Source organism: Eschrichtius robustus, chromosome 10, assembly GCF_028021215.1.
Source record: "Eschrichtius robustus isolate mEscRob2 chromosome 10, mEscRob2.pri, whole genome shotgun sequence".
NCBI classification, from domain to species: Eukaryota; Metazoa; Chordata; class Mammalia; order Artiodactyla; family Eschrichtiidae; genus Eschrichtius; species Eschrichtius robustus.
The window spans coordinates 8,080,244-8,548,383 of NC_090833.1; the positions used below are offsets into that span (position 1 = coordinate 8,080,244).

General features: G+C 49.0%; 13 protein-coding genes, 2 non-coding genes and 1 pseudogene across 40 annotated transcripts; 8 read left to right on the forward strand and 8 right to left on the reverse strand.

The window, feature by feature from the left end:
- Positions 1 to 15,110: 15,110 nt before the first annotated feature.
- CDK9 (cyclin dependent kinase 9) lies at positions 15,111 to 19,586 on the reverse strand. Its single transcript, XM_068553313.1, has 7 exons — positions 19,061 to 19,586; positions 18,519 to 18,600; positions 17,663 to 17,753; positions 17,128 to 17,294; positions 16,842 to 17,013; positions 16,534 to 16,682; positions 15,111 to 16,043 (listed from the first exon to the last, which is right to left on the reverse strand). The coding sequence occupies exons 1-7, from the start codon at positions 19,498 to 19,500 to the stop codon at positions 15,678 to 15,680; spliced, it is 1,467 nt and encodes a 488-aa protein (XP_068409414.1). The 5' UTR covers positions 19,501 to 19,586; the 3' UTR covers positions 15,111 to 15,677.
- A 6,561-nt stretch (positions 19,587 to 26,147) lies between these two features.
- On the forward strand, positions 26,148 to 56,727 carry SH2D3C (SH2 domain containing 3C). Of its 3 annotated transcripts, XM_068552356.1 has the most exons (12): positions 26,148 to 26,254; positions 28,315 to 28,792; positions 38,888 to 38,927; positions 46,204 to 46,332; positions 47,442 to 47,896; positions 49,199 to 49,323; positions 50,815 to 51,338; positions 52,263 to 52,378; positions 52,946 to 53,117; positions 53,935 to 54,046; positions 54,401 to 54,607; positions 56,176 to 56,727. In XM_068552356.1, the coding sequence occupies exons 1-12, from the start codon at positions 26,158 to 26,160 to the stop codon at positions 56,349 to 56,351; spliced, it is 2,631 nt and encodes an 876-aa protein (XP_068408457.1). In that variant the 5' UTR covers positions 26,148 to 26,157; the 3' UTR covers positions 56,352 to 56,727. The 3 variants fall into 3 exon arrangements, with proteins under 3 accessions (XP_068408457.1, XP_068408458.1, XP_068408459.1); XM_068552357.1 differs by lacking the exons at positions 26,148 to 26,254; positions 28,315 to 28,792; positions 38,888 to 38,927 and adding an exon at positions 42,146 to 42,226; XM_068552358.1 differs by lacking the exons at positions 26,148 to 26,254; positions 28,315 to 28,792; positions 38,888 to 38,927 and adding an exon at positions 42,146 to 42,220.
- Positions 56,728 to 58,398: 1,671 nt separating this feature from the next.
- Positions 58,399 to 62,643, forward strand: TOR2A (torsin family 2 member A). Of its 2 annotated transcripts, XM_068551954.1 has the most exons (5): positions 58,399 to 58,583; positions 59,189 to 59,454; positions 60,208 to 60,383; positions 61,424 to 61,551; positions 61,868 to 62,643. In XM_068551954.1, the coding sequence occupies exons 1-5, from the start codon at positions 58,433 to 58,435 to the stop codon at positions 62,110 to 62,112; spliced, it is 966 nt and encodes a 321-aa protein (XP_068408055.1). In that variant the 5' UTR covers positions 58,399 to 58,432; the 3' UTR covers positions 62,113 to 62,643. The 2 variants fall into 2 exon arrangements, with proteins under 2 accessions (XP_068408055.1, XP_068408056.1); XM_068551955.1 differs by lacking the exon at positions 61,424 to 61,551.
- Positions 62,580 to 74,937, reverse strand: TTC16 (tetratricopeptide repeat domain 16). 5 transcript variants are annotated; one of them, XM_068551952.1, is made up of 12 exons: positions 74,530 to 74,620; positions 74,211 to 74,354; positions 72,906 to 73,006; positions 72,677 to 72,806; positions 70,285 to 70,499; positions 69,384 to 69,628; positions 68,873 to 69,014; positions 67,027 to 67,192; positions 66,365 to 66,507; positions 66,033 to 66,204; positions 64,493 to 64,577; positions 62,580 to 63,435 (listed from the first exon to the last, which is right to left on the reverse strand). In XM_068551952.1, the coding sequence occupies exons 4-12, from the start codon at positions 72,803 to 72,805 to the stop codon at positions 62,714 to 62,716; spliced, it is 2,019 nt and encodes a 672-aa protein (XP_068408053.1). In that variant the 5' UTR covers position 72,806; positions 72,906 to 73,006; positions 74,211 to 74,354; positions 74,530 to 74,620; the 3' UTR covers positions 62,580 to 62,713. The 5 variants fall into 5 exon arrangements, with proteins under 5 accessions (XP_068408053.1, XP_068408049.1, XP_068408050.1 ...); XM_068551948.1 differs by lacking the exons at positions 70,285 to 70,499; positions 72,677 to 72,806 and having other exon boundaries at positions 74,530 to 74,937; XM_068551949.1 differs by lacking the exons at positions 72,906 to 73,006; positions 74,211 to 74,354; positions 74,530 to 74,620 and adding an exon at positions 72,444 to 72,543 and having other exon boundaries at positions 72,677 to 72,801.
- Positions 74,938 to 76,412: 1,475 nt separating this feature from the next.
- Positions 76,413 to 80,727, forward strand: PTRH1 (peptidyl-tRNA hydrolase 1 homolog). 3 transcript variants are annotated; one of them, XM_068551958.1, is made up of 4 exons: positions 76,413 to 76,526; positions 76,882 to 77,111; positions 77,366 to 77,461; positions 77,745 to 80,727. In XM_068551958.1, the coding sequence occupies exons 1-4, from the start codon at positions 76,431 to 76,433 to the stop codon at positions 77,860 to 77,862; spliced, it is 540 nt and encodes a 179-aa protein (XP_068408059.1). In that variant the 5' UTR covers positions 76,413 to 76,430; the 3' UTR covers positions 77,863 to 80,727. The 3 variants fall into 3 exon arrangements, with proteins under 3 accessions (XP_068408059.1, XP_068408057.1, XP_068408058.1); XM_068551956.1 differs by lacking the exon at positions 77,366 to 77,461 and having other exon boundaries at positions 76,882 to 77,101; positions 77,748 to 77,920; XM_068551957.1 differs by lacking the exon at positions 77,366 to 77,461 and having other exon boundaries at positions 76,882 to 77,101; positions 77,614 to 77,758.
- Positions 78,385 to 84,157, reverse strand: CFAP157 (cilia and flagella associated protein 157). Its single transcript, XM_068553953.1, has 8 exons — positions 83,985 to 84,157; positions 81,750 to 82,021; positions 80,935 to 81,088; positions 80,249 to 80,516; positions 79,763 to 79,893; positions 79,385 to 79,535; positions 78,851 to 79,017; positions 78,385 to 78,685 (listed from the first exon to the last, which is right to left on the reverse strand). Exons 1-8 carry the CDS (start codon positions 84,155 to 84,157, stop codon positions 78,385 to 78,387), a joined length of 1,617 nt encoding a protein of 538 aa, XP_068410054.1.
- A 2,185-nt stretch (positions 84,158 to 86,342) lies between these two features.
- STXBP1 (syntaxin binding protein 1) lies at positions 86,343 to 156,995 on the reverse strand. Its single transcript, XM_068552817.1, has 19 exons — positions 156,791 to 156,995; positions 122,329 to 122,378; positions 120,547 to 120,628; positions 117,213 to 117,289; positions 116,170 to 116,248; positions 114,934 to 115,037; positions 113,070 to 113,218; positions 111,233 to 111,317; positions 110,291 to 110,421; positions 108,696 to 108,803; positions 107,584 to 107,644; positions 106,172 to 106,237; positions 105,457 to 105,537; positions 103,157 to 103,295; positions 102,329 to 102,438; positions 101,182 to 101,283; positions 99,127 to 99,212; positions 95,403 to 95,557; positions 86,343 to 88,308 (listed from the first exon to the last, which is right to left on the reverse strand). Exons 1-19 carry the CDS (start codon positions 156,825 to 156,827, stop codon positions 88,226 to 88,228), a joined length of 1,785 nt encoding a protein of 594 aa, XP_068408918.1. The 5' UTR covers positions 156,828 to 156,995; the 3' UTR covers positions 86,343 to 88,225.
- Positions 156,996 to 178,389: 21,394 nt separating this feature from the next.
- On the forward strand, positions 178,390 to 178,788 carry LOC137770692 (transcription and mRNA export factor ENY2 pseudogene; annotated as a pseudogene).
- A 21,456-nt stretch (positions 178,789 to 200,244) lies between these two features.
- Positions 200,245 to 251,064, forward strand: NIBAN2 (niban apoptosis regulator 2). Its single transcript, XM_068553842.1, has 14 exons — positions 200,245 to 200,476; positions 231,021 to 231,151; positions 236,337 to 236,465; positions 238,209 to 238,314; positions 239,501 to 239,668; positions 244,317 to 244,432; positions 244,965 to 245,069; positions 245,161 to 245,323; positions 246,392 to 246,579; positions 247,245 to 247,400; positions 247,863 to 247,979; positions 248,100 to 248,207; positions 248,370 to 248,481; positions 248,943 to 251,064. Exons 1-14 carry the CDS (start codon positions 200,422 to 200,424, stop codon positions 249,533 to 249,535), a joined length of 2,247 nt encoding a protein of 748 aa, XP_068409943.1. The 5' UTR covers positions 200,245 to 200,421; the 3' UTR covers positions 249,536 to 251,064.
- Positions 251,065 to 252,638: 1,574 nt separating this feature from the next.
- Positions 252,639 to 298,508, reverse strand: LRSAM1 (leucine rich repeat and sterile alpha motif containing 1). Of its 5 annotated transcripts, XM_068553848.1 has the most exons (27): positions 298,319 to 298,508; positions 297,784 to 297,939; positions 297,409 to 297,444; positions 296,041 to 296,144; positions 295,685 to 295,741; positions 295,133 to 295,177; positions 293,319 to 293,396; positions 292,104 to 292,172; positions 290,238 to 290,322; positions 289,119 to 289,240; positions 288,117 to 288,207; positions 281,689 to 281,819; positions 277,651 to 277,680; positions 277,107 to 277,229; positions 276,596 to 276,735; positions 275,707 to 275,751; positions 273,798 to 273,868; positions 266,151 to 266,250; positions 264,684 to 264,771; positions 263,617 to 263,691; positions 261,996 to 262,076; positions 260,369 to 260,464; positions 258,335 to 258,433; positions 257,160 to 257,291; positions 255,969 to 256,050; positions 254,292 to 254,425; positions 252,639 to 253,361 (listed from the first exon to the last, which is right to left on the reverse strand). In XM_068553848.1, exons 4-27 carry the CDS (start codon positions 296,110 to 296,112, stop codon positions 253,236 to 253,238), a joined length of 2,172 nt encoding a protein of 723 aa, XP_068409949.1. In that variant the 5' UTR covers positions 296,113 to 296,144; positions 297,409 to 297,444; positions 297,784 to 297,939; positions 298,319 to 298,508; the 3' UTR covers positions 252,639 to 253,235. The 5 variants fall into 5 exon arrangements, with proteins under 5 accessions (XP_068409949.1, XP_068409948.1, XP_068409945.1 ...); XM_068553847.1 differs by lacking the exon at positions 297,409 to 297,444 and having other exon boundaries at positions 298,331 to 298,508; XM_068553844.1 differs by lacking the exon at positions 297,409 to 297,444.
- On the forward strand, positions 298,425 to 310,599 carry RPL12 (ribosomal protein L12). Of its 6 annotated transcripts, XR_011075250.1 has the most exons (9): positions 298,425 to 298,596; positions 299,154 to 299,227; positions 300,256 to 300,354; positions 300,662 to 300,743; positions 301,358 to 301,444; positions 301,786 to 301,898; positions 302,654 to 303,729; positions 307,725 to 307,779; positions 307,884 to 310,599. XR_011075250.1 is itself a non-coding variant. In XM_068553852.1 (7 exons), exons 1-7 carry the CDS (start codon positions 298,560 to 298,562, stop codon positions 302,687 to 302,689), a joined length of 528 nt encoding a protein of 175 aa, XP_068409953.1. In that variant the 5' UTR covers positions 298,425 to 298,559; the 3' UTR covers positions 302,690 to 310,599. The 6 variants fall into 6 exon arrangements, 2 of the variants coding, with proteins under 2 accessions (XP_068409953.1, XP_068409954.1); XR_011075247.1 differs by having other exon boundaries at positions 302,654 to 307,779; XR_011075248.1 differs by having other exon boundaries at positions 304,953 to 310,599.
- Positions 301,136 to 301,265, forward strand: LOC137771057 (small nucleolar RNA SNORA65). The gene has a single exon (XR_011075276.1). It is a non-coding gene; the product is annotated as a small nucleolar RNA SNORA65 (small nucleolar RNA).
- Positions 303,934 to 316,825, reverse strand: ZNF79 (zinc finger protein 79). 3 transcript variants are annotated; one of them, XM_068553849.1, is made up of 5 exons: positions 316,472 to 316,825; positions 312,346 to 312,434; positions 310,256 to 310,382; positions 309,614 to 309,709; positions 303,934 to 305,114 (listed from the first exon to the last, which is right to left on the reverse strand). In XM_068553849.1, the coding sequence occupies exons 1-5, from the start codon at positions 316,485 to 316,487 to the stop codon at positions 303,943 to 303,945; spliced, it is 1,500 nt and encodes a 499-aa protein (XP_068409950.1). In that variant the 5' UTR covers positions 316,488 to 316,825; the 3' UTR covers positions 303,934 to 303,942. The 3 variants fall into 3 exon arrangements, with proteins under 3 accessions (XP_068409950.1, XP_068409951.1, XP_068409952.1); XM_068553850.1 differs by lacking the exons at positions 310,256 to 310,382; positions 316,472 to 316,825 and having other exon boundaries at positions 312,346 to 312,424; XM_068553851.1 differs by lacking the exons at positions 309,614 to 309,709; positions 310,256 to 310,382; positions 312,346 to 312,434; positions 316,472 to 316,825 and adding an exon at positions 306,178 to 306,249.
- Positions 316,826 to 319,819: 2,994 nt separating this feature from the next.
- Positions 319,820 to 328,591, reverse strand: SLC2A8 (solute carrier family 2 member 8). Of its 6 annotated transcripts, none has more exons than XM_068553054.1 (10): positions 328,456 to 328,591; positions 328,202 to 328,364; positions 327,745 to 327,951; positions 326,200 to 326,299; positions 324,572 to 324,771; positions 323,673 to 323,816; positions 323,465 to 323,573; positions 322,549 to 322,722; positions 321,998 to 322,143; positions 319,820 to 320,529 (listed from the first exon to the last, which is right to left on the reverse strand). In XM_068553054.1, the coding sequence occupies exons 1-10, from the start codon at positions 328,509 to 328,511 to the stop codon at positions 320,392 to 320,394; spliced, it is 1,437 nt and encodes a 478-aa protein (XP_068409155.1). In that variant the 5' UTR covers positions 328,512 to 328,591; the 3' UTR covers positions 319,820 to 320,391. The 6 variants fall into 6 exon arrangements, with proteins under 6 accessions (XP_068409155.1, XP_068409154.1, XP_068409157.1 ...); XM_068553053.1 differs by having other exon boundaries at positions 328,202 to 328,367; XM_068553056.1 differs by lacking the exon at positions 321,998 to 322,143.
- Positions 328,592 to 331,875: 3,284 nt separating this feature from the next.
- On the reverse strand, positions 331,876 to 461,489 carry GARNL3 (GTPase activating Rap/RanGAP domain like 3). Its single transcript, XM_068552556.1, has 29 exons — positions 461,323 to 461,489; positions 442,076 to 442,145; positions 415,415 to 415,489; positions 402,918 to 403,017; positions 401,152 to 401,270; positions 389,930 to 389,994; positions 387,471 to 387,534; positions 385,615 to 385,641; positions 379,501 to 379,576; positions 378,724 to 378,822; positions 377,562 to 377,665; positions 370,606 to 370,714; positions 368,786 to 368,831; positions 367,649 to 367,755; positions 366,469 to 366,584; positions 364,483 to 364,587; positions 362,750 to 362,824; positions 359,514 to 359,625; positions 354,924 to 355,022; positions 354,444 to 354,560; positions 353,712 to 353,887; positions 351,066 to 351,224; positions 345,127 to 345,193; positions 340,241 to 340,348; positions 338,718 to 338,836; positions 336,288 to 336,426; positions 335,313 to 335,528; positions 333,939 to 334,065; positions 331,876 to 332,260 (listed from the first exon to the last, which is right to left on the reverse strand). Exons 1-29 carry the CDS (start codon positions 461,463 to 461,465, stop codon positions 332,083 to 332,085), a joined length of 3,117 nt encoding a protein of 1,038 aa, XP_068408657.1. The 5' UTR covers positions 461,466 to 461,489; the 3' UTR covers positions 331,876 to 332,082.
- LOC137771107 (U6 spliceosomal RNA) lies at positions 421,840 to 421,946 on the forward strand. Its single transcript, XR_011075321.1, has one exon. It is a non-coding gene; the product is annotated as a U6 spliceosomal RNA (small nuclear RNA).
- Positions 461,490 to 468,140: the final 6,651 nt, after the last annotated feature.

Below are 468,140 nucleotides of genomic sequence, written 5' to 3' on the forward strand. Positions count from 1 at the left end.
GGGCAGCCTGGGAAGGCTTCTTGGAAGAGGCGACATCCTGGCCTTACGAGGCCTGGAGATGGAGCGCAGTCAGAGAGCCCTGGGGTGACAGGATGCCAGATCCAGCAGGACCTTGTAGCCTTATAAGAAATTGGATTACATTTAGATGACAATAAAATGGTTCTGAGGAGGAATGACAAGATCAGAATTGCCCTTTGGAAGATTTGCTGTTTGGGGAATGGATGGGAGAGCCACCCACGGAGGGGGCAATAATCTGTCCTACCTGGCGGTGCAAGACTCCCATTTGTCCTGGAGTTTTCAGAACTTTTTCTGTCTATGACCTTCTTGGCCCCAACTGCTAGCATGGAAAAAAGTAGTATGGAGATTCCCTTTCTACAGCTGAGATCTGGAAAGGTGTGTGTGTTTGGGTGGGGGTGGGGGAATTGCTGCAAAAACCCTCCAGAGAAGTTTCCTCAGATAAAAGGCAGTCCCTTAACAACTGATGGGGTTTCAGAACCAGTAGCCCCTCCCGCTTTCCTGCAGGCATTGGGGATAAATATTTATCAGAGATTGTTTGATTTTGAAATAAACAAATATGTTGAGAAGACTCTGTCATTGGCTGGACTTCCGCTTTTCATATCACTGCAGGGTGCCCCACCCCTGCCGCATGGGAGACAGAGAAGTCCTTTTCTCTCTTAGTGTTCTTTTTTTTTAATCATTGAAACTTTCTTTATACATTATAATTTAATAATTGAATAAAAAATAATCACAAAGAGGCTTTAAATGATTTTTCTTTTGCTTAACCCTCACCCCCAACCCCCAACCCCCAACCCCGGTTCTCTTTTGGTAATTCTTATTGACAGCCAAGTGTGTGTCTCACGGTTGTCTATGCTCATGAAATCCCAGACACACCTAGACATCTATAAGGCCTTGATCTTTTTTGTTTTTTGTTTTGGTTTTAGTTTTTGGGTTTTTTTTGGTGGCGGGGGGGGGGGAGGTGGCGCGCCCCACCTGGCTTCCAGGATCTCAGTTCCTAGACCAGGGATTGAACCTAGGCCATGACAGTGAAAGCACGGAATCCTAACCAGCAGACCACCAGGGAACTCCTTATAGGGCCTTGTTGATGCAGACAACAAGATTTTTTGCATCTTAATTTTCTTACTCAACAGTAAGCTCATAGGGATCCCTCTAAGACATTTACTTAACAAATAGTTAAGTAGCACCTTTCTGGGCCAGGCACTGTTTTAAACACATTCTACATAGTTGCTCATTTAATCAACAAAACTCTATGAAACAGGTGCTAGTATTATATCCTGTTTCACAAGTGAGGAAACTGAGACACAAAGGAATAAAGACACATGCTCAAGTCACAAACTCAAGCTTTGAACTCTGGCCCCGGAGTCCTAGCCTCTGTACCTCCTTCCTGCCGCCCTCCCCCACTGTGGGTGAGGGGGCGCTGCTAACTCAGCAGCAGTGGCTGTACCCTAATGCATCCCCAATTGCCTGCAGTGTTCTGCCGCAGTGGATAGCATCTACACCAGGGGCTTATATTTCTGAGGGTGAGATTGCACAGAGGGGGACAGTTGGGTCCAGGGGTGTTTGCATTCCTTCCCGCCAACACTTGTAAACGTTGCAGCCCACCAGCTGTGTAGTGTGAGGAGAGCCCCCCTCTTCCAGAATGTCCCCCAGACGACTGGGTGTAGAGTAACCTGTCATTCGTACTCTGCATTTCCCTGGCTGCAGTGAAATTGAGCATCTTTGCAGGCATTTATTTTAGTAAACTGCCTCTCACTCATCCTTGGCCTATATATATTTCCAACGTCTGTTCAGCACCTTATTGTCAATTATAAAGCACTTTGAGTATCACAGATGTGAGTCCTCAGTTCTGTCCTCTCTATGGGAAGTATTTTTTTCTTAATCTATGAGTGGTGGCCCCAGTTGATTCATTTGTAACAGCGGGTATTGGAGTTCTCGGCCATTCTTCCAAGAATAAGATCCCAGGGAAAATGAGATCTCAGGAGGGAGACTCCCTCCTCATTTGGATGATTTGGAAGCAAGTCTTCCAAAGTGCAAATCTGACCTTTTCATCCCTCCTTAGAACCATTTTATTGTCTTCTAAATGTAATTCAATTTCTTATTGGAAAATCCCATTGCCTACTTTCCTGAATCTTAACTGATTTCTTTCCCTTTGTTCTGAGCAAAGCAGTCCTGTCAGTTCTCCCCTCTGGCCTGATACAGCCCTTCTCTAGGGTGGGGTGGACTCATAGTCCTAAAAAATCGTTGAGGGCTTCCCTGGTGGCGCAGTGGTTGAGAATCCGCCTGCCAATGCAGGGGACACGGGTTCGGGCCCTGGTCCGGGAGGATCCCACCTGCCGCGGAGCAACTAGGCCCGTGAGCCACAACTACTGAGCCTGCGCATCTGGAGCCTGTGCCCCGCAACAAGAGAGGCCGCGATAGTGAGAGGCCCGCGCACCGCGATGAAGAGTGGCCCCCGCTTGCCGCAACTAGGGAAAGCCCTCGCACAGAAACGAAGACCCAACACAGCCATAAATAAATAAATAAATAAATAAATATTTAAAAAAAAAAAAATCGTTGAACTACACACCTCAGCTCCAGTTGGAAACCGAAATAGATGTAGAGACACAGAAGGCAAGAAACAGCACAGAAAATTCCAGGGATCCTATCTGGTATCATCCCAGTTGTGCAGGAAATTATAACCGGTGACTGGAGCCTTGGCAAAGTCACCCAGTGGCCTTAGGCATGTCACCTGTCCCCTGGACCTCTGCTTCCTCCATGGTCTCCAAGGACAAAATTTTTTTTGGCCGTGCCGCGTGGCCTGCAGGATCTTGGCAGTGAAGGTGCTGAGTCCTAACCACTGGACCACCAGGGAATTCCCTCCAACGACAATTTTCATAGCCAGTGACGCCAGGAAATTTAAAAGGGGAGGGGATAGAATAGGTTTATTTTCTTTTCCTTATTCAAACTTTTCCTTACTTTTTATTTTGTTTTTAAGTTCTAAATTTTTTTTTTTTTTTTTTTGGATGGATGATACATCATATCATTCAAATAGTCAGAGGTACAAAAAGGAACACAGAGAAAAGCTTCCCTCCCACCCCAGGTCTTAGCATCCTTATTCCCCTCCCCAAAAGCAAAGCTATGTTTCTTGTGATCTTCCCAGAGACATTTTATGCATTTATAAGCAAATACAAATATATTTTGATTTCCCTTTTATACTCAGAGATAGCAGCAGACTATCTGCTATACATGAGTCTGCATTGTACTTTTTCCACATACCTTTATATCCTGGACCTTATTCTGGACTGTGTTGGCACATAAGAGCTGCCCCATTGGCTAATTTGTTTTTTCAAAGCTGCACAGTACTCCTTGCTGAAGAAGTACTGTTGTGTATTTGGCCAGTCTCCTACTGATGGACATTTAGGTTTTCAATATTTTGCCATCACAAGCAATGCTACAATGGGTAACATCATTTCTTCCATGTGTGAGCACATCTGATGGATAAATTCCAGGAAGTGCAATGGCTAGGTCAAAGGTGATTTGCATTTGACACTTTCATACAGATTGCCACGTTGCCCTCCAGAGGGACAGGACTGGTTTCCACCCCCATGCCCCTGCAGGGCATGAGCCAGCTGCTTCCTCACCAACATACACTGTTAGCCAACTCTGATCTTGCCAATTGCATAGGTGGAAAAATGGATTCTAGGGTAGTTATCATTTGCATTTATTTTATTGTGAAGGAGGGTGAGCATTTTTCTTGTGTTTAAAAGTCATTTGTATTTCTTTAGCGGTCCACTCCTCTCCTTTGCATCATTGCTTTTAATTTGAAAAGCCACAGATGTTTGTAGAAGAAAATAGAGAAATGTATAAAGGAGAAAATCAAAGGCATCTTAATAGGGCACCTGGAGAGCCGCTGTTGGCCTTTTGGTGCCACCACGGAGGTGTTCTCAGTCTCCATAAAGAACAGTAGAAACAAAGGCATTGTCTGGAGAGCAAAGAAAAGAAAACAAGGGCACAGAGAAACTGGCAAGCAGGCCAGTGTCCACCCACGGTGAGGCAGGTCTGCAGGCATGTGTGGAGGGTTAAGTGAGGGGCCAGGGCTCCTGCTTCAACCCACGCCCTCCCAAAGGGAAGGGATGTGAATCCATCCATTCCCTCATTCATTTGATGAGAAACTGTCTCTATGCCAGACCTGGGCTGGGTGCTGGGGACACTGGGTTCTGGGGACAGATGACAAGGCTCTGCTCTTGGAGTGCCCTGTCCAGGGGGCAAGAGGATAGTAAAGAATGAAACTTGCGAAGAACGAATATTTGCAACCCCTGATTAGAGGCTGTAGGGGCAGGAATCTGAGGCCCAGAGAGGGACAGAGACAGCTCGGGGCCACACAACATGTCAGCAAAGGCATCATGCTGGGCTTTCTAAATTCAGATCTGCCTGAGTTACTGCCCCCTCTCCTGCCTCATCATGACAGCTGGAAAGGACTTCAGAAATTGGCCTTGGCCTCTTCCACCTCCACCCAACATTTGCCTCTGCCTGAAACACCCTTCCCCTAAGCTCTTCCTCTTTGCTTTTTTGGGTGGGTTCTTTTAGCTATTATTAAGCACTTATCCCTGTACTTGGCATTGCAATCTCTCTCTTTGTTTAATAAATTTATTTATTTTATTTATTTATTTTTGGCTGCGTTGGGTCTTCCTTGCTGTGCATGGGCTTTCTCTAATTGCCGCGAGCAGGGGCTACTCTTCGTTGCGGTGCGCGGGCTTCTCATTGCGGTGGCTTCTCTTGTTGCAGAGCACGGACTCTAGGCGTGCGGGTTTCGGTAGTTGCGGCACACGGGCCTAGTTGCTCCGCGGTACGTGGGATCTTCCCGGACCAGGGCTCGAACCCATGTCCCCTGCATTGGCAGGCGGATTCTTAACCACTGCGCCACCAGGGAAGCCCTGCAATCTCTTTTTAGTTCTCACAAGAATTGTATGAATTAGAGATTATCCCCACTTTACAGGTAGCGAAATAGAGGCTCACAGAGGGTAAGCAACTCACTCAGGGTGACACAGCCAGTATGCTGCAGAGCCAAGATACAAACCCAGATTTCCTGGCTCTAACACGTGCCCCTACTCTCTACCACTTGTCTGGTCAATCTCTGCTGTCAATGCGCTGTGTGACCTTGGGCAATTCGCTTCCTCTCTCTGATCCTGACTTTCAGTCTCCTCCTTAGTAGAACAAGGGTTGAAATGAGTTCTGTCCCAGGTCATAATTTCTAGGGGGGTCTTGCTGAGGACAAGAGCCTCCAAAGGTCACCGCACTCTGGAGAGCCTGGACTAGAGGAGTCCTGCTGCCCCTTCACCGCCCCCATCCAGGGTTCTGTGGAGACCAAGGGAGGTTCAAGCTCATAGGCAGGTTGACGCAGAAGCCTAGCATTCAGAAGGGAGGTACATTTCTGATGGCCACACCAGGGTTCTGTCCCTCCGATATACATAAGGACTTCCCCACCTCTGAATATCAATTCATATCCAGTGACCTACAAGAAAACACTTTTCTGTCACTGGGTGAAAAGAAACTTGCCTTAAACAGAATTCCACACCCTCAGTGGCACAGCCTCTCCTTACCCTCGCCCCGACTCTGGCTACAGAGGTGTTTAATGGATTTAGTTTATTAGGAGGGCAGCGAACCTTGAAAATGGGCCTCCCTTTGACCCTGCAATTCTACTACTTCTAAAAATGACCCTGAGGAAACAAACAATTGGAACTGTGCTCAGAGCCCCACGTGCTGTTTATCACTCTCCAGTGGCAGGTGACACGGTTGGTGACCTGACAACGCCCTCCTTCCTGAAACCCTTTGTTCTCTGGGCTTCCCCGACACCTCCCTCCCCCATTCTCCTTCTTCCTTGCTGGGTGTGCCTTGCTGGCCCTGCCTTCTCCCTTCCAATCTCCTCACCTTGGCGGCCAGGGGCTCACGCCTCTCTCCAAGGTGGTCCCTGCTGTCCTGGCTCTATGATGGTGTCTGACTTTCAAATGTCCCTCTTCGCTGAGCTACCAGACATGAGCATCTGGTGACCTGATGCCTGCAGGCATTTCTGCCTTAAAACCTGCTGCTCCCCAGGACTTCCCAGCACGGAACAGCTCCACCATCCACCTAGGGGCTCAAGTCTAAAGCTGGGCCTCACCCTGGGTTTCCCTCCCCATCACCCCCGAGCCCCCCCACCCCAGCCTCTCCAGCAGCCACTCCCATCCCTCCAGTGGCATCTCAGGCTGCCACTGCAGGTCTACCCTATAGCCTCCTTGCTGCTGTTCCTCTCTACCCTTACAACCATAACCATTCTCCATCATTTTTAAAGAAACCCAGATCTCATCTCTCCTGCTTCAAATCTTCCAGTGGATTCCCACTGCACTTAAGATGAGGTCCAAACTTCTGATCTTACCTTCTCTAACCATTGCCCACCCCCAGCCCTGCTGTCCTCCTCTGATTCGCAACCATGCCAAGCTCATGCCCACCTTTGTGAAAGTCCGCACCTAGTGAGCACCTAGCATTAAAAGTATGCATTTAGGGCTTCCCTGGTGGCGCAGTGGTTGAGAGTCTGCCTGCCAATGCAGGGGACATGGGTTCGAGTCCTGGTTTGGGAGGATCCCACATGCTGCGGAGCGGCTAGGCCCGTGAGCCACAATTACTGAGCCTGCGCATCTGGAGCCTGTGCCCCGCAACAAGAGAGGCCGCGACAGTGAGAGGCCCGCGCACCGCGATGAAGAGTGGCCCCCACTTGCCGCAACTAGAGAAAGCCCTCGCACAGAAACGAAGACCCAACACAGCCAAAAATAAATAAATAAATAAGCCTACACCTTTAAAAAAAAAAAAAAAAAAGTATGCATTTAATCCTCCCAACAGCTTTAGGAGTACCGTGATTATCCTCCTTATGAAGATGGGAAACTGAGGCACAGACAGGTTACGCAGCCAGCCAAAGGTCACACAGAGTGAACGCATGACAGAGCCTCAGGGCCTTCGCACTGGGGTTCCTTCTGCCTGGAATGTTCTTCCCCTCAAAGTTCACATGACCGATTCATGATCATTCCAGGTCTCTGCTCAAACGGCACCTTCTTGCCACATTCTTTTCACCATCTACCCTTTTGTACCTTTTGAATTTTGAACCACGTGATTGTATTAGCATTTCAAAATAAACGTTTTCTAAAAGAGTGTTATAAATCTCGATCTAAGAAGACTCTTAAGGGAACAAACCTGTTGATGAGACAGTATGGACAGTGGGATCCCATTTTTGTTAAAATAATTATAACTTAGAAAACAGCCTGGGTGTAATTTCCCCAAATGGTAACTGTAATGAGCTCTGAGCGGTGAGGCTAGAGGTGCTTTTTTAATATATACATGTATATTTTTTTCTTTTTTAAAAATTTTATTTAGAGGTGACTTTATTTTTTGGCCGTACCGCACAGCTTATAGGATCTTAGTTCCCCAACTAGGGATTGAACCTGGGCCACGGCCCTGAAAGCTCCGAGTCCTAACCACTGGGAAGCCAGGGAATTCCCTAGAGGTGACTTTTACCTTCCTTTTACTTGTATGTGTCTCATAATTTTTCCCCTGGGAACATGCATAAGTGGGAAGAAGAATGAATGATTTCTTCCACACTGGGTGGCTGGCACTTCAGAGCTCTTCTTGACCAACCATCTCGGTCAGCACTTGGGGACACTGAGGCCAGCATGGGGCCCGAATTGATCTGGAAGCAGGTGTGGCTCCTGGATGCTCCTGGGGTGTTCCTGGGGTCCCCACTCATGGCCAAGAAGGCCCTTTGGAGGGCACCGGACATGTGGCCTGGGGCCTTGAGGTGGGCCAGGTCACAGAAAGGTTGGTTTCAGTTCTGTCACCTCTCCGAGGGGTCTGAATGCTCTCCGAGCTGGTCGAGCCCTTCTCTGCTCAAACTTGAGAGCAGGTGTCTTACCAATTTTCAGAGGGAAAAAAAAGTGTGGAATATTTTTTCTCAATTTTTTATCACACTCTGAAATCACAATTGTCCTCAGCACCTGCTCCCTGGGGTATAAGATTTACTGAGCCTCCTCCTTGCCATTTAACAGGTGAGGAAACTGAGGACAAGAGGAGAGGAATCACCTGTGAAGGTCACCAACTAGCAAGTTGGTTCAAAGATTCAGCTCAGTTCCAGCTCCTTTTGATTCCACATTTAGCCCCTCTGATCAAGCTGGGAATCCCTGGCTTTTTTTTTTTTTTCTTGTAATATGGATTTTCTTAAATAACAGTTTATGTGAGTTCTTTCTAGACAGCAGCGCTGTGCGAAGACATTTACACGCATATATTTCGTTTGATCATCACACTCACCCTGTGAGGAAGGTTCTGTTCTGGGCAGGACCCATTTCTCAGGGGAGGCAACAAAGGCCTAACGGGGGAAGTGGCTTAGTCATTCACAGGCGTCTGTAACACCAAGCCCCACGCTGCACCCCGGGCACCCATGGACCCCGCCCCCACCTGCCCTCTGACCTTGGACGTGCCTGGTCATCTGGTCAACTGGGCTCTGGCTTTGAGCTGGCTCTCAGTTCAGAGGGTGGCCCTGCTGGTGATGAGGAGCCCTGTGAAAGGCCAATCCTCCCCAGCTCCTGGGGCCACCCTCAGTTCTTTCCCCCCGGTGAGGGGACCACACCGTGTGACAGGTCACCTCACCTCTCTAGGGTCCTGGCCTCTAGAGTGAGGGGGCCTGGATGACCTTGCAGAGGCCATAGCTCCCAAACCCTGGCTTCTGGGGCTGCCCTTCCTCTGCTGCTGGGCAGCAGGCTCTGTCTGTCACGAGGTCTGGGGAGAAGTGGCCCGCCTGGCGTGCGGCCCCTGGGAACGCCGGCTGAGTGCTGCAGGGCCTCGGATGGCCATCCCGAGAGGGAGGGAGGCACTGTCTCACGGTGCCCATTCTACAGAGGAGGAAACCGAGGCTTGGTGAGCCTAAGAAACTTGTCTAGTGTCTGACAGAACCTAGACTCCTGTAGCCCAGCCCGGGGTTCCCATCTCCAGCTCTGGCCGGTCTCCGCCAGGGACTGGCTCTGCAGCTTCCCAGCTGGTGGGCCTCGGCCTCGTCCAGTCTCCTCGTCCCCTGAAGCCCTGTTTCCTCATCTGTAAAGCGGGTGGACACAGTCCTTCCAGCCTCAGAGGGCCGGAGGAGGTGAATGAGGTAGGGCTGGGCCCAGAGCACAGAGCAAGGTCTCCACACATGAGCAAGGTTAGGAATCTTTAACAGGCCGAGTCCTTAAATGCTCTTAACCGCACCTTCCACATCTATGAAATGCAGATAATAATGGTCTCAGATCCATAAAACGCAGACAACAATGGGCACAGGGCCCAGCAGGTAGTAAGCACTTTGATCAATGTTGCCATTATTATTATTTTTATTATTATCATCAAAATGGAGCTAACAGCCCTTCCTCACAGATCAGTCCGGAGAGTTAAATCAGAAGAAAACCAGTCTGTAAACGGGGCCTGGCACGCAGGAGGACCCTTGAGACTGCCTCTGCCACCTCCCAAGCCTGCCGCGGGGTCTCCCCTAGAGACCTCCCTCCAGAGCTTCCCATGCCCACACTGGGTGGGAGCTTCTGTGGCGCCTCCAGCTGGGCGGAAGGGGGGCTATGAGGCCTGTGGGGAGGGGTGGGGGCGGCCCTTGAGCACCCCAGGCCTTCAGAACAAGGCTTATGATGACAAGATTTTTCCCTTGGGGCCCCGCAAAGTGCGGGGGTTACTATCATCACTAATGGCCTTGGATCCCTGGGGGCTATTTACACCCTTTGTACAAAGGAAGAGTTTAGAGAGGCAGGCCCCCTGTCCAAGGTCACCGTGTTTTCCTACCTGGAAGGAGGCAGCTTTAGCCGAGAGAGGACCCCCGCATGGGCCCGGCTGCTCCATGGGTGCTTCCCACCAGAGCTTCTCAGACACTGGCCAGGAGGTAGCCAGGGACCTGGCACTTCTCATCCCTGGGCTTCCCGCTCCCTGACCGGCTGGGGCACGAAGTGACTCACAGGTGTGGGTACCCCTGCCAAGCCTGCCCTGGGCTGGGCCAGAGAGGGGAGGGGGAAGTTGGGGGGATTCCCAAGACCTCGTAGCCTTCTCCCACCCTGATGTCGGGTTGGGGGGTGGTGGGGAGTGTGCTGGGAGGCAGGTCTTCCCTGATAGGTCTCTGCTCTCATCCTGGGATCAGCCCAGGGATCTCGGCCTCCCCGGCTGTTTTCCGAGCGCAGGACTAGTCAGGATCTCCCTGTGAGTTAAATAACAACCGGCGGAGGTTAAAGGTGAGCAGGCAGAACGGGGTGTGTAGGGAGGGGGCACTTGGGAGACTTCCGGACCTTGGGGCTGGGCTTCCTGCCCAGTGGGGCTGGCTTTATCTGGCCTCTCTTATCACAGCCCACCCCTCTCCTTACCTCCCCTTACCGTTACGGCCGTTTCCCTGGCCCTGCCAGGCTGGGATCCCTGGAGAGGGGGGATAGGACACGGGGTGCCCTTGACCTAAGGCGTCCAAGCCTGCCAGGGGGAGGGCTGTGTCACCAAATCATCTGATTAAAAAGATGCCAGGACACAGACCCAGTCCTCGGCCTGCAGGGTGACATCGAGGGCCTGTCCAGACGAGCTGGCAAAGGCCGTTCCCAGTTCCACAGCCTTTCCAGCCATCCGCTTGACCGCTGGCTGACTCACTCCTGCATTTGGGAGACTCCCAGGTGCCAGGCTGCCTCCGGATGATGCCTCCACAAGGCCCTGCCCCCTGGGAGCATTTATTCCTGGCTCCGCACCTCCCTCCACAGATGGGGATGACACCACATCACCCCAGGGTTCAAGGCTGAAGGGGTCAGACCCACATCTGCCCGGCTAGTCCCAGCCTCCTCTCTGGGGTGTTCTATGGGGAGATGGGGAGGTGGGGAGAGCTCAGAGCCAGAAGCTCCAGGGTTTAGGGCCTGTTTTGGTTGTTTTAAAATACAGTTTAGGGCTTCCCTGGTGGCTCAGTGGTTAAGAATCCTCCTGCCAATGCAGGGGACACATGTTCGAGCCCTGGTCCGGGAAGATCCCGCATGCCGCGGAGCAACTAAGCCCACGCGCCACAACTACTGAGCCTGTGCTCTAGAGCCCGCGAGACACAGCTACTGAGCCCGCGTGCCACAACCACTGAAGCCCGCGCGCCTAGAGCCCGTGCTCCGCAACAAGAGAAGCCACCGCAATGAGAAGCCTGCGCGCCGCAACAGAGAGTAGCCCCCGCTCACCACAACCAGAGAAAGCCCGCGCGCGGCAACGAAGACCCAACGCAGCCAAAAATAAAAATAAAATTAAAACAATTAAAAATAATAATAATAATAAAATACAGTTTAATTGCATGAGTAAAAATATTAATTCAGGAAATATGAGAAAACACAGAGAACCATAAAGGACAGAACCACCCCAAATAACCATGGGTAATGTTTTAGTGTGATTGCTTCCATCACACTCCTGCAGAAGCAGGAGATACTTTGTAACCTGCTCTTTCCACCTGTTGTCTTTGTGTTGTTGTTGTTTTTTTAATATTTATTTTATTTATTTGGCTGTGCCGGGTCTTAGTTGTGATACACAGGATTTTTAGTTGCTGCGTGTGGGATCTAGTTCCCTGACCAGGGATTGAACCCAGATCCCCTGAATCGGGAGCGTGGAGTCTTAGCCACTGGACCACCAGGGAAGTCCCAATCCACCTGTTGTTTTTGGAACGTCTTTCTGTCATAGTGTATATACTTCGTCCTTTCACGTGGCGGCCCAGCATCCCATCATAGGGCCGTGCTCTACCTGCGCCGCCCAGATCCTGGCCAGCAAGGCAGCATCGCCCGTCAGCTTGTTAGAGGTGCCCCACCCAGACCTGTGAGTCAGGGATCGGATGTGCAGTGACTCTGCATGCTCTAACTTATTGAAGCTGATGGAGGTTTATGCTTTTCCACCTTTTCCACAAGCAAGGCTGCCCTGAACATGATGGACACACTGGGTGGAGGTAGCAGAGAACAGGGTTGGAGCGTGGCCTTTGAGGTTCTAGTCCTGGTGTGGCCACTGTACAGTGGGGCCACGTGGCTCTTCTGTGTACAGGACAAGAGTCAACACGTGCCCTCTCCAGTGGGTCATTCCATGATGTGCTGGCTCCCGTCTTAGAATATACAAGACCAGCTCCTTCCCTAATCCTCCTTTACAGTAGATTGTTGCTACTTCTTGTCTTTGGTCCCCTTCCTCCTGTTCTCCAGTGAGCCTACTCCTCCCGGCAGGGTTTCATCCAAAGCAATCCACCCAGTGGCTCTTGCCAAGGTCATCACTGAGGTCAGTGTGGCTAAACCTGATGGTCAGTCTTCACCCCCATCTTCTTGGCCCATCAAGAGCACTTGTCTAGGCGATCACTCCCATGTCTCAAAAACACCCTCTGTCTCTTAGCTTCTGGAACTCACTCTTCCTATGGTCTCTCTCTCTCTCTTTTTTTTCTTTTTGGCTGTGCTGCGCAGCTTGTGGGATCTTAGTTCCCTGACCAGGGATCGAACCCGGGGCCCCGGTAGTGAAAGTGAGGAGTCCCAAATACTGGACAGCCAGGGAATTCCCTCAGTGGTCTCTTACTTCATCAGTTGTTGTCCTCAACCCCCTGACGACATTGAACACTGGAGTGTCCCAGTGGACCACGTCTCCCTACTCCGCTCTTCACATGTGATCTCATCCTGCATTGGGACTTTAAAAACCACCAGGCTGGCAACTCCCAAAGGTGTGTTTAGACTCTGGGGGGCTCTGAACTATATATATAGTTCAGGTATATACCTGCCAACTCAACCTGGATGTCCATCTGTCAACCTCCAATTTACAATTGAAAAACCATGCTCCAGGGACTTCCCCGGTGGTCCAGTGGTTAAGACTCCGCCTTTCACTGCAAGGGGCACAGGTTCGATCCCTGGTCGGGGAACTAAGATCCCACATGCATGTGGCGTGGCCAAAAGATAAACAAAAACCGCCCGAAAACCTCGCTCCAGCCTGACCTGCTGCAGCCTTCTCTGTCTCAAGGATGGCAGCTCCGTCCTCCCTCCAGCCAAAGCCTAGGACTCTCAACTTCTCATTCATTCAAACTCACATCCAACCTGAATGATTTGCCCTCACAGTAGCCTATACATCCAAGCACTCCTCACCACCAGCTTCATGACCAGCTTGGTCCAAGCCACCATCATCTTCTGCCCAGATTATTACAATAGCCCTAACCAATCTCTCTGCTTCCATCTTTACCTCCTTAGTTTTTCTCAACATAGTCACTGTGAGTTTATTTTTTATTGGTATTTTTTTATTTTTTAAATTTATTTTTTATTGAAGTATAGTTGAATCACAATGCTGTATTAATTACTGCTGTACAGCAAAGTGATGCAGTTATACATATATATGTGTGTGTGTGTGTATATATATATATATATATATATACATACATACATTCTTTTTCATATTCTTTTCCATTATGGTTGATCACAGGGTATTGAATATAGTTCCCTGTGCTATACAGTAGGACCTTGTTGTCTATCCATTCTGTATATACTAGTTTGCATCTGCTAATCCCAAACTCCCAATCCAACCCTCTCCCACCCCCCGCCCCCTTGGCAACCACCAGTCTATTCTCTACGTCCCTGATTCTCTTTTTGTTTCATAGACAGGTTCATTTGTCTTCTTTTAGATTCTACATATAAGTGATAACGTATGTGTCTTTCTCTTCCTGACTTACTTCACGTAGTATGATAATCTCTAGTTGCATCCATGTTGTTGCAGATGGCATTTTGTTTTTTTATGGCTGAGTAGTATTCCACTGTAGATTCGTACATCTTTATCCATTCATCTGTTGATGGACATTTAGATTGTTTCCGTGTCTTGGCTATTCTATTGTGAATAGTGCTGCTATGAACATAGGGGTGCATATATCTTTTTGAATTATAGTTTTGTCTGGATATACATCCAGGAGTGGGATTGCTGGATCATATGGCAACTCTATTTTTAGTTTTTTGAGGAACCTCCATACTGTTTTCCACCGTGAGTTTTTAAAAATCATCAGAGTGTGTCCCCCTCTGTACAGAGCTCTCTGAAGGCTTCCTAGGCTCAGGGCTAGAATAGATTCTCCCTCAGAGCCTCCAGAAGGAAACAACCCTGCCGATGACACCTACAGATTTCAGAAATTCACCTCCAGATCTGAGAAAATAAGTTTGTTATTTTAAGCCACCATGTTTGGCAGCCCCAAGAAACAAATACACTAGTCAAGAATTTTTTTACTTTCACTGGCCTTTTGTGAAGCTGTGATCTAAGTTAATACCTACAAGCAAAGGACAGTTGCGGTAAAAGGTTTTGCCAATGTTCCTTCCCAGGTCCCTCTAAGAGGACTCCCACCCGACAGAATGTAGAATTTGCCTCATACGTTGGCTGTCCCCAACTTCAGACTCGCAGGAAATGTATCCCCCAGAATGAGCTGCTCCTCCAAGGGTCCCAGCTCTGAGCCCTCATGATCCAATCTTCCACTAACTATTCTCTGTCCTCCTGCCCACTGGCCACCCTAATCCAGGCTACTGCCACCTCCCCAAGCCCCTGGAGATCCTTCAGCTTCTCTGGTCATTTCCTCTCTTGTACCCTCTATTCAGCAGCCTGAGAAGTTTTGCAAGTTACAGATTTGACTATTGTCATTCCACTGATTAGGAGCCTCTGCAGCCTCCCGTGTTCACGAGTCAAGTCTGAACACGTGGCAGCCACAGCAGACTGTGCCTCCACCCCCACAGCCCCGCCCCGGGTCACCGCTGCAGATGTAGCTCACAGCTGCAGATGTAGCTCACAGCAGGCCATCTCCAGTTCCCTCACCAGCAGACTGAGCCCCATGTCTCATGTCTCCCCGCTTCCTCTGAGTGGAGAGGAGGAGCAAGGGAGCATCATGGTACCTGCCCGGTGGGGAGCATGATGGCAAATGTTCTGGAAGGTACTCAAGAGAAAAACAGAAAAGACAAAGTCCTCTGAAGGTACGTCACGGGACATGAACTGGGTCAAAGAAAAGAACCAAGACTTGACAGATCAAATCTCAACGGTCAGCTACAGCGTTAAGAGCTGGGGGTCTGAACATAGCACAGAGCACACGGTCATTTACTGAAAAAGAGTCAACTTTAATTGTAACTGACCAAACTGCATCCAGGAATGTCTCTGAACAATTGAACAAAGAAACACGATAAAATTGTCCTACTGAAGAAACCAAGAGTTTCCGCCAGCCCCAGAGCTTCTGAGGGTTAGGCCAAGAGCAGCCCATTCCCAAGGCCGGTTCTGTCCCCCACGCCAGCTTCTCATCCCATGAGGAGGGCTGGGGATGGGCGAGGGACCTGTCCCCTCCTCCCAGCACGCTGGGATCTCTTAGAAAGTCACCAGTGGGGTGTGCCTTTCCTCCCATCTCATTCCTGTCCTAAGGTAAATGGAGACCCTCTGGGAATCACCCCAAAAGCCAGGAAACAAGGTGAGGCAGCCCAAGTGCCTTCCTGGACTCTCAGCCAAAGCTGTATTCCAGTCTGCTCGGTTGGTTCCTGATGCCCAGGGTGGGGATTAAATAAAATATGCACTAGAGAAAAAACTCAAATGCCCCCAAATCTCCACAACACAAGTCACAGAGCAGAAGAAAAAATAAAACAACGGCCCTAATGAGAAGCAACAGCGGCCGGCCCTCAGAAGACACGTTCAAACTCTGTCTGGTTGGTAGTGGCGGGATTGCGGCTCTGGTTGGTGGACTGCTGGGTGATCTGGCTGCCCTTCCGGCGCGGTGGTGCGAGGTACTCAAACATGGACGTCAGGTGGGTGGACAGCATGCCCTTGAGGTCCGAGGGCATGGGGTCGGACCAGAAGAAGTCGTGGTTCAGGGCGTCATCACTGTCGATGCGCTGGGCGGGATCCAGCACCAGCAACTTGTCGATGAGGTCCAGTGCGTAGGGGTCACGCACATAGGCCTTCAGCCTGTCCTTCACCTTCCGCTTCTGGCCCTTGACCAGGTCCAGTTTCTCAAACAGCTCGTACTTGTCCACATTTGGCCACACCTGGGGTGGGAGGCATGGAAAAGAGGATGTAGTCAGTTCAGGGGGTACGTGGCTGGTCCACCGGTCAAGCACTTGAAGGGACTAAACGTTCTCCGTTCAGAGGCTCCCAGACTGCCCCTAGAGGGCAAACTTGACCCCTCCAAGGTGAAAGCAGCAGGAACCACATATTTGGCAAACACCAAGTACCGGGCCCTTTGACACAAGTTGTCTGGCGTATGTGCACCGAGCCTGATGGAACCACAGTTGTCTCACAGCAGGGCAGCTCAGCTCTGAAGTGAGGGGCTCAGACGCCCTCCCCAAAGCCACAGAACTAAAGGGATGCAGCCGAGACTTGAACAGTCTGTGTGGCTCTAAACAGCAGACCCCAACCATCCACCAGCAACCTCTCCGGAATGGAGCTTGTCCTCTATTCAGCACCCACCCCTCCCCTGCCAGGGAGACTTCTCTGCAGCCCGTGGGGCCCAGGGGCCCAGGCAGCCCGACTGCGTACCTCAGGAGTGATGGAGCCACAGAGCTGGCTGATGAGGGCAAGCTGGTGCTGCTCTGTGTTGCCCTGCATGATAGGGCTGCGGGTCCACATCTCTGCCATGATGCACCCAGCACCCCACAGGTCAATGGGGGGGCCGTAGTCCCGCTCCCCTGAGAAGAAGAGCACACCAGGAGGGCCCCTTGAGCCCGACAGCCTCCTGAGAGGCAATGCCCCCGGGCCGGGGGCTCAAGAAGCCCTGGCAGTGGGGAGCTGAGGCCAGGTAAGTGCCCAGCCCCTGCTTCCCTCTGCCAGCTCGGGAGAGTCCTCACCGAGCAACAGCTCCGGGGGCCGGTACCAGAGCGTCACCACACGGTTGGTGTAGCGGTTGGGCTGGCTGTTCTTGGCCAGGCTGAAGGCCCGGGCCAGCCCAAAGTCTGCCAGCTTCAGAACTCCATCACGGGTGATGAGCACATTAGCCGCCTTCATGTCCCTGTGCAGGATCTGCAGGAAGCACACAGGTGAGGGTTCCCGAGGGTCCTTCAGCCACACCCACCCCACAGTGAGAGCAAAGGCCAGCCCCAGCCTTGGTCTCTCCTCCCCTACTCTGGCCCCCACCTTGTTCCTGTGGATGTAGTAGAGACCATTGAGCAACATCTGCATGACCCTCTTGATCTCAGACAGTGTGAACTTGACTAAGACGTTGCTCAGCAGCCCGGCAAGATCATGCTCGCAGAAGTCAAACACCAGGTATATACTGCCTTTGCAGCGGTTATAGGGGGAAGCTGAGACCGGAAGAATGAGGGGGAGAGAGAGGGACAAGAAAAAAAATCAAAAATCTCATATGCCACTCACTTTCCCACAAGCAGCTCCTACCCTCTCTAACCTATGGACCCCTGGATATCCAGGTGCGAATTCCTTCACAGGTAAAATATTTTCTGAGCGCCTTCTCTGGGCTGGGTACTGTGGCAGGCCCCGAGGAGGCACCTGCTCTGATGAAAAGGCCAGAGAAAGCAGTCACACTTGGTATGTCTGGGTTAAGAAGAGGCGATGTAAGTGTGCCCACTTCCAACTTTTGCAAACAAAACCTTAGGCAATAAGCTAAGCCTCATTTTCTCAATCTGAAAATGGGGATGAGATCCGAACAACTTACCTTTGGTTCGACAGATCTCAATCAAGTTGACCACATTCTCGTGTTTTAGAAGCTGGAGGATCTTGATTTCCCGCAAGGCTGTAATGGGGAACTGGGTGGGAAAAAGACAGGAGAAGGTCAAAAGTGGGTGAGCGCACCACAGACCAAGGAACTGGCCAGGGAGTCCACAGGAAGGGTCAAAGGTTGGGAGACAGAGTAAGAGCGTAAGCTCTGAAATTAGCTGTCTCAAATGCCATATTTGTAAAATGGGTGTAATAGTATGTAACCCTCAAGGAGCTGGTTCCAGACAATGAATTGAAATAGTGATACTTCACACAAATGCTCTATTACTAGTTACTAAATGCTCCACAGTTTCTTCAACCTTGTAAGTTTTAGCTCTATGCCTGTGTTTAACTGTTAGGTCGTTAACAAATACAAAAATAAAGAAGCAAGTCTCTTGAAAGCTGGACTAGAGCTAAGATCGGGCGGGGGGTGGAAGGCACTGTTGTTTTTCAAGTGAATACCAGTCACCCTTTTAAAGTCATTGCATATAACTTATTATTATTTTACATTCAACAAAATTAAACTCTAAAGAAAAAGTGCTCAAAGACTTCCTAACTTCAGGAACCAAGGTGCACTCAGTGCAAGCATGAGCTCCCCCTCCTGGCACCAACCACCTTCACCTAACAATGAACTATGAAGCGCTTTAAAACATTTGAATTAAAAGATTTAACTCGGAAGTCAAATTCCCTGGAGTATGGAAATTTCCAAACACGTAAACTGAATCTATACGTTAAGAGTCCCAGAAGCAGCAGAGTGGAAACCCAACCTCATGCCCAAGGGAGCTGGCCGACCTGCCCACCCCACCCATACTCACCCCCTCCTTCTCGTTCTCCATCAGTACCTTCTTCAGAGCCACTTTTTGGCCGGTCTTGCGATGCTTTGCCTTAAACACCTCCCTGCAGGCCGAGAAGGGGACCCAAGAGGACTCTTTAGGCTATTTCCGCAGGGCCCGCCCCTCCCCCACCAGAGGAGAACAGGAAAGGGAATCCGGGCGGGGCTGGGCCGGGTACCCAGGGCACTCGGCTACCCCACCACGCGGTGTCTTCGGTCCCTCTCCGAGCCTCTACCTCCTTCCCTCTGCCCCTTCTCCCCACCCGGCAGTCTCGCGGAGAGATCCCGCACCACTCACATGCTCCTCTCTGCAACCCCTCCCTGCCCCCCATCAAGGGCCTCAAGCTCCTCCCCGCCAGCCGGCTCTGTCAGGCCCGGGCGGGCTGCGGCGCGGCCTAGCGAGACCAGGGGACAAGTCTGTGGCTAAATGGCTTCCCGACCAACTGGGCCCGGGCCTGGGCGTCCCGACGTCGGCCCGGAGGGGTGCAGGCTCAGGGCTCCCGGTCCCTGGGGGCCAAGACTTACCCGAAGGTGCCTTGGCCGATTTTAGCGAGCTTCTCGTATTTGGACACCTCATCACAAAAGGGGCATTCCACCGAGTCGTACTGCTTTGCCATGGCCGCCTCCAGTGCGCCGCCGCCACCTCCAGCCGCCGCCGCCGTCGCTGCTCCCGCTCCAGGTCCCGCCGCCGTGCTCCAGGCCCCTCCGCGGCCGCGCCACTTCCGCCTCCACGGCCACTTCCGGCCTCGCGGCGCCGACCCCACCTCTTCCGTCCGCCGCCCGCCGCCAGGCCCCCTGGGACTTGTAGTTCCCGAGAGGCCAGGAGGAGCCGGAGCTGCAGAGGCGCCTCCGCCACCGCCGCTGCCCCCGCCTCCGCCGCCGCCACTGCTGGCGGCGGCCCCGATCGGGGGCGCGGGGAGTCGGGGCGCCGGGGCTGGGGCTCGGGGTGGTGCGTCCCGCTGCATCGGCTCGGGCCGCCGCCGCTGCCGAAGCCGCTGCCGCTCTGGCGCCCGATCCGGGGCCAGCCGCAGTGCCCTGCTCCTCCTCCTCCGACGGCGCCGCCTCCACCAGGCTGCGCTGGGCGCGGGGCGGGGGGGCGGCCCCCGAGCCGCGGCCTGGGGGCTCCCTGGCCGGGCCCGGGCCCGGGGCGGCCGGGCGAGGGGGCCGGACGGGAAGAGCCGATGAGGAGGCGGCCCGAGAGCCCGGGAGGGGGCGCGTTATAAAGGGGGAGGTGCCCCAGCCTCCCCCTCCCCTCCTCCTCCTCCCGCCCCCTCACTCCTCCCTCCCACCCTTCGCGGCCGCACCTGCCGCCGCCGCCGCCGCCGCCGCCGCCGCCGCCGCCGCCGCCGCCGCCGCCGCCCGCCCGCTCGTTCGCCCGCTCGTTCGCCCGCTCCCTGTCCGCCCGCCGCCCTCGGCGCGTCACCGCCCGCGGCCCCTCCTCCGCCTTCGGAGGTGGGGCCCCGCGCTCTACACCTGGCTGCGGGGCGACTCGCCGCGTGCCTCAGTTTACCTACACGTGCTAGCTGCCGCGGGGAGCCCCTTCCTCCCCAGCTCGGGGTGCACCCCCTCACAGGCGAAGGCGGGAGGTGCCGAGGGAGCGGCCTCCGGCCTGGGGAGGAGAGAACGGCCCCCACCGCCGCCTCCCCGGGCCCCTGCCACCCGCCGTTGATATGGCAACTGACAGCCGCCAGGGGGCGCGGCGACATTGGTGGCGGCGAGCGAGCAAAGCCCAGGCTTTTCCAGCCCTGGACCCCCTGTTCTCCGGGAGGCAGGGATGAAACCCACAGGACCCCCGTCCCCGCTGAGCTGCGCCCGAGCTGGTCGCGCCCCGGGTCAGTAGTCACAAAAGTAGCTAGCATTTACTCTGCACCCTTGTGTGCTCAGGAAGTGCTGGGCGTTCCTGCTGAATCCTTAATCAACAGCCCCATAGTCAGGATCACTAACCAATTTTACAGAAGAGCACATTGAGGCTCAGAGAGGTGAGGTCATTTGCTCAAGGTCACACGGTGACAAAGCTCGGACTCGAACCTTGTCTGTCTGAGTCTGAAGAGGATTCTCTTGACTCAGGCTATTTACAGTCTGTCCAGGAGGACAGCAGTCGTGCTGTTTGAGGCCTGTTGTCCTTATGTGCCAGGCACCAAGCCCACCATTCACCCATCTCCTTCTCTGGTCCTGTGCCCCCTTTCCCTACCCTGGCCCTTCCCCAGCATCTTTCTGATACCTTTCTGGCTCCAGGAGCCTCCTCTTTCTTCCTCCAGCCCTACTCAAAAACCAGCCCCCAACAAGGCTGTCTTTCCAACTCCTCTGCACCTCTTCTATCTGCCCCTCCTCTCCAATCCTCTGCCAATGGATCCTGAGTCCTGTCCTCCCCAGTCTGCCCTCTCCATCTGTCCCCCTTGGAGCACCCGCCAGATCATTCTGAAGTGGAGTCTGTATGTATTTCCCACCACTGTCTTCAGGAAAAACCAAATTGTGACATTTGAGGCTCTTTCCATCTTCCCTCATGGGCTGTGGCCACACTGTTTCCTGCCCCCTGGGCCTCCTTGCCTTCAGGGCTGTGCTCTCTGATTGCACCCCAGTACCTTTCCTACCTGCAGGAAGCCCCCCGCACCGGTTGCTCTCCACCTCTTAGCTTACATGGCTTGGCCTTGAAGCTTCCTTGTAGGAGCAGTCAGGAATGGGTCTGGTGATCCTGGTGTCCCAAGAGACCCTGTTCTGCCATGGGGGACCCTGCCAGGGAAGGTCTTGAGGGTCAGGTGAGGAGCAGAGAGCACTCTCCTGAAGGCAGTGTAGACCAGCAGGGGTTTGAGGCATGTCAGGGAGTGATCTGGGGTCAGCTTCTTGGGCACACTATTAGAAGCAGAGTGGCCATTGGCTAAATTGGGGGTGGGGAGGGCAAGGAGGGAGAAAATAACAATTGTAGGGCTTCCCTGGTGGCGCAGTGGTTGAGAATCCGCCTGCCAATGCAAGGGACACGGGTTCGAGCCCTGGTCTGGGAAGATCCCACATGCCGCAGAGCAACTGGGCCCGTGAGCCACAATTACTGAGCCTGCGCGTCTGGAGCCTGTGCTCCGCAACAAGAGAGGCTGCGATAGTGAAAGGCTCGCGCACCGCGATGAAGAGTGGCCCCCGCTTGCCACAACTAGAGAAAGCCCTCGCACAGAAACGAAGACCCAACACAGCCATAAATAAATTAATTAATTAATTTAAAAAAAAAACAATTGTAGTAAGTACAATTTATCAAGGGAAAATAAATGGTCCAAGCTGTACGCTTTGCACTTCATGGGAATTATCTCAATTCTCACTCAGCAATATTATACTATTATTACCTCTATTGTACTCAGAAGGACTGAAATTCAGAAGTGCCATCATTGGCCAGGGTCAAATGGCTGGCCAGTTGCTGGCATTTGAACCAGGTCAGTCTGGTGCCAGCCCCAAGCAATTACCCGTGTCAGGACCCCACCCATCTGGGCTGAGGGTGGAGTTAGGGCACAGTCATGGCACAGTCATGTCACAGCACCACTGGCTGGGTGCCTTGGATGCCGGTGGGAGGTGTGGGAGGGGATAGTAGCATTGGAGGGGGTAGCTCTGCCGTGGGCTTGTGTGGCTTCCACCATCAGACTCTCAGGCTGGGGCCCCTACTTGTTTCTCACGAGCCCTCCCTAAGTCACATCCTGTGGGCAGAGGCCTCAGCAAAAGTTCCAGTGGTGTCACCTCCTCCACCCCACCATCCCTGGCCTGAACCCTGACATCGCCAAGTCACTTCCCCTCAGGGCCTCAGGCCCTCAGCCCTCCCTTGGGGAGGAAGGCAGGCAGGAGCAGTCAGAAGCCCTTCAGAAGGCTGCCCAGGTGAAAGTGAGAAGAAATTAGGTCCTAGCCAGAAACAATTTCTCACTGACTTTGACTTCTGATTTGCTGGTTTGAGGGAAATGTTTCCTATTTCCATGGATCAGCTAAGCTGGCAAAGCAGGGCATGTGGCCAATACTCAGGAATGTTTGCCGATTGACTGACCAGGCTCTGAGAGAGCCTCTGGTCCTGCTGCCATTTAGCAGTTAGGGAAACTGAGGCACAGAGTAGGAAAGGGAGCCACTGGCCAGCTGTTTGACCCTGGCCTGGACCCTCTGTTTTCCTCCCCCGAGTAGGAACAGGGTACGGGGCATATTGAGAGAAGAAGAAAGGCTCGTGGGGTGGGGTGCTCTTGGCTGCCGGTCTGTGTGGGGAGACAAGGGGTCACTGGATAGGGGGATACAGGACAGAGAGTGGCTGTGTGATGCCCACAGCCCTGCAGTCCCATGGACATTCTGCCCACACCGGCTGGGTACTGACTGTGCCCGGCCCCATGTTGTTATGCGTCAGACCCCTAGAACTTTATAGCACCCCTCTTAGGAAGCTGCTATTATGGGGCCAAAGTTACAGAAGAAGAAACTGAGGTTAGGAGTGGTGAAGTGGCCTGCCCAAGGCCACGCAGCGAGGGAGCTATGGAGCTGGGATTCAAAGCCAGGTCTCTTTGTCCCCCAATATAAGACAACTGGGTCAAGCTGGGGAAAGGTATCTACTGAGTGCTACAGTATAGCAGGCCTGAGGCCAATATGGATGCATGAGGCCAGTTCTTCTCTCAACGGAGCATGAGGTCTGTTTGGAACATGCATATAAAGACAAAAGTGAATGTAATACAGATGATAACTCTCAGTGTAAACGTGTTATTTCGTTGCCACAGGATATTGTGAGGGATCTTGTATTTGTCCAATTTTACTGATGAGAAAAATGAAGCTCAGAGAGTTGATGTGACTTGCCCGAGGTGGGGTCTGAACTCAGGTTTGCCTGGGTCCAACGCCTTTGACTATGACATTGAAAGCCTCCAATCCCTGATAGCACCTGGTCAGATTGCAGACAACGGTGTCATAGACTTGGGGGGAGGAGGGCAAGGAGGGAGGGGACAGAAATCAGAGCAGGGTTCCTGGGGCACTATGGCTCAATCAGACCTCAGGGACTCAGTGGAGGCAAAAGGTAGAGCCAGTGGAGGGACAAGTGGCATTCTGAGTGCGGGTCTGGCCCAAGCAAAGGCCTGGAGGTGGGAAAGCGCTTGTGTGTTCAGCGCTGCAGAGTGGGGCTGGGCTGGCCTCCAGCACCGGCTGAGGAGGGCCTGGGGGACAGCCACCCGCCAGCAGGTCCCCAGCCACACTCCCAACGGCCACTCGAGGCAGCACAAAGAGGGCTCTGAGCTCAGCAGAGCTGCCACACTGAGCCACCACACTGAGCCCCATTCATCCTCTCAGGGATGCAGCAACTGACCTGGCACCTGGGCCAACGGCAGGGCTAGCCTGGCGCTGACAAGGCCCCTCCACCATGGCAACAGAGCCTCGTCGTGGCTGGGACTCCCAGGTTTCACACCACGTGCCTGCCCTGGGGTTTTCCTGGCCTGCGCCAGTCTGCCCCTGGCCTGAACCACCCCCATCCCTCAGCAACAACCACCAGGGTTTGCTGAGGCCACAGTGTACTGGCCCGGGTCATCATTTGCTCCTTTCGTCTTCCCAACAACTCCAGGAAGTGGAGGCTACTGTGACCCCATTTCACAGATGAGGAAACTGAGACTCAGAGAGGTAAAGTCTCTTATGGAGGATCACACGGCAAGTCGGGAGTGGGCCTGGCCAGGAAGCCAGCACTGGCTGATGCCACAGCCTCAGCATTTAGCCCAAATCACTGTGACTGCCTCTTGGAAGAGAAGCTGGGGGACCCACCCTCCACCTCCCACCAGGAAGACCCCCAGCTACCACCAGGCCACAGGCCCCTCTCCCTTTTCTGACAACAACCCAGAGATGGGAAGGGACACTGGCCTGGGAGTTAGAACACCCGGGTATCTGTCTGTCTAGTCTCTGCTCCTCTTTAGCCTCAGTTCCCTCATCTGTGAAATGGGACAGTACCAGGATCATCTCACAGGGCTGTGACGATCTGTAGGGGCTTCCAGCTCCATGCCTGGCTCATGGTCAGTGCTCAGTAGAGGGAGCTGGAGTTGTACCCCTCCTTATCCTCCTAAGGCCATGGTCCAGAAATCCCATCCTTTCATTTGAACTTTGAACACCTGTCCCATCCAGGCCTGTTTGCTGCCTCTGTCTCACAGGCTGTGTCCCTTTTCCCTCCAGGGCCTCAGGTTCCCCCTCATCCCATCGAGAAGGTTCAGCAGACCTTTCCCCCGCCAAGGTCTATCATCCAGCTGCCAGAGGGTGGCGGGAGTTATGAGTGTGGAAGTTAGGACCTCAGGCTCCACAGCTGGACAGGCAGATCCCAATTCCAGGTAACTTGACTTTGGTGGGGTGGGGCTCAGTTTCCACATCAGTAGAATGAGGACAAGAGAAACAACATTTGCCTCTTAGGGCAGAAGAACTGAGCCCTGTGGCTGCACATACTAAGTGACCAGAAAACGTTAGTCGTTAGTAGTCATTATTTTTATGGAGGATGCAGGATGGGCCCCATCTGACCTTGAACTTCCCCTATCACAGCCCCAGTTGCCAGCCCTGGGGCCAGGATAATAATGTCCAATCATGCTGGAGCCTCTGGGGGTTGACTGCATACCTTGCACTCGTGCCTATTCTAGAGATTAGGTGACTGAGGCTTCAGAGGCAGAAGTAACTTGTCAGCAGCACTCAGAGCCAGGATTTGAAGCTCCTGGTCTTTCAGCTGCACCGCCCCCAGCAGCTGCTGAAAGCCTCCACAGGTGTCAGGGACAACCTGTGTAGGAGAGGTTTCGTTTCCTCATCTCTGTCCTGTCCACGTGAGCGCACACACACACACACACACACACACACGGGGGTTGTAGGGTGGAAAAACACCAGACTGTGGGTTAAGGGGCCTGAAAGGGCAAGTTGTAACCCAGTCTGTGCCACCAACCCACTGTATGACCTGGGGCAATCCTTCTGCCTGTCTGTGCCTCGGTTTTCCTATCTTTGTACAATGGGGTGGTGGACTAAATTATCGCCATGTCCCTGCTAGCTTGAAAAGGAGTATAGTGGGCACTGATTCTGTGCCAGGCTTTGCACCAAGCACTGGACTCTGTGAGGTGGGCATTGCAAATACCCCCTACTCACAGAGAGGAAACTGAGGCTCCGGGAGGTGAGTTCCCTAGTCCAGGATCACACAGTGACAAAGTGGCCAGCCAAGACTTGAATTTGGGTCTGGGTGGTCCCAGAGCCCACAGGCCAAACCATGGCACCCTCCTATCCACCGCAGCCAGTGCATCCCCCAGCACTGAGGCTTAGAATAAACCCCCCTGCCCTCAGGCCTGACTCCCTGCACCCTCCCAGCCTGCTGGCCAGACCCCCTGACAGCTGTTGGCAGGTCCCCAGAGGCCCCCAGCCCAGTGGGCTCTGTTCCCAGAGTCTGTGGTTTATTTCCCAGACCTTCCAGATCTCACGCGCTTGCGGTCTGTCCCCTGCCTCCCCGAGGCCGAGGCCAAGGAGGAGGCCCACAGGGGCCGGGACTGGGGGAGGCCCCTGCCTCCGCCCCCTGCAGAGAGGATGGGGAGGGTGGGGCTGTGGGAGTTTCACTGGTTTAAAAATACACAGAGGAAGCGAGTGAGAGGGCGCGAGAAAGGGGAAGGGGAGGTGAGGGAGGCATCTCAACGTTGATGTCCAGAGTTTCGAGTGGCCACTTGCCTTCCAGCGGGGGCTTTGCACGACTTGCGAAGATGACGGAGGGGACGAAGAAGGCCAGCAAAAAGTTCAGTGAGTGCAGGGTGCCATTTGCACTGTCCTTCATCCCTCTGTCTGTCCGTCCATCTCAGCCTCTCTGTATTTGCTTCTTCATCACTCTACCTCGTTTCTGTTTTTCTTTCTGTCCATCTCTGTCTCTCTCCAGAGGCCTCTGTTTCTGAGTTTCCAGTCGCCATCTCTCCATCACTGGCCCGGTGTCTCTCTCTCTCCAGCTGGTTAGGCTCTCCATCTCTGTTCTTCTCTGGTCTGTCTCTGCCCGTCTCTACTTCTCTGTCTCTCCCCACCCCAACTCTCAGTCTCTCCATTCGTCTGCGTGTCCTCTGGCTCCCTTTGACCTCATGGCTGGGCCAGGGAAGACCTCCACACAGCCCACCCCCTGCCTCTGGGCCTGGTTCACATGGGGTCTCAGGCTGGGAGTTGCTGTGGCTGAGGCGGGGGGAGGGGTGTGTGCCATGAGATCCTGTCCCATGTCCCCATCAGCAGTGACGCTGGGACCCAGAGCAACTCAGTGAGGGGCCACACCCACCCATCACTTCTCCCCCAGGTTGGCGATCCCTTCCTGGTTCCAGCAAACTTCGGTTTCCCCTGATTCTTCTGATCTGACAGCACAGGAGGAGGGTAGACAGGGCAAGGATTATGACTGTATTCCACAGATGAAAAGACTGAGACCAAGACACTTGCCTGAGGTCATATGGGGCTACAGAGCAGGGCTCGATCTCAAGTTCCGGGACTCTGGGCCTCAGTTTCCCTCCCTGCCCCACTACTGTTTCCTCCAGACCCCCAGTCTCCAGGGGACAAAACAAGTGGTGCTGAGAAAGAAGGCAGTCGTTGGCACAATTTCTGCCCCATGGCATAGCTTTCTAAGAGCAGAGCCTCAGCATCTTCTGACAGCATTTGTCAGGAGGCAGAGAATAAGACCAAGTGAGGGGGTGGGCAGGACTGGGAGGAAAGCCCCAGAACACTGACCCCAGCAATCCAGAGCCCTGGGCCCTTGTCCAGGCTCAGCCTTGCTTTGTGACCCTGGGCAAATTCCTTCCCCTCTCTGGGCCTGTTTTCTGCCTGGTCAGATGGGGGCATCCCACCTATATATTCCATCATGGTTGTGAGGACCTGAGGAGGCACAGGATGCCGAGGAAGTGGAAAATGCCAGGGTTTTTCCTTTTTGCTTATCTGGAGGCTGTAGTGAAGTCAGTCAGATGGTGGTGGCTGCGAGGAGGGGCAGTCTCACAGCTGGGGACAGGGAGGAGGGAACTCTCATGCACCCCTGCGGAAACGAGGAGATGGTATCACCCGAGCACTGCTGCCTGAGTCCCAACACCAGGCTCAGCTGACAGGAAGGACAGAACCGCAGGGAGTGGGACCCTCAGGCTCCCGACAACCCCCTTCTCATTTCATCCTCACCTCAGGGGCACAGAGCTTCATTCAAACGCCCCCTCCCCACCCCAACACACACGTCACACACACACACACACACACACACACACACACATATACATGCTTCACCTCCCGCTGTGTGACCTCGGGCAGGTCATGTCACAGCTCTGAACCTCAATTTCCTCATCTGGAAAATAGGGGATTAAACTTGTGTCATGGAGTTGTGTTGAGAATTCAGTGAAGTAATTAATGCATGCAGCATGTCTGACAAATGCAGAGGCATTTATTGTGATCACCATCATCATCTTCATTACTTCTTATGGAGGTTATTCTGTGTGTCAGGTACCGTGTTAAGCATGTTATTTACATGCTGAGTTCGTGCTTTTCTTCAGTTCTCCCATTGCCCATAGGAGATGGGTACTATAATCTCTATTTGACTGATGTGGAGAATGGGGCTCAGAGAGGTCAAGTGACTTGCCTAAGGTCACACAGCTAGGATGTGGAATTCAAGGGATTCAAGCCCAGGGCTATGCGATTCCAGAGCTGCCATATTATACCATAACAGTTAGAGGGGGTGTCAGTGAAACTCCTAACCCTCCTTGGACCGTCAATGAGTGGAACTGCACGAATATTTTATTGTTAGTATTATTAGTGCTGGCAATATCATTAACTTCTTTCCCTCCCCTTCCCCCTGCCAGAGTTCTTCAAGTTCAAGGGCTTTGGGAGTCTCTCCAACCTTCCTCGGTCCTTCACTCTGAGACGATCTTTGGCCTCCACCAGCATCCGGCCCCATCTGGAGGCTGACACCTTTGACGCCACACAGGATGACATGGTGACAGCCCCCAAGAGCCCCCCAGCCTATGCCCGCTCCAGCGACATGTACAGCCACATGGGCACCATGCCTCGCCCCAGCATCAAGAAGGTTCGGGACCAACAGGCCACCCAGGAGGCCCCGGAGGTTGGCCCTGAGCCCCATGTGGTGCCCCGAGGGCTGCCTGAACCCCCGGGCTTGGAGGCAGCCAAGAAGGTGGTGGTGGGGACCAATGGCCCCGTGGAGGACACCCCAGCAGTGGGACCCAAACCTTCAGCAGTGGAAGTGGGCACCATGAGAAAACCTGAGGAGCCCAGGGCAGACACAGAAGAGGAGCGAGACCCCAGGAACGTGCTCTCAGAAAGGTAGGTGCCCATCAGGGGAGGGTGAGGGCAGGACCTGCGGGGATGGTGTCTCCAGCCTCCTACGAGTAGATCCCGGAGAGGACCCCCGCAACACACACATCTGAGTAGAAACAAAACAAAACACACACACACAAACATACCTACACATTAACCAAGTGCTTACTATAGACCAGGCACTGTACTTAGCCCTTCACTTGTAATTAATTCTCAGGAAAAGAACAAAAACAAAAACAAACAGGGAAAAAAAAAACACACCCGGGGAGAAGCTACTGTTATTTCCATATGACAGAAGAGGAAACTGAGATTCAGAGAGGGAATGTCATCTGCCCCAGTCAGGGTGCACATCTAGCAAATGACAAACTTAGGACTTGAACTAAGACCCGCCCCCGCCCCCCATTCCCACTCCGCGACTCCAAAGCCCTAGGCAGCCTCCAGCATGGACCCTCAGCTACTGGGTGGATCCAAGCCCAATCACTGGATCCCTGCCCTGGGGCCCACACCCGAATCGCCACCTTTAATTCTGCTGGACAACATTGCTCCCCTTGATCTAGAAGACCATTTGTTAACTAACTTGGTTACAGGGTGTGTTGAGTTGATGCAAAAATACAAATAGTGATGATATGACCATAGCTCTCATTTAGTCAGTACCCATTTTACTGGGTGTCAAAACAAATGTTACTCACTGAAAACTCTGTAAAAGATTGTACTATTACCCCCCCCCCCACCCCCCCGGCCAATCTTACAGATGGGGAAACTGAGACTCAGCCAAGGTTGCAGAGCTGGGATTTGAGCAGGAATCTGCCTGCCTCCAGTGGCTGCACACTCATCCACCACATTGTACCCACCATCTTCTAAGCCCTACAGCCATGTACTTCGTGCCCTTGGGAGACCCCCTCAGCCCCCACCAAAGGAGTCCCTGGCTTTTCTTTTCTTTTTTTCCAGTTTATTTCTTTTTTTTTTAATTTATTTTTTTATACAGCAGGTTCTTATTAGTTATCTATTTTATACATATTAGTGTATATATGTTAATCCTAATCTCCCAATTCATCCCACCACCACCCCCGCACCCCCAGTCCCTTGCTTTTCAACCCTCAGAGCCTTTGTCTAAACCATACTGGTCAGATGTACCTACTGAAATAAAGAGGGGGAAAAAAATCTGAGCAAAAGTAACTCTAGGGTTGGTTCTGGAACCTCTCTTGAGTGACTTTGCCCTGAGACACCAAGCACAGCTTCTGTGTGCTGGGGTAATTGGTCCTTCAGTGGGGAGCAGGACCTTGTAAAGCTGCAGAGTGAATCCGGTCCAGACGCTGCCTCTTACCGACTGCATGACCTTGGACAAGTCTGTTCCCTTCTCCGAGCCTCACTTTTCTCATCTGATAAATGGGCACAACGATAGCACCTACCTTGTAGGGTTGTGGTGAGAATTCAAGAGTAACATACTTGTAAAATCTTAGCACAGCGCCTGACACACCACAAACAACTCGGTAAATGGGAGTGCTTACGTTTATGATGAATAAAACTAATGCTTTTCCACCATCTCTGGCTGCTCCAGGCTGCCTTCTCTGGCCATCCCCTCTTAAATTCGGCCTCATTCGGGTGTGGAGCAAGGATTGTATGCAGGGTAGCGGGCCTCATAGTTCCGGGGGCGTTCTGAGGTAACCAAAGTCTGAGAAGCGCGCTGAGGGTTTGCGGAAGCGGGGCGGGGCGGGGCGGGGCGTGGTGAATGGGCGTGTGCAGGGGGCGTGGCCCTCCCATGCGGCGCGGGGACTGTTGGGGAAGGTGGCCTCGGAGTGGGGCGGGGCGAGGCGGAGGGGGTGTGCTCGGGGGCGTGGCCTTTCCTCTCCGACCTGACAGATGGGGAGAGGGCGGAGCGAGACAGCAGGCGGAGGGCGTGTCCGAGGCAGGGCGTGTCCTTCCCGGAAGGAGGAGTAGGCGGTGGAGCGCGCCCAGGGAGGGCAGAGGGGCGTGTCCGAGGCGTGGCCTGCAGGCCAGGCTCCTCCCCAGGAGTCCTGCTGTAAGCTCCGCAGCTCCGTATCCTGAGAAAGGCGGGAGCCGTCGAGCAGAGGAGGTCCCTGGGCTGCAGGCCGCGACGACAGGGAACTATGACTGCGGTGGGCCGAAGGTGCCCCGCACTGGGACCCAGAGGGTGAGTGACCGAGCTGGGACCGAGGAGGGCCGCCGCCGGGGAACGGGAGTTGTCTAAGAGGGAAATCCGTGCCCCTGGGGCAGCTGACAAACCTGGGTGTGAGTTTAGCATCAGGGACTTTTAAACTTTCTTTTGGTGTAACTCTATCCCCAGCCTCTCCCGGCACAGGTTGGGCATCTTCTGGTCACAACAGTACCAGGAGAGAGGCACTATCACTATCTCCAGTTTTCAGATGAGGAAAGAGAGGTTTACTTGCCCAGTTTGACACAACTAGTGAAAGTCAGAGCTAGGGTTTAACTCCACCTTCCTGGACCAGGCCCTCAACGACTAGGCAACCCATTCCCCTCCAGCAGGTCTTGAGACACCTTGAGAATGCCAAGTCTAGGACCCAGCCTTCCTCCCCTGTGGGCAGAGATGGTCCTGGCAGTGCCTCTGGCATCAGGCCTGGCTTAGAGCTAACAGAGGAAATAGGGAGACTCTCCCTTCCCCCCCTAATCATCTGGAGTGTCCAGGGGTCCTGAGGGGGTGGAGTGAGCAGATCAGATTGAGCCCTTTCCTGGTGCCCTGGGACCCAGTGTCCCACCTGCTCTCCAGGCCAAGTAGGAGTCCAGGAATTGTTGAACATTTCTTCTAGGAGCCTGTGAAGCCCAGATCTGTGCTGGAGTCAGGCGACCTGCTTTGCCTGTGTGATCTCAGGCTTGTCCTGCCCTACTGTGGGCCTCAATCTCCCCAACAGCCAAGATGGGCCTGGGATGGTCTCTGAGGATCCATCCAGCTTGGGAACAAGGGTATTTGAGAACTGCCACTGAGTAAGACTGGGAGCCTCATTCCTGAGTGTCCCAAGGGGGTCATCCCAGTGGCCGTTCAGGGAGCAGCGTAAGCTGGGGAAGACGTGTCCCTCCCCTACCCCCTGGGAAGCAGGTTGCACCTGGAGCAAAAGGAAGGAAGGGGAAGAGGTGAGGCTGCAGGAGTTTCCTGGTGCCCTGTTCCCTGCTGAGATCATGGGGGATGCAGAGGAAGGAGGGAGGAGGGGCCAATAGAACGGGAATGAAGGGCCTTTAGCTCCCAAAAAGGAGAGCACCAGCCCAGTCTCCCCCCATCCCCCGGCACCCTCAGCCTTCTGCAGGGAAATAGTGGGTCCAGAGAGCCCTGACACTCTACCTTCAGTCCATGTTATAGAGGAGGAAGCAGAGTCTCAGAGAGGGAAGGGAGGTCCCCCAACACCCCACACCCACACACGCACAGAGGAATTGTCAGGCCAAGGTCCCACCAGAGGACAACTGGCCGGCCCCGCCTGGAACACTCAATGGGTGCCATCTACCACATTTTACCAGCGAGGAGACTGAGGTTCAGAGAGAGAAAGGGACTTTCCTGGGTTCACAGAGAGATTAAGTGTCAGAGCCTAGATTTGATTCTGTCCTGACCAACTCCCAAGCCCAAGCACTTAACCACTAGGCCACATTTCACCTCCTGCAAGCAAAAATCTCAGAGCTGTTTCTACCATTACTTCAAATGACTTCCCATACCCCCCTGAAAAGGCGGTAATAGGAGCCCATTTTACAGATGAAGACATCGAGGTTTTGTGAGGTTAACAACTTGCTCGAGATGACACAGTTGAGTTGGAATTTCATTCATTTTAATAGTTACTGAGATGCAACTATCCCTAGACATTCTTCTAGGTCCTGGGGAGACAGCAGTGAGCACAGCAGGCAAAACCCTGCTCTCAAGGAGCCCCCATTCTAGTGTGGGGGAGACAGATGATAAACAAGATAATGAGTTACCCAGTCAGCCAGAAGAGAAAAGCACTACGGAGAAAGATTCAAATCAAGTAGGGGAACTGGTCTTGGAGGGTAGTGGCTGGTGGTGGCAATTTAGGAAGGTTAGCCAGGAAAAAAGTCTCAGTGAGAAACTGATGTTTGAGCAAAGGAGATGAGGGAACAGACCCTCTGTTTTTTTTTTTTTTTAGTTGAAATATTGTTGATATGCAATATTATATTAGTTTCCGGTGTACTGGGAACAAACCATCTTGATATCTGGGGAAGGGTATACTAGGCCGAAGGAATAGCAGGTACGAAGGCCCTGAGGTGGGAGCATCCTTGGCATGTTTGAGGAGCAGCAGAGAGCAAGATGGGGGCTGGGGAGAGGAGTGGTGGAAATGAGGCCAGAAAGGAAATGGGTTCAGATAAGTAAGGCCTGGGAGGCCCGGGCAAGGACCTGGCTTTGACTCTGAGCAAGTTGCAGCCGTTGCTGGCCTCAAGCAGAGGAAGGCCCCACTCTGACTTATGTTTTACGAGGACTTCTCCTTTAAGGAGGATTTGCCCGCAGTCCTACTCAACCTAAAGTGTCTCACCTGAACATCCTTTCCTGCCTCCCAGAGACCCAGGTCCCTCCACTCCACTTCCAGGGCTGTTCAGAAGGAAACTGAGATGTGGAGAAGGAAGCACCCCGGCCGGGGGCACCCTGTGTTGCCCGTGCCCCAGCCCTGGTGCCAGGCATTGAGAACAGGCCAAGACCCCCGTCCCCACCCCCCCACCATTTCCTTTCGGAATGTTGATTCTGGTCCAAGAATTCCCAACACTCCCCAGAGTCCCACGACCCTCTCGGCCCTGCAAAGTGACGTCAGCTGCCGGGCATCTGGTAGTGATTACCCACCGGGGGAGGGGGCTGTGGTGGGCTCAGCCCATTCAGCCTCCTCAGACTCTGGGCGGCTGGTCCTTGTCTTCCAAAGGGGCCCAGCTGCTCCTGGCTCTCATTTCCTGTGGAGACTTTCTCACAGCCCTTGAGACCCCCAGACGCCTGAGGCTGTGGGAACTGCGCTGGCTCGGGAAGGATGGACGGTCCCCCCACCAACCCCAGCTGGAGCCACATCCCCTCAAACCCTTAGGGGACTCTGTTTACAGAATGCTGGACGTATGTGGCGTGAGAGCTGGGGAAGAAAGGGGTCGGCTACATCAGCGGCTCAGAGGCCCACTGACTGTCTTCACAACATTGAGAAACCCCCTTCCCTTCTCTGACCCTCAGTTTCCCCATCTGTAAATTGGGGACAATAACAGCACCTGCTTCACAGGGTCATCGTGAGGACTAGACAAAGTAAAGCATTTATCCTGGACCTGGCCCGAGGAAGTACCGGTACACAGGATGCTCAGGCAATCACCACACCCATTTATAGAAGAGGAAACTGAGGCCCAACAAGGGGGATTCGCCCAGGGTCACACAGCCTCCTCCCTCCCAGCTGAGGGCCCTCTCCAGAGCCCCCGAGGGTCTTTCCTCTGTCCATGCCCACTCCATTTCCTCTTCCTGATGTTGATTCTGGGCTCCTGGTCTGGTCAAAATATTCTTTTTCTTCACTTTCCCCTCCCCAGTGTCCCCCATCTCCATCCAGGAGCAGTCCCCATCATCTGGGGGAGCCTGCCTCGGGCAAGGAATAAAGCAGAGCCAACCCAGGTCTCGTCTGAGCAGCTCTGCGCCCTTCTGTAAAGTGGGGCTTCCACACAGGCATTCAGTCGTCTTCCCCATTTGCTCTTCTCCAGCAGCTGTTAAGTCTCAGCAGCTCTTGGGACTGACTCCTCAGCTCTGCCCTGGGATGAGCGGCCCCTGATCTGTCCTCCCCTCACAGAGCTGGGACCCTTTCTGAAGCTCTGCTGGGGAGCTCACCCCTGTCAAGAAGACTGAGGGCGCAGAATGGTGGAGAGGAGGAAGGACGTCTCCAGGACGGTGGTGGCCCATCGTACAGGAAAGGGGGCAGGGCAGAGGCTAAAGCCAAGGGCCTTCCTGGCAGGGAATCCCAAAGGCCCCTTGGCTGGGTGTCCCCAGAGAGATGGGGCTTTCCACCCCAGCTCTCTCTGCTCAGGGCCTTTAAGGACTAAGGAGCATAGAGCAGGGTTGCCTCTCTGCCCCGGGTGAGTGAAAGTCGGAGTGAAGGAGGGAGAGTATCTTCAACCCCCCAGGAGGAGCAGGATGGGAGGTTTCATTTGGGGGTGGTGGTGCTGGGGCGACGAGAGGAACCACAGGGGATAAGGAACCTCCCACCTTTCCTTCTCATAGGATCCTTGCAGCCCCTCTGGGAAGACGGTTAAAATATGCCCATTTCACAGATGAGGAAGTTGAAGCTCAGAGAGGGGAGGGCAGGGGGAAAGCTGGGAAGCATGAGGCAGACGTTGGGGAAATCTCCACTCAAGGCCATATGACCACACCCCAGGGAGCAAAGTGGGGGACAGACAGAGGGCAGGGAGGCTGCAGGGCTCTGCAGGGCAAGGCTGCCCATGGTGAGGGAGGGCCAAGGTGGAACAGGATGGCAGCCTCTCCTCCAGGGTCCCTGGGGGAGCCTCGCCCTTCCCTCCTGGCCAGGATGGAGACCCTGAAGGTAAAGCTCAGACCAAAACCTGCACTGGGGAAATAAAAGATAATGGACTCTAATGACTGGTCATTAATTCAATTAATTAAGCTAATATATGCAATGAGTGGTACTAGTTATAAGAACAAATCAGCTAATACAGGCAATTAAAGGGGTTGGTTATTTAAATAATTAATGCAGCTGATTAATGGAACTGATTTAGCTCAGTTGTCACTATTATTTATTAATTGATTTCGCCACTGATATTAGAGGGGAAGTGCCTTTTAAATCCATAAAATAAGAAATTAATTAATTGATTAATTAATTAATGGAGCTGAGTTTTATTTTTAAATTTTTTTTAAAATACGGTATTTCAGTTTCATTTTATTATTTTTATTTTTAAATATTTATTTATTTATTTATTTTTGGCTGCGTTGGGTCTTCGTTGCTGTGTGCGGGCTTTCTCTAGTTGCTGTGAGCAGGGGGTACTCTTCATTGCGCGGGCTTCTCATTGCAGTGGCTTCTCTATTGCGGAGCACGGGCTCTAGGCGCACAGGCTCAGTAGTTGTGCCTCGCGGGCTCAGTAGTTGTGGCTCGCGGGCTCTAGGGTGCAGGCTCAGCAGCTGTGGCGCACGGGCTTAGTTTCTCCGCAGCATGTGGGATCTTCCCGGACCAGGGCTCGAACCTGTGTCCCCTGCATTGGCAGGTGGATTCTTAACCACTGCGCCACCAGGGAAGTCCCCAGGACTTCAGCTCTTACTCTGAGTGAAACTAGGGGTCACTCCAGTGGGTTGGAGTAGAGGAAAGTCGTAAGCTGACTTTCATTTTAACAGGATTGCTCTGGCTGCTGGGGTGAGAACAAGTCAGAGGGACACAGATGTAGGCTGGGAGGCAGTGATGAGGTGGTGGCCATAGTCTGGGCAAATGATGGCAGTGGATGGTGAGCCAACATGGTCACCTTATGTCTTAGGAATCCTGGAGTGTTGTGGGGGGGCAGGGAGAGGTGATGGGGGCTGTTGGTGGCTCCAGGCCCTCAGCTTCCCGGGCCTGGGCCTCTGCCTGAGCACCCCCACTGGCTTTGGCCACATCAGCCCACCTGCTCCCTGGGGCAGGCGCCCCCTCCCCAAGGCTCTACTCCTGCCCAGAGCGTGAGGGGAAGTGAACAGGAAACAGGAGGAAGTGCTAGGCGATCCCAGTGTCCTGGCCAAGCTGTTCCCAGCAGTGGGAGGATTTCCGGTCCTGAATGGCCGGAAACACTGGGATGGGACACCTCACCCAGGAAGAGCAGGGTGGTGAGAAGGGGAGGGGTCTGTACTCCGCCCCACTCCCAGCTCGACTGGACAGAGAGAACCCAAACACCTTTGGGAGCCTGCTGGGGCCAGGCTGCAGCTTGAGGGACTATGGTTAGAGATCAGGAAGGAAGGCTAGCACCAGGGACTCTGGAATGTCACAACAGGGAGGACTGTCAGACAGCTTCTCAAGGAGGAGCCCCCGGCCTCAGGAGCTGGGGGAAGCCCTGCATGGAATTCTGCCCTGGAAACGTATACTTCACCCACAGTTTTTGTTTTGTCTTGTTTTTAGCTCAGCTGTTTTTGTTTTAAATTTATTTTATTAGATTTATCACATTTAAATTTAAATTTGGTGCTTCTGTATTTGAGGAAGCAGTTCCCTGATGTTTGACTTTCCTCCCTATTTTGCAGATGGCAATACTGAGGCCTGTGCCAGCCAGAGAACCAGGGCCCAGCCTGACGGAATTAATAATAATAGTGATGAATACTGGTTGAGGGAATTAATAATAACAACAGTGATGAATACTGGTTGAGGGTTTACTGTTCATACATTCCTTAACCAATAAAGAGTTCTTGAGCTCCTACCATGTGCCAGGCACCGTGGTGGGGGCTCACCTGTGAGCGATACAAAGTCAGTGCCCCGGTGGAGGCGTCAGGTAACTGAGTCAACAAATAAATGTAAAGTGATTGTTTCAGGCAGAGATTGAGGAAAAGAAAGCAGGGTTGAGGACAGAGAGTGAGGGACAAGGGACTATTCTTGGCAGGGTGGTCAGGGAAGGCTTCTCTGGGTTGGGGACATTAAGCAGAGCTCTAAATAAAGTAGGGGGAGGGGCAAGCTGTGTGATGATGTGGGGTGGGGCGGAGAGCATTCCAGGCAAGGGAACAGCAAGTGCAAAGGCCCTGTGGCAAGAACGAGCTTGGCAAGGAGGCCGATGTGGCCGGGGCAGAATGAGGGACAGAATGAGGGAGGGAGGCATATTTTGGGGGTGGGAACTGATGAGGTGGGCAGTCAGATACCACCAGGGCGACGCAGGGTGTTGTAGGTTGGGGAACACATGAGCCTGTTTACACTTGTTTTTCTGGCATGAAAATGGCACCCTCTTTACTCTCACAAGGGAAGAAAAGTCTTGGTTTAGTTGATAAATTACATGGCCAGCCATTTGCAGACCATGGAGTGGGATTTAGATTTTGTTCTTTGAGAGATGGGAGGCTTGGGGATGGTTTGTGCACCGCGATCTGCTTAGCTTTTCACTTGAGCGCCGCCTGGGTGTCGGAGGGCTGTGAGGGCAGACACAGCGAGAAGGCTGCTGTGTGCTTCACAGAGGACACAGAGGGCGTCCCAGATGGGGCAGGGTTGACACACGGAGAGAAGTGGTCAGGATCTATTTTGGAAGTAGAGCCACAGGATTTCCTGACGGATTGGGCGTGGAGTGTGAGTGAGAGAGGAGGTGCAGAGGACCGCAGGGTTTTGGGCCAAACAAAGCAACAAGAAGGATGAAGCTGACATCAACTGAGATGGGAATCGGATGTGGGGAGCAGGGGCGTGGTGGGGGGGGGCAGATCAGCAGTCCTGCTTTGGATACGAAAGTCAAAATGACTTCAGACATCTGAGAGGAGATGCTGAGGAGACAGTTGGGTTTCTGAGTCTGGTGTTGAAGGGGCAGGTCCAGGCTGCATCGGAGAAGGGAGGGCATTTAAAGCTGAGGACTGGGGGAAGTGGCTCACGGAAGCCCTCACAAGGAAGGGTGATATCTATTTGGCACCTGGGAAAAACAGCCACCCCCAGCCTCTGGCCTCTCCAGACCCCATCCTGACCACCTCTTAGGGGAGGGGATCAATTCCGCAGCCAAATGTCACCAGCAATGGCGCCATGATGTGCCCCTGGGTGGGTCACTTTGCACTAGGGAATGAGGGTAGGGCGGGAGGAAAGGAGGCTGAGGCCCAGCCTGGGGCCGCCAACTGTGGAGTCAGGGAGGAGGTGGGGAGCAAACACCAGGAGAGTGCAGTATCCTGAAGCTGGTTGAAGATAGCAATTCAGGAGCAGGCCCCGTGTTAAGCATGTAACCTTCAGCAGCTCCCAGAGTCCTCGAGACAACCCGATGAAACAGAGGCTATCATTACCCTGATTTACAGACAGGAAACAGGCTCAGAGAGGTGAAGGGACTTGCCCAGGGTCGCACAGCTGGAGAGTGGAGGGGTAGCCCAGCCAACAGATTCCAGCAAGTGCTATCAGCTGCAGTGCCCCCTCCTGCCTGTAGGTGGGCAGAGACTGGCAGCTGGGGAGCCAGGCAGGGCTGGGAACACTCACTTTTCTTCTCTCCTTCCAGGGCCACTGGAGAGCTGGAGGCTGGCGGGGACTATGTGAAGGTAAGAGGGGCTGGGAGGGGACACTGGAGGGCCCAGAGTCTGTTCCAGGAAGGGCAGAGTCCTTTTCTGGCCTTGTTAGGAGCCAGATCTCACCGACTGTTCCCAGGAGGAGAAGGTCTAGGAGTCAGGGCAGCGTGTGGGGTCTGCTTTCAATCCCAGCATCTTCTTTCCATGCCTTCCATCATTCTTTCCTGGCCCCAAACTCAGGACTTCCCAATGTTTGTTACTACCAGACTCCATCCAGCTGCCAGCTGGACAGGGCCCTAAGGGCGCCTCCATGAGAAGACCGGCTCTAATCCCACTTGGTCTCTGAGCGTGTGCTGGTGCCAGGAGGTGGCAGCAGGAAAGGATGACTCAGTTCCTCATCACAGATAATGGGCACAGTCACATCGATCATAAGCTTAATTTGTCCTGGGCACTGAGAATGTTGAAAATGCAGTTTTGAAATAATAACGATAACAACAATAACACGACAGAACATTTTGAGTGCCTATTGTGTGCAGAGCCCTGTGCTGGCTGCTAGCTCTGGGAGTCAGTTCTGAGCTCTTTACATGAATGAGGTCTGTGACTTCTTCCCTCATCACTGGGCAGTGAGGGCTTTCTTGTGCCCATTTACAGATGGGAAATTTGAGGCCCAGAGAAGTGCAGTGACTTGCCCACAACCACACAGCTACTGCAGGGCAGAACTGGGATTGCTGTCCAAGTTTATTTGATGCCAAGACCATGGACAGAGCCCTTGGCCTTCCACATCCCGGAGCACCCACCCTGAGCCAGGTCCCCTGCCGAGTATGGAGCACACAGCAGAGGGCAAGGAGCACCAGGCCCTGTGTTCCAAGGGCTCCTGGCCCATGTGGGGACCAGCGCAGAACCACACAATGGTTTGGGCTTGTGTTTTGTAATTTAGCAGACCCAAATTTTAGTCCCAGATCTGCCACTTATTTGCCACATGACTTTGGGTGTGTGTGTCACCTCTCTGAGCCTCAGTGTTCACCTGTATGAAATGGGGTAACAGTGGTGCTTCCAAACCAGGGTTGCTATGGGCTCAATGAGTCCATGCCCATGAAGGGGAGATCTGGGCCTGGAACAGAGCAGGCCGGGCTGGTTCCTGACCCCAGGGCATTCCATCACCCAAGATGCTGCCTGTCAAGGTCCTTGTAAGTGACTAGTAATGAGCTCTGTGGGAAGTGCTCACATTGCTGTCCCCCACCATCCCCAGAAGGCTCAGATAAGAAGCCATTGGAGCTCCAGAGGTAGGGGACGACTTTCAGCTCAGGAGCTGGGGATGGGGAGATCAAGGAAGGCTTTCTGGAGGAGGAGGCATTGAAGCCAAGCCATTGCAGTTGACCAGGAATATTCACCAACATCCTCTCTCCAAACAGAAAGCTGGAAAGGAGATAAAGATAAGCAGAGATGGGTGGTAGAGTGATCCAGGCAGAGTTAAGAGTGTGGGGGCGGTCAGAAAGCAAGCTTGAGTGAGCCCAGGAATTGCAGCCCAGGGCTGCAGCAAGTTGAGCAGGAGCTGCTCCTGGGATTTGGGCCCTGGCTCCTCATCCCGAGCCCTGACACCACAGGGGAACAGAGGCCTCAGGTAGAACCAGCACCAAAGCCAGTGGTGGACCACACAGGGGCATATTTCAGCACCCCGTAAGTCCCAGCTGCCTGGCAAGGTAATGAGAGCCCCATCACTGATGGTAGTGAGATCCCTGTGAGGATTAGCTTTGTATTTTTCCCTTAGTTTACTGGGCTGAAAAATGTAATTTAAAAATGCTATAAAAGAAATAATACCTGCTCACTGGAGCTGAGCTGAGACCTGCTATTCACTGCATTGTGCTGCATTGCCTCTGTGCTGACCTTGTGTCCAAGTCTTTGGTTGAAGAGATGGTATATGACTATTTAGTGTTCTCTTTCACACAACTTGGTTTTCAAATAAATATATTAAGATCTTCAGATGGAAAAACAAAAAACAAAAAAAAAACAAAAAAAAACCCAATCCCTTGAAGGATGAGCTCAAAAGAATGTTAGTTGTAGCGTCAAGCCTCAGAAGAGGTTGGAATCAATAGTCGGTTACCAAAAGTCCATTCCTGACCTTACATACTCAGCTTCCAGACTCCAGGGTTTCTCAGACCGTGATGTGAGTACTTTGATTCTAAGGCAAGGATTCTAAAGTTCCAAGACCGTAAAATTCCAAGCTCCATGATCAGAGCTTCAGATGTATTTACAGAAAATAATCAAATATCTGAGACCCAGAGAGGTGGACTCACCTGCCTAAGGTCACACAGCCTGTCAAAAGGATTTGAACTCCAGGCCTGACTGATGCAGAGTCAGTGATGACCCCCTTTGTGCTGAAGAGCCTATGATTCTAGGACCAAAAGTCCAGATTCTAAGACACTAAGCTTGAAAACAATAGCAGGCATTTATTGAGCACTTATTTTATGTCTGGCAACTTAACATGCATCAGCTCAGCCAATGCTAACAAGAGTTCTGTGAGGTCAGCACAGGTATGTTTTCCAGATGAGTAAATCTGGGCTCCAGGAGAAGGGACTGGTTGGGTGGAGGTGGGGCACCGCTAGTTGAACCCAGGTTGATTCCCAAACCATTGAGCCTTACTGAGTCTCTGCCCTCCCCACCCCCCCCCAAGTCTGTCAGTGGAATATCCCGCAATTCCCAGCAGGGTCCCTGATTCCAAATCAGAGATGAGAAATCCTGGGCTCTGGGAGATTTCCTGAGGCCACAAAGGACTTGGTCAAACATATAGAGGGATTTTTCCAGTTTTAGATATGATTTAATTCAAAGTCTCTGCCCGCTCCGGGTCAGTGAGGGGTGAGACGAGTCGGGGCGGCAGGACCCCCCCCCTCCCTTGCCGGCCCAGGGGTCCCCACCCCGTCCTTCTGCCCCCCGTGAAGCCCCCCTTGGCAGGTCCCCCGTTCAGCATCCCCGGACTACAGGCTGCCGGGGCGCGCGGGGCTGGAGCTCTGGGGGCTAGGGGCGGGGAGCCGGGGGCGGGCGGAGGGAGGAACAATGGCCCCCTCCCCTCCCGGGGCCGGCTGGAGGGTGGGGTCTCCCCGCCCCGCCTCCCCGCTCCTCCCCCGACAAGGCGATGAGGTAATCGCGCCGCCGAGAGGCAAGCGCAGCCGGTGCCCAGCCCGGTCGGTCCCGCGCCCCTGCCCCGCCGGCAGCCGTTCCCCGCACCGTCCCGGCCCTGGCCGCCCGGCCCCACCATGACCGAGCGGTGCAGCCTGTGGAGCGCCCTGTCGGCCGCCGCCTGCTGCTTCTACCGCGGCTCCTTCGTGCAGGTGCAGGTGAGGGGGCGGCTCGGCCCCCGCCAGGCGCTCCGGGCTGGGACCCCTGGCCGCTCGCCCCCGGAGCCGGGGAGCCGCAGCCCGTGACGCCGCGCAGGGTCCGGCCAGGCAGGGGCTGCGGGCTGCAGGCTGAGGGCTGCGGGAGGGGGCGGGGTCGCCCCAACCTCACCTCTGGGCGCCCAGACGCTCCGCAGGGTGAGGGTCCAGCTGCCACTCCCGAAACTCGGGGCTGCGGAGGCTGCCGTTCCGGTCCTGCCTCCTCTGCAGGATGGAGCTGAGCTGGGGCGTTGGGTACCTGGAGATGGGGTCGCCGGCGTCCTGCCGGTCCTCCAGCGAGCACTCCGGCCCCTGCGGCTGACCCGGGCAGCCTGACTCCCCATTGTACCGGGGGCGCTGGGCTGGGGTCCAAAGGCTGAGTGAGGGGTGGGAAGCCGAGGGGATGCTGCGGGTGCCGAGGCTGGGGCCAGAGCGCCTGCAACCCTCCTGCCCTCTAGGTGGGCTCGGGCGTGCTCCGGGCGCGGGTCTCCTAGCCCAGCTGGCCGGTCAGTGCGGGACGGCGCCGTGGCGGTGAAAGGGTTAAACGGAAGGGGGTGGAGGGGAGGACCCGGACCCCGCCTCTCTGCGGAGCATCTTCTGGGGATGGCTTTGCTTAGGGTTGCGAGACTGAAGGGAGCTAGAGGGGGCTTGCTGGGCACCGGCTGGTGAGAAGGGGTTAAGACCCTGACCCGGGGTCTCCGCGCTTTTGCCTCCCGAGCCCCCTGGGGGACGCGGGGCGCATCACCTCTGCGCTCCCCCAGGCTCACACACGCTCCGAGCCCGCCTGAATGACTGCCCCGCCGGCGGCTGAGCGCAGCATCCCCGCACCCGCCAATCAGGCGCTCGCAGGCCGGGAGGCGGTGAGATCATCTCTGGCCAATAGCAGTGCACCGGGAGCAGGGACGCTGCATTCGCGCCCCAGCACCCACCCTCCTTGGGAGCTAGGGACCCCCGGGTCGAAGGTGAGGAAGCACAGGGACCCTAGGGTTCCCTAACCTCGGGTGTGTGGGAGGACCAAGTTTGTCCCTCCAGATTCTCCCTGACCACTGATTATGGTTGGAAAAGTGGAGCCCAATCTCCCACCCCCCATTTACAGATGAAGCTACCCAGGCCCAGAAAGGGAAAGTGATTGGCTCAAGGTCACGCAGTGGCAGGCAGAGTCTTGAGGCCAGGTTCCTTACCACACAGCCCCCTCCCCTTCTTTGCCCCCTGTCCCTCTTGCTCCAGCTGTGGAACTGGGGCAACTTCTCAATTGCATGCTCTTTGTCAAGGAGAAGGAGTCTCCCCTGTGACTTCCACTCTTCCCTCTCCAGGGTGTGGTGTGGTATAGGAGAGGGGCCAGGACCCTGAAGAATAGGGAACCCCATGGAAGAGTGTAGGTATCTGAGTTAGCTAATCTCAGTTCACCCCGGACCTCCCTGCCTTTCTGGGGTATTGGTTTCTACCCTGGGCGGGGGATGTACAGAATTCCCAGCCTCAGGCCCTGCCTTTCCCTGAGCTCTCATCTCCATCACCCACTCCCACCGTCTGTCCCCAGAGCCCTACAGGTACCTCAAAGCCCAAATTTTTATGGGCCCATCCGCAAGCTGCTCCTGCCCCAGCCTTGCCCACCTTGCAGAGTGTCTCACTGTCCTCACAGGCTCTCTACCTGGAATCCTCTCTGACCCCTCCGCCCTCTTCCCCACACCTGATCAATGGTTGTGTAAACACCCTGCCCCCAATTCCCATCCCCACGCCCCACCCTTCCCTGCCATTGCCTGGAAAACACTAGGCCATCTCCACGCAGTGGATGGAACCTGCCCCAACACTTTAAAAACCTTCTGCAGCTCTGCTGTGGCCTCTGGGTAAACCCCAGCTCCCCAAGGCAGCCTCACAGCCCTGCCGTGCCTGCCCTTGTCACCCCCAGCCCTTTCGAAGCTTCTCCTCCCGCCCCCAGGGCCTTGGCTCTGCCTACAGGGCCCTGACTCTGCCACTGTCTTCCCAGAGCTCTTTCCTGCCCACCTGCCTGTCCCCACCCTGACGCTTTTGCTTGGCTCAATCAGGTCTCAGTGGAGACGTCACCTCTTCAGGGACTCCCTGACCAGATGAGGAGGGACATGCTCATCTGCTCCTGGAGCTCCCTGTGCGTCTCTGAACATCCAGAGACCCTGGGGTTGCTTGTCAGTATCTGTGTGGCTCCCCCAGGACAGAGGCCACCTGTCCTGATGACCTTGAGCTCAGCGCCTGGCACAGGACCTGTCCCAGAGTAGGGGTTCAGTGTTGAAAAAATGGAGTCAGAGACTCTAGATATCTCTGAAGCTGGGAACCAGGATGTCTTGGCAGCAGTGTAGACTGAGGTAAATCAAGGCAGTGGGAGCAGAGGGGTGGAGAATGGAGCAGCAGGGTTAGGCTCTGAGAACTGTGAAAGGTCAGAGGAGGCAGGGAGCAGACTGGAGGACGCTGGACCCTGGTGAGGAGCGGGTCCTGGGGAGAGATTGCCCTTTAGTGCCCCTCTTCATCTGTCCCGCTGCCTGGCCAGGTCTGGGCCATATCTATCTGTCCTGGACCAGCCATCATTGCGGCCTGGAACTGGGGAAAGGGAGAGGAAGCAATGTCACATGTTCTGGCAGTGACAAGGACATCTGTGGGCTAGTTGCAGTGCTCTGGAGTATTGTCTCCTTTCATCCTTGCAATCCTGTGAAGCAGGTTCTGCAATTGTTCCCATTTTACAGAGGAAGAAACTGAGGCCCGGGGAACTCACACAAGACAGCCAGGATTGGGCTGGGCTTCATGGTGGGGGCACACCTGGCAGCAGGGGCTCCCCTTCCCCTGTTCTTAGGCCTCCAACCCCAGGCCACAGTAACCAGGAAACCAGGAATCTCCCCCTTGGGCAGGTGGAAGGGGGGATCCTGAGCATTATCTCCAGTGAGTGACCTCAGGCTTCCCTGCTGGGCTGCAGTTTCCCCATCTAGCAAGGATTGCTTGAGACAGCAAGGAAGAAAGGGCTTTGGGAACTGTAGAGGACATCACAGGTGTCTTTAGGCAGTGGGGTGCTCTGCTACCCTGTTTGTAGCTGCCTCCTCGACGCCTGTATAAGTCACTGTCCCAGAATGTATCCTCGTACATTCAGCCCTGTTTTTGTCCATGCTTTTGCCTGGGTACCTGCTGTGTTATATACTTGTAGAAATCCTCCCTCCCTCCACTTCAAGATCAGTTTGGTGTCTTTGGTGCAGAATGAGTGTTTGTGATTGCCATCTCCTCCAGGAAGTCTTCCTGGACCACTCCACTTGGCCTAGACTTCATCTCCTCCCTTTGAAAAGCTACTCAGCTCTTTGCCGCTGTCCAGTGTTGTGGTGCTGACCTCAAATGCTCATGTCGCTTTTTAAAAAAAAAATTTTTTTTAATATTTATTTATTTATTTGGCTGTGTCAGACCTTAGCTGCAGCGCACAGGATTCTCTCTAGTTGTGGCATGCAGTCTCAGTAGTTGCAGTGCACAGGCTCTCTTGTTGTGGCACGCAAGCTCTAAAGCGCGCTCTTAGTTGCCCCGCGGCTTAGTTGCCCCGCGGCATGTGGGATCTTAGTTCCCTGACCAGGGATCGAACCTGTATCCTCTGCATTGGAAGGCGGATTCTTAACCACTTGACCACCAGGGAAGTCCCTCAAATGCTGATGTCCCTTTTGCCTCCCCTCTTAGACTAGGAGCTTCCTTGAGGACAGGTTTATTTATTGACTTATCTACCCTGGCACATAGTTCAGAGCCTAGAACACGGTAGGCACTTTTTGGTGGATTTAATTGAGATTCCGTTACTCCTGCTGGGATAGGGACTCATGCGTGAGGATCTGTGCCTAAGTGTTCCCAGGGTCCCAGGATGAAATGAGTTCCCCTGGGGTGGGGGAGGTTGGGAGGGAAGGGGGAAGGAGCTTCAGTTTGGATGCCAACTTTTGCTGTCTCCTGCCCAGTTCTCCAAGGAGAAGTACATCCTGGACTCATCGCCTGAGAAATTGCACAAGGAGTTGGAGGAAGAGCTCAAACTCAGCAGCACAGATCTCCGCAGCCACGCCTGGTACCATGGCCGCATCCCCCGTGAGGTGAGCGGGCCCTGAGCTGGGACCTCAACTCTAGACCCACCACCGCCTTGGCCAGCCCCAGCCCAGAGAAGCTCTGACTATTGTTTGGTGGGTTCAATCAGAGTAGCCTGGGATGAGGTCTAGTTCTGCCATTTACTGACTGTGTGACCTTGAACAAGTCACTTCACCTCTCTGAGCCCCAGTTTCCTTATCTATAAGATGGAGGATAATAATAGTGCCTACCTTAAAGGTTGGTTGTGAGAATTAAATGAACTAATGCATGTGAAGTTCTTAACACGATGTCTGACATGCAGTGAACTCAATGAACATTGTCCTTTATGGTGGTGGTTGTTATTATTACTACGATTATTTTTGCTGTTATTGTTATAGGTCTATACATCAGCCTCTTGTGTGTTTGGTCAGTGCGTATCAGTCCTTAGGCTACTCAATTCTGACAAAGTTGAATTTCTGGGCTGAGGCTAATAGTCACCTGTTCCCTTTTACATTCGTGCTGTAAATCTTTGTCAAGCATCAGCTCTGTCAGGTCCTGTGCTGGGCACCAAGGATGCAGAGATAAAATAGGTGGTGGCTTCTCTTGAGGGCTGGTATCCCAGGGTGGGGGTTGACAGGCAGGCAGACCGTCAGAGCCCAGTGGAAGAAGTGCAAGAATGGAGTACCCAGCAGGGAGTGTGGGCTGCCCCGAGGAAGGGGTGCTGAGGAGAGAGGCCATTGTGAGATGGATAGGAGTTCACCAGGTGGGCAGGATGGGAAGAATGTTCCAGGCAGAGAAAGTAGCTTGAGGTACAAAGGCCCAGAGATGTGCCAGAGCACTGGGTGTTTGGAGGAACGAGGATTGAGACTCCACTCTGCCCAACGTGAGACCTGAGAAGGAGTAGGTCTGAGACCTGAATTTCAGATCATGGCAACCCCCATCCCAGGGTGTTATGTCCTCCCATGCCTGAGCTTCTGTCCCCCGGACCCAGGGCCTCTGGCTGAGTTGCACCCTCTGAATCTGGGTCAGAGGATGCAACTCCCAAGCTTCAGATATCTCTGTTCACTGTGTCCCCCAGATCCGGGGTCTGGCCCTCTCTGCCCCTGCCCTGCTCCAGCCTGACCCTTGCCTCTCGCAGGTCTCCGAGACCCTGGTGCAGCGCAATGGTGACTTCCTCATCCGGGACTCGCTCACCAGCCTGGGCGACTATGTGCTCACCTGCCGCTGGCGCAACCAGGCCTTGCACTTCAAGATCAACAAGGTGGTGGTGAAGGCGGGTGAGAGCTACACCCACATCCAGTACCTGTTCGAGCAGGAGAGCTTCGACCACGTGCCGGCCCTTGTGCGGTATCACGTGGGCAGCCGCAAGGCTGTGTCAGAGCAGAGTGGCGCCATCATCTACTGCCCCGTCAACCGCACCTTCCCGCTGCGCTACCTGGAGGCCTGCTACGGCCTGGGCCAGGGCAGTGGCAAGGCTACCAGCCCCGCCAGCCCCTCAGGCCCCAAGGGCAGCCACATGAAGCGACGCAGCGTCACCATGACCGACGGGCTCACCGCCGACAAGGTCACCCGCAGTGATGGCTGCCCCACCAGGTGAGTGAGAACCTATGCTAGACCTCAGGCTCCCCATCTGTCAAATGGGGGTGTTGGTAATGAGAGTGCTGGTGAGAAAGGGGAGGCCCAGTCACACGGGTCTGAGGTGCTATGACTGCTCTGGAGCCTTGGTGTGCGGGGAAGAACAGGAGGAAGCTCAGGCTGTGCTGAGTGGAGGTCTGGAGCGCAGGTTGCCATCCCAGCTCTGCTACAACTAGCTGTGCACCCTTGGCCCTGGCATTTCTCCTCTCTTGCCTCCACGTTCCTACCTATAAAAGGCCCTCACTCAGAAAGCCCTCTCTGGCCTAGGGGGAGCCCTGGGTGCTGTCCTGTCCCAGGCAGGGGCCTGGTCCTTGTTGCTAGCCCAACCCACCCCACCAAACTAGGCCAAGGTGGGCATCAGAGCAGAGGGCTTTGCAAGATGCAAGCCATTGCACAGGGAATGGAATGTTCTCAGCGACATTTTTGATGACACCCAGTTGTCTGGGGCTAGGTGACACCAGGCCCTGATCCCAGGAAAAGCCACAGCAGCCAATCATTCCTGAGGCCCTACTGTGTACCTGGCCCTCTCCTGGTGCTCTTGTGCCCAACTTCAGTGACTCCCACGTCCCCCTGGGAGGTGGCTTCTGTCCATGCCCCCACTTTGTAGATGAGGAAATAGGCTTGGAAAGGGGCAGCCGCTTGCTAGAGAGTGGTAGGACCCAGATTCTAACCCAGGTCCTCAACTCCGAAGTCTGTGCCCCTAATTTCTTTGGCCTCCCTGGCTGTTTGCAGCAAGACCTGCCATCCTGTGCCACCAGCACTTGGATAGGTCCCATCTCCCTGGGCCTGGGCTGGGTGCTGTCAGCCAAGGAATTGCTGGTTGGATACCCTGTGGGGAGTAGCCACTTGGCCTGTGGTTTGGAACCAGTGATCAAAACGGTGCTAGGATCCACAGGCCATGTGTGCCCAAGGCATCCTGGGTATAGTATGGGAGCAGTGAGGAGGGACCAGGCTGGTGGGCCTGGCTCCCTTGGCCAGCCCACCTTTCCTGCTAGCCCCTCTCCCGAGACTGTTCTGCAAGTTGGGGGCAAGGTTCCCAGGGAAGAGAACAGTTGTGCAGGTTGTGGACTGCACAAGCCTTTCCTCCTCTGGGCTTTAGTTTTTGTACCTGTCAGTTGGGAGGTTGGACTTGATAATCTCCAAGCCTTTTCTGCCTTTGAAGTTGAGCAGATCTTGGATGGAGGCAGAGGTGGTGGTCCTAATGCTAGCTGAGGACCCTGACCTCTGGCCTCTCTGCTCATGAAGGTGTCTGCTCCACAGCACATCACTGCCCCACCCCCGGGAACCCATCCGCAACTGTGCACTCAGCATGGACCAGATCCCAGACCTGCACTCTCCCGTGTCCCCCATCTCCGAGAGCCCCAGCTCCCCCGCCTATAGTACCGGTATGTCCAGCGGAGGGGGTAGGGGCAGGTGGGGGGATCTGGTGGGAGTAGCCTTGTGTGCGCACGTGTGCGCTATCTTTGACGACTTCTGTTATAGTATGTGATCATGTGTGTTTCTACCTCTTTTCTGAGAGCAATGCCCTGCAAGAGTTGACACTAAAAACTTGCCAGCAGAACTATCGATGTTGACATGCAAAACATATCCATGGCTTGTTCGTTCTGCAACGACTCATTGAGTCCCTGTTGGGTACCAGGCACTCTGCATGTGGTTTCCAGTGCATTCTCCTGAATGTTACTGAATCCGGCTCCAATGCTGTGAAGTGCGTGTGGTCAGCAACACTCAGCCCCCATTGGTCAAGTGCCTCCGTGTGTGGTGCTCTGCCAGGCCCTGCATCGGCTGGGACTTAATGCGTCCCGGATTCCAAATGGTGGGCTCAAACCGGACTCGTCATGCTTGCTTTAGTCTTTTAAATAGACTTTTTCAGAAAAGTTCTAGATTCACAGCAAAATTGAGCAGGAAGCACAGAGTGCTGTGCTTTTTTTAAATACAAAGAAAACTTCTACTGTAGAAACATGCCGCTAGTTCCTTTCTGGAAGAAAACAAGTGTTTTCAACAGGCCATACTGCATATTGTCCACCTGGCAGGAAAAGCTCGCAGGCAGAGGTGCATCCCGGGAGGAACCTTTGCTGGGAGACACTGTTGCCATGTTGCTGTCTATATGGGTAGTCGCAAATTCTTCTCTAAACACGGGCCTGCCAGCTTGTCATAACTGCCAACTTGCCTTCAAAACAATACCCTTGGGTGTAAATGTTAAAATGCCTTGCCACAAATTATTTATCGGACAATTTCTAAGCAACGCGGCTCAGGGAAGTACCCAGGAGTGAGGACTTAACACCTGGTTTTAAATCCCAGCTCTATGCCTTGCTGGCTGGGTGACCTCAGGCAGGTCAGCTGGCCTCTCTGAGCCTCAGTTTTCTCATCTGGAGAATGGGGATCATAAAAGTACTGACGCACAGGATGTTGAGAGGGTTAAACGGACTAATGTGCAGAGAGCTCAATAAACATCACCTCTAATTTTGGATGATGGTTACTGTTTTGACCGGTGTAACTCCAGCATGTCACCAGTTCCCAGGACACATGTACTCAATAAATCATTATTACTAATTCATTGAGAAATAATTCCACACGATGAACTCCAGCAAGTGCTTAGCTTCTCTGAATCACGGAAAGCTCCTTCAAGTAGCTCAGTCGTTCCCCAAGGCTACAGCAGCCTTAGGGTAGGAAAGTGAGACTCCTGGGGTCCAGGTAATTTCAGAGTACCACTGAGAGCTGGACAGTGTGCCAGAGTCTGCTGGGCTGGGCCTGGGTCCAGGGAGGTGGGGCTATCACCCATGTAGGGTGGATGGAGCTTGTCCTTTGGGAAGGGGGTGGGGGAACCTCACTGCGTGGGGAGTCATGGAAACTAGTCCTCTCTCTTTATCTCCCTGCAGTGACCCGTGTCCACGCCGCCCCTGCAGCCCCCTCAGCCACAGTGCTGCCTGCCTCCCCTGTCACCCGCCGCTCCAGTGAACCCCAGCTGTGTCCTGGAAGTGCCGGGGAGTCGGACAAGGGCCCTTACTCCAGCCCCTCCCACACCCGCTGCGAGGCCTCCCCATCACCGTCGCTCAGCAGCTACAGCGACCCGGACTCTGGCCATTACTGCCAGCTCCAGCCTCCTGTCCGTGGCAGCCGAGAGTGGGCAGCAGCTGAGGCCTCCAGCCGCCAGGCCAGGAGCTATGGGGAGAGGCTTAAGGAACTGTCAGAAAATGGGGCCCCCGAAGGAGACTGGGGTAGGACCTTCACAGTCCCCATCGTGGAAGCCACCTCTTCCTTCAACCCGGCTACCTTCCAGTCACCACTGATCCCCAAAGATAACCGGCCACTGGAGATGGGCCTCCTGCGTAAGGTCAAGGAGCTGCTGGCAGAGGTCGATGCCCGGACGCTGGCCCAGCATGTCACCAAGGTTGACTGCCTGGTAGGTGCTGGGTGCACACTGGGGCAGGAGTAGCACCTCCATCCTCTGGCTTGGGGACAGGGGTCAGGGTGGTGAGGAGCTGGCCCCAAATTCCCAAGTGTAGCGAATGGGCCTGGATTCTGACTTCATGGCCGTCCTTCACTTGCTGTGTGACTCTGACTAATCACTTTACTTGGGCCCCAATTTTCTCCTTTAAAAAAAGCAAAACCCGAGATATTCTTGCTTCCTCCAGATGTCAGTTTGGCACTGGAACCGAGGAGTCCTGAAAGCCAGTGGTGTCTGGCTCCCTGGGACACTTTTTGAGCCTGGTGAAAGTCAGTCTGGCTGGTCCAGGGAATACAAAAGGCCCGACTTCCCATCCCCACCCCCCCTAGTGGACAAAACTCATTGCCTAGGTCCATAAATTGTTAATGCCTGGGCCTTTGCTTTGAATGAATCTTGACCATCTAAGGACCCTGACTTGCTCTCCGTCTCAGTTTCCCTCTCTGAAGTTTGTGGCGGGAGGGCACTAACTGCTTGTTTGCACTGGTCTCTGAGCTCAAGAAGCAAGAAAAGAAACAGTGCTGAGATGTAGCTCTGTGAAGAGGGCTAGGTGTGAAGTGAGCAGCCCTGGGTTCTAGGCCCACTGTGTGACCTTGGACAAGCCCTTTCCCCACCGGACCTCAGGTTTGCCTTCTGGAATAAGGGTGTCCTGGGCACCTCTGGCCCATGTCAGACACCTCTGGGCATTTTCCCATTTATCCCGCGTTTCACAGATGGGGAGAATGAGGCTCATTTTGCTCCATGTCGGAGGGTTAGCAGTAGAGCTGGAATTCAAAGCCAGCCTCCCAGCCAGGCTGCCCTCCAAGATAAAGCTCTCTGCCTCCCAGATGGCTTGAGCTAGCCTTGACAGAAAATTAATCAGCCCTCTGGGCGCCCTTGTAGGTTGCTAGGATACTGGGCGTTACCAAGGAGATGCAGACCCTAATGGGAGTCCGCTGGGGCATGGAGCTGCTCACTCTCCCCCATGGCCGGCAGCTACGACTAGACCTGCTGGAAAGGTAAGGCGAGTACACAAGGGGACTCGCGGGGAACCCCCTGGGCTACCGCGCGGCCCTTCGCTGTGGCCGGCTGGCCAATCACAGTCTCTCACCCCAGCTCCCAGGGGTTCTGGCCACGCCCCCTATCCCATTGACCAATCGCTCCTTCTCCATATCCAGCTCCAAGTAATCTTGGTTTCCCAAAGACCGAGTCCTTTATCTCCGAATTCACATTTTGCATCCTCTTGACCGATCACAATCCGTGAGCCTTGGCCCTCTCATCAGCTCTGGCTTCTCTCCTTTTCTTTCTTAGAACAGCTCTACCAGATGATTTGCGATGATTTCCGCTGATCGGTCACAAGCCTCTCAGCCTGGCGCTCTGGGGCCTCTGGCCCCGCCCCCTGACTTATACTAACCAATCAGAAGCCCTTAACTTTGCTTTTCCTCACTCTGGCCGCGCCCCCTAATCCCATTGACCCTTTACAATCTCTCGCTTTTGGCTCTGCCCTCCGCCCCTCGGCTCTCAACCACAAGGACCCCCAACCTTAGGTCCCTGGCCCCGCCCCTCTGACCTGGCTGCTCCGACAGGTTCCACACCATGTCCATCATGCTGGCCGTGGACATCCTGGGCTGCACGGGCTCCGCTGAGGAGCGGGCAGCTCTTCTGCACAAGACCATCCAGCTGGCGGCCGAGCTTCGGGGGACCATGGGCAACATGTTCAGCTTCGCTGCAGTCATGGGCGCCCTGGATATGGCCCAGGTACTGAGGGGCCCACGTAGAGCTGGGCATAAACTAGTCTCTGTCCGGAGGAGCCCTGGGATGTGTTCCTTTGGGATAGCTGTATATTGAATCAGGAAGAACTTTGTGACCTTCTAGGCAGCATTGGTGACAGGGTAACTGGGAGACCTGAGTCCTTTAAGTGCTGACCTGCTCCCAGACAAAGTCTTCCCTTTTCCCTGCTCTCAGTTTCCCTACCTGTAAAATGAATGAGGAGCATTATATGAGTGTAAAGAATAAATATAAAATGGCACTCATTTAGCAATCACTGACTATATGCTAGGTGGTACATCGAGTACTTTAGAAGCACCGATTCCTAAAAAAAAAAATCTCATGGAGGGAGTGCCTTTATTGTTCTCATTTCACTTATGGAGAAACTGAGGCAGAGCAGTACTTGCCTAAAGTCACATTCAGAGGCTGAAAAAGTTGGGATTCAAACTAGGTCTGTCTAATTTCGCAGCCCGGACCTCATCCACACTACGCTTCCTCTCCTTTGCCTCGTCAACAGTGACAGCAGGGTCCCAGAGCAGTGGCTCAACTCCCAGCTCTGCCACTTATTTTTGGAATGACCTTGGGCAAGTCATTCCCCTCTCTGAGCCTTAGTTCCCTCATCTGTAAAATGGGTTGTTGGGAGGGCTTCATGGGAGACGTGTGAAAAGCAGTCAGCACTGTCCCAGATTCATGAATGGTGACTATACTAATAATTATTATCCCACATCTGGGTGTCCGCTTGGCAGAGTGGCCTGTGGCCCCAGCAGGCCCCTTCCCTGGCCGGTCACTCACAGTCTGGTCTCCCCAGATTGCCCGGCTGGAGCAGACATGGGTGACTCTGCGGCAGCGACACACGGAGGGAGCCATCCTCTACGAGAAGAAGCTCAAGCCATTTCTCAAGAGCCTCAATGAAGGCAAAGGTACCTCTCCCACCTTGCTATGTGACCTTGGACAGGTTCCAGCCCTCTCTGGGCCAGCAAAGACTCTCCCAGTGGGGAGGATGATGAGGGCTTGACTGAGCTTTGTGCAGGCTGTTCCCGCACTCACTTTCTGCATCTGGCAACCGTGTATGCCACGTCCAGGTCCAGCCTCAGCCCCTGAGCTTGGCCAAGGCTGCACTGGGTTCAGCTGGAGGAATCCGAAGGGTTTGTCTCAGGAGTCAGAATCTCTGGGGGCTCTCTCTGGGACCTCAGGCAGGCCCCTTCCTATAAAACATCCGCGGTGGATGGCTGGGCCCTCGGGGACCTCTAAGCGCCGTGTGTCCCTCCCTGCAGAAGGCCCGCCGCTGAGCAACACCACATTTCCTCACGTGCTGCCGCTCATCACTCTGCTGGAGTGTGACTCCGCCCCGGCCGAGGGCCCCGAGCCCTGGGGCAGCACAGAGCACGGCGTGGAGGTGGTGCTGGCCCACCTGGAGGCCGCCCGCACTGTGGCACACCACGGCGGCCTGTATCACACCAATGCCGAGGTCAAGCTGCAGGGTGAGTCATGGGTCGCAACTGGGGGCGATCCCGCCACTGATCCTGCCAGCCTGGGCCTCCCTCCACATGACTTGCTCTCCCCTCTCCTCCAAACACCCCTTCGCATTTCTCCATCCCTCTTTCCTGCATGTTTTCCTGACTTCTTTTTCTCACCCCTTTTCTTCACTTATTCAGCAGTTTGACAAGCAGTTGTTAGTGGCAGGCACCAGGTTGGGTGCGGGGGACAAAGAGATGATTCAAAGAGCACCATAGCTGTGTATCTTAGCTTCTCTGAGCCTCAGCTTTCTCATCTGTGAAGTGGGCATCCTAACAGGCCTACTTTACAAGGTTGTTTACAAAGCACTCGGCCTGGGGCCCTGGGGCTGAGGCAGACCTGCCCTGCCTTCAAGGAGCTCACAGTCTAGTCAAAAAGTAGAACTCCTGGGCTTCCCTGGTGGCGCAGTAGTTAAGAATCTGCCTGCCAATGCAGGGGACACGGGTTCGAGCCCGACTAGGCCCGTGAGCCACAATTACTGAGCCTGTGCGTCTGGAGCCTGTGCTCCGCAACAAGAGAGGCTGTGATAGTGAGAGGCCCGTGCACTGCGATGAAGAGTGGCCCCCACTTGCCACAACTAGAGAAAGCCCTCACACAGAAACGAAGACCCAACACAGCCATAAATAAATAAATAAATAAATAAATAAATAAATAAAATAAATAAATAAATAAAAATTAAAAAAAAAAAAAAGAATCCACCTGCCAATGCAGGGAACACGGGTTCGAGCCCTGGTCCAGGAAGATCCCACGTGCCGCGGAGCAGCTAAGCTCGCGAGCCACAACTACTGAAACCCGCACACCTAGAGCCCGTGCTCCACAACAAGAGAAGCCACCGCAATGAGAAGCCCGCACACCGCAACGCAGGGTAGCCCCCGCTCACCGTAGCTAGAGAAAGCCCGCGCACAGCAACAAAGACCCAACACAGCCAAAAATAAATAAAATAAAATTAATTAATTAAAAAAAAAGTAGAACTCCTCCTTGTGGAAGGAGCAGAGAGATAATGTCTTCAGATAATCCACCTTTTACTTCTCTAGGCAGTATTTAAGTCACAAAAGTTCTCTGTAGACCAATTGGAAATAACAGCTGAGCAAAACCAAGATAAAACAAATCACCAACAGTTACCTGGAGGTAAATGCTGTGAGCATCTGGCATATGTCTTTCCTGCCTTTCTTCTTCAGAGAGGACAAAAAAGAAACTATTTTTTTACATTTACTTATAAAATGTATATACATTTCTTAGGAAGAATTTTGGAATTTACAGAAAAATACAAAAGAGAAAAGAAAAATCTCCCCCCCCAAATTAATTTTAATATTTTATCTTCTAGTCATTTTAAAATTATATGTTGCAAATAGTAGGACAAAGACTGGGTGCTAAACTGCTTGGTCATGTTCATCAGCGAACCTTGTGGGATCCCTGGTGGAGGTGGGGGGAGGTCCCTTGCTATGAGGCCCTGAGGCATGTGGTGGCTCCGAGCGGGAGTCCCAGCCTCCGCAGCTGGATGGTGGTGCCCTGACCCCTGTGCCCCACCCTGCAGGGTTCCAGGCCCAGCCAGAGCTCCTCGAGGTGTTCAGCACCGAGTTCCAGATGCGCCTCCTCTGGGGCAGCCAGGGCGCCAGCAGCAGCCAGGCCCGGCGCTATGAGAAGTTCGACAAGGTCCTCACTGCCCTGTCCCACAAACTGGAGCCTGCCATCCGCTCCAGCGAGCTGTGACCCCCATAGACCCTTCCCCTCTGCAGCTGCGGGCAGCAACAGGGACAGAAGGGCACAGACCTTTCCCCAGAGCACCCCAGGGACACTGTGATCAGCCCGAGAACGTTCTGGGTTCAACTCCAGGATCTCCCTTGCACCTCCAGGGTCCTACGTGGACTCTGGGCTCCATCCCACCTGCTACTCACTCACCAAGTTTTCCTTCAGGAAGAACTGGAACCCCTGTTTCTCCCTCCAGCTTCTGCCTCTCCCCTTCCTGCTGAGGTGCCCTGTATTTGAGCCACGGGAGGCTTCTCACACCTCCTCACTCTTCTCCAGGTACCTGCCCCCGCCCCCTCACTGACACCAAGGCCTCCCTCTGGCTGTAAATACATCTGTCTGTTCTGTAAATAGATGTACAGAAGCCGTGTTCTTTCTTTCATATAATAAACTTTTATGACTCTTTCTTCTGTCTCTCAGGGGGCTTTGGGGTAGAAGGAAGCGTCTTTTCTCAGGTGAAAGGTGGAAAAATTCATTCAACAAATACTTATTTAGCACTTGAAACATTCCAGATTGTACCAGGAGCCAGAGTTACAGCCAATTCTTAAAACCCAGTCCCTGTCCTGGGGGAGCTCACAGACCAGAGGGGAGATAAACAGCTAATTCCAACCAGTAGGAGAAATGCTGACCTGCCCTGCTCCTTCCGCATTCGCTGCTCCAGGAGCCACAGCAAAGCATCCCGCAAATGTACAACCCAGGATCCTAGATGTTTGGGTGGAAGGGCTTTATGCAATCTAAGATTCCAGCTCCCCTTAGGAAAACAGAACTGGAGGGAGAAGGGACTTGCCCTGGGTCACAGCAGCACAATCAGGAAGGCTGGAACCTGGGTGTCCTCACCTGGAGTTCTTTCCTTTTCTCAACAGTGGGAACTACTAATTTCTTTTCAAGTTTTGAAACGTGGCCCCGGAAGTCTTCGTGTGTGTGTGTGTGTGTGTGTGTGTGTGTGTCAGGTGGGTGAGGCAAGAAATCTTTGAGGAGGGCCATGAAGGCAGTTGTCTTGATTTCATGGGTAGGGGAGGTAGGCAATGTGGATCAGCATGATTCCAGGCCAGGCTGGAGGCCTGGGGAGCCTGTTCACTGAATTTGAAACGTCTGGGGTCCTTTACCTTATGAATCCTTTGACCAAGAGAGGATGGATACCACAGTGCATTAGATCTTTGGCAGCAGCCAGACTTGGGTTCAGTTTACTAGCTGGGTGGCATTGGATAAGGGGCTTAACCTGTTGGGCCCTAAGTTCCTCCTCAATAAAATGGGGACAGTAACAGAACTGACCCCTTTGGGTTGCTGTTAAAGCACTTAATGCATAGTAGCTGCTAGGTAAGGGACTGCCATGTTTCATACATAATGGATTTTTTTTTTTTTTTTTTTTGGTCGCTCCATGCGGCATGCGGGATCCTACTTCTCCGACCGGGGATCGAACCCGCGCCCCCTGCAGTGGAAGCGCGGAGTCTTAACCACTGGACCACCAGGGAAGTCCCATAATGTATTTTCAGTGATCATTTATTGATTACTTTGTGAAACAAAACACTTCACGTGCCTGTACCTCACTGAAATATCACCATTCCTCTATATGACAGGTACTGTTATCATAAGATATATAAGGCACCTAACGTTAACGGTACATAGTAGGTGCTCACCAAAAGCTATTAGCGCTCTTTTATCATATAAAAGAAAAAAAAAGAGCACAGAAAAGGTGTTTTGCAAGGTGTAAGGTGCCGCACAAGTTTTTGCTACAATTATTACGTCACCCTTTGTGGTCATAATCCTTCATTTATTATTCTTTCGGAGCTACTGTGATGGTCCCCTAGTTACCGTGGCCATGGAAACTCAGCCCGCAGTCCTGGCTTGGACGGTTCGCGGGCTCCCCCTGGAGGCCACCTTCCGGGCCTGCAGCGGGACGACCGGGCAGGCCTTTGAGAGGGGAGAGAAGGGAGCCGGGAGTTGTAGGCCACAGGCGATGGCTGCCGCGGAGCGATGCATGTTGGGAGTTGTAGTTCTCGGGAGAGGAGGTTGGCGGCCGCAGACCCAGCTCCGGTCTCACCCGGATGGCGGCTGTGAGGCGCGGCTGTTGGCCGTGGGGCTCGCTCCTCGGGCTGCTCGGGCTGGTCTCGGCCGCGGCCGCCGCCTGGGACCTGACTTCGCTGCGATGCAACTTCGGCGCCTTCTGTGAATGTGACTTCCGGCCCGACTTCCAGGGTGAGCAGCCGCGGGCGCCCGGACCGGAGCGGCCGGCGGACCGGGGAGCCCTCGGACCCCGGGGGTGCGCCGGGGCCGGACCTGGAGAGTAGAACCGAGGGTGTGACCCCCAGACTTCCGGACGGCCAGGGCCGGAAGTGGGCCCGGCGTTGAGGGACCCTGAGAGCCTGGGGCACGGGACTTGGGGCGAGGGTTTGGGGATGCCTGTTTGGGGTCCAGGCAGAGCCCTGCCAGGATGGAGAGAGGCCTTTGACAGCAGGGCCTTGGGGGGAAGTTTAGACCTCCGCACTGGACTGGCCGTCAAGGAAGAAGCCTGCCTTGGAGATGGGCGGGAGTCTTGGGCAGACCCTCTTGACAGCTCGCGCCCACTTAGGGCTGAGCGCAACCCAGAGGGCCATCTGGTGGGGGCGCTGCTGAGCTGAGTCAGGCCTGAGGGTGACTCCTGAGGCCGAGACCCCAAGGGCCGCACTCCTTTCCGCAGACAGCCTGTAAAAACGTCCCAGAACGCGGATCCCCAGACCAGGTTCCAGACATGACTTCCCTCCTGGACCTCTTCCGTGGCGGGTGTGTCCTCAGCTCTGACACTGTCCTTCTTGTGGCCCTAGGTCTGGAGTGTGACCTGGCGCAGCACCTGGTGGGCCAGCATTTGGCCAGGGCGCTGGTGGTGAAGGCACTGAAGGCCTTCGTGCAGGATCCAGCCCCCACCAAGCCACTGGTCCTCTCTCTGCATGGCTGGACTGGCACCGGCAAGTCCTATGTCAGCTCCCTGCTGGCACACTACCTCTTCCGGGGTGGTCTCCGCAGCCCCCATGTGCACCGCTTTTCCCCGGTCATCCACTTCCCCCACCCCGGCCACCTGGAGCGCTACAAGGTAGGCTGGTTTTGTCCTGGACCACCATCCACCTGCACTGTGGAGTGCTGGACCCTAGGGAAGGAGTGAATCCTGAGCCCAGAGAGGGGAATCACTTGCTCCAGGCCACACAGCCAGTTGAAGCCTCACCCTTCAGGACCCACCCTGAACAAAGCTTGGGGTGGTACCACCCAGCAGGGAGTTCTTGATTTAATTCCTGGGGGCCAGTAATGGCACCTACCTGCCAGGGTTGTTGTGAGGGATGTGGGATTATAGAATTGCAGGTGTTATTTATTGAGCATTTACCTTTGCCAGACAGTCTGCATTATCTTCTCTCTGTAAAGCCCTTAGCCCCAATTTGAGGCTCAGAGTAAGCACTCAGGAAATCCAATTAGCTCTTACTACTGTTGTTGTTGATTGCAAGGTACTTTCCAGGCTAATCTGTTTCAGTTGTCAACTCTGTTGGGAATGTTCAGGGAGCAGGAAGGAGCCATCCCCTTTTTTAGAAAGCAGTAGGTGTCGGGGAAGGAGCCCTGAAAAGGCAGGTGAGAGGCCTGGGTCTGAGTCCCTGTTTTCTTGCTGACTTGCTGTGTGAGCTTGGACAAGTCTCTGCCCCTCTGTGGGCCACAGTTTCACCATCAGTCCCATTAAGGGATTGGTACTCTCTGGGAGACCATAGCTTCCTGGGAAGGAGATTAATTCTTGCTTTGGGAAGAAATCTGGGATTGGGGGAGCATCTCCAGGCCCCCTCATACCCTTGCCTTTCTCCCACAGAAGGACCTGAAGAGCTGGGTCCAGGGAAACCTCACTGCCTGCAGCCGCTCTCTCTTCCTCTTCGATGAGATGGACGAGCTGGCCCCAGGCCTGATAGAGGTCCTGAGACCTTTCCTGGGCCCCTCCTGGGTTGTCTATGGGACCAACTATCGCAAAGCCATCTTCATCTTCATCAGGTGGGGCCAGCTTTGCAGCGGGCAGGGTGCAGGGACACTCATCAGAGGTCTCAGCTCTCCAGTCTTGGCCTGTGGTCCCATAGCAGAATACTGTTCCCCCCGGGCCCACTGGGCTTTCCCAAAGTCCCCCACACCCTCACTGGTGACACTGTCATTCAAGGTGGTTGACTTCCCTTTGACATTCTCAAAGCCCATTCTGGGCTCAGTCTCTCTCTCTTAAATAAATAAATAACTAAATTATTTATTTATTTATTTATTTTTGGCTGCGTTGGGTCTTTGTTGCTGCGCACGGGCTTTCTCTATTTGTGGCGAGCAGGGGCTACTCTTTGTTGCGGTGTGCGGGCCTCTCACTGCGGTGGCTTCTCTTGTTGTGGAGCACGGACTCTAGGCGCGGGGTCAGTAGTTGCAGCTCGCGGGCTCTAGAGCGCAGGCTCAGTAATTGTGGCGCACGAGCTTAGCTGCTCCGCGGCATGTGGGATCTTCCCGGACCAGGGCCCAAACCCGTGTCCCCTGCATTGGCAGGCAGGTTCTTAACCACTGCCCAGTGTTCCCTGGGCTCAGTCTCTTAATCCTTATTTCTTTGCGGAGCCCTGCTGGGTTAAGAGTTTTCCCTCTTTTGTGCCCAAGAGGACACAGGCCTGGGAAAAACAGGACTAGAGTTTCAGTCCCACCTCTAGGAGTCCTAGCTTTGTTTCCTCAGGCAAAACGCTTCACCTCTCTGAGCTCCCACCTCCTCTTCTGAACAACAGGGTCAATCTTAATGCCCCACTGTCCTCCTAGAGGCTGGGTGAGGGAAAGTCGGTAAGGGACCTGAAAGTGTTCTATAAACTGTAAAGTGCATGACACATATAGCCGAACTTCCAGGGGTCATGGTTAAGGGCACAAGCTCCGGAGAGGGGAAGTGGTTCCCGGGGTGTTTTGAGTGGGCTTGGCTCCTGCCAGCACTGAGCTGGGCCCCCAGGCTCAGGTCACGTTAGGTGGCACGTGGGAAGCAAGGGCCACATCCTGTCCTCACTGTTTGCGTCCCCCGTGGTTTTTAGCAACACTGGCGGTGAGCAGATCAACCAGGTGGTGCTGGAGGCATGGCGCAGCCGCCGGGAGCGCGAGGAGATTCGCCTGCAGGAGCTGGAGCCGGTTATCTCCCAGGCCGTGCTGGACAACCCGAACCGTGAGTTCGGCCAAGGACCCCACCCCAGGGTGGTTTCCAGGCTGAGGTCTCACGCCCAGATCACATGGAGGGATGGGCTGGGCTCCCTGGGGTGGGCCAGGCTCTCCCAGGTCTGATGCTCTGCCCCCTGACCCGGTACTTCCCAGCCCAGGCTTTGGCGCTCTGGGCTGGCAGACAGCCTCCCCGAGCCCAGCACCTGGAAGGTGGCTGGGAGGATTAAGACCAGCCCCGTTCCTGCACTTCCTTCCTTTGGGGGTGGACAGGCCCCAGCTGATCCCCGTGAAGCACTGCCTCTTCCCATCGCTCCTTCCTGCAGATGGCTTCTGGCGCTCGGGCATCATGGAAGAGCATCTCCTGGACGCCCTGGTGCCCTTCCTACCTCTCCAGAGGCACCATGTGCAGCACTGTGTGCTCAACGAGCTGGCCCAGGTAGGCCTGGAGCCAAGGGATGAGGTCGTCCAGGCTGTGCTGGACAGCACCACCTTCTTCCCTGAGGACGAGCAGCTCTTTTCCTCCAATGGCTGCAAGACTGTGGCTTCCCGAATCACCTTCTTCCTCTGACTCTCCAGGCAGCATCCTTGTCTTCCTCTACCTGGCCAGGCTGTGAAGGAATAGCCCCGGGGCCTCTGCCACAGGGTCCCTTGTCCTGTGCCTCCTGGGACCCAGAGCACAATAGGAAGATGAGGAGGGCTGTTGGCTAGGCCATGAAACAGAAGGCCAGGGCAGGCCCTGGCCTCTTCACTGGTCTGAGGGCATCTTGGCCTTTGCTTCCTTCCTCAGGGAAACCGCTGGTCACCCCAGAACTTCAATGAGCCTTGACCTCACCCTCCAGCCTGAGCCTTCTTAAAATGTGAATTTTAACTCAGGGACGGTGGCTCGTGGCTGCTCCCTCCTTCTTTGGTCTCGGCCCTGGCTCAGGCACCACACCCCTACCCTCCACCCCACACCCTATGTCCCAGTATCGTAAAGCCAGGCTGAGACTTCTGCCTCTGGAAACAGAGGGACTCAAGTTGCCACTTGGGCTGGGCTTTTCAAGTTTTTAATTTTGTAAAAGAAGAGAACAAATACAATAAATTTAGCCATGGGACCAGAGGGATGTTGGCTGAGGTTCTGATTGCTCTGGAGGAGACTGCTTTGCTGAGCGGCCCCTTCAGAGAGCAGCCTAACTGCCGGGGCTGGGGTTCTGTCTCAGGCCCTGGGTGGTCTGCGTGTTGCTGGGACTTTGGATCAGTCTCCAGCTCCAGTCCTGGGTGGCACCAGCCTTTCTGGGTCTCCAGCTCTGGCCATGGGCGCCCTTGGCCTTTCTGAGCCTCTGCCTTGAGCCCTGGGTGGCCTCAGTCCCGCTGGGCCTCCGGCTCCGAGTGGCCTCGGTCTTGCTGGGCCTCCGGCTCTGGACCTGGGCGGGCTTGGTCCTGCTGGGCCTCTGGCTCAGGGCGGCCTCGGTCCTGCTGGGCCTCTGGCTCTGGACCTGGTCGGCCTCGGTCCTGCTGGGCCTCTGGCTCTGGACCCGGATGGCCTCAGTCCTGCTGGGCCTCTGGCTGTGGACCTGGTCGGCCTCGGTCCTGCTGGGCCTCTGGCTCTGGACCCGGATGGCCTCGGTCCTGCTGGGCCTCTGGCTCTGGACCCGGATGGCCTCGGTCCTGCTGGGCCTCTGGCTCTGGACCTGGATGGCCTCGGGCTCGCTGGGCCTCTGGCTGTGGCCTGGGGTGGACTTGGTTTTTCTGGGGCTGTGGCTCAGGCTTAGGTCTTCCCTCTTGTCCCCCAAGTCTGAGGATTGTGTCCTTAGCAGTGAAGAGTCAGAGAATGTCACAACAGTGGTCGAAGTGCTCCCGTATTCCTGGCAGACAGTGGACGTCTCCGTCTCTGAGGTGGACGTGGTCCTGACTGGAAAGGATATGTCAAGAGAAGCTGTCAGGCCGCCTTCCCCAGACAGTGCCAGGAAAGGGAGACTTCTAGGCCTCACCCTTGCCTACGTCCCAGAGGACTTGCATGGCCAAGGGGAAGGCCTGCCAGCTCACGGCAACCTAGCCCTCCTGGCACCCTGAGCCCTGCAGGTGGGTCAGGGCCGTAAGATAAGGGGGAGATACAAAGGACCCCACTCGCCCAGCACTGGCCTCCACTCTGCTGCCTGCCTCTTGCCCTCTGCGTTCCAGCCACAGCCAACAGCCTGCAGGGCCCTGGCCCCCTGCCTGCAGCAGTTCCCCCCGCTCCACCCTGCGCACACTTGGCTACCGCTCTTCCCCTGGGTCCTGGAAGCCCTTCCTGACCCCCCAAAGGGAGCTAAATGCACCCAGAGCCCTCAGGACTCCCCTCCATAGTATGGCTACACTGTCCTGGTATCTGTTTACCTGTGTGCCTCCTTCCCTTCAGGACCAAGAGCTCCCTGGGGCAACGACTGTGCCATTCATGCCTGTAACCAGTGTCCAGCACAGGCCTGGCCCTAGGACGCTCAACGCATTTGCTGAATGGCAGGAAGGCGGCTGGCCGCTGCTACTCCCGTCCCTCCCTGGACTGCCCATGGCTGCCCCTGGGACCCAGAGCAGCATTCTTGCGTTTTTTACTTTTGTCCCCTCCACGCTGGCACCTTTCAGAATTGAGGGTAAAAGCCCCCTGGACGTGCACAGGCTTCGTGGGCTTATTTCAGGGAGAGGCCAAGGGGGCAGAGAGAAGAGAGACAGGCCTGAGCGGGGAATGAGGGTGGAGCAGGCAGCAACTGTGAAGCGCCTCGCGGTGAGAGCCGGCCTCGCAGGCTGTGTGCTGGGCATCCCTGAGGGCTCCCTGTGCCCCCCGCAAAGCTGGGATGATTCCTCCCACTCCGCACTCACACAGCTGTGACAGCAGAGCCCAAATTCACACTCAGGCCTGGGAGTCCCTGACCCCTGACCTTTGCCCTCCCTGCTGCGTCGGCTCACTCAGGTCTGGCAGGAGCAGGGGGACTTACAGCCCAAGATGGAGCCTGAAGAGGTCTGGCTGATGTAGCTGTCGGTCAGGGACCTCTCCTTGCTGGGACCAGGCTCCAGCTTCTCCTAGGGCAAGAGACAGGCTGCATGATCACAGGCTGCACGGTCACAGTGGCCGCAGCTCTGTAAGTCCAGCCGCTTAGAGCTCCTCAAGGGTCGCAGGTTAGGGCTGGATGGGGACATGGAGAGGTTGACTGGACAGGAAGGGGCGTGGCCAGGTTAGACAGGTGTGGCCACGTGAGAAAAGCAGTGTCAAGAGGCTCTTGGGCCTCATCTCTCTATCTGCAAAATGCAAATTAGTTCAATTGTGGGATAGGCTTCTGTGAACTGTGAAGTGCTGTGTCCGGGGAATGGCTAGTGAGAAACTGAGGACCTTCTCCACGTTTCATCTCCCTGCGCATCTGGGAGGGAACTCGCCTGCCATTACCATTTCCCGGACCAGGAAACGCCTAAGCAGCTGCCCTGGGTACTCGGCTAAGAGGCAGAGAAGCAGGGCTGGAATCCAAGTCAGGGGGACTCTGCGGCCAGGCTCTTGGCCCGGCTCTCGGCTGCTGGTCGCACTTGCAGGCTGCGGGAAATGTGCGGGAGTGAGATGCGATGCGGGAGCGGGCAGGGCTGCGGAGCACTCAGCAGGGACCCCACGATGACTTCAGGGCATACACAGACCCAAGTTCTGTATTTTTGTATCCTAATGTGAGCTAGAAAAATGTAGAGCTTGCCTTTCCCATTTCTGGCAAGGGATGCTGGCACTCCGTTTACTTCGATGGTTAAAGTCTCCCTTGAACACAATTTACTTGCTGTCCATCAGCAGTCGAGTGGATAAATAAACGGCAGGATATTCGCAGGATGGCACTGTCTCCAGCAATGAGAAGGAGCAGTCAACTTGGATGCATCTCACAGACTTGGACGCTCGGTGAAAGGAGCCAGAGCAAAGGGGCATGCGCCACATTTGTCCTCTGTTGTGAAGGACAGGCACGCTCGTCTGTGGTGTTAGGAATCAGGACAGCCTTGTGGGGTGTGCTGGGCTGAGGGAGGGGCCTGGAAGGGGGCACGAGGGGCTTCTGGGGAACTGGGAATGTGTTCTTTCTTGATCTGGAGAATGGTGCCATGGGGGTATTCAGTTTGTGAAAATCCATCGAACAGTTCGCTTATGAGTCATGTACTTTTCTATATGTTCCATTCAGTGAAAAGATTTTAGAAATGAATTTAAGAATTAAGAAAATTCTGGTACAAGTGGCCAGTCCACACAGCGGAATTTATGAAGGTGAATGTGGACAAAGTGTGGGAAGCCTCTCTCCGTGAGGGGCCCACATTCTCACGCACCCTCCTTCAGGTGTATCCCTTACTGGTACCTTCTCTGTCTCACAGCGAGATGTCCCCAGCCCAAGTCACACATCTGAGTGGTGGCAGAGCCAGGCCCAGAAGCCAGCCTCTAGCCAGCGTGCATCCCTCAGCCCTGACTTGGGGTACATTCCACCTTGGACCTCAAGGACCTCCGGCTCCGGCATACAGCCCACTTACCTCCTTCTCCCCAGGGGACTTGGCCTCTTCTTCTGGGCCTTCTGGCTTTGCCTGAAGGGACTGGCGAGTGGCCTCTAGCTCTTTGGAGGTCTCGAACAAAGGCTGCTCCAGCTTCCATGAAAGCTGCAGGGCCCGGGCCCTCTGGCGCTCTAGTTCCCGCTCCTTGAGCTGCCTGACAAGCCGTGACCCCAGAGCGCTGGGTTGGCCTCCCTGACTCACCCCATCATCCCCAGGACTGGACAGCGGCCTGAGAAGGCGATTAGGGCCAGAGGTGCCTTGAGCCCCAACCGTCCCCCGACTCTGGGCCCGCGGGCCCTCCTGGAGAAACTTACCCCACGATATCCTGAGGGCTGCCGGCCTGCAGGCTGTGCTCCACCACCCGCTCCAGCTGCAGCCTGGCCAGGTGGGCCACCTGGCTGTTAAGCACCTCCTCCACTGACATGCCGGGGAAGAGGGTGGTCATCAGTGGCAGCAGCTGCCAGGAAAGAGGGTGACCAGAGTCAGGTGTGGGCCAGGACAGGGGGCAGATGGTGTGGTGCTGCCCTGGCAGAGGAAGGGTTTACAGATTGTTGTTTTTTAAAGGGCTGGACCTTTCTGCCCCAGAACTATTAGGACATCTTGAGAAAGGAACAATTCGGTGAGGGAGTGCTGACGGTGAGCCTGACCAGTGGTTCTGCAGCCAGCCAGATAAGGGTGTGACCTCCAAGCTCCATGACCTGGGCCAAGGGAACTGACTTCTCTGAGCCTTACCCTCTTCCCTCTATGAATTGTGGGGTGATGATAATGTTACCTGTCTCGTAGGTACTGAAGAGGGTTAAATGGGGTGATGTAAGCTGAACTGGTTAGAACAGTGCCTGGCACATCGTAAATGCTCCAGCATTAGCAGCTGTTATTACTGCTAGGAAACCAGGTTTCTTTTAGGGACAGGGAGTATCTTTAGGTGGCCAGAGGTACTGACTCTGGAGTCCACCCTCCTGGCCCAGCAGGCACACACCTTCGGTTGTTTGGGGTCAAGAAGCAGGACAGTGGCAACATCCTGGCGGGCCCCAAAAATGTTCTGCGTGAGCTGCCGGCTCCTGGCGCGGTACAGGTAGTACTGGGGCTTCTGGGGATTGTGCTGGATAGCCATTGAGAAGCGGTTCTCTGCCTTCTGGAACTGCCTGCAGGACACAGCAGGCCACAGGGTGCTCTGAGCTGGGCCACCTGGAGGATACGGAGGCTTCTGGACCCCAGTGGGTAGTTTGGGGAAAATCAGGCTGGTCTCTGCTCCCTGCCACCACGCCCCTCTTGATGGACCCAACACTTAAATGTTAGTGTGAAATCCCAACATAAGTGGACATTTTTATGATCCTGGAGTAGGAAAGGCCTTTCTGAGATGTCATAAACCCAGCAGCTAAAAATGAAAAAATTAATTTGACTATGGTTAAATCCCATTATTGAGTAGCAAAAACACCACAAAAGAAAGCAGTAAATAGTGAAGAATATTTTGCCATAGAAGGCAGATGATAAGCTAATTTTCCAGCCTACAAAGAACACATAACCAAAAAAAAATTTTTTTAATGAACAATTTAAGAGCAAATGGGCGAATGATTTGGGCAGGCCATAATGGCCAATAAACGCACGAAAGATGCTGTCTTGCAATCACAATTTAAACATGCAAAGTCAGTCCGCTGCGAGAGAGCCTTTTTTTGCCTACCCGATTAGCAAAGTTGAAAAACAGTCTTAATACCCTGGGCTAGGGAGGTTTGGGGAAACCAAGACTTTCCTTTACTGGGGGAAGTTTATATTGGTTCATTATTTTTGGAGAACAATTGGGTATTATCTTTTAAAATGTTAATTTTTTACACTTCTTAACCCAACAATTTAACTTCCAGCAATCTAACTACAGAATTACTAGTATGAACGCATGAAAACATATGTCTTGGGTCTCATTACTGCATTATTTATAATAAAAAACTGAAAACAGCCCAAATACTCATCAGCATACTACTGTCTAAAGAAATTAATTGTGGTACCTCCACAATGGAATACTTTGCAAGCAATAAAAGAAAATGAGGTCTCCTATACGTAATTGCCATGGGGAGTAAAAAAGCAAGTCAAAAATCAGCTTAGTGGACTTCCCTGGTGGTGCAGTGGTTAAGAATCCACCTGCTAAGGCAGGGCACACGGGTTCGAGCCCTGGTCCGGGAAGATCCCACATGCTGCAGAGCAACTAAGCCCGTGCACCACAACTACTGAGCCCTTGCACCACAACTACTGAAGCCCACGCGCCCAGACCCTGTGCTCCACAACAAGAGAAGCCACCGCAATGAGAAGCCGGTGCACCGCAACAAAGAGTAGCCCCACTCGCCGCAACTAGAGAAAGCCCACGCACAGCAACAAAGACCCAACACAGCCAAAAATAAATAAATGAATAAATAAGCTTATTAAAAAAAATCAGCTTAGCACGATCTCACTTTTGTAAAATGATAACAATTGTTAACATATGCATAGAAATCAATCTGGAGGACTCTTTACCAAACTTACAGGGGAAGGGGAGGCGTTGGGAGGTAGATATTAGAAGGAACTTTCATGTTCTAAGTTATGTTACTGAATACTTAAGTTTTTTTAATAAAAAGTCTAATTACCATAACAATATTCGCAGAAAAAATGAAGGATTTTTAGAGAAAACTTGAAAAATAAAATAGATATTTAGGAGACAACTGGGAGAGCAAAGGCATCTCGACCCCAGGATCCCAGCCGACCGGCTTCACTCCAGACTCTTTGGCCCCGCCTGCGGCCCGGTCCGCCCCGCCCACAGCCCCGCCCACAGCCCCGCCCCACCCACAGTCAGCGCGCACCTGCTCCTCTGCTCGCAGAAGCCCAACTTCTCCTGCAGCAGGCCCATGCGCAGGTGAGCGCCCTCGTCCTTCGGACTCAGCGCCAGCGCCTGCTGGTAGTCCGCCTCAGCGAAGGTCAGGTTGCCCAGTTGGAAGAAGCAATCTGGAGACCAGGGGCCGGGGGTGGGGGCTGAGTGAGCCCCGCAAACCCAGGGCCCAGGAGCCCCAGCCCAGCTGGCTCCACCCCCAGGGGGCGGGGCCTGCAACGGGTGGTGGATGACACCAGCGGGCGGTCGCGGGCACCTGCAGAGGTTTTCTGTGCCTCCGGCCACCTTCTTCCAGCTGCCTGATGCCGAGCATTTTGAAGGGCTGTAGCCAGATTGTCTAAGGCAACGTTTCCCAAAGTGTGTCCGTGGGACCCTGAGACTCCGCTTTCCCTCCTTCCCTCCTCCCTCCCTCAGGGCCCTCAAGCGCCCAGCCCAGGCCTTGGAGGGGCAAGGGGCTCACACTGGGCTGCCCGGCCCCCACTCACCACCGCGGTTGATGTAGAGGCCTTTCTCCCGCTGCTCGCCCTTGAGCGCCTTGCTGAGCAGCAGCACCCCCTGCTGGTAGGCGCCCTGCATGTAGCAGTGCACCGCGAAGTCGTTGTAGGCCAACAGGAGTTGGCGCTGCGCCTGCTGCACCAGGTCCTGCTGGTGCTCGGTCATCATGTCCAACGCCTTCAGGAAGTCCTCCACGGCGGAGTCAAACTCCCGGAGCCGTCGGTACATGATGCCCCTACGAGGGAGGGACGTGAGGGCCAAAGTGCCCCACCGACCGGGGGTGTCCCAGAGAGAGGCTGCGGCTCTGGGCCCTCTGACCTGGGGGGAGGGCCTCCCACCTCTTGCACTGAGTTTGGCCTGTGGGGCTCCTGGATTTTGCTACTTAGATAGCCAGCTAGTCACTGGTAATTTGACTTTTCTTTAAAACTAGCTTCCCTCTTTCTTTCTGGGAGCTGTGTGTGTGTGCCAGCCTCTATGCTAAGGCCTTTTTGTACACAGGACATTTTACCTCCACTGCTTATATGAGAAAACCCAGGCTCAAGGAAGTGAAATGGCCCAGAATGAGGTGGTGGGTCCTCGTGGGGTGGCCCAGATTCAAACCCAAGCCTCGTCCACTGAGCTGGGCTGAGCCTGCCAGTGTAAACTGCTCAGCAGGCCCGGGGGTCCAGGATTCCAGGCTCAACAGGCTGCGGCCTGCCCCTCCTCCAGAGGCAGTAGCAGAGACCACCTCCCATGATCCTGTGACCCCCGATGGGGAGTAGGGAAAGATTGTTAGAGGCTAGATGGGGAAACTGAGGCCTGGGGAGGGTCAAGGGCTCTCCTGAGATCACACAGCACATCTGAGGCAAGGCAGGGCCTGGGACCCAAGACCAGCATCTCCCCACTCAGTACCGGAAGAGGAAGAGGCTGGGGTCCAGAGGGTTGTTCTCGATGGCACGGTTGATACACTGCAGCGCATGTTGCAGCTTGCCCTGCACGGCCAGGATCCCGGCATCTTGGCGTGCCTCTTGGGCCTGGCCCACCATCACCTTGAGCAGCACCTTGGCCTGTGGGTGCTTGGGATCCAGTAGCAAGGCACTGTGTAGGTCTCGATGGCAGAGGCTGGGCTGCAGTTGGGGGGCCAGGGATGGCATTGGGGTGCAGGCCAAGCTGAACCCTGCCCTGTTCAGTGTGGGGAGGCAGACCTCCAGGCCTGTAGGGGCCTTTCTCTGGGCAGGCCAGCACCATGCCACCCATCTTCAGTGGCTCTGCATTGCTTTGTGGGAAAATCCCATCTGAGGCTCCACCCCTACTGGCCCCTTTCTAGATACGACCTCAGGTGAGCCAGGTCCACCTCAGTGGTTTCTGCTGTAGAATGGGGTTACAGATGCCTCCTCCTTGCAGGACTTCTGCAAGGCTCACTTGAGGAGGGGGGAGGGTGCGGTCTCCTGACTGTGACTGTCGTGTCCTCCCTATACTCCCCTGTACACCCTCCCCAACGCTCCTGACCTTTAAGCCCAAGACAACTCTAACGAAGAACAGATTCAGCCCTGGGCATGAGCAGAAAACATCCCTAGGCAAATACCTTCCACTGGGTGAGCAGGTCTGTCAGTCAGTCAACAAACAGTTTTAGCAAGCACCCCATGTCCTATAGGGTAACTGGTTGGAGGGTGAGTGAGGCAGTGTAGACAACAGGTGTGAGTGGAAGTCGGGAGGGGGAAGATGGCCGAGGCTGGGGCAGGGCTTTGGAATAGATGGACTTAAGTTCAAGGGGAGCACCACTGTGACCTTGGGCAAGTTACCCAGACCATCTGGACCTGTTTCCTCATCTGTGAAAAGAGGGCAATGGGTTGTGTCTACCTCAAAGGGTTACTGCCAGCCTTAGAGATAAACATGAGTAAAGTGCTTAGAATGTGCTTAGGCATCGCAGGGAGCAGCTGAAATCCCAACCATCAGAAATAATTATCAATAATTACTAGTCTCGGGACTTCCCTGGTGGTGCAGTGGTTAAGAATCCGTCTCCCAATGCAGGGGACACGTGTTCAAGCCCTGGTCTAGGAAGATCCCACATACCGCGGAGCAACTAAGCCCGTACGCCACAACTCCTGAGCCTGAGCTCTAGAGCCCACGAGCCACAACTACTGAGCCCACATGCTACAACTACTGAAGCCCACGTGCCTAGAGCCCGTGCTCCACAACGAAAGAAGCCCACACATCGCAACAAAGAGTAGCCTCCGCTCGCCGCAACTAGAGAAAGCCCGTGCTCAGCAACGAAGACCCAATGCAGCCAAAAGTAAATAAATAAATGTATATAAATTAAAAAAAAGAGCAATAGCAGCATCTTTAAAAAAAATAATAATAATAATTACTAGTCTCCTACCTTTGAAGGAGACTCTCCCACTGAGTCACCTGTGGGACACAGAAGCCCAGCCCCCAGCATAGGGAGGCTCATGGTTCCAACACCCCCAGGACACTCCGCCCAATCCGGCCCATCCCATTTACCCCCTCCTGACGTTCCCCCCACCCCACCCCCAAGCACTCAGGCCGAGCTGGAACACCAGGCATTGTTCTGGATGCCTCCCTTTCCCTTATGTTCACCGCGCCCCCCCCGCCGTTAGCAAGTCAGTTTCGGGTCCTGCTTCCAAAGGTCTGTGGAACTTGCCCCCTCCTTGCCACCCTCATGGCCATCCTCCTCGAGCCCCACTCCTATCCAGATGGATGGTACCCGGCTTCCGGCCTCCAGGCTTGCCCCTCCCCCCAGCCCACATGCCCCCTGGCAGCCAGAAGGCTCTTTCTAAGGCCCACTGCCCCAGGGAGCACCCTTTTGAGGCTCCTGCTGCCCCCCAGGAAGAAGTCAGAGTCCCCTGGATTCACAAGACCCTGCCCATCGCTCTCTCATCCCTGCAGTCCCTCCTCCCTTGTGACCCCAAGTCTCATATCTAAGGGAAGCCTGGGTGCCCCTGATGGTGCTTCACACAATTGGGAAATCATCCTTTGTGTAATTATCCGCTTGGGGACGTCTCCCCTGGGCTGTGAGTTCCATGAGGGCAGGGATGGCAAAGGCCTCTCACCTTGTGGTTTCTGGGGGCTGGCGCAGGCCTGGCACAGAGACAGGGCTGAGTGAGGATGGAACAACTACCCGACTGGGCCAGTGCCGGTTGGGGCCTCTGCCTGGGGAGGACAGGGCCCCCACTACACTGGGGGAGGTGGCTTCGGGGCTGGCCGACAGCCCAGCCGCCTCCTGTCATCTCAGCATCCAGACAAGGAGGAGGTCCACCCCGCTGCCCTGCCCTCCCTGCTCTACCTTCTGGAAGAAGTTGTAGAGCCTGGCCCGGAGGATGTAGACATCGGCATTGGTGGTGCCATGCTTCACCTCCTTGGTGACGAATGAGAGGCATTCACGATGCCGTTTGAGGGCCAGGAGACAGGCCATGCTGAGGGCAGAGGGCAAAGGTGCTCTGTCTACTGGGTGAGAGGGGAAGGAAGGGGACGCCGGGGGGGCAAAGGCCAGCAAGGACAGCCAGGGCACTCACCATCGATAACGGAAGCAGAATTTCTCAGGCTGGAGCTCAGAGGCTTGAGAGAAGACGTTCAGCGCATCCAGAAAGGCGCGTTGCTCGAAAAGGCACTGGCCCTGAGGACACAGAGGGCAGTCACTTCTGCTTGTGACCCCAGCCTAGCAGCACCCACGAGTTGAGGGATGGCCAGCACTGAGGTGGAATGACAAGGGACAGGGACAGAGCCCTTTAGATCTGGGAGAGACTTTAAGAGATAGAGACACAGATGGAGAGAGATCCAGAGCTGGGGAGACAGAAATATACAGTTGACGACAGAGAGACAGCAATACACACAAAGGAACAAGGAAAAATAGAGAAAATCTGGGAGGTGGACCAGAACAGCAGATCTAACAGTAACAGGCTCCCACCTGGCCTAGGGCTCCAGGTGCCAAGCCCTGTATTAAGAACTCGAACCTAGGGAATTCCCTGGTGGTCCAGTGGTTAGGATTCGGCACTTTCACTGCCGAGGATGTGGGTCGGGGAACGAAGATCCCGCAAGCTGCCCAGGTGCAGCCAAAAAAAAAAAAAAAACCCCAAAAAACAAAAAACCTGAACTTATCTCACTGGGACTAGCTAACATTCCCCTTTTAGATGAAAGAACTGAGGCTCAGAGAGGTGAAGTGACCTTCCCAAAGTCACACAGCAAGAGCAGGACTGGACTCAGGACCCCAACATTCTGGTTTTAAGAATGTTTCTTTTTCAGAATTGAATAATTATTGACATTAAAAACAAAGGCATTCAATTTGTCAAAATGGAAAAAAAATCAGGACTTTGTTGGGATTTTATGGTTTAATATCATCTTTATTTTGCATTGCAAATGGTGGGCACTCTTACCTTTTTAGTGCTTAGAGCCTGTGGACTGCAGGCCTGTGCTGCCCCATACAATAGCCACCTGCTTCCCGTGGCTATGTAATTTCAAATCAATTCAAATTAAATACAATTTCAAAATTAGTTCCTCAGTCACGCTCGCCACACTTCAAGGGCTCAACAGTTCCACGTGGCTAGTGGCTACCAGATGGGACAGTAATCATTGTCACTACTGCAGGAAGTTCTACTGGACAAAGCTGCAAAACCGTACCCAGCCCTGGTGGTAAACCAATACAGGAGGCGGGAGAGGTCATTAGCGGGGCAGCAGATGGGGACATAGACACAGGGACACGAAGGTCCCCAGGGAGTCAGGGCTGGTCTCAGGAACCAGGACAGCCCCCGTAGCTGGAGGGAGAGTCAGCAGGCCGGGGTGTGAGGTGGGGCCTTGTGTGGGCCTGGGGCAGCCCCAGGCACCTTCAGGTAAAGCACCAAGGTGAGCCGCTCCAGGTAGTCCGTGTTCTCCGGCTGGGAGGAGTAGGCCTTTCGAAGGTTCTGGGCGGCCGAGGAAAAGTCGCAGAGCTGGATGTAGGCCTCGGCTCTCAAGGCATAGAATTCTACCTGTGGGAGAGGGGACCCAGGCTGCCGTTCCCCTCCCCACAATCCGCCCTGAGGCTTGACACTCAGCTACAACAGGGACTTGGTGGCCCTGAGAGAAGGGGCCAGGCAGGTGCGACAGTGAGGGGTGAGCACGGGGCCAGCAACTGCCTGTGCCCACCCAGGCCGTCCCCCTCACCAGCTGGGAGTCCAGGTGGAGGCCGCGGGAGAAGAACAGCACCGCCACCTCCCAGTCTTCTTGCTCCAAGCACTGATGGCCTCGATGGTAGCTGCAGGGGCAGGGGGCACAGGCGGAGGGGCTGGCCCTGACTTGGGACCAGTCCAGAGCATACAGCTGGGGCTTCGGGAATGGGTTGGGAGGAGGGGGACTTGGGTAGGGAGACAAGAGGGGTAGACAGAGACCCAGGGAGAGGAGGCTGACATTCTTGGAGCTCATCCGGGCCAGCAGCCTTTTATCTGCTGAGGTGGAAGAGCCCTGTTATACAGTTGAGCTCGCTGAAGCTCAGGGAGGGAGAGTAACTGGCCCAAGCCTGCACAGCATGTCAGTGGCTGTGCAGGGTAGGAACCTGGGACCCCATGGCAAGGTAATCACTCACTACTCCCTGACTTTGAGGGGCACCGTTAACCCCGCAGCCTTTGGTTTTATATCATCAAAGTTCCGGAACACCTGGCTGGTCCCAAAGATGCGCTGTAGGGTCCCCTTTGGCACTGGAATCACCCATGGCTTTGGAATGTGCTGTGAGGGAGCCTGGTCAAGCCCCAGATCATTCTGGAACCAAGCGACAGCAAGCTGGAGCAGGCCTCCAGAGACAGTCCCCACTCCACTTACACACTCTCCTCAGGTATTTTACAGGATGGAGAAGGGGTAGAAATGAGGCCTGGTAAGAAGCACAATCTGGGGTCTGGTGGCACTCCCACCCCTATTCCCCTAACCTCTCTCCAGTCCTGCCTCTGTCACCTATGGTCAAGGTCTCACGCTCACACTGGCCTCTGCTCTCCTCCTGGTCCTCCTCAGCTCCTACCTCCAGCTACTGACACCCAAAACTCTGCAGCTCAGGCCCTGCCCCAAGCCACAGGCCCTGGAGGTCCAGCAGCTTCTTGCATATCCTGTAGGACCCTCACACTCAGCATGCCAAACTGAGCACCTCACCTGACTTCTGCCCCAGGTTTTCCCACAGCGGTGAGTCCACCTTCCTCTGCCAACCACCCAAGCCCAAGATCTATGTCCCATCAGTCCTTAAGTCCTGTCTATCCCACTTCCTGAAGATCCCTCCTCTTCTCTCATCCTCTCATCTTGGCCAATGCCATCTCTGCTATATGCCAGCTCCGGCCACCCCTCTGACCTCCCCACCAGCCACAGGTCCTAAGACCTCTGTTCTCTGCACAAGCAGCCAGGGACTTTATTGAATCGCACAAATGATCTTGCCACTCCCGTACTTAAAACCCTTCCTGTGAACCCAGACGTGGTCTCTTCTCCCCCGACCCTCTGCCTTTGCCTTAGCCTTCTCCCGCACCTCTCTGGACTCTGTCATGAGGCCCCTTCCAGGAGGACCTCCGGGCCTGGGCGGGCTCCCTCGCGGCCCTCACTTACCCCCCGGCACCCACCCCTGACGTTGCTAGGCATCATCTCCAGGACGCCCACAGGCTCCGCCCCTCTAGCCACGCCCCCGGAATCCAAGGACTCCACTCGCTGGAATCCAATTTCAAACAGAGCCGGAAGGAAGTTAGCAAGTTTTTAACAGCTAGGGAGGCCGAGGTGTACAGCGGGGAAAAGACTTGCCGGGTTTCCAAAGCGAGGCAGGGCCACAGCGGGGGCCAAAATACGGCTCCCTCCTCCCAATCCGGAGGTCAAGCAAGGGCTCCGCGAGCCCCACGACAAACCCCTCGGACACGGTGACGCGGCCACGGGCAACTCGCGGGGGCGCCCCGCCCCGCCACTTCCGCCCCTCAGAAACATGGCGGCCGCGTGGCCCGCCCCAGATTGGACGCTAATGGCCGCCCCTGGATAGGTGGCGGCCGCAATTGGCCGAGGGCTGGCTGACGTCAGGGGGCGGGGTCTGGGCCATTGATTGGGGCAGCATGGGGCCGTTTGGCCTCTCGCGCGGAGGGCTGTGGTTGAGTCTGGCCGTGAGCCGGTGCGTTTTGGAGCCCCGGCCCCCGGGGAAGCGGTGGCTGGTGAGTAGAGAGAGGGACGGCAGCGTAGGGTAGCCAGTGTCTCCTGGGCAAAGCCCCCCCCCCCCCAGTTCCTTGTCATAGTTTTAGTATCAGAAATGGGTCCGATGCTCGGATGGGCTCCAAACTTCCAGGAATTCCGCTCCTGCACTGGGGTCCCCTGCCCGCCCACCCCGGGGGCGCCCGTTTCCACTCGGCCTTCTGAAGTCTCCGGGGTTTCTTGGGCTCCTCTTCGTACCCCTAACCCACTCTGGCCCAGTTTTCCGTTTACCTTCCCCTGCTTTAGGTCCCGGAGGGCGCTGTGAGAAGGCGGATGGGGAGAGTTGTCGGGCCTCGGTTTCCCCGGTGTCGCCCGCAGGTGGCCGGCCTGGGGAACCCTGGACTGCCCGGCACGCGGCACAGCGTGGGCATGGCGGTGCTGGGGCAGCTGGCGCGGCGGCTAGGTGTGGCGGAGAGCTGGGCGCGCGACCGGCGCTGTGCCGCCGACCTCGCCCTGGCCTCGCTCGGGGATGCGCAGCTGGTCCTTCTCCGGCCACGGCGGCTCATGATCGTCAACGGGCGCAGCGTGGCGCGGGCCAGTGAGTTGAGGTCCCCGGGGGTGGGCCGCCCGGGAGGGCGCAGGGGCCAGCGAGGGGATTCTGGGCTGCGGCAGATCAGTTCACCCGGAGCTCCAGGTGCCTGTTGAGCTCCAATTGCTGCCTGGCCTTGGGTGATTGTGAGAGCCTCAGTTTCTTTATACATGAAGTGGGGTTAATTGCGACCCCTCCTCATGGGAGCCTTGAGTCGGGACAACCCCCCTGGGCAGGTCAGCGGTAACCAGGGCCACCGTTTCCCTGTGCAAGCGGAGCTGTTTGCACTGACGCTGAGGAGGTCTGCCTGGTGCACGATGAGCTCCACAAGCCGCTGGGGAAACTGGCTCTGAAGTTGGGAGGAAGTGCCAGTTGAGGCCCTGAGCTGGTCAGGGTGGGGATAGGGAAGCTGGCCTCCCAGCTGGAGTGGGGTAGGGGTGCCGACCCCAGTCTTGGCAGGGGATGGGGTGAAGGGTGCTGACCCAAGGCAGCACTAACTGCTCCTCTCGTATCCCTTGAAGGGGCCACAATGGAGTCCGTTCCTGTATTAGCTGCCTCAACTCTAACATGAGTCCTGCACTGGGTCGGGTGGGCCGGCGCAGGGCCCCCGACACTCCTCACCAAAGCTCCCTGGGCCCCTCTGGCTCGCCCACAGGAAATGCCACGGCTGCGGGTGGGCATCGGGCGCCCGACACACCCGGACACAGTGCAGGGCTACGTGCTGGGCCACTTCTCCCCAGCTGAGCAGGAGCTGCTGCCTCCATTGCTGAGCGCCACCGACCTGCTCCTGGACCACATCCGTGAGCGAAGCCAGAGGACTTTGTCAGGGCCCTGACGCCAGTGGACTTGGCTGCTTGCCTGACTGTCGTGCCCACACACCCAGCCACGTCCACAGAGGTGCCACGCCAACCTGTGGTATCTGTTTTTTATATAACTCTTCTCTGGGCTGCCCCAGGCTGCCTGTGGACGGAAGCGGGGACTGTGGCCGGAACGGTCCATTTTTGGGATAGGAGGTTGGTCTTCTGTGTCCTACTTAGAAAGTAGGGAAACTTCAGGAAGCCTAAACTTTTTGAACCTTTTTGGAGAACCAGAGGTATGGATCTGTAAGAATAAAGATGCCAGCTTGGAAGCTGAGGCCTGCTCGGGGGGTTCCCACCTCTCCCCTGCCGGCAGAGGAGGGGGCCACAGGGCCTAGCAAGCCCCCCTCCCAGGGGATGTGTGGGCATGTCTTAGCCCACTGAGGGCTTGCCACACCTTTCTTCAGCCCATTTTACAGATGAGGAAATGGAGGCTTAGAGAGGTCCAGCCACCTCCCCAGGGCCACACAGCTGCAGCGTGGCAGAGCCATGATCTGCACCCAGGGCTGGCTGCCATCCTGCTGTCCCCAGGGCCCCTGGCACCCTCACCTCAGGGCTGCTGTGTGCCCATAAGTTTCCCACACGGGTGGTATGTGAGAGCAGCCTGAGGTCCTCAGGGTTGGGTGGGATGTGGATCCGTCGAGGCACCAGGCCCAGGCCCCCTAGCTGGTAGGGTGTGACGCTGGACACCTGCTGCAGCAGAGGCCCTGTCTTGAGAGGCTGGGTGCTGCACCGCCTATGGGGAGAGGGCTGGTGTCCTCACCTCCACTTCATAGATGAGGAAGCTGAGATTCAGACAGGCTCTTGGGAGCCAGGTTTCGGGCCCAGGCTCAGCTGAGGACAGCCCTTGGACTAGTCCCGTAGCTCCTTCCTCTGAGGTCACACAGGGTCGCTCACTCACCGCTCCTTTGGTGGGCCGCAGGACTGGCTCTCCCGGCGGGGGTACACGGCCATCTGGCGGCTCAGGGCCATGGCCGAGCTGAGCATGACCAGCAGGTGCTTCAGCATCTCGTTGCGCTGCAGCTGGAACACTACATCGAAGTCACCGTCCTCCTCGTCAGGCTGCATCTGCCGGTAGGGGTGCGGGCGGGCCCACGAGGTCAGGCCCTTCATGGCCCCAGCACCCACCTCTGGGAAACTCCAACCCCAGTGCCTGTTTTCTCAGTGTTCCCTGGCTGTGGTGGGATACCCATTCTCCAAATGGGAAGACTGAGACCCGAGGCCTTCCAGGGCCTCAGAGGACTCCATCCAGCTCCTTTGAAACCTCGAAGCGGTCTTTGAAGTGCAGAATCAGAAAAGGACAGACTTGCCAGGAATCTCACAGGGAGCAGGTGGGGCGCCTGGCCTGGCCATCTCCGATGGTCCAGTTATCTCTGAGCAGTTTCTGTCCTTGGCTCCATCCCCCGCCCCCCACTTTCACCCACTTCCAGTTCACCTGCACAATGTCCTGTAGGAAGGAGGTGGCCTGGGCCAGGGCTGTCTCCAGGCTCGCCCGAACCTTCTGCTCTTCGGCCAGCTCCTGCTGTAGCCGCTGCCCCTCGGCCTGCTGACGCTCCAGCTGCAGGTTCAGCTGTTCTCTCTGGCTCCTGGGCCCGGGACCAGGACAAGTCAGCCTCCTCCCCATTCTAGGGTGAGGGGCCCTGCCTTTTCTCTCCAGCCCACAGGGGCCCTCGGCCAGCCCCGGGCCTCAGCCTGTTTGACAGATGAAGCCTCGGGGCCCCTCTAGAGAGGGGGAGTCGCTGGCCCGTGTCACGTGGCCACAAAGGGAGGGGTTCCCACCTGCTCCCGCCGCTTGCCCTTCTGCGGGCCGCACCTCAGTGCTTGGTGGTCCTTCTGCAGCTGCATGAGGCTCTGCTCCAGCTGGCTCAGCAGGAGGCGCAGCTGCTTGGCCTCTGCCCTGCCCTGCTGCTGCTCGCGGCACTTCTCCGTCAGCATGAGGATGATCTGCAGTGTGGGCAGGTGGCCATGCCCTGGGCCCACCACAGGCCCTCAGCCAGCCCCGCTCCCCCGGAGAGGCCAGCCGAGGCCCTGGGAGCCCGGCACCCTCTCTAGATAGCAGCTGGGTCCCCAGGGTTGGGTTCGACTTCAACCAGTTACGGGGGCTTTAAACCAAATACAAACCAGAGATGGGGCCAGAGCCCGCACAAGAAGGGCCCCATCGCCTCACAGCTACCTCCCTCGAGATTTGGCCCCTGGGGTCCACCCGTGAGGGGCTGTATTTGCCCGGAGGACAGGGCCCCTAGGGTTCCTTCCTGTTCTCCGTGCCAAACACCCCATGATGAGGGCCTGGAGGGCACACCTTCTTGTGGCCTCTGCTGTGCCTGGCCATGACCTTCTGGGAGTTCTCCAGCAGCTCCAGCTGTTTGCACAGGTTGTCCTGGTTGCCCCTGAGCTGCTCGTTCTCCTGCAGCAGCTGCATGCCTTGCCGGGATATCTTGGCCAGCTGCAGGGTCACGGTGTTGTTCTCCATGATGGCCCGCTTGGTCGTGTCCCACATCTGGCTCGTGGCCACCTTGCGGAACTCAGCGGCCACCATGTTCACGCGCTGGATGATCTCCTTCTTCAATCTTAACAGGAGGGGTGGGAGTGAGGGGGTCAGACAGAGTTGGTACAGGCACCTCCTGCCTACGCGGGGGTCCCCAGAGTGCCTAGATCTCTACATTCTCTCCCCCAGGAGGGGACAGGGCCACAGGCAGGAGGCTTTTTACTGTAGACCCTTTGTACCATTTTGAACTTTATCCATGTAAATATTATTCATTATTAAATAAATATAAGTTAAGTCACAGAAGGTGGCAAAAGGAAGTCCAGGGATTCTTCAGCACCGGCGTGAGAACTGGGAACCTTTTTTCCCCTCCACCGTAAATCAGCCAGGATTGTGAGGAGCAGCGGGTCGGGGCGTCTAGGAGCTAGTGCAGTCCCCCCAGTTAGAAGCCGAGGCTGTCAAAGGTCTGAGGCCCGGGCTGTGCTTGGCCCCGGCCTGCCCACCTGTCCTTGTCCAGCACCGACTTCTTCTCCAGGTTATGCACGTAGTCCTTGTATTCGTTCTCCTGCTTCCGCAGCTGGTCCTCCAGCAACATGAACTTCTCCATGAGCTCCTCTTTCTGCAGCCGGAACTCCTCCAGGGCTGCCAGCTTCCCCCCTGCCCCGCCGCAGGGCACAGGCCTGGTGAGGGGCCGCCTCAGGAGGGCAGGGTCCCGGGGGTCTTGAGCAATGATGCCCCTAAACGTCCCGATCCAGTAGGGCCAGTCCCCTGTCCCCACACATGCCCTGCACGGTCCTGCCCACCTTTATGGCTTAGTCTGGAATGCTCTTCTCCTCCACTAGTCTTACAAAGCCTGGGGTTCAAGGAGCCTCCCTTGACACTCTCCTCTACTCCCCTCTCATGAAAGTGACAGTGACAACAGTCACTGAATTTGAACACCTTCTCTGGATCAGGCGCTCATGGTGTCATTGAAACTCACAACCACCCTCGCCAGCTGGGTGACCTTGGGCAAGACGCTCCCCCTTGAAGTGCTTCCTCACCTACAAAGTGGCCGGTGGTGAAGGGATTTCCTGCCTCAGGATTGCTTGGACAATTACCATGGAGGATACATGTGGGAAGCAGCACGTAACTGTTGTTCCTCAAGGTAGACGTATTATCCCCATTTCCCAGGTGAGAAAACAGGGTCAGAGAGAAGTGCTAGCCCAAGGTCACAAAGATAGTCCATGGGAGAGCTAGGGTTTGAGACCAAATAAACGGAGCCTTGGATTCCCCACCCCCATGGCGTGTGCCCCCAGGCTCGCTGGCCAGTGCCCCTCACCAAGGATGATGTTCTCAGTGGTGAGCTGGTCCTTGGTCTCCTGGAACTCGTGGCGCACCTGGGCTAGCTGTGCCTCGAAGGCGTCCTTCTCCATCTCCTTGGCCAGCTGCAGGCTTTGGAGCTGCTCGTTGAGGTCGGTGATCTCATCCACCCGCTGGTTGAGCGTGTGCTTGAGGAAGGCCACGATCTCCTTCTTGTTGTTGGCCAGCTGCTCAAACTCCTGGCGAAACAGCTTCTCCTGCACAGCCAGCTCATCCCACTTCTGCTGGTACCTGAGGCAGGTGCGGGGCAGAGGTCCAGGGAGCTGGACAAGCCAGCCCTCCATGCAGCTAGGCTGCTCCCTGGACCCTCCCATATCAGGGCATTTGAGGTTCCAGCCTCATCTCCCACTGTGCCCCCTGATCAATGCTTGCGACCAAGCCAATGCCTGTGCTCGGCACTTTACGTTCATTACATCACTAGAATGTAAGGTCCGTGAGGGCGGAGCCTCTGTCTGTTACATTCACAGCTGTGTCCCCAACACCGAGGACAGTGCCTGGTACACAGTAGGTACTCTGTATTTGTTGAATCCACAACAACCTGTAAGGAAGTAGGTACTATGATGATTATACCCATTTCACAGGTGAAGAAACTGAGACGCAGAGGGATGAAGCATCTCTGAGTTAGTAAAGGGCAAAACCAGAACTTGAACCCAAGTCAGTCTGACCCCAAAGCCGAGGCTCTCAACCATAATGCTTGCTGCTGGCTCTGCGCCCTCCTTAATACTTCAGGACTTTGCGATCCCAAGCCTTTGCACCTGTGATCTTCCTTACCCTCCTCCACTGAGTGAACCCCTGTGTTGCCGCCTCAGTGGAGTCTTCTTGGCCCTTAGCAGCATTTGTGGCCCTTTCTTTGGTGCCCTCCTGTAGGTTGACCCTTGTCCCACTGGGAAGTCAAGACCTGACCTCCTCCATCTCTGTATTTTGGTGGCCTGGCAGAGGAGCTTGGCAAATAATAAGTACCTAATAAACATCTCCCAAATACATTCCATCTGGTGTCTCACCTTGAGGGAAGTTGGTGAATTTTTAAGAGTGTCACATAAACAATTTTCTGGTTTCCAATGGAATAATTGATAGAAGTTATCTGGAAAGATGTTTTACTTCACAATTGACTCAAACAGCATCTTTTTTTTTTTTTTCTAAGCCACGCTGCGCGGCTTGCAGGATCTTAGTTCCCTGACCAGGGATTGAACACGCGCCCTCGGCAGTGAAAGTGCAGAGTCCTAACCACTGGACTGCCAGGGAATTCCCACAACCAACATCTTTTGTATGGCTACTGCACACAGGGCAGTGCAAGGTACAAAGCTGAATGACCTGATCTGTGGAGCAAGGAGGCAGCCTGGCGTGGCAAAGTCAGGGGCCAGGGTTCGCATTCTGGAGCCTCCTCTTTGGGGTGCCTTCCTCTCCCTGAGCCTCAGTCTCCCCACCTCTATAATGGGGATGACATGAGGGCCTCTCTCGTGGGACCATTTTAAGGACGCGGTGAGCGCCAGCACAGGAAGGTCTCAACATTAGCTGTGAGTATCTGCAACATCACCTGGGGAAGACCCTCTGCCTACTTGTCACCAAAGGGGTGTGTCTTTTAAGTGTCACCCTGAGACTGGGCTAGTGCATCCTAACTGAGAGGAAACCAGTGTAAAAATAAGAAAAGTGGGCAAGTGAACGTGTCTCAGAAGGGTTAGAGAATCCCCCCTCCACACACCACCACCCATGTCTCACAACCCTCCTCATTTACATTTGGGGAAAGTGAGGCCCAGCATGGCCGAGTGGGCTCAGCAGCTGGGGAAGCCGGTGGGGCCCACAGATCAGGGAATCACGGTACAGGCTGGGGGGAGGGGGCAGGCAGAAGGAGGGACACGTGGTCACCTGCCTGCCAGGGGGCTGCCATTTCCAATTCATCCCACTGATTGAACTCTGCCGTCTTATAAAATGCATGGTCCCACTGGGCAGCGGTGAGGCACGAGGGAGTGGTGCTTGCCTGGGGTGGGCTCGCCCTGAGACCCCGGCACTCTGGGGGCTGAGATGGAGCGGGGACATCCATTTTGCCTCAAAGTGTTACCTAGGAGGAAACTGAGGCTGGGGTAGGGTGGGGTCTGGACATCCCATGGGAGTCCAGAACATAGGTCTAGGACCCCCTGGCTGAGACCGCACAGCGGCCAGCGCTGACCCAGCAGGACCACCCTACCCGCCCACCCACCGGGCCAGCCTGTCCTCCAGGTCGCGGATCTGGATGTGGTAGAACTCCCGGATCTCCTCGCTTATGGGCGTTTCCATGGGCTTGTTGGCCGGGCTGGGATCCTTCTTCCCACCTTTCTTCTTCTTGACCTCGGGTTCCTTGGGCCCCTTGCCTGCCTTCTTTTTGGGAGCCATGGCTGGGTGGTAACCACTACTCCAGGGCCCCTTTAAGAGGCCAGGTGGTTGCTAAGGAAGTTGGTCCCATACATAGCAACAAGCTGAGGATGCGAGGCAGGGCTTAAAGGGACCTTCCCTCTTCCTGGCGAGGCTGGGCTTCAGAGACCAGCCTCCTGCTCCGAGGCCAACGGCGTCACAGGGGCCCTAGGCCTGGGTGTCCCAGGCCATGGCATCTCAGAGATCAGGACGCCAGGCTCACAGGACGTTCTTTTGGGCTCTCGGGAGACCCCTCCTTCCCTCAAGTGGAAATAAGTGACATGGGAATATTAGAGTGAGTCAGAGCCCTAGAAATCACCACCCTGCCGCTTTGTGCCCATTGGGAATGGGAGGGACTTCTTCAGAGCTCCCCCCCACCCCCACCCCGCTCCCGCGTCAAGAAGCCCCTCCCTCTGAGCCCAGCTTGTTCATTCTTTGGTGATGCAGCTACACAGCAAAATCATTCTCTCGGTTCACCCAAAGCCGGGTGGAGAGGCAGTATGGTAAGGAATGGATGTTTTCTGTCAGAGGCTCCCATGCTGGGGTCCCACGGTGTCCCAGTCCAGAGGCTGGTTCAATTTTCCGCAAAGCTCAGGGGAAGTGCTCCATCTGCCCCTTGCTGACCCCGGCAAACTGAAGCCCGTTCTGTAGCTTTCGTCTGGGGTGGCAGCGTCCTGGGTCAGGAGGGCGGTCGGTGACTGGTTGGCAGATGCCCTAGCTGGCAGCCGTGTGCCCCAACCAGGCTCTGGCCCCTTCATGCTCCTTCTCCTGGCCCTCATCTCCAGCCAGCCACGCCTGCATGCCTGCTGCGTCCACCCAGCGCTTGTGAGCCGAGGCACTCCCCGGGACAGTGGCCGGGTCCTATCTATCCCTGTCGTCCCAGGGCTCGGCAAAGGCTCAGCACTTAGCAAGAGATGGCTGCTGCCCCTCCCTAAAAGTCTGACGGCTGGACAAGGGGCAGCTCAGTGTTACTTCAGCAACTGGGCTTGGTTTGAGCAGCCAGATCTTGTAAACAGTGGGATCCTTGGGGTGGGTGCAGGGAGACGTGCACGGGCTTCAGCCTTTGCACAGACTCACAACAGTGCAGCGAGTCCTGGGACTGCAGACGGGGCGACACCGAAGCCCCAGAGAGAGACTGACCTGGCCTGGGGCCAGCAGGGGGGCTGCCCCTCTAGCCCAAAGCAATGCCCCCAACTCCGGCTGGACACCGCCCTACCCCCACCTGAGCATGGCATGGGGGGCCCCAGAGGAGCCCAGCCCAGGCAAAGCTTCTCCATGGTGCCACCCCAGTGCCCTTCCTCGTCACGCCTCTCAGGTTTCTTCCTTCTTTTACCTGAAGCACATCTCAGGAGGTAGCTCTGGGTCCCCAGCTCGGTGGGGCAGCATGACCAGCAGCCCCCTCAGGCTGCCTGGAGCCCACAGAAGGCGTCAGCTTTGTACCCCCTTAAGGCAAGTCTCACCAGACAATAGCCTGGTTGTGGAGATGCACCTTCCACCAACTGGCCCTGACTTGTTGGACTTCTTAACAGTATGAGGGAGATCAGAATTTGAATGAGAGGGTGACTAGGGACAAAAGGGTAGAAACGGAAGTTCCTACAAAGAACGCCACACCCCTGCGCCCAGTATTCTAGCAGGTTTCCAGTATGACCCCAACACTACTCCCCACTGGGACCAAACTCATCACAGTCTCTCCAGGTCACCAACAGGCTTCATGACCAGCAGGATACGCTTTTTCAGATCTGGAAAAAAGTTGATCGGAAGGCTAGATGGTGTGGCGGCAGGAACGGAGGAGGACAGCAGTAACACAGATAAAATGACCTCATCACGTGCCCGAAATGCACCGGCACCACATGCTCGAGTGGGGCGCCTCCTGCCAAGACAGAGCCCTGCTGTCTCTGCGATAGAGACACGTTCTACATACAGAGACACAGGACGGTGGAGGAACTGCCTGGTCTCAGACAGTGTAGTACACACTTCAAGGATCATCTCCAGACGCCAGGTAGCTCTAGATCCTAACGCAAGTAACAGTGAATGGATCCAGAAGGCTCCGAGCCACAGCCAGGGGTGGCTGGGCTCCTCCCCAGTGGACCACTGGCAAAGCCTTTCTCCTTCCGCTCCCCAAAGTAAAACCAGGCCGCGAGTCACCCTGGACACCGTGAATGGGCGCTGATTTATTTATTTATTAGACTCGAGTGCTTTAGTACAGAACAGTGCAGAGACGATACATGTTTGTGCTTCAAACACTGAGATTCTGATAATTTCAAGGTGAACAAGTTTCAAGACAGACTAGCTTTTTTTTTTTTTTTAAATATCCTTTTGATAAATTATTTTTATATAAATAACAGAGAAAGGAAAACCAACATGTCGGACAAACAAGGTCCTGAAGCACGAGCATCGATCGTTTGGTCAGGGGCAGGGGACAAAACAAGCAGTAACAAGAAGAAACAAACCAAGGCAGGTCCCTACAGTCTGTCCTAAGGAAATAAGATCTTGTAAGGGGGGGAAGGGAGACAGACCTGAAAACTAATCTGAGTGCGAAGGGGAGATTTCAAAGCCTCGAGAAGAGAATGCCACGATGCATCTAATGGGGCGGGCGAGGAGTATATTCTGAAAGGGAAGTGAGGGCTGCGGAGAACTAGCACACACCACGTTTGCAATGACGATGCCACAAGACAGTAATATACACACACGGTTTGCAGGGGTTAAGGGGGTAGGTGGGGGTGGGCGCGGGACATTTTTGTGACTTCCACTGTCATTATAGTTCACAACAGCAGCAGAACAAACAGTGCGCTCCCTTCCGGAGAACGAGCTGCTGAGTCCTGAGGGCGACGAGACATCCTTCCTGCATTTGCTTCTTCGATTTCTGCATTAGAGCTAAGTTTTGTATAGCTACGTTTTTATACAGAGGATAAAATGATCGTCTTCTCTTACAAGCACGACGACATATGACCCCACACTACACAAGATAAAGTATTAGGAAGTATCTTAAACGGAGGATAACCTGAGTGGGATCAGGGTCTGGATAAATCCACCGGGCTACTCTTCAGGTGGTTTGGAGTGCCAGGGGCACACACAGTGCTCTACAGAAAGGGACCTCTGACCAGGAGCCTGCGGAACTCGCTCTGCTCTGGTTCGCTCCTGTCCCGTGAGCTCTACCCAGGCTGACCCCGCTGAGAAAGAGCAGCTCTGTCGGGGGTGATGCCTGGGGAAAGGTGGGGTCTGGTCTGAAGGACCAGGTCTAACTGCTTCTCCAAGGGACCCAGGTCCCCGGTGGGAGTTTGCTCCCCACTCGTCTGGGGACAGTGACAGACCACAGAACAGGATCACAGCGCCGCGGCAGCGGCCAGGGAGCGAGCCATGACAGGCACCCAGCCTGACTTCCTGTGGACGCCCCCGGCCCCTACCTCCAGCACAGGGGAGGGGGGGAATGAGCCCCCCTGGGGAGAGCAGAGGTCGACTCCAGCTCAAACCTCTCGAGATGTCACCTGAGCTTCACTTCCAAGCTTATCTGGATGAGAGCTGGCACTGAGGGGTAGGAACTGGAGTGAAGATAACAGATTAATACTCAGTTTAAAATACTCCAAGAACGGACATCTCAGTGATTCCCAACAAGAACAGGAACGATCCCAAACGGGTTTTTAAAAACACCCAAACATCTACCTTCCCATACGCAAGCAATGTGCACATGTCACGCTGGGTTATGTACAAGGTCCTAAGATCATGACTGATGGGGAGGAGGTGTCCGTTCATCATCCTACACAGTTCAGAAACCCTCCAGCAGCACGTCCCGCACGCCGAACGTCTCCTCCAGGATACATCTAGAAGGTACTCTTTTTTTTAAAAAACACAATGCATTATTTTGTTTCAAACGAGAAGAGGGCATCACCAAACACGAGAACGCAGCTGGCGACAGTGCCGGCCGGGCGTGCAGAGCTGGGGCAGGCGATGGAGGGAGAAGGGGGTCAGCAAAGGAACCGAGGCGGTCAGCGGTGGTCAGGGCTGCGAGCACTTTGGGGAGAGGGTTCGTTTTTTGGAGGCGTGGCTTATTTTTTAACTGCTTATTTCTTCATCTGTTTTATTCAGTTTCTTCAGCGTGTCCAGCAGTTTCTGTGGGGTGAGAATGTGCGTGGATCCTGGAGGAAGGCAGAAAAGACCGTGAGCTTGCCAGCTCCGGTTTCGAACACTTTCCCCTTTCCTGCCCTGTTCTATCCCCAGAGCTGTAGCCGTTCCCCCTCCCCCACCCCACGCAGGGAGGGGTTGGGGACTGGGGTTTGGGGCCTTGTCACAGTAGGCCTGGGAGACATGTGAGGGCTGTGGATACACAGAACACACCCTCTGGCTTGGGCAGGGTCCCGGGCTGTACCAAGGAAGGAGCCCGCCTCTCCATCAGTGCTCAGCGCTGCCGTCTGCCAGGGAACAGGGCAGCTGCACTTCTAATTCTCTCCTGAACTCAAGGTGAAACCAGGGAGAGAAGTTCCAAACCACACGGCCGGGGAAGAGGCTGGGAATGGGGCAGGGGTTAGCAGGGGGGACTGTGTGTGGTAAGAGTGGTTCAGGTAGGGAGGAAGAAGTGGACGGGCGGAGCGCCTGGGGGAAGCCACTGCCTTCCGGGAGCCCGCTGGCTGGGACCGCGTGGTGGGAGGGACCTCAGGTGTGAAGGGGGAAGGGCCGGGGGTACCTGAGGCCTTACCTTGCAGAGACCGCGCATTGTAAGAGGTTAGAAATGCTTGCAAAAATTTAAGCTAATGGAATTAGATATACTTCTACTGCAAAAAGAAAAAAGAAAAAAGGAAAAAAAAATGAAGTCCTTTTTCATAAGGAGAGAGAGAGAGATCTCATAAGTGCAGTAAAAAAAGATGCATGGATCGTGTGGTTTGGACATGGACTTAAACAGAACAGGAGTGACTGGCGTGTGAGCGTGAGGCCTGCACGCATGCAGCAGTAGGCTTCAAACAAAGAGATCCCGGTGCGAGAGGAGAACTGAACAAAAGAGACCCGTACTTGAAAATGTGCCTCCCTGGAGATGCGGCCAAGTGAGTGGGCCTTCACATGAGGAGGGGACCAGAAACCACGGGATGCCAGATTTCCACCCTGAGGGCAGGCAAAAGAAGGCTTTGGCTGGCTTGTTGGGAGTGATTCCAAATACCAGGGTCCCTGTGCCTTTGACCGCTACTTGCTCAGCTGACCTGTGACTGCTGGCACTGCAGCCTGGAGCCTTCCTGGTCAGTCCAGACCAGGAGAACACTGGTGAAGCCCTCTCTGGTGTGAGAGCCTTCTCAACATCCCGTTCTCTGCAGCTCAAGCCCCAGCCCCCCCAGGGCCTGCTGAGTGAGGAAGCGGTCCGCAGCTACTTCCCCGAGGTGCGGAGCGTGATGCCCTGAGAGTGCAGCCTGCGCCAGCCCCTGCGCCCAAAGCTGACTCATTCTGCAGACCCGAGGCTCCTCTGGCAAGTGTGACACCGGTTTCAGCAGTGTGTCCCCCTCTCCCCCGAAGACACTCACTTCTGTGACCTTATCAATCTTCCTACTAGTCCTAAAGGTCAAAGGCTGCTCCACAAATGAGGAAACGGGGATAAACGTTACCAAGTTCTGACCAGAACCACTGGCAGAATGAAAGCCTTCCAAATCTCAACTCGATGCAGCAGTTTGAGTGTCTATACCTGAAAGACAGCTGCTGGGAACTCCATGCAGGGGATTAGCTTGGGGGCTACCTAGGTTAAGGCAATGCACATGCCAGAGAAACTGTCCCTAACGTCCTCCCTCGCAGCCAAAAGGCCTCTGAGCAGATGCCTATCCCAAGGTGTCCCCTACCCTTGCTTATGTGCAGATTCAGGACTTGGAGGGAGGCCAGAAAGAGGTGAAGGAATCCACGCTTCAGGACTTCCAGATATTATCTGATTGCTGACCATCTGGTGTTCCCAATCTTTGACTGAAGGCAGAAAACTTCCAGCACCAACAGTATCAGGCAACAGTTACGTTCCTGGGCCCTAACTATCAATACCTGGTCTCTTTAAAGGATGCAGACCAGCTGGTGTTAATCCGAATCACCTGAGGGCCAATTCTTGCCACGCAATCAACTGTATCGCTTTAATACCCTGGTCAAGCTTTTCACCACCACAAACATTGCCAATGTTCTCACTTGAACCCACAGGTGGCTGACCATGTCGGCCCTCTAGAACAGCAAGTGGGTTCTACTGCTCTGAGGGTCCCTCTTGTTCTACATAACTGCAACACTGAAACGTGAACGGTGGTCTCCAAAACAAAGTCATCCAAAGACTCTCAAAGCTGGGGGCCAGACACAGTGACCTCTGCCAGGACAAAATCCTTCTTTCTTCACGGACGGCACCTGAAAACCACAGGAGTTCTGACAGATCAGCTGGTCTAGCTGTTCCTGGATTTGGCTGAAACAGTCCTGCTGACTCAGACTATTGAGGGCAGTACCGGTGAACGATAGGTTTAAATTGTATGTTTAAGAGCAGCCCAGGTGAGTTTGATGATCTGCCAGATGTGGAAGACAGTGGTCTTGCCCACCCACATCCAAGACGCCCAGGGTGGTGAGGCATGTTGGTGGCACAGCCAGGCCCAGAAGCCATGCCACTGCTCTCAATTCTGGGGGCCCTGTGGCTTCCTGCCCCAGGAGGGGATGTGTAAGGGAACGCTGAAAAAGCAGCTGGGCATTGGATCGGCTCTGCGTTCAGATTCAAATCTGAGTCCCACTGAAAAATGAAACTTATCTGACCCCGATCTAGAATAAAGCAAAGTACTCAACATAATAAAACAAATACACTCTCCCGTGTAAGTGCTCTATAATAGGTCTAAGCCAGCCTTTCGGCCCCCTTTCATCAGCTCCTGAGGCCTCCTGGACCTTCCCTAATGGTCGGTACTTTTAACACAAACCACCTAGAGCACCGAGGTGAAGATCTAATCAAAAGATTTCATTTCTTAGACAGTTGAGAGGAATGATGGGTTGATTAGTGGGGACTGAGCCAAGGCTTGGTGGCATCTGTGCACTTCAGTTATCCATGCCCACTCCCTTCAGCCCAGCCCTGGGGAGCCAGCCTCGGCTCCAGGACAGTGAAGGGCCGGGAGGACGGAGCACAGCACCGGCACCCGCACAGGGCCCGCCGCAGAGGCTCGTTCACTGCTAAGCAGGGGAAACCCATCCCTTAAAAGCTAAGTTCCTGCAAACACCAATGTGGGGGAGGAGACCACTCAGCCTCTCTAACGCCCTGCACTGTCCTCGGCTTTGGTCACCTGGACAATCGCAACAGACGTGGGCAAGTCGGAAGGCTCAGCTGCTTTCTGACCTCCCTGGTATGAGGGCTCTGTACCTCACTTTTCCTTAACTGAACTCTCTAAAATCCAACACTGTTCAACAAAGCATTTCAGAAGCCAGGAACAAACAGCCAGAGTCTGTTCGTGCTCGCTCTGCTCTGATGGCAGCTGAGACCTCTCTGCTGATTGAACATAAAACAGAGGAAGCAGTGTGCAAAGAAGAGGCATCTTCCAAAGCAGGGAATCCCAGAATGAATCCTAGCAGGAGCCCCTGGGATCTGGGTTTGTGATTCTTTCTGACTCTGCAAGTGGTCTGTCATTGCTCATTTGTCCTTTGAGAAGCCTCGAAATACACCTTGCAGCAAATGCCGTCCACCTACCTGCCATCTGCACAAGAACCAGATGTCTCTGATTACCAACCTACCAAGGTGCTGCTGAACAATGGCTGTTTTTTTAGTTGCTTTTATTGACCACCCACTGGCCTCGCTTTCTAGGGTGAAGGCAGCCTGGGCAGGATGGCAGGTAGCCCAGGGCCACAGCCAGCCCCGATGTCCTGGCTCACAACCACTTGCTTCTTCTCATCTCCCTACTGCCCTGGGGCAGCTATCTCCGGCTCAGGCGAAGAAAGAGGAGCTAAACAGCACAGCCTCCGGTGCAGACCTTTAGAGCAAGCCTTTCGTGGATGGAGCTTATTCTCTTTAAAAAAACAAGCACACTTCTGATGTCACCCAGCCAGGGTTCTGATGTCCATTCCCCCAAAGGTCGCCAGAGAGTGTGCCAGAGTGCATAGGGCTGCCTGGTTTAAGCCAACAACTGCACGACTGCATTACATACAGACGGTCAGAGCCCGAGCCGCCTCGGGCCCTGCCATCCAGCCTCCCTGTGTTCTGTGCACTGTGACCCAGTGGGAACGACCTCCCCCAGTCACACAGGTGCTTGTGGCCAAGCTGAGGCTAGAGTCCATGCCTGTCCCGCGGCGGCTCACTCACGGGTGACTCACGCTCTGTAACTCACCGGGCCACGTTTCAGCCCGGGGTGGGGGTGGGGACATTTCTAGGGTGCATCCTCAAGAGAGTAGACGAAGTCAGGTACACAAGACGTGGCCTCATCACAGAATGTGTAATGAAACTAAAGAAGGACTAATGGTGCAGTGAGGTCTTCAGGGTCAGTCTGCCATCTGAACAGGTCAGGGGAGATTTCCAGCACAAAAGAAGGGTGGAAAGAGAGAGGAAGGAATGAGGACAAGAATAAAACCTGGGTAATCTGCCAAACTGACAACGGGTTCCCGGGTAACCGACATAAAGGCACGAGCATGGTGGGAGAGAAGACGCTCTTTAAAAACAGCACGTAGCGTGGAGAACAGATTTCTACCCAAAGGCTCTCAATCTGACCAGGAGACTCCAATGGGAGAGAGGGATATGATTCTCAACTCTCGAAAGGATCCAAAGGAGAATTAAAACAAAAGCAATTACTGAAAGAGCAAATGACTGTTAAGTGCTGTTTTTCCCCAGAGGAACAGGAGACATGAGCTCTTTCCACCAGTGGCTGGAGTTCACCATGTACGAGGTGGCTTATGACCCCATCACCCCTTAGGAATTGTTCCTCAGGATAAATGTCCGTCCTGGGAAAAAGGTATTGACACATATAACTACCACTGACTGGGAGTCTACCCTGACACCCTCTGCCAAGCATTCCTCATGATCTGGCATCTCCACTGGAGTTCTGCCTTGGACAGGACTGTCCCCTGAACACCTGCTGGTCTCACTCTCAAGTTCCCACACCACATTACAAGCCGGAGGCTGCCTGGTGTTCTCTGCCTTGTGGCCACAAATTCACCCCAGGGCCAGCAGGCTGCGGCACCGTGCCTGTGGCATCCCTGCACGTCCAGCTCCCCCTGGAGGACTGTACACAGCAGTTGTGATCGCTTCTGGTCTAAAGCCCACAGGGCTGCAGCTGTCTGACTGAGCGACAGGTAACCCGAGGCATGAGCGAGCTGGCAAGCTGGAGCCCAGTGGGGCTCAGGGTAGGGTTGGTGAGGGCAGCATCGGACACATTTTCAATCGGTGTTAAGAACTGCAAGCATTTTCTCGTTAAAAGAAAATCAAATAAATAATAAACGGAAAAGGGAAAAATAAAGAAAAAGAGTGACGGAATAAATCAAAGAAAACCCTTCAGAGAGGAAGAGTTTCTTTTCTGTAATAAGCTGCTTTTACTTCGTTTCTTTGGCTCTCACTCCATTGTTGGAGCCTGATCCTCAAAAGATACCCTAGAGGACTCCCGGAAGTCGGGGTGTCTCAGGTCCATGAGAAATTTGGTGGGAGTGAGAATATGAGTAGAACCTGCGGGAGAACAGAGGCCGGCTGACTGCTTGAACAAAGGTACGTTACCGGAACATGCCAACTTAGGCCTACGTTTTATGCAGCCAATGAGGTGCGAGAGAGCGAGACGCACGCGCACGCGCGGAGCACACGCCGTGCACACGCGGCGCATGCGCACATGGGCCGCGAGGACACCCAGCATGCACAGAGCGGGCGGGGCCACACAGCGGGCGTCAGCGGTCTGCGGCAGGCCTCTCCACCGATGCGCAGGGGCGACCCTGTCTCCCCGGGTCTCCGCCTCCCAACAGGGAACCTCAGGTCGGGCCAGCGTGGAAGAGGGGGTTACAGCGAAGCCTGGCTGTGACGGCTTCTGCCCGGGAAAGCTGTGTTTTTGAGCAGAGAGTTAGCCAACACGCTCATGCAACACGTACGCAAGCAGGGAACACCGAGAGCTCTGGCACGGGGTCCTACGTAACCAAAAAGGAAAGAACACAGGGAGAAACGGTGACCAGACAGGGGAGGCTTCAGGGAGTGGGGAGGGGAGGGGGGTGTGCGAGCTCCCCAGTGAATGGTGGTATCTGGAAGGCGGGTTGTGAAGACAGTGCCAGCTCCATCTTGATACACCCAGGAACGGCCATATGGACTGGTCTGCAGAACCTGCTCGCTCTGAAAGCCTGGGGGGCACTGCGCCTTGGTTCCCCCCAAAGTGGAGGCATAAAACTGACACATCTTATTGAGATCAGGGCAAGGGCAGGGCCCAGCCAGGGCAGTAGGTGCTGATCACCTCTTGCCAATCAATGTTAAGAGGTACTCTGGGCAGGTGCAACTCCATTTTGTTAAGGGCAAGATGGGACAAAAGGAAGGCATCTGGAGAAAGCAAGATTTTTCTCAGCTCACTCTTCCTCTTCCAGCCGAGAAATTGGAGAAGCTCCTGTAGGCATGAAAAAGGAGAAAAATCTTCTCCTGCTGCCTTAAGTCAGCTCTTATAAGTTACTTCCTTTCTTCTGGAAAACCAGCAGGAAATAACCAGAAGGGGTATGACAGACCCTGAAGTAGTAGGAACTGGCTGGGGGAACCCTCAGCAGAGCCCAGAAGTCAGGCCAATATATTTCAGGCAGTATCTGCTCTCCCTCCTCGTCTGTGCATCTCCAGCTGACAGGTAAAGGAGCCGGTAATCATTTACCTTCCGTTCACTGTGTGTCTTCTGGATGTGAGGCTGGAGGCCAGGAAACTGACACCACCCTACCCTACTAGGCCAGCACCAGGCCTAGTTCAGGCTGTAAGTGGGTGCTCTTAACCCCATTTTCGTGGGTAAGGAAATAACAGCGTGGAGAGGGGAGGCACTTTCGAGGTGACCCACGTGGCAGTGGCAGAGCAGGAATATCAGCCTGGGTCTGTTGGAGCCTGTGACCAGGCTCGTCCCACCACATGGGGCTGCCACTCGTCAAGAGACACAGTGCAGACATGAGGAAGGAACCCTTCGCTTGTCAGCGTCTGCCGTCCACAAACGTGTCTAGAAACTTAAGTTTTTCAGGGGCAACAGAGAACCGAAGACAGAATGAAACACCAAAGCATGGAATGGAGTCCAAGTGCAGTGAAGCGGCCCCTTCCCTCTAGAAAACATACCCCACTCACCTATGAGCACTTCCCACTTTCCATTGGCTTGGGTCACCTCGTAAGCACAACGCATCTCATTCAGGCTCACGCCCCCCAGGATGAAGATGATGAGGCGAGGACCACTGCGGTACTCCCCTGGGGCCTTATTCTTATGCCAGTGCCCATAGCGGGCGCTGGGGCAGGAGAGAGGGGGAGGGAGAGGGAGAGAGAAAGATATTAATCATGTTTATCTGCATTCACAGCATTTATACTTCATACCTCCATGACGTGTTACACACTTGTTCTGTACACCAGTGACCGAAACAGAGTAGACGCTTAGCGAGTGTTGGCTGAACTGAACTGCAGTGCAAATTATCAAGCGCTTTGGCTGCCGGGAGAAGAATCACTATGAGCGCCTGTGCTGTGACCCCGTCATGCAGGCAACAGACGGGTTCAGGTCAGCTTTAAAGCTGGACGTTCAGCGCTTCACCCGCATGATGTCGGTCCCGGTGTCTCCCCCCAGTTGTACAGTTCTGGGCTTGTCTGGGACACTCTGCTGGAAGGAGCAGTGACCACAGAGTCCGGGGCCTGTCTGTAGCCGGCACACTGATTCACTGGACAGATGTGCACCGGGCGCCTCCCTGGGCGGGGGCCGCCCCAGCACCGAGGAGCTGACCTGAGTGAGATGTGGCTCTTGCCAACCAAGAGCTCAGGCTTAACTGGGGCGGGTGGGGGCGAGGTGGGTGGCGGGAGGATGGGGGTCTGCATCGCGCCCCAAGGAGAGGAGCTCAGTGCCGTGGGAACAAACACGGGGGAGGGCCTTCTAGTGCCGAATGGGCATCACTGGGGAAGGCTTCCTGGAGGAGGTGACACCGAGCTGCCTCCTGAACGACAGGCATCTCAGTGGCAGGACAGTTCCCCAGGTGCCCCCCCACTCCCGGCCCCGGCTTCCCTCAATGGGCCTTCACCTTGTCCTCGGAAACAATGAGAAATTGGTTGCTTCCAGGCTAAGAAAATGGGGAAAACAAAACAAAAATCGAAACAAAATGAGGGGCCATCTCTTAAGAAGATCATATATGTTTTTTCTTGTGTGGTGAATTACTTTGAGGATTTTAAAGTGTTAAATCAGCCTTGAATTCATGAAACAAACCCTTCAGCAAGATGCATTGGTCTTTGTATATGCCACTGGGTTTAGTTTGCTAATATTTTATCTATAACGTTTGCCTCTTTGTGCTTGAGGGAAGTTTTATTTAATGCCATTTTCAGATTTGCTTTTAGGATCATGTACCCATAAAATAAGTGGGAAAGTTTCTTCTCTCTTTCTATTATCTGCAAATGTGTTAATGTTGAGTGGTTTCTTCATAAAATACCAGAAGAATTCACCATTGCATTCATTGGGTTGGGAATTTCTTTTGTGGAAGTTTTAAAAATAACTAAATAGGGGTCACTGAGTTTCTATTTTTTAATTGTCAATTTTTGTAATTTGTAAAATGCATTTGTCTGTGTCATCTAAATTTTCAATTAAATTAGGATAAATTTGAAACAGAACGAGGAGAGCAAGGCTTCTCTGAACAGTGGAATCTTTACCCTTCTTCCTGACTTAGGACAGCATTAAAGCCACTTTCCACATCGCGAAGGCCAGCCCAGAGGACCTCACAGTCACTTTTTTTTGCCTGTGCAATCATTTGTTTGTCTGCCGTTGTCAGCCAGCCTGGCTGTGGCACTGTGTGGGATTTTGTATTTCACTCCAACGCTGGCAATAAACGTTTGGCCTCCACTGGCAACATGCAGGCCTGAGAGTGACGACAGAAGGGGGGGGCGGTGGAGAGAGAAGACGGGCGGGCAAAGTACGAGTAGAGGCACATGTATTGAAAAGTGTTACCCTGGGAGCCTGGGCCACACACACGAGGGAGGCAGAGAAGAGATTCTGGAGGCAAAATGTGTGCCTATTGTTGAGAGTCCCAGGGACTGGCCGTGGAGATGTGGCCTGCAGAGCACAGCAGAAAAAGCTTCTGGATGAAGGCAAGGTGGTGAACAAGAGGAAGAGCTTTCAAAAACATGCACAAGGCCTCATGGGTGGCCAAGAAAACACAGAGGGCTGGAGAACCCAGAGATGGAAGCATGGATTGCTGTCTGCTCACATCTCCAAACTGAGAAATGTCTGAACATCACCAGGTACGTGGCAGAAACCCAACATACCCAAGGCATCCACATTTCCATCATCTATGTTTCCATCAAGGATGAATCTGAGAAGTGTGGCTCTATGCAGTTGATGTATTCATCCCTTTCTTAATTACTAAAATTAACTAATGAATGAAAAGTGAAGACAGAATACACCAAGTGCCTACTACATGCCAGGCTCTGTTCTAGGCACAGAGGATAAAACAGACACGAGGGCTTCCCTGGTGGCGCAGTGGTTGAGAATCTGCCTGCCGATGCAGGGGACACGGGTTCGAGCCCTGGTCTGGGAAGATCCCACATGCCGCGGAGCAACTAGGCCCGTGAGCCACAACTACTGAGCCTGCGCGTCTGGAGCCTGTGCTCCGCAACCGGAGAGGCCGCTACAGTGAGACGCCCACGCACCGCGATGAAGAGTGGCCCCCGCTCGCCGCAACTGGAGAAAGCCCTCGCACAGAAACGAAGACCCAACACAGCCAAAAATAAATAAATAAATAAATAAATAAATAAATAAATAAATAAAGGAGGCGACCGTTGTAACAGGGGGAGACTGGCAGTAAACAAGGTAAATATTAACAGCACACTAAGCGGTGGTGTAATCTATGGAGAAAAAGCAGGGAAGGGAGACAGGAAGTTGGGGTGCTGTAATTTTTTCACTATTTTCTGTAACACTTTATTGAGAAATAATTCATGTATCATACAATTCACTCATTTAAACTGTATATAATTCAGTGGTGTTCAGTATAGTCACAGAATTGTGAGCCATCACCACAATCAATTTTAGACCATTTTCATCAACCCCAAAAAGAAATTCTGTACCTATTAGCAGTCGCTCCCCATTCCCCAACCCTTACCCCCATCCCCAGTTCCGAGCAACCACCAATCTACTTTCTGTCTTGAGACTAGCCCGTTCTAGACATTTCATATAAATGGAATCATAGTGTATGTGGGCTTTAGTGATTGGCTTCTATTCACTTAGTATAATATTGTCAATGTTTGTCCATGTTACGGCATGGATCAGTATTTCATTCCTATCTTTGGCTGAACAATATTCCATTGTATGAATGTACCATATTTTTTTTAATCCATTCATCAGCTGATAGACATTTAGGTCATCTCCACTTTTGAGCTATTAGGAATAATGCTGCTAGGAAGACTAGGTGTACTGTAATTTTAAACAGGGTGGTTAGGGAAGATGGGAGAAGGTAACAATTTATTAAAGACCTGGAGGAGAAAAGAGGTGAGCCATGCAGAGATATCTGGGGACAGATCATTTCAGGCAGAGGGAAAAGCAAGTGCAAAGGTCCTGAGGCAGAAGTAAGCCTGGTGTGTTCGGGGAAGAGCAAGGAGGCTGGTGTGGCTGAAGTGGGGGAGGAGTAGGGAGTGAGGGAGGAACGGGAAGCCAGGGGCTGAAGGGCCTCATGGGCTGCTGCAAGGACTTGGCCTGCACCCTGGCTGTGATGAGAAGCAATGGGAGGGTTCTCGAGGGTCGTGAGGCGTCACAGCAGGACTGCCGTGCGGCTGCCGTCCAACCACACACAGTGCCGCTTGCTCCCTGCTCGCTTGCTCAGGGACTTGCACTCACCTGACCGCGGTGGTGCTGAAGGAGGCAGAGGAGCGGGTGGAGATGTACGGGTAGTGCTTGGTGTCAAGTCTGTCTTCAATGGTGTCCTGGAAAGAAGAGACACAGCTGTCGACCGGCCATCTCTTTGCAAAGGGCTGATGCAATCAAGGTAAGACAATTCGAAGAACAAGTCACTCAGCCAGAACCATGGCCAGCTTTGCAACAACCAGAGCTCCCCTGCCCGCTGCCCGCTACCGGGCGCCTCATGCTGTGCTCGGAGCGGGCGGACCAGATGCTCCGCAACCAGCGGATACAATGAGGTTAAGTTTGTAGGTCTGCTCTTGAAGAGAAGTTTTTAAAAAACCTGCATTGGGCTTCCCTGGTGGCGCAGTGGTTAAGAATCTGCCTGCCAATGCAGGGGACATGGGTTCGAGCCCTGGTCCGGGAAGATCCCACATGCTGCAGAGCAGCTAAGCCCGTGTGCCACAGCTGCTGAGCCTGCGCTCTAGGGCCCACGAGCCACAACTACTGAAGCCCGCACACCTAGAGCCCGTGCTCCACAACAAGAGAAGCCACCGCAATGAGAAGCCCGTGCACCGCAACGCAGGGTAGCCCCTGCTCGCCACAACTAGAGAAAGCCCACACGCAGCAACGAAGACCCAACACAGCCAAAAACAATAAATAAATACAATAAACTTAAAAAAAAACCTGCATTAATTTTTCTTGCTTTTCTTCCACCCTTTTATGTTCCACGTGAGGTTATAAATGTCGCATCCTGTCCAATAAACTCCTGACCCTTGCCATCCGTCTTGAAGACACTAGGCATGGGCAGTCTCTCAGGCAAGCTGAGGCCTTACAGCCTCGGTTACCCAAGGGCCTAATTATCTGGTGGGTGGATCCAGCTACCCACCCCCTGCTGCCGAGAAGTCTACACTCCTAACAGCTATCCTGTGAAGCCCACACATGTCTCTTTGGGGGACTGGGGTTGGGGGTGGGGAAGGAAAAGGGAGCAGAGAACAAAGGAGGGAATGAGACAGAGCGGTTGATCCACTCTGCCAAGCAAAGAAACGTAATTAGTTTCAAGATGTCTCACGTTCACCCATCTTTTTGGTTTGTGGGTTTTAAAAATAGGAAGCTGACTCACTATATATACTTAAAATATATTTATTTTAACATACAATTCAGTGGGAACACATGGACTGCTATGAATTAACAAAGGGATCCTGGCCAAGACCTTTCATTCTCTGGACCCCAGTCCTGTCCACCTGTCAAGTGCAGGAACTGGAAAGACCATCTCCAATTCCCACCCCAAAGCTCCCAGGGTGCATCAGGATTCTACACAGGGTTTCCTCGACCTCGAGCTACAAGAAGGGGAGGAAGGGGCACCGCTGGGCTACCTGACTGTCACAGATACGAAACACCTACTATGCGCAAGGCTCGGTGCCAGAGGACACGTCAGGTGAGGGCACAGGACCAAGGTCTAAAACGATGAGCCAACACAGCGAGCAGCACACACATGTAAAGAGCACCCCTGACACATGCTGTGGGAGTCCAGGGAGGCCTCTGCGGTGCTCGGTGGGCAGACAGGTGGGCCAGTGTATGGGACTTGGCAGGAAGGCAGGGTTCAGGAGGTGGAAAGGAGGGTGAGAACTCCAGGCAGGGGAGAGGGTTGAGCAGACACATGATCGGCAGGGTCTGTGGCTGACGTGAGGGCTGAAGGAGGGGCGCAGCGGGAGAGGCGGAGGATGGGCTGGGGTCTATTTCCAGAGGCCCTCCCGCCCTGCTGCGTTCTTGGCGTGGCGCGCCTCACTCATAGGAACTTCAGGTGCTGTGACGGGTTTGGTTCCTTCGGCTGCAGTACCATTGAGGGGTCTCTACCGCGGGGCTCAATGTGTGGATCTGAGGATCCACACCTGACAGCCTCCTGGGGCTGCTCTGCACAAACCCTCCAAGGCCTGGGTGCAAGTCCCCGGGTGTCACCCCCACCCGAGGGCAGGTGAGGCTGAAGCCTCCGGGCCTCAGGTGCAGAGCCCCGGGCCCGGCTGCCCTTGTGCCCTCGTCTCGGCCCGCGCTGACCTCCATGATGTCTTTGATGATCGGGGTCCATCGTGAGAGCTGGTAGGTCTGCTCGCTGATGCGCTCCTTCCGCTCCGGTTTGCTCCTGCGACGCAGCGTGGACTGAATGCAAACACACGATACGAGGCTCTGAGTCAGCGCCTGGGCCCGCGAGGCCCCGCTGGCCCCTGGGCTCCCTTCCGGGAGTCAGCCCTGGCAAAGACTAAGAAGTAGGGAGCTTTTCCTGCAAAAGCCCGGACTATGCCCCGTGGGCTCCAGCCCAAGAACCTGGAGCAAACTTGGTTCTTCAAAGCCAGGAAAAATGGCAAACGTGGGTCAAACGGATAAGTGCCATTTCTTACAAATGCAGGGAGTTAAAAAAATTAGTTTGTTGTCAATTATAGGAGAAAATACTGCTCTGGTGTAACTTTGATTTTGCTTCAACAGCACGGGAGGCACTGAATGAATCATCTCTGTTCTCATTTGGTCCCTTTGTGAACAAGGGCCTGAAAACGCCAGATGGCCCCCAGTCACAGGTCTCTGGTCCGGTGGCTCCGGAACAAAGCTTTTGACTCTAAGATTCCAGAAGGGGCACACCTACAACCCTGCTTTACCAGCACTGAGGCGTGAGCTGCCTCCCTGCAGGAAGTGGGGTTCCTACAAGCAAGGTTCCTGGCGGGGGGCTCTGAAGAGTCCTGGAACCCCCGCCCAGCCTCTTCCAGAGCTCATTGCTGGTCGGGCCCCCCACACCTGACCCCACTGGGTCCTGAGTCATTGTCAGAGAAGCAGACCCAAAGGTGGCAAGGCGGCATGACACTAAGCGTTGTGTTCGCAACCTCACAGAAGATGCTGAGTCTAAGTGTCCTACGGCAGAGCCAGGCTGACTCAAGACACGTGGGACAGAGCTGGTATGACTCCTGTTTGGGGCGGGTTCACAGACACAGCTCGGCTCTGTGACTATGTGTGCCTCCTTGATGTGCCCGCCTGGGTTCCTGGCGCTACACCTTGATTTTATCTATACCTCTACCCCTGCATCCCTCTGATTTTATGTTTTCTCTTTCTCAGTGTTGAGTGTGTGTACTGTAAGCAGCCTTAAGTCAGTCAGGGGAGAAGAGATGAGAGCTGCTGTCTCCCCTCTGCCTCCCCCCGATGCGAGGCTGGTGCTCACATCCGTGACGATGGGCACCCCGAGGTGGGCCATGTTGGTGATGATCTCACTGTCCTCCGGGGGGATCTGGGCGTGCTGGATCAGCTTGTTCAGGTTTTCCTCGGTGATGCCTGCGAGAACAAAACCCCGATCACCACGCCAGCCCCTGGACATCACACACTGAGAAGCAGAGCCTGCGGAACAGTGCCCCTTCTCCTCGGGATTAGTGGGAACTAATCCGCTCATGGCATCAGGTTTACTGTAAGACAAGACAAGATCAGGACTCCAATTCCACTCTAGCCTACGGGCTATGACCAGCAGCAGCTGCCCCTCATGGTCTGTATTTCCATCCGTCTCCCGCTTCTCAGCCGTCACCACCACCCCTGGCCCACATCACAGTCAGCTTGGACAGGAGAGCCTCTGTGTCCATCTTTGGCACAATGGACACCTATGGACACTTATGGGCAACATATGTGGGTAAAAATCAGTTATTTAAAGGCACAGATTACAAATGTAGGGCAAGTTAAAAGTATCTAGCAGAAACGCTCTAATAAACTGGCCATAAAGCCAATAGACTCTCCCAGCTGTCCCCACCCCATCCTCTTCGAATTATCCCGTCCCTCTGACTAACTCCAGAATCAATGGGGGATACTCAGCCTCTAGTTGCAACTGTTTTGCCTACGTGACATTTCCCCAGATGTAAACAGCCCCTCAGATCTTATTAAACACCCCTTTCCTTCCCTTTTCCTTGTCTTTTACACTGTTTTCCACTTTGTTCTCTCTCTCCCAGCTGCCTCATTTTCCCCAAGAAAAGGCCTATCCCCCTCCTCTATATCCCACCATTCCTACCATTCTTCAAAAAGATGTAGAGAAGGATGATGCGGATTTTGTCGTAAGTGCTGACATTCGCGTCCAGCAGAATGGGGACAATGGCTCTCATGGGGTCCTTGATCTTCTCCCCTTCAGCATCCGTGCCCATCGCCAGGTCCTGCAGAAAACACACCATGTTGACCCCATTTCTGGCAACAGTCTGGACAAATGGTAACTATTAGAAAACTGGTTCTCCATAAACGTCTGGGATGTTTAGTTTGGTTGGGGGAAGGTCTTCAGCAGGTGCTTATGCTCTCAATTAATTAATCAGAACAGGGGTAATCAGCACTGGTATCTGCGGCATCAGTGAGAACCGAGGAAAGCCCCAGGCTTTGCTTTCCAAAACCAGGAACCACACTGATTTGCCATCTTGTTTAAAGGCAGGCTGTTCCCTCCAGGTGAGTTCCAGTGTACGTGTGCCAATTCCTCGGGGAAAGCCTCAATACTGGTAGGTCCTCAAGAGGGACAAAGTCCTACAGAGGGATCGGGGCTTAAGGGGATGCACTTCCCACATGTGAAAAGCTTCAATATTATAAGGTGCCTCCGCCTGGCTGGACTCTTCCTGCTCCACTCCCCTTGGCACGGAAGGCTGTGCCTGCTGAGTTTTAACTACTCCAGGATTTTAGCCTCTGTTTTTAATCTTCCAACCACTTTTAGGGAGAGGAGAAAAAAACGTGGGCTCCCTGCAAATCCCACTGAAGGAGATGAAGGGGGAGGGGGTGCTAACAGTGGGACTGAAGATAAAGAGTGAAGTAAGCACGGTCTATGGCCCCGCCCTCACAACTCAGGCAAGAGGCGGATCCATTCTCAACAGGCCCGAGAAAGCAGCACATCAGTCTCAGCAAACCAAGAACGATTTGGTCTTGTTCTGAGACCAGCGGCTGCAACTTTCTCTGGAGCTCTTACAGAGGTTGCCGGAAGGTTGCCCTTTTTCCCTCAAGATCCCAGGAGTCCGTAATGAGCATGATCTCAAGCTCGGGCCTCTGCCCAGCCCGGGCCAGAGGAAGGTGGGGCCCCTCTCCAAGGCCCTTTCCCAGCTCAGCGCAGCCTCAACAAACATCTGCTCAGCAGGACCTGGCTCTAATACTGCCTCAAAGTCAGATTTAATGTGACTACATAGCACAGGGAGATCAGCTCGGTGTTCTGTGACCACCTAGAGGGGTGGGATAGGGAGGGTGGGAGGGAGACGCAAGAGGGAGGAGATATGGGGATATATGTATATGTATGGCTGATTCACTTTGTTATAAAGCAGAAACTAACACACCATTGTAAAGCAATTATACTCCAATAAAGATGTTTAAAAAAATAGTAAATAAATAAATTAAAAAAAATTTAATGTGACTAGTTCAACGAATACCACTGGGCACTTCTGGAAAAATGTAGACTTCCAAGGATGAATCCCAACTGCATTTGTACCGTTTGCTCTAGGGACAACCTATCTTCTGGAGAGTCAAGTTCTCGTGGAGAGGACGCCTTGCGTTTGCAAACATCACCCATGAAACTGATGAATTTCAGCAGGGCTACTTCCCCGTAGGACAGAGTCCATGAATCAGGGCTGGTCTTACAAACCTAGCCGAGCCTGTCACATCAAACCAGGAGATTTAAAGCTTAGCCTCACACTGAGAACTTGAGTTCTTTTTTCTGTGAAGAGGGACCTTTGGCTGAGGCTTCGGCGTCGTGGGATGACCTCCCCTCCCTTAGAAGCTGACCCCGGTTGAGAAATGTTATCATGTGTGAGGAATGTAGTGCCAGGATTAGTGACTCGACACGACACTCCTGGAAAATGTGGCAGCTTTGTTATGTCCCTTTGCAGACGAGGAAAAGAAAGCAGAGAGAAACAAGCACGTCAGACAAACCAGTGACAGGGACAGAACTCCGATCCCAATTGTGATCAGGGAGGCTGTGGGTGAATTTCTGACCTTCGGCTGCCCTACCCACTTTCAGCCTCTAGGTCTCCAAGCTGCTGTGGCTACGGCAGGAGGCAAAGACATTCAGGATACAACCTTCAGCCAGCCCTGTCAATGTAGGGCTCAGCGCTGCGTACACCTCTCTTCTGCCATTCCAGGGAGCCTCTGGAAAGTCAGACATGCAGAATCCAAACGGCATGGCATTCCAGACCAACCTAGTCCCTACCACTGAGCGTGGAACTGCACTGGCTCCAGAGAGTCGAGACAACACGATCTAGCAGGCTTTCCCATTTCTATTTCCTATGATTCTGCAGGGTGTTCAAGGTTAAGCAAATAAATGGGCCTGGCAGAAAGAGAAGGAAAAGGCCCTACCTGTTCCACCCGGCAGAGTTTGTCCACGGTGCCTTGGTAATGCTTCATGCAGTCCTCGGCAAGGTGCAGGTGGGTCGAATACTAGGACAAAGCAGAGAGCGTGTGGTCAAGGAATCACTCGCCGATTTGCGCAGCATCTAGTAAGCACCTGCTATGTATTGACACAGGGCTAGGCACCAAGGCGTCTCCAGCCTCATAAAGGAGATGAAATATGCGTTCAAGCAGGTTCACAGACACCGCTGGGTAGAGAATTGTGTGTGTCGGGAAGAGGGACAGACCACCTTCTACAAGAGTCAAGAGGAAGGAGAAATCCTTTATGGGGGTGGGGTGGGGTGATGGTTTCACAGGCATCCACAAATCCTTTCATACTCCTCCCTCCAGCAGGTGGCGCTCAATCCCCCTCGCCTTCGTGTGGATTTAGTGACTCGTTTCTAAGGCGGAAGCGATGTGTGACTCCCAGATCATTGTGACTTCCTCCGAGCTCTCTCTCTCAGGCCCATGGGGTGAGGAATTGGAAGGATACAGAGAGAAAAAGATGAAGAGGAGAAAAGAAAATCATGGGAAATAACCTGTCTATCCCAACCTTTCATTTTTTTCTAATAAAAATTGAAGATGACTAAAAACCCGTGGATTTCTATGAATCAGCAAGGGTAGAGGGGCCTTTTTGCAGCTGTTTATACTCACGACGCGAATGGATCATTTTGGATCGTCATACCTTGCTGAGCTCTTTCTGGTACTGGGGCATTTTCTTCAGCATCTGGGACAGGTCCCGCATGGTGGTCTATGGGAAGAGGGAAGCACATGGTCTCACTCCAAAGGCCCTGAGCTAAGAGGGTGGGCAAGGGGGGTGGGCACAGGACAGGACAGCAGCCAGCACCGGACTCCCGAGTGCACACTCTGTAACCCCCCCAAGTGCATCTGTTAAACACAAGATCACATGTGTTTAGATTTCCACCTCTCTGGCTCAAAAAATTATTGATCCAAATACCGTGACTGTCTTATAGGTGGGGAACTGACCTCTGAAATCTAGCAACTATGTTTTATTTATTGGACTAGAAAGTTACTGAGAGCATAATTCTTGCCAGGAAAGAACAGTTTTTCCTCTGAATGCTGCTTTTCTGCATACTCAGCTCAAGCAGTCACGGAATCAATTCACATTTCATCTCCGCAGAAAGGCTGTAGTTGTGTAGACAGGTAGGAAGTAGGGAGAAGGGGAGAGAAGGCTGGAATCTGCATCCTGACAGGTGGAAGGGCTCTGCTGACTTTCTAATTGGGTGACCCACCTAATCCCACTCATGTACCTAAAAGAAATTTATTGAATGACTACTACATACCAGGCACTTTTAGGTGCTGGAGATGCAAGGACAAAAAAAGAATTTCTGCCTTCATGGAGCTAACACTGAGCAGAGGAGCCATTCTAAGTGAGTGGATTAGCACCCTTGGAGGGAATCATGAATGTGGGTGCAGAGCAGAGACACCTCCCTAGTCTTGGCTCAGAGAAAACGATGCCTGAGCCAAAGGAAAGGGACCTCATAAGGCAAGGCCGAGGCAAGGAACACAGGCATGGCTTGAGCAAGGCAATGGGGGCAAGGAGGAGGGAGGCAGAGATGAGAGTCTGTGGGGCCCGATGACCTGGGCTCTGTAAGGCGTGTCCACGGTGGGGCTTGATTCTACTGGGATCAGGAAATCGCTTAATGATCCTAAGCCAGGGAGCAATACAGTCAGAGCGGCATTTCTCCTAAGAAGAGTAAAACACCTCTGATAAACAGTCAGGAGGAGGAGAGGCCCAGGTGAATCAGGATATAAATTCTAATGCTACCACAAGCTAAAAAAGGTTTTAGCAAGTTCTTCTGGCTTAAAGTGAACCATGATCCAAAACAGTAAACACTAATCTTCAGAGTAACAAGGAGCAGCTCTCTATAAATATCAAAAGGCGGGGGGTTCGGATCTCAATTTTGAATACAAAAATAAGACAAAATGGTAGAGATGAAAAGAGGACCGTGACCCTCTCAGCCCCCAGCTCACTAGCCCCGTGCTGAGGAGGCATCTTCCCCGCCCCCAGAGAGAAAGCAGGGGTTTCGGCTTTCTCTGGAGCTCTGGAGCACTGGAGCATGAGTCCGGGTTTACCTTCTCTCCAGTATTCATTCTCTTGCTGGAAGAAAAATCCTTCAGAGAACGGGTGACTTCCCTGGAAGACAGAAGGACGCAGCTAAGCTTCAACGCGGCACCAAGTGTCTCTATATGATGCTATAGGAGTCATGCAAGATTCCTCCTTTAGGAATATGTGGCGGCTTTTCTTGCCCGTAATGCATACATCTAAAGTGATTTTCTAAGAGGAGAGACAGATAACATCATTTTCCTAATACCCTAAGCCAGGGGTCTCCATAGTGGAGTGTGTGAGACAATTTGAGAGCAGAAAAGAAAATGGTAGGACATCTATTTATATAATTTTACTTCATCCTTTTCAAATTTATATTTTTTGTATATGCTATAAAATATGCATATTAGTACAATAAAGCATATATTTAATGCATGAATAAATTATATATTGGCAATGTGAATTAACGTTTAACAACAGAACTATCCCAGGCTGAAATAGTTTCTCACTCTTCCTTGTGAATTTCCTGCCGGATAGCACCAACTCAGTGTAGCAGAATGTGTCTTTCTGCAAAAGCAGGCTTGTTATCTACAGTTTAAAGGTCTTATTAAAAACTTTCCAGTGTTAGAAACATTTTGAAACACTTTCAGAGCAAGGTACTGGTTTAGCACATGTATCAGTAAATACATCAACACTTGCTCAGAAATTTTAGGTATGACGACAGGGAGGAAGGGGACACACCAGCTATATAAACGAAAACTGAACTGTATGTAGTGGAGTCTGGATCCTTCAACAGAATAAACTGGCTTCAAGTGTTTAGTGTCTATAAAGCATCTTACTGAGAGAGCTACAAATGCTTTCTAAAAATCCTAAAAGCAACCCTAACACAGAATGGATTTTCTAACTTCATGAAGTCGGTGTAGCCTGAGCTCAGATATCAGAAGGGGTTCATCATCACTGGTTAGCACGTTGGCGACTTAGCAGAAGCAACGAATTCATGCACTGGTGAGCTCTGGTCAAGCTGCCCAGAGAACGCACACCGGCAACCGGCAACTGTGATTGCCTGTGTCGGTGGGGTGAGCTCTGGAGCCTGGGGCAGGGCTGGCCAAGGCTAGGGGAAGGGCGCAGGGTGGGCTCTTACTGGGACACCTCCGCAATGTGCTTGTGGCGTAGCGCTATCCAGAGGTCGTCATCCTCGTCCAGCAGCACTTCCTTCACCCTCGCCTCTCCGATGCCGCTCGTCTCATACCTGGAGAGGAGACATCCCACAAAATTCATCCAATCCCCCTGGTTTGAAACAGACAGATGGGGCTTCCCTGGTGGTGCAGTGGATAAGAATCCGCCTGCCAGTGCAGGGGACACGGGTTCGAGCCCTGGTCCGGGAAGATCCCACATGCCGTGGAGCAACTAAGCTCGTGAGCCACAACTACTGAGCCTGCGCTCTAGAGCCCACATGCCACAACAACTGAGCTCGTGAGCCACGACTACTGAAACCCGCGCCCCTGGAGCCTGTGCTCCGCAACAAGAGAAGCCACCGCAGTGAGAAGCCTGCGCACCGCAACGAAGAGTAGCCCCCGCTCGCCGCAACTAGAGAAAGCCCGTGCACAGCAACAAAGATGCAACACAGCCAAAAATAAATAAAATCAAATAAATTAATTAAAAAAAAAAAAGTAGAACTCCTCCTTGTGGAAGGAGCAGAAAAAACCCCAAACAAACGACAAAAAATAACAGCCAGATGTTCACACGAATCTTTCTGAACATCAAGCAAACACCCCAACCATCTGATGTGTCACTCACTATCCGTGTCAGGTCTGCTGCATCTAAAAAGGCTAACGATTTCTTAGGCAGAGAGAGACCCAAAGGTCTAATCAAAGTCAACTGACTTGAGGTCCTGGTTTAAAACCCCCAGGGTCAGTTGATATGAGCTCCATCAGAGCCACCTGGCTCAGGTGTGAAGTCAGGTTATAGGTGGGTTCAGAGGTACTTGAAAGGGAAAGGCGAGGATCACACTTGTTCCTGGTTGGAAACGGCCTGGGACACCATCCTCAAATGTGTGGGACCTAAACAGCATTCTGCAGCTGCCTGCAACTGGCCCTCAGCAAATTTTCACATGTGAAATCATGAACATCTAAAGGAAAGCAAGAATTACAGGTACCAAAGGGGAAAAGCTGAGATTCAGTCATATTTTTAGAACCTTCATTTTGAAACAACTGTCTTTACGGTTAATGTTATAAAATAAAGGACACGAGAACAATATAGCCTGTTCCCATAGAAAGAAAAATAAGTTTTTAGAGATTGAGTTTCTGATGATTGCTGCCAAGAAAAATGTTGTTTATAATGAAGCAAACTGCAAATAGAATTCAGTAGGAAACTCCTGTTGATATATTTTATCATCATCATATTTCATGATCTGTAGTTAAGAAGTTTCAACTCTGAATAAGATATGCTCTTACACACACAAGTCAGTATATTAACACACCCAAGCCAGCTATGAACTGAGGTGACGTGAGCTGTGAAATAAAGATCTAAAAGTTCTTGTTCTCTTTGAAAGGGGCAGGAGTTTCTGGCTGGTGGTGCAGCTGGACTTTGGGAACTCACAGAAAAGCTTGCGGGCTTCTTAGCAAGACTGTATCAATGCACCGGATTTTCCTAGGATTAACAACATCCTTTTTCTTAAATTAGAGGTGTGTTTGGTTCATTTGCAAAGCTGCGGTCACACCGGGTCTGTGTACTTACTTGTATACATCATTTTCAATAGGCAGCAGGTCGTAACTCATAGCCTGAAAAGTCAATTCATGAAGGACGGGGGAACTGGGGTCGAAACCGCGGTCCAGGATCAGGAGCTGCGAGCGTGCCTTGTCTGGGCCCTGAAGGAAGGACACAGGGAATGGTTTCACGAGCCGCCCCATACAACTCCCGCTTCTCCGACTAGCATAGTTACCCCTCCTGTAAAAAGTGGCAGCAGGATGTAAACTCTGACTCAGACAGCACTAAGTCCATTTACTGCTGGACAAGGACACCGGCACACACCATGTGAGAATCCAGTGTGTCTATTTCATAACAAGGGCCCTTCGATGCAGATCCAAAACTGTGGCTGGGGTCTGAAGTGAGCTTACGAAGGGGAACACCACCTAGGTTCAGCTATAAAAAGGGTGACCCATCATCCAGCCGGCTTGGGACTAAGGGGGTCCCCAGAACCTGGGGCTGTCAGTTTTTACATCAAGGCAGTGATGGATGGTTCTGTGTCTTGATCGCAGCGGTGGCTACACGTATCTACACATGTGATAGAATTGCACGGAACTGTGCACGCACGTGCGCGTGCACACACACACCCGAGCACGTGTTCTAACTAGTGAAGTCTGAATAAGGTCTGGAGATTGTAGCAATGTCAATGTTCTGGTTTTGTTACTGCTCCACTGAGGGGGTCCCAGGAGGCAGGGCTGTGGGTGCTAACACTGGCAAAGTCCCAGCAAACAGAAACAAGCTGGTAGCTCAGCTACACTGAACACAATCTGTATCGCCTGCCCAAGGGCTTGAGCGTTTCGCTGGAGCTCACTGCGCGGGAACACGGGCGCTCACACACGCTCTGTGAGCAAAGGAAGCCAGCTGTGCCCAGGCTGCCACACGGACACTGTGGTCGCCTGGTGAGAGAAGCACATGGGCCAAGTTAAGACTTACCTCCCCCATTGTCGGGTCATCGGCTTTGTACGCGTCGAGCTTGTCCTGGATTAGCTGAGCCAGCAAAGCATTGTCCTTGTATTCCCTGACAGAGGAGGAGGGACAGAGGGTGAACGGCCCTGCCCCAATCGACGACACTGTCTGCCCTCAGGGAGGAAGGCAGGACAGTGCGGGAGGGTCAAGGGAGACACAAGCTTCATCTGTGTTGTTCTTTTACAATGAGAACATACTCACATTAGATGTATAATTTAAAAGGACAAACAAAATACTTAGCTCGGTGCCTGGAACATAAATGATTTTCTAGTTTCCTTTAAAAAAACCAAACTATCCAAATGGAAACAGAGGTAGTATTTCCAAGCAGCTCCAGATAAACAACCACACTTCAGCAGAGGGTCCTGACCATCCATCCTTTTCCCATGATCAGGCTGTCTGAGTCTGACCCACCTGACTCTCACTTCCCTCAGTTCAGATTCCCCTGGACCCTGTTTTGTTTCGTTGGAAGTGACACTTCTGCCAGCAGAGCCGGAAAGACACAAGTGAGAACCTGTGGACCTTCCGCCTTGTCTGAGCCGGGTGGCACTTCTCGGGCTCCTCCTGGCGATGTTTATCCTGTGGCTGCTGCCTGCCACCTGGCCACGCTCAGCGCAAAAGCAGCTCTGCTCCCAGCCCTATCCCTCCAACGAGTGAACCCCAAGACCCCATTTCTTATCTTCCACCAGGCTTCTGTCGGGGAGGACCCTAACGGAGGGGGGCGTTGTCCCACGGGTGCACGTCCCTGCGGACAGTGAGGTGATGAGGATCCTTGCACTTCCTGCTCAGACCCTCCGCTCCTCCTGCTGTGCCCCCCGCCCTTCTGGCTTCTCCTCGTGGGGCTGTGACTCCCACTCATGCTCCCAGCTTCACACTCCCACACCACTGCGTTCACTCCCCGTGCCAATCCCCCAGAGGCTACCCAGTGATAACCACTGAAGGGCATGATCCCAAACTTGGCATCCAAGGCCTCCAGAAATGGCTTCACCTCGCCCCACTGCCCACACATACACCGCGCTAGACTACCACCCCTCCCCCAGCTCACCCTTTGTTGTCCAACGTCATGCTTCTGCTCATCCCAACAAAATGCCCCCGGCTCCTCATCGGTCTACTGAGATCCGAACCTGTCCTCCGGGACTGGGCTCAGATGCCACCTCTGCTCTGAAGCTGTGCTTGCCTCCTCTCAGCTCAAAGGGCCCTCTCCCTGCTCTGGATGCCCAAGCCTGTGGCCTGCACTGTCCTAAGGCACTGGTCTCGCAGGCCTACCTAGTAGGTGTGCACATCCTACCTGCCCTACCTACCTACCTCCCACATCCTACCTGCCCTCCCTACCTTTCTAAGGGCAGGGGCTGTGTCTTCAGGTTAAGTCCGCCTGCCTAGCACTTAGCACACAGCAGGTAAGTGCTAAGTGAATGACCTTATCAAATCTGAGAAATGTGTCCTTTGGAGAATTATTCTCCTTGTATTTTATCTTACTCTGAAACATCTTTTGCAAGGTGGGTATTTGATTTTTAAGGTTAGGAAGAGATGAAAAATTGTAGGAAATCTGGATTGTAGTTACAGGGAGTTCACATTTAGTTATTCACTGACTGAAGATATGTATTTCATGCCCTTTTCTGTATGTATTGGTATATTCCACAATAAAATTTAGAAAAGAGCAAAAACACTGGAAAATAATTATAAATGGAGACGCTCAAATCTTGACCCTCCGGAGACAACTGCCAGAGGAATGGCAAGGCCAGAGTAAGTTCCTTGCTTGGGGACACGTTGGGGGGGCCACCGAAGGCAGACTGGGGCGCAGCCTTACCCCCGATACCGCACGGCTGGGTACTCCTTCAGGGTGGCGCACAGAGTTGCGATCTGCTCCGCCAGGCGCTCCAGGATCGGATTCTTCATCTGAGCCTTGTGGGGACTGTAGAAGCTTTGGAAAGAGTCAGCAGAGTCCAAGGAATACACCTGAGACGGGGAAGAAATACATATATTTCCAGAACGGTGAACTGTCATATACATCCAGAATGGTGAACCGTCAGAGTTTTTTTCCAAGCTGGTAGTGAGGCTGGGTGTCTCAGATTTTCATTTCTTCTACAAACACGGCTTGGGTGTCTGCTGGGTGCCAGGCACTGTGCTAACCACTTGGAACTGTTAGTGACCAAACCATGACTGCCCTCAAGGAGCGCGCAATCTTGCAGGAAGAGGCAGACAACAAACATAATGAAGAGTAAATTTTATGGTATCTGAGAAATGGGTACGTGTATGAGAACATAAGGAGCAGGGAAAGAATGCCCACAGGATGTACAGGGAGGACACGAGGCCTCCTTGAGGAGGGGATGTTTTGAGCCAGGGCTTGAAGGAGGTGCAGGGTTTCTGCCCAGCAGGGGGCTCCCTGAGGGACCGGCTGGTGCCAAGGCCCTGAGGCAGGCGTGTGCCTGCGTCTGATGAACAGCGAGGAGCCCAGGAGGAGAGCAGGGGGGGAGGTCTTGGCGCACCACACGGGCCGTTGCATTGTAAGTTTAAATAAATAAGGGACAGGCTAGAAATTGTGCTGTGACTGTAGCAAATAAAGGAGCTCTGTATGGATTTAATAATTTCCTATCCTCATAGTATGTTCTAAGTATTTTTCTTTTTCTTTTTTTTTTTTTTTGGAGGGTTCTAGAAGACTAAACTTCCCTCTTAAACTACAAGGCTACCAGCTATCAGTATTCTCTCAGAATCTCTATGAGGTAAACTACCATGATCTGGAAAACCTGAGGTTTTAAAAAAAGGTTATCACGTTTCAAAAATATACGAAATATAATATGGTTGTGTATGCTAAAGTTCGATTTTGTTCAATCCAGGTGGTGACAGGGCTCACACAGAGGAAAAAAATTCCTGTGCTCAAGCTGAGATTAAGCTTTAGGCCAAGTGAGAGGGCAAAGAGACTGTCTTTTTAAAATATTCACACTCTATTTTTTCCATCTCTTCTTACTGAAGAATTGGTCACTCTCTGGCGTCTAGAAGCTGATCTATAAAGACCCGGAATGCCACAATCATCTCTTACGTCTACAAAATGCACAGAAGTTGTGTTATTTTTTGTTTCTTTGCAAGGAGGAGGCATTTTAACAAATCTTAAAATACTAAGGTAAAAATTTTGTATGTTCTCTCATGATCAGCTTCACCTTTACTGGTTTAACGACTTTGTTTTTTTCCAAGAGGAGAGGTTTTGGCACTTGAAGTGTTAACAGCTCATGACGAAGGCCACCATCTGTTCCTTCGGCACATGACAAGCTGAGGTTATCTCTACATAAAAACAGTCTCCTTTGCAGCAAACGGGTGTTGTCTGATCCCTTCCCCTCCCCTTCTCCCAAGCTCTTTCTGGATTGGCTACTTTTTGCTTATTCAAGGAGTCAGCCAGTAGGCGTGAACAATGTGAGTGAGGATGAAATGAACACTAAGAAGGGCAGGATGGCTGCAGAAAGTCAGAAATAACTGGAGACTAACACGAGGGCATCTTGGGCAGACCCCTAAGGACTACTGTTGCCATTACGTAAACGTCCACTCACAACACGTCATTCAGCAATCCCCTCCCCCACTCTCTTTATTGCACCCCTGCCCCACCCTCTCGCATGTGGCCAGAGTTCCTGAGAGAAGAGCCAGGATGTGGATTTTCTATGCCCTCCCCCACGCAGTCTCACCTGGGATTCATATGGAAGAAATGCAATGTTGATTTCCGTCAGAGTTCTGATGACTTTGGCTGCTCGAGATTTTACTAGCTCGTTAAACAGGGCGTCTGGACAAGCTGCCAGAATGACAAAGACAGTAGGTTTTCCTGCCCATTTTCTGGTTCATTTCACCATTCGCACATATCCAGGGAATTCTTTATTTTATTAGGATTTTAAAAAGGTAAATAGAAAGTTCATCCTACCCTACAACCTACTACCTCTAGGGTATAAAAGGAATAAAAGGAATACAAAACCACCTACAAGGCCCTCAATGTATAACAAAGAAACAAATGGCAATAAAGACTGAGATATTGAGAGCTAATAAAAACTATTTTCTGACATTAAGGAGAGGAAGAAAAAGAACCAAGAGAGATCAAGAAGGGATCAGGAAAAGGCCTGTAATATAAACAAACGCCACACATCCGAGATACTTATGAAAAATAAGTAAAGAAAAATAAAATCGTTGGGAAATGTGATGCAGACATTTCCCCAGGCCCTCTAAGGAACTCTGCTGCACAGGAGTCCCACTTGGTGGGGGAACCACGATTTCTCATGACTCTTCTGGGCCAAACAAATAGTTTCAGGTCCCCAGAAATGTGTCATTGGTTTATTATTACTAATGCCATCTGCCTGCTTTCTTTGCCACCCGTCTTCAAAGAGTATAAAATTCTTCTTTGCAAGAACCCTCCCCCACCTGCTCAGTGGTGAGTTTTGTGGGGTTTTCCCCAGAGAGAACACAGGGTGAACTGTTATTATTGTGCACTCTGCACTAGGTTCCATGCACAAAACCTCCACAAAGCAACAAAACACATTCTAGGACAATGATACAGTTGTACCTGATACAAATACCACCAGATCAGAGTGTCTTTGTAGTTAAAAAGTAGATGGAAACACACTGCAGTTTATAGTGATATCTGGAAGTCTATACAATGAAACACCAAGGCTGGCATTGGAAAATTCTTCTGAGCATTAAACATGCTAGACCTTAGAAGAGGAGCTATTTTTTTAATCAGGAAGGGACTGCAGGACCTAGTAGGTTTGTATTTGTGGGCGTTTATTTTTATCTCTTATGCAATTTGTCTTCGGAAGAGAAAATAAAAGATCAGGACAAATGTGGGAACAACCCATTTCTTCCCTGTTGGCCTGGCTTGGTTGGGGTCAGTCTGGCTGTGCAGGAAGGCCGGGGCGGCAGCTGACAGCTCTACTCACAGTCAGTGAAGAAGACGTGTGCAGCCCGGTACTTGGCAGTTGGTGGGTCCTTAAAGTCACTGATGAGAGAGTGGACAGACTGTGGAAAGGGAAAAAAAGGGAACTGGATCCGATTCTAGAAGCAAATGGAACCTACATCTGAACAGAGTCAAATCCATGCTGGCTTCAAGCTACATGCATAAAATAGCAAGGGATTTCTGACGTATAATTCTAACTTATGTTCGGCCATAACTGAGTTCTGAGGATTTAAGATTAGGATTGTTTCAGAGTTTAGATGAACAAAAGCCTCCCCAGCTCATTCCAAAACGACAGCGTCTATGCTTTGGAGCCACCATAACTTGGGTTCCTAAGAAGAAACCCACAAAAGAGGAAAGTGGTCAGAAACCTGCCAGGAGATTCACCGCGATGAAGTTCTGGCAATTTAGTTGCATCTGCAGAAACTCACGCATAAGCCAGTTTTCAAAAATGAAAAGAAAACATGAAAACTGGGGGGAATTTTCATTAAGACAACTAGCAACCAAAAGCAAGAAGGTGGGCCTTGCTTGGATACTGATTTGAACCAACCCCCCAAAATGATAGGACAGGTAAATTTGAACCCTAACTGGATATTGATGAAATAAATCTGGGAATTCCTTGGTGGTCCAGTGGTTAGGACCCCAAGCTTCCACTGCAGGGGACCCAGGTTCAAACCCTGGTCGGGGGAACTAAGATCCTGCAAGCTGCGTGGCGAGGCCAAAAAAAGAGAGATCTGAAAGCATAAAATACCCAAGTTCTGGAGGCGGATCACTAGATAAAGTGATCTCCTACTTAGAAAGCGAACACAAGGGGGAATCGAGATTGGTCCAGCCTGGCTTTTGGCAGAAAGCTTAATGAATGTACTCTTCACTCCTCACCGCAACCCCCCTTCCCCGTTGGTGGATTGCACGCTTAAACAGAGCAGGGTGTTAAATGCGTGCTTAACCCAGAACCATCAGACATGGTGCCACACAGACACCAAGCCAGCACGTGTAACCTCAGCCAAAGCTCTTCTGGGCAGGGCTTACCTTCTCAGAGGGAGTGATGAGATACACAGCTTCCAGGCTGGGGAGCGGCTCTCGGCGCTTGTTGATGTCTTCCACAACTAGACAACAAAACAGCGGCCCATGGTAAATAAGAAAACAGAACTGGTGATCATAAAACTAGAAGCCATAGAGAGAGGCCACCTTCAGACTGGCGCAATAAAAATCTACAGTGGGGGGAGGAAAGACTCAATGCCCCTTCCCCAGAGTTACCACGTTCCTCTGTCTCACGAGGCTCAGGTGGTAGAAAACCTGAAACCTTATCACACTAAATACTTCCTATTTCCCATTTCAGTTTAAGTAAATTCCTTGATCTAGTCTTTTGCCTCTTCCTTCCGTTTTTTCTCATCTGTCCTAGATAATCCCAATTCCTTTAGAATTTCCATGTTGGGTTGGTTTTTCAACAATTAGATCGTTTTATCATTTTCCTTTGTATATCAAATGAAGACATTCCAAACATACCTTCTGTATAATACTGTTTCCTCTCAATAGTTCAAAGACTAAACATCAAATTTTGTTAAAGCAAACCGTGGGTGTTCGGTTTGCTGGTTTCTTTTACAGTATGTCAGCTACTTCATCTGCTGGGGAAAGAAGACCTAAGTCATCATCTCTCTAGTCACCTGATAAAGCTTAGGATGCATCACCTACGCTACACTGTCCTCTGGTACAGAGCGAGCAGGAAATCGTACAGTGCCATTCTTCCTACGTAGGTGATGTAAGCAAATAAAAGCATCCCTTTAGAAGTATCCCTTGTAACATTTACAAAGACTTTTCACCCCAAACAATGTTCAAATTAATACCAAAATCTCTCAACCATCTACTTTATCAGGGGTTGTAGATTTTTGAATTTCATAGGCCAGTAATACTTCCCCCCCCCCAAATATTTGGGGGTGGTTAACACAGGCTTGCTGACTTTTAAATCTTGCCAAGTAAGGACATTTAAAAAAAACTTCTGGGATAGGGAAGAGTTTGTGGGCCGGAGGGGAGAGCTGAACCCTCATCTACCACAGGAAGTCAACAGATAATGTCTAACATGATGAATCAAGAGATAATCCTATAAGCACTTATTTAGAAATATCAAAAAGATAACCAGAAGAAAGAGCAGAGCGGCTGCCTCTGGGGTGATGGATCCTCGGGGATGGGGGAGGAAGAAGGAGGGCAGGACGGTGCTGCTTCTTCGTTAGAAGCTCATTAGCTACATTTGGCTTTTTTCCTATATTTGCATTTTTTGCCTTGATAGAGGAAAAAAAAAGTTTTAAAAATTCAGTGAGGAAAATAACTTTGAAGCTCAAAACAGGGGCAAGTCTGGTCTTGGATCACTGAATGATGTAAAGTCACACCAAAAATTATGTACTCCTATTTACAGGACTATGCTTTCGGTGATAGATAAACTAGATTTGGAAATATGTTTTTATTTTGTTTTATTTTATTTTCCTTTTTTTGTTTTCTTTTTTATCTTAAAAAAATTTTTTTTGCCGAAATGTGTTTTTAAAAATGATGAAATCACCAACCTTTAAATTACATTCATCTAGCTTAATGAAAACCTCAACCCTCCTTGCTCTCCCTCCCGTGATTGTGGTATGGTAGTAATTTCAACAAAGACCGGCAGTAGTCTGTGGGCCACATACCATATAAAAGTTCTCTCCAGGGGAAAAAACTGGGAGCTGCGTTGCAACAGGTATGTTCCACCCGAAGTTTTTTAGGAGGAAAAACAAAGGTTAAGCTTCCTTGTTTGAAATAATACCTCAAAATAGACTGCTTTTCCATCAGTGCTGTTTCACAGATTAAAATACATGATCTCTCCTGAAAGGGGCTCCTAAGTAAGACTTGAGCTGCACACAAATGTGAAAAGAGCTGGGGAGAGCAGCCAGGAGGTCTGTGTCCTAGTCTCAGGTGTGACACTGGCCACTGACCTTGAGCAGGTGACTGAACTTATTTCAAAAACCTATTACTGTGAAATTCTAAAGCACATTCCAAAGAATGAATTAAACATAAACATACAAATAATTATAAAGCAAATTCTGCACAAGCACCACCCCAGTCAGGCAACAGAACCCATCAGCACTGCAGAAGTGCCCTCCTACACCCTCCCTCATCACAATTTCCTCCCTCTTCCCCAAAGAGAACCACCATGGTGACATGAATGGTGATCACTTCTCTTTGTGGTTGTTTAAGACTCACTTGTCCCTGCATTTCAAAGCAGTAGAGCTTAGCTCTGCCTGTTTTTGAACATTACGTAAATTAAGGCATATTGTTAAGCATGTACCTTGCTTCTTTTGCTCAACATTGTTTATCAGATTCATTTACATTTTGGAATGAGCCAGTAGTCAGAGTTCGTTCCTCTTCTTTGCTATATATCAATAGTATTCTGCTGTGTGACTATTCCACAATTTATTTTACCATTCTACTCCTGATGGACGTTTTGGTTGCTCCCACTTTGGGGCTACTATGAGTGATGCTCTGTGAGCATCCTGGGCGCACACACCTGGGTTACCTAGGACACACATCTAACTGCAGATGTGCTGGCTCATAGGCTCTGCATGCCTCAACTCTCCTAGACTCTGCCAAGTGTTTTTCAAAGTAGCTGTACCAACTGACACGTGTCAGATCGGAGTTCCATTTTTCTATATCCTGCCACTTGGCATTATCATATTTTAAATACTCCAATCTGAGTACATAGCAGTATCTCACTCTGGTTTTAATTGCATTCCCCCGACCACTACTGAGGGGGCCAATTTTTCACGTATTTATTGGCCATTTGGATTTCTTCCTTTGTTAAGTGCCTGTTTAATTCTTTTGTCCATTTTTTTCTATTGGGTGGCCTGCCTTTTTTTTTTTTTTCTTGATTGAGCCTTCCTTTGGCATCCTTTCACAGATACTTAACGGGCATCTAACACTGGATTGGATGCGGGGGATTCAGTGAAGAACAAGAAAGCCTGGGGTCTCTCTCAGGAACTTACGGTCCTACCACCCAGGTTGTTGGAAGATTTAAAGTCAAGCAAGATAGGGACCTCCCTGGTGGTCCAGTGGTTAAGAATCCACCTTCCAATGCAGGGGACGTGGGTTCGATCCCTGGTCAGGGAACTAAGGTCCCACATGCCGTGGGGCAACTAAGCCTGCGCACCACAGGAAGAACCCACAGGCCACAACAAAGACCCGACGCCTCCAAAAAAAAAAAACAAAAAAAAACGAATGTGGTTTCGTGAATAAAAATTATGAAAAAAAATAAAGTCAAGCAAGATAATAACAGATAGGGAGGAGAAAGAACACCCCAAGAGAAGGCTGAGTGTCGCGGGAGGGCAGAGGGAAGGCCGCTCACTTGTTATCCCCTCGGTCATGATGTCCGTCATCTTACAGCAGGAGGAAAGCATCCTCATGCTCAGCTGATCCACCACCAGCACCTGCAAACAAAGGGAACAGTTTACAGCCTGACGGGCACCTGCTACGATTATCTCCTCCGGTGACCCAGTCAGACTTCAGAAAGAGCTTAGCAACGCAGAATTCTGAGTTATCAATGCTTCCTACGGGCCAGAAGTTTGCCGAGATACATGCTAGCTTTTATTTCCCCACCAAACCTAAGCTTCTAGGAGAGTTTGCTCTCACTGATGTGACTTAATATTTTAAACTTAAAAAAATTAAAGTTTTTCCCATGACAAAGAAAATACTCATAAAAATGCAAAAAAAAAAAAAAAAAAAGAAAAAGAAAGAAAGAAAAAAAAGGAAAAGAAAAAAATTCATCTACAGCATCCACACTCGGAGAAATCCATATTAGAGGGTATTTTTTCAGGGCGTGAACTTTTTCTTAATGGGAGAATGAACATAGTGCCACATTTACGGGGTGGAAGGAGAGGACTTCGTTGCAGACGTCATCAGGATGGACCAGCACACGTGTCGTCCCGGGAGCAAAACTATCTCAGTTCAGACGGGAAGAATAAGAACGTGCCGTCCTGGTCTAAAAGCTTCATACCTGCAATTCTTCAGCCAACCTCTCCTATCTCCATTCGGCCCACAGTGGAGAGGGGAAGCTAAAACAAAGCTATTTCTCCTCTGCTGCTTCAAAGATAGAAACCCAGGCAACAGGTGCTGGAAAAATGTGGGCCCGAAAGCATCTTGCTGTAGCACGAGGGCCAATCAGTTTTCATTTTACGAGGCAGCTTCCTCAAGGTTAGTTTAAAATTCACATGTCCACAAGTCCATTACTGATGGGAAGCGTAAGAGATAAAGGCAGGCATAAAGAGCTCCCACCAGCTGGCCTCCCGCTCTGGGTGTAAGGATGGATGCTTCGGCTAAAACGTAATCTCACGAGGCCAGGGTGAGACGTCAAAAGCCTCCTGGTACCAGTCAGCTCTGCTGTTCCCAGGCCGGGTGAACTTCACGACAGGAAAACCCGGGAGCAAGAATGGTTGGCATAAGCCCTTCAACAACACACAGGGAAGTTCAAGTAAGATGGTGTGCTCTCCTGGTCACTGTAATGCCCGGCCCCAGACAACCAGATGGTCCTTCAAACACAGACTTCCTGGATGGAGGACAGCACGTTTCCCACTTGCATCACCCACTCCCGGAACCGAGGCCATCATCAATTAGACTGACTTAAATACGTGTTTCAGGTACATGACAGTTTCCAGCGCTGCTCTCAATGTTAAATGGATAAACAAGCTTAGTTGTTTTGTCTTATGTAGCTACAGGCAGACGGGATAGGCCAGATGGGGGCTTTTCGGACTGCTGTGTGGGCTCCACGGACACGCTTTAGGGCCACCAGAGGGGCAAGAAGGGTCCCCTCTTGTCTCCCATAGCAAGCAGAATAATTCCACCTTCTGCTTTATTCAGGTAAGATCTTGTTTGAATAAAAGAGTTCCACTTCTAGAATGCCTCACCAGGTGATCTTAAAGATAAGCTTTATGACCAAGAGATTTCCTAACCAGGATCGTATAAAATGGGAGGCACAGCAGATTACCTTTCTCTAGTCCAGAAGCTTTTGGTATCCTCTGGGCACAGCAAAGGTCCTCATTCCCCGCCTACATGCCTCTCCCCAACTCTACTCCATTCTTGTTTTTCCCCATGAACTCACCTTTAAGGTCATTAATTGTGCTTTTCTACTTACCTTCCACTCTCCCTTCTTCTTTACCTTCTTTATCACATCATGCATGATCTCTAAAAAAGGAGAGAAAAAGGAAGGAAGGACAGAAGGAGGAAGGGAAGGGGAGAGGGAGGAAAGGAGAGAGGGAAGGAGGAGGGAGGTGGAAGAAAAAATCTAATGTAATTTCAAGGACTTCCAACCCCTGCCTATTAGACGAGGTCATTTTCCCTCCACAGGCTTAGGTTCTCCTGAGTCATGCAATTGAACCAATCTGTCTACTGAGCCATAATCAATCCACCATAAAGACAGTTCTCTTCCTGCTTCCTTAATTCAGTAGTTCTCAAACTTTGTAGTCTCAGGACTCCTTTATACTCTTAAATATTGAGGACCTCAAAGAGTGTTTGTGTATGTGGGCAAATATCTACTGACATTTCCTGTATTAGAAGTTAAACTGAGAAATTTTTAAAATATGTGTTAATTCAATTACAGTAATAATAAACCCATTCTATAACATAGTTGCACTTCATTAAAATGCTATTTATATTTTTGGTTTTTTGGCTGCGTTGTGCAACTTTTGGGATCTCAGCTCCCTGACCAGGGATTGAACCTGGGCCATGGCAGTGAAAGTGCTGAGTCCTAACCACTGGACCACCAGGGAATTCCCAAAATGCTATTTATATTTTCCATAATAAAACAATTTTAGTGAGAATATTGGCATTGTTTTACATCTTTGCAACTCTCCTTAATGTCTGGCTTCGTAGAAGACAGCTGGGTTCTGCTTCTTAAATAACCTGCTGTGAATCATATAGCATCTGGAAAACTTCACTGTACGTTTGTGACAGAATAAGAGTGAGAAGGCAGATAACATCTTAGTCTTATTATGAAGATAGTTTTGACCTCGAATTCCCAAAAAGGGTCTGGGGTTTGAGAACCACTGACTTAAGTGGGTAAAATGCTATGACAATACCCCAGGGCACGTGAGCTCCCGTCAAGCTCCAAAAACAGATGTGAAGAGCAGTTGTGATATCTTTCCAACCCTGAGCACATCTGTGGGATGCTCTCACCCCAAAACAACACTTTTGTTAAGCCACAGTTTCTATAATGTCACACCACACACAAGTCTACCCGGTCACGGAGGATTCACAGGAAACAGCGCTCTGCTACTCTTTCTAAACCCAGATCATCCACAGGCCTGGAAGGACTCAAGGCTAAGAGCTGTCATTAGCAAGTGTGCTTCAAACATTGTAGGTCATTCTCCAGAGCACGATGGTTCCTGACTCTGCTTTTGACTAGCTACAATAATCTGATGTGTTATCAAAGTGTTCTAAAATTTTTAAGAGCTTCTTACCTGATTATAAAAAAATACACACTCATTGCAGTAAACTTGGAAAACACAGAGAAGCATAAAGAAGAAAATACCATGTATTACTTGTATACTTGAAAAAAATCAAAAAGAAAAATCATTTGTAATCCTGCCAACCCAAAATGCATAATTAACATTTTAATTTATTTCCTACTCGCTTTTCCCATGAACTTTTACATAGCTAAGATCATGTTGTATATATAATTTCGTATTATGCTTTTTTTCATTAAGAAAACTCATTTCTCCATGTTAATAAAAATGTTTCCTAGGATCTTAAATGCCTGCATAATAGTCCCTAGTTTAGTCAACAATTTTCCCAATAGCCATTTAGATTATTTCCCATGTTTCAGTGTAGTGAAAAACTGGGAACGTATGTATCAAATAATAAGGCAGTGGTTAAGTCAATTAGGTTACATTTGTGCAATGGATACTACGTACCCATTAGAAATAATGATATGGAAAATACCCACTCATTCACTCAATACCACTGTTTGCCAGTCACTGGACCCAGCACCAGGGATGAACAACAGCAGACATGGCACTGCTCCTTCGGAGCTTACACTCTAGTGACGGAAGCAGACAAAACAAAAGGGCAATCACGGCTTCTCACAAATGCTCTAAGGTAAATAAATAAGGGCCGTGGTAGAAAGGAAAATACCCAGTGTGGAGAGCTACCTTTAAGAGGGGATCAGAAGAAAAAAAGATGAAAAAAACCCAGAAAACAAAAAACAAACAAAAAAACAGGAAAAAAAAAAAAAAAAAGGACTTCCCTGGCAGTCCAGTTGTTAGGACTCCACACTTCCACTGCAGGGGGCGCAGGTTCGATCCCTGGTTGGGGAACTAAGATCCCCCATGTGGTGGACAAAAAAAAAGGAGGGCGGGCTCAGGCACGGCCTCTCTGAGGAATACGCCAGCCATTCAAAGGCTGGGAAAGGAGCATGGGGAGGCACAAAGGCTCGAGGTGGAAAAAGGAAAAAGAGCCTGACAGCTTCTTGGAACTGAAGCTGGTAGAAGCTGAGGCTGGAGGCCCGATCACAGGGGACCTTGACGGGAGGATGATTTTATCTGAAGGGCACTGGAAAGCCACCGAGGGTAGGGACGTCATCTGATGTGCTGTAGAGATGAGATTGGAGGGGGGCAAGAACTGAAGCAGGAGTACAGTCAGGACGCCTTCTCAAGGGCCCATCCATGGCTGGTGGCAGTGGACATGGTGAGAAGAGGGTGAATTGGATATCTATCTGGACGTATAGCCAACAGGGCTAGCTGCTGAATTGGGTGTGGGGGAAAAGTAAAGAAAGGAAACAGGTAACTCCTAGCTTTTTGGCTTAAACAAAGAAATTGATGTAGAGACACAAAAGATTTAGAGGGAGGAAAGAACTGATCTGTAGGAGAATACCGAAAATCCTTTTTTGATTAAAGATTGAGATGGCTAAGAGACGTCCGAGGGGAGATACAGGGAGGGTAGCTGGAGCCTGAAAGACTGACCTTTAGCTACAGTTTAAAATCTGGGCATTATTACCATATAGAGGTAAGGTTGGAGAAAATCCCAAATGCTTGTAGGACCAGTAAGATGGGATGGAAACATGGTCTTTATTGACAAGCATTCTTGTGAAACAATAAGGATGAAGCCAGTTTAAAATGGGTGATGAGGAAGACAGACTATCTAGACAACTTTTTCAAGGGGTTTTCCTATAAGGTAGCAGAGAAAGTATGAAAGCTAGACAGGGTAGACAGAGAATGTGAAATCAAGGAAGGGTTTTTCTTTTTTTTTTTTTTTGAAATGAAAGCTTTTCTTCAGTTATTTTTACTTAATACCAATTCTTTTTTTAAAAATTTATTTATTTTTTATTTATTTATTTTTGGCTGCGTTGGGTCTTTGTTGCTGCGCGCGGACTTTCTCTAGTTGTGGTGAGCGGGGGCTACTCTTCGTTGCGGTGCGTGGGCTTCTCATTGCGGTGGCTTCTCTTGTTGCAGAGCACAGGCTCTAGGCACGCGGGCTTCAGTAGTTGTGGCTCGCGAGCTCAGTAGTTGTGGCTCGCGGGCTCCAGAGCGCAGGCTCAGTAGTTGTGGTGCACGGGCTTAGTTGCTACAAGGCATGTGGGATCTTCCCGGACCAGGGCCTGAACCCGTGTCCCCTGCATTGGCAAGCGGATTCTTAACCACTGTGCCACCAGGGAAGTCCTTTGTTTTTTTAAGATGTGAGAAATTAGACTATTTTTTTTTTTTTTTTTTGGCCGTGCTGTGCGGCTTGTGGGATCTTTGTTCCCCAACCAGGGATCCAACCTGGGGCCCTGGCAGTGAGAGCATGGGGTCCTAACCACTGGACCACTGGGGGATTCCCAATTACAGCATTTTAAAAAAGTGGTATTGGTGATAAACCAAAAGAGAGGGGGAGATTGATGGTGCAGGAGAGAGGACAGATCATTCAAAGACTGAGGTCCCTGAGGAGGAGGAAGGGGCTGGGGTCTGAGACACAGGAAGAGAGCCTGACCTGGGATAGGAGGCAGGGCACCAGGTCCACCCGGTGGGGAGAGGCAGGGGACCAATGGTGGGCTGAAAGAGTGGTGGCAGAGGGGAGAGACTTCCTCATTAGAAACGAGGTCACTGACTCAGAGTAGGGACAGTGGTGCTGTATATGGATGGTTTGAAGAAAGACGGTATCACACATCTTCCCAAAGATTGGGAAAGTGGATATCCTTTTAGTTCCCTGACATACAGGGATCGAACCTGCTTCCCTGCAGTGGAAGCACAGTGTCTTAACCGAGGGATCACCAGGGAAGTCCCGAAAGGGGATTTCCTACAGAGATGTTTTAGCATTTCTCAACAGGTTTAAGGGCTAATTTGAGGTCCGTGACCATAAATTCAAAGTAAAACCAGGCAGCTCAGTTGTGTGATTTTCTTTTTTCTGCCCCAGTAATGTTTGATTGTCCAGGTGTACGCCAGAAAGGAAAGAAAAGTTGGTTTCAACTAGGGTTAGAGTTTCCCCAGGTGAGTACAACAGAGGGAGAAAATATTCAAAATACATGGCTCTGGGAAAAAGGTATGCTACAACTATTTTTTAAAGGATAGGGCTTCCCTGGTGGCGCAGTGGTTAAGAATCCGCCTGCCAATGCAGGGGACACAGGTTCGAGCCCTGGTCAGGGAAGATCCCACATGCCGCAGAGCAACTAAGCCCGTGTGCCACAACTACTGAGCCTGTGCTCTAGAGCCCGTGAGCCACAACTACTGAGCTCGTGTGCCACAACTACTGAAGCCCATGTGCCTAGGGCCTGTGCTCTGTAACAAGAGAAGCCACCGCAATGAGAAGCGCATGCACTGCAACAAAGAGTAGCCCCCGCTCGCCGCAACTAGAGGAAAGCCCTCGCGCAGCAATGAAGACCCAACGCAGCCAAAAATAAATAAATAAATAAATAAATAAAACTAAAAAAAAAAAGGATATATGCATAGGAAAAAGTAGAAAATTTTAATCAAAATGCTATTTTTGTGTGGTAAGATTATGATCAATCTTTTAAGTGCCAATTTGTGCCTTCCTATGTTCTCCCAAGCTTTTGACATTGAGCATGTATTAGGTATTATAATAGGAAAAATGCTCTGAAAGTAATGTGTCAGTGAACATCTTTGTGCCCAGGGCTTTTCTTTGTGCAAATTATTCTGTTAGGAGAGCTTTCTGGGTATGGAAAGAATAGGTAAAGAGTATAAATATGCTGGGCTCTCGGTAAATTCTGCTGAATTATTTTCCAAAAACACAATTTACACCCCCATCAGTACTCTGAGTGGCTCTACAAAATAACATACTAACTGATAAAATAATACCTGAGGTTTGTTTGCTAACATGACAGTGGAAAAATGGTATGTTTCACTGTCTTTTTTGTATTACCGAGGAAGAACATGTTCCCTTTTTTTTTTTTTTTTTTTTTTTTGCCACTACACACAATTAATTTAATACATTCACTGACTTTAAATTCAAGTCACCTTTTGATAGGGGAAGACAGAGATATAATCAGAAAATCAAAACAAGGATCACAAGTCCTAAAGACTGGGAATACTGCTGCCGGTTCACGCCTTCCTGCCTAGTGATTCCTGTTCCCAAATTCTCAGGGCCCGCATTTGTTGTGGGCATCGTTGTCAGCCAATTCTAATCCTGCCCTACATTTTTCTAATCCAATACCGAAAAGGAAACAAGGATTAGAGCCCATTTTAGCATTAAGAATCAAGTAGGTTGGGCTACTTCCTCACAAATAAGCCCTGACAATCACATTTCAACTCCCTGATAAGCCCTCTTTGTGTGGAGAGAAGCAATAAAGCCTTCTGAAGCTGGTGCAGCCAGAGGATCGTATTTCTGCATTCCAAGCCGTGTGTATCTACAGCCAAACTGTCCGCTCCACCACCACCTAGCGTGGGTATACGGGACAGCTTCAGCTTCTCTATAATCGTGAGGACCATAGGCCTGGTGGACTCTGCTTCCCTCATGGCCAAAAGGCAAGGAAGCAGATTCCTTCTCAACCACATCCTGGGTTAACTCCCAAACTCAACACGTCCCTCCCAAGTCCTGAGAAACACAGCAGGTGGTCCAGATTATCTGGGACACCTTCAGGTGCACCCAGTATACCAACTGGAGTCCCAAAGCGCAGGCTCTAGGGATAGCTGCAAAGCCCTCCCCCGCCCCCTGCCCCCCCCCCCCCCGGGGAGCCCTACCCTTACCGCCCTGGCACCCATGACTGCCCTCGGCAGAGACACATGTCAGGGAACCTAAGCCCACGGCACACCAGAACATCTGAAATAGCATGACTAATACTAGATGGGCTGGAAGCTTGGGAGAAGTGGGAGCGTCACCAAAGTCCTCAAAACCACAGGGGATTCCAGTATCCTGTGCTCTGTAGTCCCAGAGCTCCACGCTGCCCTGACACATGCACCAGGAGTCTGGTGCCCAGACACCAGAATGAGAAGTGCCTCCGCTCTGCTGAGGGATTTAAGGGAGTGTGAACTCAGGCCACAACTGCCTTCCTCTTTGACTGAAATTCCCTTTCACAGCACAGGGAATTTCTAGTTATTCCAGCTCAATAGTGGCAGTTCTTCTGAAAGGCACCCTCTTAAATAAACCCCATTTGTGTGAGGGTATAAGGCTAGTTACTCAGGCAAAGGTCACTCCCACCCTCAAGATTAAGAAAAAATGCCAAGGGAAGCACTAAAGTTAGATAGACCAGGGAAAATCCAGGTTCAGGCATTTGTTAGCTGTGGACCTTGAGCAAGTGTAAAACGTTTTAGGCTTCAGTTTTCTCATCTGCAAAATAAAAATTATAATACTTTAATGACCAGTTATGAAGGTTAACGACACAATATGCCCGGTAAGGTGTCTGGCACATACGAGGCACTAAATAAAAGGCACCCATTGTGATGTCACTATAAAAATATGTTATTCATACAGACAAGGAAATAAGAAAATTACAACACATCACTTCCACCAATCAAGATTTTTAATATAATGTAAAAATCCTATTAAAAAGAAATACATATTTAAAATACAGTTTTGGGCTTCCCTGCTGGTGCAGTGGTTGAGAATCCGCCTGCCAATGCAGGGGACACGGGTTCGAGCCCTGGTCAGGGAAGATCCCACATGCCGCAGAACAACTGGGCCCGTGAACCACAATTACTGAGCCTGCGCGTCTGGAGCCTATGCTCCGCAACAAGAGAGGCCGCGATAGTGAGAGGCCCGCGCACCGCGATGAAGAGTGGCCCCCGCTCGCCGCAACTAGAGAAAGCCCCCGCACAGAAACGAAGACCCAACACGGCCAAAAATAAATAAATAAATAAATAAATTTAAAAAAAAAAAAAAGTTTAAAATACTGTTTTAAAATAATCACAAAAATATTTAGATCTCAAACTCTACGGGTATTTAACCAAAAACTTCTAAACTTCTCTGACCCACAATAAACATGTGAATACTCTTTGGAATAACGGCACCGATGCGCCAATGTATATAAATCTTAAATGTAAATGTAAAATTGAACAGAGGAACCCTTATACCACTTATGAGGAGACAGAGAGTCACCTCTGTTTATCTAAGAAGAGATGCATTAATGCTGAAGCACAAGTCGGAGCCCCCAGAAAGTAAGATATTTCATGTCACAACACAGACACAGGACTGTATTTTTAAGTTGCTATTACTTAACATCGTTCTGAGAATTCACTTAGACCAGAAAAGAAAACGAGGTATAATATTGGTAAGAAGGATACAGAGTTATCTGCCTGCAGAAATCATGGGAATCAACTGAAAAACTATTAGAAACATTAAAACCTTTAGTAAGGTGGCAGATACAAAATAAACACATGCAAACCAAGAGGACTTTCACATGTCAACAGTAACCGGACTCTAGGAAGGCAGCTCCACTGTTTCCCGGTGCATCCGGGGCTCGGACTCCATGCCCTGTCGATTCTACTCTACACGCTGCTGGTAATTCTGCTCTGAAGCAACAGCAAGCCTGTTCCTCTTTCTCTGAAGCAACAGCAAGCCTGTTCCTCTTTCCCTGACGGCAATTCAGATACCTGAGGAGGGCAACCAAGCCTCTTTGAATGTCTTGCTCTGGGCTGAAGATCCTCCTTGCTAACAAACAAATGCATCTCCCTAGGTGGAATAAGTAAAGGCTACATAAAACAGGAGGAAATGGTTCAAATACTTGAAAAAAAGCCTTCCCAGTACTCTCAAGGTCCTTGCCTTAGAAAGACCCATGTACACAGAAACTACCGGCAACTAACTACAAACCACTTTAATTTTTTGCCTTATGATGTTTTTAATAATATAGAAGTAGCACATTCTTGTTGAAAAATTAACAATAGAGAGCTGTACAGTTACAAAGTGAAATTTCCCTCCTTACCCCCACTCTTGAGGGGAAACAACCCCTCAGGGTTTAGGGGGCAGCCTTCCAGATCCTTTTCCACACACACACAGGCAAGCGTGGGATTGTAAACACATAAACCCATGGCTCCTTGGCAGAGGCCTGGGGAAGTAAAATAACTTTCAATGATTCTACTTCTTTGGTGTTTAAGAACACTTATATTTTTGTGCATGGTGTCAGGGAGTGTTCTAATTTCATACTTTTACATGTATCTGTCCAATTTTCCCAGCACCACTTATTGAAGAGGCTGTCTTTTCTCCACTGTATATGCTTGCCTCCTTTATCAAAGATAAGGTGACCATATGTGCATGGGTTTATCTCTGGGCTTTCTATCCTGTTCCATTGATCTATATTTCTGTTTTTGTGCCAGTACCAAACTGTCTTGATTACTGTAGCTTTGTAATATAGTCTGAAGTCAGGGAGCCTGATTCCCCCAGCTCCATTTTTCGTTCTCAAGATTGCTTTGGCTATTCGGGGTCTTTTGTGTTTCCATACAAATTGTGAAATTTTTTGTTCTAGTTCTGTGAAAAATGCCAGTGGTAGTTTGATAGAGATTGGAAGCAGCCGCATAGCACAGGGAGGTCAGCTCGGTGCTTTGTGACCACCTAGAGGGGTGGGATGGGGAGGGTGGGAGGGAGGGAGATGCAAGAGGGAAGAGATATGGGAACATATGTATACGTATAACTGATTCACTTTGTTACAAAGCAGAAACTAACACACCATTGTAAAGCAATTATACTTCAATAAAGATGTTTAATAAAAAAAAAAAGAACACTTATATTGGAAAGAACTTCAGAGACCATCTAAGGCCAGAGTCTAGGTCCCTCATTTTCGGATTGAGATGCTCCTGGAAAACACAGCCATCTGGAGTGGGAAAGGCCACCGACTGGTCTCTCTAGAGTGAGCAGAAATAGGTCTCTGGATCCCCATCCAAACGCTCTTCCCACTACACATACTGTCTCTCAGACACCAGCAAGGACTGGACTCTGCACTTGAACCTGGGTGTGCGTTTCTTTGTTATATTGCAATGATCACCTTGACAAAGTAAAGCAAAATAACTCTGATGGGTTTTGGAGCCAGATGGTTAAGGTTCAAATCCCTGCTCCTCCACTTACTAGCTGTGACTTTGGACAAGTTATTAAATCTGTGTCACATTTTCCCCATCTGTAAAATGGGGATGGCCACACATGCCTCACAGAGTTACTGTGAGGATTAAATGATTTAATGTGTGTAAAGCACTTAGTTCAGTTTTGGAATGGTACTTAGCACTGTTGGCTACCACCAGCACCATCGGCATCTATTTTAAAGGTATCTGACCTTCCTAATAAGGGAGAACCCAGTGATTTTTAATTGGTTTCTTATTGCTCCTCCATGGAGTTTGTGATGTGTCTCCCGTTCTCCCGTTTGTTTCTCTCCATTCAACAATGATGACTTATTGAACACCTGCTATGTGCCAGACATCCTTCCAGGCACTGGAAAGACCACGATGAACAAGCTAAACAAGATTCCTGCCCTTAAGGTGCCTATACCTGATGTGGAGGGGAGAGACAGCCAATACACACAGGAGACAAATAAGATCATTCTGGAGAGTGATAAGTGCTCAGACGAAATTTTAAAGATTAATGAACTAGAATGTGGCGGGGGTATGGGAGAAGGTCCTCTGGGGAGGTGATGAGGAGGAACCAACCCAGTGAAGATCTGGGGGGAGAGTTCTCCAGGCATAGGAAGAGCAGGTGCGAAGTCCCCAAGCCAGGATCAAGGATGGGACAGTGTAGGAACAGAGAGACTCAGCAAGCTCAGAAGAGGAGAGAGTGGCCCAGGCTGGTCTTTAAGGTAGCAACAACTGGCTGAGGACTCCACAAGTCACCCACTGTATTCGGTTCCTTGAACACTAAGCCTCATTCATTCACCTTCAAACATGACGACTCCCTCCCCCTCCCTGTACCCACCCTCCTGCCCTGTCTCTGGTGTCTGGCATAAAATAATGATTCAGCAAATGCCCGCAGGATGAATGAACCCCCTGAGTGGCACAGCTAAGCAGTGCTTGCTGGGAGTGAAACGGGCAGTTCTGTTCAAGGCTGAGTGAGGTGACCCCACCCAGGAGCTCTCCTCAACCTCCCACACCCCCCTCCTGGGGCCACCACTCTCCTGACACCCACCCCCCAAGATTCAGAACCCCCAGTTCAAAAGTCTCAGAGACTCTTTCACAGGGATTGCTGGGGAGAGAGCTCTCTCTATTCTTGAGGAACATGACAGGTAAACTACGGCTATTCTGGCCAGTCCAAGTTCGCAAGCAAGAAGGATCTAGAAATGTTTTCCCCTTAACTCTGCTTATTCAAATTCAGTGAGGAGTGTGGTATTATGTGAAGGTACAGATACAAATGCTCATATCCGAAGTTCCTGCTATTCTAGCATTTCTCTATATGCTTAATTTTTAACCAGTGTCTGAGATACCAACAGCCTTAGCCAAAATACTTCTAAAAGCTCTTATTAAAGAAAAAACTCAATCAATAATTTAGTCCCAATAAGGAAAAAGTACCCACATTTATTCAAGACTTACTATATGGAATACATTGTCCTATACATTTTCCACGTATCCTCTCATTTAAAGCTCACAGCAACCCTCAGAGATTAATATTATAATCACTCCCATTTTACAAAGGAGGAAACTGAGGCCCAGAGAAGTGAAGTGTCTAGCAATTGCACAATAAAATGCCCATAACCACGTGAAGTCTATGGAGGACATTAAAAAATATATATAAATCAATTTCTTGATCTCCAAGAATTTGCAGTCCTGTTTGGGAAAGCAGACATTACTCCTGAAGCATAAAAGTCATCAGACCCCTCACACAGTGCTGGTGGGAATGTAAAATGGTGCAGCCGCTTTGGGAAACAGTCTGACAATTCTTCAAACAGCCAAATGAAGAGCTGCCATATGATTCAGCAATTCCACTGCTAGGTATAAGCCCAAGAGAAATGACAACACAGGTCTACATGAAAGCTTATACACGAATGTTTATAGCAGCATTATTCATAATAGTCAAAAAGTAGAAACAACCCAAATGTCGATCAACCTGATGAATAAATAAATGTGGAATATTCAGACAACGCAATATTAGCCATAAAAAGGAACGAAGTACTGAGACATGTAACAACATGGATGAATTTTTAAAATGCTGTCAAAGAAGCCAGTCACCAAGGACCACAGATTGTGTGATTCCAATTACATGAAATGCCCAGAATATGCAAATCTGTAGAGGTAGAAAGTAGGTTAGGGGACTTCCCTGGTAGCGCAGTGGATAAAACTCCACTCCCAATGCAGGGGACATGGGTTCGTTCCCTGGTCTGGGAAGATCCCACGTGCTGTAGAGCAACTAAGCCCGTGCGCCACAACTCCTGAGCCTGCGCTCTAGAGCCCGTGAGCCGCAACTACTGAGCCCATGCACCACAACTACTGAAGCCCACGCGCCTAGAGCCCGTGCTCCGCAACAAGAGAAGCCACTGCAATTTGAAGCCTGCGCACTGCAATGAAGAGTAGCCCCCACTCGCCACAACTAGAGAAAGCCCACGTGCAGCAGCGAAGACCCAATGCAGCCAATAAGTAAGTAAGTAAATAAATAAATAAATAAATAAATAAAAAGAAAGTAGATTAGATTAGGGGACTTCCCTGGTGGTGCAGTGGATAAGACTATGTGCTCCCAATGCAGGGGGCCCAGGTTCGATCCCTGGCCCCAACGAGCCCACATGCTACAACTTAGACCCAGTACAACCAAATAAATAAATAAATATTTTTTAAAAAAAGAGTTCACATGCCACAACTAAGGAGCTGGTGAGCCACAACTAAGGAGCCCACCTGCTGCAACTAAGACCTGGTGCAACTAAACATAAATAAATAAATAAATAAATATTTTTTTAAAAAGGCGGGGGATTAGTAGTTGCCTAAGCTGGGGTATGGGGGAGTTGGGAGTGACGTCTAAGGAGTATGGAGTTTCTTTTTGGGGTAATGAAAGTGTTCAAAAATGGACTGTGATGATGGATGCACAATTCTGTGACTATACTAAAAGCCACTGAATTGTACACTTTAAATCACTGAATGGTATAATGTGTGAATTATATCTCAAGGAAGCTGTTTTTAAAAAGTCATCAGAAAAAGCAAAAAGTCATCAGAGAATTTTATATGAAGACTTGTAACTCAAATAACAAATGCAGTTTTGCTTAGTATGGAACTGTTCCATAGCGTCTTCATCTGAAGACAGGTACTCTGGCTTATCCCTATAAAATATGTTATCTAAAATTATAGCTTAATATAGTTTTGTATCTAAACTGTACTTTGCAAAAGTGAGAGAGACCAAAATAGAGACCTCAAATTGTCAGGCACGGGGCAAGAACAGGGTACCACTCCCTATAAACTGCTGAATGACAATTGCTTAATCTGAGAATGTTTCCAATGAAGTTTGCTTTTTGGGGTGGGTGGGAAAGGGAGAGAAGGGACGAGGTCACAAGCGTTAGAATGCGTGGAGATGGGTGAACGATGGCTTGGTTGCGTTGCCCTGGTGAGCACACCCAGACGTTGCATAAGACGCAAATGTCCAAAACTTGGACTGCTGCCAACATCTGAGGGGAGTATATGATGATAAATGCCTGCTATCTGAGAAACCAAAACTTAACCTCAGACCCATAAAGATGCTGGACAGTGTTACAGGAACGACAATTCACTTTCTCTTTCATGGGAAATCCTCATTTTCGATCTTCCTTTCCCCCTCTTTCATAAGATTTATAGTCAAAAGGTTAAGGAGCTAGAAGCTCTCTAAAACAAAGCCTCCTGGACCTTGGAACTTTGATTAGTAGAAAGAAAATCTCAACCTGGGGACAAAAAGAGGTTAGAGATAGGAGTTTCCCGTTGTACTCTAGATGCAACAGTCACTTGCCCTCAGCTCCAAAAGAGCTATTTTCTTCTTCCTAAGATTGCCTACAACATGGATAAAAGGAGCTGTGAAGTTACCAAATATACACAAATAGAAAAATCAATCAAAAATGGGATCCAAAACATTCATCTCTTCTTCAAATCAATAGCTTATAATAGTAAATACTATTTGGTTATATTAATATTTTGAAACAAAAAGACCAAAGACAAAAAAAAAAATGGTGAAGTGGCAATTAATCTTCCAGGACAGAAAGCACCTTTTCTCATAAGCATTGTCGAATAAGACTTTTTTTTTAAAGAAGAGTCTAGAATGAGGGCCATTTTTGTACAAGATAGTGATAAGCATGCAGTTATTTGGGAAGCATTTTACATTTGAGAAACAGAGAGGGAGAGGGAAAGAGAGAGAGAGAGAAAGAAAACACACTGCCCTCATGCATTACAAACAGCAGCGGACCTTATCTGTTAATATTCCATTTCAGCTGCCAGCTTGTACCTGTTTCTCCGCAAAAACCTTGCCCTCCCTCTTCCTATATAGACTCCATGACGACTGCAGCAATTCCTCCTCGAACTGCAGAAATGGAGAATAGCTATCTATCTAGATCCTGGCAGGAACCCAAGATGTGGCCAGTATCTTAAATTGGTACATGTAGCATTGAATGGCTCCAAATCATATTTCTTGACTTAAATGGGAGTTTCCCTAAGGACTAAAGGGTTAGGGAAAATACACTTTGGAAAAAAGGGGAAAAGAGTGTTTCATATAATTCCAGAAACCCAGAGCAGACAAAACATGGTCTAGTCTAGTGGTTCTCAAAGGGGAGTGATTTTGCCCACCCCCAACCCCTCCCAGGGACAATCAGCAATGTCTAGAGGCGTTTTTGATCGTCATGATTGGAGGGTGCGATGGGCATCTAGTGGGGAGAGGCCAGGCATGCTGCTAAACATCCTACAACGCACAGGCCCATACAGCCCCAGAAGTTAACAGTGCTGAGGCTGAGAAACCCTGATCTAGTCCATTTTATAAAGAAACTGAATCTCAGAGAGATCAAGTAACTTGTCCACGGGAGCGGTGGTAGAAATCGCCTTACTTCCAAGGTCCAAGATTCTGACCAGCCCAATCTGTTCTGCTCTAGGATTTAACTTGCTACACGTCTTCAGGTCTCAGATATTTAAAAATGTGTAATCTCACACAGCATGACAAGGCCACAAGCTCAAGCCCCCTCTGGAAGCGTCAATGCAGCCATTCAATAGGTGTCCAACTGACATAAGACAAAAGCCTCGGGGAAGCTTCCAGAAGGCAGGAAGTACTCCCCACACACACACGGCCCAACACACACAAAGGTCTAATTTCAGGAGGGCTGCTGCCTTTTCCCAAATCCAGGGAACTGGTTACAATAAGATGCCAGGAAAAGAAAACATCCTGTTGGGATTTGGGCTCAGGATCAAGCACAGGAAGAGGGTGGAGCCCCAAAGAGAAGAAACATTGAAAATCCAGAAGAAATGGCTGAGTTTGTGCAAATTTTCACCAAATATACAGACTGAGTGATCTTCTCAAGTCAGCCTTCCATACTCTAGAGAACAGATTTTGCTTTTTATGTTTTCAAATTGGCTTATTAGTTCTGCAATCCCGTTATTTTTTGTTTTCCGTTGCCTTGGCTGGGCTAGCCCGCTTTCCACTTCGTTCTGTTATTTCACATTACGTCCCACTTGAACTCTTGGTTCATCATTTTTATGTTTGAGAGTGATTTAAATTATTTTCCCTGTACCTGTCTTCTTCCAGAATAAATCCTTTACCTGAGCCTTTATGCCATGCTTCTGTCATTTTTCCATATCAAATGTTTACAAAGTTCCTGTGCAAAGTTTTTTTTTCCTGCTTTAATCACCCAGACCGGAGGCAATTCTCTCTGGCCGTCTATATGTATCAAAATGCATAGGTGGGCTATTGCCCCCTCCTCATTTACCTAGGCATTATTTGAACATTGCCCTCAGAATATGAGTTGGTTCTGTGTTGGGACAGCGGCCTTTGCCCAGACTTCCGCTAGGGGATGGGTACAGGAGAACTGACTGGTGAAATCTGTCTCTCCAAACTGTATAATTTAGCAAAAAGTTCTGGGCCAAAGACCAGTCCACTGAGGGTGTATACTGGAATCTAGGAGGGCATACCCAGTATCAGAAACAACGACCTTGGGCTTCACTTGATTTCCTGCTTCAGAGTGAACTAATGAGCTAATTCAGCATGAAATTCCTGGATTTGGGATGTCCCAAATATTTTTTAACCTGCCTCTGTCTAATCAGGCTTTTGTTTGCTGCCAAGACAATGAGCCCTAGGGCTCTAGAAGACTGTTTCCATTCTCCTTTCAGCAAGCAAGCAAGAAAAAAGTGGCCCCAAAAGCCACTTAGTTGTTTTGCTATAAGAAACTAGGCAAACTAGGGTGTGGTGGTCCCCAGCCTTTGGCTGGTGGCCACTCTCCCGCACCGCCCCCCCACCCCCCATCTTCTTGGAATGCAGTTCTTACAAAAGATAAAGTCTTAGTTTTAAATGCTGAGTCTTATTTTCTACAATTGATGTGTGGTAACCGACTCAGCAGGCCTGGGAAAGTTGAATCCATCTGAAGTGGAATCCTAAGCCAGCAGCAGGGAACACTGAAAACCCATTAAGTGTACATGGTAGAATCCTCAACAGTTTCAGGAGCTGGCAGTGCCAGGTACCTCTGGAACTTAAAAGAGTGGGAGAAGGTATAAGGCATGTTGGTAGAAAGGAATTTAAGAAGCAGGTACATCTAGATCCCTTGTCCCACTTCCCGTCACTGGGTGAATATCCTTCTCCCAACACAGAAGAACACTAAAAGTTTCCTCCTCAGAGTGTAGTGTGTACAGGACCCCTGGACTGGGCACAGGAGTCCAGTCCGGGCCTGTGAATCTCACCTTGAAAACAGAGGGACAAATGGCTATACGTATGGATTGTTGAGAACTACCCTCCATCCCTTGGCCCTTTTCTTCCACTCAGACCCCAGAATTCTGGCAGCCAGACCTTCACCTCCAAGGAGGAAGAGACTTCTCTGGGGAATGGAGCCCAAGAAGAAAAACCCAAAGATACTGACCTTGGGGATTCCCCAACAAACAGCCCACCCAGATCAGGCCCATCCACAAGGTTGGAGCTCCCAATCCGTGTCTACGTCTCTCATTTTTAGTCACAGCAGCTAGCCAGGGTTTGCTATACATCTGAGAAACTTCCTATATGGAAAATAGAGACCAAAACAAATGAAACAACAACAAAAAAGCATGGAGGAAACAGACTATACAGAGTTTTGTTTTGCTCTTTTAAAGATAGAGACATAAGATACCACATCCATGAAACAATAATAGAGAGCTATAAAAAAGAAAATTTCAGAGAGCCATTATAAAATTTTAAAGAACATGACAGCAGAAATTTTAAATTAAATAGGAGGGTAAGGCAAGAAATAACAAGTGTTGGCAAGGATGTGGAGAAAAGGAAACCCCAATACAAATTTGATGGGAGTGTAATAAATCAGTGCAGCCACTATAGAAAGCAGTATGGAGAATCCTCAAAATATTTTTAATATTAGATGTTAATTTAATATTTAATTAGTTTATAAATTAATATTTAACATTAAGAACACAACAACTATATGATCCAGCTAGTCCACTTCTGGTTATTTTTTTTTTTGAATATTTCAAAAGTATTTATTCTTGGGAGTCTACTGCTAAGTAACACTGAATTCTCTTCTATGGAATATTTTGATATATTTATATTTTTCAGTTAAATATAAACCTTAATATTTTTTTCAAGTTCTTTGACACTTTATAAGAATTGCCTCTCCTCCAATTCCTTTTTTTTCTTTTTTGACGTTTGAAAAGCTCTATAATAGTGAAATGATGGTTTTAAAAATTTGCATAAGTCATATCCATTCATGGCTCATGTTTTCCTTAATATACGTTCTACGTTAGCATCAAACCAATGCAATAAAAACTCATTAATCCAAGCCCCATTCATTTTAAAGTCAATCCCCACTAATGACCTCTTATTTCTGCTTCTGTTTCTTTCCTCTCACCTAGGATTCCTTTTTTTTTTAATTTTTGAATTTTATTTTATTTATTTATACAGCAGGTTCTTATTAGTTATCCATTTTATACATATTAGTGTATACATGTCAATCCCAGTCTCCCAATTCATCACACCAGCACCGCCCCCCCGCCACTTTCCCCCCTTGGTGCCCATATGTTTGTACTATATGATCCATATACTTCTGGGTATTTAACCAAAGAATACAAAAACGCTAATTCGAAAAGATATATGCACCCCCAAGTTCAATAACAGCATTATTTACAATAGCCAAGATATGGAAACAACCTAAGTGTCCACTCTATTAACAGATGAATGGATAAAGAAGATGTGGTTAATCAACTACCCTCCAATAAAAACTAATTAAAAAAAATAAAATTAAGAATCCTCCTGCCAATGCAGGGGACACAGGTTCGATCCCTGGTCTGGGAAGATCCCACATGCCGCAGAGCAGCTAAGCCCGTGTGCCACAACTACTGAGCCCATGTGCCACAGCTACTGAGCCCGCGCGCTACAACTACTGAAGCCCACGCACCCTAGGGCCCACACGCCACAACTACTGAGCCCATGTGCTGCAACTACTGAAGCCCGCACGCCTAGAGCCTGTGCTCCACAACAAGAGAAGCCACTGCAAGGAGAAGCCCACACACCACAACAAAGAGTAGCCCCGACTGGCTGCAACTAGAGAAAGCCTGCGCGCAGCAATGAAGACCCAACGCAGCCAAAAAATAAATAAATTAATTAAATAAAATTCAAAAACAAAAACAAACAAAGAAAAAAAGATGTGGTATATATATACAATGGAATACTATTCAACCATAACAAAAGATGAAATCTTGCCATTTGTGACAACATGGATGGACCTTGAGGTTATTATGCTAAGTGAACTAAGTTAGATGGAAAAAAAAAATACTGTATGATTTCACTCATAGGAGGAATATAAAAAACAAACAAAATAAATGAACAAACCAAACCAAACAAAAACAAACATGTAGATACAGAGAACAGAGTAGTGGCGAAGGGGCGAAGGGGTGGGAGGGAGGAGGGCAAAATGGGCAAAGGGCATCAACTGTAGGGTAACAGATGGAAACTAAATTTTTTTTTTTTTTTTAAATTTTTGGCTGCATTGGGTCTTTACTACTACACGAGGGCTTTCTCTAGTTGTGGCGATCGGGAGCTACTCTTTGTTGCAGTGCGTGGGCTTCTCATTGCAGTGGCTTCTCTTGTTGTGGAGCACAGGCTCTAGGCGCGCAGGCTTCAACAGTTGTGGCACGTGGGCTCTAGAGCACAGGCTTAGTAGCTGTGGCGCACAGGCTTAGTTGCTCCACGCCATGTGGGATCTTCCCGGACCAGGGATGGAACCCATGTCCCCCGCATTGGCAGGCGGATTCTTAACCCCTGCATCACCAGGGAAGTCCCGAAACTAAATTTTTGGTGGTGAGCACGCTGTGGGGTACACAGAGGTAGAAACACAGTGTTGTACACATGAAACTTATATAATGCTATAAACCAATGTTACCTCAATAAAAATAAATTTAAAAAAATTCAAGGGTGAAAAAGAGGGAGGCAACGGGACAGACTTCTGAGTTGACAGGTCATTTGTTCACCAATGGAGCAGGAGAAAGATTTATCATTTTTGGAAATGTTGGTTGAAAAAAAACCAAAAAGTGTATAAAATTAAATTAAATAGAAGGGTTGGAAGATAAAGCTGAGGAAATCTCCTGGAAAACACAGCAAAGAGCCAAAGAGAGAAATAACTGAAGAGAAAAGATAAGAAAATCAGAGGACCAGTCCAAGAGGCTCAACATCTGAATAGCAGGAATTCCACCAAGAGAAAACTGAGAAGAAATCATTGTGAAATTATTTAAGAAATGTTCCCAGAAGTAAACAGCATAAGTTGCTAAACTGAAGGGGCCCAGTGAATATCCAGCAAACTGTGGTCCATGGGCCAAATTCAGCCTGCCGCCTGTTTCTGTACAGACCTTTACACTTTTAAAGGGGTGGGGAAAAAGAAGAAGTGGCAGAGATCATATATGAACCACAAAAACTATAGTATTTAAACACGTGGCCCTTTATAGAAAAAGTTTCCTGAACCTCGTCTTGCACAATGGATAAGAACAGACAAATACCAAGGCAAATTACCATGAAAGTACAGAACACTGGGGACAGAGTGAAAGTTTCAGAGGGGACAACATGGGATATGTACAAAAGATCAGGAATCCAATGGCTTCAAAAACTTCTCAAAGGCAACACTGGAAATTAAGATGACAGTGCAGCCGTGTCTTCAAAATTCTAAACGCAATTTCCAATGTAGAATTCTACACTCCTCCAAACCGTCAACGAAATATGAGGGTAAAATAGATATTTTCAGACATGCAAGGTCTCAATAAAATTACCTCCCTTTTCTCAGAAGCTCCTGGGAGATGAGCTCCACCAAAACAGAAGAGAGTAAACCAAGAAAGGAAGACACAAAATACAAGAGACAGGACAATTCAAAACAAGAGAGGTGAGAAAAATCCCAGGAGGATGGTGAATGGAAGTCCAGTGTACTGGGGATGCACTAGAGGAAGACTGCCAGTCTCTGCAGGAACGTGGCTTTACTTTTACCACATGGGTACCACGTCCAGGGCTCTTTATTCTGTTGCGTAGAACCAGGTTTCCCTGTGGCCTCATTTCATGTAGTGCAGATCTGCTGGTGATGAATTCTTTCAACTTTTTTGAAAGTGTTTATCTCGCTTTGTTGCTGAGGAATATATTCTCTGGGTATAAAATTCTATGTTAATATTTTGCATCTTTCAGTCCTTTAAAGACAGTGCTCTGCTACCTTCGAGCTTACATTGTTTCTGACAAGAAATCTGCTGCCATCTTTATCTCTGTACATAACGCATCTTTGCTCTCTGGCTAATTAAGCATTTTGCTTTTTATCACTGCTTTTAAGCAATTTTGGTTATGATGTGCTTTGGTATAGATTTCTTCATGTTGCTTATGCTTGGGATTCATTGGAATTCTTCGATCTAAGAGTTTATAGTTTTCATCAAATTTGGAAAATGTTCAGCTAATATTTTTTCAAATATTGTTTCTGACCCCCCTCATTCTTTTCACCTTTATATATATTAGGCTCCTTGACGTTGTCTCACATCTTGCTGATACTCTCTTGTTTTTATTCCCCCAATCTTTTTTCTATGTTTCACTTTGAATAGTTTCTATTGCTTTGACTTCAAGTTCACTAATTTTTTCTTCTACAATGTCTAACTTGTAACCCTAACCTTTAATAAAAAGCATTTGTGTAGAGAGATAAAAACAAAGATGGCAAGAGGTTAACCACTGTGAAATCTAGGCAGAAGATAGGTGGGTAATCATTACACTATTCTTTCAACTTCCCAGTATGTTGGAAATTTTTCTTAATAAGGGATTGGGGGGCAGAGGAAGAATGAGTATTACCTCTCTATGAGAAACCGACCAGATCTTTCAGTCTCAGTGAAAGCTCGAAAAAGCTTATTACTCTAACTAGAGTTTCAAATTCCTTAAACGGTAAGTAGGAGAAAGAGATAGAGACGCCCCATGATGCAATCAAAACAGTAAAGTTCAAGGTGACCCCTTTCCCCAAGATTATGTGAGGGAAAGCAAACCAGAAAACTCTCGGTGGCCACATGATTGCCTCATCTTAAAATCCTGAAGTACTTTTATCCAAAAGATGATGAGATCTGTCGACTGAGTAATTTTAAGGGGTTCACCTCACAGTAGTCTATTGTTAAAAGCCTATAGTGTGAAATTCACACAGAGCAGAGGGCGACTCTTGTTCAGAGCCAGTGTTCTATTCTTCAAATCCCTAGCAACTAGTACCAACAATATTGATGTGTCCAGAGACCAGGGAAAGGCCTCTTTGCTTCAACTCCTGGCTACACCAACGCTCAGAAGATGGGTGAAGAAAAACTATGAGAGAAGAAGGTCAGCAAGCCCTCTTCACCCCGTCACTGCCAGAGTAGGGGCTCTGAAGATCATCTAAGCGTAAAGGTTCTTTCTTTCCCCCTCAGCTGCCAAACAGAAGCAGCTTTGTTCCTACTGCCATTAAGGGAAGTTCATGAGGATCATCTGAGACTGGATTAGAATTAGCTGGGAAGTCCTGAGCTCCCTCTAAACACAGTATAAGCAGCCTTCCCGCCCTTACCATTGTAACACTCCTAGCAGCTTATCCTTGTCATTGTGAATCTACGCTGGCACAGAGCATAAAAATAATACTGCTTGTCCCCAACAGCCATGGAGAAGGAAGATCTGCCAATGCCATTCATCCAGCAGACTAGTACAACCTGACTTCCTGCTCCGGATGAGGCTGGACTAGATGCTCCTATAATTCTTCCCAGACTGAAGATTCTATGATTTGATGGCATCTTTTTTTTTTCTTTTAATTGGAGTATAGTTGCTTTACAATGTTGTGTTAGTTTCTGATGTACAGCAAAGTGAATCAGCCACATGTATACATATATCCCCTCTTCCTTGGATTTCCTTCCCATTTAGGTCACCACAGAGCATTGAGTAGAGTTCCCTGTGCTATACAGTCTGTTCTCACGAGTTATCTACTTTACAGATACATCCATAGTAGTGTATATCCGTCAGTCCCAATCTCCCAATCCATCACACCACAACCCTACCCCCACCGATTTGATGGCCTCTTGACACAGCATAACACCCAAAATCCTCAGAGCCTTGCATTACAAGTGGCTATAATCACTTCCTCTTTCCTCCTCAAAACAATCCTGAACAACAAGGTTCAGACAGGCAAGGACTGACTTTAAGACACAGGGGAAACACCACAGCAAGAGTAAGTCCTGAAAAGTTTCCAACTGTCAAGGCCCCCAGCCTGGATACTCATCACTGAATGAAGGCTCAGGCCTGCTTTGGGATGATTTGAAGGTGGACCCTGGCAGCCACAAAATCGTAGACACTGCTCTGCTAGCCTCCCTTCCCTCCTGACTCTCAGACCTGCTGGCTTTTCTTCCTGTACCTGGCTGTAAATGTTTGTGTCCCTCGGGGGTGAGCCCAGGCCCTCTTCTCACCCTGCACCCTCTCCTCTGTGATCTGACCCACTCTTTTTTGTTTTTAATTATTTATTTATTTTATTTTATTTTTTAAATTTTTGGCTGCGTTGGGTCTTCATTGCTGCGTGCGGGCTTTCTCTAGTTGTGGCGAGTGGGGGCTACTCTTCGTTGCGGTGCACGGGCTTCTCATTGCAGTGGCTTCCCTTGTTGCAGAGCACGGGCTCTAGGCACGTGGGCTTCAGTAGTTGTGGCACGAGGGCTCAGTAGTTGTGGCTCATGGGCTTAGTTGCTCCGCGGCATGTGGGATCTTCCCGGACCAGGGCTCGAACCCTTGTCCCCTGCATTGGCAGGCGGATTCTTAACCACTGCGCCACCAGGGAAGCCCCCAACCCACTCTTAACTCTTTCCAACACCTGATGACGCCCAACCCTAATCTCCAGCCCAGACCTCCTGCACATCTGCCCTTAGACAGTCCATAGGCACCAGAAGCACAACGCCTGCAAAAGGAAACGTTCCCCAGCAAACCTGCTTCTGCTCCTTCTTTCACGTCTCAGTGAATGGTACGGACTTCCAATAGGTTGCCAAAGCGGGAAAATTGGGAATCTTCCCCCACTCCTTCTCCTCACCCTCTGCATCCAATCAACCACCATAACCTGACACTTCTACCTCTGAAGACTCCTTCAAGTCACTTTACTTCTCGCCACCTGCCGCTACTTCTCCATCCCCCCCCCGCCACCACCTCCAGCCTGGACCACCACCATAGCTCCTAATTGAACCCTCCATCCAGCCTCCACACAGCAACCAGAGGTCTTTCTAAGCCATGTCCCTCCCTGACTTAAAGCCTTCAGTGGTGTCCCAGTGCTCCTGGAATAGGGATAAAGTTCCTTCACAAGCACAGGAAAGCCCCGAGCACCTCTCCAACTTCTCTGTGCATACTCCCTTGGCCCCCAGCTCCAGCCAGGCTCCAGCCTTCTCATTTTCTTGCCAAGCCTGGATATTTCTCTATGTGACTTACTGTCCCCCATGCCCCATCACCACCACCCTCCTCTTGGCCAGCTCCTCCACATCCTCCGGGTCTCCCTCAGCCTCCCTCAGTACCCAGGCCTTGTTGGGGGCTCCACCACGTGCTCCAACATCACCACACCATAGTGCCCCTCTCAGGGCACTTACCCCAATGTATTACCACTGCCTGTCTGAATTCCACTAGGACCAGGTCTCCTTATACACCATTACATCTGCAGCTCCCACACAGCTTCTGGCACATAGGAATGACTGCATAAACGTTGGCTAAATGAATAAAAACCCTTGGTCCCAGAACCCACCAAAGCATGCTGAAATGGAAACAAGCCATAATGTATGGTCCTGGGTTTCTCTGGCATCTCAGAAGTCCTCCAAACAAGGAGTGACTGCTGGAGACTCTGATTCAAACCCGTCTCTTCACAGCTAGGCTCCAATGATTTTTTTTAAATTTGTTTGTTTTTCTCTACTTTTCTCCACATCTCTCAACATTTTTTAGCTCCCAAGAATAAAATAGGCTTTCCTAGTGCAATAATTACTTAATATCTCATTTACTTCCTACAAGGTCAGCTGTTAGGCCAAATCATTAGTAGACATTTAAAGTGAAATACCATCAGCATATAAGAAACAGAAAGAAAGGAATATTGGAAATCTGCCCTGTGAGAGCTTGCAACTTGAGCCATTAGTAGTTATTCTTACTTTGGAGCCCCAAAGACATATATTAAGATCAGATCAGTGTATATCAGAAGCAAATTGCTTTGTTTTAACCAACGCAAACTTTCCCAAAGAGCACTGAGCGGGCAACAGCTGGCTGTTATCTGGTGATTACTAGATCCTGTGTCTATCAAAACTATGAGCGATTTGTTTCCTTGACTCTGCTAAGGACTTACTCATAACCTTGAGCAGACAAACTTATCTCGGTAATTATATCTGTAAAATAATAATAACCCCTTTATAATGACTCATTGTTTCTGAGCAATTTTTTGGATTATTATTTAATGCAAGCCTTCAAAGAATTCTGTGATGCTGGGATTAGAATTTCCAATTGAAAAAGATGTTAAATAACATGTCCAGGTCACCCAGCCCCTAGGGGTTGGAACTGGGACTGTCAGCTGGATGTTCTGACTTCTAGTCTAGAACGCTTTCCACTCCACAACACTGCTTCGCGCTGACTTTTTCTTTTTTTAATTTTAATTTTTAAAAAAGCCTGGGGACAAAAAGCAAGGAAAACTCATACTTGCTGCAATTCAAATGAAGTCTTGGCTATCTCGCCCTAACTTCAGTGCTAGCAACAGCCCTTCACAGGAGAAACTGATTGAAGCAATCAAATCAGAGGATCGCCTTGGGGATTCTCCAAGCACTTCTCACAGAGGCGAGCCACAGGACTGGGGTTCACGATTTATGGCTGTTGAGTTGCCAGTGATAACTTCACAATTTGGCCTGACTACTCCACTAAAGAAAAGATTCTGCATTAGCAGCCAAACCCCTGTTTGTCTAAGAGGTGCTATGTGCCAAAAACACCAGAGGGAAAATCTTTTAGTGCACATTCAAAAAGCCCTTTTTGGATCCTGTGGCAGATATGCTCTCTTATATCTGATGGGTGACACATGGATGGTCCCTGAGTCGCAAACTGCTTCGCATCGAAATTTTACCCCAAATTAAACTACTTATCACCCTATCATAGAGTGACATTTAGTCCAAAACAAAGAAGACTGTGTTTAGAAATAAACGGCAAGAATACTGCATATTAAAAAACTACAGGGGGGCAGTGGGGAAGGGAGGGTGGGGAGCCTCTGGGATTCAACCAAAGCTGTACTCAAATGACAACTCATATCCTTAGATGCTTTTATTAGAAAAAAGTTAACCAAGCATTTGATTCAAGAAATTAGAATAAGAACACACACACACCCCACAGAAGGAAGAAACTGAGTTTTTTAAAAGACAATTAAAATAGACAAATCACTACCAAATACTTCCATGAAAATAATAATACTAACAGGGTAGAATGAGAAAAGAGATCACAACTACCGATGCAGAAGATATTTTTTAAATTATACAAATCTAATTTAAAGTTAATAAATTTGAAAATTTTAGGTTGAAAGGCCTATTTTATAAGAAAATATAAATTGTCAAAATTGATTCAAGAAGCTGAAGAAAGCCTGAATTAATAAATTTAAAAGACTGTCAAATATTTATCCTCTTCCCCCCCAAAAGCAACAAATTCAAATAGCTTTATGGATAAATCATTCCTAACGTTCAGGGAAAGGAATGTCCATGTTATTTTATCTATTCTGGAACATGCAAAAAGATAAGAAACTTCCCAATTCATTTAAGGAGAGAGAAATTCTGATGCAGAAGATCTGAAAAAGACGGGAGAGAGAGAGGAATTATATATATATATATACACACACACACACACACATATATATATATAAAAAATACATAGTATTCAACTGTTCATTCCAAATATTTCTTGAGTGCCCACTATGTACCAGCATTGTTCTAGGCAAAACAAAGGCTATGCTCTCACGGAGTTTACATTTGGCTGGTGGAGGCCGAGATAAAAAAAAAAACAAAGAAAACAGTAAGTATGAAATGTCAGATTTGACAATTCAGCATGGTGAGGGGGATGAGAAAGTAGAGGGAATTTCAATTTTATATAAAGTAGTCAGAGGAGACCTCACTGGTGAGGTGGCATTTGACCAGAGACCTAAAGGAATTAAGGGAACAAGCATGCAGATATCTGAAGGAAGAACATTTCAGACATAGGTAACAACAAATGCAAAGCCCTGAGGTGGGAACATACTTGGAATGATCAAAGAACAGCAAGAAGACTCCAATGCTAATGAATATAGACGCAAAAATAATAAGTAGAATTTGATAACACCGAAAAAGAACACTGCATGTCTACCAAGTAAGTTTATCTCAGAAATGCAATGAATGATTGCTCAATATTATAATTAATTAATTATATTACATTACTAGATTAAATAAGAAAAACTGTACAATCGTTTCAAAAGAAACTAAACCAGTAGCTAAGCCTGGTTTTAAAAACAAAACAAAAACTCTTAGTAAGCTGGAACTAAAAGGAAGTAATTTGGATGTCAACTTCCTTAGGGAAGCTTTCTCTAACCTCCCCAGGCTTACACCAGACTAGAGCCCTGTATCATTCCTTTGTAATTCTTATCACAATTATAACTAACAAATTATTTGTATTAACTGTAAGACTACCATATTAGAATCCTTTTAAAAAGTGAGGGGTTTTGGGGGCTTCCCTGGTGGCGTGGTGGTTGAGAATCTGCGTGCCAATGCAGGAGACACGGGTTCGAGCCCTGGTCTGGGAAGATCCCACATGCCGCGGAGCAACTGGGCCCGTGCGCCACAACTACTGAGCCTGCGCGTCTGGAGCCTGTGCTCCGCAACAAGAGAGGCCGCGATAGTGAGAGGCCTGCGCACCGCGATGAAGAGTGGCCCCCACTTGCCGCAGCTAGAGAAAGCCCTCGCACAGAGACCAAGACGCAACACAGCCATAAATTAATTAATTAATTAATTAAAAAAAAAAAAAGTGAGGCGTTTCAAAAATATGATACTTTTAATTAATAAACTAGGAATGAAGATACAATGTGACCATTCAACAACAATTTTTAAAATTTAAATGAATTGTCTAAAAGGACACAGGATGAGAGTTATAACAAGAATAAGTAGTTTTTATTAAAAGTACACAGAAAAGGACTTCCCTGGTGGTGCAGTGGTTAAGAATCTGCCTGCCAATGAAGGGGACACGGGTTCGAGCCCTGGTCCAGGTAGATCCCACATGCCACGGAGCAACTAAGCCCGTGCACCACAACTACTGAGTCTGCGCTCTAGAGCCCGCATGCCACAACTACTGAAGCCCATGCACCTAGAGCCCGCGAGCCACAACTACTGAACCCACGTGCCTAGAGCCCGTGCTCCACGACAAAAGGAGCCACCACAATGAGAAGCACGTGCACCACAACGAAGAGTAGCCTCCACTCGCCGTAACTAGAGAAAGCCCGCGTGCAGCAACGAAGACCCAATGCAGCCAAAAATAAAAATATAAATAAATAAATAAATTTATTTTTTAAAAAAATAAATAAAAATGGGCAAAGGGTTTGTGTAGACATCTCTCCAAAGAATATATACAAATGGTCAATAAGCACATGAAAAAATGCTCAACATCACTAGCTGTTAAGGAAATGCAAATCAAAACCGCAATGGGATACCACTTCACACCCACTAGGATGGCTATAACCAAAAAGACAGATAATAACAAGTGCTGGTAAGGATATTATGAAATAGGAGCCCTCATACGCTGCTGGTGGGAATGTACAATAGTGCAGTCACTTTGGAAAACAGTTTGGCAGTTCCTCAAAAATTTAATTACCATATGTCCCAGCAATTCTATTCCTAGGTATCTACCCAAGAGAACTGAAAACACGTTTCAAAAATAATAAGTATAACATAAATTCTTCCACTCCATGAACATAGTATATCTCTGCATTTATTTAAGCTTTGCTATCTTTCATCAGTATTTTGTAACTTTCAGCACACAGATCTAGAACACATTCTTTTAGATTTACACCCAAGTATTTCATGGTTTTTGTTCTACTATAAATGATACTATTTTAGATTTCAATTTCTAATTGTTCATTGCTAGTATATAGAAATACAATATATTTTTGTAAATTGACTTTGTGTCCTGCAACCTTGTTAAACTATCTGCAATTCTCCTTATCATACAGTTCCTCCCTTATTTGTGAAGTTAAGAATTTTTATTTTCACATTGCAATACAGCAAAGAAACGAGAATATTAAAATTTGTTAAAACGTCAATTCTCCCCAAACCAATCTATAGATTCAAGACAATTCCAAACAGAATCCCAGAAGAATTTTTTAAAAATAGAAATTGACAAGCTCATTCTACAATTTATATGGAAAAGCAAATGAACCAAAAGAAGCAAAACAATTTTGAAAATGAAAAACAAAGCTGGAGGACTCACAATATCCGGTTTCCAGTCTTACTTTAAAGCTACAGTAATTGAGTCAGAATAGGTGTTAGTGAAAGCATACATATAGGTCAAGAAATAGAACAGGGAGTCCAAAAACAGACCCATCCAAAGATGGTCAATTGATTCTCAACAAAGAACAAAGACAATTCAATGGGGAAAAAGGATAGTCTTTTCAACAAATGGTGCTGGAACAAATAGACACTCACAAACAAAAAAATTTACATATACACAAAAATGAACTTTGATCATAGCTCACAATATATAAAATTAACTCAAAATGGATCAAAGACTAAATATAAAGCCTAAAACTATAAAACATCTAGGTGAAAACACAGGAAAAAAAAAAAAACAAACATAGAAAATCTTTGTGAACTTGGGTTAGGCAGAGATTTCTTAGCTAGGATACCAAAAGTACAATCCATAAAAGAAAAAATTGATAAATTGGACTTCATAAAAATTAAGAACTTCTGCTCTTTGAAAAATACTGTTAATAGAATGAAAAGACAAGTCACAAACTGTGAGAAAATATTTGTAATTCACGTATCTGATGAAAGAAACATACCCAGAATACATAAAGACCTCTCAAAACTAAAATAATAAGAAAACAGACAATCCAATAAAAAATATGCAAAAGATTTGGACATTTCACCAAAGAAGATACACAGATGGCAAATAAACACATGAAAAAATGCCTAACACTATTAGTCATTAGGAAAATGCAAATTAAAATAATAAGATACCACTACCTCTGAGAATGGCTAAAATTTTTTAAACTGACAATACCAAGGACTAACAAGGATGCTGGTGAAAAATGTAAAACGGTATAGCCACTCTGGAAAACAATCTGACAGTTTCTTATAAAGTTAAACACACACTTATCACACAACCCATTCATCCCACTCCTAGGTATTTACATATCCAAGTGATATGTTCACACAAAACCTGTGACTGCTTCTAGAAGCATTATAGAAGCATTTGCAATTGCCCAGAAAGTGAATAACTCAAATGCCCAAATGCCCTTTAGCTGGGGAATGGAGAAACTGTAGTACATTCCTACAACAGAAGAGTAGTTGGCAATGAGAAGGGACAAACTACAGATATATGCAACGTGGATGATTGTCAAATGCATTATGCTAATTTAAAGAAGGCACATTCAAAACGCTACATACTGTATGATTCCATTGATACGACATTCTGGAAAAGGCAAACATATAGGGACAGAAAACAGTTCAGTGGTTGCCAGGGCCTGGGGGTGGGAGGGCAGGATGACCATAAAGGGGCTGCACAAGGGAATTTGGGGGATGATGACCTGTTCTGTACTTTGATTATGGTAGTGACTATATGACTGTATGTAATGGCTGAAATTTGAAGAACTGTTCACTAAAAAGGGTAAATTTTACTTATGCAAATTACACCTTATTTTAGAAATGAAAAAATGCAACATGCATTTAATATATTTCAAAATATAACACTTAAATTATCTGTATGCTAACCAAAGTTTCTTTAAAAAAAAAAAAAAGTGTAAGAATGAATGAAAACTGCTTCAGTCTAGGTGTCCTCTCAACTTCTGACACATCCTATGACTCAGGGCCCCATCTGAAAAAGGTATGTAATATATTTAATATACAAATTGAAACTACATTCTTTTCCAAAAGAATGTGATTCTTATAAACTAACATGAGGAGAAATTGCTAACAGCTAGGAAACAAGAAAAACAGTACATTTTGTAATCCTTGCATCTTTGAAACACACTGACAGAACTTCAGGGAATGAGTAAATTTTGGATTACAACATGGATTTACATAATTGAAACATCATCCATCAACATAAACTAGATAAAAAAATGCATCAAAAAAAATGAAATTCTCGAGATTGAGACTGACATATATACACTAATATGTATAAAATGGATAACTAATAAGAACCTGCTGTATAAAAAAATAAATGAAATACTAAAATTTTCTAAAAAATGAAAATTGATGACTAATAAGAACCTGCTGTATAAAAAAATAAATAAAATAAAAATCAAAAATTATTTTTAAAAAAATGAAATTCTCCTTTCTCTTACAATCTCTTTGCAAAGTCAACAGCAGAAAAAAAAAAAGAAAAAAAAACCCAACTATATTTTATAGAAAGAAAATAAAGAAAAAAAAAAAAAGTAAAGAAATGAGTAAAACTGGAAACAGAAGTTGGGTCAGGTTACAAATCATCCATACATTCTTCAGGTCTATTCTTCCATTTTCCAGCTCATTTGCACCTCGTTCAAGAAGTTTACCGAAGTTTAGCAAAGACTCCACTTTCTCCCCCAAAACCCTGGCCCCCCAGGAGAGAAGTATTCTATCTCTTCTTAAAATCCTCTAACACTTGTACTGAACCTCTTTGTTGATCTTTTCATAAGGATAATATTGACTGAATTTACTGTGTGTCAAGAACTGTATCAGACGTTATACCTGCATTACCTCATTTAATACTCATAGAACCACATAAGGTAGGTGCTATTATTACCCATTTTATAGATGAAGAAATTGAAGCACAAAAGGGTTCCATTATTTACCAAAGTCACACAGCTAATAGTGGTAGATCAGAATTTTATCCCAGGTAGTTCAAATCCAGAGCCCATTCTCTGAATCGCTATACATAAAGATTAAGTCATTCATCCAACATTTACAAAGACTAAGCACTAACTCTCACACTAAAGACAGACTTAACAGAAAAACAAATATCATATCTTAATGCATATATGTGGAATCTAGGAAAATGGTACAGATGAACCTGTTTGCAAGGCAGAAATAGAGACACAGATGTAGAGAACAAACATATGGACACCAAGCGGGGAAAGGCAGGGGTGGGATCAATTGGGCGATTGAGATTGACATATATATACTAATATGTATAAAATAGATAACTAATGAGAACCTGCTGTATAGCACAGGGAACTCTACTCAATGCTCTGTGGTGACCTAAATGGGAAGGAAATCCAAAAAAGAGGGGATATATATGCATATAACTGATTCACTTCGCTGTACAGCAGAAACTAACACAACACTGTTAAGCAACTATACCCCAATTTAAAAAAGAAGAAAAAGAAAAAAGAGGAGTATACAAATACCAAAAAAAACCCAAACCGGACAGACTTAAGAATAAGATGAGGTCCTACTCTCCCGTGAAAGAGCTTCTGGTCTAGTTGGAGACCAACACAAAGAAGTGCAATACACTGGTTATACCTTAAGTATGTCAGGGGAGTGACAGGGAGGGCATCTCAGGATTGTCTGTGTCTGTCACAACAGTGTGACACTGTCCCATATTTTAGTGTCCCTGTATTCCCCCATAATTCCTACCAGGCTCTGAACTAACCTTTGTTGAATGAACAGCTAACGCCCATCTCCTCTACTTTTGTTGTATCTGTACCTACTGCCACTCTAAAACTCAACTTAGAAAGATGTGACAGGAAGCCAAAAACTACATCTACCTTCCTCTCAGTCATATCCTTAAGAACACTGATTCATTCCATGAATATTTATTGGCTACCACCTATGACCAGCCATTGTTTTTGGTGTGGGATACAGGGATGAACATATCAGATAAAGACCATGCTCTCCCGGAAGCAACATTCAAGTGGATGAAACAATCAAACAAGTACCAAAAAACAAAAACAAACAGACAAAAAATCCACCAACCAAAAAAACAAAAAATGAAACAATATCACTTCAGATCATTTTAAGTGCTATGAAGAAAATAAAATTAGGGAATATGATAAACAGTGACTATGAGGTGTTAATTTAGACCGGGAAGACCAGGCTGTGAAGACGACATTTAAACTGGTGCGTGTTGGTTAAAAAACATCTTTGTTTTACTCCTATTTGTAGAGGAAAAAGGCAAAGCTAGAAACCCCATCCGAAATTAGGAGTCAGAATTAACAGAATTCTTTGTGTCACTGGCAAAGAATTGCAAAAATATTTTTTCCAAAATTTATACCTAACTCAATTGTTATAGAAATAGAATGCTTTTCACACATTCACCAACTTTATGTAAAATTGGTTTGGTTTTATTTTTGTAAACAGTGGCTTTGCTTTATTTCAGAAAATAAATTTTGACCATATTGCACGTTAATTTTTTTTTGATACTTGCTTCTGAAAGTTGGGGGGAGCTACCTGCATGAACAAGGGTCACGGCAAAAGGATGCAAAAACGTGATTTCTATAACACCTGTTTTCGGGATTTTGTTTTAAAAGCACCTTATTCAAATATAACATTTAAAAGAATGTAACAGAACAATCCACATTTCACAACCCTTTAAAAGGCATACTGGAAGGAAATGGTATATCTAGAACAATGAAGAAAGTTATTTTTTACTAATGCTGCAAGGAAATGGACAAGAGGTTTTTAAAAAATTAACACTGATTTTGGCAAGTCATTTAACTGCTCTGAGCCTCCATTTCTTTCCCAAAGGTAAAATGAGGGTGTTGACATTAAGGATCCCTATGGGTCCTTTCAGTCCTAAAGCCTTTTTAAAGGCTTTGACTGGCCTTTAAAAATAGAAGGTACGTGATTCAGAACCTTTACCACATGGGGAAGGCAGGTGATAATCATCGTGGGCACTTTTTTAAAAACTTGCTCATTTTGGGGTTCAATTTTTACAACAATTTTCTTCTGGTGTAATAGGTCAGATGAGGTTGTACAATTGGGAATATTTTCTATATATCAACGAAAAGAATAAGAAAGAAGAAACAATTATGATGCCTCAAAAGGACCATTACAGTCAAAAACATTTGACAACCAGAGAGAGAGCGAGAGAGAGGAATTGCTCTAATATGACAGAATCATTGGAAAGGAAACTAATTTCCACCATTTTTATTCTATTTCCTTTCTTATCCTCTCCCACAAAGTCCACTTTTAATTTTCTCTCAATTCCAAAAGAGGTAGCGAAAGTTACAGCAATCCTCTCACATTTTCTGTTAAAGAAACAGCCGAAATATTGAAGAGGCACGATTTGTCTACACAGATCATCAAGCTTATTCAGCACTGGGGACGCCGTTTTCCAAATATTACCACCGTCACAGCTCACTCCGCTGCAGCCCACACGCTCCACCATCCATTTTTAAAAATCCATTTACGTTGAGCCTTTCATCCAAACCCACGAACAACCATTTCCTCCCTGCAACAGTGGCTGGAACTGCCCGAAACCAAGCATCGGCTGAGTCCTGCTAACAGGCAGACTGCAGACTGCGGTGCTGGGCAGGGCCACTCCTCCCGCGCACACTAAAGCTTTCCTCGTCTCCCGGGTGATTTAAGACAGTTCAGGACCCTGATAAGACCCCGCCCTTGAAGCCAAGACCCAGGATCGGGAGGAGGACAGAGGCAGCCTCAGCCCAGCAGAGCCAAGCCTCTGGAAAACAGGCTTCTCTCCAGCTGCCAGGAGTGGCCCAGGCTGGGCGAGCGGCGCGTCGGAGCCAGGGCGCGCGGAGCCGCTCCCAGGTGGGTCTCTGCAGCCGGGGACCGCGGCTCCGGCTCCAGGGAGGGAGGAGGAAGGGGGAGGAGGACGCAGGCCGGGATCTCGCTCGTCACGACTCACGAAGGAGGGTGGGAAAGAGGGAGGGACTGGAGACGGGAAAAGGAGTGGAATCAAGGAGCTTAGGGAATAAAGAAGGCGAGGAAAAGGAGAGAGGAAATGAGGGGAAGGTACTGGGAGTGAAGAATGGGGGTGCAGGGGAGGGTAATGGGCTGCAGGGGGTAAAGGCGAGGTGAAGGGGGAGCGATGGGGTGCCAGGGGTGAAGGGGGAGGGATGGAGCGATGGGGGTGGAGGGAGACGGAGGTAAAGAGGGAAGAGCGGGATGGGGCGAAGAGGGGAGGGGTGGGATGAAGGGTAAGGGATGGAGCAAAGGTGGGGGGGGCGGAAGGGGAAGGAATGCGGGAAGAGAAGAGCAGGGGAAGAAGGGAAGAGGGCGCGGGCCGCAGGAGGCCGGGAGGGACTTCCCTCCGAGGAGGGCGGCGCCGGAATAACGGGACCCTCCCAGCCAGGAGCCCCGGGCCGAGCGGGGCGAGAGGCCAGCGCGGAGGCCGGGGCGCTGCGGGCAGGTACGGCGCCCGGCTTCTCCCGGGCAGCCGTAGCCGCCGCCTGCGGGGAGGACCCCGACTCCACTTACTCTCTCCGACCACCGCTTTGAGGCCAATGGGGGCCATCGCGCTGCGCGAGTCTCTGGGCTCCGAGCCTCCTCACGCGACGCCTGCGGACACCGCCGCCTCCCCGGGTCGCCGCGCTCCGCTAGCTGCAGCCAGCCGCCCTGCAGCCGCGCTCGGGATCGACTGACGCGCGGACTCGGCGCGGGGGCGCGGCGCGAGCCAGAGCGAGGCTGCCGACCCGCCAGCGCTCGCGGGGGGCGGGGCCGGCCAGGGGCGGGGTCTCGCGCCAGCCGTTAGCGTCACCCGCTCGCCTCCGCCAATCGCACTGCGGCCCGGAGGCTCGGCCCCGCCCGCCGAGATGCGGCTGGAAGCGAGGAGGTCCCTGGCTGGTGGGAGAACCACGCCCTTCCCCCCACCTCACGCGCCGCGCGCGGCCGGGACACCGCGCGCTCCCGGGGCGCTGGGTCCAAGAATCTTCTCCGCAGCCTCCGCACCTGAAACCCTGGCCTCAGGCTACCGACGCATTCCATCTTCCTGAAACCCCGCTGTGGTCTGTCTTACCTATTTCTGGGAGCCTTACATCCACCTCTCACCCCCCCCACCCCCCACCCCCGCCCACAAAAGGAACTCAGAAACTAGATCTCTTATTAGTAGTACCCACTCCCCAAAACAACGTAACGTAAGGTTTATCGACACCATCTTTATCTCTTTGGGTACCCATATCCATAAATCCACCATTCACTGAGCTCTTACATGCATCATCTCATTAAATCCTCGCAATAATTGGACATTGTTTTTAATCTCCATTTTCAGATAAAAAAAAATAGGCTCAAAAACAGTACTAGACTTGCTCTCAGGTTGTGTTTCATTCATTAGCAAATATTTATTGTTCTCTCATTACTATATGTAAGCCGCTGTTCTAGGCATTGGAGCTCCAGCCATGTACAAGGCAGACACCGATCCTAGTCTTTGGGCAACAAAAGTCTAGAAATATCTAGGTCCCAAATAGAATAGGAATATGCTGTGGGACGACTCTGATCAGTATCTCCTTCCTGGAGTCCACATTTACCAAAGTGGTCCCAGGTCAGTTTTTGCTCGATTTAGTTGACAGGGGAGATTGCTTTTGAAATATGGGACAGGGCTCCCCTCTGGCTTCAAAGAAAAATGAGTTGAGCCAATTTAAAGTCAAAAAGGACAAGAGAACTGGTAGTCATAATATCAATGAATACTCATTAAATTTTTGGAACAGCTCTGTGAGCTAGCTCCTTTTCTTTATATTATTAAGAAATATAATATTTTACAGATGAGGAAACAGACTCAGAGAAGATAAATGCCTTGCTAGTAAGTGACAAAGGAAAGATCTAATTTTAGAATCTGAATTCTGAACCATTATTTTATACTGAGCAACAATTAAAGAAGTTGAGGCCTAAAGGAGGACTTTCCTAAGGTCACACAGTGAACACTGGCTGAGCCAGGACGAGGGACCACATGTCCTAGTTCAGCCACCAGCCCCAGGGCATGAAGACTTGACCATCTTCTCATCCTCAGTTCAGTCCACCCTAACAGGACCTTCATATGGCTTCCCAGAAAGGGAAAGTGTTCACCTGTCATCTCTTCATGTCTAGGCTCTGCCTTTTACCCAAGGAAGGTACTGATAGCCTTGGGTTGCATTTGGAAAAGGAGGAGATAGTTTGTAAATGTGAGGGGAACTAGGATGCACTTGTGATGCCACATGCTCCCTCCTTGACCCACTGGCACATGTCAACAGAGACTGCCCTCAAGGAGCCGGTATTCTAGCTGAGGAGACAGACAGGAATCAAGGAGTTACTGTTCTAATAAGTGCTGAAGCAGAAGGACAGAGGGTTCTGAGAGCAAATGACAGAGCACCTGACCCAGTGGACCAGGTAGGGTGCAGTCAGGGCAGGCTTCCTGAGATTAGTAAAAGGTAGCGAGAGGGGACAGGGAGAGTGTCCTAGGCAGATATACAGAAGGTGTCAGAAAGGAGTTTGACTTTTCCAGGAACAGAGAGGCACCAGTGTGACCAGAGGGAAGAGAGTCTGAGGGACAGAGTAGGAAAGAAAGCTGCTAGAGGTAGGCCTTGTTGCAAAACTCCAGGACTTTTGGGTGGCCTGGAACCTGCCTGGAGACCTCCTTAAAGGCCACAGAAAATAAAACATAGAAGCTCCTTATTTCCTGCAGAAGGATAAAAAAAGAAATTCTTTCCTGTGCATGTGTACCTGAGATGTTTAATAGGGATGGCAAAAATCAGAACAGATGTTGTTTTAAATAGGATGGTTGAAAAAGCGAGTAGGGTGACAGACTGTGAACTCACTCAGGAACCCCTGACTCAGGAGTGTCAGATTGGAATCTCTCTGGATGTAGAATGCAAGACCTGTTCCAAGACCTCTTGACATCTCTGAGCCTTGATTTCTCCATCTGTGAAACAGGGACAATAAAACTTCCAGGCTTCTCTAGAAGGGTGCCTCTGAGGACCCAGGGTGATGACCTGCACGATAGGATAAAATCCTCCCTCAGTCATCACACAGCACTATCCTTTGCACTGTATTCTTTATGTGCAATACGTTTGATACCCGCCAGGCACCACGCAAAGGGCTCTCATGAATTTTCATCGAATTCTCACTACGGCCCCACGAGGTCGGAGCTATTATTTTTTTAAAATAAATTTATTTATTTATTTATTATTTATTTTTGGCTGCATTGGGTCTTTGTTTCTGCGCGCGGCTTTCTCTAGTTGGCGACGAGCGGGGGCGACTCTACATTGCCGTTGCACGGGTTTCTCATTGCGGTGGCTTCTCTTATTGCGGAGCTCAGGCTCTAGGCGCGCAGGCTTCAGTAGTTGTGGCGCAGGGGTTTAGTTGCTCCGCAGCATGTGGGATCTTCCCAGACCAGGGCTAGAACCGGTGTCCCCTGCAGTGGCAGGTGGATTCTTAACCACTGTGCCACCAGGGAAGCCCCCGGTGCTATTACTATTACATTTTCCAGGGGCACAGGGAGGTCAAGTCACTTGCGCAAGGTCACACGGCTCTAAGAGCAGACCTGGGACTTGCGCTCTGGCTTCCTGATGCCCAGAGGAGAACGTCCAGCGCCCAGGTGCAGCCGCAGCTCCCTGACCTAAGGACAGGTTTACATGTGTGGACCTCTTGCTGGGAGCGTAACAGCAACGGGAACCGAACCTTTTGGGAGTCGGGACTCAGGCGGGTCCACTAACCCTTGCCCCTGCCCAGCCTGAGGGGGTCGGGTGGGGGGCTGCGGCCCCTGAATGCGCCGGTTTGGTCCGCTGCCCCGCCCGCCCGCTGGGCAGGTGCACTTGTAGCTGCGCATGCGCGGCCTGCAGCCTCTGCAGAACCAGGGTGCCGGCCAACCTCTGGGGGTGGGAAGAATCCTGTGATTTACGCTTAGGTCACGTGACGGCGGGGAGCTTGCTTGCGGCTTGGCCGCTGCGCCAGGAGCCCGGCAGGTGGGAGACGGATGCCGAACAGAGAGGGGAGAAGCTAGGGGGTCAGGGAATAGAGAACGGGGGTGGTGGGGGCGGGGAGAGAGGGACAAACAACCCAGAGTAGGCAATGGGGCGGAGCAAGGAGAGACGGAAGAAACCGAGTGCCGCGGCCTCCACCAGCCCTGATAGCGCGGACCAACTGACTTGGGCCCCCCACGTACAGGGGCCTGTTGGAGAGCCCTGGTCCAGAGTCTGGGCCTCTTGGAGGGCCCTGGGTCCAGAGTCTGGGCCTCTTCTCCGACAGTCTCGGGCTTGCACCTGCCTCCCTTCTGCTTTTAAGCTGCATCATCAGCTGCATTTTTCCATGTTCACCCCCACCCCCTCCTCCTGGTCTCTGGGCTTTTAGATTCTGCTGCATTCTTCTAGAAGCAGTTTCTAAAGAATTCAAGATAATGTTAATAAGGTTCTTTACCTAGTACCAGGAACCTATTAAGGACCCAATAAATGTTAGCTATTAATATCGTTAAATTTGGCATAACGAGTCTGAATACATCAGTGCTGAATACAGTTATGGAGCGTTCAGTCGGTTTCCTGTTTTTTTGCTGCTGTAGTTCACGGGCAGAAAATGAAAATGTAATTGTCTCCAGCGCAGCCACCCACTACCGCCCACATCTACAAAGAGCGGCAGGGCCTGGAGTGCTTCAGGTTGGTACATCCTTGCCGGAAAGAGTGAGTTAACAGTTTTTTGTGTTTGAGGTCGGAATACACTATGAAAAAGGCTTTGTTTTCAAAAGCGTAGGCTAGGTTCTCAAACTCAAAGGAGTGTAGGGGCCAGGCAGATGTGAGTAACACTACAGGTGTGGCCAAGGGTGAAGCACGTGCCTTGCGGGGAGTTGGGGGGGCGTGGGGCAGTCCTTACTCAGCTCCAGCCACTGGTTTACGTGCAACGATCAAGGGTCTTGATTGTAAACATTTCGGCATCCCCCAGTAAGTCGAAGTGTTGCAATGGATTAAAAAAAAATGTAGGGCTTCCCTGGTGGTGCAGTGGTTGGGAGTCCGCCTGCTGGTGCAGAGGACACAGGTTTGAGCCCTGGTCCGGGAGGATCCCACGGGCCGCAGAGCAGCTGGGCCCGTGCGCCGCAGCTGCTGAGCCTGTGCTCTAGAGTTCGTGAGCCACAACTACTGAGCCCATGTGCCACAACTATTGAGGCCCACACTCGTGGAGCCCATGTTCCACAACAAGAAAGGCCACCTTAATGAGACACCTGTGCACTGTAAGGAGAGGTGGTCCCCGCTCGCTGCAGCTAAAAAGAGAGCCCGCGTGCAGCAGCGGGAACCCAATGCAGCCAAAAATAAGTTTATTAAAAAAAAAATTTAATAACACCACACTGGCTAAACAAAACACTTCTGAGGGCCACATCCAGTCCCCAGGTTACCTGCACGTAAACTCTGGGGGATTAATACCTCTTCTGGAAGGGGGAGGTTGGATTCCCCCAAGGCACAGGTTCTGAGGAGCACTGACTTCTCTCCCATGCACATAGAGTCCTGGAGCGGTCAGGGCTTTGGACAGGGGTGGTGGTGGTGTGAATGCCTGGGCACCAAGCGCTAGGACCTTCCCCCGTGGTCCTGAGAGCCAGGAATGAGTCCCTCTGCTTAGCCTGGCTCTGGGGCAGCAGATTAGGGCCAACCACTTTTGGATGGACTGGTGAGCACTGTGGTGGCAGCCTCTGAGGACAGCTGTTGTGGACAGCTCAGTTTTGCCTGGACTGTGAAAGTCCCGTAGTCCTGATCCAGCCCAGGAACAAGGAGAGAGCCACACAAAAATACCATCCAAATGAAGTTTAGCAACCTCAGACGGTGGGGGCTTCAAGCGAGTTTTATTCAATTTAGAGAAATAAAGAAATATGACATTGTTTACACCTTGGCTATCAGAGAACAATTCATGCCTTTTACGTGTTAAATTGCCGTGGGATCCCAGGGGAAGAAGTTTTCATTCCAACTGGAGAAATAATTTGGTTTAGATGTGGTTTGTTTTTGGCCAGTGGGGCCAGAAAGCTTCATGGAAGAGGTGGCATTTGAGCTGAGCCTGGAAGCTGAGAAGAGAGAGAAGATCAAATCCAACCAAAGAAAAGAGCATAGGCCCACGGTTCCCAAACTGTGTGCGAGGCACCCTGGGGTGCCACAGCAAATAGGAACACAGTGGAGTATTTTAAATTTTGGAGAGAAACACAATGATGCTTATCATCTGTCAGACACTGTGGAACCTGCTAGCTGGAAGTAGTTCATAGTTTCAACATTAGACTCTGCTGCGTTTCTTTCTATGACATACATGTCTTTGAAACTGAGTTTTCAGCAATCGATGTGGTAGAAGAAAATAACTCATGAAAATCAATGTGGAACAGGAGACTGAGAGTGTTAATGTCTGATGTGGTGGATTCTAAGGTTTGAGAAGGTGCACATATCTTATTAGTAAGGAGTGGTGGTTTTAGAATTACATGAAAATTTTTTTCTTTCAATTTATGGGTACTGTTTTTTCAAATGGCTACTAAGTTGTTAGGATATAACAGAAGTTGTTTGGTCCTGACTACTTCATAAACAGAGCCATTAGGTTTTTCTTTGGGTCTGGGATGCTGTGAAAACATACTGAGACACAAAGGCTGCCACGTTTGGAAACCTCTGGCATAGGCAAAGTGTGAATTCATTAATTCAGCAGTATTTATTGAGCACCTACTGTGTGCCAGGCACGGTCCTAGGCATTGCAGATACAGCAATGAACAAAAGAGAAAATTCCCTGTAGATATGAAACTGACATTCTAGAGGGGGAAACACCATAAATACGTAAATAGTAAATTAGTATGTTAAAAAGGTGATAAATGCTATGATGATAAAAATAGAGTAGGGTGATCAGGGTTAGGCTTGGGTAGGGGTTGGAGGGAGATAGTTTGCATTGTAAAGGGGATAGGCAGGTTAGACTTCATTGAGAAAATGTTGGGTATGAGTTCAAAGTCAGGAGTCAGATCTGGGCATCCCTGTCAGCACATACAATGTGGATGACTTCAGGAAGAGTGACTCACATGACCCAGGGGGTTAGGGATTGGTCATGTAAAGGACACTGGGAAGAACTCCAGTTTAAGGCTGAGTGAACGGAGCAGAGACCAGAAGGAGGCAGAAAGGAAATGGTCAGAGAGGTACAGGGTGAGCCAGGAGTGCAGAAAGACGGCATAGCTAACAACACCTCATGCCCCAGGGCTCTGACTAAAAATAAAAGACATCGGTGGGTCTGGTCACTGAGAGGTCACTGGTGACCTGGGCAAAAGTCAGAGTGCAGACAGGGAAGGACTGACTGAGAGGAGAGAGGGGCTATCCTCCAAACTTCTCCAAAAAGTATGGACTTATCTTTCTGCAAGAAAGACAACAAAGAGGAAAAGAAAGGCTGGATGACCCACAGGGGATCAGAATCAAGCAAACTTTTTTGAATAAGGGGGAATCTCTCTCTCTCATTTTTAAATGAAACGTTAAAAAGACACAGAAAAGTAATAAAGCATATTCCCATATGCTCCTTCCCCAAGAGTAAAGAACAGTTAATGTTTTGCTTCAGGATTTTGTTTTAGAAAAATAGATCTGATTATATCAGGCGGATTCTTTTTCCTCCTGAAACCTCACTAAAATACTAGCAGGGGAATTCTAAAAAAGTTTAAATCCACGAGGACGCAAAGAACAGGAAGAGAGGCAATGGGAGATGAGAGATGGTGACAAAACTTTGGAAGATGAACAGCACATGGTTGAGGGTTGATGAGTGAATAGAGAAAAGGAAGTGGAAATATGAACCTCCAGAAGGAGACTAGCCACTCAACCACGGAACCTTGGAAAAGTTCAGGAATCATTGGTACCAGGTACTTCCAGAGGTGGGAGTGAAAGGATGGGCTGAAAACAAAAGACTGGTAAAGAAAAGGATGAGTCGGACCACCAGATCCCCTCCACCACCCTGCATAGTCAGGTGACTACCCCTCCCCAGCAGAATGGTAAACAATGATGATGGTGACGGTGATGGTGACATGGTGATGGAAGCAAGCATATATGGGGCATACTGTGTGTCAAACACTCTTCCAAGCTCTTCACATATATCAGTTCATTTAACCCTAACAGTCACCTGTGAGGTATTTACTATTATTATCTCCATTTTACACACAAGGAAACTGAGCCATTTGTCCAAGGTCACACAGCCAATAAGTGATAGGGCCAGGATTCAAACCCTGGCATGTGGGAGGTAAGGATAGACAGCAGAAACCAGTGAGTACTCCTGTGGTTTGTCTCTCCATGAAAAGCCATGAGGATGGGGATGGGAGAGGAAGAACATAATTGAGATGAATAAAAATAGCACCACCTCCTCGGCACGCTGATGTGCCAAATGCTTCATGCACAGTATCTCTTTTAATCCCCTCCTCAAATCCTATGAAGTACGTATGATGATTTATATCCATCTTATAAGATGAGGAAACTGACACGTAATGCATTCTGGGGCACATAGTCAATTTCTGGGCAAACCAGGATTTGAACCTGGTATGTCTGAGCCCAAAGCCTGAACTCTTAACCACAGAGCTCTGTTCATCTCTAGATTTCAGAGCGTTTTTGAGCCAGACATGAAAGTATACACTATGAGTCCATGCATATGAGGTTTCAGGAACAGTCTAATCTATGACAATAGAAATCAGGATAACAACTATCTCTTGGAGGTGGAGAGCAAAGAGGATTGATTGGGAAGAGAGATGTGGGAGGCCCTGGGTCTCTGGAAATATTCTGTGTCTTGATCTGGGTGGTAGTAACATGGGTACATATTTATGTAAAAACTCACCAAGCTTCTCACTTAATTATGTAGTTTATTGGATGTTACACTTCATGTTTTTAAAAAAGGCTTCCTGGAAGACATGCCATTTGAAGTGAAACTGGAAAGCAGTTTAGACGATTATTATAATCATATATAAAATGCTTACCATATATCAGGCATGCCACTTATTGAGTGCTTATGATATGTTAGACACTGTGTTAAGTGCTATACATATTATTTTATTTAATCTTTACAGTGGTCCTGAGGAGGTAAATATCCTGCCCATTTTACAGATGAGACAACTGAGGTTTCAAGAATGCAGTGACTTGCCTGGATCACACAGGAAGTGGCTTAGCCAGCCCAAGTTTGTCTTGTCAACAAAAATTCAATTAACAATCAAAAAGGAAAAAGAGAATTTTGTTCAAGCCAAACTGAGGGTTGTAACCCAAGAGAGAGACTCTCAGAAGCTCTGAGAACCATTCCACCTGTTAGAAGTCAAAGGCACAGTCATATACATTTTTAAGACAAAGGATCATACATCAAAATGACATACTGACATTTTACATAAAGTTCATCAAAGGCGTGTAGTTCAGGTAAGCACAAACAAAGTGAACAGTGAGTCACCATGACCCCTTACAGAGTTGGGAAAGAATGCCAGTCTTCTAAGAAGTTACATTGCTGGCATCAGAAGAAAAGAAAAAAAATGATCTCCACAGTCAAGTAGGCACTTCCATCTTTGAGGAGGTCTGGTTAATGCAAAATGCAGATGCACACTGCACACTAAAGGGGAGGGAGGAGGCCCAAACTGACAGAGAGAGAATTTTAAGTTAAAATTTTCTTGTCCTGCCTTAAAATGTAAATTTTATTTAATCAGCCTGACCCGCAAGTCTAAGTTCTTGGGACCACCTGCTCCCACCTCCCTGGCTCCACGGAGGTGGTGGGACTTGGGTTACAGAGGATGGAGGAGGAGAAACCAGAGATGGCTCTTTTTTTTTTTTTTTTTTTTTTGACCGCCCTGCACCGCATACAGGATCCTAGTTCCCTGACCAGGGACAGAACCGCGCCCCCTGCAGTGGAAGCATGGAGTCTTAACCATTGGGCTGCCAGGGAAGTCCCTGTTTTACTGTTCTTAAAGAGAGCCCCCCATATGGTCAAAGCTTCAGGCGCTGGCTCAGAGGGTGTCTGGGAGAACAGTTGCCCCATCATTAGATTGCAGAGTGTCACTTAGCAATACCTTAACCCCCATCCCAGCTCCTGACAAGGTGCCCTGAGGTCCTCCTCATCAGATGCACCCCTCCAGCACCAGTGTCTTGTAAAGCAGACCCTGAAAAGCTCTCAGTAGCCTGAGAAAAGCAGGGATGCCCGCCCCTCCCAATTCAAATTGAACACAGGCTGTCTTTCTGGCCCCTCCAGCTTCTTGCCTCCTCTCCGTGCCCCTCCTCCTTCCCTCTCCTTTTGTCTACTGTCTTCCCACCTCGCTTTTCCTCACTCACTCCTCTCCCTCACAGCAGCTGCCTTCCCACCTTATTCCACAGAGAGTCAGGGCCAAGAGCCTTCCCCGCCCTGGTACAGACCGAGCAGGACACTGAGCCTTGGGGGAACCAGGAGTCCAGCACTCAGGGTCCTGCCTTGTTGGGTCCCCAGCCAGTCACTTCTTCCCTCTGGACATCAGTTTCCCCACTTCCCATTTATGCATAACCTGGGTCCCGGGCTCCTTGCCCTGAATCACACCGGCTGTCTCTCTCTCTCTCTGAGTCAGGAAGCAGGTAGACAAGGGGGTCCACCTTGGGGACCTGACGCCCTTCTCTCTACCTGCCCACCCTGGAGGTATCTCAGGTGCTGTCACTGGGTCAGCAGGGGAGGCAGGCTTTGGTCCTGGGTCTGATTGTCCAGAGGCTCAAGGTTCACTGCCCAGACTTTTAGGGCATCCCCATGTGGGGTCCCTTAGTGGGGTCCTCTTAACCCACAAATCTTTCCCTCCCTCCCTTCCAAGCTGTGACCCTCCCCCAGCTGTTGATAAGCCCCTCCTTAAATGCATCACAGCCGTGCCCTGTTTTGAGCAGATGTTTAATATACGAAACAAAAATAGCAGTTATTTTGTTGAATGGATCCCCAACAATCTGAAGCCATCTGTTTGGGACAACCCACCCTGGGGCCTAAAAATGCCTGCCGCCTTCCTTGGCAAAAGCACAACAGCCCAAGAGCAGTTTGAGCATATTTATAAGCAGCTCTCTGCCCTGTTTTGCTGAAAGGCTGCAAACACCCCCTGCGCCCCTAGTCCTCCTGCTGATGGGGCCTCATGGAGGAGGAGGGGAAGCAGAACTTTGCATTCTGCATCCTGGGTTACAGCTTGCTTTTTCTTCCTTGACATTTCCTTTGATGCTTAAAAAAAAAAAAAAATCAAAAAAAGCACCACCAAAAAACCTCCTTTACTCTGAAGATGAAATCTCCTGCCATTGGCACTCTTTCTCTAAAATCCACTTCTCACCACTCCACCACCCCTATTGCTGACCCAACTTTTGAACCTCGTCCTGCTAAAAGAGTGCCCATCTCCTTCTTTGAAAAGCAAGTTCAAATCCTCTGCCATTGCTATGCCCTTCATCATTCCTAATTCCTGCATTTTCCCCTCTGACTGCTGCAGGGAAATCCTGGAATGATGTAATTGGACTCTAGTGGGGTTGGGTTTTGTGTATTTTTTTTCTTCACTTTTCATCACCCAGGTAATACAGTACACTTTTATTGTTAAAAGTATCTCAGTAAGGAAATGAATTCTTCATACTAAAGCCACCTGGGACACAGTTAAAGTTGTGCTCAGAGGAAAATTGATAGCCTCAGTGTTTCCCTGGTGGTCCAGTGGTTAAGAATCCACGTTCCAGTGCAGGGGATGTGGGTTCGATCCCTGGTTGGAGAACTAAGATCCCACATGCCATGGGGCAACTAAGCCCGCGTGCTGCAACTACTGAGCCCACGAGCTCTGGAGCCCGCGCACCACAACTACAGAGCCCACACACTCTGGAGTGCACCACAACTAGAGAGAAGCCTGCGTGCCACAATGAAAGATCCCACGTGCTGCAACTAAGACCCGATGCAGCCAAAAATAAATAAACAAATAAATAAGTTAATTTTTAAAAAGAAAGAAAATTGATAGCCTTAAATACTTTTATTATTAATATTGGGTTGACCAAAAAGTTAATTTGGGTTTTTCCGTAAGATGTTATGGAAAAGCCCCAACAAACTTTTTGGCCAACCCAAATAAAAGCCCCAAAGCAACTGAATCGAATATTCAACCGAAGAAATTAGAAAAATAGCAATAAAATAAAAGAAGAGGGGAGAATGAGATGAAAGCTGACAGAAATGATATAGGAAAAAATACGAAAAAGGTAAATAAAATTTGTTTGAAAAGACAAATAAAATGAGAAAAATCTTAACTAAAGGCAAGTCAAAGCAAAGAGAGAAAGCAAAAATATGCAACTTTATCCAAAGAAGACATACAGGGACTTCCCTGGTGGTCCAGTGGCTAAGTCTCCACGCTCCCAATGCAGGGGGCCGGGGTTCCATCCCTGGTCAGGGAACTAGATCCCACATACCGCAACTAAGAGTTTGCATGCCACAACTAGAGATTCCACATGCTGCAACTAAAAGATCCCGCACGTGGCAACAAAGATCCCGCATGCTGCAACTAAGACCCAGTGCAGCCAAATAAATAAATAAATAAATATTTTGAAAAATTTACCAAAAAAAAAAAAAAAGAAGAAGACATACAGATGGTCAAGAGGCACATGAAAAGATGCTCAACATAACTAATTATTAGAGAAATGCAAATGAAAACTACAATGAGGTATCACCTCACACCTGTCAGAATGGCCATCAGCAAAAAATCTGCAAACAATAAATGCTGGAGAGGGTGTGGAGAAAAGGGAACCCTCTTGCACTGTTGGTGGGAATGGAAATTGATACAGCCACTATGGAGAATAGTATGGAGGTTCCTTAAAAAACCAAAAATAGAATTACCATATGACCCAGCAACCCCACTACTGGGCATATACCCTGAGAAAACCATAATTCAAAAAGACACATGCATCCCAATGTTCATTGCAGCACTATTTTCAATAGCCAGATCATGGAAGCAACCTAAATGTCCATCAACAGATGAATGGATAAAGAAGATGTGGTACATATATACAATGGAATACTACTCAGCCATGAAAAGGAACAAAGCTGGGTCATTTGTAGAGAGGTAGATGGACCTAGAGACTGTCATACAGAGTGAAGTAAGTCAGAAAGAGAAAAACAATTATATATTAATGCATGTATGTGGAATCTAGAAAAATGGTACAGATGAACCTGTTTGCAAGGTAGAAATAGAGACACAGACATAGAGAACAAACGTATGGACACCAAGGGGGGAAAGGAGGGGTGGGATGAACTGGGAGATTGGGATTGACATATATACACTACTATGTATAAAGTAGGTCACTAATGAGAACTTGCTGTGTAGCACAGGGAACTCTACTCAATGCTCTGTGGTGACATAAATGGGAAAGAAATCCAAAAAAGAGGGGCGATATATATATATGTATATATGTATACACACACACACACACGCGCACACACACACACATATAGCTGATTCACTTCACTGTACAGCAGAAACTAACACAACATTGTAAAGCAACTATACCCCAATTTTAAAAAATATGCAACTTTAGGAATGAGAAAGGCAGTATAAACACAAATATGGATGTCATTAAAGTAATGATTTAAAACATTGTGGAAATAAGTTGAAATTACCAAAGGAAATATGATTTTTTAGCAAAATATAAACTATCAAAATTGAGCTAGAAAGTAGAAAATTTTAACAGACTAAGAACCATGGAAGAGATTAGAAAGATAAGTAAGGTGATTGCATTCTGATGGAGAAATTTTTCACATATTGAGGTATGGGGACGTCATTTTGGCTTATGCATGCTTCACTCTGAACTTTGTGTGAAGTAAAACAGCTTGACTCAAGGCCTGTCAAACACACACAGTACATCTACTTTAATCGTTAAGGTAAAGAATATCTGTGTGGAAAATGAGAATATGGCATTCATGCTGACACTCCCTTGGAGATAAGTTTCCCTCCCCAGACACCAGGGTCCTGCTGTCTCGCTGTGTACACTAAATCTACCTCTATTCAAACCTTGAAGGAACGTAGTCCCGTCAAGGTGATGTGTGTTTTTTGTACTGTAAGGCAGAAAACTATGCTGGAAACCATGCTTCAGTGGAGCAGTCCTCACAGCTACTGAGAGGCTCCTCCTGGGCTTTCATCCTCAGCTTGGTGCGAATCAAACTCTTTCCTGTTCTTTATTATGGATTGATTATTGATGATTTCTGTCGACGTTGCTTGGCGTAGGCTGCAGGATATCAGAGAAACCTACCTGTGGTCACATGGGGTCTACTTTGGACCAGCTCTCAGTACCAAGCACAAGCCCCTCGAGCTCCAGGCTTCACAGCACCCTTCAGGTGCTTGGGTGAGTTCTTCCTGGTATCTGGACCTCATTCTGGACAGTCCTGAGTTGTTGTTTTTAATTGAAGTAAAATTGATTTACAATATTGTGTTAATTTCAGGCGTACAGCAAAGTGATTCGGTTATACATATATATGTATATATATATATTCTTTTTAAAAAAATTCTTTTCCATTATAGTTTATTACAAGATATTGAATATAGATTCCTGTGCTATACAGTAGATCCTTGTTGTTTATCTATTTTATGTATGTTAGTGTGCATCTGTTAATCCCATCAGACAGTCCTGAGTTTTATTTGAGCTGTTAAAATTTTAAGACTTGGAGTCTTAAGGGAGTACCAATACACCTCCTGGGTGAAGGGACCTAGGAGGAATTTCCTAGGCAGGGACCTGGGGGGGATTTCCTACACAGGGAAATCCTAGAAGGAACTTTGGAGTGAACTGGGTTGGTTGGCCTTATTTAATTTGGCTTAAATTGGAAAGATTGTGTACATCTGGTCTGAACAAACTATTTGACAACAAAACAAGAAATTGAACCTATTTGTCTCTGAAGAAAAGGGATATTTGCTCCTTGTGGGCACAAGGTGTCCTCAGGCAACTAAGAACCTAGTGGAAGTATCTGAGGATTAATCCTGGTGATGAGTAGTGGTCCCACAGGGAAACCCATCATAACACTTTAAGTTATTTACGGCTCTCCCAGGGACACACACACAAACTGGTTATTCAGTGCTCAGAGCCCCCGCTGTGGATTTAGACTGCCAGCTAGAGAAACTGAGATGCAGAAGAGCAGAACCAACTCAAGGGTGACACCTTGAGGAGCTAAGCTCATAAGCAGCACACCTCTGACCTTAGAAATTGTTCAGACTTTATAAAAAGACAAAACTGAAAGAAAATGGGAAATTGTGCTTCTAAAGCTGAGCAGCTCCCGGATGGGCAGCCACCCACTGGAACCCCGACTGGCTTCAAGTACAATACCTATGGAGCCCATACATGCAAGTACTTGGTAAAATGGGAAGATCTAACAAAAGATAACTTACCTCTTTAGTGGTCAAAATGGGGAACATTAGACTTACCAAAATTAGTTTACTTACATGCACAATGGATAAAAGCTGACTATAAAATTACACAGACAGGATGGGAAGCATATTTCCATTGGTACTTAGAAGCTTCCAAGCGTGGTAATGATATGGCATCTTTACAGGAAACTAACCGAAAGTTATTAGAAACTGTTGTTAAATTGGAGAAAAGCTCAGAAGCTACCCTCTCCCCTTCTCCTCCTCCTTCCCCTCCTTCAGCAACTTTCTGAACTTCTGTACCCTGACTTGTCTGCTTTACCTCCTCCTGCACCCTTAAAGGAGAAGCCTACTGGAAGAGGTGAACCTGCACTTATGCATACTCCCTGCACTAGAACTGAACTTAAAAATTTAACTAAGGATTTCCCAGACCCTTTACAGGATCCTTTAGGGTTTGCTGGAGAATTCGATCTGACTGTTAGGACATATGAACCAGGATACTCAGATTTATATCAGCTTGTGCGTTTGCTGGTATCCAAAAGTAAAGCCAGAGAATGGATATAAGAGGCAGAATGGAAGGTGCCTACAGAAGATTTTCACAAGCGTGAGCCTGTAGATCTTCACAGGTGTAGAGAACTTGCTCATAGCTTGTACCAAGCCATTCTCAAAATTTTTCCTAAGAAAATAGGTTGGACAAAGATCCACCAATGTAAACAAAAGCCCGGAGAAACTATTTTTGATTATTTTGAGGGGTTTAAGAAAATCTATAAACAGCACTCCGGAATGGCCTCTGAAAGGTTTCAAAATCATCAAAATGATCCAGTTCTAAATTCAATCTTTTAAAAAGGATTAGGTGAAGAATTAGCAAAGCTAGTTAAAAGGCATGAACTGAACAGGGCCACAATACATACTAACGCGCTGGTCACTATTGCAGACAAGCTCTCTAAAACCTTCCAAAAGAAAGAGAAAGAGCCACTAAAGGCAAGAATGTACAACTGCAACAGCTTAGTGGCCCTATGATAACAACTTTTTCTAACTCCGGCCAAAAACGAAATGACCGCACTTGTTTTTATTGCAAAAGACCTGGTCATTTCAAACTTGACTGCCATACATTTAAATGGGATTTGGAACACAGCAAAACTAAAAAGAAATAGTGGAGCTCCGAGGATCATGCAAGGGTATTCCCCTTCCTCCTCCTCCTCCTCCTCCTCCTCAATATGTCAGGGGAAATCGAAACAACAATTGGAGGGGAAACTTCAAAAGCCCTTGTAGATGCTGGGGCTGCTTTATCAGTTCTTTTTTTTTTTTTTTTTTAATGTCTGAAACATTTATATTAACATATTTCCATACATATTTCCATACAAATATAAGATTTTTAGAAATTTCATGTAATGTCTGAAACATTTATATTAACATATTTCCATACATATTTCCATACAAATACAAATATAAGATTTTTAGAAATTTCATGTAATGTCTGAAACATTTATATTAACATATTTCCATACAAATAACCCAATGAAAGTTTAGTATTAGTTGTTTTGTTTGTTTTTTTATACTGCAGGTTCTTATTAGGCATCAATTTTATACACATCGCTGTATACATGTCAATCCCAATCGCCCAATTCAGCACACCACCATCCCCACCTCACCGCAGTTTTCCCCCCTTGGTGTCCATATGTCCATTCTCTACATCTGTGTCTCAACTTCTGCCCTGCAAACTGGCTCATCTGTACCATTTTTCTAGGTTCCACATACATGCATTAATATACGATATTTGTTTTTCTCTTTCTGACTTACTTCACTCTGTATGACAGTCTCTAGATCCATCCACGTCTCAACAAATGACTCAATTTCGTTCCTTTTTATGGCTGAGTAATATTCCATTGTATATATGTACCACAACTTCTTTATCCATTCGTCTGCTGATGGGCATTTAGGTTGCTTCCATGACCTGGCTATTGTAAATAGTGCTGCAATGAACATTCGGGTGCATGTGTCTTTTTGAATTACGGTTTTCTCTGGGTATATGCCCAGTAGTGGGATTGCTGGGTCATATGGTAATTCTATTTTTAGTTTTTTGAGGAACCTCCATATTGTTCTCCATAGTGGCTGTATCAATTTACATTCCCACCAACAGTGCAAGAGGGTTCCCTTTTCTCCACACCCTCTCCAGCATTTGTTGTTTGTAGATTTTCTGATGATGCCCATTCTAACAGGAGTGAGGTGATACCTCATTGTAGTTTTGATTTGCATTTCTCTAATAATTAGTGATGTTGAGCATCTTTTCATGTGCTTCGTGGCCATCTGTATGTCTTCTTTGGAGAAATGTCTATTTAGGGCTTTATGAGTTCTTAACCCTACCCTTATTCATTGTCCTCTCCCTCGGAGTAAACAATCAGTTCAAATAGTAGAAGTTTCTAATTTATTTACTCAAGTTTTAAGAGCAGAGCCCAGAAGCTTTCAGTTAGGAACTATCACAGGGAAACGTGTTTCTTCTAGTAAAATGTGCCATGATTCATTTGATAGAATGAGACCTTTTAGAAGCCTACAATCCTGCTATAGCCTTTTCACAAAAAAGTGAAATGCTCCTAGACTTTTAAAATTGGGATGCTGATCCAGATCTGTTACTGAAACATTGATGGTTATAAAATCCGTGGCTCAAACAGACCAAGAAAAAAATTGATGACCTGTTATCACAAGTGCCTAAAGAATTATGATCTTCTTCTTCCTCAGATATTAGAAAAATTAAATTGGGGCTTCCCTGGTGGTACAGTGGTTGAGAATCTGCCTGCCAATGCAGGGGACACGGGTTCGAGCCCTGGTCTGGGAAGATCCCACGTGCTGCGGAGCAACTGGGCCCGTGAGCCACAACTACTGAGCCTGCGCGTCTGGAGCCTGTGCTCCGCAACAAGAGAGGCCGCGACGGTGAGAGGCCCGCGCACCGCGATGAAGAGTGGCCCCCGCTCGCCGCAACTAGAGAAAGCCCTTGCACGGAAACGAAGACCCAACACAGCCAAAAATAAATAAATAAAATTAAAATAAATAAATAAATAAAATTTAAAAAAAAAAGAAAAATTAAACTGGCTACTCATGTTAAGGCAACTGTTAATAACTTTAAGCCTCTACCTGATATTCAACAATATCCACTTAAATCAGAGGCATTAAATGGAATTATTTAGGAATTTCTTAAGAAGGGACTTGTAATTCCTTGTACTAGTCCTTGTAACACACCTATCTTACCAGTGAGAGAGCCAAATGGGAAAGGCTGGAGATTTGTTCAAGATCTGAGAGCTAGAAATAATGTTGTGATTCCCTGACATCCTGTGGTCCCAAACTCACACACATTGCTCTCAGCCATTCCAGCTGATAGCTATTTTTTAGTAACTGATTTATGCAGCACCTTCTTTAGTATCCCTGTGGGAAAAGATAATATCTTTTTGTCTTCACCTGGGAAGATCATCAATATACTTGGACAGTGATGCCGCAGGGCTATACTGAAAGTCCTACTTACTTTTCTCAAATACTCAAGGCTGATTTAGCTAATGTAGATTTTCCTAATGATGCCACCTTAATTCAATATATAGATGACTTGCTTTTATGTTCCAAAACTAAATTAGATTCCCAAAAGGGCACCATCTATTTCAACAATTAGCATCAAAGGAATATAAGGTGTCCAAAGATAAACTCCAATTTTGCTTACCTATTGTAAAACATTTGGGCCACTTAATGTTTAAGGATGAACTATTGATTGAGTCTGAAAGAATTAAAGGAATTCTGGCTTTTTCACTCCCCAAAACAAACAAACAAACAATAAAAAACAATGGAGAGGATTTCTGGGACTAACTGGATACTGCAGGGATTGGGTACCTAACTTTTCACTTATTACTCAACCTTTATATGCATTGCTTAAGTCTGACCAGCCTGATCTGATTGAATGGATGCCAAAAGGAAAAGCTGTCCTAAGCACCTTAAAGTCCATCTTAACTCTGGCTTTGAGTCTCCCTAGTTATAACTAGCCATTTTTTCCCTTTGTACATGAAGATAAAAGAAGTGCTATAGGTGTATTAACTCAAAAACATGGTGATCAACATTGACCCACTGGACATTACTGTCAGCTATTAGACTCAGTAGCAAAAGGACTTCTACCTTATATAAGGGCTCTTTCAGCAACGGGTCTCTTTTGTAAGGCTTTTGAAGAAATAGTAATGGGGTCTCCTTTAACTCTTTATGTCCCATACTCAGTTGAGTCTCTTCTAAACTCTCACCACACTCAGCACTATTCTATAAGCTGACTAGCTTCTTATGAAGCATTGTTGCTCTGTGCACCTAATATTACCTTAGTTCGACGTAATAACCTTAATCCTGCAACTTTGCTTCCAACACTACAGGAAGAAAACAACCACAGATTATTAACAGATTATCTTCTTGCTCCTAGGAATGACTTACAAGAAACTCTTATCGATAACGCTGATTTAATTAGGTTTACAGATTGATGAAATAAGATTCATATTTTAAGACAAGACAAGAAAAATCCAAAGATAAAATTTTCTCTATGCCTGTTTGGGCCTCCTCCCTTCCCTTTAGTGTGCAATGTGCATCTGCATTATACATTAACCAGACCTCCCCAATGGCAGAAATACCTGCTCAACCATAAAGATCAATTTTTTTCTTCTTCTTCTGGCACCAGCTATGTAGAAGATAACATTCCTTGCTCAACCCTGTAAGGAGTCCCAACAACCCACCACTCACCTAGTACATGCAGATCTGGACTATGTATCTTTGGTGAACTTTATGTAAAATGCCAATATGTCATTCTGATATATGATCCTTTATCTCAAAAATGTATATTACTGTTCTCTCAACTTCTTGTGGGTGGAATAGTTCTCAGAGACTGTCTCTGAGAGACTGTCTCCTGGGTTATAATCCTCAGGTTGGCTTTAATAAAATTCTCTATTTCTTTCTTAGATTGACCATTGATTAATTTTTCATCAACAAGATGAATCCTACTTAAAGGAAGAGCAGAGACATTACTGAGCTGGATATGCAGTAATGATCACAGTAGACATAATTGAAAGCTCTTATTTACCAGAAACAAAGTCAGCACAACAACCAAATTAGTTACCTTAACCTGAGCTTGTCAACTATATAGAGACCAGATAGCAAATATTTATACTGATAGTCGTTACGCCTTTGGAGTGGCACATAAATTTGAAATGCTATGGAAACAATGAGGGGTTTTAACCTTTTTGGGACAGCCTACCAAAAATGGAAAACAGGTTGCAGAGTTATTAAATGCTATACAACTACCAGTATAGTTGGCAATTATTTAAAACGCCAGGGCATTCAAAATCTGACACTATGGAAGCTTAAGGGAATCAGTTTGTTCATGCTGCAGCCAACAGACAGCTTTAAAAACTCATCCTGTTCAGTCTCAAGAATGTCCACTGCTCTCTGTTAACCCTGCTAACCCAGTAAAAGATTTCCTTCTACAGGCTCAAGAAATTGCCACTAAAGAAGAGAAACAGATATGGCAACAAAAAGGGGGAATTTTTGACCCTGTCACACAAAAAAACTATAGTGCCTGTTGGAGCACAATTGCCATTACTCCAGAATGTACATTATTTAACTCATTGGATACCTGAGAAGATGGTCTAATGGAGAGAACAATATTTTTGGAAATTTTCTCCCATGGTGGCTCATAAAGTATTTACTCACTCTACTACATACCCTAAATACAATTCTGAAAAACCATTTCATGGGTCACAAGGCCACTTGCCCCTTCTTAAGGGACCCTTTGAGGTATGACAATTGGACTTTGTCCAAATGTCACCGTCTCAAGGATATAAATATATCTTCGTTATGATCTGCATGTTTTTACACTAGGTTGAAGCTTTTCCCTGCAGGAGAGCAATGGCTTTAACAGTGGGTAAATTGTTATTGGAAAGGATAATTCCTGTTTGGGGAATTCCTTCCAAGTTACATAGTGACCGGGGAACTCACTTTACCAGACAAATAATTAAATCTATTTGTAACATTTGGCCAATAATGCAGCATTTTCACTGCACTTATCGTCCCCAATCTTCAGGACTGGTAGAAAGAAATAACAGCACTATCAAAACTCAATTGGCGGGCTTCCCTGGTGGCGCAGTGGTTGAGAATCTGCCTGCCAATGCAGGGGACACGGGTTCGAGCCCTGGTCTGGGAAGATCCCACATGCCGCGGAGCAGCTAGGCCCGTGAGCCACAACTACTGAGCCTGTGCGTCTGGAGCCTGTGCTCCGCAACAAGAGAGGCTGCGACAGTGAGAGGCCCGCGCACCGCGATGAAGAGTGGCCCCCGCTTGCCGCAACTAGAGAAAGCCCTCGCACAGAAACGAAGACCCAACACAGCCATAAATAAATAAATAAATAAATAAATAAACCCAAAAAGTTAAAAGAGAAAAGGAAACAATGTTTTTGACTAGGACCCACTTCATATTTGTACTCCAAAAGAAATAAAAGGACATATATATATATATATATATTAAAAAAAAAAAAAAAAAAAAAGACGAGAAGAAAATGACAGCAGGAGCAGACAGCTAACCCAAGGGTCTGGACCAGGCCTGTAACCCCCAACCTTGTCAATACTTTTGGACTTAAAAAAAAAAAATTTTTGTTTATGTGTACATTACCTATACTCTTGACCTCATTCCAGCCACAGTCAACAAGCCCTTTCCCCTTTCCCCCATGTTTTCTTTAATCTTAAAGCTTCTCCTGGGGTCTAGGTCCGGGCAGCCGAAGAATGTTGTAGGTAACGGTCATCAGCACAAGGGTCATTTCGTTGCTGGGAAGGGACGGCCCTTTCCCGCGGTGATGGTGGTTAGCAAGATGAACAAAGATGCGCAGATGAGAGCAGCAATTAACCAAAAGTTGATAGAAACTGGAGAAAGAGAACTCCTCAAAGAGTTGCTGAGAGCTAAATTAATTGGATGTGGCTGGAAGGATCAGTTGAAGGCACACTGTAAAGAGGTAATTAAAGAAAAAGTACTAGAACACGTTACTGCCGATGACTTGGTGGCTGAAATCACACCAAAAGGCAGAGCCCTGGTACCTGACAGTGTAAAGAAGGAGCTCCTACAAAGAATAAGAACATTCCTTGCTCAGCATGCCAGCCTTTAAGATTGAATTAGATTATGTTGTTTTGTGGTTTTGTTTCTGAAAGTAAAACTTGCCATAAATTAGGAATCGATTTCCCAAAATGAAATCCTTGTTTGTATGATGGTATACAGTTTTCAGTAATGATGTATACAGTTGTATTGATTTTTTTCCCTAAATGTGTTATTTTAATAAATATCTCATGAATGAAAAAAAAAAAAAGCTTCTCCTAATTTCTCTGTTGTCTTGCATCTGTATAGTTCACTGTCATCCTTGGAAAGCCAATGTTATTGTACAAATGTCACAGTCTCTTGCGTCCTCTGGAAATTTTTCCAAATGCTGGATATGTCACCATTCCCCTACTGGGTCCTTTGTAAAATATAATGACCCCATAGTTGTGCCCATAACCAATTTTACCACTATGCTTAACTTTACTGTGACTCATAGAAAAGAACTCTCAGATCACTTACCACGTTCATATCTTTACCCAGGCTTCTCCTGTCCCTTGCTTCTTCCTGACCCCACTAGAAACAATCCCAAAGGACACTGGGGGGCCCACATGTAACCAATCTGATGCTTATGGCCATGATATTAGTCAAAATGTCTTCACAAAACATTACAATTTGCAAGGCCAGTGCCACTTATTTCTCTTCCCCATCCTCTACACTGTACTTACTGACAACCTGTTATAATAAGGCTGATAGCAAATATAATTCTCCTTTATGCAATGGGATTAGAACTTGACATACTTGGATTAACGGAGGGCTCACTCCTCTTCCTACTTGTAAGGTCAATTTGAATGATTGGAAACTCCCATATACTAACCCATGGTTAGAAAATTTTGGTTACATACCTTCCAAAAAAAGACTCAACATCTGGAGTACTATGTGCCTGTAAAGGATTTATATTTGTTTGTGGGTGTGATAACTGGCTCTGGGCACATGAATGTTTAGACAGTTGGAGAATGGGAGGAACCTGCCTGCTGGGATATTTGACTACTCTGTTTACTATCTTGAAATTGCTCACTGGCTCAAACTCTAGCCCTGATGATCATAGCAAAAAACAAAAACCAAACAAACCATAAAACCCTCTCATTAGTTGAAGACTACCCAGGTGAGGATCCCTCTGAATATGAAGGTAACAGCTGTGGCCATTCTCAGGGACGTGACCTCCCTGCAGGATCCAGAAACCAATATAACCACCTCCTCAGGGTTTGGGGCTCTTGGCTAGGAGTTGGTACCACTGACCTAGAAGTGATGATGAGAAATCTTACCCAAACCATCAGCAGGATTGCCAGAGCCTCTGCAAGAGCTATTAGGGACCAACAAAGATCTCTAGACTCTTGCTTATGTGGTACTTGACAAATGTATTGCTTTAGATTATCTCCTTGCTGCCCAAGGAGGTGTCTGTGCTGTTGTTAATACTGCTTGGTGTACTTGGATCAATACCTTCTCTCAAGTAGAGCTTGAAATTAGTAAACTGTAACCTTGCAAAAATCCTTAAAGGGCCCTCTAACTTTGTGCCCAGAGTTCCTTTTATTAAAATTGATTTTAATTTATTTTTGGCTGCGTTGGGTCTTTGTTGCTGCGTGTGGGTTTTCTCTAGTTGCGGCGAGCAGGGGCTTCTCATTGCAGTGGCTTCTCTTGCTGCGGAGCACGGGCTCTAGGTGCGCGGGCTTCAGTAGTTGTGGCTTGCAGGCTCGGTAGTTGTGGCGCTCGGGCCTAGCTGCTCCGCGGCATGTGGGATCCCCCCGGACCAGGGCTTGAACCCATGTCCCCTGCACTGGCAGGCAGACTCCCAACCACTGCACCACCAGGGAAGCCCGTGCCCAGAGTTCTTAACTTTAGTTTTTGTACTATTTTTAGCTGGCTTCCCTCAGAAATAGGCAGTTTTTTTCACTCTGCTTTCCAGACAATTGTCATTGTCATAGTATGTATTATTAGTCTTTTTCTGGCTATCAAACTACTCATGACATGTATCTGCTTGCTTTAAGTCTACTGCTAATAGCACAGGTAAAATGCTTATGTGACAATTTGATATAATTGATAATACGTATAACCTGTGTCTCCCAATCAGCATATATCTCTCTGCCTTTTCACTGTATCTTATTAACCACCACAGTGTAGATAACTACACAAATCTATATACATTAAAAAAAAAAAGAGGCCTAGCACCGAGGGACATGAGGGATCCAGAGCAGGCAGCAAATCACCTGGAATCAAGGGACACATATTTTGATCATTAATGCTTTCTATCAAAAGATTTGTGATCAAAATGGGAAATGATGGGGGAATTTTTCACATATTGAGGTATAGGGAAGTCATTTTGGCTTATACATGGTTCACCCTGAACTTTGTGTGAACTAAAACAGCTTGACTCATGGCCTGTCAAACGCAAACAGCACATCTACTTCAACAATTAAGGCAAAGAATGTCCCTTTCAAAGATAAGGATAAATAACTCCCTTCCTATGGCATGCACGTTAACATTCCCTTGAAGGTAAAGTTCCCTTTCCAGACATCAGGGTCCTACTGTTTCACTGTATACATACTAAATCTTTCTCTTTTGAAAACTTGAAGGAATGTCCTGTCAATTTGATGTATGTTCTTTTTTTCTGGTGAGGCAGGAGACTGCTGAAAACCATGCTTCGATGGAGCAGTCCTCAGAGCTACTGAGAGGCTCCTCCTGGGTTATTTGTCCTCAGCTTGGCTTGACTCAAACTCTTTTCTATTCTTTATTATTGATTATTTCCACTGACAATTCCAAAAGACTCCAGGTCAGTAGAGGACAAACTAACATTAGTGCCTTCTAAGAAGATGCAATGGGAAATAGACAACATCAGCTATGTAGTGTTATAGCCCAAAATGTTCAATCTAAATCCAGTCATGAAGAAACAGACAGACAAATCGAGATGGTGGGACATTCTGCAAGAAAATTGACCTGGACTCTTAAAAAAAAATCGAGGGCTTCCCTGGTGGCGCAGTGGTTGAGAATCTGCCTGCCAATGCAGGGGACACGGGTTCGAGCCCTGGTCTGGGAAGATCCCACATGCCGTGGAGCAACTAGGCCTGTGAGCCACAACTACTGAGCCTGCACGTCTGGAGCCTGTGCTCCGCAACAAGAGAGGCCGTGACAGTGAGAGGCCCGCGCACCGCGATGAAGAGTGGCCCCCGCTCGCTGCAACTAGAGAAAGCCCTTGCACAGAAACGAAGACCCAACACAGCCAAAAAAATAATAATAATAATTAATTAATTAATTAAAAAACAACAACAACAAAATACAAACAAACAAACAAAAAATCAAAGTCATGAAAGGGAAAAATAAAAGGCAAAACTGTTCTAGGCTAAAAGATAAAAGAGATATGACAACCAAATGCACTGGGGGGTCTTTGATTAGATCCTGGAGTTTTAAAAAAGCCAGTTAAAAGAACACTATTTGGACAGTTACAGAAATCTGAATATAGGAAGTGTACTAAATAATATTATTATATCTAGTTCCTGTTGTGTGGGAAAATGGAATTTTCTTGGTTAGGATAATGGAATTTTGTTTATGTAGGGAAATGTCCTAAATCTTAGGAGATACTTTACAAAAAAATGTAGTTAGGAATGAAGTGTTTGATGTTTGCATTTCACCTTTCAAATAGTTGAGCAAAAAATTTTTAAGTGTGTGTGTGTATGTGTGTGTTTGATCCAGAGAATCAGGGCCACTATGAATGGTATAGAATAAGGGGTTGGTAATAGGGACTAGATCTCATGCAGTTGTGGGTGCTGGTAGAACAGACTGTGCAAGCCCTCTATACCTGCCAGTAGTTGGAAAGGAGAGATGGACGTGAAGTTGGGGAGAACAAGAACAAACTGGAGCTCACATCTGTCTCCCACCCTCTCCAATTTCAATGACACAGGTGACCTGCAGGAGAACTGGTGTCCTTACCACAGAGCTGTACACATACTTGGCCTGGGACTCAGAGAAACAAAAGGAGGCGACCTAGCAGGAACCAGGGAGGCTACGGGTCTGGGTGCTGCCCCCAAACCAACAAGGCAAGTTAGCAGGTCAGTGACAACCACATGCCAGCTATAGCAGAGCCTGAGACCTTTCATCAAAGTGCAAAGCATAAAAAAATGCCTGCTCCCTCCAAATCTTGAGCGAATTAACTTCATTGCCAACCTAACTTGGAACCACTCAGGGGAGAGAATTCTAGGAAACTTGGTTCCAGCTAAGTTAAGATGACACATTACCAAGTAGAGTGTGTGTGTGTGTGTGTGTGTGTGTGTGTGTGTGTGTGTGTGTGTGTGTGTGAGAGAGAGAGAGAGAGAGAGAGAGAGAGGGAGAAAACATATGATAAAATATTAACAATTGGTGAATCAAGGTAAAGAGTGCTGAAGTTTTTTTGTAGATTTGAAATTTTGAATAAAAAATTGGAAGTGGAAAAAGGCACCAGGCCCAGATGGTTTCACTGCTGAGTTTTATCATAGGAAAATGTAGAAAACTCCCAATCCATTTTACTGGCATATCCTTAGTAATAAAACATAATTTTTTTTTTTAAAAAAAGGAAAACTATAGACCATTTTCACTTTTGGGTCCCCCCCCGACCCCCAGGAATAAGAGATTTTGTCACTAGGAATACAGTTAACTTAATTCATTACATAAACACATTAAAGGAGAAAAAACATGGATAATTTTTAACCAGAAAAAATATTATTTAAGCATTGAGTGAGTGCCTATACCATGCCATACATATTAGGAAAGCTATAGTGGTTTGTACAATAGAGCTTCTGCCCTTCAGAAACTCACAGGTTTCTTGTGATTGAGTGTTCAACCAATCAGAGGATGTAGAGGCTGAAATTGGGTGCTAAAGTGAAAATAGTTACATTCCAAATGGTGTGGCCTGATGAGGGCAAACGAGAACTCAGGGCTGAGACACTTGAGCTTAGAAATGAAATTTGAGCTCCTAGGCCTTTACAGACAGGAAAACTGAGGCCCAGGGAGGAGAAGAGACTTATTCAAGATCATAGATTGCCCATCCAGCCAGGTCAGCATCTACTTTAATTCCACAGATCCAAAAAGCAAAGGTCTAGCAGAGACTATTTTCTAAAACCAGGCTGACCTCACCACCTGCAGGTAGCCAGCAAGAACAGCAGGGCCCTGAGGGCCGGGACGAGGGTGGTGGCATCTGTATTTTTCCTTTTGCGCCAGGCTCCAACATGGCTCAGCACGGCACTGTTACGAATCCTGGTTTTGTTTAAAATTTTGATATTTTGCTCACTATGGAATTTTTGGCCCTAATTTTGATTTTTAAAATATATTGCATTGAACTATTATTTGTCTTGATTACTGAGGTTTTGGCACCCACCTCTTATACTGTGCACCCTTGACTAGTACCTCATTTGCCTCCTGTTCCCATCACCTTATACTCCTAAAACTGGGAATCTTCAACCTCATCCTCATTTCCAACCCCCTCAACCCAGCACTGGCATCTCACCAGGGGACCTCACCTCTTCTGTAAGACCACAGATAAGAACACCCTCCCTCCCTCCCTCCCTCTCTCCCTTCCTTCCTTCTTTCCTTCCTCTCTCCCTCCCTCTTCCTTCCTCCCTCCCTCCCTTCCTTCTTTCCTTCCTTCCTCCCTCCCTCCCTCCCTCTTCCTTCCTTCCTTACTTCCTTCTTAGCTCCTTTATGCCAGGTGCTAAGTTGACAGGGGGTGTCTTTGCTCTTAGGCAGTTGTCAGGTAAGGAGGCATCCAGAAAATACAATAAAGTGTTAGAAGAGCTTTAAATGGCCAAGAGAAGAAGGATTGCATCAGGGCTCATGGGAGGAAAAGAATCTGGACGGTTCTGTGCCAGTTCCCATCCATACCTGCTGCCTCATCTATGTCTGAACCACAAATAACAAGTTATCATCTGCTACGTGCCCAGCAATATTCTACAAGCATTGGTTCATTGGATCAATAGACACCCCTGTGATAGAGGTGCCACTTTTACCTTCATGTCCAAATGAGGAAACTGAGGCTCAGAGAGGTAAAGTCATTTACTCAAAGTCCCGCAGCTGGTAAGTGGCAGGGCAATGATTCAATCTGAGGTCTGCCTGACTCATTGCCCATTCTTGTAATCATTGGGCCATATTTTTTTATTCAACAAATATTTTTGCATTCTGACTATGTGACAGGACCTGTTTTAGGTGCCAAAAATATGGCAGTGAAGAAAATTATTAAAAATCCCCCTCCCCTTGGGCTTCCCTGGTGGCGCAGTGGTTAAGAATCCGCCTGCCAATGCAGAGGACATGGGTTTGAGCCCTGGCCTGGGAAGATCCCACATGCTGCGGAGCAGCTAAGCCCGTGCGCCACAACTACTGAAGCCCGTGTGCCTAGAGCCCGTGCTCTGCAATAAGAGAAGCCACCGCAATGAGAAGCCTGTGCACCACAATGAAGAGTAGCCCCCGCTTGCCGTAACTAGAGAAAGCCCACACGCAGCAACGAAGACCCAATGCAGCCAAAAAATAAAAATAAATAAAATAAATAAATTAAAAAAAAAAAAAAAATCCCCCTCCCCGGGATTTCCCTGGTGGTCCAGCGGTTAAGACTCCACTCCCAGTGCAGGGATCCTGGGTTCGATCCCTGGTCGGGGAACTAGATCCCGCAAGCCGCAACTAAAGATCCCGTATGCCACAATGAAGATCCCGCGTGAGGCAACTAAGACCCAGCACAGGCAAATAGATAAATAAATAAATAAATATTTTTAAAAATCCCCTTCCCCTTGCAGCATTCACTCTGGGAAGAGGACAAGTAATAAACATATAATTAAACAAACAAGATAATTCCAGGTACTGAGAAGCGTTATGAAAAAAAACTAAGGCAGGGTAGTGGGAGAGAGAATCTGGGTGGTCAGGAAGGCTCTCCAAAGAAAGGCCATTTGAGATGAGACCTGAATGCTAAGGAGTCTACCAGGTGGATATTGGGAAAAGAGTGTTCCAGATGGAAGGAACAGGGAATGCAAAGGCCCTGGGGTAGGAGTGAGCTGGGCACATTTATGGAACAGACAGATTGGTGTGGCTGGAAAGCAGTGAACAAGGAAGAGAGAGGGAGGTGATAGTCACATAGGGCTTAGTAGGCCAGGCTAAGGAGCCTGAATTTTATTCAGAGAGCAATGGAAAGCCATCGGAGGGATTTAAGCAGGAAGGTGATGGGATGTACTTCATGTTTTTAAAAGATCAATCTGGGACTTGCCTGGTGGCAAAGTGGTTAAGAATCCGCCTGCCAATGCGAGGGGACAGGAGTTCGAGCCCTGGTCCGGGAAGATCCCCCATGCCACGGAGCAACTAAGCCCGTGCGCCACAACTACTGAGCCTGCGCTCTAGAGTCTGTGAGCCACAACTACTGAGCCCGCGTGCCACAACTACTGAAGACTGCACGCCGAGAGCCTGTGCTCTGCCACAAGAGGAGCCACCGCAATGAGAAGCCCGCGCACCACGACAAAGAGTAGCCCCCGCTCGCCGCAACTAGAGAAAGCCTGCACGCAACAACGAAGACCCAACGCAGCCAAAGATATAAATAAATAAATAAATTTATTTTTAAAAAAAATAAATAAAAGATCAGTCTAGTCTATGGTTTCTCAACCTTGGCACTACTGACATTTTGGGCCCAATAATCCCTTTGTTGTAGGGGGCCGTCTTGTGGATTGCAGGATTTCATCAGCATCCCTGGCCTCTATTACTAGATGCCAGTAGCACACTCCCAGCTGTGACAACCCAAAGTGTCTCCAGAAGAAGTCAAATGTCCCCTGGAGGGCAAAAATCACTCCTAATTGAGAAAGACTGCTCTAGACATAAGAGCAAAGAAGGGTTAGGATATGTTGCAGATTGAAAGAGTCTGCAGAGATGTGACAGCTACATGCAGTACCTGGTCTAGGACCAGATTCTGTGCTGGAGAGGGACCAATGCTCTGCAAGGTGCTATTGGGTCAATTAATAAAACAAGAGTGTGAATGGTAGGTTAAAAGAAAGTATTGAATCAATATTAATTCTATCTAAGTTGAAAACTGAACTGTAGTTATGTAAGGGACTATCCCTCTGCTTAGGAAATACACACTGAAATGTTTAAGGGTAAAGAACCATGATGTATAAAATCTACACTCAAATGATTCAGAAGAAATTATATACACACATACATATACATGTGTAAATGTTTTACATATATACACATACATGTGCATGTGCGTGTGTGCGTGTCTAAAATCCCATACTATGTGTATATATCTATATATTCTTATTATATATGTGTATATAGATAGATTCCTATGATATGAAATATAGTTTAATCTGTGTAAAGGATATACGGGTGTCCTCTTTGTACTATTTTTATTCTTGCAAACTTTCTGTACGTTTGAAATTATTTCCAAATAAAAAGTTTCAAAAATTGTTCATAAACACGATGGAATACTGCCCACCATAGAAAGGAAACATGTAGATACACACAACACCTCGGAGTGTGTGCTGAGTGTGCTAGGTGGGATGCAAGAGTGCACATTATATGACAACTCCATTTCTTTGCAGCGTAACAACAGGCCACAAGGATCTTTGGTGACAGAGATTAGAATAATGCTTACCTTTGTGGGGAGGGGGAACTAGGTGGGTTTCTGGGGCTGGAAGTGCTCTGTATCTTGATCTGGGTGGGTGTTATGTGGGTGACTACATATATAAAAAGTATCAAGCTATACATTTAAGATTGTGCAATTTACTGTGTATAACTTTTACTTAAATAAATAATATAAATAGTAATAATAAAAGATCACTCTAGCTCCTGTGTAGAGACTACCATAGTGGTCCAGACAGCAGAGAAACTATTTGGGAGGCTGTGTCAAAGACGGGGGTAACAGGGAGGGAGGATCAGCCTGGGGGAGCCACAGGTGGATTGAAATGAGAGAAAGAGAGGTCTTGAGGGTGAGCTCTGGTGGACCGACTGGGCGGTGGCACCAGTGACAGAGATGAGAGGTCTGGGAGAGGAGCAGGACCGCTGGAGCCCTGCCCAGTCCGCATTTCCTGGGGTCCTGCAGAAGTTGGATTTCCCTTCACAGCGGCATCCTGGTCACCACCAGGGGGCAATGGGTTCCTTTGTGACCGGCACGGCAGCCTGAATCCTGGAGAAGAACTGTCTGCCCCTGGGAGCAGCTGTGGAGCATGGCGCCCGTATGGCCTCCAAGCCACCAGGACACTGTGCCCCTTGCAAAAGAATCTTGAAGGATGGGGAGGGAAGGAAATTAAATCCTAAAACCCTAGAATCTGAAAACTGTGACTCCAGCCCTTCCATGGTCCTCATGTATGCACCCAGTGGAGCCAGGCTCCTTAAGACGGTCACAGGGTCTTGCTGCCGGTGCTGCCCCTCCAAGTCGCCTGCCTCAACTCAACCCCAGCCCCACCTCGGGGAAGAGAGGGGCTTCCTGCAGTGCACCCTCTCCCACACATGCTGTTTCTGCACCCTCTCTCCTCTGGGCATCCTACACATCCCTCAGGGATCACTTCCTCCAGGAGTCTTTTCTGACCCAAAATCTGGGTTTGGCTTGCCCCCTCTACTTCTCCCATCTTACCCCCTTTGTCCCTAGATTTTATTAGTTAATCTACCTGTCTGACTGCTCAGCTCATCTGTGGCTCGAAAGCAGGGCAGGGCCTGGAATGGGCTTCCAGAGTATACGTTGGATGAATGAAAGAACAAATGAATGAGTGGGTGAATCTAAGGTGGTAAGACAATAGCATCTCCATTAATCCATCTGGTGTTTTAAATATGGATTCAAGTATGGGCACTGCCACTTATGAGCTGTGTGACTTTGGCAACCATCTTAAACTCTCTGGGCTCTAGTCCCCTCACCCAGTTATCACAGTTATTGAACAGATTCAGTGATAGGATGTATGTCAGTCCCTTAGCTTAAAATCTGCACATAGTATACACTCAACAAAAATAAGACGATTTTTGTGTGTGTGGTTTAACAATGTAAGTACATGCACACGTGTGTATTTAATTATATCTGTTTGAGTAGGCTATATCATAAATTGTGAGCTAATGCCAGCGGTGAAAATGGGAGAACAAGGTAAAATTTTTTCACTTTGTACTTAATATGTTTCTGTAGTTGAATGTTACATTAAACATGTTACAAAATTTAAATGAAAAATAAAATCCAATAAACATATGAAAGAATACTCAACATCATTACTTATTAGTCATAAGGGAGATGCAAAACAAAACCACCATGAGCTAACCCTACTCACTACCAGAAAGGCTAAATTAAAAGGCTTGACCACACCAAATGTTGGCAAGAATGTGGAGCAATTGGAACTCTCATACATTGTTGGTAGCGGTGTAAATGGTACAGCCATTTTGAAAAAATGTTTGACAGTTTCTAGTAATAGGCATACTTACCCTATGAACCAGAAATTCGACTCCTGGCTATGACTCAGTCAGCAGGAGAAAAATATATGTCTACATAAAGACTTGTATGCAAGTGTTCACAGCATTTTTATTTATAATAGCCGAAACCTGGAAGGAACCCAAATGTCCATCAACAGGAGGATGGGTAAACACTTTGTGGTGTATCCATACAGGGGAATACCACATAGCAATAAAGGAATGAACTACTGATAGAGATAACAACATGGATTAATCTCGGAAACATAATGTTGAACAAAAGAAGCCAGACACAAAAGAACATGTGTTGCATTGTTGTTGTTTAATTCCATTTATGTGAAGTTCTAGGATAAACAAAACTGACTTATGGTGATAGAAGTCAAAATAGTGACTTGGAGACTGGCACAAGAAAACATTCTGGGATACTGGAAATATTTTGTATCTTGATCTGGGTGATGGTTATACCCATGTATACATGAATAAAAATTCATCAAGCTGTGCACAGATGTTCACAGCAGCTTTAACTGGAAACAACTCAAATGGCCATCAATAGGTGAATGGATAAAAAACTATGGTACATCCACACAGTGTAATACAAGACAGCAATAAAAAGGAATGAACTATTAATACACACAACACCATGGATGAATCTCAAAATAATGATGCTGAGTTTTTTAAAAAGTCAGACAAAAAAGAGTAAACTGTATGATTCCATTTATATATAAAATTCTAGAAAATGCAAACTAATCTATAGTGATGAAAATCAGATCAGTGGTTGCCCGGATGCCTGGCAGGTGGGAGAGGGAGGGAGGAATTACAGAGGGCCAGAAGGAAACTTCTGCGGTTGATGGGTATGTTTCTTATCTTTATTTTGGTGATGGTTATACAGATGTATGCATATACCAAAAATTGTCAAATTGTATGCTTTAAATGTGTGCAGTTTATTACACTTCAATAAAGCTGTAAAAACATAAAAAAAAAACTCATTGGGAATTGTGCATCTGACATGTGTAAATTAGGCTTCAAGAAATAAAAAAGAAGAAAAGAAACTGTACTTCTGACCCTGTTTCCCAGATTGGCACTTCCAGCCTCATCTGGGTCCCATGGGATCCTTCTTTCTCACCTGAAGAACCCCCCAGAGAATTTCAACAAATCAGCGCTCTGCAGCTCAGCTGGTGCCCCTGGGATGCATGGCTCTTTACAGCAAATCTGTTCCATCCCTCACAGCCCAGCTCAAACCTTACCTCCTCCACCAGGAAGCCCTCCTGCCTCGTGCCACAACCTCCCAGCTCAGGGCTTCCCGGGCCTTTGGCTCAAAGCTCTGTCATGTTACCTGCTACTGTCCACCTTGTACCATCAGAATTAGAATCCAGTGTAGACCACCTATCTTCCACACGAGATGCTGACAATTGTCACGAGAGCAGCTACCATTTGATGGGCATGCCAGGCTCTGGGCCAAGCGCTGTATGTGCTTTGTTGATCTCATTGCCTCCCTACAGCAATCCCTACAATGATAGGGATTATTAGCTCCATTTCACAAAAACTGAGGCCCGGGATGGTGAGAGCCAGTTGGAGCCAGTCCTCATGGCCATAGGAAGGTTGAAGAATATCTGTCTGCTCACCTCGAGGGCAGCCACGGGCTTTCCTGGTGGGCAGAGAGGAAAGATTTGGTACCTTGGAAGTTCTTCAAAGTGACAGGAAGACAGCTTAGAGGGAGAAAGTCGCCCTGTACTTTATTTTTATTTATTTACTTTTTTTTTTTTTTAATTTATTTTTGGCTGTGTTGGGTCTTCGTTTTGTGCGAGGGCTTTCTCTAGTTGCGGCAAGCGGGGACCACTCTTCATTGCGGTGCGCGGGCCTTTCACAATCGCGGCCTCTCTTGTTGCGGGGCACAGGCTCCAGACACACAGGCTCAGTAGTTGTGGCTCACGGGCCTAGTTGCTCCGCGGCATGTGGGATCTTCCCAGACCAGGGCTCGAACCCGTGTCCCCTACATTGGCAGGCAGATTCTCAACCACTGTGCCACCAGGGAAGCCCCTATTTACTTTTTTAAAGGAAGACTTTATTTAAGACTATTGCAATAGGAGTTATGACTATTGCAGTAGGGCAGAGAGATTGGGCTCAATTCCTGCAGGTTACTTTATTTAAAAATTTTTCTTTATTTTTAATTAAATTAATTAATTAATTAATTAATTAATTAAATTTCCCTGCAGGTTACTTTAGGCCTTTTACCTTAAAGTTTTCCAGAGCAGGAAATCCTTGGAAAAAGTAGGCAGCATGGGTAGAGAGCAGGCACAGGAAGGCCTTTTCTAGGGGCTTTGTATTCTTATTAAACTGCCTCACATTTATAGACATGGGCCTTTGGCAGAGGGGTGGAGCAGGAAGGCTCCTGATTAAGGGGCTCAGACACCTTGGTTCTGCCTGGCTTTGCCAGTGGCTAGTTGGGGAGCAGTGAAAATTTCTGTGTGTCAGCTTACCCATCTGTCAAATGGACCCAGTTTTGTCCTACCAGTGGGGAGTAGGGCTTTGGAATGAAGGAGACCCGAACTGGAAAGCTGGCTTCCCGACTTCTCACCCTTGTGACTGACCTCACCTCTCTGAGCCTGCGTTTCCTCATCTGCAAAATGGGGATAATATTAGTGCAGCCCTCGTGGGACTATCGCGAAGATAACACATCCAAAGTCCTGGCCCCTTGCCTGGCACGTAGGGGTCACTTGGTGTCATGCCGATGTCATTACCATCATTATTACTAGGTGTCAATGCTAACGTCAGCTTCACTCCCTCGCCAGGGAAGGTTCGGAAGGTTCGAGCCTAGTTAGTGAGACAATGTATCTTAAAACCACCTGGAAAACTGGTCGGTACTTCTGCAGTCAGCAGGATCCTCTCCACAACCATCTGGGCAGCAGAGGGGTCTCAGCCCCGGATTTGGGGGCAGGGGAGGATTTTGCTCCTGTGTAGGACTGGCCATCCCGGTGGAATGCTTGGCATCCCTGACCTTCAGGAACTAAATGTCAGTAGACCTCCTCCCGCACCTCCACGGACACCAGACATAGTAATAATGAAAAACACCCCCTTACACATATTTCCAAATGCCCCCTGGGAGGAGGTACCACCCCTGCCGCTGCCTCCTGGCCCAGAGCTCCCCGCACGAGTGTGCAGGTCAAACCTTATATAAAGGTGTCTGGTGGACGGGGTGACGCGGCCTGTATCCAGCCCATGCTGCACTTGCCAAGCCGTCTAGTGCCCTGGCAGGAGACTGCCCTGGCCTGTTGTCACTGGACTTTGCTAATTCTCACAGAGGTGCCGAATGGGGTAGGATGGCGCAGTCCTGAAAGCTCCCTGCCCCTGGGTCCCTGACCAGTCCTTACTCATGCATGCATTGGTGGGGCCCACACCAAAGCCCAGCTCTGGGCTCTCCCCATTAAAGCTCTCTCCCCCTCCTCCACCCACCTGACTCTTGGGCCTCCTCTGTTCCTCCGTGTGCAATGGCTTCTGTCCTCCAGGCTGTGCCCCCATGAGGACGTCTCAGTCAGCCCTGACATACTCAGGCACTCAGAACCCAGGATTATTCTCATTGTATCTGGAAGACCCAGAGGACAAAAATCAGCAAGACTTAAGGGAGAAGGGAAGGAGGGCCAGACTGGGGTGGATGTGGCCCCGCCCCGAGAAGCCCCGCCCAGGCTCACCGCAAGCAAGCTTAATCCCTCGGAGGGCTGGGAGGGCACGGCCAACACTGCCATCCGGGCCAGGCTCTGAGTCACCAGTTGGTGAGAGGCAGCCTTGGCCCAGCAGGAAACCAAGCTTGACATGGAAGGGGTTGGGCGGAGGTTGGTGGAGACTGAAACCCCTCTTGGCTGATGTTGGAGGAACTGGGGATGATTATCAACGCTGGCTCAGCAGCCAACATCTCTCAAGGACTTGCCAGGAAGTCAGGAACTGGCCAGGCTCAGGGTCCCTGCGCTTGGGGGCTCTCACTCTGGAGGGTGGGGTGAGATGGGAGTGTAGATTTGTGCACAAGTCACCATGACACAAGGGGTTCCTGACAAGGGACACATGACAGGCACGTGGCGAGTGTCGGGGATTCTGGCTGCTACAATCATTTCATCAGGGCAATTTGTCAAAAGCCTCAAAAGGAGGTTTATACCAGCCATTTCACTTCTAGAAATATATCCTCAAAAGATGATTAAGAAAATGTGTCCAGTCATAGGTAAATAGATTTTTGGGTCATACAATGGAATATTAATTATACGGCCATTAAAATTAGTAGAATAAACAATTTATTCTTCAATTTATTTATTTATTTATTCAATTCTTTTTAAATTAATTAATTAATTATTATTATTATTTTTTGGCTGCATTGGGTCTTCATTGTTGTGCACGGGCTTTCTCTAGTTGCAGCTAGTGGGGGCTACTTTTCATTGTGGTGCGTGGGCTTCTCATTGTGGTGGCTTCTCTTGTTGCGAAGCACGGGCTCTAGGCATGCGGGCTTCAGTAGTTGTGGCACGTGGGCTCAGTAGTTGTGGCTCGCGGGCTCTAGAGCGCAGGCTCAGTAGTTATGGCACATGGGCTTATTTGCTCCGCAGCATGTGGGATCTTCGCGGACCAGAGCTCGAACCCATGTCCCCTCGCATTGGCAGGTGGATTCTTAACCACTGCGCCACCAGGGAAGTCCCTCATATGACATTCTTAAGTGAAAAACAAGTGGGTGAGTAAATAGTGGGTGTAGTGTCTGAGAACTAGATGAACGCATGGGATTGGGTTTGGAGGGATGGTAGTGTTTAGCACGGTATATGATTGTTCTGACACTGGCAGAGCCGTGTGTGGTCCCTATCTTCACCTCTTACTTGTTGTGTGACCTTGGATAGGTCACTTCACCTCACTGAGACTGAATTCTCTCTCCTTTAAGATGAGCGTTCCCTCAAAGGGCCTCCTTCACAGAACTGTAGTGAAGATTCAATGAGGCAGAGGGTATAAAGCCCAGAGCTGGGTGCAGCATAAGCCTGCAATGAATGGGAGCTTTTGTGGTCTTCACCATCTAGTTGTTATTATTTCTCACTCCCTGACTATTTGCTGGCACTTCAACACCCCCTTATCTGCCTTTGGTGTTGTTGGGTCCAACTGGGAGTCGTGACCTGTGGAGGTGGTGAGCACCTGTTTCTGGAGGAAGGCAAGCAGAGACTCTGTAGAAAGAACCATGCTATCAAATGGGGAGTGAAGTGGGTGTGGCCACGGCAGGCATGCACATAGGCAAGTCTATGAACAAGCCTGTTGAGTCCCAGGCACCAGGTGGGTGCCCACCATCACATTCCCCTCCAGTGCCCACGACTCACCCAAGCTACCATTACATCTGACACTAGGGATGTTGTGTTGAACGAGGACATTCCCTGTCCTCAAAGAGGAAGAGCTATTTAAATGAGTAATCACACACAAAATAATTATGAGTATGCTGACTGTGAAGGAGGGCGTATGGGGCAGTGGGAGAGGTGGGGAGCTGAAGGGTCGTTTTAGCTGAGGTCTGAAGGATGAACGGTGCAGGGTGGGGCAAAACGGGGAAAGGGAATCAGTGTGTGTGGAAGCCGTGACGCAGGATAGACCATGGCTAGTTAGAGGATGTGAAAAGTCAGTACAGCGAGAGGAGGGCAGAGGGACAGAAGAGATGCTGGCAGGAGCCCTAAATGCCATGGTTAGGGTCTGACTTTATCTCCAGGACAGTGGGAGCCACAGGTTTTATTTCTGGCCGCGAGGCTTGCGGGAGCAGGATCTTAGTTCCCCGAACAGGGATCGAACCCATGCCCCTTGCAGTGGAAGCGTGGAGTCTTAACCACTGGACTGCCAGGGAAGTCCCAGGCACAAAAGGTCTGAAGCGGGGGAATGGCATGGTCATCTTTGTGTTCTAGAATCCAGCTGGCTGCCCAGCAAGGAACAAATGGGAGGCTGGAGGCAGGGAGGCCGAAAGGGCTGGGCATTCAACCAGGTTGGTAGTCACGGGGCCTGGACTTGGGTGTGGCGGGGGAACTGGCCACCGAGGAGCAAGAAAGGACTTTAGCTGCCGGAGGCCAGGTGACAGATGGAACGGACTGTGAGCTGCCTCTCCTTCCATCACCCAACAGTTAATAAAGAGGGGAGGTCCGGGCGGGGTGCCAGGGTCCCTTCCGAACAACGGGCCATGCCAACTGGATAAACAGTGGTGGACACATGATATTCCTTAAAAACAAGATCCTGATTCACTCACACCCCCTGTTGTTTACCAGAGGTGTTTGTTTTTTTTCTCCTGGGCTATTTCAGGTCTGACAGGTTTGTGGGGAGGGAAGAGTTGGGGCTCAGAGCCAATTGGGAGGGAGAGGGACTAACAGGGCAAGGAAGGGACCTCCCCCTTCTTACAAGACCAGGAAGGAGCCTAGCCTGGGCCCAACTATATGTTCTGGGGCAAATCCCTTCCCTTCTCCAGGCCTTTGTCCGAGCTCTGGCTCTGATCTTCTGGACCCTCCCTTTCAAAGTAAAGTATTCTTCTTCTTCACCTTTGGGTTCTTGTTTCTAAATGTGCTTTAGGGTGGGATGGGGTGGGGCAGCCCTGCAGGGAGGCAGCTTGGCAGAAGCCACTTCCTGAAGGACTGATGAATCAGGGTCTGTAGGTGGCATCCTTGGCCTGGGGGTGGGGTGGGGGCGGGGTGGGGTGGGGGAAGGCAGGCCCAGCATGTTGGCGGGGTGGGGGTGGGGCGGGGAACCTTCCCTCTCTGCTCCAGATCTGGACCATCTGGACCATTCCTATCCTTTGTCCACATGCCTGTTATCTTCCACCAGGCTCTGGGGCCTGGGCCAAGGAAAGGGTGTGGGAGAGCCTGGTGGATAGAGATGGCACCCAGAGCCCTAGAAAAAGAGCAGAGACAACCCCCACCCCGCAACCTGCCCCTGCCTTGCAGAGTTGAGAAATCCTTCCTATAGAAAGAGCTCTAAAAAGTTAATAAGAAAGAAGATAGACCTTCCAATAGAAAAGCAGAGGATATGAATAATAATAATAATCACCCACAAATAGCCAATGAATGTATGAAAAGATTCTTTAATTTATTCAAAACTAAAAACTGAACACTGAACCAGCCTCAAGTATAAGGGCGGGGGTTCCCAACCTTTTAGCGTTGAGAAACTCTCCTGATGTCTAACTTCCTGGGACCCCTTCCTCTTCCTCATATGGTGCTGATGACTATAATCCTTTTTCTTTCCTTTAAAATAGAAATCATTCTTCCCCCACCCAAAGATCATAACTGGCCTGGCCTGATTTATTACCTTAAAGTAGTGGAGAGTTGAGAACTTCTAAAGAATTTTACGATCTTCCCAGAATAAAGTTAAAAACCCCATGTTCTGGATGCTTGGGGAGCCTCCCATCTCGTCCCACCCATCCATGGCAGGGGACCCTCTCTCTTCTCCCCTGCAGGAGTCTGGGAATAGCCCTCAGGCCTTGGGACCCATAAGGACTCATCTCCCTTGCCTTTTCTCCCACTGTCACCTTTACCTGGCATGACCTCTCTATGCCCACCTATCTATCTAGTGTTTAAATAAGGATTGCTAAGTGCATACAATGGAACGCCATCTTTTAAAAATCCTCACAATTGGTGATTCTTCCAACGAAGTAGTTGCGTGGACCCTGTGAGATGAGGCGGGGAATGTCTGGCGTGGTATCTGGATGTGGTACCCACTCCATAAATGGTAGCTATACCTGGGTCTTCACGGAGCAGACTTCTTGCCAATCAGGTCTCAAAGTGTCACCTCCTCCGAGAGGCCCTCCCAGATCACCTTCCTAGGTGGCACCCCCCCCACACACACCTGTCACGCCATCCCCTCGTCCTATTATATCATCTTAATGCTTAGCACTCCCTGAAGCCATCTTATTTGTTTATTATCTTTCTCCCTCCAGCTCTGTGAGCACAGGGATCTTAACTATCTTGTTTACTGACGTACCCCCAACACCTACAATAGCGCCTGACGTAGCAGGTGCTCCGTATATTTGTTTTTCATTTTTATTTTTCAAATTTATTTAATTTTTTTGGCCTTGCTGTGCAGCTTGCAGGATCTCAGTTCCTCGAACAGAGCCACGGGCAGTGAAAGCCCGGAATCCTAACAACTAGGGCACCAGGGAACTCCGTTTTTCATTTTTATGTTTTTATTATTTTTAAAAAAATTTATTTATTTATGTTTTGGCTGCATTGGGTCTTCGTTGCTGCGTGCGGGCTTTCTCTAGTTGCAGCGAGCGGGGTCTACTCTTCGGTGCGTTGCGCAGGCTTCTCTTGTTGCGGAGCACCGGCTCTAGGCGCGCGGGGGTCTACTATTCGGTGCGGTGCGCAGGTTTCTCTTGTTGCGGAGTGCCGGCTCTAGGCGCGCGGGCTTCAGTAGTTGTGGCACGCAGGCTCTAGAGCGCAGGCTCAGTAGTTGTGGCGCACGGGCTTAGTTGCTCTGTGGCATGTGGGACCTTCCCGCACCAGGGCTTGTACCCATGTCCCCTGCATTGGCAGGCGGACTCCCAACCACTGCATCACCAGGGAGGTCCCTGTTTTTCATTTTTAAATCAACTTTATTGAAGTAGAATTTACATACAATCAAATGCACCCCTTTTAAGTTGTATAGTTTGATGAGTTTTGACAAATATGTACACCTGTGTAACCGTCAAGGCAAAGACCATTTCCATTCATCTCAAAATTTTGGCCCTGATTTTTTTTGCGGTCAATTCCCCTCTACCCTGCTACATTTTTGTGTGTGTGAATTGAACTAATCTTGAATTAGAGGGGACTGGCCCTAAGGTCTGGGGAGAGCAATTCACATGTTTACAATGCCTTTCCACTACTACGATCTTGTTTGTCTCACATGTGAGGCCATGGGTGCTCAGAAGGGCTAGGTGGTGACATGTGACAGAGGGTCTTCAAAGCCAAGAGGGAGAGCCCCCTGGGCTAGGGGCCTGGCACGCTGGGAAGTGTGTGGGTGCTCCAGGCTCACAGGCCTGTGTGCACCATGGAGCCTGGCAAAAGGCTGGCTGGTGGCCCCACCTCTACCCCAAATGGCCCAGGCCTCCAGGCCAGCTGAGGAGATGCCCTGCGGTGTTCAGATGTCAGCTACCTCCATCTACCCACCTCCCAGAGCAGAGCAGGCCTTTCCAGTCCCTATAGTTTGGGCCATGGGAAAAAGGAAATAAGGCTAGCAGCACCACTGGTGGCTCAAAGAGAACCAGACACTGGGTGTCAGCAGACTTGGCCTCTGGCTGGGTTCTGCCTCCACCTTGCTGTGTGACCTTGGCAAGTCACTTTCCCTCTCTGGGCCTCAGTTTCTGTCTCTGTAGAAGGAAACTAATAATCTCTGCCAGCTTGACTTCAACTCCACCTGATAATTCTCTGCTGCGTGAATACATTCTGCTCTTCAAAGCCTGTGCCTCTGCCTGTGCTTTCCCCACTCCCTGGAATGCTGTTCCTCAGTATCTGCTGTCAAAATTCTGGTTTTTCCAACTTGTAGTTCTGGCACTACTCCTTCTGTGATTTTCCTCAAGACAGAATGTTCTGTTCCTTCCTCAACTTTCTCTATGCTCTCGAGGGCAGGGATTGTAACGAATAGTAGAATGGTGGGTTCTGTCTACTGAGAGGACCCATCGTGTGCCAGGTGCTGTGCTAATTTAATCCTCACAACAAAGCATCATTATCCTCAGTTGATGGATGAGGAAACTGAGGTTCACAATAATGCCACTTGTCCTGAGTCCCAGAGCAGGTAGGACAGCTTGCATCCTCTCTTTTCATCCCCAGCATCTTGCAGAGGGCCTAGCAAGAAGGCATTTATCACTGAATGCATGAAGAGTGCCTAGATAAGCGGTCCCCAACATTTTTGGCACCAGGGACCGGTTTCGTGGAAGACAATTGTTCCACAGACTTGGCAGGGCAGTGCGATGCTTCAGGCAGTAATGGGAGGGATGGTTCAGGAAGTAATGCGAGTGATGTGGAGCAGCAGATGAAGCTTCGTTCGCTCCCCCGCTGCTCACCTCCTGCTGTGCGGCCGGGTTCCTAACAGGCCACTGGCTTAGATCACATTAGTCAACTTCAAACTTACCTTCTGTGGCGTTGACAGGACTGAAGCACCCGTGCTTAGTAAAGTTAATTTTTATTATCATCATTTTCTGCCTATGTCAGAGTTACAATAAGAGCTGTCCAATTACAGGGTGGGGCACACTGACAAGTTAAGTACTCAGTCACCGGAGTAAGCAAGCAGAAACTGGGTGACTCTTGGTATGCAGTACAGGAGGTCTGAGCATCAGCAACCAAAGGATGACCTCTGCTACCGCAGTCCATGATTTGGGGATCCCAGGGGTTAACCTGTCTCCCCTACCAGCCCGGGGTATAGTGTGGGTAGAATTGAAACACATTCCCCTGCTACCCGTGACCCAATCATGCCCAGCCCCGCAGGCCCGGTACCCAAAGTCCATGCTGGTCCGCTGGTTTTGAATCTGAGTCTTTTACAAACTGTAAAGTACTTTTTTTTTTTTTTTCTATTCCTGACTTGCCCTGTCTCACAAGCCACTTCCCAACTGAAATACCCATATGCCGAGCCTGAGGAATGTCCGCCTGGCACTGGGACCAGGGGTGTCTTTGGGCCGGAGCCTTGCCTGCACCTCCCTTTTCCCTGCACTATTGTGCAAGATAGGAGGGCACACCTTCTGGGGCAGGTCGGATCAAGGCCAGGGAACTTCCCGAGGGCTGGCGGCGGCGGGCGGGGCTGGGGGCAGGGGAGAAGGGGCGGGAGGAGTGTGTCTAGGCGTCGCCTACCGGTCCCCTACGTCCTCCTCGGAGTGATTCTCTTCCCAAGCGGGTCGGGCAGGGGGTGACACTCAGGCTGGAGCCCCCCAGGCACTCCCGTTCTTTCAGATGCCCCCACCAGCCCCATCTCTTTCTTCGTTTTGATCACGGTCCGGTGCGCCTCCCTCTGCGTCTCTCCTCGGTCTCCCTTTCTCCGACCTTCTCTTTGTTTCCGTCTCGCGGGCGGTCCCGGCATCCCCGGCCCCCTGCCCCGCCCGCCAGCCAACCCGCCAGCCCTCCAGCCCGCCAGCCTGCCAGCCACCGAGGGGGCGGGGCTCAGCTCCGGGGGCGCGGCCTGGCGGGGCGGGGCCGCGGGCTGGGGCGCGAGGCGGAGGCGGTCAGCGGACCGACGCTGCTAGAGCCGAAGCGCGAGCCGGGCGAGGCCGCAGCTAGGGGAGGCAAGAGCGGCGGGAGCAGGGCTGGCCGGCTCCATGGCGCCAGTGGCGCCCGTCTGAGCAGCGCGGGCAGCGTCAGGCGGCGGCCGGATCGGGCCGCGGCTCTTACTCACCATGGGGGACGTGTTGTCCACGCACCTGGACGACGCCAGGCGCCAGCACATCGCAGGTGAGTCCCGCGCAGCGCAGCGCGCGCAGGGGGTCCGTCGGGGAGCCCCCGGCCACGCCCCCATCCCGGCCAGCCTGCCGGGGTCTCGGGAGAGTCAGGCCCCGGGCAGGGCGGGAGTGGCTGGGGACCAAGACTGTTGTCCAAGCTTGTTTCTTCTATGTCTGAGCGCCCCTTCCCGGCCCCTTCTGAGGCCGCCCTTCCCCCTCCCGGGGGGACTCGAACTCCCACCCACCCCTTGGAGCCGGGTCTCGTCGGATCCCCCAACACACTACCGCAGTCGAGCTATGGGAGGGGTCGCAGCCTCCCCTTAACCTTGGGTATCCCCGCCCGGAAGCGGTCCAGGCCCACTCGGCCAGCGTGTCCTGACCTTCCCTGGCTGTCCCAGTCCCCCGCTCACCCTGGCCCCAGCCCCAGTACACGTGGCCGAGGCTCCCAGGGGATTGGCCCATCAAGGCCTGAGACTGAGCCTGGGGAGTGGGCTTAGGATAGATGGGATACACAGCAGGGGTGGGTCAGAATCCCTGTCCTTGGACTCCGGCACAGCAGGGTGCTTCTGCTGGCAGCTTGTTTAGGGGGCTGGTCAAGGCCGGAGCCCAGCCTCCTCAGCCCCCTCCTTCAGCCACCCCTGCAGGGTGGCCACTTCTCAGACGGGCAGCTGCCCCCTCCCCCCTCCCCCCTCCCTGGGGAAGCCCAGGGACTGCAGCAGGGTCCTGGGTTCCTCCTCCCCAAAACTCAGAGAGTGGAGAGAGAGGGCTGCCTGGGAAACTCAGTTCTGCGTGAGGCTGCCTGGGTGGAACCCCAGCATCTGTTTCCCAGCCATGAGATCCTGGACAAGTCTCCTAACGTCCTGGCCCCTCACAGTTTTCTCCTCTTCGAAATGGGGTGAATGATTTCTTCCTTATTAATAGACTTAAGTGAGCTAATTCACATAGCTTGCTTAGCACAGCCTGGCATAGAGGAGACCCCAGTGCATGGGGTGCTGGTCCATGGAGGATGGAGGGGGAAGCCTATGGAAAGAGGAGGCCATTCCTCTTGGCTGAATCTGCCTTCCTCTGTCTGGTGGACCCAGAGCACGGTGTCCGCCTACACTTACCATGATGTGTCCTGCAGTTCTCTAGAATTTCAGCAGCTGTGTTCTGCCACTCAGACCCCTGCAGAACAGGAACCAGGGGTCCCTTAATGCCGGGTTCCCACCCCAGCTGGGCACAAAGGTTTGTCCTGTGACTGTGGTCCTGGGCTCACAGCCTGAGATCCCACTTTGTGCCAGGCCTGGGCCCGGGCCCAGTGGTGAGGGTGATGAAGAAATGAGTCAGACCCTCTCCAGCGTCAGACCAGCAGGGGGTTAAGTCCTGGAATACTTGCTTGTAGGACAGGCCTGGACTCTGGGAGGAGGAAGGCCTGGGCGGAGTCTTCCTGTCCCCTCCCTGTTGGTGGCAGCCTCCTGGGGCTCTGTAACAGTCCATCCATTCACGACCTCCTGTTGGGGCCCCTCACCCGGCCTGGTTGGCGTGTGCTGCGCCTTCTTTGGTGGGGTTTTTCCTCCCTCCACACCCAGCTCTGGCTCTCCCCCTCTTCCCGCCTCCTGGGCTGAGAACTGCCACTTCACAGGGGAGGAGACTGAGGCCACAGAAGGTGAAGTGTCCTTTCCTGGACAGGGTTGGGTTTGTTTTGTGGATGCCAGGCTCGGTGGAAGAGGGCTGTGCCCACTCAGAGCCTGCTGGCCTCTTTCTTCTTAACACTTCAGTGCTATTAATAGCCCTCCTTAAATGCCTCAAATTCCTGGTCCAGACTCACCTGAGGGGGCTCCTTCAGTACCAGGTGGGAGGGGAGGAAACCAGCGAGCCTCCAGCCCCCTCCCACAGAAGGGAGCTGCCTCGGAAATCTCTGTTGTGGGGAATGGGGGCGTGCTTTGCCACCTCCAGTGATCCTCGCATCCTCCTCACCCCACCCACGGAGCAGCTAGAGCAGCCAGCACTTTCCTGCAGGACAATTAAAATTCCAGAGCCCTTCCGAGAAGTCAGCTGTGCTCCGAGCTCGAGGCCTGTTCCTGGTTGGGTTCTGTGGCTTGGCCAGTGGCTCCCGGGGATTTGCACCCGCCCTGAGGAGGTGAGCTGGTGAGTGCCAGCCTGCAAGTCCTGGCAGGGGTCAGGCGCGCTCCTGCCCATGGTGCTGTTTTGCTGTCACGGCGCCTTTCATCCTGGGATTTCAAAGCTCCTGGCAAGCAGGGGCTTGTTCTCACACCAGCGGCCCTGTGGGGCTAGTGGCAGGATGATTCTCTTCCTTCTTTCATGAGGGAGTTTGTGTGGAGGAAGAACCCTGGCCTGGGAGCCAGGAGGCCTGCATAACCTCAGGCAGCCGCTTACTTTCTTCAGTCTGTTTCTCACTGTGACTGAAAGGGTGTCTTCCCTGCGGGCCATAGTCCCTTCCAGCTCTGAGGGCCTAACCATCCCAAAGTTTCCCCACAAATCTCCTCAGATTTGAGCCAGCTCAGGGTCCCAACATTGACTCCACGGCATGTTAGCTGGCATGACCTTGGGCCAGCATCTGAATCTCAGTGTTCTTATCTGTAGAATGGGAATAATGAGATAATGCAGGTCAGAAACTTGGCCCAGTGCTTGGGGCATAGTAAGTGCTTAGCAAACAACTGCCATTATTATTGAGATTGTTCTTTACCCTCTGTTCTTGAGAGTGACCAGGTGTTTGGAGTTTGAAGCAAGCAACTGTAGCTGTGGTTTAGGTCCTGTTTCTCTGAGGTTTGTCCAGTCCCTGGGGTCAGGGTTGATGCTGGTTTCTGGGATGCAAGAATCACCTGGGTTTTTAGAAACCTTGATTACCTTCTGTGTTGGCATATGTGTGAGATGGATGTGGGCTATCTGGAGTGGGTCCAGAGAGCAGTGAGGGGGGGACCCATATGACAAGGAAAGAACTAAGACGTGGAGAGGTGGGGGGGAGGGTTAGGCCAACTCATACCTTCTACCTGGCGCAGAGGCCAGGACAAGAACAAGAGTGGAAGTGCCCGCTGGCTCCTATCAGTGCTGTAAGAGGGGTTCTTTGCATGTGGTCTGAGCCACATAAACCAAGATGGAGCAGGTGAGGGAGTGAGCTCATTGTTGCTCGAGGTATGCAAGTAGGGGCTGGGTGCCGTGCCCTTGGCAGGAAACCTGGCCCTGCTTGGTGTGGGTCAGGGGGATGGGGCCTCTGCCTCAAGGATGGACTTGAAAGACTCAATCATTACTCCAGAAATTCTGTTGATCAAGATGAAATTGTGGGGGCCAAGGAACCGCCCCCCCCCCCCGCACACACACACCCACACACACAGTGCCCTAAGGTTTATTATCCGAGAGCGCTCGTGCAGAAGTTTGCCAGTGTCTGTGCCCCTCCCTTCTGCCGGCCTCACCTTTCCCCTTGCTAATTCTTTTTTTAAATAGCAGCTTTATTGAAACGCAATTCACCTGCCAGCCAATTCACCCACTTAAAGTGTACCATTCAATGGTTTTTTGTATATTCACAGAGTCGTGCAACCGTCCCCACAATCGATTTTAGAACATTACGTCACCCATCAAAGAAACTCTCCACCCATTAGTAGTCACCCCCGCTTCCCCCTCAGTTCTTCCCAACTCTAGGCAACCACTGCTAATGTTGTCTGATTGCAAAAGTAACACACACGCAAGCAATGTGGGAGTGGAAAGTGAAAAAAGCAGAGCTCTTCCATCTTCCCTCCCTTCAATCCCACTGCCCGGAAGAAATCCCTCAAGACTGGTGTGTCACTGTTTCCAAACGCCCATCTCTGTGTACATACACATTTAACTCTGTTTATAGAAAGAGGTCCAATTATATGTTTCTGTGGTTTGACTTGTTTCACTCAGTATATTGTGGATACCCTTCCATGTCAGAACACGTGAGTCTGCCTTCTTCTGTGGGTGGGTTTCTTTCTGTGCGTGGCGAGGTTTATTTACCCAGACCCCTGTTAACCGACGTTGGGTTGTTTCCAGTGTTTTGCTAGTAATCACGGTGCTGCCCGAACCTCCTTGCACATATCCTGCACCAGGTTCCGGTGACAGAGTGGCCAGAGAGCAGTGAGGGGGGGACCCATATGACAAGGAAAGAACTAAGACTTTTTATAAAATGGAACTCCTGGGTCACGTTTTGATGTGTTGACACAGAGCCTCTGAAAAGACTGTAAACATTTGACACTCCCTCCTGACAGCATGTGGTACTTCAGTACCAAGTATTATCACCCCTTTTGACAATCAGATATGAGAAAGGGGGTATCTTTTTAATTTATTGAACAGAATAATTAATATCTTTCCTCCAAGTTGATTTTTAAAACCTGCCTTTCCTCATTCGGGCAGTGGTTGAAGGTCCCAGGAGTTTAGGGGTGGAGGGGTCCGCATTTGGCCGCGCCCCCGCCCAGGTGCTTGGCTTCCTGGATGCAGCCGTGGGCTTTGCAGGGAGCCCAGGCTGGCCGGAAGCAGTGCTCCCCCCTCAATTCTCCCCCCCCCCCCACTGCTGCCCTTAGCCAAGGTCTGGGTCAGCCCCTGGGGGTAAAGCGTCTGGGGATTCTGCCCTGCTCTTGTGTCGTCTTACATAACGTGCTTTTGTTGGCGTTGACCCTGCCCTCCCCCTCCATCCAGCCTCCACTTGTCTGTTCCTTTCGCACTGCTGGGGCCTGAGCTCCGGTCGCCTGCTCAGAGCTGCCTCCCATCTCACCCGTCCATCCTTCCCACACATGCTGCCAAAGAGACCTTTCTAAACCCAAACTGGGCCATGGGCCTCCCTTCCTGCCGCCTGAGGAACGAGGTTTAGAGACAAAATTAGGAGTCACTCACCACCATCCTGCAATAACTTTATTCTTTCGTGGTATTTCCCTTCTGTGTTTATTACACATTGCTGAGACCATGACTCAATTTGTGCCTTGCTCCTTGCGCTAAACGATTCATAATAAACATCTCTCCCAGGTCATTAGACCCTCCCTGGAAGCGTCCTCCAAAGCTACATCTTGTTCCACCTGAGGCCATCCATGCAGACGTTTTTCTTAGCCTTTCCCCTAATGCAGGACATTGCCATGCTCCACTGTGACCAAATAGGTGGTTTTCAGGGGCACACTGAGTCACTGTGTTTGTTTCCTTTCCCGCTCTGGTCAGCTTCCCTGCTGAAGAAAGACTCATCCTCTTGCCCTACTCCTCCTCCCCACCCCCCAGCCTGCTTCCACCAACCTGGGCGTTTCAAGGCAGGCCCGTTCCTGGGAGGCCCGGACACCTCTGAGCATCTCTCCTGGGAGCGGGCTCAAAGGAGCTGCCGTGGAGCTGGGGACACGGACTGATGCCCATGGCGTCTGGGTGTGACCGCGTGGGTCCTGCCGCTTCCCCAGCCTGCAGCCTGCACGGAGTCCACTGATCTGTCTCCTGCCTGAGGATGGTAGTTGATGGAGTGCGCCCACCCCCCCCCCAGCTCTGAACCTGTAAGATTAGCCATTGTTTAACCGAGCACTTACTCTGTGCCAAGCCTTCCTTTGTCTCTTTGCATCTGCACCCTCCACCTCCCTCCCCAGCATTTTACAGGCCGCGCGGTTAGGGGCGCGGGGGCAGAGCAGGCTAGTGGCAGGGGGACAGCATGGAAAAGGCCCCAAACAGAGGCAGGCGGTGGGGAGAGGGAGCTGGGAAGGGGAGGAGCCGAGTGGGAACAGCGGCATGTGTCAGAGGCTGGGTTGCGCAGATCTGTCCTCCCGTCGTTACTCGGCCGCACTCAAGTCTGCCTTTGGCCGGTCCTGCCCTCCTGCCGGCGCCCCCTCCTCCTCCGCAGGCAGAGCTCATGACTCACTCCAGCCCGGGTCTCCTCGTAGCATCCTCCTGCGGTCGGTCGCAGAAATTCCTGAGCTGCTTTTCCTTCCCCTGCCCCACCCCCACCGACTTCCCTGCCTGAGGAAGAAGGGTTTTCTGTCGAAGGTGCTGGGCAGAGTTTGAAGGAAAGATGAAGGCAGATGCCTAGGTTTAAAACCCTCGAGGGTGGAGCAGAGCCATGCCCCTCTTCTGATAGAATCTTAGGGCCTGAGTCATGGAACACTGCAATCTTCTGATCTCCCAGATTTTAAAACTGGAAGAACAGGAAGTGCCCATCTCTCCAGGGCACCTGGTTCCACCCCCTGGGAACCATCTCTGGTTTTTTGTTTTTTTTTTTTTACCATCTCGGTTTGGAGGTGTGCTACCTCTGGCCCACAGAGGTGAAGGGACCAGCCTGGTGACACAGTGGATAGTAAGTTAGAAGGAAGCAAGGAGTCCAGAGGTCTGGGCAAAGCTGTGCGTTCAGACTGTTTGGGTGCGAGTCTGAGCTTTGCCACTCGATGGACTGGTGTTTGGGGACAGGTTGACCACCCTCTCTGAGCCTCAGTGTCTTCCTTCCGTTAAAGAGGATGAGACTGCTGGCTTCTCAGGGCGTAGAATCAAGAGTGACAGCCCCTGCACAGTACAGCACGGGGCTGGTGAGTGGTGAGAACACAGCGCATGGTAGCTCTTATCATGGACACTGCCTGGAGGGAGATGGGCCAGGTCTGTCCCGTAGCCTCAGGCACCCAGCCCCCTGCCATGTGTTCCAGGAAGTTGGCATGCCCCAGGTTGAGGAGCACCAGCCTGTGGCCCTGGACATCTGCAGCGGTCAGCAGGCACCTGGAGGGTGGTGAGACGGGCTGTGGTTACACAGGAGAGTCAGTCAACAGCATTGCCTACTCTGTGTCCGATGTTGGCAGGGCCCAGGAATGAAGGGGCAAAAGACAGACGGGAACACACCCCCCCTTGCCTGGCCACGTGTCCAGAATTATTTGCTTGGTCTGGGTCTCGAGCCTGGTCCTGTTGACTGTTTGCTGTGTGACTCTGAACCAATGGCTATGCCTCTCTGTGCCTTATCTTCCCATCTGTGACCCCCAAGACCAGTATCTACTTATGGGAGTTCTCTGCCTCTGAAAACCTTTTCCTAGTGGTCTTAGGTACCTTCTAAAGGCAGGGCTGGGTGGGTTTGGATGTAAGAAGTTGAGGGAGAGGGTCGCTGTCTGCATGCCTGTGAGAGCCTACAGGCATGTGATGAGCTCTTGCCCCAGACACACTTGGTCATTCTTTTATTCATTCAGTCAATAGTTACTGAGCTCCTACTGTGTGCCAGGCACTGTGCTAGACACCAGGGACACACTGATACCCAAACTCTGACACAGCCCCTGCCCATGTGGCGCTGCCTGGCTGGCTGTCCCTCTTCAGGGTGAGGAGTGTTCTCGGGGCGGGGGGGGGGCGGGGGGGAGACCTTCAGCAGGAAAGTGTGAGAGGGGAACTGGCCCAGTGGGTGAGGGAGGGATAGGGTGAAGAGGAGGGAGCCACATAGGCTGGCCCTAAAGAAGAGGGGACTTTGTCCTGAGTGTCCTGGGGAGGCCTAGGAGGGTGGGTGAGAGGGGAGCCCAGTGGTGAGAGGGTCCCAAACCAGTGCGGATGGGTACAGTCAGGGGACGTGTGTGTGTGTGTGTGTGTGTGTGTGTGTGTGTGTGTGTGTGTATAGGGGTGATGGAGCAACCAGGCCTTGGTGATGGTGATGTGTGAGGTTGGGAAGATCTGGTGCCTGTTCTTGGCCCTGTGGGATTGATGGACCCCCCATAGGCTGTTTTATTGAGGTAGTCAGGGGTCCTAGCTGCCCCTGCTCCCATTCCTTTGATGACAGGAGACTCACTCCCTTCCTCAGCAGCTCTGAGTATGAGAACCTTTGCTTCCAGGGGCAGAGTGGAAAGAGGGTGGGTTTGGATTCTGAGGACCTGGCTTCGAGATCTTGTCTCAACTGCCCCGTCATTTGGCAGGTGCCTTCCCTTCCCCTGGCCTCAGGTTCCTCATCTGTAAAGTGGGCCTAAGGTAGCCCAGATGTGCTCGGTTATTGTGAGGGATCAACGAGCTGATGTGGGAAGTGCTGGCTCCTGTTATGACCAGTCATTACTGTTGCACATCATCCTCGATAGGACACTGGCCGAGGGAGTCCTTCCTCTCAGGGGAACAAAAGCGCAGGGCATGGGCCAGGGTGCGGGGTCCACCTGCAGGGCCAGGGGCTCCAGTGGGTAACCAGGCACCCAGGAGGGGCAGAGGAAAAATGAATTGTGGTTTGGAAAGTGTGAACCCCACTTTCCCACCCACACATCTGTGGCCAGGCCAGCCGCAGCTGCTGTCCTTCCTCCCCACGCCTGACAGAGCTGTTTGTGTCCAGCCAAGTTTGTGAAGCCAGAATCTTCTAGAAGAGGAGTCCCTTGGGCAGGAAGCTACTCACCCTCTTGTGCTTTACCTGCCTCTAATCCTTCCCACCTGCCAGGAGCCATTTATGGGTGCAGCCTGGGAGGCAAGAGTCTCAGGGCTGGTGCCAGGTGACCTCTGGCAAGTCCTTCTTCCTCTCTGGCCCTGCTTTGCCAATCTGTGCAATGGGGCGCTAGCACAATCTCTAATACCCTCCTGGCTCTGACCTCTTGGGAGCCTGTGGGCCTTGGGCTGTGTTGAAGGCACAGAGCAGGTGCCCAGCAATTATTTATTGTGTGATGCCATCTTGCTGTGGAGGGAAAGAGCCCGCTCTGAAAACTGTCTTGTGCTGGGCCTGAGCTGGGTGGTGGGGATGAAGCAGTGACGCGAGCCCTGATCTCATGGGACTCGTGCCATCCAAGATGCTTCCATCAAGCTGAAGGCAATGTGGTTTGTGTTACAAAGACAGTGGATTTTTATGTTTTCTAAAGCGCATGTTGGTTTTAAATTTGGTCAGCCCAACTCAAGAGGCAGCATGTCTGGCCTTGACCAGGAGGCAACTGGCTTCTGCCAGCAAAGGCCCCGGTGGCCTTGGGCAAGTTACTCTCCGCCTTCAGTAAAATGGGAAGGTGATCCCTCCCTCTGGGGCATGTGAAGATTCTGGGAGGCAGTTGCTCCTGGCACATGGAACCCGCTGGGTAAATGGCAGTTCCATTTAGCTGAGTCCTAGGGGGAGCAGTGTCATTTGCCCGCCAGGGATTTTAGGAGTGATGGGACCTCCAGAGGGACGTGGGCTGACAATTGCACTTCTGTTTCCATTTTTGTTTTTTGTTTGTTTTTTTGGAAGTGTTCGCCGGAGAGGAGTGGGAAGGGGAGAAAAGAGAACAGGGCTGAAGCTTTGGGGAGTCTGGGCCCCACTGGGCTGCGGAGCTGCGGTTACCATGGAAGGTTCGCTCGTGGCCTGGCCTTCTCAGGCCACAGCTCCCCCTTGCCCTGAGTTTGGAGCTTGCTGATGGGCCGTGGCTGCTTTCCTTTTTCTGGCCCAGACCTCCCTGCTCGCCAGGAAGGACCCTTTGCAGTCATCTGACCAATCCCCTCCTCCATTTCATAAGTGAGTAAACTGAGGCCCAGAAAGAGGAAAGGACATTCCCAGGGTCTCAGAGGCTGCAGACCTGGGATGGGAACTCGGGGCCCTTTCCATTCCTGGACACCCCAGACAGCAAAGGCTGGTCAGGAAGGAGCGATGGGCCTGGGTGGGGCTGTGAAGGTTATAATTTTGAAAACTGAGTAAACAAACAAGCCCTCTATGAGAGACGCGGCCCTGTGCTGGCCTCACAGATAGGCCTGTGTCTGAGGAGACAGCCCAGGCCTGTCCACATGCAGACAGCTAGGTGTTGCGGAGGATTAAAAAAAGCCAAGCTACCTTCCCCTCCACCCCCACTGCCATATTTCAGGCTGCCAGGAAAAGGAGTGGGGAGAGGCCTGGTCCCCCAGGACGACCACTGCTCAGCCCGGCCGAGGGCAGCCCTCCGGGCTCTGCCCAGCACGGTCACGGCTCACTGTGGGGCTTTGGGCAGGGGGCTTCCCCTCTCTGGGCCTCAGTTCCCCCGTCTCGAAAATGGGGGTGATTCCATCTCTCAAGGAGGGTGGCGGGGGGCAGGGGGTGGGACACGATTTGGGCTGAGTGGCTGGCTGAACACAGCGAGCCCTTTCTCTCACCCTGACCTGAGTCTTTGTGGCCAGAGGTGAGGCCCCCTTCTCAGGGCAGAAGGGTTACTTTCTCAGGCCTGCCTGCTCCTGGGAGACAAACCTCCACTCCGAGTCGGGCTGTAGCAGGCCACCCAGCTCAGCTTTCCTGTTTTCCTGTTGAAATTGTGGCAGAATCTGAGAGGAGGTGCTTCTGGGGCCTGCCCTGCAGGCTGGGGGCCGGGCCGCGGTCAGGCCTGGAGCCCCCCAGGGAGGGGCTCAGCAGACTTCCTGTGTGATTAGGGGCAGAGCCCCTCGGCTCCCCTCCCCTCTTCCTGAGTCCCCCGTGTGGCTTGAGAGTCCAGCGCCGTGGAGGGGAGCTCGGCCTAGCCTCCACGCTGGGCCTCATTTTCCACCGGGGTTCAATGAAAGATTTGGGTGAGAGCCTCTTGGGGGTCCTCTGGGCCAAGTTCTAGGCCCTGAGAGGCCTTGCAGGACCCACGGACTAAGCCTGCAGCCCGGAGCGCTGTTCCCTGGACCCACTCATGGCAGGCTGGGTTGGGGCCTCCTCCGGGTGCCTCATGTGGCTGTGGTCCTAGGTTCTTGTCTGTGATCTGAGCACTACGAGGCAGTGTGGCCTCGAGGGACAGAGCTGGCTCCACTAACTACTAGCCAGGTGCCCCTAGGACAGTTAACTGTGGCTCTTGATGCCTTGGTTTCACCAGCTGTAAAATGGGAATGATAATAATACTACTTCCCTTATTATATTGGATATGCTTTTAATGTAAAGGTTAAATTGCATTATGTACATTTATCAGTTACATTTATGCATATTTAACACAGTGCCGGGCATAGTAAATGCTCAATAATCAATAGCTATAATTAAAATTCGTTACTTTAAATTAATTCCTTAGCAGTGAATGAATGAGTAAATGTCCTGCAAGGTTTCCATCTCGCAGCACAGGGACCTGAAGCTATTTGGATGAAGGGTCTGGTGGGTGCAGAGATGTGCGTTGGGGGGTATGGAGGGGCGGGGCAGACGTGGGCAGGGGCACGGCCCTGGCTGGTTCTGACTTCCCCTCTGCCCGTCTGGAAGGAGCGTTTGCCCCCCACCTTGGTCTGAGACCACAGGCCGGGGGTGCGTGCAGCGGCGCTCACACAGCTTCCTCTCTCCCGCGTGTATTCCTCTCAGTCTGACTCACTGGCTTTGAGTCTTTTGTTCTTGTCCTTGAGCCCCAAGGGTGAGGCCGGGAGAGGCAGGGCCCAGGGACTTGATCTTGGGTGGGCCGACCCTCCCCCTGGCTCCCGACCTCTCTGGGCGCTGGGCCTCTGGGACTAAGCCCTGGTGTGACAGGCTGGGGATGGGACACCTGGGTCCTGGCACCCCGACTGACTCACTGTGCGTCAGGCGCAGGGGCACACCTTGACTGAGGGCCCACTGTGTGCGTGGCACCCAAACCAAGCTCGCCCAGGCCCTGCCCACGTAGAGCTAGCTCAAGGTTTGGCTGGAGGGATGCACTGAACAAGTGGTTACCGACCAATCATTAATTAAATAATTATCAGAGGGCACATCGTGATGAAATGACCACACTCCTAGAGAGCTCGCCCATGTGGGCCCTGCACCAGGCCCGGGAGGAGCTCGGCCACCCGATCTCTCAGCGATGCCTGTTATTTGCCCTCCTGTCACATGAGGAAACAGGCTCCTGCTGGCCCAGGGACTCTCCCAGAGTCCTCCAAGTGGCCCAAGTCCCTTCCCCTCTTGGTGTCTCAGTTCCTGGTCAGGAAAACGGGTCCGTCCAGGAGGGGTGCTGTGACAGGCCGGGGTCCTGCTGCTGGCCCCTCCCAGGGCCTGGGATGTCATCTGGCTTTTAGGACAATGACCACCAGCCTTGGGGACTGCATAGCCATTGAAAGTGAAGATGTGCTGTACGTCTACAAGTATGTATGTCTGTGCAGGTGTAAAAAAAATATAGAAGGAAATTCATCAACATGTCAATAGAGATTTTGCGGGGGGCGGGTGGATGGATGAGACTCAGGGGGTTCACACCGGGAAGTAGTGGATTGCTTCTCCAGCGTGGAGTCTCTGCGCCAGACAGTGTAGGTGGGCGTGGTGGGAACAGTGGGGCGAGAGGCGCGTGCGGTTCTCATCCAGCTGGGCGGGTCTGTGACCCACCAGTCCTCCAGCCCTTAGGCACCCCACTCACTGCCCCGGCCAGGACGTGGCCCAGGCCCCCGTGTGATGCGCAGGCCCGCTGGGTGCTTAGAGCTGGACGTCGGCTGCTGAAGGTGTGTGAGGCGGAAGGCTGGGCTCGAGGACCCCTTTCTGCAGTGCTCAGGGCTCCCCCTCTGCCTTGTGGCCTCAGCTCTCTGTGTCTCTGTTTCCCCATGTGTAAAATGGGGATGGCATAACCACCTCGCAGTGTTGTGAGCTTTATGACGGAAGCCATGCCTGGCTCCTGGCACGATGTGAACCCTCAGAGCTGAGAGTTTCTGCCCTTGGGGTCTGGCGCCCCCGCCAAGGTCAGGGCTTCCCTCCCAGAGGAGCCCTGGCAGGCTGGACTCAAGCGACAGGATGGTATTAAGTCAGGTCTTGGCAGTGAGCTCTGACCTCCCCCTCAGACCCACAATGGCTCCCACCTGCCAGCATCCAACAAAGGTCACCTCCTCAGCCCCTGGAGGCTGGACCTTTCAACTCTGAGCTTCCTCAGAGCTCCCCCTTTTATTGTTGTTGTCATTACACAAGCAATATCTAATATCAAAGAAAAATTAGAAAATAAAGAGAAGTAACAGGAAGAAGATGAAAATCTACAGTGGGCTGTGGGCATCTGCATCCTGGTCATCCCCCTGAAGCATGTAGAATGGCTACAGAATATTCCATTATGGCCGCAATAGCCTGCCTTTTAACTTGCTCAGCCAAACGCCTATCGCTGGGCACTTGGGTTGTTTCTATTTTTCGTTGTTGCAGGCAGTGCTCTGTTGGACAGCCTTAAATCATTTCCATGGGATTAATCCATCGATCCCACCATTGTTTGAGAGCCTGCTCAGTGCCAGGTCGTGTGTTCGGCTGGGGGTGCCGGATGGGGAGGCAACCATGGTCCTCATCCTCCCAAGGACCCCTTTCTGGGAGGAAGGACCCAGCATGGAACCCCCGCCGAGGTGGGGAGTGAGGGCATCTCTGGGAGCCAAGGGAGCAGCAGTGACCCAGACTTGGAGGGTCAGGGAAGGCTTGTTGGGGAAGGGGATGTGTAGGTGAGACCCAAGGCATGAAGAAAGAAGAGTCATAGGTAGAGGGGCAGCTCTGCGGAGCCCCAGAGCCGAGAGAGTGCAGGTATTTGGGGGAACCAGAATTGCCCAGAAATTGGTTTTGCCGTGGTTCTTGCTGGCCACGGCAGCAGTGCCCCTCATGTGCACTGTCCTTTGGTGGTTGTTTTTCAAAGTGCTGGTACATCTGTCCCCCCACCGTGGGGCTGGGATCTTCCTCTAATGGGGGACACAGAAGCAGGGTGGCCTGCCGGCCCCAGGTGAGAGTCCCGCAGACACACCCCCCTCCGTCCCTTCACCTCACCCCAGGCTCAAGTGCAGGGCCTGCTCAGCTCCAATTTCCCAGGCCCTTTGCAGGTGCTGTATCATTTGACAGAATCTGCCAGAAGAGGAAACTGAGGATCCGAGCTTAGGTGACAGCTCGGTTTGCATGACGGGGTGGTGACCTTTTCTGCTGCTGATGTGTGACCTTGGGCTGGCCTGGCCGGCTCCAGGTGCGAGGCCCCACCTGTATAGGAAACGCCCTACTGGGATTGGAGAGCCCCTGGCAAACACTGCCTCCGGGGCTGGGAAGGGTCTGTCCCCAGGCCTGAGCTGGCCTTTCTGGAAAACCCCAACCTTTTCCTGTGTTGTAAGATGCCTGGGAGACCGAATTGAGGGCTCTGGTGTAATCTCACATCCAGGGACAGGTTTTATGTGCTCGGTGCTGTGCTTGGTGCTGGGGATAGGTCATGAACGGGACAGACAGGGTCCCTGTCCTCGTGGGGGAAACAGACACTAGTTAATTGTTAAAGCAAAGTTATGCTGATGACTAACGGGGTTCTGCCCTGAATGGGGGGTGTGGCTGTCAGGGACAGTCACAGTCTGAGGAAGGCCTTGAGGGTCCAGCCCGAAGGAGTCCAGGCCCTTCACTGGACAGACGTGCTGGAGAGCCAGGGAGGGTGAGGGACTTGCCCAGGGTCACCCAGTCGCGGTCAGGTGCCCGGACTCAGGCCCCAGGGCTTTTTTTTTTTTTAAATCTTTTGGCTGCACCACGTGGCATGTGGGTTCTTAGTTCCCCAAGCAGGGATTGAACCCACGCCCCCTGCGTTGGCAGGGCAGTTCCTTAACCACTGGACCGCCAGGGAAATCCCAGGCCCCAGCGCTCTTAACCCTGCATCACCGCCTGGAATCTGGGCTTGGAATCTGTTATCACTGCCAGGGGAGACAGTGAGCCCGTCCCCACTCACCCTCAACTGACCCCCGGAGAAGCAGACACAGAACGTGGGCCTGTTGGCCGAGAGCAGAGTTTCCCATGAAGCACAGGTGGGGGGCATGCAGGCACCTGGAACAAGGAATGTGAAGCTGGCAGGGCCTCCCAGGGGATTCGCCCTTGTACCTTCCCTTCTGGGCCTGCTGGAGCCCGAGGAGACATGCAGCTGGTGACCCCAGGGTGGGGCAGGGCCTGTGTCCTTTGCTGGCTCAGGAGGGCAGGCCACTGGAGTCTTGTTATTTGAATAAACTTTCCATCTTCTATCTGCATGAAGCCTCTCCATGCCGAGGGTCCCTGGCATTCCAGCCTGGGATTGGGTTTCCTTCTGGCCCAGCAGCGAGCACATGAGTGAATTCTCATCGTGGCTCATCTTCCTTCTCCCTCCCTTCCTGGGCTGCTCTCCCTTTGCTGCTCCCTCCCTGCCTTGAGCCCTCCCCCTGCTCCCACCCCACTTCCCTCTGGACCCAGGGAGCCAGCACTGCAGGCAGCAGTGTGTGTGTGTGGTGGGGGGGGGAGAGGGAGGGAGGGATAGAGCAATAGATAGGAAGATAGATAGACAGATAGATGGGCAGGGGGATGGGCAGGGGGAGGCAGCAGCTTGGGAAGGAGGCTGACTTGGACTTAGTGAAAAGGATGGTGTCAGAGGGCACTCGGCTAATGAAATGTGCGGGATTTGTGTGTCTGTGTTTAGCCTTTTTTCCATTAGGCTTTGGCCACAGTAACTGGCACTTATTAGTGATTGGCTCTTATTAGAATGGCAGCTGACATTTATCGGGCTCTTACCAACAGTCAGGCAGAGTGCCAAACACTACTCACACATTCTCTTATTTGGTCCTCACAACAACTCTTTGAGGTGCATGCTATTTTTACCCCCATTTTATGTATAAAGAAACTGAGGCTTGGGAAGTTCATGGTAGCAGAGCTGGGTCTGTCTGTGTTATATCTTTTTTTTTTTTTTTTTTTGGCCCAGCCTTGTGGCATGTGGGATCTTGGTTCCCCGACCAGGGATCAAACCCGTGCCCCCTGCAGTGGAAGTGTGGAGTCTCCATCACTGGACCTCCAGGGAAGTCCCTCCCTGTCTGTTTGTGTTGTTACTGCTAACCTCTCTCCTGGGACAGAATCTTCTCCATAGCCTCCTTGCCAATTGGCCATCCAGCTTCTGCTTGTATACCTCCAGTGACAGGGAGCTCCCTACTCTATAGGGGCCACCTGTCCCACCACTGGGCACCTGAGATGGAAAGCCCCTTCTGGAGTCCTGTCTGCCGTGGGTGGGTCACTCGAGAATAGGCTCCATTTCGGCCGGGGCCTGGCTATGGCTGGCTTTCCACGGCATCTCTTTTCCTGAGAATTATCCAACTCTTTTGCTTTGGGAGTTGAGCTAGGTCCTCCCTTTTTTCCCTTAACAGTCCTTACCTGGTACTCAGCCCTTTACAGCATCATTCGTCACATACTGAGCAAGCCTGAGCAAACTTGATGTTGAAACCATAGAGGTATTTTCATTAGCATTGATCTGGACGTCTTAGTCAATTCAATAAGACAAGAAAAAAAGAGAGAGAGGTATAAATACAAGATACCAGGAAAGCAAGACACTGTGGTCCCGCCCTGGTGGAGTTCACAGCACTTTCCCATCTAGCCTCGCCCTTGGCCTTGCCACCCTGTGAGGCTACCTGTGGGAAGTGGAGGTTCAGAGAGATGAGGAACTTGCCCAGCTGCAGTGCTGTGAAGCAGAGGGAGCTGTGGTCCACCGAGGTTTGGTGGCTTGTGGTTTGTTGGGTGTTTGCTTTCTGAATCTTCATTGATGTTTCTCCGTCCACTTCTCCTTTCTGAATAGTTAACCTCTGAGGGACAAGGGCCCAGAAGGACTGGACCCCAAGCGTGTTACCTTCCCATCCTCTGAATGGCCCGCAGAGGGACCGGGTAGCTGCTGTTTTGATTCCACTTTTCTGGTCCCCATTTCATGGCACGAAACACATCACAGAAAATTGCCAGTAGCACAGGTGGACACACGGTGGAACCCCTGAGCTTGTGAAAGACCCCACTGCCCACCTGACGACTCATCCCCTGGCCACCGACACTCGGGCAGGTGGAACTCCTTTCAATTATTCAGGCATCATCATTGATGATACAAGCCCCCATCTGCTCAGGCTCTGTGGCTTTACTCATTTCATTGAATCCTTATGACAACCCGACGGCGGGGGCGGGGGCGGGGGCGGGTACCACTGTTACTCCCATTTTTACAGCCCAGGAAACTGAAGTTCAGAGAGAATTAAGCCACATGTCCAAAGTCCTACAGTCAGTGAGCCGTGAGCAGTTCAAATACTATTTGAACTGAGATCAAATTCTAGAACCTTGACACTACACTGTTCTGTGGAAGTGCCCTTCTCGACACAGGAAGGTACTCGGAGATGTTTGTGGAACAGATGAGTATTTTCTCGCGTGTCTGAATCTGTGCATTCCCTGTGTCTTGTGCTTGGCATGCTCTCCCTGCCCAGACCTCCTCCTTCACCTTGCCAGCACCCCTTCACGTCTCGGGTGCCGCCTCCTTCTGGAAGTCTTCCCCGACCCTGCAGGCTGGGTTAGCTGCCCCTCCTCTGGGTTCTGCTGCTGCTGCCAGCCCCATTGTAGGTTTTGTTGACAGTCTGTCTCCCTCATTAGACAACAGGGAGTGGGTTTGTCTAACTCACTCCTGAATGCCCAGTGCCCCGTGGTTGATGAATGAATGAATGAGGGCAACACAAAACCTTTCTCGGCCAGCACGGTGGAGCCCCGGAGACCCTCACCTGTCCTTGGTGCTGCCTCCAGCTACCGTTTTGGTTGATCCTGAGCTGACTGACGGAGGACGTGGATTTCAGGCTGTCCCCGCCCCTTGCCTCTTGGTGGCTGGTGGGAGGGGCTGGGTGGTGATGCTGGCTGTCAGGCTGGTCACGGAGGAGGGGCTCGGGCAGCGGGTTCTGCTGGGATCTCAGGGTCTAACTCTAGTCTGGGCGCTAAGGGGAAAGTTGGTGGTGGGTTCTCAAACAGGGGTCCGGGCCTGTGGTGGGCACCCGCCAGCGTGAGGGTGCCGTGGCAGAGTGCCCTGGGCGCCCAGTCCAGCCTCAGCGCTCTGCACTTTGGGCAGAGAGCAGGCGTGTGTTGAGGGGCACCACGGCCTGGGGGCAGTTTTGACAGATGGCCAGGTCCCAGGCTAAGAGGGCTCAAGCTCCAGTGGGCGTGGCAAGGAAGAAAAGAGCACGCAGGTGAGGGATGTTGCTGAGAAGTCAGTAGGAACGCGGACCGGGTGTGAGCGGGATGGAGGTTAGTGTTGACAAAGTCACCGTCACCGACCAGCCGCCTCTGTGCCCGGCCTGATGACAGCAACCGTACGAGGAAGAAGCTGATCATCCCCAGTGCACGGGGGAGAATACTGAGGCTCAGAGCAAGGCACCGGCCCACAGAACTGGGATTTGTTCCGTGTCTGTCTGGCTCCCCAGCCAGGGAGGGCTCTCTGGGGCAGGAGGATGGGGGAAGTGGAGCGGGGTGAGCGGTGTAAGGAGGCTGGTCCTGCAGGCTGCCTTCAACCTTCCTTTCCATCCTTCATGGCTCTGTTGGCCTGGGGTGTGGCCGTGGCAGGGCCTGGTGCAGGACACCAGCCTCTGGAGACCAATGAGAGTGGAAGTGGCACAGGGCAGGTGTGGGTGGGCCGGTCCTGCCCTGGGTCGGGGGTGCTGCAGGGGGCCTTGGCACCCCTTCTCCACCTACCCCAGCTTGGGTCTGTGTTCCCAGAGAGCAGGGACTCCGGGGTCTGGGCTCCCAGAACAAGCCACCAACTGTCGGGCGCCCACAGCCGACCCTGGGCTCTGCCAGGCGGGGAGGCAGGGGCTGGAGGGGATGAGGAGGCCTTTGTTTCCTTCTGTTTGTGTCAAGATGGGAATCGACTTCCTCCCGCTAAGGCGGCCTCCTCGAGGTGTAAGGGAAGGGCAGCCCCGGCGGGTGCGGGTCTGCGGTCTGCCTTTGGGGGGTGGGGCACTTCCATGAGCCTCCACCTCACCCCCCCTTCCATCCCCCTCCTTCCTCCGAGCATGCTCTCCCACCAGACCTGGGTCGCTGAGCCGTGGTTAAATATTTGCTAACCGAGAAGAGCTTTAAAGGCAGCTTTGTAAGGGATCCTGGCCGGCTCCTCCTGGTCCCACTGCCTTGCCCCAAAGCTGCCTTCGTGCTGGGAGACCCGGCTAGCCTCTACCCTGCTCAGCCTCTACCCTGCTCAGCCTCTACCCTGCTCAGCCTCTACCCTGCTCAGCCTCCCTCCCAGGCCTCCGGGGCCGCCATTTTGGCATCCAAAACTGGGTGACCTTCCACCGCGGGTTGTTCATTCAGCACTCATTTGTCGAGCACCTGTCTGGGCCAGACGTGAGCCTGGCGCTGGGTCTCAGTGTCACCACCGCCCCCCTGCCCCCCACAGACAGTCACGGTGGTTGCAAAAACCACCAAGGCTGTGGTGGTGGAGACTTCGGGGCACTGGACTTGTCCTGGTGGGGGTGGTCCTGAGGAGGTGACGTCCAAGCCTGGGGAGGAGGGGGAGGAGATGGCCGGGCGGAGAGGGTGGGCTCTGGGAGAGGGTTCCAGGCCAGAGACCCCAAGAGCAGAGGCAGTTTTTCTCACTGGGTGCTGAAGCCCCAGACTCCTCTCCCCAGGCTGCTCTCAGGAGGAGCTGGGCCACTGACAAGGCTACAGGGCCCTGGCTGCCTCTTCCCCACTCCCCCAGCCTTGGTTTCCCCATCTGTCCAATGGAGAGCTTGGACTTGATCTCAGAGTGCCCTTCCCAGGTCCGGTGGCCTGTTATCAGCGTATGTGCCTGGCCCATCAATGAGGGAACACGCTAGGGCAGGGGTTCCACAGGTGCTGAAGGTTAAGATCACAGCCACGAACCTTATAAGGTTCACGTGGCCCTTTGTTAGCAGCAAAACCAATATCTCCTGAGGGCGCTTTAACTGTTAACGACAGAAGCTAACATCTCCCGAGGACCCCTAGTCACTGAGTGAGGAGGGAGGGGGAAGCTATCACCTTATGCCCATTTTACAGACGAGGAAACTAAGGCCCAGAGAGGCCATTCTGAGCTCCGGGTTTGCTTCTTGCTTCGAGCTTGGCCCCAGAACACACCTGCCTCTGTGAGAAACCCACTCTCCTCTCCCAAGCCTGGTGCCACGCTGGGCTCCTGGGATACAGACGTGACCGAGATGCCACCCTGACCTGGGGAGCTGCCAGGCGAGTGGGGAAATGTTGCCAGAGAGTCAACAGGGACTCCTGACCTGTGACTTGCACAGTTCTAGGTACTGGGGTAGAGTGGTGAACAGAGGCTGGCTTGGCTTCATGTCCTGGTTTTGCTCTTGCCTGTGTGATGTTGGGGAAATCACTTCACGTTTCTGAGCCTCTTGTTTCCTCATCTATAAATGGGTTTAACAATAAATCTGGGTGAGGGTTGAATGAAATAATGTTGACGATAATTGCTAACATAGATGGGAGCTGCCTTCGTGCCTGGCATTGGGCTAAATGTTACATGCATTAGCTCATGCCCCACTTATTATAATTACGTGCAAATGGGAAACTGCAAAGCACTGTGATGGAGGAGATGATGTCTGAGTAGGGCCCTGAAGTCTGGCTAAGAGTTTGAACTGTGGAAAAGAGGGGGAAGGGAGCTTCAGGCAGAGGGCACAGCACAAGGGAAAGCGTGGAGGTGGGAAGGTAGGACATTGGGGAGGGAGGGAGGATTGAGATCCTGAAACTGATTTGGCGTGATGCGTTTGCGGGCGGCGGTGTGCCGGGCCCCGTGGCAGGTGCTGAGAATTCTGTGATGGATGAGCCCTCGTCTCTGGGGTCCGGTGAAATCCTTTACAAAGTGCTTCGCGTGACTGTCTCTGGTATGTTTCCACCGCCCAGAGAGCCTGGGTTCGAGTCCCAGCTTGGATTTGGGGTTCTCCACTTGACAGCTGGCTGGCCTTGGACAAGCCACTGGGCCTCACAGCCTCTGTGTCCTCAGTGGGGGTGATACCTGTACCCACTTCCTAGGGCTGTTGCCAGGGCTCAAAGTGTGGCAAATCCCCCCGCAGGGTGCTGGGCGTCACCAGCTGTGTGAGGCCGGGTAGGCTCCTTAGCTGCCCCATGCTTCCGTTTCCCCCTCTGTCCTCGGGGGTGATGAGGACCCTGCTTCTCGGTGCTGTCTTGATGTCCCCCGTGAAGCACGGAGCTGGCGTACTGTCAGGTGTCCATTGTTACCGGGCCTTGGCACGCTGGGGGCTGCTGGATTACGGAGTGAGGCTTTTCCTTGTTCATAACTGGCCCCAGGGGAGGGGTGACCCAGCAGAGGGTCCCTGCGGGGCACCTGAGGCCGGCAGGGAGGAAGCCTCGAGGCTGGCAGCCACCTTCCCCAGGGGAAGGACAGCATGGTGCACATTCTCATGGCCCCGGGACCCAGCCGCGGCCCCCCGGGTCGGGCATGCCTTTCTGTGGTGAGGAATCTCGGGGGCGGGTGTGGAGCTTTGCTGCTCAGTGCGGGCGGCGGCTCCCCACCGGCGCGGGGTGGGGGGCCCCTGGCTCAGGACCTCTGCCTCTGGCCTCTCACTCAGGGCTTCCTTCCTGTTCCTCCTTTGTGCCAGGTCCTGTCCCAGATGTGGTGGGTACTGCCTGGGCGTATCAGACAGGGCACAGGCCTTACCCACTGTGCAATCAGCGGGGGTGGGGGGGGCACTGGGCGGGGAGGTCCCACCCAGCCTGGGGACATCCCGGGGGAAGGGATGGTGCAGTGGAGAGTGAGAAGAGAGGGGTGTCCCTGACCCGGAGGGACCCCACGGGGAGGAAGGGCACCCAGGGGTCTAAGGGCACGCCGAGGACCTTGATCTTTGTCCTAAAGGCAGTGGGAACCATGGAAATTTTTGAGCAGGGGAGATTCAGGGTGAGAGTTGTAACAAAAAGATCCCCATGGTTCCTGTGTGTGGGAAGGATCAGAGGGGGCTGGGAGCCGAGGGGGTAGAAATTTGGAGGCCGTGGCAGGGGTAAGATGGGAGGGGCCTGGTGTGGAGGTGGGCTGAGCTGCACTGGCCTCTCGACCAGCCCCTGGTCAGCTAGGATGCCCACCTCACCCTGATGGTCTTGCGCGGGGGAGCAGGACACGGCTGGGGTGGGAATCCTCTTGGGTCCAGAAGTCGGATGACCCTGGATCAGTCCCTTGCCGTCGCTGGGTGCTGTCCCCCTTCTGGACAAGGACTGGCCTGGGTGGGGGGCACCCAGCTGTCCTGTCCCCTCCTGGCTCTGGCTCTGGCTCTGGCTCTGGCTCTGGCTCTGCAGGGTTCCAGCTGCTGGTTCAGGCTCTTCTCACGGGTGGGCTGCCAGGCCTCCTCTCCTGCCGGCCGATGGAGCCTGTCATTACCCGCCTCCTGCCGGCTTCCCCCCTGATCCCAGGTCCTGAGCAGGAGCCGCGTCAGCCTTTCTGACGGTGGCCACCCACAGGGCCAGTGCTGTGAGGAGCCCCGGGGGCTGGCAGTCTGGAAGGTGGAGGTGAGATGCATTTGCCCAAACTTTTGTTCCCTGTTAACACTCAGACTGTTCTGGGTCCATATAACTTATAAGCTGTGTGTCCTTGGAGGAATCACTTAAACTCTCTGAATTTCAGTTTTCTTCTATGTAAAGTGGGGACAGCACATAGAATAACTCGTGTAATGTGCAGCGCCGTCCTGGGTCCAGAGGAGCTGCCGAGCAAGTGGCTGTAGCTGTTATGTGTTAGTAGCGATAATAGGGGGTGTTGAGCAGAAAGGCCCTGGGCTGGGCACTGAGGGCTGGCATGCCGACCCGGCTCTGTCAGGACATGCTGTGTAACCCTAGGAGAGTGTCTCCACTGCTCTGGACCTCAAGCTTTCCTGGCTGTCCCAGGCAGATGATGGAGATGGTGGTACATCGGACAACTCTGTGACACAGGGAAACTCAGTCCCTGCCCCCACTCTGCCTCTGCTGTCCCTTTGGCTCTGGGGTGGGTGGGGTTGGTATCCCTGGTCGCCTCCCTCACCTTCCCGCCCCGGGGCCTGCTTCCTTGGGCTCTGGGAACCAGGCAGGCAGGTTGTGGCCCTGCCCCACCCTACAGGGTGCTGCCCTCCTGGTTTCAGTCGGCAAATCTCTCAGCCCTGAAACGGGGCTGGGCTCGTGGGTGAGGTGTGTCCCTGGAGCCCACTGGAGGGACCGGATGAGCCAGGCACAGGTCTGGCACAGTGCCCTCAGCTCGGGCCAATCCAGGGCTGGGACCAGCGTGAAGCCCCCACGGTTGGCACAGGGCTGATGTGATCTTGGCTGGAGAGCGTCCTCTTCGTCTTGGTGCCTTGTCAGTGTAGAGGGGGTCCCAGACCTGGGCTCAGACCCTGCCTCTGCTGCTCCCCGGCTGAGGGACTTGGCAGTTCTCTGGGGCTCCGTCTCCTCGCCTTAAACATTTCTCCAATTCAGACACCACCTCCCCAGGGCTCAGTTGAGGATTGGGGGGATGATCTTAGGTAAGAGGCTTAGCACAGGTGTGGCGTGTGCTGGGCCTGGGAGGGCCATGAGAAGGCAAAGCATCTCCTTAGCTTGGCACTGGAGGCTCTCGGAATGTACCTTTCTGGGCCCTTCCTCCGAGGACCTCTGTACTCCTTCCTCCCATCCTCAGCTCAGCAAGCCCCTTCTCTCTGAGCACAGTGGCCCCCAGAGTAACCAGGGAACTTCAGGCCACCTTGGGGCCTCCCCAGTTCTTGCCCAGCCCCTGCTCTCTGAGCGCAGGAAGTAGTGTGATCCTTAACGCTGTCAGTTTGGAAAATCAGAGATTAACATTCTTCCGGCTGCCTTGACTGCTGGTGGTGCTGGTTCTGGGGTTGCGCCGGGTCAGGCCAGGGTTTGCTCCGCCTGTTTCAAGGGCCTCTCCCTGGGTTAGAGGAACCTTAGACAAGAGGCACTTTACAGGAGCCCCCATTAGCAACATGCCTCCTCCTTGCCATGGTGAAGTGCATTATGCTCGTTAGCCCATTGATCTTCTTATAACCTGATCAGGCAGATACTGTTGTGCTGTTTTGCAGAGGGGGAAACAGAGGCTCAGAGAGGGGAAGTACCTTGGCCAAGGTCACACAGCTAGTTGGTAGCAGAGCTGGAACTTGAGCCCAGAGCCTGAATGCCCAGTGGAGATGGTGCCGTGTTTGCAGGTGGGGGTGATGCTGGGTCTTGCTGCACCCCCAGTTCTTCTGTCCAGCCCAAGGGGGCTGTGCTCAGCTTCCACTCAGAGCTGACTCACCAGCAGCTCAGAAATGGTGCTGAGGGCTTCCCTGGTGGCACAGTGGTTGAGAATCCGCCTGCCAGTGCAGGGGACATGGGTTTGAGCCCTGGTCTGGGAAGATCCCACATGCCGCGGAGCAACTAAGCCCGTGCGCCACAACTACTGAGCCCGCGTGATGCAACTACTGAAGCCTGCGCGCCTAGAGCCCATGCTCCACAACGAGAGAAGCCACCGCAATGAGAAGACTGTGCACTGCAATGAAGGGTAGCGCCCGCTCGCCACAACTAGAGAAAGCCTGCGCGCAGCAACAAAGACCCGACATGGCCAAAAATATTTTAAATAAATAAAATAAATAAATTTATAAAAAAAAAAAAAAAAGAAAGAAATGGTGCTGAGGCCAGCATCCCAGTCAGCTCCTGGGGAGAGCCCAGCACTGATTAGATCATCTTTGAGATTTTAGATCAGCTGAGCCAATAGGGACCCACCCACCCATTTTGCAAGTAGGAAGATCGAGGTCCACAGAAGATTGACACATGAGGACCCAGTAGGAGTGACGTTTCCCTGCCAGCTCCGACCAGGTAGGGGCTGGAGAGCCCAGACTTCAGTCTTGGCTCTTACTCACCAGCTGTGTGACCTTGGGAAAGCCATTTTGCCTTTCTGAACCTTGGTTTCCTCATCTGTAGAATGGGGATTGTAAAGCCTGTGTTGCCTGCCTCTAGGGAATAGGCAGAGATCCAGCAAGAAAGTGTAGGGCAGAGCCTTGGAAATTGTGTTAGGAATGAAGAGGCTTTACGAGGTGGGGGAATGTGTAGGCTTTGATGTGAGACTAGGTTTGAAACCCACCTCTTTCCCCTTTTAGGCTGAGTGTCTTTTTTGTTTTTTTGGCTGTGCTGCACTTAATGGGATTTTAGTTCCCCAAGTAGGGATCGAAGCGGGGCCTTCAGCAGTGAGAGTGTGGAGTCCTAACCACTGGACTGCCAGGGAATTCCCTAGGCTAAGTGTCTTTCAGAAGGTCTCCAAGTCACCCTGAGCCTCAGTTTCCTTATCTATAAAGTGGGGGTGACAATCTATCAGCATTACCTGAGCTGTTGAACAGACACAAGTCCTCAGTGGAAAGGCACCCCAGTCAACTCTGGGAGTTAGTTCTGGGGGCAGAGTCAGGAAGACTGGCTGGTAAGGAGGCCCCTCTGGGTCACCCTCGATGGTCCCAAAGGGTACAGGCTTTGGAGACATGGTTCCAGTCATCCGGGGGGCAGAGCCATCCTAAGAACCAGAGATACAGATGCAAGATCCCTTAGTCAACCAGCTCGCCAAAAGACTCCAAAACAGCCCTTGGGGCGGCGGGCAGGGAGAGAGAGGTTGAGAGAGCCAGAGAGAGTGAGAGAGAATGAGTGTGTGTGTGTGTGTGTGTGTGTGTGTGTGTGTGTGTGTGTGTGTGTGTGTGTCTGCGTGTATTTCACCCTGGCCTCCGTGTCCTGGGCAATGACCTCTTCAAATCTGAGTGGAGCCCACGCCTTCATGCTGTGGATGTTGCGTGGAGGTGGAGGCCCCGGGTGGGCAGTGGCTCCCTGAGGTCGCAGAGCACACTGGTGGCTGCACACAGATTCCCAGAATTCATTGTCCTCTTGGTTTCATAAGGGTATCAGGACCCCTGCAGGTAGTCCCATGACAACCCCATGTAGGTGCTCAGGAGCTTTTGTTGACTGATGAGTGAGATGACCTTTCGTGAGCCATTAATCTTTCTGGACCTTGATTTATACACCTGTAAATGGAGGGTTTATTTACCTGTATTCACCTCAGGGCCATTTGAAGACTCTGCGTGTGTGTGTGTGTGTGTGTGTGTGTGTGTGTGTGTGTGTGTGTGTGTGTGTGTGTGTGTGTGTGTGTGTGTGTGTGTGTGTGTGTGTCGGGCCCTGCCTCTGAGTGGGATGAGCTTACCTCCTAATTCTGCAGGATATGCTGGCAAAGGGGCACAAGAGGGGCCAGCGATTGGTTCTGGGCTCTCGCAGAGGCTGAAGATTATGCCAAGGGAGCCCCACCAGGGTCAGGTGGGAACCTGGGTTCCTGCATGGTCCTTGCACCCGTCCAGGTGTTCCCACACCCTTACCCTCGCCTGTGCAGTTCCTTCCTCCTAGGGAGCGCTCCCTTTTTCAGGTCTTTGTTGAAGACCTACCAATCCTTATCATTATTATTATTTTGCGATTCTCTTCCTGCTTCTTTTTTAAAAAAGTCTTTATTGGATTTTTTCAAACTATGAAAGTTATACCTGCTAATAAAACTTTCAAACAGTCCTTACTGTTGTTATAAGCTGAACATGATGGTTATGATTAGTAGTAACGTTTATGGAGGTCCTGAACTGGACCCATCTGTTATGCCCATTTTACAGATGGGGAACTTGAGGCTCTGAGAGAGCTAGGCAGCTTGTGGGGCTGGGTCTTCAGAACTGGGATTCTGACCTCACAGGGCCTGGGGCTGGAGGGCAGGCTCCATCAGTACCCCCCTACCTTCTTATCCTAGAGCATCTGGGTCTGAGTGCAGGAAAGGAGGGAGGATGTATGAGAAAGCGTGGAGAGTGGGTGAGGCCGGCACTCACCCTCAGACTGCTCCAGCTCAGCCTCTCTCCGTAGCTCCCAGCAGCAACTGCATCGCTACAACTAGCCAGGGCCTCCCAGTTCCCGGGCCAGGGACCCCTGCCGTCGCCCCTGCCTCTGGAGATGGGCCACAACCTACTTCTCCTCTGCCTGCTGCGAGGAGGGATGCCCTGTGGGGCCCTGTGGATGGTGGTCAGAGCCGGGACCAGGAGGGGGCCAGCAGGCTGTGGCTAGAGCCCCGGCTGCCTCGGTCTGGCTCTGCGGCCTCAGGTGAGCCCCTCACCCTCTCTGGCTCACAGTCCCCTCTGGGGTCATGAGGCCCCGAATCCCTGGCATGTGGTGTCTCCCGACGCCTTGGGAAGAAGCAGGAAGAGCTGGTACAGGTGGGTGTGGAGGAGAGAGGGGCGCCCGAGGCCTCGGGGACCACCCGTGGACACCCAGGCAGGGACGCGTGGTGGGATTCGAGTCAATAAACCCCTCTGGCAGCTCCAGGGAGATCGCCGCTGCAGGGTGGCGAGGAGGGAGAGAGTGGGGTGCTGAGCAGGCCTTGCAGGGAGGGGGCTGCCTGGGCCGTGGCCCCCGAGCTCAGCAGGCAGGAGGAGCCTCTCCAGGGCTGCAGTGCCGCCTGCATCCTCCTCCGCAGCGTCCGGCCGGAGAGGCTGCTGGGGGACTCTGTTCGGGGCTCCTCCTCTGGGAGCCCTTTGTTCCCGGAGGGGACTGGACCCCCTCCCCCACCTGCCTCTCCGAGGTCTTCCAGCCCTGACACCTAGGACCCCCTGCACAGCCCCCCGAGTCCTCATCCTCTGCCTTCCTGTGGCACTTCCTCTGTACCAGCACGTGGCAGTTCCTCCCAAGCTGTCTTAGGACATCTCTCAAGAATGTGCTCCGGGCTGCCAAGAAGCCATCCCGCGGCCCTCTTCCCTCACGGTCTTCCCTTTCCAGCGCTCCCTCTGCTGCCAAACCTCAGCTGAGCTACCCAGTTCCCTGGCGCTGCCGGGACCCTCCTCCTAGCCCCTAACCTCTCAGCCGGCGGGCGGCAGCGTCCGCAGCCCCTGGGGCGTGGCGTGGAGTGGGCACTCAGTAACCGCTTGGTGAGTGGGCGGCCCCCTTGCTCAGCCCCTGCCTGTGCCAGGCCCACCCTCCCAGGGTTTGCACTCAGTCCTTAGATAGAGACCAGCCTCCCTCCCTATCCCAATCCATTCGGCTCCCAGGTTGGAGAGCAGATTTGGGTACTGAGAGACCCCACACTGTCTGATCTGTTTGGTTCTGGAATCTCAGGTAGCAAAGAGTTTATCTGAAAACAGGTCCAGGTCTATATGGTTCTCGAGTTTGGGTAGCAAGGCATGCCTGTGATGGCGGTTGGGTGAAATCAGGGCTGCTGCAGTCTGTTTGGGGGTGCAGCGCCCATGAGGCTGTCTTCTCGTTTCCTACTCCTTTGAGTGAGGCAACCCATATTTCTGCCCGTACCCTCTCCCCTCTCCACCCTCTGCCGGGTGACTTCTCCTCTCCCACTCCTCGTGCCCTCTACTCCTGGACCCTGCTCCCACAGTATCACTTGGATAACTTCTGCATCCCAACATGAGAGGTCAAGAATGAATTTCCTTCTTGCCTCCTACTCTGCCCCTCTCAGTCTGGATGCATCAGGCCTGTCAGTCTCACCTTCGTTTTCTGTCTCCATCTGGGTCAGCTCGTTCTCTTTTTCACTTCCTCGGCCTCCCCTGGCTTCCTCTTCAACCCACAGTCCCGCCCAACGTGGGCCTTGGTGTGCCCCTCGATGGGGCAATGCCTGGGCCTTCTGGCTGGGCCCTTCCCTGCCAGGACGTGATGTCTGGGCTTCGCTGACCCGGCAGCTGAGAACATGCTGTGAGTCAGACAGACCTGGGTTTGAGTCCCGACACAGGATGGCAGCTTCCTCCTGGGCCTGGCTTCCCACGCATCAGGGCATATTCTAGCCCTTCTGGAAATAATGCTGTGTCTGAGGCTGGGTGCATCAGGACTGAGTCAGGCATCCTAGAGCTGTTGCTGAAGGACCCTTGAGATCCGAGGGCCAAGCCTACCCATCCTGCGTGCTGGGACAGTGCCCATTGGCTGTCCGGCTGTTTGAGGCAGAGCTGGGGCAAAACCCTGGGCTGGAGGCTGAGAACCCGGCTCTCCAGTGCTGGGTCTGCAAGCCTCCGCATCCCTAAAATGCGAAAACAATAGCACTGACTCCCTAGGGTTTTTGTGAAGATTCTTTGAGATCCTGCATGTGAAACTTGCCCACCCACTGGCTTGGGTTAGCACTCAATAAAAGGGAGCGATTATGATGACGATTACATGTTTTATCAATACTGTTGTTGTCTACGGTCCTGTTTTCTCTGTTTGGCTCCAGTGCATTACCTCGTCTTCCCCCACCCCCAGCCCGCCTCATCATTTTTCAAAACAATTCCCGTGGTGTTCGAGAGAGTTCTGGTTGTTTATAGTTTTTAAAAAATAGGCATTCAAAGCAAATTCCTCATTTGTTCTCCCCTTCCTCCCCCCACACAGAATCTGAACAGACACTAACTCATTCCAGGAAAGGGGAGCACAGGCCTGTAGAGAGGGACCCATGGGCTGAGCTGCCTCTGGAAGGAGTGGAGGGAGTGGGCCTGCCCGAGACCCTAGGTGTGGGATGTGCCACCTGCTCTCAGCCTTCCTCCCCAGCCACCACCTCCTGGCTGGGCCCCAGGACTGCATTCCAGTTATGCCACTCACTAGCTGTGTGACCTTGTGCCAGTGACTTAACCTCTCTGAGTCTCGGTGTCCTCCTCTGTAACTGGGGATAACACCAGCCGTACCCCATAGAGCTATTGAGAGGGCTAAATGAAATGCTGTCCTAGCTGGGTGCCCTCGGTATCCAGAGGCCAGCCATGGGAGGGACGGCGTCACATCAGCCCCTTCTCCTCTGAGAAAGGACCAAGTCTTTGGAACCTGGAATCCAAGACTGTCCAAGGTGGTAGGGCCTGTCCATCATTGAGTCTGGTCCTCACAGTGTGCAGGGGGAAACTGAGGCCCAGAGAGGGGAGCCGCACAGTGGGTCAGCACGACCCCCAGGTCAGGACTCGAGCTGCAGCTACTCAGGACCAGGAAGTCTTGCCCAAGGAGAAGGCGCCCTCGGCATGGGTTACAACCCTCTCTGGATCTCAGTTTCTTCATCTGTAAATGGGGCTGCCCAGGCAGCATGTGCTGGGCCTGCGCTGGCGCCCCAGTACTCCCCTTCTCTGTTCAGAAACTGCTTTAGCCGAAGAGAGAAGCAAACAGCCAGTGAAAGCAAAGGGGATGTTAACTTGGTAGATGAGTTGATTTTAGAATGTTTATTTTTTTATTGTGAAAAGAATCATGCTCATAAAATAGTTCAAATGCTATACAAGTGAATAAAGCAGAAAATGAAATTTGCTCTGTGCTTCTCATTCGCACACCCACATGCGCCGCCCTTAACAGCCTGGAGTGCTGCCTTCTGGACCTCTTTCTGGAGGTCTCCAAGCATAAATAACTCATACGCACACACAGGAATAATTTTAAATGAGATGATATTCAGTGTGGGATTCTGTAGTACTGTTTCCTTTACGTGGCAGAGTACGGACACCTTCCCTTTGTTGGTACCTGTACCTAGGTCCCCTTAATCTTCTGACCGTCCTGGGTGAACTGCTAGGTATTGAATCATTCCCCACGTGCACAATTGGCTTGTTTCTGGTGATTTCTGGTGCATAGATGCCTGCTGTCCTTGTGCGAGTTCTGTGGGCTGGATTCCTACAGGAGCAAGTGCAACATCAAAGGGCACCCATGGTCCCTTGGAACTGTGCACGCAGCTGTGGTCCCCCTCCAAAAAGGCCGTCCCAACTTCCCGCTCCCCCAGATCTGGTTAAGGTGCCTGTTCTCGTCCTGGCTGGTCCTGGCTGGTCTGACAGGGGAAAACGGAATCTTGGTTCCGCTTGCGTTTGTTTGCTGGCTGGTGAGGCTGAGTGTCTTTTCACATGTCTGTTGGTTTCTCGTGTCTTTGGTGGCTTCTCTGTCAAGGTCATTGCCCCTTTCCCTGCCCAGAGGCTCACCCACGTGTGTGTGGGAAATGCACCACCCCTACCAGGAATGCAGTGCAGATGCAAACACGGAGCTCGTGCGGACAATTCTATGAACTGGGATTTGGGGGAAGGTGGGTGCCCCTCCCTGGGGCAGGGTTGCTGCCCGGAAACAACTGCACCAACCTCACGGCCCCTTTGTCCCTCCCTTTCAGAGAAAACCGGGAAGATCCTGACGGAGTTCCTGCGCTTCTACGAGGACCAGTATGGTGTGGCCCTCTTCAACAGCATGCGGCATGAGATCGAGGGCACCGGGGCGCCACAGGCCCAGCTGCTCTGGCGCAAGGTGAGAGGCGCTGGGCCAGGGGCAGGGCGGCCTCCGTGGCCTCGGTTTCCCGTTGTTGCTGGATGGTCTCTAAGGGCCGCACCCGGCTTCTGAATAGGCAGGTGACCTGGTGGTGGTGTCGAGGCCCCTTTAGCACCGTGGGCGACTCCCCGCCGGGCCAGCCCCTCCGTCAGCAGAGCTGGGGCTCTGAGTCATCTTGACAGGCCTGGTCCAAGCCCAGCTCCTTCTCTTACAGTCTGTGTGCCCGCGAGCTAATTCCCTCACCTGTGGGGCCTCAGTGTCCTCCTCTGTAAACCCGGGTGAGCACGCCTCCCGCACCTGGCGGCTGGGTGCCTGGGCTGGGCGGGTGTGGCTGACACTGGCATCATCCCTGGCCTTGTCATTGTCCCGTTATCAGTGGTAGGATTATGTTTGCACCGTAAATAATTGTCCAGTGAGGACTGGAGGCTGCCCAGCTCCAGCCTGGGGGTCAGCATGGGCCGGAGGAGGCCAGGGAGCCTCTCCTGGGGAGGGGATCCTGTGGCCGGCCCTGGCAGGGGCCTGGGGATGGGAATGGCGCCGAGGAAGTGCGGGGCTAGCCGGGGCCCTGGTGGGGCTCTGGGTTCCCGGCTGGAAGCTGCCAGGCCTGGGTCTGAGCACCTGGGGTGAGAGGCCAACCCTTGCTCCTCTGGGGGTGCTGCAGGGGCCCTGTGTCAGCCCAGGGAAGTCCTGTTTGAGGGCACTGCACGTCCCCTTACTTGGGTCATTCCCTTTCAGTGACCTTCACCCTCTGCCCACTGGATGGCCGGGCAGGTGGCAGAGGGAGGGGTGATGAGGAGGAAGGGTGCCAGCCCCACTCCTCTGCAGGTGGCCTGGCCCTGGAGTGGCTGAGTGGCAGCACAGAGGCTACTTATTCCTGGCTGGTGACCCCTGGCAGAGCGCCCAGCAGCTTCTCTCTGGCGATCAGATTGGCCGAGCTGGTCCCTCCGGAAGTGGTGTCTGAACCTGGTCAGCTAGCCAACCCCAGTGCCTGGAGCTCAGGGCATTCGTGGCTGAAATTCCATGGTTGGTGGGCTGTGAAGTCGCCCTTGCTCACCTCGCCACAGCTTCCACCCCCAGTCCTGTCACCTTCTTCGGGGCTGCCCGGGACATCCTGTGCTCAGGCTTCGAGGGGCCGGGGGCAGTGCCGTAGCTGAGGGATGGAGGCCGGAACCCCGTGGTCTGGTGGGAAAGAATTCGGGGGGCCTTGGGTTCAAATCCTCTTATTAACTGGTGGCCGGGGCCATTGATGTAAGCTTCAGGGCTGTTTCCTCATCTGCCAAATGGGTACGTCCTGCATAGAGGAGGATGAGGATTCAGTGAGAGGACCGATGGGGGTGTGAGTCCCCACCGCTGGGTAACCTCAGACACGTGGCTTCGCCTTGCCGAGCCTGTTTTTCTGTCTGTGAAATGGTGCCCAGAGGGAAGAGTCATGGGCCAGAGGAGAGAGCAGCTTTGTGGAGGGGGCGGGCATCACATGGCGCTCGGAAGGCTAGGTGGGATTCGGATTATTGGGAAAGCGTCTCTGGAAGGGGGAACGGTGTGGGCAGGGGCGTGGGCATAGTGGGGTGTGCAGGGGGCGACAGGAGGGGGCAGAGCAGAAGGAAGAGCCCGCAAAGGCCCCACACTGGGAGTTGTTTCATGCCACTCCCCGCTCTCCCCCAAAACCAAGGGACTAGAGGTGTCCCTGTTTATCATGAGACCAAAGGGGTGGGAGCTGGCATCACCTGACCAGGCTTTGAGGATTTGTTACCCTTTGGTGTCATCTCAGCAGGAGGAACGGCTGGAGGCGTCAAGTCAGTGGGGTGGGAGAGCTGCCACTGAGACTAAAGGATTCCGCCGAGAGACAGGCCCCCTACTTGGGACACACACTGACTGTGACGGGTCAGGTGCTGGGGCCACGCTGCCCTTGCTGCCCCCAGACACTCAGGGAGACAGTAAACAGCCCTTTACACGATAAAGTGGGCGCTGTGAAGGAGATGACAGGGTGGACTTGGACAGTGGGGCCTGACTTGTCTGGGTGGCCCAAGAGGGCTTCCTGGAAGAAGGGCCATCTCAGTGGAAGACCTGATGGGAGAAGGAATATCAGACCATGGGAATGGCACGTGCAGAGGCCCGAAGCTGAGCCTTTAAATGGCTGGCCCAGGGTGGTGGAAGCAGGACTCAAGCCAGGTTCCAGATTCCTGACCAAAGTCTCTTTCTGTCTTGACCCCCAGCCTGCCTGGGGTGAAGGGGAGGTCAGGGCTGTGTGTCAGAGCCTCTCAGAGCATCACACGTCCCTTTGATTTGGGGCCCAGAAAAGACTGTCTGGTCTCCTGATGTCATGGCAACCTCCCGACCCTGTGACAGCAGATGTGGCCTGGCCTGGGTATCTGGCAGGAGCACACCTGTGTAATAGGAAAGATGGCCTTGGACCCAGCCCAGGTGAGCTGCTTCCAGTGGGCAGAACTGGAATTGCTCCCCTATTTGGAAGGAAATGTCACAGGTAACCTGGGTCCCAATAACCTAAGACAGAAATGGGGTTGCCTGATGCGCTAAGCATTTACTCTGCATAAGAAACGCCTTTAACACCCACAAGGTTGAGTATTTGTGGTAAGAAAACAGAAGTAACATGTAAGCAGGAAGAGTAAGATGAAATCACCCACAATCCCTGAAAAGGAGGAATCTTTGGTCCCATTTTGTCATTCAGTAAACTGACCATCGTGAGGCTAAGTCATGATAACAATATAATACTAGAAATCATCATCATCATCACATAAATTGTTTTTGGTAGAAATAATAATGCAGGCACTTCCCTGGTGGTCCAGTGGTTAAGACTCTGCGCTCCCAATGCAGGGGACACGGGTTCGATCCCTGGTCAGGGAAGTAAGATCCCACCTGCTGCAAGGTGCGGCAAATAAATAAATAAATAAATGACATTTCCTCTTAAAAAAAAAAAAGAAATAATAATACAATAACAATACAATTAATAATAATACAAGTAATAGTAATAATAAAAACAGCAGTCCTTTTGTGTGGGCACTGCTCATACAGCCAGTATGACACTGCTCGGAGGGATTGTGGTTTAGTCCCGTCCCCATCCCAGATGTGGACACTGAGGCTTGGCCAGGTGGAGTCACCTGTCTGGGCTCCCGTGACGTGGGCCATGGAGCTGGGACTGGAACTTGGGCTGTCGGAGCCTGGAGACTGTGCTCTAACCATTCACCATTTACCCAAGATGCCCATCGTGGCATCAGAGAGCTTTGCAGAGTCCAGAATATTTGGCCTGGGCCGTCGGGTTCCATTTCGTTTCCTGCAGACCTTCCAGTGGACATGTGACTCTGCCATTTGAAGGTCGTAAAAATAAAACCCAAACCCACACCACCTACCCATCACGGGCTGTCCCAGGATCTAGGGGTGGACTTGGGGGCGCTGCTGAGCCCCACTCGCCCGGGTAGGCCCGCCTGGGTGGTGAGCTTGTGCCCTCAGCCTCCCACCGGCCAAGCCTGGGCTCCGGCTCTAAGCAGAGAGGAAGACTGCAGACCGGGGGCCTGGGGGTGGGAGTGAGGGTCTGACCAGGGCGTTGGGAGAGCTCTGTCTGCTCTTTTCTTTCTAGGAGACATGGAGATTCAAGAGCTGGGTTGAGAGTAGGCCCCAGTCTAAATATAGACCACTGAGCCCAGCTTTGTGACTTGGGCAAAGCCCACTGTGTGTGTGTGGGGGGAGAGGTGCGTGGTAGGGGGAACCGTTTTCTTTTCCTGTAAATATTTTTATCCCTGGGTAGGAAGCAGTCTTCGGGGGCCTATTGTTTGAGCACAATAGGCCCTCATTTTCCAAGAATGTTTTGGCATTTCCCCTTGAAGAGTGACGGGAGGTTGCTGGGGAGAGGAGGCTGCGTGTGAAGGGAGAGGGCTGGGGGGTGAGGATGCCTTGGGAGGGGCCGCTCACCTCTGACTCCAGCTGCGGGGCAGACCCAGAAGCCGAGCGAGGAAGCTAGGAAGGGTTAGGCACCATTAAGACCAATATCAATACTTTCTCCCTTTATTACACATGATGCATGTTTCTTTTTGCAGAAGGCACGTATTTGTTGTAGAACAGATAGAAGCTGCTGAGAAACAGGAACACTTGACTCCCCGAGCTCCTCCCATCCAGGGGGAGGGCTGCTTCCTTGTGGCCTCTGTCTCTCCTTTCCTGAAGCTTCCCAGTGCGGGTCTGCTCAGGAAGCACTCGCTCCGGGACGGCCACCCCTCCCCCTCCTGAAACAAGTCACCCCTCCCCCTCCCCAAATAAGTCAGCCCCAGGAGCTGGAGAATGACACTGACAGTAACCTCAGTAGTGGTCATGGTGGCTCCGCGTATCGTACTGCCTGCCAGGTGCGTACTGCCTGCCAGGTGCCGACTGCCTGCATGATCTTTGCACAGAATCCTCGAGATACCTCGGTGAAGTCGGTGCTATCATTGTCCCATTTGACAGATGAGGAAACTGAGGCTCAGAGAAGTGATGTGACAGGCCTGAAGTCACACTGAGTCAGCGGTCGAGTCAAAGCTAGGGCTTTGCAGGAAGGTCTGGGCGTTTCTGCTGCCCACACTGGCCACTAGTCCGCCAGGATGCTGGTCAGATGGGAACCCTCCAGGCTGAGGTCCCCTCCTCCCCCACCCAGATTCATGGAGACCATCTTGTCAGCCGTCAGAGCTGGGGAGGCTCTATGGAGCCACCGTGGTCAAGTTTTTGTTGCCCCAAGGGGAAACAGGCCCAGAGCTGGAAAGAGATTTGCCCAGGTGCTGGGGCCTTACCGGTGCTGGCCGGTGGGCATGCACCCTCCGGCTGGAGTGATTGTCGCACACCCACGCTGCAGTGGGGGTGGATGGGGAAGCAGCCTGCCTCGTGCTCTAGAGACCTGTCCCGAGGCAGCCGTGTCTGCCTAGGGCCAGGATGGGGTGGGATTCTGTCTGGGTCCGGTATTGTGGTGCCTGGCCTGGGTTCAAGTCGTGGCATCACCTCTGATCCTCCTGGACCCCAGGGGGGGCCCCCTTCACTGCCCTGAGCCTCACTTTCCTCATCTGCCAAATGCGTGACATGCAGCCCTGCCTCGGAGGCCTCGGTGAGGTCAGGATGGCGGACGTGCTCACCTTCTTGGAGGACCCCATTCCCATGCTGGGTCTCACTCCCTGCCCTTTCCCTCCCATAGGTGCCCTTGGATGAGCGCATCATCTTCTCGGGGAACCTCTTCCAGTGCCAGGAAGACAACAAGAAGTGGAGGAACCGCTTCAGCCTCGTGCCGCACAACTATGGGCTGGTGCTCTACGAGAACAAAGTGGTGAGGCCTCCAGCCCATCCCAGCTGTGGGTGCCCCCGTGGAGCCCCCCGCTTCTCCCGGGCCTGGCCAGGCCGCTTCTTCCCCTTCTCCGCAGCTCCCCCCGGCTTGCTGTCTTCTACACTAGTTGATGCTGCACGCCCCCCATTCCTAAGCCTGAGACTCTGTACCTCCACCCGCATCCCTCCCCCCCTCCCCCCACTGACTGTTGCCAGGGCCACGGCAGAACCTCAGCAGCCTCCCCCCACCCCTTCCGGCCTCCCCATACCTTGCTGTGCTGCGTGCCCTCTCTAAGTGGCATTTCATCCATCCAGGCACCCAGCTCTCTGGGGTCCCCTTTCACTCTGCCTCTCCCCCCATCGGCCACTCATCACTGGCCCCTCCTGCCCACCCCCGAGGCCCTCCAAATCTCTCCGTTTCCAGCGCCCTCCTCCCCCTCAGCCACCTTCCTGCCTGGGCTTCCTGCTGCTCCCCAGCCCCTCCCTTCCTTGCTCTTCAACAGCAGCAGCTAACTGGCCATTCCCTGCCTCAGAGGACCCCTGGGTGGTGGTCCTATCTGTTTCCTTCCTGATGCCCCTCCTTGCAACTCTGTGCCCTGCAGTGGGGGGATGGGTGTCCTTCGATTGTTCCTTTGCCTTGGGCCCTTAGGGAAGCCCCACCTGGTTGAGCCACAGACCCTTCTACCAAACATTTCTGCGGAACAGCCGAAGGACAGGCTTGAGTGCCCTCTGTTTTGAGGGATGCACCAGACTCACCGGGAGGGCTTGTTAAAAAACAGGTTGCTGGGCCTACCCTGAGTTTGATTCAGGTCTGGAGGGGGGCCAAGAATATGCATTTCTGACAAGTTCCAGGGTGACATTGATGCTGCTAAGCAGGGACCACGCTTTGAAAATCATTGCCCTGGAGGTTCCAGCCACTCTTAAGAAATGTGTTGAGTAGTGACACCTAGTGGCTGAGTGCAGCATGGCAGCCCTGCTGTATGAGCTCCTATGTCAGAACTATTTTTTCTCCCCACTGGTGTAAGAAGAAAGCAGCGCCCAATCCTCATTCTCCTCCCAAGGGGACTTAGGAAGTTAGTGGACAGTTCAGGGAAATGGTCAAAGACCCTGGGCTCTAGGGGCTGACAGACCAGGTTCACGTGCAGGTTGGCTACCTTACCAGCGATGTGAACTTGGGGTTAATAATGGTACCCACCTCTGGATTGTGAGAATTCTGTGAAATGAAGCATGCAGAGACCGTAGCACAGGGCCTGGTATGTAATGAACACTCGGCTAGTGGTAGCTGCTGCTCGTAGAGACTGTAGGTGCAGTGGTGATAATAATAACAGTCACCTCAGCAGTGCTCCCTGACCCTTGCTGTGCCAGGCACTGTGCTATACGTTATGTGGATTATCTCACTGGGTCCTCGTGCAGCCCTGGGAGGTAGGAACTGTTATTACACTGGTTTTATAGATGAGGAAACTAAAGCAAAGGAGGTGCTTATCCTTGGCATCACACAGACGGTACTCAGTGGAGTCAGGATTTGAGCCCAGACCCTGGGTCCAGGTCACTACACCATGTTGCCCCTAGTCATGGTGGTGGTCAAACTCCTCTCTCTCCCCCTCCTCCCCTTCTTCCTTCTCCTCCTCCTCTTCCCTGACTTGGGCAGGCAACACTGAGTGGGGCCCTGGAGCCAGGGATGGAGACGGGGTTTGGGCTTGGCCATACACGTAACCCCCAGGGACCATCTCTCTTGCCCCCTCCTCAGGCTTATGAGCGGCAGGTCCCACCCCGAGCTGTCATCAACAGTGCGGGCTACAAAATTCTCACCTCCCTGGACCAGTACCTGGAGCTTGTTGGCAACTCCTTACCAGGTAAAGGACCACCCATCCCAGGCGAAGCACCCAGGGATTTGGCCAGGGGAGAGGGCGCCCCTGATCCTGGAGCTCCAGGCTCCACATCTGCAGGAAGACCAGCTGGGGCTAGAGCTAGCAGCAGGTGCCCAGCACAACCTGAGCCTCCAAAGGGAGGCCTGAGAGGGGTTTTCCTGTGGCCACACAGTGAATTGGGGTTGCCCCACCCGAGCCCCTGCTTCCTGAGCCTGGCGATCACAGCTGTGCTGGGGGACCTCTCTCTACCCTGCCTCTGCCCTGGGTCCCTGAGAGGCTTCCAGGAGAAGATGGTCCAGGTGCCCCACTTTGTAAACTGCTGAGTCAATACTGCGTTTGTGACGAGCTATCCTAGGCGACCCCACCCGATCAGAGACACCCAGAAACCTTGTGGGATCACATCTGCCTCTTAGATGATCCCAGGGAGACCAAGGGGTAAGGGAGATGCTGGCCTTGTGGGGGCAGCTTTTACCCTTGTGAGGGACTTGGTGGTGGAAGGCTCAGCTGGAGTCTGGCTTTCCTGGATTCCAGCCCCTGCACTGAGAGGGCTGACTTTGGGGTGTTATGTAGACCCCACGAGGTGCTGTGTGTGCTGAGCCGAGTGCAGGGACCCAGAGCCAGGGCCCAGAGAAGAACTGCCGTTGTCCTGTTATTAACAGGAGTGGCGAGGTCACAGCCCAGGACCACTTATCTCGCTGGATCTCGAATATCCATGCGGACAAAACAGAGAGAGAAAAATCCCCTTTTATTTATTCTCTATCTCCCACCCCCATACCTCCCTCCCCACTTGGACATTTAAGCCACACTTTGGCCTCTGCTGCTGAAATTTGAAGGGAAACCCAAGAAGGTAATGCTTGGCTTTTGACCCTGAGGGCTGTGACCCTGTGTTATTTGTGCCTCGTGCACAGAGTTTAGAACCTGACCCCAGGGAGGTGGCTGCATCACCAGCTCTGAGAAGTGGTGCTGGGGGAGTCTGACATTCCTTTAGCCAGGCTGTGGAGCAAGAGAGAAGGAAGTGGCCTCTCCACTGACTCTCTGGTCACCCCGGGACAGGCCAGCCCTCTCTGGACCTGAACCTACCCCTCATGGTAGGGCGAGGGGTCAGCTGCTGGTGTCCTCTGGCCGAGGGAAGCCACAGAGGGCAGCTGTTCAGAGGGCACTGTCTCCACAGGGACCACATCAAAATCGGGCAGTGCCCCCGTCCTCAAGTGTCCCACGCAGTTCCCGCTCATCCTCTGGCATCCTTCTGCGCGTCACTACTACTTCTGCGTGATGACGGAAGCTGAGCAGGACAAGTGGCAGGCTGTCCTGCAGGACTGCGTCCGGCACTGCAACAATGGTGAGCCGCCTTTAGGCACCAGGAGCTGGGAGCGGGGTTACCTGGATTATGTGCTGAGTGGTGACCCCTAGTGGCTGAGTGCGGTGTGGCAACCCTGCTCTATGAGCTGTTCTGCTTTTCCTTCTGGGGTTGTTAGAAACCATTGTCATGCTGCCCTTCACCTTCTTCCTTGATGAAAACAGTTCTGTGATGCTCCGAAAAAAAATTTGGGATATTGTTCTCAGAGGGACGCAGTTGTTGAGCCCTTGGGTCACAGAATAAAAATCCTGATTCTGCCACTTTCCAGCAAGGTCCAGTTGGACCTTAGGAGACCAACTTACCTTTTGAAGCCTCTGTAAAATGGGGATAATAATCTCTCCTGTGTCTCAGAGGGTTTGTGAGGATTCACAGTGAGAATCCACTCAATGCTTGGTGAAGATTTTTCTGTGGTATCATTTCTTTCTTATCAGTGACCTGTACCATAGTCTGGGCAGTTCCCTTCCTCCCTCAGGGCCTCACTGTCTTCATCTGTAAAGTTACAAGGTCTCTTCCAGTTCACTCATTCATTTAGCAAACCTTTTAATGTCTCTGAGCCAGACCCAGGGCTGGGCACTGGGGATGCAACAGGGAAGCAAGACATGGTCCCTGTCCCCGTGCTGCCGGCAGCCTGGTGGGGAGACAGATGTTAAACAGATGAGGACACCAGGGGGTGATGAGTCACAGCTGTGCTGGGTGCTGGGTGGGAGCCACCTGGGGAACCTGGAGGGTGTGTATGTATTGGGGGTGCTGATCCTGTGTGTGGGGAGGGGTAGATCAGGGCGGCTTCCTTGAGGAGGCCGGGGTTCAGCTGAGACCTGGAGGATGAATAGTTCTAGAGCAGAGGGAGGTGAGTTCCAGACAGAGGTCGCAGCAAGCATGAAGGGAGGCCCAGGGGTGTGGGCGGTTTAGAGGAGGATGCACAAGGCCCTGAAGTGGGGAGGGGGGGCCTGGAAATGGGCCTGGAGGGGGCACTGGGGTCAGGTCTGGAGGGCCTTGTAGGGCTTTAGGGAGTTTGATCAAAAAGGCTTGTGATTGTCTCTCAGCGGGGGTGGGGTGGGGTGGGGTGGGGGGGGGGCATGAGGTGCTTTCTGCCCTTACGGGAGGAGCAACCCCATCCTGGACCCTGAAATTCGTTCCCGGTGACCTGGCCTCCGGGCAGCAGAGGGAGGCCGCTGCTCCCGCCCTGCCCTTGCCTCTTCCCTACCCTCCCCGCCGGGCATGCCTTGGGCGCAGCTCCACCCGGTGGATGGACAGTGGGCACCCACGCCTGGAGGCGGCTGTGCGGTGACTCGGCTCACCCCACCTGCCCCCTGTCCTCTCCGCTTTCCAGGGCTGCCTCTGCCCCAGCTGGAATCTGCCGGGCGGCAGGAACCAGGTCTTCAGTCAGGCCAGCCCCTGCCGCCCACAAAGAGCCTCCTGTTCCCAGGTCCCCGGGGGCTGAGGGGCCAGGACTGGGCCGAGGCGATCTGGGCTCCGGCTGCTTGGCGTGGGGCACCGTCCCTCCTCCTTCCGCCCTCCTCCTCTTCCCCCTCCCCTCTCCCTGGCCCAGCTCCTCCCTCTCCAGGTTTCCAAGGCTAGTGGCAGACCTGGCCAGGTGACCCCAGGCCAGTCTGGGTGGGGACAGACCAGGTGGGGAAGAGCCGCCGTTCGGTTCCCCATGCGCACAACGGCAGTTGTGATAAACTTTGCTGGATCATGGGGAGGAATACATGAGCTGGGCTGGGTAGAGCTCTTGGCCCCGTGCCTAGCACATAGCGAGCGCTCAGCCAGGAGGCTGAGGGGTATGGGTGTGGGTCCTGTGGGCAGGAGGGGAGGCCGGGGAGAGCTGCTGGGGCGGGGGGAGAGGCGTCCTGCGGCCGCAAGGTGTTAGGAGCTGACGGGGCGGTTTTAGAGGAGCCTTTCCTCCACCCTGAGGACTGTGGGAAAGTTCTCGGCTTCCTCGGAGGCTGGGCCTGGAATTTGCAGGGCCTGGAATTGCTCACTCCGGGGGCTGCCAGGAAGTGGGGGGTGGCTGGGGAAGGAGGCCGAGCTGGGTGGACACAGTTCGTCCCGGCCCCCGCCCACATCCTGCATTCCTGGAGCAGCTGGGGCAGCAAGAGGCAGCGGGGCACGGAGCTGCCCCCTCGGGCTGGGCCTGGGGTGCAGAGGTCAAGGCCTCTTCCTGTCTGACCGCCGTCCCCCTCTGCCTGCTGCCCGGGCCTGAGGAATGTAGCTTCCTTTCTCAGCCTGACCCTGAGGACCCCACGGGCAGGAAGTCTCCAGGTCTCGCTAGAGTTGGCCCATCTGGGCTCAGGCCCTGGGGCTGCCGTTCCCTAGCCGTGTGGCCTCGAGCCAGTGACTGCCTCCCTGGGCCCGTTTCCTCATCGGGGAAAGTGGGGCTGAGAACAGCTGTCCCTCTGGGAGCCGTTTGGGGATTAGGTGAGGGAATGCGTGTGCGGCCTCAGCCTTAGTCTGCTGTAACACGGGACCACAGACTGGGTGGCTTAAACAACAGAAATTTATTTTTGCACAGTTCTGGAGGCTGGAAGCCCCAGATCCAGGTGTCAGCAGGTCTGTTTTCTTCCAAGGTCTCTCTCCTTGACTAGCAGGCAGCTGCCGTCTCCCTATGTCCTCACACGTGCCCCCTCTGTGGGCGCAGTTTGTCCAGATTTCTTCTTCTGAGGACACCAGTCATACATATGGGATCAGGGCCGAGCCTAAGCCCCTCATTTTAACTTAATTACCTCTCTAAGTCCCTGTCTCCAGACAGTCACATTCTGAGGGCGCTGGGGGTCAGGACTTCAACATAGGACTTTGAAGGGACACAGTTCAGCCCCTAACAGCCAGGCTCAGGGGAAGAGCTCGGGAGGGGTGACCCTCCCTTTTGACTCAGCCACTCGGCGTGCAGAGTAGGGACGTCCTGAGGGTCTGAGGCTGCACGTCTGACTGGCCAGAGCCCAGGGCATCAGCGGCCTCCTTCCTGCTGCCCAACCCTCTGGCTCAGCGTCCTGCCACCTGGAGAGCGACCCTGCCTGGCACACCCAGCTTGCCGTCTGCAGACTGTAAATGCCCCAATGTGAGAAAGGCTGCATATAACGCACGGCTGGCTTTTTCTAGGCAAAACCTGGTCTCTGGGAGACGGTGCCCCTCCTTAAGCCTGAGGGGCTTCCTCCCTGGCCCAGCTGGGCAGCACCCATCCCAGGGCTCTGCGCGGCACCCCAGCTGGGACACCCCTGCTCTGCCCCCGTCACTCCCTCCTCATCTCAGGTCCCTGAAATGCAGGGTGAGACGCCCCTCACGCCCCCATCCCAGTCCACGGAGCTGCCACTGCAGGGCTGGGGCTGGGCCTCAGTTTCCCCACCTCTGAGCTCTCTTCCAGCCCCGCCAGGCAGTGTGATCCCTGGGTCAGTGGATGTGGAGGGGAGGGGTTCTCCCCACGCCAGAGAGGGGCTTTTTCTCTGTGGGGGTGACTCAGCCCGTAGTCACTGCAGTGGAAGTCGGGGTTTCGGAGGCACTGGCTGCCATTTCCCCTTCCCTTGGCTCTGGGGATACAGCGGTCAGAGGCTCGCGGCCAGGGTAGCCGCCAGCTGCCTGCCTGCGAGGTGTTTAACCACGTTCGTCCCGAAGTCAGATGTTGCGACTTCCTGCAGCCTGCCTCCCCAGCACCCAGTCTGAGGCCCATGCCTTGTTCGCTGACCCCCTCGCCAGCACGGGGGAGGTGGGCAAACTCATCTGGGCCACCACCGCCACCATCAATGACAAAAGCGAGAAATGGTATTTCCAGTCCCCTGGATGCACGGCGGTGAGCAAGGCGGACCCAGGGCAGCAGGAGCCATTCGTGGCTGCAGTTACTAATAAAGTGCGACGTGGTGCCCGCTGGGGCCTGCTCCCGGGCCCTGCCTTCACAGTTCACACTGTGGTCCCTGCAGCCCCACAAGTGGGTGTGTGAGGCCAGGCTGGTCATTGCTCCCACTATTCAGAAGGGAGAACTGAGGTCCCTTAGGGTTCAGTGACCTGCAACGAGGCTATGCAAACTATGGCCCGTGAGCCAAATTGGGCTCATCGCCTATTTTAATAAATCCAGTTTTATTGGCTCGTTTGTTCACACACTGCCTGCGGCTGCTTTCCTGCTACAACGGCAGGTTGAATGGCTGGGACGGAGATCGTCTGGCCCACAAAGCTGAGACTATTTACTGTCTGGCCCTTTGCGGGGAAAGTTGGCAGGCCCCTGATGGAGGGAGGGTCTCCGGGTGCCTCTGGTACGCTGTCTGCCATGCTGGGTGGCCTCTCCTTGGTGGTGGTGGTGGCTTCTGGTCTTGGCTCTGCCGCTCGCTGGCCTTGGACCCTCGGCAGTGGCCTGACCTCGGAGCCTGTTTCTTCATCTGGAAAAGCAGAGGAAGTGACAGTGCCCACATCTCGGGCTGGTTGGGAGGATTGAAGGAGATGAGGAGGATACGGAGGAGGGCTGTCTTACCGTCCACTGCTCTTGGTGGGTTATTATTGTTACTGTCACTGCAACTACTCCTGAGGCTGTTACTACAAGAGCCATGGGGGTCAGAGGTGGGGGGAGTTTGGGCAGTCAACCCCTTGGTCTTGGTGGAGGGCACGGGCCATCCTACCGACCTCCTCTCTCCATCCCTCTCCCGGGCAGGGATCCCCGAGGACTCCAAGGTGGAGGGCCCCGCGTTCACTGACGCCATCCGCATGTACCGCCAGTGCAAGGAGCTGTACGGCACCTGGGAGATGCTGTGTGGGAACGAGGTGCAGGTGAGGCCAGGGAGGCTGGCGGGGGGGCTGCGCAAGTCGGCGCGGGGCCCACAGGCGGGGCTCTGGAGCGCTGGCTGCAGCTTTGGACTGGTGGCGGCTGAGGCGGATCCCGCAGGGGGAGCTGCTTGGTATTTTGTTCAGTCATTAACTGAGCACCGACCCTGGGCTAGGTGCTGGGGTGCACTGTAGGAGGGACGCAGTCCTGGCCCTCAGGGAGCTGTCTAGAAGGAGAAACAGACGTTTGACAAGTAAACGCACACACTTCCATGTGCAGGCAAGGGGGGCAGGGTGTGGTATTCCAGACAGGGTGGCAGCATGTGCAACGGTCCTGAGGTGGGGCGCCTACAGGATCCTACAGGACACCCAGGCAGGTGAGGTGGGACCCGTGGGAATGATGCTCAGGAGGGAGGGCAGTGGAGACGTGGAGCGAAGAGCAGCTTTGAGGGGAGGCTTGAGTGGCCGGGCTTGCCGGAATATGGAGGGGGCTGGGCATGCTCCAACCCCTGCCCCGGCCTGTGCCTCCCGGTCCTAGATCCTGAGCAACCTGGTGATGGAGGAGCTGGGCCCTGAGCTGAAGGCAGAGCTCGCCCCCCGGCTGAAGGGGAAACCGCAGGAGCGACAGCGGCAGTGGATCCAGGTGGGCAGACCTGGGCTTGGGAGCAGGGGTGGGGGGCCTGCAGCTGCCTGGCACCCTCAGCCTGGCTCTGACACCTCCGCCCTGCCCACAGATCTCGGACACCGTGTACCGCATGGTGTATGAACAGGCCAAGGCACGCTTTGAGGCCGTGCTGTCCAAGCTACAGCTGGCCCGGCCGGCCATGGAGGCGGTCATCCGCACCGACATGGACCAGATCATCACCTCCAAGGAGCACCTGGCCAGCAAGATCCGAGGTAGGCGGGCCACCTGCTATGGTTGTCATCACCTGGTGGACGTGCTGGGACCACCCGCCCTCCGGGGCCAGGGCATCCCTCCTGCCTGTTTCAGGGATCCGCTTACATTTCACAGGAATGACTTGATTCATTGATTATTTTTAAAACACCAGAATCAAATCTGAGCCATTGTTCTTCCAACCCCTGTGAGTTGTTTGTCGGCTGTTATTTCTATAGACTCAGATCTTGGTGACCTAAATGATGTTGAGGAGGTTCAAGCCTTCTGTTAATCTTTGGTCATCAGATCTGCCATGTGTCGTTTTAGCGACATCAGCTTGACTTTGGTGATTCACATTCAGCCAGCCTTTCCCGGGTCAGTTGATGCTCCTTTCTGTTCCGAGCCTGATGGGATCCTTTCGCTCACTTGTCCTCCATCACACACTGGCCACAGTTGTGACTGTCGTCAGTTGCCCGAGGGTTATTCTCTTAACGGCTGTACTCACTGCGAGCTGGGGAGGACACCGAGAGTTGACATTTATTGTGTGGAACAAATAATGTTAGCTGGGCAGGGGAGAAGGAGGGACATCAGAACACCCCCTGGCTAAAAAATGCCTTGGTCAGAATGTCTTGGAGACGGTCCCTGCCCACAGGGAAGCAGCCTTTTCCATAGTTGGGCTGAGTCAGGCCACACCATTCCATAGCAGAATCGGGGTTTGCAAAACCCAGAGGCTCATTGAAGCCACTGAAGTGTTCTTCATTTTTTTTTTTTTTTTTAAATGAAGGAGCAAGACCCCCAGAGGTGAGTTTTCTTCCTCTGGCTAAGCAGAAAAACTGCCAACCTAGAGACCTTTACACTAGCAGTTTTCTTAGTTTCTTGCCATCACAGTTTCAGGAACATCAGGGTCCAGTCTCAGAACTCCGTTATTTGTGCTGCGTTATCAGCTGTTCCTCAAGAATCCTTCAGTTTGCTAATGTTGTCCAGTGGTTTTCTTTAAAGAATAATACGACAGCCTGCCGCTAGCCTGGGGGTCTGGGATGGTGGGAGTTGCTACCGGGGGTGCCATCCGCTAACCAGCTCCCTCGGTGCAGCCTCCATCCTCCCCAAGGCGGAGGTGTGTGTCCGGAATCATGTCCAGCCCTATATCCCATCCATCCTGGAGGCCCTGATGGTGCCCACCAGCCAGGGCTTCACCGAAGTGCGGGACGTCTTCTTCAAGGAGGTCACCGACATGAACCTGAACGTCATCAATGAGGGCGGCATCGACAAGCTGGGCGAGGTGAGCCAGGCACTGGCCCCGGGTTTGGGTTTGGGTTTGGTCTGGCCCCCCCGTCAGACCCTCACTGTGATCAGGGCTGGCCGCTCCCCTCCGGGGCATAACCTGTGAACGGAGGGGCTGCGGGAGACCGAGGGGCCGGGCAAGTACACAGATGCTGTTTCGTGCACCCCACAAATGGAGCCAGCCCCTCTCACTCCTGAGTTCGCTGGTTCTCGGGGTGAACGGTCTTCCACAGACCCCATATTGGGGTAGTCGGCTGCCTGGAGCCCCACATAATTGTCAGGTGCAGATAGAATTGGTCCTGTAATCTTAGCCTCTTCTACACCCCAAACTGAGTCCCTTGACAATAATAATCATAGAATTTGAGAGCCATAGAAGACCTTAGAGATCATGAAAAACCATCTCCTGATTTGGAGGCTGAGGAAACTGAGGCTAAGAGAAGGTGAGCAATTTGCCCAGGGTCACGCAGCACCCGGGCTGGCCTCTCCCCACACGCTGTGCTGCCGGACCCCACTCCTCCTGCCTCCTGTCCCGGGTCCTCCAGCGCTTGCCCTTGTGGCCACCACCCCCGGATGGCCTTCCCGGGTGCCAGCCGTAGGGCTGGGGGCTGCCTGGCTACTCTGGCGGCCCCCGCTCAGGTCCCGCGTGCCTCTGCCTCCCTTCAGTACATGGAGAAGCTGTCCCAGCTGGCATACCACCCCCTCAAGATGCAGAGCTGCTATGAGAAGATGGAGCCGCTGCGGCTCGATGGGCTGCAGCAGCGTTTCGACGTGTCCAGCACGTCTGTGTTCAAGCAGCGAGCCCAGATCCTCATGCGTGAGGTGAGCCCAGGGTGCTACCCCAGCTCCCCCCGCACCCGCCGTCCCCAGGTCCCCATCTCCTGGGGAAGAGGCCCTGCCTCTGTGGCCTTCCTCCCCGGCCCCCTCCTCGTCCTCCTCACGGGCCTCGCTGCAGCCACGCTCGGCCCCGGCGTGCTCTCTGCTGCTCTGCTCTCTGGTCTGTTCGGACACTGTCCCTCTGCCCGCCTGGCTAATTCAGACTCATCTTTTGGGTCTCAGAGACCCCTTCCTCTGGGAGGCCCTCCTTGCTCCCTAAGCCCCTTCCCACAGGGCCCAGGGCCTCTGGTTCCCTGAGGCAGGGACTGGCCCTGGTGCCCGGCCCTGAGCCAGCACGCTAGACACCCAGTACAGGAGTGAGCGAGTGAACGGGCAGCTGAGCACGCAGGCGCCCCTCCTGCCGGCGGGCACCCCTTTCACGTGCCCTGTGGTGTGCCCCACCGGCAGCAAATGGACAACGCCGTGTACACCTTCGAGACCCTCCTGCACCAGGAGCTGGGGAAGGGGCCCACGAAGGAGGAGCTGTGCAAGTCCATCCAGCGCATCCTGGAGCGGGTGCTGAAGGTGAGCCGCCCGGCCTGGCCCCACCCCTCCACCCAGGGGGACGCGGGGGCTCGGGTCAGACCAGGGGCCAGTGGAGCTCCCTGACCCAGAGCCCCGGCCCCGGCCCCTCTTTCCTGGCAGAAATACGACTATGACAGCAGCACGGTGCGGAAGCGCTTTTTCCGGGAGGCTCTGCTGCAGATCACCATCCCGTTCCTGCTCAAGAAGCTGGCGCCCACCTGCAAGTCGGTAAGTGCGCCCTCTCCCCTGACTCCCCTCCCCCACCCCTCCCCCACCCCTCCCCCCACTCCCCTCCCCCACCCCTCCCCTCCCCCTGCTAGCCCCAGCCCTGGGCCTGACCAACAGCCCTGGCCACCCCTCTCTGCTCCCACCCACAACCCCGCCCGGCAGGAGCTGTCCCGGTTCCAGGAGCTGATATTCGAGGACTTTGCCAGGTTCATCCTGGTGGAGAACACGTACGAGGAAGTGGTGTTGCAGACAGTCATGAAGGACATCCTACAGGGTGCGTGCCTCCCGGCCCCCGGGGGCTGGCTGCAGAGCTGGGTGGGGGGTGCTGCTGCTGTTGGGACCCTTACTGCCTGGAGGGTGGTGGAGGTGGCCACCCAGAGGTCTTCCTAGTGGGGTCAGCTAAGCTACAAAGAAAAGAGAAGACTTACGCTGTGGGCTGGGGTGGGCCCACTACTAGCGGTGTGGCCCCAGGAGGGTAGCATCGCATCCCTGTGCCTTAGTTTGTTTGTGGGTCCTTGACATTTTGGGGAGCATCAGGTGAGTGACAGGGTTTAGGGTCACAGCCCCTGCTTCCCGGCATTGAGGCCTGAAATAAGCCTCGTCCCAGTCACAGCACCCACTCAGGCCGAGGGAGGCCTCTGGGGGATGATGCAGGTCACAGCTGGGCACACTAGGGTGTGCTGGCGGCCGTCGGCCCCGTGGTGAACGTCCCGACACCACCCTCTTGTCCTGTAGCCGTGAAGGAGGCCGCCGTGCAGAGGAAGCACAACCTGTACCGGGACAGCGTGGTCATGCACAACAGCGACCCCAACCTGCACCTGCTGGCCGAGGGCGTGCCCATCGACTGGGGCGAGGAGTACAGCGGCAGCAGTGACAGTGGTGGGGACCCCGGCAGCCCTGGTACCCCGGAAGCAGCCATCCTCTCGGAAAAGCGCCGGCGTGCCAAGCAGGTGGTGTCCGTGGTCCAGGACGAGGAGGCGGGGCTGCCCTTCAAGGCTGTCCCGGAGCCGCTAGCACCTGCGTCCGCAGACAGCATCACCGAGCTCCACGGGCTGCTGGCCCGGGATCAGCAGGCCGAGAGCCCCCCGCTGGCCGGCCCCCTGCTCAATGGGGCCCCCGCCCAGGAGAGCCCACAGCCCGGGGCGGCCCCTGAGGCCGCCTCACCACCTGCCTCACCCCTCCGGCAGCTCCCGCCTGGAAAGGCCTCGGACCTCGAGCCTCCCAAGCCCAGTGACCAGGAGACCGGGGAGCAGGTGTCCGGCCCTGGCGGCCGCCCCCCCATCCATACCACCACCGAGGATGGTGCAGGGGTGCAGACTGAGTTCTAGGCCAGTCGCCCCCGAGCTTCTGTTGGACATGGCACACGGGCCACTCCCTCCGAGGCACTGGAAGGCTTGGCTCTGGGCGGGGAGCACTGGATCTGTGCCTTCCAGGTGGGGATGGGGCCGGGCTGGTGTGGCACCTCTGGGGCTGGGCGGGGACGGGCCCACCTGAGTCACTTTATTGGGTTCGGTCACACTTGGTCTGTTTTCTCTTCTGTGGGGTGATCTCGGCTTTCCTTCTCCTGCTGGGGACAGAGCACAGCGGAGGGGGCTGGGAGCACTCGGTGGCCCTGGGTCCCTGAGTCCTCCCTCCCTGCCCTGCCTCTGTGGCCCGTTTCCCTCGTGGGTCTTGCCATTCTTGGGAAGAGGGCGGTAAGAGTAGCACCTGCTGTGACACAGAGCCCATGGATCCTCTCTCCTCTCCCCAAGGGGCTCGCTGGAACCAGGAAGATGGAGCGCTGAGGCCCGCCTCAGCCCCGCTCCTCCCTCCTCCCGGCTGGGCCCCAGAGGCCAGTTTTGGAGTGGATACTGGCCTTGCTGTCCCGCCCCGGGTGAGGGGATGTGCAAGGAGGGGGCCTTCAGGCTGGGGGAGGGCTGCCTCGCGGAGGGGGATGGGGCCACGGGCCTGAGGAGAGGACAAGAAAGGCCTGGAATGTGCTGGTCTGGGGAGAGGACGTGTCAGAGGGAAGGAGGGCGTGACCTCTGCAGAGGTACTGCTGGGAGGGTGGGCGAGGTGGGCGACATGGCAGATGGAGGGTTGCTGGAAGCTGGGCCTTTGCCTCCCCCTCCACTTGCTGGGGTCCAGTCTCCGGAGTCCCTCTGTCCCCCTGTGCTGGGCTGGGGGGGTGGGGGGCGGTGGCACGTTGCTCAGTGGCAGGGCTGGGTGGGTGTGGACTCTGCAGGCCACTTCCAAGGTACGCGCTGTCCTCCCAGGGAGCTGCGGGGCTCGTGAGGGGCAGGGGGATGGGCCGAGGCACCCCAGGGCACCACTGAGCATTTGGGTCAGGCTGGGGCTCGGCCCCTGCTGGTCTGAGTTTCCAGTCACCCCACCCTGAAAATTCCAGGACTCTTCAAATGTCCTCATGAGTCACGTGGGGCCCAGCCATCCCCCTTCCTGGGGTGAGGGTCAAGCCGAGACCATCTCCAGGGGCTGGGACCTCCTGGCCTTCCCAGACCCCCTCCCCTGCTGCTTTGAGGGGAGGGTGGGCAGGGCAGAAACGGAGTCCTTCAGGGTCCTCAACCCCATCCCAGCCCTGCATCCTCCATCCCCTCCATCTCCTTCCTGGACCGGGCCCTGGGACCCACAGGACGTGCAGCTCTGGCTGGTGCTCAGGGACCACCCACTGCCCCCCCTCCAGTCCCCCAAGCCCTAAACTCAACGCCTCACTAACCTCTTTTACCAACACGTTCTGTCTGAAGATGCTCTCCTCTGGTGCCTTCTTTTGTGGTTTTCCAATCAGCCTTCTCAGATCTTGTATTGAAAATATTATGCAAACTGTTTAAGCTTCTACTAATCAATAAATGCTTTATTTAAAGCCAGTGGCCCATGTGTGGTGCCAGCAGGGGGAGACCTGGGCTGGAGACTGACTAGGAGCATCTGTGCACCTTGACTTTCTGGGATGGTCGCTTGACCGAGTACTTACAGGTGCGTGGCCAGAGTTCCTCTATTATCCCATTTGACAGAGGAGAAAACTGAGGCTTGGAGAGAAGGGACACAGCAGGTAGGTGACTAGCCTGCATGGCAGCTCAGACGGCTTCCTCAGCCAGATCCATGCAGGGTGCACCTCTGGCAGTCTCGGGCAACAGTGAGGGCAGGAGGGCAGCTACTTTATGGCCACGTGGCCCTGGGGTGCCCATGGCGGGTGGGCCCGAGGCTCACACTAGATCCAAACGGTGATGCCAGTGTTTTCAAGACTCCTGCTCACACAGCTAGTATTTCTGAGCACCTCCTGTGGGCCGTGCACGTTCCGTGCCAAGACTAGGGAGCCTCACAGCAGCTCCAGGTGGCGGGCACCACTGTCACATTTCACCGATGTGTAAACTGAGGTCCAGGAAGGCGGGGAACCTGGGCTGAGGCTATGGGGCCCCCATCACCTTGGGGGACGGTGGCCAGTGGCTGAAGGCTTGGTAACGAGGGCTGAGGTGAGAAAGCAGGGGCTCAGCTGCAGTCTTGCCGTTGACCTTGGCAAGTCACTGAACTCAGCCTCAGGCTTCTCGTCTATAAAAGGGGGGCCTATTGAAGGTTCAAGGAGACCCGCCAAACACTGTGCTCTATGAGGTGGCCCTGCCCACCGCAGGCCTCAGTCTCCCCTCTTAGCTAAGCAGAGCCCAGGAGGGTGTGTGGGGAGGGGAACCATCAGAGGTCCCCCAGGTACCTGGAAAGCAGGACTCACACGACATGGGCCCTTCATCCGTCCTGTTTCAGCCCACAGGACTGACAGTTGCAACAAGGCAGGGAGAGTGAGGGCCTGTCCCCTGCATCCCGCCGTCTCTTACGCTGTGCCTGCGATGAGCACTCAGTGCTCCCTGGTGGCCGCCGGCCTATGTCAGGGCTCCATCCATCGTGTCCCTTGCTGAACAGATGGGGAACTAGGATATGGAAGGTTGGCCAGGGTCAGAGTTAGCTGGAGGCAGAGCCCAGGCGCCCCGAGCAGGCCTGCCTCTAGCCCAAAGAAAAAGCTGCCCTTGGCTCAAAACTATCTGCCAGAAAATGCACAATAAAGGTGCAGCTCTACAGTGAGTACAAGGGGCATGGCTCCTTCTGCAATTGTGCAATGAACAACCCGCATGGCTGCATGGGTTCAGGGGTCAAGATGCTTCTAGGCGCCAGAGCCAGTGCCACCACGTTCCTGTCGCAGGGCCCGGGACACCCAGCCCCCTGGTCTGGGGTAACGATAACAGAGCACACAGCACAGCCCACACGGCACCACAAGCTCCGCAGACTTTCTGAGCCCTTCTCTTAGAGCCCTGGTCTCTCCACCTGCAACAAGGGAGGTTTGGATAACTTCACCTTTGGGAACACCGCACCTCCCCCCTTCCCTTCTGACTGAGCTGCGACCCCCTCCCCCTCCCCGGGCTCCATCAGGACCCAGTGATGACTCCGGAGGAGCAGGCTGGAGATGGGTTTATTGACGGTCCCGCTTCGCGTCTGCAAAGCTCAGCGCCTGCCCTTGAGCTGCGTGGGGTGAGGTGCAGATCTGGAGAGCAGAGGGGCCCAGCGTGCGGGGAGCAGCAGAGAGGGAGGCGAGGAGGGGCCGACGTCGCTCGCGGCACCAGGCCCGCCCTGAACACATTCTGGCCAGTCAGTCCGCGGACAGGCCACGGTGGCCTCCCCACCTCTCCCCTCAGCCAGGGCCCTCCTGCACTCCCACCACCCTGCCCAGTGGGACAGCCCTGCCCGGGCTCCCCTGATGAGGCACCTGGAGGGGCCGTGACTGCCAGAGACAGCTAGGACACTCAGGCCTGTGCTCAGATGGAGGCCCGCTGCCACCCCACACCCCAGACCCTGTCCTCGTGCGGCGGGGGGGTCCTCTCTCCTCCTCCACAGTATTCACACTGGCTCTGTCCTTGGTCAGGAACACTCCTGTCCCCGCCTGGGCCAGGACAGAGGGGCCCGTACTAGCCCATGGAGAACAGAGCGGGAGCTGGAGCCCTGGGCCCACAGGTGGCAGAGGTGGGGCTGGAGGTGTCAGGCCCGGGCCGGCGCTCAGCGGCTGTGGTAGATGCGGAGGCGCTGGGCGATGTCCTGGCGGCACAGCGGGCAAGTACGCAGGGGCTGGCAGCACTGCTGGCAGCAGCAGACGTGGCCGCAGTTGAGGAAGATCATCTGCGCCTGAGGAGAGAGCGCGGGAGCGTCTGGGCCCCAGCCCGGCCTGGCTCCCCGGGGATGGGGCAAGGGAGGCCCCCCGGCCGCTAAAGATCTGACAGCACGGTCGTCATGCGCCAATCAGCACAGGAGCACGTGCCGCCGCCCTTCTTGGTCACTCTCTGGCCCTCTCTGTAACAGCTGTGCACGTTTTTCATCCCCACCCTATCTCACCAGCCCGGCTGTTGGATGTGCACGTTGTTCCCAATTTTTGGTTTTTCTATGCACTTTGCCCGGACCCTCGGTCTCAAAACCACCCCAGCATTATGGATTAAAAGCCATGGAAGTGTGTCTATTCTTTGCTTTAGCATTTCCTCTTTTTAGTAAGTTATCCTAAGGAAGTAACCAAGGATGTGCTCCAAATTCTGTTCAAGGCTGTTCAGTATAGCACTGTTTGTAATAAGAGCTAGGAAGCCACCTCCGGGGCCCAGAGCAGGGGTTTGGTTAAATTTATAACCACCAAGGCCCCCTGTATCACCGCATTCCCCAAGCCCAGCAAAAACCACAGGGTAATCAAACTGCTAACGTGGCGACCTTTTCTAAGTAGGATCACACTCTGGGGGGGGGGGGGTATTTTATGTGCTACGTTGCTGAATTTTTATAATAGGCACCAATTTTGTTACAGTTTTTAAAACAGGTTTTAAAAAGTCTCTTCAGAGAAAACTGTGTTGTTGATATTTAATGACTTAATGCATACACGAAGGGAAACTTCCTAAGTGGGAGAAAAAACTCTCTTTTGAAAAAAAGAAAAAAGGCCCAGAAAATGATGTTAGCATTACTCATGTTTGGGTCATGGGATCATGGGTCATTTTAATTTCCTGTTTTTTGCCCAGGAGGCTCCAGACGGCAGGCGCTGGGCAGGCGGGTGGGGGGTTGGGCCCGTTGCCCCAGACTTACCTCCCGTTCCAGGCACACAACACATTCTGAGGTCTGGGCCTCCAGCTCCGCGCGGGGGGCTGATGGTCTCACTGCCTCGGGAAGCTCCTCAGGGGCCGTGGGGAGGACCTCGCCCTGGGGTGGTTTCAGCAGCTCTGTGGGGACAGAGAGGCTGAGGCAGGGTCATGCCCACCTGACCCCGATCCCTAGGGCCTCCCCTGGCTCTGCCTGCCCCAAGTAGACAGTGAGCTGGAGGGGAACGGGATCTGACCAGGATCCTGCCTTCCTACACACCCTCTTATTCCTCTTTGCTGAGCCTCATTCCCCCACCTGTAAAATGGGACAGCTAGGACGCCGGTTAACTGGGGCCTCCTACCCCTAACACACCCTGAATCCTTCACAGCCACCCTGCAAGTAGGGCTCATCACTGTCAGAGATGAGAAATTGGAGGCTCAGAGGGGGAAGCCACTTGCCCGAGGCCACAGGGCCATCTGGTGGTAGAGCTGCCCTGCAGGAGCCCTGGGTAGGACCGGACCTCGCTTGCTCGCAGATTCTCCACCCAGGGGCCCAGGCGCAGGTGACCCAGAGGAGCAGGGAGAGGAGTGACCAACTCTCAAGGCTGCTCCCCCTGTCCCCCGGCAGAGCCCCCAGCATGTCCACTGCTCTGCCCTGGATCCAGCGTCCCTTGCCTGGGCCCCAACCGCCGCGAAGGAGGACATGAGAATCGGTGTCTCTCATTATCACACCACGTGCACCAGCAACATCCCCAAGTCTCTCTCCATCCCTGATCCCCATCCCCTCAGTTCATGTTTTTCATTTATTCTACGGGTTAAATTACAAGTAGTATTTTTTATAATTGTAAAAAACCTGAAGTTTTTTTTTTAAAAAGCCTATCACAACCACTGTAGACCCCCTAGGGGTCACGGTGTCCCCCCAGACCATCACTGTAAGGGGGCGCTTCTATATTTAATATAACACATATTGGGTCCTGGGATCAGAAAGAGAAGCGTGGGGAGAACTCCCGAGGCTCTCCTGCCCTTCCCAGCCCAGCCCCTCCCTGCAGGGCGGCCACAATCAGGAAGAAGCCCTAAGGGTTAGGGTTAGGGTTAGCCTGTCTCTGCCTCAGTTTCCTCATCCCTAAGATGAAGGTAACAATGGTGCCCACCTCACGGGGCTGCAGCAAAGGTGACCTGACACGGTGGTCGTCAAATGCCTGATACCCGTCCTGCTCAGCACACGGGAGACCCGACTCCCACGCCTTCCCCTGGGTCAGCCGCAGCACCTGCCCTCTCCCGGGCCTCCGGATGAGGGCAGGGCACCTCCTTCACAACCATCACAAACACCTTTCTACGTCCAAACCACAGGCCTGCCCTGGGGCGCAGTGCTGGGCACGGGGTGGGCACTGGTCCGGCTGGTTTCTCCCTCTACTCCAGGGATCCTGAGTGTGTGGCTCCCGACGTGTGTAGGGTGGGTTTAGGGAAGCCAGAAGGGTCCCCAGACTGCTGTAGGAAAAGTTCTTTTTCTCCATTTTTGGAGTCTGCTTTTCCCATTTATAAATTGTTCCTTTAGGAGGGAAGCTGAAGGACCGGCCAGGGTTAGAAGTGGCCCTCAGGACTCGTCCTGAACTGTAAACAGGTGGCGCCCCCAACCGCAGCCCGCACGTAAGGGCTCGCTCAGGAGAGGACTCAGCGTCAGTACCTGGCCAGGCCCTGGTTGTGTCCAGCAGCTCCTGGGCTCTGCGCAGGATCTGGTGCTGCAGGCCGGCTTCCGAGACGCCCACCTGCACGGACCAAGGAGGGCAGGTCATGGCCTGGGCTGGGCAAGGGACCTGCTATGCGGCACGGTCAGAGCCACCACCTCCTCCCTGGCTTCTAGCACCCTCAGCTGGAAACGTGGAGGCCTACGAGGGCCCGACTATCTGTACAGCAGAGGGAGACACCGAGGCCCAGAGGGAAACCAACACTAGTAACAGCTACAGTTTAGCAAGTGCGAAGCCCGTGCAGGGGCTGTGCTGACAGCTTCACCCGCATGACCTCCCGTCACCCCCGTGACAACCAGGAAGTCAGGACCCTCTGTCACAGTTCACGCGGTCAGGTGGTTCACACCGAGGCTGAGCTGCTGAGAAGTGGCCGTACCACAATCACATAGTCCCTCAGCCTCCAGAGACAGTGCTCCTGAGCGTGGGCGACACAGCTGTGTCGCCCTTCTGAGCCCCAGTGTCTGCGTTAGCCGAGGGCCGGGCAGTACAGCAAAGCGGTCAACAGCATGGACCCCGGCACCGGGCCAGCCGCCTGGGCTGGAGTCCTGGCTCTGCTGTGTGACCTCGGGCAAACTGCTACTTTGCCGTGTCTCAGCCTCCCATCCAAAAAATGATGACAATGTCAGCACGTGCCTGCCCAGGTTGTTGGGAAGATTCAATGAATTCGTATGTAAAACATGCTTAGAACAGTGCCTGGCACTGTCAAGTATTTGCCAGCATCGGTATTTGTCTCTTTTTGAAGGGTAAATGAATCAGTGCAGCATGTACCAGGCTCGGGCAGTGCTGCTGCTGTGATAACTGTAAATCCATGGGGTGGGGAGGGGGCTGGTCCAGATGAGCTCCAAGGTCCTGGCTGTCCAGCCCTACCAGGTGAAGATCCAATCTGAACAAGGCGGGGCAGGGGGGCAACAATCTGGGGTCAGCAGCACCCACAGCCCTGGCTTTTGTAGCCACATGACTGGGGGCAGATGGGGCACATGCTCTGGCCTTCTGGGAGCAAGGTGGCCCTGGGACAGCTGATGACGCAGGCCTCACCAAGAACTGCGTGAAGAGCAAGTGGCCCCTTGGCTGGGTCGGGCCAGGGCCCTGCCCACCGCCCTCACCTCCCCCGAGGGGCAGCTGCTGCCCACCTTGGCCAGGTCCCCAGGGCCCATCCGGCTCAGCATGTCCAGTGAGATGCGGTGGTGGGCGAAGATGGGAAGGTAGTGCTCGGCCGACAGCTCCACCAGGAGGGCCACCAGCTGGTGCTCCAGGCCTTCTTCCTACAGGACAGACCCCAGGGAGAAGCCAAGCGCACCACGGACGGGGAAAAAACCAAGAAGCCATTACTTACTTACAACAGCAAACAAAGAGTTCAAATACATATAACATAATATGTAAAACGTATTCTTGGAACTTTTCCTACAAAAATGGATATGTAAGGGCAGAGAGATAGATGCACGAGGAAGTTAGTTCACTGCCACTCTGTAAACATGACAATGTAAGCAACTTAAGTACCCATCAAGAGGGGACTGTTTAAACAAATGAGGGCTCATGCAGATCCTACATGCTGTGCAGTCGTCTGGAAACAACGAGGAGATCTACGCACACAGGCCTGGAGAACAGCCCGTGACTATTGTTGAGGGGAAAAAGGAAGTTGCCAAAATAGCCTTATAGAAGGACTCCTGTTTTTTGTTTTTTTTTTCCTGGTTGTGCCACGTAGCTTGCAGGATCTTAGTTCCCCGACCAGGGATCGAACCTGTGCCTGCTGCAGTGGAAGCGTGGAGTCTTAACCACTGGACCACCAGGGAAGTCCCAAGAAAGACTCCATTTTTATTAAAAAAAAAAAAAAAAAAAGGGTGTGTGTGTGCGTGTGTGAGAGGGAGGGAGGGAGAGGGGGAGGGGGGAGGGGGGGAGAGATGGGGAGAGGGGGGAGAGAGGGGAGAGAGGGGGGAGAGAGGGGGGAGAGAGGGGGGAGAGAGGGGGGAGAGAGGGGGGAGAGAGGGGGGAGAGAGGGGGGAGAGAGGGGGGAGAGAGGGGGGAGAGAGGGAGGTGGGGGAGGCTGGGGACCACGTCTGTCCCATCCGCAGCCCCTGCCCTGGGGAGTGCACAGCGGGCTGCGGGTCTCCGCTCCGCCCAGCAGTGACGGTCTTTCAGTCACCAGAACCAACGCTCCTCCCTCTCCTTTCTGTCCCTGTCCGGGTCGAGCACAGGACCTGGTGCACTTAGTCACCAGAAATATGAATGGAATTAAACTGGACAGGTCAGGAAGCCGGGCATCGCTAAGGCCAGAGGCTCCTGCAGGGTGGGCACCAGCAGTCCTCACCTGCAGCTTCAAGGACAAGGGTTTCTGGTTCAAGAGCCGCTGATACTGAATCAGCCAGTAATTCTCCTGCTTAGTTTCGCTTTTGGCTTCTAACTCCGTCTGCCAAGAAGGAAGCAGACACTGTTAGTTACAAGTCAGCGAATAGAAACCATAATGACAGTGACACCTGTGAACTCTGCTCCTCTGAGCACGTGGATGACTTGGTATTTTACAAAGAACTTTCCTACCCACTGTTGCCTCACCATTTAAACTGCTGAGCCTGGAAAGGCAGGAAGCATCACTACCCCCACTTTACTGCTGAGAACGATCTCAGACACAGCATACCTGGTGGGGGGACCGGAACCTGGGCTGCTGACACCTGGTGCCCGTCCCCCGCCCCTTCCCCGGGCATCATGACTTGGAGGGGGACACCTTCTCATCTGCTTATGGGAAGAGCAAAGCACTAGGCAGCCGTCTTCTTCCCCCAAGAAGGCTTGGTGTGTCCTCTGGGTGCCAGGCAGGGAGAGAAATAAGATTCTAAGGACACCTGCAGCTTCCGGAGTGGGCTTCACCTGACAAAGCCGGAGAATTATAAACATGCTATTCAAACCGATTCCTCCATTCCATCACTCAAACATTCCTGAGTGCTGCTCTGGGCCAGGCACCGTTCTAGGTGCTGAGGACACAGCAGTGAACACACGATACTAACAGCAGCAGCAGCAACGTCAGGGCACTTCGTGTCAGACCGTGCTGTGCGCTGGGAGATGCCCTTGTACTTAATTCTCACAATTCTGTGAAATAGTTTCTACTTCACAGGTGAAGAAACTGAGTGATTAGTTCAGAGTGATTACCAGCCAGCCCAAGGTCAAAGAGCTGCCCATGTCGTGGCCGGGATTCAGACCCAGGTCTGTCTTGCCCGGAGCCTGTGCTCTCAAGCACCCAGCCACCCACCCAGGACTGCAGCCGCGCGCTGGGGGTCGATGTGATGTGGGCAGCAGGATTACATTGCAGGCATCTCCCCAGCGCCCCCTAGTGGCCCCTCCTGTACCTTGCCGAGCTGGCTCCCCTTTTCTGGCCTGGCCCTCTCTGGGCTGTGGGCACACCTCTCTTTGGGAGCCCATGACCCCGATGGTCACGTCCTGATGAGGTGGACAGTGAGTCCCCGAGGCCCCTTGAGGGCAGGAGCACACAGCCGCGGCATGGCCGCCCCTGCACAGCACTCAGGGCGCGGGTCACACATTAATGCAATTTGAAGGTGATGGCAGTGAGGCAGCGTGAAGAACAGGCAGCTTCTGACTGGCACAAACACGCCATCTGGGCTCGTGCGGGGCTCGGGAAGAAACTGGTCTCGCCCCTTTCCATCCCCGGCACAGGGCCTGGCCCACGGTGGAGCTCAGAGGACGTCTGGGGTGGTAACAACGCCACAGGAAAGGCTGGGTCCTGACCACTCAGGTGCACTTGGGCTCTGGAGGAAGTGACCCTGACCTGCCACCCTAAATGGGGCTCTGCCACCCTGATGACGTGCCAGAATCAAACCCATTTGGGTCCAGGGGGCAGTTGGGCAACTCCTGTAGAAGGCTTACTAAATGGTCTGCCCTGGACACACCAAGTACTCTCCTGGGCATCTGTCCTGAGCAAATAAATACCCATGGCTGTTCTTAAACACTTAGCTGCCGAGACAGCCTTGCTTACTAAAAGTAAAAAAATGGGAAGTATGCTTGACAATAGGCCAAACGAGGGCCCATCTCAACGCAGCCATGGAAGGAACGCAGAGGACACGAAAGACAGGAAAGAGCAGGTGGGAAAGGGGTGCGCAGTTCTGTGTTACAGGCACATATGCGCATCACCATAAACATGCATCCCGATGTCTGGAAAACATACCTCAAAATATTAGCAATAGACAACTCTCAGAAGTGAGATTCTTTTCCTTTGTACTTTCCATTTTTTCTTTGACAAACAACTATTACTAGACTAATGAAAGTGCTTCTAAGAATGGCAAGAGCATTTAGGGAAAGCAAACCCATGAGCGACTCTGGACGCGGAAGCCAGACGCACCAGGATCTCCCGGAGCTCCTCCTCTCGCTGTGTCTTCTCTTTGAGCAGCTGCTGGAGCAGGGAGCTCAGGACCCAGCGCTGCTCCGAGATCATCTCCTGCAACACAAGACCATGCCCAGTGCTGGGAAACTCGCAGTACCCCGGCCCAAGAAGTCCCCGCAGCGCCGCGGCAGGATCCCCCTCACTCAGTTCTCAGCTGGCAGCCGGGGGCCACAGTGGGTCCGACTCCATTCAAGGCTCTGTCCCTGATCTCAGGCTGAGAGTTGGGGAAACAGAGCAGAGGGGCCTCTCGGCCCAAGCATCCCCTCCCCACCTTCTCACCAGCTTGTACCTCCCTTCCCCAGGGGGTAAGGCCAGGCACGGGATCTAGTGACCGAAGACAGTGCAGTGGTAAGAAACATCAAACAAAGGAAATGACCAGCAGCAGGTACCCGACTTCAGTCTCACTGACTACGGAGCACGCGGACAGAAGCAAACAGCGGGAGGGAGGGTGGGTGAGTGACCCACGCCAGCCGGGAAGGCTCCACACAGACGGAGTGATGTGTAAACCCGAGAAAGCCCCATTTGTGTCCGCGTTCCACTCTTCTCCTCCTCTTGGAAACCCCATGGAGACCCCGAAAACAGGAGCCCCACAGCGCTAATGGGCAGGATGCATGGGCACCCACCAAGCACGGTGGCTGCATCTTCTTTCAGAGCAACACCAATCCCCGCAAGGCTGAGGCCTTTCCATTTGCTAGCCCACTCCTCTCTGACGGCCCCCAGACACAGGCTGGGCCTGGAAGACTATTTCCCTTTTATGCAGGGGAGACATGGAGGCCCAGGGAGGGGAAGCGACCTGCCTAAGGTCATACGGTGACAGACCCGTGGGACTCCAGACCCCAGCGTTCTTCTCCTGCATCGAGAAGCCCATGAGACAAATGAAGACTGCTCCACTGAGGACAGACACAGGGACGGTGACAGACAGAAGCCTCTGCTCAAAAGCCTGGTACGGGGCACACGTCCTCACACATCACTGATCCAACCCTTCTGCGTACAGCTGGGGAGACTAAGGTACAGAGCAGGGAAAGGGCGGCCCCTCCCCGCCTCCCCGCCCAGGTCACACAGCAAGACTGTGCGGGGACAACCCGGGTCCCAGATCTGCTGTCCAGAACGCTGTCTGCTAGTCCCTGCAGCCGCGACACCTGTGTGAGCAGGACACCCAGGCTGGAGTTCACAGGGCCACAGCTGGGCCCTCTCCTCAGACATCCTTGGGACACCAAGAAAGCTCCTTCCCCAGAGGATGTCAGCCGTGAGAACCAGCGCCCCAGAAGCATGACTTAGAGAGACAGGGAGCTCAGTAGCAACCCAGCTCCAAAACAAAGAAAACACGGAGATGGAGATGCAGCCTGGGTGAGCCTTGGCAATGAAACCCTCCTTCCTCTGACCCTCCTGCCTAGCAACGGGCTGATCCCAGCCCTAACCTTGGCCTGCGCTGGGCTCGGCCCCCAGACTGGGCTCCCACGAGCCTTCTGGGGCCAGGGCATCCTCCAGCATCACTGCCTTGTCTGCTGGAGAGCAGCTGAGAGGCAGTGGGGGCATTAGTTGGGGGTGGGGTGGGGGACAGAGCAGGCTAGGGAGCCCTACATACCTGTAGTGCCTCTGTGTCCAGGGATTTCCTCTTTAACTCCAGCTGTGTCAGCTGCAATAACTCAGTTTCTATTAACTTAATCTAAACAGAAGACGAGACAGGGGTTTTTTAATTCACATTAACCACGGTTTAATCCTGTGCCGCTGCTCTTGGATGGCCAAGTGGATCTAAGAATCCTTTCTGGGGGCGCCCTGCAATGAAGGGGACCTGTGTACCTTGGGAACCTCATCAGCGGGGGTTTAAAAAGAATTCGTTACTTCATGGCCCTGAATGCTTTGCTGCGTGGACACTCTTGTCCTGGACAGTACTGCTGATCAAAAGCCGGGCACAGGGCCAGCCCAGAATGGGTGCTGATCAAGGTATGTGGAATGAAGGGGCTTTCCTTCAAGGTGAGGACCAGAATGAAGAACAGACACGGAATTCTCACTGAGCCTCTTACCAGTCCAATTCTCTTGCTTCCTCTAAACAGCTGTCACAGAGGAGTGCAGAGGGCAATGGAAGGGACTGAATAATAACAATAATAGTAGTAGCTGATATTTATTGAGATTCCACATGCTAGGACTGTGCTGTGCAATTTATTTGCATCATTTCATCAATACCTATTAGGAGGTATTATTGCCTCCATTTTACAGACAAGGAAACTGAGGCTCAGAGAGGTTAAGTAACTTGCCCAAGGACACACAGCAGGTAAGTGAGTGTGCCCTTTCCTTGGGATGTCCCTGCTTGTCTGAAGGGGAAGAGCTGGCCTGGTGGGTCAAAACCACCCATAGTGAGAATGTCTGGTAGTCACCACATACCTTCAGGGTGTGACTGGGGGCTTTTAGCCCTCGGGGTCAGACCCCATGGCCAGTGACTTCTCTACCCTGTGCCTATGACCTTTGTCCCTATGTTCCTATGACCCCACCAACCCCTGGTCAGAGGAATGAGATTCATGTCTGGCAATGTGGGATTGAAATTAAAGGGGGAAATAAAAAGGTAAGTTGGTTTTGGCAAAAAAGAAGAAAAAGAAAAAAACCACCATGCAAAATGTGAAATTCAAAGTGTGCTGAATACGAGGTGATGCGCGTCCCGTAGCCTGAAAGCTCACTCTGTCTGCCGCCACCCAGGCCACGCGCTCAGGGAGCCCAGTGAGCCAGACACAGCCCTGCTGGACGGGGTGGCCAAGAGGCCCAGCGTGGGGTTCGCCCAAGGCTGCCCACAGGTCAGCAGCAGAGCCTGGACAAGAGCACACCCCCTCCTCCAGGCCCAGGTCACTCCTCAGCCGACACCAGGCCCTGCCTGCTCGCTCAGGTGGGGGTCAGCCTGTCCCAGCTCCTCAATCTGGGCCGATGGGGACACTGGGGTCTGAGCCGGCTGAGGAGTCCTGCCTGCGGCTGCCAAGCAGTCAAGGCCTCCTGTCCCTCAGCCCTGGGCATCATGAGAAGCAGCAGGCACAGGTCCCACCTGCTGGCATGCACAGTGCTGCCCCAGGCACCTCTTGACACCCTGAGTAGGTTCCATGAGGCTCAGTGAGGGGAGGGAGGTGCCGGGGAGACCTCTTGTCGGGCTGGCCTGGAGCTCCCTCCTCACGCCTCTGAAAGCCCACAGGGCGGGTCTGGGGGGGGCCGCAGCCTGCGCTCACCTGCTTCCGGATCTGCCGATGCATCAGGTCCTTCTTCACCTGGAGAGCCTCAAAGGCCGCCTTCTGCATGGCGCTCTGCAACAGAGAGCACGGACACTCAGGGAAAACAAAATCTGCGTCAAAGACACCTTAACGTATGCCTTTTCTGTTTCTTAGAGAGACGACAACTTTTCAGCTTACTTGTTTAATTTTTTAAAATCATACTTATTAAGCGCTTACTACGTCCTGGACACCGTGCTCAGGGCTCTTCCCGTGCTGCACATGGAAGAAGCGATGATGAGGGTACCTTCACTTTCCCATTTCACAGATGAGGAAAGTGAGGTTCGGAGAAGTGAACCGGCTGGCACTAGGATGCAAGTCTGTCCAGCTCTCAGCCTCACCTTAACCACGAGGCCTGACATCCCCTCTAAGAAACAGAGCACTTTCCTCAGACAATCTCACAAATACTAAGTCAAAGTGTTTTGAAAGAAGACAGAGATAGGAGTTGGGGAGAAAGGAAAGAGGAAACGATGGGTCAGGGAGTGGCAGGACAACATCACAGAGGACGAAAGGAGGGAGGTGATGTGAGGGTCGGGGAATGAGACTCCAATAGGGCCTGTAGGGAAAGCTGGGACTGAACAATTTGGACACAGGAGGGAGGAAATCACAGGGGTCCTTCCTGGTCCCGTCCACTCAGCAGCACCTGCTATGCGCCCGCTAAGCTGGCGGGAGAGCAGATGGAGGTGCGGCGGGGTTGGAAGTGAGGAGTCTGGGGGCGCACTCCACGGGGTAGGTACCACCGCCTTCCGCCCGTTATGTCCTCATGATGGAGCCCCACGGAGCACGGGGAGCGGCTGCCTGGGGAGGGCGCTTCTCTAGACTTCAGTGAGCGGAACCCACCGCCCAGAGAGGCCTCTCCCTGCCCCTCATCCTGATGGCCTGTGCGTTTCTCAGCTCTCTAAGCATCTTGGTTCTTGCACACTGTCCAGGAGTCCAGGACGGCGCCTCCACGTGGAGTTCTGCCGCTCTGCTCTGGGCTCCCCGCGCCCCTCCTGCCCCCCTCCTGAGCCCCTGCCCCCAGGGCTCACCTCCTGCAGGATCTGGCTAATGGCTTTGTTCTGATCCATCTGTTGCCAGGACAGAATCTGCTGGAACCGCTCATCCATTTCAGCCATGCTGCCAGAAACACAGCAAATTCATGAACATTTCCTGAGCACCTACTATGTGCCAGGCGCCTTGGAGGAGATGGAGATAAACCATTTATTCATTCAACAATACTCATGGAGCGCCTGCTGGGGGCCACATCCTGGGCTTGGGGTGGGGGGTGGACATGGAGCTTTGTCTGAATCCCATGGCCCTGGATGGAGGGTGACGGAGTCTCTGTGTCTCCAGAGTTGGGGAGATGATCTCCCGGGCCCTGTCATCCACCCCTCCACTGGAATCCTTCCTACAATGCCTCCCCTGAAGTGGCTGCCTGGCCTCTGCCCACCCACCTCCACCAACAGGGAGCTCATGACCTCCCAGGTGAGCCACGCAGGCTGAGAGAAAGCTGTCCTTCCCGGGCACTAACGTCTCACCCTCCACCCCAGTGTCTCTCACCCTGGCGGTGGACCTGCTCTCATCCCCCTAGAACAAGTCTAGTGACTTTGGCACAAAAATCCAAACCCTGCAAACCTAATATGTCCATATTTTGGTACAATCTTGGTTTTAAGTTTGTCTGTTTCATAATAGTAGCTGTTATTTATTGGACCCTTATGTGGCAGACAGTATGATCATTAATGCCCATTAAATCCTCCAACAACTCTAGGAGTAGGTACTGTGATTTATCCCCTTTTTTCTGATAAGAAAATTGAGGCTCAGGGAGGGAAAATAACTTGCCTAAGACTTCACAGTTAGTTATAGAAGTGGGATGTGAATCCATGTCTGTCTGGCCCTAGTGCCCACACTCCTAAAAACAAGGTCACACCACCAGGAAGGAGGGAGACCCCCTGCATCTGCAGGGACACGGGGAGGCTGGCGTGCTCCAGGTGCCCGGTGGGGGGCGGGGAGGAGGTGGCACCTGCACTGGAGCCACCCAGGTGGGAGGAGAAACACAAGGGCAGCCAGGGCTGTTGGCCTGTCCCTGTCTGGGGCTGCTAAGCATCGAAGGAGCTTTTCTCAACTGGCTCTGCCAGGCACTGCAGCTCCTTCAACAAAGCCATGGCGCTGGGGTGAACTTGGAAGGCCAGACCCAAAATGGCTGTCAGCATGAAGGCAACCCCATCACCGTGCCCCCTCCAGTGCACACCACCCATGACCCCCGGAGATTTATAACTACACCATGGTCAAGAGCACACTGCCTGGGTCAAACCCTAGCTCTGTCATCGGCTAGTTGTGTTTCCTTAGGGTCCAACTAGAAAAGTCACTTAGACCAGAGGTAACTTGCTCCTGACAACATGGCCAAGGGTGGGGTGGCCCAAGGCAGGAGATTCCAGTGCCAGCTCTCACCCTACGGCCCTGGGCCCTGAGCCAGCTCCCCAAAGTCCCTCACTCGGGAAGCCTCTTCCTTACCTTACCTGGAACAGGTCTGCTGGACCAAGTTCTGCCTCTGAGCCTCGGAGGCCATCTGGATGAGCTGGGTCTTACAGCTCTCAGTCAGCATCTGCTGCATGGCCGCTGAGGAAACATGGGGGTGGGGTGGGGACAGGGCTGAGCGGCCACTCCTGGGGGGCCTCATGGGCGTTACCTGGGCATCCACCTGACAGTCACCCTTAGAAAAAAATCTCTTTTTTTAAACTATAGAAGTAACTTCAGCTTGAAAGTCTGATTAGTTGTAAAACACTGAACAACATACACATAATCTTCTATAGTCTCGTCACCCAGAAATATTATTACATTTTGATATATATTCTTCTGGTTAATTTTTAATGCATATTGATGGATTTTTAAAAATTTAAATGAAAGAATTAAAAGCAGGGACTTGAACAGATATTTGTATACCCATGTTCATAGCAACATTATCCACAATAGGCAAAAAAGGTGGAAACAACCCAAGTGCCTATTGATGGACAAATGGGTAAACAGAATGCGGTCTATCCGTGCAACGGAATATTAATCAGTCTTAAAAAGGAAGGAAATTCTGACATAAGCTACAACGTGGATGAACCCTGAAGACATTACGCTATGTGAAAGAAGCCAGTCACAAAAGGACAAATACTGTAATGATTCCACTTATACGAAGTACCTAGAGCAGTCAAATTCATAGAGACAGAAAGTAGAATGGTGGTTCTACAGGGTCCGAGGGAGGGGGAAGTGGGGAGTTCCTGTTTAGCAGGTATAGAGTTTCACTTTGGGATGATGAAAAAGTTCTAGAGGTGGATGGTGGTGATGGTTGCACAACAATGTGAATGTACTTAATGCCACAGAACTGTACACTTACAAGTGGTTAAAATGGTAAATTTTATGCTTTGTATATTTCACCATAATAAAAGAAAATTAAAATGTTATCACACTAAATATACCACTTTCTCACCTTTTATGAATGCATCCCTATGTCAACATGCTGACGTGATGTTAATAGCTACAGAATACTACAGTGCCTGGATTACCAAAGTTTAAGATAATCCTCTGTTTCAGAGCATTTGGCGTCTTTCTGCGATTATTAAATGATACTGCTATAAATATCCTTGCTCAGATATCTTTGTGCACATCTATTTATTTCCTAGAATAATTCTTAGAAGTACACAGTTTTAAGGTCATGAATGACGTATGCCAGTTACCCTTTCTGCCCTCCAGAAAGAGCCCGCTGATTCATACTCCCTTTGGCAGCACACAGGACAGCCTGATACCATATGCCCTCAACAACTCTGGGTTATTACCTTTTCTTGCCTTTTCATTATTTTTATTGAAATTTTTCAGTTATAAAAATAATACATGTTAGGGCTTCTCTGGTGGTGCAGTGGTTGAGAATCTGCCTGCCAATGCAGGGGACACGGGTTCGAGTCCTGGTCTGGGAAGATCCCACATGCCGTGGAGCAACTGGACCCGTGAGCCACAACTACTGAGCCTGTGCGTCTGGAGCCTGTGCTCCGCAACAAGAGGCCACCACAGTGAGAGGCCCGCACACCTCAATGAAGAGTGGCCCCCACTCGCCGCAACTAGAGAAAGCCCTTGCACAGAAACGAAGACCCAACACAGCCAAAAATAATAAATTAATTAATTAATTTTTAAAAAAAGAAAAAAAATAATACATGCTCAGTTTCTAAAATAGCTAAGTAATAGGGAAGTTTGAAAAGGTGGGAAAAAAAAGTTCCCTAACACTGAGCCTATTTCCAATCTGTTAATTTGATAAACATCCTTCCAGAAATGCAAACACAATCTTTCTCTTTATAAATGGTGGATGATGGTGAACTTTAAAATAGGGACATTGGAGACCTTCAAGATGGCGGAGGAGTAAGAGGTGGAGATCACCTTCCTCCCCACACATACATCAGAAATACATCTACACGTGGAACAAATCCTACAGAACACCTACTGAATGCTGGCAGAAGACCTCAGACTTCCCAAAAGGCAAGAAACTCCCCACGTACCTGGCTGTGTGGCTGACAGGGTCTTGGTGGTGTATAGGGTGTCAGGCCTGTGGCTCTGAGGTGAGAGAGCCGAGTTCAGGACATTGGTCCACCAGAGACCTCCCAGCTCCATGTAATACCAAACGGCGAAAGCTCTCCCAGAGATCTCCATCTCAATGCTAAGACCCAGCTCCACTCAACACCAGCAAGCTACAGTGCTGGACACCCTATGCCAAACAACTAGCAAGACAGGAACACAACCCCACCATTAGCAGAGAGGCTGCCTAAAATCATAATAAGGTCACAGACACCCCAAATCACACAACCGGATGCAGTCCTGCCCACCAGAAAGACAAGATCCAGCCTCATCCACCAGAACACAGGCACTAGTCCCCTCCACCAGGAAGCCTACACAACCCACTGAACCAATTTTAGCCACTGGGGGCAGACACCAAAAACAACGGGAACTACGAACCTGCAGCCTGAGAAAAGGAGACCCCAAACACAGTAAGTTAAGCAAAATGAGAAGACAGAGAAACACACAGCAGATGAAGGAGGTAAAATCCCACCAGACCAAACAAATGAAGAGGAAATAGGCAGTCTCCCTGAAAAAGAATTCAGAGTAATGATAGTAAAGATGATCCAAAATCTTGGAAACAGAATGGAGAAAATACAAGAAACATTTAACAAGGACCTAGAAGAGCTAAAGAGCAAACAAACAATGATGAACAACACAATAAATGAAATTAAAAATTCTCTAGAAGGAATCAATAGTAGAATAACTGAGGCAGAAGAACAGATAAGTGACCTGGAAGATAAAATAGTGGAAATAACTACCGCAGAGCAGAAGAAATAAAAAGAATGAAAAGAATTGAGGACAATCTTAGAGAACTCTGGGACAACATTAAATGCACCAACATTCGAATTATAGGGGTCCCAGAAGAAGAAGAGAAAAAGAAAGGGACTGAGAAAATATTTGAAGAGATTATAGTTGAAAACTTCCCTAATATGGGGAAGGAAATAGTCAATCAAGTCCAGGAAGCGCAGAGAGTCCCATACAGGATAAATCCAAGGAGAAACACGCCAAGACACATATTAATCAAACTATCAAAAATTAAATACAAAGAAAAAGTATTAAAAGCAGCATTTAAGAATCTGTAAAAAATACAAGCACATGGAGGCTAAACAATACACTACTTAATAACCAAGAGATCACTGAAGAAATCAAAGAGGAAATCAAAAATTACCTAGAGACAAACGACAATGAAAACACGATGACCCAAAACCCATGGGAAGCAGCAAAAGCAGTTCTAAGAGGGAAGTTTATAGCAATACAATCCTACCTCAAGAAACAAGAAACATCTCAAATAAACAACCTAACCTTACACCTAAAGCAATTAGAGAAAGAAGAACAAAAAAACCCCAAGTTAGCAGGAGGAAAGAAATCATAAAGATCAGATCAGAAATAAATGAAAAAGAAATGAAGGAAACGATAGCAAAGATCAATAAAAACTAAAAGCTGGTTCTTCGAGAAGATAAACAAAATTGGTAAACCATTAGCCAGACTCATCAAGAAAAAAATGGAGAAGACTCAAATCAATAGAATTAGAAATGAAAAAGGAGAAGTAACAACTGACACTGAAGAAATACAAAGGATCATGAGAGATTACTACCAGCAACTATATGCCAATAAAATGGACAACCTGGAACAAATGGACAAATTCTTAGAAAAGCACAATCTTCTGAGACTGAACCAGGAAGAAACAGATAATACAAACAGACCAATCACAAGCACTGAAATTGAGACTGTGATTAAAAATCTTCCAACAAACAAAAGCCCAGGACCAGATGGCTTCACAGGCGAATTCTATCAAACATTTAGAGAAGAGCTAACACCTATCCTTCTCAAACTCTTCCAAGATATAGCAGAGGGAGGAACACTCCCAAACTCATTCTACGAGGCCACCATCACCCTGATACCAAAACCAGACAGATGTCACAAAGAAAGAAAACTACAGGCCAATATCACTGATGAACATAGATGCAAAAATCCTCAACAAAATACTAGCAAACAATCCAACAGCATATTAAAAGGATCATACACCATGATCAAGTGGGGTTTATCTTAGGAATGCAAGGATTCTTCAGTATATGCAAATCAATCAATGTGATAAACCATATTAACAAACTGAAGGAGAAAAACCATATGATCATCTCAATAGATGCAGAAAAAGCTTCCAACAAAATTCAACACCCATTTATGATAAAAACCCTCCAGGAAGCAGGCATAGAGGGAACTTACCTCAACATAATAAAGGTCATATATGACAAACCCACAGCCAACATCATTCTCAATGGTGAAAAACTGAAAACATTTCCTCTAAGATCAGGAACAAGACAAGGTTGTCCACTCTCACCACTATTATTCAACATAGTTTTGGAAGTTTTAGCCACAGCAGTCAGAGAAGAAAAATAAAAGGAATCCAAATTGGAAAAGAAGTAAAGCTGTCATTGTTTGCAGATGACATGATACTATACATAGAGAATCCTAAAGATGCTACAGGAAAACTACTAGAGCTAATCAATGAGTTTGGTGAGGTTGCAGGATACAAAATTAATGCACAGAAATCTCTTGCATTCCTATACACCAACAACGAAAAATCAGAAAGAGAAATTAAGGAAACACTCCCATTTACCACTGCAACAAAAAGAATAAAATACCTAGGAATAAACCTACCTAAGGAGACAAAAGACCTGTATGCAGAAACTATAAGACACTGATGAAAGAAATTAAAGATGATACAAACAGATGGAGAGATATACCATGTTCTTGGATTGGAAGAATCAACATTGTGAAAATGACTCTACTACCCAAAGCAATCTACAGATTCAATGCAATCCCTATCAAACTACCAATAGCATTTTTCACAGAACTAGAAGAAAAAATTTCACAATTTGTATGGAAACACAAAAGACCCCGAATAGCCAAAGCAATCTTGAGAAAGAAAAACGGAGCTGGAGGAATCAGGCTCCTGGACTTCAGACTATACTACAAAGTTACAGTCATCAAGACAGTATGGTCCTGGCACAAAAACAGAAATATAGATCAATGGAACAGGATAGAAAGCCCAGAGATAACCAACGCACATATGGTCACCTTATCTTTGATAAAGAAGACAAGCATATACAATGGAGAAAAGACAGCCTCTTCAATAAGTGGTGCTGGGAAAACTGGACAGCTACATGTAAAAGAATGAAATTAGAACACTCCCTAACACCATACACAAAAATAAACTCAAAATGGATTAAAGACCTAAATATAAGGCCAGACACTATAAAACTCTTAGAGGAAAACATAGGCAGAACACTCTATGACATAAATCACAGCAAGATCCTTTTTGACCCACCTCTTAGAGAAATGGAAATAAGAAAAAAAATAAACAAATGGGACCTAATGAAACTTAAAAGCTTTTGCACAGCAAAGGAAACCATAAACCAGATGGAAAGACAACCCTCAGAATGGAAGAAAATATTTGCAAATGAAGCAACTGACAAAGGATTAATCTCCAAGATTTACAAGCAGCTCATGCAGCTCAATATCAAAAAACCAAACAACCCAATCCAAAAATGGGCAGAAGACCTAACTAGACATTTCTCCCAAGAAGATATACAGATTGCCAACAAACACATGAAAGGATGCTCAACATCACTAATCATTAGGGAAATGCAAACCAAAACTACAATGAGGTATGACCTCACACCAGTCAGAACGGCCATCACCAAAAAATCTGCAAACAATAAATGCTGGAGAGGGTGTGGAGAAAAGGGAACCCGCTTGCACTGTTGGTGGGAATGTAAATTGATACAGCCACTATGGAGAACAGTATGGAGGTTCCTTAAAAAACTAATAATAGAACTACCACACGACCCAGCAATCTGACTACTGGGCATACACCCTGAGAAAACCATAATTCAAAAAGAGTCATGTACCACAATGTTCACTGCAGCTCTATTTACAATAGCCAGGACGTGGAAGCTACTTTTTAACAATTTGCCATGTAACCTAGATTCCTATAACTTGGACTGTAGCTTTGTTTTAGCTCACGTGGGAGCTTTCTTTTCAAAGTATGATTAAATCCTCCTGATTTTTTTCCACCCCTGCACTAATCCTTTAAAATGAATGCAGAAACTTTTAAAACTGATAAGTTTATCTTGTATTATCAATGGAGACTTTTCTGTCTAATCATACTACTTGTTCTACTGCTTTTTGTCCATTGATATTCCCATAGCCCTTCTGAAAAAGTGTGTTTTGGTAGAAATTAAGTTGTATGCCCTTGAGCCATACAACTTAGTTTTTAGTTCTGAAGATGGATGGATAAAGAAGATGTGGCACATATACACAATGGAATATTACTTAGCCATAAAAAGAAATGAAATTGAGTTATTTGTAGTGAGGGGGATGGACCTAGAGACTGTCATACAGAGTGAAGTAAGTCATAAAGAGAAAAATAAATACCATATGCTAACACATATATATGGAATCTAAAAAAAAAAAAAAAGGTTTTGAAGAACCTAGGGGCAGGACAGGAATAAAGACGCAGATGTAGAGAATGGACTTGAGGACATGGGGAGGGGGAAGGGTAAGCTGGGATTAAGTGAGAGAGTGGCATGGACATATATACACTACCAAATGTAAAACAGATAGCTAGTGGGAAGCAGCCGCATAGCACAGGGAGATCAGCTCAGTGCTTTGTGTCCACCTAAAGGGGTGGGATAGGGAGGGTGGGAGGGAGATGCAAGAGGGAGGAGATATGGGGATATATGTATATGTATAGCTGATTCACTTTGTTATAAAGCAGAAACTAACACCATTGGAAAGCAATTATACTCCAGTAAAGATGTTAAAAAAAATAAAATAAAATAAAATAGGGACATTAATGGTATGATACCTCAACGGGAGGTAGTAGGAAGAAATGGTGTATGGAAAGTGCTGGCCTACTGCCTGGTACACAGTGAACCTCGGCTAAAGGTGCACACAATATCCCATTCTATTACTCAGGCTCTGAAGAATGGGGTGATCCAAAAAGAATCATTCCTTATTTTAAATAACAACGAGGAACTGCCTCCTTGCCTTCCCTGCCACGTGGCTTGATGTTCTCAGGATCAGATGGGGAGACCTCCCTCTTGTTTGTGTGGACAGTGTGGTGCCCCAGGAACACTCAGGGAGCGACAGGAAGGCAAGTTCCCAGGGGCTCAAGAGAGGCCACCGCAGCCCTTGAGGAGAGTAGCCCTAACAGCCACGCTTTGTGAACAGCTCACTTTGTGCCAGCATGATCTTATCTGACCCTCATAATGACCCTACGAGGCAGATAATTATCTTGCTCCCCATTTTATAGACATGAAAACTGAGAGGGACCAGTAATGCCCCTTAGGTCATACGGCTTGTGCCTGAGCTGGGATTCTGTATCCAAGTTCAGCCTGACCTGACCTTCAGAGCCCATGCTCCATGACGGGACTTGATTGCCCCTCTTGAGGGGTAACACTCAGCGCCCTCTATACGTGACCAAAAGAGGGATGGCTGTCCACTCCTGCCCCTCAGTTGGCCACGCTCTGCTCCCAGGACCCCGCCCCGCCCTGCCCCACCCCGAGACTCACAGGCGATCTCACGGCGCCGTAGGTTCTCTGTCTCCTCCTGGGTTATGGACATCAACTGTTCCATTCTTATTCTAGAAAAAAATCGATCCATTTATTCAGCAAATGTATCAGTAACATTTCCAACAGGGAATCCCATCAGATGAACACTACCTCCTTCAAGAAGTCCTCCCAGATGTGAGAACTTAGGCGTGCTCTCTGAATGCCCACGGCATCATGCGCCTCCACTGGGGCCCTGTTAACTTTAAGAGTTTCTTGCATAAAAAGATAAACATTCCCTTAGAAAAATGGGCCAAGGATACAAACAGCCAATTCACTGATGCTTAAATAAAAGTGACCAAAGAACATATGGAAAGATTTTTAACACCACTGATAATGAAAGAAGTAAAATCTTTTCACCTATGGGGTTGGCTGAGATTAAGAAAACTGATAACCACTGGTGATGGCAGTAAAGGTGGAGAAGTGGGTACTTCACATACTGTTGAGAGGAGTGTAAACTGGCAAAATGTTTTTGGAAGGCAGTTTGGCAATACTATCAAAGTGTTCTTCGAATATTTCCTTTAAAAACATTCACATAAGTGCGTAAGGGTATATCTAGAAGATGTTTACAGTAATATTGTTTGTAATTATGAAACGACAGAAACCACTTAAATGTTCAGAGGGCTAATTACGTAAATTATGATATAATGATATAGTGGAATTCGCTACAGCTATTACAAATAATGAGGCTTTTGGCATAGAAATACATCTGTGATATAATAAGTGAAAATTTAAAAAGTAATGGCATGTATGTATGTGCATGTTGCTTGTGTGTACACTTTTTGCCCCCCACACCAAACTGGTACAGTGGCTGGGAGGGGGACAACATCCTTTAATATGTTTCTTGCAGGGTCTGACTTCATCAGAAGCAGCATGTATGGTCTGAGCACTCCTGCCTCCTGCCCAGGCCCACAGGCTGCTCAGGGGAAGGCCGTATCTGGTGCATCCCTGGACCCTAGGCATAGCCCAGGCCCAGCCCAGAGAGGGCACTCAGTCAGCATGCTGAATAAGCGATGCCACCGGCCACAGCTCAGCTCGGCCTAGACCGCCCTGGTTGCCACCGCCCCTGGCTGAAGTGGACGGGGTGGTGGGGTTACACTGCAACCCCATGGGAGCCCCCTGCAGGAGGCCTGCACAGGTAGCCAGGAGCCAGGAAGGCTGGGCCCACGGGGAGGGGAGGCTCCCCAAAGCACAGCAGCCAGGTCCACACTGATAGTCTAGGGTGCCTGAGAACCAGGAGGGATTCACATTAACACCCAGGGAATGGGGGGTAGGGGCCGTCCCTCCTTTTCTAATCACTAAGGTGGGCACCTCAGTGCAGTCGATTTGAAACGTGCAGAAAACACAAAGGGGAAAAAACAAGATCACCACCTCCAATTCCTGCCTCTCAAAAATGTTCAATGTCCTTTTGCTTTCTGAGCACAGATACAGGCAGAGTGTCTTTAAGAAATGATATACTGTAGACACCACTTTTCGACTTAGCAATATGGTGTATTTCCCTTAATAAGGAATGTTCTTCTATAAGATATTTAATGGTTACAGATTATTCCTCTGTACATAATTTACGTAATCAAGTTTTTCTTCCCAGAAATGTGGACTTTTTTCTATTTTTTTATTCTAAAAATATAGTAGGACATTATATATACATTCTTATTCACGTCTCTGAATTTTTCTCAGGAGTGTCTATGTGCTTTAACAAACTTGAAGGCAGCGATTCTTTCTAATTCAATACTCCCTGAGGTGAATCTCCTCATAGCTTTAGGAAAACTTTCTGGCATAATCCTTGAGAATCACAAGACCTTCTCTCCTCAGAGCCATGCATCCCCAGGAAGGAAGGCAGCGCCCAAAAAAAACACTAGAGCAGAACGCTTACCTTTCATTTTCCAGCGACTTCAGAATCTCGGAACTTTTCTTTTGCCTGTGGAGGAAACCATGAAAAGCCTGTAGTCACCAGCGGGCCCATTTCCAACAGAATGGCTCAGGGGGGCTTAGGCACCGACCACTTAGGGCCTCTGTGTTCTCAGGCCAATTCCTCAACCACTCCAAACCCCAGCTCCTCATCTGTGAAATGGAAATAATAATTTAAAACTTCATGGACTGTTGGTAATGAGTGAATGAGAAAATAAAAAGTGCCTGGCATGTAAAACAAGCACTCAACAGATGGCAGCTTTCACGGGCGCCCTCGGTGGTGAGCGCGCTGTGCACAGCAGGCTAGCCGGCTCCCTCCGGCTCTGCGTAACTGCAGGCGAGGGAGGAGAAAGAGACTCAGAGGACAGTGGAAAGGGAGGCTGGAAGCAGTGGCGGGGGAAGCCTGTTTCTGAAATCTTTCCCCAGGAGACCCCCAACTAACCCTTCTCGGGCTCCTTGAGACCTCTATCTGATCTGCTCCCTGCAGCTCTTGCCTTGGACAGGATCTGTGTTAAGGCCAATCTCACTATAAGGCAAATGGCTGTCCTCAGTGTGACTGGTGACTTGAAACCCAAAATGTTGGCGCAGGACGTGATTCTGACTTGTTAAAACTACTTATTTTACAGATGGGAAACTTGGGAGGCAAAGGTCCAATCAGTAGCAGCCCCAAAACAAGAGGCAAACCTGGTCATGCCCAGATCACCTTCTTTTTAAGTTGGTGTGAATTGCAGCACCGAGACCTTGGGCAGAATCAGAGACCGTGAGGGAGAAATGGACCTCTATCCTGAGCTCCTCAAAGGGTATCAGGTGGGGGAAGGTCTCTGAGTCTGGGGGCGGCTGGATGGGAGCCTGACCTCTGATTCTCCTGCAGGAGCTTCTGGATCCGGTTGGAGATGCTCTGCTCTGTCTGCTTCAGCTGCTCCTGCAGCCGCTGACGCTCTGCATCCAGGTAGCGCTGGCGCTCGCTCAGGCCCTGCTCCAGTCGGGACTGCTCCTGCAGCAGAACAGGCAGAGGTCCCGAGTCAGTGGGGGGGACCACCCCCCCACGCCCCCACCCCCCGACACCACAGGGCAGCAGTCATGGGCCCTGGCCTGGGATGCGGAGACTAGGTTTCCTGTCTCTGTCCTGCCAGCCCTTTCCGCATGACCTTGGACCAGGTGTGTCTAGGCCTCAGGGTGTCCAGGCACCGGAGGAGGCTGGATGAGGTGATCTGTATGGACAACCCCCCCCACCCCATGTCCTGGAGGGGGAAGTGAGAGAGCTCACTCCCACCGTCTTCCTACATCAGAGGGACCTCAGCCTGAGTCAGGAGGCCCCTGGCAGAGGGAGCAGACAGGCCTGACCCCACTTAGCCGCTCACGAACCTCCTTGACCGTCTGAAGGATCTCGTCCTTCTGGCTGTTGCTCTGCTGAAGGAGCTGGGCGTGCTCTCGCTGCCCGAGTTCCAGGCGCCGTTCGAACTCGAGTTTCTCCAGCATCTTTTGTTCCTGCAAGAATGTAGATCCTGGTGAGTACTGGCACAGGCTCTGTGGGTGTTAGGACATGACAGCAGGGGGAATCCAGCCCCCAACTCTGAACGGTACAGGCGACAGGTCTGAACACTGAGCCTCGCCCCCGCAGGGCCCAACTGTAATAATAAAACGGGCTCTTCACTGGCACAGGCTAGTGGGTTAGAGCCTGGGGTTAGGCTCAACCTCTCCAAGCCTCAGTCTTCTCATCTGTCAAATGGAGACACCCTCCCAGCCACCGAGACTGCGTGAGACTGTGGTGAGGCAACGTATATAAGGGGAAAGAGTTACTTTACCCTCTAATTTAGAGCCAGGAAGAACTTGTTTTCTCAAATCTTTTATAATAGTTGAGATGTTTAATGAGAAGAAAAGTGACAGAGGACAAAAGGCATTTTCTTACCTTCCTCTTCTCATAGTCTGAGAACCTATTCTGGGAGGAAAAAAAGAGAGTGGGGTCAAGAGAAGGTGGGCAGCAGCGGTCCTCACTGGACAGAGTCCCCGGGGCAGCCTGACACCACTCAGATTTGCAGGCGCATCCAGAGGACTGCATCAGAGGGTTGGGGCGGGTGGGATGAGGGGGATGCTTGTTTGATAAAGGGTTCCAGATGGTTCTGGTGGACACGAGGGTTGAGAACCACTGGGCTTGGCCCACTGTAGGAAGGTCTTCAAGGCAGTTCTGTTGATGCAGCACTGAGAAGGCATGGTGCTCCGAAAAGGAGACCAAGAATGGGTATCTGATTCCCTTGTATGTCTGCACAACACACCTGCAAGTACCCAGCTCCAGCCACCAAAACACTTACAAATGCCCAGAGGTGTGTGCTCAAGTTCCTGAGGAATTGTTCAAAAGAGTGAAAGCACTGGAAATAGCTCAAATGTCCATCACAATGCGATGACTTCAATAAGTCGTGGTTCATCCACACAATGGATCATTACACAACTGTCAAACGATGGGGCGAATGAGGGTGTAGCTAGAGGAGGATGTCTGCCATCTTTCACTGTGGGTGCAGCATGGTTCCACTCGTGTAAAAACACCACCATCAAAGCTCAAGTCTGAGCTTTGTGGTTGTTGAGACAAAAGCTACAAAGGAGGTTCATTAATCAGCTCATGGCGATTCCTCCAGGGGGTGGGACTGCAGGGTAGGAGGGGTGACATTCACTTCATCTGTTTCTGTATTGTTTAGATTTACAACAAGGCGCGTGAACTAGTTTTGTAATCAAACATTAGCATGCGTGCGTGCACACACACTTTTTTTTTTTTTTTAAGCAGCCCTTCTATTTAGTCGTGTGGCTCTGAGACCAGGATCAGTGTCTGTCTGAGCTGTAAAAGCAGCATCCTATAAAGAAATAAAAAATTTTCCTCCTACCTCAGCATAGGAAAACTCTTAAGTTAATCTTTAATTATACAAATAACATCTGAATATATTCTCCTGTAAAAAACCCATGCATATAAAAGTACCCATTGGGACTTCCCTGGTGGCGCAGTGGTTAAGAATCTGCCTGCCAAGGCAGGGGGACACGGGTTCGAGCCCTGGTTTGGGAAGATCTCACAGGCCGCGGAGCAACTAAGCCCACGAGCCACAACTACTGAGCCTGCGCTCTAGAGCCTGCAAGCCACAGCTACCGAAGCCCGCGCGCCTAGAGCCCGTGCTCCACAACAAGAGAAGCCACCGCAATGAGAAGCCCGCACACTGCAACGTAGGGTAGCCCCCGCTCGTCTCAACTAGAGAAAGCCCGCGCGCAGCAGCGAAGACCCAACGCAGCCAAAATAAATAAATTAATAAATAAATTTATAAAAAATAAAAAAATAAGAAGTACCCATTGACCACTCCTGGGCCTAATCCTGATTCCCTCCCAACCCCCCTCCATGCTCCCCATGCCCCGCCCCCATGTAAACATCATTATCAGACCCAAGCCCATGCAGCTACTTACATACAATTTGTGCCTTTGTAAAAATACATATTTGTATGTGCGTGCATATATATATAAGCATTTTTTAATGAAGATATAATTTACATACTGTAAAATCCATCCTTTTGGAGAAATGTACAGCTCTATGAGTTTTGACAATTGCATACAGTATTGTAATCATCACTACCATCAAGATGTAGACCAGTCCCATAACCCCCTAAATTCCCTTGTGCCCCTGTCATCAAACCCTCCTCTCACTCCCAGTCACTGGCAATTACTGATCTGTTTTCTTATGTATTTGAACCTCCTTTTAAAACATAAAAATGGAAATATATTATTGAATATTTTCATTGTGTTCAAGTTGTCCTTTTCACTTATCCACCTGTCCTGTGACCCAAGTCTAAATAGATCTTTCTCACCGTATGAATAGGACATGTCAGTTCAGCCTCTTCCCACTGATAGACATCTTGGGGGCTGCCAATACTTCACTACTATAAGTAAGGCTGCAACGAACATTCCTCTGAGTGTCTCTTTGTGCAAGTGTTTCTCTGGGGTATATACTGAGAAATGGAACTTCTGGATTGTGGGCTGTGCCCATTTGAAATGTTGACATATTTTGTCAAGTTATCTTCAACAGTGGGGATACTGATTTCCATTCTCAAGACCAATTTATGGGGCCACTGTTTCCCCACACTCTGGCTAATAGAAATTATCATAGTGAAATCTGTGCCAATCTGAGGAGGAAAATGGCATTTCATTGTTTTAATTGACCTGTTCCTAACTACTAGTGAAGCTGGGCATTTTTTCATACTTATTGATCATTTGTACTATTTTATTCTGTAAAGTACCTATTGATATATCTTTGGTCTATTTCTTCTCTTAGGATGGTTTTCTGTTTCATATTGATTCCAAAGAGTTCTTTGTATGTTCAGTCTGCTAACCCTTCATCAGAAATATATGTTGCAAATACTTTGAGAGCATAAATTGACACAATTTTCCTGGACAGTAATCTCCTCCCTCTCGAATTCTCACTGAGCTGTCAGAGGAAGCGTAACCCTACAAAAGCCTTCACAGCAGTGCTGGAATACGGGGAAGGGTGGCATCAGGGAACCAGAGAATAATCAAAAAAAAAAAAAAAAAAAAAATCACTGGAAGATATAAAGCCCAACTGGCTACAGCTGGTGCCCCCCTTCCCAGCCATCGGAGGCCCTGGTTTGTGGGCCTCCGGGGCAGGGGGGAAGCAGACAGGTGGGGGGCAGAGGCAGTTTCTGAACTTCCTCCTCCATTCCTGACCTACGCTAGTTCACCCCCAGGGACCCGGGAAGGCCACTGTCCCGAAGCTCCATCCAGCAGGGAGACACACAGTAAACAAATCCTCTTCCATGTAATTCTTCTTGTAATTTAGAGCTGTGATTGTAACGGAGCAGGGCCCTAGGGTACCTTCCCAGGACAGATTCTGCCCCTCCCCGCCCATAATGTCCTCCACCTGCCCCTTGTCTGTAGAGAAACTTTAGCCAAAGAAGAAACTTAACCAGAGAAATGAGAAAATACACAAGCAAAGGAAAACAGTCAAGCAAGGCAAAATAAGAATAATTTAGCCATTAAACAAAGTCAAGGACCTTTAGTTCCTCCTCAAGGGCTATAGATAACATTCTGAGCCACGTCCTTTGAGCTGTTTTGCAGATACTGAAACTGCCACAGGTGGAAGAAATTAACTACATGATGACCAGACTGTAGCCATGACAAACTGCTCCCTCTCACACAATTCCAGGAATTAATCTCAAGGAAATGGGAACAAACTGACCCTGGAGTTAAAGATTAACTGTACCTAAAACAATCAAGATGATGCTGATGAGGCCGCCACCCGACCAACTTCAAGGTGACTGTCAGAGCTGCTCTGCACTTAGCCCCCCCCTTCTGCCTATACACCCCTGAAACTCCCCTTTAAAAGCTCTTGCCCCCTGATTGACAGTGGAGAGTTGGTTCCTTGGGACACGAATCCACCTTCCTCCCAGGATTGCCAGCTTCCCCAATACAGCTATCTTTCCTTTTACCCAACACTTGTCTCTCAGTACTGGATTCCTGAACGACGAGCAGCTGAACCTGAGTTCAGCAGCATAGGTGCTCCCGAGGAAATGCACGGGGCATTCTGAGCACATACACAGACCTGAACTGGGCTGCTGTGTCAGGGATGGCTTACTCAGAGGACGCGATGTTTCAACTAGGAACTGAAGGATGAGACTGAGTTATTAGGAGAAGATGGGTGGGGAGAATTCCAGCAGAGGGGTTCAAAGGCCCCGAGGGGTTCAGGGACAGAGCGGAGCACGGCAAGGCTGTTGCTGGTGAGCTAGTGGGGTGAGGCCACCAAGGAAGCCTTGTGAAAGCTTCTAAGCACACGGGTTTGAAGGGAGGTGCATTCTAGCTTGATGGAAGAATCCGGGGGCTGACGCTCTGAACGTCTCCCCAGTGCCCAGAGCGCCTGTGTACTCCCTGCCCCAACTCCACACGCCAGCAATTAGGTGCGCCTTACCTGCCATTCTACCTCCTCGCAGGAGAATCTGTCCGTGGGCCCATTGGGGCTGTCCCGGGAGTTCTCGGCTCCATCTTGCTCCAGGACTGGCAGCAGGTACTGAGAAGGGGGGTAGTATTCCAGCCCTGACGCTGCAAGAGACGGACACCAGCTGACCAGGAGGGAGGAGACAACCTCGGAACCCAGAACAGTCTGCTCCTGCCACTCTCACCCACCACCCCGCCCCTGCCGGCATCCTGTCCCGCCCTCGCCTTAGTCCACTGCGCCCTCTGCTAGACGCTGAGCCCTCCTACACTGCTCACAGCCCTAACGCCTGGGCCTTAAATGTGGCAAGAGCTCAATAAGCATCAGCTGAGTGAATAAATACTACCCCCCCCGCCCCCCCCCCCCACCTGCCTCTTCACCATCCAAGTGAGAATGAGATGATGGAAAAAGCCTGAACTTAGTAAAGAAGCCTGGGTCCAAGACCCAGCTTTACCCATAATTTCCTGTGTATGGGCAAGATGCTTGCCTTCTCTGGCCCTGTGTAGTGTCCTTCTGCATCATCTGAAAGGATTCATAATCTTTGCCCATTCTACCTTATTCTTGCTGACTTGTAGGTGCTCTTTACATATTGTAGTTAATAACCTTGGGTCTATAATATATGTTGCAACTATCTTCTTCCAGTTGTTAACTTGTCTCTTTAACTTTGATGATAGTATCCTTTTGAGGTAAAGTTGTTTAGATTTTAATGTAGTCAAAGTCACCTTTCTTCCCCTACCAAAGGATATAAATAGGCAATTCACAAGAAATACTAAAAATGGGCAGTAGACATATGAAAAAATATTCAAATAATCAAGGAAATTACATTAAAGTAATAATAGGCTCTCTTGTTTACCCATCAGATTAGAAGACTTTTAAAGATCTCACCAAGCATTAGCCAGGTTGTGGGGAAGAAGAGTCCTCTCAGATACTCCTCATGGAATGTAAACTGATGTAACCTCTTCAGAGGCAACACAGAGTGCTTGTCCCTCCTTCACCTACCAACCCTACTATTGCCTGCCAGAGAGGTGTGGGGTAAAACATTCATTCCAGGGGAAAACTCGAAATAACTTCCATACATAAGCGATGGGGCTCCGCCATGTGAAATACTCTACAGCAGTTTACAACAAGGCAGATCCACACATTCTGGGATAGGAAAAGGCCCAAGACCTATTCTTGAGTGAAAAAAGCAGGGCATAGAATCACCTAGTATGACATCTTCTGTGGGGGTTTTTTCTTTTATGTTTTTAAAAGAGTGAAACCAACAATTTTACGTACATACATATACCTGCTACACAGTTTAAACAAATTGAAGGATTTTTTTTTTTTCGGTTGCACTGCTTGGCTTGTGGGATCTTGGTTCCCCAACCAGGGAATGAACCCAGGCCCCAGCAGTGAAAGCGCCAAGTCCTAACCACTGGACCGCCAGGGAAGTCCCCGGGTTATTTTTTAAACTGTATAGTAGGTATACATATATTCACTGCTTTATTCCTTACGTCTTTCGTACACCTACTATTGCATAACTTTAAAATCTTTTAAAATAAACGGTTTGGTCTAGCTCAACCATTCGCCGGGGTACCCATTACAATCACCTGCTGCTCAAAGATTAATTTGGTAGATACATGGCCTGATTAGCTGTTGTGTGATGCATGTGTAACTTCTCTTTCCTTTTTAACTGCAGTATAACATACACACAGAAAAGAACACAAAATCTTCATGAACAGCTTGATGAATGTTTAAAAGTGAACACACTCTCAGAAGCAGGAATCAGGGCTGGTTCAGAGCTCAGGTGCTGATGAAAGTGCATGTTCCTTTGCGTCTGGCTTCTCTCACTCCACACATGTCCGTGAGCTCATCCAGCTTGTTGAGCACAGCAGCAGCTTGTTCTTTCTGGTTGCTGTGTGGTGCTCATTTGTGAGTACAAAACAGCTTACCACTCTACTACGTTACGAATAGTCCTGCTATGAGTATTTCCATACGTAGCTTTGGGCATTTGTTCATACGCATTTCTCTCTTGGGCACCTACCGAGGTGTGGAGCCGATGGGTCATAGGGTATTTGAATGTTCAGCTTGAGTAGATACTGACAATAATTTTCTGAAGTCTTTTCGGGTTCATGCTCCCACCGGCAGAGTATGGAAGCTCCAGCTGCTCCGCATCTTCCCAATTCTTGGTATTGACAGATTAACTTTGGCCATGTTAGTGGGTGTCTTAGGGTTTAAGTATTTCTTTGCAGTCTTTTTAAAAAAAACTAATTAATTAATTTATTTATTTTTGGCTGCATTGGGTCTTCATTGCTGCACGTGGGCTTTCTCTAGTTGCGGTGAGCGGGGGCTACTCTTTGTTGTGGTACGTGGGCTTCTCATTGCAGTGGCTTCTCTTGTTGCGGAGCACAGGCTCTAGGCACACGGGCTTTAGTAGTTGTGGCACCTGGGCTCTGTAGTTGTGGCTCGCAGGCTCTAGAGCGCAGGCTCAGTAGTTGTGGCGCACGAGCTTAGTTGCTCCATGGCATGTGGGATCTTCCCGGACCAGGGCTCGAACCCATGTCCCCTGCCTCGGCAGGTGGATTCTTAACCACTATGCCACCAGGGAAGTCCTCTGCAGTCTTAATTTGCGTTTTTAAAAATAGATCTTTATTGGAGTATAATTGCTTCACAATACTGTGTTAGTTTCTGTTGCACAACAAAGCAAATCAGCCATATGCATACACATGTCCCCATATCCCCTTCCTCTTGAGCCTCCCGCCCATCCTCCCTATCCCACCCCTCTAGGTCATCGCAAAGCACCGAGCCGATCTTCCTGTGCTATGCTGCTGCTTCCCACCAGCCAACTATTTTACACTCGGTAGTGTATATATGTCGATGCTACTCTCACTTCATCCCAGCTTTGCCCTCCCACCCCATGTCATCAAGTCCATTCTCTATGTCTACCTCTTTATTCCTGCCCTGCAACAACTAGGTTCATCAGTACTTTTTTTTTTTTTTTTAAGCTTCCATATATATGCGTTAGCATACGGTATTTGTTTTTCTCTTTCTGACTTACTTCACACTGTATGACACTCTACTCCATCCACCTCACTACAAATAACTCAATTTTGTTTCTTTTTATGGCTGAGTAATATTCCATTGTACATATGTGCCACATCTTCCTTATCCATTCATCTGTTGATGGACATTTAGGTTGATTCCATGTCCTGGCTGTTGTAAATAGTGCTGCAATGAACATTGTGGTGCATGTCTCTTTTTGAATTATGGTTTTCTCAGGGTATATGCTCAGTAGTGGGATTGCTGGGTCGTATGGTAGTTCTATTTTTAGTTTTTTAAGGAAACTCCATACTGTTTTCCATAGTGGTTGTATCAATGTACATTCCCACCAACAGTGTAGGAGGGTTCCCTTTTCACCACGCCCTTTCCAGCATTTATTGATTCTAGCTTTTTTGATAATGGCCATTCTGACCGGCGTGAGGTGATACCTCATTGTAGTTTTGATTTGCATTTCTCTAATAATTAGTGATGTTGAGCATCTTTTCATGTGCCTCTTGGCCATCTGTATGTCTTCCTTGGTGAAATGTCTATTTAGGTCTTCCACCCATTTTTTTTTTTTAACATCTTTATTGGAGTATAATTGCTTTACAATGGTGTGTTAGTTTCTGCTGTATAACAAAGTGAATCAGCTATACATAAACATATATCCCCATAACTCCTCCCTCTTGTTCCACCCATTTTTTAACTGGATTGTTTGTTTTCTTGATATTGAGCTCCATGAGCTGTTTGTATATTTTGCAGATTAATCCTTTGTCTGTTGTTTCATTTGTAAATATTTTCTCCCATTCTGAGGGTTGTCCTTTTGTCTTGTTTATGGTTTCCTTTGCTGTGCAAAAGCTTTTAAGTTTAATTAAGTCCCATTTGTTTGTTTTTGTTTTTATTTCTGTTACTCTAGGAGGTGGGTCAAAAAAGATCTTGCTGTGGTTTATGTAAAGAGTGTTTTTCCTATGTTTTCCTCTAAGAGTTTTATAGTGTCTGGTCTTATATTTAAGTCTTTAATCCATTTGGAGTTTATTTTTGTGTACAGTGTTAGGTAGTGTTCTAATTTCATTCTTTTACATGTAAGCTGTCCAGTTCTCCCAGCACCACTTATTGAAGAGGCTGTCTTTTCTCCATTGTATGTTCTTGCCTCCTTTGTCATAAATTAGGTGCCCATACGTGTGTGGGTTTGTCTCTGGGCAGTCTATCCTGTACCATTGATATATATTTCTGTTTCTGTGCCAGTACCATACTGTCTGGATTACTGTAGCTTTGTAGTATAGTCTGAAGTCCGGGAGCCTGATTCCTCCAGCTCCGTTTTTCTTTCTCAAGATTGCTTTGGCTATTCGGGGTCTTTTGTGTTTCCATGCGAATTGCAAGATTTTTTGTTCTAATTCTGTGAAGAATGCCATTGGTAGTTTGATAGGGATTGCACTGAATCTGTAGATTGCTTTGGGTAGTATAGTCATTTTCACAATATTGATTCTTCCAATCCAAGAACATGGTATATTTCTCCATTTGTTCATGTCATCTTTGATTTCTTTCATCAGTGTTTTATAGTTTTCTGAGTACAAGTCTTTCGCCTCCTTAGGCAGGTTTATTCCTAGGTATTTTATTCTTTTTGCTGCAATGGTAAATGGGAGTGTTTCCTTAATTTCTCTTTCTGCTTTTTTGTTGTTGGTGTATAGGAATGCCAGAGATTTCTGTGCATTAATTTTGTATCCTGCAACCTCACCAAACTCATTGATTAGTTCTAGTAGTTTTCTGGTGGCATCTTTAGGATTTTCTATGTATAGTATCATGTCATTGGCAAACAGTGACAGTTTTACTTCTTCTTTTCCAATTTGGATTCCTTTTATTTCTTTTCCTTCTCTGACTGCTGTGGCTAGGACTTCCAAAACTATGTTGAATAAGAGTGGTGAGAGTAGACATCCTTGTCTTGTTCCTGATCTTAGTGGAAATGCTTTCAGTTTTTCACCACTGAGTACGATGCTTGTTGTGGGTTTGTCATATATGGCCTTTATTATGTTGACGTAGGTTCCCTCTATGCCCATTTTCTGGAGAGTTTTTATCATAAATTGGTGTTGAATTTTGTCAAAAGCTTTTTCTGCATCTATTGAGATGATCATATGGTTTTTAGTCCTTAATTTGTTAATGTGGTGTATCACATTGATTGATCTGAGTATATTGAAGAATCCTTGCATCCCTGGGTTAATCTGCATTTTTTTTAATTGACTAAAGCGATGTTGAGCACTTTTTTCAGATACTATTGGCCCTCTGGATATTCTCTTCTATAAAATTCCGATTCAAGTCTTTTGACAACAGCTTTTCCTTATTGATCTGTAGAAGTTCTTTTTATCTCCTAGGAATAAGTCCTTTGTTGGATATGTATGCATTGCAGATATCAACTCCAACTTTATGGCTTGGCTTTTCTTTCCCCATATGGTGTTTTTTGAAGAGAAGAAGTTTTTGATTTAATGAAATCTAATCTATCAGTCTTTTATGGTTAGTGCTGCCTGTCTAAGGAAGAGGTTAATGTTCTTTTTTTTCCCATATGAATATCCAATTGATTCAGAATTGTTTATTGAAAAGACCCTTGCTTTTCCTTCTCATTGCTTTGCAATGGCACCTCTGTCATAAATCAGATGACCATATGTATGCAAGTCTTGGCCATGTTCTAAAATTTCCACAGGTGGACAAGAGCCCCTAATTAAGAACATCCAGGCTGACAGGAGGTAACTGGGTACACTGCTTTCCCCTCCTGGCACCCAGTCCAGGGGTGGCCCTGGGTTCTAGCCACTCCTCCAAGTCCAACCCACGGTGATCTCTCTCCTGGACGACCCCAGTGAATTCCTAACTGGTCCCCGTCCTTGCTTCCTCCAATCCCTCCTCTTTACTGCAGCTGGAGTGGTCTTGTAAAAAGCAAATCTGATCAAATCCCTTTCCTGTTTGATACCGGCCGGGTGCCCTCTCCAGCCTCGTCTGTTCCTCCCGCCTCTACTTTTGCGCCCAGCCACTTGGCCTTCTCTCTGTCATGCTTCCCACTCCCCCGCCCCTCCAGGCCCTTCAACATGCACCTCCTTCTGCCAGGAACATCCTTCTCTCTTTTCTAATCATCCCTCAGGTTTCAGTCGAGCCACTTTCTTGGAAAGACCTTCCCCAAGGGCCCAGACTAAACCAGACGCCCCGTTCTACTCTCTTGTAGCCACGATCGGTAATCGTACTTCCTAGTGTGACGCTCTGCTTTGCCTGTTTCTCCTGCCAGATCTGGAGAGCTCTGAGCAGGCAGGGACCGTGGCCTCCCCCAGTCACCTGGCTGGCGCAGAGCAGTCCCGGGGTCATGTCTGGTGCTTACTGAGTGAAGGAGGCAGGCTGCCTGGCTTTACCTTTGCAAAGGAACTGCTGAATGGCCTCCGTGCCGGCGCCGCACACCTCCTGTGGGGGGTAGACCATGGATGACGCGTCCAGGCTCAGAGTCTGCAGACACAAGGGGACCCCTCTTTATATGTCGTTCACTTCACTGCTCAACACGATCAAGATGTAACGTCTTTAAAGAGGTAATCAAGTTTGAAACGAAGACACCTGTCTGGGCCCTAATCCAGTATCAACTGGTGTCCTTAAAAGATGAGGAAATTAGGACATAAGACACATACTGAGGGAGGACGATGTGAGGACACAGGGAGAAGACAGCCGTCCACAAGCCAAGGAGAGAGGCCTCAGTAGAAACCAACCCTGCCGAGACCTTGATCTTGGACTTCCAGCCTCCAGGAATGTGAGAGAAGAAAAGTCTATTGTTTAAGCTCCCCAGCCTGGAGTGCTTCGTTAGGGTAGCCCTGGGAGACTAACACAGTGTCCCCGGTGCTCACCTTCCCCTGCCCACTACCCCCTGCTCTGATGAATCTCAGTTTCTGCAGCTCCAAGCTGAGGCCACTCCCTCCCTGACGGCGCCCGGGCTCTTTATGCCCTGGACCCTCCAGGCACATCAGCTTCCCCGCTCTTCTCTTAACGTGTCCTGGGCTTTCCCACCTCCTGCCTTTTCCCGAACTGTTTCCTCCACCTGGAATGCTCTCGTTACCCGTGTCTATTTCTCCAAAGCTTTTTCCTCTTTCAAGGTCTGGCTCAAATACCATGTCTTTCGTAGAATGTTAATTAACCCCGTCAGGATTTGGCAATATCTCTTCACTCTAGAAATCTGCTTTTCTGCCTCCATCATGGCAGCAAAAGTCACATAATTACAACGGTTCACACTTCAGGCTCTGTGAACCCCTGAGGATGTTGAGATCTCTGTGACCCCAGAACCCTGTGACCAGGGCAGGCCTCCAGGAATGTGGGAGGGGAGCGGTGGGAAGGCCAGGTAGGACCACAGGTGAGAACATCTCGCCACCTACCTCCAGGGTTCGAACGTGCGCCAGCATCTGCGGCAACCTCTGAATCTCGCTTTCACTGATGTCGAGAGTACGCAGGCTCCGAAGCTCCCCCAAGGTGTCTGGAAGCTCCTTCAGCCTATTGTCTGGAGGGATCCCAATGGCACAGCTCAGCACCCCAAAATCCCTTCACCATCTTCCTGCCTGACTCCCGTGAGGACTCAGGGAGGAGGGTGCCCCCCTCTGAGCCTGGGGCATGTGCCAGGGCCTGGAACCTGAGGCTCCATAAGGAAAATCACGGCAGTGGAGTTTCAGTGACCTGGGTTCAAGTTCCCATTCCACCACTTATTAGCTGAGTGACTTTGGAAAACTGACGGCCTCCCTGGACCACAGTTTCCTCATCTGTAAAATGCGGATGATAATACTATTTGGCCTCATAGGAATATTGAGGGATTCAATGAGATTATGCATATGAGGTGCTCAGCACAGTGCCTATCACATAGTAAGTGATTAGTAAGTTGGGTACCATTATTTTTATCATTGTTTATATGTTACAAATGGGTAAACTGGGGCATTCTGTACAGAAAGTGCTTAAGGCCAACAAGAAATGAAAGAGTTGGGGGTACGGGGACGCACGCATTAGAATCTCGGCTCTGTCACTATCGTACTGGGTGGTCTGGAGCAAGTCACTGCTCTCTGAGCTTTGTTTTCCTCACGTGTAAATTGGGGATAAGATCTCCTTCCTCTCCCTACCTCAGGGACTTGTCATGAGGCTCACAGCACCGCTGAATTTGGAAGTGCTCTTCAGTGGCGGGAAGCGCTATTCAGAATCACTCTCGCCCAGTCAGTCCACCACTGTTCTAAACACCAACGACTGAGCCTCGGGGGCCTAGCTGTCAACATTGTCTGCCCCCCTCCCTGTGAGGCCCTGGCTCGGAGGAGTCACAGGAACCCTCCAGGTGCCCTGTCTCTGGTTACCATGAAGACAGATGGACTAAACAGGAAGTCAGACAGTTTAGAGTGACACCTGGGGGCTGGCTGCCCTCGTGCTCAATGGTTCTCAGGAAGAGCACCCTGTGGATGCCGGCTGGGTCAGCCCAGAGCTGACCAAGGGTTACATGGACAGGGCTTCCTGGCCCCTACCTTTTACGTTGAGGGTCTGCAGCTGGATCAGGTTCCCAATGGAACGTGGGAGATACGTCAGTTGATTCCTTTCCACGTTCAAGACCTAAGAAAGAGGGAAAAATGGCATGAGAACGTGCACACACAGACAACAGTGTCTACCCTGCTTCAGGCCAGGCGTCATCCGGGCACCACACACACCTCTTTATCTCCTGACAGCCCTGTGAGGAAGATAAAGATTGTTATGATCCCATTTGAGAGATGGGAAAACTGAGGCTCAGAGCAGTGAAGTCATGTGTCCAGGAGGGCAAAGCCAGACATTAAACCTAGTTCTTGCTGAGGTTGTATCATTTATATTGACCACAAAATAGCCAACAATGGCCCCACAATCAGGGCAGGAGGAAGAAGGAGACGAGCAGATTCAGGGATCCAGGTGAGGCAGCACTTGATGAGGCCTAGTTATCCCAGTGTTAGCAGAAGGAAGCTGAGCTGCATAAAGGCAATGGGATCTTCCCAAGGCGTCAAGGCCGGTAGCTGGTGGTGCCGGGATTGAAATCTGGGCTCACTGGATCCCGAAGGCCACACTCCCTCCAGGATGGGGCATCATGAGGTGAGCGAGGCTGACAGGATGACACACGAGGAAGCCATTAAAAATAGATATGATGGAAAAGAAAGCACATTAAAAATAATGTGGCAGATGAATAATTGATGAACCAAAGGATGGTTACGAGTTATTATCAGGTATCCAAAGGTTACAAAACAGTGAATACAGCAATTCTACAAAAATATATATACGTAAACAATTCCCAGAAGATCCTACACCCAGGTATTCATTGTGTCTCTCTCTCAGTGGGGGCAGTTACTACTATTCAGCCACATGTTCTCCATGTGACCCTGGGCAAGTTACAGTCATCCCTCTGGACCCGTTCTCTCTTCTGTAAATGTGATAACAGCACCCACCTCGCAGGGTAGTTCATTCAAGTCATCCTGAGTCTCCTCCATGTGGGAGGCAGTGCGCTAGGTGAGGACGCTGCCCGCACAGAGATGACAGTTCAGGAGGGGAGCCAGCTGAGCATGACTAGTAATTACAGGCTGCAATCAGTGCTCTCAGGGAAATACGCGGGTTGAGACAGAGGCGAACAAGATGGATCCACCTAGATGGGGAGGTCGGGGAGGACTCGCAGGGACATTTGGGCCGAGACGGAGGAAGAGCCACTCGGGCAGAAGGAAGAGCCGTGTGGAGAGGCCCTGCCGGGGGTGGAGCGCAGAGGGCCGGAGGGTTTTAGGAGTTGAGTGCCGACAGTGGAGGGGAGAGAGAAGGAAAGGAGGCTGGGAAGACAGGAGGGCCCAGCATACAGGGTCTGATGGGGCACAGTGAAGAGAAGGGATTTTAATCTGAGTGTGAAGGACAGCGCGTCTTCCTCTGTGAACCGGGGATGACGCTAACACCTGCCTCACAGAGTGGCTGTGAGGAATCACTCAATCGACAGCGCGAGCGAAACGCTTAGCTTGGTGCTGGCATGCAGTGAACGCTCAGTAAATGCAGGGGCTGCCACTGACGAGGAGCAGAAGTGACGTGCTGAGTCAGAGTGCTGAACTCATCATTTGGAAAAGGGGGACTCTCTGGGTGCTCTTTTTCTTTAAAGTTGCGGAAGCTCATGATGAAATCCCAAAATCACATGCCAAAAATATGGTGGAGAGATGCCCACAGCCCAGACTGCTATGTTGACGCCATCACTGGGCATCTCAAGAGCAAAGGGGGAGGAGCCGGTGGCACCAAGTGCAGCCCTGGCTAGATAGAGTGCTACCAGAACATTCCAGGTCTGTGTGGCTGCCATTTCTAACTTAGGTGGTCAGAGGTGGGTTTTCTGTTTCCTGAAGCCATACCTGGAGGGCTGTCAGCTGCCCTATATCATCAGGAAGGGCTGTCAGCTGATTATCATGAAGATCCAGAACCTGCGGAAGGGGAACAAGTTTAACACCTAGAAGTCACCAGCTGAGAAAGGCCCTCTGATTTCAGGCTCCAGAGAGACAAGGGTGAGGTGGGGCAGGGGTGCCCGATGCCTCTGGTGTTGAAAGCAGGAACACCAACCCTTCCTCCCCAACGAAATGATCATTCCATCTCATTTCCTTTTTAAAAGTATCATACCATTTCATTCTCTTATTTATCAAACATTTATTTTTACTGTTGAGTGAAAAAAGTAAGCTATGAAACAGTATGCATAGATATTCACGTTAAAAACGCCTCGTGGTATAAATATATATTTGCATAGTAAAATACTACCAAATATGCAATAAAATATTGATAGTAGTTCCCTAGAGTGTGAAATTGTATGTTTTTCCTTATGCTTAACTGTATTTCCTAATGTTTTTAACAATGAAAATGAGCAAAAAATAGGATATATATATATGTGTGTGTGTGCACATACGTACTATAAAATGCATATGAAATATATACATAAACATAAACACTTTTTAATGTTATCTTTTTTCTGATTATAAAAATAATGCACGTTGGACCAGAAAAATGAAGAGAAGTAAAAACGACCCCTAATCCCTGCACACCATCATGAGCCATAAAAACCACTTTGATGCCTGCGCTGCCAGTCTTTTCTCCCAGTGTGTACACCCACTGCCACAGCTTATGTTCCTGTGGAACCACCCTGGGGTCTCACCTCACATATACTGTGACTATATCCCAGTCCTTGTCCTGGGGGAGCTGACAGTCAGGAGGGAGGTGCCCCAGCTCACCAAGCTTTCACGCACTGGCCACACAACACCTGGCGTCCCTCCCATTCCTTCCTGTTTGGGCCCATTGGTCTCCCTGCTCTCTGCCAGCTCACTTGCTATGAGCTTATGGTTTGCCTTTCCACCTAGCTCCCTAAGGGCAGGGCCTGTGGCTGGTTCTCTTTGCAACTGCACCCCACACAAAGCACAGACAAGGTGCCCGATAAAACATGCTGACTAAACCCCAGAGTCACCATGGCACTAGGCACGTCTGGCATAGACTCTGACAGAGGGCACGTGAAGGGAGCAGGGATGCTGGCTGCCACCTAGAACACCACGCCGAGTCCCCGACGCCTGGGAGAAGGGCCCCAGTACCTTGATGGTGGCGAGACTCAGGAGGCTGCAGGATTTAGGAAGCAGGGAAGTGAGGTGATTCGTGTGGACAATCAACACCTGTGTGGAAAAGAGTTTTGACATGTTGGGCTGAAGAAGAGCAGCAGGGAGGGAAGGCCGGAGGCGGGGCAGCCAGCTCAGCACAGGCTGCTAGTGGCCCCGCCCTGCCCAGTTCTCTGCTCTTGCAGATGTCACAACGGATGTCTCCAAATGTGGAACCAGATGACCTTAAAATCTGGAATTTCCAGGGTGAAAGGGACCTTAGAGGTCTAATTCTACCTTCCATCCCGAGAAGGCATCCCCGTGCAGCTGACCTGATCTTAACCTCCCTCAGCCTCAGTGTCTTCTTGTGGAAAATAAAGAATAATAAATTCCTGTCTGAGGGCTGCCATTGATGGTTAACAAGCTAACAGACAAAAACCACTTAGCCCAGGGCTGGCACGTGGTCCAGCGCTCAATCCGAGTCATCTATTGCTGTTTTTGTTAGGCGGCAACCCCTGCATGGATACTGCCAGTGTCAAGGAGCTCACTACTCTGTTGCTATGGAACACATTTTCCCTACCTTCATCTAGATACTTCGTTTAGAATACTCTTACCTATCTGCATTCAAGTCTGCAATGCCTTTCTGAAAAATCATTCATTCCACTCTTAATCTCCCCTGGGTGACCAGAATGAAATGAGTGTAGTTTTTATTATTATTATTTAATTAAATAAATAAATAAATAAATAAATTTATTTATTTTTGGGGCTTCCCTGGTGGCGCAGTGGTTGAGAATCTGCCTGCTAATGCAGGGGACACGGGTTCGCGCCCTGGTCTGGGAAGATCCCACATGCCACAGAGCAACTGGGCCCGTGAGCCACAACTACTGAGCCTGCGCGTCTGGAGCCTGTGGTCTGCAACAAGAGAGACCACGATAGTGAGAGGCCCGTGCACCACGATGAAGAGTGGCCCCCGCTTGCCGCAACTAGAGAAAGCCCTAGCACAGAAACGAAGACCCAACATAGCAATCCATCAATCAATCAATAAATCTTTAAAAAAAAAATTTATTTTTGGCCGCATTGGGTCTTCGTTGCTGCACGCAGGCTTTCTCTAGTTGTGGCGAGCTGGGGCTACTCTTCATTGCGGTGCGTAGGCTTCTCATTGCGGTGGCTTCTCTTGCTGCAGAGCATGGGCTCTAGGCGCGCGGGCTTCAGTAGTTGTGGCTCGCGGGCTCAGTAGTTGTGGCTCATGGGATCTAGAGCGCCGGTGCAGTAGTTGTGGTGCACAGGCTTAGGTGCTCTGTGGCATGTAGGATCTTCCCGGACCAGGGCTCGAATCCACGTCCCCTGCATTGGCAGGTGGATTCTTAACCACTGCGCCACCAGGGAAGTCCCGTAGTTTTTATTATTAATAACAATGCGGTTACTCAGTGTCTACTATGTGGTAGGCATTATACTCGGGGCATTTATATCTCTTTCTACCTGCCTACCTATCTCACTTGTAATTCTAATAAAAGCTCTGTGAGAGTAGAACTACGGATGTCTTCATTTCAGATGTCTTCTCAGATGAAGAAACGGAGATGTAGGAGCCTAAGGAAGTTGCCCAATTCAGGAGGGGCGAAGCCAGGACTGCAAAGCCAGAGCTGCCTGATGCCAAAGCCTGCTCTCCTGTGAACACACCTGCTGCAGACTGAAAGGGTGCGATTCAGAGAGAAGGCGGATGTCTGTGCCAGGAAGACAACTCTTAGAATTCCCACCTGATTGCAAACAAGCAAACAAGCAATAAATAATTCTCTGAAAATGAAGATCCGTCTCACCTTTTTCTGCAGAACTTTGCATGTTGCAAAAGCCCCAAACGGAATCTAAGATAAGATAAAGAAGAATCAGTGCCTCCCCTCCTGCCAGTTTTTAACTTGTGTTCTGAGTGGCACACGCGTTGGGGAGAGACAGGGCAGGAGGTGAATAAGTCTAAGCCTGGGGAAAGCTGGGAGGAACGCTGCTCGGGTGGTCAGCCCTCCCTTCCAATCAGCTATCGGGTGACTGCCTGCCCACCCACCACCCCACCCCCATCAGGAACGCTATGAGAGGCAAAAGAAAGATCTCTGATGCTTGGCAGAGAATCCCAGGCTCTCCCAGTGCCCTAGGAATCTGTGAGTACATTTTCTAGAGTCTGGGACTCTTGAAGACTATGTTGAAGCCAAAAGATCATCTCAATTCTCTCGGACAAGAACAAAATATAAGGAAACACCTCTTGACAGGAGCTTCTGGCCTTTTAAAAGCCTCAGTCCACATCTATCTTTCCTAGGGATACGTGATCTAAGAAAGAAAGGCAGACAAAAATTCACAGGCAAACCACCACCCCAGTTTACCTCTGAGAGCTCACATTTAGAGATGTCAAGAATGTCATCTGCCCCAGCTTCTTTTGCCTAGGGATAAAAAGAGTTAAAAAAAGAGGGTCCATCCTTCCAGAGTGGACAAATCAGGCAAAGAGACATAGGATTAAGGGGCTTCAAGAGATCACAGACACCATCTGGTTCAACTAGTCCATTTTGAAGGTGGACCAATGATCTCTGCTTTAATGGGGCTTGAGGTCCAGCAGGGAAGGGCATGAACGAGTAATGAGAAGTGTGATCGGCTTATGGAGGGCAAGTGCAGTGTGGAGCCCTGTTGCATGGGGCAGAGGTGGTGATGGGGATGGACTCAGAGGAAATCCATTTTCCCTCACCAGACACATCTGGTACTCCAGCCGTTTCCGAGCCTCCTCACTGGGTTTCCGCTTCCGGAAGAAGAGTGGCATCCTTCCTTTCTCCTAGAGCAATCTTCACAACACTAGGGCATAGGAGAGAAGTTAGGGCCTGGGGACTCTGTCACAGGTCCCCAGCACCCAGGACAGGTAGCACAGTAACACAGAGCATGTAGCTGATCTGCTGGACTATATGTTCCTTGTGGGCAGGGCTGTGTCCATCTTGACCATCAATCTGTGCCCTGAGCCTGGCACAGCAGGTGCTCAATACTCTTTGCTCTTTGTTGACTAAAAATAAGCAGCAGTATGTGGAAAGAGCACAACAGCAAGCCAGATGACCTGGGTTTGAGCCCACATTTGCCCCTGACCCACTGTGAGACCCTGGCATACCCTTTCCCTATTCTGGGCCCCCATCTCTCCTCCACGTTAGACAAGGGGGTTGACTTGGAGAAGTTTCCTCAGGTCCTTCCCAAGGATGCTCCTTGAGGACTCTAACAGACTTGGCTGATGAATCCCTTGTAGGCCCTGAAAGACTATCAGAGTGGCATCAGCAAACCAAACACTGCATGGCTTTAGCCAGCCCTGACCTTGATCCTGGGGAACTCAACTACATCATAACCAAAGAGATTTCTGAGCTAAATAAAAATTCAACAGCAATCCTCAGGCATCTTGCCGCTCTCACAGTTATTATTCCATTTGATTCTCACCACAGCCCTCTTTATAGTAACAAAACTGATGCTCATCAAGTTCAGCGATCTGGTTATACAGCCTGGATTGCAGCAAAACCAGTCTGGAACTCTGCTCTTTCAAGTCCCGATCCTGTGGAGTTTGCCCAACTCCTTGGTGCTTCAGTAACTCAGCACACATTAAGTATACCGTCCTGAACTCAGAAGCCAGGTGCTCACTGCCTGCCCGGTACCAGAAAATATCAGATTTGATATGGGACAGCGATGGGCCAGGAAGCAACCATACAGGGAAGCTTATGGTTAACAGCATGGGCTTTGGGATGAAATAGAATTTTTTTCTTTTTTGTTTTTTCTTTGTTTAACTGGTTTTGAATCCCAGATCTGTCACCCACCAACCATGTCCCCTTGGTTCATCTCTCTGAGCCTCAGTCTCCTCATCTGTAAAGTGTGAGTAATAATGTTACCAACACTTGGTTCTATTTGGATCCAGTGATTTCCATATTTGCAAAGCCCATAGCACAGTACCTGGCACATGATGAGTGCCCAATAAATGTTAACCACGTAGCACCACACATCTAACAAACATTTATTCAGGGCCTACTACAGCTGAAGGATCTAGGGAGAAAGGGGCCAGGGAGAAGATGTAGTTGAAGAAGACACACACCCATTCCTCAGCGGGAGGCGTAGAGATCACAGGTCCCTGCCAATAGAGGCGAAGGCTGTCTGGGGAGCTGGCCAAGCCTGCAGAGCTGGCTCAGGCTCCTCTTGTCACCCCACCTGTCTGCAGGGATGGGGAATGATCTAAAAACAGCCCTCCACCATCTCTCCCTGATGACCAGCTCTTAACCTCCTGCTCCCCAATGACTAACTTTCCCTCACCTCCTCCCCAACAGCCACCTCTCCTCCATTCCTCCTAGAAGATCAGCTCTTCCCGACCTGCTCCCGGATGTCCACGCCTCATCCATCCCCTCCCCCGACGTCCAGCCCAGATAGGAAGAGCCACACCCTCCTCCCCTGGCTGGGGCGGGCAGTGCCCAACCTTGCTTTGCGGATACACAGGTCTCCGACGTTCGTTCCCTCTGGTGGACCTCAAGGCAGGCCGATCACTCGCAGGTCTTGGTCATGGATGCCGGGTGACAGACCACCCGGCACAGGCCCGGCGGAGCCACAGCCTGCTCTCCTCCAAACGCAGGAACTGGGGACCGAAACTCAGAATCTCAGAAAGTCATGCAGACCAGGATGACGAAGTCTGAGACCGAAGACCGCATAGTCTTAGAATTAAGAGTTGGACCGGATTTAGACTCTAATAAAATTGTTTTAATAGCTAAAATGCCCACATCACGAGGGAGTTAGAAGGGGGTAGGGGATCGCCGTGGCCGTGGGGTCTCGGAATGCTAGTGCGGACCCTCAGGAGAGGGGCGGGGTTCTGGCATAGAGTGACAGGGACTATGGGGTGACCCTCAGGGAGAATGGGCAGCAACGGAGCCTGAGATCTCGGGAACAGCGCTCTGTTGTCTGCCTCCCCCGGGAGAACTGCCCCGAACCCCCCTTCAGAACCCCTAGCTACAGCTCACCGCGGTGCCTACTTCTCCAGCCTTCAGCCTTCGGTGCCTGCCCACAAGCAATATGGCGCCAAGGGCGTCGCTGCAAGATGGGGCGGAGACGGCAGTTCTCGCGAGAGCCGCACTTTCAGGCCTTTATCCAGCGCAAGTGCCCCATCTTCCGGTCTTTCGGCTTTCGGCTCGGAGGAGGCTCAGGTGCAACTTTCTTCGGTCGTCCCGAATCCGGGTTCATCCGACACCAGCCGCCTCCACCATGCCGCCTAAGTTCGACCCCAACGAGATCAAAGTCGGTGCGTGCTTTAGATGTGGCCGGGGCTTCGGGATGGAGCATCCCTCCCCGCGTTCCGTCCGGCTTGCGGCCTCCGCCGCAATTGCTTTTCCCACGGCGGGTTTTAGAACCGCTGCCCGCTAGAGGCTGGCCCTCTGGTGCTGCGTTCAGGGCGCTGTGTGTCCTGGCCGAGCCTGTTTCTGGGCCTCAGCTTCCCCACGTGTAGATGGGGGGCAGGACCGGACGACCTGTGGCGGCTTTGCAGCCCCCACCCTTAGGGTAAGGTTTGTCTCCGGGCGCGTCCCCCTAGGCTGCGTTGGCCGGCGGCCGGGGCTTCTTCCGCGCCGGCGCGGTGTGGGCCTCGGCAGCGGTAGCCAAGCGGAAGGCCGCTGTCCCACGTGGCGCTTGGAGCGGTCCACGCCTTGGGGGCAGGGGTGTCCTGCCTCGCTCCCCCCGAGGTTCTTGGGGCTGTTTTGAGAAGAGGCAGAAGGTGGTGTGTCCAGGCCCGCAAAGATGCGTTGGGAGGGCTGTGACTTGGGGGCTCCCCTTGCGGAGGCACTGATCCTTTCTTTCTCCCAGTGTACCTGAGGTGCACCGGTGGGGAAGTCGGTGCCACGTCTGCCCTGGCCCCCAAGATCGGCCCCCTGGGTCTGGTAAGTCATCCTTGTGGAGGGGCGCTTTTTGTTTGCGGAGAGCAGAGTTCGACTCTGGCTTGTGCAAACACGACTGTGTCTGAGGTGCCCCAGACAGTGAGCGATTGCCATCCCCGGCTAGGCCTGAACTGGCACTAGCCGTCACAAAAAGGTTGTATGTAAAGATGGAACCTGGTACCTTGAACCTGTAACTTTCCAGTGCCCCTTAGCTGCTGCTCTTAGTGTCCCTGAGGGACGGGATGGAGGAGGTTTTTGAAGTCAAGAGTGGCTTAGTGACACCGCATAGCCTACTTGGCCTGTTTCCTAGGGAGATGGGCATATGGCTGCTGGGAAGATAAAATGGGGTGTGACATGAAGATCTCGGTGAATGTTACAGTAGCTTGTATTAACAACTCTGCTCTGAACCTACTGGTTAACATGATTAGCTTTACCTAGGATCAGACTTACCTGCTTTTTCCTCCATTTTATACTGTTTACTGAACTTCCTTTTTCTTGAATATAATCAGGCCTTTATTCCTTGAGCAGTGGTCTCCTGTGTGAAAAGCTCTCCCGCCATGGTTTTGCTTAAGCAGTGTCCTCATTACTCTTCCTTGGCCCTTACCTCAGCTGGCACTCACTGGACATCTCTCTTGTTTAGGGAATTGTAAAGGGGCAAATGCCCGGACCTCATCCCCGCAGATTGACTAGGGTTGGTCAGACACAAGGACCTGGTGTCTTTTTAAAGAGGCCCCCGGTGATTCAAATGTAAAAGAGTTGAAAATTACCACATAGGTCCTTAGGAGAGGGTAGGTAGATAAGGGCCCTGGTCCCATTGTGGCCTTGAACCTGCAGTTTACAGCCCTGGACCAACTAAACCTGCAGCCTCTGTTTTCCAGTTTAGTATGGTGATAGCCATGCCTTGATTGGGCAGGCAAAGTTAAACGTGTTTCAAACAGCTTGCTTGTGCTGCCAAGTGAGAAGGACTGGGCAGATTTTCAGACTGCTTCGATGTAGGGCATGGTGTGATTATATACCTTTTATTTCTGCAGTCTCCAAAAAAAGTTGGTGATGACATCGCCAAGGCAACTGGTGATTGGAAGGGTCTGAGGATTACAGTGAAACTGACCATTCAGAACCGACAGGCCCAGGTACTTGGTTTGAGGGAGGGCAGAGGTAGGGATTCCTGGGAGGAAGGTTTTTTGCTGACATGGTCACCTGCCACTAGTGGTGAGGTAAGAGCAATTTTATCTGTGGGGAAGGCTTTTGAGACATTGGGTAAATCACTTATGTTTGCTGGGGTAGGACGTGTTTCAGGTTGTGAAAATTAACCTGAATGTACAGTAAATGCGGCATCTGGCCCATGGATTCTGAGAGCCAAGGTGCATGGTAGTATTGGCTGTTCTCATTGGAGGGTGGGGTAGGGTATGTTACTCCCACTGAGAATCTCTTCCGCAGATTGAGGTGGTACCTTCTGCCTCTGCCCTGATCATCAAAGCCCTCAAGGAACCGCCAAGAGACAGAAAGAAGCAGAAAAACAGTGAGTGGCTTTTTCCCTGGTAGTATGTGAGTGGTATTGTGTGCTCAGTGTTTGATACACAGCTGCACGTGCTCCCTTTAATGAAACCTAGGGATGGCACAGGTATTTGTTAAGCTGTTACAGAGCTAGGCACTGCCAAGAAGTGCCTTGTGGCTCTCCCCAATCCCTGGTGTGGAACAGATCCCACTCAACGCTTGCAGGAGGGACATGTTCAGGCAGGGTGAAGAAACTGAGAAAGATAACCAGTAATCAAGAAAGAGCAGCTTCCTAGCTGGATGACAGACCCTATGGACAGCTTTAATCAACCTCAGTCACTTCAGCGTGTTTTTTCTCCTCTTCAAAACAGTCCCTTGCACATAAGGTTAGCAAAGACTTGATTTTGTCCCTAGCCACCCGCCACTGCACCTGACCAGTTTTCTGTTGGCTGGTGCAATCCAGTGGTGAGCTGATACTAAACCCCAGCTTAGGAAACAGGGTTGTTCTTCATGTGGATGACTCTGTGCCGAAAGCATGGGAACAGGTTAGAAATGGATGAGGGAGAACTGACTGCTCTGCTCTGCTCTGCTCTGGCCTCAGGTGGTAACAAAGCTTTTGCTGTTTTTTATTTTCTGCAGTTAAGCACAGTGGAAACATCACTTTTGATGAGATTGTCAACATTGCCCGACAGATGCGGCATCGATCTTTAGCTAGAGAACTCTCTGGTAAGAACAGAACAGTATGAGGCCACCTTAATTGTCATGCAAGATGTATGCACTTAGTGGCATTTTCCCACTTAGAGGGGACTTTATTCTGTAAGACCTGAAATTGGGGTGTGGTGTCTTTCTGGGTTTGAAAGAATCTGGGTATCATAGGACCTGTGGACATTTTTGCATTCAGAGCTTTTAAATATATGGAGCTCTGAATTTTGGATTAGGGGAGCAGTGATAATTATCCCTGTATTCCATAAAATAGTTATTCCTCTCCTTGCCTGTATTTCCCCACTGGTATCTGAGGATTGTGAGGGACTGACAGGCCCTCTGATTCCACCTTTTCTTAATTATAGGAACCATTAAAGAGATCCTGGGGACCGCCCAGTCTGTGGGCTGCAATGTTGATGGCCGCCACCCTCATGACATCATAGATGACATCAACAGTGGTGCGGTGGAATGCCCAGCTGTAAGTGACTTATGCATTGATTTTCTTAAAATTAGGGTGAAAACTGGAGGGGAAGCTAATGTATTCCTGGGGAAAAGGTGGAAAATTCTAGAAGTGCTCAATAGTGGGGTTGGGAGATAAGGTTTTTTTGTCCTATTACTGAGAGGGTTTTTTTTTTTTTTCTTTTCCACAGAGTTAAGAACTGCAAAGAAAAATAATAAAGAGTTATTTGACAACCAGTGGACTTTTTGATGTGGCCTCTTCCTTGGGGGAGCCTAGGCTTTGTGGTCAAATGGTGGTCATTGAGGCCAGGGTGACAGAATCTGGGGATGAAGCAGCAATCTGTGGACAACAGATTTCTGTCCTGTATGGGACTAGCTCAGAAAATACCTAGAAAGGAAGTCTGCTTTTTGGAGACATATTCATGGAGCTCCTCAAGAAAAAGTTCTTGGTCAGAAAGAAAACTTGGGGAGCTAAACATAATAAACACACAGGGAAGGAGCTCTTCATCCCAAACCAATTTAATCATTTGGTGGGTTCTGGGCCCAGGGCCCATGATTCAAGGCTTTGCTCTCCATTCCAGTGTACAGCTGTGGTTCAGAACCACTGATGGGACAACCAAAGAACCTGACCTTTATGAGTCCTCTTCTGTAGTTAGCAGCTCCTAGCCCTACCCTGGTTTGCTTTAAACCAGTAACAGACTATTTTCTAATGAATGCTTTCACCTTTCCTAAGCCTCTCTCCCATGTCTTTTCTTTATTTCTGTTCCTTTTCAGTTTCTAGAGCTCCTCACTCACTTTCACCTTATTTGATATGCAATGGATGAACCTCAAGCACCTGGACACTGAGACAAAGCTACCCCTGAGCAGCCTGAAGTACCACCTGGAAGGGGCTTCTGGGCACTAGCCTAAAGGGAGTTGGGAATGACAGCGCCAAGAACTTCGTTTCCCTGCCATTAGTCACTTGGCTGTCCCATTTGGTTTTTAATCACAGGTGCAAGCAGGGGTGGAAAACTGCTTTAGTGGAAAGGACTGCCCGAGATCGCTGGAGTGAGGAACATTCCAGGACATGTGGCAAGTCAGCAAGGAATCAAAGCTAGAGGCCTTGGGTGATGGCTGAGGGTACAACCAGCTTACCTTACAGTAGACCAGTAATGGGGCGTCTCAAATCAGGCTTACCTAATCAAAAACCAAGTAAGCTCACAGCAGTTTATAAGTGCTGAGATGAGATCTACACCAGTGGGGTGCAAGGGAGAAAGGAAGCAGGCCAACAGGCTAAGGAGCTTGATTTAAAAGATACTCAGCTGTCAGGAAGAGGGGAAAGTAAAAATGACTCGCCTGCCTCTGAGCCAGGGAAAGCATGGCTGCCGTCACGTTGCCCCAGTTTTGTTAGCCTTCCCTCCCTTAGGAACTCCGTTTAAAGGTACGTGCCTTGCTGAGGGATTTCATTAGCTTCTTCCTGCACCCTCAACCTCACTGTCCTTCCTCAGTCTTTTCTTGACAGCAGTAACTAGAATAGAGCACTTGAGCAGCTCAGAAAGTGCAGGTTGTGTGCAGCTGTGTCTAGATTCAGCATCCCTCCCCCAGCCCCATTCTAGTAACAGTTGGCTCTAGAATCCCCCTTCCTCACTTGAATTCACTCCCCCAAATCTTAAACCTCAGTGGCCCCACTATGGGGAATACTCATTCCCGGCTAATGTTCTTGATTCTCTTGTTGCAACAGCCCTCACTCAAGCAGAGACTACTACGACCAGACCACTGCCAAAATACCTGACCTTTTAAGTGGGAACCAAGTCTTTCACTCATTCTTCATAAATCAACGTTTCTGGAGTGTTTTTTCCACTGAATTAAAGGTAAATCTTTAAAACAGTGTAATTGGAGTTGGGTTGTCTTAAGATGTTGAGAAAGAAGAGAGCACCTGAGACCTTCCAGATGCAACATGTAAAATAGTGACTATTTATTAAAGGTGCTTTTGCATATGGCTCTGGGCTAGACTTAAAGTCAGATGTCCCCAGATGCCTTCAAATTACCTGTCAGGTCCCCATCCACTTTGGTTATGTTCCCAGTTACTCTCCAGCATGGAGTCTCTGATGTCTAATGAAAGCTGAACTACACCTGAAGGCCTTCCCACACTCACTACATTCGTAAGGTTTCACACCAGTGTGAATTTTCTGATGCTGACTAAGGGATGAGCTCTGGTTAAATGCCTTTCCACACTCATTGCACTCATAGGGTTTTTCTCCTGTGTGAATTACATGATGTCGAATAAGGGCTGAGCTCTCACTGAAGAATTTTCCACATTCATTACATTTATAAGGCTTCTCCCCAGTGTGGGTCTTTTGGTGGATTATAAGGTTTGTGCTTTGGCTGAAGGCCTTCCCGCACTCACTGCACTTGTAGGGTTTCTCTCCAGTGTGAGTCCTCTGGTGGTTTGTGAGGTTTGCACTCTGGCTGAAGGCCTTCCCACATGCATTACATTTGTAGGGTTTCTCCCCTGTATGGATTCTCTGGTGCTGAATAAATGCTGCACAGTAGCTGAAGGCCTTCCCGCATTCGCTGCACTTGTAGGGCTTCTCCCCTGTATGAGTCCTCTGGTGGTTTGTAAGATTTGCACTGTGGCGGAAGGCCTTCCCACAGTCGCTGCATTCGTAAGGCTTCTCTCCAGTGTGAATTCTCTGATGCTGAACAAGGGCTGAACAGTCACTGAAGGCTTTCTCACACTCACTACATTTGTAGGGCTTTTCTCCAGTATGAGTTCGCTGGTGTTTTGTAAGGTTTGCATTCTGGCTGAAGGCTCTTCCACATTCACTGCATTTATAAGGTTTCTCTCCGGTGTGAATCCTCTGGTGCTGAACAAGAGATGAGCTCTGGCTGAAGGCCTTCCTGCATTCATTGCACTCATATGGCTTCTCCCCAGTGTGGCTCTTCTGGTGCTGAGAAAGGGAAGAACAGTAACTGAAGGCTTTGCCACATTCATTACATATGTACGGCTTCGCTCTGTGAGGTTTAATTATATCTGAATTCTTCCTGAAACTCTCTGTGTGTGTTTCACGTTTACGGGGTCTCACTTCTGTAGGAACTCTCTGCTGTGGAGAAAGAACTGGTCTCAGATTGAAGCTCTTCCCCAGTTCACTGTTCCTGTGATCTGACTCCCCAGAGGGCATCTCTACACTTGGGTCTTGGAATGATTCTTCAGAAATGTCTTGTTCAGGTGGTGATTCAGATACAATCTTCCAATCTGAAGAATATTTACAAAAGCAATTTTAAAGATTCTTTTGGTGAAAGAAAAGATACCGAAAGACAAAAGGCTGAAGGAGTCTGGCTGAGCTCTTATGTAGGACAGGTTCGATGCTTCCACCCCCTTTCACCCAGGATGCTTCTGTTCTAAACCACAATGACCAGAAAGTTTTTCAGAGACATGAGCACTCTTTGCTCCCTTTCCTAAACAGCAGAAGTTTATCCTGAACCTGCCTCAGATGCACTCCTCTCCTTTCTTTCTGACACTCCTCTCCTGTGCTTTTGCCAAGTACTGGGTTGTCTTAAGCTGTCTTCTTAGTCACAATTCTCAGTGTGGTTTTGGGCAACCTGCTATTACCAGGTTTGAACAATTCACTTAAAAAAGCTGATGACTGATGCCAGCAGGATCAATGTTTTCACCTATCAAATCAGCAAGATTTTTTAAAAAATGGTTAATTCTAGAGTGTTGGTAAGAGTGCAGCATTTGGCATATCTCACACACTGGTGCGGCTGCATAAATGGACAGGCTTTCTGGAGAGTAATCTGGCTGCATGTGTCAAGGGTCTTTAAAATGCTGACATAGAATTCCACTTCACTTGCATTGATATCATTTGTCGTCAACACTGCATCATTTGTCAAATGAAAAGCAAATACCTAAATGTTTAATAACAAGGAATGACTATAGTATAGCCAATCAAGGGACACTGTTCAGCAGTTATAAGTCATGTTTGAAATCTGTACATTATAATTCCTTTTGTAGAAAGGTATTAATTGAAAAAACACTGGCAAGTTATACAATGTGAAGATAAGCTGTGTTGTCTTTGGGCTGTGGGATTAGGCAGGGGTAGTTTTTATTTTCTTCAATGCTTATCTGTATTTTCTAATGTTCTCCAGTGACTATTATTTTTATAATAAAAGTTATAAAAACCTTGCTTTCAAGGACTATGCAGTGATAAAAATAAACAACATGCTGTTAGGTGAAAGAAGGAATATGTAAAATTACATACTGTTATCTTAATTTTAGAAAACGCTGCTTTTTGTAATACGAAGATTGAAGGTAATACCTCTGTGTGGTGGGATGATAGGAGATCTTGATTTTCTTTTTTATTCTTTTCTAAACTTTAAATGAACTTATGTTATTTTTATTAGAAAAAAAGTTACTTTAAAAAGAATAACATTGCTTTTATAATATGGATGGGGGTGGGTGATATTTTTAAAAAGAGTTACTGATTCTTAATCCCCTTTGGGACCTCATTCATTTTAAGAGAAAACAAAGTGTGAATTAATGTATAATATTTGCAAAGTATTAAAACTAAGTGAACCCAATGGTCCCAGACGGCTCTCTCTGTCTCCTTCATAGAGGCTTATAGCTAAGGGAATGAAGTTTTAGGGAAGGCTACGGAGCTTCTTTTCACAAGGGTCAATTTTCCTGAAAAGATTCTTCCCGTTTCTGCCTTATTTAGGAAAACAGCAGGTTAGTTTTAGGTATGCTTTATTTGAATTTCTATACAGAATCTTGACCCAGACTGCCTAGGTTCAAATCTGGGTTCAACCTCTTACTAGCTGTGTGACTCTGGGCAAATTACTATGCCTTGGATTTATTATTTGTGAATGTAGCTCTCTTACAGAATTATTATGAGGACTAAATGAGCTAAAACACAAAGGACCCAGAACGATACCTGAGGAATAGCAAGTGTTATATGAGTGCTTGTTATTATCTAGGACCTTTTCCTTGTAAATCATATTAAATGGTTTCCCATTAAGCAGGTTTCCCTCTAAGTTGCACGTGCATTCGAAGCCCAGTCTACTAAGAGCACCGAAGTCCCTGTTTCGGGTTGAGGGTATCTCTATGTTACTTGGTATTTGGTCTTACAGCTCTCAAAAACTGACCATCTATCTGAGTAAAAGATGGAAAGGAGAAGAAAAGTGACAACAAAAGAAGCAGTGGGAGAAAGGAGCAATTAAGAAGACTATGTGGGGAATTCCCTGGTGGTCCAGTGGTTAGGACTCCACGCTTCCATTGCAGGGGGCATGGGTGCTGGCTCCTGTATAAGACGGTCTAATATTCGAAACTGAATATACCCAAAACAGAACCACTGATTTTCCCTTTCAAGCCAGTGTCTTTGTCAACCTTCCCATTCACCCAACTGCTCAGGCCAGGGTCATCCTTAATGTCTCTTTCCCTCACATCCAGTCCACTAGCAAGTCGTGTTGGCTTTAACACCCAAGTATGTCCTGAATCCTCCTCCTCAGCAGCCACCATCCTCTCACTGGAATGTCCTAACTGATCTCCCTGCTTCTAGTCTTGAACACTGACAGTCTAGTCTCCACACATGTTATCTTTTCAAACACAAATATTATCCCTTCCTGCTCAAAACCCTCAATGGCTTCCTATCTTCCTATTTGAATAAAACCTGAACACCTTCCATGGCCTCTAAGCCTTACATGATCTACCCCCTGCCCAGCACCCTCCCTCTTGTTTACTGAGTCCGAGGCTCTTCTCTTCCTAACACAAGTCAAACTTATTCCCAACTCAAAGCCTCAACACGTGGTGTGGCCCAGAATGTTCCTCCTCCGGATACTTACACGCTGGCTCATTCTTTTCCTTCAGATCTCAGCTCCAGTGTCACCTCCTCGAAGTGGTCTTCCCTGTTCCTCCGATCTAGGTGAGCCCCCACCCCACCCGTATTCCCCTTTCTTACAGTACTCATCACCATCCAATATTGTATTGGTTATTTTGTTTACTCGCTTTATTTATGTTCCTCACTAGGATGTAAGCAGGGACTACATCTTGTTCTCTGTTGCACCTCCAGTAGCTGAAACAACGCCAGGCATGTACCAAGCAGTGAGGCAAAGGCAGGTCGAAGACCTGGATCTGTCTTTCACTGTGGGAGGGGTGGGATGGAATAATAGCTCTGAAACCAGCCCAGGAGGCACAGCGATGCCCAGGATGCTCGGTGGGTCTCAGAGCAGAGGTGCAACATCGCAGGAGCAGTGTTTTAGTTACTCTAATAGCCAGATTTAAAACTTTCCTCCAGCTACTTCACTATTACAGAATTAATACCGCCCTACATTGTCGACAACTTTTTTTCGTATATATTAGTTTGTCAAAGAGTAAGACAGGTTTTGTTATCGACATTTTTTCAGATATAGAAACAGACGACCACAATTTAGTGGTTTACTCTGAATCCATGTAGTTAATACGTAGCAAGCCAGGACCTGGATGCGTCTTTCATGGGTCCACATCCGAAGTTGCTTCCACACTAACACTCTACACTAATACCTCAGGGCACAGATCCTTTGTGGTAACACCTTTTCCCAACTTCTGTTTCTAGTGACACGGTGATTTGAATCTTTTCCAGTAACCTTTATAGGATCCTGAACCCCTCTGAGACTGTGATGAAATCTTTTCCCAGAAAGATGCAGTTATTGCCACAAAACACTGTATTCAATTCCCGAAGTTCCACACAGGGTTCTCTGGATTCAGGTTAAAAGGTCCTGCATAACAAGTATGCTGTGCTGGGAAGCAGGGGGTTTGGGAGAAGGAAGCAGCAGGCAGTGAGGCTCCCTGTAAAGGGAAGTATTTCAGCAAGTGTGAGTGGTGCCTGGAGTTACAAGGGCTGAGGTGACATGTGATAGGCTGCTTAGAAAGAGGATAAAATGGGAAGAAGAGAGTTCAGATGAACCATGCACAAAGTAAGCCAGAGGCTTTGTTTTCATTGTCCTACAGCAACCATAAAAGATATAAAGCATTAGACCACATTTAGAAAAATTTAAAATTTTGTCGCTTTAAAGTTGTTAAGTTCATTGTACCTCTGATGCTTTGTTTCAAAATATCAGAAGTGGCTGGAACCACAGGCCCTGCCAGAGGTCAGACATTTGCAAGGGCTGAAATATGAAGGCGGGGGTGGAGTAAGCAGCCTTAGATGAGTAGCAAGAGATAAAGGCAGAAACTTTGGTTTCCCTTGCTCTTGTTTTCCCTGAGTTTCTTCGTGTCAGCCCTTCAGAAAATTCCGGCATGGCCACGAAGAGGGAGAGAAGGGGTGTGGGTGCAGGATCCAATAAAGGGTTAGTCAGAGAGGGGAGTAGCAGTAGGTGTCACAGCTGAAGCATGGCTAAAGGTGGGTACTTGAGATGCTCAGTGAGGTGAACCCGAAGCAGGGAACGTGCTAGGCCAGCAGAGATGACTCATTTCCCAGAGGCCAGCAACACCACCAGTGCTCCCAAATGCCTCCCAGCCTGGGGACACTGAGTAGACAGGCGTGGAATAGAGGGCTTTGGAGTCTGACTGATGTTGCTTCAAACCCCAGCCTCGCCGCTGTCTAGCTGTGAGGCTCTGAACCAGCGAGTTAGCCTCTCTCAGCTTTGGTTTCCTCATCTATAAAACGGGGATAATAATATTTACCTCACCGGTTGTTAGAATACTCAAATGCGCTAACGCATGTTTCAAAGGGGCTTTTGCTCCCGAGACTCTGACTGGCTCAGTGCTTGCTCACATACCTGGACAGGTACTCCTGAGGCCTCCTCTCTCCAGCATCCATGAACCTTCCCTTTGTTCCAACTGGGAGTTCATACCAGGCTGGGAGACTGGAAGTCCTATTTAAGGGGGGGAAAAAAGTGGGGTTTAGAGATCTGTACTAAGTATAAATAGCCTCCCAGAACTGAGGGCAGTGGAAACAGGTCGGTCATTTCATTCATTCAATAAATATTTATTGAGCACTGACTTGGTACCAGGCACTAGGGGACACAGCAGTAAATAAGATAGATATGGTGCCAAGGTCTTAGTAGAGCATTTCTGAAAAGAGCTAAAGTAACAGCCTCAAGGAGGGGTCAAGCCAGGGAGCTAAGCAAGCCCATAAAGCCAGCTACTTAAGAAGATGGGAACTTAGTGACTATGGAGGAACTGGCCTGAAGGCTACCCCACCCTTCCTGGGAAATAAGAAAATGGGGAGGTGCAGCCTCGAGGGGAACAAAATGAAACTGCCTATTCGCCAAACCAGAACGCAGAGATCTTTCACTAGGGAACGAGGAGGAACAAACACTATCCCTCTGGTGCAGCGGAGCCACTCAGGATCACTCGACACTGGGAAGTAAAACATTTTCAGAACTGAACAAATTCTGCATTTTAAATGGTTTCCTTACCCAGTAGGACCAGGTTTCTGGACTTTTCTGGCATCCCTTCCTTGAACCTGTCCCTCGGAGTAGGGGCCAACTGCCTCCATCCCTTCTGGGTAAAAGCTACAGTCACACTGCTGAAAGGTGTGGATCCCTGAAACAACAAGCATATTCCTTCTTGCCCAGTGGCCTTAGAATATGAGGGAGTGGGCAGGTTGGCAGCTCTGGGTGTGCTGGTTAGCGGGCCTACAAAGGGTCTTTGAAAGGACTCAGGGTAGTTCCAGAAAAGTATTTATTGATCACTTCTTATGTGCCTAACACTATATTGGATATTGACGCACAAAAATAAATAAAATACAGTCTCTCTTGTCTTCACATGTTTATAATTCTAGTAGACTTTATACATAAATAGAAGAAACTATGTATATATATGAGCAGTAATTGGGCAGAACTAACAGGTGCTTGGGAATTAAAAGCGCCAATATAGAAAAAACAAAATTAGAATGTGTTGAGTTTATGCAACAAGGAATCAGCTGCAAATTAGCAAAGAAATGTGAATGATTAATGTTTTCAGAACATTTAATAAATATTCCTGCTTACTCAGACATCACACAGTACAGCAGGAGAGCCAGCACGTATGCAACCACCTGTAATAATGTGTCAAAGAGATGGACAGATTAGTTGCTAGGATAACAGAGGAGGAATCATAGATGGAGGGCAACCTGGCCTTCAAGGAGCAAGTTCCTCAGATGGAGAAAGAGAAGGATGTCCACAGCGACGGAGGCATCAGGAGCAAAGGCACGGAGGCAAGAGAGTCTTTGCCTATTTTCAGCTTAGGAAATGGTACCTCCAGTCACCTAATTGGCCATGTCAGACAACTGGGTGCTATCTTCCCCTTTCTTGCAGCTCCCCACATGTCAACTGCATATTCATTCTTCCTCCTCAATATCATGAGAATTCATGCATTTCTCTCCATGCCCCTGCCACTACCTTGCTTTAAGCCACCATCGTTTCCCAAATCATAACTCGTCTCCTGATTTCTAATTTTACCTGTCCTTCCAATACATCCTTCACACTGAGAAATGCACTAAACGGGACAAAGAGGGTCATTTTTAAAAACGATGGAATATTTAAAACATTTGGGTCATTTTATAATGAGAGTAAAATCCATTATGAAGATATAAGGGTCATGAACCAAATAACAAATATATAATTCATAAAGAAAAAACTGTAGGAAGTACACGGAGAAATTTAAAATATAGCTATGAGAGATGTTAAACAACTTAGTTGTTGACAGAGTTAATACAAAATAAACAAAAAAATAAAGGTATGGAAGAAATGAGTAATTTAATAAGGTTGAGCCGTAAACCCTACAGCTGCAATCACACTATACCTGGATGTTTTGTGTGGAGAAGAGACACAAACTTTGCCTGCATGGAGCACAGACCAGCTAAATGTGCAGACATGAAACCAAAGTCACAATTTTGGCATATCTAAAAAAATAAAGACCCACCACCAAAAATTTTCAATATATATGAACAAAATAGGAAGAAAATGAATTAGGGGATTCAACTCAAGAGATTTTGAAAAAATGAATTTTAAAATAAATCTAAGGAAAGCGGAAGCAAAAAAACTAATACAGAAAATTTTGTTACTAAAGAGTAGAACTGATGAGGAAATCCAAGAGCAGGCTTTCTAAAAATGAAAACAGACCAATTCCTAGTCTAGTCAAGGAAAAGAAAGGGAGAAGACAGTTCTTATCCTCATAGAAGGACTATGAAATGGAATTTATTGGAAATAATTCCGTAGAATACTCAATGAAATGGGGGAAATATTAATCAAATTCTACTAAGTGTAAATAAAAAGAAGGTTACAAATCGGGACAAACCCATTTGGGGAAAACAGAAAAAAAAGAATATGACTAAAAGAACACAAATCAAAATGTTAAGTGTTATTTCTTTGTAGGATTAAGTGTAATTTTGGGGGGGTATGTTGTCTATATTTTTCAGGTTTTCTACAAAGAACATGAATTCCTTTTGTAGTTAAAAACCAAAAACACCCTTAATATTAAAGAAAAAAAAAAAGAGGCTGCCTTTCAGAGTAAATTTCCAACTTACTTGGGACCCAGCTGTGAGCAGACCACCTGCCATTCCTTCCTCTTCTGTGCCTTCCTCCTGGGGAAGGGCAGGATCTGGAGAAGGTGGCTCTGGAGGAAAGAAAGAAAGCAATGAGGCATAAAAGTTTGCAGCTCACCAAGCTAGAAAGTCTCAAATTCTCACTCTGAAGAGAGTGTTCAAATGACATTATAGGTCCCAGGGCTCACTGAGGCTGAATTTGCAGACCTGCAATGGGATATAAATTTTCCAATTTCCCTTCCTACCTCAGAAGTTCCATCAATTCACTCAAACATAGGGAGGCATTAGAGTGTAACAGACTCTCAAGTATTCCAGATCTACCACTTACCAGCAGTGTACAAATCATGTAACCTCTAAGTCTCATTTTTCTCATCTGTAAAATGAGGATAATATCCCATGTAAAGTTGCTGTGAAGATTTAAATGCAGACAAAGCAGTTGACACAATGCCTAGCATGTAAATATACAGCTTACAACTATTACCAATTAAGTTCCTTGGAGAAAGTGGCTCTGCAAATTTAAGACATTTGCTTAATCAAAAGAAGAGGTAATGACCAAGTGGGAGTCATCCCAGAAATGCAAGGTTGGTTCAACAAATGAAAATCAATCTGTATAATACACTATATTAATACAAAGGGAAAAAAAAAACATATGATCATCTCAGTGAACACCAAGAAGTCCATTTTACAGAATCTGATACCTTTCATGATAAAACACATCCAATAAACTAGGAACAGAAGGGAACTTCCTCAACTTGATAAGAGGCATTTACAAAAAACCCAGCGCTAAAGACTGATACTTTCCCCCTAAGATCAGGAACAAGACAAGGATGTCTGCTTTTGCCACCTCTATTCAGTATTATACTGGAAGTTCTAGCCAGAGCAATTAGGCAAAAAGAAGCAAACAAACAAACCAAAGGCATACAGATTGGAAAGGAAGAATTTAAACTACCTGTATTTGTGAATGGCATGATTTTGTATACAGAAAATCCTAAGGAATCCACAGAAAACTATCACAGCTAAACAAGTTCAGCAAGGTTGCAGGATACAACATGAATATACAATAAAAAAACAACTCAATTAAAAATGGGCAAAGGATTGAATAAACAGTTCTCCAACTGTATTTCTATACACTAGCAATGAACAATCCAAAAATGAAATTTTAAATTCCATTTACAAGAGCATTAAAAGAACAAAACACCTAGGAATAAATTAAAAAGAAGTGCAAGAGTTTGATTACTGATGTTATAAGCAAAAAAGTATAAATAACATAGGTAGGATACTTATTTTGGTATGGATTAATTTACTTCACTTTCTTAGCCATATCTACCTCTAATCTCTTGTCACTAGTATTCTTCTTAAAGTTGTTTTTTCAAAATGTTATCATTTTTTAATTTTTAAAATTAAATTTCACACATCATCTTCAACAATGCATTTTTTAAAAAATTATTTATTTATTTATTTATTTATTTATTTATGGCTGTGTTGGGTCCTCGTTTCTGTGCGAGGGCTTTCTCTAGTTGCGGCAAGTGGGGGCCACTCTTCATCACGGTGCGCGGGCCCCTCACTATCGCGGCCTCTCTTGTTGCAGAGCACAGGCTCCAGATGCGCAGGCTCAGTAATTGTGGCTCACGGGCCTAGTTGCTCCGCAGCATGTGGGATCTTCCCAGACCAGGGCTCGAACCCGTGTCCCCTGCATTGGCAGGCAGATTCTCAACCACTGCACCACCAGGGAAGCCCAACACTGCATTTTATGTGTAATAGATTTAAAATTGTTGACACCTCCAGTTGACCTTTCTCTGTAGACCAAAAGTCTTTAATTGAGAAAATCATTCCCTACAGACACTGAAGTATCTGTTAAGCTCAGAGCAATTTCTCATAAATGGATGTTATTGTCAATCCAAATTCTTTGTTTTTTAATGTGTAAATATTTCAGAACAAATATTTTTATGGATACTGTTACTGTTACTTTTGCTTCCATTTAGATACTTTTCTTTAATAAAACATCATCAAATCTCAAAAAAAAAAGAAAAAAAGAAGTGCAAGACATTACATTGAAAATTACCAACAACAGTAATTAAAATAGTGTGGAACTGATATAAGGATAGACATATAGATCGATGGAGAAGAACTGAGGATCCAGAAATAAATCCATACATTCATGGACAACTGATTTTCAACAAGAGTGCCAAGAAATTAAATTTCTTTTCAAAAAAATAGAGATGGGACAACTGGATATCTACATGCAAAAGAATGAAGCTGGACTCCTACCTCACACCATATATAAAAACCCAAAATGGATCAAAGACCTAAATGTAAAAGCTAAAACTTCTAGAGGAAAATACAGATATAAATCTTTATGACCTCTGATTAGGCAATGGGTTTCTTAGACATGATATCAAAAGCACAAGCAACAAAAGGAAAGCTAAACTGGATTTCATAAAAATTAAAAACTCTGTGCTTTAAAGGACACTGTCAAGAAAGTGAAAAGATCTGCAAATCATATATAAGGGTCTAGTATCCAAAATATAAAAAGAATTCTTTATATTAAAAACTCAACAAAGAAAGACAAATAACCCAACTTAAAAATGGGCAATGGATTTGAATAGGTATTTCTCTAAAGTAAGATACAAACAGCTATTAAGTATATGAAAAGATGCTCAACATCATCAGTCATTGGAGAAATGCATATCAAACCATTATGAGATACCACTTCACACCAAGATGGCTAAAATTAAAAAGATGGGGAAAAAAACAAGTGTTGATGAGTATGTAGAGAAACTGAAATCCTCATACATTGCTACTGGGAATGTAAAATGGTGCAGCCACTGTGGAAAACAGTCTGGCAGTTCATCAGAAAGTTAAACAGAGTTACCAAAGTTACCAGAGTTAAACAATAATTCCTCCCCTAAGTATAAACCCTAGAAAAATGAAAACACATCCACACAAAAACTTGTGCATGCATGTTTACAGCATTATTCATAATAGCCCAAAATGGAAACCACCCAAATGTCCAACAACTGAGGAACAGATAAATAAAACATGGTATAATCCACGTAATGGAATATTATTCAGCCATAAAACGTAGATTCCTTCATGTTACAACATGGATGAACCTTGAAACGTTAGGCTAAGTGAAAGAAGCCAGACACATATATTGTGTGATTCTATTTTCAGGAAGTGTCCAGAATAGGCAAATTCATGAGGACAGAAAGTACTGAATAGATTAATGGTTGCCAGGAACTAGGAGGAAGGGAAAATGTGGAGTAATACCAGTTTCTCTTTGGGGTGATGAAAATGTTCTGGAATTAAATAATGGTGACGGACTTCCCCGGTGGTCTAGTGGTTAAGACCCATGCAGGGGTCATGGGTTGGATCCCTGGTTGGGGAACTAAGATCTCGCATGCCGCACGACGCAGCCAAAAAAAAAAAAAAAAAAAAAAAAAAAGGTGATGGTTGCGTAACTTTGTGAATATAATAAAAGCTACTGAATTGTACACTTTAAAAGTGAATGCATGTAAATTATATCTCAGTTAAAAAAGGTGCTTTCAAAAGCGTCATTTTATTTGATGCTTACAGTTCTTAGAGGTGAACGAGGTAGTTAACGTTATTTTACCTTTTCCTCCATGAAGAAACACAGGCTAAGAGAGCTGGCTGGTACCCCAGAGCTTAAACAGGAATCCTAGCCTTCTGATTCTAAATCTCCAGTATCCTCCACGATTTCCCAATCCCACTGGGTTGAACCCATCCTCAATATGAGGTGAAGCCAACAGGCTCCCATTCCGAACATCCCTGATGCTTCAAGAGGGCTGGAAGATCAGAAGCAATAGAGGAGGCCCTGAGTAAGTCCCATTTTCCTTCCCAGGGCCCATTTCTCTCTACTTTCTAATGCCACGGGTCCATCAACAGATCGGAGTAAGGGACAGGACACTCAGAGATGATCCAGGGCTGAGCTCCTCAAACTTTTCTGACTCCGGAATTCTTTATTCCACAAAAAGGATCGTCCCCCAACCACTTGTGGAAAGGATGACCGCCGAGTTCTGATCCGGGTCACACAGCACTGTTAGCGGACAAGCTGGAAGCCACAAACCGCTCCACCAGTCCGTCTCACCTCCTTCCTCCAGCATTTGGGTCCCACGTCGCGCCACCGCCTCCCAGCAGTTCTCTGAGCGTCAGCGTCGCTTCACTGCAGCCCCAGCCCCGCTCTGGGCTCTTCTCTCAGGCCTCTCCCCTTAAAGGCTGGGTCTGAGCCTGCGGTGTTGAGCCCGGTCCGGCCTGTCCAGCCGGGTCTTTCACTGTCACCCCAGCCACAGCCAGGCCTCGGCTGGGGAGCCCGTGGCGCACCTGCCTCGGTCTCAAGCAGAACACCACGTGAAAAAGCCGCTACCAGCTTCGCGAGAAAGCTCCCGGCTCCCGCCTCCGGCGCGAGCTCAGAAACTGCGGTCGCAGGCCCGCCTCTCGCTCCAAAGGGGACGCGCCTGAATAGCGCTACTTCCGGTCATGCGCACATGCCTCCCTGCCACACCGGACTCCATTTCCCAGAAATCTCCCGGGCTCGTTACTGGCCAAAGCCTTTTTTTGTCTCTCGGTGCCAGGTTGTGACCCGCACACCCTCGTGGGCCGTATTTCCCAGCGAGGCTTCCGCCTGTTCTTGCTCCCAGAATCTATTTCCCATCACGCTTTGTTGCACATGCCTTTCAGGTCCACCGAATCCAATGACTGGGGCCTCTTGGACAGGAAGCGACTTGGCCGCGAAGGCTCACGGGAGCGGTGCTTTAAGCGCAGGCGCAGACCTGCACTAGGTCTAGGCGCCTGGTGTCTCCTCGGGTTTGATGTTCCCTGGGCCCGGCTCCACGAGGTCCTCTCCCTCATCATTCAGCTCAGGGCCCAACCCCAGCCACCTTCACGGTCCTTTTGCGCCCTTCTGAGAGTTTCGGAGGGGTAAAGGAAGTGAGGGCCCCTCAGTGTGAACGGGGCAGCCGCGGGTTGGTCTGGAACTGTCAAAGTATAAAAGCTTCTCAGGGCTTCCCTGGTGGCGCAGTGGTTGAGAATCTGTTTGCCAATGCAGGGGACGCGGGTTCGAGCCCTGGTCTGGGAAGATCCCACATGCTGCGGAGCAACTAGGCCCGTGAGCCACAATTACTGAGCCTGCGCGTCTGGAGCCTGTGCTCCGCGACAAGAGAGGCCGCGATAGTGAGAGGCCCGCGCACCGCGATGAAGAGTGGCCCCCACTTGCCACAACTAGAGAAAGCCCTCGCACAGAAACGAAGACCCAACACAGCCAAAAATAAATAAATAAATTAATTTTAAAAAATGCTTATCAGCAGGAAGACGTCTCCAGTAATCTCAGGGGCAGAAGCACACTTTAACAGTGTTCGATTAGAAGTGTTGGGAGAGGAGATTCCTGAATATTCTGTCCTTGGGGGCTTCCGTGCTGCCCCAGGGGATATTTAAGTGGGCTCCCTCAGAGCGTTGATGGAATTTCCCCACAAGCCTGTTGATCTTCACTAATCAAGCAATTTTCTGATGAGCAATTTAGTTTCAGAGGCATTTTGACGTTAAGGAGATGAGAATGTGTTACCTGGGAAGCGGAAATGAGTTTGGGGGTCCTAAGCCTCTTTTCATTTTGTACTGTCTCTCTCCCTTTCAATCATAGCTGGTAGTGTTTTTCCCAGTATGATTCTACATTTGTGGGTCTTCTGTGAATCTCATTGGGATTCACTCATTAAGCAAGTCACACCCACAGATCTCTTTGAGATAAGCTCTTCTCTACCTTGGGCTTGTGTGATTTTTAGGCTTACAACTTTGGAGGTCAGAAGTCTGAAATGGATCTCACTGGGCTAAAGTCAAGGTGTCTTCAGGGCTACTTTCCTTCTGGAGGCTCTAGGGGGAGGATCTCTTTCCTTGCCTTTTCTAGCTTCCAGAGGCTGCCTGCATTCCTTGGCTAGTGGGCTCTTCCAGCTGGTGTGTTCTGCCCATGCCACAGGCCCAGCAGGTGCTAAACCCGTAACAGCCACTACGAGGTAGCAAGGGGTTTCTTGCCTTAGTCTTGCGAACCCACCTATGGCCACCGGGGGGTAGCAGAGTGGTTCACGCCGCAGTTGATTCCGCCCATGTCCACTGGGTGGTGTTAGGGAATTTCTTGCCTCGTTCTCAGAAGCCAGGATTCTCTTGGAAGTTGTTCTGGGGGCGGGAGTGGGAGATGGGGTGGATGTCGGTTGGCAGCGCACATTTCTAACTCAGGCTGGGTAAAGTGCAGCTTCTGCTGCACCTGTCTTCTGGGGATGTTTCATCCTGCCCCACTTCTTCATGGACCTGTGCCTGATGGTGCTGGACTGGGCTCCTGGGGTAGATACAGGGCTGTCCGCTGGGGCTGGCTCTTAGTCCCTGAAGCACCTTGTGCTTGGATGGGAAGGCCTTAAGGGAGTGTACGGGGACCTCTGAAAAGTGTGTGTGTCCACAGTCCTAGGTACCTGTAAGTAGGTGCTGGTAGCAATCAGAGGTTGCTGAGGCACTAGGGTAGGAAATAGAGTATAAAGAGAAACACTTGTAAAGATTTCAAATATCCCCTTATGAAGCACCCCTAGAGCCTCACAACCAGCCTTGCATGCAGCTCCCCATCTCCACCACAGCCTCCCACCCTCACCTGCACAGCCTTACCACCACCAGCAGCTAAACTGATTGAGCACTTATTCAGTGCCATCCTCAGATCTAAGTGCTTTACGTGATCAGCTCCTTTCATCCTCATAACAACCCCACGAGGGAGATAACATCACTATGCCCATTTTACAGATGAATGAACTGAGGCTTAGGGAAGTTAAGCAACTTGTCCTGCTCTCCCCCACCGCTCTGCCCTGGACCACTCCACACTTCCATTCCCCTTGTCTCCGGTCTCATTACAAAGCTTAATACAAGATGTCAAGGTGGGCACATGCTGGGCTGCAAAGCCTGAGAAGTGAATAAAAACAGGTTACGGAATGGGAAGTAGGGCGTCCCACTTCTGTGTAGTGATGCTGGGAAGCATGTATGTTGGGGGAGAGATCTTGAAAGACAGAACGAAATTCTCAACAGAGGTTCTGTCTGGTAAGGTGCAGGTGTGAATATTTTATTATTTATCTAAATAAAGGAGTTAATATTTGTAAAGTGCTTAGGATAGTGCCTAGCAGATGGTTAACTGCCATAAAAAATAATTATATTACATAAATCTGTGTTTTCCAGTTTTCCTGCAATAAACATGTATTACTTATACAATAGACAATAAAAGTAATTTGTAAAAGACTTCTGGCTCCATTAAAGTTACTATGAAGGGAGGCTTCTTTTTTGCAGGAGGAACTCAAGATTTGATGACTAATGATTCAGGGGACTGAACCCAAGGAAAGAGTCAGAAATGACCTCCAAGTGCCAAAGGCAAGCCTAGCTGACCACGAGAAAGCAGATCCATAGATGTTCTTGGCAAGACTCAGTTCGTGGGAGGCCTAGTTTTATGGAAGGGACAGGAAAATGCCTTCTGGACTGCAGCCCACACAAAGAGGTCGTGACCTGATTTTCTGAGTCAAATATTTACTTGGCAAAGTTCCTTCCTGATAAGGCAGCCACGTGAGAGGAGTAACCATGGCTATCACCCAGCCTCCAAAAGCATCTTCTCCAGAAAACGAGGAACCAAGAGTCCCCCTTCTCCGCTGTCACTTTCGTGTCATGATGGAGACGGCACGTGGAGGACTGCCCACAGGACAACAAAGCGTCTCCGAGATGTTCCCTCCTCACGAGTCACAGGGCAGCAGTGGAAACTGGACCCAGGGGCTGGGAACCTTGTCCCCGTGCTTCACTGGGCTGTAGAGAGCTGGGCAGGAAGGAGGGGCCCCAGAGGACAAGGCTCCAAGGGGCTACAGTCCTGGCTGCTGACTCCCTGGGGGCAGGCGGGGCATCCAGGCTCCAGCTGAGGCTCAGTTTGGAGTCACAGGCGGGCTCCATCCCCTCCGAGGCCCAAAACCGGTCCAGCTAGGAGGGGCAGCCACTCACGGGAAGGGGCGGTCATCGCCCCTCAAAATGGGCTGTGATTTGCTCCAAAGTCTTTCCTTTGGTTTCAGGGACACAGGCCAGAGTGAAAAGGACACTGAAGATGCAGAAGGCAGCGGCCAGCCAGAAGGCACCGTAAGGCCTGAGCACCTCCTGCAAAGAGAGTGGAGAGGCCATGCATGGACGCGGCAGGTCAGGAGCCCTCACGCCCCAGCCGAGAAGCCGAGGCCCCAGTCGGGGCCCACCCCGCCCAGGCTCACGGGAGTGGAGGAGGTTCCGGGCTCCGCCATCCAGAAGCCTGAGCTGAGCACTGTCCAAGGTGTGGAAGTTGTGTGGCGGGGACACTGAGGCTCACTGTGACGAAGTGACTGCCCCCAGGTCAGAGACCTGCTATCAAGTGACAGCTGGGCTTCCTCCCCCAGCGTCTGACCCCAGGGCCCACAGACCTCCGCTCTACTGGCGATGGGGGCGTGTGCACACACGGGGACACTCAGGGCCCATGCGTGGAGGGGAGAGGGAGCGGTGACTTTCGGTCAGTCAGTCCACCCTCCCAGCCCAGCCCCAGTGACCTCCCAGGTGCCGGAACCAAAGGCCACTCCCTTTCAGCTCCTCTTCCTCTGGGACATGGTGACCTCACCCCTCCCTCCTTGAAGGCTTTCTCTTGGCCTCTCAGCAATGTACACCCCCAGGTCACTCTTAGGTCCTTTGGTGCCATCCCCCTCCTTTACTGTCTGTCCCCTCCAAGCTCCCGGCAAGTAATTTCCGCCCCCAGGCCTCTGCTCTGGTCTTCTTGACATGCCCCCCGGGGCAGCACCAGGCTCTACACAGAGTCCGGTCCAGCCCCAAGCATCCACTCCTCTCATGACCTGCCTCCCCTTGCCCCAGCCCGGCCTCCTGGTGCTTCCTCCTCCCACCACTGTGCACTGTCATACCAGCCCGTCATAAAGGTGACCCTGTCCGTCTCATTCACTGCTGCTCTGGCGCCCTGAACAGGCCTGGACATGGTAGGTACCAGGAGACCTGGGGGGGAATGAATGACTGAACAAATGGCTTGACTGTCTGCACCAGAGTGGTCCCCCCTATTGGATGGGAGGCCCTGAGGCAGGGACCATGTCTGCGTCAGTCCATCCATGAGAAGGTGGCAAAATGTTGAACTGAACTGATGCTCCCATCAACCCTAAGAGGAAGGTACGTTACCCTTCTCCATTTCCAGTCAAGGAAACTGGTTCAGAGACGGGTGAGCAGCACACCCAACGTCACCCAGCAGGGAGGCGGCCAAGATGGGGATGGAGCCCAGGCCTGTTGACTCCAAAGCCGGAGTTTCTCTCACAGCCCTGCTTCCCAGCCCGTGTCCCCAGAGTCCAATGGGGGAGGAGGTCAGCCCTGCTGTCCTTGCACCTGGACAGCCTGGAGGTTCCTGAGTGGCCACAGCCTGGGTTTCTCGCCTGCCCCGGCCCATCTGCTCCCCCTCACCCCTGACCAAGATGGTGTCGCAAGATGCTGGGGCCTCAGCCTGCATGCAGAGCCACGGACCCCAAGTCTCTCGCAACAAGAGTAATTCTGAAAAGTGCTTCTCTGCCGACTACGACGTGAGGGGGAGGCCATCGGGGCCCGCGCTCACCATGAGGCTGCTGAACTCTTTTGTCACGAGAAAGGCCATGAACCAGTTGGTGAGGACGCAGACGCCCGTGGCCACGCCCTTGACGTGCAGAGGGAAGATCTCAGACATGAGGAGCCAGGGGATGGGTCCCCAGCCCACAGCAAAGCCTGCGGGAGCAAGATAGGCGTCAGGGCCCACGGGGCTGGACCCTCAGCTCGCCGCAGACCACCTGGGCTGAAGCCTTGCGGGGCTGGCCAGCTGTGGCCTGAGGGGGCCTGGATCCCAGCCTGGGCCCGCCAGCTCAGCACCTTCCCGCCGTGGGGTCTCAGGCCACTGTCCTTACTTCTTATGCGTCAGGGCTTTGCTACGGAACTGGACAAGGAGGGGCCTGCTTGGAGGGCTGTTGTGGAAGTCGTGTGAGAGGAGCAGAGACAGGCTCAGCTTGGTGCCTGGCACACGGTCAGAGCTGCAGACGCAGAGGTGAGGCCGGTAGGCCTGGCCTCACTGGGAGCCACAGGAACCCGGTGGTGACAGGGCGGCCCCCTCACCCCCGACTCAGCCTCCCCACTCACCGGCAATGAAGAGGCACATGCTGCCCACCGCCAGCCAGGCCAGCCCCACACTGCCACTGGCGGGCTCCATGGAGACAGGCGCCAAGAGGTCCACGTGCGAGGAGTTGCTAGGGCCGCCCTGGGTCAGCTTGAAGTAGGCGCCAAAGGCGCTGGTGCTGAACACCATGACCACACCTGCAGGTGGAGTGCGGCAGTGGGCAGAACGGGACAGGGGGAGGCGGCCCGCGGCCCGGGCACGTGGTGCTGGGGGGCTGGAGTCTTCGTGCACTGTGGGCCACAGCAACGTGGCCCGGATGCCTCTGAGAGGGGCAGTGAGCAGAGCCCTGCCTTACTGCACTCACCCCAGCCCGGCCCTGCCAGCCCCGGCTTGGACCTTGAACCTCAGCAAACTCCAAGAAGCTCCTGGAAGCAGACCCTCCCTGGCCCGAGGAAGCAGGAGCAGCCACAGAGGCCAGACCCACTTTCCCAGCAGCACCAAGTGCTCGGTGGGGCTCAGAACACGAGGAGCCTCACTCAGATCATCCTCTGGTCCTCACAATGGCCCACGGTTACCCCCGTTTCACAGAGGGGAAACAGGCTCAGGTAAAGTCACTTGCCCAGAAAGACCACAAGCTTCTGAGCCACTTCAGCCCCGGGCCCTCAGTTTCCTCATCGTACACTGGGCCCTGATGGCGCCTTCTTGTAGGTTCACTGCGAAGGTTAAGGTGTGATGCAGCGATGCCGTTAGCACGGGCCTGGTCTGGAACAAGGGCTCAGTGAGAGCTCTCCTGAAGTCTTGGCCTTGTTCTCAGGGACACTCAGTCATTGTCCTCCTCCCTCAACGTGGTGACCTCAGCAAAGACCCTCCAGCCTGTGGTGGGAGGCTGGCCTGGGCCACCCACCTGCAGAGGGCTGAGCCGTCACCCTTGGGCCTCACCTGACAAGGCCAGGAGCAGCCTGCGCCCGGCTCTGTCCATGACGAGGGCCGCTACGGCCGTGAACAGCACCTGGATGATCCCCACGATGACCGAGGCCAGGCTGCTGTCCTGGGGAGACGGGCCGAGGCGGGTCAGGCGAAGACCCCGGGACTAGGTCCCACCCATATGGCATCCAGGTGAGGCAGGCTGGGGCAGAGGCCTCTTTACCTTGAACTTGGCCTCCTCAAAGATGGTCTCTGCATAGAACATGACAGCGTTGATGCCCGACAGCTGCTGGAAGGCCATCAGTGAAATGCCGATGATGAAGGGCTTGTAGACGCCAGGACGCCGCAGCTGGGCCAAGTGGAAGCCCTGCTCAGACGGAGACCGGGCATCAGTGCTTCTCTCTACCCTGTCCCGAGGGCGCCCCAGCTTTGAGCCCACCGTCCTGAGGCCTGGTGGAGTAAGGGAGCCTCTGCTTCTTGTCCCGGCCCCACCTGAAGCCTCTGCTTCAGGTCCCTGCATCACTTTAGCCTCCGATTTGTAAGGTGACAAGATCCTCACCTCCCCACGGCCCTTCCTGATTTGTTGGGGGATCCACAAAGATGTTCTATGAGCAAAGAGCCCAGGGCTCCCGAATCCCACCAGCCTTGGGTCTGGGCCTGGGCCAAGCGCCACCCCCCGCCCCACTGATCCTCACCACCACTGCCGGACACGTGCTATGACTCCCACTTTACAGATGAAGAAATTAGGGCTAAAGATGGGAAGGTCACACAGCAGGTAAGGGGCAGAGACTCAGTCTTCTCCCCTGCCCGACAACTCCCTGTTTAAAAAATCTAAGTCCTCAAGTCTGCACGTGCAGTTTCCTCTGATGTGGCCCGGCCTTTCTCTTCCTGGGACAGGAAGATCACGGCTCAGGCTTTCCCAGGGATGTCCAAGGCTGGGGCCCAGCCAAGCAGTGGGGCTCGAGCAGGCCTCTGCTTGCTGGCACACAGGACAACACCCCCAATCCCACCCGCCACTGTGTGTGTACAGCCTTTGCCACAGACTTGTGTTGACCTCCCCTGGCTGCAAAGGGGTGAGACCTCATGGTCCCCTCCCCCCAGCTCTGGCTCCCAGCCCCTCACCTGGTGCTCAGCCCCAACAGGGGGCTCTTCCCAGCCCTGCTCGGAGCCCCACAGGAACTGCATGGCGGCCATGGCTTCCTGGCGCTTGTGCTGAGTCAGCAAGAAGCGAGGGGTCTCAGGCATGCAGCACATGAGCAGCAGCATGAAGGAGGGGGGCACACAGCCCAGCACGGCCAGCCAGCGCCACTTGAGGACCCAGCCTGGGTGGGGTGGGGTGGGTCAGACATCAGAGCTGGGGTGAGCCAGCCTGGACCTTCTCTGGGAGTGCCTGCCCCCTCGCCAACCCCAGGGACACAGCTTAAGGGGTGGGGACCTCATTACCTTTGCATGACTACCCTCGGGTTTGTTGTTGATATTGTCATCATTATTGCTAAGTGTTGTGGAAACGATGGGGGGTATATCAGTGAATATTTATGTAGCCATTAAACAAAGGCGCTTGCTATATATTGACGTGGTATATGGCACCATTCGTCTAAAAGGTAGGAGCGGGAGAATAAATATGCATAGTCCTCCTACATGCAGACTCTCAGCAAGGCTGCCAAGAAGCAGGCAAGGCTGGCGCCTCCGGAGAGGAAGAGGGACAGAGTTGGGGGAGACTTTTCACTGAAAACCAGTCAATCAAAACTCACAGAAATTGATCAATGAAAGTGCAGATTATGATGACCTGGAGGAAATTCTGCGGGTGTGACCCACATGTCTGTACCGAACGTCAGTGTCTGTGCAGGGGCTTTGGCATACTGCTGGCCCCGCAAGGCAGCTAGACTGCTGGCAGGACTCTGAACGAGAGTCAGGATGGTAAGTGGGTAAAAATGAAAGACCACGGACCCGCACGTCAGCTACTCTGAAGAACCAGAGGGCACGTGCCCCGGACCCTGCCACGGCCTGTCAGGCCCGAAACCCCCATCCCCCAACGGTTCTCAGGCCATTCCTTGACAATTCTCATTTGGGGCCTGCTGCCAGGCACTTATCAAAGTGTCACTTAATTTAATCCCTCAACAGCCTCAGACTAGGTAGGATTATCTCCACTTAAAGATAGGGAAATTGAGGCTCCCAGGGGCGGTGTGACTAGTCCAAGGTCACACAGCTAGTAACTGGCAGATTCCCCTAACCTGGGACTGTCAGATATGAAGCCTGCCCTCTTTCTACCCCAGCTCAGTTCCAGTCTGCCTCTGGAAGCTTCCTCATGCTGGCCCCAGCTCTGACCCTCAGGTCCCCTGGAACCTGCCTCCTTCAGGCTGCAAATCCAGTACTGATTCTGAGGGAGACAGGCTTGGGTTCTCCAAGCTCTTAGGCTAAAGACTCTGGAGTGCCCCCTCCACCCCCAGAACCCTAGTTTGTCACCACTCAGTGAGGTACTGACCTAACCAGTCAGCCCTCCCCGCACTCCTGGAATGGGCTTCTGCTCTGGGAAGATGAGGACATCACCTTCTCCAGCTCTCCCCAGAACTTTGTCCCAAGACCTGCATGACCCAGGGTCTCAGGGAGGTGGTCTGGGAACCTGGCATCTTGGGCAGTGGCTGTGTGACCTCAGGCAAATCCCTTGACCTCTCTGAACTTCAGTTTCTATATCTGTAAAATAGCCACAAAGCCATTAACAGTTATCAAAAGAGACAACATGAAAACTATACCTGCCAGATAGGCTAGGAGGATGCCTATGACGACCATCAGCTGCACACAGGAGCCGAGCAGCCCCCGTACTTCGGGGTAGGCAATTTCGGAGATGTAGACCTGTTGGTAATTAAGATGGGACTTTACTTGGGGTCGAAGAGTTCTTAAAACTGAAAACTCTCAGCCATTCAGAGCTGAGGAGAGCCTCAACTGGGGCAGCTGCAGGCCCAGTGGGCTCCTAACTGCAGGCCCTGGTCAGCAGAGCCCTCCACATACCTCCCTGCCCCCACCAAGTGATCTGCAGCAGGTGTTTAAAGGGTATAGAAGTGGCTGCTATGTGTGTGGGGCGGGGGCGAGAAGGGCTTTTCAACCTTTCACTTATTGTATGTATACCCTTGACAAAATGCTAATTCTGATGCAATAGGTGTGCGGTGGTCCAAGATTCTGCCTTTCTAACCAACTCCAGGTGACACCCAGGCTGCTGGTCCAAGGACCATACTTTGAGTGGTGCCCTTGGAGTGAAAGCAGGAACTCTTCACCTCAGTTGCTACCAGTGACTGCCACGGCATCCTCTGGGCTCAGGAGCCAGAAAGCCCTTGCCCATGCTTCTAGGTTATTCCATACCTTATGCCCATGTCTAAGACAGGTGTGTTTTTTGCCCAGTAAAAAAACCCTCCAAAATATAAAATCCAACCTAGCTGCTGCCTGTTACCCAGCAAATGCAGTTGAAAGGAGTGGTAGGTGCAAAGGGATGGATTCTGAGCTACTGCTCTCAATCTTGACCAGGTTAGGGTGTGGGTGGTTGATCATCCAAACTCATGACCAGCGGCAGTTCACGGGTCACCCCGCAATCCCAGCTGCCAGGGTCCATAGTCCTTCCACAGGCCATGCCAGGGCCAGGGCTGTATGTGCAGGGTCTCACTGAAGCCTCACAACCACAGCACGAGGTAATGCCATTATTCCCATTTTACAGGCGCAGAGAGGTGCTCTGCCCTGGTAAGTGGCAGAGCCGGGATTTCACCCAGATGTCCAGCTCCAAAGGCAGCCTGGGCAGTGCTGGGTCAGGAGGTGGTGAGAGAGAAGCAGGGGAAGTGGCTGGAGGACCGGTTCCTGAGCAGTGAAGGGGAGCCGCAGGTCCCAGCAGCCTTCGCCCCTGGGGACAAACCAGAACAGGATTTTCCTGCTAAACTGTAGTCAGTGGTCTGAATGACAAGGGGGGGATCTGAGCCATACTGTGAGGCTTCTGTTGACCATCTACAGATGCCATCTTATTTGTAGAGCAAAAGAGAGAACCTGTTAAGTGGCACCATCCTGGGCTCCAGTAATAGCTTCACCACTGACTAGCTGTGCCTAAACAAAGGACTTCACGTTTCTTAAGCTCACTTCATCTGTAACCAGGGACAATAACAGCGGCTATTTCCAAGGCCCGTTGGAGTGTAAGGAAGACGAAGCAGGGAAGGGGCATGGTGCCAGGCAGGCAGGAGGCCGCAGCCAGGGAGAAACAAGGCCCCCAGGTCTGCTCCTTCTCCCGGGTCCCAGGGCGCCAGGCTGGGGGACACACTCACCGGGGCCACTAGCGAGGCAATGCCGCAGGCCAGGCCGGTGAGGAGGCGGCCTCCGAGCAGCATCCAGACGTTCTGAGCCGCGGTGATGACGGTGAAGCCGGCCACGAAGGGCACGGCGCAGAGCAGGAGGCTCAGCTTGCGCCCAGCGCGGTCCACGAGCCAGCCGCCCAGCACGCCCCCCGCCGCGGCGCCCAGGGTCACGATGGCCTGGGGGCGGGGCGACCGCCGGCTGAGGAGGGGGCGCCGGGGGGTGCCGCGGCCCAACCTCGCCCTCCACCCCACCCTCAGCGGCCTTGGGGGAAGGGGATGGGCGACCCCTGGCAGGGGAGCCGGGACGTAGTCGGCGGAGGGTCTCAGTGCCCGCCCGAAGCCAGGCAGGGGGAGGGTCCTGGCGCCCATCTTAAGGGTGGGCGAAGGAGGGTCCCAGGAGGGCTAGAGGGTGAGCCCGAGGCCTCACCCCGAACCAGGAGGCGGCGGCATCGTCGAGGCGCAGCGCCGGGGGCGCGGCGCGCCGCAGGCTCGGGATGGCCGGGGAGCTGTAGCCGAGCGCGAAGCCGAAGCTGAGTGGGCCCAGAGCAGCGGCGAAGGCGGCGAGGAAGACGCGGCGGCCGCGGGGAGCGCTGCTGGGACGGGGCGGTCGGTGAGCGGGGCCTGGCGCAGCGGGAGGGGCGAGGCAGCGCCCCCGGGGCTCTGGTTCCCCTGTCCACTCACCTGCCTCCCGGCGGCCGCAGGAGTGGCTGGGTCTCCTCCTGGTCCCCAGGCGTCATGTCCGCGGCCAACACTTGCCCGGTCCGCTCCGACGCCTGAACTGCCGGGGGTCCCGCGAGCGCGGCCTGCACCGGCCTGTCAGGCCAGAGCCAGCCAATGAACGGTGAATGGTGGCTCTGGGGCGGGGTCGGAACGGCAGCGGGTATGGGAGCAGCCAATGGGAACGCAAGGCGGTGTTCGCCTCTGGGCTAGGGGCCGCCCTTGAAGTCAAAGCGGACCAATGGAGGCAAAGAGCCGGTAGGCGACGAGCCCTGGAACCGCCCCTAGGACAGAGCTATCCAGTGTATAGGTGGGGCGGAGTTTGTAGCTGGGCCGGAGCACACAGTCATCCAATAGGAGTGTGATGCGAGCTCGGAGGCGGGGTCATATAGATGCCTCACACCGAGCCGGCCAATGAGGGTGGAGGGCGGGGATTGCACTTGCGCCTGGATCCGCCTCTCAACCTAGCTTCAACCAGTGGGGCTAGGAGCTGGACGAAGGCGGAGCACGTGGGCCGCGCCCAGAACTTCCCGCCCCCACTCTGGGCAGCAGCAAGTCCCCTCCGTGGTCGGATCTGCGGTCTCTGTTTGGCGTTAACCGCTGCCCTGGGGCCTGGGCACTTCTGCCCACCTAGAGCCGCAAGGCGGAAGGTCTGCAAACAACGGTTCTGGGCCACTCTCTCGGATGCTGAGCCTGGCGCTGCAGCTGGGTTGCCGGGGCAGAGGCGTGGCCCTTGGCGCCGCAGCCCACCTCCGTGCACGTCACGACTCGGGGTGGGGGTGGGGTGGGGGTGGGGCGGGGGGAGGCCCAGGTTGCCGACAACGACCAGGACCTTCGGGTGCTGTCCCGTGTTGGGCGGGGCCCCTCATGCCTCATAGCTGTGACTGATCTGGGCTTAAATCAGTGAGCTCTACGCTCCCTGTTAAATTACACTCACTTCATAGGTAACTCTGACTTTGGAATCTTCATCTTAATATCTCCCAATTTTGAGTCCCCTGCGGATGTTAATAGCCAGCCTCTGTATGTGCGTGCAGCTAGGTCACTGCTGGAGGTGAGTACGATGAAGTCAGTGCGCTGCAGAATCTCGCCGTTTGTATGCCGCACTCTCTGGGTGCAGGCAACTGCGATGGAGTGCTGTGTATTTTCGGCAAGAACCAGGGCTAAGAGAGTGACAGGCTTAGCTTCTAATCCCTCTCTGGGCCTCTGTTTCCTCATCTCTAAGTGGAGATGACAGTTAACTATCTTGCAGGAGGGTTGTGAGTAGGGGCAATATATAAAAAGACCAAGCACATGCCAGGTACTCAAATGCTAGCCGGTATGATTAGCGCAGTCACCTGATACTACTGTCTTTCAAGACTTAGGCAACCGCCCCTCTGTGCTTCCTCAGCATCTGTGCTCCGGTCATACATTCTTAGCACTTATCATTGCTTGTGATCACCTGTTTACTTCTGTCCCTCCCCCAATGGACAAGATCTCCTGCTCCAGACAGTGGGTACTTGGTGTTTGCAGAGAGGAGGGATGCCTCAGGCTTCAAGGGCAAACTGCTGCATTTAGGTTTACTTTGCAATTCAGCCTGAGGGATGTGCAGAGAGGCTTCCGTAAACAGGGTGATCCAGCGAGCCCAGCTAAGGCCAGCCAGCCCTCAGAGCCATGGATCCCTACAAACCTGCTCCTGCCCTCTGGCTGGTCATCTCCCTCCCCATGAGTGTGCAGTGTTCACTTCTTGGCCTTTGTAAGCAGACACTGCTGCCAGACCAGCCTCCCGCTCCCCTTTTGTAAGCTAGGCACCATCAGTCTGTTTAGTAGGGCCCACCTCTTGCCCTTTCTACATCCACTCCTCAGATCTGTGACTCTTGTCAAATCATGGGGTGCCACTTGCTGCCAATCTCTTTGGAAGAATGGTCTAAATAGCCCTTGGTTTTTCTATTCCAGGCTGAGAAGTAAGAAACTTCAGAAAAAAAAAAAAAAAATGACAGGAAAAACACACATACAAGCTCATGAAGCTTATAGAGTATTTTAACACGAAAAACACCAGCCAGATTCAGCTGATACAAGGCACTCAGCCTGGCTCTGTATGGTGGACAGGGGAGAGAGCACAGCTCTGGGGTCAGAGAACTCACAGGTTCAAATCACTGCCCCTTTCTGGGCCTCAGTTTCCTTATTTGAAAAGCAAGAATAATAAAATCTAATTCACAAAACTTCAGGTGAGGTTGAGATACAGTATGTAGTTGATCTTGTGTTTTCCCCCTTTAAACAAAAAGGGCATAACAAAACACAGAAGAAGAACGGGAATGCTGAATGCTACAAAGACTGAGGAGACTCCTGGGTACGCCTAAAAAGCACTGTCTTTAATACTCTCACCTCTTGCCTTCTGCTGAAGGGGACCAGGCAGCCTTCAGCTTGGATGCTTCATGTTGGACCGTCTGTGCAACAGGCAGAGAGGGGAGCTCTCCCCACAGTGTGCAAGGCCCAGAAGGAGGTAGGGTCCAGAACTTCTGTGAAATCTATCAGATCAAGGTCATGTCAAGCGCAGGCCTCTGCACTTAGTGAGAAGACCTGCAGAGGAACTCCTCAGAGCCACTTTAACAGAGGAAATGATCTCAAGTTTCTTTTGATGGGTAATATAGGCAAGATGAGACAGAATAAAATGGAATCCATCAGACTAAAGCCAAAAGTAAATTATCTTCTTCACACCACTTAAAATTGTTACAATATCAGCGAAACTAGGTTTCCCTCCTTTGATTTCCCCTGGCTAGAGGCTGACATCTCACTGTTTCATTCCCACCTGGCCAAACTCACATTTTCTTCTCACTTTAAGGAGGGAGCAACGGAAGGCAGATACATGATAAGAGGAAGGATAATCATTTGGTTCATGTGAGAGCAAAGCAGACTGGAACAAGAGGAGGGAATTTGAGAATGATAATTTTGATGATGGAGAGTAACTGTTTTTTGGTTATATGATTTCACAATAACAATAACCCCCCCAAAAAAATCTTAAGACTCTTAACAGGCTCCTATACCTTATTATTTTTTGTGAGACACAAAGAGAAAGAAGCAGGAGTTTCAAAGATCTAAAAATTCAGCTTTTCTCAAGTCTGTAGGCAGAAACGCAGCTGGTTCCAATCACAGTGAACTGAAACAGCAACAGGGGCCAAAGGTGCAGAAAGAAAACTTATTTATAATAAATTTTCAAAGCAATGGCTTTTCTTTATAAAAGAAACACAGTATGTGACAAAACAAAACTGTAATGAAAAAATAACTTTTCCATCTAAGTATATAAAATGTAAGAGAAGGTTGCAGTAAATAAGAATGAACATTTTTGATTTATTCAAAGTTTCAATCTAAAACCTCAATGAAATCTACCACCTTTAATTACAAGGGTACTGATGGTTCCTGAACAGAAAGAAACAAAGGTTAAGATGGCACCGGACATTGGAGAGTGACCCAAACTGGCCGAGGGTGCAGAAGCTTTGGTCCAATAGACCACGGACAGGCTAAAAGCCACATTTTGTTGAGAACTGATGTCGGAACTGGTTAAAGAGTGTAAACCTCCATAAGAAAATTAAAGATGGCAAACTCGACTGGGACTCTTTACTTCAAGTCAATAATGTCTTCGTCCGAGGAAGCTGTGAGCTGAAAGGGGCTGCTGCCCCAGACAGGGCTGCCTTCTCGCTCAGCCACAGGGTCCGGGTCGGAGCTTGTCGACTGATAACGCCCCTCGGGATTGGCTTCGGAAGTGGAAGGACTTTCCAAGGAGCTCAACGTGATCCTAGAGGAGAAAAGTCACTGTGAACGGATCCTGGGGCACCACTGAGCTGGCTGCTCTGTTTCCTGTTGCCCTAAACTCGGGAGCCCTTCTCCCCCTCCGCCTGCCATTATGGGGGAGAGGTGGGGAAGTGCAGGAGTGACCCCCCCACCCTGCCCCAGCAGAGCTGGTGTTCTGCAGGCAGACAGCCCGATCTCATGGGTGGTTATGGGTTTTAAAGGCCAGCGGTGACACACAGGTGTTTGTGAGGAAAATTGGGATAATGTCACTCTGCCTAAAACCCTCCCCTGGCTCCCCACGGCCTGAGGACAAGGCTAAAACGCCGGGCCACAGGACCCGGCCCTGCTGACCCCTCCAGCCTCCTCCCAGCCCACCCCCGCCCTCTCTATTTTCTCCTGCATTCAGGACGCTCACTCTCTTGATACCTGCAAAACCAATTTGACCAAATTCAGGGAGTTCATTCATTCAACAAGTACTCACGGAGCCTGTAAAAGCCCCAGCCCAGCCTCTGGTCGCTCTTGACCTTGCATCCTTGTCTGTGCTCAAGCTGACCCACTCTCTTCCCCCCCCCCCCCCCTCTCTCTCTCTCTCTTCAGGGCCTTTACCCCTGCTATTCCTGCTGTCGGAGGGGCTGTTCCCCCAGCTCCTTCTCATTCAAAGCTCAGCTCAATGCCACTTCCTCCAAGAAGCCTTCCTTGACTCCCAGCCCCCACCTCAAGTAGACCTTCTATCTGCCCCATCCCCACCACTACCTTCTTATAGATTTCCTTGCAGTGCTTGTCACTAATGGAAATGATAGCATTTGCTTATTTGTTCACAGGTTTATTATCTGTTTCTCCACACTAGAATGTAAAGTCCCTGAGGGCAGGGGCCTAGTCACACAGTAGGGGCTCAATGAAAGTGCATTGGATTAAAGCGTGAGTGAGTACTGCCCCTCTCTGGGCCAGGCTAATGCTTGCTTGATTTATGAGACTGGGCTCAGTCTTTCCTGATGTTTGGGACCCCCCTGCCCCAAGTGTGGTGTGATGGCACCCCTCATTCTTCTGCAACACCTGCCACCCTGGAATGCTGTAATTCCTAGAATGTCCCTGTTGGCCTTTCCCACCAGCCTGTGAACTGCTGAAGTTCAGCTCCGTATCCCCAGCTCAGTGCCAGGTGCTCCAAGAATGTGTGTTGAATGACTTAATGGAGCCTGGACACATGCCCCCTTGCCCTCCACACAGGAGCAGGCAAGATGTCATTGAGGGACACAGAGAACCTCAGGGGACAAATCAGTGGGATTCAACAAATACTCATGGACGTGTGATACTGAACGGCCATCCAGAAAAGCTGTACCTGTTTCTACGCCCACCACAAGTACTGGAGAGCGCCTGTCACTTTTACTGAGCATTCTTGTTTTAAAAAATCCCTGTCAATCTAGTGAGCAAAAAGAGTCTCAAGGTACTTTAATGTGCATTTGTTGGATTGCTAAGTGAGGTCACCCATTTGTCTGGGCCCCTCCCTGGCAGGCAGTGTTCTCTGGGGATCCTCAGGGAGGAGCTGGCTGCCAACCCTCTGCTGTGGCTGCCGAAGGGGCCGGCACATGGCATCATCGGTCAGCAGGAAGGGCCCTGTGGCTGTGCTGTGACTTCAGGGACCGCCACCCTGAGAAGGGGCTGCTGGGGGCTGCGTCCCTCTTTACCTTTCGCTGCTAGTTGACCTCACTGTCCCTGGTTTAGGGCCTCCTTGGTTTTCTTCCAACCGCTTCCGGGCTTTTGACTTGGGCTTTGGTGCTCCTTCTGCCCTGGGTCCACCTTCATCGGAGAGGCCTGGATTGCAGGGGAGAATCACAGGTCAGCGGGTCATTACCACAGGGCTGCCACAGAGACAGAAAATGCCCTTTTCCTCTTGGTAGGGTATTGGTGCATTATTGGGATCGAGGAAAGAAGAATGATGATAAAGTCTATATTTTTAAATAATTGGTTGTCTTGTTGGTAGAAGGTCTTTTTTCTTCTGATTAGAACGAATATATGTATTGGGAAAAAAAGAGTCAGAGGAGTTTAATGAAGGAGAGAAAATCTACAGCGCTACCACTGGAAACTGTAATTCTCCAACTCAGAGATTCAATTTCTGAAAAGCACAGTGGTTTATACAATAGTAGTTGGCAGATCAAGCTTTCTAAGGGTATAGTGGTTTAAAAATAGCAATGTATATGTTTTAAAAGTGCAGTGGAAGGCACCAACTTCTAAAACCAACCGACTTTGCCAATGTCAAAGCCTGCCCTGTCAGGTGGTCCGAATCCCCGTCTCCAGTTGGTCAGGAAACATTACTGCAGGACAGGCATGTGCCAAGGCCAGCTGTCCTTGCAGTTTTATGCCGTGCAGATGCCAATTCAAGTTTTCAAACCAGTTCTTACTGGTTTGACATAACATTTCCATTTTTCCTCATTTTGTTTTCACAATTCTGAACAAAAATCTTTATAACAGTCTAGCGTTTTCACAATCATCATGGTGCTTTATGCTTCTCTGGTCTGGTCTCCCACCTGTAAATTGAGAGAGGAGGGCACAGCAAAGATCTTACATCTCTACCATCCCCATAGAACTGCCCCACGGTCCAGGGGCTTTGGGAAGGATAACTGAACTGTACCACAAACATGCAAGAAAACAAAACATATGAAAAAAAAAAAAAACCCAAGTAAATTAAAATTTTAGATATACGAATGTAAAATGTTATCTGAGGACTGCAGGATATAAACCCTTCGGACACTTTCCTAGGAAATTAGACATATATAGATACTTATGTTTAAAAAAGTCATATCAGACTAGACCTACTGTTTTACAAACTGCCCTTTCCCCCCTGAACATGGTTTGGGCACTTTCCACATCAATAAATACAGATTGACACATCACTGTCATTGGGTAAATGATGTATAGTCTTCCTCGGTGTAGGTGCACTATAATTTCTTTATAAATCCCTTATGAAAGGGCTCATTGTTTTTGAGGACAGTTAATATCCACAGATAAAACCAGCGGGTATCGTTACAAACAGTGCGAACACAAGAATCGAGAGCCATTACCCAGCAGCTCCCTGCGGGTCCTGCTCGCTATCTCTTTGATCTCCATGCGCGACAGGGACAAGGAGTGAGTGACAGGAATGGCCGCGATGCCGATGCCGATGGAGGTGGGCGGGGTGATGACCTTGGAGACTAAGGGCGATTTCAGAGGCCGCTCGATGCTTCTGCCCACCAGGTTTCTGAGTGGAATCTTGTACAGATTTTTGGACTGAATCTCACCTGAAATAAGAGTTCGAGAAGAACATCAGAACTTTAAGAAGAGTTCATGTTATTCACAAGAGGATAATTCCTGGTTCCTCAACATAGTTAGCATGAAGGAAGAGTTTATGTTGCAGGCTGACCTCCCAAGTCTCATTAGGGGCAACAAAGTGAGGGCGCCCGACGGCTCTGTTTTCTAAGGGCATCGTGTTCATGGGTAAATGGGGAAAAACGCACCCACTCCTGATTACGTGTGCACAGGAGGAAGGAGTCGACAAGAAAAGCACAGCTGTCCTGCTCGGGAGCTCCAAGCTCTCGTGACAACGAGCCGTAGTGACGACTTATGTGGTGAGAAGTTAGGAAAACCACGAGGCAGTAACCACAACAAAGGCCTGCGGGCAGGGTTCAAGGGCGAAGCCAGACAGAGTGAAACCTGGGTGCTGAGTAATGTCTGGGTTTTATGACTATGTCCTTTTAGCTATAAAAACCTACTATATTGTTAACATCCCTGAAGGAAAGATAACTTGCTGGGGCAAGTTGGAATCTCTCTAGCCCTCAGCTCCCTTCTCCCCATTGCAACAACTGTTTTCATAATGGGATTTTTTGGGGGGGGGCATTATCACAAGATTTCTTAAGAATGCAACCACACTGCAAGTTTTTTTATGGCTTCAAATAGTGAGTTCCTTCAGCAGTAGTCACATGTCAGTATTTGACAATGAACTAGAGAAACCAGAACGGATCAAAACTATCTATCATAAGACAGTAAAAATTGGACTTCACCTTCCCCCAGGGAAGAAGGAAACACTGGAGTATCTCTGCCCGGGGGTGTCTGAGGAGAATTGTGGGCACTGGCCCCCTTGGAGCTGCCTCCAGATGAGACCTCATTCACAGATGCGGTTGCTGTGAAGTATATATCCGACTAGAGAGAAAGAGAAGGCGTTACTGAGCCACCTGCTGTTACAAGCCCTGCACCCACCAGCCCTTCTGTCATCACTGCAGGGCCCCCAACTGCCCCCCCCCCCGGGGGCCTGTGGTGCAGGAACGAGCTGGGGAGGCGGCTTCCAGCTCTGTGCTCAGACGTTTCCTGAGCGTTCACCTCACCCACTTATCTGTTTGTTGATACACAATAGAAAAGAGTCAATTTCCCACACACCAGCTGCAAACACAGACACAACACACTTCCCCGACACGGATCTCGGGCACCTGGAGGTTAGAACTGGAGAGGGTTTGGGATTCAGTCAGATCCATGTCACAGGTGGAGAAATGGGTTCTCATGATTCAGCAAATACTCAAGCACACCCTTGATGCGCTGGCTTTGGGGTAACGGCAGTGGTATGTGGACTCAGGGACGCTGAGTTTCAGGAATTTTGCAAGCTGGCTGCTAAATACAGCCATTATTAAACTTAAATTATATTAAAAAACAAAGGAACTAAATATCAAAATTCAACCATTCCTAATTATTTTACTACCTTGAGTATTCTCCGAGCTCTTGAGGTAATTTACATGAACACTGTCTTGGGCAGGTGGGGGGATACTGTGTAATAGCGGCTCCTAACGCTGTGTTCCATCGTGTCACACGGGAAGCTTGAGATCAGTCACGGTGGGACTGTTTACACCATGGAAATTGGCAAATGCTACAAATCAGAGCTTGATTTGTTGTTCTGTTGATTGTCTAGACTTACAGTGATGAAGAAAATGTTAATAATGAAGATTAAAATTAAAAGTGTGTTGGATCTAATGCTAAAATTGAGAGAAGTTTTGGTTTAATGATTTGTACGAGGGTGAAAAATAGTTTAATAGATCACATATCAGATTTTTTTAAAAAATAAATTTATTTATTTATTTTTGGCTGTGTTGGGTCTTCCTTGCTGTGCGCGGGCTTTTCTCTAGTTGCGGTGAGCGGGGCCTACTCTTCGTTGTGGTGCGCAGGCTTCTCATTGCGGTGGCTTCTCTTGTTGCAGAGCACGGGCTCTAGGTGCACGGGCTTCAGTAGTTGTGGCACGTGGGCTCAGTAGTTGTGGCTTGAGGGCTCTAGAGCGCAGGCTCAGTAGTTGTGGCGCACAGGCTTAGTTGCTCTGTGGCATGTGGGATCTTCCCGGGCCAGGGCTCGAACCTGTGTCCCCTACATTGGCAGGCAGATTCTTAACCACTGCGCCACCAGGGAAGCCCCACATATCAGATTTAGTGACAACAAACTTGGAAAAAGAAGAACGGATGGAGATATAATTCCAACCATAAAATCGTGGTTGAACTGCAGCATTAGTTTGGCTATGGAGAAAGGAATTCAGCAAAAATTAACAAAAGCATTTTGTGAGAGCCAGTTGGCTAAATGGACTTTAAGATAAAAGCATTGTATATTTTATTATTTGTAAATTGTAAGCTATTTACATTTTATAATCAGTAAAATTTGTAATCAACTGATGTCCATATACGTGTGTGTATACATACACACAGCCATTTTCCAGAGGACTGGTGGTGGTTACACACTTACCAGCACCCCACTGGCGCTACGTTAGTGAATAAGATGCTCAGTGTCTGGTCTCACAGAACTGTCAGTGCAGTGGGGAAAGTACACAGTCACCCACCACCAAATGTGATGCAGGTCAGGATGGAAAAGTGCCCCAGGCGTGCAGCAGGGCACAGCCTGGCCTGGCAGAGCCAGGGAAAGGGTGTGGGGCTGACTTGGGGGAGGGGACTAGAACGAGACCTGCTGGATTATGCGCCAGGAGTAGAAGACAGCTTGGAAGATCGTCTTTCCTGCATCCTTCGGTGTTGCTCACATTCTGTTACCAGACGTGAATTAGTCTGTCAGCCATAGTTTGTGGGACACAAATTCAAATTGAGGACAGACAGCGGCAAAGGAAGAAAGGAACATTGCAAGCTCTTACTTTTCTAGACTTGGCCTCTTCTTCAGGGCAATAGTGACCCAGGCTCTGATGGGGGATTTCTCTTTTCAGCTGAGCGCTCCCCAACTGCCACCAGCACCGACGACTCTCTTAACACTAAGGAGGGGCGTTTTGAAGCCCAAGGAGACTCACTCGCACAGGAAAACCCAACCCATGAGCCTGTTTTCAGCTTTCTCATCTCAACACTCACGAGGTGTTGGCATTGTCAGCCTCACCGTGAACATGTCTGCGCCTGCCTGAAACCTCATGGTGCTGTGGGTGCCCAAAGCCCCTCAGACAGAAATAAAACCCCAGCTGTACTCACTCTGGAGGCCACGAGCTGCAGCTGAGGCACGACGGCCGTGTGGACCAGGTTCCCGTTCACCACCAGGCGGATCTCCATGGAGTCGGTGGTGAAGGCCAGCAGGTAGGGGAATGCGCAGACTGCAAGGCAACAGGGCGTCAGCTCCCAGCCTGTGCCTGCGGCTGTGGAGCTGCCAGGACCCTCTCACATCCCCCTCGCTTCTCTGGCAACTTCCATCTCTCCCCTTCCTCTGGCTGCTTCTCTTCTTCCTTCACGGGTGCATGTCCCCCAATTCTAGGAAAGCCTGCCTTAGCCGCCAAGCTTCTGCCCAGTGACGTGTGCACTGTCCCAGCTTCTCCCTGTGCCCTTCTCCCGCTGCAGTCTTGTACCCAATCTTCCGGGGGTGCACCGCCCACCCAGGTCCTGGAGACCTTCCCCCTACGGTCCAGACTGCAGCTTGACACGGCCTTCGCACATGCCTTCCACCCGGGAACCTAGCCTTTACTCCTTCTTCATTCCCTGTCTCCGGGTCACCCTCCCCTATGCTCCTCCTGTCTGTGTGTCTGGGCAGGGACTACCCCTCACAGTGTCCCTTGGGTTCAGTGGGTTTGCTGAATTATTTGTTAAACGTTGGCCCGTCTTCTTGAGATCTTTTTGATGACGTCCAGGTGCCAGAGCTGCCCCAGTGGCCCTGTGAGCCCACCTTTGTCTTTTTTACTGGCCACTTCGCACTCTCTCCTTCACGCTGGCCCACTCCCTCTGCCCTCTCTCCTTGGCGACTCATCCGCTCTCTTGGCTTCACCTTGACTCTTCCTACCACACCCACGCCTCTAGCCTTGATCTCTCAAGTGGGCCCCCCCCCCGGTGCCGGTGCCGTGGCTCAGACCTGAGAGCCGTTTCCAACCCTTCCCTCCCTTTTTTACCATAACTAATCTGCATCGGAGCCGACCCTGTCCTCCGAGTGTCTGGATCCATTCCTCTGCTCTCCTCTCAAAACTCTATCATGTTTACCTATCAACAAAGCCTTCTACTTTGAGGAAAACAGTGCTAAGATTCTTGGCTCTGATCTGACTCTCCCCAGGCAGATGCCCAGCTGTGGATCTTGAATAACAGAAACGAAGCACCACCACTCACGTCCTGAGTTTTGAGTGGCAGGCAAAGTACCTGAGTTTCTGTAATTCTAGACTTTCAAGCTTCAAAATGTATAAAAAGGACGCCAAGTGCACTGTGCTCCTCCCCCAAGTCAGTCAGAGTTTCAAGGCTGGAGATCTTGTTCAAGATCTACTGAAACTGATATTTAATTGCTCTCAAATGCTCACATGCTCAGGCACTGAGAAGACTTGGGAGGAACAGTGGAAGACAATAGTCTCCAAAGAGGAACAAAATGAAAAACAATTAAAGAAGAAGAAGGCTTTGAGTACTCATTATACTCACATAATTCATAGCAATTTAGCGGTAAGCCAGTGAGTTTGCTTACACAGGATGGAACAGTTCAGATATGTCTATTGACGGGGAAAGAACATGATGATAAGGGGTTTCCTTACCAATCGCACAGGGAGCCTGGTTCCAACAGAACTGGAAATCTGACGCAGAGGGTTGAACCAAAAAAGAGCCACCATTAAATGGGCAAACCTTTTTATAGATGCAACTGTCTGCAACGAAACAACAGCGACGCATTTTTGTTAGACACAACACTCAGGTAACCATAATTAGATAAATGAGAAACAAGAATAGCATCCTATCTGCTCGTTCTTTATGAAAGCCGGGACGAATATAGCCATGATGCCAGATCCTCAGGCGCAGGAGGCAGTCTGAGCCAGAGTAATATTTCTGCTACAAGTCATCATAGCCGCCATTTTTGGAGAATTTACTATGAGCCAGGCACGGAGCTTTAAAACATTCTTCCGTTTAATCTGTACAAACTTATGAAGTAGATGCTATTATTACACTCATTTTACAGATGAGAAAATTGAGGCAAAGAGCAGTGAAGTAGCTGGTCCACAGCCTCACAAGTTCTACTTGGGAGAGAACCAGGTTGGCTTGATTGCAGAGAAGAAGGGGCACTTGAAGGCAGCCCCTGGACGGAGGAAGGCCTCCTACAAGGGGATCACGCTCTGAGCCTCACTCAGTAGGACATGTGTGATGGGAGCTGTACACCACTCCCCCAACATTTTATTATGAAAACTTGAAGCCATGTGCCTGTATCACCTTGGTGAATCTGAGCCAGCATTAGATTAAGGCCAGGTTAATTCAGTTACCCAGTTCCTGGCTTGCTCCGAGCTCTAAACACAAGTCCAGGTGGTTCAGACCCTCTTCGAGTGAGAAAGGTCACGTAGAAACAAAGGCCCCTTTTATTCCAGAAGCCCATCATGTTTTAGCCATACAATCTTATTTTTAAATTATTTTTTAAAACAGCCTTACTGAGATGTAATTTATATACCATAAAATTCATCCATTTTAAGCATTCAAGTCAATGAACTGTAGTATGTTTATAGAGTTGTACAACATCACAATCTGATTTTACAACATTTTCATCACCCTAATAAGAAACATCACGCCCATGAAGCAGTCTCTTGCCATTCCTAGTGTGAGAATCGACAGCTGTGGCCCCTCTGTGAGAGGGCAGAGGTCATGGAGCCAGAGCTGCTGCTGCAGCCTGCGATGTGGGGCTAGGCTGGGGATGACCACCGCCGGCCCACCTGAAGCTTAGGGTCTCCTTTGATGTGACCACTGTGCCTTGTCAAGCAGTTAACTTATACTGTCTCATCATTGTTCTTCTAACAGAGTGAGTTGTTGGGACAGAAAAACTCACCAGAGTCAGTTCTGTTTTTGCTACAGTGGACTCACTAGGGGAGAAAAAGCATCCTCATTCTCAGCTAAAGGCCTCGCTCCCTGAGAAAATGAGCGCTCAGGAAGGACACCCGGATCTCCCCGCAGCGGCTCCCCCAGCTGCTGTGTCCGCCCTCGGCCTCCTGCCCACGACTCTGGATGCCGTGGGGTGCAGCTCACCCCCTCTCCACTCTGGCCCGTGGCTTTCGCCCCCTCAGGGACATCGCCCCTCTGTCCTGCACCGCAGTTTCCCCTTCTCCATCGGATCTTTCCCGACAGCCTTACACATGCTGTTTATTCCACCTTTTAGAAAACAAAATCCTTGGCCTCTCTTCCTCCTCTAGCTGTTACATCCTTCCTTATTCTTTTTCCCTTAAAGCAAAATTCTTTGAAAGACTTGTCTGGACTCCCCGGCTCTACTTCCTCTTTCCCAATCTCTCCTGACCTGTGCAATCAGGCTTTTGTTCCCCACTGCTTCCCCAGAGACACCTGCTCTTGTCAAGTTTCCTAGTGGCCTTGTAAACCCAAGCGCCATCTCAGACCCGATCTGTCAGAGGCAAACGGCACAGCGGGTCACTACTCCCTTCAACACTGCCTCTCAGGGCCTCACCCCACTTTCTCCTGTCTTTCCAGCCACTCCTCAGTCTATTTTGCTGGTTCCTCCTGTCTCCCCCACTTCCCGGTGGGTGATCTCTTTAGTCTCGGGACCCTAAAGGTCACTTGCCTGCTAATGACCCCCAGGGAGCCCCCTCCGGAGCCCGCACTTGAACCAGGTGATCGCTCACTGTCTGCACTGGGATATCTCAGAGGTGCTGATGGGTCATAACTGAACTCTTGATCTTTCCCCCCAGACTTGCTCTTCTGAAAGCCTCCCTCATCTCAGTAAATGGCATTCTCTGTTCTCCCAGCTGCTCACGTCCCCAGACTGCAGTCCTCCTTTTCTCTTCCCCTCACAGCCGCACTTTATTCACCGGCACGTTATCTTGGTTCTCACGTGTAAAGCACGTCTAGGACCTGACCACCGCTCAGCGCCTCCCCTGCGGCGGTCCTGGTCCAAGCCCCTGGCGTGCTCGTCAGATGAGCGCAGTCCCCGCCCTTCCCGCTTCCACACCATGGCGGCGGGGGGTGGAGGCGGTTTCCTCTTACAGACCCTGTCGCGCCTCTGCTCAAAAGCCTCCAGTTGCTCACCAGGGTGCAACGCAAAGACCTTTCACCTACCAGGCCCTGCTGGAGTCTGGTCCTCTTTGCCGATGTCATTTTTATCCACTCGCGCCCTCGCTCACTCTGTTGTGATCACGGGTCATCTTGGGGTCACCTCGACCGTACTGGAATGTTCCTCCTCAAGGTCTTTACACCTGCTCTCGTCCCTGCCTGAAACACTCAGCCTGATACCTTCATGTTCAACACTCAGTCCTGATACCTGGACTCCCTTTGGGTCTTTGGTCCTCGCTCCTCTCCCAGCGAGGCCTGCCTTCCTCACCCCCCGTAACTGGTGACCGGTGACCCGCACACCCCACTCCTGCCCAGTCCAGCCCCTCTTCCGGCCCCTCTTCCCCCTTCATTTCCCCTCAGCACTCAGCACCATTTAACAAACTGCACGTGTTTCTTATTTATCTTGTTAATTGTCTAACTGCTCTCTTTAAAATGTAAACTCCACCTGATGGCTGGATTTGTGCTTATATTCACTGCTGAAACCCCTAGATATCGGAAGTGCTGGGTAAAGATTTGCTGAATGAATGAACGACTCAGGAAGGACACAGCAGCCTTGTGTTTCTAAAGGCCCAGGTCCCTTACACACATCCCCTCTCCTCTCCCCTGTCCCACCTCAACTCCCACTAGGGGCGAGCAACCTGCTGCGGGGTTTGAGGGGCTGGGCTGGAGGAGACCCTGGCCCCTGAGCACAGAGCTTCCTGGATGGGTCGGGTGGCTGTGTTGTGCCTGGGAGGCCAGACCCAGCCCCCGCCTGCCTCAGAGGGGGTCACGCGGGCCTGGAGGAGGCGACAGGACTGCAGTCCATAGGCGCCCCCTGCCGGCCCCCCCGCGCTTTCCAATGGATAAGCCCCAGGGAAGCAGAGGGCGCTCCCTTCCAATAACCAGTGCCGGTGGTCTCTGCACCTGAGGCGAGGGGCCTCCAAATTAGACTGAACTGATTCAGAAAAGGAAGCGAAGCTGTTTCTCGAACCCCAGAGCCATGCAGCCTGTTCACACCCATGAACTGGCGCCCATGCCTGCTGTTCCGTGAAGCGTGAGCTCACTGTGTCCCTGGCAGGGCCTTTCACTGTTGTGTCTCCAGAGCCCGACACGGGCCTGGCATAGAGAGGGCCGTCCCTTATGGTTAAAAAGAGCCGCCTGAACGGGGGCTGGCGCGGGGGCAGGATTCTAAGAAAGTCACTGCCTGGGAAGCAGCTCAGAATCTATGACTTCCCTCCTTTGACTTTCCCCATCCAGCTGGTGGGGAACAGTGTATAGGTTCTAATTTTAAAACAAATTTCTCTGAAGAAAAGTCCCTTTCTGCATGTAGAAAAGTTTTTCACTTATCTGAGATAAAAATTTCTCTATAGAAAACTCTGGGTTTCTGGAAGTTATATTTTAGAAAGGAGCAGACATATGATAAAAATCAGCTTCAAATTTGAGAAGGGTTTAGACAGATCTGTGAATAAAATATCCCAAAAGAGCGATTTATTGGTGAAGTTCTTTCCTTGTGACTACCTTCTCCTGATTCCCCATAAATCTCGAATTTCGAGAGGATGTTTATCAAATTTCTCTACTGAAAATACTTACTAATCAAAGATTAATTAATCAAAATATCTGCCTCATGTGATATAACCAGCATCACCACTCTAAATCGATACAATTCTAGGCTGAAAAAAATATATTTTATTGTTTTAGCTAGACTGGGCAGGCTTATCCAGGAAAATATCTTACTACCTTTGCCTTAAAAAGATCCTTTTTATTGTAGTATCACATTAGCTTTTGAAATGCTGAAAATCCTTAGAGACCCTATTTGATATCTGTGGTCTGCCTGAAACCCACCTGCCACCTGACCCAAACTAACCCAGCTGAGGCCAGGTACGCCAGGTTGAGGCTGATTTCATTAACACCTGAGAAATAACAAAAAGGGGAAGAGTAACTGTGGTTAAAATTTGGGGCACTGGAGTCAAGAGGCCCCAAATGTGAACCTGGGCTCTGCCATTTGTAGCTGCACAATCTTGAGAAAGTCCGTTCACCGCTCCAGGTCTCAGGAGCCTTATCTCCCTCCAGATGACAGAGAGTAACAGAAAAAGTCAATGGAACGGTGACTGAGGTGGGTGAAGCACAGCGCGTGGCACACAGTAAGGACTCCCTAGATGGAAGCCACTGCTATCACTCCCACGTCCTGGAGACACCCCCAGGTGGCCCCTGCACCATCTTACCAGGAGGTCTGGCGTATTGGGAGATCCAGGCAGGAAGGCAATTTTTAGATGCGCCCTGGAGTGGAATTAAGGACCCAGGAACAATACCTCAGGTAAATCTAAAGCTAAGTCCCTTTAAATTGTCCAGAAAAAAAAAAAATAACCAGTTGATTTTAGCAAATAGAGATCAAAACACATCCTTTACTTACAGTTGTAACACAGGAGCAGACCGGCTTCCCCGTCTTCGTACACATCAATAGCTGCAACGAAATTAACCTGCAATGAGAATGGGCAATGGTAGTGGGCAGGCTGGACACTGACACTATGAAAAGACTTTCTCAAGTTACGGCTTTCTGTAAACTCAGGCACTGGGGGGCATTCCCACCTCACCAGCACCCACAGTGCCACATGGGTGGCCACGACTGCAGTCCATAGGGACTTTCTCACCCTCTTTTCCCACGCTTTGAGAAGCTCTGTAGGCGGACATCTCCACTCTCTATTGACAGGCCTCTTATTTATACAGTGGGCTCAGTCCACAAAGCTTTTCACATGGGTTATTTGTTTCACTCTCACATTAACCCCTAAAGTACGTGGCATTGCTCCCATTTTACAGATGAGGAAAGTGAGGCTCAGAGAGGTGCAGTCGCTCTAGTGCCTCAGGTAGAAGGTGCTCCAGCCAAGATCTGAACCGGGTCCCCAGTTCTTTTCCAAGCTTAACACCCCTGCACTTCAGCCACACTTCCTCCTGCTTCAAACACAGTCTCTGAATCTCAGTATCACCGTGTCTGCACTTCTCTTCTCTCTCCTTCACTTCCAGGGAGGCGGCATGACATGATGCAGAGAGTGTCGGAAGCCCTAGCTCTGTGGCCTGGGCGAGCTCTTCCTCTCCGGCCTCCGTTTCTGCTTTTGAGAAGACGGTTCTCAACCTGATAGTGTCCTTGGCCCCTCTTGAGCTTCAAAACTCTGACCCTGTAAAAATCTCCTGCTTCTTTCATTGCCTCACTTGTCTTCTCAGCCCTTGTAGTCTGTCCTCCTGTACCACCAGGGACACTGCCCTCTCTGAGCACCACAAAGATTTCCTTCTCCCCAGCCTGGAGGCCTTTGGCCGTGGCTCATCTCTCCATCCAGAGCTCCGCAGCCTCTGACATGGGACGTCTCCTCCCTCCCGTCCTCTCTCCCACTTCAGATTATTCTTCCATTTCTTGGCTCTTCTCTCATTTAGAAAAATCCCCACCTTTATAGCTTCAGATTTTACTCTGCTCAAAATCTCTAGATACAACCTCAGGCACACATTCTCCTCAGAGCTCCAGCCCATATTCCTAAGTCTTTTCTCTCAAACGCAACAGGTTCCATACCCAGGAACGCAGGAGGCAGCGTAGGGGAACAGATGGGAGCACGACGCTGGTCAGACAGCCCCGAGCTGCGATCCTGCCTGTACCACTCGCTGCCTCTGTGGCTTGTTGCAAATGGCTTAACTTCTGGCCCCAGGCTAGGCCTGACCTCTCCAGCAGGGGCACGTGTCCTTGTCTCCCTCTGGCCCAGCTCTCTCCAGCCCCTTCCAGTCTCTGAGCTGCCCAGCACTGCACTGGGGCCCCGCCGCACCCCAGGCCCTCCTCCTCTCTCCCAAATGCAGCCTTCTCCTCTAAACGGTCTCACGACCGTGCTGAAGCCCCGCTGGCCACCCTCAGCCAGGGCCTCTGCCTTGTGTCTGGCAAGTCCCTGCAATGGAACCCCGGCCCATCTCCCACCCAGTATTACCTGGCATTGTACTAGGTGCCATCAAGCACGCAGAAATGAAAGGGCAGGGTCTCACCCCTTAAGAAAAAGTCAGAAAAGCATACAGGCACGTAAAACATGGTATAATGGGGCCAATGCCAGAACCAAGAGTTGTGGGGCTTTGTGGGGGTGGGAAACAGCGAGGCTCAGAGGTCAAGGGTGCTGATTCTGGGATCAGAAAGACCTGGGCGTCAAATCCCAAATACTTCCTCTGCTGCTGTAGGTCACAGCTCTAGTTTTTAATTATCTGCATGATGTGCACTGCTGCCCGATGTTCGCTTGCTTGTTTGTTTGTTTGCTGGCACTCTCCTGCCCACTGGATCTCAGCTCCATGAAGCAGAGGCCTTGCCGACCCGCTCACGTGACATCCTCAGCACCTGGATCAGGGCCTGTCGAGTGGCAGGAGCAGAGTACGTACTTCCCGAACGCACGACTGGGTCAATGAAATCCCAACTCTGCCACTTGAGAGGAGTGGGTACCTAGGTCAGTGGTTTAACCTCTCGGAACCTCAGTGTCTTCAACTGTAAAATGGGAGATACTAGAACATCTACTCCTGTAGGGGCTGAGGATTCCGTGAGGTCATGCAGGGCCTGGTACTTGGTAAATGCTCTATAATGTCAGCTGGTGGCATTATTTAGCTATGGAACCAGCACCAGTGGGGTATCTCACGGGAGGGAACAGCCCTTGAGCCCCCTCGGCCCTGGAGGGAACCCTCCCAGCCCAAGCACTTTGACTTAAGAGTCACTTCCTCCTCAGGTGTCCCCGTACTTGTCAGTTAGATGACACTTATCTCAGCTAGAGGCTTCGAGCCCTAGAGGGTGTGGCTGTCTGCTCTGCCAGGCTGTGCACTTCCTGAGGGGAGTGGCCAAGTGCTGCCAGCTTTGTAGCCTGGACCTGCTCTCCCCATCACGCTCTGTGACGAGGCTGTGGATGCCACAGGCTGGGTTTAAGGGCATGGCCTTGGGAGCGAGCAGCCTGGGTTCAAGTCCTGCCCCTGTACTTACTAGCTGTGTGGTTTGGGGTTAATGTGGCTCCTCCTTTCTGAGCCTCAGTTTCCTTTTCTGCAGAAACGGGGAAGTGAACAGCACATTCCTGTCAAGGCTACAGGGCCGAAATTCAGGGACGGAGACCACAGCATGGCCTCAACCACTCCTCCCTCAGGTCCCCCATTGCATTTCGTCAGACTTTATTAACACTTAGCATGGTGGGGCCGGGTTCACGTGTGCATGTTCCATATACATACAGATGTTGATACAGATGTCGGCTCCCAGGACAGGGGGGCGGGGGGTGGGTGCTGGCAGGAGTCATTCCTGCAGCAGTTTCTTGACCAGGCGAGGACCTGAGAATTAACTAGGGAGCTTTTAAAAGATACGTATTCTGGGTTCTCGCTCCTAGACATCTGGATATAGTAGGTCTAGGGTAGGACATAGGCACTGGCTTTTTATTTTTTCCTTGATTAAAAATAGTTCATTTTATTGGCATTTAAAAATAATAAAAGTCATATGTGGTGGTTGTGAAACTTCAGAACACAGACTTGTAACAAGTGAAAGAGGTCACCACTGTGAGGTCAGTGTCCAGCCTTCCCACGTGATTCCAGGGTGAGCTCTCAGTGGAGCCCGGCTGGGGTCTGGGCAGACAGTCAGGTTGGGCCCAGCAAATAAGCCAGAGACCCAGATCCTGTTACCAGGTCTGCAGTTCCCTCCAGAGGAGTCCTCTGTTTTGGGAAGGAGGCCAGTGCTGGCTGTTGGAGCTGGGGCAGTAGGTCACAGTCGGCCTGTTGGTAAAACGAACTTGACATTGACTTTCAGAAGGCTGCTCTGGTGCTTCTTAAACAGCTCCTCTCTCGAGCTAGGATTGTCTTAGACGCTAAGGTCAGTTTGAAGCCTACAGTGGGAATCAAGGGGTCTTGGATGAGAAGAGAGGAGGAACGGGGGCAGGAAACCAGGCCGGCCTGGCTGGCCGCACACGGAACAGGCAGGCAGTGCGGGCAACTTGAGGCACTAAATCTCCAGGACTCAAGGAGGGTCAGCCTCTCTCTCCTGCCCCACTGCACTCGGGGCTTGTCCTGCAGGAGCATCCCGGTGGGAAGTAACCCTGTTCCCGCAGGCCGCTTCTGACCAGCTATTAGAAAGCATGCTCATTTCTCTCCTCATTTCTCTAGGGCTTTTCTTCCCAGCTGGACAGTAAATTCCTCGCAAAGACAAGCCACTGTCTCAGTACCTCTGCCTGCTCAGCAAACACAGCAGCTGCTGATTTCCTAGGACAGGGGTCCCCAACCCCCTGTCCGAGGCCTGTTAGGAACCGGGCCGCACAGCAGGAGGTGAGCAGAGGGTGAGCATGAGAAGCTTCATCTGCCGCTGCCCATCGCTTGCATTACCGCCTGAACCATCCCTCCCCCCCGCCCCCATCCGTGGAAAAACTGTCTTCCAGGAAACTGGTCCCTGTTGCCAAAAAGGTTGGGACCACTGTACTAGGAGGGACTATGCACACTGACCCACTCAGATCCAGGGGACACGGTTTTAAACATTTTCTCTTAGAGAAAATTTTCTATCTTTGCTTTAAAAAGCATATCGAAGAAAGGACAGAAAAATTTAGGACTGTTTCTCACAGCTTTCAGAAAAACAAACACAGAAGTCATCAAAGAAAACTTTAACTCATTTTTTCCTGGGCCTTCATGAATCTTAAGAGACTAGTTGCCAGGGAAGGATTGACTCAACAAAGACCTGCTAGGCCAGCCTTTTTCTGTCTCTTTTGGCTGGCTGTACAGAGTTTTGAAAAGCAAGAAGAGGCAAGAACTTTCAAAGGCCAGATTGGACCCTTCCTCCTCAGAAGTCAGCGGCTGGAAGTAATTATAGGTTCCTGGCTGCTGGGATGGACGGGAGTCCTGGCTTTAAGTTAGGGAGAGTTTCAGGATAGATTCCTTCTCCTAGGTCTATATTAGCATCACCTGGGGGAGACTCAACACCAATTGAGTCCCATAGCATACACCCGGGAATTCTCGTTTAACTGATCTGGGTGTATCAGAGCACTGATCTGTTTAAAGCTTTCTAGGCAATTATAGCCAGAGTTAAGCAGCAGTGTGTACCAGTGGTTCCCAAACTTTCCCACATCACCTGGGGATCATCTGAAAATTCTAAAGCCCACGCCACACCCAAGGCCGATGAAATCTCTGTGGGTGGGACACGGGCATCAGTAGCATTTGAAGCTCCTTGATGACTCCAATTGCAGACGAGTTTGGGTGCCACCAGTATATATACGTGAAAGGACAGACTGAGCTGTGATTGACAACAGCTGAAGATAAGGAGACCTCCTAATTATATCTAGATGCTTCTTTTTCTGACTTTTCTATTTTTTAAAATCTTGCTTTCATTAGGTGTTAAGTCTTCTTCATACAGTAATTAGCAATTTTAGTGCATATTTATGTAGGGCTTGTCCAAATATAAACTGTATTTTTTGATTTCTTATAAAGCATAATTAAATTCCTCAGTCTCTTTGACACATCTGAACAGGACTGGGGGAAGTCTGTGGGTTTGGAAACTCTCATCAGGAACAACATTCTCCCTGGAGACAATGCCCTTGTTCTGCCCTGTCCTCGAACCTAAGCTGGAGTGCTGGCCCTGCACCATGCAGACCTCAGTGGCTCAAGTGTTATCAGGCCTTGACCTGCTTCACGGCGATAAGTGGGCTGAAGAGCTCTGTGACCTGCTTGTTTGTGTGGAGCAGCTCAGTGACAGGCACCCGGGGGTGCTGATGCTCGGAACCCACGAGGTCCTCTTTCGCGCTTCGGTGGAGTTTCGGGTGGGCCCTAGATTTTGTCCAAATCCAGGACATGGCTGTTCTCTGTGCAGCTCAGGCCAGGAGGTATAGACCCCCAGTGCTGATCTGCTTTTTCTCTCTTTCCTAATGGTGTTTCATCCCTTCTTCTTTTCCTAACGGCCTCTAAGGGGATGGAGACATGGGCTGTACCCTCCCCTGCCACCCAGGCCCCACGCTGTGGGTCTGCAGGGCCTCTGAGAGCAACCTTACTCTCCAAAGGCCCTTCTAGCATGAATTACCAAACAAATGTTCTCATTTACTCAGCTATTTACATTTAGCTTTTTGACTCTTCATTCCTCTTTTATTGGGAAGGATGGAAGGGCAGGGGGAGGCCTGGAAAAGCTGAACAGGGCAATGGGCAGTTATATTATATTGAACCATTTGGACCTACAAAGATGGCAGCTTCAGGTGGTGCAGCCTAAATAGTACATCGCATGATACTGATACAATAAATAATACACAATTTTAAAGAAATCCTCATCACGGCATGACAAAGTTAGAAGACACAACTCCTAGCCTTCTAGTTTCCCACTTGCCCCCATATCTGTCAACTGACCCTGTTGGCCTCCACATGGTGCAGCCTGAAGGCCTCCCCCGTGCTCTCGTTCACCACGTCGAATTGGTGCCGGTAAGCCACGCAGATGAGGTTGTCACTCTCTTCCGATGGCCCATCTACCAAGGTCATCACCGAGGGAGAGTCGGACAGACAGATCTCCTGTGTGGTGGACAATGATGGAGGAGAAAGGGGTGAGGACAGAGCAGCCACCTTCGTATCAACCCCCCACTGCCCGCCCCCGTGCAGAAGAGTCCCCCTGCCAGGCCCCTGCAGAGCCCTGTGCTTGCAGGGGAGGCAGGGGTGGGAAAGGATGGGAGGGATGGCGCCAGACTTCTTCTCCTACAGCCTGTCCTCGAGGCTCAGCCCTATGTCCACTGCAGAGGGGAGAGGCCAGGAAACAATTTTACAAAAGCAATTCAACAGTGTGGCCTGTGTCAGCCCTCAGACTGTCTGGTCCCGTCCTGTCATTTAATAATAATAATAACAGCTAATGTTAACAGCTCCAGGCACTGTTCTCACTGAATCCTCATAACAACCTAATGAAGTAGGTAAGGCTGTTATTCTGTTTTACAGGTGAGGAAACTGAGGCTCAAAGGTCACACGACTTGCCTACGGTCACATAGTTTATATGTGGCAGAGCCAAGATTTGAACTCAAGAAACCTGACTTCAGAGCTTATACTCCATATAAATGCACATGCTCTGCATAAATACTCATTAAGATGGCTAAGTACTGTATGAGAAGACTAACACCTATTTAAAGCAAGATTGTAACTTGCTTTAACTGTTTCGTTGTTCTGTCCCCTGGAATTGCATATTAGCAGAAACTGAAATGCATAATTCAGGCAGCTTTAACTCTAGGCAAAAATAACTTCTCAGCTCACTTATGGGCCTACTCTGCCTTAGTGGCCAACGGTTGACATATTTGACACCTTAATGTACCATAGTTTTTATTATTATTTTTTAATATGTTTTACTTATTTGGCTGCTCCAGGTCTTAGTTGTGGCACGCGGGATCTTCGTTGCGGCATGAGGGATCTTTAGTTGTGGCATGCGGGATCTTTAGTTGTGGCATGCGGGATCTAGTTCCCTGACTGGGAATCGAACCCGGGCCCCCTCCATTGGGAGCACGGAGTCTTAACCACTGGACCACCAGGGAAGTCCCTGTACCATAGCTTTTAAAAAAGCTAGAATGGTAAGATTGGGAAGGGCCTTGATGCTCCAGGAGGCTTCTCTCACAGGCTCCACGCTCAGCCCAGCAGCAAATCCTACTGACTCAGGCAAAGGGGCAGCTTTGTCCACCACACCTTTCCACCTGCCCAGGACCAAAGTTGACCTCGTCTCCTGCCAGGGCCCTGCATCAGCCTCTTAGCTGGACTCCTCATTCCACTCTTGGCTCCCTACTCTCTCCTCTGTCCAGTAGCCAGCATGGCCTTTTTAAAACCTGCCACTTCTCTGCTTCAGACCTTCCAGTGGCTCCCCCTTTTGCTCGGTGTCAAAGCCAACGTCCTTGCAATGGCCTTCAGGGCCCAAGAGAACCTGGTCCCCATACACTGACCCCTGTCTGTCCCCTCGGCTGTAGCCGCCCAGCCTCTTGGCTGTGCCTTGAGCCGGGCCACTGGGCCCTCGCTGGCCGCTCCCCTTCTGCCCGGAGACCCTTTCCCCAGAGACCCTCAGCACTCGGTCCCATCTTTCATCTGGATCTCCCCTCAAAGGTAATCTTTTCTGAGAGGGCTTCTGAGATACCCTTTCTAAAAGAGATCCCCTACCTCCCCGATCCATGATCCTCTGTTTCCTTATCCTACTTTACTGTTATTCTCAGGACTCATAGACTTATTGGCCTATTTTTGTTGTCCTGCAACTAGAAAGCAATCTCCACAAGAAAAGACACTTTTTTCTTGTTCACTGCTGTATCCCCAGGACCTAGAACAGCATCCTTTTTTTCCTCCTTCCAGTTTTATTGAGATATAATTGACATACAGCATTGTATAAATTTAAGGTGTTCAATAATGATTTGACTTTACATACATCATAAAATGATCACCACAGTAGTTTAGCGAATATTCATCACCTCATATAAATACAAAATAAAAGAAGAAGAAAACAGAATTTTTTTCCTTGTGATGAGAACTCTTAACTTCCATATATAACATACAGCAGCGTTATTATATTTCTCGTGTTGTACATTACACCCCTTGTACTTACTTGTCTTACAATGGGAAGTTTTTACCTTCTGACCACCTTCCTCCATTTCCCCCTCCCCCCACCCCCTGCCTCTGGTAACCATGAATCTGGTCTCTTTTTCCATGAGTTTGTTTTTGAAGTATCATTGATTTATTATTATTATTTTTATCATTGACTTTAAAACTGTGTTAGTTTCTGGTGCCCAACATAATGATTCTAAATTTCTATACATTTCAAAATGATCTCCACTAGGGCAGCATCTTTGGGTGCTCACTGGTATGAATGAGCTGGATGGAGTCGGAAAAGCCCTGTTCACCTTAGTCTTCTGGGGAAACCAGGGCAACAGGCGAGGCCTTCCCCAGTCGGTTCCTGAACGCCAATAGATGACAGAATCTGGGTGGAAGGAGGGAGTCTGCCTCGTGACACCTTGGCCAGGAGCCAAACGATCTGAAGAGAAAACCTACCCTGATGTACTGGAATTCTTCAACAGGTGACTCGGACAGGGGAGATAACAGTGACATGCCGGTCACCCCACTTGTCTTGCTATGTTTCCTCGTGACCAGAAGCAGTTTATTCCGAATGGCAACCACAATCCTCAGCTCTCTGCTATGGTGAGTGTTAATGGCGTACAAGTGGCAGCCTGGGAAGAGAAATCAGTGATGCTGAACACACGACGAGAGGCGGGAAGCCCCCAAGCTTTGACAATTTGGTGATACCTGAGAACCCCGGAAACTAAGCATAACCCAGTGAAATGACCAAGAAACGTTCCCTCCACCAGGCAAAGTGGGGACTTGAAATAAAAATTAGGTTGAATTACAGGACAATTAAGGAAGTCATATTCCCTCTCTACTAGAGTTTGTGGACTTAGCTTCACACCCATTACATGATATGAACTAAAGTGAAGGGTGATCAGAGTTCCAGGAACCAAAGTCTAAAAGTCTCTTTTCACAGGTTTGGTCACAGAGCTTAACTCATTCCAAACTTGTCAAACAAGACCTGGAATTTCCTTGAGTCCTCAACCTGCTTTTCTATCACTCAAGCTCTCTTAGGGAAGCAGTGATCCTACCTTTGTGATGTTTCCAAGTGGAAACAAATAAAATCAAATTCCCACTCATTTTTCTTTTCAGTAAAATCTGGGCCGTCTGAGAAAAAGATTAATTGGACAGAAACCACCAAAATATGAAGAATCGAGTCACCTTTGGTTTTCTCCAGCTTGTTTTCTCTGCAGTCATATTTGCCCTTCACGGCCTGCTTGCCCTCCATGCCCCTCTGCACAGCGCCGAGCCTGAAGACAAAGAGGCGGGCATCTTTCCCTGGTGGGATAAAGCAGACGGAGGAGATGGATGGAAAAGTAAGACGACCTGGAAGAACTGGAAGGGTGGATTGTATAGGAAAACCACTGCTCGAGGAATCAGAATTTGAGGTGTTCCAGAATCCAGGAGAAACCCCGCATCGCCTTTATGTAATGATGCAATCAAGGATGCCCCCCCGCCCTTCTCTCCCTCACCATCCCCTCCTCAGAGGACATATGGGCCACCAAGGCCCCTGAGCCCTGGGCACCAGGAGAAGAAACAGCTGGCACCACCGATGCAGCCAGAGCCCCACGACCCTTGTGTCGGCCGCAGGCTACACTCTTCCCTTCCTCCCAGAAAACGTCACCTGGAGAGGAGTACCACCTTTGTCTGCTCTGAAAATCAGAAGGTCCAGCGCCTCCAGCACATGCATCTGCTTCACGGGCAGAGTTTTGTCAAACACTGGCACTGATGGAAGGTCATCTGGAAGAGGAAACCTGGTTACCTGATGCTGCAACCCAGACCACACTTTCTAGAACCTACAAACCGTGCCTGTGGGTAGTTTTGGACCCCGGTTCTCCCTAGGCGAGGAAGGAGGACAGCTTCTAGAGCTTTCATAAGGGCTACACAGAAAGTTCAAGCACTAGTCTCCTCTTAGCTCAGGGAGAAGGACTGGCATTTCTTTCCCAAAGGCATTCACAACTCCATACAGGGAGCGTAACGGCAGGGCCCCTAAGCTGTATTCTTCTCCTCAGTGTTCATCAAAGAAAAGGCAGCATCTCCCAATTCCAGTTTTTGCTGGGATTATTCCAAAGAACTGAACACCAAGTTTTAAAAAATGCTAATAAGCTTAGCCATTTCTCTTGAGCATTTTCTGATTTTTTGTCATGTTTGAAATCACATCACATCTTAGGTTATTTTGCATATTTCTCAAGAAAGCAAAATTAGAATTTCCTTTTGTATATAAAATAAAAACAAACTTCCTATTGCAACATGCCCTATGTCCGCGTCAATAGTAATTTACCTATAAATTTTCAGTATTTCTCCATATAGGAATATGAAATCTCCTTTTTAGACAGAAATAAAAGAAGAGAGAAATATCAATTACGTTTCCCAAATAACAGGAAAAAACTAATTTTAGTGGAAACATTTGGGAAGACATCAGGTAAACAGATGATTAAAGACACTGCAATTATACATAGGATTTGTTTTTAAGCTTACTTACTGGGATCTTAAATTGCCAGCAATTACTTTGCTCTTGGGGGTCCCTTGGACAAAGAGGGCTAAAAGAATTAAGGCTGTTCCATAAGCAAAGGGTCTGTTCTGAGCTTGACATAGACTCAGGGTAAGGCAAAGATGTCCCAGGATGGTGTAGACATTTTAGGCAGAAGTGTCTAGCTTATTCTTTATCTGTACTTCGAAGACACTTAGGTCTTCAAGTGTTCAGCTGTGGGTGTGGGTGTTTCCTTAATTGTAATTTAGGTGTGAGAGGCCCTGAGGATCTTGGCTCTTCCAGAAACCTGTCTGGGAGTTCATCCTTCCCTGGATGGTGCCCAGGAGGGAGTAGAGCTTTTATCATCCCGCTCCTGCAGGCCTGTGAGAGCGCTGTATTTTTCAGAGCACAGAGCCTGCTAGGCTCTTATTAGACAGAGGGCTTGGCTCTAGTTGCCCTTCATGATCGGGGCTAATATAAATTCTGTGACAGCCCATCAAACACTTTCCTGCTCCTCTAGCCCAGGCCTTCCCAAGAGGATTGATTCTCAGGCTCTTTGTGCTTCTGCGGGGGAAGACTCAATTTTTCAAACCATGAGATGATCACTCCAGTACCCGTCTCTATGTTTGACTAAGTGACTATGCTTGTTTCATTTTGTGAATGACAGTTCACATACACTGAGGGCTTCCTACATGCCAGGCCTTAATGCTAAGTGTTTTATGTGTCATTTAATGTAGATTTCCCAATGACCCTACTAGGTAGGAACTTCTAATACTCCCATTTAACAAATGAGGAACCTGAGGCTCAGAGGTGATAGAAAATTGTCTAAGCTCACGTCTTGAGCTTGCGGAACCCAAGTCCGTGCAAGGACAAAGTCTGGGCTCTTAGCCAGTGTTGTAGCCTAAAAACAGCACTGCATCCCTGTGGATTGATGGGGTGAGCACGGGAAAATTGTGCCGTAAGGAATTAATGTGACAGAAGCACTTCATTTTGCAGTTAAAACAGAGGGATACCGTGTGGCTGCCTGACTATGTACAGAGTAAATGAGCATTTATTCTCCATCTAGTCTTTCTCAGGTGGCTAAACAGGTTTATATACAGCACAGGAAGGAAGGGAAGGAAAGGATATGAGAAAGTGACGTGGATTCAATGACTATTTCATAACATGGTTTCCTTCTTGTAATCTCTTTAGGAAGAAACAATCTTTTAGAGCTGGCTTTCCTATTACTGCAAAACCAAAACAAATGGTGATAGCATATTTAATCAGTATTTAGTCTCCCTTCAGAGTAGGTTTTGCTACACTTAGAATGCAAAGAATCTTGATGTTTAATAATGACCTTGAAAGGAGCAGACTCTCAAGGGGGTAAGTCTAATGAAATTAAGCAGAGGCTAATGGGATAGAGTGGAACTTGGCGTGAAACAAAATGGAGAGATTCACTCACAGAGATAATTCGTAATACAATTAAGTGTAGACAAGAAAAAGGTAAACAAAGAAATAACAAGAGAATTATGGCTTAAAAGCACAACAAGGAATACAAAGAAAGCCTTAAGGGTTATTCTCTTTTTAGCAAAGGCAAACAGGGATGCATTACTGCATAACTAGGACATGAAAGTAATAATCTGAGTAATACATCTAAGCTGGTGGTGGGTGTATATGGCTACCACCTGTGTTAAGACAACATCCCTCAAGTTTGAAAGAAAAGAATTTCCTGGCAGTCACAATAATCCTTACATCTGACACTTCCATTACATTTTGGATACGTAAAGATGAAAATTTCAGAAAGGGACTTAGTAATCTTGGTTTGGATTTTACATTTACATAGAAGCAACTCAAATAGAATTTTTTTTTCTGTTTTTAGGCAAGCCTTACAAATAGTCACTATGAAACATACTTTCTCTTTCCTAAAAAGGCAAACAGGTAGAATTTGACATTCTTTTCATCACAAAAATTTTCATAATTATTTGCCCAGGAGTATAGTCTTGGAAATCCGCATCAAGGTAAAGACAGTCACATTGGTAGAGTTTAATTTAATTTTAATAAAATGTAGTTGGTTTAGTGGAGAGAGCACCGGACAAGGAATCACCTCTGGGTTCTGGTTCCAGATGTGCCACTAACCAGCTGTATGGTCTTGGGCAAGTCACATCATTTCTTTAGGCCTCCGTTTCTTCATCTGTAAAACTAAGAGACTAGACTAAACCCCTAAGGTTTGTTTTTTTAAATAAATTCTTTTATTTGGTTGCACTTTGAGCAAAATCTATAGATTTTGTTACCTTCTGGCAAGTTCATAGGGATAGAGTAATGATGATAGCGACTGTTTGGTAAGGTACTGCTACGTGCCAGACGCTGCTTTAAGCGCTTACAGGTAAGTAAGTAACTTCGTATAATCTCCGCATCTCCTCCCTTGCGGTTAGGATCATCATCCTTATTTTGTTTAGTTCATCATTTCTCATTATTATAAACTATTTTTTAGCTACTTAAAAAATTACCCCCACTTTAGAGAAACCTGAAGCTCAGAGAGGTTTTCTTCAAGATCACAAAGATTTTCTAACTGTTTTATAAAAGTTTCTAAAATTAAGTATTTAATTTAAATTCTGAATTTATGAATTTTAAGTTATCTGGCTTTCAGTAAATTAGTTATATACACAATTATATATGTGTATATATGTGAATTTAAAAAATTATGTTATGGATACAACATTTAAAGATATAGCAAAAATAACAGATAAGGTCAGAAATAAGTCCATTATAAAGTCTTGTCCACCTCTCATCGTCCTACCGGAGGCAGCTAGCACAGGGCCCGGAACACAGCACGTACTTATAAATGTGCTGAGTCAGGGACTGAGGAGGGAGTAAAGGTCGAGGCCAAGGATGGGAAGATGCTGCAGTTTTAGGCTGTTATGTTACTCTCACAGGAGGTGGCCTTCAGGATGCTCATAAAGCATCACTATGGTAACCAGAGACCAGGCAGCCTGCTCCTGTGCACGAGGATGTGCCCTTGGAAGATGCTGTCTCTACACCTATGGCTCCCTCTGAAGCCCCAGGACGTGACTTGCTACTAGTGTTTAGCTCCTTTATCATTCATTAGGAGTCTGGAAGAATCCAAGGGGCCTCCTGCTGGAAAGGACCACACAGTCCTTGAGGCTAAATTAAATCCCCACTCGAAGCTGAATGCCCTCTACGGCATCCTTGCCAAGGCGGGAGCTGACTGCCTCCCTGGGGGCAGGCTGACGCACCCGGCTGTGAAAAGTTTGGTTTTATATTGAGATGAGATCTGTCTTCCTGTCAAAATCTTTGTTTCTCTATCCTTCAAATATAGGTTATCTGAGATTCTTATTGTTTGTTTTGGATACTGAGTACTTTTCGAATTAGAAATCTTAAAAGAAAAAAAAAAGCGCTTCAAGAGAGAGCATATCCCTGAGACAGCAGCTCTAAATAACAACCTGCCCTTGTCAATTTAAAGTAAAATTTTGGAATCATGATAAGTATTGGCCGCAAAGGAGATTTTCCTTGCAGGTTATTTGATATCCACAGACTAATTGGAAGGGATGAAGCTGTCATGCAGGCCCGCGCCCACCCCCCGCACCCCCACGGCCCAGGCTTGCCTGTTGAAAACAAGGGAGTAATTTTTAAGGAAATAAAGCTCTGCTAAGGACACTGCTGAGGACCCATTTATCTAAAGGGAGCTGACCGGTGGTCACCCATCTTAGAAGTACTACAAGTTATACAAAGAGAGACATTTGAAGGAGCAGCTACTCACTAACCATCCACTAGCAAGACTCCAGCATCAGTGGAAACCAGCAAGGCCTGGCCCCAGGGATCTGCACACACGGCTTCGTGAGGGAAATTACTGCAGAAACACTGGGGCTCCCAAGGCTGCGAGGCAACCAAGCATCAGAAGGTAAGTGCACCAGAAAGAACACACCGGCCCATCAGGTGGAAACACACAGCACACCACCGCCCAAAACAGCAACACAGATGCCCTCAAACCCTGGGAGCTAGAAGGGCTCTGACTCAGTTACCTTTCTTAAGAAGAAAAGTCTCCTTCCAGAAACGCACGCAATAGGAAAAGGCTGGAGTCACATGTTTCTGGCACCGTGACCAGAGTCTATATCGTAATGACGCCCCACAGGGGCAATCGAAGCATTGGTAACGTTTTCTAAGCAAACGTTTCTCTTTATTATAAAAGGAAGTCCCACCCAACTCTCTAAACAAAGTCAGATTCCTGTGTTGCTGATTCGGCAAAATTATTAAACCGTACACAATGCAAGAAGTTGATATCGTCTTAACATGAAAATGCTTACTGACCCATTTAAGGCTACAAATCTTCAAGAAAAAAAAAACAAACACCTGTTTGTAGGAATATGGCGAGGGCTGCTGATGAAACCCACTCGTGTTCCCCCACGTGACACATTCACGTCATGGAACTCGCATCCTTAGTTTCATTCCATGTCGGGCAGGAAGAGTCAGCCCCACCTCACTGCTGCCTCAGAGCTGCAGCCGATGCCTGGAGTCTGCAGGCGTTGTTCGTGGCTTCTGAGCCACACCAGAATCAGGGACATTCTCAACCGAACCATTAATTTCCCTCCAAAGCATGTGGCTTGCCCTCAAGGGACAAGGAAGTCTGTGGAGATTCTCAGGGACGAGTTGAAGTCCCATGTCTTCACTTTTACCTGGGGCTGTACCAGAGCCCGTGTGCATGTGTAGTAGGTGTGTTTGCATGGGCCGGGTGAGCACACGCTCACACACTCAAAAGTAGAAGCGATGGCTCTGAGGTCACCTGCAAGGGTGTCATTTGGGATGAGGGTAAACACTGTGTGCATTATTGCTGTCTTAGAAAAGTATGCTTTCCCTTTATAAAACCCAACAGCCTCAAAATGAATATTCTAATTGCTAAGATGAGGCTCGGGCTGTTGTGAAAAGATCACACAAAGAATGTGAAGATATTTTATAAACTGAAAGAGGGCTGCACGTGTACAGGTCATTACTTGGAATGGCAGTTCCCTAAGATTTCTGGAAATTCTGAGTTTGTGACTTAGAGCAGGAGGATATGGAAAAGCAAAGCCAATGTAAATGCCAACTGGGCGACAGACACAGACGCTAGAGCATTAGACACTGAGGTGGAAAGCCAACTCTGAATAACAGAATGTTGTCTGAGTGCAAGACACAAGATCAGAACGCTTATGCAGAACTGGGGTTTTTAACCCAGAAGATCGAGGGGCCCTGAAGTATCCAGGGGGGCTTAGGGAGGTCCGTGAAGCCCTGAAACTGTATTCAACGTGCTGTATAGGCACCATTCATAATTTTAATGGGCTGGAGTGTGTGTGTTGGGGGCATGGGGGTCCACTGGCTTCATGGGCCCTCAAAGTGGCTGGGGACTGCAAGAGTCTGAGGCCAGCACGTCGGAGGTGTCAGCGATGAGAACTCAGCCCCAGACCCACAGACGCTCTGGTCTGAGGCCTGATGGCATTTATCATTGCACTGGACTCCCCGCTGCCACATGACGGGCTTGGTGCAGATTCTGAGGGCAACGATGTGGTCTTCGGGCCTTCCTGCCCAAGCGCAGAACTCTTTACTGGCTCCCCGCTAAGGACATTAACACAGCTCATGGAATGATGGATGCCTAGGAGACCGACAGTGCCCATGCTCTGGAAGTAGAGCACCCTCGGGAGCAGCATGTGGGACTCTGGCCTCTGCGGAGCCAACTTCACAACAGCCCATGAGGGCCTGTAGAGTAGTGTTTCTTCAAGGATGGCCCGTGGCCCACTGGTAGGTCACACACTGATCCAAAAAATGGAAGCTCTTTCTTTGTCGTTTACCAGTGAACAAGTTACTTTCATTTTTATGTACACCTAAGAACTTCTTATTAAGAAGGTTACTAAATCTTACTGGAATTTGTTATCTATAAAGGGCTTGACAACACTGCAAATTCTACTATTCATAGGAACAAGCAGATAGTGGGAATTTTTGCAACCTTTGGAACCTTTGGAAAAGATGCTTTGCCGTCGGTCTTGTCTGAAATTGGCTGTGGTTTTTCGGCATCAGTTGTATTTTGAGCTCATCATTTTCTTGCAACCAGACTTTAAAGTTTGTAGGTTCTGCAATTCAGATACAGATCATCCATACCTTTATTGCGAAAGTAGATGTATTCGTGATTCTTTTGTTCTTACGATGGCCATTTCTCCAGTGATGCACTGTCTGTGGATTTGTTCCATTTAACTACCGTTTACAAATTCTGAACATAGACATATTTCAGTATGTAGGGTATGGGCTTTACAATACGAAATCATGCCAACAGTAAGTTTGTACTGCGACTTGTTTTCATTGTTTTCTCTTCTATGCTTGATGACCACCTAGTTCTTTTTCCACAGGAAGTGGAAATGAGAAGTAGATACTCAGGCCACAGAATTATTGGTTTGGCTGAATGAACTGTAGATGAAGCAGTGGTTGCTCAGCTGTGGTCCTCTGACCAACACCATCAGCATCAACTTGTTAGAAATGCACATTCTCAGGGCCCACTCAGACCTGTGGAGTCAGAAACTCTGGGGGTGATTCTAACACACACTAAAGCCTGAGAAATACTGCCCTAGAGCCTTGCCGTTTAGTGTGTCCGTGTCAGCAGCACAGGCACCACTTGAGATCCTGTTAGAAATGTAGCATCTTGGCCCTGCCACGCAGAGCTGTTGATGAGAACGTGCGCTTGGTCAGGATGTCCAGGTGGTCTGTAGGCACACAAGGCTTGAGGAGCACTGCTGAGCCCAGTCTGCTTGTCCAGGCCCAGTCTAGCAGCGCTGCTCCTTTAAGCAAAGGCACAGCACACTGTGGAAACGGGGGGGCTCTCACTAGATGCCACCCGACTTTATCTGGGGCTGCCCCTGCGGACTCTGCTGCAGACCAGCTGTCCCTCCTCCTGCTCCACAAAACTCTTTCTACGAATCTCAAGAACTTCACTGAGGACAAAGGACGTTCGCAGTTGAACCTGAAAGCATCATCGACTCACCTCTTTTTTACAGATCCCCGCGGCCACCAGGCTTGACGGAGCATCCCCTCTCACGATGGATTTCAGTTTTAGTGCCTGACAGAAAAGAGATCTCTTTTAGTTTATCAGGCAGTAAAAGAACAGCAGGATCAACAAGTATGATTTGAAAAAAAATTTGTTTAATGAAACAGGAGTAAGTTCCGGCTGAAGTTTCAGGTTCCCATGCTGCCCTATCATTGAAGATAAGGAATGGAGTCAGCTGGACCTGGTGAAGCCCTCATGACTCCAAATGCTTTCTGTCATTTCAGCTAATCAGTATATCAGTACAGTGATTTCCAAACCATCAGTATTGGAAAAAATCCCCAGGTCCCTCCTCAAACTTGATGAATCAGAATCTCTGAAAGTAGAGTCAGGGCATCTTGTTTTGTTTGTTTTTTAAAATATTTATTTATTTATGGCTGCACCGGGTCTTAGTTGCAGCATGTGGGATCTAGTTCCCTGACCAGGGATCGAACCCGAGCCCCTTGCATCGGGAGCGTGGAGTCTTAACCACTGGACCACCAGGGAAGTCCCGAGTCGGGGTATCTTTAAACATGGACCAAAGTTGGAGGGCCCCAGTAACAGTGCACCTGCTTTGGGAAAAGGTTATCTTTGCTGTTAAGCTGTCCTGATCGCCTTGCTATTGGCTTCGACTTTCGGGTCAGAACCTTGTCTGCAGCTGGCAGCTCTCCTCCTCCCTCTTGTGACATGGGACCAAGGCAGAAAGCTGTGTCACCTCCAGAACTAAGTAATACTAATGTCACGTAGGAGCAAGGCAAAGGGGGAATGGTTTCCTCCAAAATCTGGAATAAGGTGATGCCTGGGAGCCGCCTCACTGTGACGACTACTTCCAAGCGGTAGGGGGAATCCAGGTCTCCTGCGAGGACACCCCCTATGTGCTGACTCCTGCCAGGGAGGAGTTCAAGGTGCTTTCCCTAAATTGGCTCCCCACACTTCAGAAAATTCCCGGGAGGCAGGCAAATGATACATGCTCCTTTATCAAGAGGGAGCCCAGCCTGGGCCCTGTGGCCTCTTGCTCCCAGCCAGTGGTGTCACCCCCGCTTCAGCAGAGGGCTTTCCTCTCACTCACGCCTGCAGAGAGCTACGCCTACATGGTTATCAAAAATCTCCTTTGTCTAGGGACTTCCCTGGTGGTTAAGAATCTGCCTGCCAATGCAGGGGACATGGATTCGAGCCCTGCTCTGCGAAGATCCCACATGCCGCGGAGCAGCTAAGCCCATGCGCCACAACTACTGAGCCTGCGCTCTAGAGCCTGTGAGCCACAACTACTGAGCCTGTGCGCCTAGAGCCCGTGCTCCGCAACAAAGAGTAGCCCCCGCTCGCCACAACTAGAGAAAGCCTGTGCGCAGCAACGAAGACCCAAAACAGCCAAAAAAAAAAATCTTCGTATAAACAACAAGGTCCTACTGTATAGCACAGGGAACTACATTCAATATCCTGTTATAAACCATAATAAAAAAGAATATGAAAAAGAATATATATTTATAACTGAATCACGTTGCTGTACAGCAGAAATGAACACATTGTAAATCAGTTATACTTCAATAAAACTTTTAAAAATCTCACTCGTGGTTCCACAGTAATCCTAAGAGAAGTGACAGAGCTCTTCCAGGAGTATGCAAACATAACATTCTTTGCAGGTGGGCCATCTGGTTTGGATGTCAGAATAAAACAGGTGTCAGAATAAAACCCACCTGCCCTATTCTAACGAACTCTGCCTGGCGGGCCTCCTCTTTCTTCCGTGCTGACTTGGGCGACTCTGGTAAGACATCACTGAAAGATCGTCTATTAAGCATGTTCTGAAAAAGAAAGACAAGTTATGAATTCCAAAGATGGTTGTCAAATCTCATCCTTTGGCTTCTCTTAGTGGACAAACCTATTTGTCCAAATGGTCCTACTTCTGCCTTCTCTATTCATTCTCTCAATAAGCATCTATGAGGCACCACTTAAGTGCCCGCCGGGTCTGTGCTAGACACGAGGGATTAAGGAGCCAACAGGGGGAGAGCCCGCCCCGTAGAGGCTGAGAGCACGGGCTCTGAAATCAAGCAAACCAGCATTCCCCCCCCTTACTAACGGCCTAACAGCGTGGTTGGCCACCACGCTGCACACACAACTCCAAGGATGCCATTCTCAGAGAGGGGCACCCCTGGAACATGACATACAAAATTCTATGTGGACGGTACTCCCTGGAGTTGTGCAGCTCTGTGGCCTTCTGGGTAACTTCGGGCAAGGGAGTTAATTTCTGAGTCTCAGTGTCTTTGTGTGGCTAATACCGGTCTCTGAGGTGTGTTATGAGGACTAAGTGAGGAAATGCATGGAAGGTGCTTGGGCACATACTCAGTAAATGTTAGTTTTCTTCCAAACTGCAGAGAACTGGGTGCACACATGCAATTAGCATGTATTGGCTGAGCATCTACTGCTCTGCTGGATTTGGGGGATGTGATGCACATGGTCTGTGTCCTGGTGGAGCAGAGTCTACGGGGGAGACAGATTAAGTAATTGATTACATGACTGGCACATGGGATAACTTCTATGAAGGGGCGGTCCGTAAAGCATGTGGAGGCATTTAACAGGGGCACGTGGCTTCAGCTGGGGGCTGGGGAAGGCTGCTAAGGCAGTGATGTTTCAGCTGAGACCTGAAGGACATCACATATTCCTCTTGGTACCCTCTCTTCACCGTTTCCTGACTTTAAGGAAAAAAGGGAATGGACAGATTGCCAATTATGGCTGGCTCTTTAAGGCCCTGGGGTTGGTCTGGACCAATCCCTGTGAGTAGTTAGGATGTATCGACCAGCCAGAAGTCAAGGGCACCTATGAGATGGTGGTGGTCACTGTGTTGAAGGGAAAGGACTGCACGAGCACCAGCTCGTTTTGATGTTCTTCATCTCTCCGGGCGGCCACCTGAGACCGGACACTGCATTTGTGTTCACACGTCAGTAGCAACTCCTTTTGCTGGAGTTTGTGGCTGTACCGATTCTAGGGAAGTCTTCCCCCCTTGTTCTGTGCTTCCTTGTTAAATTTGGGAAATGCTTCTAAACAACGATGATTTCATTTTGCATTAACACTCGTTAGCCACTCTGACATGTGGCGATCTTGCACTGAGTCTAGAGGCCTCCAAAAAGCATGGGTGCCCCTCAAGGCGCTGGGCTCCTCAGGGAGGTCCTGGGTCCCATCAGTGTGGATACACCTTCAGCCTAGGAAGTATCTGGCACAAAGTGGATTTTCAGTAAATGTACATGCTTATTTCAGTGCCTGAATATGGGGCTCGCCAGTAAATCTCCAGAAAACCTTATAGAGCCCCCAGTCTCTCCCCCAAATCCCCACTTTGCCTGTCTATCAGCTCCATGGCACGGGTAATGCTGAGCAGTACCCCCAAAGACAGGTACCCCAAAAGTACTCTCAAATGCTCCAGGGATTGCTGACTGACATTCATGCCCTCAGCCTGCATCTCGACTTCCACGGGCCTTGGCTTTATGAAAATCACACTCCTGTATATGGACATTCAACATCCCTTCTTCCCGTGACAACCATGAGAGAACATGAGCCCCAGGAGGCCACAGTCCAGTGTTGACAGCAGGATCAGGCGACTCTATGCTTTTCTAACCAGGACTCATCGCTAGGACTTGTGTTCTCAACTCAGACCCCGTGAGAAGGAAAGAACACCACGGACCCAGGGTTACCTTATGCAAATCTGGCATCAAATCCTGGTATAAAGATCGAATCAACATATCCAGAGTTCGTCGACGTTTCTGGGCGAATGTTGGGGTTTCCAGAGTGGCTTTTTCACCATTAATTACTAAAATAAATCAAGTTATAAAGGGATTTACAAATATTAACAGGCTATTGAAGAATGCCCTTCTCAAGGAAACTCCTCACAGTAAATGCCACCCACTTTCCTAATACTGGTATAACTCTTCTTTCACGGAAGAATGCTAAAACTCTCTAAATTTCTCTGTACAAACCCATAGTCCATAGGTATGTCTAGCTTACCCTTCTTGTTGGATTAGAAGCTTCCTGAGCAGAGGGTATATCTAATTACTTGAAGACCTAGCACACACCCAACGTGCCCTCATCCACAATTCCACCCACCCACCCAACCATCCATCCATCCATCCGTCTATCCCACTCACCCATCCATCCAACCGTCCCACTCATCCATCCATCCACCTACCCACCCATCCATCCACTCATCCAACATATGGGCCAAACCACCAGGATGCCATTCAATGGGATTAAATATATATTTGCTGCATTTTGTTAGAAAAAATAACATTTGCCTAAGCAGAGTACTGGGATTCTTAGCTCAATGAAAGTTTCTTCTGGAAGAAAAAGCCGGTGGTTTAGTGGACAACAGACACTGAGAGTCAATAAAGTGGAATGTCCAGTTACACATTAGAGCACAGAATAGAAAGTGTGCAGTACAGTTAGGAGCTTGAGGTCAAGATAGTTATGGGTTTGAATCCCAGCTCTGCTGTTATCTGTGCATTTTTAAGCAAATTATTTAGATTCTTGGGGCCTCAATTTTCTAGCTTGTAAAATGGATATAACCATATTTCCTTATAGGGTTGTTGTAAGAATGTAAGTCATACAATACGTATAAAAGAGCACAGAGCTAGGCATATCAAACTGAATAAATATTAGATATTTGGTGGGTAGCATGGTAGGTATAGATGAGAACCCAGGAGAGACCTTCACAACACTGTCAGAAAACTAAATACGCTTCTCGTGAAGAATGAACACAACATGGAATGCAATCAATGCTTAAACAATGATGTCTTCTTTACAGCATCCTGGGAGAACTGGAAGAAATGTATTCTGCTGTAGAACAAGTTGCAAAAACATTTCAAAATAGAAACTTACATTTCACTAGCAAAAAGTCCCTGAATTCCTGGTGGTCTGTAAACACCGGTGGGGAGGGCAAGGGTGGGCCAAAGAGTGGTACGCTTTCCTCTGAAAATATTTTCAGCCTGTGTAGAGAACATTGCAGAATTACTTGGTTTTTCTTCAAAGATCACTGATATTTGCATCTTAAATTTGTTCAGTTGCCTATGTGATATGTTAGGAATACTCCTTCCATAGGAGGAGGGCCTTCTCTGGGCTGCCAGAGCCTTGGCCACCATGCAGCAATCCTATGTGCTTCAGGGCAAAGACCAAGTCTTACTGGATCCTTCGTGGTCCAACCCACCAAGCCGCAGGCAAGGTCAGGCACCCCAGGAACAACAGCAAAGACCACCACTGAGCACCCACTGCACACCAGGCAGCATACTTGGTATTTTAAGACATAGCATCAGCTGATTCTCACCAACCTGTCCAGGTAGAATCATTACCTTCACTCCACAGACGAGGCTTGAGGCTCCAAGAAGATGAATACTTTTTTTTCAAAGCCTCGAAGTTAATAAGTGATAGAGCTGGGATTCTAACCCAGATCTATTTGGCTCAGATTTCATGCTCTTTTCACAACATCATGATACCTTTTAACAGATTAATTTTTGAGAACGGGATTAATTTTTGAGAAGGATAAATGGGCAAGAATGTAGCCTAGGAAGGAGGGAACTCTGGTCAAGATTAAACATATCACACTTGTGCCCTCTGTGGAGCACAGTAACATTCCTGACCCTGACCCTTGGGTCTACTGCATGGAGCAACACTATATGAAACAAGCTTTTTCTGAAGACACGGTGGCTTTCAAATCAATCAAAAAATATGTATATCAAGAGTCTCGGGACTTCCCTGGTGGCACAGTGGTTAAGACTCCAAGCTCCCAATGCAGGGGGCCCGGGTTCGATTCCTGATCAGGGAAGTAGATCCCACATGCATGCTGCAACTGAGAGTTCACATGTCACGACTAAGGAGCCGGCGAGCCACAACTAAGGAGCCTGCTTGCTGCAACTAAGACCCGGCGTGACCAAAAAAAAAAAAAAAATCTTAAAATGAATGCCAAATTAACATGTAAACATGAGAATTAGAACAAGCAATCGAGGTAAAGCTGTTACCAACCTGTAATTGTCCTTTTGCTGATCATACCTCACTAAGGCAAAAATATCTGTGGTGATGGTTAAGGAAATTAATCAACGACCCCAACTCACACAGTCAACGGCTTGTGCTTTGCAAACCCTCTGTGCAGAATCATCCTGGACCTGCACTCCTGGGGTCAGGGCACCTGTCATCCATAGGCTGAGATGGAACCTTGACTTCTGTTAAAGAGACAGCCCGGGAAGACACAGGTGCAACCTCTGCGTGTTCATCCTTGCGGGAAAGGGCTACTTCTTCAAATCCGTCAGAAAAGCAATATAAATAACGCTATTAAGCAACTACAACAAAGCAAAAAGATCAGTTCCCTTGCCTGAAAGTATACACAAGATCCCAAAATGAAATTAGTCATATATTTCATCTCACACATTTTGAAAAGAAAAGAAATTTAAATGTTTCCACTGTACACCTTCCCTCTCTCTCCTTCTGGCTTTGGTAGACAAAACAAACCAAAACAAACCAGTGTAGCTGGCGGCAGCCTCTCAGTAGAATCTACTTTACTTGTGTTGGGCGAGTTGAGTCTGAAATAGTACCACCTCCACCAGCTTTTCTTTCCTTCTCCCATTCCTCCTCCTCCCCCACCATCTCCCAGCCCCAGCTTTCCTTAGCTAGGGCTTAAAAACCATCCTCAGTCCCTCAAAGCGTTTCTACTCCTAGACTTAGTGGAAAGAATTTGCATTAATTATCGGCTTGTCCCTTTCCAGAAACAAATATGCCAAGCCTCAAATCTAAAACTCATAACAAAAGGAAATTCTAAAAATAATGATGATCTCTCCATCACTCTGATCACTTCCCTCCCCCTCCTGGAGAAGTATTCTTTCTGTTCTACAAGAAGAACCGCTGCAGGAAGAAGAAAATATGAGTCCTACATCAGTGAACAGAGCAAGATATCACTTGTTATTAATGTGTACGTGCATATCTGTTTTCTTCCCTGCCCTCATGGCAATTTTGTGAGGCTACAGTGAACAAGTCAAAGGATGCAGAGCAATCTACTTGCAGATGCAATGAGTCACCACGGTTCTATCTCCCAACATTTTCACTGGAGTTTCCAAGGAACATGAACAACTAGACCAGAATTTATTCTGAAAAACGCCTATTAGTTGCCTTTTACTTATTATGTACAACCTGTAGGCACTACCGCTGGGTCTCACTGTCACGGCTAGCGGCCCAGGACAACGGAGCCAAGGCTGGGGATGTGTTGGGCTGACCATGCTCATGTGCCAGGCCTGTGTGACTGAGCTGAGATTGGACATTACCGAGAACTTCAGCAGGGCTTTGGCAGCAATATGAGCTAAAGAGGGATGAGAGGAAGCAGAGGGAAAGCAAATAAAAATAGGATTAATTCTATCATATCTCAAATGTCAAGAGATGGTAATGTAGCAGCCCTTCCTAGGGCTTAGAATCAACAAAGACACATTATTTTGGCTTTTTATCTTAACTTGCAAGTTTTTATACCTAAAGCAAATTTCTCAGAGGATTCACTAACTATAATTCTTCTAATTCCTTTATTATCAATGGGTGGTAGGAAGTTTCCCTCATTTCATAGACTACCTGAGGAAAGGAAAGATAGTTCCAAAGTCAAGAATCCTCTGAGAATGCGTCCATCCATTACTACAATGGATGGAGAGAGAAGAGGAAAAAATACAACACAGTGGGTCTAAGAATCTAGCAACGCAAAACAACCACAAATGCCAGTCAACCGTAACATTTGGTTTGAGGGTCATTTTAAGTCCAGTGAGGCTGACCAACAGCTTGCTAATGGGAGGGTTCACACAGGCTCAGGATACGTGTAAAGTGGGAGCGGATCATGGAAGGCTTGAAGGCAGGAGAAGGTTCCTCCCCTTCCTGGAACACGATGGTGACGATGTCATTTCCAATGTGGCGCTTCCTTTCTACCTGGATGCAAACATACAACACATCCCTTGAGAAGTTTGCTCACACACGGTACATTCACAGAGTTAAAGCACTAACTCAGCACGACAAACCCCAATGCTCACAGAGCCCAGAGGTTCAGTATCTTTGACTCCTTGCCTCCCAAATTTCACCAGCCCATCTCCCGGCTTCCCTAGCCATCTCCTCCTCTCCTCTCCCAATTCAGGCCTGCATTTCCTCTTGACTACCCTCCCTCAGGAGCCTCCTTAACAGCCTCCTTGCCTCCGTTCTCTCTCACTTTACTGCTCTGATTGGGTTCACCTTCACTCCTGCTTCATCTCCTTAGTCTGGCATTCAAGGTCCCCAGACCAGAGGCACTGCATCAGAATTCCCTGGGGACGAGGCTCAAACATGTATATTTAAAAATATAAATAAATGCCTTCGCTAGTTCTGAAGCATATACTTGGCGAGAACAATGGCCCTACCTAATCTGACCCCAGCTGACCTTTCCAAAATGATCTCCTAGACCTGTGGTCAGTGAATCTTTTCTGTACAGGCCCAGACAGTAAATATTTTTGGGTTTGCAGATCGTACTGTCTCTTTACAACCATGTAGCTCTGCTGTCGTGACACAAAAGCAGCTATAGACAATACATAAATCAGCGGGCACGGCTGTGTTCCAGTAACACTTTATTTAACAAAACAAGCAGTACGCTGGATCTGGCCCATGGGCTATAGTTTGCCAACCCCTGTCCAAGACCTTTGCCTAATTGGCCAAACAGAATGATTCACTGTACTCCATGGATCCCTTGTGTGTCCCCTATTCTATACAGTAAGGCTCCCGAGAATAGGATCCCTATCTGATTCATATTAGATATTATTCTCATTTTGCAAATAAGGAAACTAAGGTTTAGAGATGTTCTAATAATTTCAATTCAATTCAGTTCAAAAAGATTTTTGGCAATTGTTTCTTGGATATGACACAAAAAGCACAGCCAATGAAAGAAAAAAATACACAAATTCGACTACGTCAAAATTTAAAACTTTTGTACATTAAAGGATGCTATCAACAAAGTGAAAAGGCAGCCCAAAGTATGGGAGAAATATTTGCAAATCATATATCCAATAACATATATAAAGAGCTCCTACAACTCAACAACAACAAAAAAATAATGTGATTAAAAAATAGGCACAGTACTTGAATACACAATTCTTTAAAGAAGATATACAGATGGATAATAAACATACAAAAAGATGCTCAATATACTAATTATTAGGGAAGTGCAAATCAAAAGCACAATTAGATACCACTTCACACCCATTAGGATAGCTATTAAAAAAAAAGAAAATAACCCAAATAACAAGTGTTGTTACAAATGTGGAAAAATTGGAACTTATGCATTGCTGGTGGGAAAGTAAAATATAGCCACTGCTGTGGAAAATGTTATGGTGGTTCCTCAAAAAATTAAACATAGAATTACCATATGATCCAGCAATTCCACTTCTGGGTATATACCCCAAAGATTGAAAGCAGGGACTCAAACAAATATTTGTACACCAGTGTTCTTAGTGGCAGTATTCATAATAGCCAAAAGGTGGAAATAACCCAAACATCCACCAGTGGATGAATAGGTAAAGAAAATGTGGTATAAACATACAATGGAATATTATTCAACCTTAAAAAGGAAGGAAATTCTGACACATGGTACAACATGGATGAGCCTTGAGGACATTGTGCTCAGTGAAATAAGCCAGACACAAAGGGAAATGCTGTTTGATTCCACTTATATGAGATTCCTAGAATGGTCAAATTCATAAAGACAGAGAGGAGAATGGTGGTTGCCAGGGGCTGGGGGAGGGAGAAATGCAGATTTATTGATTAATGGGTACAGAGTTTCAGTTTGGGAAGATGATAAAGTTCTGGAGATGGACGGTGGTGATGACTGCACAACACTGTACTTAATGTAATTAATGCCACTGAACTATACACTTAAAAGCAGTTAAAATTGTAAATTTTATGTTAAAATAAAAATAAGTAATTTTTGCTGTATCATCTGATGAGTGGATAAACAAAATGTGGTAGGTATCTAAAAAATGGGAAATTATTCAGCAATAAAAAGAGATGAGATACAGATACAGGCTACAGCATGGATGAAACTTAAAAACATGCTAAGTGCAAGAAGCTAGTTACAAAAGACCACATATTATGTGATTTCATTTATATGAAGTGTCCAGAATAAGCAAATCAAGAGAGAAAGCAGATTGGTAGTTACCAGAGACTGGGCAGTGGTGGAGTGGGGAGTGATGGCTAAGAGGAGAGGGGTTTCTCTTTGGGGTAATAAAATATTCTAGAATTGATCTTGGTGATAGGTGAATAACCTTGTGAACATAGTGAAGTGGGCAAATTGTATGGTATATGAATAATATCTCAATAAAGCTTTTATATCTATTTTTTGTTTATTATTATTATTTTTAGATTAATTAATTTATTTTTATACAGCAGGTTCTCATTAGTTATCTATTTTATACATATTAGTATATATATGTCAATCCCAATCTCGCAATTCATCCCACCACTGCCCACCCCCTTCCCTGCTTTCTCCCCTTGGTGTCCGTACGTTTGTTTTCTACATCTGTGTCTCTATTTCTGCCTTGCCAGCTGGTTCACCTGTACCATTTTTCTAGATTCCACATATATGCATTAATATACAATATTTGTTTTTCTCTTTCTGACTTACTTCACTCTGTATGACAGTCTCTAGGTCCATCCACATCTCTACAAATGATCCAATTTCATTCCTTTTTATGGCTGAGTAATATTCCATTGAATATATACCACATCTTCTTTTTTTTTTTTTTTTGAGCAGATGGTCATTTTTATTTTAATATGCTTGAAAATGAATTCATCAAGTTTTTACATTATTTATCAAAATTTACATTTTTTTCCCCCAAACTAATTGCTTGAAATAGTCGGGAGCACACATATTCCCAAATCCAGACTTAATGACTTTTATACTGAGATACGTTTTCTGCTGGCTTCCTGTGAAATACAGAGAAGTAATTGTGGTGCGTGGACACAGGATCCTTTCATTGGCACCATCCAGAGGAAAGGCTTTTGATTTTATAGATACCACATCTTCTTTATCCATTAGTCTGTCGATGGGCGTTTAGGTTGCTTCCATGGCTTCTATATATTTTTTAAAAGTAATTATTGAGCTCCTATTATATGCCAGGAACAAAGCAGACAAATCTCCCTGCCCTCATGGGGTGTACACTCTAGCAGGGGGCACAGAAATTACATAGTAAATATAACAAACAAGTGTACTAAATAATACACATAACGTTAGGCGGTAATACGTGGAGCGGAGGAAAGAGAGCCACGCAGGGGCCTGGGGGCGCTGGGGGAGGGTGGGTTGCAGCTTTAAATTCAGCCAGGGGTTCAGTTTAACAGCTGACATTTGGGTAGATCTGAGGGCAGTGAGTGAGTCAACCAGAGGATACCTGGTAGGAGAGAGTTCTAGGAGAGTTCTAGGCAGAAAGAAGGGCAACGCAAAGACCATGACATGGGACAGTATCTGGTGACTCTGGGGAACAGGAAAGGAAGCCAATACGACTGGGAGGGAGGAAATAAGAAGAGCAGTGGGCGATGGGACCAGAGAAGGAACAGAGGTCACGCAGGGCCTTGCAGGCCACTCTAAGGATCTGGCTTTGACTCTGAGTGAAGCAGGAGCCACTGTTTGGGAAGAGACTGACGTGCATTTTAAAGGATCACTCTGGCTGGAGGATTGAGAAACAGTCTATCAGGGCACCAGGGTAAAAGCAGGGAGGCCAGAGAGGAAGCTACTGCAATAATCCAACAAGAGGTGATGGGGCTCAGAGCTGTGTGGTAACAGAAGTGTGAGGAGAGTTTAGGTGTCATCTGAAGGTCGAGGCAACAGGATTTCCTGACAAATTGAAAATGGGATGAGACAGAGAGGGGTCAAGAATGACTCCAGAGTCATTTTGCCCCAGAAACTGGAAGAACAGAATAGCCATCAACAGAGATAAGACAGGCTGCAGGAGGAACAGGTCTGGAGGAGAGTCGGAGTTCAGCTTTGGAAAGACTAGGTCTGAGACGTCGAGCCCAGGGGAGGTGTCGAGAAGGCTGCATATCTGGTCTGGAGTTCCCGTGAGGGCTGGCTGGAGCTTTAAGTTTGAGTGTCAGAGGCATATAAAAGCTATTCAGAACCATAAGACTGGATGAGATCATAAAGGGACGAATGAGTGTAGAAAGAGAAGGGAGCCGAGAACCGAGCCCTGGGGCTGGCAGCGCACACGGGGTGTCCAGAGCTAGCTCGTGGCAGAGCTAGGGCTTGGCCCAGATCCGGCTGATCACAGAGCCTGTGCTTTCATCTGGTCCTAGGTGCTGCTGTCAGGGTCTGGAATGCTGGGAGACTGGATGTTAGGGGTGCAGACATCATGGGACGTTAGGGAGAAGATGAGTCTCAGAGAGCCAAGTAACTACACCTCCTCCCCTGCCCCCATTGTGGTTTGGTCTGGTGATGGAGGAGAGAGATGAAGGAGTTAACTGTAATACCAGAACCTACAAAATCTTTGTGAAAGTTTGTTTCTTTACATCAGATTTGGGATGTGGCTCGGACTGTTCCACTAGCATTCTAGATGCTAGGAGGTCAAAAAGCCACCAAGATTTTATGAGCCACGTTGGCCCCTGACTTTTGACCATTACCCTAGGCCCCAAGAAACCATGACAGGTTCAGAAGGAGGCTTGCAGTTAGTGGTCCTTCTCTGCTCTCCCACGATCAGGCACCAATAAGGTTCACTGTCACTGTGCATTTCTTTGACTCTTCCCACCTGCTTTATCTTCCTGGTAATAGAGACAAGTTTTCTACTTGTGATTTTCTTCATATCTACTGATGCTGGGCAAGTGGAGGACCCTAGCACCACCCATGGAGCCGGCCAGGATGTTGGGCACACCAGGGTCCATCTGGGAATATTTCAGTTCTCCTGTTAAGCGCGTTACGTCTTAATATGCTAACAGCCCCCTCAAAAAGATAAGATTAACGACTTAGGACTTCCCTGGTGGTGCAATGCTTAAGAATCTGCCTGCCAGTGCAGGGGACACGGGTTCGAGCCCTGGTCCGGGAAGATCCCACATGCTGCAGGGCAACAAAGCCCACGCGCCACAACTACTGAGCCTGCGCTCTAGAGCTTGAGAGCCACAACTACTGAGCCAGCATGCCACAACTACTGAAGCCCGCGCGCCTAGAGCCCGTGTTCCGCAGCAAGAGAAGCCACCGCAATGAGAAGCCTGTGCACCGCAACGAAGAGTAGCCCCCGCTCGTCGCAACTAGAGAAAGCCCGCGCACAGCAACAAAGACCCAACGCAGCCAAAAACAAATTAAAAAAAAAAAAATAAGAAAGATTAAAGACTTGGGTTGGGTGAAGGTTGAACCGTCACACTGCTTCCTCCTGTCTCTGGCTAATGCCCTTATCTGTCACAGGACATGGGCAATGTTGGTGAATGTACAGGGCTGAAAATGTCGGACGGAGTTGGGGGAGGAGGAGGATTGTAAAATACTTCAGTGGAAGTTTTTCGCTCTTATTGTTGAGATGTAAGAGGTCAACCCAATTCATGATGATTGGGAAGGCCAGCTTGGTCTCTCTTCTCCACGCGATCCCAAGATCCCAAGAGCTTCAGCTCCTAAGAGGTAGAGACAGCCTGGTAGCACTAACATAGGTCACCTCAACCACACGAGGGAAGACGCTTTGCAGAAAGTAACTCTTAGCCACTTAAGCAGGTTTCCTGGGCTGACGCACTTTCTGCTTCCACCTGTCCTTTACCAGTTAGCCTTCTAAAATCAGAACAAGCTTAAAACCTCCAATGGGTCTCCACTGCCTATAAGACAATTCACCAGCTCCTTATTCCAGGCCCCAAACCACCAGACAGAACGAGCTCTTCCTGACCCCCCTCACCCCCACCATGTCCCCAAAGCACCGCTATGTCTCATGACAACACCGCCATGTTTTAGCCCAATGATCTGCACTGTGTCTTTCCCCCTCACTGAAGTCTTACTGAAATATGGATTATAAGTGTTCAGAAAAAAGCCCTTTTAGCCTAGCCCATCACATACCCTCTCTAGGTTCGTATTTTTCACAAATCTTTGCTGAACAACTGTCCATTCATATTTGTGATATTTACTTACACAGATGCCTTCAGTGTGTAAAAAAAGGGACAAGAATCTAATAAAAAGGTAAATGGAACCCCCCAAGTCCTTCAAAAATCAGCAGCATGTATCATTGTTATATCTAGATTTCATCAAACTGGCAAGTTTTCTCCTGGAGATGGCTAATCTCTGGGGTGGGTGAGGAGTGTTCTCAGGTAGTTTTTTCCCCGACAGGGCACAGGCCATGTAGACGCTCAGTGTTAACCTCCTGCATTAACCTGAAAAAACACTTGCAACCATTCCTCAGGAAACATAGTGTTACATCTTGGAAAAATCTCATTCTGACAAGACACAAGGCACATGGACAGAAGTCACAGAGAAAAGGCCACGTATATGCAAGATAGTCCCTCAGGAGTGTAGAAAACCACACTCACACAAAGGCACACACACACACACACACACACACGTCCACATAGACGTGTACGTGCACCACTGCCTCTGATCCTTTATTTCCTGATCAGTGAGAGTAGTTCTTCCTACGGCTTGTTGAAAGTTCAAATAAACAGACTGTAACAACATCCCCAAAATTGGTGCCTGAAGTTCAGCTCATGTATTAACATCCATAGTCTCTAATTCTATGAAGTCATAGCTATGCTTTCTCCACACTGAGGTCACTGACTATCGAATGGTTTGCCTGTTCACACGTACCTGCTGTTTGTTCTCTTTGGAATATGGCAACATGGTGGAAACATGAAACATGATCTCATGCCCTTGGTAGATGGTATAAACAGAATGAATCCCTGTGGTGTCATCTGTAAAATACAATATACATTTAGTGAGCACAGAGAATTCTGAGGCCATAAGGAAATAGTCTTTATTTGCAGACTAGAGGAATACAGCACAGTTAGTTCATCCCAAAGATCCTATGATTATCCACCTGAGTGGAAGCAACAGTATGGATCCCCCTCCAACTGATGCAAGGCTCCTGCCCACACGGGGGGACCTCTTCACTCCCCTCTAAGCTCTCTTGCTGTCTGATTCATGCCTTGCCTTGGAGCAGAGGAGATCATGAGAAGTCTGGGCTCAAAAGGAGAGTATGTTACAATCCCTTGCCTTCTAGTACTGCTGGTGTTCAGGACAAAATGAACACAAGACGACATACAAACAGCTATCATGTCCATAAAACAAAAGGAACTATATCCCTGGCAGCATTGTATAGTGATTCAAAGCATGCGCTTTGGAGTTAAGACTTGGATTCGAGTTCTCATTAGCTACGTTCCTTTTGACACGTTACCTTGCCTTCTCTGAGCCTCAGTTTCTTAATTTGAAAATGGGGATGAAAACAGTGTCTAACTCCTAGGGATGTCTATCAGATTACACTGGGAAAGGGCAGTGAGGATGACGGACCTGCAGGTACTCCAGGAGTCACCACAGGCACACAGAGCTTGTCAGGGGGGCAGGGGCAGGGGGGAGCTGAGGCCTGACAACTGGGACCAGATACTTCATCCCTGCATTTGCCAGTTAAGTTACTCACAGGGCAGCTCTCACAAATCACCTAACCTTTCTGTATTCAGAATCTGTGACATGACTCCAATGTGGGCGAGATGGGGCCCCCAGAGGGTCAGGGTACCTGATTTGAAGCCTATCAAATTTAGGCCAAATGAGCCTCACATCACCTGCCTGGCTTACATCAAGGACTGTCCGTGAAGAGCAAATAAAATGACAGAAGTAAAAGTACAGGAAAAAGACTAGAAATGCTGTACAGTTATAAGACAGCGTACCCCACCTTGGGTATAGATTCAAATTCAGATGAGGCTGACTAACAAAAGTTATACAAATCACAGCAGAATGGATCAGGAGGCAACCTTACTTTTGGTGTCCAGACCTCCACGGTAGCCTGTCCAGCCCTTGAGAGTGATTGTCTCACCCAGGAGATTTAAAAATTTTTGAAAAGCGTCACTTCCGATTTCTGTAAGAAGAGGTCAAATGTGAAGAAAGTAGTGTCCACAAGTCCCCGTTTTCTAACTGTGCAGTGAAATCACTTGAAAATTAACTAGGCTCCGCCGACACGTGCAGCAGGCGAACAGAATGAGAAATCGTGCTTCCCTCTTCTCGGAGACCGTACGGGAGGGTCACAGTTCCCAGAATCCGAGGAAAGGAAAACTACGGAATTAGACTAACCAACCTGAGCGCTGCCAGACTGGGGTCACAAGGCTCTAGTATTGAAAAATGAAAACATCATTACTGCTCCCATTGATAAGAAACAGGTCTTTAATATGAAAAGTGTGAAATAACAGGAAATAGGACCATTTTATAATTCTCTCAAGCATAAAAATCCCAGAGAAAAGTCGCCTCTTTGCTCCTGAGATTATGTAGAATGAAATTCCTCAAATCCCCATGTAATTTTCCAGTTAGACTGTATCCCTGGTGCCAGTAATTTGGTGACCAATAAATATTTGCCAGATGAAGGAAACTGGGCAACTTCTTTCCTATAAAGTTTACCCTGAAAATTTACCCTTCAACTTCATAAAACTACTGGCTGTTTCTTTGCATTAAAAACTCCAACGCAACAGGCAAGTTCAGCTGGGATCATCTAAATTGCAATGAAGTGGGGCGGGGTGTCTGTTAGAAGAAAGGAGACACTCACCGTTGCTGAACATGTCATCATCTGTGAGCTGCCCATCTTTGGCAAAAAGAACCCCAAACTTGAAATTCACAGAGCCCTTACAATGAGACAACAAAAGGTGCTGAATTTAGTTTTCTCATCAAAGCATACACAGTTGTGAGATGTGCTAGTCGTTTTTCAGGAACACTACAGTGACCTGAATGACTACTTGGTGGATTACTTCCTCCCCTCCATCTCAATTTTGACCAATATTAACAATCATTCCTTGATTTTCATAGCTTACAGAGGAAACTCTGTGCTCTTCTGTGAGTTCATTTGAAATTTCATTACTAATAATGTCTGCAGGATGCCAGGTCCATTCTGCAGCAAAACAGTGCTCAAAATAAATAGCCCACAGGAACTCACAGGACTGGCACCATCCGCTGATCAGCCCAGCAGCAGCAGTCTGGAACCTGGGGAGCTCAGTGTAATTCAAAATTTAACACAACAATCTGAGGCTGATATCTCGTGGACTCTTTTAGAAATAGAAATGGAAACTGTAGGCAACGTATTCTAAAAGCTCAGTTGCCCCAATTCCTAAAGCTATTTAATCTCAAGAAGTCATAAAACAGATGTGGGGAGAAAAAGGCAATCAAGAAGTAGTTAGTACAAATGTTCAGTCTACTATGCTCAACTTTAAATGCTGGGTTAAAATCAGACTCTGTGGGAATGATAAATACCAAATGCAAGATAACAGCTTCCACAGGGAAGAGAGAGGAATGGGATCAGGCAGCTCAACTGTATTTTTAATATGTATTTTTTTCTTAAATTGGGTAACAGGGTCATAGGTCCTCATTATATTGTTGTCTATACATTTTTGTGTGCCTGAAGTATTTTATAATTTAAAAAAATCTGAGGTTGGAAAAGAATCAACCTTTGCAAGGCTGTTTGATGAGGGAATTCTCAGGGGTCAGTTAAGGGGCAAAGAACAAAGGTGATTAAAACATTGCCAGTGGGTCAGAGCGGGGGATCGAGGCAGAGTGCCTGATGAATTCAGGACAGCTGGATCTGGGAGAATTAAGACTGAAAATCCAAAGATCTACGTCTGTACTTCTAAACATTTTTCTGTCCCCGATACACCTGAGGGACAGATGCATACCCATCAGTAGTAGTAATTTTCTATCTGGTGGTTTCCTCTACAGAGTGAGGAAGAGGGAGGCGGCTCCCAGGCTGGTCCCTCCACCCGGGGCTCCTCCACAGCTCCTTCTACAGAAGCTCTTGCCCACCATGCGGGTCTCAGCTCAAACATCAATTTCCGGAGAGGCCTTCCCTGATCTCCCAACACACTCCCCGCATTGTTATTCTCCGTCACGGCAGCTTATTTATTTTCTTAATAGCACTATTCACACTCTGTAATTCTTTCTATTGAGCTTGCATATTTGTCCGTTTCTACCACTAGAACTTAAGTCCTGTGAAGGAGGGAAGGTATACATCTTACTTTCCGTGGAATCTCCAGGACCCACCACTGTGCTGGGTATATTGGAGAGGGTTAATAAATATTCATGGCATAATTGTGTGCGTAATAAATGAGAAAAGAAACACAAGTGGTCAGATACAACTTATTTTTCACAAGCTGCTTCCAAATGATCACCTCTTCATCACAAACCCGTTTTTGGTAAATTTCTTAGGATTTTGTCAAGGATTTCTGTCCACTTCAGGGTTCTATGCTTTTTTGTAGCTCTTCTTTCTCTCCTTTGGGAATGTGACAGCCATCACATGTCTCTAAGACTCTGGCACCGTTTCCATTCTCAGTGGTCCCTTAACAAGCACCTACAGTAGTTTGGGGTCTGACAGATGACCCTCTTAGAATAACAGTGCAGGGACAAAAGCAGTGGTTCTCAAACTTGACCAGGCATCAGCATCACCTGGAAGGCTTGTTAAACTAAAGATTGCTGGCCCCATTCCCAGGGTCTCCAATTCCACAGGTCTGGGATAGGGTCCAAGAATTTGTATTTCTGATAAGTCCTCAGGTGACGTTGATGCTGCCAGCCCAGGGACCCCACTTTGAGAACCACAGGGCTAGAGGAACCAACCAGCAGACGGTCAGGAGGCCCAGGATCAGGTCCAGCTGAGCTGACAGCTAGCAAGCCAAGGGCAGAAAGACTGGGTCAGTGACCGGAGCGATGAGCCATGAGCCATGAACTAACAGCCTGTTAGAACCAGTAGGGACCCTATGGTCCACTGAATCCATAGCTTTCATTTTACAGGCAGGACAACTGAAGCCCAGGGAAGATGAGACTTGCCCAAGGCTGGTACTAAGTGGATGGCAGGACTGGGGCTGGAAGTCGGGTCTCCTGACTTTCGATCCAGTGCTCTTTCCAACACAGTGGCAGAGTCTTCCCAGGATGGTTTTGAGTTGAGCGAAGCTAAGAGTTACAAGCAGAAATAGGACCCACTGCTGCCTGATCACTGGCTGAAGCTTTAAAAAGCTTTGTTGGGGCAGCTCTGTGACTGGCATCAGTACCCTTGCTGAGGGTACTCACCCACTTCAGGGGGAGGCTCCAGGAAGACTGGTGTTGCAAGGCCTTGATAAGTACTTGAAATTCCTTGTGGGGTCTCATTTTGGTAATTTTGTTTCCTGGGCTTCCCAAATGATGTCAATGAATGACAGAGTTTTCTCCTATCTCCAGAAATCAAGGCATCGCTGAACAGATGCATTGTATTTTTTGAGGAGATAGTTTTTAGGAGGGGCTATTTGAGGAGGGCATCATTTGATTTAGGGCTACCTGACCACCACGGGTCATGTTTTAACGAAGTGTTGAACCTAACGTCATCAGTGCTTCGTGAGGCTGGCTGCTACTTGGGGGATGGGAGGGAGTGCTCAAAGTTCCAAGACCATACCTGGGCCCCTGGAGGGAGGTGACTGGTGGAGGGAATCCGTGGGAACTGGTTTTCTCGGCACTTCAGTCCTGCTCAGACACTCACCATAGAGATAAGGTCATATCTGTAATGCCTACTTGTATGGGACTTTACATTTTTAAGTTCTAAATTTCATGAGACAAAACTCAACATGATTATAACCAACGTATAGTCACATTCTTGGGAATTAATAGTATGCTAGGAATTATATTTCTTCTGAAGAAAGTGAAGTATAAGGGGGAGACTAACGTCCCATTGATTCCAGAAGAATCTTTTGGAATCAAGAAATGATGTCCTGATTCAAAACTGGATGCCCCCGGTTGCTTGTTACTCTTATTTAGGCAGTGTCTCCATATTTCTGTGATTCCCATGTTCCTACACATCTGTCACCCTCTCCACGTGTGTTTACTTGGGATGCCATGTTCTCTCCTGGCGGGGGCAGGGGGCGCTCTCTACACAGTGGACAAATAAAACTTGGGTTTCAGGACACCAAACAACACTTTACCAAATAGCTAACCTTTCAGAAACATCACTAGTATTGTTTACTATTTTTTCCCCTGCCCATCTTTGCAGCTGATTATCACTATAATTGGGTGGAATTGAGATAAAGTCAAGAAGCTGGCAGGATTAAAGAAGAGTGCATTGGCCACACAGCTCTCAGAGAAGCTCTGAAGGATGCTGACCACTGCTGACACCTCTTCAAGTACATTGTCATGAGTGCTCTTGTTGCTTCTAGCAAATATCCCCTTAGTAAGGAAATAAAATTGAGAAATAAAGAGATCAGCTACTCCTTTTTCAAAATTTGGGAGATCCAAAGGAAAGTGTGAGAGGATATACACCAAACAGCAAACAGTGGTTCTTCAAGGGAGGGTGGAAGTGGCGAAGTGGGGGAGCTTTCATGTTTTCCATTGATAAATTTCTGTATCGTTTGTCACAACGGGCAGGGGCATGCACTCTTGGGTGCTCAATAAATATTTGTGAATTAGTGAGTAGAGTAATTTTGAGACATAAAAACTATATATAGTATAATCCTAATTTTATATAAAATATAACAAACATATATCAGAATGTGATACTATACCAATACTAGTTTTCTCGTGATTGTAGGTGATATTTTCTTTATGCCTTTTGTGCATTTCTGTATTTTTCAAATGTTTGTCAGAAATGTGTATGACTTTTATTTTTTGCCTTTTACAAACTACACGTGGAGTTCATGGATTCTTTAGCAAAAAGCATGATTCATACATGGATAACATGTAGATTAAAATGTAGATGTCTCCTTCTGCCTGCTCTCTGCCTCATCCCACATTACACTTCCATGAACCTGCCCAAAGCAACTCCTGCCAACAGCCGGCGGTGAAACCTCTCAGCCTCCTTCCTTGCATTTACATCGCCATGTTCAGGAATCAGCTGAGATGCCGTTGCCTCAGAGAAACCCTCCCTGTTTGGTTAACGTACAAAACCTACCCCTGACCCCACATCACCTGCCTTGTTTACTTTCCCCACAGCTATTGGGGCTGTCAATAGTACCGTGTTTATGTTTGCTTATTTACTTGCTTAGTTGGTCTTAGCCCACCAGATTGTAAACTCCATGAAGAAGGGACCTTGTCTTGTTTAGCAATGTATCCCCAATGCCTCGAGTAGTACACGGTTCACCCACAGTCAGAGTTCAGTAAACATTTGTTGAATCAATGAATGGAGGAGAGGAGTGAATGAATACACATAGAAATCTGTGTTTATAAAAACAACTGGGATTATACTGTAAGTATTGCCCTGTGAATTGCTTTTTTCTCAGTAAATACTATGTCGTGGAAATGTTTCCATGCCAGTAAATAGAGGTCTACCTCATTCTTTTTAATGGCATCATAGTATTTCATAATTCATTCAATCAATACATAATTCACTTATTCAACCAACAAATATTTACTCTGTGTCCTCTATCTGCACAGTTCTAGGCTCTGAAGATACAGCAGTGAACAAAATTGAATTAAGTCCTTGCTCTCATTCTAATGGGGGCAACAGATAAAAACTGAATAAATGAAATCCATGTGTTAAGAAGATAAACAAAGCAGTGAGAAGGGCGGTGGGTGAGAGGCAGGGTGTGCTATTTTAAACAGGTGACCAGGGAAGGCCTTGCTGAGCAGAGATACTAATTAAGTGAGGGTGTGACCTGTGAGACACCTGGGAGGAGCATCCCTGCGGTGGGAAGAGCAGGCTTCCTGAGGAGGTGGAAGAAGAAGGAAGTCAGTGTGGTTAGTGCAGAGAAGAGGATGGAGAGGTGGCGCCGGCCACAGCACGCAGGCCCTCGTAGGGAGGGCCTGGCCTGGCATGTTTGGATACTCTATGAAAACTAGAAGAGAGGGCAAGAAAGGAAGCAGGGAGAAGAGCTGGAGAGCTGCAGAGTCCAGGCAGGAGACGGTGGGGCTGGTGTCGCGGGGTTCGAGTGGTGGTGGTGGAGGCACTGAGACGTGTCCATGGAATGTGCCGATGGATTAGATGGGGGGTGTGACAGAAGGAGAGGTGTCAAGGATGTTTCCAAGTTTGGCCTGAGCAACTGGACGGATGATACTGCCATTTACCGAGAGGCACAGTGTACACACACTCCACTGATTTACTCAACTGTCTATTGATAATATTTCGGATATTTCTCTATGTTAGTTATGGACTTGGAAAACCCAACATATTTTTTTTTTAAAGATTGATTGATTGATTGATTGCTATGTTGGGTCTTCGTTTCTGTGCTAGGGCTTTCTCTAGTTGCGGCAAGCGGGGGCCACTCTTCACCGTGGTGCGCGGGCCTCTCACTATCGTGGCCTCTCTTGTTGCGGAGCACAGGCTCCAACATATTTTTTTTTTAAGGTGGGACAACAGAAAATGGAAACATGCAAATAATATGGCATTCTGTAAGTCGAGTGTGCTAATAAAGTACACTAGCTTTAACTGAAGGAAAACAAAAACCTAATTCCTTACCCTGATCATGAGGTTAAATTCGAATATTTCCAAGCAGATTTAAGCAGCTTGATTGTTTTTCTATCTTTACGGCTAGCTGCATAGAAAATTCTGAAATACACCCGAGAAAACATGTCAGTGGAGGCTTTCAGTGATAAGAGATTCTCGCTGTGCAAATCCACAGAGAGGTGTGCCTGGGAGAAAGGGCTGTGTTCCTGGTGAAGGGGGAGCTCGTTTACAAATATGGAGGCAGAGCGGCAGGACCAGGCGTCTCGCGAGGCTACTTACCTCTTGTTCTTCAAGAACCAGCAAGTCCTGTCAAATGAAGTTCGAAAAGTTATGTCCCTGCTGAATGGTGGTCATTTTATGTTGACTTTCTATGAAAGCCAAGCTTCAGTCTACTGACCTTGACACCACTTTTCTCCCCTTCGAAGTGCTTAAAATATTCAAATTTAGCTCTACAGATTTTTATACAATACCTGGTCATTTAGGAAAGGCATATTATACCACAACTATCAGGAAACAAAGATGATGCATAGCAGTGGGAAGAAACACACAGATACCTAGGTTTCTCTAACCACTTAAAGCTAGCTTATCATATGCTGCTTCTGGGAAGATTTCGCCTGAGAAAAATGTTACACAGAAGGGCAGCAGAAACAGACAAATAACATTTTAAAACAGCATCAGCCACCTTCCCACTTTTGGTGGAAAGATGCCTTCTTTAGAGTGCAGTTGGTTTATTTTCTGTTTACCTTTTGGATCCAGTGATTTGTACGAACTCTTTTCCCTACACCGGAAGCCTGTTGCTCAAGCCTTCCTAAGGGAAATCTACAGACACGTGATGACAGCAGGGGAACTACTGCTGGTAAGTTGCACACACACACACACACACACACACACACACGCTTGGATGCTCACACCCACAGAGGATGGAGGGAAAGCTCATGAATGGAAGGGAGAGTGTGAAAGTGTCTTTTGTTTGGTGAAAAACAGGCATAGAGTTATGATATAAATAGGCAGAAGGTTGCTGTATCTCGTTTTCTTGTCCTGTCTCATTTTGTGGGAGAGAGAAAGCAGATAAGGATGGCCAGGCAGGGGTGACCTCTCTGGGCAGAGGGGATCTGCTCAGCAGCAAGATGCAGAAGGAAGCATCCAAAAGGCTCGTGGGTTTTGGCCCCAGTGTCTGGGGGTCCAGGTTCCAAGAAGGAAAGGATTGAGTATGATAACTGGTACAAATGAAGTAATAAGGACACACTGGTACTGAACTTATAATTCTAATTTGTTTTTAAGGTGGCTATAAGGAACTACTATTAAGCACAGTATGGCTTAAAGTTGCTTAAAGTTTAACCTAACACAACCATTTTTGCCTCAGTTCCTTCTGGGGTTCAGTCAGGGTACAAATACTATTTTAAAAATTAAATTAGAACAAAAGACATGGGAATTCACAATTCTATACATTTCTGGTAAGCTAAGTTGAGAGCCAGTAACTTATTATAAAAGCTAACTGTATCGTGAAGGTATGCACACAAAGATCGCTCATGCTTCCATCCATCCTTCTCATACTGCCTGAATTATTTCCCTAAAAAGCAGATTTAAGCATGATGCTCCTTTGCTTAAAGATTCTACTGGCTCCCTGCTGTCTCCTGGATAGAGTCCAACCTGCCTCTCCAGCCTCTTCCTGTGTCACCCCACCTGGCATGCCAACTCCTCGAAGCTCAGCTCTAACACACAACTGTCACACCGTTAGTGATGGCTGTGTTTATACGTTTCAAGGGGATGATTTCAAAGTGAAACTGATTGCAACTGCAAGACAAAAGTTTGGCTGACATTTTTCTGATGGACTGTTACCTAGTTTATGACTCTAAATTTTTTTTCTCCCAAGGCGGACTGCTTTCCCTTAACAGTAAGTCCTAAGAAAACAGGACAGCTTTCTGGACATCTTCTATCCTCTGAATTTCTGAAAATGACAGACTCCCAGCCTCTATCTGAGACTGATTGCATCAGAATGTCGGGTGGGAGGTTCTCCATGATGAGAACCACTGGTGATTCTGGTTGGGATCCTAGGCTAAGAATCACCGATGATTCGTCAGTTCTAACACTGTGATCAAATTTATACAATTATGAAGCACAGAATTCTCTGTTACCTTTTGTATCTCAGGATGAAAAATTTCCCTGGGGCCTTTCTCGAATTTGTCCAGATTCATGGCACTGAAATAGAATGGACAGAGTGAGCCGCAGTGTGGTGGAAACTTAAACAATGTGGAGCCAGTCTCAGGTCTTCAGGAAAGCTAAGTATTATCTCCTAGAAAATCATAGCTGGATTCCCTGAAGGGCCACAGGAGGTACAAACCAACAAGGAGTGATCAATGAAGGAACATACGCGAGTAACCAACTGCAGTGGCTGTACCCTGAGCACACTCACAGAGTAAGAGAGGGAGGGGGGAATTGAGAGCATCTGTTTCAGGCAACCTTGACTAATCTCCATGATTCTTACTTTTATTTACTAAAAAAGTGATTCACTGACATTTACATAGCAATTAATGATAAAGTGAAATGTAATTAAGATGACCTGACATGTCTTTCTTCCTTTGGCAATTCCTCTCCCACTTAGGGCAAAAGGCTGTCCTTAGCAGGATTGTTCTTTTATGTTTTGCTTTGGACAAGCAACGTGAATTTCCTTGAGCTAAGTTCCTCTAGAGGCAAAACAAGGAAATTGGACTAGACGATGTCTAAGGCCCCTTTCAGCAAGAATCCTCATATTTGTAAATGAAAGGTAAAAATAATAGCTAATATTTACAGAGTATTTACTATATGCCAGGCACCCTGCTAAATGCTTTACATGGATTATCTCATTTAATCTCTATGAGGCAAGTACTATTTTATCCCCATTTTAAGGATGAGTAAATTGAGGCTCAGAAGTTAAAGAAATAGTCCAGGATAACAATGCTGTGAAGTAGTGGAGCCATGATGTGAACTCAGGCTTATCTGACTCCATAGTATTTATATTTTAATTTCCTTTTAAGTTTCCAAGTTCATGATTGTAACAAACAGATAAAATATTTTCTTCTATTGGCAGCAACTGCAGAAGTTTTAATCTTCGCATCTTTAAAAATACTCTCTCGCTGCAGCTTGCTCTGGCTATGAGTGGAGGACTGAAAAGTGAAGGCCTACTCAGACAATTAAATGAAATTACAACTCAGTGAAATCCCTGGTCTTTAAATATACAGAAGAAAGGAGCTGGAGAAACTTCATTTTAGAAGAAGAAGAAGAAAAAAGGATTCACAGAAATTTAAGCCAATATAATTCAAACTATTGCTCTCAAAGCAAGTTAAGATTTAGAAGCAGCAAGATACTTCTGTGCTCAAGAAAAAGGTTAACCTCTGCACTGATGCCCTCTTAGCTCGGGCTTCAGACTGGCCAGGAGAAAGATCAGGGGGCCTAGAGCAGAGGGGAGAAGGTCTGCAATCTGAAGACAAAGTCAAGCTTGAACGTGAGATATGAAATGTTTTACTTCTTAATCTCAGGACCCTTTCATCAGCCAATTGCAATCCCTAACTGACAGTCAAGTTTGTCACTCTAACAGACATTCTGGCAAGTATGAGTCGTGGGTGGGAACATCAAAAACAGCACCTCCTGCCACCACCTAGTTGCAGATGAATAAAGACTAAATCACCAGGCCACCAGGATAAGGTCTCAGATTCACACAGGATGGCATTGGTGATTGACAGCTCAAGCCCTGGCATCACACGAACCCAGGTTTAATTCCCAGCTCTGTGGTTTACCAGCTGTGAGATCTTTGTCAAATCTCTTCACCTCTCTGAGGCTCCGATTCCTCCTATGTGGAGTGGTGGTAGTAATAGATCTACTTTACAGAGCTGATTTAAAGATTCCCCAAGAGAATGCGTGTTCAGCATTTAGCACAGCGCCTGACAAACAGAAGCTACTGTTACTACAATGTAACATCTTAGCTGGTGACAGAGCAACAGGCCGACCTGCGTGGTGGCATTCCCGAGGGGAGGCTGCCACCCGACATGGGGGAGAGATGAGAGGGAGGTGGAAAGATGGGGGCACGAGAGGCAGCTGAGCACCGAGCAGCGAGTGGTTCCTTCCATTCATTTAACTTTCTGTTGGTGAAGAATAAGCACGTTCTTCTCAGAGAAGCATTTGCTGACATCTGAGTTTCTATTTCAAACCAGAAAAATGAAAGGAAAAAAATTTCTTGATTTTCTTTACAAAACCAAAATATTTGCATGCGTGCCGGAAAAAAGAAGCAGGTGATGCATGCAGAACACAGATGCTTGAGAGCAAAGCTCAGAACCAGCCAGACCTGGACTTGTGCCTCAGTCCTACTACACACAAGCTGTGTGATCTTGGCTTTGTCCTTCTGGGCCTCTATTTCCTCATCCATAAAATGGGGATAATAACACTATCTGTCCTATAGGGCTGCTGTGAAGATTCAGTGAGGTAATGCATGTCGAGGGCTTAGCAAAATGTTGAGTATAACTCCAAGGTCCAAGGAAATAGCAAGCTGACATCAGAATGATCACAGGAAAAAACCCATTTATGGGTGCCTGGTGTTGGGTTTCTGCTCATTTGTACTCACCTTAAGATGGACTTCACAGAGAGCGTTTTTGTGGGGCTGTAGGGAAGGCATATTTTCTGGGTACCCTGGAAAGTCAAAACAGCAAACCAGTGAGAAGTCTGGCAATTTCCATCTCTGAGAGAGTCTTACCTGGTCATTTAAAAGAAACCCATGTCCAGTCTTTCTCATTTTTCTTCATATATATAAATACATTCTATGTTAGAAAAACTCTTACTGAGGTTCGACAGCATCTTCCACCATTCCCCCCTACCTGGCATTTACGCTTTTCTTTTCTTTTTTTTTTTTGCCTTGGGTCTTCGTTGCTGTGCATGGGCTTTTCTCTAGTTGCGGTGAGCGGGGGCTACTCTTCGTTGCTGTGTGCAGACTTCTCATTGTGGTGGCTTCTCTTGTTATGGAGCACAGGTTCTAGGTGCGCAGACTTCAGTAGTTGTGGCGCACGGGCTTAGTTGCTCCTTGGCATGTGGGATCATCCTGGACCAGGGATCGAACCCTTGACCCCTGCATTGGCAGGCGGACTCTTAACCACTGTGCCACCAGGGAAGTCCCGGCATTTACGCTTTAAGAATTACTCTGCAGCGTCTGGACTGCTGGGTCCGCGCTGTCTCAGGTGCTGCGATAAGCAGATGAGCCGTCTGAACCAGAGGAGAAGGGGGTTTGGTCTCTGAGTCAAGAATTGGATCAGCCTCAAAGATCAGAAGAAGAAAACTGTCTCCACACATTCAACGGGACCCAAATGTGATTCCTCCAGGTCAAAGAGTTTTTAAACTAGAAATCACCCGATTCTTTCAGAGAAGTTTTCATAATGTGTACTTTTATATTTGTCTGTGTTTACTTATTTAAAGTCTGTTTCTTCCTCTCTGAATGAGTACCCATTGTGACCAATTCATAGGAAGTACTCAATCAATACTGGTTGAACGAAAGGGAATGAAGGAAGGATTGCCTGATGGCTCAGTCCCACGTCTAAGCACTGAGGAGAGATGAGGGCTAGTCTCTTTTACAATCTCCAAGAAAGAGACGATACAGATTTATAATTTGCGAAGGATTTATACTACACGCTCATTTAGCAAAAGAGATTATGACGCAGTCCACGTATAAAATTCCCTTTCTAACTATGACTAATAATAAAATTGGCAGCACAAACAGCTAGAGAAGGGAAAGGACATTCCTTGTAGGAATCAGGCAAGTTTGTTCATGTTTTCGGGACACATCTGCAAACTCATGTGTCCGAGCCCTGAGCAATGGCACGGAGTGGAGTTCCCCAACCTTTTCAAGCCCTTGATCTCTTTTGGCAAACTAAACTTTCACACCCAGGGCCCTGGAGAACTGGGTATTCTCACCCCTACTCCAGGCTGGGGATGAGTATGCCTTCCCAGTTAAGTGTCAGAAGTTGCACCAGGTAGAGCCCTTCTTTTGGATTCTCTACTAGCCAAGGAAATTAAGTTGAGTTTTCTTTTTTTTTTTTGTAGTTTGCATTCCGCAGATTTAAAAAAATTTCTACATATAAATATTATGATAGGAATATGCATTTTCAAATTCCACATGACCCACCCACTGAAACCTGAGTTACTCCTGCGGCCTTGCTTTTTCACCGGCCCCAGCTTACCTCATACTGTGGTCACCTGTGTGGGATGCCAACCGGTCTAGAACAGGGTCTTGAATCTGACCTTCTTGCTTGTCTACCTTTTCTTCTCACCAAACACACCAAAGGCAGCTTTTAAGAGAAGACCGGGGCAGCTTTGGGGGGAATGTATGGAATGAGAGAGGGAGGATCCAGCCCTGCCTGGGTGCTGGTAACATCGTCACAAGCTGCTGAAATGGATGTGAAACCCAGGGCTCTTGGGATTGTGGATCTGTACTTTTCTTCACTATAAAGGGGTAAAGCTCTTCCTCCCCGTCATTTTTTTTTTGTGGCTTTCCAGGGTTGCTGTTCTAGAAAAAACACCTTCCAGTTCTCTGTTTTCAGTGGAACCAAAAAATGCACAGGGAGAGTCAAGTACAAGTGCATATCAGGCAACACTAAGTGAGCAGAGCAGGACACAGAAGTGCATGTCCACATTACCCCATTTAGCGGGTGTGTGTGTGTGTGTGTGTATGTGTGTGTGTTTACGGACAGATGTCGAGAAGGACGCTGCAGTGATTATCACTGAGTAGTTGGATTTTGATCCTCTTCTTTTTCACTTGCTGTATTGTCTGGATGGATTTTTTACAAGTGTGAGTCATTTTTTCTCTTTGGGTTTAGAAGGAACACAGCCAGAGATGTGCAAGACAGTTTCTAGCAGGGTTTATACGTTTAGCTGTGTTTCTGTTTAATGAGAGAATGTGAGCTCACGGGGGGGGGGGGGGGGGGGGCGGGCGGGGGGGGGCGGGGGAGGGAGCGCTGAGTCACCTGCATTGTTGGATTCCCCACACCCTCCAGCGCTGGCTTTGGGCCAACAGGGGCTCAATAACTGACCCTGACGCTGATGTTCTGCTTTGATGTGTTCATCTCCTCACTGCCCTTCAGTGGGCAGCAAACACCTACCCAGCCCTGCACATAATTTAGGGCCGAGAGAAGAGGCTCTGGATTTGGGCATTGGCACTTCTCAGAAGAAGGGGATTAATGCTCCTTCTGCACACCCCATGCTGCCTCCACGGTGGTCCTGGGTCTCAATCCCACCTCCCTGACTTCTCTCACCACCCAAGAGTCATCCCCAGAAGGCTCCTGTTTCTCTTGTATTTCCTGTTCCTTCTGTCTGGAACGACCCCCACCCCTCCCCCTACTCTCTATGTGGCTGTTTCCCTTTCATCCTGTGGGTCTCTTTAAATGTCACCTCCTCAGGAAGCTTCCCTGACTATCTCACTTTGGCAGGCCTCCGTATTGTTCGTTCTCTGTCTTCGTTTCCTTCAGAGTGCTCATCACAATTTATAATGTAATACAGACAATATCTTTGGAAATTAAAACAAGCAAAACTTCCCCTTGCCTTTGCCCCACTCTTCCTGCCCCAGTACCTGGCAACCGTCCCAGGTGAGGAAGTGAAGTGACTGTTTTCTGAAGGAAGAAGGTAGGACTGAGAAAATCTCTTCTGGAAGGAGGTAGCAGAAGTGCGACACGGACCCTGGCCTCAGTGGAAGGAGGGAAGAAGGAAGACAGGGAAGCTGAGGGGTTAGGTGTTGGGGCCCTTGATGCCTCCGTCCCGAGGGCAGGCCTGGATAGGGGCAGGGGTGGGGAAGCTGTAAGCACATCAAGGTAAGACCTGGAAGCACCCGGACTAGAGGCTCACTTCCCAGGCATGGCTTTCCAGAGGAGTCCTTAAGTCCAGGCAGAACCTGTCTGAACACAGTGAGGGGCAGTAACTCGGTAGCTTCCAGCATGGATGGCCAGCAAGATTAGAGACCCGAGCCTAAGGCGACGCTCCCGCCTCCTCCCGTGTGACCCGGGGCTGAGAGAGTGCAGCACTTCCGAGAGGCTCGGCAACCAGCAGAGACCTGGGATCAGGTCAGAGCGTTCACATGTGCAGTGACTTCACTACAAGGAGCAAACGGCCGGGACCAAGGACTTCAGGGACAGGTGTTCTCCAATGACCCCCCCAAAAGCCGGAGGAGACCAGTTACACCTCAGTGGTTGCTCCTCCACAGCAGAAACCAGAAAGAACCCAGAGGGCCCCGTGGGGATCCCAGGCCCTCCCCTCCCACCACCATGAGGTCTCAGAGGTCCTCTCTTCACATACCCAAACATTTACTTCAGGAGAAACAGGGCTAGGGGACTGAAATCGGAAAGGCTGATTATTTGTCCAAAAGAGACAGAGTCATCTGAAGAGAATATTTAAGCTAGAAGAGACTGGAATACTGTAATAGGCAAACATAAAAAAAATAAGTAAAAAAAAATGGAGGGGGCCAGAAAACAGCCTTCCTGGTGCAGAAGATAAGAGGCTTTGGATGAAGGCACCAGCCCTTCTCAGTAGGTGACTAAGGAGAAGAGATGATCATGCACTTGGGGAAAACTGGCACGTGTTCTCCAGTGTTATCTTCTAAAACTGATGCTTAAACTTGCTTCAAGGACAGCCATGCTAACGGCAAGACTGACCCCAATTGCAGTGGCATGGGGAGAGGGGTAAGGCCAAAACTTGTCTGCAGGAAATAATTCATGAGTAAGACCTAACTATTTTAGATAAGATTTTTACCTTAAACCTGCTTAAAGAAAGAAAAATTTCTGAAACATAACATAGAAGTTTATATAAATAGAGGCAGCAGAGCACACTGGTTAAGTTGGACTTCAATTCATTAATTATTAATCATTTCATGAATTCATTCAACAGATATTTATTGAGCTCCTTCTATGTGCCAGGCACTGGGCTTGCTGGTGGGGATACTGAGGACAAAGCAGTTATGTCCCCTCTTTTCACGGAGCTCACAGGATAGGGAGAGTGACAGCATGAGTCAAAGAATTACATATAGAATTAGTTATGTACAGTGGTGACAGCTCAGCATGCAGTCCTGGGTTCTGCCTGGTCTGCCACCTCCCTCAGTCATGTCATTTAAGTTCCCTAAACTATAATAACACCTATGCATTTGGAGGACGTACATGGCATACAGTAAGTGCTCAATAAATGTTAGATTTTATTGTTATTACTAGTACTAGTTTTAATCATCACAAAAAGTTCCTAGCCACAGTTTATTCTGTAGTGGTTCCTGGAAATTCTTTCTGGGCTTTTTGAAGTTGCTGCTTTATTGCTATATAGGTATGCATGCATGCAAATGTGTGTGTATGTATGTGTGTATAAAAAATTACTGTTCCTTATGGGGATATATGTATATGTATAGCTGATTCACTTTGTTATATAGCAGAAACTAACATTGTAAAGTAATTATACTCCAATAAAGATGTTTAAAATTTAAAAAATTTTAAAAAAATTTTAAAAAATTATTGTTCTTTTACGTTTATGCTAATTTCTTTTCCAAAAAGAGCTACATAGCAATTTTGATACACTATGTAGCTGAGATAAAAATCAGCATGCAGAGAGGGCAGACAGCAGAAGCAAGAAGAACTACAATCCTGCAGGCTGTGGAACAAAAACCACATTCACAGAAAGATAGACAAGATGAAAAGGCAGAGGGCTATGTACCAGATGAAGGAACAAGATAAAACCCCAGAAAAACAACTAAATGAAGTGGAGATAGGCAACCTTCCAGAAAAAGAATTCAGGATAATGATAATGAAGATGATCCAGGACCTCGGAAAAAGAATGGAGGCAAAGATCGAGAAGACGCAAGAAATGTTTAACAAAGACCTAGAAGAAGTAAAGAACAAACAAACAGAGATGAACAATACAATAACTGAAGTGAAAACTACACTAGAAGGAATCAATAGCACAATAACTGAGGCAGAAGAACGGATAAGTGACCTGGAAGACAGAATGGTGGAATTCACTGCTGTGGAACAGAATAAAGAAAAAAGAATGCAAAGAAATGAAGACAGCCTAAAAGACCTCTGGGACAACATTAAACGCAACAACATTCGCAGTATAGGGGTCCCAGAAGGAGAAGAGAGAGAGAAAGGACCTGAGAAAATATTTGAAGAGATTATAGTCGAAAACTTCCCTAACATGGAAAAGGAAATAGCCACCCAAGTCCAGGAAGCGGAGAGAGTCCCATACAGGATAAACCCAAGGAGAAACACACCGAGACACAAAGTAATTAAATTGACGAAAATTAAAGACAAAGAAAAATTATTGAAAGCAGCAAGGGAAAAACGACAAATAACATACAAGGGAACTCCCATGAGGTTAACAGCTGATTTCTCAGCAGAAACTCTACAAGCCAGAAGGGAGTGGCATGATATACTTAAAGTGATGAAAGGGAAGAACCTACAACCAAGATTACTCTACCCGGCAAGGATCTCATTCAGATTCGATGGAGAAATCAAAAGCTTTACAGACAAGCAAAAGCTAAGAGAATTCAGCACCACCAAACCAGCTTTACAACAAATGCTAAAGGAACTTCTCTAAGTGGGAAACACAAGAGAAGAAAAGGACCTACAAAAACAAACCCAAAACAATTAAGAAAATGGTCATAGGAACATACATATCGATAATTACCTTAAATGTGAATGGATTAAATGCTCCAACCAAAAGACACAGGCTTGCTGAATGGATACAAAAGCAAGACCCATATATATGCTGTCTACAAGAGACCCACTTCAGACCCAGGGACACATATGTGACTGAAAGGACTGAAAGTGAGGGGATGGAAAAAGATATTCCATGCAAATGGAAATCAAAAGAAAGCTGGAGTAGCAATAATCATATCAGATAAAATAGACTTTAAAATAAAGAATGTTACAAGAGACAAGGAAGGACACTACATAATGATCAAGGGATCAATCCAAGAAGAAGATATAACAATTATAAATATATATGAACCCAACATAGGAGCACCTCAATACATAAGGCAACTGCTGACAGTTATAAAAGAGGAAATTGACAGTAACACAATAATAGTGGGGGACTTTAACACCTCACTTACACCAATGGATCATCCAAAATGAAAATAAATAAGGAAACAGAAGCTTTAAATGACACAATAGACCAGATAGATTTAATTGATATTTGATATTTAATTGATATTTATAGAACATTCCATCCAAAAACAGCAGATTACACTTTCTTCTCAAGTGTGCACGGAACATTCTCCAGGATAGATCACATCCTGGGTCACAAATCAAGCCTCAGTAAATTTAAGAAAATTGAAATCATATCAAGCATCTTTTCTGACCACAACGCTATGAGATTAGAAATGAATTACAGGGAAAAAAACCCATAAAAAACACAAACACATGGAGGCTAAACAATACGTTACTAAATAACCAAGAGATCACTGGAGAAATCAAAGAGGAAATAAAAAAATACCCGGAGACAAATGACAATGAAAACACGACGATCCAAAACCTATGGGATGCAGCAAAAGCAGTTCTAAGAGGGAAGTTTATAGCTATACAAGCCTACCTCAAGAAACAAGAAAAATCTCAAATAAACAATCTAACCTTACACCTAAAGGAACTAGAGAAAGAAGAACAAACAAAACCCAAAGTTAGCAGAAGGAAAGAAATCAAAAAGATCAGAGCAGAAATAAATGAAATAGAAACAAAGAAAACAATAGCAAAGATCAATAAAACTAAAAGCTGGTTCTTTGAGAAGATAAACAAAACTGATAAACCATTAGCCAGACTCATCAAGAAAAAGAGGGAGAGGACTCACTCAGATCAATAAAATAAGAAATGAAAAAGGAGAAGTTACAATAGACACCACAGAAATACAAAGCATCCTAAGAGACTACTATAAGCAGCTCTATGCCAATAAAATGGACAAACTGGAAGAAATGGACAAATTCTTAGAAAGGTATAACCTTCCAAGACTGAACCAGGAAGAAACAGAAAATATGAACAGACCAATCACAAGTAATGAAATTGAAACTGTGATTAAAAATCTTCCAACAAACAGAAGTCCAGGGCCAGGTGGCTTCACAGGTGAATTCTATCAAACATTTAGAGAAGAGCTAACACCCATCCTTCTCAAACTCTTCCAAAAAATTGCAGAGGAAGGAACACTCCCAAACTCATTCTATGAGGCCACCATCACCCTGGTACCAAAGTCAGACAAAGATACTACAAAAAAAGAAAATTACAGACCAATATCACTGATGAATATGGATGCAAAAATCCTCAACAAAATACTAGCAAAGAGAATCCAACAACACATTAAAAGGATCATACACCATGATCAAGTGGGATTTATCCCAGGGACGCAAGGATTCTTCAATATACGCAAATCAATCAATGTGATACACCATATTAACAAATTGAAGAATAAAAACCATATGATCATCTCAATAGATGCAGAGAAAGCTTTTGACAAAATTCAACACCCATTTATGATAAAAACTCTCCAGAAAGTGGGCACAGAGGGAACCTACCTCATCATAATAAAGGCCATATACGACAAACCCACAGCAAACATCATTCTCAATGGTGAAAAGCTGAAAGCATTTCCTCTAAGATCAGGAACAAGACAAGGGTGTCCACTCTCACCACTATTATTCAACACAGTTTTGGAAGTCCTAGCCACGGCCATCAGAGAAGAAAAAGAAATAAAAGGAATACAAATTGGAATAGAAGTAAAACTGTCACTGTTTGCAGATGACATGATTCTATACATAGAGAATACTAAAGATGCCACCAGAAAACTACTAGAGCTAATCAATGAATTTGGTAAAGTTGCAGGATACAAAATTAATGCACAGAAATCTCTTGCATTCCTATACACTAATGATGAAAAATCTGAAAGAGAAATTAAGGAAACACTCCCATTTACCATTGCAACAAAAAGAATAAAATACCTAGGAATAAACCTACCTAGGGAGACAAAAGACCTATATGCAGAAAACTATAAGACACTGGTGAAAGAAATTAAAGATTATACCAACAGATGGAGAGATATACCATGTTCTTGGATTGGAAGAATCAATATTGTGAAAATGACTATACTACCCAAAGCAATCTACAGATTCAATGCAATCCCTATCAAATTACCAATGGCATTTTTTCTGGAACTAGAACAGAAAATCTTAAAATTTGTATGTAGACACAAAAGACCCCGAATAGCCAAAGCAGTCTTGAGGGAAAAAAACGGAGCTGGAGGAATCAGACTCCCTGACTTCAGACTATACTACAAAGCTACAGTAATCAAGACAATATGGTACTGGCATAAAAAGAGAAATATAGATCAATGGAACGAGATAGAAAGCCCAGAGATAAACTCACGCACCTATTGTCAACTAATCTATGACAAAGGAGGCAAGGATATACAATGGAGAAAAGACAGTCTCTTCAATAAGTGGTGCTGGGAAAACTGGACAGCTACATGTCAAAGAACGAAATTAGAACACTCCCTAACACCATACACAAAAATAAACTCAAAATGGATTAGAGACCTAAATGTAAGACCGGACACTATAAAACTCTTAGAGGAAAACATAGGAAGAACACTCTTTGACATAAATCACAGCAAGATCTTTTTTGATCCACCTCCTAGAGTAATGGAAATAAAAAGAAAAATAAACAAATGGGACCTAATGAAACTTCAAAGCTTTTGCACAGCAAAGGAAACCATAAACAAGAGGAAAAGACAACCCTCAGAATGGGAGAAAATATTTGCAAACGAATCAATGGACAAAGGATTAATCTCCAAAATATATAAACAGCTCATGCAGCTCAATATTAAAAAAACAAACAACCCAGTCCAAAAATGGGCAGAAGACCTAAATAGACATTTTTCCAAAGAAGACATACAGATGGCCAAGAAGCACATGAAAAGCTGCTCAACATCACTAATTACTAGAGAAATGCAAATCAAAACTACAATGAGGTATCACCTCACACCAGTTAGAATGGGCATCATCAGAAAATCTACAAACAACAAATGCTGGAGAGGGTGTGGAGAAAAGAGAACCGTCTTGCACTGTTGGTGGGAATGTAAATTGATACAGCCACTATGGAGAACAGTATGGAGGTTCCCTAAAAAACTAAAAATAGAATTACCATATGATCCAGCAATCCCACTACTGGGCATATACCCTGAGAAAACCATAATTCAAAAAGAGTCATGTACCACAATGTTCCTTGCAGCACTATTTACAATAGCCAGGTCACGGAAGCAACCTAAATGCCCATCGACAGACGAATGGATAAAGGAGATGTGGTACATATATACAATGGAATATTACTCAGCCATAAAAAGGAACAAAATTGGGTCATTTGTTGAGACGTGGATGGATCTAGAGACTGTCATACAGAGTGAAGTAAGTCAGAAAGAGAAAAACAAATATCGTATATTAACGCATATATGTGGAACCTAGAAAAATGGTACAGATGAACCGGTTTGCAGGGCAGAAATTGAGACACAGATGTAGAGAACAAATGTATGGACACCAAGGGGGAAAAGTGGCGGGGTGGTGGTGGTGGTGATGTGATGAATTGGGCGATTGGGATTGATATGTATACACTGATGTGTATAAAATTGATGACTAATAAGAACCTACTGTATATAAAAAAAAAATCAGCATGCAATTATTTAAATACTGGATTTCAACAAATGTACCCATCAAGTGGGACCACCAAATAATAGAACTAACATTTTCTAAGTGTGGTTTATTTTATTGCTTTTTAAATTATACACCGTACTCACCAATTCAAGAATAAGATGTTTTATCCTTTAGGCACCTAATCAGTTTTAAGATTTGACGATTTGGGACACTGGGTAAATTTTCAAGCAAGATCTCACTTCAGGTAGTCTTGTTAGTGCTCATCACGCTGTGAGCCATAGCCCAGAACTTTCCCCATTTTACAAAGAAGAAAATGGAGGCTCAGAGGGCATGAGCAATTTTCTCAAATTCACACAAAATGAGCTTGTTATTGAGGTGATTTGATCCTAGTTTTCTTAACTCCAAACCCTTTGCTCTTTCTAGTGTTGATATGGTCTCTAAAAAATTCTCTGAGAAGCAAAGAAAAAAAAAACAAGAGAAGAAGATAATGAGAAAAGGTAAAAGATGAAAGACAGAGGTCGAATATAAGAATTACTAGAAAAAATTCAGAACAGGAAAAGAAGCAGCACCAATGAACATAAAAAAACTTTTCTGAGCTAAAGAAAGACCCACGTCCTCGAGTTGAAAGGGCTTGCTTTCAGCCCGCTGTCCCCAGCTCAGTGGCCAGAGCCCACCATGGGCAGGAGGTACTTGTTAGATCTAGGGTTGCTTTTCTACACCATGAAATTGATGAAAGGAGGTCAGCCTCAAAGAAATCCTAGAAGCACAGCTGCTTCAGCAGTTGACCAACTGACTCATGGAAACAGGAGCCCCCCCAGGGGCTGTGCCCACGTAACAGTATGATATTCGTCCACTAAATCTTGTTTCTTTTAGTTGAAGATGTGCCAGCTCATCACTTTCAGTATCAGTAACAGCGATAATAATATAGTCGTGTATTCCGAGAGGGCAGAGATTGAGGGGAATGAACACGTCTACTTAGTGGCTTATGTAGGAAAAGTTGCTGTTAAACTCAGAGTGTGAAGGTCTCCCCTGTGAACAGGATAATCCTCAGTAGCCAAACTCAAAAACCCTAGTAGAAAAAGGCTGGCAATGACACTGATTAAACTCTGGAGTGGTGCTGAAGCTCCAGGTGCAGGTCTGATACTCACTGTTTTCCTCCAAAGGATTGCACGGTATTGAGGGACACGCTGATTGTTTTGGTCAGAGAGGGTCACCGACAGGAAGAAGGGGCTCTTCTCCGCATCATTTCCGATGTAGTTCTGATGGACTGGAAAAGAGGCAGGTTCAGAACAGTGAAGATGCAGCCGGCTCCTCCAGGCACTGGGAGCAGTGGGCACAGCAGGTGGCAGCCAGCCCTTCCCACAGGATCAGGGAACAGTAATCTCCAGCCCAGCTCGGGACAGAACCTGGTGACTCTATCCTAATCATGCTCTCCTGTTCCCCTTGCCAGGGATGGGCTCAGGAATGAACACGTGACCCAATTCTGGCCAATGAGACAGGAGGAAAAGTGTGTCAAGGGGTTTCTGGAAGGGCTTCCTCACTCCTGAAGATGGCCTTCTTTTCCCCTGGATGCAGTGGTGTCTAGAAATGATGCCTGGAATTGCTGCAACCATCTTGTGACCCTGAGGAAGGCCAGCATGGATGACATCACCGAGCCTCTGACTCCACCAACCCCAGAGCCTGCCCTACCTCTGGGCCTCTTGTTGTCTCCCTTATTGTTTAAGACCGTTGAGGCAGCTGAAGGCATCCAAACTGACGGCACCACTTTTCTCTGAAGTCATCACTACTCCAGGCACTATGCTTTCAAGCATTTGGGAAGATAGCAACTTTCCCCCAATTTCTTTCTTTATAAAGAGATATGTCTTGCCAAATAAGTGAACTTCTTGGAATAATACAGTATCCGATTTTTAAAAAGACATCATTTGGGTCTGCTCACTCTCATTTTATAGTTCAAGTATCACATCTTCTACAAATAAATAAATGCATTAGCCTGATAAGCAATTTATCTAACCCCTTTCTAATCCTGCCATAGTGATTATTCTTCCATTCCCATTGCCTTCTGTCGCTAACCACGCTCCTGTTTCCCACCTTTCCATATATGTTCACATGAGCCCTTCGCTTCAAGTGTACATCACTATTCATGACAGAGCTCTTGGTATGTGCCAGGCACCAGACTTAGTGTGCCTCACTGACACTTCTGTTCAAACCTCCTAGGTATGTACTAGTAATACCCCCACCTTACAGATAAGGAATTAAGACTCAGAGAAGTGGGAGTAACTAGTGTTAAGGTCCTATGTTGATAACGGCAGAACCAGGATTCAAACAGTCTACAGTCTCCACGAGGGCAGGGATCACAGCTGCCTTTGCAAAAGCACATTGCCTGGCACTTCGTAAGCGATAAACAAATCCTGGTCACCAGAGCCTACAGCGTAATGCCTCTCTGCTCTGCATTGGCCCTGGAGCTCAGGGAATCGTTTCTCCCCCTCACTGCCTTGAACTAACTGTTCAAGGCCCACTATAGACTGGGTACGTGCCTTGTTAAGTCTAAAATTGTTTTGTGCCCTGCAAATTCTTCTCATCTCGCAAATCACTCATTCATACTATCTAATCCTCTTTAACTCCCCAGGGACAAAAACAACTGGCAAAAACTAACTAAATAAAAAATTTAAAGATAAAAATATAAGATAAAAAATAAAATATGAATAACAAATTTAAAACCGAGGAAAACCTGCTAGGGCTGAATCTTCAAAGCTTACAAATCTACAAAGCTTACAACTGACCTTGAAATGAAATGCCCTGACCTCAGTGTTCCTAAACTGATAACTTTCACACATATAGGGTACCAGAAATTATACCGACACTAATTTTCATTCTGAATATCCTTTCTTCCCAACCACTGTAATGACATAATTACCTTGTCCTAAAAAATACTTGAAATACCATCTGGTGTGGTATTCTGGGTTCTCTAAGTGCACGTCTGTCCTTCGCCAAGTGCCTGGCAGAGCAGTTGCATTCTGTAATGGAACAAAGTTATGCCATTAAGAGGCTTATTTAGAAAGTAAACAAGGTAGTAATGAACCAGATGCCAAAGAACCAGAAAAGTCACTGTTAAAAGTGTACAAACAGGGCTGTAACCACATGTTCTCATTAGAAAAGACACTGGTCTAAGTCCACATCATAGAAACGTTCTGAAGGTCCTTGGGGGGTAGGAAAAACCACCAGGTGAACCAGTGAGTTAAGCGATTTCTAACTTGAGTGTACTCGAGTTTAAAGTTTTTCTCCTTTCTGGGCCGAAGCTTCCACAACATTTGGGAGTTGGTGCCCGCAGAGGCATGCCCTTCTGTTTGTTACCCTGTTAACAGGCACATTTCACCTGGAACACATCTCGGCAGCATCCTGAGTTCATATTCTTTGTAGAATTTTAAAAATTTACTGTAACTCAATTAATGTGGAAAATATGGATAAACATAACGAATAATCCGAATCCTCTATCCAAAGATATAATCATTATTAATGATTTGATATGGTTTCCTCAAATTTTTCCCCTACATGTACATATGTACTTTTCTTACCAAAATGGAATCATACTGAATATACAGTTTGAAACTCCATTGACATCTACATTGTGCCCTGTGTGTAAGACAGACTGCTGGAACATTCTTTTCTCATTCTGACATGGCTCTAGTGATTTACTGGATGACTGTGGTCAGTTTCTTTATCATGTTGAAGAAGTTCCCTTCAATTCCAAGTTTATAAAGCGGTTTTCTCAGAAATGAATATTGAATTTTACTGAAAGCTTTTTTTTTTTTGGCAACTATTTAGCGAATAGGTTAAATGGGGAAAATCATAGTCATGTAATAAATTATACCATTGGCTCTTCTTATACTGAATGATTCTTAGATTTCTGGAAGACACCCTTATAGGTGTTCTGTTGATATACTGTACTGCTGGATTTTAAAAAATGACTTATGCATCATATTTGTTGGTGAGATGAATCTATAGGTTTCTTTTCAGTATGTATTTCTGTCATGCTTTCAGGGTTATATTACTTTATAAAGTGAATTAGGATGCTTTCTGTCTTTCTCATTGCTCTGGAAATAATGACGTTCACGGAAAGAGCTCTAAATGCCAAGTATTAGGCCACACACTTTACATGAATTATCTCCATAGTATCTCCACCAACTCATGAGATAGAGTCGATTTTATCCCCTTACTTTCAGATGAGGAAATTGATGCTTAGATAATTTAAGTATGTTGCCTAAGGTTTCAGAAATAATAAGCAGTGGAGCTAAAACAAATCAGTTCTAATGTCAGAGTGTTTTTTTTCTTCTTTTAAATCTTAACCATTACATCATCTTCTGAGTCTTTTATTTAATGTTATGCCTTTTTAATCTATCAAGGGGTAAAAAGTAGGTTAAAATTCTTAGTATTATTGTGCCTTTATTGAATTTTCTTGACTTTAAAAAAATCAGTGATATATATATATATATATCCCCCCATACCCACACCCATATATATAAATTTTTATTTGGCAGTGATTTTAAAATTACATAAAAGTTGCAAGAATAAGAAGAGTGCAAAAAGCATCTGTATGCCCTTTACCAGATTCACCTACTGCTAACATTTTATCCCATTATTCACTTGTTCACTACTCTCTATCCCTCTACACACACACACACACACTTTTTCCCGAATTATTTAAGACTAAATTGCATAAATAATAGCCCTTTATTCCTAAATACTTCAATGTGTATTTCCCAAGAATAGGAGTATCTTCTTATATAACCACAATACAGCTTTATCAACTTTTGTAAATTTAGCTTTGATACAATAATTTAATCTACCACCTGTATTCCAATTTTGTCAATTGACTCAACAATGTTGCTTGAAACATTTTCCCCCTTCAGTACAGGATCATTTAGTTGTCATGTCTCTTTAGACTCCTTTAATCTGGAACATGCCACAGGTTTTCTTTGTCTTTTATGACACTGACATTTCTGAAGAATGCAGCATGCCCCCCACCTTTTTTTTTAAATAAAGCACTCCTCATTTGGGGTTTGTCTGATGTTTCTGCATGATTAGATTCAGGTTATGCGTGCTTGGTCGGAATATGACATAAGTGAGCATGTCCTTCTCAGCGGATCATATTTCAAGATGTCCATCTGTTCCTCATTGGTGATATTAATGTTGATCACCTGTGCAAAATGTTGCCTCTTAGTTTTGACCTTCTGGTGTGATTCAAGAAGAGCGTATAATTGGATTTTGTTCCTTGTAGAATTTCTGGCTGATTCATGGTCAACAGCTATTCATTTTATAACCATAAACCTCAGGCAGTACTCCTGGTCCACAGCTCTTTCCACTGTGCCACCATGTAGCACTCAGCTATGACATTACCTGAGGGTCCAGCAGCCAGCCTCAGGCATCATCTGACCAGACCTCAGTGGGGTCCAGCCTAGGCAGCTGGCCTTACACAGTCAGACCCACAGTGGATGGTGTCATGGTCCCAAGGCCCTGGATCCTGGAAAGCATCAGCAGAGCCTGGAGAGGAAACTCTTAAGTCACCAGGACACTTAAGCCTCTCGAGCCTCCAACACTTGCATGGCTCAGAGAGCTTTCTTTAGCATCCCAGGTGATTTCTGATGGACACTGAACTTTGAGAATCAATGCTCTATACCAAGGGTTCTAAAAGAATCCAGAGTGAGCATGAACTTGGATGGGGGAAAAAAAATCTTTATTTTCCCTAGCTTCCAACTAAAATTCAGTATTTCATTCAATTATGAATGTATACAGAAAAAGTAGAATGAACAGCTCTGATAACCATGTCACCAAAAAAAAAAAAAAATCAGATACTTTCAGAACCCATTATAGTGATTGCAGATATCTCAAAATACTGTTTATACCCTTCCCTGCTCAAAATTACAACAGTTATGAGATCTGCTGCTAGATTTGTTATTTAATGTATTAATTAAAAAGCATGTATATTACAGTATCATAAATTAGCTTTTAAAATCATTTTGATAACTATTTCAATACATCTGTTTTCCTTTGTAATTCTATGTATTTTGTTTAAAGCATTAAAAAAAACATTATTCTGAGAAGGGTGTTCAAAGGCATAGAAAATGACCCCCATACTCCTGACCTTCTGAAGCCCTTGAGTCTGCCGACTCCCCTCGGAATGTTGGACCAGCAGAATGAATAATAGAGGGAGGGGCAAGATGCAGCACAGCGTCTTGGAGTGAGAGAAGGGACTCTGGCCAGTGTCATGTCCCAAACCTCTATTGAGTACAAACTGTCAATTATGAGTCCTTTTTTTAATGATCAAAAAGATACCTATTTAACTTTCATCTTCACTGAATACTTAACGGGGAAAAAACCCAACACCAGAAAAGTTGTGAGTCTCACAGATCAAGATACTTCCTGTCCCTTGTTAAAAGCACATATGATGAGGTGTCAAGACAAGAATACACGCAGGAACCGACAAAAGAAATGGAGACTAAGAGAAAAAATAAAATCCCTCTGTTCAGGACCCCAGAAGAAAGACTCTGAAAATGAGTTCCAATTCCTGATGATATGTAGTAGCAGTAGACAGTAAAGGGCACAAGTCTTAAGTGTACACTGAAATGATTTAAAAATATGTATACACCCTTGTAACCACCTTATCAAGACAGAAAAGCTTTTCAGTACCCCCGAAGGCTCGTTCATGCATTTTCCCAGTCAACACTCAATCACACAGGTAACCACTATCCCGACTTCTATCACCATGGATTAGTTTTACCTACTCTTGAACTTCATAGAAATCAAATCACATCATGTGTATTCGTTTGAGTCAGGCTCTTTGTTCTTTGACGTTCTGTCTGTGACATTCATCCCCGTTATTGGTGAAGCAGTAGTTCACTCTGTCCCACTGCCATGTAGCGGACCATGTATGCACTCCAAAATTTATGTATTCACTCTTCAGTTGATGGACATATGAATTGTTTCCAGTTTTTGGTTACTAGGAATAAAGCCACAATGAACACTTCTGTGTCTGTTTTTTGGTGGACATAAGTACCCATTTCTGTTGGGTGTACATCCTGGGACCCAGAGGATGCAGACGTTCAGTTTTAGTAAATACTGCCAACAGTCTCCCAAAAGGAATGCACCAATTTTACACGATTAGCAATTCATGGAAGAGTTCCGGTTGCTCCACATCCTCTGACCAACTCTTAGCGTTGCAGTCCTTTTAATTTTAGCATTTCTGGAGTGGGTGTAGTAGTACCCAATTGTGTTTTTAATTTTGCAATAGATCCTAACTATTTTAAGTATGGCCTATTTTATAGAGGATTTCAAAGATACAGAAACTTCCTATAGCATTTTAAGGTGACAGTTACACAGGAACACAGTATTTACTTGACATCAACAAGAATGTTAGGAGGAAATATTCTGAAGATCACATTTTCCAGACAAAGTTTAACACTGCAAACACCCATACTAATTTTATCCCTTTTAGATAATCATTTGCTAAAAGGTATTATGCAGTAATGAACTCAAATTCTTCTATGCTGCAGATGTGCTTGAACATGCCCACAGGGTTGAATGAATCTTGAGACTGAGAAATCCTGAATCATTTCTGCATCAAATTCCAAAGCCCACAGAAGCTCCTTGTTGCTTTCCTTGTTTTGTTTTGTTTAACCACATTTATACTTGCGGGATGTGAAGGATGAAGACTGTATATGGCCAGGATATTGTGAAGAGAATTTAATCAAAATCCATGTATAACACCCCCATTTTATCTGAATGTTCTCTAATATTTGACTTTAAGCAGAGAGTCCACACAACACAAGCACTCAGGCTACAAATGAGATCCATAGTTTTATATAATGCCTGTGATTTTTCACAGTCTCTTCCAGAGTGAGTTTAATTAATGAATGAATGCTTTTAAACTGACTTTCCTTCACTTTCTAGGTTAAATTGCTGAAAGAACACTGACAATAAAGAAGATGGATTTAAAAAAATTTTTTAAATTTTGAATTGCAAATATAAATATAAGCTGGTTGAAAAAAGTTAAATCATACAAAAATTAAAATGCTTTTTTTCCCCCTAACCCCCATGTCCTAATCTACTTCCTTGCCATATAATAACCATGTTACCAGATTGGTTTGGATAGTCCCAGGTCTTTTTACGCATTTACAAAAATGTGTCTACACATACATATACACATTCACATACATATACATATATTTACATACATATGTATATATACACACATAATCTGTTTTCATAAATGGGATAGTATTATAGGTATTACACTGAAACTTATTTTTTCACTAAAAAAAGAAAGCTTAGAAATATTTCTGTTAGTACATACAGATCTACCTTGTTCCTTTTAACAACTACATAGTTTTTTAAAAAAATTAAACACTTCAGTTGAGTATAGATGTGTAAACTATGTAAACATAAAAGGGTAGAAAGTTAAGGTCCTCTAACTTCTTTCCTGACCTCCCATTTCCACTCCAGAAGCAATTACTATTAAATTCTTAGGTATCCTTTTGGAAATTTTCTTGAATATTGACAAGCAAGTTTATCTTTTTTGTTGTTTTTAAGGAAATGGGATGATATCATACGAATCATTCTGGAACTTGCTTTTATGTCTAGAACTGTATGGTAAATGTTTTTCTATGGTATTATTACATTTACCTGTACCTCATTCTTTCTAACGGCTACTAAGCATTCCAGTGTCTAAATCATAATTTTCAAAATCATTCCTCTACTGATGGAAACTGATGTTATTTCCAAGTGTTTCTATTTTTTATTTTTTTATTTTAAAATAATGCTACAATACACATCCCAGTAGTAGAACTGCTGGCCAAATGGTACACACATTTTTAATGATTGCTAATTGCCTTCCCCAAAGACTGTACTCATTTACATGTCCCCCAACAGAGTGTAAGAGAATCCTCCCCATGCTAAGGAAGAGATCTATAAAAAGCTGAAAGATTGTCCCCTCTGCTCCACCATATACTAATTGATACATACAAGTGAGCTGTAAGGGAGGTTTCCAGGGATCTACCCGAGGGTCACAGTCATTTTAATTAATAATCTGAATGAGCACACAGATGGCAGGATAAGCACATCTGAAGGTAATATAAAGATTCTCACTGGGTTAGCTGATAGGACAGGTGACAGAATCAAGATGTCAAAAAAAACTCTTGACAATTAGCAATTACAGGACACACTAATGAGATTAAATTCAGTGTGGACAATGCAAAATCCTACATCTAAATGTACAAATTTGTGTTTGTACAAATACAAATTGTACAAGTAAAGGGTGGAGAAGGCCAGGTGCTATAAAGTAGGAATTCTCTTTTTTACCCAGTAGGAGATTGAGGTTCCCTGACATTGAGTCATAAACTGGTAAGTGGTAGAGCTGAGGTCTGAACCCAGGTTTGCTTGTCTCCAAAATTGTCTCCACTATACCATGATGTTGCCTCACAGCTAAATAACAGCACATGTGAAAAAGACTGGAGCTGGGGGTGGCATATTGTAAGTTCGCAATGAGTCCTCGGGCTTCGTGAAAAGAGGAACGTGTGCACAGCAAGGAAGGGGATGAGCCGGCCTCACTCTGTGGCCGTGAGGCGCACCTGGAGCCAGGTGCTCATTTCCGAGCACTTCCACCTAAAAGGTCCAGTAACCACCTCATGTGTCCAAGGAGCAGCAGGGAGTGTGATGACAAGTGGAACTGAGTCCATGTCTTAGGAGAAAAACAGCAGATGTCTTGGAATGCTTGAAGGCCTATCACGCTGAAGAAGGCTCAGCCTTACACTCTGGGCTCCAGAAACCATAAATAGAAACTCTGAGTGGAAAATATAGACAGATGAATTCTGTTCAGTAAAAAGAACTTTCTAGCAATGAGAGATGCCGAAAAACGGAAGTAACTTTAGGGTTGTGGTATAATGGGAAATTTATATTTCGGCTTTGTCTCTGGCTCCTGGCACAGAACTCCTAGAACCCTTGGCATTTCCTGAGACATAAGGGTGACAGGAGCATCTTTTGCTCCAATGAGGCAACTCTTGGTGGGCCCCTAGCTAGCTTCAGGATGGGGCCGGTAGCTAGAAAGACCAAACTTGATTAGAAGCTTGGCACTTTCAGCCCCACCTTGCAACCTTTCGGGAGGGGAGAGGGGCTGGAGATTGAAGGAATTAATCAACCATACCCATGTGAGCTTCTGGGTTGGTGACTATATCAAGGTGCTGGGAGGGTGAGGGTGGTGCACCCAAAGAGGGCAGGGGAGCTCTGTGCCCCCATCCCCCATCCCTTGCCCTCTGCATCTCTTCCATTTGGCTGTTCCCAAATTGTATCCTTTGTAATAAATGGGTATGGTAAGTAAAGTGCTTTCCTGAGTTCTGTGAGTCATTTCAGTGAATTACTGAACCCGAGGAGGGGGGCTATGGGAACCCCTGACTTTGTAGCCAAGTTAGACGGATGTGTGGGTACCCTGGGGACCTGATACTTGCCACCGGTATCTGAAGTGAGGGCAGTGTGTGGAACTGAGCCTGAAACCAGTGGAGCCTGGCGCTAGCTCCAGGTAGTTACGGTCAGAATTGAACTGAATTGTGGGAGACCTAGTTGGTGATGGAACTGCTTGGTGTCCAGAGGAAGAAACCTATCAAGGGGGGGATCAAGTTTCCCATCACTGGAGATATATTCAGGCAGGGACAGATGAGCTAACTGTTGGCAAAGTTGTTGCAGGGGTTCATGCCTTGGGTGGAGGATGGGCCTAGATGAACTCTACGGCAGGAAGGTGTGGTCCACAGATGGGTGCTGATCCGCCAACAGTCTGTGATGAAGTAGACAGCAGTGGAGAGCAAGTCTTAGGGGATTAGCTTCCTTAAACAGAACCCAGACCAATCCGGGTGTTACTGAATTTGGTGGTGAGTTGTATGAGGGGGTGCTGCAAACCGGTCATACGTAGTAGGACCACAGAGAGTCCTGCAACAGAGTGGAAATAAAAAAGCAGGCCCTTTACCACACACAGTCTGAGAAGCACTGCTCCGAGCCTGGGCCTCACCGTGACGTCCTTATGACACGCCCCCTATGTGTTTTCTCCACAGGAGTTAGCAAAATTTGCAATCATCCTATGTATCTGTGTTATTTACTGACCGCTCTCCTGCCTGTCTGTGAGCCCACGGGGGTAGGGACCTTAGCAGTCAGCAGTCTTATTCATTCCCCCATCACCAGCACTCAGCCTGTCTGGCATCGAGAAGTGATCCTGCGTGTGGGTTGAATGAATGACTTGATGTATTATATGAATAGCGCTCCTGATATAACTTATGTTTTTGGTAATGGTGAGCTAGGTTATTCGACCAAACCTCCCACTGAAGAAACTAAAAGCATTAGACAAATATTAAAGTCATCTCCTTAAAAGCACTGGAGAGCTTACAAGATAGTAAGGAATTACCAGTCAAAAAAAAGGCAAGTGGGAACCCGGAGAGGTAAGCGGAGCATGGAACTTCTCTTTAGCTTGAAGATATCTATCGATCCTGGTAAAATTACTCTTGGGTTTTGGTGACCTCAAGAGGCAAGAGGGCAAAGAATCAAACCCCCAGGATCCACTGAAGTAGGTAAGTCTATAGGAGACCCACCCCACATTAAGCTGGGACCCCAAAGGGTTACACGTTCAAGAAAAGAGTGAATCGGAAGAGATCACCTCTACCCCAAAGACTCCAAGGAAGCCTGCCACAGTGCTGAGTGGAGGAGTGTCTCTGAGGTGCTATGACCACAAGCCAGCCTTCATGTAAATTTGCAGCTCCATCCTGTATCTTGGCTTAAAGGGTTTAAAAAGTTTCAAGCTGGGACTTTAGTTTAAAGGTGTCTGGCAAAAGCAAATGCAAACCCTCCCTCTGATTCTGACACCAATTCCAATATGTGGTTTCCCCCCACACCACCAAGCAATTCTCCGACACCAGCTGGGTGTCCTGTAATTCAACTCAATTCTGACACTGTCTACCTGGAGACAGTGTCGGATCCCACAGGTTAAGGGCTCAGTCCTACAAGACCGCTTCTGACGTCTGCAACTTCCGATGCAAACTGCAAATCCTGGTGGTCACTTGTGCTTCTGATCAACTGGCTATAGACTGAAGGTTCCCATGACCCTCTCCTTGGGTTTGAGTAATTTGCTAGAGCACAGACCTCAGAGAAACACTTGACTACTTAGATTACTAGTTTATTATAAAAGGATATAACTCAGGAACAGCCAGATGGAAGAGATGCATGGGGCAAGGTATGTGGACGTGGGAGGGGGTGTGGAGTGCCCATGCTCTCCGAGCCGGCCACTCTTCTGGAATCTCCAGGTGTTCACCCATCTGGAAGCTCTCTAAACGCTGCCCTCTCAAGTTCTTATGGAGGCTGCATCCCATAGGCAGGACTGATTAAATCATTGGCCGTTGGGAATTGAACTCAACTCTCCAGCCCCTCTCCCCTCCCAGGAGGCTGGGGTTGGACTGAAGTGCTAACCCTCTAATCACGTGATTGGTTCCTCTGGTGACCAGCTCCCATCCTTAGGAAACTTAGGGGCTTTCCAGAAGTCACTTATTAACATAACAAAAGACACCATGATCACTCTCATTACTTAGAAAATTCCAAGGGTTTTAGGAGCTCTGTGCCAGGAAGAGGTACGAAGACCAAATATATATTTCTTATAATAAATCACAGGATCACACTCTGTACCAAAAGGCAATGCATCCTAAGCCTTATATTATTCCTAAAAAATCATCTTCAAGAACAACAAACAGCACACAATCAGGCAGCCAAGCACACAGAGGAGCGCAGTACACCATGGGAATATGCCAGGAGAAAAATCTAACAGACAGAGGGCCACAAAAACCCTCACATATTGGAATTATCAGTCACAGATAATAAAACCATTATATTGACTATATTTAAAGAAATAAAAGACAAATTTGACATTATCCAAAGGGAAGAGTAAACTCTAAAAAGTGACCAAGCAACCCTGGATTAGGCAATGGTTTCTTAGATACGATAGGAGAAGCACAAGCAACAGAAGACAAAATAGATGAGCTAGATACTAGCAAATTAAGAAACTTTTATGCTTCAAGGGACACAATCAAGAAAGTGAGAACACAACCTAAGGAATGGGAGAAAATTTTGGCAAATCATATATCTGATAAGGGTCTAGTGTCCATACTGTATCGATGCAACGATAAAAGGAAAAATAACTCAGTAATGAAATTGCTTTGCAATTTGTTCATGGGTTTGAAAAACTTCAAGCAGCGTGTTGAGCCTTCTAATGCACTAACTGCTTTAACAAACTCAGAGCAAGCCAGGTTTTTTTCCCTCTGAGTCTCACGTTCCTCCACAGTCTTTCACCAGGCTGGGCGCTAGCACTGGCCAGTGCTTTTAACTGAAGACCATGGATATAAAATCCAGCCAAGGTGCTCCAATGGAGCACTCATGCTCGGTGGCTTTGGTGGAACAAAATTTAAAACAGTATTTGAGCCCACAGAAGCAATCTGAGACAGGACTGTGTTTTGAATGCACCAGACCACAAGGGTTTGTTAAATCAGTAACTCCACCAAATGGTTCCAAAGGTGTTAAGTGAACCGCCCATGGCCACACTGTTGGTGAGTTGTGGGGCCATGATTTGAACCCCAGCAGCCTGACTCTGGAGCCACTGTGGCCCATGATCCGCCATAGGTGATTTCCAGTCCCTGACCTTGTCCTCTGGCATGTGGCATGGCCAGGTGACAGGGCCAGGCAGGAGTGTTTGATAACCAAAGTGCGTGGTGATCCTAGGACTGCATGAAGGCTCCATTTACGTTTTTCTGGGGAGTTGTGGATTTCCTCTAGACGCTGGTCTTGGCAGAGGCCAGAGTTGTGCTTATGTGGGGCGGGGAAAGCCAGTGCAGTTTGTTCATTTCGGGCTGGGCTGAAGTTCTGTAAAATTTTGGTAGCAGAAAGATGTGCTGAGGTACAGCAACCTCTGGTATCTCTGGTACTTAGGTGCTCAAAGTAGATACTCGGCCTGGCGGCTGCTAGCCTTCTGAGCACTGGAGAATGAGGACTCGACGCTTCTGCTCCTGGCTTAGCTCCTGGGACACCCTTGGCTGCTTGAGTCTGTGAGGATAAGACTGTCTTGTCTCAGGAGCAGGACATTTGGGGAGGGCTGTTTCAAAGCTTCAGAAGCAAATTTCCCTGGGAGTTCTTTCTTCTATGCAGGTCAGTTGACATCATTCTGGATAAGAAGTATGTGGGCACCTATTCAGGGGTCCAGCCCAAGGTGGGACTGCCCTCTTTGCCTCACAGCAATGGTGAGGGTACCACGTCTGGGTAAAGGGCTTTGCTAAGTTAAGGCAAAGGTGAAGATGAGCAACAACTTCCTGAATGCTGTGGCTTTCAAGTTAAATCCATAGCCCATCACCAAGAACGTGATTAAGGAAGTGGTCAGGAGGGCAAGGCTGGCCATACAGCACCACTTATGGGAACAACAACAACCATTATTACTATTACAGCTCTCACTCACTGAACTCTCACTATACACTGGGCAGAGCGCTAATAGCTTTACAAGCTTAGCTCACTGAATCCTCTCGATAATCCCAAGACCGTTTCCTCCTTACAGATGAAGAATCCGGGCTTCAGAAAGGCTGATTAGTTGCCTAGGGTCACACAACTAGGAGGTGGGGGAGCTGGAACTTGAACCCAGGCTTGCCTGATGCCAAAGCTGGGGGTGCTGAAGCACTGCAATGGGCTGCCTCTCAGAGAAGCAGCAAAGAAGAAAAAACTGGGGGGCTTAGATAGCACTCAGCAGTTCTGGGGGTAGACTCCAAGGGATGGAGCGGGCAGTGGAAGTTTTAACAAAGAAAGGCCAGCAAGGCGAGTCCCTGTGGCCTATGGCGAGGATGACCAGCAGAGCCCAGAAAGAGGGCTTGGGCCCAAGCAGTGGCAGACAGGAATGGCCTCCTTTCTTGGTGTCTTCTCTGAATAAAGACGACATTTTATAATCACAGTAATTTTTTGCATCTCTCTCCTGGACCCTGACATTGCTCACATGGCAGTTCCAAGCCTACAAGCCTGGCAGAGGGTAAGAGCTAGGGTTCCAGGGGCCATTCACAAAGGGAGCTGTGGCTGTGAATTTGTCTTTGGTCCCATTGCTGGCAGACCGCCTTCATGTGTCTACCTGGCTTTATTACAGATCTTTCAAAGGGTACGCGTCACTCTATTAATAGCACCTTCCATACAAAGAATGATGGCACTTTCCCTTCCTGTTTGCTTCAAGCAAAACTCTGAAGAGCCCTACTGACCCCTTCCTGGGCTCCATTTAGGCAGGTCTTCTGTGGAAAAGAGGATCACAAGCTGCTCACGGCTGTATCACAGGCACCATGATTATGTGCTTGGTGATGATACAGACTTCCTTACCTCATCTGAAGAGCCGTTTTCCACTCTGAACCTTCCGGCCCTTTGGATGGCTCCATCGGCATCACTAGAAATAAGCTGGGGGACAAAAGAGCACTCAGTTAGGAAGCTGGGTCACCATTTGCAATGCCCCTTCCATCTGTCTGTATCTGCCTATGAGTAAGTCAAATCCAGCGAGAGCTGGAGGGCCCAGCCTAGAGCTAACAGTCTCTTGGAAGCTCTACCAGCCACGCCCTCGTACAGGTGGGCCCCAGCCTTTAGGAAGCTGAAGAGTGAGGAACACCTAACCCATAAGAGTGGAAAACAAGAGCATCAAATCTAAATCTGAACATATTCCAATACTGAAGCTTCGAGGTGATGCGCCCTACAACCTTAACACACGTCACACGCGGACAAGCGTAGCTCACAGACGGCAAAACCGAAAGCCAAGTCTCAAGTTCAGCTGCCTTCACAGGAAAGCCTAAAAAACAATTAATGGCTGGCAGAAACTCAAGCCTCTACTAACATCACAGAAAGCTCTTGTGCTTCATTCAGTTTCAAACAGTTTCCAAAAGGCCAATTAGTCCCTTCCAAGGCTGGCAGACTGTATTTTAGCTCCAGCAATGCGATGCTTGCAAATAGGCAGTCTCCATTCAAGGAGCTCGGTGCTAAAAAGAGATGAGTTAAAAAGAAATCAGTGCTTGGTGCATCAGTCCTAAAATCACTGACTCAAGATTTAACTTACTTTCTCCTAAATCTTCTAGATTTCTCAGTAGCAACTTAGGAACAACTTAGGAAAATGACATGTCTTTTTTTTTTTTTTAATTTTTTATTTATTATTTATTTATTATTTTTATTTTTGGCCGTGTTGGGTCTTCGTTTCTGTGTGAGGGCTTTCTCCAGTTGCGGCGAGTGGGGGCCACTCTTCATCGCAGTGCGCGGGCCTCTCACCATCGCGGCCTCTCTTGTTGCGGAGCACAGGCTCCAGACGCGCAGGCTCAGTAGTTGTGGCTCACGGGCCCAGTTGCTCCGCGGCATGTGGGATCTTCCCAGACCAGGGCTCGAACCCGTGTCCCCTGCATTGGCAGGCGGACTCTCAACCACTGCGCCACCAGGGAAGCCCTGACATGTCTTTTTTTAACCTTTTAAATCTGCCCACAAATTTGCAGCAAAGATCTGCCAACGATTTCCATATCCCAGAAATCCCATTAGAACACACTTGCCCAGAGGGGCACTTCTCAAGTCTTACCCAGTAAAATGATACACAATTTCTTAAGAATGATTATCTCATATTTTTACTCGTCTTTCAGAGATATGAAAGTGTGAAAATAAATGGAAAAATTTCAGGGAAAAACTCTACAACTTTTCCCAAGGAAAGTTGTTTGAAAAAGATTGATAAACTTTTCCCGTGATAAATACAAAAATAATAGTATCTAATATTTATTGAGAGCTTCTACGTGCCATGTACTCCTCTGGCCTTAACATGTATTATCTCATTTAATTCTCATAAAAACAACACAAAGTAGGTATTATCATTATTCTCATCTATGAATGAGGAAACTGAGGCAGAGAAAGGTTAAAATAACTAGGCAAGGTTACATCTAAGTCAGTGGTAGGCCTGGGATGTGAACACAGGCAGTCAGATTCCAGAAGCCTGTTATCCTCATCTGACCAGTACCCTACTTAACCCTCCTCCATGGAATGTCCATGATAAGGTCCTAACTCATATGTATACCTAACCTATATCCTGCAAAATAATTTCTAAAAAAAATTACGAAGAAGAGTTTTATGTATATGTTTAGCTTTTATATCATCAGATCATTACACTGTTGATAGACTGAAGATGGGCAATAGAGGCTACGTAGAAAAGAATTTAATTTGCCCAAAGAGAGGTCTGACCTTTGCTCTCAGCTCCTGCGAGGTGACCTCTAAGCCCTGGGAATGTCCTGCATGAGTGTCTGTTTGCTTGGGGACTTTGAGCCACATGGCAGAGTATGGTGGGCGCTTTGGGTCACACGGTATCAGATCTACCTCTGGACACCAAGACTGAGAAGGGTTTCCCTGGTTGGTAATACTCCATGTGTACTGTCACACATTGTTGCCAGGAGCCGCAATCAATTACTAATGTCTGCCATGGGGGTATAAAGAGAGAGGGTGACACACACATCCCTGTATTAGAGGTTGGTAGATATAGTCCTCACTATAGCCAGTCTCATCCAGGACTCAAAGGCTTGGGAGAAGACCTGACCGTCATTCACTGATTCAGTCATTCATTCACATAACAAGTATAAATAGTGGTGGACTATATTCCAGACACTGCTAGGCACAGGCTATGATGCCCTTTTCCTTTGCTGAGATTAGAACAAGAAGCTTATCGCTTATCTTGATTGAAAGGTTCAAGAAGAAGAAAGGAAGGACATGTTTAATGATTTGATGGTTAGAAAGAATTTAGCTCCCTCTGAACTATAATCACAAAATCCGTGAAGACCCTGAACTCCTGCCTTAGTCTAACATGTTTAACTCTATCACCGTCACCATCGCCACCACCACCATCTCCATCAGGTCACTGTCATCTCTCCCCTGGGTGACTGCAACCATCTCCTAACTGGCCTGTGCATCCACCCACCATCGCTTCTCTCCAAACCACTCCTCACATGAAAGCGCAGCGGATTTTGGCAACTGCGAATCTGATTGTCCCACGATCCCATCTCTATCCTGGCATCCCCCCCCTTCCCACCAGAGGATGTGCACGCACGGGACCCCCTCACCTGGAAGGGCTTCCTCTCCCCGCTTCCCCTCGTGAACTCCTTATCATTCAATTTCACCACAGCCCCCGTTGCTCAGACACCTTCCTTGACCTCACTGCCTGGGAAAGGCTCCCATTGCAAGTCTCAGAGAGGTCCTCAGGGTTCTGATTGCCATTCCTTTGTGCCATCACCTGATTCATGCCTGTCTCTCCTCATGCACCCCCTCCACTCCCACTGAGAAGCTCCAGGAAGACTATGGTTTTCTCACCACTGCATCCCCAGAGCTATGCTCATTGCCTGACACAGTATTGATACTCACTAAATATCTATTACACAAGAAATCCATGAACAGATGAATGCCAAATCCCTGTGGAAATGACCAAAGGGATATAAGACTGGGGGTAAGATCTACTCTAGCCCCAGAAACCAAGAAGGTTCATTACTCACCCAAGAAATTTCAAAGGGATTCTACCAGGTCTATGATGAAAGAAAGATCAAGGTGAAGGACAGACCAAATCACTTGAATCACCATTTGCAAGGGAAAGGCAGCCTGAGTAGTAACTTAGTCCAGCTGAGGTCAAACTAACACTGCTGAGCTCATGCTGGCAGGGCCTGTCTGAGGTGAGGGTGGGTGTTCGGGCAGTAGGTGGGAAGGCGACCTACCAGTCACACTGGGGAAGTGACTCTCGCTGGCAAGTGGAATGGCAGCCCCAGAGCTCCCCTGCCCCGCACCCCCAACCCCCAGCTGGCTCGGGCAGCTGGTTAAGTAAACCAGAGGGTGTCGTGGAGGCTGGTGCTGATGAGGACTGGTACACCACCTGACGTGAAAGGGGACAGTGCTCCAGTGAACGAGGGGTTGAAAAAAATAACACTCCAGGAAAAAAATATCCTTTTAACACAGCAGAGAAGCTGTTTCTATCAGTAGTTTTCTTTCTACTATTCCTCATAAGCCTTTGATCTGGCCAATTAAAACTATTAAAAATCTATAAACTCCTCCCTTTGTTGGAAGGAGATTTGACTCAGGAATGACACAATGTCTACTAGAACTCATCTAAATGTCCAGTACTGCACAACCAAGAAGCCCTCTCCTCCGACTCTTTCCACGTGGTACAGAGTTCTGGTTGCCGCCAAAATCCATTCTCACCATCTTCCACCGTAATGGAATTGTAGCCGGACACATGGCTAGACCACAGTCCCCTCAAGGTGGCCATTTGACTTCATCTCCCCACTTGCAGGTGGGTCAAAGTCCCAGTGGCATTCAGGGATCCCAGCCCTTTAGAGAGGGGAGGTGCCCCCGCACGTGCTCTTTCCCTCCACTGGTTAAACCTCAATGACCAGAGAGACCTCGAAGTCCATACTGAAGACAGTGGGTTCGTCCCAAGCCTGAATGTGTGGGGCACAGCCACCCAACAACTTAAAATGCTTGGCTGGATGTGACAGAGAAATACACTTGTTTTTAACTGCATTTTGATGTTCTAAGCCAACTATATACCCTATAACATACCCTACAAGGAAGAACAAAGAAAAAAATCATGAAACCTATGACAAGTCCATAATTTAAAATGTGGAAACTGACTTGAGGTATATGAGCAAATGTTCTAGGAAATATAATTTACTACAAAAAGCACAAGGAAATTTTAGGCCATCACTAATTGTAATAATTCGGGAGGATACTTGATCTATGAATATGGAACAATCTGTGATCAGCTTTCTGATGTAAAAGCATGGTTTCTGAATTTTGAAATGTAGACCACATTTCACAGTGACCATAGTGAATTCAAAATTAGTTACTGAGAAGAAAATACCCCAAAAGAGTAGATTAGAATATCAGTTTGAGATAAATACAGGAAAATGATTATCAAAAACACAGAGAACATACCTGAGAGAAAAATACAAGGAATAATGGACTGGGGTGTTGTTAAGATGGTCTTTGGGCAGAGAACCCAAGGCCAACCAAATCATTCCATAGACCAACTACCCTCTGGTAAGGTCCCCTACTAATGAGCTAGACCACAACTAGAGAATGCCTTTATTTACTGCAGACCAGCCCGAAAGGTTTAGAAACAAAGTAGAGAGCAAGGCAATCTGAGATCTCACCCCTCTAAAGCCAGCAGAGAGGAGGGAGTCAGGCAGTCTCCTCACACAGGAGTATACCTGGCCCTTTGTTATTCTTCAGGAGAAATGTCCAAAAAGGACATTCCCACATGTGCTCTGACCTTTGCAAGTGGTCTGCCTACCCAGGAGTTCAGTGACCAGTAAGATATTTTTTAATCTGATCAGTCCAGATCTGCACTCCTAAAGGATGGAGTGAGGGAGAGGGGTGAAATGAGGAAGTGGATAACGGGGAGTCTGGAACACCTCCTAGAGGTCATTGGAGAGAACAGCACAGACATTACAATAAATATCAATGGGCTACACTCCTCTATTAAAGGAAGAAAGACTCGAGGATTGGAAATACAAATGAAATCCAACTAGCTGCAAGAGATAATAAAATAAAACAATACAGCAAATACAATAAGATAATCCTGAAAAAGAAAGGCAAAGTAAAAAATATTCATGGTAAGTTGGGGAGAAAATGGTGAGGGAATAATAAAATCAGAGGGCAGAACTTAGGAAAAAAATATCATTAAAAAAGTTATGGGGCTTCCCTGGTGGCACAGTGGTTGAGAGTCTGCCTGCCAGTGCAGGGGACACGGGTTCGAGCCCTGGTCTGGGAGGATCTCACATGCCACGGAGCAACTGGGCCCGTGAGCCACAATTACGGAGCCTGCGCGTCTGGAGCCTGTGCTCCGCAACAAGAGAGGCCGTGATAGTGAGAGGCCCACGCCCCGCGATGAAGAGTGGCCCCCGCTTGCCACAACTAGAGAAAGCCCTCGCACAGAAACGAAGACCCAACACAGCCATAAATAAAATAAATAAATTAAAAAAAAAAAAAAAGTTATGGTACATGGATAGATAGAGCTACTCACTCCCAAAATATAATAATTATAGACACTCATTATAAAACAAAACTCTTATAAATAGATGGAGTTTCTAAAATTATAATTATAATGGGGGATTTTAGTATATTTCTCTCTGATAGGTCAAGGCAAGAAATAGTAAGGAATTACAGAGAAATCAAATAATAAAATTAATAAGCATGATTTAATAGACATATACTGAATTTATCAAGGTACAAACAGAGAATACATACCTTTAAAGAAAATCTATTCAAGTTTTAAAAGCTGATCAAATATTGGATAAAAGCAAGCATGAATAAATTCTGCAAAACAGAAACTATACAGATGATTTTTTTAGTATAGTGCAACTGAATGAGAAGTTAGTGTCAAAAGGATAAAAAAGTGGGAAATTTTAAAATATACATCTGAAAAAACTCTTGGGTCAAGTAGGAAAACTAAAATTGGACACTATCCAGACATCAACGAGAACAGTACCTATCAAAACAGATAATGCAATAGATGCTGTATTTACAGGAAAATTCAGATACTTAAATGATTTCATCATTAAATAAGAAAGAATAAAAACAATGAACTAAAGCATTAACTGCTAGAAGGTACAAAAAGAACAATGAAATACACCCAAGGAAAGCAGGGGGGAGGAATCAATAAAAGATCAGAGCAGAAATTACAGATTTAGAAAGGCAGTAGAATTGATAAACACATCCAAGAGATGGCCAGCAAGTCTGATTCTAAAAAGCAAAGAGTGCTCGCTTCGGCAGCATGTATACCAAAATTAGAACGATTCAGAGAAGATTAGCATGGTCCCTGAGCAAGGATGACATGCAAATTTGTGAAGCATTCCGTATTTTTATAAATTAGGAGTTTGGGATTAACAGATACACACTACTATGTATAAAATAAATAAACAACAAGGACTTACTGTATAGCACAGGGAACTATATTCAATATCTTGTAATAACCTATAATGAAAAAGAATCTGAAAAATTATATATATACCTGTATATACATAAATGTGTATATATACACATATATATAACTGAATCACTTTGCTGTACACCTGAAACTAACACAATAATGTAAATCAACTATATTTCAATAAAATAAAGAAATAAATAAAAATCAAAGACAAACACAAATACACAGAGTGATAATAAAGAAAATATAATTGCTAAGAAGAAAAGAGATTTTTTAAAGTGTGAGAGAATACCATGTGAGACTATGCGACTATTACCAAAAACTTCAGTGAAATGGAAATTTTCTAGGAAAATATACATAATGAAGATTCTTTTAAGGCGGGGAAGAAACCTGAATACACCAATAACTGTAGAACTGGAGAGGTTGTCAGAACACCACCCCACAGAGGCAGTCCTGGCTCAGAGGGTCTTCAAGGAGGGGAAGGGCCCCATTTCCACCTGCCAGCCACACCCTCACTCACCGGGAACGCAGGGGAGAGTTTCCCTACAGAAGCTACAAATAGCAGAATTCTTTTGAGTTTGTTTTGGTGCAGAAGTTCAGGGAAAGGGAATTAACATATATTTAACGTGAGTAATGCTAAGAAAAAAAGACATGATTTTTACGTTATTTTATTTTGTCTAACGTTTCTAACCTGGTCATACACCAAAGGATCGGTACTGGGGAGGACTGCGCCCAAGAGAGAAAAGGGAAAAAGCAAATCAAATCATCACTTGGTTAGGATCTGCCTGGTCCTGTGAGGGATTCCTTTAGAGTTCCTGCATTGGTCAATACTGGAGCCACTAGCCCCATTTAAATCTAATTTTAAATTAATTGAGATAAAATAAAAAACACTCAGTTCCTCTGCTGCACTGTCCGTATTTTAAGTGTTCAGTAGCCACAGGTGATGGCTACCCTGGACAGAGCAAATGACAGATTTCCACAGTCACGGAAAGTTCCGCTGGACAGGACCGTGACATGCTGGACCTTGATGCAACTCTGGGTGACCAAGATCAATTCAGTTTCTCAGGCTGAAACACCTTCAGTTAGTTAAATACACTAAAAACGGTGGAAATTCACGTAATTTAATATCTGGAGTAGAGGCTTTCTAATTTCAGCCAAAGTGTAACTGATTCATTTAACACTAAACAGTGTTCAATGTCTTAGGTGTTTTATTTCTGGAAAAAAGTAATATCCAAGCAATAATATCCATCTGTATGATTTAACAAATTAATGTAAAAGAAAAAATTAAAAAAGGAAGAATAAAGTGTTATTCATTAACTACTGTAAATAAAAGTATTATTAGTTTAATATTAGAGGCAATTAGATGAGAATATTTCCTAAATTAATACAAATACATAAATTTTCAAAAACAAAAGGCTCTTTCCTCTCTACTGAATTGCTTTGTTTCTTTGGGCTGGTGTCTGTTTCCATACTTTAAGCAGCGCTAGGATCCCTGCGGTCTCTGCTTATCATGCACTGGGTACCTGGCATTCAGGTATATATAAGTCACAGAAACAGTATTTTAACCTAGGGAAAAAATCTTTTAAAATTTGTGTAAATTATATGTTTAAAAATAATATTTCAGATTTCCATCCCCCGCCCCTATCTCCTCTCTTTAAAATGAGTGGTTACATGTGTGGGTTTTGGCACCCAACTGATCAGGTTCAAATCTCAGTTCCACACTTACTAGCTGTGTGACCTTGGGCAAATCACTTAATTTTTCCTCTCTAAATTCCATTTTCCTTATCTCTAAAATGAGGACAATGATTGCAGCCACCTTTAGGCTTGTGGAGAGGATTCAATAATATAAAACATGGAATGAGCCTAGAATCGTTTCTGGATATAGGAAGTGCTCAATCATGTTATAACAACATGTATTTTAATAATAATAGGATAATGATTAATATAAAATGCCCTGATTATTGTTAGTATGATTAAACCATTTCAGTGCTGCATTTACACTCTTGGAAGGTCTGTTTAAACATTTGTCACTCTTCCGATATTATTGAGAACTAATTTCTCAGGGCCTGTACTAACTGCTGGAATTATAAAGACAAATGCAACATGATCCCTACCCTGGAGGAGCACAGAGCCTACTGGGAGAGAGAGACACACACATGTAAACAGATAAATCACACATAACCTGGTTAAATGCCACAGCACAGAAGCAAGGATGGGGCACTGGGGGCGGTCAGAGGCTGGAGGGACAGCTCTGCCTTGGGGAGCTGCAGGTTTTGTCACTATAATGCAATTTATTCTGGAAGATGTACAGGACCTTTGAGAAATGATTTCCAACATAAGTAGATTTTAAAAACTACAAATACTGGTCAAGGAGACCATTTGCATATGCAAATCACAGACATGTAGACACACTGACACACATCCATACCCCTGATTTAGAAAGTATGGCTCAGAAGGGAAGAAAGAAAGTTCAAATGTTTCCATCAAAAAAAGGTGGGGAGATAAGGCCTGAACATGGGTGGAATAAGCCATCCCCTGACTGGCAAGTGCTGCTCCTGGGCCCCTGGTTCACTTCTCCTGGTCAGTCTGGTTCACTTCCGCTGTCTGCAGCGAGAGGCAAGGGAGTGGAGATGGGGACCAGAGGAAATGTTTTCTTCCTCCCACTCTTCACCTCCATCCTATTCTGCCTGTGCCATGGGGTGGAGAAAAGATTTGGGAGGTTGGGCAGCTGGAGTGCTGAGCACCAGGGCACATGTCAGAGAACCTGAATTGGTTAGAAGATTCCCCAGCTAGGAAGATAATTGTTGGCTAAAGAACAACCAAGGCCTCGGATCTGGGCTCAGACTTATCATCCACATCTCTGGCCACCATCCTCAGCAAACTCAACGTCCATCACAATGATTTATCTGATGTCTTGAGCTCACGTCCTTCAGCTGTCTCAAATCCAATGACCTCACTTAACTTCATGGCTTTGCCATCCACTACTAAGACCCCAAACCTGCTCTCACCCACACTGGTATAGACTTGTCATCACAGTACCTGACTTATAACCCATGCTGGCTCTTTCTGATACACATTCTAGCTGGGGATCTGTGGTTAATCACATCAACACTGCATTTACTAACACATAGACCTTTGTACTGCTGAGTTCTACCTAAGCCCACCAAGTCAAGTCCCAGTTTTCAATCACCTCCTACCAAGTAAACTCTCATACTTCCCTTCTGTGTTCAAAGAAACATGTTTCCATATGACTAGGCCTACGACAAGCTCGTGCTTCTTGACCATGGCTAGATCTTCACTACCACTCCCCAGTTCTTTTATCCATTCCTTTTTCACTTCCCATTACATCTCCCATCTTGGCCCTGACTTGTCAATCACCAAATCGCCACTCCAGAAACACCTCTTCTTCTAGGCAATGACCTCTCCACCTATTCTATTGAGAAATCTGAGGCAAGTCAGGATGAGTACTGTCATCTAACCCTTCATCTCAAACGTTATCCATCTTGGTTTCTTCATTAAAATAATATCTGACTAGCAGTCCCTGATACTCAAATTCCCAGTAAAATATTTGTGAAGATTCAGCACAAAAGATGACAATTCATGAGTCTGAAGACTGACTGTCCACCCTATGGCCAAAATATCAGGACATTTTCTACTTACTGTATGGCCAATGGAGAAGAACTGGGAAACATATTTGGTCACTGACTTTGTTGCCCAAAACAGAGCAAATTTGTGGTCATTACAGAAAGCTGGATGGCGATTTATTTTTCTCTTCACCACCTCCTTTGGGCTAAGAAACACTGGGTCTATATGAAGAGTAACAATAAAACATTGGGAGTCATCCTTTTACTGCACAGGTACTGCATTTTAAGGTAGCCCCAGCCATTCCAGCACCTCTTTTTCTCTCCAAGAACACATTGGGCAAGATGTGGGGAGGAAGGGAGACAAAGTCCACGTTAGAAAATGCAGGCTTCATAAGCAACGTGCCATAGGTAAGGAGACTGACAGGAAGGGTCCTGGTAGCAGAGCACCCTGGGGAACATGGTTTTGTCGATATGCCAGGCTGCTGGGGGCACCAAATTGTGGCTGGGATGGGGGGAGATATAACTTTCTTAATCTCCATCCCGTTCTTTAATCTACACAGATGGTATTTTCTCAAGCTTATGTAAAGAGCTAAGCAAACATTACTTTAATACTCCTCTTCCAACCAGACTGCTACCTGGAGCCCCCTAAGTCCTGGCTATATGTATAAATTCTAGAGCTACTCGTTCAGAGCAGCAAACCTATCTCATCCCAGCAGAGCTTTACAAGATAAATGCCAGCTAGATTCTGGATATTGGTCAGGGAGCTTTGCACAACCACTGGCCATCCAGATGTTTGGTTCAGAGAAGCTGCAGTACCCAAAAGGACAATGAGGGCTCAGGCCATTGTACATTCTGTCTGTTGAAAATACAAGGTCTGAATAGCTCTTTGTTTTTGTTTGAAGATTTTGTAAAAAGGAAAAAAAAAAAAATCACCAACATGGGAGTTATGAGAAAAAAAAATGCTACATATGATCATGAAAACTAAAAAAGGAAGCTCATCACTTTTTACTATGAAACCAAAATAAAAGTTTAGAAAGGCAGTTGTTGTCCTCAATAAGACAGAAGACAATTTTTGCAACAAGTGTATAAAGCTTGTGGAAGCGGGCAAGATAAAAGAGGACAAAATATGCAAATGTAGGATTAAAATCATCATTGGAGGAGGAAAGCAAAACGTTTATTGTGGAAAACAGAGACAGTAGTATGTTTATCATTTGAGATGCCTTTCCAAAATGAAAAGGAACAAAACAAAATGAAAATAATGAGAAAGAAAAGACAGCTACAGAGGACAGCAAAAAGATCTTCCTTATTGTTTCAAGGGGAAAAAATGAGCAATAATCAAAGATATATCTGAAGAAAATATTCATCCGTGACGTAAGACCTGGGTCCAAGATTTGCAAAGATGCAATATTTTAGGAAAAATTGATGAGAAGAGAAAGACACAGAGAAACTATGGGAAACATTTTTAAAATAAAAGAATAAAGAAGAAGGTTTGAGAAAGATCCAGGCAGGAAAGGTTTCCAAGAAAGAAAATAAACTGAACTGTCTCAGGCTTCTTTCTGAACACTATAGGGCAGAAAGTAACTGTACTGGCTTGAATGGTGTTCCCCGCCCCCTGCCGCCACTTTACATCCACCTGGAACCTCAGAATGTGCTCTTATTTGCAAAGAGGGCCTTTGTAGATGTAATTAAATAAGTTAAGATGAGGTCACTGAATTAGGGTGGGACCTAAGTCCAATGGCTGGTGTCTTTATAAGAGAAAAGAGGGAGACGCAGATACAGAAATGCAGGTCAGGAGGCCACGTGAAGCAGAGATTGGAGTGATGCAGCTACAAGCCAAATGATGTCAGGGATTGCTGGCAACCATGGAAGCTGGAAGAGGCAAGGGAGGATTTCTCCCTCGAACCTTCAGAGGGAGTGTGGCCCTGCCAACATCTTGACTTCAGACTTCTAGCCTCCAGAACTACGAGAGAATAAATTTCTGTTGTTTTAAGCCATTCAGTTTGTGGTAATTTGTTACGGCAGGCCTAGGAAAACAATACAGTAACAGATAAAAATTTGTGAATTTTTTTGAAAAATAAGTTTATTTATTTATTTATTTTCAGCTGCGTTGGGTCTTTGTTGCTGCGCACGGGCTTGCTCCAGTTGCGGCGAGTGGGGGCTACTCTTTGTTGCCATGAGCGGGCTTCTCATTGTGGTGGCTTCTCTTGTTGCAGGGCACGGACTCTAGGCGCATGGGCTTCAGTAGTTGTGGCACGCGGGCTCAGTAGTTGTGGCTTTCAGGCTCTACAGCACAGGCTCAGTAACTGTGGTGCATGGGCTTAGTTGCTCCACGGCATGTGGGATCTTCCCGGACCAGGGATCAAACCTGTGTCCCCTGCATTGGCAGGCGGATTCGTAACCACTGTGCCACCAGGGAAGTCCCCAACATTTTTAAGAGAGAAAGGTGATGACTCAGAAATTTTAAAACCAACCAAGCTGTTCTTATGGAAGGCATAGCTCAAGACGTTCTCAGACACACAATGATTGAGAAAAGATAACCCTCACATACTGCCTAAAAAACTTACTTGGAATTGCAGGATAAGGATGCCTGCAACCATGATATTTACTATGGTTCTGGAGTCCTAGCCAGTGCGTAGCCAATCAGACATACAGAAGAAATAAGAGATTTGGATGGAAGAAGACAAAGTTGTTTGCGGAAGAGTATCTATGTCTTCAAAAAGAGACTACTTTGTTTTTAAGTAAAGAAGCACAAAAAAATATATAAAACCATTTTGTATATAAATTTAATTACTAAAGGGACACACACTAAATCTTTTTTTTTTTTTAATTAATTAATTTATTTATTTATGGCTGTGTTGGGTCTTTGTTTCTGTGCGAGGGCTTTCTCCAGTTGCGGCGAGCGGGGGCCACTCTTCATCGCGGTGCGCAGGCCTCTCACTGTCGCGGCCTCTCTTGTTGCGGAGCACAGGCTCCAGACGCGCAGGCTCAGTAGTTGTGGCTCACGGGCTTAGCTGCTCCGCGGCATGTGGGATCTTCCCAGACCAGGGCTCGAACCCGTGTCCCCTGCATTGGCAGGCAGATTCTTAACCACTGCGCCACGAGGGAAGCCCCCACACACTAAATCTTAATAGTGATTATCCATAGGTGGTAGGATTACAGACTAATTTAATTTTCCAGCTTTTTCACTATATTTCAAATTTTCTATAATGAGCATGTATTCCTTTTATAATCAGAAAAGTATGTTTAAAAGTATATCGGCATGCATGTGCACATACACACAGAGAGACTGGAAAGTAATATAAAAATTTAAGAAAAGAAAAAAATTGATCAGACACCAGATTTTTAGCAAAATTGATCTTTTAGCTAATACACAGACATTTGGCAGTGAGCTAGATGCCACTGGGGATACAACAAGAAAGAACCATGAGTTCTGCCCACTGAAAAGGTATAAGAAATGCACACAAATAATTTGTGTAAAATATGACAGGTGCCATAGAGAAATGCAAAGAATTGCAGGGTTCTAAAGAGTGAAAGATGATTTTCCCATAGGGGAATCAGGTAAGGCTGCATGGAAAACAGCCCTGGTAGAGGCGTATTTCAAGAAGGCATTTTAGAAGAACGGAGAGGCATAAAAAAGCCCCAGAGGCCTGGGTGACGGTGAGTAAAAGGCCTATTTGGCTGGATCATGGGCCAGAGGCGTGAAGCCTCCAAAGACTGGTTGGAGCCATTTGTGGAAAGCTAAAAGCTCTATTCCATAAGCAAAGGAGCGATGTGAAGGCTTTTTGTTGTTGTTTTGTTGTTGTTGTTATTTGTTTGAAAGCATAAGTATGATGCTGACAGAGTGGGACATTTGGGAAAGTACTCTCTGTAGCATTAAGGAAATCATCCCCCAGAATCAGGTTAACTACAGCTGAGGATTCTGACAAACTGGATGTTCTTATCAAAACGTGTTGAATGGAATCTTTGAGAAGTCAGGGAGACCAAGAAAAACTGCCGGAAGCTCAGAGAAGGAGGAAATGACCCAAATGTCACTCCAGAAAGGGAGTTCATAGAAGCAAACACACCTGTCCTTTTTCCTATTCCTACCTCCTTAAGAGATCAAATGAGAAACATATAAGGAACTAAAAGTCATTTTCACAATGGAAGCTTGTAAAAAAATGCACACTATTTGGTTTACTCCAGACGTGACAAATCAGAGCCTGAATCTTAAACAAATTCCTCAAGTGATTTGTATGTGCAGTAAGGTATGAGGGGCATTGGAGCACAGCCTGTAACAATGGGGAGATCGCAGAACTTTTAAATAAATACAACCTACTGTGCATAAGACAGGGGGACAAGCTCTGCAACTTACTAGTTGTGTGACTTTGGACAAGTTAATCTCTTTGAACTTCAGTTCCCTCATTTATAAAATGAGGGTAACAAAAGTATCTATACCCCATCAGGTAGTTGTGAAATTTATATTAGTACATATACATAATACATATTTCCATGCATACATATATAAGACTGTCTGGCATTGTGAGTGCACATCCACGTGAATAAGAGCAACTTACCCATGAAATCTGTTGAGAACATATAACCAACAGGATTTGGTAAGAGATTGGATGTGGGCTATGGGTGAGCTCCTGGTTTCTGAAATTAGCAACGGAAGGAGAGGTAGAGCCATTTACCCAGTGGTGTGGGTGGGCAAAGAGCAACGACGGTGAGTTCAGTGGTGGGCGTTTTAAGGTTCAATTGCCCATGGCAATGTCCAGTGGACATTTGGGCAGGTGGTCCTATATGCTGTGGACAGACACCTGGGAAGAATATATGGATCTGTGAGTCACCAGCCTAAAGACAGTACCTGAAGCCATGGGGATAGGAAAGATGACGAGGGAGAGCAGACAGAGTGAGAAGAGAACCCTGAGCACCCAAATTCAAGGGCCAGGCAGAAGAGAAGAGCTCCCTAAAAGAAGCTGAGAAGGTGCAGCAGGGAGGTAGAAAGAGAAGTACGAGAGAGCAGAGGCGCATACGCCAAGGGAGGGGAAAGTTTTAACAGGGTGCATGTGCAGAGTGGGCCCGTGAGCTAAAGGCTAAACGCGTCACCTGGATTTGGTAGCAGAAAGGTCTCTGGTGACTTTGGCAATCGCAGGCTCAGTGGGAACAAGAAGGGGAAGCATCCAAAGGCGAATTCTCAAGGGAATTTGTGGAACCATCGCGGGGATCAAAAGGAGAATTTAGCGTGGCTGAAATGTACTCCCAAAGTAATTAAAAAGTCTTCACATCTATTAAGCAAACACAGCCTGAGATTACATTTGGAAAGACTGCAACACAGTGAAAACCGCAAAAGACCAATTAAAAAGCTGAGGCCAAAAAGCATACAATCCTTTTCTTACACATAAAGGAGCCCAAAGTAACTGCTTTAATTAAATATGTAAAATAGTTCAATATAAAAATAAGAATATTCGTTGTGGCATGAAACTGGGAGCCCTTTTTGGTAAGTCAGTCACGGCAGGCTACACTGGATTTGGGCATGACTTTCCCTACATCTCACCCAGTGGGGGGAAAAAGGCGAGCAAATTTTAAAACCACAGATATTCTCCTCTCCTGCAAAGAGGGTGAAGCTGCGCCAACCCACGGAATGGACGTATAGCCCAACAAAATAGGGACTTGCCCCGAGACAGGAGGAAGCCGAAGACAAGGGTCTCAGCTTGCGGGTGCTGAGAGAGACCCGAAAGAAGCCTCAAATGCTCTGGGTCCCACACGCCCGGGGAAATCTGTCCCAAGTGGCCTACCAGGGGGGCAGCTAATAAGCTAAAAGCATTAGTCTTGGTTCTGAGGGTCTAACAAAGAGCTGTGACTGTTCAGAGCCCACATGGTGAAAGGCTGGCAAAAACATAAGATTCCTTTTCAAGGTAACGGCACTAAAAGAAGTAAAAGGGTGTTTTTCAGATTCTTGGGTCTGTGTTCATGGCTGTCAAGTACTACATTTTTGATGGTAGGCCTGCCTGAATTCAGAAGTAAACACAGGTCCTTAAAAATACCTTTCAGAAAACTGAAAATATTTTGTATTCATAAGAGCAGTATATAAAGGTATACAACATTATACATATATATATATTTTTTTTTTTTTTGGCTATGGTAAATATTGCTGGAGTGCAGGATCGCCAGCCCGTGACTCCTTTTTTTTTTTTTTTTTAAATTTATTTATTCAGTTTTGGCTGTGTTGGGTCTTCGTTTCTGTGCGAGGGCTTTCTCTAGTTGTGACAAGCGGGGGCCACTCTTCATCGCGGTGCGCGGGCCTCTCACCGTCGCGGCCTCTCTTGTTGCGGAGCACAGGCTCCAGACGCTCAGGCTCAGTAGCTGTGGCTCACGGGCCTAGTTGCTCCACGGCATGTGCGATCTTCCCAGACCAGGGCTCGAACCCGTGTCCCCTGCATTAGCAGGCAGATTCTCAACCACTGCGCCACCAGGGAAGCCCTACATATATTTTTAAAATAAATTTATTTATTTATTTATGGCTGCATTGGGTCTTTGTTGCTGTACGCAGGTTTTCTCTAGTTGCGGCGAGCAGGGGCTACTCTTCGTCACGGTGTGCGGGCTTGTCATTGTGGTGGCTTCTCTTGTTGCAGAGCATGGGCTCTAGACACGCGGGCTTTGGTAGTTGTGGCATGCAGGCTCAGTAGTTGTGGCGCACAGGCTTAGTTGCTCCGCGGCACGTGGGCTCTTCCCGGACGAGGGCTCGAACCCACGTACCCTGCATTGGCAGGCGGATTCTTTTTTTTTTTTTTTTTTTTTCTTTTTTGGCCGCACGGCGGCTTGTGGGATCTTAGTTCCCTGACCAGGGATTGAACCTGTGCCCCTTGCAGTGGAAGCGCAGAGTCCTAACCACTGGACTGCCAGGGAATTCCCAGCAGGCGGATTCTTAACCACTGCACCACTAGGGAAGTCCCAACGTTATATATTTTTGATCAAGCTTAACATTTATTTTTGCTACAACTGACGATACATACCGCTGAGCCTGGTCTGTCTTACTAAAAGTTGAGCTGGGCACGTGAGAGGACCTGGTGTAGGGCAGAGGTCACTTTGGCACAAGTAAGTTGTGAGAGGCAACGGGTATTATCAAGCAGACACTAAGAAAGACTGGGTGTTTGAGACACACTTGAGAATTTTACCTCCAGAGTATACAAGAGACCACAATCAAGGCAGAAAACTAGGTTTGTTGTGAAGAATTAACCAATAAACAATATGTTAACAGTTTGTAGCTCTGGGTCACAAAATATAAACTGTTGTACACTGATCAAAATTTGAAAGTATTTTTATAGTCCATCAGAGTACTATACCCCACCAGCTGAAGACCACTGGAGTCACAGAACAAAGACCCCAGGGTTCCAGCAGCAGGTGTAGGAGCCAGAGGTTATGAGCTGAGCTGAGGGCGCTGCGGCAGCAGAGAGAGTCACCCGGAGGAGGACGTGGGGCCGCACAGGAACGGGAGACTTGTGCGGCCACGAGGAACCCAATGTGAGCTGCCCAGGCCCGCCGCTACCCAGGAGGGAGTGGAGCGTCTGCAGTCCTAGTTTTGAAACTAGAGAGCATGCTGGTGCCAAATATCATTGAAATGGCTGTTTCCAGGGTTGATTTTGCCTGGAAAAGTTGGAGGACTTGTCTGGTATTCTGATTACAGTGTGTGTTTAGCTAGTTGATTTGGAAGACTTTTGGACCCCAATTATCCAGACCATTAACACAGGGCTCAGTGCTCAAGGTGGTCACCAAACGGCTGGGCAGGTGATGCTAATTCTCCCCAGGTGTTGTTGATCCTAGGAAAATAGTTCATGAAAGCACTAATCAAAAAGTAGGGTAGGGAGGAGACAAGGGTCAAAACCATTCTATAAACTAAGCTACCATCAATGGGGGACAGAGGATATGTTGTTAAGGGCTAGAAGCTGAATACAGATTTTTTTTTGTTTTTTAATTTATGCTCTACCTTATTTTTTAGAAGAGATTTAAAGCAGCTTACTGAAATGTATCTCACTCAAAGGAGAAAATTAGCTACAGAACAAATTCAGAACAAGGGAAAATTAGGTGTGGGTAAATAACCTGAAAACAAGAGAATAAGTTTAGGCTGCATCTTATAAAGTCCTTTAAGGCTGTTAGAAGCAAGCCATAAATAGGGTCCTGAGCTTCCTAGAGGCCAACGCAAAGAGGAAAAAACCCAGTCAGCCATTTAGAGGATTCCTACTGCCCATAAGGTTAACAACAAAGCTGCTTTTTGGTCCCGGTGAAACTTTTCTCATAAGCCCTCTTAAAGGAGACACTGTGTGACAGACTGAGAAAAATCCTCAAGACCTTCCTGCAAGAGACGCACCATCCAGATCCATATGGCTCTTTCCTGCTCTGTCCATCAGTGCAAGTTAAAGGCGTAACACCAAGGCACAGATCAAGAAAAGCAAGACTAAGAGGGGCCAAGAAAGGCAGGCCAAGTGTTTGCAGCTACCTTATGGTTGGGCCTAATCCAGAAATTAAATTTAAACCATTTATGGCATGGACATCTCTTAGGTAATTCTTTATGAACATTCTTCTTAAAATCAAGCTTTTGTTAAGATTTGGACCTAAGAGAGTTCGAAATTATATATTTGAGCTAAAACCTCAAGCAGAGCTACTCTATGCTGTTGATTAAGGGCAGAGATGTTTGCTCTAACAATCAATCCAATTGCCTTAGGAAACAGCCTATAAGTGGCAGGGCTATGAGAGCACAGGCTCGTAGACTGAGAGATTAAGCACAGGGGCTCTTGGAGTCAGACAGACCTGGGCTTAAGTGTCACCTCTACACTCACTAGCCGTGGGATCTCTCTGAGATCATCTGATAAACGGGAATCCATTCAATGTCCACAAATGTCTTCTGAGCATCCACAGTGTGTGGTGGAATCAAATAACATCTACTGCCTATAGTCGTTTGGGAGGATTAAATAGGTAAATGCGTCTAAAGTATTTAGCTCAGTCACTGGTACATAGTAAGCATTCAGTAAACAGCAAAACTAATAATAATAATAAAATAATAATCATAATAAAAGATTTCTGGTTCCATTCTCATGCATAAATAATTATCTGAGTAAGGTCTTAAAGTTCTACATTATTGAAAATGGTTGCAATAATTTTAGCTTGGAAAATCTTCCATGTCGGCATTACTGATGATCATCCACAAAGGCATCAAAAATATTAAAAAGAGCATCAGAGTTTTTAACCACGTTAACTCACTGATAACTCCAGATGAATGTTATACCTTGCGGAACCTACATGAGTCAACCAGCTATCAAAGCCTTAAATATAAGCCAGTTAAATATCAGAGAACATCTGCCAAAATTATGATTCTAGTTGTAGAATGTAGAAGTCTTGATGTTTTGATGTTCCTAAGGGAAATATGCTGGTACCTTCACTCATCTCTCAATTTAGTGATACTACATAGAATGCAATTCTCCCATAAAATGCCTCTGAAAACAAAAAGCCTACTCAACCCTGTAGAGTATTAGGGATGCTGGGCAGGCAGCTAGCTAAATCACTCATTAGCCAAGAGTCGTGTTTCTGCACAATAGTCCCACAGGCGTAATTCAAGTTTGTGCCTGAGCAAAAATACAAATTACTACATATCAGACTTCAAAAATCTTCACATAGTCAAAACCTCAAATGTTAACATCTGCAGATGCCAACCAAGTTCATGATAAACCTCTCTTTTGGTTGTGCTCAGTACAGCCAGACGTCCTTTGGGGCCACCCTGAGTTCATAACAACAAACCCATGCTATCCTCACAGAGTCGCATTTATATGTGTCTCTCTGATATACCAGGGGAACATGCAGCTGATCCAAATGCAGGCTTGTACCAAATGCAGGGTACAAGTTTTCAAAGGAATGGACAATATACCACCCTGTTTTATCCAGACTTGAAATTACCTGCAGATTGTGGCTTCCCCAGAAGTATCCAGATGTGGGATTATATGAGGATTAGCAGCTGGGCTGGGCAGGGGAGAGGTCCATATGGCGCCCACACCATTTATCATTTGTAACACGTCAGTTTCTTGCCCATTGAGTCAAAGGCCAAGGAAAGATCAGTAAAAACTACAAACAATCTTATCCTGACAGATTTCGATATAAAGTGATGAAGAATGGTCGATGGGGTAATAGCTGTGCCTTGCTTAGAATGCTGCCACGACAGACCAGACTTTCAATTCATCAAGAAGAAAAACGGCATATGTTTCAGATGGAATGCACTGCAAGTTGATGAGTCTATACTGGGGAGGGGGGAATCAAAGAAGCTCGTTTTTCCTTCTTTATTTTTGATGGGTTAGGCTACTCTCTAATTCCAACCAAATTGAACCATTCATTCATTCAATTAATATTTACTAAGTTACTAATGCTAAGCATTGTGGTTAGTATGAGGGATACAGCGGTAAATAAAGAGCCATGATTCCTATTTTTAGAGAGTTTATAATCCATACCATTGTTTATGGGATTAAAAAAAGTGTCAGGGATAAGAGTCCACTGGCAGAGGATGACATTTTAGCCAGGTGCTTTTAGTTTGAGCTTTTAAATCATCTACTATAAGAGGAAATATTGCAGACACATGAGAGGCCTCCTTCCCAGCTCAGGCTCTTTGAAACTGACTTTTCTCTATATCCTTTTCAGAGAGAATCTGCCCTATCCACAAACTTTGCTGAGGATGTGGGTCTAGGAGGCCACATTTATACCACATGATCCCAGTACCCTGAACTCAACTGTTTGAATCAGGGATAGATACCTGAATCCAAGAAATTAGGGTCCAAGAATGAACCCTTCGCCCTATGACTATGAGGGGCGAAGGAGCTGCAAGACCAGGGTATTGGGGAACTAGAAATCAATTTAGTAATAAAAAACAGTGAATGAGAACTTTGTGTGTGCCAGGGCCTTGCCAGGGCCTAGAAATCCAACAATGAACAAGGTAGACGTGGTTCCCACCCTCACCTCTAGTGGATGAGAGAGTAGTTAGTAAACAAATAAATATAAATTGTGGGAATTCCCTGGTGGTCCAGTGGTTAAGACTCCGCTCTTCCAATGCAGGGGGCCCAGGTTCGATCCCTGGTCAGGGAACTAGATCCCGCATGCAGCAACTAAAGATCCCGCATGCCGCAACTAAAAAAAATCCCACATGTCTCAACGAAGATCCCGCGTGGTGCAACTGAGACCCGGTACAGCCAAATAAATAATAAAAAAAAAATCAATTGTGATAAACACCATTAAGAAAATAAAGAGGATGCTGAGTTAGAGAACAGCTCGAAGAGAGAATAGTAAGTGCAAAGGACAGGGAGGAACTCAAATTGTTCTAGAGACCAAAATCAGGCCACTGAAGCACGGTGAGGGTGAGTAGCATGAGAGAAGGTGGGAGAGGAAGGCAGAACAGGGATCACGCAGGATCTTGTAGGGCTTTGTAAAAGGTCTGGGCTTGCAGTGCAATGGGCCACAGAAGGGATTTAGGAAAGAAAAGACATTGTGTTGTCAACATTTTAAAACATCACTCTGGCATTAAGGACAGACATATAAACCAATGAAACAGAAGAGAAATCCTAGAAATTAACCCTTGTATACATGATCAATTGATTTTCGACAAGGATGCCAAGACCATTCAATGGGAAAAGGACAGTCCTTTCCACAAATAATGCCAGGAAAACTGAACATCCACATGCAAAAGAATGAAGTTGGACCCTTACCTTATACCATATACAAAAATTAACTCAAAGTGGATCAAAGACATAAATGTAAAAGCTGCAACTATAAAACTCTTAGAAGAAAACATAGGGGGAAATCTTCATGACATTGGATTTGGCAATGATTTCTTGGATACAAACACCAAAAGCACAGGCCACAAGAGAAAAAAATAGATAAACTGGACTTCATGAAAATTTAAAAACTTTTGTGCATCAAAGGGCATTGTCAACAGAATAAAAGTACAACCCACATAATAGGTGAAAATATTTGCAAATCATATATATCTGATAAAGGATTAATATCCAGACTATACTAAGAACTCCTAAAGCTCAACAACAACAAAACAAACAACCCAATTTAAAAATGGGCAAAGGACTTGAATACCATTTCTCCAAAGAAGATATACAAATGGCCAATAAGCACATGAAAAGATGCTCAACATTATTAATCATTAGTGAAAGGCAAATCAAAACAACAATGAGATACTACTTCATACCTGTTAGGATGGTTATTAAAAAAAAAAAAAAAAAGGAAAATAACAAGTGTTGGTGAGAACGTGGAGGAACTGAAGCCCTGGAGCACTGCTGTGGGAATGATGTAAAATGGTGCAGCCACTTTGAGACTAGTTTGAGAGTGCCTCAAAAAGTTAAAAATAGAATTACCATAAGATCCAGCAATTCCACTCCTAGTTAACATACCCAAAAGAATTAAAATCAGGGACTCAAGCACATACCTGTATAACAATGTTCATAGTAACATTATCCACAATAGCTAAAAAGTAGAAACAACCCAAGCATCCATCAATAGGTGAATAACAAAATGCGGTATATACACATGATGAAATATTATTCAGCCATAAAAAGGAATGAAATTCTGATACATGCTACAACATGGATGAACCTTGAAAATATTATGCCAAGTGAAATAAATCATACACAAAAGGACAAAAATTGTATAAGTCCACTTATATGTATATGTAGAATAGGCAAATTCACAGACACAGAAGATAGAACAGAGGTTGCGAGGGGCTGGGGAGAGGGGGGAATGGGGAGTCATTGTTTAATGGGTACGGTGTCTATCTGGGATGATGAAAAATGTTCTGAAAGTGGATAGTGGTGATGGTTGCATAACCCTGTGGATGTACATAATGGCCCTGAATTGTACACTTAAAAATGGTAAATTTTATGTTGTGTATATTTTACCATGATAAAAAGAAGTATTAAAAAAACCCCACCGCTGCTGGGAAAAAATGGACTGCAGAGAGGCAACTGTGCTTTCGGGGAAGCTGGCGTGCAGAGAGGAGATTGGTATCGACACGCAGAGAAGAGTGAAGCTGAGAAATCACAGGGACTGGAGAGAAACGAGAATAGCTGCTTGATGGCTTCCCAGTCACATGGGGCCCAGCTGTGCTTCCTGCACTGCATTCTGGGGAGATTCACCCACACCCTTTCCATGCATTACTTTATACTTGAGCTGGACCCAGTAGACCTCCGTTCTTTGCGAGGAAACCATCCCTGATTAAGGCAGGGAACACAGCTGGGGGCAGCTAAGACACACACGGCCTGGAGACTCAAAGTTTGAGGCCGTTGGTTTCTAAAGCTAGACTATCTCCAGCTCCAGGAAAGCAGAACAACTGTTTTTCTCCTTCTCCCTCAGTGCCCGGCACTGTGCCTGCCCCATGGCGGGAGACTTCAACACACAGCTGTTGAATCAGGGCTGAGAAACTCTCCTGTGAGTCTGTAGAGATCTGAGCTCCACAGTCTCTCACCACATGTATACCCAATTGAAACCTAGGAACCAAGCCCCTATATCTGCCTTCATCGCTGATTTGAATGGCCGATATCCTTCTTCACAAGGACTTCTACCTAATTTGCTGAAGGTCAGAAGAAGTTTATGCTAAAATTTCAATTTTACAGAATCCTAAGGACCTCTCTACAAAGCCTGAGTTCCAGGATGCCCAAGATCGATTGGGTTCCCAACAATATTCATCAAACCAGGTGTAAGAAAAATTAAACTCACTTTCTCATGAACTTAGGACACATAAAATGGTTTTTAATTTAATAATACTGTGCCATTCATAGGTGAGAGAAAATGTCTCCTCCCTTAAAACACTGGAGTCAGAATTTCAAGAGATCCTCAGGTGGCAAAACTGGAACTTGCTCATTGCACCTTTCCCAACCATTGCAGCCTCTAGCGCATGTCATTTCTAACGTGGGAAAACTAGAAACAACCTGATTTTACAAAAGGAGGGAAACTGCTCCACAGATAACTGTTTATCACCTTGTTGGGCTATCATACACCGATTAAAACGGTAACTTCAAAGACTACATAACAAGAAGATAGTTACAAAATACAGTTAAATGAAAAAAGAGGAATGCGAAAGTAAACGTATAATTTGATTACAGCCATGTAGAAATGGCTTTGGAGCTATAAAAATTGGAAGGTGCCAAAGGAGATGAAAATACTTGCTGCAAGGTGGTGAAATTACACATGGAATTTTAAAATGTATTTGAAAGTTACTTTGTAATATTTAAAGAGTTATAAACACACACACACACACACACACACTCATGGCTCTAGAGTAAAACCTGAACAGATGGATTGAAGGACTTTTGCTCAATGAGCTGCCTCATCAGGCTGGGGATAAGTGATGCCTAGTCTAGGATTCAGTGAGGCAGGGTTTCTTCAAGGGCGGTCCTGGCACCAGCGGCATCAACATCATCTGGGAGCTTGTTAGAAGTACAAAATCTGGGTTAACCCTGAACTTGAAACTCTGGGGGTGGGATCCAGCAATTTGTTTTAATAAACTCTCCAGGTGATTCTGATGCCTGTTCAAGCTTGAAACTGCTGCTCTGAAGTACGTTCCCAGTCTGATATTCTGTGATTTCCACAAGTCTATAAAGGGTCCATCTTACACACCTACGTTGTCTCCCCCAGACACCACTCTCTTTGTTTACAGAGCTCCATACTCGTTAGATCACGTTCAAAGTCTTTACCTAAGAGTCAAGGTCCTACTTTTGCTACCAAATTTCATCTTTGCTGCTATAGCTAGTTAACAGGGACTATGCTTACGTGCATCATCTCATTTAATCCTCCTGACAACCCTTATAAGGTAGATAATATTAATACACCCCATTTCATAGACGAGAAAACTGAGGCTCAAAGAAGTTCCAGATCATACAACTAGTAAATGATGAAACAAGAATGACTTCAGAGCACAAGCTCTTAGGCACCCCTGGGGTTCAGAGATGTTTACAAAGATAATAAGTGATGGAACTGGTATGTGAACGCAGGCCTGTCTGAGTCCAAAGCCTAGCTGTTGTGTAACCACAATGCTCTGCTGCCCTACACTCTCTGCTGGGCAGGACCATTTGCTTGCTGCCCTTCGAATCATCACTGCCAAGAATCTTGCTGTGTGCAAATATCTACTGTCTGTCTTCCTTGCCACCAACCCACAACCCACAGCCCCCATAAGGCCTTCCAGGCTGCTTCCCCGAGATGCCTGGCTAGAATGGGTTGCTCCCTCCTTCTCCCAACCCCCACCAGGCCCTGTCTGTGTGCTTCTCACAATATTTACCAATTCCCACTCTGAATTATAGTTATGCAGACGCTCTTTCAGGAGAGGCGGTGGTCTGAGTTGGCATGGTGTCACCAGTGACTCACACAGAACAGGCATTGATTGAATCAACCAGTGCATCTTTTACGTGACCAAATTCATTCTTTAGATATATTATGTATATCTTATCTGCTCAGCTGGAGGACAGTAAGCGCCTTAAGAACAAGGACCAAATCTTTTACTTAACACATATTTTCAGGAATATACCTGGGGCAGGTACACAGTCAAACCTGTAATGTATGCTTGAATTCAAGTAGAATGTTACTGGTACATGATTCTGGCATAATTTTTTTTTTACTTTTTAAACCCTGCAAGAATGCAGCTTACATTAATCGGGGATAACTGGGTACTATACAAATGGATCCCATCAACTCAGTTTTTGTAAATAGACAGAAATAATAAATTTAATGTTTCAATAACCAAGAGAATCTTATGAGCACACTTTCCTGAAAATTTGTTCAAATTTCCATGCAATTTGTTCTTTTCTTGTGGGAAAAGAACTCACAATTCTGTCTTTTAAAAAACTGAGGCTATGATATGCCTTCATTATGCCTCTTTTAAAATGAAAGCATACAATTTAAAAAAAAAATCATAACACAATCCCCAATCTCTCTCATTAAGGAAAATATGGATATTTTCATTCCAGATATCTATTACCTATCACAGTCATTTATCTAGCCCAACACATATACTTTTAACAGGAAAAAAAAAAGAGCTCATAAATATTCTAACTCCTATCACATACCCAGAGAGCAAAGGTACAGAAAAATCAGAATATGTATTACAATAATATTTAAACCTCAAAAACTAGATTTAGAAACTTTTAGGAACAAGATAACATAAAAACAAATGCTACCTTTCTTAATTCATAAATGATTTTATTTAATTATATAACACCATTAACAGAGAAAAATACCAAGCCACGTTTTAACACACTGAAAGACACAGATTAAAAGTACGTAACAGTAAAAACAGACAGATAAAGATGATCAAATTATTATAGCCCTTCAACAGTCATTCATTCCCATCCAGTCCTTATACTGTACTCACATGGTCTAACAGTAAATATACAACAAAAGATCTGAAGAGCTTGGCGATCCTCTCTAAATCAAAATCAATGTTCTACCACTGAACAGACAGTGTAAACTTACCAGCTCCACAGATCCATAATGTTTCCTACTGAAATCCCCACGTCTACAGCCTAGGTCTTCCGAGACAGAGCTGGAACAAAAATGCTTCATCAGTATTATACATAGCGATCTGGCCACAAACCTTCTGCAAAAATCCACTACCATTTGCAAAAAGGGCTGCTATGGAACAGGCTTGCCCAGCTCCTCACTGCAGGGGAGCCTCCTTGCAACAGACACAGTCCTCAGCAGCCATTGCAGAGTCGGGCATTCATGGAGCCCTCAGTAAGAAGAAAAACACCCGAGTCATCCCTGGAAGTATAGGCAATGATTGAATTAAATATTTAGTCATTTGGAATCGATTGACATCTCCCAGGCTACTGGTGGTTTATAATTTCATTTTGTATAACCAACGAGGAGAGAAACCCTGCAGTAAACTTGAGGCAAGGGACAAAGCTTGCAATTATCTTTCGTTTAAGAGAGGCTCTTTGTCCCAAATATTCAGCATAAAAATAACCAGCATTATGGGATGCTATACAGGAGACATAAACTTTAAATAGGAGGAAAAAAAAACCTTCAAAATCCTGGTAGGCCCCACGCCCTCCCCTTTAATTTATGACAACATGACAATATGGAAAAAGACTAGGACTAACAGAAAAATGTAAAATTCCAACTTCCAAGTATATTTAGTTTTTTTTTACATGACAGTAGCTAATACTTTCCTACCCCCTCCTCTCAAAAAAGGCTTACATCAGATAAGAAAAATCACATGCGTTGTTGAGGAAGAGTAATTAAAACAAGGGCAAGATTGTTACTGCATTTGCATCTTGAATGCATAGTTACACACTCAAAAGACACATCTTATTGAATAGTTGGCATATATAGGACCTCAAGCAGTACTCATGAAACCACCGGAGATCCACAAATACAAACAGTTTTAATAAGTTGGCCCTAATATGTCATGCAAATACTCTAATAAAACAGAAAATAAAATTCCCCAGAAATTACGTGTTTAATATATCCCAAATATTTGGGATCTAACATGCAAAGAAAGGTGCATTTAGTACCTTTTCATCCTTCCTTAAAAGGTAGGCTACATTTTCTAAATTACAGCCCTGTTGGCACGTTCAGAAAGAGACTGACTCTGATGTTTCGCGTCCACAGAACTGACTCTCTGCCAGGTCACTATTCGATAGGCTCCAAGAAGGACAGCAAGAGAGAAATGAGAATTAGAGAGTCTAATGGTATTCCGCGTCCTCCATTTCACAGGGATGGCTGAGTTCATCGTATAGGAGAGATTTAACCTTTTGTAGTCCTCACTGCCTTAGCTGAAACCATGTGACAAATTAACGAATGCAGCTTGGAAGGATGTCCTAGATATTTACCCAGGCTACCTTCCTGCTTCTAGTGACATGATTTTCTACCGAAAAATCTCTGAAAGAGATGTAAAAACTTCCCTCCGTGGCCTGCTCCAGTGTTAGCTATGTCCTCTATGCCCATTTTCTTAGCCCTTTTTGAAAACGCTCCTGGAGAATACTGCCATTGCCTTACGTAACAGTTTCAAGATCCTTCCCCGGCACCCTGAGTTACCGAGAGGGAGTGGGCTCCGGGGAGGGAAGTGTCCACGGGCTTGGACAGAGGTCGGGCACAGAGCTGAAGCTCAAGGGCTGTTGACTGAGCGCTGTCTGCCCAGACCTCAGCCCACCTCATCAGTTAAGCCAGGCCCATGACGCAGTCACAACCGCAGCAGCAGCGGCTTCTAACCCAAATGGCCAACAACATGAAAAGAGCAAGGAGGCCGGGCTCTGGGTCCCTCCCTGTGCCGCCCTCAGCACCACAGAGGGGGGTCCAAGACACAGTGCCAGCTCCCTAACTTTGCCAACAGCCAGAAACAAACACACAAAAAAGGTGATGACCCTACGTCCTGGAGCAACCACCTCCTTAGAAGTCTCAAGAGGGAAAACAATGTCCTAGGAAAACAACCAAGAGAGAGAGAAACAGGACATCAGCTATCGGTTGCCCTTTTCCCCTCTAATTACATTTCATCCGACACACTGCAGAGACAGCGCTTGCTAATGGTGGCTGGCAGGCTGAACTACACAGGATGCTTTTCTAGGGCAGCAGGAGGCACTCAAACCAGCCATGTTAAAAAACCTGCCCCACTCCCCTCCTCTGTCCCCAGGCTCTCTGGCCCCTTGGCACCCAGCAGCGCAAGGGTTGTGTTTAGGGGGATCACCCCGAGCTCCAAGGGGAGTTTTGTTCTCCTCCAGGTCCCCAGAGTCTGGACCACTGCTGGCCACAGGCTGGACATGCAGTAAATGTTTGTTGCGTTTGTGAAGATATTTGCACATCTTTCAGATCTCACTAGCTGCTGCCTGATAACGTCTCCCGTGAGCACCAAGGCAGGCCACCTGTTGACCTTCTTCCTGATAAGCTCCCGGACGGTACTCCATCAGTCCAGACAGCCCTGGCCCAAGAGGCAGATATGCCTACGTGCACACCAAAACCTATTTCCTGTTCCTCTGGGGCCTGTCGCTACACTACATTTCCTAGCCCTTCTTGCAGTGACTGTGAACATATGACTGATTTCTGGCCAAGAGAATACAGACCAAAGTGATGTGCCTGTGGGATCCCACGGGAAGCGCCTGCCCTCCTTCCCTGCGGCCAGCAGGGTGGAGAGGGCCATAAGGACCCAGAGGAAGGCAGAGCTTCAAGAAGGAAAAAACCAAGTGGAAGGTCATACCTTTAAGAACATCTGTATTAGAATATGCTGTGAGCAAGAAATAAACATTTAGTTGTGTTAATCACGTAGAGTTTGGGTTTACCTGTGAAAGCCGCTGTGCTACCTGAACTAGCACAGAAGTCGGTATCTTGCAGTGGGGTGCTACTACCATGGCAACAACCTAAAATATGTGGCACAGGCTTCACAGGCAGGCAGCAGCCAGGGAGGAAATGCATCTCAGAGGCTGGAGAGACAGAGATCTAGGTTGTAGAGTAGCAAACTGGTGATAAAACTTGCACCTACAGTAACTGAGGAGGTGGACCTGTGCCTTCTGAGCCTGCAGCTCTAAGGAACGTGGCTGGACAGGTCAGAGTGAGCCCGTGGGCTGGCTCCTACTGGCTGACCTTAGCAAGGTTTTTTCAAGGAAGAGATGAGCCCGGGCTAGAACTGGATGGATTTCAAGCAAAGACAGAAGGGACTAGAGAGAGTCTCGAGACCAAGGGCCTCACAGGCTTGAGAAATCACTGTTTCTGGACCCCAAACAATAAGAATTCTGGCCAGTGAAATGTGGGTAGAAATGATGGGTACCTCTTCCAAACGACGCCCATACTAATTTCCCATGAATAATCCTTGCTCTCTTTCCTCATCCGCTGGCTGTGAGGATGGCTGTGAGGACCAAGAGGGGTGAAGCCACACCACGAAGGAGTCCTGGTCCCTAAATGACCACACAGAATATCCTAAGTAGGCACACCCTCACTGGACTGTGAGATGAGAAAGAACTTTTATTGCTTGAAGCCACTAAGATTCAAGGTTTACCTGTTACAACAGGTGATTTTAATTTCATGGGTACAGCTCTCCGTAGGTAACAGAAAGTAGCGTAAGAATAAGCCCCACAAAAAAGGGGTTGTCAGAGGGCTGGTGGGCCAGGATGACTATCGGGGTCAGCAAGCTGTGGCCTCTCGCTGCCTGTTTTTGAATACTAAGTTTTATTGGGATACAGCCACGCCCTTTGGTGATAGGCTGTCTGTGGCTGCTTTTGTGTTTCAGTGGCAGAGTCGAGGAGTTGCAACAGAGACCTGTAGGGCCTGCAAAGCCCAAACTATCTACTCTCTGGCCCTTTATAGAAAGATTGTCCAACCCCTGCCCTACAGCCTCACCAATCCCTTTTGCTGGTTTCAGGCCTACCCATAAGCTGTGATTAGTATGCCAATGAAAATAGCAGTGTTTATTAGAGTCCATCAGAATCCCCGGCGGTGGGGGGGGGGGGCAGTGGGAAGCTTTCTAAAAATGCAGATTCCCTGGCCCTATTCCCAGAGGTTGTGATTCAGCCTGACTGCGATTTTAATAAGTAGTGGTGGGAAGTCTGATGCAGGGGGTTCACAGACAATGTTTTGAAAAATACTGCTCTTCCAGATGACTCTGGAATCCCTGGGAAACCTGTTAGCCATTCTGCGGCACTTTTATAAGGAAGGACAAGGCCTTGATCAAGTTTTCCATGAATGGGAGGAGGTGTCATACAGTCCCTAAGGGCAAGTGCTTCAGTCACAGAGGTGGGTTCTTAACCTCCCTGGGCATTAGTTCCCACATGTATAAAATGTGGTTGATAGTATCACCTACTTAATAGGGTTATAAAGAATAAACTAAAAAGAGCAGATAAAAATTTATTCTAAGCATAATGTCTATTACATGAAAACTACTCAATAAATGTTAGCTATTATTATCCCTCTTTTTATTAGTATGAATTCTTCTCCGGTTGTTAGAGAGAGCCCTGGGAAGGGACGTGCAGCATACATGATTACCAACTTTTTAAAGAATTTTAAATAAGATGTCTTTTTTTTTTTTAACATCCTTATTGGAGTATAATTGCTTTACAATGGTGTGTTAGTTTCTGCTTTATAACAAAGTGAATCAGCTATACATATACATATATCCCCGTATCTCCTCCCTCTTGCATCTTCCTCCCACCCTCCCTATCCAAAAAAAAAAATGGTTATGAAGAACCTAGGGGCAGGACAGGAATAAAGACGCAGACGTAGAGAATGGACTTGAGGACATGGGGAGGGGGAAGGGTAAGCTGGGACAAAGTGAGAGAGTGGCATGGACTTATATATACTACCAAATGTAAGATGCCTTTTTTCCCCCTGTGGTGGAAAGGGAGACCTGGGGCCAAGCAGCCTCCTAGGGCGGGGCTAAGGGCAGCATCACAGCTCAGCACGACATCCCCTCCCTAAAAGTGTTGGCAGTGCGACCTCACCTAGAAAATACTTGGGACCCAAGAGCATGTCACCAGAACAAGGCAGGTGCAGAAAAGAATCAGAGGGTTCAAGTTCCTCACAGGTCCTGGGGTCTAGGCTCTAAATAGAAACTCTTTCTGTTTTAGTAAATTAACGTGAGAGGATGCTGGATCACGCTTTGCGAGTATGAACAGAGCTGAGGACCATCAATGTTAAATCTCTAAAGAAGGCCTGGGATGAGAGCAAAGATTTCCAGCTCCACACAGAGGCTAGAAAAATTACCATTATGTAAGTCAGGGGCCCGGAAAGCAGGACAACCCCCTCCAAAGAGTCGAAGTTATGGAAACTGAAAAAGGGGAAAAAAAGGAAGCTGAAACTCAGCGATACAGGTCCTTACTCAAGTGGCCCAGAGATTAGTGACTGACCCAACAACTGGCCAGACCCCACTATTCCAGGCCTCAGTCAACTCCGGCCCTGCTGGAAGAGTTAAAGCCAATGGAAGAACGGGACACTTCCTGGATCAGCAGAGAGAATTTGTGAAAAGCAACAGGCTTACAGACAGCAGAGCTCAATGTCAGCAGCGCCAGGACAACACCTCCGCCCCCTTGATAAGCAGTTTGTAATAGACAGATGGACGGGATCCCCCTATTTGAGGGACAGAGAAGCTGAAAAATGTGCCAGACTACAGATTTAGGCTTGGAAGTAGCCCCGGGCCTCCTAACAACAGGTACGAGAATAGCTTATTGCACATAAGGGAGCAGCTGTCTCTCCTTCTGAAGATAAGTAACACAAAAAAGCAGAGCTGTAATTATACATTAACTTCTAATGACGAAATGGAAGAATCCTGTCCTCTTTTGAAGAGATTTCAGACACTAGGAAGTAGGAAGTAAGCAAGAGGATTTCTAGAGTGTAAGGGTCCCAGGAAATCCGAGCCCCTGGATTCTGGCTCCAGACAGCATCTTGTTCCCCAACTGTGCTTCTGGGGCCACAGTACCAGGTGCTCCTGTACCAGGATCTTAAGTTTACCATCCCTTAGCAAGTTCCACCAACCATAAGGCGGTCAGACATGCCTGGATTTGAATGTCAGCTCCATGGCACTCTAGCTCTGTGGCCCCAGGCAAGTTACTTATCCTCTCTGAGCTTGTTTCCTCAACTGTAACATGGGCTTAAAATAACATCTGTCTCTGTGGGAGGATTAAAAGATATCATAGGTGCTTAGCACAACACCTGACAAATAAATGCTGGTTATTCTAACTGTCAGGGACCTTACCGACCTCGGTCATGACCATGTCCCATGTGTCTCAGAACGCCTGGCTCATAGCAGGCTGCTCCAAGAATATTTGTTGAATTAATGAGTCATGAATTAATGATAACCTCTGCTGGCCTTTGCTCTACTTGAACGCAGGTGGGTTCCTGCCCCCTTTTCTCCTTTCCCTCCTCCACCCCCCATCTGCCGTTAGATATTCTGACATATCTTTGGGTATATTTGATGTTACTTCCCACCATTAGTCAGTCATCTTTCTCATTCTAATCCTCACTTCTCTAACATTCTAGAATGCATTCCTCCTACAGTATTTATGTGTCTACTAAGTTTCTGGACAAAGACAGGTGTCCCTGGAACTTACCAGGTTCTCTGCTATTACTAAAGTCTTGTGGTAATTCATTGCAAGGCTCCTTTCAATAATGATCTCTACCAGTGCCCTTGGGATTCCATCTCTAAATAAAAAACAGCAACCATACCAAACTTTGGCGAAGACACGGAGCAACTGGACCACTTATAGACTGTGGGTGGGGACTTCCCTGGTGGCGCAGTGGTTAAGAATCCGCCTGCCAATGCAGGGGACATGGGTTCGAGCCCTGGTCCGGGAAGATCCCACATGCCGCGGAGCAACTAAGCCCGTGTGCCACAACTACTGAGCCTGTGCTCTAGAGCCCGTGAGCCACAACTACTGAGCCCACGTGCCACAACTACTGAAGCCCACACGCCCAGAGCCCGTGCTCTGCAACAAGAGAAGCCACTGCAATGAGAAGCCCATGCACAGCAACGAAGAGTAGCCCCCAATTGCCCCAACTAGAGAAAGCCTGCGTGCAGCAATGAAGACCCAATACAGCCAAAAATAAAAATAAATAAAATAAATAAATTTATTTAAAAAAAATATATATATAGACTGTGGGTGGGAATGTACAAGGTAAGCCAAGCCTCTTTGGAAACCAGTTGGCATTTTCTTATAAAATTAAATATGCAGTTACCATATGACCCAGCACTTGCACTCTTGGGCATTTATCCCAGAGAAATGAAAATATATATTCAGAAATACCTATACACAAATGTTCATAGCAGCTTTATTCATAATAGTCCCAAGCTAGAAAAAGCCTAGAAATCTGTGGAAGGGTGAATGGATAAACAAACTGTGGTGCATGCCCACCGCGGAATATCCCTCAGCCAGGAAAAGGAACACACTACTGACAGATACAACAACTTGGATGAATGTCCAGGGAATCGTGCAGAGTGGAAAAGGCCAACCATAAAAGATAACTTACTGTGTGATTCTATTATACAACATTCTTGAAATGACAAAATCATAGAGCGAGGGAGGTGTGGTTATAAAAGGGCAGCATAAGGGACTCTGTGGTGATGGAGCCATGTCTGTGTCTTATCTGTGGTGGTGGAGAAATGAACCTACACACGTGATAAGATTGCATGTGACACTGGGGAAATCTAAGGCCAATGGATTGTATCACTGACAATTTCCTGGCTGTGACTGATACTTTACTATGGTTATGCCAGATGTTACCATTGGGGGAAACTGGGTAAAGGGTACCTGGGATCGCCTTGTGTTATTTCTTATAACTGCATATGAATCTATTATGCTCTCAAAATAAAAAGGTTAATTTAAAAAAACCCTGCATCTGAGTTGAAATTCATTCACTCATTCCATAAACAGTTCCTGAGCACCTATGAGGTCCCAGGTACTGGGCCAGGTGCTAAACCTGAGACGTGTGCTCCCTGCAGTCATAGCACTTACGGTGCGGTGGGAAAATATAAAGGACATCGGACTTCACAGGAACAAAAACATTGTGCAAGCACATCACACCTGTGTATAGCAAATTTGGTAAACTGTACAATAGCCTCTTTTGTCTCCTTCTTGAGTAGCGTATGCCATCTTGGGATATGAGAGGCCTGTCACTCTGCTCAGTTCAAGACCCACCATCCAGAAACCTGGGAGCTGCTACCTAGAAAATGATTCCTGCCAAGTGTTATGTCCGCACATCTGCTCCCTCCCTCCCCAATCTTTAGCGACCTTGGCTTCTCCTTTCCTATAATGTCAAGACTGAAGGGATTTCTAGCTCAGAGTACAATTTGGTTTGGGAAACACTGCTCTACAGGATACCTGCACACGCATGACCACAAAGTGTTAAACAGAAACGTATTTAAGGAAAAAAAAATCAGCAGACAACATCTGTTGCTGCGTACCTCCCTGGATCACCTGTAGATTTAACTTCTTTGGAGAAATCCCTCCAAAGTGTGCCTTCCCAAGTTCTCAAAGCTTCTCTCCTGAGATTCCCAGACTGCCCCCAACTGTACCTAGGCCCTGAAGGGAGGCATGCTGTACAGAGTGGGCACTTCTGAACAGTCCTGTGGGCAGCGAGAATCCTAGAGAACACCAAGGTCATTCCGACCCTCGCTACTCAGAGTGGTCCTTTTCCCTGAGCTGATTAGAAATGCAGACCCTCAGGCCCCATCCCAGACCTAATGAGACAGAATCAGCATTTTTAACAAGATCCCCTGAGGATTCAAATGCACACTGAACTTTGAGAAGCACTGACTCTGGTTCTCAAAACCTAGCTATATGTCAGAATCACCTGGATTTCTTCTCTAATTTGTCTTATTTCTTCAAGATGCAGAAAAATAAAGAATAATATAATGAACACTACAGATACAGCTGAAACCCCTGTGTACCTCTCCTTGATCTCATTTTCATCTCTCTCTCCCTTGAACCAATCACTAAATAATTTGGTTCGCACTCCCTGCTTATTTTTTATATTTGTACTACGTGGTCATAAACCATATGCAGTACTGTTTAGCGTGATCTTAAATTTTACACAAATGTATACCATACCGTGACCATCTCCCTGCAACTAGCTTCTTTGAACGATTTGCGTTTGAGATTTGTACACACTGATACCTGTATCACTCACAGCGCTGTGTCGTCTCCTGCTGTATCACTATCCCACTGATTCTCCATTCCCCCATGGTTGGACATTTCCTCAGTGATCATCTCCATTATTTAGCCAGCTTAGTCCTTCATCTCACGGGTCCTCACTATTTGATACCCAGATCCCTACAATAGCCTGGTCAGTCTTCCTGCCACCTCAGCATAGGATCTTAGGGTAGAAGAGACTTCCAGAGATGTCCAGGGACTTCCAGGTCCAGAGACTTAAGGGTCATTTGGTGTCCAGTCTGGTATCTGTGATAGTGTATTCTCTACCAGATACTTGAAATATAGCCAGCAAGTCTCCACTTACACACTATTAGTGATAAAGAAACAGTTTGCCCCAGGGCACTCCATTCTTCCTGTCAAACAGTTTTTTTCTACATTGAACTGAAATCCATCACACTTTAATTTCCACCAGCTGGTCCTACATCTTCACCCTTTCACTTCTTCTTAATTTCCTTACCCATCACTTCCACACCCCCGGCCAGCTGTCCTGTCTGGCCCGCTCGCCCTGTCTCAGCACTCCAGCTACAAGGCCCTTCTTCATTTCCTTCAACTTGCTGAGCATCTTCTCATCCTAGGACCTGGAATGAGCTCTCCAAACTCCTTCTTCTTCCTGACCCCACCTCCACCCCCAGATTAGAAATTACAAAGAGGGTATTGGATTAACATCTGCCTCCCCTACTAAAATATAAGCTTCACAATGGCAGGTTCTCTGTTGGTTTTGTTCAATGCAAAATCCTTAGCTTGTAACATAATACCTGGTACAGAGTTAGCTCTTAGTGGGGTTTTATTTAATAATGAGTGAATGAATGAATGAATGAATGAAAGCAAGCCAGCCAACTCTTTGGGGCCATGTAAAACAAGATCACCTCTACAGGAAAGCCCTTCAAATGTCTGAGGAGAGCCACCATGTCCCCTAGGGTTTTTCTTCTTTACCGGGGGCCAGGAGTGACACAGGAGGGTGAGGCCAGCCATACTAGATAGGTACCTAGAGAAGGGGCAGGGCAAACACAGGGACCACTTCATAACTTTCTCTAGGATCAGGCCTGGAGAGACACCCCCAGGTGCTCACAAGTCCACTGTCAGCTGCTGCTGGAAATGAACTGCATTACACAGCATATTCATGAAATTTGTTTTTGAGTCAGACATGAAAATACTGTAAATGTTGCATCAGGTTAATCTCAAACAATTCACTTCAGAGGTTAATACAATGCCAGTAATATGAGCAAACAAAGAAAATGCTGTGGGGGCCATCACAATGAACACATTGTGACATCATTCACCAGCCATTAGCTCATGATGAGGCTGGCATTCCCTATGTCTAGAGATTGGCATCTTTCAATAAATAGGCAATACAATTAAGTGCAATGGATCAACACTGTAACATTAAAAAGTGAATCATCTGCAAGTGTCAAACTCATCCAACTGTGAACTTAAGATTCTTGCATTTTATTGCCTGTAAATTATAGTACAATAAAAAATTACTTTAGAATGTCATACAGAAAAAAAAAACAACTCTGATCCTAAACTTAACTAACATCTATATGTATAGAGAAATTACATGTACATAAGTGTTGCCTGATATTTACTCAACTCTGTCTAACCCACCACTAATTCACGGCCTGATTTTAGGCAAGAAACAGCCTTTTGTGGGCTCTCAGTTCTACAACTGTAAAATGGGGCTTGATTAATGAATTAATTCAACAAATACTGATAACCATGGGACAATCCTCATAGGGCTGTTGCATTTAATGAGAAAATACATATGAAGCACTTAGCAGGTGAATAGTCTTGAGCACAATTACTATTTGAAGAAACAGAGGTTGTGCATCATTAGGAAGGTGTGTGCACGTGAAGAACAACACAAAGAAGAAAAAAAGTCTCTTTGTGGAAATCTAGAGATAAGCTAGATTCTCCTGTAATCTAAAATGCTCTCACTTTAGGAAGTAGCTGTTAGGGAGGAAAAACTTTCCCTTTACGCTCTTATGTTCTGTAACTGGTACCTGTGAATTAAGCTGACAAAAGACAGATTAACAGGAGAAGAGGCATACAAATTTTATTTCTAACTTTACATGCACAAGGCCTGCACAGAAAAGAAAACCCAAAGTAGCAGTTAGACTGAGAGGCTTATATACTATTTTAACAAAGGGCAATAAATTGTGGAGGAGTCACAAGACAAAAGAAAAGGGATTTGGGGCTTCTAGGAGTAGTAAATCACGGGAAGGTAGATATATGGGGGAAAGCAATGGTAGATAGGGTTATTTAGTAAGGTTTCTTTATACAGACTCATCTTGGTGCCTTCTCTGTCTCTGGTGACAAGGACTGTTCTCCTCCTCTTGGTAGAGAGAGGGGAGGGGGCACTTTTACAAAGAGAAATTTATGCCCTGCTTTTAGGCAGATCGGGGGAGGGCAGAGAGTGCTTCCTGTGTCTGCTTTTTCTCAATTGCCTTCAGCTCAAAATAATCCTTATGCCAAAGTGGCATATTTTGGGGTGGTATATTTTGATCTCCTTTATAAAGCCAACACCAGTATGTGAAAAATTCTTAGTCTTAAGCATAAAAGTATATAAATCCTTGTGGAACTGACTGAATTTTGTCTTGAGGTAACCTAGGAGAGGCGGGAAGGCCCTGGCTGCTTTTTAAATGGCCTCTGTATTGTATTCTAATTTTCTGGACCAATTTAGATCCACTTCATGCTTCTCTGTGTTGTGTTTTTCTCCAGGTACATTCAGACCACGTAGTGGAAGAAAAGCAGCTTACTCTGTGCTTTTAAGGTCAAACTATATTTGTGAAAGATTTTCTAAAATGTTTATTTCACCAAGGTAGTCTGATCCTGAGACAGTCTACAAAAATGAGACTTTGAGACCAAGGATGAGGGAGGGTGTTGAGGGAGGTGGAGAACATTCTTCAAAGAAAGCAGAAGAGTAGATCAACCAAACTCACAGACGTATAGGAGGCAAAAGCATTTTAACTAAGAACACTTCTTACTATAGAAGATGACAGGAAAGCAACCAGCCTGCATTCAAAGCCAAATGCGATTTATAAAAATGAGTGTTGGCTTAGGTGAATTTAGGGCAGGGCAGCCTAAACTATTTCCTTTTGCCTCCTAAAAGCAATGATTAAAAAGAGTCATACTCTCTAGTCACTATTTATAGTGTGTCCTTATGGTGTTCTGCACTGTACTTTGAGATGAGGTGAGCACCAAAATGGGTTGCTGGCCCTTGAGGACTATAAAATTGGAAAGAATAGACAACGCGAATAGTCAGAGGAATAGAGTTTTAGTAATGGCATAACCTCCTTGAGGAAGAATGATTGCTGTTAGTGATTATTCCTCCAGGGGATGTGGAGCTCAGTGGTGCAGCTTCTGTTCCCAGAAAAGGACCAGGATGTCCTGGCAGAGTGATGCCGTACTCCTCCCTGACTTAGATCACACGGAGCAGCAACTCAGTGTTGAACCCTATGCCACCCTTGAGCAGTGAAGATCCACATTCCTCTCCCTTCCATTCAGGCCACTCACCTCCCTGGGGACCTCACTGCTCCGGTGCCTTCAAATACTACCTCTATGCTAACAACTCCCCAGACCAAATCTCCAACTCAGTCTTTCTCTCCAACTGCAAGTTCAGACTTACAGCTGCCGGACATGGTTCTGCGGACACCCCCGGGGGCCTCTAAAACATAACATGCCCTGAGTCACCCTCACTCCCACTCCTCACTCACATCTCAGTCAGCAGAGCTGCCATCTTCTTCCCAGTCACTCGAGGTGCAAGTTCAGAGTCATCGCCCAGGTCTTCTCTCACATCCAACATCTTAATCAGTCTCCAGGCCCCGGTACAGGCCCCACACAGTGTTGCTTTTGATTGTTGTATATTTGTATCTGTATTTCACTCTTTGAAGAGGTAAAACTCACTTGCTTCAAAACTCACAAGAGTCCAGAAGGCCATACAGGGGTAAGTTTGTCCTCTCCTCCCTCCTCAGCCCCTCATTTCCTCTCCCCACCAGCAACCTCTATTGTTTATTGTGTGTCTGCCAGAGATGCTGTATGCATTTACAAAGAAAGAGAAATACATATTCCCTTTTGCCTTTGGTAAATGGTAGCATACTACACACAACTCCACTCCTTGTTTTTGTTGTTTTTCTATTTAATGTATCTTGGAGATCTTTCCAAATCAGTATCAAAAGATCCTCCATATTCTTTCTTATGGCTACGTACTATTCCACTGAGTAGATGTACTGTATTTTATTTAACCAGTTTCCTAGGTAAATGGTTTTCAACCTTTCGCTACTACTAATAAACTGCAATGCATAACCCTGTATATGCCATTTTGCATGTGAGGATATTTCTAGAATTCCATCATGTCTTTTAGTCCCTTGCCACTTCTCCGCTTTCCATTTTCACGTTCTCTGCTTTAGCTCAGACCTGCATCGTTGCAGGAGCCTCCTAACTGGCATGTCTGCTCTATTATGTTTAACTTACCCAACAAGCATTTAGTGAGCACTTTCTATGTGCCACATACTCTGCTACGACAGGGAAGAACAAGAGAATAAAAACAAACAGAACAAAACAAAACCCCCTCCTAACCAGACCCACACAGATCCTAGCCTGTCTCACAATTATCTGAGCTTTGGGAGCTTTTTAATAAATCAAGCTGCTCTCTTCTCTGTGTTTGGAATCGGTTGAGAATTAGAGACAGGAGTCAGGCAAATGGAAATCAAAACATCAGTTTCCTCACTGTCAGAGTTTCACTGGCAAATGTGGCTGAGCCCGACAGCCACATAGACTTCCTACTACTTTCCCCAAGTTTAGACCTGGAGCAGCCCACTTGCGGCAGAGTCTGGTCTGCAGAGAGGCAGCTACTCGCCTGAATGGTTGCCGAGGAATCATTGTCTCATGACTATCGAGCTCCAAGAGGGGATACCGAGGCAGGTGGGCCTCCACACCTGTCTCTAGAAGACACAGGTGTGTTTTTCCATGTAGAAACAGGAGAAGAGCTAACGCACAAGCTCGGTGGGCAACCAGATCCCAAAGGTAAGAGAGGAAAAGAGGAAGGGGCAAGTCAGCTGTCCAGCCTCTTTCCTCCATGGGACTGGAAGAGAAGTTTCTTCATGGAAACAATAGAATTTCCCCAACAGTAAACCCAAAGGCTTTCTCTCCAGCTTTATGTTTTAAAATCAAGTATTCCTTTACTCAGGAGCAAACTAGGTCTTTTGAGGCTTTTGGAAGCTATTTTAAAATGTCTAAATACGAAATTGCCTAATATGTGTATCACGCCTTGATGATAAACTCTTTCAAATACGTGGCAACTTTCTCCAAAAGATCAAAAAGCAAACCACTGCTAATTCAGCCGAGTGAGGGAAATTAAGTCTGAATTATACTTTTTAAGAAATCCAACTTATTGGTAGTATATTGTAATTACTCACAGGAAGGACTGATGGGAAAAAAGAATGGGCAGATAATTCAGATGGAATTAAAAACTTTTCAAACTTTCTTCCTTCTGCTCCCGGCTGACATCCGTTTAAGGCAGAATGCCCCTCAAATAACCATCTTTCCAATAGCTTTCCTTTGTCTTTTCCTAATGTGTTGAGCTAATGAGGAAACTTTGCCTCTTGTAGGGTCGGACATGGCCCTGAAAGGAGGTTATGAATGAGGAGACGTGAGGATGGAGAGAGACTCGCCATCTGCCTTCTGCCCTCCCTTCCCAACTGAAACGGCGTTTTCAGAGGAGCCCCATGGCTTCCGAATCCTCAAATTCAATGGAAGATTTTAGTTTCGATCTTCAAACTTTCTGTTATATTTGACACCTTCAGCCAGATCCCTGGGTCCCACAACTAAGGATTCTAATTAAATAGGTTCCATGATCTATATTTTTGAACAAACTTCCTAAGTTATTTTTGTGACCGGTCAGAGAGCACTGCCCTTCTTGAAACTCCTCCACTGGCTTCTCTGACCCCTTTGAATTCTGTTCTCCTACCTCCTGACCACCCCTGCTCTGTTTGCCAGGGCAAGCAGAACTACCCCCTCTGCCCCTGGTAACAGACACTCCCCCACCGAACCAGGAATGGACATGTGACCCAGGCTGGGCAACTACAGTCCTTCCCCAGGGTTCTTCTAACTGATGGGGAAGATTTTTCCTCTCAAGTTGCAAGTCTGTGAGAACATACCCCATGCTGCCTGAGATCACGCCCACGGCTGCATGGTGAAAACTCATGGACGGCAGGAGACAGTGAGGTCAACAGGCAGAGAGAAGCAGGGCTAAGAGGTGGAGGTTGAGGGCGTAAGAGAAGAATGGACTGATTGTTGGCACTAGAGTCCCTGGATCCAGTCACTCCCTGAAGCGAGCGAGATCTGTCCCTTCCCGTAGTTTGGTTACATTAACCTATACATTCTCCTTTTTGGCCTAAACTATTTTGAGTTCGGTTGCTGTTACTTACAACCGACGAGCCCCTCCCTAGTCCATCTCTTAATTGTCTTCCTGGCCTCCTCACTGTACATATCAGTGAAATTAACTCTTAAAACTCAGAGCTCAAACCATCACTTGTCTGTCTCAAAAGCCACTCAGACTCCCAATGTCCTGGCATTAAGTACAACACCTTTCACAATATGTCCCCCAATTTGACCTTCCAAACTTCCTCCTACTTCACCATACAAGCGGCAAACCAGGATCCGGCCATCCAGAATACCCTCCTCCCCACCTCTGCCAATTAAAATCTACTCAAGAAAAAGAAAAGAAGGAAGGAACGTTCTCCTCCTTTTTCAAGATCTACTTCACATTACTCTCCCTAAGAAGACTTTTCTAAGAACTTCCTTCCTCCAAAGATGTAAATGTACCCCTCTTCAGCCCCCATGGCAGTATCTAATGATCTCTGTCCTATTCTTCACCCCACCACCCATGCATTTACCAGGTCCACTCTAACCTTCCTCCTAAATATTTCTTAACTCAATCCCATTGTTCCTGCCACTCATCAGAACACTTAATATCTCCTATCCGGCCACTCTGATAGGTCTCCCTGCCACCAGCCTTATCCTCCTGCAATCTAGCTGCCCACTGACACCAGTTGTCTTTCCAGTATGCAAATCTGATCATGCTGTGCTCTGGCTGAGAGAGTTAAGACCAAACTTCCTAGCAGGCAGGTTAAGCCCTCCCATTCCCCAGTGACTTCGCTTCTGTCTGCCATCCCAGGCTCACCGCTCCCCAAGAAGCTCCAGCTGGACCAGACTGTTTGTGGTTCCCCTCAAATCCAGAGTGGTTTAACGCTGCTGGCCTTTGCACAGACAGTCTCCTCTGTCTGGGGAGGCCTCCTTCACCTCTGCCTGGTAAAGTTCCCACACTTCAAGTAGTCTCTCCACTGAGAAATCTCCTTGGATTGCCCTAGGTAATGGCACTTCCATAAGCCTCGCTTAATCTGGAAGGAGATGCTTCCTTTGCATACCCAGTGCTTAGCACAGGACCCAGCACAGCACACAGATGCTCAGTAGGTTCTTTCATAGATACCAAAAGCCTTTTCTGGTGAGAGTAGGCCTTGTATGACCAAGGGACCTCGCCCAAGGCCCAACTTTGTACTTGGTCAACTTTATTGGTGTCCAGTCCGGTCCTGCTATAATCTTCCCCCGACAATACCAAGACACCCTGTGGACATCGACATCCCATAAACACTTTGCTCCTGATGGCACCGCTGAGCACACTGAGATTAGGAGATGGGCACTGGCGCTAGACAGATGTAGGTTCAAATCCCTGCTCTGTCACTTACAAGCTGTGCGACCTAAACAAGTCTCTTAACTCTTCTGGACCTCAGCTTCCTCATCTTTAAGATGGAGCCTGCAGTAGTTACCTGTTTTTTTGTGAAGACTAAAAGAGAAAACGCATTTGGGATGTTTGCACAAGTGCCTGGTACACAGGTAATCAATTAAGTTTGCTGAATGAATGAGTTAATGAATGAGCAGCCCGCAGAATGGCAGCGGTTCTTAAAAGACGCATCTTTCTAGCCTGTTTTCCTGAAAAACCAACATCTGGTTCCCGGTGGAATCAGTTTCAAGTCCGGCCCCTGAGTCTGGGGTGCAGCCCTTGGCCGGACCCCGCCCGCCCTGTTCTCACGGCAGCGTCGCTAGCCCTGCGGCCGCCAATCACCAGTGCCTGGTCCCACTCCTAACCAGATTCACCAATAGGACCCGGACGGCGCCACCTCGGGCTGCTTCCGCTGCGTCTTATAGGCTTCCCGGCAGTCCTTCCCGCCCCTTTGACTACGTCATCCGCGCGGCGCACTGTGGGGCTTGTAGTCTAGAAAGAAGCAGCGCTGTGAGTCCCTGCTGGAGCTTCAGAGGAAGGAAGAGTGGCCCTTCCCCCCACTCCCCCACCTACCTTCACCCCCCACCCCCCGCTCCACCTTTGGTAGATAAAGCCCAGGCTTCCCTGCCCTCCTTTCTAGAGCGCTGGAGCTGCCCACACGCGGGTTACCAGCGGCCCCCAAGAAACAGGAGCATTTCGCCCAGATTAATTCAGCATTCACTGAAATTTTAGATTTCAGTTTCAGATCAAGGAGACATTCAATTCCCATATTCTCATAAGTGGACCTACCAGGCCACGGTGGGAGGTATGGTGGCAGCTCTGAAAAGGCAGTGGTGACTCCAGACTTCTCTAGTTTCCCAGAGGAACCCAGAAGAACCTTGTCTATTTCAAATTGTATTATCGTTTAAAATCAGGCAAGCTATCAATGGCTCCTCACTGCTCGAGATATAAAAATTCATACTCCTTAGCTAGGCGTATAAGGTACTTCATAACTATTTTGTATTTATTTTTGTGTGGTTACATTTTTAAAAGCAGCATTTCTCATTTGCTGCACAAGAGAATCCCCTGGGGAGCGTTATAAAATATTGGTATTTGTGTCCCACCCTAGACCTGGGTATCTTGGACGGATGGTGCAGGCTTTCATATGTGTTAAAGCTCCCAGGGTGATTCTCCTGTGCAGCCAGGGTTGAGAACCACTGCTTTAATGCCTGTCAACACTGCTGGGACCCACTTTCATGGATCCGCGCCTTTGCTCTGCACTTTCCTCTGTTTAAAGTGGCTTTCTTCCCCTTTCCTGCCTGGCGCGATGGTCATCCTGCCTGGCTAAGAGCAACTGCTCCCCGTTTTCCTCCCTGTCCTCCCGCAGATCCCCTCCTCCTATAGCACATTATACATGCTTCTTTTCTAACAGCGCTGGAGTTATTTGGTTACTTGTCTGCCTCCCTGGAAAGGCTGTCCCTGAAGAGTCCTCTTTCACCCACTCCAGAGCCACTGAATCAGAATCTCTGGGGTTGGCCTTAGGTACAGTAAGCATCAATAATATTCGTTGCATTGAACTGATGAAGCATCTCATTTGCTTTTAAGGCCATCAGATCGTTGCACCTAGTTGCCTTTGATTCCCCTGGAAAGCTAAGCACCACTGTGTTGTAGTATCTTCTTCATTCATTACTTATTCATTCATCCAACAAATATTGTACAGCATAACAAAGCCCTGGGGATTCAGGAGTAAACAGGAAAACATAGTTACCACCCTACGGGACATGGAATCTATTAATATATTAGTTATAGCATAGTTATTATCATTGCTTCTGAATAATAATTGGAATTTTTTCCCCTTCTAGATACTATTTGATATTCATGGGCGAGGAGATGTCTTATTCTCTTATATCCCCAGTATGTTGCTGGCACATTGAGGGCATTCTGTAAGTGTTTATTGAATCAAGGTACCACATTTCATAGCACTTGTCACAATTTGTTCATATTTATTTGTATGATTATTTGATTAATGGCTATCTGTTCCATGAGCTGTAAATCCCCTGAGGACAGGAACTGAATCTCTTTTGCCTGCCATGCCTGAGACAAGGCCTGGCCAGAGTAGGTGCTCAATGAACATTGCTAAGTAAGTAAGTAAATAAATAAATAAATACACATAAGGCACCATTAAGAACAGAAATGAAATCTCCCAACCAAATATCCACTCCTCTCTCTCTCATTTTTCTTCCCCCCAAAGATAATTTTCTTCCTGAGCATTAAGGGGTTTCAAGTTAGAGTGAGCATGAGCCCCAACTGAGATGATGCTTCTCTTACTTACTTACAGGTTGACCTGGGCCTCTACTTCAGGGTCTTTTGTTGGCCACGTCTGCAGGGGCTGGATGCCAAAGGAGAGAGACGACTTGGCTTTCCATAGAAGGGTCTGTGCCATCTGACTCCCACTGGACCCTTTCGTCAGCGGATCCATCAGTGGGCCTGGAGGCTGCAGTGCTGTACTGAAACAGAAAGAGTTGGGAAAGGCACTGAGAACAGAGAAGAACACGGGCCCATCGCTGGCCCATTCTGGCCACTCCTCCCCAGGGGCCAGCCCATCAGTAATGAGGAGGGGGTAAAGCCAAGGCCCTCCCAAGACCCAGGTACCCCACTAAGACAGCACCACGCCCTTCCTGCACACTGTGGCCTCGTGGCCCTGGAACCGTCCAAATCCTATCACATCCCTCAGCAATGAGTGGAGTCCTCCACACTCTCAAGTCAGCGGGGTCGAAGGTAAAAGGAGGAAGGTGAGCATGTGAACCATCACAAACTTATTTAGAAAAAGGCAACACTCACTGAGGAAGGGAAAGCTCTGTCTAGAGTACCTTCAGAGGATGGACCTCATGGCCATTGGTGTTTAGTCCAGGAGTGCCTGGTTTATCTCCCAATTTCCATTTAAAATAGCCAAGAAAAGCCATAAAAAGAGCCTACACTGGCAACAACACTGTAGACAAAAGGACCAAACACACATTCAAGAGTAACAGCATAGAGGAAGTAAGCAGTAAATGCTTGCTGAATTAACAAATGGGAATAAATTGGGAAATGCACTGCTGAAACATGCCTGCTTCTTTCTCTGATGACACAGCGAGGAAGGAGGTAAGGTGATTCTGGGATGAAGAAGGGTGGCTTTGTTAGGGAAATGTAGGCATCCCTGCTTTTTCTGATTGGAATTATTTTCTGAGCCAATCAGTAGCGTTCTTCCCCCACCTCTACCTCAGGTGACACACAAATAAGCAAAGAAAATCCAAATACTTGGAAATGGGAAAATAAAAATAAAAAGCAATCTTAGGTAACACTTATGTCAAAAGGGACTCTTTATATTGTCTTCTTAATAAAACGCCATGACAAGGCAAAAGACAAAAGACCTAGTGGTCTTATTAGTGAGGAAGAGGCATCTGCACAGGGAGCCACCATCCTGCTGCAGGGTTTGGATGCCAAGAGAAGTGACTCCATACAGCCTGGGTATTTGGAGCCAGATGGGCACTGCCCACTCCCAAGCTGCTACAGTAGTACCAATTATAGGCTGCGGGCATGTTGCAAAAGAAAAAAAGGCCACTCTTTCCAGGTCCCCCTGGTATTCCTCCTTCATAAGTGATGACCTAGCCTCCCCCATCACCTTACCTGGGCCTGAGAAGCTACAGGCTGCATAACTGACCCAGACTGCTGGATAATCTTACTCTAAGCTGGCTTCAGGCCACTTATCTTGGCAGAAACTCCATAGACATGAAAGGCTCAAGCCTTCCACATACGACAAATGGCAAGAAGGGAAGGTTCTGCTATGATGTCAGTTGTTCTTTACTCACTGGAACCTCAAGTCTTCTGCAACCCAGTGTCACTAGAGTTTATGGCTGCCTTAGCAATAAACAAACAAATAAATAACAAAGCAGGGCTTCTGGATGAGAGACATATTTTTTTCTTTGAACCCTCTAGATTTTTTTTAAATTACAAAAATAACACTTGTATGCAAAACTTTTATTAAGAAAATGTTCCTTTCTTAATCATGCAAGTTAAAAAAAAAGAAAAGGAAAGAAACTGCTCCTAAGAGAAACCAATAAGCAGGACAGGGAGGTGAGGTTTCATTTTCAGGCAAAGTCCTGTGAAGGTTCAGCTTCAACTTGAGTGGAGCTGGGCTGTCCCACGCGGCAGCCACGCGCCACCTGTGACCACTGAGCAAGGAAATGGGGGCAGGCAAAGCAAGACGTGCGTGTGTAAAACACACACCGGACTTGGAAGACTTAGTACAAGTAACAAAGGATGCAGAACGTCTCAATAAGTTTTATATTGATTACATGTTGAAGATAAAGTGTATTAGAATTGATTTTAATGTGGCTACTAGAAAACGTAAAATCACATACATAGCTTGCTTTACAATCTGCTCGAGGCTGGGTACACCTCAGAGCTGTCCCACCTGCGACGAGGAACTGAGGGCCCCGGGCTGGGGTGAGGGCTGTAAAGTCCCCGGGTACTTGGCGCTCTCTGCACACGTGGGCAAAGCAGCTGCGGTGAGCAAGGGCAGCCCACCTAGGAAGAGTCGCCGCCCAGGTGTGGGTACTGGAGAAAAAGTGCACTGAAGAGGGGAGGGGAGAAGATTCCAGAAATGGTGAGGGGATCTGAGGGGACCCGATGGCAGGCACGACATCCCCACCTCCACTCCCTTTCCTCTCCCAGTTAACGGTTTGGTATTATTCCCATCACTCCTCTCTCTACGTATTTGCAACCTTTATGTGACACACATACGGAGAATATGTAACGCTCTGTGACTTGCTCTTCTCCCTAAACCACAGTCTTAGACATCTTTGTAAATCAGTAAATAAGGTACATCTTAACATGGAACATTACAGAATGAGATAACCTCATATGCTGCTTACATTTTTTTAATCTTTAAATACTAAGATTATTTCATTGTTTTAGTGTGTTATTGTCTAGCCCTTTCATCTTTAAAATTTGTTTAGAAACACTTAAATGCTAGTTCTTTTAAACCTTTCCCACCATTTAATTTTGTCTTTTTGCCATATCTTTACCCTTAGAGTTTCTGAGTTCCTTTTTAATCTAATTCTTTAGCTTCATTTTCTAACTGTTCAGATGCTGTCTCATCACTGTTAATTTTAATCATTTTCCTCATTTCTGTTATCTTTTCTAGTCTTAACTTTCTAATTTAAAAAATGTACATTCCTCTTAATCTTCTGACATATTTTATCTTTCTTGTCTCACTATTTAAAATATTCAGCAGAGGAAGAACTTCTTGGAAAATGGCAGAGGAAGTGCTCATTTGCATAACTCCTTGGAACCCATGGAAATAAGAAAAAATAGCCCAATACATAGAAGAAAACTCACTGAAACAAGAGAATGACCAAACTCCATGCTATAATTCTGAAGGTCTGCTGTATACAATTAATCGCGGACAGACTGAAAGCGAACATCAAGGTCTACCTAGCTTATGTAACGTGAGGGAGATGGGCAAGAATGTTCTAAAGGCCGACAGTGCCCGATCTGGAGGGCTGAGGCCTGGAAGCATGGGCAGCACTGGGGCAGAAGCTGTTTGTTCTTTGTTTTTCCTGCCCCAGCTTTTTAACAAGAAGGGGTGGCCTAATCTGAGGAAAAGCTGAAGGAGAGAAGGGAAAGTATATCTTAAGAGCCATTTGAACCTCTTGAAAGATATTAACCAATTACATTTGAACCCGCTAAAAGAAGGTCCACGAATCATGGGAAATCGCACTGACCCAGACCCTCTTTGGAGGAGGCTGTCTGCCCTGAAGTGGAGGTGGGGAGGGCTGAAAATTTAAGGGGAGTCCTGCCACGGGGTCACATACACCATAGGCACAGGGGACTCTGCAGACAAGAGGGCAGGCATGGGGAGAGAGTAAAATCAGATGGCACACTCCCACTGTCTCTGTCCCACTTCCCAAGAAGCATCAAAGCCAGACCTCCGGCACCAGCTCTGAAAGAGAAGATTCACCATCACTCATAGAGACGGGGAAGGGAGTCAAGGTGAATCTACCCATATTATCAGTGTGTAAACACAGACCCAGACAGAGCTGCTTCTATCCCAGATGAACATGCAGGAAAAAACTAGCACAGGACCTATGAAAAGAGGTTTGCAAAAGGCAGATGACGAGTACAGACGAGAAGATTTTTAACAGGAATCAGATGAAACATATAACAGCTTTGTTTTCTCAAGAAAATGAGAGAGCAAGAACTCAAAACAAAAGATCAAATAATACATAGACAGACTTCTCAAGGTTCTAGGATAAAAATCCCAGAGTGTGACAGGAAAAGGGTTGATTCACGTCATGGAGGTGCTTTCTGGGAGGGGAGTGGGCCTGAAGGGGAGGAAATGAGGGCCTCTGTGAGCGAATCTCCGGAGCGGAGCGGGGGCTGTGTATGTGTGTGGTTTCCTCCTGGCCTGGGGGCAGCCCTCAGAAGCACACAGCTTACAATTTTCTTCTCTGTGACTCCCAAGCCCTCAGGGCAACTTGAGTGTTCATATCGTGAGTCTAAACGGATGGGAGTAAAGAGAAATGTGGCCTCCTTCACAGTTAGCCCTCTGCTGATGGCCACGAGGACGCAGTCACTGAGAACTGTCCAGCAGCCCCAGATGGGGACTAGCAGCTGTGGGGGCCATGGCCAGGCCTGCTGAGGCCCAGTGATGCAGCGAGAAACAGACCGCGGGGGAACACAACTGTGGCACAAGTGCTGTCTCTCTCATACACTGGTAGGTAGACCCCTGAAGGCAGCAAAATGGCATAGAAGGTAACAAGGTCTCAGTTCTGGCTCCTTCGGTGTGGCTGATATCTCCCCTGGTGAGGGCTGCATGGATCACTGAGCTGCAGCCATGATTTCATGAGGAACACGGGAAACTTCTGGGAGCCACACCCACTCCCTTGCGTTATTGACCTTGTATCTTCGTTCGGATTGTTGGCTGAAAACAACCTTAAACCGAGCACAAATCATCATTCTTGCTTATCTGCAACCAAGATCAGCATTTGGGGCCTGAGCTGGCTCAGTAGCCAAGGGAGCAGTAACCCCTACACAGCTGGGGGCAGCGGGAAGACAAATCCCTTCTGTCCCCAAATCGAAACTGCCCCTCCCGCACGCCGTCACTCCCCATCTTGCAACATTCTTCCTCCGTGGCACTCACCGCCACTGGAGCCTTCCCAGTTATGTGTTTGTTTACTGGTACAGTGTCTGCCTCCCGCCCTCCCTCCACTGGAATGTTAGGTCCATGAGAGCAGGGGCCCCATCTGCCTTGTTCACGGTCTACGCCCAGTGCCTAGCACAGAGAAGGGCTCAGTAAATATGTTTGTTTGTTTTTATAAATAAATAAATTTATTTACTTATTTTTGGCTGCGTTGGGTCTTTGTTGCTGCGCGCGGGCTTTCTCTAGTTGCGGCGAGTGGGGTCTACTCTTCGTTGCGGTGCGCGGGTTTCTCATTGCGGTGGCTTCTCTTGTTGCGGAGCACGGGCTCTAGGCGTGCAGGCTTCGGTAGTTGTGGCATGCAGGCTCAGTAGTTGTGGCTCGTGGGCTCTAGAGCGCAGGCTCAGTAGTTGTGGTGCACGGGCTTAGTTGCTCCACGGCACGTGGGATCTTCCCAGACCAGGGCTCGAACCCGTGTCCCCTGTATTGGCAGGCGGATTCTTAACCACTGCGCCACCAGGGAAGTCCAGTAAATATATTTTGAATGAATAAGTGACTACGGGAATGCCGCAAAAATATGAGGAAAGTGTTCATATGGAATAGAGAGATTTTGTCGGGCTGTTCTGGCCCTATTTGAATGAGGTCGCTGGTGGCCCCAGTCAGACCGCTATGGGACCTACTCTATTTCTTTATCAACCTCTGGCACGGAGCTGCTCTGTGAGGACTGTGGCAAGTGGAGCAAAGGCAATCCATCTGCCGAGCATCAGCCCAGGCCTGGTATACGGCACTGACGCTAGGAAAGACTTCATGGCTGGCAGCTCTTCTAAAGACACTTGTCTCTCTGGTCATAAAATGCGAGACAAGCATTTATGTCCTAACTTTCATTTGTGTTAAAACTATGCAATCACCGACACTTAACTGTTGGAAAATCCACTTCACGCTGCCATCTGAGTCTTGATTTCCCATTTTTACCTCCTCGCCCACTAAAACGGCTCCAAGATAGGCGTGCCAGGTATGTAGCCGCACACCAGTGTGTGCTACCAACTTTGGATCAGTGTGTCTTATTTATGTTTGCTGTGATTGAAGAAAGATGCTGTCTGTGGCAGATATTTTGAAACAGCTTGCAAAAGTTGGAAGGCTAAGACGTAATGTCCTAACCTGCTTGGCAGTTTAGAGTTCTGGACATGATTTAGCATCCACACTCTAAATCAGATGCACTCATGAGAGACTGGTGGGGAACGGAGCCAGGCAAATGAAGGGAGAGGACAAAGGGCATCCGCTTGCTTTTATAGATCATGACAGAGCTGTTGTGGTCCTGGAGTCAGCAGCTTCCTGATTCTCTGGCTTTCTGAGGGAGCAGGGGCAGCTTTGGGGATCAAAGTAGAGTTGGTTCTGCTGTTGGCTTAGGTGGCAGCTGCTTCTTGATAGATCAGCTTCTTGTTATGCAGTGGCAGCCTCCCTGATCAGTGCAGAGCACAGTGGTTCTGGGGGCAGGAGTTGTGACTGGGAGCTCAGACTAGAATCTGCTCTCCGGCCCTGCCAACAATTCTGTAAGCACTTAATTTCCATATCACTATTATATCTCATTCTGTTTCTACCAGGTAAAGTGAATTCTGTTGTCTGCAACAGATTACTGACCGATAGGCCTTATATAGTGATGTCTGTCCAATTGGGTTTTGAGCTTAACAGTTCGTGTGACCCCGTGCAGAGTGCAGAGTACGCACAATCTTCTTCTGGTGGGAGCAGTGGTATAACCTCCAGTGGGCAAGAAAAAGAGACTATGTACTTTGATGGGAAGACATTTTGCCTTGTGAGTTTAAAAGAGAGCTTGCTCAAAGCACTAGGCATTTCTGTTCCAATCAGCAAAGAGGTGCTGAAGGGCAACCAAAAGAACATACACTAATTGCGGACACTTCTAAGGTCACTGCTACGCTGGAGCAGTGACTGTGAGATCACTACCCCCGACCTGCTTTT

Excerpts from the sequence above, each read along its gene's own strand:
- CDK9 (XM_068553313.1), bottom strand. The coding sequence starts at position 19,500 with ATGCAGCGGGACGCACCACCCCGAGCCCCAGCCCCGGCGCCCCGACTC. Across the intron at positions 17,295-17,662 it reads TGAGATCTGTCGAACCAAAG|CTTCCCCCTATAACCGCTGC; the intron begins GTAAGTTGTTCG and ends TTCCGGTCTCAG. Across the intron at positions 16,044-16,533 it reads GTGGCTCCATCACTCCTGAG|GTGTGGCCAAATGTGGACAA; the intron begins GTACGCAGTCGG and ends CTCCCACCCCAG.
- SH2D3C (XM_068552356.1), top strand. The coding sequence starts at position 26,158 with ATGTCCAGAGTTTCGAGTGGCCACTTGCCTTCCAGCGGGGGCTTTGCA. Across the intron at positions 46,333-47,441 it reads ATGGCCGCATCCCCCGTGAG|GTCTCCGAGACCCTGGTGCA; the intron begins GTGAGCGGGCCC and ends TGCCTCTCGCAG. Across the intron at positions 47,897-49,198 it reads AGTGATGGCTGCCCCACCAG|CACATCACTGCCCCACCCCC; the intron begins GTGAGTGAGAAC and ends TCTGCTCCACAG.
- TOR2A (XM_068551954.1), top strand. The coding sequence starts at position 58,433 with ATGGCGGCTGTGAGGCGCGGCTGTTGGCCGTGGGGCTCGCTCCTCGGG. Across the intron at positions 58,584-59,188 it reads CTTCCGGCCCGACTTCCAGG|GTCTGGAGTGTGACCTGGCG; the intron begins GTGAGCAGCCGC and ends TTGTGGCCCTAG. Across the intron at positions 59,455-60,207 it reads GCCACCTGGAGCGCTACAAG|AAGGACCTGAAGAGCTGGGT; the intron begins GTAGGCTGGTTT and ends TTTCTCCCACAG.
- TTC16 (XM_068551948.1), bottom strand. The coding sequence starts at position 74,787 with ATGAGCTCCAAGAATGTCAGCCTCCTCTCCCTGGGTCTCTGTCTACCC. Across the intron at positions 67,193-68,872 it reads TTCTGCGAGCAGAGGAGCAG|GCAGTTCCAGAAGGCAGAGA; the intron begins GTGCGCGCTGAC and ends TGTGTCCTGCAG. Across the intron at positions 66,205-66,364 it reads AGCCCTCAGGATATCGTGGG|GCAGCTCAAGGAGCGGGAAC; the intron begins GTAAGTTTCTCC and ends ACGGCTTGTCAG.
- PTRH1 (XM_068551958.1), top strand. The coding sequence starts at position 76,431 with ATGGGGCCGTTTGGCCTCTCGCGCGGAGGGCTGTGGTTGAGTCTGGCC. Across the intron at positions 77,112-77,365 it reads GCGCGGGCCAGTGAGTTGAG|CGGAGCTGTTTGCACTGACG; the intron begins GTCCCCGGGGGT and ends TCCCTGTGCAAG. Across the intron at positions 77,462-77,744 it reads CTGAAGTTGGGAGGAAGTGC|CAGGAAATGCCACGGCTGCG; the intron begins CAGTTGAGGCCC and ends CTGGCTCGCCCA.
- CFAP157 (XM_068553953.1), bottom strand. The coding sequence starts at position 84,157 with ATGGCTCCCAAAAAGAAGGCAGGCAAGGGGCCCAAGGAACCCGAGGTC. Across the intron at positions 79,536-79,762 it reads AAGGACCACCAAGCACTGAG|GAGCCAGAGAGAACAGCTGA; the intron begins GTGCGGCCCGCA and ends TCCCGGGCCCAG. Across the intron at positions 79,018-79,384 it reads TCCTACAGGACATTGTGCAG|ATGCAGCCTGACGAGGAGGA; the intron begins GTGAACTGGAAG and ends CCCTACCGGCAG.
- STXBP1 (XM_068552817.1), bottom strand. The coding sequence starts at position 156,827 with ATGGCCCCCATTGGCCTCAAAGCGGTGGTCGGAGAGA. Across the intron at positions 120,629-122,328 it reads AGAAGAAGGGAGAGTGGAAG|GTGCTGGTGGTGGATCAGCT; the intron begins GTAAGTAGAAAA and ends CTTTGTTTGCAG. Across the intron at positions 107,645-108,695 it reads CACATTGCGGAGGTGTCCCA|GGAAGTCACCCGTTCTCTGA; the intron begins GTAAGAGCCCAC and ends TCTGTCTTCCAG.
- NIBAN2 (XM_068553842.1), top strand. The coding sequence starts at position 200,422 with ATGGGGGACGTGTTGTCCACGCACCTGGACGACGCCAGGCGCCAGCAC. Across the intron at positions 200,477-231,020 it reads CAGGCGCCAGCACATCGCAG|AGAAAACCGGGAAGATCCTG; the intron begins GTGAGTCCCGCG and ends CCTCCCTTTCAG. Across the intron at positions 248,208-248,369 it reads TGGCGCCCACCTGCAAGTCG|GAGCTGTCCCGGTTCCAGGA; the intron begins GTAAGTGCGCCC and ends CCCGCCCGGCAG.
- LRSAM1 (XM_068553847.1), bottom strand. The coding sequence starts at position 296,112 with ATGCCACTCTTCTTCCGGAAGCGGAAACCCAGTGAGGAGGCTCGGAAA. Across the intron at positions 289,241-290,237 it reads GCAGACCCTCAACGTAAAAG|ACAATAGGCTGAAGGAGCTT; the intron begins GTAGGGGCCAGG and ends GGATCCCTCCAG. Across the intron at positions 266,251-273,797 it reads ACGGCGCCGTGAGATCGCCT|CGGCCATGCAGCAGATGCTG; the intron begins GTGAGTCTCGGG and ends ATGTTTCCTCAG.
- RPL12 (XM_068553852.1), top strand. The coding sequence starts at position 298,560 with ATGCCGCCTAAGTTCGACCCCAACGAGATCAAAGTCG. Across the intron at positions 300,355-300,661 it reads TTCAGAACCGACAGGCCCAG|ATTGAGGTGGTACCTTCTGC; the intron begins GTACTTGGTTTG and ends TCTCTTCCGCAG. Across the intron at positions 300,744-301,357 it reads CAGAAAGAAGCAGAAAAACA|TTAAGCACAGTGGAAACATC; the intron begins GTGAGTGGCTTT and ends TATTTTCTGCAG.
- ZNF79 (XM_068553849.1), bottom strand. Across the intron at positions 310,383-312,345 it reads TGCTCACAGCTGGGTCCCAA|GGATCCACACCTTTCAGCAG; the intron begins GTAAGTTGGAAA and ends TTGTTGTTTCAG. Across the intron at positions 309,710-310,255 it reads CAGAAACCTGGTCCTACTGG|GACTTCCAGTCTCCCAGCCT; the intron begins GTAAGGAAACCA and ends CCCCTTAAATAG.
- SLC2A8 (XM_068553053.1), bottom strand. The coding sequence starts at position 328,511 with ATGACGCCTGGGGACCAGGAGGAGACCCAGCCACTCCTGCGGCCGCCG. Across the intron at positions 322,144-322,548 it reads CATGTGCCTCTTCATTGCCG|GCTTTGCTGTGGGCTGGGGA; the intron begins GTGAGTGGGGAG and ends TTGCTCCCGCAG. Across the intron at positions 320,530-321,997 it reads AAGAGTTCAGCAGCCTCATG|GAGGTGCTCAGGCCTTACGG; the intron begins GTGAGCGCGGGC and ends CTCTCTTTGCAG.
- GARNL3 (XM_068552556.1), bottom strand. The coding sequence starts at position 461,465 with ATGGATCCGCTGACGAAAGGGTCCAGTGGGAGTCAGATGGCACAGACC. Across the intron at positions 401,271-402,917 it reads CAAGTATTTTTTAGGACAAG|TCCATCAGAACTACATCGGA; the intron begins GTAATTATGTCA and ends CCTCTTTTCCAG. Across the intron at positions 345,194-351,065 it reads ACCATGTGGAGGCCAACAGG|GTTAATTTCGTTGCAGCTAT; the intron begins GTCAGTTGACAG and ends TTCTCATTGCAG.